General features: G+C 40.6%; 12 protein-coding genes across 67 annotated transcripts; 5 read left to right on the top strand and 7 right to left on the bottom strand.

Moving 5' to 3' along the window:
* The first annotated feature begins 70,028 nt into the window (after positions 1-70,028).
* dpys (dihydropyrimidinase) lies at positions 70,029-77,686 on the top strand. Its single transcript, XM_058646668.1, has 9 exons — positions 70,029-70,359; positions 71,190-71,348; positions 71,476-71,655; positions 72,454-72,643; positions 72,971-73,127; positions 73,395-73,536; positions 74,241-74,383; positions 76,840-77,047; positions 77,312-77,686. The coding sequence occupies exons 1-9, from the start codon at positions 70,111-70,113 to the stop codon at positions 77,369-77,371; spliced, it is 1,488 nt and encodes a 495-aa protein (XP_058502651.1). The 5' UTR covers positions 70,029-70,110; the 3' UTR covers positions 77,372-77,686.
* A 2,157-nt stretch (positions 77,687-79,843) lies between these two features.
* LOC131471711 (dendritic cell-specific transmembrane protein) lies at positions 79,844-82,168 on the bottom strand. The gene is made up of 3 exons (XM_058648418.1): positions 81,075-82,168; positions 80,654-80,986; positions 79,844-80,572 (listed from the first exon to the last, which is right to left on the bottom strand). Exons 1-3 carry the CDS (start codon positions 82,119-82,121, stop codon positions 80,480-80,482), a joined length of 1,473 nt encoding a protein of 490 aa, XP_058504401.1. The 5' UTR covers positions 82,122-82,168; the 3' UTR covers positions 79,844-80,479.
* Positions 82,169-83,247: 1,079 nt separating this feature from the next.
* rims2a (regulating synaptic membrane exocytosis 2a) lies at positions 83,248-203,783 on the bottom strand. Of its 50 annotated transcripts, none has more exons than XM_058648826.1 (34): positions 203,517-203,783; positions 202,736-202,954; positions 184,607-184,639; positions 183,704-183,796; positions 180,405-180,615; positions 179,742-179,753; positions 169,050-169,342; positions 142,669-143,618; positions 136,673-136,884; positions 135,311-135,430; positions 132,950-133,049; positions 132,701-132,824; positions 132,026-132,072; positions 131,678-131,790; positions 130,644-130,691; positions 128,720-128,850; positions 128,180-128,372; positions 127,872-128,022; positions 127,590-127,610; positions 126,414-126,482; positions 124,322-124,460; positions 122,182-122,247; positions 121,318-121,434; positions 118,597-118,782; positions 117,010-117,116; positions 116,686-116,718; positions 108,892-108,992; positions 106,269-106,435; positions 99,765-100,009; positions 86,736-86,877; positions 86,512-86,624; positions 86,262-86,363; positions 86,022-86,161; positions 83,248-85,898 (listed from the first exon to the last, which is right to left on the bottom strand). In XM_058648826.1, exons 2-34 carry the CDS (start codon positions 202,936-202,938, stop codon positions 85,695-85,697), a joined length of 4,986 nt encoding a protein of 1,661 aa, XP_058504809.1. In that variant the 5' UTR covers positions 202,939-202,954; positions 203,517-203,783; the 3' UTR covers positions 83,248-85,694. The 50 variants fall into 50 exon arrangements, with proteins under 50 accessions (XP_058504809.1, XP_058504813.1, XP_058504826.1 ...); XM_058648830.1 differs by having other exon boundaries at positions 99,765-99,982; XM_058648843.1 differs by lacking the exon at positions 136,673-136,884 and adding an exon at positions 137,112-137,179 and having other exon boundaries at positions 203,517-203,782.
* A 734-nt stretch (positions 203,784-204,517) lies between these two features.
* dcaf13 (ddb1 and cul4 associated factor 13) lies at positions 204,518-214,749 on the bottom strand. The gene is made up of 11 exons (XM_058648731.1): positions 214,550-214,749; positions 213,622-213,821; positions 213,414-213,521; positions 213,206-213,295; positions 212,966-213,121; positions 212,785-212,862; positions 212,627-212,709; positions 212,288-212,452; positions 210,566-210,701; positions 206,369-206,532; positions 204,518-205,858 (listed from the first exon to the last, which is right to left on the bottom strand). The coding sequence occupies exons 1-11, from the start codon at positions 214,617-214,619 to the stop codon at positions 205,771-205,773; spliced, it is 1,338 nt and encodes a 445-aa protein (XP_058504714.1). The 5' UTR covers positions 214,620-214,749; the 3' UTR covers positions 204,518-205,770.
* Positions 214,750-215,196: 447 nt separating this feature from the next.
* Positions 215,197-218,742, top strand: LOC131471928 (mitochondrial folate transporter/carrier-like). Its single transcript, XM_058648740.1, has 7 exons — positions 215,197-215,657; positions 216,004-216,154; positions 216,285-216,370; positions 216,961-217,115; positions 217,517-217,630; positions 217,792-217,937; positions 218,041-218,742. Exons 1-7 carry the CDS (start codon positions 215,459-215,461, stop codon positions 218,156-218,158), a joined length of 969 nt encoding a protein of 322 aa, XP_058504723.1. The 5' UTR covers positions 215,197-215,458; the 3' UTR covers positions 218,159-218,742.
* Positions 218,720-223,827, bottom strand: LOC131471929 (collagen triple helix repeat-containing protein 1-like). Of its 2 annotated transcripts, XM_058648741.1 has the most exons (5): positions 223,594-223,827; positions 222,708-222,788; positions 220,828-221,046; positions 220,492-220,708; positions 218,720-219,232 (listed from the first exon to the last, which is right to left on the bottom strand). In XM_058648741.1, exons 1-5 carry the CDS (start codon positions 223,705-223,707, stop codon positions 219,090-219,092), a joined length of 774 nt encoding a protein of 257 aa, XP_058504724.1. In that variant the 5' UTR covers positions 223,708-223,827; the 3' UTR covers positions 218,720-219,089. The 2 variants fall into 2 exon arrangements, with proteins under 2 accessions (XP_058504724.1, XP_058504726.1); XM_058648743.1 differs by lacking the exon at positions 222,708-222,788.
* Positions 223,828-223,983: 156 nt separating this feature from the next.
* fzd6 (frizzled class receptor 6) lies at positions 223,984-233,973 on the bottom strand. Its single transcript, XM_058648227.1, has 8 exons — positions 233,835-233,973; positions 231,882-232,331; positions 228,731-228,927; positions 228,065-228,647; positions 227,565-227,984; positions 226,841-226,989; positions 226,357-226,743; positions 223,984-225,709 (listed from the first exon to the last, which is right to left on the bottom strand). Exons 2-8 carry the CDS (start codon positions 232,065-232,067, stop codon positions 225,544-225,546), a joined length of 2,088 nt encoding a protein of 695 aa, XP_058504210.1. The 5' UTR covers positions 232,068-232,331; positions 233,835-233,973; the 3' UTR covers positions 223,984-225,543.
* Positions 233,974-234,875: 902 nt separating this feature from the next.
* Positions 234,876-259,717, top strand: klhl32 (kelch-like family member 32). Of its 4 annotated transcripts, none has more exons than XM_058646715.1 (11): positions 234,876-235,045; positions 236,346-236,456; positions 238,922-239,096; positions 243,472-243,579; positions 247,712-247,810; positions 250,660-250,875; positions 253,257-253,983; positions 254,152-254,210; positions 255,951-256,143; positions 257,683-257,777; positions 258,499-259,717. In XM_058646715.1, exons 2-11 carry the CDS (start codon positions 236,350-236,352, stop codon positions 258,658-258,660), a joined length of 1,941 nt encoding a protein of 646 aa, XP_058502698.1. In that variant the 5' UTR covers positions 234,876-235,045; positions 236,346-236,349; the 3' UTR covers positions 258,661-259,717. The 4 variants fall into 4 exon arrangements, with proteins under 4 accessions (XP_058502698.1, XP_058502697.1, XP_058502699.1 ...); XM_058646714.1 differs by having other exon boundaries at positions 238,919-239,096; XM_058646716.1 differs by lacking the exon at positions 236,346-236,456 and having other exon boundaries at positions 238,919-239,096.
* Positions 259,718-260,492: 775 nt separating this feature from the next.
* Positions 260,493-280,317, bottom strand: mms22l (MMS22-like, DNA repair protein). Of its 2 annotated transcripts, none has more exons than XM_058647173.1 (27): positions 280,203-280,317; positions 278,978-279,224; positions 276,581-276,772; positions 276,327-276,452; positions 276,079-276,131; positions 275,470-275,557; positions 275,190-275,367; positions 274,773-274,866; positions 274,504-274,634; positions 274,180-274,293; positions 273,907-274,083; positions 272,767-272,829; positions 272,540-272,659; positions 271,610-271,845; positions 269,414-269,630; positions 269,012-269,301; positions 265,507-265,688; positions 265,049-265,199; positions 264,149-264,288; positions 263,798-263,940; positions 263,288-263,444; positions 262,991-263,136; positions 262,599-262,810; positions 262,236-262,402; positions 261,215-261,311; positions 260,921-261,088; positions 260,493-260,743 (listed from the first exon to the last, which is right to left on the bottom strand). In XM_058647173.1, the coding sequence occupies exons 3-27, from the start codon at positions 276,751-276,753 to the stop codon at positions 260,668-260,670; spliced, it is 3,699 nt and encodes a 1,232-aa protein (XP_058503156.1). In that variant the 5' UTR covers positions 276,754-276,772; positions 278,978-279,224; positions 280,203-280,317; the 3' UTR covers positions 260,493-260,667. The 2 variants fall into 2 exon arrangements, with proteins under 2 accessions (XP_058503156.1, XP_058503157.1); XM_058647174.1 differs by having other exon boundaries at positions 276,581-276,767.
* On the top strand, positions 280,120-426,976 carry LOC131471314 (endoprotease bli-like). Its single transcript, XM_058647813.1, has 19 exons — positions 280,120-280,272; positions 284,421-284,611; positions 297,322-297,414; positions 307,208-307,289; positions 309,844-309,935; positions 312,180-312,285; positions 366,225-366,262; positions 367,047-367,126; positions 368,026-368,114; positions 370,125-370,297; positions 371,477-371,692; positions 372,321-372,424; positions 384,179-384,292; positions 404,477-404,587; positions 404,699-404,792; positions 407,379-407,564; positions 417,276-417,399; positions 422,537-422,700; positions 426,689-426,976. The coding sequence occupies exons 2-19, from the start codon at positions 284,441-284,443 to the stop codon at positions 426,974-426,976; spliced, it is 2,325 nt and encodes a 774-aa protein (XP_058503796.1). The 5' UTR covers positions 280,120-280,272; positions 284,421-284,440.
* Positions 426,977-433,822: 6,846 nt separating this feature from the next.
* On the top strand, positions 433,823-440,018 carry pou3f2b (POU class 3 homeobox 2b). Of its 2 annotated transcripts, XM_058647175.1 has the most exons (2): positions 433,967-434,936; positions 439,823-440,018. In XM_058647175.1, the coding sequence occupies exons 1-2, from the start codon at positions 434,028-434,030 to the stop codon at positions 439,859-439,861; spliced, it is 948 nt and encodes a 315-aa protein (XP_058503158.1). In that variant the 5' UTR covers positions 433,967-434,027; the 3' UTR covers positions 439,862-440,018. The 2 variants fall into 2 exon arrangements, with proteins under 2 accessions (XP_058503159.1, XP_058503158.1); XM_058647176.1 differs by lacking the exon at positions 439,823-440,018 and having other exon boundaries at positions 433,823-435,590.
* A 7,373-nt stretch (positions 440,019-447,391) lies between these two features.
* On the bottom strand, positions 447,392-462,994 carry fbxl4 (F-box and leucine-rich repeat protein 4). The gene is made up of 9 exons (XM_058648158.1): positions 462,867-462,994; positions 460,420-461,055; positions 458,546-458,876; positions 456,681-456,925; positions 456,364-456,577; positions 454,910-454,981; positions 452,806-452,930; positions 452,436-452,623; positions 447,392-451,546 (listed from the first exon to the last, which is right to left on the bottom strand). Exons 2-9 carry the CDS (start codon positions 460,914-460,916, stop codon positions 451,383-451,385), a joined length of 1,836 nt encoding a protein of 611 aa, XP_058504141.1. The 5' UTR covers positions 460,917-461,055; positions 462,867-462,994; the 3' UTR covers positions 447,392-451,382.
* Between the last annotated feature and the right edge of the window lie 33,993 nt (positions 462,995-496,987).

Genomic DNA, 496,987 nt, shown 5'->3' with positions numbered 1-496,987 from the left:
CATTACTAATGCTACATATTTATATCCCTCATCTGCAGTTCAAACACATATGTGCAGAAGCATCTCAAAGGTTTTTATTTAGAATAGACAACATTGTGAGGGCAAATGTAATATTGCTTTTGAATAATCTGTTATTATATTGTTATTTACACATTGTTATCAGCCAACAATCTTGACTTTAATCTATCTGAGTGCTTGTAACGTCTCCTCAGCTGATTTAAAGGAAATGCTGTCTGGAGGATGACATGCATTTCCTTTAAACTTCCTTGTGTTTTTTATGTACGTGAGGCTTTGGAAAATGTGACAAATTTCAGGGCGAACATTATCTGCAGCTTTAGAGCATCCCATAAAACAAAAACAGCATTTACCGGAGAGGAGAAAGGTGTCTGCCGCAACCTGAAAAAAGACTATATTTGCCATCAGAGTACATGACACATTGTGCAGCTCCCAGAGCACCTCTTGCTTAGGATTTTAGGGACAGTCTGACTCTTGAAAGTGCCATTAATTATTAATGACACCCGGCACTGCTGAAATGGCCAATTTCCCTGTTGTCTCTATGACTAGAAGGGTGCTTGAGGGCAAAGACCTGCAATTAGCAGTTATGTGTGGGTGGCCATTCTAGACAGCATCAACTCTTGTTAGTAGCATGACTGCAGAGGAAAGGAGTCTGAACCCCAAGACTAATTATCCTTTCCCTTTCCCTTAAATATGAAGACATTAAAGTTGATTAGTCTTTCTAATTAGGATATGCTTTTTGATACCACTTATGTTTTTTGCTTCTGGCTTTTATGTATGATAATCTCCTTTTTTTCTGCATATTTGGCTTCAAAGTTGTTCCATTGTAGTCACACACACTGGGAGCACATTTGGGGGAAGTCTTGATTTACATGCATGTACAGTATTTAATAAATACTGTATCTTGGTGTGCAGCAGTACATTTAGCCAAACTTGGGGCTACTCGAGCACATGGAAATCGATGACGCTGCCGTGAAACAAAAGGCAACAGTGAGGGCGACTTGTACTTGTGCTCGTGCTCAAGTTGGGAGAAAAATGAAACCAGTAGAGCCACTTAACCCAAGATGTTGCTTTCAAATAACAGCTAAATCTGATATGTCAACCCCTCTTCCCCTTTGCGGTGGCACATGAGGACATGACTGGGCAGAAAAAGGAGAGTCCCCATCTGTAAGATTAGGTTTGGCAACTCTACTCCTCTCCTCTGGATGTCAGATCAGCAGAGTAAATTATATTGAGATCCTCTCAGAGATGACAGATGAAATCTGTCTCTTTGGGCTTGATGCAGAGCTGCAGGTGATACATGTTATGTGATAAGGCGGTGATGTCACAGCTGCAGGTGTATCCCCCCCACCACCACCACCACTACCCCCACTCCTCCTCCACATGTCCCCCTCGACTTGTGTGGAAAATGGCAGCACTGTGAGCGGCTCACAGGGAACTTTTATCTCTCCCCATCTGTGTGGTCTCAGGCGCGATGATCTTGGACTGTAGCCATCTCAACCTTCATGCCATTTAAGAAAAAAAGGAAAAAGGAGGGGGGGGAGGGAGCAGCAGGATGGAGAGAAAAGAGGAGGAGGGAGGGGGGTGAGGAAAGCTGTCTGATCCCACTTTTAAGTTTTAGTGCAAGCAAGCAGCTGTTTGACATGTTTGGCTTTTGTGAGGTGTGTATACGCAGAGTGTCAAATGCATTCTGCCGTTGCTCGATACCTGTCTTTTTAATTATCGCTGATGCTTTTCATGCCTTGAACTTGAATTTCTTTTTTATTTTTATAGTTTAATAGTGTTTCAGTATGATCATATTTGCATGATACACTGTGATGAAAAAGAAATTAATAATTAATTGTGACTAAGCACAAGCCATGAATAAAAAAAACAAACAAACACATACAGCCTCATGCAACCGGAATGTAATTGAATGCAAAATGGCTAGTGCATTTTTTTTCATGTAAGCTGTTCATCCATTTCTCTTTTTATAATTTTTACATAAATACCTCTGTTTGTCCACAACGTTTAGCTGTTTTAACGGTTGTATATGCACAAAACTCATCTTATATATGGATATACCTTTATACATTATGCAGTAAAGTTGAGCTTTTATGGTCATTTGAGCTGTGTACTAAACCTCCTTGGCTGGAAACCGTTGCTTTAGAAGGTCAAAGGTCACTTCGCACAGCAACAAAGTTATAAACCCTTATTAAATAATATATTCAGGTACGAAGCACAAAAGGAGCAATTAGAATGTGATGTGGTAAACAATATATAAATAAATGAATAAGGAAATAAAGTTGCTTAATGGCTTCAGCGAGCGCCGGAACAGGAGAGAGGGTATTTTCTTGCCAAGCCTTTCTGAACAAACAGGTACGCCTGTAGTTTTTGATAGGGACATCTTCACACTGCAGACACCGAGTGGAGCTCAGAGGACTTATCATTCTGGAAAGAGGAAAAGTAAATATATGTTGCTTGTCAATAATTAGGAATGCCTTGCCTTTTGTTTCTATGCAGCAAGTATGTATGTTGTTGTCAATGTGCCATTTTGGACTCAGCTGCACTTCAGAGATATAGAGGCTGGCCATGTTGTCTTTCCTGTACGGCGATATTACAGCTTGGCACACTTCTTTCATGTTAATGGATAAACACTGGCTAACAGTATATCAACTCCCCAGGTTGCATGTGTTTAGACGTAGAATGGCTTTTAATATGGGCTATAACATCAAAGATTGTTTTAAGGTTAGTCCATACAGAAATGCCGGAATTCAATTAATTCTGCCGATTGTATAAGCAAATGAAACAGGAGGGCAGTGCTAAGACACAGCATTCAGCTAAATAGCTTTGAACTACAGATAGTTTCCATTAATTAAACTGGATTGGAAGTTGTTTAATCAATTTCAGAGCCCCAAACAGTGACAATCAACCGCCTGCAGTCGCTGTGTGTGCATGTGCACACGTGTGTGTGTGTGTGTGTGTGTGTGAAAGTGTGGTCAAAAAAAAAAAAAAAGAGATGAAAGCATTTTGTGTGTTTGCAATGCTACCAATGGTGCTGGCGAACAAGGTCTCACTAATTAACCTCCACGTTGATAATGTGCTTAATTACTTTATATTGTGATTTAGTTTCTTCCTAGAGGTTATTCTCTCTTTCAGATTGCAGAAATAATCTTACATGCCTCAAAGGTGTTGAGCAGAGAATGCGATGCCCCAGTGAAACAGCGGTGCACGCAGGCATCTGTGGATAGACTTTGTGATTACCACCGCATTGACATCAATGGGAACTGTTTGACACCTGGCCCTGAGAGAGGGCAGCATCAGGCTGCAGGAACTTTGATTAAATGAAAGAAAGAAAAAAAAAACATAGTCAAGGAGAGAAAAAACTTGATGTAATTTTGTCTGATCACCATACTGGCCCTGTGTCCTATCAGAGAGAGGACCTCTCATCACCTTTAAATTTCAATGGGCTCATGAAAAGACCAGACACTGGTTTGATTAAAAATGAAAGAAAGACAGGGGGGGAAAAACTATGGTAACATAAAATGCATTGGAATGAGACTCAGATCCTCTGCCTTTTGATTTCTGGTGGAGTCAACTGTGTGACTGTTTGCTTTTGGTACAATTTAAAGTCCTTTGAATTTGAATTGATGTGGACTTGCAGAGAAGGGGGCATGGGCGCTGAGGAGGTGAGAGTTTGGAACACACTGAGGCTTTATTGAAACATTGAAAGTGTCTGTCAGTGACAGGATTTTAACCATAAAAAAACACCCCCCATAAAATGACATTTCAATATGTGTAACACTTTCATTAGTTTATGTTATAACGGTTCTAGTCGCTCATCTCAGTGTTGTTTATTTATGGAACATTACATTACAAATTGCATCAGTGCTGAAGCCGATGAAATTTTGCTAAATGCACCTTCACTTGGTAATGACATAGGATTATTTATAGATAAGAGCACACACCTGCATCTCCTCTCTCTTGCTGTTTTGTTTTGTTTTGTTTTGTTTTGTTTTGGACGCTGAGGATAACACCTGCCTCTCCCCAGTTAATGGTCTTTCTAATTCACGGCTTAAACCCATTTAAAAGCAAACCTTTTCACAATTTGCCTAATTTCTGATGTCATTTCCTCCCTATAATTACTCTTCGCTACCTCATGTTTATCAGTCAGCATACCTGAAATGAAAATATAAGACCTTGACACCACTTTTACAGAATCAAAATACTATTTAATTTGATGTCGTTGGCCGTCAAACAACATTGTTCGAGGGACATAATTAGGACAAATGTATCTTCTTTCTTTTTTTTTATTTTGGGGATATTGCCAAGACATGTGGGACCTTTATGATAAGAAGGGGGGAAGAAAACGTTTGAACACTGCTGCCCAGTATCTCATAGTTATTGTGAATGGCTTTCAGGGAAATTAATGGTGTGGGGGGAGACTGCTGTGTGGCTGTGGTAAAACAGGATGCAGATGTGGTTACAGGGCATCCAGGTAAGGAAACAGTCATTTCCTTAACAGTACACACACACACACACTGAGGCATGGTATAAATGTGAGGGGCAAAATAGAAATTTAGATCATTGTCATCGTGTTTTCCTATTACTCCCACTGTGCTCTCTTTTGTCATCTTTGCCCCTTGACCCACTTCACTTTTCCCTGCACATGTGCTGCTTCATTTTTGTCAAATGTGATGTCCGACTGGATGGAAAATCATAAAATGTTGCTGGATTAGTCTTACAATTAATTATTAACCAGCAAGGAATATAGAACATATTGACATTAATGTGAATACAGACGATACTCGGTGACACTCACAGCATTTTTTGAGTCCAACACTTTATTAGACTGCTCTGATCTATATGCACATGAAGAAAAATATGTGTCAGACAACTGCTCCCAGCAGTGTGAAAAATTACTCTTGGAGGACAAACAGATTTTTGTGAGGTTTTTTTTTTTTTTTTTTCCGCTCCTGTGTACAGCCAGATTTTCTGTACACAACCTGCTATATGTTATGTTGTCAAGACTGATTTTTTTTTTTTTCTGTGGCAAAAGAAAATTAATTGCAAAGAGGACAGAGAATTTGTTTTCATATTGGCTTGGTGGAACTGAATGCCAGGATGGAGGAGGACAGCTGTGGGGGAAGGCTGGCCGACCCGCTGCCTTCTGCCTCTCCCATGCCTAGCTGCACAGAGTCTGTGACAAAACAAGCCTCCAGGAATACTGGGCAAACACTGAGAGCCTCTCACTGGGATGCGCACTATTTCCTGAGCACACCACAGCCAAGGAGCCTCACACCCTTCCAATACTGTCTCCACTTCTTCCTATAAATTGAATTGTTTGCATCTGTATCGCGCTGCTATCAAAGACGTGGCATTGTCACGATCAGCAAAACGCCTATTCAGTCAGCGCCTTTGCATACGTGAGGACGGCATCATTTGCCACGGTGCTGAAAATAGCAAACAAACATTCTCTTTTAACATGCTCTAACAACGCGGAACAAGAAATAAGGTCAAGCATGTTGTAAGTGATTCCACCTCTTCTCAATCTGCATGTGCTCTCAGTGTTCGAGGCTGTCGAGGCTCAGCCAGGAGAGATGAGTGAGATAGTGGAGGCTGAGGTAGGAACCATTTTCACACTGCCACAATTACAGGAACCGTCATTACATTGCTCACTCTTACTCAAATACAGATAGAAGCCCCCCAAAATTATGCGCAAGCTAGGAGGAGAAAGTGGCTCACTTCTGTTTGCTAAATTAATCGCTTCCTAAATGGCTCCAGGCCAGGCAAAGTTAACATTTGCAGTTTCAAAGGTTTTCAGCGCTTGCAATGAGCCATGAAATTACTGCATGCCGTCGAAAATGGCAGCTGATGAAAAGCCCAAGGAGCAGGTCCCACAGGCAGCGAGAGCTTGGAAGTGAAATCTTAAACACAAAGTTTCATTTCTGATTCGGATCATGGTGAAATTCAGAACCAAACCTCGATGTGGATGTGCAGGCCCATGTCCAAATGCGGGACGGGCTGTGACAAGACAGATGATGAGCAGCTGTTTGCAGCCTGCCAGGTTCCAGGACTCGGAGGAGAGGAAGTGAGCACAGAGGTTGGGTTAAAGGAGTTTAATGATGATGTTGAGGTGCTCAGCTGCATCCAAAATCGAGTGACCCAAATTAGGTTTGATTAAATCACAGGGGTGACGCTGCACTTCTGCAGACATCGTTAACATCAAAATGATTATGGCAGAGCAATTTGGCTGCACCGAATGTGATCAATCCATATCCACACGGGAACGCCGACATTTGCATATTCACAATTTCAAGCTGTAAGCATGTCCACATACGTTTCTGTCATAAAGGAATTAATTAACATCGGGGTCCATTGTTGCCATGCCTTAACTTGGGCGCACGAGATAACACCAATGTTTTTATATCTATCTGGGAATTAATTCATTAGAAATCAACCTTTCAACTGAAAAACTCCCACTGTGGGGTGTTTCAATCATACCTGCAGTTAACAAAAATACAGAAAATAAAAGAGAAGACAAATAACAACATTAAACCTCACTCAATATCAGTCTTTAAAATGTGGATTGTAGAAATGTTTACCTATTTTTCAATTTAGGAGCCAATTATTATTATTTCTATTTAAAGTCAATACTCTCAAGCTTAAACAAAAATGAAATATTATTATTATTATTATTATTATTGCTGTTCATGTGTTGAAAATTCAACATGCTATGTCAACTACAAACATTTGACAGGTCAAATTTGGAGTGAGAGAGAGAGAGAGAGAAGTGCTGAATGTTTATAAATGTAAGCTTAATTAATTAAACCAGTGCAATTTGTTTAAATAGTGAATTGTTATCTCTCACTGTAGCCTCATTAATATGTGCCCCATGGGCATTTCTGTGCCATCATTTCACCGGCAACCTACTGGCTGCAGGTCCTGTGGCTATTCAATGGCACTGCAGATTGATAGTTTGCAAAATGATTAATGGATGAATAATCATTTACTCAGTGTGGTGCAGATGATTACGTTTGCGACAATGATGAACTAATGCGGTGTTTAAAGGACATATTTGTTTTCTTTTCATTTTAGTTTTTTGGGGAAAAAAGTACAAGTACAGTTTTTTAAAAACTGGAGTTCAAACAAATTGGAAAAAAAAAATTGTTTTTTTTCTCTGTTAAGATGAATGGGCAGCGGTGGATCAGTGGTAGAGCGAGTCGTCTTTCCATTTCTGTGTGAGCACAGAAATGTGAATGCGTGAGTGAATGGATGAAAACTGTAGTGTAAAGCAGTTCAAACAGTGTTAAATAAATACAGACCTTTTACTATTTTTATCAGTTTCACACCAGCATGACTTTGATAATCCACACGTTTCCACGTGAAAACTATGACACTGCTCCGTATCCCATTTATGGCGTTGAATTTTGTTGTTTGTACTTGTAGCTCATAAAAAGGAGAACTATGCCCATACACCACAAACAGTTTAGCACTGCAGGACTGATAGTGAAGGGAGAACCTCACAGCATGTGGAAACATGTTAACATGAAGCAAACAATGCCATGTTAACTGGCCAAAGGGCATCCAAGTCCCTGCGCCACTTGAATAGTGTTGTTTAAAGCTTCTCCCTGAACCCAGTTGCTCTGAAGCTGCCATTTTCTCTCCTTTCACTCCTAATTACCATAGCCTCTCCATAAAGTCCTCTGTTGCTCCATCTGTCCCCTCAGCCACAGACACAAATGCTCTAATCACCTTGCATAGCAGGGCTCGCATGGGAAAAGACAACACAGCCACCATACTGTCTCAGATATAGAGCCGCTACTGGATGCCAACACTTCACAGGGGGTAAGCTATAAACACTGGCCGCAGCCTTGTATGGGATATGTTCAGTGATGTGCGCTGAAATGGAGCCATTTCATGTTACAGATCTCCCACACAGGCTGACAATGCTAAAGCCAAACGGAGCTTTGTATGAAGTATATGTGACATATGCCGAGTGCACGGCAGTCCATCAGTAGCTCACATCAGAATGAAGCTCAAGGGAGGAGGCTCTGTTTTTGGAAGGATACAGCAGGTTTACATTAAGCGACATTAAGCTACACGCGGTGTGTTCTCGTGAAGTATCGCGGTGGGGCGGCTTGGAAGCGAACGTGGAATGTAATGTTCGGGAAAATATCAGATGAATCGATCTATGGAGGAAGAGAGGAGCAGCTTGTAATTGGAAAAGAAAACTTTATTTTATAAAACCGTACATGTGTTCTAAAGCCATGCCTCCAAAGATCCATGCATTATTAAATCTTATTCTGTATGCCCTGCGGCTGATATCTCACCCTTCTTGTATTTGATTCTGTTATACTCTCCCAAGTTGACACCTCCTGACTTCTCATTTTTGCTGGATGACTTTCATGCGTTCCTTTGTGGGGCACTGCAAGTTTCCTCCCAAACTTTTCCTGAAGCAGAAATGAGAAACTTTTTTTTCCGGTTCTGCCAGAAAAGCCTTCTCATCTTGGCGGAGGAGCCGCCGAGGGAACTCTCAAATGATGACAGCCATCGTGAAAGGGCAGATAAGCCCGTGTGGCTTTGCCTCTGATTGTATGTTCATCTCATTCTGATCCGGCCGTGATTCTAAGTCCCTGTCTCGCAGTCCTCACTCTCCCAACAGTTGATCTTCTGCATGTCATTGAAATCGTCTTATAGCTGATCCAGGAGACAGGGGGAAAGTGGCTGTTTGTCACCCGACTTCAGTCTTGGCGAGAATGATGAGTTCTCCTGTGATTTATTTTTTTCTTTACAGTGTGACAGACTGACCAGTTATTTCATGGTTTCTTCTACAGTGCAGTGGAAAATTCGAACGCATTACAAATGATACTCCTTTTGAGAAGAAATGAATGGTGTGTTGAGAAGAATCCACCGTGAAATACTTTTAATTAACAAAAGACCACCAGACTATACCTTTATGAGCTCATTCTCTTGTATGAATTTTTATTATTTATATATATATATATATATATATATATATATATATATATATAAAACAGAATACATGTCATTTTAACAGCAGGAGCTTTGTGAGTTTCCTCACAGTCTTTGTTCAGCGTGTTACACATGCTGGAGAAGACAACAACCATTCCACTATCCCCTGTAGACCTTTGCTCTTGCGGCACTGTTACTTTGTAAAATTGTACTCGTCAACAACAACAAAGAAGAAGCTTTAATCACATATTTGACAGCAGTGATAACCGTGATGATTTGCCGCCACATCATGAGCTACACATTCCAACATATAACACATTTAAAATGGTTGAATTTACATAAGGGAACAGTCCTGTTAAGAGGGTTATAGTCCATTCTATCCTACACACAGTATCAAAAAAAAGAAAATGTATTAATTCTCAGTTACACCAAGATAAAATGCTTCTTGTGACGACTATTTTTCAACATCACCTCAACAGCCCATGTAAATTTATCAGTTTGTGTAAAAAATACCTCTAAATATGGTCCTTCTGCTCCTAAATAATGATCTCCACTGTATTCTGTTGTATTATGTTTGATTTAACATTATTTTCAAGCTACGTTTTATCTCCTCCTATTGTTTTTTTCTTGGGGTTGACAAAATAACATATGAATACCTTTATTCTTATAGTTAAAAGCCCCACTGCTATAGCATTAAAATCAAACTTTTAATGCCCCCCCCCCCCCCCCCCACACACACACACACACATTTCAGATTTGTGAAATGTATAAATGGGACTGCTCAACCCAGCAGCAGCAGCAGTAGACGATGCTATACATGTCACAGAAAAATGGATCAGTAATTGCACAGAAATGCTGCTTAGTGCCGAAAGTAAGCTCTGAAATGTACTGAGCTTAGATTGATGAGATCTGTTTTGGCGGACAGAGAATCCACAGGTTAAGTTTATCTTTAGGGGGAACTGGACCAAACAAGAGTCCACTTGAGACTCCTGAGTTGGTGTGGAGAGATACACTGTAGAGAAAGCTGAAAGGTTTGTTCCACTTCAAAAGCCACTGCTCCACCACCATGGTTATCAAAGCTTAATATTTGATTTTACTTGACCGTTTTCCATTAAAAACATGATAGCCGCTGTAAGAATGACAGACCCAGGCGGAGGGAGCACCCCCCACCCACCCCACAGGGAGGTACATACCCTGCTTACTAGAGTGTGCAGGCCCAACACTTCCTTTCACTTAACTTGACATTTCCAGCTGCACTGTCTGCAGCGGGTCCTGTGTGGTGTCACATCCACAGCCCCTGAAGTATGCACTGCTGAACGCTGCGGGTCTTAAATGAGATCCCAAAGGGAAAGTAGAGCAGAGGATGTGTGTGTGTGTGTGTGTGTGTGTGTGCAAGTATTATCTTAGCCACTAATGAACAATTGTATAATTTCTATCAAAAGCAGTCATAAGGCCTGCTCAGTCTTACCGTATCTCCTCTAAATACTGTCATGATAAAGGGACTGTTAAAAGAGGAGGGCTGGCGGAGGAGGAAGGCAGGAGGGGAGGAGGGGCTTGGAGCTGTCAAGAGGGGCCACTTTGGTCAGGAGGAGCGCAAGAAAGGAAAGTCTCTCCGCCTTTATCTGCCATTTCCTGCTCCCTTCCTGGCTACATTAATAATCTGTAAGAGCAGACAATCACGCGCGGCCGTGCGAGATAAAACATGGATGACAAAATATCAACTTCCTGCTACAAAACTTAAAGCTGTTATTAGAATATCAGGCTCAGACGGTAATTAATTTAAACTTTAATTACTTCCACTGTTCCCGTAGATTAGATCACAGGTTTGAGATGGGTTATTAAAACAACTAGGGAAATCTGCAGTTAAAAAAAAAAAGAAAAGGAAGAAAGAAAAAATGTTAATTTTGCCAACCTCGTCTCTTAACCTGCTTGTTGAGTGATGCAATTACATCTTTGTGGTGCAGACAAGGGGTGATATGATGTAGATGAAAAAGACACCCTATCACTCCGCGTGGAAGCTGTAAGCTTTCCACATCCAACATTAATTGATTTCTAGCGTTGACGTATCATCTTATGATGACCTTGTGTTTTCTATCTTTATCAGCGACACACAATAAAAGTGGTACAATCAGCGAAATCTTAAGTGGGTGCAGAGCAGTGACCTCGAGATAGTAACAGTGTTTTCAGCGACGGGGAATGTAATTTTTGAACTGCTCAACCTCCATCTGAGGCACAAACAGTTTCTTTTTTCTTTCACTCGACTCAGACAATATACATTTGTGCCTTCATAAGGATCATGTTTTTATCCGAATGAAGAAAGGGAAAGTAACGGTGACAGGCGAAAAATACGTGAATGGTTTCATGTAGAATCTGAGATCAAAACATTAGACCAGCGGTGTCTAACTCAAAACACAAATTGATCTTAAGTGAGCCGCACCAGTAAAATATTAGCTTAATAACCTATAAACAACAATAACTCCAAATGTTTCCCTTTGTTTTACATTTTAATAAAGTACATTTTTATCAAACAATTTATGAACAACCTCAAATGTCTTTAGAAAATAGGTTTAATTTCAACAATATCATGGCTATAGTTAATCATTTACACATCTGGAACTGGAAATTCACACGTTTGACATCCCTGGTTTAAAATAATGTCCTAAACATGGAGTGATAAGGGGTAGCCTACTTTTGACAAGGATTATTGCAGTTTATTATATTATTGCAAGAATGTGCTTATTTTTTATTTGTAAATGTAAATGAATGGAGGTCTCAAACTCGTGGTGCATGAGCCACATGTGGCCGGCCAATCGATTTCCTGCCGCCCACCACTTTGATATCAAGTTACGATCAGTTATTGCTATGTTTTGTTTTTTTTTTATTTTGCATTTAGCATTCCATAGCTAAACAAACACTTTTATTTTGAAATTCTGTGAACTATCATGTCACCTTTATCATTATTGCGATATTATTATGGAATATTGTCATGCGATATATCATTCACCCCTACTGAGCAGTTGGTTTTTCATAAAAACGTTTTATTTATTTATTTATTTATTTATTCTCTCCTGACCAGACCAGACGCTCAGTGACCCCGAGGTCATTTGAGTTTGAAGCCCCTGCATTAGACTCTTATTTGCTTTTAAATGCCCCTCTAATGGAGCATTCATGGTGTTATAAAGGGGCCATTTAGAGGCCTGTGTACAGCAGATGATATCACAGCCTGATAAACCCTTGATTTCTTTACAGTAAAAATGGAGCTGCATTCAAGCCGTGTGCCTTAAATACCAACCGGGCTTTGTTCTAATATGACGACTCCATATCAGCTGATCCAATACACACTGTTCTTCTTCAATCAAAACAACATCCAACACCCTTTCATGCTGTCCAACCTACTGTATAGTGTATGTAAATAAATGGTAATATCATATAGAACACACAGTGCATTTACCGCGGGATTATAGGAAGAAATTAAACACACATGTCATGTTTTCGGCTATCTTTCCGTATATAGTCCAATTAATTTACTTCAACTATAAATAAATATCTCGAGCACACAAGCCAGAACTGGTTTGGTGCATCAAGCCTTCATTACGCAGTAGTGTTAAAGGGGGGAATGCAACAGCTAATCTTAAAATCCCTGCCACACAATAAACAGAGTGACAGAAAGAAAGGATGTATGCGATAAGTCGCCAGTGATGAAACTGGTTGCCAAAAGCTGAGGACAGTATGTAATGAAGAGAGAGCAGAGGGGAATGTTTAAAATAAGTTCAAGAACAAAGATAAAGCCCAAGGATGATGCTATCGGCGGGATTGAAGAAAGCATTTCAGCAACAGAATGGTCACAATCACTTAATCAGCCAGACTCCACCCAGCTCTGTGCCTGTCTTCCATCATATGCTATTTCCCCTGCCCCAGACAGTCAATTTTCAATGTGTGTGTGTGCGACATCCCAGCAAGAGGGTTACAGAGAGCGTTGATGGCTCTGTCATGGTGGAGGGTGGCTTTGTATTTCCAGAGCATTGCACAAGATGACCGGTCTGAAAACATGAAACAAAGTCGAGCTTGTCTCAGAGAGAGGGATTTATTAATGTTAAAAAGGTCATTTAGTTTAGTTTAGTGAGGGAGTGTATAGACTTGCACTTGTTACATGTAGCAACAGTCCTTTTCTGTGGGTTTCAACCCAACAACACCAAAGCTGTGTCACAGAAAACAAGGGGCTGCCTGACATCAGGGTACATTTTCAAAAATATAGCAAACAGTAAGATTGTTATTGATTTTTTTTTTTTTTACTACTCTGCTGTCGCCATTCACTGTAAAAACAATGCATAAATCACAATCATCGTCACTTGTCTCCCTCTCTAAACAGACAGTGCACTTAAAGGCTCTTAATATGTGACACACCGACTGAGCATATGATCCTCATACGCCGCGACATAAAAATACCCAAATGATCCCTTTAATCTGTTGTTGTCTATGATCTAGCCACGATGAAAAGAAACCACACATAATCATACACTTATTCTTCCAGCTCTGTTGTTGTTAAGTACTGTATTACGGTGCACAATTACCATATAGTGTGTACTTATACTTCAACTTAAAGGAAAATGCATCACTTTTTGTTCTGTCATATTTCTGTGGCGGAAGCATTTATTATCTTTGACTATATTCAATTCAATTTTATTTGTATAGTGTCAAATCCCAACATACATTATCTCAGGGCACTGAATATGAATTTATAGATAATATACAGCAAGTGGGGGCCCCGGCTTATGATAGCTAAACTGTCAGTCTAAGATATAGACATATAACCTATATTTCTAATAAAACTAAATCTGTTTATTAATGTAATTTCTGTCTTTCTTTGTTTTGCCATTGAAGTGAAATATAGATTTATATTTCAAACTAATAGTTTTGCACTTATTACAATACCTGCTGTTTCCATAGTTCAGCTCATAATTTTCCTTTAATCATATTATAGGGAATCTTTTGGAACAACCCCAAGGGGTTAATTAAGAAACTTTCAGGGGTCATTACACTTTTAAGTCCAAGTAAATGTGAAATACAATACATTCAACTGCTAAAGTATTTCTCCTGTGCAGCAGTGATGCAATATAGGTGTTTTCTAAATTCTTAATTCGTAATTCTTAATTCTTATTTCTTAATTTTTCATTATTTCATTATTCTTAATTTTTCAAATTTCTTCAGTAAAACATTTGAAATGTTACCCTTGGTGAAAAGAAACTATACACATTAAGCCAGAGGTCATGTGACCCCAGTAACTGCTACATAGATGCTGTATTCTGTCCTGCAAAACGTCCTATTTACTGTGATCCACTGCTGTAATGTATCACTGTCTGTCCAATAAGCTTATTTCTAAAAGCTGCTGAAGCTCTACTCAAATCCTAGAGATCCTGGTCCCCGCTGGGGCCAGACTGCTGGCCAAACTCCGCTCCTCAGACAAAGACTGGCCTGACACTCTTCATGATTTGGACGGACACGCGGCTGCTGCTCTCCGCAAACAACATAATACGGTATCTGCGCTCATTTGCGAGGCCTTTAGCTGTTCATGAGATTGCGATTAGCAGCACTTTGGTTATATGGCAGCTCACCAGTTGTAAAAGTCGATGCGGACGGTGCAGCCCCCCCCCCCCCCTCCCTCTGAGAGCAGCTGGGAACTTGGCCTTTAATTTGCCGACCCCACATGTGCAGGCGCGGTCCAACTCGAGTTACAGGACCGTGCTCGACAATCAATTTGAGGCATAATCGCACTGCAGACTGCAGAAAATGATGAAAAGCCATGTAAATACAGTGCCAGCGTGGATGTTATAGGATGACATCTCTCTAGCTGTTCTAAAAAGGTAAACCTTGAACTTGATCCCGGAAGCTATCGCTGACGAATGTTTGCTGATTTGTCAGAGCACGGAGCATATTAGCAGGTGCACGCGCACGGTCTGCCCGCTGTTGGAATGCCATGGGTTTTTCTTGTGCTCCGTTTAATTAAATCCAACTTTCATGTGAATCGACTTGTCTGCAGGAGGCAGGGGAAATGCTGAATGAGGGGCTTGAAGGCCTTTGTGTTTAGATGTGTTTAGATTATAACATCAAGGCAGGAGAACTTTAAACAAATTACCTACTTGATGATCCAGTACAAATAATACTTCACATATACTATAGGGTAAAAAGGTGTGCTTCAGTCTGAAGTGCATATCTGTGCATATTTGTAGTCTGACGCACAAAGAAAAAGCTAAAGATGAACAAATATTTAGTATAAATAAGTTACAATTCAATATTTAATACATACATTTTATTGACTGCTGAGGATGGTTAAATGGCTCTCGGGGAAATATGATAGACACACAGAGTCTGAGAGGATATTCATATCAAAGTGGGAATGGGTCATTATGCTTGTGTCATAAAATTTTATGTGGTGCTACATGGAACACTTTAGGTTCATTATGACATTGTGCGCAGATGACTCCACATTGGGTGTCTGAAGAATAAGACGAAAACGTGATTTATTCTGATTTGCCATTTAGTTGTTGTTTTTTTTACAGTTCAGTGTTGTAATAAAGATAAAATATATTAAGTGTGCGTGCAACTTGATGTGTTTGAATTGAACTCAAAAAATACATTCCTCATTCACATACTTACCTATAATATTATGTGTCCATACTCTACACACATGTACCTAGACGTGTACACACATTTGTCTCATCTATCAGTCTTTTAGTAATGAGTTAAAGGAGTAATGATAAACGTTCCAGTGAGGATACTTACTTACAATTGTCTATTAACAATTAAATTACTGTAACTTATTGCTCTAAATTAGTTCATTTAATGTAAAAATCAGGGCGTGTTACTACATGGTGTAATCACATTATATGTGTATTTGTATTCCAATAATTACAACAACTCCATTTTTTGGCCTGTTTTTGGACATTGAGACAAAGACTCAGAAAAATGATTTTATAATATGTTTTAACATGCAAAATCTGGTGTTCGTGTACAACTACAATGTTTTTCTTCATTCTAAATTGTTAATGCACCATTTTAACATGCAGTAACTGCAAATGGAAAAATGGGCAAAAGCACTTAGCTACAGGACATTTTCTGGCCCTTTTATGGTTAAAATAAGGAGAAAAAAAAGTCCAGACAGACATTTTGAGGCTTAGGTGTTAAAGGGTTAAAGAGGAAACAAACAAGTTTCATGTGCCAAGCGGTTCCAGGTGATTCCAGGTTCTTTTCCTCAAAGTTGGTGTGGTGTCATTATAAACAGCCCTATAGCAAAAGCATTCCAGTCATGTGTAAAACATAAATTCCCAAAAAGCAGCCCCAGGACTAAACGCAAATGTCCTGTAAACTGAGATGGCATTTTTCCATAAAACTGTGTTCTGGTTGCCAAGCAGAAAACACAATGAAAGCAAGGCTCACGTAGACCAACGTTATTGTGGATGGTGTCATTCTTTCTATTGTCCTTACGCTTCACTTTCAACATCATAATGACAAGTTTGAGCCAAAAAGTTGTCTGGTACAGCTTGAACCGAAGAAAGGGCCTCTGTTTGCCAATTTAAAAGAGACAGAAATGTTTGGAAAGAAGTGTAGGAAAAACGACTTGATGGCTGCGCTGAGACGAGCGACGGCAGAGACGTTTCTGAGTTCACCAGCTGGAATAACAGTTGATGGCTCTCCATGATGTGGACACGTAAATACAGTAGATCATTGTTTGGCCTGTGGATCTCAGGCCCTAATGGAAGAACTGGAGGCCACCACCAACACAGGCAGACGTCAGGCTGAGTGCCTGAGGCCGGCCCCTCGCTGGTGTGTACTGACGTCCACAGCGTGTCACAGAAAAAGCTGCACACTGAGCGAGCATGTTGTTTTTTTTTTTTTGTCTGTTTTTGTGAACGTAACAACTGCACAACAGCCATTTTGACACTTTAGCAGGAAAAGCATGGGCTTGACTGTTCAAGTTCATCTTCAATTCATTGTGTTTACCTGTGATTTTGTCGGAATAGCCTCCGTTGTGTCATTTCTCCCACAAATGTCGTGTGAGGAACATAGCTTTTGCTTAATTGAAAATAAAACCTCTTGTAAATGGTCTTTGCCGCAGCGATATTGTAGGAACACTTTATATTCTATTAAGGGCCCGCGTTGTTCTGCAGCACGGAGAGAAAGAAGCCGTTGATTATATGAATGCTGTGTGATAGATCTTCAGCGCAGGGCTTAGTGGAATGTCCCCCCTCCTCTGTTTAAACAAAGCCTGAGATAAGATTTAAGGAGAATCCTTAAGGTGATCCAGCTGCCCTCCTCCAAGCTGCAGCAGGCACCGAGCCATAATGAAGACAGAGGAAAAAGACTCAGGGACCCACCTCCAGAAGGCAGGGCTGTAGATGAATACATTCCCTCTCACATTTCCTTAAAGCTTATCCCCACTCCAGGAAAAAGAGACAGCCAACACGAGATGAGAGGGAGAGAGACGACTGTGTTCTAGTTTGTCACTTTTTTCACCATAATTTTCCTGGCTTGAGTCTGCCGTTAATCACGAGTCCCTGTCATTTTATTGGTATTTTTTTTTTTTTTTTCTCGTGTAAATCTGTTTCAGATTTACACGAGAATTATACCTGGAAAGCGAATCATTTATGCGTCACATACCTTCCCTTACAGCGTATTTTTAATTCAATTATTCAGCGTCTCCCCTTCTCTTCTCCGTCACTGTGGGCAGGCAAATGCATTTTTCTTTTTTTTTTAATTGCTTACAAACTGAGATGGAGAAAAAAAAAACAACATGTCAACTGCCCCAATGCGAAGAACTAGCAGAGAATTTTTTTTTGTCACAAATGCGTGATTACATTACATCAAACAGATGCTTAACATTTTGGTCGCATGGAGCTGTAATTAATGCATGCATTTGCAAGAACAACACATTAAATAATAAAAATGTACGTATATTTAAATCACCATTCAGGCTAACAACGCTCATTGCTGCCCAGGATAATCCAGAGAGAGAGAGAGAGAGAGAGAGAGAGAGGGAGGAAATAATTAGCAGAGAGAAGCGATTGCGCTAATGAGAGGAGAATTTGACTAGGATACTTTACTTGACCCCCAGTGTTCCTTGGCTGTCCAAGCAAAAAAGGCTGATTTATAATTATACTCTGCAATGCACCATGAAATTGTTATTGTGGAATACCTTTTTGAAAATGTTATCAAACAATTACTTTAATTTTTCCCCCTGGAAACTGTTGCACGTGTCTACTAAAATGAGATGGTGGAGCAGAGTTTCCTGCCTGTCATCCACTGCTGTTCATGCAGATGAGCTCTCTCTCTCTCTCCCTCTCTCCCTCTCTCCCTCCTTCCCCAGAGTCTCTGTTCCAAGGGATGCAGTGGCAAATAAAATAATACTCAGATAAAACTGAAATATTTTATGACAGAATGATAATCATTGCAAGCATACGTGCCACTGATACGGGGCTGTTGCGGACGGGGGAGGAGAGGAAATAATCCTTTTTGTGGGCTTTAAAAAAAGAAAGAAGAAAAAAAAAAGAATCTCAGTTGAATCACATCAGAGAGGGGGAAAAAACTCAAAGACAGTTCCAAGATGATCCAACTCTAGGAGAAAATGACCTCCTCATTTTGGTGATAAAGTTCTAGCCAAAATATGATATCAGCCTGCAACGTGACTCATTAGAAATGTGTGTATGGCGTGGAGGCAGCTCTCCCTATCTGCCAGTGCCTGGCTTGCCGACTGATAAGAGGCAAATGCAAATGTCCTGATAACAACTGAATGCAAATATTTATGATATGATATTCCCTGGGAATTATGTGTGGATAAAACAAAGTGTATTATTTCCCTGTAATTCTTTCAGGTTTGCCAAAATGCAACCCCCCCCTCCCTCCCTCCCTCCCAAAACCCCCCCACCACCCCTCTCAAAATTTGCATTTCTTCAAAATTGATTGGGTCTGTGTATTATGTTAAGCTATTTGTTTGCTGAGGATGGTAATTAGTTACTGTAATTACAGCGATGACAGTTGCTAAATTGTTTTTAAAGCATTACAGTGTGTCTGTGCCAGAAGATTGCAGTACTTATTTTAGGATTTAAGCATTTGCTGGAAACACTCCCACTCTAAGGCCAAAGTGGGAATTTTTTTGAACTACAAAGCAGCCATTTTCTGAGCAAAGACGTTTTTTTTTTTTTTTTCAAAATGTCTGTTAATTTGCGCTAATTGCCGGTTTGACTGTGTTGTGCAGTTCCTTCTCCAATCGCGGACTTGTTACTGATAGGATGTCTTGGGGGATCAAAATAGGCTTGAAATAGTTTAAATACATGTTTGTTAGCTTTGTACGCTCATTTAAGACAGACTTTTTATGTTTCTCTGTCACCCAAGAAACAAATTGTTGTTGAAGGCGCATTTGTAATTATGGTTCCCAGTGTAGCCTATACACGCTTTCAAGTTTAGTAAACATTAATTAGTGTGTGGACACAGACAGTTGGGTGTTTTAGAGGGCATTTCATGAGCAGCATAAACAACGTCTGAATCACATGGATCAGAACGGCTGGGGCTGCCTGTAATACTAATGCAGAAATATTCTAAAACATATTGTAGGCCACAGGCCAATTATAAGACAATTTGTTTTCGGGCGGGGGTAAATAGAAACACCAAATCAAAACAATTATTTTATTATCACTGAATACTGCCATGTTCTCAATAAAATAAATGTGAAATTTTAGCCAAAGAAATAGAGAAATTACATTCATTGCATTTCTTTCCAGTCCAAGGTCACATCTTTAAAAAGTTCCAAAGCGGAAAAATATTCAGTTTAATTTCACCGAAAAAAAACTCCAACAGACCAACAAATAGTCACATTGGAGGAAATTTAAAACAGCGTCATCATTCCCTTTTTACCTTTTACTCGTTCACATTAAGTGAAGTCGAATTTGGAAAAACAAATTAGATTTTTCATCGTGTTTGACCACTGATAATATTTTAATTGACACTCATGCAGCAAACACAGACACTGAGTTAATGACTGTGTGTATTCAGTGTCACCAAACATGAAAAGCTGCTCGACTTTTCGCATTTTTTATTTTTTTTTTCAAAATGAAACTGGTCCCACTCCTGCACGACCCCATGGGCAATAAGACTGGTTTCCTTCTCAAGCACTATGCTCTAAGTGCATAATTGGATTTACTATTAACATAATCGGACAGCGTGCATGTTGACTTGGATATTCCCCTATGAGCTGTATTGCGCTTCTAAACCTGATAGAAGGAGATGGTGAATGTTCATTCAGGTCCCCTGTGCTGCTCTTTGTCGTTAACTTCAACCCGACCATTGGAGGAGGTTGTTTTCCTCATGACGCAGGCCTTAAAAAAAAGAAAAAAGAAAAAGACACTTTCCATGAAAAGACAACTTTCTACAATAGGTCATAGACATGGTGTTGCTCATAATCACCTCTACAAGAACATTACCGTGACGTAATACTTTTGTATCTTGGAGGGATGGAGGGATCGTGAGCCACATCAGTGACAAAAAGCAGTACACGCTGCAGTTAACAGCAAATATTGCACTACCATGGATAATATTAGTAAATCCCTACATTACATACAAGCGTGAATCAGAAATTACCACGAGAATTACAACTTTGACACTTATAGGGTTTGCAGGTTTATACAAGACCACCGTTTTCTCTAGCGATTAAAACATGAAGGCTGTCTTTATTTAAAAGAAAATAATAATTTGTCGGCTCACGTCATTGCAAAGGAAGGGAAAATGTTAACACTACCCCAAAGATACAGATTTAAACACATTATACACTTGAAAAAAAAGCAATAGACTGACAAAGCATATAGAAATAGAAGTGAACACATCAGATTAATAGTTTGCTACTGGCACTGAAACATGGGGCCTTGGATTGTGGAGCGAATTGCCTTGTGTTTCTGTAAATACTCAACACCTCAACAAACACAGCCTGAATCCATGTCTGACACACACACACACACGACACTGTAAGGCCTTCTATTAATTTGGACAGCCTAAACAAAGTGTTATCCCTAACCATAACAGTTAATGCCTAACCCTAACAGTAACGCAACCACAATTTAAAACTTAGCCCCACGAATGAGGTACTGCCTCATTAGGACCAGGTTCTGGTCTCCATGAGGAATACTGGTCCTGACTAGGTCAGTGTTTATGCCTAAAAAGGCAACAAATACAAGTACATACACACACACACACACACACATAGACACTGCGTCCATATTAGATGCACCCTCTTGTTACTTCTTAATTAACACCTACTGCAGCCTTAATAATAGAATCACTTTCCCCCCCTTTCTAAAATCCCTTTGAAATTATACAGGATTAAGGAAAGTTGGTTGCTAAATTGGTGTGTGCATCTGTAATTTAATTGCATCTACGGCCATTAATTAATAAGGTGCCTCCTTTAATAGTTAATGTATAATTGCTATTAATTAAGAGCCCGTCTTGATAAAGTGTCACCAAAATCAAACAAAAACAATTAGCTTTTTGAGGTAAGTGTCTTTAAAAAGCCTCATTAGTACCGGAGGTAATATACAGTATTCAGCATGATAAAGAAGCCTGTGTAGATTTTAATTTGGATGGGAGCGAGGGGGAAAAACACAGTTGACATCCATAAGGGAATTACCATGTGGTAATTATGGGATAAGCTCATTGTAACATGATAAATAAGGCTGGGAATCTGTCCCCTCTAGTTAGGTTCTCTCCTCTTTTTTATTAGGGTAATCTTGTGTTATATCAAACAAATTTAGTTATGTTTAGTGTTTCATTGCAGTGCCAAAGACTGCTGTTGCTCCTATTAGTTAATTTGTTTTCAGTGTCTGGCGATACGTCTCCTTTAAATCTCTCTTTCTCTCACTTCTTTTTGAAGAGTTACACTCCTTGATGAACACGGTTGTGTGAAGTCCCTGTTTATTGGACTGTCTCGATGACAGTATTACATGGGGTAAATAAAACCAGCGATAATATACACAAACGGTACTTGCGCGGCCAATATTTTACACACTTGGTGTGACTAGCGGCGCTTGTGTTTGAACTAATGTCACCCGAGGCATATTCAAGGAAAAAAAGCACCAAAACAATACGTTAGCTTTGTTCCTCTTATCTGGCATAAATCAGTGGGTTGTGGTTTTAGCAGAGATTTATAAGGAGTGTGGCCCTTGGTGCAGAATGAATTAGGTGCCAGGTTGAGAAGCATAAACACACATCTGGAGCATGGAACTTTAAACAAACCCGACTATTATTTGCAGTGCCGTATTACCATGAATACAAATGACAGCGTGACCTCAATTTTCTGCACCATGTGAGCAAGTGGAGGAAACCAGTGGTTTAAGTGCTATTGCATCCCAAAGTGCTTGTTTGGTCTCAGTTTCACTCCTATCACAGAGTCAACAATCACGCTGTTTAGTACTGAATTGGTAGAAATAATATTCAGGGTCCCTATCCACAGGCAGCTCTTATAACAGCCTATTTTCCCCCCTGCAATATGGTGTGCTGATAGAAATACATCCCCAACATACACACAGCAATTTGAGCCTTTTTCAGCCTTTATTTAATGAGCCATCAGCGGCAGAAAGGAACCTGCAGTGCAACAAACAATTAGCCTAAGAAGTCATTTTCACCTTGGTTCACTGTAGAGAGAAGCTCCAATCCACTTGCTAAACAATTACAGCATATTAGCTACTTGTCAGTCAGACCTTTTGGAGACGATACATCTCCATTTATTTTCCCTCTCTACATTTTCTCCCCCGCGCGCTCCCTCGCCTCCCCTGCTCTCCTCTCCCCAGACAAGCAGGGATGTGCAGGGAGCCCACAGGGAGCTGTGGGATATTTCATTCTGCCAGTGAGGCACCCAGTGGGAATAGGGGTTGAAACTGTGGAAGTATGTATCTCATTAGTTCAGTTATGTAATTTGGAGCACTGATAATCCTCCAGGACTGCCACGTTGCACACCTCAGAAACAAGAGTCGGCGTCGTCAACATGCAGCCAAGTACAGACTAAGCTGCTAATTGCTGGGTGTGGTAATGTGACTGGTAATGTATGCTATTGTCCTCTTTAGAGTAAGCACCTTGTACCGACGCTGAATGAAAAGGAAAAGCTAATCAGTTTGATAAGTGACAGCAAAAGCAATAGTTAAGTGCGCTACCTAATTTGATTAGATGGTCAGTGACTCTTTTGGCCTTTTTTTTTGAATGAGTATCTTCATTTTTTGCAATATGTTATTTTATTAAAAGCAAATCAAATGACTATATATAATGAGAATGGTACAGAAGCACATAACTGCCACAGGGGATATCTGAGCAGTTTCTTGTTATAACAAGATTGTTTTCTCACTATATATAAGTGAGTGTATCCCCAGCATGGAGGCACTGAGAGGTATCCTAACTTTATTGATGATGGAATATTTATTGATGAAAAAAAATAAAAAAAATGTCCTGCTTCTTCTACCACTTTATCCTCTACATGAGGGTCGCAGGGGGCTCTGGTGCCAATCCCAGCTGACATAGGGTGAAAGGCGGAGTCACACCTTGGACAGGTCGCCAGTCCATCACAGGGCCATGAAAACTATATATGTACGTTAAAAGTGTGCATGCAATCATTCAGGATTCTGCATATTCCTTATTGTTTTGGCTTTGACGCACAGTTTTATCAACCTCATCTCCATCGACTGAAGACGACGAGAAAGCTCTGACTCATCATGGTGCACTACCTGCCAAATTTACAACACACAAATACAATTACTAGCTTGAGAACATGGTAAAAAAAATGTGACCTACACTATGGAGACAGGGAACGGTGGAGACCAACACAGAGCAAAAAATAAATACATTTTAAACTGCTGCAGAGACTGAAGTGAATGCTGTTGCTCCTCGTCTGCTGCATGTGTAAATATGTAGAAATATTCACTCATTACAGAAACATGAAGTATAATGTGTCAGTGTTGTCTTCATAAGTTGTTTTGCTGTAAGCGGAATCTGGAAACTAATAAGGACAAAATATGCTCACAATGTGTTTGCGAGTGTGACCTTGATGAAGTCGATACTATTTTTGTTGTTGTTGTTGTTTTTTTTTTTTTTCCTGCATTGACAGCCATTAACTCACTGTATTGTCTTGACAAGACAAGCGACACATCTCCAAACATAATTTTAGCACACAAAAGCCATCTGGACGACACAAGGGATATATTTTTATTGTTTGGTGGAAACCATATGCTAAGCCCACGCTTTATTTTGCTTTCCACTCCTTGTGCATGAGTAGGTTAAAACTGTGCTCCGCTCACGTCTCTTAGTTCTGTTTCACTCACACTCATACTCTTTTGGTGCATGGGTTTTTTTGGTGACCTCATCAAAAACACGGCACCGCCCACCTTCAACATCAGCGGAGCTCTAATCAGTCAGAATTAAAAACACCTGTGTGGGTGTGCAGACCCTTCTGATAAATAGTTTAGTCGGTCAACTTTGACCCCGTCCTACTTGATCCTGGTCTGCTCTGGACCAGAGCTGCTGGTTCTGATTCTCACCTGCTAATCAGTGAGTGATGCACAGCCGGGGCAGCAGGCAAATGCAATTAACTAGAGGGTGGGATGGATGTGGAATTTGAGAACGTCTGCGCACACCGAGGTCCCAAAATGTAACCCGTGCCTTAACCCTCACCTCAACATCATTGAGAGTCAATGTAACGTATATGATTGAAAAACTGAAACAAATTGTGGTAAACTGACCCAACCCCAGTCAAATTGGTGCATGTGTTGTTCTTTGTGTTTAAAGCCCCTTTTCCACTCACTCGCCTCGCCTCTACATGGCTTGGTTGGTTTTCCAACTTCCTCAATGTGGGCGGGGTCATCACAGCGGCTGCACGGTACCAGGTACTGTTGCTAATGGAAAAGCAAAATAACCGTGCTGTGCTGAGGCGAGTAGAGTCGCGCTAGTGGAAACATGCCAAAAGACATGTATTGTTGTCTGCTACAATGTCTTTTTGAGCTGTTACACAATCAGAAATGTCAAATTCTCCACATACAGGTGTTATTGCAATTTGGTTTATTGTCCTAATTTTAACCACACCTGCTATAGCTTCTTAATGTTCTTGATTTATGCTATTTTAACTAAATGATGTGCATACATATAATTGTTGTTCAAACAAATTGTGCTGCAGAGACGTCTTACCCTTAGGTATGAAACACAGATAAAGTGTATATATACTCAAAGTAAACAGGATTTGTGCTGTTTTAGATTCAATTCTTCAGATGGTGATCATGAGATAAATCAGTATGAACACTCCTCTCTCCTAAAATTCATTCACCTTGAGATTTTGGAATTTACTGGAAGCTCCAAGATGTGACTTATTTGTTGATATTTTTTAGACATTAATTAGATTATAATCTTACTGTTTTCATCTTAATCTTATTTACCTAAGACAACTGTTGGTGATATATGATCCTTTTGTCATTGCCTCATCTTTTTATCAGCCCGATACAGTAATTGTCCGCTAATGGCGTTTCACACTGTAAGTCAGTTAAAAATGTACTTGATTGACCTTTAAACTGAGGCTAGAACAAATCTCTGTGGTCAGCTTGGATGTTAAAGTAGCTCGGAGGCAAAAGCTTCAACACTTGACCCTCTTCTTGGTATTGTCACGCGGCCTCCACCTCAACCCAATCTGCAGCAGAGGGAAGAGGAAGGGCAGTAGGTGTCAGTATCATGGAGTGTGACATGCCATGTCCAATAACAACGAACAACATAACATCATTTAACCTTTACAACACATGTATTGATCCACCTGGTTATCATGCTGTGATCACAGCTCAGAGCTCGGCTCAGCTCAGCTTCAGGGGCTGTTTGAATCCACCCGGCGATATTACGAGGAGACAAAGAGATCCAGGCCTTCTGTTTTTTTTAGCCCCGTCCTTGGATCATCCTTCTCCCCAGACCACTTTGTCTGTGGAGCGGCGGGAAGATGTGTCACTGGCTGTTTCCTCACACTGACTAAATATACAATGGGAGGCATGAGATACAATCTTTGCACAGTGGAGTAGAATGATTAAGAAAAAGAACGCCCACCCAATCCTCTTGATGACTTTCCATGCTCACGAGTCTCCATGCTCATTCAGAACATGTAAAGATGTGTTTTTTATTTCATGGAAGACAGGATTCACAATAACTTAATCTAATGTTTGGGGTTTTTTGTCTTTATTAACATATTGTATTCCCATAATAGATGCAGCTTCAAAGCATCTTAATGAACATGCTCATTGATATTCCCGTTATTTACCCTTTAAAATAATCAAAGATGTGTTCTTGCATTTAAAGCAGAGCGAGAAAGATTGGATAAGCACAGCATCATACGATAAGCTACTGTTGAAAGAAACTGACTCCCTCCCTCAGGAGACATGCACCCAGATGGATCCACATATACACCCAGATGGCCTGAGTTGTCAGTCTGTTACATCCAAAGCTGTTGCTCAACAGTTCACCTTATTGCAAATATTTTTTTGATGATAAAATCTGAGGTCTGCAACATAAATGAATACTTGGTGGTGTTGTTGTTGTTGTTGTTGATCTTCATCAATGAGATGTGTTTAGCCCCTCCCCAACAAGTAAATGTCCAATTATAGTTTATTAATCAAAATTAGGGGCAAAAGACTCAACAAACCTTTGTTTTCTAGTTGGACATATAGGGATAAAGTAAAGAAATAGCCATATAGAGCAGAGATGTCAAATTCAATTACAGAGGGGGTGTCCAAGTCGAGGGCCAGATGAGGTCAAATAACAAAAAGTTCAGAACAAATGATTTTCCACTGTCCATTTCCATCTGTCCTGCCTGATTTCCTCTGCTCTGTTTCAGGAGAGCAGCACACAGAGAACTGTAGTCACATGTATCTTAGCCAATATTTTGCTGGACTCATTCATTTTTACTGGATGTACAAAGCTTAAAGAGAGGGATCCAAATACAAACGAGGGGCTGAGTCCCCTTATAACCCCCCTCTGGTTCCGGCTCTGTCTTTTCAAAGTCCACATTTAATTTGTTTATTTATTTTACTGGCAGAGGTAACTTGAGAAGCGTGCGTGGTACTAATCAGTGAGCCAGTGGGAAAAAAGGCAGGAAAGACATAACATATTATCTCACGAGCCGAATACAATTGCATGGCGGGCCGGATCTGGCCCAAGGGCCTTGAGTTTGACACCTGTGATATGTTAATAGTTGATTAATATAATCTAATAGTTTTCTGAGAGCAAAAGTGTAAGGAATTGAAGCATTTTGTTTTCTCTCTTCAAATACAAGTTGAAACTGATTTAGTCGTAATTGAACAATCCAGATGCTTTTAACTATTTGTGCTATAAGTTAGCTTTCCTTGAAAAAAAACATTCTTAACGCTCTTCATGGAATAAAGACTCTAGAAGATACATTTTTATACATAAAAATAAGACATTTTAAAATGTATTAAAATGTTGGGTGAATATTATTATTATTACAACAACATGTTACACATGAGGGGTCCTATACCACAACCCCGTTTTACTGTACAGTGGTTGTTGTGGTCAGAGTGATACTGGTTACAGCTGTGACTCTTGTTGTAATGACGACTTTATTAAGAGGAACAGATACTATAGGAAAGCGTTCATGGGCAATAAAAGTGTGTCTCAGCAGCATCCTGTTGACCATAGTTGAACCTCTATCCAATTAACAAGCGTGAAAGACCAATGAGCACAAAAAGAACACAACGACAGAGCCAGAGTTATCAAATTTGCCATGAACACTGATAATAGATATGTATGCTAAGGAAAATGGTCCTTTAATAGAGTTTTTAACTGTAGATCTAGAATAGAAAATTGGACATACATTCTAATTGAATACCTGGATGAAAATGCACCCGGCACACCGTTATAAATCATCTGGAATCAGTTTTCCCGAACTCCTCTCTCCCTCTCACCCACTTTACAAACACAGAGCAAGGCTTTTTCAGCCTCTGATAAGTGTTAATAAATTACCTGAATTTGAAAATTAATGGCTAGCCGCCTGCTTCGGGGAGATATCATTGTGTTTCATGAATATTTTGATTTTGTGATTAGATCAAAATGCAGTGAATTCCTAAACAGCCCCGTGCCCAAGCTCCACTGATCATAAACTCTTCCCTTCTAAAAAAAAAAAAAAAAAAAGAAAAAAGAAAGAAAAATCCATTCCATGCAAATGTGCTGATATGGAATAATTAGAATGAGTTTTGCCAGTATTTCTCTGCTCTAATATTTGCATGACTTCAGATCTCACCTGATTGATCTGCTCCAAGCCGGAGGAAAATGTATGTTTTTGTGCAGCTCCCCCTAAAATTTACCTTGCCAGGCAAGATAATGGCTTATATTGTGATGTTAAAGAGGCTTGTATTTACAAAAAGAAACAAAGGCGAGGCAGTTGCCAGTCCTGGAGGACATTGATTAGGCCCTTCCTGTCATTTCCTATTCATGCTCTGTATCAGTGGCATTCCAGCTCATCTCCTTTTGTGTATGATAGGGATCAAATAGATTTCTTTCACATTGTCACAACATTCACAGGTGTGGGAATGTGCGGGAGCAAAAGCGTGAATAGGCAAGCTAAGTTTGACTTGATAACATATTCTCCCGCTGTCTCCATTCCTACACACGCATCTTCTCAGTCTGTCTTCCTGGCTCTCACTCTCGAATCTGCTCTGCTCTGAAATATGAAAACAAATGCCCACAAATGTATTTATACCAAGGCTCACATTAAATAATTTAACTCATGCCTCCGCAATAAGAGACCAAAGGGGGCGGGGGGGGGGTTATATTATGCTCTTGCCACAACTGAATATAATGTGCAGCATGTGTGTTTTGTTTGGATATTTTCTTTCTTTTTTTACTCTGGTGTTGGCACTTTTACTCAGTTGGCACACAGGAATGTGTATGGTGCAAAAAAAAACAGATAGTCTGTGTGAAGTTGTGCAACTTTCAGATCTTAGTTAGCCCAAGTGTTCGCAAACACAGAGGGATGCTGGTGGCTGTGTGTGTGTGTGTGTGTGTGTGTGTGTGTTTGTGTGCATGTGTGTGTATGTGCATGCACCGGCAGCTGCACAGGGCCCCAGGGACAGGCCTGTGTAGATTGGGTCTCCTCAACCCACAGCTCATTAGTGGAGAGTGAAAGGAATCTACACAGATGGCTGTCAACGTTCAAAAAAGTCGGCTGCGTGAGACATGTCAATTGAGGTTTAAGTTCCTTCTGCTAATTTCCGTGACACTGCAGTATTGAAGAAATATTTGTTTATTCTACCCCAAAAAAAAAAGGAGTACAAAAACACAGGAGCCTGGCGACATCTGAAAGTGTGTTTTCTAATGAGCGCTCAGACTACTGAACAGGAGCCTGCACTTGTCATTCATCACCACAAATTACTCGCTCTAACTTGACATGTTTTCAGTGCTACAGATGACGGGCCTGTCTGTTCTGCAAACACTGAGAACGTTGACGTTTAAACTGGAAATGTGGCATCGAACAGTCCGGCGCGCCGCCGCGGAAAATCAATTAGATTGTTTACCTGTCAAAGTTGGAATGGAGGCCGCGCCACTGTTACAGTCGCTCATCATTTTCACTCGCGGCACTGTCGCCTGCTCTCCTCCTGTTATTCAATTAATGCAATTGAATACGCAGTCGTAATGCAGCGCCTCCGTACAGCAGGGGTGTATTTGATCGAGCTCGCTCTCATGACGACGGCAACCATTTTATGAGACGGTAAGCGTATGCAAACCTGCCCTTGAACCCTGTTGACAGTGAAAAGGGTTTGAACTAGTGAGATAAAAGCGCTAGAAAATGAGTGAATATTGTTTTTTTTTTATATGGCCATGTGTCAGCAATAAGATGTTAAAAAGGAGCCCTAAATACTTTCAAATATTCAAACTGACCCTGATACTGTACATGTGACATACACTTGACCGACAAATGCTGCTGTGCATGTTGTACGTTGGCATTACAAGCATTGTAAAAATACTGGAAGTGATAGTGACACAGCATACAGTAGCTATAGCGTTAGCAGTATAATAAAATCCGACATGTTTTGTTGTTGTTGTTGTTGTTTTTGTTTGATGTGACAAGCAAAACCAACTTGTAAAACTATCTGTTTCCACATTAGGAGAAGAAGAAAAGTTGGTGACGAACAAGTTGACACACTCGGCCGCTGCAGAGTGGATTAAAAAAAGTTGCTCCGGACCAGAGATGTTACTTTTCAGTGATTGTACATAACATCAATCTGAACGCCACTTGAGCTGACCTACTTATGGGGCTCAGGAACTTTTTATCCTGCAGCCAAGTCTAAAAATAACCCTGTGGCCACTTTTAGATTCATCTCAATGGTAACCCTGACAGTTTCACAGAGTGCCAGTGACAGAGTCCTGTTAAGCAGCAGCTCAAACGCTGTTCTCTGCATCACTGGACTGTCCTCTTAGTATTTTTTTCCTCCTTTTTCTCCCCATCACCAAATTTAAAGCACAATTAAATTGTAGTTTAAAGTGGTCAACATGTATTTTTCAATGATCAACTGAATACTGTCAGATGATCATTGAAAAATACAATATATTGAAGTAAGCTTTAGTAAACTGTATCAATATGAACCTGAAGAGATGCAACTTCTTTGTAAATTCTTTGCATTTCCTTGTGTAGCTACAATTGCTTATTGAGCTTTGTGTGAGAGATCAATGTGGAGGAGCGCCCCTTTAATCATTATCCTCATACAGTGACTGGCAGTAAAACGATTGCGTGTACAAATTGGTTTCATGTTCGGGCAAAAACAACAAAAAAGAAAATCACACAGTTTTTTTGTGTTCCTTTTTCTTTCCCTCCTTTTCTCTTTTTTGTGTGTGTCATTGTGCAGACGTTCTGTCTCGCTGTACGCATCGCTCCTTTAAGATGATTTGGAATTAGTGGCTTTTCATACAGCACATATTATGTAGCTTGGTGGGACTCCATTAGCCTGAATCAAAGCGGACAGCAGCCCATGTGGAGCCACAATAACGTGGCAGCCTGTGTTTCTGCAAATAAATAACAAATCCGCCGCTTACTGTAACAGCCAATGCAAAGAAACTAATTAAAAGATGAAAGGGGGATGTCTTCCTAGCAGTTTGCTGATGATTTTCTTTTTCTCCCCCTTTTACATAGAATGGTTAGGTTGGAGTCTTGAATACTTGGTCAAAGTGTGTGATGCTAATAAGGATGTACAGCAGTGAAGAGTGGGGGTACAAGGGAACCTAGTGTAATCTGCTACTGTTGGAAAGTGCAATTAGGAGCAAAATGTTGTCCCTGAACTGACACTGGCCTGTGGGAAGACAAAACTGCCTTTTTCTTTTACTTTTCTTTTCCTTTATTTATTTTTTTTACATTGAATCTGTGGTCCCCTTCCCTCCCCTCGCCTCCCCTCCCCTCCCCTCCCCCCCTCTCCTCCAGTATTCCTGCTCTCCTCTCGTAGCATCTTGGGAGCATTGAGCTCAGACAGCAGGATTAGTCAAGGATCCATCTTGAGACGCAGATAATGTTTTTTGTGCGCAGACTCCCTAACTCTCCACCGGCTTCTGCTCCGCTGATTAGAACTCAGAAACTCCGGCAGAAATGGCTATTTGTTCTTAAGCTGTTTTCCCCTCCCTTTGTTGAGCTGTTTTTGTCAGCCATCCCTCTAATTCAGCGCAAGAACAAGTCACAAGTAGGTCAAGACAATGCTGCAGCCAGCAGTGTCCCAGACTGACAGCAACATGGAAGAGCCACAGGGCTGTTTAAATATGCCCTCTGGTCTCTCACTCTCTGTCTTAAATGGCTGAAAGTGGGTGGCGCTGCTACAATTCTTCGACTTCCTCAATGCCAACAAATTTCAGAGATGTTTTTCCTTCTTTCTTTCTTTTTTTTTTTTGGGTGAACAGTAGAGCCTTAACCTAATAAGATCAATTTTCTTTTCAGCATAGCAAAACTTCAGTGCAAAGTTCCCTTATGGCGTTTGAGTAACACGCACTTTAACAGTTGTGCATTCATAGTTTCATGTGTGAGGGCGTATGTGTGCTCACGCCATCTCAGCTGCCTGTCATTGTGAGTGACAAGCAGCTGTGTGTGTGTGCATTTGGTAGTGGTGGTGGTGGGGGGGGGGGGCAGCAGCTGCCTTCACACCTGCACACACACTTACATTGGGGACTATACCGTTGCCTCCTTCTTTGTTAGCATTCAGCGACACTTTTACAAATAATTTATTTGTTTGCTCCCGTGCTGCCATTTCCTTCTGGCAATTTGTTGTTGAAATAATTTACATCCAAAACAGCCCAGATAGAAATATACACTGAACGCGATGCTAACAGAGTATCGCATGACAAGTGACTCATCGCCGCGCCTCATTACGGGGCGCACCAAAGTAAAAGCGGTAAAGATAAAGCAGACTACATACATTTAAAGAGGCAGGTATTTGACCGACACTGACATTCCTGTTTTGTTTCCACTTAAACTTTCACAATTATTTAAATCAAGCAAGCTGACATTTAAATATTAATAGTTTCCACTTGTACTCTTGAAACAATTACATGTTTTGTGTGATTGTCAAGAGGGGTGAAAAAAAGGAGCGTCAGTTCCTGCTGTTACACACACACACACACACACACATACACACATACAGACAAATCACATCCACAGTTCTTAAGAAGGGCCCAGGCAAATTTAATTTAGAGACATTCTCTCCTTCCCTCCACATCCTGGGCTTTTAAGACACTGAAGTGACTGTTCTTCGCCCATGTAAGAGAACCCCATTATCAAAGCATTAAGATATGATTAAACTGACATTTTCTTAAGAAAACGAAAAGAGTTGGGAATAAAGGGAAAGAGAGAACTACATACTCCAGATCTTATCAGGCGGGAGGTGGGAGGAGGAGGAGGAGGGGGAGAGGGAGGGGGGAGTGTACAGACTGATCTTTGAAGGGGCTTATTACAGAGCGAGCTAAGAAGACAAGCACTGTGGTGTACTGATCAGAGGTATGCAAGCCAAATGCACCTGCTAGATTTCACTATCATTCACAGAGTGTCAGTCAGTGCTGAGGCCCCCCGACTGGTGCTGGTGCAACCTGAACGCTTCTGAGGGAACACTGCAAAAAGTGTCCGGCTCAGTCCAACAGGCCCAGTGCAACAGCTGATAGTCATCTCTTACAAATGATTGAAACTGAACAATGAAGTTTCACTTGAACTGTTGCCACCCCACCCCCCGGTAAAGTTAAAGGTTAGAATTTGTCCAAACATGAGAGCAAAATCTGACAGTTAATATGAGGATTGTTTATTATTTTCATGTCCAATTATGTCACAGTCATAATTGACAAGAGTGAACATCCTATAACAGCTAAATATATCAGTTAAATGTCAAATGGATTTTTTTTTTTCCCCACTGGTGAGTTGTTGTTGTTGTTGTTTTTTGATTGATTACAAATAAAATAAATATTCACTATGAATGAGATCATTAGAGCTGAGATGTGTTTGACGGCTGTTGCCGCGTGGCAGTTTACTTTAACTACCAGCTATGTCCAGATGTTTGAGTGGTAACCATATGTTATATCTTGTTTTCAGCAGGAAAACAATGTAAATAAGTGCTGCAGCATAACTCCGCTAATTGGCAGAAACCTGACAGCAACCAACAAATCCATAAAATTACACAAAACCACCGCACGATATGTTTGTTCCCGTACAACCTTGCTCTCCATCAATTTGTTTTCAAGCAGATGAGGGAACTAAAGGCACTAACACACAAATGACCACAACTACAGTATATTAAATGGGCATATAAGACCAGATTTAAACTTTTTTTTAATTTTAATTTGCCATAGGCTGAACAAAAAATGTGGAACTGACTCTGTCGAACCTTGTAGGATGGTCTCACAAACACAAACTCGTCCACCATCATCATAACGATTTGTCGTTGCACACACACTTTACGTTCACTTAAAAATGACAAGCTTGAGAGTTGAGAACCATATTATTACAACATGTCCACTACTAGATAAAACAATATGAACAAAAACAAACCCTGCTAATCGCACAGAACAGACAGCCTCCAATGTTCATCTCACACAACACCCTGATGTTGGTCTTCAGTGCTGTCATCTCTCAGGCAGATGTGTTTATGATCGACAAAGCCGGTAACTGCCTCGAGCCCTTGATTGAGACGAGGTCTCTGAGAAAAGCTGATTACATTAGTCCAGAGCAATGAGAATCTTGTGAAAATTCCATTTAATTTTATGATTGGCTCTACACTATAGTCAAAATGCCACTAACTTCATTTGATTCAATTCCACATGCAGGACCTTTTTCCTGAGGCCCTCAAAGTCTCTTTAAATAATCCTGCTTTGAGGTTGAGCTGGGACAAATAAATAAGTCATTTATCACAGTTAATATCTTCTATATTTAGCATTATGTTTAAATAGTTCATTTATGCATAATAATTTCCACTTTAATTAGATTTTATTATGTCTTTATTCTTGTGTCTTCTGTTTAAACACATTTGACCTGTGTGGGCCTTTCATAAGTTAGTGTAACCAGTGTGACAATCAACATCTTTAATTTTGGATCAAATCATTAAAAGCCAGACAGCCAATTAGTTCAGTTTACATGTGCAATCTGGCTAGATTAAAAAGCTCTTTGAATAAGAGCAGGGATGTTACAGTGTTTTACTTTTCTAAAGGCTGGTTTACACGTCGAACCTTGTAGAGAATTTAAAATAAAAAAAATAATTAAAAACTGTAAATAATAATAACGGTTTTACAAAGACACTGACACTAAAGCTCGCTCTCTCTCTTTAGGTGAGAAGAAATCATTCTAAAAATCAAGACTACCCTAAAGGACTTTGGAGGACATTTTTTACAGCGCTGAGCAGGGAGTGGAAGCGGCACCCCCTCCCTTTTTGTCTTTCATCGTCACAGACAAAATAAAGCCCATGGTAGATACGAGCCGCTCAGGGTTGGTGTGTATGAATGTCAGGATTTTCTTCTGAGGCTCACAACTGTAGCCGAGGTATGCTCAGCATGTGATGTGAAATCTGTGTAATTTTTTGAAAGGCATCACATAATCAGGAGGAGTCAAAAGCTTTCTGGCAGTAATTGCCTTTTGGCCACAGACAGAACGTACAACACTTTGCAATCTTCCCCTGCAGAGATTCCTAACAAATAAAACCCAAGAATGAACTCCGCAGCGCTGCTGAAATATGTGTTTGTCTCCCTTGTGTTCAAGTATTGAATTTGTCACTATGGACTTATGCACGTTAGACTGTATGGGTTAAACTGTGATTTAAGTGCAGAAATAAAGCCATCCACAAGGATAATATGGGTGTATATGATGGATGAGGAACGTGTGTTTTTTCTTTTTCACCATTTAAGATATTTTACTGTACATCTATCCACTTAAAAAGGAGGCAACTGCCACGTTGTTTAAGGAAAACAAGCAATATACTGTCCAGAGATCTGAACCGAGATATAACAGAGACACTTTGATTTATAGTCTGATCAGCTCTTCTTCTGTGTGAGCTGCATGATACTGTCTAACTCACTCTCCTTTAATTATCTTCTTCTTTTGCAGAGCCCACGATCACAATTTTTTTTTCTTCATTTGTGTAGTTTTCTCACTGTATCAACTTTTCTCCTCGCACCACCTCCTGCGCCCAGTGGATGCTTCCATTGCTGCTCTGGTATTAGCAGTATCATCATTTTAACACTACTAACAGACGGAGGACCAGAGGGAGAGATAGCATCAATAAAGCTAATCAAAAGGAATCGGTGAGCAACATATAATTAAACAGACTCTCCCTTCCTCTTCCCGGACTCTGTTCCTCTCTCTTGTTTCGCGGTTTGCAGATCTGCACACGTGGGTTAAGTGGCACAATGTGAAGCGTTGTTGCTGATTTCCACAGCTTCACTCAACACACTCCTGCTGAGTTAATAAATCTGACCTCTGCTTAATTAAAATAACATACCATCCTCCACTGAGGAAAAAAAAAAGCAGTTTGAGAATTATTCTAACTAATGGCTAATTATGATTTGGTTAAAAACAAAAAGAAACCTGTCAGAGAAGCTGTATCTATTTTTACAGCAAAGTATAAGGAAGGTGCAGCTGTATGTGGACTCTCCACATACAAAGTAACAAATCCTCTTGAGGGAGAAACGTTACAGCTGCTCTGCTAAACTAGTCGACATCTCGTAAAATGAATGTGCAAATGCTAATATACAGTATACATCGTGCATTGATTAACATAACTGAGGTGCAGAAGCAAATCCCCTACAATGAATAACCCACCAAGAAAATAATCACATTTACAAGGGCTTATTTTGGATCTGAGGGTAATGCACCCTTTTCTGAGGAAAAGCGTTGCCCGATTAATTGCTAATTTTGTAGCCTTGCTCCTTTGACCAAGGAAGGTGAACGGGGCCAAAAAAACAGTCACAACATAATGATTGTGCTGTAATAACTGCATCATCTGTCTAGTCTTGAATCTTGGCCCCTGCAGCCGCGAGGGCTGTAATTCTCCAGCAAGGAGTGTAAAGAGGATATCATTATCGTGTGTTTTCCAAGTAAGCTGCAGATTTGGTTAAATGTAGTAGCTTTTTTTTTTTTTTTGTTTCCTCTGCTTTTCAGTTTTGCATTAAAGCTGGGTCAAGTCGACCCCTCCCATGGCAATTCTTTTCAAAGGGAGCTGCCAAAGCGCCTCCTCTGCCACAAATGTAGCCAATATCGATGCCATGCTCAGAAACTGATTGAAAAGAGACTTACATGTTTCAAAGCATGCTGGGAGCTGGGGGCCAGGCAAAAGCCCAAAGTATTAAAGCTGAGATACTCACCAGAATATGCTATAAAAAAACATATGCCCAAAGGTCCAGCACTGCATTAATCGATGCATGTAGAGTGTGATTCTGAAGATTTTCCAGCGTGGAAATAATTTTTGTAAATATTCATGTTATAGCCTATTTATGTATTTTGTATCGCTCTATTTGGATGTACAGAAATATGCACAATAGATTCCTAATGCTTGCATTTTGCGCCGAATAACCTGGGCCAGATGCAATTAAATTTACAAAGGAATATAATTTAGTTGAATGACAAAGTTTAAAACACACTAATAATCTAATTTAATAGTCCGTGTCATTGCTTTCAGTTGCTAAAACCACAGAGGTAATTAGGTCAGAGCAGTGAAAACAGTTGTTATGCAATCGCTTCATCTTTATATCGAGACAAACTGGTTTTGAAGGACACAGCAGCTGGTAAAAGAGTAAAGAGACATGATACTGCTGACAAAGTTAATTGATGAAAGTGTGATTTATGAATCCCATTTTGTTCTGGCATTTTCAAAAAAATCTCTTCAGAAAGTATCAACAGCAGGTTTTTTGAAAAGACGTTTTTAATTAGTCCAAGCAAATGAGTAAATGCCTCGATCTTTTCAGCTGATATACGTAGTTTATCAGAAGATGATGATGAAGAAGAAGACGACCCCCCCCCCATTCATCCAAATCCCCAAAGAGTCCCATTGTTATCTCAATATACTGTTCGTCTCTAAATCTGAGAGCATAATAGAAATTGTGTGGTGTGGCGCTGCACACTTTGCTTGCATATTTATTCAGCTGTCATATCTATCTGAGCAGATCATCAGAGGCGATAGACTAAAGAGATGAGGGAATAATGACTCTCACTGAGTGACTGCTGAATGACACAGGCATGTTCATGGAAAACACCAGGAGCCGTGTAAACAAAAAAAAAGGCTCTCTTCAAAGCCCGGCAATTCCAAATGAGCCATGGTTTAATGACTGTGATGACAATGGTGATGAAGATGATGTGAATAAAATTTGAATGATAGAACGTTTTTTTAAGACGAAGCGAACAACAAACAGAGCTGCAAACTTTTTTCTCTATTCCTGAAATCCATATTTGAATTACAAGGAAAACCTGTTTTTTTTAAGAAGAAGAAGAAGAGGAAGAAGAAGAAGAAGAAGAATCTCCCCCCAAAAAACGTGTGTATCCAATAATTAAACAACAGTTGTGACTCTGACCTGCCTGGATTGTTAAGAATTGATCCTTACATCGATGCAACGAGAACACAATGCTCTACAGCGAGAAAACCTTTGAGGAAAATGTTCCTGAAAAGAACACAGTTCTTGACATTTAGTGAAAGAAGCCTCTAAGGTCACGCTGTTGATAGCTCTTGTGAAAAATCCAAATTAAACATTATCAGGGGAGTGAAGTGACACATAGTTACCTTTGATGTACACTGGATAGATGTGAATATCACTCTCTCTTCTTTCCTTTTTTTTTTTAAACAGAATCTAGTCTTTACGTTGCACTCGGAAACCCTGACCTTTGGTTTCACAGTTTAAATAAACGTTGGTGTGCAAGTGAGGGTATCACCCTGAGACATGTGTCATCTATCCCTCAACGCGTACGCACACTTACTCAATGAGGACAGTTAATTGAACAATATCCAGGAAGTGACAGGAGGACATTGAGGACAATCTTTGCTCAATGGTGCCATCTAGTGCTTCGATGGGGTGAAACCGAGACAAGCTCAGCTCTCCCTTGCTGCTGCTGCTGCTGAGGAAGTTTTGATAACAATTGTCTGATGTATTTGCATTAATGTGATTGCTTTGTCTGCAGACTCATCTGACTGCAATTATAAAGAGTAGCATTAAAACACTAATTAATTAACTCAATTGTGGGTAGATTGATTAATACTAAACAAACATGAGAGATCGCAGCAGGCAAATGAGTTCTGGAGTGCTGATGCATCTGGGAGTGCTGCTGCTGCAGAAGACATTCTGATTATCTGCAGACACATGTAGTTGCAAATCTTTTAATTAACACAAATAGATAGTGGGAGTGAGTTGGCTGTGCGACTATCCTGCTTGTTACTTGTAATCATAATTTGGTCAGTTTTTAAAAGAAAGTGGGTGTGGATTTTGGAAAGTGGGTTTCAGACAGTGATCGAGAGGCAGCTGAATTATTCCAAAGTTGTGTGTGTGCGTGTGTGTGTGTATGTGTGCGTGTGTGTGTGTGTGTGTGTCACAAAATGGGTCTTAACATCCAAAGTCATCACACACAAAAAAGGGATAATCAAATTATGATGAAAATAAAACAGATGGTCACATAAATCATCCATTCACATGCTGGACTCGTGCCTCTGACGCAGAACAATGAATCACTTCCTATCAAAGCCACAATCAAAACATGGGGGTAGTTATAAATTAAAAAAAAAAAAAAAAAGGTTTTCTTTTGATTGTATTATTGTATGCACAGGGAAGAATCTGATCTCAACTATTTATAAGATGAAAAATAGGTACATTTGAAATTTGATTGTCAACAAAAGCAGAGGAAAATGTTTGTTTGTTTTCTAAATTCATTAGAATTTTTTCGCCTAAGTTTGAGAAAAATTTCCCTCCATCATACATTTCTCCTAGATGAAATATTTTGATTTTGTTGTTCTCACCGTGCACCTCCTGTATCTAAGAAACCCTCAACTCCTGAACCAGATTTAAAAAGGGAGCAGTCATTCAAAGCTCCTTTTCTCGGTGTGCTGTCAGCATCTGCACATGCAGAAAAGCCTAATCAGAGAGATACCAGTAAAGTACATGTAATACTTTAGAGATTTAATGCAGTTTTTAATTGGATAGAGGCCCATTATTTTTCAATACAGAGTGGGCACTGAGGCACATAAAGCTCTTGAATATTTTTGCAAATCATGTTCGACAGCATAATGATTAACCATGGCACTAAATTTGCCTCACAAAATGAAAAGCAAACTTCATGCAAGGCGTAATTTAATTGTTTCCCTTCACATTTTCTGCCTCCCATTGTTGGAAGCTTAACATTTTCAGAGTCTGCTTAACAGCTGCTTTCTGATGCTTGAGCTGCAACAGTGTGATTGACAAATGTTTTGAAGTCGCTGCAGACTTCCTGGTGTCTTTACAGGCAAGTGTCGGGGAATGCTACATCACGTCTTTCCCATTTGAGGCCATATTTCATGGATATACTACACACACACATGTTTGGTTTGAATGGAGGGTTACATATTTCTATGAAATACGTAATGCAATTGGTCCCAGTCAGTAGCGGTGGCATATATTTAATAATACGTAACTCATAACGCCTCCAATTAACTGCAGAAAATCATCAAATCAACATCAGATATTTTTAATTGTGTTACAAAATGACCATAAACCTGTACATAGATGATTTTTGACAAATATTTAGATTAAACAAAAGCATATATTACTACATGAACATAATCCATCATATCACATATCTCTTTATATGTGATTGTTTGTACAATATTTCCTTTCAGCAGTCAGAACTCCAGGTCGTATTTCCATTTGTTCACTGCTCAAGGAGAACAGTGCCATCTGGGCACAATTGCTGGTAATGCAATACTGAGCCATATTTCTGAGCATGAATATTCAAATTGAGAATACAGCCAGTCACATGCACTGTTAAAACATGCATTTTCTTTTTAGAATCTTTAGTAAACTAAACATGACACAACCAAATACAATAAAAAGACAATTGACAATAATGTGTGGAAATAGACGATAAAATAATCATTTACATTTACTTCTGGTTGATTATTGCCTTTGTGCAAGACCTGTGCATGGGCAACTCTATAGCTTGGTAAGCTTTAAAGCAAATTAAATATAGAGGTGAGTGTAAAATACAGCATGAGGAGTGGATCATGCTGAATGGTAGGAGTGTTCACGTTAAACAATGTTCAGAACCTGTTTCATTTGTTTGTTTTATTTGCAGTTAGTGTTTAACCGTGTGTTCAATAGCAGTGGTGAGGAGAGCACAACACACGCCACTGGGCTCCTTTACAGCTTTCCTTGACTATTTCCATCGGTGTCAAGGAAAAGTGGTAAAGAAAGGAGTGGTTTTTTGTTTGCTTATTTACCTTCCTATTGCAGCCTATGGGGTTTCTCTTCACCTGAGGTCTCATGTATGTCAGTCTTTCAACTGGAGGAGTTGGCGCCGCAAGTCTATATGTCCTTGAGCAAGACACTTACCCCTACTGACAAAACTGCAGTATAAAGCAGCTCATCAAGACCAGAAAAGCTCTATATAAATCCAGACCATTACCAACTCTTCTTCTGTTTTTATTGGGTAGTAACGAGTAACAAAGATAGTTAGAGGAAATGTAGTGGCGTAAAAATAAACGTTGCAAGAAATACAAATAACAAAATAAAGTACAGATACATGAATTTTGTATTTAATTACAGTAATGAAGTATTTGTACTTTGTTACATCACAACACTGGCCTTAGCTTAGCTTGGTTGTGTAGAAATGGGTCAAGAGTGTGAAATCATGTTAATGCATTTATTTGTAGGGTAAATAACATTAGATAAGTTAGACAGAGGGAAAAATAGAGGCAAAGATTATTATTATTTATTTTGACAAGAATGGGACAAGCAATTCTGACAAAAACTTGAAAAAAATATATATAATTAGATAAATCGACGAAATGGAGATAATTCAATTTGACTTAAGAAAACATATTTCAACAATTACAAATAATATGACAAAATGGCAGAATCATCAACTCTGTAGTGGTGTATGTACTGTCAGTATGATGTGTGAACATTTCAATCCAAAGACACTAAACGATGCTCTTCCTGCACTGAACCTCATCTTTGCGTTGCATTATCTTCTGATGCCAGAGTTTTCCCGCATCAACACTGAGAACTGAACCCAGATCACTTCAGTTCAGTTGAAAAGAAAACTGTTGGTTTGTAGAAGAAACAGTCTCCCTTCAAATCCAGTGGAACGGCAACTTTCCTAATTCAGCAACACGGAGAGTTTTGAGGAGATGCCATTGCTGCCTCGTTGGGTTTTTTTCCCCACTAACTCTGATTACTCCTCACATCTTATGTAAATCCTCTTAAGTCACATGTTATTGTTTAGTGCAACTGTGAAGGTTAGGTGTTCCTAAGCCCTGTGCGTACTCTTATCTCACCAGTGCATGCATCTTTGTCTCTCTAATGTGTCTTGTTTTCATAATACACTAATGGATGAGAAAAGTTGTATGGACTGATGCAGTGCAGACACCCAATCCACCACAGAAAAATGCTAATCTCTGTCAATGGCTAACAACTCTTCTATGAAAGAGAGGCAGCTGTGTGCTCAGGGGATATCACATCATTATCTTTTGTTATATATATATATATTATATTTAAAAATATGAACACTTCCCAACACACTATTGACCATTTGTAGTTAATGTGTCAAAATGTTCTGGACTGCTTCGAACAGACATTTTGACTTAGTAAAGTAATGTCGCTATATGACACAGAACAGCTCCACAGATGACCGCCCATTGTTTTTCATATGTCTATTATAGAGAATGACCAACAAAAGCTCCACTGAAGTCCAGCAGCACAAGCGAAGAACATGCACCAGAGTCTGCAGCCAACAATAAATCATTTCCTCTGACTGTTTCTTTGCTATGGAGCTTACACAACAGACTGGAACTTCAAATTAAAATTCTTAGAACTTTATTTTTTTCCGTTAAGAAAACTTCACACGTGGTGGAGCAGCAGGGTATATCCACACCCAACAACCCACACACACACACACACACAATTCACCAGAGGGTCTGAGACACAAAGACCAACAGGGGACCTGAAATAATGTCCCCTGTTGGTGAATGTGTAACAAAGCCAAGGTCCACTGTTGGTCCATTGGTCCATAGGTTGACGAGTGCACACATAGTTCACAAGTTAGAGCTAATAAGTGATTAAATAATACCTTCTTAGGGGAGGGGCAATAATAAATATAAATAAATAAATAATAATAAATTGGGCTCAACCATTCAATAGTCGGATAGATGTGGGCACACATTCTGACAGGACTCTGTTAGTCCTGACTGTGAGGGATCTGTATCTGTGGGCTGAGGTTAAAGGGCAATGCTGGCTAGACACTAGACATTGAGATAAAACATTATTTGAACTGCGTAGAAGTTATTTAAGTGTGTCAGATCTTATACCAGGTCCTTTCCAGGTTTGAGCAGGTCCAGTCCAGTACAACTCCAGAAGGCCGACTGAGTGTTGTGTTTCCATTAGAAATTTTGTTGGCATAATATCCAGGGGGGGATGTTGTGGGTCTTATTGATTGAATTATTGTATTCAAGTCTTCCAGTGATATTGAACTGAAACAGTTCAACACATTCAAAGATGGATGAAAAGAGAAAGAAAAGAAGTATTTTCATTATATGATCAATTTTATCTTTGAAGAATTTCTTTTTCGTTTGACGTACACTGTGATTCATGTTATTAAATAAGAATGTGGAGCTGTGCTATTTTGGAAAAACCCTGAGCTGAGATGACGTTGAAGAAAATGTTCATGCAGGATACAACCTTGACTGTGAACAAATGAATAATGCAAATGTCAAATAAAATTCAAATTATTTACAAAAAAATATAAAATACAGTCTTGATCCTTGGATGAAGGTTTTGTGAATAAGTTTCATCGTAAAAAGAGGGTTGTTTAATGAGCAGGTGCAACATCATTTCTTAAGTGTGAATTACAATAGAAATGGCTGAAATGAAAAACGACAACATAAAAGTAACAGTGCTTGGTCTAGTGCTGTGTGAGTAACATCCAAAGCCCATGGGTGAAGAAATAAAAGCAGACTTTACAATCACGGCGAGCATAGTGCAACACTCCATAGGTTGGCTGTAAAGCTCTTGCAGAGGTCCATAAGTTATGGGGGTACGGTGCCAAAAAGTCTAGGAGTCATTATTTATCATGAGTGCTTGTGGGTGAGGCAGTTTATATGAAGCAGGCTTTGGGGAGAAGCTGTTCTGAAGTCTGCTCATATAAACAGCTTCTAGTTTGCAGTAGATTGCTGTGAAACTGACAAAAGAAACGGATAATCCTTTATTCAAGTGGGCTGTGAATTTGCCCCAGAACGCACTAACACACTAATATAAACTAGACTAAAAATAATGATCTGTGTACTTTGATTGATGTCAGGATACTGCAGGACACAGCTGCAGTGACCCAGATCATGCCTGGATGAAAAAAGAAAATCATTTTATAGTAAGAAATTTATTATGAGCTATATAATTTAGAGCAAAGGCTGAAAGACTTCTGAAAATGCATTATTTATTCCCTCACGTTTGTTGAAAAGATACTCGGCTGCTCTTTTATACTTAAAAGTAGCAATAGAAAAGAAAATTGCTGATGATATTATTCTGCCTCTGTTTGGTCCTTGAAAATGGACTCTGTCAAGCAATACTATCAGAACTGACTGAGAGACTATTTGTGTTCAGAGAGATTTGTGTGGAGCTTAAAGGCTTATTCAGCATTGTGTGAATTCATTTACAAACATACTACATTTTGGACGACATGACTTTTTAGTCACATTTTGGACGACATACTAACCTATGACTTTTTAGTCACATTTTGGACGACATACTAACCTATGACTTTTTTGTCTCATTTTGGACGACATACTAAAGTATGACTTTTCTGTCTCATTTTGGACGACATACTAACCTATGACTTTTTTGGCACATTTTGGACGACATACTAAAGTATGACTTTTTTGTCACATTTTGGACGACATACTAACCTATGACTTTTTTGGCACATTTTGGACGACATACTAAAGTATGACTTTTTTGTCACATTTTGGACGACATACTAACCTATGACTTTTTTGTCTCATTTTGGACGACATACTAAAGTATGACGTTTTTGTCAAATTTTGGACGACATACTAACCTATGACTTTTTTGGCACATTTTGGACGACATACTAACCTATGACTTTTTTGTCTCATTTTGGACGACATACTAACTTATGACTTTTTTGTCACATTTTGGACGACATACTAACCTATGACTTTTTTGTCTCATTTTGGACGACATACTTACTTATGACTTTTTTGTCACATTTTGGACGACATACTAACCTATGACTTTTTTGTCTCATTATGGACGACATACTAACCTATGACTTTTTTGTCTCATTTTGGACGACATACTAACCTATGACTTTTTTGTCTCATTTTGGACGACATACTAACTTATGACTTTTTTGTGACATTTTGGACGACATACTAACCTATGACCTTTTTTGTCTCATTTTGGACGACATACTAACATATGACTTTTTTGTCTCATTTTGGACGACATACTAACCTATGACTTTTTTGTCTCATTTTGGACGACATACTAACTTATGACTTTTTTGTCACATTTTGGACGACATACTAACCTATGACTTTTTTGTCTCATTTTGGACGACATACTAACCTATGACTTTTTTGTCTCATTTTGGACGACATACTAACCTATGACTTTTTTGTCTCATTTTGGACGACATACTAAATTATGACTTTTTTGTCACATTTTGGACGACATACTAACCTATGACTTTTTTGTCTCATTTTGGACGACATACTTACTTATGACTTTTTTGTCACATTTTGGACGACATACTAACCTATGACTTTTTTGTCTCATTTTGGACGACATACTAACCTATGACTTTTTTGTCACATTTTGGACGACATACTAACCTATGACTTTTTTGTCTCATTTTGGACGACATACTAACTTATGACTTTTTTGTCACATTTTGGACGACATACTAACCTATGACTTTTTTGTCTCATTTTGGACGACATACTAACATATGACTTTTTTGTCTCATTTTGGACGACATACTAACCTATGACTTTTTTGTCACATTTTGGACGAAATACTAACCTATGACTTTTTAGTCACATTTTGGACGACATACTAACCTATGACTTTTGTGTCACATTTTGGACGACATACTAACCTATGACTTTTTTGTCTCATTTTGGACGACATACTAACCTATGACTTTTTTGTCACATTTTGGACGACATACTAACCTATGACTTTTTTGTCTCATTTTGGACGACATACTAACCTATGACTTTTTTGTCACATTTTGGACGAAATACTAACCTATGACTTTTTAGTCACATTTTGGACGACATACTAACCTATGACTGTTTTGTCAAATTTTGGACGACATACTAACCTATGACTTTTTTGTCTCATGTTGGACGACATACTAACCTATGACTTTTTTGTCTCATTTTGGACGACATACTAACTTATGACTTTTTTGTCACATTTTGGACGACATACTAACCTATGACTTTTTTGTCTCATTTTGGACGACATACTAACCTATGACTTTTTTGTCTCATTTTGGACGACATACTAACCTATGACTTTTTTGTCTCATTTTGGACGACATACTAACTTATGACTTTTTTGTCACATTTTGGACGACATACTAACCTATGACTTTTTTGTCTCATTTTGGACGACATACTAACCTATGACTTTTTTGTCTCATTTTGGACGACATACTAACTTATGACTTTTTTGTCACATTTTGGACGACATACTAACCTATGACTTTTTTGTCACATTTTGGACGACATACTACCCTATGACTTTTTTGTCTCATTTTGGACGATATACTAAAGTATGACTTTTTTGTCACATTTTGGAAGACATACTAACCTATGACTTTTTTGTCACATTTTCGACAAAATACTAACCTGTGACTTTTTTGTCAAATTTTGGACGACATACTAACCTATGACTTTTTTGGCACATTTTGGACGACATACTAAAGTATGACTTTTTTGTCACATTTTGGACGACATACTAACCTATGACTTTTTTGGCACATTTTGGACGACATACTAAAGTATGACTTTTTTGTCACATTTTGGACGACATACTAACCTATGACTTTTTTGTCTCATTTTGGACGACATACTAAAGTATGACGTTTTTGTCAAATTTTGGACGACATACTAACCTATGACTTTTTTGGCACATTTTGGACGACATACTAACCTATGACTTTTTTGTCTCATTTTGGACGACATACTAACTTATGACTTTTTTGTCACATTTTGGACGACATACTAACCTATGACTTTTTTGTCTCATTTTGGACGACATACTTACTTATGACTTTTTTGTCACATTTTGGACGACATACTAACCTATGACTTTTTTGTCTCATTTTGGACGACATACTAACCTATGACTTTTTTGTCTCATTTTGGACGACATACTAACCTATGACTTTTTTGTCTCATTTTGGACGACATACTAACTTATGACTTTTTTGTGACATTTTGGACGACATACTAACCTATGACCTTTTTTGTCTCATTTTGGACGACATACTAACATATGACTTTTTTGTCTCATTTTGGACGACATACTAACCTATGACTTTTTTGTCTCATTTTGGACGACATACTAACTTATGACTTTTTTGTCACATTTTGGACGACATACTAACCTATGACTTTTTTGTCTCATTTTGGACGACATACTAACCTATGACTTTTTTGTCTCATTTTGGACGACATACTAACCTATGACTTTTTTGTCTCATTTTGGACGACATACTAAATTATGACTTTTTTGTCACATTTTGGACGACATACTAACCTATGACTTTTTTGTCTCATTTTGGACGACATACTTACTTATGACTTTTTTGTCACATTTTGGACGACATACTAACCTATGACTTTTTTGTCTCATTTTGGACGACATACTAACCTATGACTTTTTTGTCACATTTTGGACGACATACTAACCTATGACTTTTTTGTCTCATTTTGGACGACATACTAACTTATGACTTTTTTGTCACATTTTGGACGACATACTAACCTATGACTTTTTTGTCTCATTTTGGACGACATACTAACATATGACTTTTTTGTCTCATTTTGGACGACATACTAACCTATGACTTTTTTGTCACATTTTGGACGAAATACTAACCTATGACTTTTTAGTCACATTTTGGACGACATACTAACCTATGACTTTTGTGTCACATTTTGGACGACATACTAACCTATGACTTTTTTGTCTCATTTTGGACGACATACTAACCTATGACTTTTTTGTCACATTTTGGACGACATACTAACCTATGACTTTTTTGTCTCATTTTGGACGACATACTAACCTATGACTTTTTTGTCACATTTTGGACGAAATACTAACCTATGACTTTTTAGTCACATTTTGGACGACATACTAACCTATGACTGTTTTGTCAAATTTTGGACGACATACTAACCTATGACTTTTTTGTCTCATGTTGGACGACATACTAACCTATGACTTTTTTGTCTCATTTTGGACGACATACTAACTTATGACTTTTTTGTCACATTTTGGACGACATACTAACCTATGACTTTTTTGTCTCATTTTGGACGACATACTAACCTATGACTTTTTTGTCTCATTTTGGACGACATACTAACCTATGACTTTTTTGTCTCATTTTGGACGACATACTAACTTATGACTTTTTTGTCACATTTTGGACGACATACTAACCTATGACTTTTTTGTCTCATTTTGGACGACATACTAACCTATGACTTTTTTGTCTCATTTTGGACGACATACTAACTTATGACTTTTTTGTCACATTTTGGACGACATACTAACCTATGACTTTTTTGTCACATTTTGGACGACATACTACCCTATGACTTTTTTGTCTCATTTTGGACGATATACTAAAGTATGACTTTTTTGTCACATTTTGGAAGACATACTAACCTATGACTTTTTTGTCACATTTTCGACAAAATACTAACCTGTGACTTTTTTGTCAAATTTTGGACGACATACTAACCTATGACTTTTTTGGCACATTTTGGACGACATACTAAAGTATGACTTTTTTGTCACATTTTGGACGACATACTAACCTATGACTTTTTTGGCACATTTTGGACGACATACTAAAGTATGACTTTTTTGTCACATTTTGGACGACATACTAACCTATGACTTTTTTGTCTCATTTTGGACGACATACTAAAGTATGACGTTTTTGTCAAATTTTGGACGACATACTAACCTATGACTTTTTTGGCACATTTTGGACGACATACTAACCTATGACTTTTTTGTCTCATTTTGGACGACATACTAACTTATGACTTTTTTGTCACATTTTGGACGACATACTAACCTATGACTTTTTTGTCTCATTTTGGACGACATACTTACTTATGACTTTTTTGTCACATTTTGGACGACATACTAACCTATGACTTTTTTGTCTCATTTTGGACGACATACTAACCTATGACTTTTTTGTCTCATTTTGGACGACATACTAACCTATGACTTTTTTGTCTCATTTTGGACGACATACTAACTTATGACTTTTTTGTGACATTTTGGACGACATACTAACCTATGACCTTTTTTGTCTCATTTTGGACGACATACTAACATATGACTTTTTTGTCTCATTTTGGACGACATACTAACCTATGACTTTTTTGTCTCATTTTGGACGACATACTAACTTATGACTTTTTTGTCACATTTTGGACGACATACTAACCTATGACTTTTTTGTCTCATTTTGGACGACATACTAACCTATGACTTTTTTGTCTCATTTTGGACGACATACTAACCTATGACTTTTTTGTCTCATTTTGGACGACATACTAAATTATGACTTTTTTGTCACATTTTGGACGACATACTAACCTATGACTTTTTTGTCTCATTTTGGACGACATACTTACTTATGACTTTTTTGTCACATTTTGGACGACATACTAACCTATGACTTTTTTGTCTCATTTTGGACGACATACTAACCTATGACTTTTTTGTCACATTTTGGACGACATACTAACCTATGACTTTTTTGTCTCATTTTGGACGACATACTAACTTATGACTTTTTTGTCACATTTTGGACGACATACTAACCTATGACTTTTTTGTCTCATTTTGGACGACATACTAACATATGACTTTTTTGTCTCATTTTGGACGACATACTAACCTATGACTTTTTTGTCACATTTTGGACGAAATACTAACCTATGACTTTTTAGTCACATTTTGGACGACATACTAACCTATGACTTTTGTGTCACATTTTGGACGACATACTAACCTATGACTTTTTTGTCTCATTTTGGACGACATACTAACCTATGACTTTTTTGTCACATTTTGGACGACATACTAACCTATGACTTTTTTGTCTCATTTTGGACGACATACTAACCTATGACTTTTTTGTCACATTTTGGACGAAATACTAACCTATGACTTTTTAGTCACATTTTGGACGACATACTAACCTATGACTGTTTTGTCAAATTTTGGACGACATACTAACCTATGACTTTTTTGTCTCATGTTGGACGACATACTAACCTATGACTTTTTTGTCTCATTTTGGACGACATACTAACTTATGACTTTTTTGTCACATTTTGGACGACATACTAACCTATGACTTTTTTGTCTCATTTTGGACGACATACTAACCTATGACTTTTTTGTCTCATTTTGGACGACATACTAACCTATGACTTTTTTGTCTCATTTTGGACGACATACTAACTTATGACTTTTTTGTCACATTTTGGACGACATACTAACCTATGACTTTTTTGTCTCATTTTGGACGACATACTAACCTATGACTTTTTTGTCTCATTTTGGACGACATACTAACTTATGACTTTTTTGTCACATTTTGGACGACATACTAACCTATGACTTTTTTGTCACATTTTGGACGACATACTACCCTATGACTTTTTTGTCTCATTTTGGACGATATACTAAAGTATGACTTTTTTGTCACATTTTGGAAGACATACTAACCTATGACTTTTTTGTCACATTTTCGACAAAATACTAACCTGTGACTTTTTTGTCAAATTTTGGACGACATACTAACCTATGACTTTTTTGTCACATTTTCGACAAAATACTAACCTGTGACTTTTTTGTCAAATTTTGGACGACATACTAACCTATGACTTTTTTGTCACATTTTGGAAGACATACTAAAGTATGACTTTTTTGTCACATTTTGGAAGACATACTAACCTATGACTTTTTTGGCACATTTTGGACGACATACTAAAGTATGACTTTTTTGGCTCATTTTGGACGACATACTAACCTATGACTTTTTTGGCACATTTTGGACGACATACTAACCTATGACTGTTTTGTCAAATTTTGGACGACATACTAACCTATGACTTTTTTGTCTCATTTTGGACGACATACTAACCTATGACTGTTTTGTCAAATTTTGGACGACATACTAAACTATGACTTTTTTGTCAAATTTTAGACGACATGGTAACCTATGACTTTTTAGTCACATTTTGGACGACATACTAACTTATGACTTTTTGTCACATTTTGGACGACATACTAACCTATGACTTTTTTGTCACATTTTGGACGACATACTACCCTATGACTTTTTTATCTCATTTTGGACGACATACTAAAGTATGACTTATTTGTCACATTTTGGAAGACATACTAACCTATGACTTTTTTGTCACATTTCGACAAAATACTAACCTGTGACTTTTTTGTCACATTTTGGAAGACATACTAAAGTATGACTTTTTTGTCACATTTTGGAAGACATACTAACCTATGACTGTTTTGTCAAATTTTGGACGACATACTACCCTATGACTTTTTTGTCTCATTTTGGACGACATACTAAAGTATGACTTATTTGTCACATTTTGGAAGACATACTAACCTATGACTTTTTTGTCACATTTCGACAAAATACTAACCTGTGACTTTTTTGTCACATTTTGGAAGACATACTAAAGTATGACTTTTTTGTCACATTTTGGAAGACATACTAACCTATGACTGTTTTGTCAAATTTTGGACGACTTACTAAACTATGACTTTTTTGTCTCATTTTGGACGACATACTAACCTAAAATATAGCAGGCAGTTCTGCACAGTTTGGCAGAGTGGTCTAAGATGTGTGCTTTTGAACCAGCTTACCTCAGGGAGAACTGGTTCAAATCCCATTCCCATTTACTACTTCAATGGTTGATTCTGAAAGACATGCTAAAGTATGACTTTTTTGTCTCATTTTGGACGACATACTAACCTATGACTTTTTTGTCTCATTTTGGACGACATACTAACCTATGACTTTTTTGTCTCATTTTGGACGACATACTAACCTATGACTTTTTAGTCACATTTTGGACGACATACTAACCTATGACTGTTTTGTCAAATTTTTGACGACATACTAACCTATGACTTTTTTGTCACATTTTGGACGACATACTAACCTATGACTTTTTTGTCTAATTTTGGACGACATACTAACCTATGACTTTTTTGTCTCATTTTGGACGACATACTAACTTATGACTTTTTTGTCACATTTTGGACGACATACTAACCTATGACTTTTTTGTCACATTTTGGACGACATACTACCCTATGACTTTTTTGTCTCATTTTGGACGACATACTAAAGTATGACTTTTATGTCACATTTTGGAAGACATACTAACCTATGACTTTTTTGTCACATTTTCGACAAAATACTAACCTGTGACTTTTTTGTCAAATTTTGGACGACATACTAACCTATGACTTTTTTGTCACATTTTGGAAGACATACTAAAGTATGACTTTTTTGGCACATTTTGGACGACATACTAAAGTATGACTTTTTTGGCTCATTTTGGACGACATACTAACCTATGACTTTTTAGTCACATTTTGGACGACATACTAACCTATGACTTTTTTGTCTCATTTTGGACGACATACTAAAGTATGACTTTTCTGTCTCATTTTGGACGACATACTAACCTATGACTTTTTTGGCACATTTTGGACGACATACTAACCTATGACTGTTTTGTCAAATTTTGGATGACATACTAACCTATGACTTTTTTGTCTCATTTTGGACGACATACTAACCTATGACTTTTTTGTCAAATTTTGGACGACATAGTAACCTATGACTTTTTAGTCACATTTTGGACGACATACTAACCTATGACTTTTTTGTCTCATTTTGGACGACATACTAACCTATGACTTTTCTGTCTCATTTTGGACGACATACTAACCTATGACTTTTTTGGCACATTTTGGACGACATACTAACCTATGACTTTTTTTGGCTCATTTTGGACGACATACTAAAGTATGCCTTTTTTGTCACATTTTGGACGACATACTAAACTATGACTTTTTTGTCTCATTTTGGACGACATACTAACCTAAAATATAGCAGGCAGTTCTGCACAGTTTGGCAGAGTGGTCTAAGATGTGTGCTTTTGAACCAGCTTACCTCAGGGAGAACTGGTTCAAATCCCATTCCCATTTACTACTTTAATGGTTGATTCTGTAAGACATGCTAAAGTATGACTTTTTTGTCTCATTTTGGACGACATACTAACCTATGACTTTTTTGTCACATTTTGGACGACATACTAACCTATGACTTTTTAGTCACATTTTGGAAGACATACTAACCTGTGACTTTTTTGTCAAATTTTGGACGACATACTAACCTATGACTTTTTTGTCACATTTTGGACGACATACTAAAGTATGACTTTTTTTTTACATTTTGGAAGACATACTAACCTATGACTTTTTTGGCACATTTTGGACGACATACTAACCTATGACTTTTTTGTCTCATTTTGGACGACAAACTAACCTATGACTTTTTTGTCACATTTTGGACGACATACTAACCTATGACTTTTTTGTCACATTTTGGACGACATACTAACCTATGACTTTTTTGTCACATTTTCGACAAAATACTAACCTGTGACTTTTTTGTCAAATTTTGGACGACATACTAACCGATGACTTTTTTGTCACATTTTGGAAGACATACTAACCTCTGACTTTTTTGTCAAATTTTGGACGACATACTAACCTATGACTTTTTTGGCACATTTTGGACGACATACTAACCTATGACTTTTTTGTCTCATTTTGGACGACAAACTAACCTATGACTTTTTTGTCACATTTTGGACGACATACTAACCTATGACTTTTTTGTCACATTTTGGACGACATACTAACCTATGACTTTTTTGTCACATTTTCGACAAAATACTAACCTGTGACTTTTTTGTCAAATTTTGGACGACATACTAACCGATGACTTTTTTGGCACATTTTGGACGACATACTAACCTATGACTGTTTTGTCAAATTTTGGATGACATACTAACCTATGACTTTTTTGTCACATTTTGGACGACATACTAACCTATGACTTTTTTGTCACATTTTCGACAAAATACTAACCTGTGACTTTTTTGTCAAATTTTGGACGACATACTAACCGATGACTTTTTTGTCACATTTTGGAAGACATACTAACCTCTGACTTTTTTGTCAAATTTTGGACGACATACTAACCTATGACTTTTTTGTCACATTTTGGACGACATACTAACCTATGACTTTTTTGTCTCATTTTGGACAACATACTAACCTATGACTTTTTTGTCTCATTTTGGAAGACATACTAAAGTATGACGTTTTTGTCAAATTTTGGACGACATACTAACCTATGACTTTTTTGTCACATTTTGGACGACATACTAACCTATGACTTTTTTGTCACATTTTCGACAAAATACTAACCTGTGACTTTTTTGTCAAATTTTGGACGACATACTAACCGATGACTTTTTTGGCACATTTTGGACGACATACTAACCTATGACTGTTTTGTCAAATTTTGGATGACAAACTAACCTATGACTTTTTTGTCTCATTTTGGACGACATACTAACCTATGACTTTTTTGTCAAATTTTGGACGACATAGTAACCTATGACTTTTTAGTCACATTTTGGACGACATACTAACCTATGACTTTTTTGTCTCATTTTGGACGACATACTAAAGTATGACTTTTCTGTCTCATTTTGGACGACATACTAACCTATGACTTTTTTGGCACATTTTGGACGACATACTAACCTATGACTTTTTTTGGCTCATTTAGGACGACATACTAAAGTATGCCTTTTTTGTCACATTTTGGACGACATACTAACCAATTACTTTTTAGTCACATTTTGGAAGACATACTAACCTATGACTATTTTGTCAAATTTTGGACGACATACTAAACTATGACTTTTCTGGTTCATTTTGGAGGACATACTAACCTATGACTTTTTTGGCACATTTTGGACGACATACTAACCTATGACTTTTTTTGGCTCATTTTGGACGACATACTAAAGTATGACTTTTTTGTCACATTTTGGACGACATACTAACCAATGACTTTTTTGTCACATTTTGGAAGACATACTAACCTATGACTGTTTTGTCAAATTTTGGACGACATACTAAACTATGACTTTTCTGTTTCATTTTGGACGACATACTAACCTATGACTTTTTTGGCACATTTTGGACGACATACTAACCTATGACTTTTTTTGGCTCATTTTGGACGACATACTAAAGTATGACTTTTTTGTCACATTTTGGACGACATACTAACCTATGACTTTTTTGTCTCATTTTGGACAACATACTAACCTATGACTTTTTTGTCTCATTTTGGACGACATACTAACCTATGACGTTTTTGTCAAATTTTGGACGACATAGTAACCTATGACTTTTTAGTCACATTTTGGACGACATACTAACCTATGACTTTTTTGTCTCATTTTGGACGACATACTAACCTATGACTTTTTTGTCTCATTTTGGACGACATACTAACTTATGACTTTTTTGTCACATTTTGGACGACATACTAACCTATGACTTTTTTGTCTCATTTTGGACGACATACTAAAGTATGACTTTTATGTCACATTTTGGAAGACATACTAACCTATGACTTTTTTGTCACATTTTCGACAAAATACTAACCTGTGACTTTTTTGTCAAATTTTGGACGACATACTAACCTATGACTTTTTTGTCACATTTTGGAAGACATACTAAAGTATGACTTTTTTGTCACATTTTGGAAGACATACTAACCTATGACTTTTTTGGCACATTTTGGACGACATACTAAAGTATGACTTTTTTGGCTCATTTTGGACGACATACTAACCTATGACTTTTTAGTCACATTTTGGACGACATACTAACCTATGACTTTTTTGGCACATTTTGGACGACATACTAACCTATGACTGTTTTGTCAAATTTTGGATGACAAACTAACCTATGACTTTTTTGTCTCATTTTGGACGACATACTAACCTATGACTTTTTTGTCAAATTTTGGACGACATAGTAACCTATGACTTTTTAGTCACATTTTGGACGACATACTAACCTATGACTTTTTTGTCTCATTTTGGACGACATACTAAAGTATGACTTTTCTGTCTCATTTTGGACGACATACTAACCTATGACTTTTTTGGCACATTTTGGACGACATACTAACCTATGACTTTTTTTGGCTCATTTTGGACGACATACTAAAGTATGCCTTTTTTGTCACATTTTGGACGACATACTAACCAATTACTTTTTAGTCACATTTTGGAAGACATACTAACCTATGACTATTTTGTCAAATTTTGGACGACATACTAAACTATGACTTTTCTGGTTCATTTTGGAGGACATACTAACCTATGACTTTTTTGGCACATTTTGGACGACATACTAACCTATGACTTTTTTTGGCTCATTTTGGACGACATACTAAAGTATGACTTTTTTGTCAGATTTTGGACGACATACTAACCAATGACTTTTTTGTCACATTTTGGAAGACATACTAACCTATGACTGTTTTGTCAAATTTTGGACGACATACTAAACTATGACTTTTCTGTTTCATTTTGGACGACATACTAACCTATGACTTTTTTGGCACATTTTGGACGACATACTAACCTATGACTTTTTTTGGCTCATTTTGGACAACATACTAACCTATGACTTTTTTGTCTCATTTTGGACGACATACTAAAGTATGACGTTTTTGTCAAATTTTGGACGACATAGTAACCTATGACTTTTTAGTCACATTTTGAACGACATACTAACCTATGACTTTTTTGTCTCATTTTGGACGACATACTAAAGTATGACTTTTCTGTCTCATTTTGGGCGACATACTAACCTATGACTTTTTTGTCACATTTTGGACGACATACTAAAGTATGACTTTTTTGTCACATTTTGGACGACATACTAACCTATGACTGTTTTGTCAAATTTTGGACGACATACTAACCTATGACTTTTTTGTCTCAATTTAGACGACATACTAACCTATGACTTTTTTGTCTCAATTTAGACGACATACTAAAGTATGACTTTTTTGTCACATTTTGGACGACATACTAACCAATGACTTTTTAGTCACATTTTGGAAGACATACTAACCTATGACTGTTTTGTCAAATTTCGGACGACATACGAAACTATGACTTATTGTCTCATTTTGGACGACATACTAACCTAAAATATAGCAGGCAGTTCTGCTCAGTTTGGCAGAGTGGTCTAAGATGTGTGCTTTTGAACCAGCTTACCTCAGGGAGAACTGGTTCAAATCCCACTCCCATTTACTACTTTAATGGTTGATTCTGAAAGACATGCTAAAGAATGACTTTTTTGTCTCATTTTGGACGACATACTAACCTATGACTGTTTTGTCAAATTTTGGACGACATACTAACCTATGACTTTTTTGTCACATTTTGGAAGACATACTAACCTATGACTTTTTTGTCTCATTTTGGACGACATACTAAAGTATGACTTTTCTGTCTCATTTTGGACGACATACTAACCTATGACTTTTTTGGTGAAATTTTGGACGACATACTAACCTATGACTTTTTTGTCTCATTTTGGACAACATACTAAAGTATGACTTTTTTGTCACATTTTGGACGACATACTAACCAATGACTTTTTAGTCACATTTTGGACGACATACTAACCTATGACTTTTTTGTCACATTTTGGAAGACATACTAACCTATGACTTTTTTGTCTCATTTTGGACGACATACTAAAGTATGACTTTTCTGTCTCATTTTGGACGACATACTAACCTATGACTTTTTTGGCACATTTTGGACGACATACTAACCTAGGACTTTTTTGGTGAAATTTTGGACGACATACTAACCTATGACTTTTTTGTCTCATTTTGGACAACATACTAAAGTATGACTTTTTTGTCACATTTTGGACGACATACTAACCAATGACTTTTTAGTCACATTTTGGAAGACATACTAACCTATGACTGTTTTGTCAAATTTCGGACGACATACGAAACTATGACTTTTTTGTCTCATTTTGGACGACATACTAACCTAAAATATAGCAAGCAGTTCTGCTCAGTTAGGCAGAGTGGTCTAAGATGTGTGCTTTTGAACCAGCTTACCTCAGGGGGAACTGGTTCAAATCCCACTCCCATTTACTACTTTAATGGTTGATTCTGAAAGACATGCTAAAGAATGACTTTTTTGTCTCATTTTGGACGACATACTAACCTATGACTGTTTTGTCAAATTTTGGACGACATACTAACCTTTGACTTTTTTGTCACATTTTGGAAGACATACTAACCTATGACTTTTTTGTCTCATTTTGGACGACATACTAAAGTATGACTTTTCTGTCTCATTTTGGACGACATACTAACCTATGACTTTTTTGGCACATTTTGGACGACATACTAACCTATGACTTTTTTGGTGAAATTTTGGACGACATACTAACCTATGACTTTTTTTGTTTCATTTTGGACGACATACTAAAGTATGACTTTTTTGTCACATTTTGGACGACATACTAACCAATGACTTTTTAGTCACATTTTGGAAGACATACTAACCTATGACTGTTTTGTCAAATTTTGGACGACATACTAAACTATGACTTTTTTGTATCATTTCCGACAAAATACTAACCTGTGACTTTTTTGTCACATTTTGGACGACATACTAACCTATGACTTTTTTGTCACATTTTGGACGACATACTAACCTCTGACTTTTTTGTCAAATTTTGGACGACATACTAACATATGACTTTTTTGTCACATTTTGGACGACATACTAAAGTATGACTTTTTTGGCTCATTTTGGACAACATACTAACCTATGACTTTTTTGTCTCATTTTGGACGACATACTAAAGTATGACTTTTTTGTCAAATTTTGGACGACATAGTAACCTATGACTTTTTAGTCACATTTTGGACGACATACTAACCTATGACTTTTTTGTCTCATTTTGGACGACATACTAAAGTATGACTTTTCTGTCTCATTTTGGACGACATACTAACCTATGACTTTTTTGTCTCATTTTGGAGGACATACTAAAGTATGACTTTTTTGTCACATTTTGGACGACATACTAACCAATGACTTTTTAGTCACATTTTGGACGACATACTAACCAATGACTTTTTTGTCACATTTTGGACGACATACTAACCTGTGACTTTTTTGTCAAATTTTGGACGACATACTAACCTATGACTTTTTTGTCACATTTTGGACGACATACTAACCTATGACTTTTTTGTCTCATTTTGGACGACATACTAAAGTATGACTTTTCTGTCTCATTTTGGACGACATACTAACCTATGACTTTTTTGGCACATTTTGGACGACATACTAACCTATGACTGTTTTGTCAACTTTTGGACGACATACTAACCTATGACTTTTTGTCTCATTTTGGAGGACATACTAAAGTATGACTTTTTTGTCACATTTTGGACGACATACTAACCAATGACTTTTTAGTCACATTTTGGACGACATACTAACCAATGACTTTTTTGTCACATTTTGGACGACATACTAACCAATGACTTTTTAGTCACATTTTGGAAGACATACTAACCTATGACTGTTTTGTCAAATTTCGGACGACATACGAAACTATGACTTTTTTGTCTCATTTTGGACGACATACTAACCTAAAATATAGCAGGCAGTTCTGCTCAGTTTGGCAGAGTGGTCTAAGATGTGTGCTTTTGAACCAGCTTACCTCAGGGGGAACTGGTTCAAATCCCACTCCCATTTATTACTTTAATGGTTGATTCTGAAAGACATGCTAAAGAATGACTTTTTTGTCTCATTTTGGACGACATACTAACCTATGACTGTTTTGTCAAATTTTGGACGACATACTAACCTATGACTTTTTTGTCACATTTTGGAAGACATACTAACCTATGACTTTTTTGTCTCATTTTGGACGACATACTAAAGTATGACTTTTTAGTCACATTTTGGAAGACATACTAACCTATGACTGTTTTGTCAAATTTCGGACGACATACGAAACTATGACTTTTTTGTCTCATTTTGGACGACATACTAACCTAAAATATAGCAGGCAGTTCTGCTCAGTTTGGCAGAGTGGTCTAAGATGTGTGCTTTTGAACCAGCTTACCTCAGGGAGAACTGGTTCAAATCCCACTCCCATTTACTACTTTAATGGTTGATTCTGAAAGACATGCTAAAGAATGACTTTTTTGTCTCATTTTGGACGACATACTAACCTATGACTGTTTTGTCAAATTTTGGACTACATACTAACCTATGACTTTTTTTTATCACATTTTGGAAGACATACTAACCTATGACTTTTTTGTCTCATTTTGGACGACATACTAAAGTATGACTTTTCTGTCTCATTTTGGACGACATACTAACCTATGACTTTTTTGGCACATTTTGGACGACATACTAACCTATGACTTTTTTGGTGAAATTTTGGACGACATACTAACCTATGACTTTTTTGTCTCATTTTGGACAACATACTAAAGTATGACTTTTTTGTCACATTTTGGACGACATACTAACCAATGACTTTTTAGTCACATTTTGGAAGACATACTAACCTATGACTGTTTTGTCAAATTTCGGACGACATACGAAACTATGACTTTTTTGTCTCATTTTGGACGACATACTAACCTAAAATATAGCAAGCAGTTCTGCTCAGTTAGGCAGAGTGGTCTAAGATGTGTGCTTTTGAACCAGCTTACCTCAGGGGGAACTGGTTCAAATCCCACTCCCATTTACTACTTTAATGGTTGATTCTGAAAGACATGCTAAAGAATGACTTTTTTGTCTCATTTTGGACGACATACTAACCTATGACTGTTTTGTCAAATTTTGGACGACATACTAACCTTTGACTTTTTTGTCACATTTTGGAAGACATACTAACCTATGACTTTTTTGTCTCATTTTGGACGACATACTAAAGTATGACTTTTCTGTCTCATTTTGGACGACATACTAACCTATGACTTTTTTGGCACATTTTGGACGACATACTAACCTATGACTTTTTTGGTGAAATTTTGGACGACATACTAACCTATGACTTTTTTTGTTTCATTTTGGACGACATACTAAAGTATGACTTTTTTGTCACATTTTGGACGACATACTAACCAATGACTTTTTAGTCACATTTTGGAAGACATACTAACCTATGACTGTTTTGTCAAATTTTGGACGACATACTAAACTATGACTTTTTTGTATCATTTCCGACAAAATACTAACCTGTGACTTTTTTGTCACATTTTGGACGACATACTAACCTATGACTTTTTTGTCACATTTTGGACGACATACTAACCTCTGACTTTTTTGTCAAATTTTGGACGACATACTAACATATGACTTTTTTGTCACATTTTGGACGACATACTAAAGTATGACTTTTTTGGCTCATTTTGGACAACATACTAACCTATGACTTTTTTGTCTCATTTTGGACGACATACTAAAGTATGACTTTTTTGTCAAATTTTGGACGACATAGTAACCTATGACTTTTTAGTCACATTTTGGACGACATACTAACCTATGACTTTTTTGTCTCATTTTGGACGACATACTAAAGTATGACTTTTCTGTCTCATTTTGGACGACATACTAACCTATGACTTTTTTGTCTCATTTTGGAGGACATACTAAAGTATGACTTTTTTGTCACATTTTGGACGACATACTAACCAATGACTTTTTAGTCACATTTTGGACGACATACTAACCAATGACTTTTTTGTCACATTTTGGACGACATACTAACCTGTGACTTTTTTGTCAAATTTTGGACGACATACTAACCTATGACTTTTTTGTCACATTTTGGACGACATACTAACCTATGACTTTTTTGTCTCATTTTGGACGACATACTAAAGTATGACTTTTCTGTCTCATTTTGGACGACATACTAACCTATGACTTTTTTGGCACATTTTGGACGACATACTAACCTATGACTGTTTTGTCAACTTTTGGACGACATACTAACCTATGACTTTTTGTCTCATTTTGGAGGACATACTAAAGTATGACTTTTTTGTCACATTTTGGACGACATACTAACCAATGACTTTTTAGTCACATTTTGGACGACATACTAACCAATGACTTTTTTGTCACATTTTGGACGACATACTAACCTGTGACTTTTTTGTCAAATTTTGGACGACATACTAACCTATGACTTTTTTGTCACATTTTGGACGACATACTGACCTATGACTTTTTAGTCACATTTTGGACGACATACTAACCTATGACTTTTTTGTCTCATTTTGGACGACATACTAACCTATGACTTTTTTGTCTCATTTTGGACGACATACTAACCTATGACTTTTTTGTCACATTTTGGACGACATACTAACCTCTGACTTTTTGGTCACATTTTGGACGACAAACTAACCTATGACTTTTTAGTCACATTTTGGAAGACATACTAACCTATGATTTTTTTGTCAAATTTTGGACAACATACTCACCTATGACTTTTTGTCTCATTTTGGACGACATACTAACCTATGACTTTTTTGTCACATTTTGGACGACATACTAACCTATGACTTTTTTGTCTCATTTTGGACGACATACTAACCTATGACTTTTTTGTCACATTTTGGACGACATACTAACCTATGACTTTTTTGTCTCATTTTGGACGACATACTAACCTCTGACTTTTTGGTCACATTTTGGACGACAAACTAACATATGACTTTTTTGTCACATTTTGGAAGACATACTAACCTATGACTTTTTTGTCACATTTTGGACGACATACTAAAGTATGACTTTTTTGTCTCATTTTGGACGACATACTAACCGATGACCTTTTTTGTCACATTTTGGACGACATACTAACCTATGACTTTTTTGTCTCATTTTGGACGACATACTAAAGTATGACTTTTCTGTCTCATTTTGGACGACATACTAACCTATGACTTTTTTGGCACATTTTGGACGACATACTAACCTATGACTGTTTTGTCAACTTTTGGACGACATACTAACCTATGACTTTTTGTCTCATTTTGGAGGACATACTAAAGTATGACTTTTTTGTCACATTTTGGACGACATACTAACCAATGACTTTTTAGTCACATTTTGGACGACATACTAACCAATGACTTTTTTGTCACATTTTGGACGACATACTAACCTGTGACTTTTTTGTCAAATTTTGGACGACATACTAACCTATGACTTTTTTGTCTCATTTTGGACGACATACTAACCTCTGACTTTTTGGTCACATTTTGGACGACAAACTAACATATGACTTTTTTGTCACATTTTGGAAGACATACTAACCTATGACTTTTTTGTCACATTTTGGACGACATACTAAAGTATGACTTTTTTGTCTCATTTTGGACGACATACTAACCGATGACCTTTTTTGTCACATTTTGGACGACATACTAACCTATGACTTTTTTGTCTCATTTTGGACGACATACTAAAGTATGACTTTTCTGTCTCATTTTGGACGACATACTAACCTATGACTTTTTTGGCACATTTTGGACGACATACTAACCTATGACTTTTTTGTCTCATTTTGGACGACATACTAACCTATGACTTTTTTGTCTCATTTTGGACGACATACTAACCTATGACTTTTTTGTCACATTTTGGACGACATACTAACCTCTGACTTTTTGGTCACATTTTGGACGACAAACTAACCTATGACTTTTTAGTCACATTTTGGAAGACATACTAACCTATGATTTTTTTGTCAAATTTTGGACAACATACTCACCTATGACTTTTTGTCTCATTTTGGACGACATACTAACCTATGACTTTTTTGTCACATTTTGGACGACATACTAACCTATGACTTTTTTGTCACATTTTGGACGACATACTAAAGTATGACTTTTCTGTCTCATTTTGGACGACATACTAACCTATGACTTTTTTGGCACATTTTGGAAGACATACTAACCTATGACTTTTTTGTCACATTTTGGACGACATACTAAAGTATGACTTTTTTGTCTCATTTTGGACGACATACTAACCGATGACCTTTTTTGTCACATTTTGGACGACATACTAACCTATGACTTTTTTGTCTCATTTTGGACGACATACTAAAGTATGACTTTTCTGTCTCATTTTGGACGACATACTAACCTATGACTTTTTTGGCACATTTTGGACGACATACTAACCTATGACTTTTTTGTCTCATTTTGGACGACATACTAACCTATGACTTTTTTGTCTCATTTTGGACGACATACTAACCTATGACTTTTTTGTCACATTTTGGACGACATACTAACCTCTGACTTTTTGGTCACATTTTGGACGACAAACTAACCTATGACTTTTTAGTCACATTTTGGAAGACATACTAACCTATGATTTTTTTGTCAAATTTTGGACAACATACTCACCTATGACTTTTTGTCTCATTTTGGACGACATACTAACCTATGACTTTTTTGTCACATTTTGGACGACATACTAACCTATGACTTTTTTGTCTCATTTTGGACGACATACTAACCTATGACTTTTTTGTCACATTTTGGACGACATACTAACCTATGACTTTTTTGTCTCATTTTGGACGACATACTAACCTCTGACTTTTTGGTCACATTTTGGACGACAAACTAACATATGACTTTTTTGTCACATTTTGGAAGACATACTAACCTATGACTTTTTTGTCACATTTTGGACGACATACTAAAGTATGACTTTTTTGTCTCATTTTGGACGACATACTAACCGATGACCTTTTTTGTCACATTTTGGACGACATACTAACCTATGACTTTTTTGTCTCATTTTGGACGACATACTAAAGTATGACTTTTCTGTCTCATTTTGGACGACATACTAACCTATGACTTTTTTGGCACATTTTGGACGACATACTAACCTATGACTGTTTTGTCAACTTTTGGACGACATACTAACCTATGACTTTTTGTCTCATTTTGGAGGACATACTAAAGTATGACTTTTTTGTCACATTTTGGACGACATACTAACCAATGACTTTTTAGTCACATTTTGGACGACATACTAACCAATGACTTTTTTGTCACATTTTGGACGACATACTAACCTGTGACTTTTTTGTCAAATTTTGGACGACATACTAACCTATGACTTTTTTGTCTCATTTTGGACGACATACTAACCTCTGACTTTTTGGTCACATTTTGGACGACAAACTAACATATGACTTTTTTGTCACATTTTGGAAGACATACTAACCTATGACTTTTTTGTCACATTTTGGACGACATACTAAAGTATGACTTTTTTGTCTCATTTTGGACGACATACTAACCGATGACCTTTTTTGTCACATTTTGGACGACATACTAACCTATGACTTTTTTGTCTCATTTTGGACGACATACTAAAGTATGACTTTTCTGTCTCATTTTGGACGACATACTAACCTATGACTTTTTTGGCACATTTTGGACGACATACTAACCTATGACTGTTTTGTCAACTTTTGGACGACATACTAACCTATGACTTTTTGTCTCATTTTGGAGGACATACTAAAGTATGACTTTTTTGTCACATTTTGGACGACATACTAACCAATGACTTTTTAGTCACATTTTGGACGACATACTAACCAATGACTTTTTTGTCACATTTTGGACGACATACTAACCTGTGACTTTTTTGTCAAATTTTGGACGACATACTAACCTATGACTTTTTTGTCACATTTTGGACGACATACTGACCTATGACTTTTTAGTCACATTTTGGACGACATACTAACCTATGACTTTTTTGTCTCATTTTGGACGACATACTGACCTATGACTTTTTTGTCTCATTTTGGACGACATACTAACCTATGACTTTTTTGTCACATTTTGGACGACATACTAACCTCTGACTTTTTGGTCACATTTTGGACGACAAACTAACCTATGACTTTTTAGTCACATTTTGGAAGACATACTAACCTATGATTTTTTTGTCAAATTTTGGACAACATACTCACCTATGACTTTTTTGTCTCATTTTGGACGACATACTAAAGTATGACTTTTCTGTCTCATTTTGGACGACATACTAACCTATGACTTTTTTGTCTCATTTTGGAGGACATACTAAAGTATGACTTTTTTGTCACATTTTGGACGACATACTAACCAATGACTTTTTAGTCACATTTTGGACGACATACTAACCAATGACTTTTTTGTCACATTTTGGACGACATACTAACCTGTGACTTTTTTGTCAAATTTTGGACGACATACTAACCTATGACTTTTTTGTCACATTTTGGACGACATACTAACCTATGACTTTTTTGTCTCATTTTGGACGACATACTAAAGTATGACTTTTCTGTCTCATTTTGGACGACATACTAACCTATGACTTTTTTGGCACATTTTGGACGACATACTAACCTATGACTGTTTTGTCAACTTTTGGACGACATACTAACCTATGACTTTTTGTCTCATTTTGGAGGACATACTAAAGTATGACTTTTTTGTCACATTTTGGACGACATACTAACCAATGACTTTTTAGTCACATTTTGGACGACATACTAACCAATGACTTTTTTGTCACATTTTGGACGACATACTAACCTGTGACTTTTTTGTCAAATTTTGGACGACATACTAACCTATGACTTTTTTGTCACATTTTGGACGACATACTGACCTATGACTTTTTAGTCACATTTTGGACGACATACTAACCTATGACTTTTTTGTCTCATTTTGGACGACATACTAACCTATGACTTTTTTGTCTCATTTTGGACGACATACTAACCTATGACTTTTTTGTCTCATTTTGGACGACATACTAACCTATGACTTTTTTGTCTCATTTTGGACGACATACTAACCTATGACTTTTTTGTCACATTTTGGACGACATACTAACCTCTGACTTTTTGGTCACATTTTGGACGACAAACTAACCTATGACTTTTTAGTCACATTTTGGAAGACATACTAACCTATGATTTTTTTGTCTCATTTTGGACGACATACTAAAGTATGACTTTTCTGTCTCATTTTGGACGACATACTAACCTATGACTTTTTTGGCACATTTTGGACGACATACTAACCTATGACTGTTTTGTCAACTTTTGGACGACATACTAACCTATGACTTTTTGTCTCATTTTGGAGGACATACTAAAGTATGACTTTTTTGTCACATTTTGGACGACATACTAACCAATGACTTTTTAGTCACATTTTGGACGACATACTAACCAATGACTTTTTTGTCACATTTTGGACGACATACTAACCTGTGACTTTTTTGTCAAATTTTGGACGACATACTAACCTATGACTTTTTTGTCTCATTTTGGACGACATACTAACCTCTGACTTTTTGGTCACATTTTGGACGACAAACTAACATATGACTTTTTTGTCACATTTTGGAAGACATACTAACCTATGACTTTTTTGTCACATTTTGGACGACATACTAAAGTATGACTTTTTTGTCTCATTTTGGACGACATACTAACCGATGACCTTTTTTGTCACATTTTGGACGACATACTAACCTATGACTTTTTTGTCTCATTTTGGACGACATACTAAAGTATGACTTTTCTGTCTCATTTTGGACGACATACTAACCTATGACTTTTTTGGCACATTTTGGACGACATACTAACCTATGACTGTTTTGTCAACTTTTGGACGACATACTAACCTATGACTTTTTGTCTCATTTTGGAGGACATACTAAAGTATGACTTTTTTGTCACATTTTGGACGACATACTAACCAATGACTTTTTAGTCACATTTTGGACGACATACTAACCAATGACTTTTTTGTCACATTTTGGACGACATACTAACCTGTGACTTTTTTGTCAAATTTTGGACGACATACTAACCTATGACTTTTTTGTCACATTTTGGACGACATACTGACCTATGACTTTTTAGTCACATTTTGGACGACATACTAACCTATGACTTTTTTGTCTCATTTTGGACGACATACTGACCTATGACTTTTTTGTCTCATTTTGGACGACATACTAACCTATGACTTTTTTGTCACATTTTGGACGACATACTAACCTCTGACTTTTTTGTCTCATTTTGGACGACATACTGACCTATGACTTTTTTGTCTCATTTTGGACGACATACTAACCTATGACTTTTTTGTCACATTTTGGACGACATACTAACCTCTGACTTTTTGGTCACATTTTGGACGACAAACTAACCTATGACTTTTTAGTCACATTTTGGAAGACATACTAACCTATGATTTTTTTGTCAAATTTTGGACAACATACTCACCTATGACTTTTTTGTCTCATTTTGGACGACATACTAAAGTATGACTTTTCTGTCTCATTTTGGACGACATACTAACCTATGACTTTTTTGTCTCATTTTGGAGGACATACTAAAGTATGACTTTTTTGTCACATTTTGGACGACATACTAACCAATGACTTTTTAGTCACATTTTGGACGACATACTAACCAATGACTTTTTTGTCACATTTTGGACGACATACTAAAGTATGACTTTTTTGTCTCATTTTGGACGACATACTAACCTATGACTTTTTTGTCACATTTTGGACGACATACTAACCTATGACTTTTTTGTCTCATTTTGGACGACATACTAAAGTATGACTTTTTTGTCACATTTTGGACGACATACTAACCTATGACTATTTGTCTCATTTTGGAAGACATACTAACCTATGACTTTTTTGTGACATTTTCGACTACTTACTAACCTATGACTTTATAGTCACATTTTGGACGACATACTAACCTATGACTTTTTTGTCACATTTTGGACGACATACTAACCTATGACTTTTTTGTCACATTTTGGACGACATACTAACCTATGACTTTATAGTCACATTTTGGAAGACATACTAACCTATGACTTTTTTGTCACATTTTGGACGACATACTAAAGTATGACTTTTTTGTCTCATTTTGGACAACATATTAACCTATGACTTTTTTGTCACATTTTGGACGACTTACTAACCTATGACTTTTTTGTCACATTTTGGACAACATACGTATGACTTTTTTGTCACATTTTGGACAACATACGTATGACTTTTTTGTCACATTTTGGACGACATACTAACCTATGACTTTTTTGTCACATTTTGGAAGACATACTAACCTATGACTTTTTTGTCACATTTTGGACGACATACTAACCTACGACTTTATAGTCACATTTTGGACGACATACTTACCTATTACTTTTTTGTCACATTTTCGACGTCATACTAAAACCTCATGACATTTTTGGTGAAATTTTGGACGACATACTAAAGTATGACTTTTTTGTCACGTTTTCGACGACAAACTAACCTATGACTTTTTGTCACAGTATTTAACATAATGATAAGTTTCCAATACTATATTTTTCAGTTCCAGATCCCTGTGACTACATATTTTTTGCCTTTGTAGATCCAGTTGTAACGCATATGTGTAATTGGTAAACTTAGGCATGAAATTAAATTGAAAATTGAAATTGCACTTGTTTCTCAGGTTGTTCATAATATATTTTAAAAAAATATATATACTTACATTCATGTAAAACAAAGGGAACATTTGGAGTCCTTGTTTATTGTGTTTATGTGGCCCCGGAACAGACTTTGCATATAAGCTTTAATATATTAACGTTTTATCGTGAAAATCGGATGTCCCCAACTGTACGCTCGCTTTGGGCTGCTTCTAACTTATGGGAGCAATCAAATGTGGAGTTGGCTCACAGCGGTTGGTTCCTGTCACGTGTGAGCTGCAGCTGCTGCTCTCTGACTCTTTACACAACTCTCAAGCAGTTGTTGGTCAGCAGTAATGGAGTCCAGCAGGATCCTGATAAAAGGAGGCAAAGTAGTGAACGAAGACTGCTCCGCGATCAGCGACGTCTACATTGAAAATGGGAAAATAATCGCAGTTGGACCGAACCTTCAAATCCCAACGGGAGCGCGAGTCATCGATGCCACGGATAAGCTGGTGATGCCAGGCGGCATCGACACGCACACTCACATGGAGCTGGCGTTCATGGGCACCAAGGCTGTGGACGACTTCTACATAGGGACAAAGGTGGAATAAGTTGTGTTTATATGCGTTGTAAGATAGAGATTTAGCCCTCTTTACAGAACAATATCGAAGGGTGGAGCAGCTTCATATTAAAGAACCACACTTGTTTTTGTTAATTCAAGCCGAATAGAGTTGACTCGAGTACTTTTGGCATAGCAACAATGTATAAAACATAAAAACAATTAAAGTAAAATAAGAAAATGGTCTCGGTAAAAGTGAAGGCCAAGGAATAGCCATGAATAGCCTGTACTATTATCACTTTATGTTGACTGAAAACACAAAACTTAGTCATGTAGGTCACTTTGTCCAGTCTTTCTAAATCACCTTGTAACTGGTGTCTACTTTTGTTTTGTTTACTTCAAGTGTCAAAAACTGCTGTCTGAAAGTGTCAGTCAAAACACTGCAATGGTAAAAGGAAGGTATATGATAATTGTGTCGCAGTAAAACCAGACCTCAACTCCAAAAGTCAACACATTATTACTGTTACTCTGAATACAAGCATTTACAGAGTACTTGTTTTGCAGTTCTACTCCATTATATTGAGAGTTACTATTGTTTTCCCCACTTCCTCTGGACATTCCAGACCGTTATCTGGCAGTTAACCCTTATCCTGTGTGCTGATAATGTTGCCACAGGTTAGTGTATGGCGATCGGTGTGTAGCAAACATTAAGAGAATTTAAAACACGTGCATGTATACTGTATATATACTCTTTATCTGTTTATTTTCTATGCAGCTTTATTAAAAATAAAAAAATAAAAAATCCCACACAGTTACAGAGTTGGTCTTGTTGGTAACTTCTGTGTCTGTGTGGTTATGTTTGTGTTCCCCCAGGCTGCTCTCGCAGGAGGGACCACAATGATCCTGGACTTTGTCATCCCCCAGAACGGCAAATCTCTTCTTGAGGCCTACGACCGTTGGCGTCAGACTGCTGACCCCAAAGTTTGCTGCGACTATTCGCTGCATGTCGCTGTCACGTGGTGGAGTGAGGAGGTGGTTGAGATTAATTAAAATAAAAATAAGTCAATAAATGCAATACATTTGGGATTGATCAAGGCTTGGTCAAATCAATTCAGAGGAATTCCAACATGTTTTTCTCCAAATCTTTTTCCTTCCGCAGGTCAAGAAAGAGATGGAGACTCTGGCCAAAGAAAAAGGAGTGAACTCCTTCAAGATGTTCATGGCCTATAAAGACGTGTTCATGCTGCAGGACTCGGAGCTTTATGCTTCGTTCGCCCAGTGTAAGGAGATCGGAGCTATAGCTCAGGTTCACGCTGAGAACGGAGATCTGATCGCGGAGGTGAGTGAAGTGTTAACAAACGAAGCACAAATATAACAGCACATTGTCCAACCTTAGCTCAAACAGAGTCACTGTAATCAACGCAATTAAACGAGGTGAAGTTTTTGTTTAAGGAGGTCAAGTACATAATATCAGTTTGTAAACGCAGTCCAGAATGCATTTTGGGTAATGTGTAACCTCTGGATTTCTGTCCAAGTGCTACATAAAGACCAGACACTGTGACTGTGAAAATAAAACAAACTTCAAGGTTATTCAGTGATAGTTGTAGCTGTCATGGCAGTTGTGACACATTAACTCTGTGTATATTGTACCACTGGTTCAAAGGTCACTTTTGCAGCAGTTAGAGCAAATAACGTGAAAAGTAAAAATTGGTATTTCGCCCAACACAGATATTGTATCACATCCACTGGTTCCACCGTGTGTCCTCCCCTCACATTTCTTAAAAGCAGAACCATGAAAAACTCATGAAAGAAAGACTATCCTCTGCCTTAATGTGTCTTTTTTTAAATGTGACATAGCATTAAATCACCACTAGGGTGTAGCAAATGCTAGGAAAGCAACGTCTGGCTGTTGAGGTTGATTATTGCTACCATTTGAATAGGTGCTGAATGTAGATCTTTAAAATGTGTTGGTTTCCACAGCTCTTTCAGTTTAAAGCATTGAGTGAGTCAAACATTGAGTGTTTCTGTGTGGTTTTTGTTCACTCTGCTTGGACAGACACGGTCATGTGTTATCTCTGCGTCCCATTTAACCTTTTATGTCCTTCCTTGTTGTCCCTTCATTGCTGGGAACTGACAGGGCGCTAAGAAGATGCTGGCCCTGGGCATCACTGGACCCGAGGGTCACGAGCTGTGTCGACCAGAGGAGGTGGAGGCCGAGGCCACTCAGAGAGCCATCACCATTGCAAATTCTGTCAACTGCCCACTCTATGTGGTCCATGTCATGAGCAAATCTGCAGCCAAGGTTGTGGCTAATGCGCGCAGAGAAGGTGAGTGTGAGTTTGCTACCACCTGCTGTCGAAATCAGGTACGGCACAGTGCAGAGAGGGTGGATTTATTTATGTGGCAGTAACAGCGTGTATGATTTTGACTGCTTTTCAGTGCATTTTCTTTTTAAATTACTACAGCTTTGATTATTTAGGATTTTCACCTCACTTTAAATCCTTGATGTGGTCAAACACTACACTACTACAAACTACAAGTGAATCCAGCAGAGGGCAGTAATGCAACATATCTTTGCCAACTGCTATTCTACATGAAGACCAACCAAGAGCCAGTTGTTTTTTGTTTTGTTAAAATTTTCCCTCTCTCTACAGGCCGTGTGGTGTTTGGGGAGCCCATTGCAGCAGGCCTGGGCACAGATGGTACCAACTACTGGCACAAGGAGTGGGCACACGCTGCAGGCTTTGTTATGGGTCCTCCACTAAGACCTGACCCCAGCACTCCTGGGTACCTTATGGACCTGCTGGCCAAGTAAGTGTAGCAGGGGCAAGGTTTCGCCAAACCAGTAATGATGTGCTTGTGAAAAATCAAACGTGGTTACTCACACCCACCATTTGTTATGAACGTGCACTGTCACCTGGAAATGCTGAAGCAAATATGTTATGATTTATTGCGTGGAAAAAGCGTTGCATACAATCTTGGTCTCGAGAATACCTCTGTTATTTTTATAGCAGCCTTTCAACAAAAATTGTGTCATTCAGTCACATTACACACTATACTTCTCTGTCATCATTCTAGTGATGATCTTAGTCTGACGGGGACAGACAACTGCACCTTCTCTGTGTGCCAGAAAGCTCTGGGAAAAGACGACTTCACCAAGATCCCTAACGGAGTGAATGGTGTGGAGGACCGGATGTCTGTCATCTGGGAGAAGGGAGTGGTACGTCCTAATTACAATCTATAAAAAGTCTGCTGATTACGGAGATGTAATCCTCAAGTGTAGTAGGTGCTGTGAAGGGCTATTTTAGAGCTTTGTCCACACGGTTTCACAGTTTTGAAATGATGTGATTAAAACTGGCGATGAGCCCAAATATCAATAGAAAGAAAATGATTTTCAGCTTCCATGTAACTTATTTTCAATGTAATGCAGAGTCAACGATAACTCATGAGAAGAGAGGGAATAATGACAACCACCAAGGATATCATGCTTTCTTTGCTGTCTGTCTGTTTGTTAGAAGAATCGCTCAAAACTACTGAATTGATTTTCTTAAAACTTGGTTGTCGTTCTGACATAGCAGGTGGACGGAGGATTTCTTTTTTGTTCCACTTCCTTTTAATATTATCTCATTCTGCTGTTTCTTTTCCTTACAAACACAAAAGAGAATAATCTTTTGGAGCCTTAGAGTGCAGACGTTGCATTTTCTTGCCATTGTTGTGAGGATGCTGTTTCAGCCCCGGCCGCCTCAAGGCAACTGGGCAGATTTGCCACATGCTACAGAGCTGGCAAAGCACATATACAGTATTAGATGGCATTTTGGCTGAAACGAGTTGCTTGCTCCACAGTTAAGCACTGACCTTTTCAACTGCTAATTTGTGTATATTGTTGGCTTTGTGTGTGTGTGTGTGTGTGTTTCTTCCCTTCAGCACAGTGGCAAAATGGACGAGAATCGATTTGTCACCGTCACCAGCACCAACGCAGCGAAAATCTTCAACTTCTACCCGCAGAAAGGCCGTATTGCCAAGGACTCGGATGCTGATGTGGTTATATGGGACCCCAAGATGACAAGGTGAGAAACCTTGAGTCCAGCCACTCAGCAGCCTGGAGACAGAAAACTCTAGAACACAGAGAAAGTACATGTTAACATGTATATGAAGCTCATTCAGAATGCTCCCTACCTGCTCTTATCAGCATCTTCAACTGCAGATGGTGCTGCCGAGTACCTGGGCTCATGTGATAGCATGTCTTCAGGCTGTGAAGCATTCATTTCAATAAGATAAGGGTGGGTTTTTTTAAGCATCGCAGTGAATCATGCCGCCTATAAAAAAAAAGGCGACTAAAAAGAGAAGTAAAGCTTCTTTCACCTCGTGCCACCTCGACGCACACATCTAAGCTGATTACGTCTACGCTGCACCATTTATAGCAGCAGATTAAAGCCGAACACAGTGTATACACTCATCAGTTAAAAAAAGATTGTTTGTGTGATTGATTTTATATTTTTTTTGTTAATTTGTTTGGGAGAAGGATTTTATCACACTTACATAAGCTGAACGTATCGTTAGAACCATGCTGATGGGTCATAGTGAGCATCTTAAAGATGACGAATATTTCGCGTGGGCGCTAAACCGATTTTCATAGTACAGAACACACGGTATTAAGGCTATTTTCAGTAACGGGCCCGGAATATTATAACCAATCGTGTGATTGTTTCTTTGCATTCTGTCATCATTCTACCAAAGTGCCATATAGGGAGAGGGAGGAAGTATGCTGCACTGTGCACATGCACTGACGCCGGTAAAGAGGACAGTTTATATTCCAGTCGCTCGCACTCTGTGTAGCACACTCAGACTTATATAACCCAGAATGGCTCTGCACTGCTCCGTTTGCTGGAGAATCTGGGCCTGAGCTCCTCAGGGATGTCACTAACCGCTGATGTGAATTTAAGGAGAAACACATTACACCATGGTGTCATTTGCTAGTGTTGAGGAGTTTATAATATATGATCCTCCGGCTTGGTTTCCCTGCACACGACGTCTTTGTTTAAACTCTTTTGCGTGCGTTCCGTCTCCAACGTTTTGCAGAAGTTACAATGCCTTTCGAGCATGAGAGAGCATCTCGTGTTTGATCACTGCAGCTGTCAATTCATCTGTGAAACGGCACAATTAACTGCCCTCAGCGCAAGTGTCACTTGGTAACATCCGGGACCAGACGGTACAGACGGTTGCATAACCAGAAAGGCCTCGGACGCTCAGCCACTTGTCGTGTATCTCATCACTGGGCTACTTGAATAACGAGTTATGCGAAGGATATAAACATTAAATGAGATGTTTTATAAATGTTTAGGTTTATGAATGTACTGGAGGCTGGTGTGTGAACAGAGAATGAATGAAAATTGAGCAGAAACTATGACCACATAGGAGAAAGTATATATAATAATATACATTTAAAAAAAGAGCCAAGAGAGCCAAATTTAGCAAATCCACTGCATGCTACCTGCAGTGCCACACAAACTAAGTAGCATTATACAGCATTAAGCAGATTAAAAGCCATTTTTTTTTCTCTGTTCACTCACTCACTCATCACTCATCCTCTACATGAGGGTCACAGAGGCCGCTGGTGCCAATCCCAGCACAGTACACCATGGACAGGTTGCCAGACAGGGCCACATGGAGACAAACAACCATTCACTCTCATCATTCACACCTATGGTCAATTTACCTAATCCCCAAATGTGCATATTTTTGGACTGCAGAAGGAAACCAAAGAACCTGGAGAACCCCACACACACACACACACACGGGGAGAACATGCAAACTCCATCTCAGAAATAGTTATATTTCAGAAATATAATATTAGACTGTGTTAGATGTATGGTTGCAAAACACAAAAAATATTACTGCAGGTTTAAATAAAATCAAAACAATGAAACAATAAGCCTTGTATGCTGAGACCATATCACATAATTCGAGCAGGGCTGTTAAGATATGAGTTTTCCATAAATCTTAAATGAAACATTCCAGGCATATACTGTGTATATACCCTCTGCATGAGTGCTTCCAGATAAATAATTCAATTTATTTGAAACATTTCTGTCAATAAATCTATACTGGCCATACTCAAATTTCCTTTCGGAGAGAGTGTTTTCTGTACGAAACAAGCCCAGTCTGTTTTTTGTTTTTGATGTGTGGAGAGTGGCAGTGCTCATTCAGCAGCCTGGGGACAGGTGCCACAATACTTAAGTAAGAAACACTGAAAATGTTGAGGTGGAAGAATCCTGGTTTTATGTGCTGGGTAAGCTTTTTTTTTTTGAGCACATGAGCAAATTGTAAATAATACATTATGTTACGTTTGGCTGCATAAGTCCACTGCGCTAACTTGATGCTGTATAGTGAATGACTACATCAGCTTTACACTGCATTAAGTCTTCACAATAGATTTGCTTAACTTGACTTAATAATTTCTCACTCATGTAGCACATGTTCCGGGATGTAATTGTGGTCAATATGTGTGTCTTTTTTTTTTTAGGACCATATCAGCCAAGACTCACCACCAGGCTGTGGACTACAACATCTTCGAAGGTATGGAGTGTCACGGTGTCGCCGTCGTCACCATCGCCGGAGGGAAAGTGGTCTATGAGGAAGGGCAGCTGAAGGTGTCACCAGGGCACGGAAAATTCATCCACAGAAAACCCTTCTCCGAGTTTGTTTACAAAAGAATAACACAAAGGGAGCAGGTTAGTCACATCCCTACTATTTCAACACTTTAATGTCAGATGGTCTCCTTCACTATAAAAAAATCACAATAATGCAATACGATGTCATATTGCCAATTCCCAAAGTGATCCATTCATAATAAATGAAACGCGGACTTAAATGCTTAACTGTGCAGCACCTGTCAGACGACTGAAAAGTCACATTTTGTTTTGTTCGAAGCCCAGAGAGAAGCTGCACACAAAAGGTCACTTAACCATTCTCTCTGCTTTGTATTTGTTCTGCAGGTGGCACAACCTTCAGCTGTGATCAGAGAACCCTATGAAGGCAAAGTCATTTCTCTGTGAACAACTGAACTAGGACATGAAAGACACTTTGAGCTCCAGCTGTGTGTCTCCAGTACAATCCAGAACCAATCAAAACCAAAACAACTCAGGGCTGTCTCGGCGTGAAATACTTCTCCGAGAGCATTCTTCATTTGACCGTTTTTAAATAATTGAATCCTATCTACAGTTTTATTTTTGCACATTATCCAGTCATATAAATCTGTGTGTGTGTTGTAGGGGCCTGGGCTTTTTCACACATGTCTGTTTCAAGACTTAGGTCAATGCCCTGTTGCCAAAGTATAATGCCTTAAAGAAAATAAACCTTGTGCAAAATCCCATGGTTTAAAACTGTGATTATTGTAAAATATCTTCTATCACTTTTACATGTGAACTATGAATCTATGAATAAAATGATGTAATGTGAATAAAACCTCTAAACCGTAATATACATACAACAAGTGTTTGTTGCCAGTAGAAACAGGGCTGATGTTTCTCAACGAAAAGCATCCCTCCTTTAACCCTTAGTGCCTTAACCCTTTTTTTTTTGATAATTTTGGCTGTGTTCATGCAAATGGCTGAATTGTGTATTGCTAATTTGATCTTATTTCCAGCTCAGCTCCTACAGCAAGGCTAATATACACTATGTACAAACAAGTGTTACACTCATACCGTTAAGTGCCAAAAATGTGCCATTGAACTCAAACTTCAATTTTTGATCTCACTTCCATTAAATTATAATGCATGCATTTTATAATAGCTGGGTGTCAATTGGGGCTTTTGCCTTGGAATTTATCTTTTTTTTACTACTCTCCACTAGAAAAAAACATGCTATTTCCACTAGATGGCACTGTCACAATCCCCCCTCCCACTCATTGGCATAATCTCAGGCTGTAATAATTGAACACAAAAATTATATTTTCTGTTAAAAAAATGTAAATTAAAGGGTTAAAATATTAAAAAAATTAATTAGTATTTGATATCAATAATTAGGACAAAAACTACTAAATGACAGTACAATATAATGTATAATATTTTTAGTTGCTTGCATTTTTTATAGCACTTTTTTTGCATGGAATATGAGTGTGAGTATTTATTATTAAAATAATAATGCAAAATTATCAAAAAATCATCAATGACACATGCCAGGCTGTAATAATTTAAAACAAAGGTGAAATGTTGGTGAACAAAAATTCCGTTCAATGAGAGTAGAATATAATAATGTAGAATCATTTTTATAGCTTGCTTTTAAAAAGCAAATTTATTTGTGATTAGCGGTACGAGTGTGAGTAACATTGCTACAAATGCACTGACGTGCGTATGAAAGTACGCCCCTAGATTTGCATATTCAGCAGCATCACACTTGATCACATGCACTCCGTCCATGTCCATCTATGGACTGTATTCATTCCTTCCCTGTTTCTTTTTGTTTTGTTTTGTTTTTTTTTTTAAAAAAAGGTCTGCGATTGTCACCGCGCATCATGTGGTAGCTTCCTATTGCGCTGACTTGCTTGCCATGGTTTTATGTCACAGGGTCAGTTGAGACAAAATGTGAGCTTATCAGGTTGCTGCATGGGTCAGTGGTAGCATGTGAGTCACAGAAGTCACACTCATCCCAGACCCAGAGCGGCACCACTTCCTCTTGTGTTGGTGTAGAGCTGTCCAAGCACATCTGACGAACTGTGCACGACTGGATTTAATGAATAGATATATAGATATGCAGACTCTAACAATCGCAGGATTGTCCCAGTCAGGCAGTTGGCAGGTTCTATTTCTCAACCATATATGATTTCTCTGAACCGTTTTACTCAGATGCTTTTTCAAAGAGGATCATACAATTTGCTTCATCACACAAGATTTGAATCCACATTTTCAATGACACAACACTAGCTCTTTGTTTGACATTGACTCATAGATCTGAAGACTTGGGTTCAGTTCCTAAAAAGCATGCGGTTGTTTAGAACCTGTTTATTCTTATTAACCACGTTTCTCAGAAATTGAATCAGTGACATCAGAATTTCTCATCAGTGGTCTTATCAACTCCTACAGTTCCTAAGGTTTTCTTGGAGCTTTTGACTGTTTACATTGAATCTTGTACTAAAAAAAAAAACATGATCACAACATTTGAACTCACAATCTCAGACATATAACTTTTATTCTCCCTGCACAAGCTATTTTTACTGAGCTATACTAAACAATACTTTCTTAGTACTTTTAATTTCTGTTTATTGGGCTGAACCACAGAGATACAATTCATCTTCTGAAAGACTGAGCTATTTGAGCGACCTGCTCTGACATGTGTGCAACGTTGGATTGTTTACACTGAATATTGGACTTTCAAAATCAACTTCATTACACCTTCATTTTAAGATCCACAACTCAGTGTCCACAAAATACAGAGGAAATTTTTACATGTTTATTAATATAATAATAATAATAATAATAATAATAATAATTTAAACACACTTGACTACATTTTAAGCTTTTTAACCTCACTTTTTAAATATATTTTAGCTCTAAACACTGTGGTGACAAACAAAACTATACCTATTATACCTATACCTTTATTTTACCAAGCCGTTCAAAATGTCATATACACCACATAGTATAGGGTATACTATGTCACAAAAGGAAAATATTACAGTGGGGCGGCCTGCGCCTGTATATTAGGTTATTATAAGCTGTTTGTCTATCTGTCTGTGTGTTATAAACATACACAGAGTCCATGACTGAAAATAAAAATTTTGAGGAAGTTTATGTCGATGTTATATGAAAAGTCAAATGACATGTTGCTCTGAATGCTCATTAAAGCTGTCGTCAGTAATTTGGTTGGCTGTTAACGATGTGAAAGTGTTCCCATGACAAACTGTTCTCCATGGTGAGGAACATTATTAACATCAACCTGTTATTTAACCTAACGAGCTGCTTTACATGGAATTGAAGTGGGTATTTTGTTCTATATCTCCATGGCTCCATCAAAATCGGAATTAATAAGACGAGGAAACAACAATGAAAAGCTTGACCTACTGGTGTTGGTTCACAAAGAGCCACGAAGGGCTAAGAATGAAGTCTGTACCATATTTCATGGCAGTCCACTGAGGCATTTTTACAAAGTCTCCAAAGTCATTAGCATCATGGCAGGACAACTTTTGCCATTTGGTGCCTGTTGGTCTGACTGACTGATACTTCTTTTGGTCGAAAGAGCAGCGGGAACCAGAAATGTAGCTGGCAAGGAAAGAAAAGGAAAAACATGTGAAACTCTCAGCCTTTTTATCAAATTCTGTTCTAATATATGGCATCACAAACCTTTGCAATTAGTGATCTGAGGCTGCAGTTGTTTTCCTCATTCCTCCTTTTCAATCTCTTCCGTAGGATTTTGGCGTGCAAATACTCCACTCTCTCCTCTGCAGCAGTAGAGAAGAACCGCTCGCAGACCATCAGTCTGAGCTGAACCACTTTGGCAGCCACCAGGGCCATAATGAGCAGGATGAGCAGGATGACAGCCAGTGGAAATATGGATTCATAGAGCAGCAGCTTGGGTTTAGGAAGGCACTTCTTCTCGAACAAGGTCACGGAGTAGGAAAAGTCTTTTTGGTGGTTTTCCTCGTTAAATGTGATTCCAATTAAAGTGGCAACACCCTGAAAAAGGTTAGCAAAACAATTATCAGTGACTGTCTGACAGAAATAAATTTAATAAAGTCATCAAGATTTTCGCAGACACACTTACTTTGATGCTCATTAACAGGGGGACATGGAACGGTTCCAGCTCTGACAACTTTGTTGTCACAATATCCACAAAACAATACAACAAGGCATCCACGGTTATAAAAATGACCCAAGCCACAAAATGAATTACAACTGAAACACCAAACTTCAGTACAGCTTTCCTTTCTCTGGCAGTGGGACAGATGGAGGTGAGCGCAATGAACATCTCCCTCTCGTCTTGAGTGAGGGGAAGGATGTGGGGCTTTCCTTCGGCCTTCTGCTTCTCGTCAAAGAGAATAAATCTGCTGCTGATGAACCTGTTTTCGTATTTCATGTCACTGCAGTATTTCTTTATGTGCAAGGCTATGAACAGCATGAGCAGAAGGAAGCTGATCGCGGGGAACATCCTGTCGGTCACAGAGGAGACCGTATTCACGAGGGACTGCACATATTTCACCGTCTCATTCAGCCTCTGCTCCGCTTCACCAAGTTTCTCCCGGAATTTTTCTGATTCCAGTCTCGGCGAAACCTTGAGCTGGGGGTCAAGGTTCACTACTCCCAGGTCTGTAATCCCTTTGAGCATGTTTCCTATCCACTTTAACATCTTCACATAGTTGCTGAATGGAGCGGCGATGGCTGCTTTCTTTGCCTTGAGGTTGCATATCATACTTCTGAGAAGGCCTGTGAGGTTCTCCAAGGTGTTGCGGATATTTTTCACCACAACCAGACTGGTACCCGCAGTGAGCAGCAAGGTCCGACTCTTCTTCATGAAAATAGAGATCATGAAGAGAGTCCCTAAGCATCTTACTCTCTTCGATAAGAAGAGAGCAATGGTAAGTATTGTCCCAAAGCAGCCAGCGATCCCTCCGGCCACTGCCATATCATAGTCCAGAGTGTAGAGAAGGTACAGGAGGAGCAGCGTGCTGACCAGCAGGCTTGAGAAGCTACAAGTAAGGAGGAGGATGATAACTCTTTGCGAGCCATCCCTTTTACCAGTTGTAAAAACATCCACAGCCAGAGAACCTACATCTTCTAGACTCTGTTTTACTGTAACCCATGAGGTTAGCATCCTGGATATCAAAGGGAACACTGGACCCTGGAAAGCAAAATAGAAAATGTAAAACACCAACAAAACAACCCCCTGTGTTTATCAAAGCATCCAGTCTTGTGTGTGAGATTTGCAGAGTCTTTAAATACAACCAAAAACAGGAACTTCCCTCAAACCACAGTCATTTGTCATCTTCTAGTCATCCTCTTTTCTTTTTTTTTTTAGCCCAAAGTAGAAGCTAAGACAAAAATACACAAATACACAAATACATACAGTATACAAGTGAAATATTCCCACATACTCAAAGGAAACAGCAGTTGAATATGTGGGAGTATTTTCGTTATGTGTTTTTTTTGTGTGATTTTTCTTCTCTCACAGTTCATTTGAAAATGTGTGTGGTTTTCATGTTGATGTCAAATGGAAAATGTAACTGGATAAAGTCTCTGGTGGTTCCTCATAGCAGCAGCTTCCCCCATTTCCAGTGTGAAGTTTCGTGTGCACCTGGCCTGCACAAAAACTAAAGCGGAGCAGCCATGTTGTGTTTGATTTCAAGTGGCAACAGACAACTTTTTTTGTCTGTAGCGGTTTCTATTCGGTGAAGAAATGATGCAGCAGGAGCGAGATGCTGGTAAGGAAACAGGTGCTTTTACTCAGAGCTGTTGCTGTACCCGTGTATTTGGCCCTGGGTGGATGCTGTTCTCTGCAGGGCTTTGAATAAGGAGCGATTCAGTCTCTTAATCAATGTCAAGTGTCATTTTATCTATTGCCTCCACATCGTGAAATCAGTTTAAGCCTATCCACCTTTAATATAGAGTTCAATCTAAAGAAAAATGTTAATATTTTTACTCTATACTGTAACACTGCAATAAGTCTGTCAGTGTATTAGTTTTGGGTCTAGACATCTCTTGGATGGATCACCACTATAACTGTACCTCAACTGTGTTATATTTGATCTATTTTGATTTACTAACATGACAGAACTAGTGATCATTTTACTCTACCGTCTCTTTTTGGACACACAGCCCATGGACAGCTGGGTAAACGTTCTGCGGCGTCTCGAGCACCTTAAACTCTTACGTGCGCTCACGTCACATCACATCACAACAACAGATATCGCGACGTCCATCTGATCACCCAACACGCTGCATCGGTGTAATATCATTTTTTTTATTTTTAATTTGAAAAATAACTTACATAAATCTCTGTACTCAACCATACTTAACCAAGACATAGCCTTGGCATTAACACATTGCACCAAAAAGAGAAAATTAAAAGGCATTCAAAAGGATAAATAACATATGTCTTTGTCATCACTTGAGGCATTCTTCCTGTTCCAAAAGAGCCTATCAATCTTTTTCTGGTAGCTTGTTTATTCAAATTCTGACATCTAAAGGTATGTACAATGGAAATCAAAATCAAAATATATACCGTCGCCTGTTCCAGCAATAAGGTTTCTTCTTTGACATTAAATTGCATCTTCACCACATGGAAAAGGAATAATGCCTCAGTTCAATATCATCCAGACATACTGCAACTATAAGATTCATATACCTCCCAGACATGAGAAGTATTTGTAATTACTAAAAATAGAAAATAAAAAATAAACTGGTCTTGGCTTTTAAATAAAACTAACAAAAATATAGTAAATTAATTTCATTTTCATAAAACAAGAAAAGAAAAAAAATTCTGTGGCAATATCCCTTATTTGAACTTGTGATTAGCTCTTCTTCACATACAGTGCCAGTAAAATTTAACCGCAGCAACACAAATCTCTTCCACGTTTCCTGCCTCTTGATTAGGTATAGACCTCTTGCTGTACCAATAGATTATTTTTGCATGTTCGTCAACAATACTGAAATAAAATACACTTGCAATCACAATTGTTTCGTCAACCTCCATGAAATATAAAATATTTTCCTCGTCACTTTTTTGTTGTTTTTTTTTCTCAAAAACCTGAAAGAAAACATGACCTTGGGGGGGTTGGGGGGGTCGGGGGGTCGGGGGTGGGTGAGTGGAATGTTTTTGTTGAAACTTCAATAATTGGCCTGTGGAAGACCAAGAACTAATTTTGCTGTAGAGTTCAATTTAAAGTGAGGGAGAAAAGTAATGAAGTTGACATGCACTGTACAAGAAACTGCAAAATTTCCAAATATCATCTTTATCAAAACATGCTGAGTTACTGTAAGGTGTGCCCAAGCCATGTTGCAGAAAATCCTTTTCAACATGCTTGTTAAACAAACCAAACCCAAAAATAAAATACATACTGAAACAAGAACTGTAAAATAACCAACAGTCCTAAAATCTGGACAATATCAGGGGACTGAACTGTGGTAGCAATGAATAGTACAATGAGAGGTACCCTGGGACAAGGAAGAAAAAGAGAAACATGTACAATTTGCACATAATGTTTATCTTTATAAGGCCTGAGCCTTTTTTACAATGAAATAAATCATTTACATTTATTTTCATTTTCACTTTTTTGTCACATAAACATTTTCTGTTAAATAACTCCAAAAATTGTTCCTTAAGTTTTTCGTTTATCTGCACGTCTGCAAAACACAGACTCACGAATGGTCTTAAAGAATGATAAACAATGTCTTTTTTTTTTTTTGAATCACGATGTTGCATTCACTCCCCTTGAAAACCATGCACTAGTGAAATTTATCTTTAAAAATAATAGAAATTGTTGAAAATGGCTGATCTATTTTATTCATTTTTCATCTTTTTTTTGCAAGTTGCAGCCTCAAGAAAATAATTTTCTTTTCTTCTTTTTTTTTATTTCAGCTAAATTTGTGTCCATGCAAATGAACTAAAAAGGAAAAAATATTTTTTTCTCATTTAATTTTCATACAATATATCAACAGAGAAAGAATGATGGTAGATTGTACATCTTTTAATGGGGTTTGGGTTGTTACTGTATATTCTGGAGTGTTGATGTTAGCCACTTGAGTATTGCCTCTGATTCACCAGTGCAGTTTGATTCAGTACATAATATGTGGGGCTTTTCTTTTAGGTTTTGGGGGAGTGTGGATACAAGCTGGGACACACCTCACCCAAAGTGATAGTCTGCAAAACTCCATCTACACAGCAAGGTCTGTTGGCGTGGCGTGACCAAGCATCTGGTTAAGAAACACTATCACGCCCTTCAGATACAAGTACAATGACATTTAAAGAAAAAAAAAAAGAAAACAAATGAAAAGAAAGAAAATAAATAAATAAATCAAAGTAAAACATTTATTTTTCATTCGAAAAGGGCTTCTGTAGAACTCATTCAGTGGTTCCCAGCACTGACCCCCATGGCTTCGAATTGGATGAAAACCTGGAACTGACAGATTCCTCGTGCTAAGGAGTGCATTCCAGCTTCCTCCAAACAACAACAACAACACCCGGCAATCCCGGCCGCCAGGCGTCTTGCAACACGCTTCGCCGTGTTGCACGATGTGCGTGATGCTTTAGCTCAAAACACAGGATCACATTTGCACCCCTAGAAACAGGCTCAGAAGACACAACATCAAGCATGCAGTGTAACCAGGGGGGGCGTGACCTGTAATCGCAACACTGGCTGCTACAACAACGCTATCAGTCCACACACTGCTATGATCGAGAGAAACTGTCCAGTGAGGATTGGGAAGCTCTTCTTGTCAGTGGGGCCAGAGTAGGGTCCACCAGTGAGGAAGGAGGAAAGAGCTTGAACCAGCCAATCACCATGTTAGACAGGTCCAGCTCATCTAACAGTATCTGAACTGCTCCCATGAATGATTTATGGTCCATACGTCCATAGTCGCCCCATACAATGACCTGCAGAGAACAAATCAAATAACTTACCGTTACTCAAAACATATACAGTATATATATGTACTGTGAAAAGAAGCTGTAGCTGTGAATTTGACTCTGAGCTTTCACTTAGAATCACCATCTTACCTGTAAAACCTTGCCTCCCGGACTCTCCTCAAACGGCAGTTGCTGCTGGTAAAGAGGATCCAAGGTTTTTCTTGCTACTTTTGTTTTCTTTTTGGCTATGCAGACTCCATTTTCCAAAAGGTAGACCTTGACATATGGTGCTGAGGAGAGGAGAAATACAGTTATACCTTGTACTACTCAAAATGTATGAATATTTATGACAACTGCCAGTAATATTGGTGGCGTCAGAGCTTGAATTACCTGGCAGTGCCTTGGAACCTGGTTTTCCCACAAGGCCACGGGCCCTGATGACCTCTACCTCCAATGCTCCTTTCTTATCCACCATGCCTATCTGGATGTCACCTGAACAAGTAAAATGTTCAAATGTTTAAGAACAGATAAGAGGGAAAAAAAACTCACTTTTTCCTCATGATTTTAACCCATTAATCATAAAGGCATACTAAAATACCAAATAAATGTACTGAAAAAGAAAAAGGATTTACGTTCTTACCCATAGGTGGAGTAGCCAATGTCTGCCGCCCGACCAGCTGGGCAGGGCCCAGCCCATCGAGGAAGTCACTGAACTGGGCGTCTGAGGAGAGTCGCACACCCGGGAAGATGAGACTGAAAGAGAATAACACACACTAGTTACTACAAAGAGTGATCATGTTGATTAGTGGGAAAAGCAAGGCCTTAAAAAAAATAAAATCTAATCAAATATTTCTATTTCCGTACTTTCCCTCGGAGCTATAGCTGTTCATGCTGCCGTCTGTGGACTCTCGGCTGGCTTGCCGAGTCATCCTGCTCCTCATCTCCACCGCCAGCCCCGTCTCTGTACTTCTCTGGATAGTGCTGCGCAACTTCTTGCCTCCTGCTTCTACACAAAGAAGGAGAGGGGAGGGGGGAAAGAAAGGGAAACAGACTGTCAATATCAAGGGACACTTTATTGTGTTGTGACTCATGCAGCAAGCCTGCAATCAATCTGCTGACATATAATACCCAATGCTTCCACTGGCTCTTAGAAAATCATTTCACGGGGAAAACAAAACACCAAAGACGAGACTGAATCACAATTTGTCTCTGCACAATGACACGAGGGCAGTTTATTCTGAGAAGGATCGCAGCAATTTCCCAGTGTCAGTCACAACAAGGTTACCGACAGTGTGTATCAGCACAGAACCCGTCTAATGTGTAATAGTGACTGCCAACGTGAACCCAGCTGACTTCACCCCCACCAGCCTCAACGACAGCAGCTTCATGTGAAGCTGCGCCTATGGCAGACAAACACGTACCCACATTTAAGTGTACTATGAACTGGAAACACAACTACCAAACAAGAAAGACGATGATAAGAGAAATTCAAACACACCAGACTGGATCCAGACTTATCCATTGAGCTCTGTTAAATAGGTAAATTGTAGTATAATTATATTTCCCAGAGGTGGGATAAGCATTACAAAGACAAAGACTGCAACCCCCAGGTTACAAATGAATGACAATAAGCTACCAATCCAGAGACCTTAAATAACATTAATCCTCTAATTTCTCAGCGTCCGTGAGTCAATCACGGCACCTGCTTTGTCTTATCAGGCGAGGTGGTGAGAGGAGGCGAAACTGCGTCCTATCGCTCACAAGGACAAACAGACATGCCGTCTTTGAGCCTTGAAATATTAGCTATTCAGCGGTCCTCCACCTCCACTTCCACTTCCACACACAGTACAATGAAGATGTAGCCACAGAGGTCGTCTCTGACGTCTGCAGCAGAGCGCTCCTCATCGTCCTTCACTGCCAGTCAGATGTTATCAATGAACGCTGAAAATTCCACCGTGTTCTGCATTTATGCTGCTCTTTGAAATCATGGCACATGCAGCCCTGTTACTATCATAGAGATAAATAAGCAATCTTATCAATGATGCTAAACCATAATAGGCCGATCACCAAAGAAAACTTTAATGTAAAGGCTCTGATATACTGAAATACTGTAGACCACACTCATTCCTAACTGATCTTCATGTAATGAGGTATGTGTCAAACGCAAGTGTGTTATCGCCACCAGTTGGACAACGTGGAAAAGTATCTGGCAAGCATGAGGCAGCAGAAGCCTACAAGTGAGACACACAGGCACACATCCAAACCGGTCAGTGTGCAAAAATCTCAGCCCTGCCAGACAACAAAAGACAGTGACAAGAGTCTAGTGGAGCTGCTCGAGTGCCAAGACTGGGAGTGTGAGTACAAGAGAGTTTGAAGTTGTGGCTAAAAAAAAAAGCTGATGCTCAGGGACAAAATATGTAAAAACAATAAGTAAAATCAGTGACATACTACGTCATTTGTCTGCAAATAAATGTTGTTACACTTGAAAGTGAAGGGATAACAGCATCTTACGTTTTCACCGCTGTCAAAGTGACAGTCATAAGATAAGGCTTGTATTCCTATAGGTGAAATAAACACCACAACCCACAAACTCATTAACAATGATTCACTGCAGTCATCTTAAATCTTACTCGTCACTCACAGAGTCACATTTAAAATCCAACGAGGGAACATGAGATATCGGTTAGATGAAAAAACCCAGAATGAGCTTCCATGGAGACAACATTACCACGAGCAACAGTAGCAACAACAGAAACACTATTTCTTTATCACAATAAATAAACACAGATACAACCATCTGCCTAACTTATTAACTGTGCACACACAATTAAAGCATTCAAATATTTTGCCAACGGAACTTCCCTGCAATCCTAAAATCTGCCCCCAATTCAACTCGCTTACTCATCAAAACCTGTGTTTTGTGTTTTTCGGACTGACCCATCTCTCAGTATAACCGGCACTGCTGCCTCCAGCCAGCAGCTGATGCTGTGTCATTTCCCCCAGTAATCATCTTACCTCCGTCCTCTTCATCAAAGGAGTTCATGCAGGGGAAATAGACAGCCAGTGCTTCAAACGACGCTGAGAGACTCATCTTGCTCTGGGAGCGTTGGATGCGCATCCCTGCAGCTGGTGCAGAGGTATCATGCCCCTGCCTGCCCATGGTGACCAACGACGGTTCCTTTCAATGCCAGGAACTGAATCCAACAGATGTCAACTTTGCCTTCTCTGTCTCTATCTTTAAAGGTTAACCTTGATATAATATAGTTCTAATCGGATGGATTTTTAAAAAAGAAAATCCTTGTAGAAGAAATCAGGCATGTGTTATCATACAGTTAGTCCTCAGATGCTCTGTAGACTGCATCTTACGGAGAGCTACCGAAAAATGCTGCTTCACGAGCTGAGTCTAGTGCTGTCTGGGTCTGACGTTCCTGCTGCATCTCATTCTTCAGGGAGGGGGGAGGGGAGAACGCTGCATTGTGCTCCACCAATCACAGAGCCAGACCTCTCAGGCGCACCTCAACTGGCTCTGCGGTTGAGCAAGCTCTACCCAGAGATACTGAGCCCCCACCCCCGCCCAAGCCTATCCTCGCCATTCAGTATTTTAAGCCTCTTCTCTTATGATTTTTTTTTTTTTTTTTACATTGTGCATTTTTTTTGTTTTTATGTCCTTCTCATTGCCTTTGTTCCCCCCCCTTCTCTGCATCCTTTGTCCCACTGTCTCTCACTTGTACCATCTTAGGCACAGGTGATGGAGAAAGCATGCTGCTCCTACATTAATGTTTCTCCGCCACATAGTAGACGCACAAAATCCACGTGCCACACTGGCCAAACGCACTCATTTCGTCTTCCATCACATTCATAGCTGCTAAGAATGAGAGAATGAACGATCATAGCACATTCTCTGTGATGCAGCTGCAAAAAAAACACACACTATCAAACAATGTTTGAATTTGTGTCAAACCTGCCTGGATAATAATAAATAATAAATCACTGTGACCCGGCCTTTCTTCCTGTGTCAGCTGAGATTGGCAACCCCTGCGACCCTCATGTGGAGGATAAAGCGGTGTCTGAGGGTGTTAACACAGAGCATTTTGGCTGCTTTTTTCCATTACTATATGCAATATAGAGTGTCTCATATCCTTATTTACAGCACAAGCTAGGCAATCAGATGAAAAAAATATATATTTTCACCAACTATAGAAACACACCTGTGCAAAAAGTGCTCAAAATGTTTAAAATCGGATTGAATTTGTAAAATTTGGAAATACGTCACAGTTCAAAGTTCACTTAAACTCACTACTAAAAATCTGATATAAAATTAATCATAACTTTGACTCAACAATACATAAGAAGATGAGAAAAAGCCTTATAAACACCCCCCCCCCCCCTCCCCAGGATGTCCAAATAAGGAGTTTTGTATTATTCCCACGGCAATTTACCATGGGTGCACCAGCGGCACAGACCCGCGCCGCGTGAGCACTAAGGGTTAAACAGTCTATAACACAGCAGCAGCACTTTCTCACAGGTGGTCTCCAAAAATACATATCAATCTTCTGCTGCCATGGTGTGTTGTGGGTAATAGATAGAAAAGGTTATAGAGAGGTTATGGCTTCAATGTAAACCTTTGCTGCTCTGGTGTGTGTCACTGCTGCAGCTTGGTGAAAAGAAAAAAAAAAGAAAAAGATAAAGTGAAACTGTGCTAAACCAACTGTGTTGCCTTTTTTTCCCCCCTGAATATGCAGGTGACAGAATAGGCACAGCACAAGACAATTATGGTGTTTCTATGACATTTTAAATATAGCGGTCTCCCTGTGGTGTTAACACAAGGTTCAACTCTTTAAGAGACACTGCAACCTACTTCTGTGACGTAACCACTTCCAAGCATGACATGTATTTGCAGGTTTCATCTGGGGCAGTGCAGCAAAGACACAACACGCTCACGGGCACACTGAAAACCCACACACTTACAATGTGCAACTAGTCCTTCAACGGAATCTAGACGTTTCTGCAAACAAGGACATCAATGCACCTTACACTCCACTTAATCAAACATGTTCTGTCTTGTGTATTAAATAGGTTGTATAGTTGTACACACAAACGTCTTTTCAGCTTCAGCTTCAGCTACGGTAAAAGCTGGAACCTGAATATCATCCACTTGACAACAGTAGAAGGTAACGTGTGATTCTACTGATCCAACAAGTATGACCTGAAATCAGCAAAGCCTCTATTTCACAATACTCCATTAAACAAATGATGATAAATCAAACAAAAACCTGAAACATCATGATGTGATGTGATTGTTTGTCTCTGAGCTGATAAATAAAACTTGTAATAAGGAAATCAATTATGTGTTAAGTCCTTCACTGGGCTCCAAATACAAACGCAATCTGCCCGGCTGTTAAATCACAATGAAATTAGTTGATGTTCTGCAGAAGGATAAACCCATGCAGACATCAATTACCGCAGGAATTAATTAGAATCTCTATTTTTTTCCCCTCCCTCCCAACCACAGCAAATGCGTCAGTCAATACACACGTGGCGACACCACATGACAACACGCGGCACGTGTGGCGTCTTTCAACTTTCACACTTGTGGCACATGCATTCTTTATCATACGCCCACTGCTCGACAACGGGGAGACAACAGTTTAAACCGTTAGACACGCTGTACACCTGATGATAGAAAACAACCCTTTATTACAGACTGATTCGTGCAAATATGTGTCTCTTTATAGACTATTTTACGCTTCTTACGCTGTATGGATGCACTTACTTATGCAACTCTGTATTCAGAATGTGTCATTTCTGTCTTTGTCGTAGAGAATCTCCATTTTCGGTGATGGGGTTACTCTGATTTCACAACAGCATGACTACTACAGGATACCATTTAGCACTATGTGCAACAATATCTGGTCTCACTCCAAACTATGATCAACATATACGACTGTGACGACACGACTGGGAATCAGAGGCACCTCAGTCGGCGGGAATGTGAAGAATCGTGACAATTCTACGACGACGACGACGACGACAACAACAAAAGAGTGTAATGTCCCAGAAGTCGTGCGTAAGAATCTGCCTGGCAGGCGGCAGTGATCGCAGCCGCGGGCCCTTTGAAGTCTTTCTAAATGATGAGACCAGTGGAGACCCAGTGAGTCTGTCCCTACACACCGTAAACACAACTTGATAGATGTCTCTGACCCTGGCTGCTACACACACACACATGGATGTGGTCAAACACTTGCTTATACACACGTTTACATTTCCCGCTGCTTTTACTTTGATGAAAACCAGTCCAGTAGTCTGCAAGAAAGGTTTCCTGTCTTGTGGGTAGTTTAAGTATGATGAGCAGAGTCACCTGAAATAACTGCAATTACAAAACAAGTCACAGTCTGTCTTTCAGTTTGCAAATTAAATGATTCATTTTCCTCATTTTCATTGGCCATAAAACTAGACTAGCTTTATATAGTTGCTATAGCTAATGCGATAACACATTTATCGTTAATCCAACTCATTTGTTTGGGTTCAAAAGTGGCTTTCAGGTGCAATATCTTAGCTTTCTTCTCTGAAATAGTTCCATTATAACAATTGAAGCCATATTTCCCATTGTCCACTGTCTGCAATGAGAATAGATACAATCTGATTCACTCCAAGATCAAATGACTCTGTGTTGGACACTATGTTACTGGCTCCAGCTCTGATCAGCAGGAACATTTACACAACGCCAGAGCGGACACAGTCATTTCACCATCAATTCTGTTGTTTTGACAGTCTTGTCACAGGGTCTGCACCAGTCGGCACCTTTCGCAGCGTGAAAGGTTTTTTTGATCCACACTAATCACACAGCAATCCAGGTTTGACTGCTTAAGGTGTTTATACATTTATATTTATAGATCTTAGGTTCTCCATTTTGCTTCCTTCTGTTGTGTGATGCATGTTTGGTGATTCACGGCACGTTTCCGATGTCAAAAATGACTCAACCAGAAAGACAAATGCTTCTCCTGGAAATGGGAAAGGAATCCGTTGACTTATAAGTGTTTTTATGTTTAAAAACCTTGCGTAAACCACTAATTGTGGTGTAAAAGCCCTTTTCCTATGAATTAAATACACATATACATATTTAATCCATTTCCTGGTGATTGGATAGTGTACAGTATAGTTGACACCACAGTGAGCCACAGAAATGTAGAACAACAGCATTATTGGAAAGCAAAACAAGTTAATGTATAAGTATATACATGTCAAGTATAACACACTTTTTTACCATACTTTTACCATGTTATTACAAACCTCCCTTGACTTAGTTGTAAAACATAGAGCGCTAACAAAAGAGACAAGGGGAATCAAAATGCTGCTTACGAAATATCATCGGTTACATCAGTGCAGCCCCGGCGAAATAAGTGTGACACACACAATCTCCCCACGTGTTTAGAAACTGCGACACATACATGTCGTCATCAGAGCATGATTACATCTCATACTTCTCTCATACTAAGTTTCGAACCATTCTCATCAAGTCCTAAAAAAACCTCCTTCTCATGCTCCATGATGAAACTGACCACGCTTCCTCTTTAAAGGAACAGCGACAGAGAAGTGCCCGTCAGCTCTTAAATGAAAAATAAACTATCTGAAGAGGAAGTCCAGTGTGTTCGGTATTTTTAGCAGCAGTTAAAAAGCTAAAACTGCAGGGTGGAAGTTCATTTTTAGTCGAGTTCAGATGGAAAGACAACAAGTGTATCACAAACCGCAGGCAAGTCAATGGCGATACAGAGGAGCGCGAGCCGCTCTGCAGGCAAAAAAAAAAAACACTGAGCAGCTGGTGGAGGTTTAGAGAATGAATCGACAGTTTTTAAGCTGAGCTCATGCTGCCGGCTACATTAAGATAATTAATTTTTTTGGATAAGCAAACACTGCCTGGGTTTTAAAAGAACCTGATGACCTGCTCAAATGACAGTAGTGTAATCTGTATATTTCAACACAGTGCTTAAATGGCATTGAACAGAGACTGTTGTGTGGTCTCATGTGTTGAAGAGCGAAACAACTAAAAAATAAAAAAAGAACAAAAGCACCATCAGGAGCAACGGTTTGTTCCTCTACTTAAAATGTGCATTTCATTTCTGCAGCTTGCTGCGATACTGTCCATGCAGCTTTATCCAGGATCAGTTAGTTATCAATGGATCTTCATGCTTGGCTGGTGCCACATCTGATTTATGCTCGCTCTTAATAACCACCAAATAGAAAATAACATCTCGAAAACAAGAACATTGGATAATTAGTCGGGTAATACAAAGTACACTGTCTGCTCGGAGAGACGCCGCGCACCGCTCTCAGTGTGAAAACAATTCATTTAGTCCACCACCTCTGACAGTCGCATCGCAGCTGTTGAATCCACATAAAGTCACAAGTGACTAATGCAACAATTACTGAGAATAAAAAATCTCTAACACCACGTGAGAGTAATCAATTGATAAGGACAGTGAAGAGCATGCTACCTTCAGAATGTGTAGGGGGAAAATATAATAGTGTAATAGAGTGTCAGTCAGCTCGAACAGTGAAATTAGACTCACACTCGTATCAGGGTGGACAAAAACGTGCTGTGATCTTTTGAACTGCAACTTTCTTTCCCATATAATTACAGCCCAGATTTGTCTTTCTGGTCTCATGCTCTCCTCATGTTTCTGCTGCAGGTGCACGTGAGACGAACTGTATGGTGACCATGGAAACCGAAACCATGCACCTGCAAAAACAAAGCCCTCTTTTGCATTAACATCCGACAGCACATACTGTAGTCGATTCAATTGAGGCATAATTGTACGCAATTGCGACTGGGGGGGGAGTTAACCATGGGCTTTACAGGTGTACTATGCTGGGGTTTCTAAAGTTCACAAAGTTAACTGTTAACCAGAACAGACTCAGGTCCAAGTCCTCAGTCAGCACTTTTACACCGCCAAGCACCTGCACGCTTCCCATCTGGGCTCCAGTTCTGTTCAGAACCGTGGTGCTCTCAGAGAACCGGTCTGGTTTCTACTCGCCTACAGCTTACATTGACACATAAAACGCTTGTGTTCCAAACTCCTTTATTTTTTTTGGTGTGAACTTGCCAGCGTGTTCATCAGTGCCAAAGTGAAACAGCCAAGTGTGACAGTTAACACCAAACTATAATTTCTGGATACAATACATTTCAGTGGAAAAACCATGGAGCGCAGTCTGGAGGAAAAACTTCTATTCCTATAAGTGCGTGAATGTAGGTTATTGGTCCTGGTGCTAATCATTCTCAGTAAATTACAGTGGATCCATTTATAGTATTTGAAACTTTAAAAAGCAGAACAACGCCGAGTGTGTACCCACACACATTTAGGTCACTGCAGAGATGCTCCACTGAGAGCTCAGGCTGATTAAGTGTCTCAGATCCCTCTGTGGATTCTTAACGGAGTGGGAGGACTTATAGAGAGGACTGATGGACAGAAAAGGATTCAGTGAGTCTTGTGGGAAAAGGTGGGATGAAAATGAAGAACACAGAAATGATATTGTGTCAGTCAGGACTAAATGAGAGACTGAGTAAAGGAGGAAAGCAGGACGGGGCACAGTGGGGCCCAGGTGTCCCACAGCCTCACTTCTATCTGTGCTGTTGTGTTCTTTTCGTGCATCTTTCTGAGAGCAGCAGAGTCTGCTTCGGCCCCAGAGGAGATTAATTAGCAGCCTCAGCAGCGAGTGGAGGGGCTGCTGAGACAGGCGCACAAGTGAACGCCGAAGACAAATTACCTCGGCTGAAAGCGCAAAGTTCAGCTATTTCACCACCTACGAAACGGTCTGCTTGAAGACTTTAGAAGTCCAAAAACACGTCAGCGTGTGACGAAACAGGGAGAGAGCAGCAAGGAGGGAGCAGGCAGCCATATATTTGAGTAATGGATGCTTGGACAGTAAGGTCGCCTAATGAAACGCTCGCTCTCTCTTTCACCAAAGCTTTCGTTCAAATCTTGGTAAAGAGTTCAATTGATGAATTACTGTATGAAAACCAGACCTATTGCTTTAGAGAGGGTCTTCCTTTTCATGTCAGGTCACAAAAAGTGGGACACTGTGGGACACTGAGACAAACCCAACAGTTCTGGAGCCTGTGCTCAGGAGAAACAGAGAGCTAGATGTTACTGACACACCAAATACTCAGAATCCTCCCCACTGATTCAGTCTTTTTCTTATTTCTTCTTATTTTTGCTCTGATCATTTCCTGCATTATCCACACCACTCATGCTCTCCTCTTTAATGTTGTCGAAGACAGAAGGTATTAAGGAGTAGACCTACTTAAACAGATTGAGTACGATATTTCAAACAAACAAAAAATGAAGATCCCTCATACACCGACTATTCATTCCTTCGAGTCGTGAAGCAGAAAACAAACAAATACATTGGACTGAATATTCATAATGGCCAGGGTGAGGGAGAATTAGCATGTTTAATACATACTGTAGAAAAGACCGATTAATTAACATAAAGACAGGCAGCACAGTGTTCTGCACAGTGCTGAGGAGGAGGCTTTACATTCACCACACACAAGACAACTCCTTCTCTGCATAAAACAAAATGATTCTTATTGTCCTAACTGTGACAACAACACACTATGGATGGTCCAATATTGTGGATCATTACTGACTACGATAGAGGGAGCAATGTACTCATACACAATGATGTATTCAGCTGGTGTACAGAGGAGGAGTTAAGAGATAAAAAAAAAGTTAATCGTTTAAATTGGAGCGATGTGACTGAAGGTTGGTCTCATATATTAGCAAACTGTCAATCAGTTTCACTCGCGCTACATCATGTTTGTGTAACGCTCGAGACACGTCTGGAATAAACCTGGTGTAATAGACACACAGCATGAAATAGTACAAACACGGGGTTTTCCAGTAACATGAACCAAGGTTCCAATACAGCTGTTAGTAGAGAAGCTATTCGGTCGTGCTATTTATTTATTTAGTTTTAATTTCAAGACTCTCCCGTATATTCTGGATGTGCTCCAATAAAGTGACTGAGAAATAATTGGGCTAAGACTTTCGCACAGTCTTTGTGAGGACCAAAAAAAACCCATAAACCTCAGACAGCCATAAGATTTTGAGTCAATATTCAGGATATTTTACATGCGCTGGAATCACCGACAGTAGTTTAAAGTCTGTTTCTAGATGCCAAGTTTCCTTTCTGCAGATAAGTATATGGAAATTCATTTTCAATTGGTTTGCAACATTCGACATGCTGCTGCTGCACGGTTTCAGCTGAGTCAGGCTGTGCAGCAGCAGCAGCAGCAGCAGCAGCAGCAGCAGCAGCAGCAGCAGCAGCAGCAGCAGCAGCAGCAGCAGCTCTGTCTGTGCTGTATGAGGAATAATTGGCTCTCTACTGAACGCTTACAACCTAATGTACTACGGACAAGAGGATTGCTGAATGTTGAATGGGACAATGAACACAATAAATCAACCCGACGCTGCTTATGACAACCACTTTAATACAATCAGCTCTAAATGACAACATGCAGAGCTTCAGCATGAATTAACATTATCTTTAACAAAGTCACAATCATCACAATCATTCTAAAATTGCACAACAAGTCAAACTCTAAATCCTCCATCAAAGTTGGGCTGCCAACTGTTGCTTGGCAACCACGTCGCTAGCAATATAATTACTTCACAGAAAAAAGTTTCCCTTAATTCTTTCTTGAACTTTTGGTTGCTTTATTTATTACAGGAGTGTTATTGCGCTTCACCTCCCTCTCAACAGCTAATTAAAACATACCTTTTGGTTTTGTTTTTTTTTCTTTTGGATGATTGAAAGAGATCAGAATGAACTGAATAATGAACACATCTCAGCAGCAACCTCTATTTTTATCTTGTTAATCAAAAAGTGGATGCCTTGCAGAGATTGCAGTCCCTTTACACTCAGTATCTGATCCTGTTATTGACTCGTGTGCAAACTATGCAACACGTTTATTAAGGCAACATGAATCCTTTAGTTATTTAGTCCTTTAGTTGTGTTTCCTGAAAAGTCAAGTGCCTCACGAGGAGACAAAGAACAGTGTACATGTTCTTCACGGTGGCCACCTGGGAACACGTCCATTTCTAGCTGACTAACCAGTGTTCGTCTATACCAGAGTTGTTTTGCTTGGCTGATCGACTCACTCACCCCCAGCACTGGGCAGTGCGCACACACAAAGTGCCAAGCAGCCTCTTAAAGTGGGCCATCCTTTGATTGCACCCTTATAGAAGTCGATGAGCCTCCCTGGAGAGTGCACAGCAAAGTGGGGCAGAAGGCAGTTTGGCAGCGCACAACCAAATACACAGATCACATGACAGATGCATCCTCGTTCCCCCACAAACTCAATCCGAAGCACTCAGAGGCACTGAGTGATCTATTGATATTGTGCTGGATTAAAACGTGCCGTTGTGTGTGCCGTCCGCATGGGGCGAGAGTGAGAGTGTGTGCACCCGTGTGTGTGTGTGTGTGTGTGTGTGTGTGACTTTGTTCCTGTGATTGTGTGAAAAATGTTAAAAATGGATCATTTCTTTGCTCCTAGAACAAGTGAAGGCCAGAACAGTGGTCTTGTTCAATGACTTAGCCCTCGTTAATAAGGTGACAAAAAAACAGGGTTTTAACTTTTTGACTTTAGACTTTTTCCTTTTCATTCCACCCTGCGTTGTGTTTTATTGTTGTATTTATTTTCCTTTTATTGTGAAGCACTTTGAGCTGCAATGCTTGTATGAAAGGTGCTAAACAAATAAAGTTTATTATTATTATTATTATTATTATTATTATTATTATTATCATTATTGTTACTAAAAGTCAGCAACACTAGACATGAAGAGCTGCATCATAAAATAATCCTCTGTCTTCCAATAACCATAACATAAATAAAAACCCTTTCCAGTGCAATAAAAGTAATGGATTGGGTCAGCGGCCTAACAATTAGTAGTAATGAATTACTCCGAGAAAAGATGCAACCACTCACGTGCGAGTCAAATCACGAGCTGGTGGAGTGGAGCGGTGCAGCACCATGTGAGTGCATCGCCCAGCTCCACTCTCCCCCTCACCTTCATCACACATCAATTGCTAAATATTGATCTATGACCCTCTGCTTTGCTGGCAAGTCAGATCTGGACAGAAAGTTATTAGTGACAATTGTGAGGTTGAATAGAGGAAGTGAAAAAGCAATTCACATGAACAGCAGTGACGGCACACCACCTGCTCCACTGTGTGTCTGGCACCAGTCAAAGCAGCTCAACCACCCCCGCAAATGATTTTTTGACAAGAAAGTGAAAGCAGCAGCAATCTTTCCACCATCATTTTTCTTATATATATATCTATTCCTGTATTCATATGAAAACACAAGATGCCCCTTTGTACCTATATCGCTCATGTGCACCCACTCTCACATGCACTCAGAGACACAAATACAAGCAACAACATATGTTTGAAAAAAAGGTGACAAAACGTGATCAGCAAAGCTGTTATAGTTATAGCAACGAAGCACTTTCCGAATGAAACGATAAATTATTATCATCGCGGAAACACAATAAATCATCAGCTTGGTAGAAAGAGGTAGAAAGGAATAGGAAAGGCAAGAAAAAACAAAACAAGGAAGCTGTATGGAGACGGGAGAATTTCCAGGAGAGTTGTTACCTAGAAAAAAAAAAAAAATAGATCAAAGTTGTAAGAAGTCTTCCACCTGTTTTTTCCCCCATGTCCAGAACCCTACTATTAAACATGGGAAAAGAAAGAACTGGAGAGGAGAGAGCAGCAGTGTTAGAAATCAACATTTAACACAGAAAAACGACACAGACAACAACACGACAGGAAGCCACAGGACAGATGAGCCCACAGGAACACACACGTACACTAGAGTGGTTGTCCTACCTGTTTGGCTTAGCTGAGAGGTGCTCCTGCTCTTGCGTGACATGCCAACCATGGCCTGCATTTTGGCACCAATGCTGGAGCGCCTCTTCTTGTCATCAGTGCCTACCGTGCCGACCGCCGTGTCCGACTGGCTGCCGTCCGTCTTCTCCAGGTTACACATGTCGCCGCTGATGCTTGTGCTCTTGGTGATGTTCATCCCGCCCGACGTGCCCATTTGCCTGTTTTTCATTTTGGATGCAAAGTCACTGTCAGCCACCGCCATTGATAGAGGGGGAGGCAGGTGAGGACAGGGCAGAGGAGAGAGGAGGCCAGTGGATGTGGAAGGAGAGATGATGGAGGAGGACAGATTAGGAGTGGACACCAGATGAAAGGAGAGGAGAGGGAAAAGACAAGGTGTGGGGTGAAAGGGAGAAAAGGACAGAGTTCAGGTACAGGAGGTTATGGCAGTAGAGTTTAGGCTTTTAAGTGGCTGGAGTGCAATTTGTTTATGATTATTCATTCAATTTAAGATGTAAAATGACGTGAATGTGTCTCCACTGTCCACTGCTCTCTTTTTGTTGTTGTTTTTTTAATTGGCCCAGTGGATTTTTTTTTCCTGTAAGCAGTGTTTCTCTGTGTTTAATGTCAAAGTTGTTGTTTTTTCCCGTCTACTTCTTCTTCTTCTTCGCTGTGTTTATTGTTCTTGTGCCCAGAAAAAAAAAAAAAAAAACTATGTGTCCTGTAATTATTTTACAGATTCTGAAATGCTTAGTGAAAATGGACATGTAGTCCTTGAAATTTGAACATCTACAATCCCCTAACTTTTTTGAGGATTTGTGTGATAGCGCTGAAAGCTCCAGAACAGCAAGTCAAGTAAATCAAGTTCTGCTTTTAAATGAATTTGAAATTGTTTGTAAAAAAAAAATCATTTCCTAGTTGCCTGAAGCTCAGACATCTTGAAGGCAAAAAAAATTATAATAAAAGAAAAACTAAATTCAACTCTATGTAAAGACAAAAACATAATAAGTATATTAGTATACAGTGTGCGCTGTAAGTATATAATAGGAAATGCAATTTTCTTTTATTTCCACAGTTTCTTTTCTACTGCTAAAGATCTTCTCTGGCGTCATGATCACACATTAAAACATTTACACTACACTGCACACAAATTGGAAAAAGTTGTGTGTTACAGCTCTTCCTGCAGTATCTGATAGGAACCGTTCATAAATGAAATTATCTTAAACAGAAACAGCTTCTGCTTCAGCTAAGTATACTTTATCAAATAAATATTGATTATGGGGATTAGTGGTTTTGATCAGTTTGCATCAGACCTCAAGGGTCTCGACGCCAGACAACACGAGGGCTGATGTGCTACAGGTGACATTTCTAAACTACACTTTTACCCTGTCTTCACAGTGAGTCCATATTTCATGTGCTCAACAAAGGGGGATTATCACCATATTTCAGCTGCTCGACAGAGGGAGATTATCCTGCCTTTTTCATTACATACAGCGAAGAGGTCATCGCTGCCTCCACAAGTAATTACCCAGTGAAGGGGAATCTGCTCAGGCCTGAATAACAATTCATGCTCTGTGAGATGTTTTTTAAAGAGATTCGATAATCTCTAACTAGATGCAAGATATACCCATTTATCCCAGCTGATATAAATCGGAAGGTGGGGTAGAAAAATGCAAACTCCAGACAGAAACGCCCTCGTTCCAAAGGGGTCACCAACCTGGATCTACTCCACTACTCACGACTCCATCGTGTGTCCCATACAGTAAGTGCATATAACAATACATTGAGACCCACAGCTCTTCTACCACCTCATTCCACAAATCTTGGCACTCAGGACAATCTCTGTGTGAACTGAACGTTCCCGCTCGGTAAAAGATGAACCATCTCTTGGGGATTTTCTGGTGTTTAACCTCAGCCACCAAAGAACACGGTGTTACAGATGCAGATTACACACACACAACTTGTATCTTCATCAGGACAAGGTGTTCCTGAGACAACACCATGGAATTGCTTTGTCTCGCAAAAGCGGTTGTTGTTGTTGATAGAGTTAATTACATCCTGGGTGATGTCTTCCGTAAAGGTCCTCTGTGAACAAGGCTCCATCTTTAAATAAAACCACATCTACATCAGATAAATGTAGTTGTATTTAAACCAAAAATCACTGAGAAACGTGGCAGTGCACTGTGGTCACCACGGTGTCTTAGAACCAGCTTTGTCAAGTTTTGTGATCTTTGACATTTGGATTGGAATGATGTGACTGAAAGGTGGTCTTACATTGTCGCAAACTGTCCATGAGTTGATGTAAATGCAGTAGGATGAACACATGTTTTACCAGTAACATTTTTCTGGATGTGTCCCAACAAAGTGAGAAATAATGATACTGTGTGGTCATTATAGCGTTGTTAAAACAACAAATCCAATGGTGGCCGTTTGCACAGTACTGTATATTAGACTCTTCAGGGGCAAATCCCCTTATTATGAAAAGTCACGCACGGTCCGAACACATTCAAGCCCTCATCTTGTTCATCTTCCCCGTGAAAGATCAGTGCCTTTTAATCAAGTGAGGCAGAAAATATGGGTTTCCACGGCAACTGTGCCCCCAGCCATAGCATTAGTATGCCCACATGGCTGTCAAATCAGCGACAAAGTTTTGTTCGTCAGAGACTGGAGCGAGCAGAGAGACTGGAGCGAGCAGAGAGTCTGGGGCTTGCGTTGAAGCGTTATCACCAGCTGCAGAGGTAATGCAGCGACGGCTCTCTTCCTCCATTTACCAGACAAGCTGTTGTTGAGCGGTGAAGGTGGAGAGGAGGTTAAAGTACACATCGCCCCCTTCCTCTTAGTAATGGCCAGACTCTGGCCTTCAAAACACCAGTCTTTACTCTCCCTCACATGAATGAACCGTTACCCTGGCAACAACATTGGACGAAGGAAAGCGCCACGGTGGAGAAGAGATGATGTGGGATCTAAAAGTGCTGATGGAAAGCACCTGACATCCCGAAGAGCCTTTCTGTGCGGTGAAAGGTCCGTCTGACTAAAAACACACATGGCCCACTATTGATGCTTGTACACAAAGCCAGATTGGACATGCCTGTTTAATGTGTAGCAGATGCATATTTACACTGTGGCCTAAATACATAAGAGATGAGTCATAAGTAAATGCAGCTCGCAGCAATTCCTGACGAATCGCGCCGCTCTATTGCTCATACACGGTGCGTAGACGAGTAGTGATGAAAACATGTGGCATCTAGTTGCATCTTATCAATTACATGGTTGTTTGCTCCCCTCCCCCCCAATCGCATGTAGACACATGATTGATTGAGTAATTACAGAAGCAGCCACAAGATTGAGTCAACTGTTAAAGGTTCATTTTACAGGCTGATGTGCGTCAGATTAAAGAAGAGACTATTTATTAGCAGTGCATTTCACACTGCTAAAAACATAACACAGCTCAATTTAAATATATCATTTGATAACACTAGTTTGAAAAGTTGTGAGGAAATAATGGTTTGTGCATATTAAAACAGTGTATTCCGCTTAAGTGATTTAAGTTGAATACAGCAAGCTTTAAAATGTGGTCTTTGGTTTTATTGAGTGTTGTTATTCCAATTAAAGTATAATGCCATTAGAACAAAAAAGACCAATCATTTAAAACTGTACTTTCTTTGTTACTTATTAAAGATTTAGGTGAAATTATTTCCATTTGGCAGAAATGGAATGAATATTAAATATCTGCACTGATGATATTCACCAATAGATGTGGCAAAATCTTACACACTGGACCTTTAATTCATGAACTTACTTGACTAACTGATTTACATAAATCCCAGCGATGGCTCATTGGCTTTTTTGCAAAATGACTGCACTACTACACTACTCTTCCCCCGGTGTGGCCGAAACAACAACAAAAAAGCATCACACATGGCAGAAGCACACAAAAAAACATTCTTATTACTTCTATTATTGATTTATGAGCTTGATTGTATCCATGATTTAATGTTGTAAAAGCGTATCGATTCGTACTGTAGCTGTCTGGAGCATGTCAGCATTTCAATTTCTCTTTTATTTTGATTGGAATATTAAGTCAGAATTGAAAATATTTCCTCAAGTACTCTTTACAATCACAAGGATTAGAGTTTCCAGTGCCGGTGGAGAGTGTGTGGTGTTACAGAGAGAAGGTGAAATGTTCTCAGGGGGTTTTCTAGAAGTAGCAGGAGGAAGGAGGAAGACGAAAGGGGGGGAAGGGGGGCGGGATTTGGGTCGACAAGCTGCAGGTGCACAGGGACAGTGTGGGACTCGGACAGCATGTGAATACACAGACAAAATACTGATGAAGCGCCTCAGCAGGGAGCCGCACACACAAACAGCAAAGCAACACAGCAGACGACACAGCCTGAAAGAAAACTAGCAGCGGCTACAGGACACTGTTGTATCTGAAAATGCGCCATAATCTGAAACCATAATGTCACAGTCCTCTACCTGTATATACTGTAGTGTACCGTGCACCGTTGACCAGCAGGGATAATCACACTTAAGAGGGTTTAATCTTACAGCTTTTATCTTGATGCGTTTTCCAAAGGAGACGCTGAGCCGCACTCGAGCTGGTAAGAAGAACTAACTAAGGTCCTGCTGTGAATGTGATTTGAAAGCGAGGACATCTTATTGGGAGCATGAGCTCAGTCTGTATCCCGCTGAAGGACTCCAAATCAGTCTGTTTATGCATCTGCCTGACAGACTTTATTTATTTATTTATTAATTGTTTTTAATTTCTGCAAGTCGAGCGCTGCTCACAAACGAAGCTGCACTCTCCTGTGGCCACCGTGAAAGTGTGTCATGATAATTATAGCCAGTGAAAATGTTACAACTAAAGTGTTCCACAGTGCATGCATCCACATGCTGTGTACGTGTATGATTTATGACAAAAGATAATTATAATTATTTCATGCTACGAGCTTACATATGAAGAGCTAATGCTAACGTCCCTGCACTAAGGCGTCTCACTCCTCCAGAATGGCACACGAGGCAAAGGTCACCAAAACTGTTTTGGTGCAATGGGATGAAAGAAAGCCGATGAATCGACTGCTTTTTTATGTGTGTTTTTGCTGAGGCAACATCTCAGTCAATCAGGATGATTTACAGAGCTGAAGTTGTGAAAAATGTAAAATATATTGACAGTGAAATCTGTGGATGAGTGATTTTTGTTGAATTGTCTTTCACTATCTTTTCTGTCCAGCACTAATAACACTAATAATACAGAGATTAGCTGTTTATGAGTCACTCACAATGGGTATATATTCATATTCCTTCCCATTATTCTTCCATTGTCCCACTTACAGTCCAACCTAGGCCCCACTTCCACCTCCATATGCAGCAACTGTAGGTTTTAAGTGTTTCACCATCAATCTGTTCACAATAATCTTATAGTCCTATAGTCGCTGGTTCTCGGAGCAGAAAGGGCTGTTTCAGTTGTGTCCATGTTAATCTTTATTTACTTTTAATGTGTCAAAATGTTGTCTGCTTCAGTACTGGTGAGGTTTAATAGGACCAAATGTGTGTAATTATTACGGGGGAAAAGGGTGTAGGATAGTCACAACACTTGTTCAAATAAACGTGCAGAATCAGTCGGTCACTGGGAGCTACAGGTCAGCTAGGTTGTTAGTAGGAGTCTACAATCGGAGGCTGCCACACAAGTTACCTGAGGTCAGTCTCTGAGATACTCCTCTGGTGAAAGTCCTCTTCTTTCTCCAACAAATCCTCCTCATGCTCCTTGTCTGTGTCTACCTCGCCCCCTGCTTCCTTTCTCCCTCCCTGCATCCTACGCTCTTTACTATCCCTCCCTCCTCCTCCTCCCCCTCCTCCCTCTCCCACCTCCACCTCCTCTTGAACCTCTCCTAAGTGCTCGTCCCCTTCCCGAGACAGGCTCCTTGATCGCAACTGAAGACTGAAGACATAGATCGAGGCAAAACGGGGAAGCACATGCAAAGCAGAGAGAAAGCCAAAAAAAAAAGAAGCATGAACAGAGTTAAGAATAGAACAAGAGACAAACACAGAGACAGAGTCCAGCCAAGTTCAAAAGCAGACTGAGTGATGATAATAATAGAAAACAGAAATGCAGACTTTCTGCAAGGCGCCATGCAATTTATTATTTCTTCTTTTTTTGCTTTGGAGTGAGATGACACCCAAAGATATGAAATGTGGTTTCTGTTACAGTGTTTGTTGCCAGATATGGACAAACTTCCCCCAACAGCCTGAATGAGTTGAGTTCAACCATTTGGTTCCAGATGTTTGTAAAGCAGAGCCAAACCTGAACTCACCGCAGAGAGAGAGCGACAGACGGTGCTCTCTCTTCTTTTAATTAACCAAGTGCAAACAATTTCACGGATGGAATTGCCTGAAAGTGGCTACATGTATGCAAAGAAAAGTTCACAGCTGAGGGGAGGATTTGCCCATTCCTGATAACAGCGTGAAGACGTTTTCAGAGTGAATGGATGTGTGTGGATCTGAGCCTACCGGATCTTGCGATTTCCTTGTGGTCTTTCGGACTGGACAGACATGTAGCTCGTGCTGCTGAACCGAGAGGCGCTACTGGTTCTCGACACAGCGGACACGTCGCTTACATCGCTGTCCGACGACTTGGCCGACAGGTTATCCGAGCCCCGCGGATCTCTGCCAGAACGCTGCAGAGCAGGGAAACAAAAAAAAAAGAGCAAATTAGATCCAAAGTTTATTATCATGGTGTGGATGACGTCATGTAAACACACAAAGATGCACAGTGTGGTAAAGAGAAACAAGAGTTTAACATAAAACGAGACGAAAGGGTAAGGACTGCTCTATAACACCACTCACGAGCCTTTAGATTATTACAAGGACAAATAATGATCGGGATAAGTTCTGCTGCTGAGGTGAAGACTCATTAGTGGAGCTCACGGAGAAGACGACAGAAAGTGCGATGATATTTCTGCATGTTGCCAATCACGTGTGCCTCTTTCAAAAGGTCAGATTGTACTCTGCCTCCGCTTGTTTAAGGAGAATAAAAATACCCAGCGGAAAGTTCAGTACTTCACAATGTGGAATACAGTGTGGTAACTTAGTATGATCTGATGATTTAGAGGCGAGCTCTTAAACTATATCTGTTTGTTGAAGATCGATTTCCATCTTCTAATAACTGAAACCTTTTGAAATACTCAATACTTTACTGAATATCGTGCACTGCAACACACTTGAAGCACTCACCTACTTTTTAAGGAAAATCCATTGTTTTTATTCCTTTTTATTTCTGTATATTCATCTGAAATATAATGAGTCACTTTTCAAGGTCCACAAAGATTAAACATTAAGGCAGAACCAATCTTTGAAATCATAAAGTACGTCATGAATTGACAAACACACAAACACACCTCGAGTCATTGGCCCTTATACATTCTGTAGTTTCTGGTTCTTAATGCAATTTTCCCATTTCCATTATGTACATTACATAATCTAATGTGTTTAAATACAATATTAACAACAGTGGAAATTTTTACTTCAGCTTCTGAATTCTACTAAAATGAAAGAAAAATCCAATAATACAATGCATAGCAGAATATTAGTAAATTGGGTCCATAATACTTCTTGTACTATAGACTATTTATAGTACTATGGACACAATATATTCTACAATAATTATATTTATCTTATTTGTCAGCAACTGTTCTGAGACATTTCACTGGAGGATTGTAACTTTAGGCTCATTAATCCTGTTAAAGAGGCACTTTATACTTTTCAGACAGTTTCTCAGGAAGTAAAAATCTGACACGTCAATGGTTTTGTGATGTAAATTTGGTGCAAAGTATTGAACCGTTTACTTTTTTGTCTGTCTGTTCAGAGCTGGACAGACTGTGTAGGATTGTTTGGCCTTGGTAGACATATGTACTGCCAATCTAGTTATAGATGTTTTTACTTTATTAAAATTCAAATGCAGGAATGTTCTCTGTCTCCAGCACTGGACGCCAGATGGCCTGTGACATATAGTTGGCTTTTACACAGTCTTTTATTTATTTTTTTTTCCCCCTTAAACTTGCTCTGCACTGGTACTTCCTTGGAAGGTCATCTGATCAGGGATGACAACCCTTGGCACATATCCAGTCCAAGAAAATTTGTGATACCCGATGTGTATAAAATATCCTCTGTGTGTGTCCTTCTAGTGGAATGTTTACTGTAAAAGAAGCTAAACTGGGTGTTACAGTAACTGTTCAGCATTACGCTGCGGTTTAAGACCAGGCACTCAGAGGTCTTGTTTAATAATAGTGAGAGCATTGTTTTGTCAATGGCATTTCCAAGCAGGATAATGTTCAACAGTCAAGGACAACTGAGCTTAATCTGCTTTTTATAGACTCTTAGCAGACACAGCGGGAGCTTCTAATGCAAGAGTTTTCATAACACGGACTTAAAAGGAGAGCTGGACACAGAGTCTTTGTCTTAGACGTCCTGGCTCAGACCGCAGTGAGACACGCAGACCCAGGCAGAGATTTCTAAACACGCTCAGCACTTCTGCTGAACTGAGTATAGTAAACACTTGACTCTGCACACGCTCACTGTCACATTCCTTCAATTTACAGCAAAAGCCTTAAAGGCTCGGCGCGCACAGATGACGGACAGAAAACACCATTTTCATATGCACAGCAGTGGATGTGTGTGAAAATGTGTTTGTGCATTTCAGAGCATTGAGGAATGACATAAGAGAGGTCCAGAGCGCCTTTTCCAAACACACTTTGTCCTTGGAAGACATTTGTGAACATGAATTATTATAAAAAAAATAAGCAGACGCTCTGTGAATTATCCTGAACATCAAGACAGGACATTGTTCCTGGAAAGTTCTGTTGCCTTAAAACAATCCATATGAAGAGAGGAATACTGTATATTTAACATTCTCTCTCTTTCCAAATAGAATGTGTTTATCACATGTCCTGTTTGTGTGACTGTTTGTGTGCAAATATCAGTGCACGTGCGTGTATCAGTGTCATGTTGTGTTCATGCTTGGCCGAAGTGTGCCATACGGCGCTAACGCATAGTGCACCCATGCAAGCACTATAGCAGAGGCACATGTTGTTTGAGAAGTGGAGCACACATCCAGTACAGACGGACATGTGCTTACCTTGTGGTAGTCCTGCTCCAGTCTGGAGTCAGAGCCAGCTCCCTGCTTGTACTTGTTCATCTTCAGTTTCATTTGCCTGGTCCTCTCCTCCATGTCCAGACCTGAGCACAGAGACAAGGGACGATCAGAACGCTCAGCTCGTTTGGTGACCAAGGCCTGATGGAAGGACAAACTGTTGGTGGTGAGAGACAAGCTTCTGCTGAGCCATAAGCCATGAGCCATGACAAGGACAGGTCGAATGGAGAAAAAAGCTGAATGGTCGGCTGTTTCTCAAAAAAACAAAAAAACAACAAACAGAACACAACAAACACAAACCAAAAAAAAAATGCTGATTTGTAAAGGTAACTGCTCCGTTTGTAACCAGTGATCCCACCCATATTTCTTTTTTTCTTTTCTTTTTTTTAAAAATCCAATTAAAAGCATAATTCAATAATCCTCCTACACAATAAACACAAAGCCAAATGACTACTGTCAACAAAGTTTGCCACATCCGGTAATGCACGTTTGTCGACCTTGTTGCAAATTTGTTTACACGAGCGTTTAGATAAATGTCAATCCTTTGACAACAACTGTAAATAAATGAGCGCAGTAATCGTCCAACACATCCATCTTGGCTAAAACTCAAACACTTATTTTGCCCGTTTTATCTTCTCCTACATTTAGTGTAAGCACTTTGCTTAGTTTAGCATGTTTTTGCACTACGAATACATCACACCATAATCAATACACACGCTCAGCCCTGGTCTGTGAGGGAAATAATGCCACTACGCACATTGTTGTACAGCTAAAAATGAACCACAAATACTGGTACATATTTAATAAAAAAAAAAAAAAAGCAACTAACTATAAGCTGTTTCCTGTTTCAGCTGTCGCTCCATTCTCTCCACTTTTGTGTCAGATGATATCGATGACAAATAAAGTGCAGATGAGTGACATGCCCACATAGAGTGCGCCTATAGCTTCACATACACATACAAAAAAAAAGCCAAAGCTGGGAGTTTGAAATGCACAGGTGATTTTCTCCCATGAGGATTATTTATCTACTTCTCGCGGCCACTGAATTTGAAATTAAACATGTCTATGAGGCTAAAGGTGGATTCTGGTCATTTTATCCTGCGGCCTATGCTTATAATTGTGTGTGTGTGTGTGTGTGTGTGCATTAATGGTAATTAATCAATTAATCACTTAATCAGGCCAAGACTACCACTGTTGTGATTACAATGTTGTCTTAAGGGGAAACTTTGACTGTCCAAGAAATATCCACTGAAAACAAAACTGCTTTGCCACAGCTACTAGACCGTATTATAATTAATACCATTCATTTGCATGCCCACATTTAAAAACACGGTGTTCAGGCTGAAAAAGAACACAATTCTATTTAAAACTGCTTCTTATTGACTTATTTTATAGAACTGCATCAGATTATCAGTGCTGGGATTGGACATAGCTTTTCACTATGAGGGGACAGAAAGTAGTCGGTCAAAATACCATAATATTATTGTAGCCCAATGTAAAAATATGTCTTTTATGTTTTTATATTATCTGAGAAGTTATATTTCCTAAAACTTAACACATTCTGAATGTCCAAATATCTGAGTTAATGAAGTCATTTATTAAAGCACACACATGTTTTGACCATGCTTCGTCTTTTAGTCAGTTCCTGCACTAAAGGATATTTTTGATTGTTGAAATATATTTAAATAGGCGACAAATAATCAGTCCAAAAATGATGCTATGTCATGTTTTTTAAAGTAGAAAATAACACCCTGTCTCATGTCAAAACAATAACACTGACCGAACATTACCATGCTTGTATAAACCGAAAAAGCCCAAACTGTCTGTCCACAGCGGGGAAAAAAAGAAGTGTGAAATGATATTTTTTTTTTTTAAAAGCACAGAAACATCATCCACAGAGTGCACACAGCACCAGAGAATGGTGGCAAGCAAAGCAGGAAAAGAAAAGATGACTGAGATGAAGGGAAGTGGATTGGGAAGGGCAAGGCAGGAAGACACACCGATTTAATAGTAGTAGAAGAAGAGGAAGCCGAGTCAGAAAAGGGGGGAGGGAAAGAAGAAGAAGAAGGGACAGACCTGAGTTCGTCCAACTTGGTGAGTCCGTGTCTTCTGGGATCACATCACAGAATGGACAGACACAGACAGAGGAGAGGACGATGGATGTGAGAGGATGCACGGAGGGTAAGGGGATAGACGGAGGAGGTGAGGACCGAATGTGGCAGGTTTTTGAGGGTCACAGTGAACAGAAGGAGGATGGAGGGGTTGGGAGGGTGGGAGGGAGGGAGGGAGGAAGGGGGACACAACGCGACAACAATACGACACGACAATGACAACACAACAAGCACAGAACAAAGAAATAAAATCATAGTACACCAAGAACACACAAACTCCACCATGGGCACAGTGACAAGTCAAAATAGAGCAAGAGGGAGTGAGGCCAGGTGAGGCTGAGGTAGAGGCTACAAGTTAAGTTAATCAGAAATTAGAAAAAGAGGGAGGTTGGGAAGGTGAGGTTCTGTGCTCTAAAGGAAAAAAGAGCTGAAACAGTAAAAAAGATGTTAATGTACCCAGCTGGACAGAAGCCTGAGACCTCTGGCAACAGGAGTGGAAGAGGGGGGGAAGAGGAAAGGAGGGTAAAAGGAAAAGTGGATGCCACTTGACTCTGCATGGGGCAACTGTGGGGAGACAGCCTGGAAAAATAAAAGAAAAGAAAGAAAAACAACGACACAAACTGAAAGCACAGAGCAGCGAGCACACAAAAGAGAGCGCCGACTAGGAATAGAAGCAAGATGTGTAAAAATTGAGGTACCTGAGAAGTGCACGAACACGCGCGCACACACACACACACACACACAAAAGCATGAGCTAAAGTATCTCTTCACAGTATTTATGTCCTTCTTGCCTTCCTTCCCTCTCCTCATCCAGATGACACCCTGAATATTATGACACTTTCTCTCCAGCAGACGAACAGATCAGCAACCAGGACTCTTCCACATGTGTTTACTTCCACGTCTGGACCCCCACACTCCACGACCCCACTCAGAGTCACGCCGTCTGACTAATCTCCACGCCTGGAGTCTGAATCTTAATCCCAAAAACTGACAGTGACAGTCAGGGTGCGAAAAGAAGCCCACCCTTTTAGAATTAACAGAATTTGCATTTAACTCAATTAGTGCTTCATTAGGGTGAATAATGAAGTGTCCCATGAATAAAAATGACAACATGACACATCTGCCTCACCAGCTTTCATCTCTTTGTGGCAGGTAACAACCCCTCATTAGGGAGTCGAATGATAATCAAGAGAGCAAGTGATGTCCTTCCCCCCCGTTAGTTCGGATGCACCATGGAGGTCATCGGGTGAAGGGAATTGTATAATATAATAAAACAGAGACGGGAGATTGAAACAGCAGAGCGAGTTAGTGTGGTCAGTGGGTTCATACACTGAGTAATAATACATGCCCCTCAATGAAAAATGATTTTAAAGACTTGATATGTACACACAATGGCAAGTGACCAGATTATAGGTTATTACAAAGGCAGTTTTTTTTTTTTTTAATCCAGATGTCAATCAATGGAAGGGACAAAAAATGTGCCAACATGGACCAGGACAATTGTTACTGAGCTTTGAGGGATGTGAAAGCATAGCCCCAATGCCATGATACTATATAATAAAAGTGGTTTGGTTCAGTTGAATTTTCATTTTAAAAGTCTATCTTGCAGCATCACATGAAATAGCAGGAATTTAATATAAGGCAGTCGCTAACAAAGGTAAGGCTCGCAGAGAATCCCTCACAGTTTGATTCTGAGCGTCGTTCACCTTCAGCACAAAGCAGCATATTGGAAGTGTCACTTGTATCACACTGCAACCAAAATAAACATAAAATGACAGAGGTTACATCCAAACTCAACCAGTGAACCTTCTAATAAAAAAATGAGCTCCAAAAGACACAAACAGTAATTGTGTGTGCGTCACAGATACAGTCGGATAAATTACATCTTCTGCAAATAATAGTTCACATTGTGACATATAGGGAAATATAAATAAGGCTTCATTTACAGGGAGGCGAAGATGAGTTTCCATGGAAGCATATTAAGGTAATTCAGACAATGTAGCACATCAAGACACTGGTGCCATTACCGTAGCAACGCAGTTCATGTTTCTCAGTCCCACAACATGTGGACGGCAACACGACAGAATGTCATCAGGATGAACTTCGTTAAGAGTGTGAAAATGTAAAACTCTACTTGTATTTTTGCAATGTTACTCGTTTTAGGAAATCATTCTACGCCAGGAATGACTTTAATGATAAATGATCAACCACCAGCTTCAGGCTGCACTGCAAAAACCACACGAGGAGGAAGAGACAGAAAAGAGAAGGGCGCCATCCAGAGGCTGACCTGGGCAACCAACAACTCAAATAACTGTGCCAGCATTGGGATTTTTATTCTAAATCCTTTCTGCTTCACATTGTCCAGGTCTACCTTTGGTGCAGTTGGTATGACGCCAGCTAAAAAAAAAAGGCTCCACACAAAGTACAGACTTTAATTTTGAAAAGGCCTGAACAACAAACAACCCATTGTCTTTGTTTTATTATTATTATTCTGGAGCAACACCGAGTTCATGTGAGGATGACGGTGATAGTTTAAATATTTGATGACGACAGTATTTTCTATACATCTGTGAGATTAAACTCTGGGATGGTGGACTGTTATAAAGCAACAATGCCGCTTTATAGCTTTGCTAAATCAATCTCCTTTTTTTATCTCCACTTTTGTCATATTAAGCTTTTTTTTAATATATAAAAATGACATATTCAATTACCCAAATTATATATGAGTAAACGGAGAAAAAAGGAACAACAAATGACGGCTACAAAGAGTCAAAGTGACACTCGTGGTTACGCTCTTTCCATTAAGCCATAACGTCAGTGCATAATTACAAGGCGTTTTGACAGATGCTGTCAAATGGCATGTTTAAAAAATGAAATTAACATATTGGTTCTATAACTAAGACTAGACTTTACACCTGCGTGGTTTCATACCCCTTTGTGTTGGTTTGTAGTGATATCCTGGCGAGATATACATATGTTTATTGTATATACACATGAATGGGTTGTTCATTGTTCCTAGAAAGTGTCAGAAATCCACACCCACACCAACTAACCTGCAGCAGTGAGGGAGGGGTGTGGCTGTGACCCTCCATCAGACAGAGAGCCATTCAGCCCTCGCTGCTGGTCCTCCCATGTCACCTCTACAGTAAGACACACATGCACACACATACACACACACACACACACTGGTTTGGATACTACATTATAGTATTAAGGGCATTAAGCTTGTTGTACATTCTAACAAAACACTGTCCGAGATGAATCGTTCCAGAACGTTCTCCAAAAGAAAAAAAATAATTCATCATTTCTACATCATTCACTGTTTTAACCACATCACAGATGCATTAGCTGTGTATAGTGCGCACATCAGTGCAAAACCATGGACAGCTCCTCAACCAAGATCATGAGTTTTGCTCCATCTGCTGGCCGTCAGCGGTAACACCACTTCAACGCTCTGAAAACGTGACGTTGTCCCTGCCGTACCTCAACAGCTAAGGCAAAAGATCCAGGACATACAACATAATCATAATTATTAATAAAGTATGAATGAAAATGAAAATATAATGAAAATATCTGTCGTGTGGGAGAATTGTGCAGGGTGTGCGTTCAACGTGTCCAACTGTAATGATTGACATGAAAATGAGAATAAATCAGCAAAAATCAGAATAATATCAGTTTTAGCTTCATCCATTTTAACTCTGCTATTTGTTTAGTGTGAATAAACCCAGAAAGAATGAGCTTAGGTCAGTGTATGTAATGAACTACAGAGATGAACAGCTACCAGTTAACGTCACCCACAAAAATGTTGACTAAATTAAACGCACACAGCAAAGTCACACCAAAATCACACTGTCCAGATGACTTGCCTTTCCTCCCATTTACAGGTAGACCTTGGGGTTTTTCCTCACAGTCTGTTGCTATAGGGGAGACAGATGGAGGCCCATGAAACTCATAGTACTGTAAGTTACATCTGCACAAAGGAGCAGAGCTATTCCAATAGCTGACACCAAGCCTTCATTTAAATATAAAAGCTACAACACAAACATGTTCTTTTGATTATATACACTAAAAGTACAATGTACGGCTTTCATAAGAGAATTATGGGGGGAAAAAAAAGAAGAATATGTTTTTTTAGAGACTCTACATGAGCTTCCACTGAGTCAGTCTGCGCACCAGCTATGACAATGTTGAGTAACACTGCCACAGTCAAAGGACACATTCAAGCTACACAAACAGATGGGAAAGTAGGAAGTGCAAACTGTGGGGGACTCCAGTTTGTGCCAACAGTCTGGCCACTCATTCAAGCCTGTGGAGGAATGCAATCTACTTTTCTGTGCTCTTTCTCTCATCATCCAAGACAAAGTGAAAGAAAAGAATGAATGTAAATAAACATGGGTATTTCTTGTCTATGAAAGGACTTAAGAGAAGTGAGGAAAACACTTGATTCAGAGCAGGTTTCAAGGTAAATGTGTGTAATAATAAACACACCTGGGCGACCATTTTGGGTCTCAGGTTCCCCAAGCTCCCCTGCTGCTCCCTCTGAGGAGTTGCCACAGGAACAGATGATGTGTAAGAAAATGTGGGAAGTGCAAGTGCAGTAAGACAAACAAAAAAAAGGTGGCAAGGTTTATCAACAGTCCGGCTCAGCAAGGGGCAATAATATGGATCCAGTCCTTTAAAAGCTAGACACACACACACGCATTGCATAAACTGAGTGCCATACGGCTCAGTGGGAGCTGTATCACAAGTTCAGATCAATATCTCCCTCCCACTGCCCACACATTGCCACTGTCCTAAAAGGCACAGTACAGCCACAGAGCTTAAGATATATACCAACACAATAAAAAAGACAACAGAAATCAGAAAGGACTGACTACTTGACGGAGAGAAACAGCTAAATGAGAGACTGTGTCAGGAATATACTGGAAGAAGGGCAGAAGGTCAAAATGAGCGGCAGAGCAGTTCAGACAGAGCTTCAGAGCGATAAAAAAGATGGCACAGATACAGAAAGAGGACGGGACAGAGGGGGAGAGAGAGAGCAAGAGAGAGAGAGAGAGCCCTCATGGACTCTGACAATGATGAAAGAGTTCTGCAAAGTACATTGACAAATTCCCCAGAACTGCCTAAGCTTCTCCCCCCTCTCTGTCTTTGTCACAGTCTCTAATCACTGTAAATCTACAGCATCTGATAAATTCAAAAAAATTATTTTAATGTTCATCACAGTGCCTCTACAGTACATGGCACACGTTGCTAGGACAACACATAACAGTTACAGGAGTGCTGAGGAACATCACTGAGTTAGGTGCACGTGGCATTATCATTGCTCAACGTCTGGAGCATACGCCGTTTAAACCAATACAGTGGGGCTTGGGGAAGTATCTCAGCAGTCCTAAATAAATCCATCATTTTCAAAACAAATTTGAGGCAACATTTGAACACAACACCAGCACGGTCGACAGCAGGATCCAGACACATCTACAGGTAAGTACGACACTGTACATTCAACAGCGCTGCAACAGAAGGAGGGTTCATGGAGCACAGGAAAATCTGAGCCTCCGCTGAACCCAGCCACCTGCAGTTGCAGACAGGGTTTTGGCCTTCAGAGTCAGGTGTGGCTAAACAGACACTCCCAGTCTGAAAGACTAAACCCGCACATTCAAGTACAGACCTTCACAAGGCTCTGTTCCTTCGTCTCCATCTTCTGAGAGAAAAATGGAAAAGGAATCGAGTAGAGAGAGTTATGCACGAAAGGGCGACAGTACACACCAACAATACACAACACTCAAGGAGAGATACTCTGGCACATATATTATAATCTATAGCGTTTGAAGAGAGGGTCCTCAGACCCAAACAGGTGAATCACCAAATAAAAACTACATCAAGATACTGACCGGGAAAAAAATGACCACACTGGTCTATATTCCCTGTGTTTGAGACTCTCTATAAACAGTAACCCTGCAATACATGAATAAAAACCAGCCAGTGGACTTACTTCTGTCCTTCCCTGTGTGTGGAAGCTGTGGTAGTTGCCGTCCCCGTCTGCTGGACATCGGGGTACTGGTGGGACTGGTCTGGACTGATCCACTGCGAGGATGCGCCCTATATGACAAAAAAAAAGCAGTGGACACGGTGTGTGAGCCAGCAGTCAGGACAGGAGCTGATGGTGGATGGGCCAGGCCGGGCCAGGCCAGGCCAGGCCAGGCCGGGCCATGTCGCACCCACATCACAGCGTGAGAAAAGCAAAGACCGTTTCCAAAAAAGACATAAATGTGACTGATTTGACTACAGAGAGAAAGTGAGCAGATTTAACCCATTAACTAAGATCACACTCACTGTGTTACTGTGCAGACTAAACAGGAGGTAGAAAATGATCATGATTAACAGAATTTTAATTAAAATCATGTCTCTTGTGTCTCCAAATATAAAACCAAAGCACACAGCAGAATGATGTTTTGGCACATGGCATGGAGGTGAAGGGACACATCAAGTGTTGGGAACTGAGCTGCAATAAAAAAAAAAGAAAAAAAAAAAAGATGCAGTGAATCGCATGTACAGTCGACTCATCACGCTGTAAGAAGAGAAGAGTTCAATGCAGGACACAGCTGACCAGTGCGACCATGCGTTCATACTGTCCCCAAAAGGCTTCAAAACAAAACCAAAAAAAACAAGAGAGAGAAAGTAAAGGAGAATGCCATTGCAGGGTACGCGGCATCAGTTGATGTTAGTGATGAAAATCAAAATCAAATGTTGGCCCAACACTGCTATACTCACGCAAGCGTATGAGCAGTGTGTTCCAAATGAAAACGGGTCAGCACGCTATCTACGCTTTTAGGATTGCCGTGCCTGGGACATGTGTAAAGAAAACTCAGCACTGGGGGGGCTTTTGGGGACAAAAAATAAAAAATAAAGGGGCTGAGTGGGTGGGTGGTGGGGTAGTTGTGAGGGGGGAGGTGAGGTGAGGTGGGGTGGGTTGGGGTGAAAAGGCAGAGGAGCAGGGTATTGGGAGGAAGGTAGGGGCAGAGGGAGGGAAGGAGGTGGTGGTGGATGGTGGTTTCTCTGGTTCATTCTGTGAGTTAGTCAGGCTTGGGGGTGGGTGGGAGCTCATGGGACGGACTCTGCACTGGCTTGGTTCTACAGAGCAAATGGTTAGCAGAGGTGGAGCAGCTCTGGGGGCAGAAATAATCTTACTGGTTGATTTAAAGACTTTGTACTCACCTCCTGGCAATAGCTGGGCTTCTAGATGAGTAAAGCCTTATCTAACGAGCATAAAATGAACATATATATATATATATGGTATAAGCCCGCCTTCAAGCTAACTTAATTGACCTTTGCAGTTTATATAGCACTCCTTCCAATTGCCAGAATATGTAAAATTTGGTTTTAATGTATTAACGAAGCTTTATTCTAATAGCAATGGCAAAAAAGGGACGGTTCCATGGATCTTCTCAATGATGCTTAAACCTAATGTCTAAATTATTTCTCCCTCCAGAGCGGCTTTGCCTCAGGACAATTATTGCACTACTACAGCTCCAGTTGCTCCTGCGTGTTAAACTGGTGAATGCTCCAATCTGGGTCACACCTCGTCAAGGCAGGTGAGGGGGGGGCGGACCTCCCAGATGGCAGAGACGGCATGGACCTCATGAGCGAAGAGTCGTGGGGGCGTTCAGTGGAGCGCGAGCGGGAAGAGGGGCGCTCTATAGTGGGCCGCTGGTCTGCAGAGCGGGACCTGCTGTGATACTCGTGTCTATCCATGGCTCCGTGGTTCCTACAGAGGTTAGTGAGAGATAGGCAGGCACTCAGTGGGACCAAAGCAGCGCAGCGACAGAACGCTGGTTAGGACGGCCAGTATGGAGGACACAAAGGTTTGGTGCTCCACACAGATGTGCGAGTGTCTGTAAGGGCTGTACCTGTGTTATCGCATGTTTTGACTCAATTCATTACAAACTTTCTAATAATTGCTGACAATTCTGTTGACATATTTAATCTCATGGACCAAACGTGTGTTTATACACACGTTTTGTCCTGTACTGGACAATAAATCAAAAATCTGAAACTCATTTCAAACATACACAATGACACAAAACTGGTAATGCTGTATTTGAAACACAACAATACAGGTCTGTCCCCTGGAGTGAAGGAGTCATATTATTCCACTGTAGTTAGAACTTAATGATGCAAAAACTAAATGTTCTATGGACACTGAGGTTTGTTTGTTTTTTCTTGAAACTGAACAATACAATTCAAATTGAAATTCTTCACAATTAACATTAACACTTTGTGTGTAATTCTTAACGAGGAGATGTCTTATTTGATGTCAAGGGTGGACAGAGGGTGGGGCAGCTCCTCTGTGGTTATGGTCCCTGTAGTGAATTAACAGTGAAGTCGTCAGGGTGTGCACACGTAACAGGGACCATGTGCAGAATAATGTGGCAGGTGTGTGTTCATTTTGTTGTGTCGCGTTTGCGGTCGAGTGAAATGTGAGGGAAAGGTGTACAGTGTATCTTTAAGATTGCACTGGGCTTGTTAAATCCGTTATTTCCTGAATAATGACCGGCCATTATTCTTGGAAGTATCTTTGGCACAGTGAGGATAAATGCAGATCTTTGTCAGACTGAAGAACTGTTGAGGGGGGGGGGGGGGAAGCAGGTTAAGTTTTCAACTGGAAAAATCACTCACTGTACAAGGGTATTGTTTACCTTTGCAATAACAAGAAAAGGGAAAAAAATAGTTGAATACACATACAAAATGGCATAAAACTGCATATATCAAAGCATACAAAAGGCACATTCAGCATTTGAGCATGCATACTGTTTGGGGAAACTGTAAATGTTCACACATTTGCGAAAACAGTTAAATATGTACATTAAACTAATAAACTATATAAGAATAGATAGTCTAATGTCCTCTTGCCGTATGAAAAATTGTCCCCTAATAGTCATCAGTGGGTTCCCATCACGTGATTGCTACAGCTGAGGAACTATGGGTAATGTGATGGTTATATTTATATTATATATAAATGTAAATATATATATTTATATTTACATCTCCATGACGAACGCCTGCTCATTATATTCTTACTGGTTTTCATAGTTTTGATACTGAATGCTTATATAAGTTTAATGCTTACAGGTGCCTGTGGGCTTTGTCCAGCTGGAAGTGCACTCTAAACCAATGCACTTAAAACAACGGAATAATAATAATAATAAAAAAAACAAGGTTATCATTTGGTTTTTTGGAGGAGAAATGAGGAATGAAGACATTTTGCCAAAAGGCTCAAACTCCAGTGTGATGGATTCTTCAGTACTATCTCCTTCCCCTTGTTTCTTCTCTGATCCTGCATAGTTTTACTCCACATTCTCCTTCCTCTGCACCAGATGCATACTGTTCCTCTGCAGATAAAAGTACGAAGCTTGCCACTTTCCTTTCTCTATCAGCTGTCTAGGCTATAGGCTAAGCCTGAAGTCGAGCCAACCTGGGCCTTGGGGAAACTTTGTGGCACTTTAATAAAGTCAGTCAAGCTCTCAGGCGGAGTTGTGAGGACTCATCACTTTTTTTTCCTCCTGGAGAGGAGAGAAATGGTGCAAGCGTCACGTTATTCCTGACTGAAAGCCAGATGGCAGGCGGAAGATTGAGGGCTGAGAAAAGTGGAGTCATTTACAACATTTCTCTGGAGGGGCCATTGTGAGTTATTTCTTTTTATTGGTGCACCAGGATGCTGATGTGCGTCCTCCTGGGGATAGATTGGTGTCAGCAGACCTCTCTGTGGGACCTTGGAATGATGGGCACACCATTCAGGCCAAAGCCAAGCCAAAGAGCAAAGAAAGACTTAACACAGCTACTGTGCAGCCCAGAGCAAGGCATCAGAGATGCCTGCTGTGTGGGTGAGCAAAAAGCTGCTGCCAGTAACATAATAAAAGAAAAAGAAAAAAGGACAACACTAGACAGACCACTGATTGACGCATTACTACTGGTATAATGTGCATGGGTAGGTAAACAAAGACAACAACGGAGAAACGCTTAGGTGCCGTCCAGCACTGTATTAAACAATATGTTTACATACAGCTGACATCAGCAACACAAATAACAGCTCTGAGCCTTAACATATGGAGGCAGTTGTGTATCACCGGCGTACGTCTACACAACGTCAGAGCTGTGATGACTGCGATATCAGACAGGATATCGGTTTGTTTTTTTTGTCATCACGATGTACGATCACGGATAAATTAAAATGGACGAGGGACAATTTGAGGAGACCACAAGATGGTGGATGCACAGATGCAGCCGCAGTGCATGTCAATACCTCTCGTAGTCATAGTCGGAGGAGTAGGCACCCTCAGAATAGGTGCGGGACATCCTAGTGGAACGCAGTAACCTGACTGCTTCCTCTCTGCAGATCGGGTACACACGATGGTTGCGGCTGGTGGGGAAATATCACAACTGGTCAGCGTTCTGTTGTTTTTTTGTTGTTTTTTTTCCACCACATGGGAAGGTAACATACTGTGTATTTAAAAAAAAAGAAATGAACCTGCAAAGGAAATTGGAATTCCCATTACAGTCTGTCTGGAGTGATTACACTAACTTAAGGAATACTATCTGTGCTCTACTATACAGTGACTGTATCCACTTGATTACAGGAGATGCCACCTCTGCTGGACAAAACTTCACAACCACAGAGTACTTAAAACTCAAAAACCAATGACATGTAAAAGCAAATCTAGGAAACTTCCACTTCTCAAGTTTGGAGTGAAAATAGTGTTTACATGGGAATGAGGTGGTGAAAAAAGAGAGATGGATGGATGAAGTGAATGGCCAAATTTTACTGCTTGGGAAATAATCCACATTCTATATAATATACGCAAAGTAACATACTTTAATATTACAACACAACACCCATGGCACTGACAAAGGTCATGTAACACAAAGTGTGTTCACAAACCAATGTGGCGTGGTTAGATTTTGTTAGATTTCACATAATGGTAATCATGACAATCTTCACATGGGGGAAAAAAGTGACAGAATACAGGCTACAGTGTCATTGCCATGTGTTCAACACCCAAATAAAAGACACAAAAGGGTCCGTGGGTTGGAGTTGAAGGGAGGAGGGTTGGGTTGGAGGGTGGAGGTGCAGTTTTGGGGCTACATGCAAGCTCAGGTAAAAGTCTACCTGGGGTCCTTCTGAGGATCATCAATAGGTTGAGTATGTCTGGTTCGAGGTAGGGTGAGAAAATGGCTGCAACCACATGGAGGGAAAAGAGAAGACAGAGATGGATCTGAGATGGTGTGGAGGAAGAAGCCGAGTCGGGCAGATAGATGGCGGAGACTGAGAGAAAGGGTGACGGAGAGATTTCTCAAAGAAGTGAGATGTAAGAACGCTCATAGAAAAGGTCGATGGAACAGTTTCAAAGAGGAGAAACAGACAAAGAAGATTAGAGAGGCTGGACGGTAAGGACACGTCTTCCTCAGCTTTGGAAACAACAGAACATGAAAGTCTAAATAAACTAACCTTCGACTGGATATAGCTCACATACAGTCATTTTAAGAACATTTGAAAATGACACAAAGGGTTTAAACTAAACACCGGCCTCCATACAAACATACAAGAGGCCATGTTTTATTTGATACTGTAGGAGATACGAGATCAATCCAAATTCCCCATGATTCATTGCCTGTGTCATTTTCAACTGTTTTCAATAAATAACTGGACACTGTTAATTAAAGCAGCTGAAATACACTCAAGCGAGCACTGTCCCAGACAATTTAGATAAGTGCATTTTCTGTGTCTGACACTGATTTAGGCCGAGACTCAGAAATATCAAATAAAGTTAATTGGACAGGGGAAGTAGCTGCGCCCCGGCAGTGCCAAAGCTATGATTGGACTCTTGGAGCAACTCTTTCCACCCATCGCAGAAAATAAATGCTGATGGAGGATAACGGACCACTTCCCCTTGACCAACTCTTCCATAAAGATTGCGGGATACATGTAAATACTGTATACTGTACGCAGCATTTAAAGTGTTGCCTGCATAATTTTAAACTTGCTGCTAGCTTAATAAAAGCAGGGGGGGACCTGTCCAAGTCCAGTGTTCATGACTTCAAATGCCTTATAGCTTTTTTTTCTGATGCATTAGTAAAGTGGGTCAATTCATTCTGATCTGAAAACTATTTTTACATATGAAGGTACTGGGAATCTACTGAGGAACCTACGGTGTGAAAATGCATACGTTCTGCTCCAGAATGCCCATCATATACAGTTTAAGCCCCAAAAACTGAGAAATGCTGCTAAATCCCTGTTTTGTTCAAAAGCTCTGCAGCTGTATTTTAGTATAGTCAGGCAAAAACAGAGACCTTTGTAAACAATGACGTCGCTATTCACATTCATTTACTGACCGGTTCTTATCAGCCTGCGCTGATTCGCTTGGCCCGTGACACATGACCACGTCGGCGGAAGAAAACAAACCAGTGTAACGTGGAAAAACTGGAAAGATGTCGATGTACTTGGCCTGGCCAGTCAACGTTTTCATGTGTTTGGTTAAATATGTATTCCAGTGTGATGTTGAGGAATAGCTCAACTTCATTATCAGGCCAGACAAACAATTCTGTTTGCCGACAGACACAAGCAGTGATCTATAGTCTGTCTGTCTCTCTTCTGACTGGCCAACAAGGCTTTATGGTTTATGGTTATAATGCCAACTATTGACTTGGCGTGCTTTTCATGTTTATGAGAACTTTGCATGTGTGGACAGGATTATTTTTCAAAAATGGAGGAGAAAAAAAAAATAAATTATCAGAACTAGGCCTAAGTGTCAGGGGAATAGTTAGATATTTACACACTTGGTGGTCTACTTTAGAGGAAGAGTGCTACTGAGAGGCCAAAAGTTGAAAAGCTTTCACACACCAGATTTCTGTTGTGCGAAAGAAGTGGATTGGATCACCACTCATGTAGTTTACACCCAGGCCCAAAGAGTTGGAACACAGATGGGTTGCTGAGTGGGCACATACATTTTTTTTCCATTCTTCTGCTTAAGATTTATAAAAATAAAAGATGAATAAAAAAGTTGTATGTCATTAATCAAACATGTATTTCTTGGAAAAGTCGGGTTTACTGATTCAGAAGTGCACAAAAAAAAAAAAGATTGGAAACATTGGTTTACTAAACACACTGCCCCCTAATTCATGTAGGCAATCAAATCCATATGAATTTGCACATCAGATCAAACACGTCCTTCAACATAATTCTCCCATTGTTCAAAATAGCTTTAGTGAAAACAGTCTATCTACCCAGAGGTGGACAGAGAATTAGTTACCTGGAGGGCGGGGGAACGCTGGGGGAGCGTGACCGTGCCCTGTTTATATCAGCTGACCGAGAGCAGTGGTTAGATGACATCACCTGCTCAGGTACCGACAATGTGGAGCTCTGGAAGTCTCTGCCATTTGACCGGAAGTCTGCGAAAAGAGGAATGGGTCAGGATAAGGATGAGAATGGAGGGACAAGATCGAAAAGAATCGAAGAGAAGGTTTTTTCTTTTTTTTTCTTTTAAATGGTTCCTCATTTACATACTGATGCCACAAAATGCTTATGGGCAAATTTACCTCCTCAATATGATTTCCCCCTAAAGTGAGAAACTGAAAAGACAAAATCTGCAAGTCTTGGTCGTGACAAATTATGACTGTTAATGATGCGCATCCAGTATAAACACACCCGGCAATAAGTCGAATACGAACTGAGCGTTATGCTGAATGCCATTCTGCACAGATAATAGATTCTCTATTTTCATTATGCTGAGTCTCCACATTCCAAAATCAAGACCTGGGTTTCAATGAAGGTGCAGTTCAGCTGCTGCGGTCGTTCTGTGCATTAAACATGAAAATAGGCTTTCAAAAATCAGAAACAGTATAATGAACTTTCTTTGCAAGACTGATTAGTCCATTTATTATGGAATAGTTCATTAAACGGTAATCAGAGGCCACGGTTCAGGTCAGTGCTTAGTACAGAGGTTGATTGATATTCAATAGTGTAGAGCACATTAAAATGAGATTTCAAAAAAAAATCTTGAGTTGGAAGGTAGCGATTACAGAAATGCTGATCTTCACTTGAGGAAAATGTAATTATAAATAATACAAGATTTTTAAATGGAAGGTAGCTGTGCACAATAGGGCTGCAACTAATATTTATTTTCATAATCAACTAAACTGTTGTTTATTTTCTCAATGAATTTGTTGTTTGGTCCAGAAAAAGTCAGAAAATCTAGAAAAAAATGGAGATTTGATTTTCCCCATACCACAAAATGATAATGTTCTTAATTAAAGTTATTCAGTTGTAATGATTTCTATGCTATATGAAGTTATACAGAAAAAGTTCATCAGATAATTATTGCTCGTCAAATAGCTGTAGATTAATTAAGCAATCATGGATTAATAGTTGCAGTCTTAGTGCAGATTAGCTAGTGTGTTAAGTGGATGAATTTTAAGTCAAGTTTGTCTCTTTTATGAACTGACGCTAAGACAATAACAATGACATCTTTCTCAGTGTATTTGCTTTGTGATGCACATTAGGTTTAACAGAGAAAACATCATGCCATTTCTGAGCCGCCTGCTATTAACTTCAATGCAGAACTATGAATAAATAGGAACAGAAAATGAAATTTTTAGCACATATAAAATGGAAAATTGAAAAATGATAGGGTTTGATGGGAAAAGTGACAGGGATGGAACTGGTGCTTAAAAGTGCAACTGTTATATACATATTACATATAACCTTAACCTAACCATAAAAACATTTTTGAAAAGGATAGCAGCTCGATGCAAAGATCAAATGATAAATGAGATGAGTTCATGTATAGAGGAGGGTGTGGCTGTAGCAGAGTGAGGGAGTTTTCCCTCCACAGTGACTGAGGTAAAAAAAAAAAAAAAAAAGAAAAATTTTAAGGCAGCGAGGGGCTGGTGAGAATGTTACAGTGGCTGGAGGAGGATTTCCCTCAGCTATATCATCAATCCAAGGCTCATGTTTTCCCCTACTCAGTCTCTCAGTAACTGAATCTATTCTCATCTCCTCTCTTTTTTTCTCTGTGGCATGAATGTGATACGCCACACACCACCCAGCACCTAAAAAAGAGGTTGACACAGTTGTTTTGGGTCTTCAAAAGAAAGGAAACAACAAGTTTAAACTTTAAAAAAAAAAAAAAAAAGCTGAATCAAGATGTTATTTTTCTATGGCTTGACGTTTTATGCTGCTCACAGCTCTGCTTCTCCTTTCACCTTTTCTGACTAATGGCGAGTCTCAGAGTGTACAACAAAACAGCAAGTAGCATTTTACCCATTTCATCCTTGCAAATTTGTTTAAAATACCATTTAAAAAAAAAAAAGTCTTATTGCCATGATTGCAGTATATGGATTTACCTGTTATTACCCCAACACCATCTTCACAATCGTAGTCTGAGATCTCACTGTCACTTATCCTCTGGGATCCTGTGAGATAAAGAGACAGACAGACATGTGGGTATGTGGAAGACGGAGGGAAATGATGAACAGGACAAAGTGATGAGAAACAGACAGACGGGAGAGATGGGTAAACACGGAGGAGTCATTTAAGTTCAGCGACTATACTGTCAGTGTATAAGTCGTGTCACGAGGCTCACAAATACAGCAAAACAGACTTCTGGGGTCACAATTCAGGCACTTTACTGATTGGTTAAGTTGCAAATTTAAAATATTGCAAATTAACTATTTCACTGCTCAACTTCAACGAAAGCAGCAGATCAGGAACACGGAGCAGCTGTTAAATCTTGTATCATCTCACAAACACAAACAGCCACAAAAGCCTGGTCACAGGACATTAACATGATAAATTAACATGATAAATAAAAATAAAATAAACCTTTTTGTATGGAGGAAATAAGATGCTAGAAAACTATATATATATATATATATATTCCATATTTTAAGTGTGTATCTAATAATATGCACAAAATGAATCAAAGCATAATTTTGCAGTATAAGCATTAAATATAATAACAATAATAACAGTAGTACATCAGCAGCAGCCTAAACTACAATATCACTTTCATGAACATATTCACGATCAAAACACAGCACAAACACAAGCAAAACCGGAATGGGCTGCAGAAATATGTATAATGGGGAGAATAATTAACAATTTACAATACAAAACAAGGGGAAATCAAGTGGTCAAACATGATATTGAGTTTGACAAGGTTTTTTTTTTTTTAGCACACATTTAGGATGAGTGCAAATGTACAGGCTGGGATTGTGTCATATTTATCGGGAGAATACACAGAGAGGTCAGACCACGGCGTCCAAATCTCTCGTCTCACAGAGCGCGCACGTTTGCTACCCCGAGTGTATTTCAAACAAGTCGTGTACGGTTTACACCGACTCCTCACCATGAAATCCATGTAAGGCAGCAAAAGCATGCACTCTCTGTGGAAAAAAGGGGGGTGGGGGGTGGGGACAGGGAAGCAGGAAACAGGGATGGGTTGTTCAAATAGGACAGGAGAGGACACTCAGAGGCTCCACAGAGCAGCAGCACCACCTGCGTGCACAGGGGTCCTTTACCTGAGTTGTACGAGCCTTTGTCTGAAAAAGCAGAAGCAGCAAGGTTGATGGAACATAGACAGCAAAGACAAAATAGGCAACTACACATGCTGCGCATCCAAAAGAAAGTAACTTTACTTGTTTGCAATTCAGTGTAACATTCTGTCTTACTAATATATAGATGACAGTTTGTAAAGTTATTATTCAAATGTTCCTAATATTGTTGTTTACAGTTGCAAAAATCACTTTAGGACTGTATAAAGGAAAACCAGCTGCCCACACTGCGTTACAAGCGTTACATACTCTGCAGTCGCCGCGTCGGACTCTCTCCGTGGAACCTGCGCTGTGTGTTCGGGGAGGCACGTGGGAGCGGGATGGAGGATACGTCATGTGTTTGTAGCTTGTACCAGTGTGGCTCGTCATCCAGAAGCGCCGTCTCCAACTCTATCAGAATCTGTCAGAGGGGAACAGCCGTGAGCTTTGGGAGGGAAACTCAATCGAGAACAAAAAAAAAATCCCTGTCCATGTTGGACTGTAGCGACCACATTCAGACGGATTAGCTCATATACTTTTACTGAGTGTCTCTGATTGGTAAGATTTGGTTTTCTTACCTCTCCCAGGAATTCGCTCTCCTCCTCCCTCACCCTGGCTTGGTCCCACAGTGTGATCTCCAGCATGCGCTCCCGGAACTCTCGCCGGTGAACCGGCGAATACATAAAGGTCTGGTTCCATTTGGGCTCTAAGGATTTCTTTACTGTTTTTGTTCTTCTCTTGCTTTTGTCACTGGAGGAGCAATAATTCAAACTGTTTTTATTTACAACCATGGTAGAGAAGAGCCACGACTACAACACCATCAAAAACAAGACGGGACACAGTGCGGTGCTCGGCCCTAAGCATGCTGATGAAGTGTGAGGATGACCGTGCTACTTTCCTGAGAAAAGTTGAGCTGTCAAATGGAAAAACTACACTGAACGACCAAATAGTAACATCTACTGTTAAACAAGCAACATCCACAGATTGTGTTTCCTGATGCTAATGGCTTAAAACGATAAGGATTATAATCTGTATGGGCTCTGACGTGTAATGTCTTATTGAACGCAATGAAATTAAATTGAAAAAGTGTGATGGGTGGTAACTGTTCCTACTCTTACCTTCTATCAGGGAGGAAATATATTTTTACGTAAGGATTCCTGGGTCGTCCATCTTCCCTGGGCGGCAGATCTTTGGCGCCCAGGATGGTGACGATTAGTTGATGGCCCACTTTGTCATACCACAGTTTGACCTGCAGGGGCAGAGCAGAGACATCCTGCTGAGAGACGGATCAGGGCCACACGGGATTAACAGAGAATGCACAGAGGGAATAATGCAGGAGAAGACAACTTTGTTACGTTAGAAAATGGTCTGATTGCATGTGCGTCTTTTAATGAGGCCTATCTTAATTCACCCAACAGTTCTTGACTGCACCTTAAGGTCTTCTCCTGCATTGACCCTCCAGAGAAGAGGAAGATGTCTACCTGCTAAGACAATGTCAGGTCACATGCTTGGTCCTAACATTGTTTTGTGTTTATTTGAAACATGGTCTGTTTGTGGTGTTTCCATATTTGTACTTTTCTCATGTATGCGTTACACCATCGAAAACTGTCCGAAATGAAACCGAATGCAGCTGCTCTAAGTGTTACTGTCTATCACAATAATGGTGATGATGTATCTGATAATGTTCTCTCAGATATTCAATCAGGAAATCAATCATGCTAGAGCAAGAGGAATCAATGGCAGGGAGAAAACGGAAGTATGGACTCCAAAGAAGACACTTAGAAGAAACATCCAACATCCAACAGAGGCCTTAAAGAAAGTAGATGAAGTGAGAAGAAGAAACAAAAACTTCTAAGCTCTCGTCCATACTTCTTTAAGAAGATGTTTATGGAAAAAAAAAAGAAAGTTCTGGGCTGTTTAAATCTACCAGCTACACATGCAGCAACACAAGAAAAGGGCATTCAGGTCACGTCAGTACATGTGTACTGTAGGCGGAAGCAGACAGCAGGGGGCTGATTGAAAAACAAATCCTTCTTGAAAACTCTCTGAACTTGTAGCCCATCAGAAATATAAAAAAAAAATAAAAATACTGTTTGTCCGTGGATTGGAAACTGTACGACTACATTACGTATGGACGGACACTTCGTCCAATTGTCCAGTTCATATAGCCAGTCAAGAACATACAAGCATGTGTTTAGACACACATGAATCCAAAACCAAGGCAGTAAGACGGAAGCACACTTATTTAATGACGCATACAGCATCAGATCTATGTAAATTCTTTTTTTCAAAACAACAAACAGATAAGAAAATAAATCTGACATTTACATAGTAAGATCAAGAGACCCCCAAAGTGAAGTCTACAGCTTTGCTTGGTTTGAAGTTAATTTGGAAAGCAACATTTTTTGCTTAATTTTCACCTCTCAAACATAAAGAGATATACAATTTGTTTTCCAAAAATAGGGGGGGGGGGGGTTAAATTTGGTATTTCTTCACTGCAGCATGACACTCCAGACGCATAATCCATAATCTGCTAATTGACATCAACTTTAACTTGCACACGAGGCAGTCCTGGCTGTTGTGTTTAACAATGTTTAAGGACTGGGTTCGCGTCACACTGAAGGAGAATACAACACTAAGTTCCTTTTCGGAGAAAAAAACTTGAAAGAGACACCCTCCTGCATTGCCTTTGTGAAGATCCCCAAAAAGATTAGCAAAGTCACTGGACACGGTCGAGAAATCGGGCAAAATGGAAGAGTGTCTCTTAAAATCTGTTGAGCAGATTAGTTGAGCATGCACCACCTAAAAAAAAAATAATGATGTGAATGGGTTCAAATGAATTATAATAACTGCCATCATAACAGTGACACCTAAAAATCAAATAGAAGAAGATGACATAATGCACTGCACTGGGAGGGAAACTCAAAGCTGCCGTTTCCCTGCGGAATGCATTTCCCAAGTATGGAAACAGAAAAGAGGCCAGTCAACAGTCAATGAGCAAAGACCAAATAGAGATTGTGCCCTGCAGACAGGACCCATTACCTGGACCCTAGGGGCAAAAGGCGTTGTTCTTCTACTAAGGCTTTGGCTCTGGATAAGCAAAATTAAATGTCAAAAAAGAAACAAGAAAAAAAAAAAAAAAGAACAGAAAAGAAAATGCAATAAAACCAAAAACCCCATAAAACAACAACAACAACAAAATCACAATACACTGTACACACAACAACACACATTTGGAGCTTTAGATTAGACGATTTAAGTCAGCGGGTGTGTGTTTTTTTTTTTTTTTTCTCGCCTTTCATTTATATCTCTGCTTCTATGTTTCTTTCTATCTAATCAAAGATAACTTGTCCCTGAGCTTCTCTGCTCTGTTCTGCAATTATATCTCTCTTTCTTCTCTGGACCTTTTCTCCTCTGCATCAGAGCTTGCGTCATGGCGTCGACGAAGTTAACCCCCTGTTGTCATCCCTGTGAACACAAACTGAACACTGCTCCAAAAACACAACAGTGGTGTTTTTTTTACCTGTGGATCTCGAGGTCAGCCCTCTCAAGAAAATACAAACTATAACAACACGGGATGTGTCACGTGTGGTCTGAATGACTATATAAAGTAGTGGCAGTCAAACCCCCACCGTTTCTCATAAATATTGATGTTGTAAGAAAAACATGTCAGAGAGGTGTTACCTAGATGCTAACACTATTTCCCTTGAGGATCCTAAATTTGAGTGTTGATTTATCTCTTGCTTTAATGCGGCCATTTACCCATTTACCCCAAGAGGGAATTTATACTAGATAATGGACATCACACACACACACACACACACACACACACACGCACAGTAACCTGATCTACAGTCCTGTGCTGGGTTGGTAAAAGGCCAGCTGAACAAGCACAGGGACAGAAGTTGTGTCCGGTATCGTCCTGGCAACAGTTTAAGCTTTGACTTCATTTTAATGTTGGGGCACATGTGACATATTTTACTCCTGAAACTCTAGCACTGGCCCAAGCGATCAAACCATACAGTATCTCAGGAGGATTTGACGTGCAGTCTTAATGTCCTGTTGAGTCCACTTACTGAAAGCTGTCCTGACAGGTACTGGGGGGCGTCCCTCAGCATACTGGGACTCATGGGGGATGTGACGGAGATGGACGGACGATCCATCTTCTGAGACTCAAAAGAACTTGAACCTGACGCGGCACAAGTGACACAGATTATTATTATTATTATTAAGTGGCAAAGTTGTGTCTTTACTTTAGCTTTAATAAGATCCACAAGAGAAGAGAAACTTGAGGATGGGAGGAGAGACCCAGAGAGGCAGCGTGACAGAAGCAACTCATGCAGTCATTTTCTTAACCTCATGTTTATTGGCTGACGGTTGGAATAAACAAATACATGTAGTAGACTAATGAGATAAAGACTCACTTGATTCCAGTTGTGCATGTGTGCTGTCTGGTATCCTAGGAATATCTCTGGAAAAAAAACAAAAACAAAAAAAAAGGAATGTGAGATGAAAGGGAAGGAGGGACATAGAGGATTCATTTGAGCAGTAGTAGTATTAAGAGTAGTAATTAGTCTTCATCTAGCTTCTCCCTCACCAGCACAAAGCAGGACAGATACAGATACCCACATATGCAAAGATGTCAGAGACACAGCAAAAGGCGGGGGAGGAAAGAAGGGATGTCTCCACTTATCAGTATCATTAAAAAAAATCAGTTCACATGTTCAATTTGTATTAGTACCATCATTTCTTTTAGCTGAAGGTGTTTAATGGCTGCAAATGAGGAAAAAGATTAGGTCTGATGTGTAAATTTTGATGTAATTCCTTCTTTGAGACGTACGTGTTGTCCATGTCATGACATAAGTGGAAAAAAAAAATTTTCATAGAACATTTATTGCAATAAAAACTCTCCATTCAAACCTGTAGACACCACAGCATGCACCTGGTGTGAGGAGAGTAAAACAGTTGGGCCCCAAGTCCCGGCTTTACTCCAACTGACAAATCCACGACCCAGCCAAGCTGCTAAGTTACTGCCCACGGAGGCAACTTACTATACTCTATACCACCAGGAGCAATGTCTGTTAATTATGAGCTCTCACCCTATAGGCCGTGAGACCACCAGCTCCACCTGCGGCTCCGGCTTGGATTCTAGTATGATATTGTAAACTTCTTTAAATGTGGCTCCTTGTAAAAGCTTCCCATTCCACTCCAGCACCTGGTCACCTGCAGAAAATAAAACACCCCACAAATCACATGCAATGTTACAAACTTTCATGCACGTGATGTCAACGTAGATCATTTAACACTTGCGGAAGACTATTTTTTTTTTAACAGTTTTCCTGTTATACCTGGTCTGAGGTGTCCAACAGTGTCTGCTAGACTTCCTTTTCTCACTTTAGTGATGAAAGCACAAAGTCTACCAGATTCTGTCATCTTGCCTCCCACCACCTGTAGAAGCAGAGATGGGACAGGATTAGAAGTCAAGTCACGTTTATTTCTAGAGCATAATTTCACGGCAACATAAAAGGTATAAAACATTATATTGAAATAAAATGGTAAAATAGTGACACAATAGAATCGTAAAAAGGGTAAAAACTACATAGAAGTGTCTGGGTTTACTATTTTTATCCTGAGGTGAAGGCTAAAGAGAAGAGGTGGGTCTTTAAAAGCAATTTTAAAATGTTCAATGGTGAGGGCAGATTTCATTTCCATGGGTAACCCGTTCCAAAGTTCAGGGGCAGCTACACAAAAGGTCCGATCTCCCCGGGTTTTTAGTCAGGAATTTGGTACAGCTAAAAGCAGAGCTCAGAGCTCGGGATGGAGCATGAAGACAAAGAAGTTAAGAAGGTAAGATGGTGCCAAACCATTAAGAGGTTTGAAAGTCAACAATAACATTTTATAAAACGAATAGGAAGCCAGTGGAGAGAGAGTGCAACACAGGTGTGACGTGGTCTCTCTCTTCCTTTTTCCTTCCTTTTTTCTTTTTTTTGTGAAGTAAATGTGACCACGACATTGGCTGACCATGTTACCTACGAAAGTGCAGCATGTTTGCTGCAGCTTGCAGAAGACACTGAATTAGGTCTTGCCTGCAGGTGAATCCTCAATAAAAAACACTGAGAGGGGAGGTTCACTGGTGAAAGTGCATCACTTTTTTTCTTCTTCTTTTTTTAAATGTCCACAGCTATTGTTTTTTTTTTCCCCAGAGACACACTCTGGTGCTGCTCTGTGACTCCGTGCAGAGCTGTGGGCGAGGGCTGCATTGTACAGTTCTGAGCTGCTGTGCTCCACTCTGCTCAGCTTACATGGGCATCATACAAATAAAAATCCCTCTTAATGGCAGCTGAATGCCAACATACAAAGGAGCTTAGGGAAGTCTGCTAAATGAAATGGCTTTATGTAACAGCCAGGAGCCAGAGAGAGAGAAAGAGAGAGAGAGAGCAGGAGGAGGAGGAGGAGGAGGAGGAGGAGGAGGAGGAGGAGGAGGAGGAGGATTGAAAATGAAGGAAGCGAGAGAGAGAGAGAGGAAGACAGTCAGTGAGGGCAAGGCTGGCAGCCTCACTGATGGATTGACAGGCTGAGCGGTGGAGCTGGTTGGCTGCTGCTGAGCAGACAGAAACGTGCCGAGGCAATGAGCAGACACAAACATGCCAGTTCAGGACGCTCATTCAATCAGTAATGATTTTTTTCCCCTCCTTGCTGCTTACTCTTCTCTTTCCTCACGGCCTACTATAGGTTTCTCTGGAATTCTTTTTTTAATTATTATTATTAAACCAGTGTGTACCCCCCCCACACACACACAGATTCATGCAATAACTAGAAGAGAAGGAAAACCAATAACAGGAAATATTTCAAATGATTTAGCAATGCAGTGACTGCAATAAAATTACAAACTTGTGGGTTTAACTCGAAAGATAAACGCTGTACGTAATAATATGGTATAAGTAAACATGTGGTACTGTCATGGTACTATTTATTATTAATAATAATGCACTTTATTTGTATAGCACCTTTTGCTGAACAATAGGAAGGAAAATAACATTTAAAAAGCAAATGCAACAATAAAACACAACATAGGGTGGAATGAAAAGGAAAAGTCGAAAGTCAAAAAGTCAAAACCCTGTTTTAACTTTGAAATGAATAAAAAGATGCAAATAAAACAATAAAATTGAACACAGGGTGGAATAAAATCGGAAAAGGCTAGACTCGGAGGTACTTTTTTTTACCAGTTTTAAGTCTTCTTTTAAAAATATCTAGTGAGCTGTCTTCCCTGATATCTAAGGGGAATGTGTTCCAAAGTTAAGGGGCGTAACAAAGTGACAAAGGCAGCATCCCCTTTAATACATAAGCACTATCTTATCCGTTAATATCTGCACGGATAAAATAATTTCAATTTTGTCAGTGAAACTGAATCTGGTCTGACTCGATTCCTCTGAGAGGCTCAGAGAAGTTCACTAAATTAGTTGAATGTAAGTGCGTATAGAATATTATAGTGCTCAATAACAAATGATGCTCATGAATATTCATGAGGAATATAATCACAACACTAAAGAACATTGATACAGAGGGACAACTAGAGAGAAAATGAGACATCTAAAAGAAAAATTGTTGAGTAATTACAACCAAGTCAACATAAATGTGAATTCTATCATTCATAATGATTTTTTTAAATTATTCATGTGAAACATTCAGTGTAAGGTAAAAGAACGTACCTTCAGACCAAGCAGAGCTCCTGAGTCTCGAGGCACACTTCCATCTTTCATTCGCTTGTTGAGCAAAATACGTCCTATTAGACGATCTCCATCTTTGGACGGCTGCCACGTCACCGGGTGCTACAAGGTTAGAGCAACAACACACCTTTTGTTTAACAACTCATCCACTTGGGTTTGATCACTTAAGATCAAAGCACACAACTGTTCATAGTGAAAGGAGGGCATGGGGGTAGAATTAATTCACTTAGGGAAAAGGAAGTTCACACAAACTCTGGTGATTTATTGATTCTTTTGAATGAAGGAATGTTATCATCCAAAGAGCAATCAGAGAAAAAAACAAAACACAACTAAAACGTACAACGTCACGTTACTGTTTCATGTTTTTTCCCCCAGAGCTTGTGTGAACCTGCCAGTGTGAAGGTGGAGTGAGCTTCATGCAGTGCCCCATGCAGAGTAAAGCAAGCAGCCAGAGCACTCCTCCTCAAACCAGCTCTTCAAACTGGAGCTGGAAGATCGGTTTCACAGTCTGGTGCTTCACCACACACATCACCATCAAGTGGAGTAGTGAGGGGAAAGCAGACAATGAAGAAGGGGGGAAAAGACCATCTATGGCACAAGAACCAATGAGGTAGACCATGAGGCTTCAGAAAGATGAAAAACAGAAAAGCACAGAATAAAGCCATAAGACACAGATAGGGTGAAATCACAGATGCTGCAGTGGAAGGGAAAAAAGAAAAACAAATGTTTTATTTTGGTGCAAAACAAGTCCAATCTTCCCTGTATTGTGCTTTTCTAATAATTTGAGAGTAGAAGTGAATGGAAAGTTTGGCAGGGAGCGGGTTCTGACTGGACTGGGTGCTGTGGGGTAGGGCAGCAGAGTGTGAGGGACGGGCCTGAGTAAAGGTGTTCCTACAGCACTAAACAGGACCGCTGCAGAGCAAGAACACAACATACGAAGGAGAACGAGCATGCAAACTAGGAAAGACCCACATTCCCGTGTGCCATGACAAACAGAGAGGTTGTGTATCAATGCTTTTCTCTAACAACTACTGTAAGGTTTGTAGTTTCTGTTTGGGGAGCAAAAACAGCAAGTACAGGTAGCAAGCAAAGAGGGTGCCCCCAAAAGACTTTTTAGGCAACACCAAGCAAAGGAGGTGGAGCCAAAAGTAACCGAAAAATAAAAAGGAACGGAATCGCAAGAGAAATCAATTTATACAATGTCAAATCAAAAAAAAGGAAAAGGAAAAAAGAAAAAAGATAACAAACATCTGACCTATTTACACTTAGTGACAAAGCAAACAAAGACTGGATGGGTAGGTCATAAATAATAATAAGAAAATGCAGGCTAGATTGTCTCAGTACCTTCTCACTATGGCTATGCTCCTCGTTTAGGGTAGTGCTACTGCACGTATCAACTCCCGAGTCTTTAACCTGCGGTTCACACCATGCCAAGTCCTCTTCAAATGAGTGTCCCCCAAAGCGCACCATTTTCTTTTGCCTCTCAGATAAGGTGTGTGTCGGCTCAGACATAAATGCCTGCTCAATAGTTTTTCTTTTTCCCCTTTGACTGTCCCCTACAGGTGTGGGATAAAAACAGAAAGAAAAACAGAAAAACAACATGCAAAGGTGTAAATAAAACGAAGGAAACATGAAATGACAAAAGACTCAAGGAGAGGGGGCTGGGGAGAGGAGAGAGACAGGGAGAGAGGGAGAGAGAGAGAGAGAGACTGGGGATAAGGGGCAGAAGGGACGGGGGGGGGGGGGGGGGGGAGGGGTCAAGGCAGGGCTCCACATGTCTCACCAAAGACATTGGGGAGGCCTCGCTGCTATGCCAAGACGCATGGTCCCACCAATGGCCATCCAAATCTCCTGTAAGGTGGTGGGAGGGGTGAGGGCGTACATACACAAGAGAGGACAGCAAGAGGGACCAGTGAGGACACCACAAACCATGACGTACATACATTAACGCACATATGAACATAATACTCTTTCAGGACAAAACTGGACATCCAAGCACGCTCACACATACTGCCTTCAACTCAGATTGCGGTCATGGTGTGCAACTCTATGATCCCTGTGGAGAGAGAAACATGCAGCTCAGACAATAACACATGAAGGATCAATATCAATTGAGCGCCTCAAACGCCGCACGGTAAGGAAAGGACGTGAGTGTGCATTCTCTGGCCACACGACTATCAGTTTTGACAATTCCCTGGAAAAGAGTCCGCGAGGTCCTCTGCAGTGTTCCACTACTGTCATACCGTGTTACACTAGAACATCGTATAAGAAAAATCCTCTTTGTAAATGTGCTGACAGCGAGTCATTTCAAATGTTTTGACAGCTACTTCCTTTGGTTCATTTGCTGAAACACATGGTTGTTTCATTATTAACCCTATTTCCACAGAAAACGCTATGACTCAGAGTTCAAATTCCGCAGACACTAGCAGAAAATAGCATGCCGCTATCTCATCCTACAGTAGCTGCATCCGTACAAGGGAGCCGACGTGTTTAACTGTGGATCAGAAGCCAAGCGGCCTTCACTGACCTCAGTCAAAACTGAACAAGGCTCTGATTACAACTTCTGTAGTGGCATCAGTGGACACAGCCTTAAGAAATGGCACTTAAGCTGTTTCTGTTTTGTTTTTACTTCTTTCATCATTGCAGCTGGAATGTAAAAGACAGAGGGGGGGGGAGTCAAAAACTGCAGCCTTATCTCTTGCAGCAGATGTGATGCTTCAATCACAAGTCACAGCCAAAAAAGAAGAATTTGAAACTCACTGTCATCATTCGATCTGACAGAAAGCACAACTTTGCCATCACACAGGATTTGTTTCCCCCATGTGAATGCAGAGAGCAGAGCGATGGAGAGCACTTTCAATTTGATTAAGAGGCTTAATATTCCAAGCTAATTAAAAGGACTGGAAAAAAAAAAAAAACATTGGATCCAAAGGTGGCGCTAAGATTCCCATTACGGGAGTAATACGGGGGGGCCTGATGAAAAAAAGAGACGTCAGTTGTGAGAGAGTGGGGGGGGGGGCTGCTGTCTGTGCAGAAAATTGTGACTTTTTTGTCTTGAGACTTTAAATGTTGGCAAATCTCTGCATTTTACATCCCATGTAAAGGCGATGGGCATTTAAATGTTATTCTCAGACACTGGCGAGTCATTTTACAATAAAATGAAATGACTTGTTAGTTATGAAGTGTTTAAACACTGCAGAAAAGCCTATGTTGGTGCTGACTGGCATTCAGCAGACACTGGCACTGCACTTGTGCTGATGTTACTGTGTACTTGCATGAATGTACGCAGCTGTAGTGAACCGTGGAGCCGCAGGCTCAGGCAAGGTTGTCTAAAAAAAAAAAAAAAACTAAAAAAAAACACTATGTTTTTGCAGCCCCTGAGCTATATACATCACATTTGCCACACTTCAATAAACCTGCAAAGAGCTGTAGAACCTAATGGATTTATACAGGGCAACCAACCTTCAGGCATTATCTGACCAAGGATTCAATCCCAGGGAAATCAGGCAGGTCTGATGGAAAGGCATAAAAATAGACTCTATACGATTCTGAGTGTAAAGGACGTGGTCATGGAAGACTGGAGCACGCACAGGTCAAGCAGAAGGGGAAACAAAAGAATCTGCATCAACATGGGTCGATGACGGGCAAGACTGGCCTGCACGTATGGAAAAACGCAGGGATCAATACCTTGTTCAAAGTCTGTTTTATTGAGTCACTGGCTGAGACTAAAATGTCTCACCTTTAGCATCAATGCACTTTGGCATCATTTGATTGTCCATCAAAACATGCACTTAATCACTATTTATATCCCTGCTTGCCAAAGGAAAATAACCTCTTAAGACATTTGCACATTTTTAATGTTCTTCAGTTTCATTGTTACTAAAAAAAAAGTCAGGGCCTGCTCCTTCTCTCTGCTCGGAGTCCATCCATCAGTCTGTGCAATCAGGATGTGCTCACTTAAACTACTTACTGTACACAGTTATGCAGTGTGATGAAACATTATGGATGCTCCCAGATGGGATTTGCCCTCTGCGGACCTCTAACTAACAGCTGACAACAGTCATTACCCTCTTTGCCTCCAAGTTGCCTTTCTGTCAGCTGCAAAAAACACCAGAGCACAGTTCAGAGTGCTACACACTCTTCACTGAAGAAGACACTTACCTAATCTGGCTGCGATAGTTCACACAACTTAAGGCCTACATTGAGACAGTGAGAGGTTTTCATTTACCAGTCTTTTTTGGAGCTGTAGGACCGATGATTTTAAGCCTGGACTAAAAGACTATCCTTTCGTAAAATAATGTTTATTGACTAGTTTTTGAACTAGTAGAGAGGGTGCTTGAAGGCCGCCAGTAAATAAATAAATAAATGCATTATAACTAACTCTAACAAGCTGAAATAAGATTCTATCTCAGGGCTACATCAATCACAGCTTCACCTCCACCTGTGCCTGCTCTTCCGCCCCTCATATCTCTCCACCGGCAGCAGCCCCCTCACTGTTCACTCTCAGTGTCTATCAAAGACGGTTTTTGAGTGGGCGCCAGCATGGAGGCGCGTTTAGCCTCTCCCCTTTATTTCCCCGAAGCTTTATTAACAGTGGCACACCACAATTGGGCACTGATCCCCGGCGAGGCACTGTGTGGTTTTTCAGGGAGCAGGAAACTCATCACGGCTATAAATTGTGAACATCAGCAGTCTGTACCCGGCCCTGCCGTTTCGCCCCGGCTCCGAGGCCCCACAAAGTGCTGATTCAGGGCAAAGGCAGAGCACAGGCAGTGGTGGAGTTCACCACCAGCAGGCTCTCCATCACTTTGACAGCTCAATAAAAACCAGTGTAAACTATTAATTGGATCATTAATTATTGATGCTGTTTTTACTACAATTCAAGGGGCAAGAACGGGGGGGGGGGAAGCAAGGGCGAAACAGTGTGTACATTTAAACAGTCATCATGTTAGGAAGGTGAGAAAGTGTCATGCTAAACTTGTTTTTTTTCAAAATAAAAGGTTAACTAACTTCGACTTATTGCTATACAAATAACAACAGCAGTGTAGGCCATAGGTTAAATTCATAACGTTGTTTTGTTTTTTTCAAAGACCAAATGCAAACTAAAAATTCAACAGACTTACTGCGGTGCAAAAACGACACACAAAAGCCATTAATGAGGCTGTAATGCAGGCTGTCACGACACAATGTCCACCTCTCTGCTGTAGTTACTCAGCCAGCCTCTCCTTTTCTGTCTGTTCGGCACAATTATGAGACTGCATGTCAGGGGGATCAATAAAGAGGAAAACACAGGGAGAGGCCATCGTGATAAATCAGTCTCTAGTGCTCGCAGGCACGAGCCAGGCCCATTACAGCGGGCACACCCTCTCTCCTCCAGTCTCCTCCTCCCTTTGCTTTCCCCCCCCCTTGCTATCACATCTTCCTCATAGGCCCCCAGCAGGGTGTCGGAGATTCTGAGAGCATTGACATGCCTCCTGCCTAGTCTACCGCGGCACACCCATCTCCTGATTTGACCCAGTCAAGCTGAGTGCACAAACCCCCAGATGCTGACGGGCCACATAAAAGGTGCTTTCTGATCTCTCTTTCATTCTCCTCCACTTTGGCCTCACATGCAATTAAAATTGATGTTCTGTGCTTAGTTGGCCTAGTTTTTTTTTTGCCTTCTCTCATTCATGTTCTCTGCAGAAGATTATTAAACAGTGCACGTTTGCATGTTACAGTGCATTAAGACTCCATCGTGTCAGCATATTAGAGTGACAGTGACTCTACTGTATACAATGAGTATTTACTTCTCTTTTTTTTTTAAACGGCTCCAAAATCTAGCTCAGCTGAAATACTTATCTATACACTAATACATATAGGTAGTAATAAAATATCTTCATAGCAGTTTGAGATAGTATATTATATTATTAAGAATTTTAACGGTGATATGAACACTCTTTCAGACTATTACACGTCGATCTCCTTTCTGCTGTCTTAGTGTACTTTGAGTGCACAAAACGACAATTGTTTTAAGTCGAATTTTCAGAACTTTCCTATGTGCACCTGATTACAACTGTGTTCATCGTGTCATAAATTAACAAAAATATATGATAATACATTGAAATCATAGAAATAAATTGGCTTAATCAGCCACACATGTTCAATAGTGAGCTATTCTTGTTCAATAGTTGAAATGCTTGCTTAGTTTTCCCCTTCCCTGACCTGTGGAGGAGGCAGACAGACAGATAGACAGACACAGAAACAACAGAAGCTCTGATCCTCAGAACGGCCTGCTTTTCTTCCTATTTTTGTTTCATGGCTACCTGGAAACCTGGAAACTCCCACATTAATAATGTAGCACCGATGCAGCTTTTCTTAGCGAGGAGAACAGTTACATAAGAGAGCAGACCCACTGAATCCCTCCACTCCCCACTAGATTAAACATTTTCCTGTGGCAGGTGCTTTGGTGTAGCAAACTGTGCTACTATACTTCTCTCCTGTCATCTTCTATTCCTCCATTTGTGAGCTGCTGCTGCACCTCCTTCCTTTCAGTTTGGTGTTTTGTTGACGTTCCTCAGGTAAACGTGGCTGCAATTACTTCTCCCTGCTACCCTATGTCAGTCAGTTATGTAACACTGCACATTAGAGCCGACTGATCATGTGAAGCAGCGGCGGCAGGACCCGCAGCACACTGTGCCAACAGGAGCAACAGGAGAGGGCCTTGAGAGCAGCAGCATAACATTCATTTGAAAACACAAACCACACATTCACACTGAAACATATCTGGCTCATGTGTTGAGAAGCCTCCTCCTCAAAGGTGCTGGAGCTGTTAGAGTGAAGTCTCAGATAGCAAACACAAAATATAAGGCTCATTATTTTCAGGTTTCTTTTCAAAATCACCACACACACAATAGAGACCTGAATTATTTGTCATGAGAAAATACATGGTGAAGAAAAAAAAATCTTAATGATTAAAAAAAAAATCTTTTTTGTAAATAATTCAATTACTTTTACTTTGATTTTAACCAAAAATAATGAGCCCTAAATGTAAAAATACACATACAAACGTTCAAACATACAACATTCAAACATACGTAGCACATATACAGACTGTAGACAGGGGGTTCTGTGGGTTATATCTGGGTCAACAGCTGCAGAAATCACATCAAAATTAATATCAACATAAGACAACATGAATAATATAATGATTATTTAATGAACTCTGACTTTCCAAACAATACTTTGTGACTAGAAAGTGTCTTGAAAAGTGCATGAAAAAGCATCTGAGCTGTTTGTTCTCTATACAGTAAATGCTAAAGAAAGCTATGCAAAGACAGAAAAAGGCTGGTGGCTCCTACCTTTCTCACTGACTGACTCACTCTCTATCTCCACATCCTCACAGCTGGTGTACTCCGGCGTGGTGGCCAGCTCCTCCTCTGAGCTGCTCAGTGACACCTGCCGCATCTTCCCTCCCTTTTTGGTTTTGTGGGGTTTGGGGGGTGGCGGGCGCACGGACTCTGACTGGTCCGAGCTGAGAGAGTCATTCCTCAGCATGCTCTCCATCTTCTCCCTCTTGGTTTTGCGGACAGCCGAACTGGGGTCCAAGTGGTGTTGTTGCCTCCGCATAGGATCCCCACCAATGCCCAGGTCGCCTCTCCGCAGGTCCCCCGATCGGTCACCCAGCACTGGGCTGCGGTGCGGAGTTGGGGGACTGCGGTTGGAGGCTCTGTGACCTCCAAGACCAGGACCCATAGGCCCCGGGGAGGAACGGTCAACAGAGTAGGAGCGCTCTCCCACCATAGGCGGCCGGCGCTCGGTGAGATGCTGTCGTGACAGCCGAATGGGACCAGGGTCACCCTGCTCTGTGTAAGCCAGGGAGACATCACTGTGCCGACGCTCGTGCCTCATACGTCCCACCTCAGCGTGCATCCTCATCTGCTCTTCATAGGGCTGTGGCTTCACTGGATATCGCGCCAGGTTGGGGTCACTGCGATAGCGTGCCTGGAATTCCTCCTGGCGCTGCTGCTGGAGGTCATACTCACTGGGCGGTCCATCTAGGTCCTGGTCCAGTGGGTATTCCTGCGAGTGCCAGCGCCCAGGGCCCCGTCGGTCCCGATAGCCCATCCGTGCCGCATCCACATCTGGGTACATGTGTGGGCCCCGCGGAGCCCGCCGAGGGTCCCCATCCCCATAGTCGGACGGTGATCTGGGCATGCCGCCGTCCGTCGGGGCATACTGTGAGTGGTCACCCCCCTCCCTTTGGTCGTATTTTTGGTTTGGATCCCTGGATGCAGATGGGCTTCGTTTCCTGTTGATCACAGAAGGGAAACAAAAGAGCGGAATTTAGTGGCTGCTCAGCTTTGAACTGCGTATTCTTTCATTACACCCTCAACAAACATATAAACACAAAGCTTTTGTTTTGGCTCCCAGGGTCCTTTAACTGAAGGAAATAATGTAAGATTTCTTTTATGCAAACAAAAGGCTTTTTTCTCTCACATTTGGTCCAAAAAGTTGTTAGAATCCGAATAAGTGAGCACTACACCTTTACTACAATAACCCATTTACTGGCAGATTAAAAAGCATGATAATTGCACAGGTGTGCATTGGACAGCTCACATTAAAAGGCCGCTCCGAAATGTGCAACAGGAAATAGGAAATCTTACATCTTTTACTTGGGGACAAAAAAAAGTGTTGCATTTATATTTTAGCTGAGTGTACATATATAAACATGTATCGTGATTTATTCATGACCCTGTATGTGCATGTCCATGTTAACGCTGCTCAGTTACATCTACTTGTGTGCAGGGTGAAATGTGTGCTTCAGTCGGAGAAGAGCTTCACGGTGCTACATCACACGTGTGTGTGTGCTTCTCTGCAGAGGCTGAAGCCTTCACTCTGGAGTCTATATCTTCTCTACACTTCGCCCTGCACTGCCTGGGCTTCAGTCTGCTCCATCTCAGTCACACACACACACACACACACACAGAAAGAGAAAGCGAGAGACAGAAATGAGGCTAAGCAGCAGGATGCAGCACCACACCCTCCTCTCAGTGCAATATCTTCTATCTACGTTATACTCAGTACTATGCAAAAGTCTTAGGCCATCATTAGATTTGTTCGTTTAGCAATGCTAAAATAACCATACTGTATAAATATCTCTATCACTTTACTGGAACACATCTAGAATTTTCACTATTTACTATATTGTGTCATTTTCCAACACTCTCTATCCATCTAATCTTGAAAGTAATACAGATAGGTTATGGAAAAAAATTGCTATGATGTGTACTTTGAAGGATGGTTAACGTTAGTAGCCCCCTTTTTTAAAATGAGCTGTCAATCATCTTCTTAGTGTCCAATTGTCAGAAGGGAAACCAGTCAGGAAGTGGATTAAACGCCTGGGGGAGGCTAACTGTGCGTTAATGCATTTATTCTTTTGTTCAGAATCAATTATTCATAAGCCACTTTTCTCCTACATTTCTTCCACTTTTCTGCCAAACTAATAATGACATTTTGGTGAGCAAAAGGGTCTGTGAAGCATTCCTTTAATTTTGTACATGACAACTTTCCATACGTTTCAAATGGCTTCATAAATCACTGCTGCCAGCCTGGCTCAGTGGCCAAGGTACGGTGACTGGTTGATTCCCTCAAACCATTCCTACTTACTGGACTCACAGTCTGAGTTTAATGAATGTACAGATAAAACCACAAAGCCAGAAATCATCACTTAATCCACATGAAGTCCAGACGAAAGATCTGACCAGTGATTTCTCTCATACCGGAGTACAAATACCTCTAGCACATACTATTGAATATTTGTAACAAAGACCATGAAGCGATATAAAGGCTATGTGATGCAGCCAGTTCATACTGGTGACCTCTCCTTTTGCAGCCTCACAAGCAACAAAAAAAACAAACTCATGAGGACTGTTGCATTATTTGCAACGTGTTCCTGAGTGGCATTTCATTCACAAAACCAAAGTGGGGGTAGAAATGATATGTTGGGAGTAGGGGACAGATCACCTGGGTGTGAATGAATGTGGAGTAAAGGATGTATGTGCATGTGTATGGGTGCATGCATTCACTCCATCACGTGTGAGTTGAAGTGCCCAGAAGTCCTCATGGAGACCAAAACCCGGTCTGAATGAGGCAGAACCTCATTTTTGCGGAACTGATAAAGTTAAAAGCTAAGATTTGTATTGTGGTTAGGGTATGGTTAGGTTAAGGAATTAACTGGTCATGGTTAAGGTTGTGAAAATGAATGGAAAATCAATGCAGAGTCCTACGAAGACTAGCTGTGCAAGCCTGTGTGTGTGTGTGTCTTTACTGGCTGTCTAAGAAATGCATCATGTTGGCTTTCAGTATGTTCTCAGGGCCTCAGGCTAATGTGTCCTCTGGGATGTTGTGTTGAAATCCAACACCTGGAGCGCACACATGCACACACAGAACATGCACAGAGCAACTACAACAAACATTAACAAACTAACCTTTGACGAGCTCTAACTCAACTTGACAAAAGTATTACATTTCCCTGCCTGTGTTTAGACTTGTATGTCTTTCCTGTCCAAACAGAGAAACGTCTGCAGCAGCTCGTGAGCACACTGCACTCCACTGTCATCTGCATCACGATGCTAACACTGTCAGCGCTAAAACCAGCCCTCAGTAAGTACAACAGAGCAGTGGCGCAGCAATAAATTTCGTACTGTGCGTTATTTCTCCCCATTCCTCCAGCTGCTACTGTTGCTGTAAAAGCCTCTCTGCAGAAACCTCCGAGCACCCCACAGCACTGCCATGCCATCCTCTGCTGATCGTTGCTTTCCTTCTTCTGTGACACAAAAAGGTAGTGGATAGTTGCGACACCGAGTGTGGATGAGAGCAAAAAATGAGGGCAGAAGCAGCCAGGTGACTGTGTCTCATACCTCGACACATTCAGTCATTGTGTACCGCTTTATCCTCTACATGAGGGTCCAGGGCCGCTGGAGCCAACCTCATCTGACATACGACAAAAGGTACGTTCCGGACAGGTCGCCAGTCGATCGCAGGGCCCACACATAGTGACGAACAACCATCCACTCTCACATCCACACCTACGGTCACTTTAGAGTGTCAACCCCTGCATGTTATTTGGACTGTGGGAGGAGACAAGAGTACCAAAAGAAAACCCACACACACACACAAGGGGAGAACATGCAAGCTCCATACAGAAAGGTCTGCATGTAAGCTCACCCTAATCCACCGTGTGTCCCCTGCTGCAGTCACTGAGTCACAAATGCCTTCCTTTTTCGTCAAACTTCCTTATATAGCAAGATGTGTGTGATGTAACTATAGATGTGGCACTGAGCCACAGCAGTGATTCAGGCCAACAATGGAGAGACACGAGCGCATGGTAGGGCTGTGGAGTCAAACACACTATTCTGTTCATTCCTGCTGTGGGAATAACAGCAGCCCCTCATCACTGCTGTTGTCCTGTCCTGAGCTAACTATAGTAATGTTCTGCTGTGGCAGTGTATGAACTCTAAGACCTCACTGAGTTGCAGACAAGGACACTGATGACTGATTCAGGAACGGTGACATTGCTCTATTTTTTCTTTGACTGGCAGCGGGGCATTTACAATCATCAATCACTTTATTAGGGTACTTAATAAAGTGGCAGAAGTGGCATCCAGTGTGATCTACTGTAGCTGTAGCCCAATTGGTTCGAAGTGCTGTGCTGTAGGTTCAGAGATGATCTCCTGCACACCTTTGTTGTATGGTTCTTTGAGTTACTGTTGGTAGGATACACAAAGTGACTTTGAACATGGATTATTTTGAGTGTAATTGCAGTAAACGATCCTCTTTTAACATCCAGCAAATAAATGCACATCATATCTAAGTGATGCAGAGGGGTACGCACCCAAACTCACTGTAAACCACAAAATATTGATGACACAGCTTCTGTTTCTGCTGCCAGCACAGCCTAATACACTTCCAGTGCTTTAGAAGTAAGTCCCATATTATAATCATCTTTTTTTTTTTTTTTTAAAGTACACTGTGCCAATCAGGAGAAGCCTAATGTATCAACTCTATAGCTCACAACTAACTTTGTCCCACTCTGCCTCTTCAGGTGAATTCCTGGTCTGAAACATCAGATGCCTTATTACCTGGCTGCAAGTGGACTACATTTCTAACTGTCTCATTCCCACAACAGCTCTCTTTCTCTCTACCTCTGTGTGTGTATGCATTATAGTGGGACTCCCTGTGATTCAAAATGAATGATGCTTGACTGTTTCAAATCTTCTTTGAAGTTAGTTCAAATCTATAATCAAAAATTCAGACGTATTTACTTCCACACTTCCATTTTTTTTTTTATGTATCCAAACTTTTATGGTTTTTGTTAAACTCCTCTTCACGTCCTGATAGCATCAAGTTCATTTCCCCCCCCCTTCCCTTGTATCCCTCTAAGTGAGTGTGTGTGTGAGACACTCCCTACACTCAGCATTGTGATGAAAGGCCTGAGATCAAGCAGGATTCAGGAAGTCCCAGTGGTCACAAATCACCAGCATTTGATGAGGGTTTATGATAAAAAAAAAAAAAAAGAAGGGGCCTCTCACACATCCATTTACTGTACAGTGGGAAAGGGGATAGTCTCTTTTCAGTGTAGAGCAAATCGACTATGCGAGGATGTCTCATTCCCTTTCTCTCTCACGCAAACCATCACTGATCTTTTATGTCATTCTGCTGATGTAATCACGTTATAATAGCTCTGCATTTTTGGAAACGGATCATAGTCAAACGTCATTATTGTGAAAGGTAAAGTTTTGATAGTGACTATGTGGTGAATTTTGTCTGCTGCTCTTCCCTCTTGCTGTGCAATGGCATCCAAATGAGATGACATTAAAAAAAAAAAAAAAATCAAACAAGCAGCCTCTTCAGGATTTCCACACTCAGTGATTTAGACATGTGCACTTTTGTCTGCGCACTCACAGCCACCCAAGAGGTTACGCTGATATTCCATTTAAAACCAAAGACACCACAAGCACAAAGATCAATAACTGAAAGTCAATGAGGAAGCTTTCAGTAAGTGATGAACCCTTCACAGATGTTGCTGGCTTCATGCACTTAGCTGCATGTGCAGACACCTTGATGCATGTACACGCTTACCTGCAGCCTCTCCCCTCAACACCTTTCTCCACCATTTATAAATATAAATATTAGCCGGAGGTTTAACCTCTTTGTAAAAACGACTGAATAACACCATAATGAAACTGCTTTTTTTGTCCTTTCATCACAGGAAACACACAGGACACACATTCAAGATGTTCACATGTCCATGAAACAAATACAATTTGAATACACTGTACTGTCACATATTCTAGAGCCAAATTGCAGTTAGTTGTACATTATGAGATTTAACCAGCCTTACTGAAAGAAGTTTGGTTCAAACCTCTGCCTGGCTGCTCCACGCAAACACATGTCCCTCTGCAAACAAACGCAGTCCAATCCAAAAGAAGCAGCAGCGCTGACTCACAGGCAATAACCCAGTCCTGTTTTTGCGTTTCCAATCCTCTTAAAGTGCAAAAAAAAAGGGGTGCTTGTTTTATTTCTAGAGGTCTAGAGATGATCTGCACACAGTGGCAGCAAATGTAAATTTGCAGCAGTGCTCGTCCGTCCGACCGAGTGGGTGTCACCGACGCTGTCTGAGTTGCCTCCTCAGCTGCTGAAGACACACGTTAAACAAGAAAGCCAAAAGCAATCAAGGTGAAAATGCAACGCTGCCCCCTCGGGGATTGTGCCACCTCCACTTTGTGGATAATGGAGAGAAGTCAAATTAGAACAAATGAGTGGTGCTGTGTTGCAGAGATCTCCTCTTAGAGGGATTCTGGACCACTAATGACAACAATGCATCCTGGACTGGTCTCTATTGAAATAAAATAACCAGAGCAGACGCATGAGCAGAAGGAAAACAAGCTGAATCTGCACCTATTCACGTGTCTCAACAAAAAAGCAATCAGAGGAGATGAGTCGGCAAGAGGGAAAAAAAACAATGCACCATCGGAAACAAGTCTCTCCCTCCCTTTAAAGACTGACTCGGTTGGGACGACCTTCGGAGTAAAAGAAAGGCATCAAAATGTCCTCTTCGGCTTGACAATTCAGCTGCTTCTCCTCGTAGCTGAATGATACTGTAGCTTTAGCATGACCTGGCCTGTTTTTGTCTTTGTGCCGCACCACACCGATGAACGGCACACTTCATGACTCTGCTGCAAAGGCTCCCGAGGGTCTGAAATCAAACCGACTTTCGGATTAAACATCGCCATCATCATCATCATCATCATGATCATGTGATCGCCACAACTGGTTGGATGCCGAGATGAGTGACCCCATCTAACCAGACAGCACTTCAGTCCTCTGCCTAGGACAGGATTACATTCCTTGTTTGATTACTAGGTCACATGTATCACCAATCACAAGCAAGAGGTCTCATCTAATCTCATTCAGCCTAAAGTCTTATGATCCTTAAACTGAACAAATTACATGGTTTCATGTTTTTTGTTTTTCCTATTATTCACAGTGTGGATTTTCAAGCATCTAATCAAATACAGGAGGAAGGAGGATGTGACACATAATGTGAAGTGAGAGGGATAGAAAGAGAGAGAGAGAGAGCTAAATTCTGTGCATTAACAAACGGATCAAATACATTTTTTCCAGGTTCTGCCTCATGTCATCGCTGGTTTTCAATGACCTGATTACTTGTTTACAAATGGGTGGGAGTCAGTGGGTGCTGTCAAAGTCTTTCCTGCCTCTATCTACTCTCTCCTTAATCTCAATACTTTTGCCATCAGCCACCATCGTTCGTCATTCACGTTCCCTCCTCCTTCCTCTCCTCAGCTCAGCCCTCACTTGAGGTGGAACCTCAGTTGGACTACAGATACACTGCTATTTGTGGTCTGTGATGGCAAGGGTGACAGCTGACTAGCGGCAGTGTGGAGACCGTGAGGGTAGGTGGTAGATGGGCTGTTCACACAGCTATTCCCAGGACAAATGCTAAAGAGAGGGCAAATGGGATGTTTTATCATCACACAGTCGGGGGGGATGAGGCCGGGCTGCAGGGCTCCAAGTAGCTTTGAGTGACTTTATTAGACCGTCAATGATGACATGGCAAAATACTGAATGACCCTGGTGACGTTCGATGTGTCACACATTAGATAAAAGAACACCTTGATGCTCATTTCCTATTAAACAAAGAACAATATCCCTCAGAGTGCATTGAGTAACAGTCTCCCAGACTGCCCTTGTGCGGACCAACCATCAAAGACTGGAGAGGTTCACTCTCTGCTACAAGCCTGAGACGTAACCTTCAGATCCGGTGATGAGGCAGCCCTCAGGACAGCAAGGAACACATTGTCCCGGGGCAGGACAAATCAGCAACATCCTCAAAAGATAAACAGTCACTGTTTTAAGGCCTTAAAAACCACCTTTGCCTATCTATGTTTTACCTAAACCAGCTTGAGGAGAGTCTTGTCCCAGATGAATATGTGCATGGCAGCAGGACCAGATAAAACACCTAGGTGGGTGCACAGGGGCTGCAAATGAAAAATGTTCCAACTGACCTCACACTTCTTCACACCAGGCTATTGTGCCTGCAACCACTTTGTCATTAAAGTGACACAATATAAGATTTTAACCTTCAAATAATGTCTCCAAGATTATTTTGATGGCACACCAACTTACAGCAGGGTTAATGGCCCCTCCTGTCAAAGCCTTGGCAGGTCTGCATTTCCGCTGCATTTCCACGTTACTGCGACATGTATCCCCCAACTGTGGGGGAACCCGAGAGCAAATCCTACACTGTGTAAAGTTAATGTGTCTTAATCGCTACCACCCCCATAGCAGGACGACAGGTCATACAGATTATCCCACGTCTGCGAATACTGCACCTGGCATTAACACACCTAAAGTGCAAAGACACACAATTCAGACTGTTTATAGACTTCGTCTCAGCATTTAACACCGTTAGGCCACACATGCGGGTGATATGAAAGCTGAGCTCACTAGGGTTCAACACACTGCAACTAGATACTGGACTCTCTCACCCACCAGCAGGCCTAAGTGAGTCAGGATGGAGGATCGTGATGAGCTGATTCCTCTTCAACCTGTTAACTCTTGACTGTGCCGCCAGATTCGGCTCCGACTGCATAAAGTGTGGATGCTGATGGCATGACAGTGGCGGGTTTCAACACATGTGACAATGACGGTCATTGCAGAGAGGATGTAGAGGAGCTGGCTGTATGGTGCAGCAACAAGAACCTTCAAAAAACAAGGAGATTGGTGCGATATCTGGTTGGGTGCACTATCCACTGCTTCAGAGATCAGCAGCACAAAATTCCCAGAGGTTCACATCAAAAAGGACCTGAAATGGTCTAAGAACACCAGCTCTAACCAGGAACTACTTACTGTATGCTGAAAAGTGGACACCCTCCTTTCAATCATAACAATTTGACACTGGAACTATTGAGGTCACATCTTGTAATACTGTATAACTGTCTGGACAGGGAACTGTACTGAGAAAGGCATCATTCTCCCCACCATAAGTGACATTTACACCAAAAGGTCAATCAGGGAAGTCATCGTGGCTGACCAGGAGGAGGCTCATACGGATTCAGGCAAAGTCTAACAGACTGAGCAGCAACTTTCTTTTTTCTTTGAGCACAAAACGATTGCACTTAAACCAAAAAATTGCTTTTGTTTTCTTGATCCGTGTGCACTTCATGCACCTCCGTGCTCTTTTGGTGGGAAGTGAGAGGACACAGAAGGTGTACAGCCTCACATCTATCAGCTCGGCCGACAGCGTCTGCACAACTGTGAGCACATTCACTAATTGGCTCCATGGAACAGAGGCTCCAACCTCCTGTCTGTAAGCAGACCAACTGGTGCCTTCTGTGCTCATGCTATGTTTATACTCTGCATGGTTAATATATCTTCAGCCCCTGCACTGCCTGTTTGGTCTCCTTTTTAAGAAGAGCCACCACTAGAGCACTATGTAGGCCAAGCCCCAACAGAATATGGCATTTATATTCTACACTGCTGTGCTCCTCACTTCCCTTCAGAAAATGGTGAGAGGAGCAGAGCATATACATTTGTGTGTGTGTGTGTGTGTGTGTGTGTCGTGATGACCACTAGAGCAGGAATCAGCCTGAATCCAACCCCAGATAACACGCTTTTATAGTATGCACCTTTGTATCTCAGCTAGAGGAAGTCAAAGGTGTCAGATAATGAAATTGATAAATCAAGTTTAGCTGGTATTGTCTGTGCTGGCTCAGGGACACTGGAATGTACCAACATCTTTATTAATGTGTTGTTTTTTTTCTTACAGTGGCAAGTGCTAACATTTCTGTTAACCCTTTCACAATCTATCTACCCAATATGTCTTCACAACCAGGTTCACAATGAGTGGCATGTTGCTAATAAACACTGCTGTTCCAGCCTGTGTTTCATGTTATTGTTAGTCAAGTTTTGGGGAAACATTTAACACACTGTTTACACGAGTACCAACTTTCATTCTACTTCATCTACTCAGGGTGTGTGTGTGTGTGTCTACTTGTATTTGTCACCTGTTCTGGCATAAACACTGACCTTATCAGGACCAGTAGTCCTCATGGAGACCAAAACCTGTTTTGAATGAAGCGGAGCCTCATTTCTGAGGAACTGGCCAAGTTTATGGCTAAGATTTAAAGGTTAAGGCTGGACTGGCAAAGGTTTGGAGTGATGCCTTGTAAGTCAATGTAAGTCAATGCAGTGCCCTAAGAAGAATAGCTGCACAAACTGTGGGTATGGGTGTGTGTGTGTGTGAGCACGTGTGTGCTCTTGGAGAAAGGAAATGAGAAGAGAAAGGCGCTACAAACACACACTGAGCTGAATTAAAACAAATGTTGCTCATAATACAAGCACTGGAAATGTCAACCATACAAACAGGCAACACTGGGTATTTCCTCCTCTTCTAGAAGACAGGATTATCCTAATTATGAATACTTGAAGAGCAACTAAACATCTGGCTGAGGAGCGGAGTCTTGCTGCTGTACTTCGCTGCCCTCTCTGCTGTCCTTCCTCGTTGGAAATGTCACGTTTGTTTTACATTCGCCACCTCTGGTCAGTGTGTGTGTGTGTGTGTGTGCGTGTGTGTGTTGCTGCTTGAGTGACCACACCCAACAGTGATGTCACACATCCTGCCTGGAGTACACGGAGACTCTTCCCATCAGCTGCTGCAGTGTAGCATGTGGATTTCTCCGTGCTTTTCACTGTCATTGTTCATTTTCACAAAGCCCTCCATGTTGAGAACACTGAGATTTGTAAAGCTATTCATAACCTGGGAAATTCTATTGTAATCACACAATGGCTGCATTTCGGCACTGAAAAAAGAGTCTCATAAACCATTGTCTTCCCATCATGTTCCCTCTCTGACACAGAGGTAATTGCACTCTCTCTCTGTGTCCTGCTCTCTCTCTCTCTCTCTCTCTCCACATATGCATTTCTTTCCAGTTCTGCAAAGTGTGCATTTTTCATTCCAGTGAGCAAGCTGCATTTGAAATCAAAGGCAGTGACGCTGCGTGGCTGTCTGGCTATGCAGAAAGTGAAGAGGTAATGGAAAAAAAAAAAAAAAAAAAAAGCTGAGGGGTGAGTCAGAGGATGCTTTAATAATCGTCACTGCCCAAAATAACATCACTGGGACTGGACGGACCGCGATGGCCGTCTTGGGAAAGCGATTCTGGACTACCCACATGGTCTATCCACCCCCCCCCCCCCAAAAAACACACACTCTATGCCTTTCTTTCTCTCTCAACTCTCCTGAGTCTATTATTGTCAACAGACAGGACTGCAGCAGCCAACTCCTCTCTGACGTGACTAAGAAAGGGTGAAGGAGTGTGATGCCAACATTGAGAGGGAGGGGCATATGGTCAGACAGGTGAGAAATGTTACTGTCCATTTATTGCTGACGAATGGTGATGGAATTCAAGCTAAGTAGGTCTTCATGTTGGGTTCAAGGTTGGGTGCATATTGTTCCATACATCACCGCGTCACGCTTGTGCTGTAGCGCTCCGCCTTCTGTGAACAAGTGGGGTTGAGAATGTGACCCCGTTGTCTCCTATCACCAGTGCCAATCTGTATATTCCTTCACAAAACCTCTGGTCTCACTTGACATTCTTCAATTTCACATCCCGCTCATGCCCACGACATTTATCGCAGCATAGTAAATGATGCTCTTTTTAACTACTGTCACACTTAAATACACAGTAAAAGTTGGGAGCATGTCTTTAATATGAATTTCCTACTATTTCCACAATTACCACAAAATAATGAATAATTATTGATATTATCAGCTAATGCTGTGTTTGATTTGAATGTGTTTGAATGGATTTGGACACATTATATTCCAGGTGGAGAGTTCAATATCTGGAGCACAAAATCCTAAGAAAACGCCACGTGTAACGTGTAAGTTGTCCCGAGTTAAACCTCTTATATGCACGTTTTTTAGTGCTGATTGGATTGCGACTGTTGCAGGTTTAGTGTTCATACACTGTGGAAACACTTCATTTCAAGTGTGGCAATTATGCAACGTAAAGAGAAGAGAAAAACACACACACGAGGCTGCTGACTTGACAGTAACACTTCCATTTGTTCCAAAGGGAAACAATTGCATGTTGCTGTTGAAAAGCCAGCGTGGTTCATGTTTGCCATCCCAGCAGCTATGTGACACATCATTTATAAATGAATGGATTATTTTGTCGTAAGAGATGTGTGAAACTGGTGGGGGGCACGTAACAAGAACTGAATTTTTCGCTGGATGCCCTCCCTGACGTAAACCCTCCCATTTATCTGGTCTATAGGGACAGGCTGCAAATAAATGAATATATATATAAAAAAGGAAAACAAATAAAACCATGTGTGATCAAGACCCACAAACTGCTCGTCCGCATGAATGTTGCCTGTCACGTACTGTACATAGTAGGTGCCTAAGTAGGAAGCACAGAGACTGCAAAGGAAAGGAGGCATAAGCACTCTCCAGTTACATCCATAAGGAAGCAAAGCCACTGCAGCTAAGTTAACCCAATGCATCTCTGTGGCTGGGGGGTAATCAAATCAGCGTGTACTGGATGCTACTTAGAGTATTGCTCGGTGATCACAAACTCCGATTTGCACAGACTGCAAAGAATCTGAGTTAAAAAAGTCCGACTGCAGGCAGAAAAAAAATGAGTGCTGAAAAATCACAATTTGGAAAGATTTGAATTCTAACAAACTTGTTCCCTTCACGCCATCTTCTCTATTTCAGTTCTCAAGTCTATGTTGAGTTGAACTCTCAGCTCCTAAACGGCTTGCCTGCAGACAGAGAAGATGGTGCCTCCTGACCTCTCATCTGTATCACTTTCCTCATCTAAGACATACACTCAGAAGGATCAGAATCATCATTGCGGAGCTCAGCTAAATACAATGAACACAATAATGGATTGTTCAAGAAAGCCGACATAGACATAAAGGTTTAGGACATGGCGTCAAGATGGAAGTTAAGGGATTTTTCCCCCATATTTAAAAAAAAAAAAAATGCTTACTCTCATAAAGTTTCATCTCCCTCTGCGGCTGATGAAAACGCCACTCGCCGTGTCTCGGTGTGTTCGGCAGAAAGACCTTTACTCCTGCACTCAATGGCATCGACAAGCCAACGTCTCAATCGATTAACCCTCGGTCAGACCTTTGCAGGGTGAGTCCCAGACCAAAGGGCTGCGTGGGTTAATTGTAATTGTATAGGACAGCGTCTGTAACACGTGCCCTCAGCCAGGGAGCTGGACTGGCCAGAGGGGTCCTGGTCTGGGAAAACATTTCATCTACAAGCAGTTCGGCCAAATCAGCCTAGAATTGTTTTCCCATCTGTTTGTCACCCGATACACACTTAGTGTCAGCGTGTTCCCTGAGACAGATTATTGTCGGTCACAGAAAGTAGTGCTGCTGATCTGTATTAAGTCATATTTTTCATACAGTCAGGTAGAGCTGGACAATATGGCGAGAAGATAATTCAGATAATTAAAGGTTACGTTTTGCTCCTGAGTGAAAGTTGCAGGAATTAATTATTTGTGCTTTTAAACTTCTTATTGTATTGTGTCTCAAAGTGTGACGTAAACACACCAATATACAGTATTAAAACTTAATAATAAGGTGGTGGCCCTCGTCCTTACTTTAAGTTTGGTTTACTACTGCACCAACCCTCCCTTAAAAAAATGGTCCTCTGTGCTATTTGTAAAAATGAAAGCTTAAGTGTGGAGAACGCTACACATTTTAAAAAAAAACCAGGAGAGGACGGTGAACGGCATTCTTACAAGATCAAAAGAGACATATGAATAAAATGGAAGGAAGTCTGGCTGGCGAAAGGAGAAAAATCTTCAAAGTCAGCTTCTTTCCTCTTTCTAGCCTCCCCTGGAGATCAGATCAACTACTATCCTAAAACCTAATGAACTAGTAAACACAGGGAATTAAATGAATATTACATGGGGTTTCATTAATGCCAGCCAGCAGACTCGGAAAATAATGAAGGCGAGCGGCAGAAGCGAGAGGAGACAGTTAGTGGAGCTGCTTCTCCTCTGTTTACTCAGCATCTGCCTGCCAGTGTAGGAGGCTTTTGATCACTCCTCGGCTGGGTTCTCCTCTTTGCTGCGTGGCAGGAGAAGCCCGGGGAGGCCGCCGAGCACCGCCCGGGCCGGCTCATTTGCAACACAAATGAACTGAGCTAATTGTACACGTGTGGGGAGACAGTGGAGCCGCGCGCGCATGCACACACACACACACAGACTCACACAGTGCAATGTTTGCAAAATATGGAAATAATTAATCTCATTGAGCTTGTGAAATACCATCAGTGTTGTAAAAGCGGATTTGAGCACTGGCTGGGGATGAGAAGGATGATGATAGCAGTGGGCTGGATAGACGCAGATGTTTAGATTAGGCTTTTTCATTATTGCTTTATCACACACAGTCGCTTCTTCAAGTATAGACTGATAATTGAATAAATTGGAGCATGAAACAGATTTGGATTTGGAGCACAGCAAAAGGATTACGTGTGTGTGAAGCAGTCTTCTCCCCATTCATGATGTGTGCAGATATTATGTTATCAGGTCAATTATGCATTGGATATGTGATGTGGAAATAGTAATAGTGATAAAAGAGAGACTTCCATATACACGGTCAGTACTGTAAACGGCTCACTGACATGGTACTGCCGTTTGAAATGTTTGTTCAGTCGTGTCACATTTACTCCACTGCACTAGATAAAAGGGGATTTCATCCAAGAGAGCCCACCTCTTGACCTTCCAAAGGTCTGACGTTGTAAGCCTCTTCAATCAATAAATCAAATGTAAAACAAGAATGATGATGCTGTGAAGCACCTTTAGGAGTATACAGCCTCACTTTCAATTAACAACTCCACTGAGCATCAAGGCCAAAGGAGGATTTGTGAGAATGAGGCAAGCGCACTATATACACTCCACCTGAGATCATATTATATATATATATATATACATATATATATATATATATATATACTTATTATAAAAGCGGTCATATTTAAACCCTCTTTACAAAATGTCAAATGGTTACTGACATTGACAAATAGCATCACACGTCAAGACATATGGTTGAAAGCAAAACGTGGTCCGCGCACCGCATGCACTTTCTCGTCTCTGTTGGCTATTTAAAAAACAAGATGACATCAGACATCTGTTTGGGAGCGGGGATAAAAATGCTTTGCAAGAGAGAAGGGGAGAGAAAAAGACCTCCCAGCAATTGGGCTTGAACCACATGAACATACAAGCGCAGACACACACACACACACAAGAAACGGACACACTCGCATGCAGAGTTAAAAGCTGAGTCTCAAATTTATGCCACTCAGCAGCCATCTCTGAGTCCATCAGAGAGAGGTCGGGGTGGAAGAAGTTAAAGGCTTGGGGCAGAGACAGAAGTGGCCTCTCATGCCAACGTGAAATGCAGTTTTTGTTGGGAAGAAACTGCGCCTACTGGAACTCAACCTACTTAAGGTTGAAGGTCACACACGGAAATACATGCACACACGTGCCTAGTCGGCCTTTGAGGGAATCAGTCTCGCTCCACGAGCATGAAAAGAGCCCAGATGTCAGCGTTTCTGCTCAAGCTGAGGCTTTGGTTTGTTGCTCTGTGGCTCTCTCTCTCTCTCTCTCTCTCTCTCTGCACCTGTTTTACTGCTGAGAGAGGGCTGCCCGCTACAACCTATACGTAATGCACTGTACATCGGGTGATCCCACATGTAATTCTGGCTGTGGGACTGTACCATGTAACCTGTAACCAAACAGTGCTGGCAAAGGCAATTTCACCTCCTTACTCTATGGGCAGCAACATTAGTAGTAGTGGTTGCAGGCCTGTGGCCAGGGACACAGCCTGATCCTTATCCATAGACACAGCAGAACACACTGCTAGATACTAGCTCTCTCTCTCTCTGTGTCTTCCTCTCTTTCTCTCTCTCATCCCTGTGCTGTGTGTGTGTGTGTGTGTGTCTCACTCTCTGTCTGATGCAGAGATATGATTTGGTGAGAGCAGAGAGGAGTCTACCATATCGATTCAGCTTCTACTGCTGTCTCCCTTGCACTATTCATCCTAGTTTCCTCTGTGCCGCTATCATTCCACCTCTCTCCACCTTATCTCTCTCTCTCCCTCTCTCTCTCTCTCTCTCACTCTCTGTCTTTCCACTTCTTTTCTTTCTCTCTCCAGTGTGCAATCATAATAACCCCTCTCTTTGACGCCCAGGCAATAAACCAGGGTCTCCCTTCTTCCTGCACATACATCTCCCTTGGTGAGGACAAAACCAATAAAGGGCCAGCTTAATTACAGCTGCTGACTGCTGGCAACACCCGGGTACAACACCATGGGCCTGAGGATGGGCTGAGCGTGGGTGAAGTGTGACGGGATGCTGAAGCAATAGGAAAAAAAAACAAAAAAAAAAACTGTTGAGGATACACTGAATCCTGTGTTTGACACCTACCTCTAGACCCTCAAGACGGTCCTTTATAGTTCTAAAGGAGCTGAAAAAGAGGTTATTGTAGCCTTGAGCCTGGCTGGAAAAATGTGGGCAGGGGAGCCCCCCTCAGCTTGCTGAAGAGGGCAGCCCTTCAGCAAGGCTTCTGCACAAAGTACACTTAATAAAGATGGGTAAAAAGAGGGCAGAGGTAAATGTTATGTTAACTACAGTGTGGTCAATGATATATCAAGGTGGACCCCCCCCCCAAATGAACACAAGTGTCAGGGATTGTGAAGAGCCAAGGGAGGAATTGCTGTGAATCAATGTCCTTGTCTCCTCTTTCTAGGTCTGCAGTCTGTCTTATCCTCTCCTCCCTTATTCCTCCAACTCCTTTCCACACATTTCCCTCCTATTTTCCCCCAATTCTGTCACATCAACATGGATCTAGGGCTCCAGTTGCAGGTTGCGCCGAGTTGCAGGCCCTACATCTGCCTCCCCAACAGCCTTGTCACCATGGTGACTAATGCCTGGGTGTTCCTGCATTTGCTCCTGGTGCTTCCTATCCTATATGCTTTCTTTACTTGATGTGTCTCTACACTGAGGTCCTTCCCACTTCATTAACACTAAAGACATTGCAAAAGTTGAAATCTATATAGACCGTGTGCATCCTGTACTTCAGATCTAAGAGAATCGGGTCAAACTAAGTGCAATTTTGATTCAATTTCACGGTCTAATGTAAAGGAACACACTAAACCTTGAAGGTTAAAAACGGGTTAATCTATGCCTCTCTCTGTTTTTCACACACCTCAACCAAAACAAGAGAAGCCTCAGTGGCTCAACTTATTTATACGGAGACAAAGACACATAAAGTGCATCATCAGCTGTAGCCATGAGTGTAGTTAGTACTACCTTCAATGGCGTATTACCAGTTAACTGCCTTTCAACATCACAGTACCTTGGTTCACTGAGTTGCATGTCTGTTATGTAATACTGACTTTGTGAGGGGAATAATTAAATGATACCACTTACTGACAAACATTGCTTGCGTAGATCAATCTAGGTCTGTTCTGGTCAAGGTTAATCACAACAAATAAGCTGCTACAGATAAGCAACTGAAAGCCAACTCTGCGCAGGGCTCCCTAAAGAATTAAATGCAGGTTCCATTGATGCTGTGTTTCCAAATGGTTGGGCGTGCGTATAGGCCACGTGGCTGTACCTGTGTCAGCCATGCAAATAGTGTGACACAATGTAGCCCACCCATGCATTCAAGAGGAAAAACACAGAACAGAAAGTCACCTGGAAGCAATGACCCTTACTATGTCATCCCCTGTCTCTTTCATTGTAGCTTGGCCAGCATCGGGATTAACAGACAGGAAAGCTACATCATCATTTCTATTGATCAAACGTCACACCTTATCACTATGGCAACCCCATTGTTGGAAGGGGACAAGTGAAGCGATGGCAAACGGTGTGGGAGGGGGAGAGAACCAGGGGGCGTTCCACTTCACAGGACCCTTCAGTGTAGAAGTGAGTGGGTTTGTCCTCCATTCTGTCCGAAATGAACTGCACAAATAAGCTGTAAAAGGCAGACGTGCACAGCTGCAAATGTGCCGTCACTGCAGGAGGACAACATATATATACTGTATGAGACCATGGGATGAAGATGACTCACTCAAATCGCACCCAAGAATGCTCTGCCTGTTTGGAATCTGCAGCAATGTGGATTTTTTTAATGCGCTGGGATTGAAACACGCCGCTGTTTTCAATACGTTCAATGCGTCTACATGCAGGACATCGAATGCAGCCATCCGTGCCCCACTTACATATACTGTATTATGTGCTTTACAAGGAATAAGACTACACAACACCACAAACTCCACAACATCCACTCCATTGCTTCATAATACAGCTGTCTGACAACAGACACACTTTGGTCTCGGGAAAAACAGGGAGGCAAGTTCTGCAGCCGGGGTGTGATAGGTGGAGTGTGTGTGTGTGTGTTGAGGAGGGTTGCAGTTTAAATGTAGTGACCACTCAATTCTAAACCATTCAGGCCTTCTAAGAACAGATCCCCACACCCCATTAGGACCTCTGCTGACGCACACATACATAATACATGGAAGATGAATCTAAAAGCATACAGCCCATTAGTAGGCCTGTCCCGGGCCAGAGAGAAACAGGGAGAGACAGATAGAGAGAGAGGGAGAGGAAGATGGAGAGAGAGAGAGAGAGAGAGACACAAACAGCTCCGATCAAATGGCGAGTCAAGCTGGCTAGCCACTGATAGCTGCACACACTGCTAGTTTGCAGCTGCGCTCCTGTTAGCTACGTGATGCTACTTACAGGCGCAGAAACTAGAGGCTGATGCTGACTGCGAGATCCGAAAACGGTACTAAAAACCTAACCCAGTCATTAAGCAGGCCATTCACAAATTGCGTTATGTTTTTTGTTTTTTTTCCACCCCTGAAACCAAGGAGTTTACTTGGAGTGGAAAAAATGGCCAGTGGTGAAAAATAAGGTCAGTTTAATCAGTCAGATGTGATGATTGCTGGATCCCAGTCTCCAGGCGCAGAGCAGTGGCTGAGTGTTCTGACCATGTAATGTGAGGTGGCAGAGAGCCCAGCAATGCTGTAAATTATTTCTGACGGCAGGGTAAGGGACAAGAGGGAAAGACTCGCAGTCCCCAAGAGACGGACAGTGCATGGTGTGGAGATAAAGAGCCCGCATGTAGCTGTAGCGGGAAAGGAAAGCGGTTGTTTGCGAGTTTGAAGCGCCTCTGCAGTCCACATGATGTGTCGAACAGCCGTGCTGTTATAGTTAGGCCTCTCTGTGGGTAAACACAGGATTTAGCAGAACAATCATAATGTGCATCTCAGTGAGAACCAACGTCTCCCTATAGACACCAGCGCTTTTTCCAGCATAGTAGCTAAGGGGGTATTCATGAATTAGTTAAAAAAAATGTATATTCCTCTGCATCAGAATGCCTCGGCTGCATTTCTTTTGGACTGCTACTTATACTTTATGGACTTTCCCTCTCATGACTGAAAGGACAGTCCATTAGTGTTACTTTTGATTAGACCAGAGCTCTTACCTGGGATGACATTTTGAGGCCCAATGCAGCACTTTCCCTACTCTGTTTTTCATTCACTAATAATTGCTCTAGAAATTTCACTTCATTTGAAACATGTATGAAATCTATGACATTGTGGGCTGGGTAGTGCACATGTCTGTTCTTATACATTTTATACTGTACTCTATTTGCCACTAGAGACACACGGATGTGTGTCTGAGTGTGTAGACAGCCTGGCTGTGGGTATACAGGCATTTATGTGTGTGTGTGTGTGTGTGTGTGTGTGTATATTGCAAGTGGGTAATTTCCACGCATTTCCAGCACCTGCCCTCTTTTACACACTCAGCCCAATGCAAGTGGTTCGATATCGGCCAGAATCACTGGAACAGATATCGGAAAGAGTGAAATCCATTATGATACATGAACCCTTTAAATTATGTAAATGCTTCACTAAGCATGGGCGATATGCAGTTAAGTGAAATGCCTGCCACTACCCCTATGTGGCAAGGATGGGAGTGAGGCCTTCTGCACAGTTGCAGCATTATGTTTTTGAGTGGTTGGTTATTATTTGGCAGTAAATGCATGCAAGGACTTCATCCATCCATCTTCTACCACTTTACCCTCTACATGAGGGTCCCAGGGGGCGCTGTGCCAATCTCAGCCAACATAAGACGAAAGGTGAGGTACACAGATCGCCAGTCCATCACAGGGACACACAGAAACAAACAACATCCACTCTCACAATATCACACCTATGGTCAGTTTATCCCCATATTGCATGTTTTTGATGTAATGTCTGTAAAAAGAGGTATCGTATCGTGTAATAATGGGGGGGGGGGGGGGGGGGGGGGGGCGTATTACGACACTGGATCTGATATGTGGAAAAAGAGAAAAAGTTAATCTGATATGATCCATAATAGGCCATGTACTGTAGAGGAATGTCTATCATCACGGTCATGTGAAAAGGACATGAGTAAGAGGTGCAAATGTCAGCTAAAGAATAGTTTTTGAGGTCTGGAATGAACTGAATATTGTTATCTGTTGGAATAGAAGGTTCTAATAGGTATCAGACATAAAATGAGAAATGGTATGAGCCAACATTAATTAGGTCACCAGCTTGAAAACAAACAACTTCAACCAATTCCTTCAGCCTAAAGTGTCTGACTGATCAAACATTGACCACAGTCGAGTATTGGCTGTGGCAAGGAGGATGGAAAATTCTGCTTAAAGGGCCCCATAAAGGCCAGATCCGGCACTGCTTCACACATTAACCCTGTTCTCCTCTCAGCCTCAGCAGCAGCAGCAGTGGCAGAGGCAGGATACAGCACACATGCTGCAGCAGCGGTGCGCGCACGCGCGTATTTGCGCACACATACGCGCCACACGGCTTCACAGCACAGTCACACCTCGGCGTGGTCACACTCCACCTAAACTGTTCATATAACCCCCCCCCCCCCATCACCCCCACCCTCGCCTCGCCGCCACCACCCCCCACTCCCTGCCTCCCTCGCAGACATTCACACGCAGGACGCAGCAAACCGCGGCAGCATCAGCAGCAGCAGCAGCATCAGCATCACTGACACGGCCCCATCATCATCCAGCCAGGAAATATCTGCAGCAGCAGTAATAGTCTGTACTGTAGGTTGTTTTTATGCAGGCTGCTGCCGATCGATAAAAGCAACATCCCCTCCATCCACACACACACACACACACACACACACAGCCTACCAATACTCGTTAGACATACTAAACGGGGAAGCCCTTCCTCATAAATCAAGGCGTTTCTTTTGAGGAATCACTCACCCGATGTTGCTCAACGCCTGCTCGAACAGCTCCGTCTGCAAGATGTTCTGAGGCGCCGAGAAAGCCCCGTTGAAATGTGATAAAACCGAGCTACAGAATTGACGCAATGTCTCAAACTGCATTTTCCCCCTCCGTTTGCTTTTATCCTCTGTAAATGATCACCCTTCCTCCTTTTTCACCAACAATACATCCCGAAGCCTGCATGCGCTCTCCCCGGACGCCCCCCTCCACACATACAGGCTGCACCTCCTTAGTATTTTTGTTGGTGTTTTTTTTTTTTTTTTTTATCATAAACTCCCTGGGCGCATTTAGACGCAGAAAAGGCGCCGATCAAGTTCCATGTTTCTCCTGGCGCTCCTGGGGAAAAGTGTCCTTAGATGAGACGCATTCCGCCGAGCGGGATCCTGTGGTCATATTGCTTCGGACGTGAAGCGAGGAAAGGGAGGTAGTGCCGGTAACGTGGCTTTTCCTCTGCTCGCTGCTGAAAAAATCTCCTCTCGGTGCACCGAAGGAAGCAGAGGAGCGCCGGGACGAGAGGAGAGAAAAGGGAGCATCTTATACAGCAACCAGCAGCAGCAGCAGCAGAAGCAGCATCGCTTACCGGCGAATCAGCTGCTGCCTCACACTCAACTCATATTTCCAGTCGCCTATGAAGAGAACACACTGGCTCTAACACACACACACACACACACACACACACAATGGGGCTGATATGCAATCGTGCGCACTCTGTGCCATATCTCTTCATCTTCTATCATGCACTCTTTGGAGCGCGCGCAGCAGCAGATAGAGCACAATACAATAAAGCGAAGAGAGGCGATGCTGTCGTCAGGCCTTTTTTTTTCTCCTCTCTCCCTCTCTCTCTCTCTTTTATATCCGATATCTGACTTCGGAGCATCAGCTCCTCATCAGTAATAAAGGAAGACAGTCCTAATACATCTGAAAGGATGAGTGTGTCTGTCTGTGAGGAAAGGGCACACATAGAGGGGGGTGGGGGGGTTTCCCCAAGGACCACTTACTTATTTAATTAATGGGGTTTTTCCATTTTATTCAGTCAGTGCTTGTGTGCGTGTCACTGTGATCAGCTGAAAAGCAGCAAGAGAGGAGCAAGGCAGTTCCTTAAAGCTGCTGATACTGAGAGGTGAGTGTTGTTAAACGTGTTTAAGGGGACGTTCACAGTCTGCATGGAGAACACTGAGCGGGTGAGGGTCCTCCTACAGCAGGGCAGGGAAAACTTGGCCTGATGTACTTGCAAGAACGACATGTGTAGTAAATTAAAATTATTGATGCTAGCCCACAAAGTGCTTCATGGGTCTGCTCCCACCCACTTAAATGCTCTCATAAAGGCTTATGTTACCCCTCGACTACTCCGTTCGTCAAAGGATTGTCGTCTGGTGGTGCCAACACCCGGCAAAAGAATCCAGACTCTTTTCGTGTGTCGTTGGACTGACCTACCGAGCGCTACCAGAACAGGGGGCCTCCCTGTCTATCTTCAAGAAGTTCTTGAAAACCCAGCTCTTCCAAGCACTTACCTTACCCCCCTTCCCTGCACGATGTCCTTCTGCACTTGGATCCACCTCTGCACTCTCACCCTCTGTCAGTCCACTGTTCCTATCTAGTGGATTTCTTTGCAAGACTTCTTCTTCTATGTAGCTTATTCCCACGTCTGCTAAATGCTTAAATGTAAATGTAAATGTAGTAGAATTGTGATCATGTTAACACTGTAATGGTCAACTGTTATTTCAGGTCCAACGTGTAAAATGTAGGCGGGATTATTGACAGTAATTGAATACACGGACGCAGGGATTAGGATGCATTCCTACCAAAGAACAAGAGAACAATGCTACAGCAATATTACTTCTTCTGTTGTCAAAATGGTTTCCTGCTTGGTGAAAAGGGCTTTTACTCCACCTACCAGTGGGGCGGTAGTTCAGTTCACGCTGTCAATGCACAGCCAACATGTTCTTCACATGCGGTTCCAAAATCTGGGCCCGCCCTCCCTGCCACACTTGGGAAAGGTTAAACACGGTCTGTTGCACTCTCAAGCCTCACCACTAGATGTCACTAATCCTTACACACTGGACCTTTATGACATTACATTTAGCAATTGCAGGTTAAATCTTCAAAATTTCACCACATCACCTACAATATGTTACTCAGCAAATGAAACAGCCCTTTTAGCAGCAGTCGTTCTGACTACAATATTGTGCGACAAGCATTTTAACATTATCGATGGCTCTCTACTACACAAGGGTCCCAGTGAGCCAGCATGAACAACACCAGCACCCGGAAACCGACGCAGCAGAATGCAGTTCAGCCATCATTCAGTCTATTATTCACACCTGATGCCAACACGTCTTTCTTGAAAACAAACTATTGCTGAGATGTGGGGATGTTACGAGCAGTAGAGTAAAGAGTAAGAGTAAAGCAAAAAAATGTAATTAATGTTGTTACCCAAAGAGGGTTGAGAGAGTTTGTACCCAATGTGCACATTTATAATAATCATCATTTCAGATGTGGCCCTCTTGGACTTCAGATCTAAATAAGTGGTTAAAATAATTTGAGTTAAACTGAGGATTTTAAAACGCAATGATGAAATGAACTGAGTAAATGCTGGACTAGGCCGGATGTCCTGCTGAATGTGTTCTGCTCTACCATTTTTGGCAGGTCTAACATTTCTCTTGACTGGCTGAATGTGTTAAAAATGCAGATTCTGGGGGGGGGGGGGGGGATCCTCCAATGCATTTAATCCAATCCCACTGTAATCGTTGTTTCATCAGCCTCAGCCCAGCACTACAGCTGTCCCAGTGTATCTGCATGACACCTCTGAGACCAAGATAAATAAGAAACCCTCCCGAGTTATTTCTTCTTATAAACAGACTGTCAGCTTTTTCCTCCTCCTCTCTTCAACAGAACACGTCCGGGAGTTAATTTAAACATTCTTTAAGATTAATGAAAGTGAGTTTTGGTGTTTATGCAGTGGGGTGCTATTTATGGACTTGCTGCGATCCATCATCAGCATTATCCCAAATTTTCAGGCAGCCAGTTTCCTGTTGTGTCACTGCAAATGTGGGCAATGCCAAAGCAAGAATCCCTCCCCTACCATATCCATCTCTTATATGGCATGCAATCAATTAATGTACAGCGGGGTGGGGGCCACTGAAAGGAGTGGTCTGATCATGATCATCAAAGAGAAGATGGTTAATAAACTAAGAAATAAATCTCTCTATCCTGTAGAGTTTTTACAGGTTTACACCACTGAAGCGTTTACTACACAATGTTGTTACAGACATGCTCTTTCTTGTGCTACTGTGGGGTTTGTATAATGAATGGAAGGAGGATACAGTTTAACCTTGTTTGGGGAAACAATGTCTATTTTGGAGTTCTAGCTTTTGTGTAAGAGAGGCAAGGTTGAGTTGGTTTGGTCACGTGCTGAGTGAGGGGGATAGTGGCTATAGTGGACAAAGGATGTGGAGGATGGAGCTGCCGGGCATGAGGAAAAAAGAGGAAGACCTCAAAGGAAGTTCACGGGTGTTGTAAAGGAGGACATGAGGACAGTTGGTGTAACAGAAGAGGGCACAAGGAATAGGACAAGGTGGAGGAATATGATCCACTGTGGCGATCCAAAAAAGGGAAAAATGCTTCTGTGAATGTGTTATCGCGGCCATTACGCTGTAAAAAAAAAACTCACGTATGAACACACGCACTCAGTGCTGGTTAATGGACGGCAGCTCCGCCATGATACAACCATCCAAACATCCATTTGGATCAAAATATTAGGCAATTAAATCAAACACAGCTCTCCCATTACTATTGGTGTCTGTAATAAGAAGTGAACACAAAGTTGCTATGACACAGAGAGAGGACACACACTAACCAATGAGTTATGTCAACGCACACACTGTGTGAACAGGCTTCAGACAATGGGGAATGTAATCCAACAAGGGAAGCATAGAAGAGGAACATTGGGTATATATACACAGTAGATACACAGCACCACCTTCTCCTTGAATCCAGATTCAAGCTACCATAAAAGCTCCAACATGTAGATGCATGGAAGGAATAGTCTTACTGCCCGGCTTACTTTCTAACTATAAGCTCTCTTTAGAGGAGGGGAAAAAGAGGTAGGAGCCCCCATGTGGACATTAAAGTAACTGCCTTACTTCACATCAACATCAAGAAATAAGCAACCAGGCACAGCGTGTCTTTGTCGTCTTTGTCATTTAAGAGTTTCCTCCTCAGAGTGGACAAACGGATCACAATGTGCCGAATCCTAATTAGTCCTGTTTTTGCTTCATCTTTAAGGCTCGCTGTCTGCGTGTCCAAACTGGATTACAATCCTCCCTAATGACAAAGCAGTGACTCAAGTTTAACACACACAAAACAGGTTTCCCCCTCACAGGAAAAGATGGTGTGAATCACTGTGAGCACTCTCTAGCAGCCGGCCAGGCCAGCTGAGCTTGGCCCGCAAAGCGACTGTGTTCATACGTGTTGGTGGTGCTGCTGTATTGTACGAGTGAGCGTGGAAAAGAAAGCGAGTGAGTGGGTGGATGACTGTTGTAGAATCGCTGAGTTAGTGCCAGATACAATATCTGTGTCTCCGTCTCCTTTATAGGCCTCATGGGCTCCATGTACAAGCAGTTTTATGTGGGACCTTGACTGTCTTGCGAGGAGACACTGCTTTTATGCCGGGCCTGAATCACTGTTCTGGATTACAGTGTCATAGATCAGTTCTAATTCTAAAAGACTCTTATGGCGTCTGCGTTAAACGGCGTTAAAATTATTAGGAGTCATACATCGTGATGCAACAACCCATATGGAGCCTGAGGTGTGTGTGTAGTGGGTTTTTTTGTACTCACCGGTCTATGGATCCGTCACCTGGTCCCGAGTACCTCAGCCCTGAACCGTTGTCGAGGGACCCCTGTCTAGGCAGGAGCCCACCGCGAGGTCTGCTTCTGTCTGACGCTGGTGTTAAGTCCCCTGAGGCTCCCTGGTAGGGGTACAGCGAAGGGTCCTGCAGTTTGGCCTTCTTCCCCTGTGGCCCGCCCTCAAACACGCCCCGCACCTGACCAGGCCCCGAGCCATAGAACCATGCCCCCGACTTGGTGAGGATTTCTTGTTGTTTTCGGCACAAGTTGCATACCCACATAACCTGCATTTCAGAGAATAGCAAGTGTTAAAGCGTGAAAATTGAAAGTTGTTCTTTTCTTTTTTCTTTTTTTTTTTTAACGTAGCCTAAAATGAGATGCAATGACATGATTAGTGTGTTATGTAGTTCTTTCACATAACTGTGAGGCATATTGCTGGTTGAAAATCTTCATCCGGGATAAAAAAAAAAAAAAGGTTTTAAAAAGGTTTTAAAATTCAAACAATTAAAAAAATCAGCAAAATTGGGCTTTGCCTTTCACCCCACAGTTATAATATTCATAAACAGACAATTCATATTGATGAAGAGGATGATAAAAATGATGTATTTCACACATGCAGCAGCCTTTAATAGTGTTGAAGGTAACGCGATCTTGGTTCAGTTCTATAATTACTGCGCCTGTGAGTCCATATAGCCTTTTTGTTGATTTTCTTTATATTTTAAATTAGACATTCTAAAGTTTCCATCCTGCACATGATATCATTTTTCGTATTTGTCACAACACATACATTACTATTAACCCTAATTTCGTTCTTTTTTTCCATACACTGCAACCGCACCTGAGGACGGTACAGTAAGTAGAGGATATGTAATTGGGGTTAATGCACTATGGTAAGATAACTGGAAAGGAAAAGCAACATTTGAGCTCTACGAGGGCCGGAGAGATTGAGGCTTTTACTGCTCTGTGATGTTGTGCCTTTATCTCCTCCTCACTGCAGCTCCAGCAGCCAGCTCACCACATTGGTCTCATAAATCGAGGGGCAGACAGGAGCCCTGATCACCATAAACACACACACACACACACACACACACACAGTCTTCAGCCTGGATTGTCACACCACCACCAGTCATCTTGTGTGACACTCCAGGTGACCACACCTGCCTCGTGAGCAACCTTAAGTGATATCTAAGTGTTTACGAGAGGACGTAGAACTTGCCAAATGATTGACAGGCCAGACGGCCAGCAGTGCAGCCAAGAGCTACTGCAACCCCCACAAGCCACCCCCACCCCACACCACATTTCCCTGCCTTTACAGCTCCAGTGCTGAGTCAGTGCATTACCATTATTAGTGCAAGCAGAGGCCCTGGATGCTGCCTCACCCACTGTTAGTCAAAGTGTAGCTTGCCTTGTTTTTCACTTTTGAGCCGTGAATCACGCAAAGAATCGACTGATAGCGAGTTAAAGAAGTAACAGACACAGTCAGTTCAGTCTGGCTCAGTCATCGTGTCTGTTCAGGGGCGGTAAATCTGGTAGAGATTTGAGACACTGACCTAGTAACTTACTTATTAGTTTGTTAGAACAGGACACGTGCAAAATCAGGGAAGGAGTTCATGATTACACATTTCTTAAACTACAAGTGCACAGTGTGGTTGGTAGGATTATAACATTAAACATTCTAACGTTCCCCTATTGTGTGCATATGAGTGATAGAAAAGATAGAAAACTAGATCGTTTGGCAAAAAATGTTTGGAAAAAGACAATTCAATTAGTTATTCTGTGGGAAAACTGTAAGGAATGCAAAAACATAGAAACAAGTGCCCTTCAATGATTGGTTTATGTTTGTTTGTGTATTTGTTTACTGTGGTTTGAACAGGTTGTGCATTTTCCTGTAATATGCTCACAGAAGAATGCTGAATTCCAAGCCCCTGGAGGGTATTTTAGGCAATTCTCCTTTATATTCTCATAGAACTTATATTGTCTTTTTGTATGTTTTTTTTTATTATATGTGGAAATACATAATTGAATTATAAATGCTTTTATGTGCTCTTAAAAATATATATACAAACAATAAGAATCACCTGTGCACAGTGATGATGATTGAATACATTTTCAAATGTTTCAAACACAAAGAGCAAAAAAAGGTTCACACACACACACACACACACACATCATGTACTGGTGTGATGTGATATTGACATACAAGGCATTTATGACCAGCCATCAATGTTACAGATGGGCTGTAAGTGAGCTGACACACAATGGAGCAGGGAGGCTACAAATTGTGCTTTATGTGTCCCAGAGGAGTGGAACCAGTGAGGCCATGACTGCCTCTTTATCTGGGGTCACGCGCAGAGCTCTGCAGTGAACCATGAGTCATCAGCCGAGACCCTAGAGCTACCAAGGCCAGTTTTCCTGCTAATAACCACACATCACTTCCTGTACCTGGATTTTACACCTATGTACATGTGTGTGGTGGCTAGAGACAACTTCTAAATGTTGTGAGTTTTTTTTATAGCAATTTCTATAATCCAATCTGATCAATGAAGGGTTAACTAACAAAAGTTCTCTTCTCCCTTCTCCTTCTTCAGTGACGACTGCAGCTGGTGACCTACATTTTGACTCCAGCAAACTGCAATTTACATACAGTCAGTTGTCGTGCAACTCGATGGTCTGCCAATAACAATTAACCACATTTTCTAGGTTCTAATAGCATATTCGTATTAAAAGAAACACGCACACATTAACGTCCAGTAAATGTAAAGCGAGCGGAGCCTCAAATATCAATGTGTGGGTTTGGATTTTCACTTTGGAATTGGATATTTATGCAGTATATTAGGCAAAAGTAAGGAAAATGTCACAGCCAATGCTTTTATACTATCTCCAAAACATGGTCTGTATAATAAATACAGCCTTGTTTTTTAACTGATGATAGAGCACTTTAGTGAGTGACATCTGAAGGGTTTCAAACGTCTATATCCCACAAGGAGTTTATAGATGTTTATCATTTGACAGAAAGGTATGTGGAATATGAATTTCAGGCTAGGACGAGGAAAAAGGCTAAGGATGAGGAATGGATCAACGTAGCAATTAGATTAGACTTTGATTTGATTCATGTGGTTTCAAACTACAGTATGCTCTTCACCAATGTCTCAGATCTTGGAAATAACCTAAATTCAAGGAAAACACTAATACTGCTTTATCACAGTAGTAACAAAAAAAAGTGACAGTAACAGAAACCTATTGGTTTAACTCCTCACAGCTGAGCACAGGAAATGAGTTTGGGGGCTGTGGGCCTGAGGCAGGGACATTTTTTTTCTCCCTTGGTTCGCACACATCATAGTCATTGAACGTGCAGCTAAAAATAGAAAGCTAAAAACCTCCTCTATCACTCGCTGCATAACAGCAGGAAGATACATATGCTATTAAACGTGCTATAGGCTGTTTACCGAGGCGGTGAATGAATAAAACACCCAGCGCCATGGGATCAATAAATAATTTCCTGTCAAATATTTTCTCTTTAGAACTGAGGTTGTTTTCATTGATACCAGAAAAATGTGATCTTACAACAACAACAGAAAAATGGGCTCGCAGTACAAAACACAGCAAATCATGCACTACGTCAAAGGATGTAAATGAACGACAGCTTACATCCATCTATGGCAAAATGATGTGGGCTATGTCGCCTGTCACATAATGATAATGTCATCTACATTTTGAGGAGAACAGTTCTGCGCTGTGCTGCGTAATATACTGAACACATCAGAAAATAATACAGTAGGCACTCTCCAGTAATGTAGATTACGTGTTCCCCCTTTTATTTTTTTTGTCGGCTCCATTCAAAATGTTTCCTGGAGAAGTCATGCACACACACTCGGAGACGAAGCGGCTGGATTTGCAGGGAAGAGAGAGTACTGAGCTCTCTCTTGTGGCCGCTAAACTGCACTACAGCGTTACTTCACAGAGGCTCCAGAGTGAATCAGCACTATCTTTCAAGGCGCAGCGCAGTCGGTGTCCGAATGGAAACTTTAACATTAAATGAAATCAATGACATTTTCTGCACCGATTCATCTCATTTTAATTCATTCATTCATTCATAATGGCATGTGTCACATTACTGCTAAATGACGTCACAGGAGGCCCTTGATACATTTCAAGTGGGCCCTTGTAGAAACTGTCACCACTGCCTCATTAATACTGTGTCAGAGTTAGAAGAAAGGATGTGAGCGTCATGGTGGCATCATCCAACGTAATCATGACCTCTATGCTTTAACATGTCTTTTTTTTACACACACACACACACACACACACACACACACTACTGCCTTGAATCAGTGATTCTAATAAAGACAAAAAAAAGAAGCTGACGTGAAGCAGAGAGAGATGGCACATGCTGCAATATTCATGTGGTGGTAAATGAAATGTCATAGGTATCATATTGCCTCGGTGTTTCTCTCCTTTACCTGAACTGAGGTGAACTGGACCACTCATTAAAGACTCATTGTTCGGGAGAGTGGAGTGTCCCTCTGAACATCCTAGTCTGGACCGAGTCCAGATTACGCACACATGCAGGGATCAAGGGTACTTATTATACAATCCGGAGCAAAGCACTGGCACAGCTGCACAGTGTGCAATGATAATGCACACCAGACATTTAATAATGCACATTTATATCAAGGCTGACTTCCTAGATGAGAGAGTCTCCTCTATAACACCACAAAATAAATCAAGTAATAACAGCAATAAAGGCTGTGTATGAAGTAAGACTTTTGCATTTTTGGTGTGATTCATTATAGGAGGCCAATGGGAGTGAAAGGGGAGGCCTGTATTCACATGCTCAAACACTGGCTGCACGTGGTGAATTACATTTTAATGAGCTTCTAATTTTAGTTTGCGCGCCAGTAATAATAATAATAGACTTAATAAATATTTATGTTCCTTGTTTGAAGTTAAGGGACAGAGAGGAAGAGGGGAGGGGGAGAGACTATCCAAAATATGGTCTATGTCTGTCAGAATCACGATCCCCTCCCCATCAACATCACTGTAGGGTTTTTTTTTGGACAGATATGATACATGTTAGTAAAAATAAATTAATAATCATAATCCTTTTTCTTTTCTTTTTTTTGGAGAAAACAATGACAGCAGCAGTCTATATATAGATTCCTGCCGAAATGGGTGACATTTCTGACAAGAAAAAAATAAATAAAAACGCGATGCATTCACAGTCTCATGCTCGTTCGTCTTACCCATGGTGTCTCTGGTAGAAAACGGAATCCCTGTGCGGAAAAATCGCCGTTAATAAGTCCCCTAAAACCGTGCGCTGACGTCTGTCTGCGGCTCCCGAGAACGAAGGAAGTGCTCCGACCTTCAGCACCGCGGACAGCTCCGTGTCCAGACACAAGGCTGCGTGTCGGACAGCGGCGTCTGAAAACACCGTGAAGGTTACACGGAGCGGCCACTCACAGTCCCATCCAACACCAACAATATAATCCAGAGCCTCTATAAACAGAGCGGTTACACAATCCGAAGACCTACATTTATTATATTATGAAAGAAACCGCGGGGAGGAAGAAAAAAAAAATCCAGACTCAATGTCAGCAAAGGTCTACAAGCAGGAGACGAAACGTGTGAGACTAACAGCAGCGCGTTAAAATCACGTTTGCCAACACGCACCGCTGCCTGCCTTCAGTTCATCTGTAACACACACACACACAGAGTCAGGTCTGTGCTGGAATTGATAGAGAGACTCATTACACATGCGGCGCGTCCCAGCTCTGCTCCCCGCGCACCGTCCAATGGCAAGATGGAGAAACGCGACTGTGCAGGGAAAACGGACACGGGTTCTTTTTTCCTCTCTGTGAGAAGCGCACATTGTCATCTCACTGTCTTCACCAGTGTCCAAATCTATATCCCAAAAACAGCCTTCATATACATATATATAGAGAGAGAGAGATATGTGTATATGTATATATATATATACATATATGTATATATATATATACATATATATATATATATATATATATATATATATATATATATATATATATATATATATATACATACATATATATACATACATATATATATATATATGTATATATATATATATATATATATATATATGTATGTATATATATATATACATACATATATATATATATATATATATATACATATATATATATATATATATATATATATACATATATATATGTATGTATATATACATATATATATATATATATATATACATATATATATATATATATATATATATACATATATATATATATATATATATAAAGCTCCCTCTGTATGGAACAATTACATTTTCACTAAATTTAATCTTTCTGGCTGTTCTGAAATCCCACATCTGTTTATCGGATTAATTGTAGATTATATCACAGCTTCAGTGAATGTTAACTCACCACTGATCACTTTCCCTGACAGTGCAATCATTAATGAATCATCATTCCTTTATCCTGTTTGATAATGAAAGTCTGATTGTGTGATACTTGTTTTTGTTGTTATTTTGTCTGTTCTGTGTGTTTGTTGTTGTATTATTCACTTGTCTCTTTCCCTGTCATTTTTTTCTTATTTTTATGCAACAACAAAACGATGACCCATGATTCTAAGGACAAAATGAAAACAAAACAGACAATCAAACAAGCTCAACTTCGCTTAAAATAGGTTATGACTAAATAAACATATCGTAAACATAAAGCATAAAGGTCTACAGCTTCAAAAAAATCAATAGACAAACAAACTGCACAATGGACAGGAAGAAAGAAATAACAGAAAAACATGTAGCCACACAACCAGATTTAAAAGGTTTGTCAAATTTCACCCCATGTGGTTTCATGCTAATTCAATGTTGATTACAGATCTCTAGACTAAATTCCAAATAAAACTATTTCACACTATGTCTCACCAACTCTGATCTTTAATAACACAGGACATAACAACTACTGCTGCTGTCATTGTAGACATCATGGTATAAAAGGCGTTTTCTCTTCATGGTGCTTCAGGAGCACGAGATCATGTGACCACGAGTCAGTGTGAATGAGAGTGCAGGCTGCATCCACATGGTGTGGGAATAGAGTGTCTCAAAATAACAACTGGAAATGGTTACAGAGTGGGCCAAAAATAGCTCCAAAACGAATGATCAGCCATATGATTAAAATGTATTTGCCATTCTTCTATGAAAAAAATGAATTTGTTACTGACCTTTTGAGTTACCTTTAATGCCTATGCCCACCTTCTTATAGCGTTGTTAAGCAAGTCACCTGTCACGTTTTATCATAGTACCCATTAACACCACTGCTTAATGAAGCAAGCAGTAAACCCATAATAAAACACTGCTGCCATTTGCCTTTACTGGAGCCTCAACGTGTTAATAATAATGATGTTTGGGCAGTTTAAAAAAACCAAAAAAATAAACAATTAACTGGCACTTTAAAATTTCAATAATTGTAATTGCCTTCGACTTGATTTTCTTAAAAACTCTCCATCTTCCTCATCAGTATAAGACAGGCAGCATTTTCTTGTATCATGTATCAGGGGAAATACAGGTGACAGTGCCATTATAGCACGTTTTAAAAAAACTCCTTGAACAGCCAGTTTGAAAATGCACAGTTGTGCATCTTTCGAGGCAAACGTTAAAAAAAAAAAATCTCAACCACAGCTCGAAATAATGTCGACTGTAGACTGAGCCGCACGTTTTCAAGCTACAACTTCCATTTCATTTTGAGGAGCCTGAACTTTCACCAAATCATTTTCTGGGCATTTAACTCTACAGTATGAAGACATATGTAGGTATAAGGTGCAGTGTCATGATGCTAATGATCTCTGTGGGGCTGTTAGGGACTATATTATATTTTACTGCACCAACATGACGTTCACTAGGATCACACTGTCCTGACTCACGTAAACTAAAAATACATAACATGTACTGCTGTATACATCACTCTGCTGTCCCTCCCCCCGTCATTTTTACAACAGAGACGTTGAGGGTTCCCGAGAAGAACATGTAACATCTTCAGGAGTTGCTTAAATCACAAATGACTTCCTCCCCGGAGACGGTCGATTCCTCAGGCCCCTTTTGAAGCCACATCAGAGGAAACGATGTGAAGCAGCGACTCCAAAGACTTCACGTCGGTGACACACAGTTTATCTACATCAAAGGCATTTTATATTTCCCATGCCCCCAAAAGCCACTTACGCTTCCAGTATCTACAGTCGAGCCTAAGCTACCTGGCACTCTTGATGGGGCCACTACATCTTTCAAAGCTTGTGTTTCTTAGCTTTTGAAAATCTCAGTCTCTCTATATCATATTCCAGCGCACCACAGGCCTGATAGCCAGACACAGAGAGATACTCTGTGTAAATATTCAATGGTGTTTCACAGAACAAGATCTCTCTCGCCACTGCTGTCACCATCTGTGAGAGAGGGAAAGAGTAGACGCATGGAAAAAGAACAGATTTCACCACCACCACTTCTTTCACTGACACACGGTTTCAAAATGTGGTGCCTTCGTTGGTGGCAGAGAAACCAAAGAGCAAACTCATTAGCAAAAACATCACAAGACTCATGGCGGGCCAAACTAACAACAAAAGCCCTCTAGAGTCTTCACTGTTGACTTATAATATATATAATTATCAGAAACCACAACGGTCACGGCCCAAAAAACAACCTTCTAATTTCTGTACTTGTACTATTTCTTTGTCAAAGTGTCTAGATAAACATTTCAGTGATGTATTAATGTGAAAGGTACATAATGAATTGAAAAATAACTGTCTAATAACTGACTTCAACTGACCCAAGTCTCCAATGCTCAGTAATCTAATCACTGCACGTGATCTCCTTACAGATGTGTATAAAAAATTTAAGTCCAACAACAAAAACAAACTAAAACTTTGCAGATCTATTTTATTCAAACGACAAAAAGGAATTTCAGATTTTATTTTGTTTCAGCCTGATATAGGACTAGTACCAAAATATTGCAAATAAACCTATCAGTACAGGGTATTTTGTATGCGGTGTGCATCTCATCTCACCTAAAATGTCTCACCTACACCTACACCTGCACCGGTCCCTGCTGACTGCAGTCGACAGTCCCCGTCAGTCCCGATACAGTGATCTGTGTATATGATAATACATAATATGTATGTCTCACCTATTTCCACCCTGGTTCTCTGTTCCCCTGACCGACCTCATCTTCTCAACACTGAACCCTGCCCTCCCTCTGGTGAAGATACATCTACAGTATAATGCAAAAGTCATGACATACTACAGCTCTACAGTGTCCTGACATGACATCGCTCGATCAGAGTCGGAGTGTGTGGCCTACGACATGTGCACAGGTGACCCTGAGTGACAGCAGGAAAGGCTACCACAAGGTAAATAGTGGGCATTACCTCTGAGGCACATCCCACTGCCTCGCTGCCAGTGCCCCATCACCATCCATCGCCAGCCTGCTGCCACTGCTATTACTCAAGACCATCTGTAGAACACGGTAACTGATCTCCTAGCTATTATCTACCAGGGGACAATGGCAGCCTGCCTGTACAACTCAAGTGGGCAACAGAAGAGAGAGGTCTCTCCCAGTGTTTTCGATGGAAAAGTGATAGTGTGCATCTCTGTCCTGTGTGTGTGGGCTCTCTGGACTGTATAGTTACTGCTCCAGTAGCTAAACATGAGCAGATTATAGTTGAGGCCACCATGGAAAATCTATGTTCTTCATGGACAATGATATGACCCCCTATGATGTGTGTGTGCATCTAGCTGTTTTTGTGACTCTAAAGTTGATTAGTTAGTCGCACAGATATAGATCACCCCGGAGGGGATTCAATACAGACATCGACTCAGTCAGTATAGCTTTTCTCTACGTACTCTATACTGTTGTACATGTAGGACTATACTGTATGTGGATGATGGCATTGTATTTGTTTGGATTGGGTGTGTTATTTTATTGATTCTTTCAGCAAAGTCTGATTAGATGAGCGACTTGTTAAACTTACAGTAACTGTCTAAAGTTCATTTCATATATGATTGTAACAAATTCATGGTGAAACAACTCAATCCAACATTAAAGGGGTAAATATTAATAAAAATGTCTTGAACACATACAGTTTGTACACTTGAGTCAAGTTTTTACATTGTCGACGGTGTAAGAGAAACAAACTACCTATAGACACCAGTATGAAGCGTGGTCATCGTTGAACCACTGCGGCTGACAGTTATTACAAAATAATATTATATTATTCTAGATTTGCTTTACTGGCACATTAGTGTACCACTCCTCTCCTGTGTTTTACCACCAATATTGAGATTAAAGGGTGTACAAGGAAATTTAGCAAATCAGCAATTTATCTTTCATCATAATCTAGGTTATTTCTTCAGCTTTGTTAAACGTCTTCTAAAGCCACAGGAAAAAAAAAAAAACATTCATTGAATTTAATAAAAATCCTATTTATTTGTTAACTTATTGACTTTATTCTGTTTTGTTTCGTTTTTCAACAACAAACTCACAGGCGACCAAGGATATTTTTTGTCCTGAGTTTTCCATGTCCCTGTTGGCTGCTGTATGTGTTTATACACGCAGTACATCGTAGCATTCCCTGAACAATGCTAGTGTACAGACTGTGGTCTGTGGAGAAATGCAGAAAAAAAGATTTGCTAACCACTTTGTCCTCCTGTTGCAATTCCATGAGAGCAGGAATGCAGCAGAAAGAGAAGAGGGAGACAGACAGGGAGTTGGGGGTGGGGGGGGGTAGATTGTGGCACACAGATTGAGAATAGCATTAGCGGGTCCTGGTGGCATTTTCACATACTCCGACAGCGAGGGCTTGGATGAAATCAAATCACATAAAAACACTCAAGCTCATGATTCAAATTTAAGCACTATAACACTAAAAGCCCCGGCTTAGTCTGAGGGAAGGATTTGACAGAGGGTAGTTAAGCACTGGAGTGTCACATTATAGCAGCTTCCTTTATGGGGAAAGAAAAGGTGGAAGAGTTCCCTCCAGTGGTGACATTGAACAGCTGTAAGTTACAGTAAGCATGAAAATCAACAGCTGGGAGTCAACACAACACAATTAGAACACAAGCATGCAGAGGGACTGAGCTTGATTATCAGTAAAAAAAAAAAAAAACATTAGCGGCCATTAAAGACACAGTTGGTTCAATTCCCAGATTATGATTTCACTGCAATGTTTAATAACCTTGGATTTCAAAGCGTAGCATCAGGAGGACTTTGCCTGAGGACAGGACATCTGTATGTTTCTGCACGCGCGTGTGTGTGTGTGTGTGTGTGCACACGTGTCCAAGTTTGCAAGCGGCGTTACCTTATTTGACCGCAGAGACACTCGTCCTCCGCACCGAGCACAGAATTTCGTTTGGCAATATGAACAGAGGTGGCCACAGCCATCGGCAAACTTGGTTTTGTGGCATATCCCGCAGATTGGGGCTTCACTCTTCTGATCCTGAGCCTGCTTGGATTCATCTCCCATCTTCTTCACCTGCTCCTTATATGATTCGAATTGCTGGTGCAACTTCCTGTGAGGGAGAGGGGAAGGACAGATATTACTAAAAGATAAGGCAGCCATTAAAAAAAAATAAAATTAATGTTTGGATTTTGATCGAATTTCCCTTGATGATCACATTTATCAAAAAAACAACAACAAAAAAACCACACATTTTAAAGGCCGAGCATTTTACTGAGAGACACAACAATATAAATACATATTTCACTGTTACAGCAAACATTGCAAACAAATGCACATTTACAGCACTTGTGTCATCACCACCCTGGATCACATGTTTAATCCTTCTCTCAAAACTCGCCCCACAATAAGCTCCCGACAGCCGACTAACTGATTTAACCTCACACGTGAGCAGTGAGTGAGATTTTAAAAGGAAAAGCAGATGCTGTGACCTCAGAAGCTTCAAAGATGAGCTCCCTTGATACCGCACCTCTCCTTAAACGGGGATGGGGGTGGGGGGAGGGGGATCAAATTTGCTTTGCAAGTTCGAGAACATCACTTAATTCCACTTTCTCAGGTTCCCGTGCATTTAATGAATCATTTGCACCTGTGTTTCTATATCAGGAGAGTTGTAAACCGAGACAACAAAGCGCTATACTGTTAGATTATATTACTGATACCCACAATTAGCGTTTCTGTGTTGCGTGACTTTTATGAAATCTTTGGTGGTCACACACAGTGAGACCCACCATCCTGTTTTGCCTTTTACCAGTGTTTTACTCTTCGTGTCCTATAGATGGCCTCCTATACTGATGCATTACCGCTGATTAAAGCATAGATCCTTAACCGTTAACCATAAAGAGGCTACAAGAGAAAAAAAAACCCTGCATGGACTCTTCGCATGCATTTTGTATGACACATGTCAATTGAGCGTCTCCTTGGAAACTAAACACTGGGCTGACTTCATAATATGGCGATTAGAATTGGTTTCGCCCCACATATCCCCTGCAACATTCATTAGCACTTGTGAATTATTAAGCAGCGCTATCATTTTACCACATACAGCTCTGCATTTGAGATAAACGTACTTCCTTCGCCCACAACCAGTCCTTCGGAGCCCAAATGTAATGACTGCACACCGCCCTGGAACTGCCTGTGGGTGTGGAGGGTGTGAGTGCCAGTAGTATACCCTTTGTTGTACCCACTTAGAGAATAAAGGGGCTAATTGTGTCACAGCCTTTGCCATGTTTACCCAGCAGAGATTAGTGTGCATTCATGTTGAACACATCCCACCAAATCTCATTTCCTTACAGATTAACAGGCCAATGATGATCGATAGAAGAAGTTAGGCCAAACAATCATGTTCTATTCTGACTTAATCTACGTTTACGCTCAAACATTGACAGATTATGTGCTCATTTCAGGACTAAAACATGGGCTCGGGCTCTGCTGACAGAAGAGGTCACTGAAAGGAGCTGCTAAAGATAACCTGTAAAAGATAATCTTGCCCATTGTATCAGGTCATTTCTTTGGGGTTCGGGTGGATTAATAGTTAAAAAGTGCGTTTTTACAGATTTGACGCTCTGCATCGACTGTGGGGATTGTGACTGTGCAGTAAAAAGAATAGAGCTCACGGGAGAAAGGTGTGCAGGAGATTTAAACAGAGCTAATGAGCTGCCAAGTAAAGCGTGAAGAAGAAAACAAAAAAATAAATAAATGAAGGTAGACGCAAGAGGAGACTCGAGCGGCAGCAGGCAGCTGGTATGCAGTGCCCATTCCGACGGGCTTACTTATTCAGTCAAACACGGTCAAATGTGGGTGACGCTGCTGACGAGTAATCATACGCTGCTCATTGTCCCGTCCTATGCGAGCGTATCAGAGCTCTCTTACCTCTGGGCCACACCAGAGCAACCACAAACAGCCCCGTAACGTGAGCCTCGCTCTTGGACATGTGACAACGAGGTTGAACTACAAGCTCTCTTACGTGATTCTGTTTTCTACCTGTGCCACACACCGAGCTGCCACAAACACGTTGGCACTGAACTGTCGGACATTAGGGAGCATCGACAGGCTTTATACATGTATACAGTAAACACACACACACACACATACTGTACATCAGCAGGGAAGGAAATTACTAAAACTTTTAAAAAAAAACTTAAAACTTTTTCATACTTAGATTTTGTTATGTTGCATGGCAAACTAATATTCAACGACTCTTACATAGAATTTCCTATAATCTGTAACTCTAATCTGTAATCCAAAAACACATGAGGGATTGCAGGGTCAGGAGTTGCCTAGCTGGTCATTTCTTTTGATTTGGGCTTTAATGGGGGCATTAAAAGCCATTATCATGATCATTTTAAGGGCAATTTCAGATGTTTTCAAGGGCATTCTTTGTCCCCTGCTAATTTTCTACCTTGCTGTAGACAGACACAACACGTATCATGCAATAATATTAAGGATTGAGGCTGTGTTTCCCATTATGGGGTAAAGGAATTGTATCATTCATTGGTTTATTGGCTACTTGCACTGTTGTAATTTAACAAAGTACAAATACTTTGTTCCTGTACTTAAGTGCAAAATTCCCCTATCTGTACTTTAACTTTGTTATTTATATTTCTGGCAACTTTCACTTTTACTCCACTACATTTCCTCTCTGTTACTTTTACTTCTAAAACTTACTAAAAGTACATTTTATTTTAGAAAATTACTTTTGATACTTAAGTACAGAAAATGTCATATACTTTTAGACTTTTACACAAGTAATATCATAAAAAGTGACTTCTACCAAAGTCATTCTCTGGTAAGATATTTGTTGAGTTTCTAACCATCTGATGGACAAATACCATATGTCCCTTCTCTTCTTTTCACTTTTGAGACAGAGACACACACACACACACACACACACACACACACACACACACACAAAAACATCTTTCTTCAACTTGCATATGTTGGTACATGTTCCATCTCATAGAGCATGATGTATTTAATAAAAACAGAATCCATCATAGATCATTACTCCCACACTATTAGTCTCTCATATGCATTAACAAACATAGTGAATATACACTGGGATATTCAAACATGCTGCACATCCAGTTGCTGAGTTGCACTGTATGTTTTCTGCCTGCAAATGGGTCTGTGCTATTACTTACGCGTCTGGCTCTGGCTTCTTGTCATTTTGGGACTTTTGCTGGGGCTGAAGAACGTTATTTACCAGCTCAGTGATCCCACTAAAGGGAAACCACCTGTTCAAATAAGCAAAGTGTGACTGAAACATCGCAATGAGTCATCATTGGGAAAACAAATCTGTACTGGCCTGCAAAGGGGGGGTTTAAGAAGCAGGGCAGTTTTTTTCTTTTAAAGAAGTGAAGAATAGCAGGGAGATTCACTACAACCAGTGCAGAGAGAGAACAAGGCCGGGCAGAGCAGCAACGTTTAGAGGAACAGTAACAGCTAGTAGTCAGAAATACGGTGAGAAAGACAGACGAAGGAAGAAAGATGATGAACAGTGGCCAGAAGAAGCGAGGAAGCAGGAAAGCTCTGCAGCCAATGGAAATGAGAGTCATTTATTCCAGCTTGACAGTGCAGTAGGGGTCAGGCTCTCAGACTGGTTAGACCTGCAGGTAGATTTAGTGAAAAAGCAGTTATAGATCTTTAGAGCAGGGAAAAGTGCATCTAGTCCATACTTGTTGGATCGGGAGGCTGCAGATGACACACTGGATGATAGTGGGCAGCCAGGTACAGACCAAGGACAGGGGTAAAGGGTTTGGAGGGCCTGGCTATAACAAAGCCGATTGAAAAGAAAAGCTACGGCCACTGATGTCATGGACGCCAACTGTTCAGTTTCCAGCTCAAAAATCCAATAATCCGGTTTATAGAATCCGGCTCCCAATAGTAAAATGCCACGTTGTAGTCATTATGCTACCTCAGCAGCTTTCCATGACATTAGTGGCGCGTGTTTCATTTTCCTCACAGACAAAGAGGAGAAAGCCACATGAAGCACACTGCACCGAGTGACAAATCCTAGAGCACTCTGGGTAATGCAGTTCACTTACTGTGCCGGCTGAGGCTTTGGTTCTTCTTTGATCCTATAAGATGAAGGAAAACAAAAACAAAAAGGTGCGCACAGCTCAGTGCATTCTGAACACAAGGGATGAGGAAAAACAGACTAAAAGACAATAAAATATTGACAACTGAGAACAACAAAGAGTTGTATGGCATAAATAATACTTAACGTGAATAATGTGTAGGATATCATAGGTGATGGTGCAGATCTGGTGCAGTGATGACAAATGAGGTAAATAACATAAACAAAATGAGCATTCAAGATGACTCTAGGTGACATAAAGCTGGAGGAAACTTAAACTTAAAATGACCGCTTCATCGTGTGAGCGACACCCAGTCACACGGGATCTACCAGCAGGTTGAGAGTAACTATAGCGAGCAGAGCAGAGCAGTCCAGCTGAGTGATATATGAGCACCGCCTTGAGCTGCACATGGATGGAAGCCTACACTTCAACCGAGCTGAGTCAGCAACACATTTGATCAGATTTCATGACGCCTCATATCTTAACCATTAACACGTCGGATAAGGCAGTTAGTTCCAATAAACATAATTACCAAAGATCATATCTTGATGTGAATTAGACATGGAAGAGGTCTGGAAGTTACATTAAGACAGCACATAACCATCAACATGCACTCACTGGCCACTTTTTTTAAGTAAAGCTGTCCAACTCAATGCATTTTAGTGTGTTCCATGTTCAAAATGACCTGTTAAACTTCAAGCTGAGCATCAGATTCAGGAAGAGAGGTCATTTCACTGACGAGTCACTGCTTCAGGATGATAGAAAGGTAACAGGAACTCAAAAATAAACCGTGCTGTTACAAGCAAGCTGTGCCGAAGACCATCTCTGAAAACACAACACACTGTACTTGCCATGTGTACCTAATAAAGTGGCCAGAGACACCTATTGTCCAAAAATAGAACACAATCATTTGACACAGAGTTACCAAGAATAACCAAGCACTGCAGTTTTCGCACTCACACACACACACACACACAACAACCACCACATGACTGTCATCTGTGAACCATACAACACTTCAGCCATTCTCTCCTGGTTTAGAAAGCAGGTGCCAAATTAAGCGAAACAGAACATCACACATCAGAACGTCATGCACCTCATGCACCTCATCACCATTTATGCAAAGAACATTAATAGGTTGATATGAGTGTGCGAAGATGCGACGTGTTGATTGAATTTTGTCTGCCTCCGTATGAGTGACAGTTTTCTTTTCCTTCATTGCTCCCAACAAAGGACGGGTTTGATTTTCACCTGGTCTAATAATTATTTTCAGCCGATTGCTGAAAACGTCAGTTTTATATTACAATGTAACAGAAGAGAAGCTAAACAGAAGTTAAAAGCAGCTAATTAAACTAAAAGTGAACTCACTGCAGAAGTGAAAAAGCCTTTGAAACCACTTTCCAGGCCAGTTTTTTCCCCCCCACTAAAACACATAAGACTTCCTTTAAACACAAAAGCATATAACTCCTACACATTGGCAGACAATAGGTGCCTGATGACGGAGAAATAATCTTTTAAAGATATTATGTTTTCCGTCAAGTAAAGCCCCACACTGCAAACTCCAGAACAAGCAGCCACTGAGGACGGAGCGGTTCAACATGCAGAGCAACAAAGTACAACCAAAAAGTCTGATCTGTGTCAGGTGGGCAAGCGAACACACGAGCAAAGATATAGTCCTGTGTACCCGTCAATTTCGCTGCTCTGTTTTCCGATGAGCCAGTCCATATTTATCCTCTCACTGTGTTCTCCCGATGACCTGCAGCACCGTTCTTTATTGATCCCATCAGCCTCGTCTCTGTGGTTGCATTACAAGCCTCATATTTATCTGATGGAGCCTGCCTGCCGGCCTGAACACTGTGTGCGCGCGTGTGTGTGTGTGTTTGAGCCAATATCCATGTGTGTACTGTACTCATACATGTGCATATGTGAGTGAGGGAGTGTACGCACAGTGTATTGTTTGACACCGGGCAGTAAAATGAGTGAGTGTAAAATGTCACAAGTGACGTATTCGGTGTCCTGGCTGCTGAGGAGGCCTGCAGGGCAGGTACACTCTCTGTTTTCCACCTCTTAAACCTGCTGCTCTCAAAACAAATAACACTCACTGGAACGGTATCAGCGATACAGTGTTCCAGCATCTCTGTTATGTCTGGTTTTATATGATCACTTTATAAGCCCCCACACTGCCGTTTAATGTTGCCGTTTGTACTGGTTCTGTCGTGGATTTGGATTTCCCACACACTCTGTCACACTGGCTTTGCATGGAGAACGAGGCACCCTCTGACGAACACTGAGGCCACACTGCTCTCTAGTGGACAGATGCGATAAATGAACTACCAAGAACTAGATTCCTGAAGTTTTATGGAGAAGTGTGTGCAGATAAGTTTTGTTTCCGTTTAGATTTCAGGCCTGTGAGTACGCAAAGAGTCAGACGAGAAATTTAAATATCAATGTTCAATAAGTCTTTTGATTCTTTTGTATAGGAAATGAAAGGAACGATAAATGAACACAATTGGGAGCTGCACCATGAAATATACAGCTATTATCATGTGATGGGCAGCAATACATAAACAGTTAGAAACTCTAACTGTACATAGTCAGTCTCTGTGTGGGAATCGTAACTAAAGGCCAAGCACAGGTGCACTTTAACACTCCAGCTTAAACATTTAGGCAAAGATTGTAAATTCCAGGCATGACAGTAATAAGCACATATGCAAGAGAACATGCTAAAAGAGTGGGACAACTCAAAGTCTGGGCGTCTGGTTCGTCTGGACGGGCATTAAGATCCTGAATTTAGTTGATACGATACATTTTTGGTCCATATGAGTCTGGACAAATGATACAACTACCAATATTTAAGTTACCACAATTGTAACTTCGCTTTAGAATAGTTGGACATTACTGGTTGAAGTCACATTCTGCAGGTGTCACTGAAATCACTTTGAAGAACTTAAGAGTTTTTCCTTGTCAAGCTGGGATTTCAAACAGAAACCTTCTTACTATGAGGCACCAGTGCTAACAACCACAAATATTGAATAATAATCAACTAAATCATCAGCTGATCCTCTCTTCATCCAGAGAATTAGGTTACTTTGCAGCTCTCCTCATCTCTGTGCAGCTTGTAATCACTCTTAAACTTAGCTCTCTGCTTTTGGTTTGATAGTTTTGGATCAGTCGCTGAGATAAAACAGCTACATCCTCCACTGCCATGATGTCCACATGACAATTTTCAGCATCCGATTATATCTGAACTACAACGTTCATTGACATTTTTTTTTACGGATGGAATATGTCATCCAGAACTTTGCCATGTCAAAAATGAAGGCATCAACAGCAATAATTTACTTGACACTGACACGGGATCCACACACAGCACACTTTGTCAAATGCACTGACACAAATGCCACTAGAAGCTTCATTTTTTTCCTTATTACTCATTCTAGCAAATCTCAACCCAAACCTGTGTTTTTATCAAATGCAACTTCTCAGCTTTGTACTTTCTTCTCTGGATCAGGTCAGAACAGTAGAGATATGGTGAGATTCCCTTCTCTGAACAGCCGTGTTTAGACAGTACTGGTCAATATGACTAAAAAGATCACAATAAAAATGTTGATGTAAATAACTGTGGTAATACGAGTCAGATTTAAACTTAGCTCCCGTGTGGAAGTTGAAAAACACAGTGAATTGTGATGAAACCGTCTTGAAGGGCAGAAAATGGCAAACGCAAGACAAAGACAACAACAAACTGAAACACAGCACATGGTTTTGTAGTAGTTACTGTTCACCTGCGGTGCTCAGCAGTTGTTTTTTTTTAAATGTGTTTTGAGAAGCAGCCTCGTCTTGGCATCAACACTGGAGTAGGATCATTCTGTCATAAAGCATCTCATGGCTATGCACTGACCCTGCAGGCCTTCTGACTCCACTACAGACAGAGTGATAATTGGATCATAAGGGAGTAATCTGGCTCAGTGGGTAAATACCAGCTACATACATCATTAACACCATCCCAGCCAGTCGGTACTGCCAGCAGATGAGCTTAATGTCCGTCTGAAGTCACTCGGAGGCGAGAGATCCAGAGAACAATGCATATTTTTTAATATCTTCTCTGAAATGTTTCTTTTTTATTATTCAAACATAGACATTTATTCTTAATAAAGATATTAAAATATGTACCCTTTCCAAAATGTTTAAATATGTGTTTACGTTATATGGAAACCTTTACTAGTGGTTATAAAAGTCTGTGTGTAATTCGTATTATTACTCTTTTTAAGCTACAAAATAAGGTCATACATTACAACTTTGTGTGCAAGTATAGGACTTTTTAAAGCATGTATTAAAGGCCAGGGAAAATATATTGTTAGGGCATCAGCAACCACTGCTGGAATAACATTCTTTACAAATGAACCTTTTGGAAAAACAGCCAACATGAGGTGAAAACAGGTGTAATTGAGAAGTAAAGAAAGGAGGAGCTTGGTATGTTGGTGATTTGAGAGTAATGTCAAGAAGTAATAGAATACAGTCAACCCAAACTAATACTCTATACAATGTGTAATAATGCAACGTGTGTAAAGAAGTGTCCAAATGTGTGGATACAACACTGAATCAGGAGATGATGGATCAGTAGTAGGAGGAGAAATGTAGTTACTGTAAAATCTAACAACTCCAACACATGATCAAAATCAACACACACGTCAGCAATATCCCTCCAGCTTACATAAAACAGAAATACCCCTATTGTACCACAATGTGTTGAACATAACTCTTGCTAAACGTGTACTAAAAACAGCTGATTTAAAGACAGATGATCACATCTTGTGACACATGCTCATTTCACCCCTTTAGTAAGAGTGCTACCGAACTGAAGAGGATCAGGGGGTAGCGGATAGAGCACTGACAAATTCCTCTAGCCCTTTGCATTGGCACGACACAACAGGCAGGGCAGGAGGGACAGAGAGGGCAAGCTCCTTGGTGTGGAAAGGTCGACCTGCTACCTACAGCTGGGCCTTAGAGAGCACAGATAGGATTGAACGTGTGGGGCACACTCATCAGAATAGGCAATTTAACAGTGCACAAGTCAGACCTCATGACCAAGGACTAATATTTAGATTGTCAAACAGGAGTTGGCAACAGCAGATTTCTCTGAGCAACGGGGGAAGTGGCTAATCTGCTGCCAAATATAACTAAAATCCATCTGTTTCCTTAGATTACCTGCCAGGATTCAATTGAGCTGCTCCATATCTCCCCTCCTGAGAGATTTCCAAGTGGCAAAGAGTCAGCTAATCACCAAGCAGCCCACACATTCACAAGTGTATTCCCATGCAAAGGCTTACAGGAGACAATGTGCAATGCTCATTTTAACACATGGAGTTCATCTGACAGTCGCACGCATATCAACTACATGAGCTACATTTATTCAGGTGTGGCGCCACGCGATAGTTGTGTTCTTGCACGTGAGTGCTGGGCTGACAGCACGTGCACAAACATGTCTCACTTTGTATGTGAACACCTGCTGCGTCTTCTGTCAGCCCACCTCATTCACTCTGACATGGATACATATTATTCTGGCTGCGCTCAGCACTTCCTTGGCAGCTGACATTGTCCTGTGCTGACGTCACAACTCCTCCCATACGAGGCTGAACGGCTCCACTGGGGATACTCTCAAAAGTCAGCCTTAACCCCACCACAGTAGGGTCACTGCCCTGCGCATTAGCCCAGTGTCTTAGCTCCAGTAGCCAGACAGCGGCTGATGAATGCATCTCCATGTCCTCCTCTAACCCTGTTCTACATAGGATGAGCCGTCAAACCACTCCTGGAGCAGCGATTCTGCCCAGTCTCGCTATTTCCGTATTATTTCCAGTCTCATAGTCAGCAAAAGCCTAGTTTCAGCCTTTCGACGGCAAAAGGAAATAGTGGCAAATAAGCAAGAGTGACAATGTTGATCATATTCCACTCGTCTGCCTTTCTCTAAACATTGCTCTCACCTCCTATTAGCTCCATCCTCAGACACATAAAAACCATGATGGTGTTGTTGTTCCCAGCTGAGGAGCTGTAGGTAGGCTGTACTGAAACTGCAGTCAGCTGTCTGTGTCTCACTCTGAGCTATAATAATAGCCTGCACATGGCTAACAATAGAGAGGTAATAGATACCCTGACTATTGTTGGCCCTGCCTGCTCTACTCCTTCCTGTTCCAGTTCATCGCTACAGCACGTCACCATAAGCTTGCTTAACTAAACTGCATACAGTGTACACAGGCAGACAAGCGCAGGGGCAATCTGATATCACCTCGCTGTATACAGGCTACACCCATCACTTTGCAGAAATATTGCTGCAGATGCCATATGAAGTTACACGCCCCGGAATGGTTTCCGTTACCTCGTGAAGTCAGCATATTCTGCAAAGGCTGCAGCAGACATACACACACACACACACAAGGGCTGTGTAGAGCGTTCCTTCAAATGAACAGATGTGGCAACAGTACTGTACGGCTGAAATTATAATAGCTCTTAACATCTGTCTGAGGGCAGAGTGATGAATTTGCTTTTGGCTGCTGCAGAATCCGAAATCAAAAGGATTCCCTTCCATGAGCTGCTTCACTGAGCAGATTTAAAGCCACACAACCATCCAAACAGCCTTCCACTTGAGGTGAAGGCGACCCCCTTACATTTATTGTCTGTGGCAAACACGGCCAGCTCCTCCTCTTCTCCCTCCTTTTTGATGACTTTAAATGCCTGCAGTTCCTTTTCAAACGATTCTACTTATGTTTCACAAAGCATCCTCCTTTCCATGTATCTCTGTAGTGACCCTCCTCCTCCCACCCCTCTCCCAGCCCCCTTCTCGTTCCACTGGTACACATCCAGGCCATCTCAGTATCACCATGGCGATGGTAGCAGTATCTCAGTGGGACGAGTGATATTAAAGGATTAGTGCGAGATCCTCCATCAGACTTTGGTCGAGGATCCCGGGATCACAACAGCGACTCTCTCTCTCTCTGTCTCTTTCCTCATCAGTGTCAGATGATGGGGATGAAACTCACTGTACACCACGCTAGACTACACAAACCGAGCAACCATGAAAGCACATGCACACATACGGACGCTGAATCTCTGAAATCGTGCATTTAAAAGGCCCACAAAGCCACCTTCAGCCCGAGGCAGCGTGAGCAGTGGTCTACTGTATATGCTGTACAGTATGTCCTCGTGTAGGTTACATGTCAGTGCCTGTGTATAGTGTTCAAACAGTGGACTTACATAAGGGCCACGCCTGCATTAGTGACATCATGAAAATGGCTGCTCTTTATCCCCCCCCCCCCACATTTATGTCAGTCGGCTGTGTCTGTAATCTCCCTACTGTACATGTAAAGGACGTAAAGGACTATCAAGCTGCTCAACATCAAACCCTCGATCCCTGCTTCCTCCCTGAGAACAAACCTCCAGCATTGAAAACAAGCCGCTTGACAGCAAATCAAAATATATAATGTGATTACAGTTGGCATTTTGAAAACACTCATAACATCAGCAAATGTATAAGTTTGCCAACAGAATCCCCGCACCCGTTAATGAGTGACACGGTGTGGCCTACAGGGCATGCGTATACACAACGTGTGTGTGTGTGTGTGTTTCATTTCCCTGAGAGTGTACTTCTAAGTCTCTATGGCAGAGGAACACAGGGTGGCTGCAATTGTTCATAGAAAGCACTATGGATGGTTTGGGTTTTTTGTTTTTTTTTTGGCCACACAAAAGGCATATTAGAAGGAGCGGCTTAGCAGCATGCACATGTTTGAGTCACCAGCTTGCACCTGCTCCAACCAGCTGACTCTTGAATGAGCAGAACATAAAACGGACACAAAAACACACACAGGGAAGGAGAGATTAGTGTGCCCTGTGTAAACTACTGCTAGTAAATACGCCAGCTCACGGACTAGTGTGCACAAGCAGGGCATTTTATTGCTTTCATTCATTTAATTATTTTCATTTTGATTGTTTCTATGGGTTAATCGGCACCGACGGCTAGGGACAGACACGATTATATCATTGTTTGTTTGATTATGAAAAAAGTCGATCATTGAATCAGACTATTCGGAGTTACATTAAAAACTGTTTTATCATTTCTCGAACGTATAAGAAACTATACTTTTCACTCAAATGACTACTTGATTTGTGGTGCATCTGTTATCACAAGGTGTCAGCAGCAGCAACAAGTATTCAGTTTGTGGACTGCATGTGTGTTGATGTAGAAGTGATGGAATTCAAATGCTTTCTTTAATACATCTTGAAGCTGCCCCCTTTTAAGCTCAACCTGCTGTAGCTCCTGTAAAGAAGTGATGAAATTTACCAGGGTCTCTGAATGCATCTCGTAAAAATGCAGCAGTAACATATAACATATGAGCACAAAGTCGCCAAATCAAACATTAAGTGGCATTAATCCACTATTCTGTTTCACTGCAGGGTCAGTGAGTTTGACACAGAACTTGATGGACTCAATTAAGGACAAACAAATATGTCTGATGTTTACATAAAGAGCCAAATATTATTTAATGGGAATTTTATGTAAATGTCAGAAAGAAAGGGAGAAGACAATCTTTGGATTTAAACCTCCAGTGCAGAACCTATATTGCCCTCTGTGGACCTCAAGAGTGAAAAAGGTTTATTTTTAGTTGCCACTTGTGGGGGCACTTCTTGGCGTTTTCAGCCACAGTGCTGCTGTATGTAGCCGTTTTTGTTTTACTCTTGCTGTGTGCTTCTTCCACCTCTTCCGCTTAGTCATGACATACAGTAAATTGAGGCATGTGGAGCTCATAGGCTTAATTGTGTGAACTCGTTTGGCAATAGATTGAATGTCACAGAAATGTGTTTACATTTAAAAGCTACAAACTACAGGTTTAATGAGCTTCACTTCTCCATTATTTTGTGTTTGCCTGTCACCATCTTGCTCCCCTTTTCTGTCAGTGTGTTCTGCTGAGTGGGCTTGACCAATGGTTCAGGTCTTCTCTCACTAATCTACCACATGGTACTCACTCTCCTGACTTTTGGCGGCTGTCTCTTTGCCTCCTCTTTCTGCCAGATTCACCTTTCCACTCCTCCACCATCTCAGCTGACATGGACTCCCTCTTAAAATCCATAAAACCCTTTTAGGACTCTGTACTCCTGAATGCTGGACTTCACCCTGGATTCCCCCATATCAGACGTAATGGTTTGTCTACTTTATATACATTCATTCCAGTTCCCTAGATATATACAATGGAATACATCTATTTATCGCTGAAACCAGTTCCAGTCCCGCTATTTTTTTTTTCCCACATAATGAATGCAGTTCATACTGCTGGTTCGAGCTTGTCCTGTAAGCCTCCTCGCCTTGCTGCCTGGCTTTTCCTGGATGTCTAAATGACCTCAGGCTTTGCTGTCTGTTTCAGTGCCTGGCTGCTTAAGGACCACTGCAGGAAGTTGAGTGTTTCCACTATTAATAGTCCAAAAAACAGCATGAGAATTTGCACTCTTTGGGCACAATCTGCTTGAGATGACCCTCTGCCATGTTCCACCTTTAGGAATCAGCAATTCAACAGCCTCCCCGTCTCTCTGCATTCACTCGCCATAAACGCTCTTTGGTTCGAATGAAATGCAAATCTACGCGGAAATACACAGACAGTAATAAGAAATAAATAAATAAATCAGGAATGATTTAACTATTGCCCAGCACATTCAGGAACAAGAATGAGTGTAGTTTACGTTTAATACTGAATAATATCAGGGTCTTGAGGCCACATAATGGGGAGTTGTCCTTTCTCTGACTTTTCAACTATCATAAAACAAACCCTGAGGAATTGTCACAGAGGAGAGGGAAGCGTCAGAGCAGTCTGAAACTATTGCTGAATTTTGGAAATAGCAGTTATTTCCCCGTTTTAATCCCATTCCATTTCTGCTGCAGGAGGCCCCTCAGTCAAAACAATACAATGACTGGTGACATTGGGAAGCAGTGTAGGGTCATGGGAATTGTTGTCTAATTGTCTTGTTTGGTTCCCTTGTATATAATCCCTTGTAAATGTGTGCTTTACGGGAAGAGCGTTAGCGGCTGAACACACAGCAACCAGCGCCGAGTAGTCACAATCCGTGAGTGTCAAATACACACAGCAAAATGGAAAAAACAAAACAAAAGACAACACACAGGCTAGCTAGTCGCGCTGGATATTTCCTTCCTTGTAATCTACATTTTATATTTTCTGTTTCCTCCTCTTTGTAAAGTGCTATTCTGCTCTATTTGTTTGATGCCAGTCGACTTATGTAACAGCAGCCCAGATGTGCTGGTGGTTCGTCTTGATGGGCTCTGTTCTGACTCAGTCCAGGATCACTCGCCGTGCTCTCAAGTCATCACATCGCATACCGCTCTTCAAATAGATTTCACACGCACGATGAGGCTCACATTATACTTTCTACTGACGCCAAGTAGGTAATGTTTTTGATGCCATTGGTGGAGGGGTGGGACATGGCCAGAGGAAGGAACCATTAACTTATAAAGCCGATGTTATTAAGACGGTGGATGAAGGAATTTTAATTCACGTTCATAAACACTGCAAGGACATTTAGGTTGACAGAGGCATATGCAAAGGTATACGCGGTATCATTTTAATGTCAAACCTGATCTAAATATGCTGCAGTGTAACATCGCCTGATATACGTTTCTATATATACACCTAACTCTCCTTGTACCAGTTAAAACAACCTCATCCAAAAACAGTTTCCTACTGTCAGGTTTCACCAAGGGCATTTCAAATTGCACAGCCAGGGACAGGAAAATCCCTTCAAACTTTGCTTGAGGGATGAAAGTACAGAAGAGAATAAAACCTATGCTGACGAATGCAGATGTTATTTAGAACAAAGCTCCGAAAGACAATAGAGCCCCGATGCTGTGCTGTGCCACAAGGGGGAATAGCAAGCTATGGGAGATGGCAGGCTGATTGCTCTGTCAATGGGGACTAAGGCTGTCATATCGGCAACGAGACCGGATAGCATCTCAGACGTCACCGTTTCTCCTCTCATTTTCTCTCTGATGTTCTCTTCTCCCGTCAGCCCCCCCTCACCCCTTCTCATTTCCTCTCCTCTCTCCTATGCTAACCTGTCCTATACTCTCCTCTCACCCTGCCCTCTCTTTCCTGTCCCTTCACAGCTTATCCTCAAGTGTCCTCTCATTTCATTTCTTACACAGCATAAATGCAGTTAGTGGCTCAGATCATAAAACCAAGTCCATATATACTGTACGCTCTTCTGAAATGTTATACCCTGGGACTAAAATCAACAATTACCTGAACCTTTCAACAAGCATCTAACTAACTAACTATTAAAACACTTAAAGAGTCAGCATTCTGTAAAGACTTCTCTCCTGTAAACCTCCTTGGTAAAAGCCTGACAGAACTACCACACATTACTAAGACTGACCTTCTATCGAAAATAAAGTGGGCTTGGAGAAAATTTACAAAGATATTCCACAACACTCACCCTATTCTTCTCATAATGAAATGGACAGAACATGGAACTGGTCCTGATCTTACGTCTTGGCAAAGAGCAACTAGTGTCAGGGTGAGAGTGGGACAATACTTGAATCACTCATTAAATAAAGTACCTGTACAAATATCTACAGGTGACACATTTTGTGTGACTCTCACCCACTAGATAGAATTGTTTCTTAAGTTAAAAATGAATGTGGGCCAACGTGCATGGTTAAGAACATCACGGTGCACAATTGTTGGAATAGATAACGATGTACGGGCTGAGGTCTTGAGACTGCCTTCCGGTATTTCAGTTTGCAACAGATATAAAGAGCTGCAATATAATTTCTCAGTATATGTATAGTGAGTATAAAACCAAACACACTTGCCCCTAATGCAAATCATGTGTTGGTACCAGACTGCATTGTTTGTTGGAATGCCATTAAATTCAAATGTTCTAGAAGGCTGTATGTACAGATGTTGGGTCAGCTGGTGTTAGTAGAGCCAATGATCCCATCTCTCTTTAAAAAAAATGAGGATGTGATTCAGACACTTCTAATGATAGCAAGAAAAGCCAGAAAAGTGAATGGTACAGTGTAAGATCTCTGATCTTGGAGATATTTTGTCTATGGAATAATTTGGGCATTATGTCTATACACCTTTGGGAATTGACTATAATCTGGATTTGAATAGATTATATGATGGACAACTGCCCTCAGATCAAATTTGGGAATAATGGACATAGACCATAGACTGTTTGTTTGCCTTTTTTAAATTAGATAAAATAAATAACATAATTTACAAAAAAACAAAAACTTAACAAACATCAAGCCATGCTGTTGCCCTGGGTGACATGTTGACATGAGCCTTTTAAATAAATCCACAGTCATGTTTCCAGGACTCTAAATACTATGCAAATGTGTTTTAGTCCTCAACTCAAAATAGACCACAGACCTTTTTAAATGCAAACAATAGGTTAAAAAAATGCACATGTTGACAAATCCACAGAGAATTGTTTTAGTTTTATGGCCCACACCATACTTCAGCTGAGTGCCACAAACCTCAAACTCATTTTCAGCCATAGCAACCGTTATTAGCAGTGAAAAATCTCTGGAAACAAATAGGGCGCTGGCTCCCGGCCAGTGACTGACAATATATTTGCAACTGGGTGGTGGAAACAGTGGAGCATTTGGCAGCTAAATATTTCTCAGGAGGGAAAACGGAGCTCAAAGTAGAGAGATTAGTTGCTTTTGGTCTTTTCGTGTGATTTGTTGACAACAACGAAATAAGCCACAACACTAACACTTCGTCATTAAAGGCAATAAATAACACAGCGTCCGGAAGGAAAATCTGTACCCTACATCACGACCATTATTTGACCGACTGGAAATGTGTACAGGATACAAAACACGCTGGATGGCAAGCAGCGGGAGAAGAGGAGCATATGAAAGTACACTCCAACAGTTACAGTAGGATAATGGCTGAAATGCGAAATAAATAAATAAATATAAAAAGTAGAGGAACAACAGAGCATCAAAAGACCTGTAATCAAACGTTGTTTCCACTGCTTATGAGTAATGTATAAGAGGAATATTTTATACATTATTTAAATGATGACGTGTTGTGAAGTAGACTTCATGTGCAGCTCCACTAAATGCCAACCAACCTCGCATAGCCAAAACACACTACTGTTACTTTAATTAGCATGATGACATATTTATCTGGCGTGCGTTCTGCTTAAGTCAAGATACCGTCCTCTCTTCTGTCTCTCCCTTTCTCTCTCCCTCTCCCCTGGGGAAAGTGATGGGGGATGGGAGACTAGAATGCTCATGACTGAATCTGCTCTTTGCATGGGAAGGCAAGTGAGCATGGGTGAGTGAGTGAAGGGAGAAAGAGAACGGCAGAGAGGGAGAGTGTGTGTGTCTTTATACTGTACTGTATGTTGTCCATTGGGAAGATTCTACACATTGCCTTGCCTCGTTTCACAAACATAAGTATCTCTCTCGCTCTATAATTAGAATGTGCTTCATTGACATGAAGGTAACTTAATTCAGTACAGATGGTTTTTTTATAAAGAGAAGAAAACTGTTCTGTTATTTGAGTGTACAAGTGTTGTTTCAGCTTTTCTTTCAAATAATTCACGTCAGTCCTGGAACTTTTCTCTTGTTTGCAAACAAACACAGTGTCTATTGTCAAGGTTTTAGGTTTGTCCGTGTTCGCAGGTTTCCCTCTTCCGTTTGTGGTCACTGAGGCGTTGTTTAATTCATGTTTCTGGTCACACATGGTACCAAAGACTCTATCGCTTCCTACTCTTTGTTCAATGCTAAGTTGCAATGAAGTGTACTTTACAGGAAGCACATGATAGGAATATCAGGAGCTTGGGATGCATTTTAGTGTGTGTGTCTGTGTGTGTCGATAACCTCCAGGGACACTGGGCCTCTCTGTGGCTCTGACTCCAGCTGGTACACTGAGCTCTCTCACACTCGCACACAGATCAGATAAATGACCAGGACGGTGAGGTGGAGTGGGGGGTGAGGGGTTAACAGAAAAAGGAAATGGGATGAGATCAATCAAAGCTAATTCTAGGTCAGTGTTCTTCTTGTTGAACACACACACACACACACACACACACACACACACACACACACACACCAGCCTTCATACCTCTCACCGCAGCTATGTTACATGCTAACATAGATTTAAACCATTTATTATTGTATATCACTGTATTGTATACTATAAAATACTTAATATTGTATACTATATTATAATTATAACTATTTCTATTATTATCATTATTATTATTATTACAACAACATAGACTTATATATTATGCCTGTGCCAAGTTGGTCACTTCAGTAATTCTACTCCCAGTTTTTAATCACCATTATTTGTACTCTAGAGAACTGGGCACCCATTGTATAGGTATTTATCTTTCTATTTTGATGCACCTTCTGTTAATTGTCAATATTTTTTAAATCCTGTAAGTATTGTGTGTTTGTACCTCGTGTCCAGGCTGCTATGACATATCAGTTTCCCTTTGGGGATTAATACATTCATCTATCTATCCATCTATCTCTCTCTTCAATCCCTCCCATCAATGAAAGTGTACTCCTAACTTGGCGTGGTGCCCTTCAGTTTTACCACAACATGAATCCAACTCCTCCAACAATCCATTAGTATACAGTATCTTCACCATACTGCCATGTTACATTTACATCATACAGTATATAATAAACTGAATGTTCTATTGCCAGCAGACACTTTGGAGGCCTGGAATAGCTGAATCTCAGTGGGAGTGCCTCGTACAAGGCAGTCAGTATAATTAGCTCTGACAAAGGAAGGTCCTGAGTGAACAAAACAGTCCCCTGATCCGTGAGTTTAACACTGACAAAAGAGTATTTACTGGGATGTTAAATATGTAGCGAGAGGAAAATAGAAAGAACAGCTGAACCATATGGGGTAGAAAATATGAACTAAAGAAGTCAGTCTCCCACACTCCAACCGCCCCTTGCCACCAAGCAGAACCAGCAAGTGGCCCTGGAGAACTGGAGGAAAAGGAGAAGTGGAGCCCCAGGCTTTCTGTGGGTAACCCCTTCACAGGCAGCTGATGCTTGGCTGCAAGATACACAGTGTCTGGGTGGGAGGCAGCGGGGATCCCATAATAATCATCATTGTTAGACTGCTTAGGGACTTGCTGGTGCACGGAAAGCTTTTGTGTGTAGAAATGTTAAGATTCTGAACTAAATAAATAGCAGCTTTGAGGAGTTTTTTTTAGGAGTGGGAAGTCTGAATGTGCTCCACCTTAAGGACTTCGAGAAATCAACTTCTCTTTCGTGCAACACATGCAGACACACACGTACATGCATACATATATACATACACAGAGAGGCCTGCTAAGACTGAGCAGCCTAGGAGCTGTAAGCTAATTACATGCAAGTCAACAGCACTGGGTTCCCATCCACACTCTCTGTAGCACCTCAAGTGAGATGACAGCAAGTTGGCAAGCCCTGCAGCTGGAGGCTTCTCCCTCGTTCTCCCTCGTTCTCTCTCTCTCTCTCGTCCATCCCTCCCTCCCTCCCTCCTCCCAGGATTCCCTCTGTTAGTTTACACACTGCAATGTTCTAACTGCCACTTTCCCGACCACCAAAGCAGCTGTAGGATTGGGCCATGACAGCGCAGAATGGTAGGCAGTATAGGGTTGGATGTCTCCATGTGGGTGTTCATTTCCAACAATGCCAGGAAATGCTCACAGACACTCAATGAAAAGTTAATCCACTGCGGTTGTTCATACTCGAGAGTCAGTGAATGCTCCGAAATATGTCGTGCTGGTGTGATTCATAGGTGGGGATTTACGGTTATGATGACTCATGATGAGTCACCCTGTACATATAGACAAAGCCCATTAAAACCAAACCAATATGGTTTGAGCCTATAAAATATTTAAAGAAAACTGCAATCAGAATGTCTGAATGAGCAGCAACAAGGTGGCCACCAGCCCTTTAAATCCACCTTCCATCAGGCGTTTTTTCTGTTGATAGAAACCTCGGGTAACCAGGTTGTAATTCTGGAAACACAATTCCCATGCAAATAAAGTTACATCAATAATTAAAAAAGGCCTCTTCATCCTTTCGACACATTGTATGTAAAGGTTTACGTGGCCTACAATCATTTAAGAAACACTATGGTGCTACAGTCAGTCAGACATGTCTCTGGAAAAGAACAGTCTCTTCTGCCCAAGCTCAATCATGACAAGAGCTTTGACATCACTGCCAGTCTAAGAGTGACTAAAACTGACAGCCTCCTCCTTTACCTCAGACAAAGAAAAACAGGAAAAACAATCAGCCATTGATGTGGCGGGCATTAAAAAAGAGGAAGGGGAGTTAGATGGAAAAGGCCTGGATGAATCACACAGCACACACACCACAGCGGCTGAGGTAGCCATGTCTCAGAGTACATGAGTCATGTTTATCATGCAGCAGCACCAGAAAGGGATTGCACAACTCACTCTAACTCTCTCTCTCTCTCTCCATTAGGAATGCTGCCTTAGTGCAAACATTTACCTGATGATGGAAAACAACAGCTCTAATGCTGCTAAAGAGCTCCCAGTGATAGTGGCACACATGCAGTAGCTCACATGCTGGGAGGCTGCAAAACCAAGCAGCACCGACAAGAGCAGCGACAGGGATCAAGAAACTTGATTTCATTTACACATCAATGTAATCTGCTGTTCATGCTAGAGCCGTAGAAAACTATTGAGAGCAACACAATTAATGCAAATACATGCGACTATAGTACTGTGCTGTGGTACTGAAATGGAGCGGAGGAGATCACAAAACAAGTGTTTTTAATTACTCGCCCCTGCCAGGGATTTTGACTCGAGTCATTCATAAATGCAATTAACGTGTATTTAGTAGTAGAGCTGAATGATGTGGTAGAGAACAATCAGACTGTGATTATTTTGACAGCTATTGCAATATGATTATAATTGATTCGACTTATCATTTTTTTTTCAATTACACACAAAATCCAAATGTTGATAATTTGACATCTGAGGAGCATATTTTGGGGCCAGGCAGAATTCCACCATAATGCTGTTCTGTCACACATTTCATCTCAACTTTGTCACATTGCGATTAATCGTTCAGCCCTAAACTGTAGTCTAATGTGAGTTAGCCTCCCTAGAGCTATTACGTCCGGTTGCCAGACCTGCATCCCCCCCATGTTTCAATGACATGTAAGGCCTCCTCCTCACTCCTTCATGGGCCTGCCAACCCACACAAAGTGAAACCAAATATGTTTCTAATTAAGAACAAATCATCTGAGTGTGTTTTCATAACCAAAGCAAGTCGACACGGTGCAATATTCCACCATAATAAAAATAAAAATTAGGGGTATTATGGCTCAGGAAAAGTAAAAGGCTGCCGGTCCACCTTAAAAAATAAAAGCCAAAAGCCTACTGTGTGGACAGCGCCGTGGTGCTGAAACAGCTCCGAGCGACGTCTGTACACAAGAGGAGCAGAAGAGGAGGAGGAAGCTGGTGTATACGGGGCTGGTTAGGATCTGCTGAGAATTTAGTGTTGAAATTACACACACGAACCGGCGCGCGCCATCCATCGCCACAAAGGAGACCTTAAATGATCTTTCCACTGTCATGTTGTGTAATCTCGGTGACGTGAATGGGGAAAGGTTAAGCAATTTGGCGTGCTTTTTGTACGTGAAAATGGCGCCCGCTGCTGCTAACCCAGCCCATTATAGTAGAGTATCGAGCTATAACCACAACAAAGTACACACACACACACACAGGATGTGAGTGTGTGAGTGTGTGTGAGAGAGGGAGCGTGTATGCCGCATTATTAAAAAATGATAGTCAGCCATTAAAATGTAGGGTTTCCTGAAGAGGAGGAGGAGTCAAGGAAAGATGAACCAGGCGAGGGAACAGGTTCGCCTCACCTTGGTCACCGTGGGCTGTTAAAGCTTAACATGTCAAGAGGAAACATGACCCTACAGTGTCACATAGTTATAGTTATTCACGCCATAACAACAGCACCAATACTAATCATAATCATAATAATAATATTAACACTCGGGGCTGCTGCCACCCTTTTCTTTGCTCTCTTACTTTAACATCGACTGCTCGTTCGCTTCCTCTTTCTTCTGTCGGTCCATGACACCGAGGATGATCTTCCTCTCCTCCTCGGTGAGGTGGCTGAGGTCCGGCAGCTCCGGCATGGCGCCGGCCGCTGAGGCAGAAGCAGCAGCAGCGGCGGCGGCAGCGGCAGCAGCAGGGCCAGCGCCGCCCCGGGGCCCGTGTGGAGCAGACATCTTTTACACACAGTGGCTGCAGAGGGAAATTAAAAGTGAAAAGCATAAAAGCACCATCACCACCATGACCTGCATCCTGGCTACATGTACAAGAGACATGCTTTTACATTTCAGTGCGGTCGGAAGTGACATTAGTGGTCGGGTGTTGCTGCAGGCACCGACACTGACATCCCATAATGCGTACCACCATACATGCATTATTATTGTTATTATTAGTTTGCTGCAGTAAGTAGCACAAAACATGATTACAGACTTTAACCAAAACTCATGATCCGGTTATCAATGTGTGCCGCAGCTGAGTGATGGCTGTTTGACTGCAAACAGAAGTGAAATCCGCACCATTCAAACGCACAAAAATCACATATGAAAATTCCCTAAAACAGGAAAGAACACCACACCAGTGACGGTATAAATGATCCCGAACAAGAGGCACAGGCTGTAGGCTACACACCACCATCTATCAGGTAATCCAACCACAAGCCATCCGTCCATCCATCCAGGGAAAACAAGCAGAGGAAGAGAAATGATCAAACTAACAATAAGAATAATAAGAATTATATTCATAAAATTACTCCTGCCTTTTATTTTGCAGTCATGGTAAATCCTGTCTAACCCATCGCTGCCATTCTTCAGAGAGGTTTCACTCGCATACTGGAATAAAAGATGCCCGGTCCGTCCTCGTTTGTTTTCCTTTGGAGCTCCTTAACCCTCCGCTGTCACTCTGCTCAGCTCGCTTTCCTCCAGGTTGATTATTCTTGGAGATTTCTTAAATGCACAAAAAATGGATGCAATGAGAGGGGAGAGTGAGTAAGAGAGAGGGAGAGGAGGCACACACAAAAAAATCCAGATAGGAAGAAGAGGGCGGAGCGATGGAAACACGTAGAAGAAGAAGAAAAAAAAAAAGGCCAGAGGACGCGCTGGATGTTCATTGACAGCAGGAAGACACAGCAGTCAGTAAAACACGGACTGGAATCGAGAGCCGATGTGTGCAGCTGGAGCATCACGCATATTTCATAACAGGATGATGAGGACTGTGCATGGAGCCAAATGTAAAGTGGGGACATAAATACAAGAGATGACTGGTGACAGTTGGTGTAGCTGCAGGTGTAAATAGTGACAAACTGTGCTGACGGAAGAAAAGCTCAAACGGTGTGAACACTGTCAATATTATCTGATGTTATGAAGCTCTATTTTATCAAATACAAATACATTTGAAAATGCAAAAAAAACAAGCTGAAAATTATTCTGACTGCCAAGTCAAAATGCACTTAAGTTACTTCTGAATTAATAAATAATTTTTAATAAATAATTTTTCTATTTTACTAAATCAAAGTTCTTCATTGACTCCCATTTAAGATTTGAAAACTTCTACATTTTGAGAACACCTAATACACTTTACCTATTGTAAACTAAACTTAGAGCAGATAAACACCATTGCTTAAAATTCAGACCTAGATCCTTACCAAATTCTCCATGTCCATAGATTCCATATGCATGATTTCGTTTCATAATAATCTCCAGATTATGTTTTGAAAAACGAATGAAAATATAAAAAATGCTCATGTGGAAAAAAACCAAACCAAAAACTGTAAACTTTATCAAATCCGCTCAAAAGGTTAAACAGGTTTATCCCATAACACACACAAAGACATAAACAGTCCAAAAACATGAACTCCTAAATAAAGGTAGCCACATATCGACATTAACTGCAGAAGCAATCAGTTATACTTCTCAAATCAGAATATCAAAGAATTTCAGAATCCAGATTATCATGTTCAGTGTGGTTTTAAATTATAGTAAAACCAAAGTTCTCTCTCCACCTCTACTCCTGAGGTGACACCAATCCCATCTTGTATTTCTCAGCCCTTGACCCCAGATAAAAGATGCTTTAAAGCCAGCCAGTGCATTCTGCCTCCCTCAGCCTGCAGTGATGATAGGATTAGAAGGACAACATTAAGAGGATAGAGCCGCTACCTGATAAGCGTTGTAAGTAAATTAGCACCAGCAGCAGTGATTTGCTACTGTCAAACACCAGGTTTCAATTCTGAATGAAAGGGGATCATTATTCTTTCCAGGGATTAATTTTCCCACAACAAACATGTTTATTATAAACACACATCAGTCCTGTACATACAGATTTTAAGATGAAATATAATATAAGACTGAGAAGTAAATGTTCGCTTGTAAACATTTGGCTTTGCCTTTGTTCAACAGTTAATGGATGAACAATAATGAAACTACATATTTATAAAAATCAACCCGCGCATTTCCAAAATGTTCCTTGAAGATTCCGTGCGATCGTCCAGCGTGGACAACGTTTGTAACCGAGTGTGTAAGTTGGGTGAGAGTTCGTCAAGAACGGATGTGTTGAAAATTGAAAAGTGTTGCAACAAGGAGGAAGAGGAGGATGAGGAGGCTGTGAGCTTGTTCAGACCAGACCTAAAAAAAAACCTGTGTTTTAAGCATCAGTTTTGGTAACAAACAGTTGAGCATTTCTTGAACTTCATTCAATAAAAAAAAAAATAGTGTGATGGAGATTAAGGTACCATGGGAAAGAATTTTCAGTTTATTATGTCCTACTTTATGGCACACGTGATTAAAACCCATTAAAGAGCATTACTTCTCTATTGTTCTTGATTTATGTATGGTTGTAGTCAGTGTCCTTGAAATTAAACATGAATGTCCACTGTCCCACAATAACAAGTTGTATATAAATTGTAATATGTTTTTTTTTTTAATTCTCAAGATTGGGTTTTGTGAAAAAGGTCCAAATTGGTGTGATCTGAAGCACCACCTCATCTCCCTGGGTCTTCTACTCTTCTCCAGTTGTCTTTATTTCACAACAGTGACCACGTGCTTCTCCCTCTCAGACACGAAAGGAACACTGCCTGGTTTGCTGTGCTTGAGGACGTTCCTCTCCCTAAAAAACAAAGAAGAGGAGATTGAGAATATTCACAAGGGGAGGGAGGGGGAGCATCGGCAAACAGTGACGAGGGAGGAGGAAGAGAATGAATATGAGAGTATTGACCCAACACCTGCGTCACCGACCGCACTAATGTACCCTGAAAATAATGCATTACACATAAATAGTAAATCATTCACAAGTCCAAACACACACATCTGACACATCTCCCAGTGCAGCCAGTAATTACAAAGCAGAGCCACACACTGAGCTATGAATCACCGGACCAGAGGACAAACTGAGACAACAGTCCAAACCAGCTTTAAACATGCATGCGAGAGCGATGCAGACAGATTTGGTCGGTGCTATCGCTGAGATTTTCCATTAGGTCAGTGTGATGTCATAGATGTGAAATACCCTGGTGTCATGGTTACATGGACATGTGGGGGGGGGGGGAATTCATTCATGCTAAACCTGTAGCTAAAGTACCGGTCACTGACAATAAGAGGAGAAACGGTGAACACTTACTTCCTTTGGCGAGACTCTCTCATAACCCGCAGCTCTTTGCTCTGGTGGTGGATGTTCTTGGGTAGATGTCGGTGGCGGGCAATGCGTCGGACCTGAGGGTGGTGCTGGTACTTCTCCTTCAACTTCTCACTGTAGTTAGTGGCTCGCCTTTCTCTAGGGGCCAGCTAAAGGACATCAGAGGGACATGGATAAAAATTAAGAGGAATGTTTGGAAAAGTAAAGAAGAAAAAGAGGAGAGTGGAGTAATAGGCAACGCAATTAAAAAGGAAGCAGAGAAAGACGATGAGATGAGGAGCACAAAGATGGTTTAGGCTAGAAGACACACTGCTCATTACACAGCACTATCCTAGTCAAGCAGCATCCTCAGCATGTTTTTCTTAAAAGCTGTGCTGTGGCCATTTTCAGATATTAACTCAAGATCATGTCCGGAGAATTGGATCCCGACGTCCTCTTTTTGCTGTCCACATATTATGAGTAATGCAGCTGGACCTCGACTGGGTTAGGAGGCAGGAAGCAGAAAACCAACCCATTTACTCGCTGTGGATTATCCAGAGTTATCATCACATGAGATGACTTGGAGGTTAACAGGATTTGGATCGGGAGCCGGCAGGAGATTGGAGTAGAACTAACTTTTGATGGAAGCCCCGTCACCGTAGCAAACATGTTACAATCAAAGAAGATGTTTGATGACGTAAAGTCTGTTTAGCTGAACTCATTTCAACATTCTTGAATTTACTGGGCCTAAATTCCAGCAGTTTGAGTCTCCGATGTTTAAGCTCCACACTTCACACAATGCTCCAACTCACTCACTAAACAAAAATAATGCAAGGACAGAGGTTTATGTGCAGAAAGGGAATGAAAAAGGCTCCACACTCCCCATTACAAATCAGAAATTAATTAACAGGATTTACCATGAAACTGTTATTTAAGGTTTAAAAAGTTGTATATTGTTATTTAAAAAGATATGTACTGCTAAAAAAATATGTTTTAGGGCTACGCCGATCAACGACATCGCCTTAGCCCCAACATATACTTTCATCTTTGTCGTGATGTCCGCTGGGTTTTTTCCAGTTGTCGCTATTGCACCTGGCTAAGTAATAGTCTGGCACACAACATTCATTATTCTGCAAATGTTTGATTTTTTGCAGATTAAACAAACAAGATACAACACATCAGTGAACTTAAGATGTGCCAGCAGGTGGATTTTATTATTTTGGGGCAGAGCCAAGCAAACTGCTTCCACCAGTTTCCAGCAGTGTTTGTGCTAAGCTAATAAATTACCGTCTGTGGCTTCGTATTTCTTCATTTGGATACGAGAAGGCTTACACCGGGGAAAAAGACAAGCAGGTTTCAAACGTTGCTGCTGAGACTGTCATAACTGACATTAAAACCAGAAATCATGAATGTGATGTGAAGGTTTTTTGTAGGCTCACTCATCCTCCACATCTTTTTGACTTTAAAGGGTCAAAAATACATTAATCTGGTTGCTGTGTGTTTGAACACGCACAGTTTGATATGGTTGTACTAAAGGCTAATTCTGTTTGTTTTTTTTGTGCAGTCTTTTCCTAAAGGCATTCTTCTGAAGTTGAGAGCCCACTCCGTTATTAACCCTGAAGAGTCTGTGGCTTCATTGCATGTATTCAAAATATTGTTGTATTTTTATCTGTTGCATGAAAATGAAATATAATTTCTTGCATCTGGAATTCCCAGGGTAAGTTTTTAATTTGAATTACAAATTTGTAAATCTGGAGTTTGTTATTGAACTACAAGTACTAACACAAGTTTGACTAAAATACTACATGGAAGGAGAGAAAAAAAATGCATTTGTGTAGTCACTGACAGTTATGGTGTTTGTGTTCTACATCATAAACTAAAAAGGTACAGTAAGCAGTAACCTCAAAACTGAATCGAATGTCCATAAAAAAGTGAAGACAGCAGCTAAACGACATCCCTCCCTCTCCATCTCCATCTCTCATAAAAAGCAGCAGTTAGTCGGACTTGCCTCTGTGCAGCGTTCCCTCCTCGAGGGCTTTTATTCTAATTAAAGCCATGATTTGTCTTTGATTTAATTTGTGGAAGAAGACCTGTTAGATGCTGATCCTGTTCGACTGTACCAGCTCCCCGACCAAGATACCCACATGGGTAGCCTGCTAAATACAGTGATCATATGATGTCATCAGGCTAGATATAGAAAAAGCAGAGGAAGATGCTTGACTCTTGTTTTTTTTTTTAAAGGTTTAACTTCATTATAAGCAGCACAATGCACCACAGTGACAAAAAAGCTGCTAAAGATTAATGAGTGCAACATAAAGACAGATGAATAGAGAGACCAAGTGAAAAGTGTCAGGCCTTTTTTTTCACGGCTGAAAAAGAACAGGCTAATCTACTCTTCTTTTTTTTTACTAACAACTTTACTGGGCTACAACTAGGGTCAGGCAATGTCCACTTTATAGATGATATCTTGACAATAAACTGCACCATACAGTGAGAGCAGGAGTCACCGTCACTTTTACACTTCTAAGATATGTCAAACCAGACATGGGTGTACAATCAAAAGAGAAAGCTCTGAAATGTCAGTACTCCCTTACTGTACTGAGTTGGTCCAATTATTATATCAATTACACCAGAAACGGTCATAATTCATTTGTTCACCTTCTTGTTCTCTTGCTCTCAGGTTTGTGTAAAAGCTGATTGTGTGCCTGACAAAGTGTCCACAAAGTTTATTTCCCACATAACTAAAGTGACATGGTACTGAGCTCTGAATGCTGTGTTACTGCCAACATTGATCATAGATCAACCATGTTCTTTGACTTAACAAGTGCAATGTCTCATAAAGGACAAACCTAGAAATCGTTTCACATCTACCCCTTTACGTCTGTTTATTTAATTAAACTGTAAACATTTTGACATATCTAGTTATTTTTAATATATGTATTTGATCTATGGACTAGAGGGAAGCCCGAAGACATCACTGTCAATTATGCAAGTGTTTTTAAAGAGATTAAATATGATTTCTACCCTTGAATCAACAGGTAGCGAAAAGTCAGCTGTCTTAAAAAGGAATAAACAGGAGTTCAACACACCTTAGGCCTTAAATACAAAGGATTTAATTTACACCAGATTCAATGGTTACTACTTAAGTCCAGAAAGAGTAAAAATAAATGAAAGGTGGATGCCTCAGCTGATAGAGAAGTCATCCCATAGTTTAGTGTGATGCAAAGCCTTGATTCAGCATCTCAGCATTTCTTGATAATTAAAGTACAACTTGATTGTTAATGCTTCATTATGGTCAGAGTAGCCTGCTTTAAGTGATTGGCCCATTTAAACTGCTGATAGGAGCACCACTTGTCTGATCTCTTTAAGTGCAAAGCTTGCAAATAAATCTTCTCTTACACAGTGACAGTAAAACAAGTGCCAAAAGCAGGGCAATTTTCCACTCTGAAGCTGCATTAAGAGAATAAGTAAGAGTGAATCCGATTAGAAAGAGAAAGATGGCTGCTCGGGATGGCACGCAAGACGCCACTGGTCTCTATTACTGAGCCATGACTGGTATTTGGTTCACTGACACACTTCCCAACGTTTTACTGGTGTGCTACTGCTGAGTTTGTGGAACATTAAATGACACTGACAATATTGTTTGTGCTGACAAAGATTATAAAATCTAATAAAAGACATGGGGTGGCCAATAACAAAGTTATTAAGAGAGAACAGGGACGTGTCTGGAAGAGGATGAAGTCCTCAAATATAATATTTTACTGGTGGTTTCTCTATCAACATTTCATGCTCTATAGTTTTTTTTGGACCTTCACCTGCCACAAGGGCTGCTGTGCCAACTGGTACAGTGTACTTAATGAGAGTGATTCTACCCTCAGTCAGCATCCATCAGGGCACTTGGCACCAGTGGTGCCGTAGCTTCTGGCATTGTCACCCACCCTTATCCTGCTGAGATGGGCACCGGGCCATGGCTATGTCACAGAAATGCAGCTAACTCATAAAGCACGATCAGGTAATGCACTGGAAGGCGTTACTGTATACAGAATGTCAGACAGAAGAGGGAATTACAGCTATTGATCAGCGAGAGACATTATGATGAGGAATTATAAAGAAGCAGCCAGAAAGAAGCAAGTTGAAATCAATATGCATGAAAGTAGTTGTGTGACATAGAGAAGATGAGGCAGGACCATGGGTAGAACTTACCACTCCTAGTTTCTCTGCTGCGTTGGCTTTCCACAGGCGGATGTTCATTTCGTCGGATCCGCTTAGGATGTACTTGTTGTCGGCCGACCACTTTACGCAGATGACGTGCTGCATGCGCTTTGTGTGGTAAACCTCCCTGAATTTCAAAAAAAAGAAAGTAACAAAAAAGATAGAAATACAATGTTTTTCTTTAAAAAGCACAAGCACAGAATCGAGATCTACTGACAACCAACTCCAATACTGATCACTCAGAGCTGTGGCAATTGAAGCAGTGGGCTTCTTAAATATAATACTACAAATATCATCTGTGCTTAGTCACACCAACAAATCCTCTGACAAAAGATGTGTCCTTGTCCTCTAGAAAGACGCATAGAAATGTTTTCTTTTATGTTAACTTATTGTTCGGTTTTCTGAAACTGTCGCAAAACAGTATTCAAAAAAAGAAGCAGCAGTTTTCTGATCTGACAAAACTACGGTAAGGTTTAACATGGTCTGGATAATGAATACATTGTTAAAGCTGAAGGCTCTTGGTCATCATGGTTAGAGTGGTAGACGCATTAATATGGTCATAATTATTGTCACAGACTATTGGTACTAGATAACATGAAATTGTACTGTTATAGTGCACTTCAAACAGGAAATATTTCTCCTTCAATTACAAGGTTACTTTGACTTTCTTTATGTAGTCGTCTTTTTCTACATATATAGCTGGTCTTTTCCTCTTCACTGGTTCACCTGATAACTTTCCCCACTGGCATGACTAATTGGAGCATGATGAGTTATAATTACTGTTGTTAGATGCATCCATGCTTATGACAAAGTCAAAACATTTGCTGTGAAAGACATAGATGGATCATATGGATGAAAAAAATATATATATATATAATATTCCGTAAACAGTCAAGTTCCAAGTGATTCAACAGCTACTTCAGCATGTACCAGTAACTATATGTTTTAAGCTCTGACACATCCATGCTGTGATAATGCCCCAGCTACTGTAACAAACTGTACGTTCGTGTCATGTACTATTTGTTCTGGAGCTGGGTAAGGGCACAAACATTACAGCATGTACCATTTGGCACATAGCAACTAAACAATGGCCTGGTGTTTGGTCTAGGAAGGTCAAAACAAGCTCCTTACACACAAGCTTTGCTAACCAGCAAACAACCATAAGCTATTTTCACAGCAGATATTTAGCATTTGTCAAAACAATATGAATGAATATCTTCTATTATTAAAGCCCAGGGAAGCCCAAATAGAAGGACTGAGGTACAAATATTTCAATATTCACACATGATCTTTGCTGATATATACATTGAGGTGCTCACAGTTTTCTTATGAAAAAGCCCATAATACAAACAACAATATACAGACTGTGTCAAAACAATAGTTATTTAAAATATGGAAAGATCGGTGACAATCCCTAAAAAGTATCATCAGCTAAAACACACTAGTTTGTACTCAGAAACACACTTTTACCAACTTACTTAAAGATTGACAGAGTGATAAGGATTACCTAGCTCAATAAAGTAAATACTAGTGATCTGGTCATCTTGTTCTGATAATGACTTTTAAATAGACCAATAAATACTATCAGCTAAAACGAAAGCATACAGTTGATTCCACTGTGAGAGAAGCTTCATGTCCACAGACCAGTAACAATGTCGGGTAACCCTAACCCACAGTAGACCTGGGTGGTGATATAAATCTAGTGTTACTGACCTACTGTGGCCACCGTCCTTGAGAAAGATGCGTATGGTCTTGTCGAAACTGGCAGATACAAACTCCTTCCCAGTGGGGGAGTAGTCAACATCCAGCACTGCAGACACATGGTCCATGTGCACTGTGGCTGGCCGTTTCAGATACCTCATGTCATATGTGTAGAGGCTGGTGGTGAAAAAAACATTTATCACTGTTATGACAACGCTCATTTTTCAAAAAGAAAAAGTAGCAGTGACTACAAACCATAACATGAATAACTTGTCTACACAAAGTCTAAACATTTTTCAAACAGAAGGATATTCTTAAAATACAAACACTATGATAAAAGTATTGACTCACTTATAGTCCTCATTTGAACAGGTGAAGTGATATGCTTCCATAGGGTTCCAGCATAATGTATTACTTCTCATTGTCATGATAACCTGAAATAAAAACATGCATTAGCTACAATCGAGAGCAAATTAAATTCTTTCATCAATGTAATGATGTCCCCCTACCTTTTTGAGAGGTGCAGATTCTCTCATGTCATACAGGACTATACTTCTGTCAGAGGCACAGCTTGCAAGAAGTTCTGTCTGTGGGAAGATGTGGCAGCTTTAACTAAGCCTCCTATTAGACCCACAAATGGAAGTTTAAACAAAGAGACACTGTTGTGTGAGGGTGGTGGTGGGCTCTTACCTCCACTGGGTTGAAGCGGACACAGCTAAAGCTGTCAACACCCCACGTGAAAGAACGAATTGGAGTACTCCTTTGCTCATCCCAGATGTCCACCTGCTGGCCACACGTTGCAAACACACCGTCCTTCCGGTGATGGTCTAGTCCTGTGAACACAGTCTACAAAAGGACAAGTATTTAAACTATAGCCATAATGCGACCCAGTGCAATGTTAAACAAATGACATATAATTACTGATCATACCTTGCCTAAAATAGTGTTGAGTGGTTCTTCTTCCTCTCCATAACCTGGAGCCTCCATTTTCCATTTCTTGATTGTTTTGTCATCACCAGTCTGTTATGAGAGATTGTCAATGTGTAAAAAATGTGTAAAAAAATGTATTAAAAGGTCAGTTTAAAGACACGTTTAAGTCTGAAACATTTACATGGGTATTTTAAATGGTATCAATCACCGTATAGAAGAAAGTTCCACAATAGCCGACAACCATTCCCCGAACAAAACCTTCATGTGCTTGGAGTGTGCGGACACATTCACGCTTGGTAAGATCCCACATTTTCACCTGCAAGTCAAATTAAACAATCTGTCAGTGTTGTGTATATGATGTCACATTTCACATCACAACAAACTAAATTACAGTCAGGAATTTTGGCCACAGTCACCTCTCCATCACAGGAACCAGACAGGAGAGTAGAGAGGCTTTTGGTATGCTTGGCCATGCAGTTCACACCATCTCTGTGTCCATCCAGAGATGTCAGGAATGGCTTGGCAAACACCCGCTCCAGCTTCGTGGCATTCAGAGCCCGGATGTATTCTCTGTTCACCTCGAAAGGATGCAGTGTTGGGTCATAATTCCTAGGGACTGAGGCCAGAGAAAGCAATAGTTAATGAGCAACAATTCATTTCACTTGTATGGTTACTAGCCACTTAATTGGGTACACATGTGCAACTGTTTGTTAATACAAATATCTAATCAGGCGGCCACATAGCAGCAACTCAGGGCATTTGGTCATGAAAAAATGACTTTGAGTGTGGCAAAGGTTGTTGGTCTGAGACAGGCTGGTCAGAGTATTTTAGAAACTTTGAACTACTGGGATTAAAACAAGAGTTTCTTTAAAAGGTATGCATCAAAACTTAAATATGTTGTAGCAGATGGGTTACAACAAACAGCCTGCCAGTTTATTAAGTGTCCTTTGTACCTAATACAGTGGCCGGTGACGATACGATTTGTAATTGCTCAATGTGTCTATTTGTTAAGAATGTATGTATACTCTAATTTACCTTTACCTTGTTTTGTCTTAACTTTCGTGGCACCTCCACACATGTTATACGACATGTATCACACATTTTTCACTCAGCAACCTCTTAAGTAGTGCTAATAATTGCCCCTGGTTGATTATTTGAAATGTAGCTACAACCCCTTTCATATTAAACGATAGATATGTCACATTCACAAATAAAAAAAGACTCAAACGCTGCAAGTGGCATTATTTACGACATTACACATGTACACAGTAAATAGCTAGCATTCTGCTAGCCAAACTGTGTTTACCCCTTGGCATACGACGTGTGTTGAAGTATTTAACTTACCACGTTGAATGTCTAGCTTTGTTTCCCGGACATAATCGTCCGGGTTCCTCGAGAGGACTTTAACTTTCATTTGGTCGCACGGTGTGAGTAAAAACACACTAGAACACGATCGGGATTACTTTAAATTTAAAAAATGTTGGCAGGCATGTGTGGATACGAAGGAGGAGAGTGTGGCGCCGCGTTGCATTGTGGGATGTCAGTCCTCCCGATTGCGTCACTGAATAAGGAAGTGTCGACATTTTGCACGAGGAGGACCGGAAAAAGAATTGGCAAAGCAATAAAATATGATGTACATTGTTATTTAAATTATTCATACATGAAAACAAGCTATTGTGCAAACAATACAATCAGAAATTAATGTCTGTATTATAGACAGACGACACCACGACTACATGCGCAAGTACAGAGCATGAATCCTACTTTCAAGTGACGTTATGTTATGTTCAAATAAAGTAGAATAGCGTATACATCTGCTATGTCATCATTTACAACATATGAGTATAAAAAACGTGAGGGGAAGAGCTATAGAGTGTCTTTTATTGGTTTGACTACAGCGTTATTCAAGTGTGATACTTTATTCAATGAAGCCAAAATTCTGCCTTTTATTTTGAAGATCTTAACTGGAAGTTGTCATGAATGTAGTAGCTATCGATTACTTGACGCTTACAGCAAGGTCGATCGGTGGTGTCTCTGCGTGTCATGTCTGTCCACTGGCTTCCAGTTCCACCTCATGTTAGAAACGTGGTTCCGCTGTGTTAGCATGCAACGGACATGAAAACCATATAAGAAGGAGCTCGTAGCGAGTGCGCGCCTGTGTTGTCAGTACGTTTAACAGTTGAGCTTTTTTTTTGCGGTACGTTGTAAACACAGCTAGCTGACAGGAGCTAGCTCAGCTCCTCACAGGTATAAATGAGCTCCGCTCCAAATCAAACAGTTGGGGGGGACACGGGGCTGTCCAGCAAACCCGTCCCTGCTGTGTCGTTAGTCGGTCATGTCCAACATCTTTTTAGCCACGTAAAGATAGAAAACCTGTTCGCAGGACTCAGCGGGGGGGTGGTGTCCACACTGGTGCTTCATCCTCTGGACCTGGTCAAAATCAGGTTTGCAGGTACAGTATGTCAATATTACTTTAAATGTGTGGTGTCAGTAGTTGCCATAGTTTCCAGCTAGTGTTCAGAGTTGTACTTCTTGTCATGTGAATTAATACGAGCAGAGATTTTGTCATCAAATCATATATTCTTCATTGTCCCTCAACAGTGGGGAACAAACAGCATTAAACGTCAAATAGAGCTCAGAATAGCAAAGTCTAAAAGCTCTTTTAAATACCTGCAATCTGTCACGCTTGTTTAACAATAGTATGTGTCAAGACTGCAACAACCATATCAAATAATACCGGTCTTTAACTGACTATTATTATGGAACCTAAAATGTCTACAAATGTCTTTGTATTGCAGTAAGTGATGGCTTGGATTTACGACCCAAGTACAGTGGAATGGTGCACTGTATGAAGAGTGTCTGGCAGCAGGAGGGGCTGAGAGGACTGTACCAAGGAGTGACGCCCAATGTTTGGGGTGCTGGAGCATCTTGGGGTCTCTACTTTTTGTTGTACGTACACAATTAGGCACTAGTATCAGCTTGTTGGAACTTATAAGATCCTTTATGAATTGTTTTGCCAGTTTTTAAATAGTCTGGTAATACAGAATATGATGCCTTATCTCATAAACTGTCCTCACAGCTACAATGCAATCAAAGGGTACAAAAACGAGGGGCGTCAAACTGCACTGAGTGCCACGGAACACCTGGTTTCAGCAGCTGAAGCAGGTTTGTACCATTATCTGAATACTGTTGGTTCACACACACACACACACACACACACACACAGAGACAGTCAACAACAGAAGCTAGAGGATACTGCTCTGATCTTGCCTTGGCTGGCAATAGGTTAGTCTAATCTGCAGTCCTACAAGGTCACAAGAGTCAATTTCCTGTCACTAAACGAAGTTAGGGGTTGAACAAAAGACTTTTCAGAATGTTTCACTAAAAACTGATTGAGGCAGAGACACTGAGATTTTCTTTTTTTGATACGTTTTAACTGCATCAAAGCTAAATGATTTTATAATACTGATAACATTTGTATATGTCAGTCTGGTGTTTGTAGCACTGCTCTATACAGCATTTTAGCTATTATTAAGAAAAGTAAAGTAATCCATGATATCAATATTCAAATATGTCCTACATTATCACCGTGTTTGTCACTTAAAGCTGTAATGAACTGATACACCCGAGCCACACAGTTCATAAACTGTTTGAAGTGTTTGGTACTTGTTACCAATCATGTGTATCTAATCAAGTGGCTACTGCGGTATGTACTTCAGTCTCAATGTGACAGTGTTCTTTTTGTCTTCAAATAGGCATGCTTACTCTCACCATAACCAACCCAATTTGGGTTACCAAGACTCGACTGGTGCTTCAGTACAATGCTGACCCAACCAGTAAACAGTACACAGGGATGGTGGATGCTCTGGTCAAGATCTACCGCCATGAGGGAATTCACGGACTCTACAAGGTGAGATAACAGTGACTTATTGGATATCTGTGTAATGTGGAAATACAGAAAAGCAAGTTTTAGCTAAATAATGGCTTGAGAAACAGGCAGGAAGATTGTTATGTGGAGTGCAATTAATTTTTATTATAATGGATCACTATAAGTCTTTCTACACTAGAATGTTTTATTATTAAGTAACTGGTTTACCACTAGAGGGCACTACTCCCTTCTGTTGGCCATAGTAGAGCTGATAATTGCCCTGATTAAAGTCATAACTTTAACTCTTAATAAACACTTTTCAAGTCAAAACAGTTGTTTACCAGAGTACTTGGTGTTAAGCTAATGAAATAGGCAGGAAGGTGGTTGGCTTAGAGTAAAATGGGTTTTTCAGTGCAAAACAGACTGACTTACATATTTTCCAGGGTTATGTTCCTGGCCTGTTTGGCACATCCCATGGAGCGCTGCAATTCATGGCCTATGAGGAGCTCAAGAGAGACTACAACAGATACAAGAAAGCGCCTTCAGATGAAAAGCTGGTGAGTCATTAACCCTGTAAGCCACGAGCTGGCTGGAAACATGGTCAGTGTTTACTCAAATATAAACATAAGGCTTGTAACAGAGCCCACAGTTGATTTTTCCCACTCTGCTCATTTCTTACTCCTTCCCCTGTCCTCCATTTGTCCATCTGTACAAACAGAATGCATTGGAATACATCTCAATGGCAGCATTATCCAAAATATTTGCTGTGGCAACAACATACCCATATCAGGTGGTGCGTGCCCGCCTGCAAGATCAGCATAATAGATACAACGGTGTTATGGATGTCATAAGACGCACATGGAGGTATGGTATTGATATTCTCCTAAAGGACTGAACATCCTTGTATCAGTTTCTTATTTTAGTCCAATTCAACTCTGACATATCTTTTTACATTTTTCTTTTACAGGAATGAAGGTGCCATTGGCTTCTACAAAGGCATCATCCCCAATGTGATTCGTGTCACCCCTGCCTGCTGCATCACATTTGTCGTTTATGAGAATGTGTCTCGATTACTTTTGGGATAAAAAAGAACAAGGCTCAAATAAAGGGCACTGGACAGTGTCAAAGACTCCAGGGTCACATTTCCAATGTTGGTGCCACTTCAAGATACAACGAAAAAAAAATAATAATCATTCTAACTCTGAACTATCACAGTACACGCAAATGAGACAGTGTGAGATGAATTCATGTGCACATAATGAATGGATGGGGGGGAAAAGTAGCTGAATTTGAATTTTATTTTCCATACAAATACAAAAGTGTGTTCTTGTTTGCCTAAATGGACATACTGTTATGTGTTGGATTGCCTCTGTTTTAAAACAAGATAAATGAAATATTTAACAATATAGTTATGTTTACTTATCTCAGGAATGCACCATTGTGGTTTTCCTCTGCTAAATTATTTCTTAATGTGTAAAGCAAAATAAATAATGTGCTGTTTCATTTTTACACACCGACATTTGTATCTTTATACAATTTGTAACTTTTGCTTTTTCGTTATAAAATACAAACTGCTTTGTCTCCATTGTTTTGTATGCACTGTATGTAATATTGGTATATTAATTACATTTCATTGCTTCAAGGAGTTCAGTTATTAAAAAAAAAAGAAGACTGGTTTATTAACAGTAAAAGTGGAATACATTAAACAGGTCATAAGAATCACACAATGTCTGTTCATTGGTGACTGAATTGTAACAGCACCCACAAGCAGAAAAGCTACAGTACACAGTATATTTCTGGTCGACAGAATGGCTGTTATCTTGTTTACAGGCCTGCAATATAGTATAGTACCAATGACAAGCAAATTAAACAAAATAACAAATGAAAAACAAACAAAACATTCAAGTTACCATCAGTGATGCTGTGACCGCTCAACAAAAACCCACACCTGATCATTTAATTTGGAGGAGCAGATAACATGCTGTCACACTACCAGCACTGGTTTGTTGTATGTATTTATTTAGGTAGCTCCTCAATGATAATCCTGGATACCGAGTTCCAGCCTGTAGATGCGTCACCTCTGGGGTAGTCAGCGCAGGTCCCCACCCACACGGCCACATCCACCAAGCCTGCTTTGACGCCCTCACACAGGCCTTCAACTGGAGAGGGGGAAAAAAGAAGGACAGAACAAATTAATTTCAGGAAACATGGAACTCTGCACAGAGAACTGTTACATGTGGTGAACTTTTAAAAACTAATTGGACGAATGTTTTCCAGGAGCCCTAGCAGTTACTTAACCACTTCACTGGACAGTTTGTCAGTAAAAACACTGCTTGGGAAGACATTTTCTTGACACTACCCTGTAATGAGGCTTGTAAAGAAGCTTATTTCAGCCACCAGTTAGCTTGTGTGTGAGTGACCTAATTTCTGAAGTTATGGTTAGGGGTAAGATATGAACTGAGATTAGGTGAAGGTTAGGCATTAACTGGAAATGGTTCAGGGTTATGGATACGTTTGTTTGGGCTGTTCAAACGAGTGAAAGCCAATACAATGGCTTGTGCGTGCATGTGTGTGTGAGTGTGTAGGGGAACAAAGATGACTAAAGCTAAGAGCACCAACCTCTGAAAGAAACCTACTTACATCCACTTTTGGCCACTAAACTATGATAGACAACACAAATTGTTAAATTCTACATGTGTTTGCATGGAATAAACTTTACACAACATTGTGGGGCAAAGTATAATGTGTTTACTAAGCTTTGTTGGACGGCAGATTTTGTTAGCTTTGGACAGAGCCTGTTTTCCTGTATTTCTAGTGTTGCTATGCTAAGCTAAGCTAACCAACTGCTGTCTCTTGCTACATACAGTATTCAAGCTGCCAACATGAGGGTGGAGGCTACGTCCATTTTTATTCCTTGGCTTTCAACTCCACATGAGACTCTGCTCTTGTTTTTAGTGTTTTATTGTTTTTATTCTCTTAATATCTTTATTGTTTTAATTGTTTTAACATTTGTGTTGTTTTATTGTTTTTATTGTTTTATTTATTTTCATGTACAGCACTTTGTCTCAGCTACGGCTGCTTAAAGCGCTTTATAAATAAAGTTGAGTTGAGAGTTGAGTCCAGCTATGTCTGCAATATTATGAAACCCCAAACACAACAATAACTGAGAGCAAGACTGTGCGCAGTGTCAGAAAATGTCCACCATGAATGATATCCTAGCTACACTGAGATACTGATAGATGTCCTGACCTATTGAGTCTACAGGCATGACAATGGTACTGTTCTTTTAATACCTGTTAGTACAGAAGCAAGGAATATACTCTACATTTGAAAGAATGACAATGACACATGACAGTAAACTTTGTAAAAAGGTGTATGATGCCTCAGAAACACATTGGCACAAACAAAAACATCATACCTGAGGATGTCCTGTGGATGTTGATGGTTGAGTTGAGCTCTGGGCTTCCCTGGTCTAAGTAGATGATGGACTCTATGGGCAGGGGTCCTGTGCACTCTGCTCCGTTGAAAGTGAAGTACCATCTCTGGCAGCATGCGTTCTTACACTTAAGTCTGAGGGAGCCACTAAACAGGACTCTCATGGCACTGTCTGAACGCAGCTTGGTGAACGTACAGTCCTGCAACACAGCACAAAGTTATCATTTCACTCATTTGCACTGTGCGTGGGCTTTATATCCATGTGAAGTTGTACAATTTTTGAAACAAACACCTACATTCCCTGTGTCAAAGTACTTACAGCCACTTTACCCAGGTCAATCCCGTAATTTAGAGAGTTCCAGGCACACTGCTTGTAGTTGGGCCTCCAGGGCTCCTCAAAGACCTCACTAATGCACTCTCCTTTCTCTCCTTTGAGCCCGTCACGTCCAGGGATTCCCGGTGTCCCTGGAATGCCGTTGGTCCCCGGGTTACCATCTCTGCCGGTGGTGCCTGCTGGCCCCTGTATGCAACTGCCAAACTGAAAAACACAAGAAAGGAGAGTAGATGTTGAGACTGACAACAACAACAACAACAACAACAACAACAACAACAACAACAACAACAACAACAACAACAGGAAAGTCTACTTTTCAATGTTTCTGGTTTTCTTTTTTTCGTTCTATTGTTTAAAATCCATGTATGTGCTGCATGCACTGCAAACACCTAAAAGCGGCCAACTATGCAACTATCACAGACAAATTGGGGCTGAGGTGAGGGTAAAAACAGATGTGATCTTTACCCAGACAAAGCAAGTGAACCAGATACTAGAAAACCATGGATCGAGTAAATGAAAGCACTACAGTAGAGTTGATGAGGAACTGAAGGCTTGGTGATGATCTAAATTAGTAGGTGTCTGGCCTCAAATCTCAGTGATTCATTGCCCTGCTGAATGTCCTGCTATGTTTAAACAGATGCTGCATCTTACTCAAGCTGACTTAAATACACACAGACACACAGAGAGACAGGGGATCTTGCCAAAGCCTACCACACACAGAGGAAACACAATGACGATCCAAATAGCTTTGTGTTACATGTTCTTCAAAGACACGTTTGACCAACAGATTGCAGTGTGTAAGTCATCTGCTCAAGCTTTTTTTAGTCTGGGTTGAGTTTTCAATTTTGGTGAGGTGATTTGCGAGTATCTTGCACTCATTCATTTAGTCGGGACAGACATAAACGGACAGCGTAGAAGTGGATCCTCGCCCTTGGGTCTGGGTTTTTGAGTTAGTTGCCCTTTGCTCTGCATGCAGCTGTGTTGCAGTTATGCGAGGCACATGGCCAAAAGGCATTAAGAGAAAAACGGCCCAAGAATATAGAACAAAGAGCTTTTTCTCCAGTTTCAGCATCTTGCGCCGGCCCCGGAGTCTCTGGGGTAAAATAGAAATATATTCGCACCATGTCACATGTGAATTTTTTTGGGGTAAAATGAAGAGAGAATTGCAGAATTTTAACATCAGCTGCTGTGGAGCAGATGGCCGAGTGTCTGCTTTAGCCATTAGATTTTCGCTGGATCAACGTGAAGATGTGAGGGCTGACATCATCTCTGCTGGAAACTGGGAAGTCTATGATGAAAGCAGTAGGTTGTGGGTTGGTATGCAAGTGGTGCTACATTTGTGGTTTTAAAGAAAAGACGACTACCCGTCCAAGCATCTTGGATAATAGTTGGAAAAATGTGTCGCACAACTGACGCTCCATTAATCCTTTTGGTTGATATTTGTCAAGGAAACATTTCCGTTATAGTATGAGATAGATTTTTGGAAACCTTTCAAAGCAGACGACTGAATGGAACCTCTGTCCACATTAGCCACACGGCTGACTTATATATTAACTCCCAGTCTGGTGTCTCTGTAGTGGTGCTGCCTGCCTGCATGACTTACACTCCAGCCCTGGTGAATGTTAGTAGCACACAGTCCATTACTGTAACTGAAGCATAAAGGCCATATTTGCCCATAAAACCACACACACACACACACACACACACACACACACACACAGAGGAGTCAGCCACATTTCATGCATTAGTCAGACCTGAGGTGAGGAGGGCTGAGGCTCTCCTCCAGCATGCAGAGCGCCAATACAAGGTCTGGCTTCTTCAGATTCAGAGGATGTTGAAGAATCAGAGTAGGATTACAAGATTACCGTGTTGCTCAAATAAGCAGATCCTCTTTCTTCAGAGTGTCTAGTGCAGTTGGGCTTTTCTGCATCATTTCCACCAGTGCACTAGATAAAGATGGTAACATAAGATGCTATTTGTTACATATTTGATAAGACTTTGGAGCATAACTGTGAGAACTCAGTGGTCCTGGCGGGGGGAGGAAGGGGGTCGCACATAAATCCACCCCCACCAAAGAAAAATAAACACGCGTTTCACTTTCATTTGACTCCCACAAGGAAGAATGTGTCCACTTTGTGTCTTGACCCCCTACACCTACAGCTTAGAGGTTAAAAAGGGTTTGAGATTTAGAATATTACTTCTAATTGACTAATATTAGTAAATGAATATTACTAATTTTGATTTAATATTTAGTGTTTTATCACCCTCAATTGAATAAACAGTGGAAATGTTTGTTTTTCTGTGTTTGGCGCACAGTCAGACAGATAACAAAGCACAAAGAAAGGCAGACAGAGAGCCAGACCCAAACTTCCTGTTAAGTTTTTTTTTTTCTGTCCATCAGCCTTTTAGGGGGAGAGCAGAATAACACACAGACCCAACTGACCACACAAAACCTCTGTGGCAGCATTTCTCATTATTTAATTTTGGTGGTGACCACACTCATTTAAGAGTCAGCCTAAAAGTGCCTGAATCAGCAAGTTACTTTTTTACACTTTAGGGGGATTTCAGTTGTTAAAAATAACCATGGTGCGTTTGAGTGCCTTATCAATAATAACACAGATGTTTGTTTTGGTTTTTTTTAACAAGGGGACTTTTATGAGTACAGCAATTATTTTCCTGTAGAGATACACACAATATCAACACAACATAAGTGATCACAGCTGCTGCTGCTACTGCTGCGTGGTTTCTTACCTTGTCAGCGTCTGGATCCTTTCGGTATGCTCTGCTTCTCACCTTCTCCACGCCATAAAGAGGTAAAGCCAAGCAGACGAGCAGCAGCAAGCGGCCAACGAGCGGAGACATCATCTGGGAGACAAGGGGCGACTGAGTGTGGCGACAGTTTGACTCCAACTGCAGCCAGATTTCACTTCAGAGGAGGCAGGACGACTCGAGGGAAGAGACCAGTCGACTCACACACACACACACACACACACACTTAAGGGGGGGAAAAAAATCCCCTTAGATTGATTTAAGAGCAGAGGCGTGTCTCTGCACAAATTCATATTCTTTTATATATATCTATGTTTTTATACATTTATACATTTGAAAGATCAAGATTCATGCAAGGAAAAACATCTGACATATTTACCAAAATGTGTTTTATTTGTTTTTATTTATCAAAATGAAATACTATAGATATAAAAGTTGACCATTCATAGAGCAGAGGTTTTCAAAGTGGGAGGTGGTTTCCTAGCAATTTCAAAAGGAGGCTCAGTGAGTGTAAGTGAGAGGAAATATACATTTGTTACCAAATGTAGTTGGAGAAATGGCTCAGAGATACATATGGTTGTCAGGAATGCCTTAATGTACAGTGGGGTTTTTAGTGTTTGGTCAATGGTCAACTCATTCACTCAGAGTCTAGGGCATCAAATAACCTCATCATAAGTGTCCAGAAAGAGAAGGAAAACAGATGGAGTGAGAAGGAACCTTCTCAGACTTTGATAACCCCTGGTACTAAACTACATCAAAAGCAAAAGCCCAGTCCACATGCTACAACATAGAAATACATAGTAGAAACAGACTGACAATGATTCCCTTTTAATTAGTGTGACTGGAACTGGTCATATAACGCCAACGTAAAACAAAAAGGTATAAGTATAGAAAGATTCCGCCCCTTGTACAGAGAAAATACTACAGCCTGACATATTTTTTTAATAAACCACAGGTGTATGAGGAATTCTTTAAAAAAAAAGTGATATCTGGTCTATGACCATGTGCTATAAATAACCCCTGAACAATAGCCAAATCCTCTTTTCTTCGTGATCAAACTTTATAATTAGTGGTTTGTGCTTCTGCCATATCACAGTGCAAAACCTGTTTGATTTGTTTCCACCTACAACAATAAAACACATGCACAACATCTGTCAGTTCCACTCAAACCGAAGATACATTCTTTAAAAAAAAGGAAAAAAACTATAAAGCTGAAATACTTTACCCAAATTCACAGGATACATCTTTGAAAACACTTGAAGGGGCCGAGCCTTTGCGGAATCAGTGTTTTACGCAACACAAACAGGAAGTAAACGATTAATGAAAATAGATCTTATAAGAAAACCTTGTTTAAAAAAAAATATGCCTCCTTTCGAATGAGGGACAAACGGTTGCTTTCTGTATAAAAGGATGAGGTTTCAAGACAAATCACCAGTAAGAATAATAAGACATTCAATAGTTCACCACAGACAGACTCAGGTCATTCTGAATGTTTGGTAACATCAGGGTCATCTAAAAAATGTTCAGTGTAACGACTAATCCAGTCAAAGACTTTCTAAAACCATATTTACATAAATATCGCTTAGGTTTACCAGCAGGCTTCTGAGCTACTAATCTACAGAACAGAAGACGTATAGTATGCAAACTAATGAATTAAACCAGTGGTTGTATAGTTGGAATAAAGCTGTGCTGCTGCTACATTCAGGTACAAAGCTAAAAAAGAAAACTCAGTAAAGCTCAAAGACCCAAATTACAAAAGAATCTCTCAGATTCTGGTCCAACAAACCGTGTTTGAAATACTCAAGGCATGAAATATTATGTTGCCAACAAACATTCACTGACTATTATAACAGCGTGACACATGTGACCATCAGCATCAGGTGGTGACTGGTTTCTCTGTGGTATCAGAGATGTTGAATGGGGTCAGATATCTCAGCTGCTGAAGTCCTTTGTGACCTTGCTCTCCTCAGGAACCTGCTGCACCAGCTGGTGGGTGGAGTCTGGGATGATGCTGGTGCTCTGGGACAGGTTTACGGCTGGATGCTGCGGAGCGCTTGAAAGGTGCCTGACCTCTGACAGTTCGCTCCTTGGACTCAATCTAAGCCAGGACACATGTGAGGTTAGTGGTGGATAATGCTTGTACAGATGCAATTCAGAGCACTACCAGGGTGTATTTTTTAAACACTGATTAATCCAATTAAATAAAGGTAATTAACACAATTCCCATTGCCATTGGTTGGTCCGCCCTTTGGTGGGTTTTTTAACTGGCGTCACCAATGGGAATTGTAACCTCACAAATGTGGCATAAACAAATTAGCTGGAGGAAGAAGGAAAAATAACACCACCACAATGGAGCAGAGACAACAATACAGTTGTTACTATCTTGTATCTTTTACTTTGGTCCCTTGTTCAGATGCAACACTGAGCGAATGATTTTAAGGCAATAATAAAATTCAGTTAGATGTCATGAAAATATTAAGCCAAGTTGTAAAAACAAAAAATAATTTTGCTAAAAACATTCACGACTAATGAATGAATACATGTCTTAGCATTCCACAAGTTAATATGCCAGGATTAAAGACAATGAAGAAATGATCACGTTCACCTGGTAGAGTAATTTGACTCTCGATTGACTGCTGATATAACACATTCCCACTGGTCAGAAATCCATTTAAACCTGGGACTTAATGGGTTTTTTGACCAATGGGAATTGGGTACAAGACACTTCAGATCAGTCTCACTTACCTCTCATCTGGGTGTATGTTGTCTGAATGGCTGCTGACCTTACTTGAGGTCCCACCTTTGCTGCGTCTCTCCCCCCTCTCCCTCTCTCTTCTGGAGCTTCGGCTTGAGACGCCTCTGTCCATGTGCTCCCTGGCTGAGGTCTCAGACAGAGAAGCTTGTATATGGGGATCATGGTTTCCCAGTGCTGAGGTTCCTTGGTTGGCTGTGTGGGTGCCAGTGGAGGCATTGGTGGGAGCAGCACCTGTGCTTGTGCCCATGGACTTGGAAATGACCTTGAGCTTGTGGGAGCCGGGCTTGTAGTGCTTCTTCTTGTGCTGTACACGGCTGTTGTGCTTGAGGAAGAACTCACAGGACTCCTGGAGCACACGGCGGCTCTCACTGATGGGACTGTGGGCCACCACACAAACAGTTTTTTTAGTGAAACTACAAATAGGATGTAATTGTTATGGATTTTAAATGTTGAAAAAAAGATAAGGGATCTCACTCTCTCTTGCGAGTCCTATTGAAGAAGTAGGCCCACTCAGAGCATGTCTTTTTGCTGCTGACCCAGAACACTGCAGATATTCCAACCACCAGTGTCATCAAGTATTTCACCAAAAACAGAGAGAGGTCAGGATGATCTGGTACTGTTGTCTGAAACAAAGAGACAAACACAATTGGAAAGAGAATCCTGGATATTTAGAGTGGTTACAGTATCAAAAACATTTTCATAACCTCAGACAAAACCAAGCTTTTTTGAATTCTTTGGTTCAAACACATTTCACATCGTAGGACAGAACACAATAGCCTATGTGTTACACACTGTAATACATTTCATTTTAGAGTGAAGTGGTTTCTCAGAAAGTCATTCAAATACCTAAATGAGGGTTAGGTTTGGCTTGTATTAATCTGTTTGAGCTCTCACATTTGCCTTTTCAAACATCAGCCAAAATATTTATATCCTATTCACATTGTGCATTGTGTTTAACATATTAGTAGAGCTGCTTATAAAAACTGACCAGACTGAAATGTTTTAAAGTAATATGCACATGAAGGAAAAACTGTCCACATAAAAACAATGCATAAATCATTAAAAAAAAAATAGGGAAAAGGGTGGGGAGAGCAGAGGAGTCCTCTGTTTGTTGCACTCTGCAGTCTCACCATTAGAAGTCAACAACTGTCACACCTTAAACATTAAATTGAACATAGAGCGAATAAGGCACAGCTACCTTGTAGGAACAGGGGATGCTGTATTCCTGACAGTGGTCGTTGATCCACGTAGTCTCCCAGGCGCTGCGGTGACTCTGTTCATAGGTGTAGCAGGCTAACAGTGTGACCAGCGGGACCAGATAGAGGCAGCTGAACACACCGATGCGGATCATGAACTTCTTCAGCTTCTCCTGGTTACGCTCATCATGCTGGATGACCTGTCGCACGTGGTTGAGAGAAACTATGCCCGCCAGGATGAGGAAGAGGCCAACGACGACGCCGACACACAGCGGAGCCAGAACAAAGTAGCGCAGCGCGTCCAAATCATAAAGTCCCACGAAACAGACGCCACTGATGTTGTCCCCTTCAACTTTGTTCAGAGCAAGCAGCATGACAGTCAGCGCCCCGGGGATTCCCCAAGCAGCAGAGTGAAACCACACCTGCGGACGGAGAACAAAGAACAATGTATTATGGTGTTTATTTAAAAAAACAGCTGATCATGCATTTTTTAAAACCTTACTGCTTTTTTCTCTATGGCCTCACAACTCCATTTGGGTCCAGCTGCCAGGAACCAGGTGATGGTGAGGATGACCCACCAGACAATACCAGCAATGGAGAAGAAGTAGAGGAGCATGAAAAGCAAAGTGCACCCTTTGCTTTGAGAGCCGAGCACAACCGTATCCACACCGGAAGGTTGTGCCGCCTTGCTACAGGCTGCTTTGTTCCCCAGCAAGAAGCCGATGAAGTATATGAGGGAGACAAGGCTGTAGCAGACGGCGTAGAAGATTATGGGTCGCTCAGGGTAGCGGAAACGTTTGACATCAATGAGGAAAGTAAGGAAAGTGAACAGAGTGCAACACAGGCAGATGATGGAGCACACCCCGATAAAGTTTTTGGCAAACTCGATGTCATGGGGCTTAAAGTACATGTTGGAACAAGGTGGAGCACAGTCCTGAGCACCCAGGAATGATGATCCATGGCCTGCTTTGGTCTTCAACTGCAGAGGGCACCAGAAACCAAGGTCCCTCACAGCTGATGAGGAAGAGATTGCTGGCGTGGTTGCAGGAGGAGCTGAACCTTCAGTGGAGCTACATAGGTCTAATCTAGAAGAAAAAATTAAAATAATTAATTGATAAGAATAATTAGTATTGCTCTTGAGGATCATCCGTACATGATATTGTCTTACTTGTTGCACTGTAGCTCAGGGGGCCACGTGATACCAAAGATGCGAATATTCTCCTCGCAGCCTGACAGAACTGCCTCACATTGCTCCCGGCAAGGACGGATCACCTTATTGTCCTCAGTGCATGCAGGGACAAAGGCTTGACAAAGGAAGTGGTGCACATCGGCAGAACAGCCCAACTTTGTCAGGGGCATGAAAGGCTGGAGATAAGAGAGAAAAGCTGACAATTAATTCTTCAAAACAACAAAAAAGTTCAAAGATCCTTTAAACTGCTACTAAATCAATACAATTCTTATACCATACATGGTAAAAATAAGCCTAATAACCCACAACAGTACAAACGGCTTTCTTCTCGGTATTAATTTTGTTTACTTTAGCTGCAGTGCTCCAAAGCGCCACACAAAGGGCCCCATTCACTGACAGGGAATTATATTTTTCCTTTCAACACACTGGTCAAGACCCTACAAGACGGCGAGGAGGAGAAGGGTGGCAGGAAACGAGAGTACTGACTTTTGGAAACACACAACAGTCCAGGAAGGTCGGAATGTGCAGGGTTGTTGATAGGTGAGGCTGCTAAGGAGCCACAGTATCTATGTCTACAGGGTGTGTAGATTATCAATGGGATACACATCTTAAACTAAGAACAACTTAATCCCAGATTAGAGTCCAGATCATGCCTATAGTTTGCTTTTTTGCATCCTTAAATTTTAGGTGAGTGTTCACTTTGTCAACAAGCAAATGTTTATATTTATTGTTGCTTATAAACCATCTGCATCATCCAGGTAAGACTCATAGTTTGAACCTACTCTGTTCTTCATGTACACGCAGATGGATGTCAGTCTATACTGCCAATATTTGTACACAAAACATACACATAGTGTACGTTCTAGCACAGTCCACTATTCAATGTTTTCTCTCCTTTTCCCTCCTGAGATGCAGTCTGGCAGTAGGCCCATGTCTGAGCCCAGGGCTCGCCCCCTCTGACAGTGTGTGTCCTTGTTTCTCTCTTGTGGAGGTCCTGGACTCCTTGTCAATGAGCTCCCCCTTGCTCAACAATCTGACCTTTATTTGCTTTACAGCAGGGTTACTGTAAAAACTGCCCTCATTTCAGAAACCTTCAGCCAGGATCAACAGTTCAAGTCGAGTTGATTTAGCCCCAACGGCAAAATCCTCTGCAGAGAATTTCATGGCAAAGTACATGAAGCATTACGTGACATTTTTAATTTCCCTGTCCATTACAGTGTAAGAATTCTAACTTTTCAAATTCAAAAGCTGGCAGAGAACAGTTAACCCTCCCTCCGTAAAATCCTGCTGACAGGCTGGTCTGAGTCCGGAACACAGCCCAGGTCTGCTTGATTACAGCATCAGGGCCTTTATGATAAATCAATGTATACCTTCAGAGGCTAGGGAGTGTCATTCTGTCACCTGGGAGACAGGGCCATGAAGGGTAAGAGACTGTGTAGGGGGGGAAATGAGTGAGTGATTAACAGAGAGAATACTTGTTGTGGTATGCACGATAGGCTTTGTGTAGGACTGGGTGTGTCCCTCCCCTTCCTGCAAAAATCAAAGGCTCCTGACAACAAAGTCGATGAAGTTGCCGGTGGCCAAGGTTGCTGTGAAATAAGAAGCCTCTGCCTTTGCCAGATGCAACACAAAAGTCTCCTTCAACAGATCACTGTTCATGCTCAATGCTCCACACCAAGCATGTGTAACCCAAACCCTGGCCTGCAGGAGCGCTGAGACTTACGATGCAAAAGAGACAGAGTTCATTGCTAAGCCTCCGAGTTGACTCGAGTATCAAAAACATGTTTGTAGCTGATGGCAGAGGGAGTAAGATGACACAGAGAACTTGTTAAAAACTGTCAATTCCCATACTGCTAATAACCAACATTAAAGTTTCTTATACATTAAATTGATGATTGACATGAAAACTAAACTTTAAGTCGATTTCATTGTATTTTTGATGTTCCCCCCCCAAAAAAAGATAAAATGTTTTTGAAAAAAAAGTATTGTGGGCATTTCTCATGACAGCCGAGTGTACAGTTTGTATTCCTTTTGATGGGCTGCTTCTATATATCAGAAAGTCATTTGTTAAAGCTCGAATAGATACATTTTTGGGACAAATTTGTCATAAACGACACTAGGGCTACAACATTTATTCGATTAATTGATTATTTATCAATTATTAAATTAATATTCAACTATTATGACAATCGATAAATCAGTTTGAGTGTTTTTTTCAATAATTTAAACAAACGGTCTGATTTTTCAGCTTCTTAAATGTGAATATTTGCTGGTTTCTTTGCTCCATATAACAAAGGAATCATTAAAAACTGACTCATTTTGGTTTGTGGACAAAACAAGACATAATTATTTGGTTAACACCGATCAACATTTTCTGATATTTTATGGACCAAACAAGTACTAATCGAGGAAATAATGGACAGATTAATTTATTATGAAAATAATAGTTGCACCCCAAATGACACCATCTGCATGTGCTTGCTTTCCCTAGGTTTTCCTTTTGCTCAACAAGATGGCAAACCATTTTGCGATACAAAGGAACTACATTATTCCCTATTCAAAACACTGCAGAAAATTGCATACGCCCAAATATCTACACAAGTCCATACAGATTAAGCCTTGTAGCTTTATCTTTTTATCTAGAGCTTTTTATGACGACTAATGAAAGTCATTAATGGAAGTCAGCAGCAGTTAAAATCCCATACTGTTATGCATTTTATGTAATGATATTAAACAGAACAGGGTAACAACATTATACATATATTATGAGTTTATAGTCCAGTGCTTGAGAGAAATACATGTTTCTCTCAATCTAGCATTATGTATTTAATTAAAATACATTTCTGAAGGTTTGAATAGTGTTTGGTGTTCAGCCAAACAGTGTTCACACCCAAGGTTAGAGTTTGTATGGAGTGGCACACTCAGTGCCAGAGTTGAAAGGCAGGAATAAATCAGGAGAGCAATTGTTTTTCTTAATTGGGAATTAAAAAGGGAAAGTCATAACTGAAAGGTTAATAAGCTATCAGGTTTCATGAGAATTTTCTTTTTGGCAGTCTACACTATTCACTGGCTAATGCTCAACAAGGCCAATATAAACACAACACTGTACATCAGCAAGCTGAGAACTCACCTCCATGTAACTGGCTGCAATATCCTGATCATAGTGCTCCATCATGTTGGGAAAGAAGGTCATGTTGTAGGGCATCCCCAAACACCGGTGCACTCGGATTGGCTCGCAGGTAAACAAGCTGTGAGCATGGCCGTTTCCCACCCATATCAGTGCCAGGCACACCCACAGTGGACCTGGCATCAGCATTGTTGCAACTGATTGGGAGGGAGAGAGTGTATATGTGTGTGTGTGTGTTTTAATTAAACTAGAAACTAGAACAGATTTCTTTTTTGGCACAGTGTGAGGATATCTTGGCCCAAATGCTGAATTCTTCTGGCTCACGCAGCTATCTACATTTCACTCCTTCAAGTGACATCTCTGCGGAGCTGGTGGGTGTTGCAGCAGGTAAAATTTTCCCATCAGGCCCCTGTCAGCATGTGCCTCTGGGTGACAGACAGGAATCCCACATCCCTGAAAATGAAAGTAATTATCCTTAATTCAATTTATACTATCAGCTAAACAAGGTCAGTAAGGGTTGTAAGACTGCGACATACAATTAATGGAAATGTATCCTCAGGAAGCCCAGATACGATTTAAAGAATTTGAGATTGGAGACAGACTGTAGCCCCTTCATCAAAACAGTCCCATCATACAGACTCTAATTCCACCACCACTTCAAATAAAATAAAATGAATGACTCCTTTCTTTTTCCTGAGCATGCCTACAGGCTCCCCAACTTTCCTGAGCCCCAGGTTGAGCATCACTGTTTACACACTCACCAGATGAATAGAGTTAGGGGCCCAAAATCCAGTCAATACCTGTGCAGACTGTAAATGTGCAAGCATTTACAGGGGTGGGGAATGCTAAAGATCCAGGCCGATTCAGTCGAATGAGTCTAGACTTGTTGATGCACATTAAATTTCACATTAAAGTGATGCTGTTTTTACATGCACAACTCCTGCATAACTATAAACTATAACTATAAATCTTGGGAGCCTGACAGAGTGTAAGTACTTAGTGGATACAAAAGAAAGAGATCAGTGTGTTGGGGGATTTTACAGGAGCCCATTTTGGACTAGATTATGAGAATATTGCTTAAATTCTATATATTGATATGTGAACAGCACATGTACATGTGTAAATAATTACACTATCTATTTAAGACAACTATTTCAGTTGTGTTTTCCCCCAAACAACTGGTAGTTTTTAATACCATACCCCAGGCTGGTTTTAAATGAAAAGATAATCTGTTGATTAATGTTTTATCTCCTTTCCGCGATGATCGACCTGAAACTTGAAAATTGACTTCTGAAGAGGAGAACTATTTCAGATGCACCTCACAGCCCCAATCACAGGAACATGATATTTCCACAAATGATTCTTATTTGATTTGAAAGTAGCTCATAATCATTTTATTATCATGATTAAGTAATATTTTCAATACTTTCAGTCAATCAATATATGTCTTTTGCAGTGATATCACCTGTAGCAATGATTTATATAATATTTATATATCACTGTTTACACTTTAAGAAAACAGGCTTTACTGTTGTAAGATAATGTCACTGTACTGACATAACAATGCAACCAGCGTAACCACATTTTGGTTAGTGAGCATAAACTTTTCGGTTTGCATACGAGCAATGATTTAAAACTCTTTAACTTTTAGCAGAGTAAATATTACACACATAACAAAAGTAGGTAGGAACACGTTAGCAGACGTTTAACTAGACACTTACCTAGACATTCTCAATATTCAGTACAAGTGCACATATTAAACCAACGTGGTTTTTAAAATATTCGAATATACCGAGAGCAGGAAAACTGTTCTCCCGTGAGTTAGACACCGACTGCTGGGGGAAAGTACAATAAACGTGCCTGCTTCGGTTCGCTGCCGCGGGCCCGAAGCGACCTCGGGAGCAACAATAAAGTTAGAAAACTAAGAGAAGACCAAAAATAAACACAAACACTCACCCTGAAACCACCCAGGAGTTCATGCAACAGCTGACTACATGGATACTGGTTAGGGGCAAGTCTGTGGGGACTTTTCTGGCGTGTTTCCTGCGACAAGATCCGGCAGCGTCTGTGTGTTTTCAGCCCACTGTTGCTGCTGTGATCCCAACATGCCTTCACTGGCTGTGGGAAATCTGACAATATCAGCTCTAAACGGATGTACGAACAGGCTACATTATACGTATTTGTTCAGATCAGTCCACAGCAATGTGAACTACATATATCATTAAATATTATGTTGTATTTATATTGTCTATATGTGTGCTTTTCAGTGGAAATTGTTTTGACGATAGTTAGATAACAGGGATTTACAGACAGCATTTGAAAGCAGCATGAATGCGGATGGCAGATAAACGATGAGACAATCCCAGACCAGAGCAGCAGTACTTGGATTTCCATATCTAAATGGGAAAAGTATGACGTTTTTATTAAAAATATGGGATTTATATATCAATGTAGACAGGACTATTAATGTAGACCTCATTTTGTTTTGTAAAACCAGGTTTACAATAACAGCAACAGGGGGCTGTACGAGTTTTCCATGGAAAACAGGAAGATTAAATATAAAGCAGCACAATATAGTTTTCCCATGAAAAGTGTGTGACTTCTATCACACACACTATCACAAAAACACAGATTTACTCAAATTAATAAATCCATTCAAATCACATGACAAAACAACATAAAAGCCCATAAGAAAAACACTGCCACAGAATATTAAATATTTGACTATTTCTCATAAATATTTGCTCATAAATATTTGCTATTAAAATATGCATACAGCACATGTATAAAAAGTATAACACGGTGTCGTAGATATTTTTGAACAAAAAATAATTTTACTATGAAGGGTCGCAAACCGAGAAATCCATTCAAAAACGGATGTATCCAAATCAACCACCTGGCGGCGCTGTATCCCCTCTGTGTGACTACATGCATGTGACCGCTGTATAGGGGCGGGTCTATAATGTAACAATTAGGTGCTACAGTGTAAACCAATAAAGTGCCTGTGATAGCAGAGCACATCTGTCCGCCGCTGCGCCCTGTCTGTCAGTCTGTCTGTCTTCTACTTGCCGCGGACGCAAACTGGACTAAGCTCGGACATCAGATGACATTTGTAACGGTAGCGCCGCCAAAGAGGACGGTACTGATTCACAACACATTCATACGAGGTGCGTAAGCTTGTGGCACATGAAGATAAGAGGGAGCTGTGAGCTTAGTGGGCTCATTCAAAGCAGAAATCGGCTCTAAACAGAATGTGTGTGCGTGAGTGCGCGCTCTGCGATGGATGCAACAGGATTATGTTGTGCTCGTACGGGGGAGGCTGCTCTGCTCTCCGTCCCAACAGTTTGTGAACCGAGGCGCCGGCCTGTTGCTAGGAAACCTTTTTGACAGCTGGGAGCTTTTTTGGAACGTGACAGTTAATGCACTAATGGTGTCTGCTCCTCTGGCAACCCAAACCCTCTCCATTGTACCCAGGTCAGTCAGTTCGTGCGTAAATCCTAAATGTCGCTTGTGCGTAAAAGACAACACTTACCAATGTGGTTGTTTTCACTCAGGAGATTTATACTCACTCAGTGGAGGGGTGTTTTTCTTGGAGCAACGGCCTGCTGTTGGTTAACTATCTATCTATCTATCTATCTATCTATCTATCTATCTATCTATCTATCTATCTGTCTATCTATCTATATGTCTATCTATCTACCTGGTGTGGTTTGCAAACAGTATAATTCTAATATTTCCTTTGTCAGAACCATATCATCAGGACGTATGGGATGTTATGTGCAGCATGCATATCATGGCTGGACTAGGATATACCTCAGCACATCTCCATTTAAATGAGTAGCACTTGCCTGTAGCCTTGTGTCTGAAGGTCACTGATGGACGGATCAATGACTACATCTTGCTGGGGACTGTACTCAAGAGCAGCCAATAGAACACTCAGCCCAGCCTACACTTAAGGGGATCCACATAAACAAACAGGCTTCCATCTATAAAGTAGAAATATGAGTGGATCTGGAATGACTTATTGTACAGTGGGTGAGTAGTGAGTGGTGTTTCACTTAGAATACCTGGAGCAAGCTTTCTGACCTCTGTTTCCCTCCAGTGCTGCTGGATATTATGTCACTGGAGAGCGTGGGGTATCAGATTCAGGTGTGTTGCACATTATGTCAAGGTTGTAGCTACACCAGTAGGACTTGGAGGTGTAATTCGGACGCTTGTTTGTGAGAAGTGTTGAGCATTGTTGTTCTCCGTCTCCATGGTCTTGCTGCCCATGGCTGTCCGAGATGAATCACGAGAAGAAGAATTGTCAAAGTCAACACCAGTTGTTCTGAGGAAAGGAAGGAAGGAGTCAGTATTAGCTGTGACACATGGCTGCGTCGCTCCACCCTTTGCACAGGAGGCTGTCTCGGGGTGACTGGGTTGAGTGTCTTGACTGAGTAAAGCTGACGCGCTCTTCTGTCTTGTCAGGCTGATGTATGTGAGGAGACTGCTGTCCTCGGGAACAACATACAATAGCACCTCCACCACCGTTTCCCCTCCCTCTGTCTACAGGGGTATGCCTTCTGGACCCAGCCTCAGGTAGGTGGTGGTGTGGTCTGTTTGTGCATACATATTGTGCATTGATTCTTAATTAAAGATGAGGTTGCAGAGAGTAAATCACCTTTAAGTAGCCAATACTGTATTCACAATAAGCATTTGCAGTGTGCAGACTCTACTACTGTAGCTTTCTCTAAAAATAAACCATCTTATTGTTAGTGGAGGTTTAACAAGAGGAGAAACCACTGTGAGAAGTAAATTCTGTATTTTGTGAATGTGCTATTCCATTCCTCAAAAACTGTCAGTACAGCCTGTCTGTGTATTTAGAATGGACCGACTCATGATAAGCTATGGTTCCCTTTGTTCATCACAAATGGAGGAGAAATGTCACCCAGTGCAACTCTGTTGCTTGTTTATGTGTTGCTGTTGTTTGTTGTTATCAACAGAGGAGCTCTAAAATATAGCACAGACGAATCTCAGACTTAAGCTACACAATCAATACATGTATCGCGCCAGTTCATTAATAGGTTTGATGATATATTGGGGATTACTTAACGATAAGATAAACATGGATTGCCAAAACGAATATAAAATAAAGCGATCATGGACAGGATTTAAGAAATCCACCTCCTGTGGTAGATGACAGTGTACGCCACTCAAATATGCTGGACTAATTTCATCTAATTAGTCACAGGATGTACTACTCATCCAATAATAACAATACTGTATTGTATTTGTCAAGCTTGTTGCGCACATTTGGGACCTGAAGTTGAAAAGACATGGGGGGAAAAAAAAGCTAAAGTGTTCATTACATGATGGGAAATGCATCCGTTATTTGTGGAGACCTGCATGTGATGTAAAATCACCATGCCAGCTGAAATGATACTGAAATATGACATGACAGAAGTGGCCATTTAAATGTGCACACGTCGTCCTCGGCTTCAACCGAGAGGTTAAAGATATTTTTATACATTTATTTTCACATATTCATCACCATTATTCCATCTCTCTTCAGAGCCGTCCATTTTGTCCTTATCTCCCATCGGCTCGCCCTCCGGCAGAATCGGGACTATCAAGCAAACAGCCCTGACTCATCATTCATCCTACTGCCGGCTCATATCGCACACATGCACCGCCACACACCCACTATTTCCTCTGTCTTACAACCCTTTACCATGACGGTGACAGAACGAGCCTCGCTGCAGACAGCAGCATTAAGTGTGACGGCTCGGGACTGTAAGTGGACAGAGATGGACTTGATAGATCGACTGGTGCGCTGATGATGGATGAGCATGAGGAAAGACAACGGGTTTCGAAAGAAACGAGGCATATTGCTTCGACTTGGGTCCACAGCACACAGTCAGTCAGTCAGTCCCAGTTTTAAGATGAGTTCTGAGATTTTTGTCCCATCCACCATGAGGAATCTGACTTAAGAACCACGAGACAGCACAAATGGGCAGATACTCATATAAAAAAAAAAAAAAAAACGTCATAAAAAAACATTTCATGTGATTAGTAAAGTTTAGCTGGTCTATATTATATTGTATTCATCCCTGCTACAGTTTCAATAATAGAAATGGTCATCATGGGTGTCACATCCTGTGGACCACCCATGAGGCGTTACACATTTCACCATAGGAGTGATGGTAGTGCTGGCTCTTACTCCTACCATAGTCAAACTTACATTTTTCAATCATACTAAATATAATCTATACATACAAAGAGCCAGTGCACAGAACAACCGACACATAACTACACTGTAGATAAAACTCTGTCCTTATTCCAATCCAGCTCACAGCGACAGTGTTTTGCAGATACAATGTTCTTATATTAGCCTGTTAGCAGACTAAGCTTGTGGCTGAAACGTGGTCAAAAGTCATGGCAAATGATCCGTACAGTTCGACAACAAGATCTCACTCACTCACTCATTGTCTAATGCTTTAACATGAGGGTCGCAGGGGGAGCTGGAGCCAACAGTAGTAGCCGATAGTAAAACCACCTACAGTCCACTTCACTACCGGGTACTTACACGGGAAGAACATGCAAACCTTCTAGCTGTGAGGCAACAGTTCTAGTCACTCCACCATGTGCCCTCTCAACAAGATCTGTAACCCGTCCATCTATCCATTTTCTACTGCTTTATCCTTCACATGAGGGTTGCGGGTATGCTGTGCCGATCTCATATGACATAGGGCGATAGGCGAGGTACACCCTGGTCGGATCGCCGGTCCATCACAGGGCCACATATAGAGAGACAAACAACCACTCACCTAATCCCCATTATATTGCATGTTTTTGGACTGTGGGAGGAAACCAGAGAACACCCACGCACACACAGGGAGAACATGCAGAAAGGCCCTTGTTCCGACCGGGTCTCGAACCTGGGTCTTCTACCTGAAATGCCACTCTTGAGGGGCGATGAGGTGGTAGTGTTATAAGAAGTATATGTATTGTTATATAACTTGTACTTTGTGTTTTCCACGTGTGTTTGTGTGTGTGTGAAGTAGGGAGATGCTGACAGGACAGAGGCTCTGCCAGTCAAAGTCCCATCAGGACTTGGTCCTCTCCGCCCTCAACCAGCAGAGAAAGGACGGTCTGCTGTGTGATGTCACGCTGGTGGCCGGCGAGCAGAAGTTCCACGCCCATAAAGCCGTCCTGGCAGCATGCAGCGATTACTTCAGGGTGAGTCCTCGGCTGTGTTCCATACCTGGGAAAAACGTGACATTTACAGCTGAACAGGAGCCTTACAAGTGAACACACACACATTTTACATGTACAGTTGTTAGACTGATAGAAAAGACTGCACTTCTATAAAAAGCAGGTAACGCTCAGGCAGTGCAGCTCAATGCTGATGAGAGGGAAAGAGAGAGAGAGAGAGAGAGAGGTGACAATAATACACTGTGTTATGTAACAATCTTCTGGACTGGTGGATTGTTAGAATTGGCACAATTAAACCTGTCTTACTGCCAGGGATCCATGTGAAAGAACCTCATTAGCAGGCAATATTCATGCAGGGTTATCTCTCAGTGACGCTGCAAATAAGAAAAACTAAAATTTGCCAAAGAATTCTAAATTTCTAAAATTCTAAAAAGTGCAGGCAGCTTCAAACTAAATAGAAAGTCCTTCAGGAGCTCATCCTTCACAAGCCCGTTTGTTTTTGTGTGATCTCTCAACGAGAGGTTTGTAGCTGAAGGTAAACCCATGCGGTCGGAGATTTTCTGAGACAGGCCGCATGGGGGGGGAAAGTGCACAGATGAGATTCAGGGACACAGAGCAGATTAGGAAGTAGCAATTAATCCCTCTTGAAAATGAGAGGCAGATTAAATATGTCTAAATTGCTGAGGGATTATTCCTCCCGTGTGAATGTTTGTGTGTGTGTTGCCGGTTATTTTTACTTCTCTCCACACCGCGCTGAAGGTGGGCGAGTCACACTCCTCTCCTCCTTTTGTTCATCCTCGTCACTTTTGTTCTTCTTTTGTTCGTCACGCTCCGTTTTTAAATGCCAGTCTCTCGGGTCCCGGCTGAGCCGAGAAACGCCGCGTTCCAGCACTCAGATGATTAAATCAGCTCGTTACTGTATTCGGGGGAAAACTCACTCCACTTCCCCCGTTCCTCTTCGGGGCTTTGACATTATCTTTGGTTGGTGATGTAACTCCGCCGCTCGGTGTCATTTAGTTCATTTGCTCAGGTGAAGAAGGCGTGCGCTGTACCTCTCTCTCCTCCTGTGTCTCCGTCCTGCACAGTTGCAGTGATTATAACACATTATCCAGCCCAGTGGACATGAGAGATTGTAATGAAATACCTGAGCGAGCGTGGGCTGTTTATCTGGGACTTGTCCTGAATGTGTCACCTGTCCCTTCCAATGCCTACACACCACTAAAATGTCTGGACAGCTCAGGGGGATGTTGCCAAAACACTCACACCAGCATCCTAAACGCACGCACACACACAAACACACTCTCAAGCACTATACACTTACACTACACAATTACTTGCACTATACACACAATACACTCCATAGATAAATGTTGTCTTCAAGCCCTGTAGTCAGGATAGAACTCATATGAAAAGCTATTACTGTATGTGCAACCACCGTCACTCTGCTCTGGCTTTTACTGCTTCATGAAGACAACGCTACAGGATTGTACTGCATTTAGTTGGGACCACATCATTTATAACAAATCTCTTCTCTCGGCCTTTCTGTGCTTTCTTTTAATAGCTCGATTTGATCATTTGATCCTCTGTAAATCTGTAAATTGATCCTCCATGGGGTGAGTGAGGCTTTGATTGCCACCGTCGTCTGCAGTGCACAACCCCCCAAAAAAAAAAGTGTATTTCCTTTCAGATTTGCAACGACAAAAACGTGTCGAGCACATTTTTACGGGAACTTCTAGCCTCTCAAGGACATAAAAGGCTGCTAAAAGAACGGTGTGTTTGCATATTGTATATCTACAGATATACTGTACGGTATATACAATAATACGGAAAAGGTGAAGAATACAGTGGTTGTTCATCAAGTTACAGGACTCTCTGTTCTTTTGCCTTTATGTCAAAAATAATGAATCACTGGCTACTGGACATAATGATTAACAGACCTACCTTCAAAAAGTGCTGAAAAGTAAAGTGTGTGTTAAAAGTGACAAGCTTGAATTAGCTTAACCATGGAGGTCAACGAATTAATAATCAACTAATAGAGTCAAGCACACATAGGCGTTACAAAATACTACTACATGCATCACAAACTCATACGATTCATTCGTTAACTCCTTGACATCTGGTTTCTTCGCTCGTCTGACACGTCAAACTGAATTCAAAGACATTTGAGGACGTGTCATTTCGAGGCTTGGGCAGCACAGATTTACATTGGCCACCATTTCCTGACATGTGTCGGGTCACACTCATCATTGATTCATTGAGAGAATTACTGACAGATGAATCAATATTGAAAATAATCCATATACATGCAGCCCTAATTAATTGACGTTTGTAAATGTTACGTAATTAACGACTTTAGCAGGGTCAAATCGTAAAAATGTGGCACCTCGAGTCTGTGGTATTGCCCTTTTCTGGCAGCTTGCTCTTCATGTTGTGAAATACTGTATCTGCCTGTAAGTAGTGTATCGACAGGCAGATAGAGAGATGTGCCAAAACGTGACTCGACCTCACTGAGTACTGTAATATTTCACTGAGTGTGTTAGGGAGTCTTGAGTCCTCTCTGGAATGATTCCCTCTTGCAGACACACATCAGGTCATGCTCAGTGCGACACTGCAGCATCATGTGAAAGGACTGCAGTGAGCTGCTCAGTGTTTCTCTGCGCTGGATCTATATCCCAAGTCAGAGGGGGCCATCCGTCACCACCAGCGCTCCCTCAGCTCCCTCCTCCACCAAGGTCAGGAGCATGGATGCTGGTGGTGAACAGCTCTGCAGACACTGGAGTGTCCTCTCTCTCACCCTCACTTTCTGACATGGGAAATGCACACAGTGGGGGGGGGGGGGGGGGGGGGGGATGTAAAGGCTGTTTTTTTTTTTACGTCTCTAGCGAAATGTCTGTGTTTTAAACTCTGACTACAGCTCACACTACGATCACACCCCCAGATTTGGCCACAGGCCCTCCTGTGTTCAGTGGACCACTTGATTTTTAATTAGCGCAGTGGTAAATCAACAAGGCTGAGCTCTGTGGTGGAGAGATGTGCGGGGCTTGCTTAAAAATCAGCAGTCTGGGGGGGGGGCCTTGTCAGGTGGTGCTCCTACACGCAAACTTGGCAGTCTGGGGGCCTTTGAAGCTCATAATGCAGTTATACACCCAGTCAAAAAGAGGAGATAAGTGATTGGACTTTGGCTGAATGACTATTCTGAGGCCAGTAGACTGTGGGGGAAAGAAGCTGCCACTACACTGTCAACAATAACTTTCAAAAACAACAGATGGCAGCCGTTTGGTTTGTGACAAACACCAAGTGAAGCTGCACAACCTTCCTGTCCCTCAAAACTACAAAGAAGACTTGTATTGGAGATGTTCACTGTGGCTACATCTGATCCGTCGCCCTCCTCCTTTCACTCCCCGCCCCCTCTTCCACACCGCTGTGCCCCGTTGGTCTGCCATGATCAATGGCTCTGTCATTCCCTCATGATGTGACACCAGTCAATAGCTATGATTGGCAAGCAGCAAGCCGAACTCGCGCTCAGCGGGGCCAGACTGCAGTCACAGCACCCGCTGCTCTGATTTCACACGAGTGTGATGCACACGTGTGTCTGTGTACGTGTGAAGCGGAGGGAGAGAGAAAGACAGAGGGGCTGTGTAACAGGAAGTACTGATTGTGCTATTTATTACTGCTGACCTCCAGGGGCTGAAACAGGTAAATTAAAACAGAGTGGCTCTATGTTGTGTCTGGCACAGTTAGATCAACTCTGAGGCTGTTGCCTTTCTGCAGCATGTGCACATTGATAAAGGAGCCTATTCATATAGCTTTTATATAATATAATCAGCCCTGGAATCAACAGTGAACGACTGCAATGGATTATTATTATTATTATTATTATTTTACCATGGATAGAATCAGAAAAGTGTATTTTCTGTCGTAACAGGAAATCTTCTTTAGCGTTAGCTCGACACACAACATAACAACATGACAACTAAAATCATGCAGCACAGACTTTTTTTTTTTTTAGACTACACATTGAGTGAATATGTCTAAAAACAAGTTCAAATTCATTTTTCGAAACGAGGATAAGAGGCATGAATAAATGCAATGTGGAGCACGTACAGTGCAGACACCTATTTTAGCCTCACTCCACTGGCTGCCCGTGCACTTTAGGGTTCATTTTAAAATTCTTTTAGTGGTTTTTAAATTTTTAAATTGGATTTGATTGTTCATAAAAAGTTGATTTAAAGGGTTTATAGCTATGGGAATGAATTCTTCTTGTAGGTGCCTTTCCTGGCGATAAGGAAGTGAATGTCGGACACTTTCCAACAAATGCCAGACAAAATATCTAAATTATTTGTGATGTTCTGTGCAGTAGTTCTCCCTCAGCTGACCACCATCCTTTGACTGTCACCAGGCCATGTTCAGCTTGTGCATGGTGGAGAGTGAAGCAGACGAAGTGACTCTGCAAGGAGTGACCAGCGTTGGACTGAAGCATGCTTTAGACTTCGCCTACACCGGACAGGTGAGCACGAGCATCAGCTAACACAACTGGTTCCTAATATATTTGTATTGGGAATTGGGCCACAATTGGATTGATTTAAAGATATCTATATATCTATGTATATATATATATGTATATATATATATATATATATATATATATATATATATATATATATATATACACATATGTATATATATTACAAGGATAAACCCCCTGAAAAGTATTATTTTGTGTTCAAGCGGACCCTTAGATAACATCATCATCATGTGGTTTTTAAATGATTACTGTGACCTCAACTCTATTTTGTAAGCTGGTTTTGTCTAAAATGATTGTTTGTAACCTGTTTTCTAAATCTGTACTATTTGTGATGATTGTGTGCTGCTGACTCTCCTGGCCAGGTCAGCGTTGGAAAAGAGATTTTGATCTCAATGGGCTTTATCTGGTCAAAGAAAGGTGAAATAAAATCAAATAAATATAAAAAAAAACGAGGGACATACTGGTCTATTTGACTCTAAAAGGAACCGTAATTTACTAAATGGAAATAATGCTGCAATGACGACCTAAAAGTAGTGTTTGAGAGTCATTCAATTGGCTTCACTTCCTGAACCCAGAGAATATTATGTCCTTTATTCATACGGTCTTTGGGCTCAGCAAATTACTGCTACTATTAGAGTTAAAAAAAAACACAACACAATTTCCCCTGTAGATGTACTTGACAACAAGGATGAAGTGGCAAAAAATAGAAAAATAGTCAAGTAAAGTCTGCACTTGTTGCGATACCGTGCCTCACCACCGGCAAGAGCATCACCAAAGTAAATCACAACATGGATTTTAGAGAGAACCACTTCTAATCTCAGCAGCATTAGTCTCCGCTGCAGTGCGCCTCCGGATCCTGTGTTTATTTTGGGATGTACAGATGTTAGATGTTACTTTATAAACTGATTGATCAAACCTCTGCAAAACCGTCATCACACTACTGAACAGGAAACTGAAGAGGAATCAATATTTAATTTAAAAAAGTAAAAAAAAGGGACACTGATTGTAAGCAGCACGATCACAACCTGCGCAGCATGTGTGATTATTTCTAATAATGTTCCTCAGTCTTTTTTTTTTTATTCTCATTCTTGGTCCAATAAGCAGCCTAGCAGATTATGCAGTGTACTGAGAGGCCAGGAACTTTGTAATTGCTCCTAATTTTATTTCCACAGTGGAAATGAGCAAAGAGTGAATCAGTTAGGCAGCGTAAGTAGGTCAACAGCAGGCTTGAAAGCCGCCCTGCTTTGCTTGGCTCAGCTACTGTCTGCCCAGAGGAGATGATAGCAGATGAGATGAGAGCAATATGTTTATCCCCAAACATTGTAGAAACAACAGTTTCTGTAAATCATATCATTTATCAGTTATCAAACCCCATGACGCTCCTGGGACACATCACTTTTTTTTTTTTTTTTTTTAAACACACTTTCTAATCAGTCGGGAATTCTCAATACTAACTGTTGCAGCTTTGCATGTTTAATGTTAGACTTGAGCTGCTAAACAGTCCGTGGCCGCTGTTGTCCAATTCTCCTCATGATGCACCGCGCGTTTTCAAGTGTTCGAGCGCACGCACTCTGTATTTACAACGTCATGCTGATGTAACTTTAGCAGAACGAGGCCTGGTTTGGCACTGGCTGAAAAGGTCATGGAGTTTCTTGTAAATAGAAAAAAGAAGAAATACGTCTCAAAAATGCCACTATAAGCCTCTGTAAGCACCAAAGCAGATTAACAGGTTTATTTACGTCAGTTAGTACGATCACCTGAAGAAAGCTGTATCTGCTGAATTAATAAAGGTGGGGATTTTTTTTTAGTTTTTTCATAAATAACGAGAGCAGGCATTTCAGGCAAACCTTTCACAGCTCCATGTATTTACAGTATGTAGGGCAGGCAAGGTTTGTCCCTGCCTTTTAAAATCTAATTTTAAACTAAATTACATGTGGAATAGGTGAGTGCGCGGCATACGAGGACACACACACACACACACACACGGCGTGTCTAGCCTGATTGGGATATTACGTCCATGATTAATGGGATGTTTAACTCCATGTGGTGCTGTTACAAAAATGGCAGTTTAACCTTTGTACAATTCACATTACCTGGCAATGCTCCCAAGAGCTTAGCCGTATCACTTGGCTGAGTTACAGCGCTCTATATCATACACAGTGGTTCTGCAATATGGAGGAAATATGGGGGGGGCGGAGAGTTGTCAGCAGATAATTCTAGCTTCTGTTCAATCTGCTCAACGGGAGCATTTTGGCAGAATCAATGCTGTAATAATTGTGTAAACATCTTGCTTCTGTTGAGACACTGATAAAGGTGACTGAAGCACATTCATGGGGTGTTTTTGTTACTGTGGCTGAGTGGTAGAGAGCCAGTCGTCTTTCAAATGGAAGGTAGAGCGTTCGATTCCCAGCTCCGCTAGTCTAGACACTTAACCCCACGTTGCTCCTGATGGGTGTGTGGACAGAGTGTGAATGGGTATGAAAAAGATGTGCTGTATGAATGTGTGAGTGAATGGTAAAGTAATGTCATTTTTAAATAACCTGGAATATAGAAAGAATTTTCTAAACATATTGGTATAGTAGTATATGATCATTTTAGTTTGGTCTTCTCTCACATTCATTATTAGCATCTCTTTATCTTTAATGACCTCGTATATTAAATTCTTGTTACATAGGAACACTAGTCTTTCAGGTACTTTGTGCCAGGATTGAACTTGGGAAGACTGCATTCAGTATCAGTGCCGCAATATCTGGTGGCGTGTTCTAAAACTAGATTATCCTGCGCCACTTGCACATTTTCGGTGCTTACATAATAAGTGTCCACCGGCAGCCAGCTACTGTTTGCCAGCAATTACTTTGTGTGTATGGTTTTGTTTTGTTTTTCTGTTTTGCCTTGATGTTGCTGTTCGTGCTCAGCATCATTCAAAATGAGGGTCTCCCTAAACTGATTCCTGATTTTTGAAGAAAGACTGGATGAAATATAGTGAGATGAAAACTAGATTCAAAGCAAACTACAGTTTCAAATGTCGAGGTTTATGAAACACTATTGTTTCATAAACCTCAACATATGTTTTTCAAACATATTAGTGAGGAAATGAGGTGGTTATATACTGTATATATATATATATACACACATATATATATATATATATATATATATACACATATATATATATATACATATATATGTATATATACATATATATATATATATATATACATATATATATATATATATATATATATACATATATATACACATACATATTGGCAGCCAATGGCCAAGTGGAAAGGGAACTTGACTTGTAACCGGAGGGTTGCCAGTTCAAATCCCTACCTGGCCAAAAAGGGCTGGGGTACTCCTGAGCAAGGTACCCAACCCCCAATGCTCCCCGGGCGGCAGGGTGCAGCCCACTCCCCGGGTGGCAGCCCACTGCTCCTAATTCTAGGATGGGTCAAATACAGAGGAATACTTTCCCTAAGGGGATTAATAAAATTAAACTTTATATGATTAGGTTACTATAACTGCTCAACCACAGGTGCTAATCAAAACGACAGTTTATCTCACTCAGTGTACAATTGTGCTTTCAACATAAAATGCATCATCACATGATAGAAAATATAACACTTATCATTAAAGTTTGTAGGATATCACAACTCTCCAATATTAAAAATATTAAGAAAAACCAGGAAACAATCCAATATATTATATATGTTATACATTAAGAAACCCAACAGTTCAAGTATCTGGTGTCAGTGGACAGAAAAACAACTTTCTTTTAACAGGAAGAAATCTGCGAGCAGAACCAGACTTAAATGTCTGCATTGCTATGTATCTGTGACACAACAGCTCCTGCCCAGGGACAAGCTTGTTATTGCCAGGTGCTTGTTCAAGAAAAAGGAAAAAAAAAACAATATGCCACTCGGTTCGATAAACCTTTCAGCAAATGGTCATAAGACAAACCAATGTTTTTTCCTCTTTGAGCCAAAAGATAACAGGATGTGGTAGAGTACTGACCCATGTATGCGCAGTCGTGTGTATAAATAAAGTAAATACTGATAATACAGTTCAAAAAGAAACCGTGTGTGATGTGGTTTGTTCTGGTTTATCCCAGATTCTGCTGGAGCCGGCAGTGATCCAGGATGTTCTGTCTGCAGGCAGCCACCTTCAGCTGCTGGAGCTGCTGAGCCTCTGCTCTCACTACCTCGTCCAGGTATATACACACACACACACACACACACACACATACTTGTTTTTCTATCCTCGTAAGGAAACCTCATAGACATAATGCATTCCCTAGCCCCTTACCCTAACCTTAATCTTCACAACTAAATGCCTAACCCTAAAAACAGTTCGACTTCCATTCATTCGACTTCCAGCTGACAACACACATCTACTAAACTAAACTATGCACCATCCTCTTTCTGCAAACAACATGGATTAGGATTGGGATAAAAATAATAATCCGACTCTATAGCAAGATTCCGAGATTGCTAAAAGACAAGAGTGGTGATAACATTGTGTATCCTGTGTACTTTTGACTCCCTTATGTCAGATGTGTCTGTGTACCTGAGAAAAATCAAGATAAAGACAGGAATCTGGACACATTTTTTGTCAAATTCAGATTTCTCTTTGTACAACCCTGGTCACTAATGCATTCACTGGAAAAGGTGACCAAACTGGGATAACAGCATGTAAAATGAGTATTGAATATGATCCTCCCTGATTTCTGTCAAGGAAAAAAAACAACCTTTCTAGCTGCAGTCACACTATATCAGCAACCCGTGGCCAAGTGGAAAGGGAACTTGGCTTGTAACTGGAAAATCACCGGTTCAAGTCCCCACCAGGTCAAAAGGGCTGGGGTACTCCTGAGCAAGGTACCCAACCCCCATTGCTCCCTGGGCGCTACTCAGTGTGGCAGCCCACACCTAATTCTAGGATGGGTCAAATGCAGAGAAACAATTTCCCTAAGGGAAATAATAAATCTTATATCAGACCCACTGCCCTGCATGTTCTAGATGTTTCCCTGCTCCAAACACACCTGATTCAAATGATCAGCTAATCAGCAACCCCAGCAGAAACCTGATAACGAGCCCTTTATTTGAATCAGGTGTGTTGGAGCGGGCAGGATTGAGAAACCTTGCAGTATATGATGACAAGAAACCACTGTTTTTACAGTCTATAACAAACATGTAAATGTACACCTTTTGAGATATTTCTCTTTGTTTAACTTAGCACAAACTAGCCATAGGTCGGTTAGCTGCATCCCAAAGCAACACAATCTGTAACAAAACAAGTTGTGCTTGAGAAAGCAAGTGTTATACTGTGTGTTTTTTCTGCTTATTTCCTGCCTGGGTAAACTGACAGTTTGGAGGATTGTTCCTCTGATCAAATGTAGGCTAGCGCATTCATCAGAGGCTGCTTGAGCTGCCAGTAGGTGGATTTATATGATCTTTTGGCAGAGTCAGGCTAGTGTTGTCCCAGTTTCATGGTTTTCTTTTTGTGCTGATGTACATCCCCCTCCGAGCTAAATATCACTCCCAACTTTACTGTCAAATATAATCACAACACAGCAAAGCGCCACTGATTATCAGTGTGTCCTCGTGCACAGGGAGATTAAGGGAAGGGGACAAAAAAGGTCCTCTGGTCAGATTCTGTTGCTTTCATTTAGCAGGTTTGATATGAGTCAGCGAAGGTGCCAGAGCTCCTCGTGAACTAGGTCATCCTGTTGCCTTTTCCCTGTATATTATTATTATTAGTCTGCCGGAGACCAAAAACTGTTGTGGATGAAAACAAATCAGACTGAAGCTGTTGTAGAACTACATGCAGCTATTTTACACACAGTTTAATAATGAACTCCTTTACATTTGTTGCCTTTGTGTTGCTACTGTAATGATTCCATGTGTTGTTTTATCTTGTGAATAGTGATAGTGTCCTCAGATCCAGTTACCAGACCAATCTTTTTAATCAAAAAGGTAAACTTTTGCTCTACTGTGCCACCTGGTGGCTGGAAAAGCCTCATGTTTTTTTTTTATTATTTCAGTTTGTGTTGATCAGCAAATATGTTAATCTGAACAGCAACACCCCGATGAATAAGCCATGAGTTTTTGTGTTTGGTCATCTCTTTAACAGATTAACATGCCGCATGTGTGCACTCATCGCACGAGTCACACTCGGCAGTTGACTGATGAAAGTGCTGTTTGGCTCGGGTCAATAATAGTAGGTAGGGCCCAGACCAATAACATCGATTTACCAATACACACTGCACCCTCTGACTGAGTAAGTAGATATATCGGCCGATCACAATCACCCACTTCCATCCACCAATATGATGGATGCTCATGTGCGGAATTAACTTAATTGGATACTGAAGAGCTGCTCAATACCCCACTTGACTGTGTATTTCTATAAGTCCTTGACTTTCAAGTGAAACAGTGTCACTTGCCGTGTGTGTAGTTGATGTTTCTACATCATTCATAATTTCAATATTAACTTTAAAGTTCATTTAAATGTTATATATTCCGATTCAATTAATCGTGGATATTGAGATGTTGCATTATTCTAGGGTGAATGGCACTCGGAGGAGATGCACTCGCTGATGCGTGTGCAGGACAGCCAGAAGATGGCAGTCTTATTCCACTAGTCAGACCTCATTTTTATTGCATTGCTCCTTTTCCTCCTCTCGTCTGTGTCCACATTTGCTCACAGCTTATTTTGACGTCCAACTGTGGGAATCACAATCATCTCACGTGCAGCATATGTGGTATTCTCCTACAGAAACAAGAATCAAAAGGGTTTTGCTTAAGGGTTGGGTTTTGCCGTAAGGAGCATTTAAGCACATTTAAAGTATTTATGATTATGACATCGTTTGTTAGCACTAATGAAATTCAATTTGAAACATAAATATTTTGTGCACACATATCACAATTTAGAGGACAGACAGGAGCTGTTACCGTTTCATGATTTTTTTTTCAATGAGAGGATGAGTTATGCTGTCATTGTATTACTGTATAGGTTATTTCTATTAGCGACCATGATTGACTTTATTTATTCATCCTGCAGGAACTGGGCAGCGTGAACTACCTGGAACTGTACCGCGTGGCTGACCTGTTCCACCTCCCCACCTTGGAGGAGGCCGTGGTGGGCTTCCTGGTGGAGCATCTGTCTGAGCTGAGCCAGAGCCGACAGGAAGAGGCCCTGCAGCTGCCCTACCGCCTCCTCAGGGAGGTGCTGAAGAGCGACCGCCTCACCTCCCTGAGTGAGGAGGAGATATGGAAGGTAGTGGAAGTGTGCGAGCATGTGTGTGTGTGTGTGTACGTACTTGTATTTCTTACCTCTTTCTAACTCTATAAACACTGACATTGTCAGGACAGTAGTCCTCATGGAGACCAAAACCTGGTCCTTATGAGGCAGAACATGTGTGTTGGCAGGTCCCAGGATTTCCTTGCAACCAGAGACATGAGGAGATGCAGATTAAATGTGTAGTGTTCACGCGATGTTTTGATTAATAACAACACTCACGCTCTTGCAGAATTGCATGGGTCAACTTATAACACAAATAAACAACTTAAAGGGATAGTTCATGGTAGTTTTGACACATTATCGACACTAGCTCCAAATTCTAACATGACTGCCTGTGGGGACGGATGGAAAGACAGATTTTAGTCACTGATCTATACCTGCTTAAGTCTATGATATCTGAAAAATCGTTTTTTTTCTTTTCTGGAAACATGAAAACTGATTGTTTGAAGTGACCTCAATGACACAAACTTACCAAATTAGGCAGCAGGAGAACAGCACGTCCTGTGTCCCTGTGAGTTTAAAAAGTCCCTGGAAATTGCTGGAAAGAAAGTGGTTTACAATGTGTCAGGAAAGGATGTGACAAACATATTTCTAAGACACTGAAGACAGAAGCAGGTGTCGATTTGTGTTAGGTGAGCCTTTTTGTTTAATCACCAAAAATCTGCTTTTCCTTCCATGTCTGCTGGCATCCGCGTGTCCAGGCCAGATCATGGAAGCGGCTGCTCCTTCAGCAGGGCACTTGGCCATGTCAGTCTTCATAACGAGTCAATACCTCATACAAAAAGTGAACTATCTCTTTAACACTCCCATCTCCACATCATAGCATGCTTCTGGATGTGTCGCTGCGTGCGAGAGACCGTCAGTCGATGCATTTAAGTGCGAGTGCGCGCGTGATGAAGTGCTTGGACTGTGGAAGTGAAGCGGCAGTGCAGGTTGGAGACTTTGCCGTTTTGACTGTTCATTTGCACCAATCAGCCTCCCATCCTCCCACACCCCTCCACCTCCACCGCCAGATCTCTCTCCCTCTCTCCTTCTCTTCTCTGATTAGGCCCACTGCGGCTCCATCAGGGCCCCAATCCCCCAGCTGTCACTCGGCCGCCCGTCTGATTGAAAACAATCAGGCCTCTGATGGCACAATTACCCTGACCCTTTAGCCAGCCGCCGCTGCCATAATCAGCCTCTGATTAGGCTGCTTTGGGCCTCCTTCACTTCGCCCAGAAGGTTAATTTGGGCATCAGACGGAAGCGAATGGCAAGCGAGGGCTGTCGTTTCGAAAGAGTGGGGGTGTGAGGAGGTGTTGGGTGGGGGTCTGTGCACACCAATACAGGAGAGATATCGCTTGGCCGTCAGTCATTGTCACTCAGAGTTTTCTTTGGGTCTCTCATGCTCTGGAAATCACATTTTCACTGGCTTTGTTTTTTTGGGGGTCTTTTTTCTGCCATCCTTTGCTCTGCCCTTCTGTAGCTTCCTCCCTCCCTTTATGGTTCTCTCTCACTATTTCTTCCCCTCACTCACACATACACACACATTCTCTCTCTCTCTCTCTCCCCTCTCCCTCTTTTCCCCACTTTCTCTTTCAATACAGAGAGGAAGGAGGGAGAAGGAGTTGATTTATTCTGTGCCCCGAGGAAGTTGTGTGATGCAGCGTGACCTTCACAGTCAGCTGCCATTGTGCAGACACACACACACACTGTCACTTCAGAGCTATGAGGAAGAGAGAGAGAGGCAGGGTGAGCGATAAAGAAACAGAGGTAGAGGCAGGAGGGTGGCACTGATATCACAAAAGGACAATCCTGTCTTGCATGTTTGTTGCATATTCACAGTTTAAGTGCTGATTGAAGAGGAAATAAAGGGAAGCTTTTGTGCACACATCATTCACCAAAGGCCGTGTGATGGTTTCCGTTGTAAGACTGTGATTTGTATCCAATGTTTATCCGCGGTCATCCTTGTTGTTGTTTTCCATTGGACTCAAAACTCGCCTTTGTTTAACAGGCACTAACTTTCCTCAAGCCCGCTTTGTTTTCCCGGGTAATGGCATCAGTGATCTTCAGTCATCTTGCCCACATTTACACCTTGTTGCAGCTAAATAACCTCGCTCTGCTCTCAAGTTCAATTAAATTCCTTCACTGGATTCCTTCAGTGTTTGCCTGCATTAAACAGAGGATGCCTGTGGATATTTACAGTTTCCATATTGAATGCTGCTGATTAAAAAATGTGTGTGTGTGTGTGTGTGTGGGCTTGCCTCAGCCTCAACAAGCCAATAGATGTCCATAAAACCGATTTAACAAGTTAACTACTCTATTCTTTTTCATAAAGGTGGGGATGTCATCACACTTCTTTTCTCTTGCTCCCTCTAGTTGGTCGTTTTGTGGTTGGAACACGACTGTCGCTACCAGTACACCGAGGATCTTCTGCAACATGTCCGCTATGGCCTGATGGACGTCCCTACCCTGCACCACCTTGCCAACAGCCACTCGTTGGTCCGGTCCAGTCCTACTGCCGCCGCCCTGGTGGACGAGGCCCTAGACTACCATCACGCCGCCTTTGCCCAGCCTCTGCGCCAGTCGGCACGTACCAGGCCGCGCTTCCAGTCCCTCACCCTTTACATAGCTGGCGGACGGAAGCGGGAGGTGAGCAGAGTCAGGGAGCTGCGGTACTTCAACCCGGCAGCGCAGGACCATGTGCGCGTCGCAGGCGGGTCCAACTGGAGCGAGCTGGCACCCATGCCCACTGGCCGCAGCCACCACTGTGTGGCGGTCATGGGAAACTTCCTATTTGTTGTGGGCGGTGAGGTGGAGCACGCCACCGGGAGGACGTGCGCTGTAAGGACGGCCTGTAGGTACGACCCCAGGGGCAACCGATGGACTGAAATAGCGCCCATGAAGGCCTGCAGAGAGCACTTTGTTCTGGGAGCTCTGGGTCAGTACCTGTATGCAGTGGGGGGCAGGAACGAGCTGAGGCAGGTGCTGCCTTCTGTGGAGCGCTACTGTCCCAAGAGGAACAAATGGATGTTTGTCCAACCCTTTGACCGCTCACTGTCCTGCCACGCCGGCTGTGTGGCTGACAACCTGCTGTGGGTCTCAGGTACACAATATGAGGGAGATGGACAGCCATTCTCCTGCAGGCATAATTTTTTTACCTTCATTCTCCACACACAGATGCATACATTCATGTACACTCACGTTTACTGTTTCCTGCATATTTTTTTTCCTTTCTGATAAAATCCCAGGCTGCTGTTTGTTTGTGTTACAGGTGGGGTGACGAACACAGCTCAGTACCAGAATCGACTAATGGTGTATGATCCAGAACAGGTAACCACGACGCCATTGGCAGTTTACACAGCAAGACAAGTTCACTCATTGGCTAACACTGTAAAAGCATCCATCCGTCTTCTACCGCTTTATCCTCCACATGAGGGTCGTGGGGCGGACAAGGTCAACAAATGTCAAATATTTGTTAAAACAGTTGACAAGTTTTCAGTTTTGTTCAGCCGCTCTCCTACTGAGGTGAAGAAATACAGTCATTTAATATATAGATTATTTTTTTTTTTTAAATCTGTCCTCTTATAAATGCCACTAAAGTCCTTCTCAAAAACAATTTATAAAACATTTTTGTGAGAAAAGTTTTGCGCGTGCTTCCCACACAAAAACACATAAAACAACCATGATACAAATGCAAAGTATTTAGTTAAGAGAGTCCACAGAACTTCACATATATGGGTTTGCTTGTGCAAAGCATGTTCACGTTGCCTACTGCTTTCACTTATCTCCCTGCAAAACAAAGTAGCAGTCCTGGAGGAGTTCTACTGTACTGCTCTCCTCTTTCTCTGCTACAGTTTTTTCCCACAGTAAGAAGATATTTATTTCATCCACACAAAGTTCTCTGAGACCTTTGAATACTGACACATATATAGTATATCGAAGTACAATTGAGTTGACAGTGAACGCTAAGGCTGCGTTTGGTTTCACTCGTGTAACGGTAATGTTGTGATGTCATGCGGCGCCATTTTTGAAAATCTACGCCACACTTGAAAGACATCAGTGTTTTTTAGAGCATTAATGCAGACCTTATGTTTACGGTGATGGATTACACAACAAGGCCAGGGTGTACTAATTGATTTTCACACCATATGGAAATGAAATGAAACCAAAGTCACCCAGGAAAGAAAGAAAGCCAGATAAGAGTTTCTGAAACTCACCGCAGCTTACTTTAGAATATATATAATCATATATATGATATATATAGCATATATATATATATATATATATATATATATATATATATATATATATATACACATATATATACATATATATGTGTATATATATATACATATACATATATACATATATATATGTGTATATATATATATATATATATATATATATATATATATATATATATATATAGCATGGAGGAATGCAGTGTGTATAAGTGTAAGGTGTATATCCATATGGGTCCGTGTTTGCCGGTGTTGGAAGCAGAGAAGGTAGTGAAAGAGAGCGGGCGAGAGTCTCATTTGTATTCACCATGAATCTACATTCACCTGCCAGAGCAACAGCAACCCCCACCCACTCTACCCTCAACAGATGGCCACCCGTCAGCTCCCAGCAGAGACACACACACACACACACACTCTCATTCTCTGCCTCAATCAAGCGCACACGCTCCCACACATGCACACACACACCGACACAAAATAAGCTTCAGCACACTTAGTGAAATGAGCAGGGATGCTCGGTGTAAAATGGAGTGGCTGAAACATATGATTAGAAATAGGGAGGGAAGTCATTAGTACAAACCAGAGCTCTAGTGTCACGTTATTTATCTAGCACTGAGCATACATCAATTACCCATGCATGGATATGCTTAAATATTAATCTTCTTATTCATCCGCCTTCCCTTTTCCACCCCCTCGCTCCCTCCCTCCCTCCCTCTACGTACTATGTCTCATCTGCATCACATCACTTTCTCTTTTTCACTTCTTCCCTTCCATCTGCTTTAACCACCTTATCCACTCTTCACCACCACCTCCTCCTCCTCCTCCTCAGGACCAGTGGTTGGCCCGCAGTCCGATGCTGCAGAGGCGAGTTTACCACGTCATGGCGGCAGTGAGACGACAGCTCTACGTGCTAGGTGGCAATGACCTGGACTACAACAACGACCGCATCCTCGTCCGCCACATCGACTCGTACAACATGGACCAGGACCAGTGGACTCGCTGCTCCTTCAGCCTCCTCACAGGTGGGTGAAGTGAAGGATTCACACATGTGAACATGAACAACATCCAAATCCTTCATGGCTGAGTGTTAGACCATAGACCATATATTAAAAGTGGACACAGTCCAACCCAATAATAAGAATAAATTGAATTGAAGTCTATTATCCAGTTTTTCACCAGTTTCAGGTCCTCTTCAATAGAACGTGATATCAAATTTGTGCATCATGTTCCCATTCGTAGGAAAATGGACAATAAAACACAGTGTACAGTATATGAGTGACCCGTTGCCTGGCTGCTTTTGGCGTGAATTCCCAGTTGGAAAACTTCCGCAATAATGTACTTCCAATTTCTTAACTTGCATTTGAAAGCGGTTGCTCGCTGCCGACACATCCAGAGAATTATTACGTGCAGTTTTCCTCAGCTCTACAGAGATTTACGGTGTCTTTCACCTCGTGTGAAGACGTGAACATGAATCACAGGTGGAGTAAGCTGGAAATGTTTTTGGCATTATAGATCAATGATTCCATAATGACCTTTCAGCATCATGTAAATCACATGATCTAAGAGAGGGCAGAACACTTCTGGGCTCCGTTTACAGCTGCACAGCTAAATATGCAAGTGTCGTGCGAGGCTTTGACCAATCAGGACACATGTTAGTGACGGGGGACTTCGTGTCCAATCACAGTTCAGAGAGAGAACCTCTGAATGCAGATCCCTTACAAAATTCCCCAACTAAAGTTCCCATGGAAAGTTTCTGGAAATCTACACAGTATTTTCCAGTGAGTTTCAGAGATGGAGTGATTGCCTCAAGTCATTAGATAAGAGGAGCTCAGGACAGAGAGCTGTAAGTGTGTATTTTAATTACCTGTGGTTGAAACTCACCAGTGATTCTGCCTACTGCAGCTCTGATCTAACTGCACCACAGTAACACTGTGGACTATAAAGCAGCTAAAGAGCCTGGTGGTAGTTTGCCAAAAACAAAAACAGAGCTGGAAAGCAGAGTTTAAAATTGAAATTCTTATTTTCTTTTTACCATCGTTTTCAGTCGACTTGTCAGCGGGAGCCAACGTGACAGTCGGTTGCAGCTACTTTGGCTGCGTCAGAAAAGAACAGTGTTGACGAAGCAGAATTAGCCAAGTGTCAAACTCAAGTTAAACTTAGTGCAGAGTATTTAATGTGGATTAGAAATAGAAGTAATAGAACTGAAAACCTTCTATCGGGAATAGAGCACAGACACTGGATACAGTGTCATCTCCATGCAGTAGGATGTGCTTATATTGAGTATAGTGCTCTGCTTTCACCTTTTATGAAGACTGCCAGGGTTTAAAGTTCACGTGACCTTATATTCCTTTCCTCCTATTGCGTCTGTGAAAGTTTGAGACAAAGTCACACAGAAGAGAACAGCAGCTTACAATCTTAAATCTCCATACCGTCTTGCCCTCGCCCCCCTGTCTCCCACTATTTATCTCCCTCTCTGTCTCCTGGGGGACATGGAGAGTCATATTGTCAGAATGCCCTCTGCGTGGCACAGTGAAGCATTGTGTCGGCTCTGTCCTCCCCAGGTCAAAACGAGTCCGGCATCGCTGTCCATGATGACAGGATCTATGTGGTTGGAGGGTACTCCATTTGGACCAACGAGCCTCTGGCGTGCATTCAGGTGAGACTTATCGATCAACTCTCTGATACTTCACAATTCACAGATACTATGTGGCACGAATAAGTTATTCTGTGGTAGATTCATATGCTGCTCATACAGCGAGGTGAAACAGCGGTAGGCTAATTATGAAATATCGACTGCGCAGACATACATCATACGTCTTGTGTTGTTTCAGCGCGGAGCCGAGGCTGAGACTCATTTTAACTCACATTTTTAACAAAGTGGATCCGTCCGTAACAGTGAAGGCGTGAGAAAATGTTAAAAAGATTTATTGGAACGAATGTATTCAACTATCAAATATTTTGACATAGTCAAATAAACATATTGTGCTCCTGCAGTACCAAATAAACACTGATGTTCAGAACTGATGACAGTATATTTAGATTTAGACATTCAGGCTTAAAAGTAAGATGAATTTGTATAATTATTTATGAATATTAATAAGTTAGAAACAAACAACAAACATTTAGACCTCTCTGACCTTGACCCTCTGAGATTTCACCCATAAAACGAGTTATTAGCGTGTTGTATTATTAATCTTTGCATGTAATTACCCCTCATGTGGCGTTGCTAGAGGAAAACAGTCAGGATATCAGAGTCAACTTCAGGGCAGACTGGACGACGGTGCCAAAAACTGCTATTGTAACATGAATGCCTGTGCCATATTTCCAAAAAGTTTCAGTGAAGGGAATCTATTAGAACACCTATGTCTTGTTTGCAGGTGCTGGATCTGAGCACGGAGGGGAAGGAGGAGGTTTTCTACGGGCCAACGTTGCCGTTCGCCTCCAACGGTATAGCAACTTGTTTCCTGCCTGCTCCATACTTCACCTGCCCAAACCTACAAACTCTACAAGTCCCTCATCACAGAATAGGTGCCGTTTAACCCACTGATGAACAAAGCGTCAGAAAACGTGAACAAATGATAAAAGACCATGGGAGGAGCCTCTGCTGGACTCTGGACAGGCGAATGTGACTTTCTCAAAAAAAGAAAACGTCCTCGATCTTAGTAATCATCTGGAAACTGCCACCTCTCTGGTATCGAGTGCAGAGGGATTTCTTTGAGACCCAAATGTAATAACATGATTTTCCTGATTCACAAGAGCCATGTTATTTTTGCAGGCTTATGGGGAAAATCAGACACATACAGCTGTCACAATAATACAGCATTACTGTTGTATTTCCCCAAAGACAGGCAGCATTCAGGATGACCAGTGATGATACTGTGTGCAAGTTAAGAAAACATAACTCTGCAGGGATCAGAATTCCCCAAGAAAAAAAAAAAAAAAAAGGGAACACGATGCCAATCCTATTACCAATTAAGTGACTTTTGGTGAATTGCCTTGTTTTTTTTTCAACCCATTATAGGGATGTAGGAGCCTTTTAGCTGAAATATCTATATACAAAAGTCAGTTAAACCACTATAATCACTTTGATGGCTTGAAAAACATGTGCTGCATTGTTTTTTTCAAGATAAAGAGGACCGAGCCTGTTTCATCATCGACTCGCATGCAATTTTACATATCTGGTAAACAAGTATGAAGCGCCTGAGGCTGAGCTAATCAATACATAAATGAGTGTGTAATGTTTTGATTCAAATTAAGTTAAATTAATAGAGTTTCCTGCAACAACAGCAGCCCCGTATAGTACCACTATAGTATGCGAGTATGATATTGACCTGTGGAGCTGAGTGTGAGATTTTCATTATGCTCAGGAACTGTTTATGTTTAAAAGAATGTCTGGTCATTGATTCACAGAGTATCTGCTGTATAATCTCCAAAGTGTGTATGTGAGATGATAATAATACAGCATTATGCAGATTTTCAAACACACCAAATGGAGAGAAAACACGATCCCTGCACTTTCCTCGTCTGTCCAACGTAACAATGTGTCTGAAAAACAGATGGATTTTAAGGTTTCAGAATAAAGATGCTACATATATATATATAAATGGTGCCGAGAGGTATTTAATGAAAATGGCTATTAGCTGTGATGGTGGAAAGAAGGGAGTGTAACAAATTATTTAGCAGCAATAGCACTAATTTAAAGCATCACCTGTGCTGCCAGGCATCTCTATAAATCCCCCAGTCACCTCTGATACCGCGGGAGAGAAGGAATGCAGCACAGCTCGCGCAAAGAGATGCACTGCCGTTTGACGAGGCTGGAGAATGACTAGCAATGACATAAAATGGGACTCGGATTGTGATTGTAGGAGACAGAAGTGAGGCGTCATGTGATTAGGTGCAACCTAAAGTTGGATTGTGAGAGATTGCTGAGAAGAGGCGAGAGAGAGAGAGAGAGAGAGAGAATTGGAACAAATGGCTCCTCTCCTGTACTCACTTTTTTTTCTCCTCCGCTTTTCTGCTGAACTCTTTGGGCTCGCCCACGACTGTCATCAAATCTGTAATTCAGAGTGCCAAGCGACTAGAAACAGATCCAGCACCTTATGGCATAAGTACAAATAGTCTGTTCTCACTTCACTGCATACTCCTCGCTTCCCTGTACTGTCGGACTGAGACGAAAAGGTATATTGACAGGTATGAGCACATTCATGTTTACTGTCACGTTTTTATTTCATTAATAACACATCTGTCAAAAGGCAAAACTGCATGTTCTTTACAATGTGTACATTATATACAAGCTAGGGTCATTAGGGTTTCACAGCCCATGATTGACAAAGAAATCCTTGCAAATCTATCAGTTACACATACCCATACTGTGTAGTTTATCAGTAGTTAGTTGTTTTAATTATCACAGTAATGAGATGCTCTAAATTCTCTGATTTTTGCAAAACACTCACCTCATTGTAATGCACTTTTCTCATTAACAAATCAAGCATTTCTTTGAGCTGGTGCCAGCTGCCCTTCCTTTTTTTGTAAAAACTAAAATTATTTTAGTCCACTTCCAAACTGGTTATTTCAACCTGTCCTCTCTCCCCAAGCAGTGACAGCAACTTCTTATATGCACTCCTGTCAGATAAAGAGACAGGTCAGTCATGTTAGTGGGCACACCATCGGTGAAGCAGACAGCTAGTGTTTCTAAATCAGCACAGGACACTGGTTTATTGTCTAGACAACTTAAAAATAGTCTCAGGCAGTGGATGCAGCATTTGTTGCCTCCAGGATATGATTCATGCTCTTGCTCACCTTAAGGCGGTGTTCTTGCCCAGTCCTCTCTTGTGTTCGGTGTTTCTCAGGCTGAGAGACAGGCTGGGAGCGAGAGCTTGGACCACAGTGGGATCTAAAACAGCCACTATCTCCAGGGCACTGTACACCTGCCGGTCATACACTCCCTCATTCTCCTCCACAAATGACCTAGGAGTATTGGGATGACACACGGCGAAAGCAAAGACAGATAAGAGTCGAACGAAATGTAAGACGGACAGTTTCGCTGCGGATATTTATTGCCACACATCCATTTCAGGCGTTATTGACGGTTACCGTAAGACAGCGATCATCTGGTCACACGGTCCGTCTGTAGACGCAGCAGCGCATCGCTCCACCACAAGCTGTAAAGCATCTGTGCTTATTTTCCTCACTGCACAGACACAAAAGACCCGGCTATCATTAGACTACACATCAGTGATCATTATTAAGACGTGTGAACCCCTTTCAATATAAACACATGGCCATTTCATTCACACCAATGTCAAATTATTATTAACTATCTCCGTGTTTTGTTTGTGGGTGTGTTTTATAAAACAGCCGACAGAGGGAAGGCGGAAGCAGAACAGCTACACTAGCAAAGGGAGAAGGCAGTGGAGTCAAAATATCCTCAGTTCTCCGAGACATCAGTGAGGTTTAAACAAAAGTTGAGGGAGAGATTTAGGTTATGGAATTAACCCCAGTTCTCTGAAGTACTGAGATAACAAAAAAAAAAAAATCTTCAACAGTTGGAATACTAGTTATCTTTTCAGAAAGCTATGCAGACTCTGGCAAAGTCTGGCAGTGGTTTGATGACAGAAAAAAATGTAGGATAAAAAGCCTAAAAAAGGTCAAACAGCATAATTTGAATGGATGTTTATGAAAAAATGAGCTTCGACTTCTCACATGATTTACAATGTGAGGAAACGTTTTTGTCTCAATCGCTAGTTTTCAGGCCTTTTTCCATTAGAACATGATTTGTAAATGTAGTAAATTATGTGTCAAGTTAGAGCAAACTGGATAATAAAGCACAACACAGTGACAGCTGGTATCCTCCCATAGGTGCCTGGTTACAGGTGACATCTGTGAATTTTCAGGTAGCAAAAACTGACAAATCTCAAGACTTCAAAAGAAAACAGGAGTACGTTTTGCAATCAGAAGACTATGTCCATCTTTATATATGGTCTATGGTCCAGATTAGCTAAAACCAGTGACAATAGTTAGGGGTTTGAACATTTAATCTGATTCTTCCATTGGGAAAGAATAACTAAGACCAATCCAATCCGTGATTGACCACGTGTGCGTGAATGTCACTCACCCTGCGGGTCACTGACCAGCATTACACAGCGCAGCAGAGAGGGGAGGGGCAAAGTAAGGAGGGTGGGTTCCGAGTCACTGTTTCGTCTCAGGAGTTCCAACAGGAACATCAGAGTCGATGTCAGGCGAGGAGGAGGGGCATAACCTTTGAACTGCAGGAAGCTCTCACTGTAAAGACATTTTTCAAATTACTTTCAGTTCTAATTTGCATAGTTTTTGAGAAATAAAGCATATCTATGTAAAAACATAGTAAAAGACATGAAAAAAGGATGTTTACATCTGTGATGATGGGATATTGTTTTCTGTTTGCTGGACAGGAGTTCTTAAATTATTAAAAAATACACTCAAGTTCTAGGCAACCTACCAAAGAACCTCCAGGATGGTTCTCCTCAGTGATGCCCCCCGGGTGACTGAACTGGCCTCGCAGGCACTCAGAAGCACTGGGTGGTTGGCGATGATGCCCATGGAAGGTGAGGCAGGAAGGAAATGATCCAGATATCTGCGAGTAACAGAGCGGAGCTGCTGCTTCAGGTAGACACCCTGCGACTGGGACACACTGGAAGCCACTGACAAACCCTGCAGGAAAATAAATGAATAATGTCAGAGTGGAAACATCTGAACAAATTACAGCTGAATGAGAGATGAAAGGGGGTTTGATTTCTCTTTCATGACACCCTAACCCCTTTACACTTGCTGTTTGTCCTGATTGTTCATGACATGCTGGTGTTTCAATGTACAATATATATTGCCTCTGACCTGTAGATAGAGCGGTAGGCTCTCCCTGAGGGCTCTGTCCTGCTGTGTGAGATTGTGTGGAAGCAGCATCCCATCCACGATACGAAACAGAAGCTGCTGAGCTTTTGATGTGGCCAGGAGGGGGCTCCAGTGCTTCACTATGCAGCCTGAACAACACAGAATAGACACTCAAAGACAGGAGTTTCACACCTGTAACAATTTCATAACTCCTGTCTGGGACCTGGGCTGCACTGTAAAATCCAACAAACAAAGAGCTACAGGAGATTTGTTCTTGAGGTGTACAGGCTTTTAACCTACCCACAGCCCAGTAGGCCAGCTGCAGTCCCTCTTGGTTCTTGCTGACCAAAGAAGGTTTTATGTGTTTCATGATGTCTCCGATGTAGTCCAGGGCTTTGGTGACCATGGCTGAACGCTCGGACAAAACCTGCAGTCCACTGTACACGCGGCCTACAGCCTGAGGAAGCAGATAAGAAAGAAAATTCAAGGAAACTTTTGCATGTGTACGCAAGCTGCCATAGCAGAGGCCGCATATATCAATGATATTCTAAGCCTACATCACATGTAATGCACAGCTAATTTTACTTTGATAGGCCGAGTACATTATATTTTGGAAAGTGCTTCATCTCAGGGACAGAAAGGTGAGGCTGTCAGCTGTGGCAGGCCAAGTCTCCCACAGCAACACTATATCCTGTCACAATAGACCCACTGCTTCCTGTGAACATGTGACATACACCGAGACACAAGGATAACTTGTGCTGATATCACTGACATACCAGTGTGGATCTGTCAGCTGTGAACATGTGTTACCTTGATAAACATCTCCAGGGCTGAAGTGGACTCAAGCTTGGTGCCTGTGGGCTGGAGGCCAGCTCTCTGTAGAAGACTGTCCACTTCGGGGAGCCTCAGCACGAGCCGGGTCAGCTCACACAACTGCTCATCCACAGCGCGACCTGGAAACACGTGGACACAAACACTGTGCATTCAAAAACAATGGATTTTATATGTATCTGTAGATTTTAAAATGGATTTACGGGGTTTCTTAGTGTCATTTATAGGTTAAAAACGTTCCTCAAGGGAAAATATTACAGTTTAGTTTGGAGGTATGGGCCACCAAATGTACAAAAAAAAGGTGTGTAGATATTTATTCCTTAATGGTACCTGTTCTGCTTTCAGACCCGTCTGCGTTCTTGTAAAGGTGCTGCTGTAGAACACATCTGAACCAGGCCCTCACCGACAGGCTCTGCGCCGAACCCGAAACACCAACACCATAATCACTGCTTAGTGAAGAGACCAGCTCACTGGAGAAGACAGAAATCACCAAAAAGGTTATGAGACATGTAGCAACTCTTGCGTTTACATGTGTACATTTGAGTGCCAAGTTCCTAATAAACAAAGAAATAAACAATGTGCGCGCAGAACATATGTCAGATAATATGAAACATACACGGTGAGTTCACTTACATTGATTGTCATTGACAGCGAGTGCATAATACCTGAATGCATGAACAGTGGAATCCACTTGTTTCTGAAACATGTACATGCCTCTTGAAAATTACAGTTGACTAACAGTTTTTAATGAAGAGTCTAAAAGAATGGAGGGAGGTGAAAATTCCTATCTAAGGTGTGGAACCACTTAATTAAATTTTCACATGATTTAAACTGGTAACAGCTCAAACTGCAGAGAAAGGCGTCTTGGCAGGCTTGTATGTATCCACAATAAATACAGGCACTGTCCTTGTTCAAGCCATTTATATTCATGTGTAGCACCTTAATCTCCTGTGATGAAGAAAACATCTAAGGTTCAACCTGACAAGTTGCCTGTTCACCTTGAGTGTAATTTTAATTTAATTTTCACTGTGTTTAGAGGCATTATTTTACGATACTCTTTTTTTTAACTGTTTATTCTGTATGTACAGGACAAAAAGTTTCTACATTTTGATAAAGCATGAAAGCGGACTCAGTCGGCACAACCTATCATAACCTGATATTTTTGCAGAGTGATGGACCAAAAAAATTCTTTGCGATCGACAGAGTGTAGATACAAGAGGGTAAGTAAACCTGTTTTGGAGCAGATGGGGAAGGTAGCGAGTCACCAGTGACGGTTGAACCATGTCGTCCCAGGCAAAACATTGCATAATGGACTGGACTGGGTTGGGCTGGAGATCTTGGGGGGCAGAGTTGGGCAAATCAAAGGCGAGCAGAGTGAATCCTGAGGAAGATGAAATCAAGTTTGTGTGAATAATTAGGAAGTCAATACATGAATGATGAAAGTGCAACCTATGAAACTTGTGTCGCGACATATTTGTCAAGAAAAAAACTTTGAAGCTTTAAATTAATAAAACCACTTTAGACTCACACTTACCTACTCTTGGCCTACTCTCTGTTATTCTCTATTTTTATGTAAAATAGGCGAAATTTACTCAAAATGATTAGTCTTGGCCGAAATCTTGACTCACTACCGCCGGCTTTCTTCCGTCTGCTTGGTGTCTCTCTTACTCCCAGTGGGTATAACTGACCTGCAGCAGCATCTGCTAGCTGTGCCGGTGGAGTCTGTGAGAGGCGCAGGCTGCGCAGGAAGGGGAAGAAGTGGGCCCAGAGTGCCGCTGCTACCGCTAGGTGGCGCTCTTTCACCACACTGGTGGAGGCATGAGCCCAGGCCAAGGTGGGTGCTGACTGGACACCGCGTTGATGGACACGTCTGGAAGGACACAGACACACAGAGCAGATAAACAAATCTAACTTGTGCAAAATCCAAACATAATGCTCCCTCTTGTGTACAACACGCACACCCCCCTCTTCTCCACCCTCTTTCTCCTCAAATCCTATTGCTCCCATGTTTCTGTCTTTCACCACTCCTTGATGTGTTTTCCTTCTCTTCTCTCCTGGGGGATTACTGGTGCGGTGGTGTGCTACACTATGGAACGGAGCTGGATGAAAGCAGAGGTGGGGAAGGAGAGGAGGATATTATAGCCATAGAGAGGAGCCTAATGCTGATCCCCTGTACACACACTATACTTTGGCTCTTCTGGCTCATCCCTGGCCCTGGCCCCAGCCGCTACAGCAGCCCCACAGTGGCTGGCATTAGCCCAGATAAGCAGCTGAAGGAGCTGTAATCTCATTTAGACTGGAGATGATCCTCCTGTCCCCCTCATACGCCCAGATGGGGGTGTGGGGATGTGCGGTTTGAGGTGCGCTAGGGAGAGGAGGAAAGGACAGAGGAACTAGCAAACCCCCACCCCCTTCAATCCCATCCTCAACCACCCTAGTCTCCTTCTATGATACACACACACACATATACACACACCTCAACAGTGTCTTCCCTTCCAGCAAGGTTGCATCTAATCCAGAGAGAGCTGAGACAATCGATTAGAGTCTGAATTCATTAGCCTCGTTACTACTGCAGAATGAGCCTTTCACACCCATCAACCCTCATTGTACAAGACATCGTCAGAGACCCCACTTAATCCTCCTCACTGCAGCTTCTTACACCGAGCACACAAACGTACACACTCAACACCAACACAACATTGCGGTTCCTGTTTAACCTTTCCCCAGCTGCAGCTAAAATGCAGACACCTAGGATCCTCATAATGACAGACTGATAACGGGGTGTACCAAATAAACACCCACTTTCTCTTTGTAAAAATAATCTAAGCAGCACTATTAAAAAAAAAATTTACAGGTGTAACGGTTACAAACTTTTTCACAATAGACAAAAGAACATTGTCTTTGAAAATAAAGACACAACATCTGGTAAATTGTCTTAATCTTCATAAAGGAAAACACATCACAAGGAGGCTTGTACTTTATCAAATCAAGGAGATGGGAATTAATTGTTATCAGTGAAAACTGATCCAACAGAGTGTGCCAATGTCAGCTCATCTCATCAAGCAGTGCCACCCACAACCTCCCTCAGCAGAGGATCATGGGAAGGAATCAAACTTAGGAATTATGCCTGAGACTGGCTTCGTGCCTTCAGCACCACCACGACAATGGCTATCAAGAACAAATGTTTGGACCCTCCACTGTCTCAGCCATTGGCAGAATAATTCTCTTAATGTGTGCAGATTCCACATGCTCTTAATAGACATAATGATGCACAGGCCAAATTTACCAGGCTACATAATTACCCATTAATTGTGTCACAGAAAAGGCATTAATCACAAAGACATGCCGAGAATTACCAGGCCAAAGAATTATGTTTAATTTGGTGGGACGGATTGGATAGAGGAAGCATGTTTTTTTTTTTTTTTATCTGGTTAAATGGGTCAGTGTGGTCCAGGCCATAACACAGTGCGTGCGCCTCTGGGAGTTCTCTTCTTCTCTCGCTCTCCTTGGCCATTAATGTGCAAATGTGTGCCCTCCAACCCCAAGATCTGAGATGGGAAGTTTGGGAATTAGCAGAGATAACCAGATACAGTGTTAATAGCGAAATAAGAGCGGAGTACTCTTAGGTTAGTGTTTCACCTTTGGTGTGTGTGGGCAGGATTGTAGGTTTGTATATGCAAGGTGGGGAGGAAATAATGTATACACTGGAGAATAAAGCAATCATACGCCAACATTAAAAACGGAGAGAAGGCCACTGTCCTTATTCTAGCATTTCAAAACATCTTTTTAATGTACTAAGTGGTGGATGCTGCACAACTATTAGTGCTTACTAACAGTCAGCAATACCATATATATATATATATATGTTTTTATGATATATATATATATATATACATATACACATAAGTATATCTAAGCCAGAGTCACTGCAGCACTGGCTTACAAACAATTGGTATAGAAAACTTGCTTTGTCTTTCTCAACATTAGCACAATTTATGTTTAAGTTACTCTTTTTCTTCATATTTTATAATGGATCAAATTACTATGTATAATGAGAAATATGTTACTTGTAGTAATGAACCTAAAAGAACTCTGAACTCCACTGCCTTACAGAGCATTTTAGACCATTTTGCTTAGGTACAATCTCTTAGTGTTCTTCTCAGTAAGTGAAAAAAAAGGATTAAAGTACCTGCACAGCCCCAAATTCCTGATAGAGGGAAGAATCCCATCCAAAAACTTCAGAGTAGGTTATGTACAGCACGTAAAGTGCAGGCAAGCATTACATTGGTGCCAAAACAAATCAAGCTCATAACTCACCCCAGGGTTCTGAAGTACTACTGTTGTTGAATTCTTTTGTGTTCTTCCTTATTTGAATATGTTTTTTCGTGTTTGCATTTCCATTTTCTCTCAATATTGGTGCTCTTTCTCATGCATATGCGGTGTCCTTCGGTTACACTGTACTCGCTAGTGTTACGCTTCATTACAAAGCAAGGGGATACTGTAAAATAAAAGGCTGGGAAGCAAGGTGACACTCCCTGCCATTAGATTTAATTTAGATGGATCTACTGTGCACTACAAGATCACACGTCATTTCTCACTTCATAAACTTACAGTCTCAGCTGACTTCCATCTTCTATCACCTCTGTTCCCACCTCTACCTCGCCACATAAACAGACACTGTGTCAGCCGTGGCGTTCTGACCCTCTGCTGGGGTCGTTCATGTAACAAACACCTGTGTCCTACAGCTGAACCCATCCTGACACCCTACTGACCATAGTCTCTCAACAGGCCCACAACACTACCACCATACCCAGGACCACAGGAGGGTCCATGCAGGGTCTCTTGGGCCTGTAACTCTACTCAAGGATGGGCAGCACCTGGTGAGTGTGACCTGGAGGCCACTAGGCCTACTGAGACTAAGAGGGGCCTCAGCTAAACATAAGGTCTTCATAGACTCTTACTCCTGCTGACAGCACAATCCACCTTTTGTCAGTATGAGAAATGAGAGGACTCTGGACCGTGTTGGAATACACAGAGGAAATTGTCCTCCTCTCCTCTGGTCACGAAAGCTATGCTTGGCCATGGCCAGAAAACATTTGTGTGAAATGATTTAACATCTGCAAATGCACTGAAAATCAGAGGAAAGATATGTGATACCTGGGAGCTGATGCTTATTTACACCAGCTGTCTCACCTGAGCTGCGCGAGGACAGACTGCAGAAATCCCAGGGCAGAATTCAGCTCTGACTGGCCGCAGGCACGGAGCAACCAATCAAACCCTCCGTTTAGTAACTTCTCCTCTGATAGGCTGAGACTGGTGCTCATCTCAAACACCTCTGACACGCCATCCAGATAGGAGCCAAGTGGCCCCCAGAGGGCAAGTTTGCGGGAGACTTCTGTGGTCTTGTCGTAGAACTCTTTGGCAGTGTCATTAAAGGATGAAGCCAGCCAGCTAGCCTGGGCACCAACGTCCAGTCCCCTCTCCTTGAATAAGAATAAAAGATGAAAATTGAACATTCAAATTAAAAAATTTAATTCATAAACTGGCATACACTGTATGTTTTGTGTAAGTTTTTCATGAGTAAAAAAAACATACCTGGAACAACAGCAACAATGACAGCTGCCCTCTCCAGACAAGGGTACGGTGCACAGGAGGGCAGTTAGAGGGAAGGCAGCCCAGCAACTCACAGGCTCTGCTGGCCACATCTTCCAGCTCTATCTGTCGGGCCACCACCAGAAACAGCAGCAGGAAGTTCATGAGGCCTGCCTCTGACAACTCCTGCATCTTCTTTGAGGAGAACCTGGAGTAAATCCTGGAGATAAAGATGAAAAAATTGAGAGAGAAAAAAAATCAACAAACAAACAAGGAATGGTCAGCTTAGAGTCAGTGTGCACCGTTTATAATATAAGTAAATCTGTTTTGTTGTTTTCTTTTTTTAATTGACCAACTCATCAGAGGTGATTTGCTGCTCTGAAACCAAACCTTTGACTTTAAATACTGACAAACACAACTTTCTACCCCCACCATGCACCTCAGCACCTGTCTCCATCAGCCTCTCAGCTCCAGGGGAGAAGCTGGGCTGCCTAGCCAATGTGTGGTGTGCTTGTGTGCGTGCGTGTGTGTGTGTGCAATAGATGGAGGAAGAATAGAGAACCACCCAGCACGCTGTGAGATCCTGCGGGCACTGTGGAGAAATGCCTTTAAAGATCATGTTAAATGTCAGAGACACTCAGACACACAGCAGTAGGCGCTTGGTCCCTCTCTCTACAGCCAAACCAATTTACTGCAACACCAGTGAGAGATCAATAAAACCACACACACATACAGCCACACATTCAGCTCGCAGCCTTCTCGCCTGGCAGGGAAACACATAATACTGGAGCCTCCCCCTTTCCATACCACCTTCCAAACACAGACGCAGACCACACAGGTGAGTAGAGCTGCTGTTGGGGTCAAAACACTAATAGTGAGCATCCTGAGACAAGCTCAGGGTAAGAAGTATGACTGATATAAAGGTGTGGAGAAAAGCCAGACAGGAATTGAGATAAGACTGGGTTAAAACCAAAATCAGATTAGTTACACCCACAGAGGAAAACGGAGGGAGAAGATGGCCAAGCGTGTAGTCATTGTGTGAGGAAAGGGGAGATTTAAATAGATGAATGGGTTATATGTAGCAGAGATATAAGCAGTGTACTGGGAGCCAGAAGTGGGGATTTTCTGTGTTCCCCTAACCTGCATGTCTGTTTGTTTATTCCCGACAGCTTTTTTTTTTTTTCCTTAGGCGAGCAGATGCTTCCATCTCCCTACTTTGGAGATCAACATGCTCCTCGACGATCCCATTAATGCGGTTGTCGCAGGTGTCCCGCAGAGCCGGGCCAGGAGTGGGAATACTGCCGAGACCTTATAGCGATACAGTCAACAAGCCTCGCGCTTCCTGAATGGGAGGAGGAGGCACGAGGCAGTGGTGATAGTTTTGGTGAAGGGTGGAGTGGGGAATCTGGATCAGTCCCAGGCCAGCCTGGCCGTTGCCAGACTGCCTACAGCCCCCACCACCCAAGCTCCCCACTATTCGTGTTGGAAACCAACACAGCTTTGTTAAGGCGAATTAACCGCCACGCTCGTTAGCTAATTAGCCCTCATGTCTGCTGTTCTACTGAGCACATTCCAGACAGAGGGAAGTCATTAGGCGGATTTATCTGTGGCTGCTGCTCTCTGGCACCCAGCCGGTCTAGAATATAGGATGGTCCAATGTTCTTTTTGGATGTACAGTACACATCAACCTGTAATCTTTATTGTCTTATTTTCTTACGTTTCTACTTAAGGGAGCAGGTGCAGTGTGTGTGAGAGTGTGTCTGTGCATCAGAAGGAAGCTCCTTGGCTCTGGTCTGTTCGGAAGAGCAGGTGGTTGACTCCTGAGACACCTGCTCCACTGGGAGGTCTGAGTAAATATCAAAGACACACTGGGAGACTGCAGTGCACCTGGCACAAGCACAAACAAGACTGAAAAGCATGATAGTGTGCAAACACAGATTGTTTGTGTATTCATGCACGTACGCACCTACACACACACATATCACAGCACATTAGAAGATTAAGGGGGGAAAATTATTCTTACAAAGCCTAGCCTCGATTAGTAGTCATTTTCTGTCAAACCCTCCATTGCATGTTGCCCCTCCAAAATCCTGTATGTATATGTTGTCGATTTGACTGGCTGAGAGAGAGAGAGGCTTACTTTTCGAGGTGGAAGCAAATGTAAAGTACAAAGCCTTCCAAAACTCTCTCCATCCTTACCTTCCTTTGATCTGTCTCTGTGGGGCTCCACCAGCCCTATCCTGACCAAGGCACAGGGCCAACACTCGAAGAAAGATGTGGAAGGAGTTGGCTGAGCGGTAGAGCTGGGTGTGTCCTGGGGAATAGAGGGTAGAGGGGGAGCAGCAGCTGCGGGCCTGCTCCGACAGAGCCAGCGGTGTCTTGCACAGGGTGCCCAGGCCAGACATCCCAAGCCAGGGCACAGTGAATGAGGTGTTCTGGTGAGGAGGGAAAGACAATCATGCAACTGTACAGGCCATGATAATAACCTAGAATAAATACTTTTCTAATGCTGCATGAACAGTCCTACCAAACTTGAAAAGGAATTATTAATTGTGTCATAAATAAAAAAGCATCATGATATCAAGTCTATTAGGAATAAGAAAGAGCCTGACTTCCTAACATTAAAGGAGAACCAGACAACCTTTGTGTCCCTTGCAGTTCCTGTTTGGTCACTGTTAGAAGGACACAGTAGTAGTAAGATGCCAATAAGGACATAGGTAGGGTTTCTTAGAGTCAGCGTTGTGTCATAGTAAGCAACCTTGCTGTGAAAGGTGAAAGACACAATAGGAACTGAGTGAACTTTATTTTCTGCAGTATTTTGGATGCAGAATAATGGTCACTTTGTGTCGTAAATCGAGTCGCCTCTGCAACCAACAGAGTGGAAAAGAAAGATACGTTTCAATCAAACTATCTGTCACAGCTTTAAGTAAAGCTAACAGATATACAGCAACAAAACTAAGCAGAGCACTGAAGGCCAAGTAATTGTTATAGTGCTTGTTATATTACGAAATAAAGTTAGAAATGGTCTGATTGCAGCAGTTATGCTTACATTTTAGTGACATATAGGGTTTATGCAACTGCCAACGTATATAATAAAGCATTAAGTAACATCTTGAAGCTTATCCTCACCAGATTCCGGCTGTAGTAGTCCCAAAGAGTCGAGACGGCGCTGGTACTCGGCCCCCACAGTAGACAGAGACTGAGGCAGCAGTGGACATGCATCCTCACCTGCTCCTCTGCTAGACCTCCCTGATGTCACACAAGTAACGAACACATTTACTTCAGTATAATTCAGTATAACTTCTAGACATGAAAAATTAATGAAATTAATCAAAAAGGTTGGAAGTAGGAATGACCTTAGGATTGACAGTGATCCTGACCAACTCTTCTACAAAGGTCCAGTTATCATCCAGATGTTTCTGTGGGGAAAAAAAAGGAGATACGGAGATAAAGGAGAGAAAAAATTTATTTTAAAACAATTATAATACAAAATACAGACCAGCCTACAGACGGCCAGTGTAAAAAAAAATTAGTTGCAAAGTGACTTTTTTTAGCAGCCTCAAAGGCCTAGATATACATAATTAATTACATTAAAACTACATTTCTATTTGCTTGAATTAAAATTAAACCTTTTCAAATTTTGGGTTGATGCAAGCATTAACAAAATATATTTTGGTGATATTACTGTTTTGGATAAATTTAAAGTCACATCAAGTCACAGTATTAATGGTTTTAAAGGCCTGGGTAGGGCTGCTCAATATGGCGAAATATTTTTATCATGATAGAATAAAGTTTCACAATGGCTGATATTGATAATAATGCATTAAAATGTCAGATAATTAAAGAGTAAGTTTTGCTGCACAGTGAAATTCATTGTGGTTTTAAAATTCCTTATGGACAAAAAAACAACAAGCTTATGCGTATGTCTATGCACAGTGCCTGAACCTTTGTTCGACAATCATACCACAATATACAGCATGTTATTCTTTAATTATTGCTCCGTCCTAGGCTCGTGTCATACATAAAGCATCCGCACAGACATCCACTAGGATCTGTTCAATTTCATCATCCACCCATTTCTGCAGTGGTTCATGTGGACCGTGCACAAACAACAGTTTGATTCCATGCAGACTGCGCATGCTCCCTCAAGCACAGCACAGTCCAGTTGGTGGCACACTCTAGTTTGGTCGAAGAGATAATGAAGAGGACAGTAACCTGTAAAGCCACTTGCTTGAGGTTGTATGAGCAAGTCCACTGCTACTAAAATGGAACATTAGACTGACACGGGGCCTCGTTAACGCATGAACTGAGCCACGGGCTGCACATGGGGAAATGCGAAATGTCTCTCCACAGTGGCAGAATGCGGTAAGTATGACTCAGCCCTTGGGGTTAATTCCCAGACTTCCTAGTTAGAGATGCAGTTTTACAAAAGCGGTAACCCTGTGATAAACTTACTGCCAGCCAGGTATTATCTGTTATGATTTTCAGGCTCTTACCTCCTTCTGGGCGGTTCCATTGCGACTGTACTGGCCTAACATTCCTAAATGAGTGACCAGCCACCATGTGAATCCCAGAGGGTCTTTACAGTGAGTGGGGAGGCCAGTGAACTGTTCTGCTGCAGGCTTCCCTGACACCAGCGGCCTCAACAGCAAGTTCATGTAGCTCCAAAAAGACTGGAAGGACAGCAGGAAACATGTGTTAGTGCATTTATCATGGAAAGAGTCATATTCTATTGTGTGTTTTTTTTGGATGTATTGTGGATGTAGTACCTGTGTGTGTAATACTTTATTCCTGTGCTCCAGAAGGTGCATGAGCAGGACCCACAGTTCTTTGGTGCAAGAGCAAAGGTAGTGATGGCTGCTCAGAGCCTCTGTAGGCCTTGCCTAAAAACCAACAGGATAGTGTACACAGTAAGCTCCCAACTGTAAAATAAATAGTTTTGGTGCATAAAGTTGCCATCCAGTTTCTACCAACCAGTGACTCACTGTTGTATAGTCAGCAGCAGACTTTCAACTACTAATAACCAAAAAATAAAATCATGTCATGGATGTATCTCAACAGTCAAGTGTAATGTTTTTTGGCCAGCTGCCTACCTTGCTGTATTTGCCTATGGCCAGACCAGTGAGATCACACAACAGACTGCACAGGTGTTCTTCAAACAGACTGGCATCAGTCAGGTTCTCTCCTGTCAGGTTCACAAATTGGTGGGCATACACCACCTGGCCTAAGGAGAGGAGCAGGTAAAATAGCAAAAAAAACCTCCATTATAACAATACAACAACAAACAAACCACATGACACATTTTTACATCTTCATTTTGAATTTGCTGTCTGGTGCAAGGAGATGGCACACATGCACGAACCTTGCATCTTGTAACCAAGTAGGTGAAGGATCTCCAAGACTGACCAGTGGATGTCGAGATGGAGGTGTAACAAATGCCATGAGGGAGGAAAAATCTGTGGAGGAAAGCAGAGAATTAAGTCAAGAGCAATCATATCAGACGCAGAAAATTTAAAGTTGTATTATACATACACTTATGTATGTATAATACGCCATTTACTGTAAAGATAGGTGGTACTCGATAAGTTCACACATAATTCTTAACTTTTTTTCAGTTTCAATTTAACAAGATCTACTCTTTTTGTTGTGATGTTGCAAATGCTTCATTTTGTTTATGTTATTCATTTGTCTTGCCTTTATTTAAATGCTTTAAATTAAATCATTCATTTAAATGCTCAATGGGAGTATTTGCTCGAGGCTGTTCATTGTTCACTTGTACCTTTCCTTGGTTCTTTATAGTAAAGGCACTCTGAACGTTGGCAGGCAGGTCTTTGAGCCGTCCTATGAGGAGAGTGATGCCAAACAGCTCCTCCAAAAGAGCAGAGGGGAGCTGAGCTTCCAGTTCCTCATAGGGGTGAGATGGACATGTGTCCAGGGAGCTGGAAGGTTCCAGATATCTGAATAGAAACAAAGGCAGATAAATGCAGGATGTTTTAGATGTATTTACATACAAAATGAAATGAGTGGGAGGAAATTTCACATTTGATCCAAAGACTTACCTGTACACAAAGACTTTGACAAACTGCAGAAATGAGACACATTGTTGCCTGAGGTCTTCTGCTTCATAGTGGAGGTTGCCAGCTTGACCTGATATATATAATGGATGTTGTAGGCATTATTCATTCTCATGTAAAACAAACCCACTGCATCAGATATGAGACATGACACAAATGCAAAGAGTGAACCCATTATCCTCTTATGGTAAACGAACAAATGGTGATATCAGAATATTTTATTGTTCTTTTAGCGTTCTAACTCTAGAAAGCATATTATTGGTAGGACTTGTTGTCAGTAAACAAGATAAATAAATAATCTATTACACATTAGTAACAATATTCAAACTTTGCTGAATGTTTTCTAATAACCCTGACCTGAAACTTTGGTCGTAATGAGAGCCACCAGTTAATGCTACTAATGTCTAATGTCAGTTAAAATGAAGAAAGATGCTAAAATTAATTTTCAGCTCAAAATGAGAACTCAACCCATATGCACTAGAGACTTTACCTGTGCAAATACTCAAACAGCAAATAGTGACTTACAGTGAACATAATCCTCAAACTAAAGAGACTGATTATTGGACCAGGAACTGCATACATATAAGGGCTTACCAAAATCATGTGAACTCGACTGCACCAAGGTCTCCAATCTGTAAACCTTTTGTCTGAAATATAACAGAGCAAACAAGACTGAGGACGTGTACATGAAAGATCCACAGTGGACATTTACTAAAACACAAATTTGCTCACTTAGCTCTCTGATTCTCAGAAATAACCTTCAGATTAGGATAGTGGTAGAATGAAAAGCTTTTATTCTAAAAGGTTAACTTTAGTGACATTAGTTTTACATCTTGTCTTACCTAAACAGACCAAAGAGAACCTTGGTTGTTTCCACCAGTGCTGTCTCTGTTACCCAGGGAAAACCAAAAATCTCCACTGTGTCAGTCTCATACTCTGCAGGGGCAGGGTCAAGATGCAATAGCAGCCTAATGACAGGACAAATTCACAGTTAAGACTTAGTATAATAAAATATCTCTACTGATGAGACTTCTACTGCCACTCAATTGACTTTAATTTTGGATATTTCCATAGGTACAAAGATACATATATATACCGCTTAAGTGAGCCTCTAGCAGCATATCCCTCTGTGGATAGTGCTCCAGTAGGGTCATCTTTTGTTTCAGAGCAGCAAAAACAAGGCGGCTGGGCAGGGGTCAGCTCACAGAGATTGTCTGCTGCAAAGGGGGATACTGGCGGGGTGAGGGATTGGCTGAAATCATCCGCCATCTTGTCAGTGCAGACTGATCTTTAACAAGAAAAGAATGATGTGTGATGATTGAGACTATTACACAAAACATATGACGTGTACATTCAAATGTCAGTTTGTTTGACGAACCCAGCTAACACAACACAGTTCATATTTAACATTCTTAAACCATTTCTACCTTCCTGACGTTTATATCTTCAGTTACTATTTTAGAGTAATTTCTGTGACAATGTTGAACTAACAGGTCTTCCAATTATTTTGACTGTCTCATTCATATGAAGGAAAGAAGAGGAAGAGGAGAGAATGCACAGAAACTCCCGTCTCTACAACCTACAAAATTAAAAAAGTTGTAAAAAAAATATTGAAAAAGAAACCAAACATTAAAATCTTCATGAAGAGAGTCTATTACATTGACTGTTGTATTACACTGCCTTAGTTCTCACCAGACATATAATGAACTGCAAAGTATATTTGCACACTTAAGTGGGAACACCTGCACACTTGGTCATTCATGAAATTATCCATAAAGCTCCATGTGTGACTGCAGTTTGTTAAAAACATGCAAACACATGTGTGAACACCTTTTTAATCGAGGACTGGTGAAAGCTGACAGAAAGGCTACAGTGACTCACATATGCACCTTTTAGAGGTGGATGTTCTAAAACAGCAGAAGATGAGGCAAATTCTACTCCTGACTCCTGTCAGTCAAGAACACAAATCTGAAATTGCAGTGGACATAGAATCTACAAAGCTGGACAGTTGAAGAATGTTGAAATGTATCCTGGTCTGATAGATTTCTGCTGAGGCTACAGATGGTAGAATCAGAATTTGGCTTCAACAACAAGAATCTATGGACCAAATGCGGCTTGTGACAGTGGTCCAGACTGGCGGCGGTGGTGGTGGTGGTGTAATGGTCCAGGGAATGTTTCATGGCACAGTTTTGACTAACGCAGCCTATTTGAGTATTGTTGCTGACTATGTTCCTCTCTTTATGTCCACAGTTTACCATCTTCCAGTAGCAACTTCCAGCATTATAATGCACCATCATGTCACTAAGTGAGAGTTCCCTGGTTTTATCAACATACATAAGTTCAGTGAACTTCTGTGTCCTCCACAGTCATCACCAGATTTTTATATATATATGTATATATATATATATATATATATATATATGTATATATATATATATATATATATATATGTATATATATATACACATATGTATATATATATATATACATACATATATACACATATACACATATATACGTATATATATATATATATATATATATATATATATGTTAGAATATCTCTGAGAAGAGGTAAAATTGGAGAGTGGGAATACGTTTCACTAACTTGTAGAATCAATGCCGTGAAGAACTGAGTGTGTTTTGACAGTAAAAGGAACTAAAATGTGGAGAATAGCTAAGTGATTGACAAATATGTTCTTACACTTACATTGTATTTAAATCAATGTATCAATTAAATATTACATACTAGAATCAGTAACCAAGAAACTAAACCTCATTAAATAAACATTAGAAAAAAAGTACACCAGGCAGCAGTTTCTGAGAAGAAATGTGAAATAGTAATATGCACATTAAATAAACTATAACTGGCCAATTCTGATTGTTTTAAAATCGACATGATTAATGTGTTCACCTCAAGAATTGTTTTCTTAATAAAGTGCATAGTTAGTGTAAAATCAAAGGAACTTCACAATTAAAATTACCTGTGTAATAATGTGTCTATACACAGTACTTCCGCACAACAGTAACACAATACACAAAACAATAACGTGCCAGCAAATAGAAATGGTTATTATATTTTAAGTTAAACAGGACACACTATGTCAGGACACATTTAGCAATAATGAACTATTAAATCTGACTAATTGCTGTTCTTGTTTCATGACAACAGTGCAAAAACAAACACCAGGCGCAACAGCATTGGATAATAAAACTAGCAAACCTAAAATGACAGTACCTTATAAGTGAGGTAAGTGAGGCTGTAAACATAGTCACTACAGTTCATGTACAATACAGCATACAATAATTCAGTGAGGTAATTTTCGACTTTTCGTGTTCTCACATCAACACAGCACGGCTGTTATACAAAAGCCTGCTAGTTTTGTTTGCTACCTCTTTAAATAATACCTTCTTTCTGTATCTTTAAGGCATTTAGAGTTGCACACACAGCGACATGTCCGGGAACATAAACGTTGCTGAAACACTGACAAACCTTGTGTTTCGTCCTCCCGTGTCGTGTTATAGTCCGTAGATATAAACAAGTTTCACACAGATGTCATAATTCGAGCTGTTCGATCTCTCCCGCGCGCTCACTGGACGCATGCGCCCTCCACGATTAGTGGTCGGAAGTTGCTTGGTGGGCGTGGTCACGAGGCGTCATCCACACGGAAGTAACAAGAGGAGTCGCTGTAACGAGCTTCCTGAATCGTTGTTTTGTTTCGACAACTCAGAATTGAATCCTGAAAAAGTAATTTTGGTCTTCATGAGGTTACATATACATTTTATAGACATGGACACGTAATATTATAAACACTTTTTTGCTTGTTTTACCCTGCTCTGCAAACAGATTACATTTAGCTGTTAAGATAACAGAAAAAGGAGATAATAATGTTCTTCCCCCTTATCTATATGGTTTCTGTTTCTTACCAAATAAATCTGTTTCTGACCTTCTTCATTTAAAAACTGACTTTTTGACATTTTCTCCCACTGTACAAAACACAAACAACTACAACATATTTAATTTATTAAAGTTTTCCCCCCTTTTCCGTACTATCTACTTTCCCTCTTTAAACTTTAGTTTTAGAAGTTTAGTCTTCTTGTTGTACGTACAAACTGTTGTTGTTTGTTTAAATAAAGTTAAGAATAAAGTTTATTAGGATTAAAAAATATTTGCAGAGTTTCTTGTTGTGTAAAATGTGTTTCTACAGACAAATAGCAGCAAAACACAATAAATAATCAGTTAATAAAATTAAATATTGAGTAAAAAAAAAGTACGTCATTTGAGAGAGCAGATTCAATATACACTGCACCTGTCCTGGGGACATGTATGTGTGTGTGCGCATGTGTGATTTGGGAGGAATTGTAAGTTAAACAGTTGTCACACAGCGGTTTAAACCGATTTTTTTATCCTCGCAAACTCTGATTACCATATGCAGATTCGCGTCTCCCCACAGCCCCTCTCTTCAACACACCATTTCTTGCATCCTAATGCATTTTCACATCTTTACAAAAAGAAAATCCCCCTTTCCGCCACACCAATCCACGGAAGAGCTCGTTTTGTCGACTTACTCACACGTCTTTACACTTGTCCAGTGCTGGAGATGCACTGATACACGCATTTACATGCTCTCATTTGCACGTTTTACAACCAGGAACCAGCGGCGAGACAATAAAAATGGACGCGTCGGAGATGTCTTTCTTTGACATAATGCACCGACCTCGTGTTCTGCTTCCATCAGGAGGCAGTTTGTCTGTCTGCGTGAAGGCTCTGTCGTCTGGATGGGAGATGTGAGTGCTTTTCATTTCTGTTCCTACACTACAAACCCATTCAATCCTTCCTGTGTAGTAACCTTCATGGAGGAGGGAGTGAGGTTTGATCCTGTTTCACTTCGTTCCCCCCTCCCTTCTCTCTCACACATGTAGCTTTGATGCACTTGGGCTACATTTAGCTTGTTTATTTGAACATGAATAATATGTTTAGGCAGCTAAATATGCACAAAAACAGAAATGAAGGCAGTAGAAGGCAGTAATTCTATCTCAATGTTTAAAAGGGTGTAGGACAGGTAGTCTCAAACTGAAATGACCTGGGGGCCAACTGTTCAGTTGAGGTGAGCTTAAAATCACATTACATTATTCCATCATGATATGCAATAACGATATTCCTGATGATATTCACAGTATTTCAAAAGTGTTTCTTAATAATAATGATAATGGGACAACACATAGTTCACGTTAACGGTGAAACAGAATCAAAAGTGACCGGAATAATGTATGACTGTGATTCAAACACCGGAACAAGCTCATGTATATAATTCTATGTGTAATGTAACACTTGTGTTACTTGTAAACAACAAAAGATGTTGTTCACTGTTTATGAAAATAAATGTTCATTGGGCCAGTTCTCGTTTTAACTTCATATTAAGTGGTGGGCAGCGTAATAGTCAGTGGGGGGGGGGGGGGCACATTTGGCCCGCAGGCCACGGGTTTGATGTTGATCTAGTGTGGGATGAAGTTAGGAAGTCCTACGTCCAATACTTTTATTACCCTATACGCCCAGGTTATTGTTTTGCACGAGGAAGGACGACAATTTATCACCAATTCTGATGTATAATCTAATACAGTTTTAAAATAGCAATAATATGAATAATATACATACAGACATACATACATACAGTCGGAACACATGCAAGTTTAATCGCACAGGCTTCCTTGAATAGCAGGGTTTTTTAATTTGCTTTATGCGTTCAGGATTGGGGCCTCCCACCTAGTTACCAGCTACTTCCATTATTATTTACAAAATTGTTTTGGTTTATTGTTTTAAGACTCAATTTGATTTGTGTCTCCATTGTCTTCAACTGCTACAACACCACAAAATGTCTTATGTGGAAAAAGATGAATTTATTGAAAAAAAAACCTAAACAGATTCCACATTCCTATGCATTATTGGTCTCCTGCATTAATTGCTGCAACAAAGCTGACATTAGTGGATCCTCACAGCCATGAGAGGAGATCTAAACTGCACAGAATGTCTGAAAACAGCCATGTACTTGTGTCAACATGCATAGGGGCATTAACAGGCTGTTGTGGGCTGTTATTTTGCTTCTCACTCCAGACTCCACAGAAAGGCTTCACAGCTGTTTAGTGCTTTGCTCAAAGAGATAAATAAGCAATGCTTTCACTGTATCTCAGACCTAATGGTAACCAATTACAGACACATTGTTTAGAGTCGGCACTGTGACACACAAAAAAATTCTTTATTACCAGCAAAAGTAATCTGATGCTAATTCTATTTGCTTTATAGTGGAAAAACTGCCTGTGGAAACAGAGGCAAACAGCTATAGTCACTGTCTGGCACATCTAAATACCCAGAGATTTGAAGGAGACAGCATGAAAATACCTCAATACTGGGATATTTCAATAAACTGCATCAACCATGACACATTCTCAGTGATGCTGTGTTAACATATGGTCTATGGTGGACATATTGATTATGATTTTTTTTTTATTCTACCATGATTTCTTTTACAGTATCTTCTTTTCTGTAATAGCTGACCCCAAGACCAATTTCATGCTCTGCTGAGACTATACATTTCTATTCTGCAGTGTTTTCTGGCAGACGCTGGCTAAAAGCTACACCTGGCCATATATTAGGCCCCTTGTTTTCTTACACAATTCCACGAGCAATAATGAAACTATGTACTGCTGCTAAGACGCTGAATATAGCCATGACCTCAAAGCAGAGAACTTTGGCTGGGATAAAAACGTGGACCTTATCCTATGACTGGAAGTTTGACCTCTGGAAATCCTGCACGATACACCGCCATTAACTCTGATGCTTTAAGGAGTGTAGTCGGAGGCCTGTAATGACTTTGCATAATGAGTTACATTCTCTTTTTTCATTGGGTCTGCTCTCTAAAAGATCTCTGTATTGTACAGGGGAGAGCGCTAGTCCCCCTTTATCTCTGGGAAAAAAAAACCCTTGTGGCTACAGTTTGATCAATTAAACTCTTGAAAGGGCCCCCCCCACCCCCTCCCCTTTTCATTCCTCTGCCTGAGCGGAATATAAAGTTATCAGTCTTCCCAAGCGATATGAGGACAGAAATAAGTAGTTTGTCTATAAAAATGTCCAGGTACTTTATCAGCATCCGAGTAGCCCCTGAGGCCCTGGCGCAGTTCAATGTGGCTCTCCTTTACCACCCTCATTCTCTCTCTCTCCCCCTGACTGCTTTGTCTCAGCCTGAGGTGCGCTCCTCTCTGACTGGGATGTATGCTGCCGGCCCCGCACCTTAGTGGGATTGACTGGGGCTTGAGCCCTAAGTGAGTAAGTGAGGTTATCAATTTCAATCAGTAGCTCGGGAGACAGGAGCTGAATCGTGCCTTTAGACTTTAAACAGTGGTCAGTCGCATTGGTTGTGTTGTTTGCTTCAGGGCAAACTTTTGACAAGAAGTCAAATAAACAACCAATCAGATTTATATATTCTCATCTCTTTGTTAGCCAGTGGGTGTATTTTGGGATTCAAAAATCGCACAACGATTGGAAATAATAAATGTTGCAGTGCTCAGATGTAGGGCTGTAAGTGATCATTTTTGATAATTATGGATTCATTTCTTAGTTGTTTTCACAATGACTTATAAAATGTGGATTTCCACACAATGCTGATTAAGCTCCACACGACTCTCTCTGTGTTTCTCAGTGTCGCGACGTTTAGCGGACACACAGAAGTGGCGACCTGGTGATTCAGTAGTTTGATGGGATAAATGCATCTTGTATCTGCCGGTGTATACACACAAACGCTCCCTCAGTCAGGTCCGATAGTTATGATGGACAGAGCTGGTTTTCTGATGAAGAAGACAGCATACAAATACTGTCAATAAACATCCTGTTCAACGTCTTATATAACCGCTGCGTTAGATTTAATATAAAGTAATGTATAGCGAAAGAACTGACTGAAGCATCACCAATAAATGTTTGTTGCATAACCCAAGGAAAGGAGTGGGAGTTGAAGCAATTAAACTGTTTAGAAGACAGTGGAAAGAGTGAGATGACAACTTCTTGTTCCATCACTGTTCACAGGAAAGTGCAGGCATATAGACAGACTCATAAAGTTCCTGTTTTGCGTAAAGAGGGAAGTTAGTTCACACAATGAGAGCACTGCTGTTTTTATGCTCTCTGAAGCATTTGCATCAAGGCCAGGAGATTAAACGTGTGGGTTGGGAACCGGAGAGACTGCGCCGTCTCGCTCGGGGCCCCTGATGCCAGAGTTCTGGCTTTCATCGCACTGGGTGAAAGATTTCTCCTGGACATTTCACTCTCTGTGGCTACAGGTGGGTGGTTCACATGCTGTAGGTGGCAGCCACTGTGGATTTCATGCAGAAATACAGAGGAGGTGGCAAATGGAGAATGTTGTTTCACAATTGCCAACGTTCACTTAGATGTTGAGTCCCACACTCTATAAACAATTTTATTTTTTTGTATTATTGTTAGATAGAGTTATACTATTTGAAATTGTAGGCGTTGTTTCTGACTTTTTTTGTGTGATAAAAACGATTCACTGAAATTAGGTTCTGATTTCTCAAATGTGACTGTGTGTAGTGTAGACCTGGGAATTAAAGAGAAAAGTTATCAGCAGGCTTAAAGTAATCATTAGTTGCTTTGTCACTGACATATGGCGTGCAGTCTTCTGGTGGGCTGTTGTCAGTATGTCATGTTTGTTTACCCCGTAACAACAGGCATCGTTTTTAAACCGCGGCTCATTTCGACATGTTTTAACAGGAAAAAGCGCAGGTGTCATTGATAACGTCAACATTAGCCCTCGTTAATTTGATTACTTGCCCCTGAGCTTTTCCTAATCTGACCCACATGGTCTCAGACTGACAACTCCCTGAGACAAAAACATTCTATATATGATTTTTTTCTCTTTTTAATTGTTCCTCAGAATCCCTATTTTGAGGCTCGATGTTCGTTGCAGCCGTGCTGGTGCTTGGCTGCCTGCTGCAGAGGAACATTGTGACCACAGAGGGGCATCGTGGGACCAACCGCAACGTCTTCTACGCCGTGCATATGGACAGGGGCATCAGAGCCGCCAGAGCTGTGGCCAAACAGCACAAGCTGGAGTTCATACAACGGGTCAGTGCATGTTTAAAAAAAAAAAACCCTGTCATTATCTCCATCTATGGGCCTGCAAATTACATGCTGTAAATGCAGATAACGTTTGGTTTTTTTCTCTTCGCTAGACCTGTAAAAGTGCTGACTTCTATTTCCTCTTTTCGAGATGTCTGACTTTTATCAAATTACAGCAGCTTTTCTTTCAAAGGCAAGAGTAGTGGGAGACACATTCACAGAGTTTAGAACATAGTGTACATGCAGAAAAAGACACCTTTCATTTATGCCTGTGAGAGACTCCTTCATGAGGACTACAGTCCATCTTAATGTCTCTGGCAATGAAAGAGACTTCACCTGTTTGGCTGAGTTTTAATCCTGTCATGCTGAAATATTTTCACTCGTCATAAGACTAGATTTATGATTTATTCACATCAATACTATAGAAAAATATAATACTAAAAATATGTCCCCTTTCACTCTCTCTCAAAAAGTTCTCAACCACTTTAAAAAAAAAAAAGGCTTGGAGCAGATCTTGGTTTGGTGGAATACAGTAGTTCTGCATGTTTTTAAAAGAGCGAGTTCAAAGGAGGGGGTTGAGGGTATAAAAGATTTTGAAATGAATGTCTTCTGATTCGCTTTTGTCAAAGACTTTCTGCCAAGATCAAGATTCATAAGGTGAGGGCCCTCATGAAGTGACATTAATTCCCGCCGTGCTCTGTTACCTTTTATTTATTCTATCAATCAACACAGATTATTTGGATAAAAAAGAAATACTGTATTACTGTGATTAAATACGCATCACAAGCCCCGTGTCGTGGGACACATCAGATGCTAAAGCACCATGAAGAGACGGTGTGTGTGTCTGACCTTACATAAAGATATAAACATAGACATTTTTGGCTTATATACTTAAAAGCAGAGCCTTACATTTATGAAATCTGAGAAAATATTATTACATCAGACCTACAGTCTCATAAGAGTCCCCATAAAAGGGTTTGGTAGCACTTTAGTCATTTAAAGTGTTGTCCTCTTTGTTCTTTGTTGGCAGATGTTTATCCCTCCATTGATTTTGCTCATGGCAGATGATCAAAACACTCTGTATGTGAAGTAACTGATGAGTGATACTGGAGAGGTGCGCCCGTGCCTGTGTTTTGACATTATTGATAGGAGGGTTGTCCGTTGGCCTGGTGTGAGGCTGTGGGCAGCACTGGCTCTGGGGAACAGGGACACGAGCATATTTCAACCTTGGCCCTGCTGCCTCTGCCGCCTCTGCCGCCTCTGCTGCTGCTTGGGTCATGAATAAAACATCTTTTTGACCTTTATCAGAAGTGTATTGGACAATCCACCCCAGTCTGTCTTTCTCTCTGCCTGTCTCACTCTCTCTTGTTGTCCCTCATGGATGCACATAAACACCTCTCCCTTTTCTTGCATTGTTCTTTTGTATGTGTGTGTGTGTGTATTGCAGTTCAGTTATAATACGGCAATAAAATGGTAATAGGGAGGTAATGTTATGGTAATACTATCTTATTTCTAAGGCAATTTCCTGGTAGTAGATTGGTGATGAGAATCACTGTAGGCTACTATCATTGTAATAACATCCAATGAAAATACTTGGCAAACACAATTAGCAATTACTATGTCACAAGTCGAAGTCGATCCTTCCTTATGGTTTGTTCCACATCCCATCTTCAGTTACATTATGTTAAATAGAGGGGCCTTGAAACAGATAACTAAACTGTGGTAGTTTCTCTGTAGATGGTTATCTACCTCGTTGTTTAGTTTGGTTGTTTATACTCAAGTCTAGCATTTGTGAAATGGTGAATCAATGTTATCGTGTTGAAAAACAGTGATGGGAAGCATCGCGTGTAATTGTATCAGTTCGTTGTCAAGCATAAACGTGCTTGTGTGTCAATAATGTTGTACAATTCCGCGACGCTACACCATGAGAGCCTCAGCAAACCCCCTTTTGCTCAGCGCCCCCAACCCCCCCCCCCCCCCAACCCAGACCCACTCTGCTGACTGGCATCTTTTACCTGTCTGTCGCCAGGGGCTGATGCTAAATGTCACTGACACTCGATCGCCTTTGTTCACTTAAACCTATTTTAATTTTGTCACCTGTGATTTGTGTCTGGCGTGTGGCAAATATCATATATCAAGAAGAAGCTGGTGCTTCAGTGATTTTTTTTCTTCTTCTTCTTCTTCTTTTTTTCAATTTCCTTGAAAACATTGAAGTGGAATGAAAAGTCTGACAAGCCCAACGCCAGCTCAGAGGATTGTGATGTCTGCTGGCATTCCGTGGTAATGCTGCATGAGTGGAATGGGAATCAAATGTCTCTATGCTGGCACTCAACATAATGTTGGTCTCTTTGATTTAGTGTACAGCATCCAGGAAAATGTCATTGCGTCTCTCCATTGTGTAGACTTGACATATCCATTTTGCAACTGTAAAATAGAAAGGAAAAACAAAGCAAAATACCCAAGCTGATGTCTTAATGCCACACAGACTGATTTACTGTGACTGGAGTTGCTTTTTCAAGGCTTTTCGTTGGTGGGAGACACACTGAAGCCTTTTCTGTCTGTCTGCATCATCTTTAAATGTAGATCTGTTTGCGTTTACGTCATTTGTCTTAACCTTGTGGTCAGATTGCCCGTATAACGGTCCTTTTGAAATATAGAGAGTGAATAAGCTCATTTAGAATGAGACGCAGAAACAAAACGGCCTTGCATGGGTCAGTGCTGATGAGGACTCAAATATTAGTTTTATACAATGGTGACTTTCATCCCCAGCCAAGGCTGTGGTGATGCTGGTGTAATGCAGGAGAAAAATAAATGCTCTGACGAGGCAGGTGATGGCAGCCATTACAGGTGCAGGGTTTCATAGACAATAATGAAAGAAAAACAACCTTATCATGATCCAACATAGATGATTCTGTGTTTCACGCAAAACAACAGCACAGTGATGTGACATTACACGCCGACTTAAAAAAAAGTCTCAGCTTTATGTATAAACACAGCCGGCTCGGTTTTGAGTTGCACCACACGATATGGCATTGTTTACAGGTATTATTCTGTGCTTGCTTAACAGTTTTCAAATCCGATTAGAGCCAGATTAAGCCTCTGTGTTGTATTGTTTTTATTTTAGCTGAGATCACTGCTTCAAGAATTATAACTGTGTGTGTGTGTGTGCATGCAGGGTTTTTGTCTTGATCTCTGACACCAGGAAGTCCCTGGTCTCCATCCAATGGTGAAAGGCCTCCCAGATCCCCCTTCTCTCCAGTCAGGTGGAATACTGGCGGCAGATTACCATATCATTACCATATCATTAGCATAACATCAGCGTGGCACAGCTTGGCTCGCTGTCTGCGGACGTGCTATCAGCTCATCAAGAGATTCAATCCCCAATCCACTCCGTGCCGCCAACCTCCCCTCCCCTCTTCTCCCTCTGTACACTCGAGGTGTGTTTTCCATCCAAGGAAAGCAGATGTAATTGAGGTAGAGCACTGGATTTACCGGCTAAATGAAATCACACAAATGCTTCACGATCAGCCGGGGCCGCTGTCGTACACATTCAGGGAGCCCTTTCTCTGAAACCTCATAGTGCAGCACTCCATTCAGAATTTCTAATATCCTCTCAGAAATGGCCTCAGTGAAATGCTAAGCTATGTCAAGCCTTACTCTGGCTGGATTACTTTAGGCTGTTATGACCAGGTGTGTGTGTCTGTGTGTGTGTGCGTGCGCACATGAGCACATGAGCACAAAAGGAAAGAGGCCGACCTGGCACCATCTCCTCTTTTGCCCTTCCCTTTCCCTTTTCTGTACCTTAGGGCACCCAGGGGCACCAACAGGGACACCAATCCTCTAATGGTTGGAAGCGAGGGCCCATTCCATTAGTCAGTGGGCCCAGAGTTCACCGCTGCTCCTCAGCACAGGGAGGGTGGAGGGACTGAAATGGAGGCAGGTGCTGGCTGGGGGGCAACGCAGAGGGCAACTCAGCAACTGCATGGCGGAAAATGCACATTTCCACTCGTCTGCCTATTTCTGATTCTTCATGCACACACACACCTTGTGCATATGACACACACACACACACACACACACTTCCTATCACCTGCTTTTGTCACCAATTTCATTCATTTCAGTAAGCTTTTCTCCATTTCCCTTATCTCTTTCTTTCGCTCTCTCAGCCCAGCACACTCATTCACTCACGCCTATCTCCATCTCTTTCATTTTCGCTCTCTCTTTGCTTACACCCCCACCCCGCCCCGCCCCGCACTCCATCCCCGCTCGTACCTCACTCTCATTTGTAAATGCAGAGAAGACTTGACTTGGGGAATATGTGGGGAAAAAGATGTGGTTTCCCTCCCAGGTGAGGAGCGCTGATGGGAGGTGAGGGTAGAGGAGAAGTAGAAGAAGAAGTGGAGGAGAAAGGACGGGTGAGGAGGAGGAGGGCACAAATTATGATACCACTCCCTCTCTTCCCCTCTCTCTCTTTCTCTCTGGACTGAGATGATGTATGGCTGCAAAGGCCACATGTTGGCCGTGTGATGGATTAAAGCACTTTGTAGGAAAATTACTGAGAGCGTCTCAGCACGCCTGAGTCTAACCCTTAATAAAACTCTCTTCAATATTGAAATGGAGAGAGAGGGGGAACGAGAGAGAGAGAGATAAAGAAGATAAAGGAAGATGGTGGCAAGCAGGCAGGGGTGGTAAAATTATAACCGTACACTAGGGATGAGCCGGTGCAAATATTCAGTATTGGTACTGGGTCAGATTGCTGGATTGGATATGGGGAAAAAGAAGACAAATCAAAAACCTCACATGTCACAAAAATGTAAATAAAATAAAAAAAGTGTGCCGTTTATAGCTGGGTGGTAATGTATCATTATTGGTTTAAAGCTGATATTAGTATCAGTAGATACTCAGGGTTGTGATATTGATGATGAGCTTTTCTGTTGGTTGGCAGCTGATGCAGCTCATTCTTTTACATTTCTTACAAAGTAAGAAGCTGAGAAGGATCTAGTCTAAAGACATTCTGAAAAGTACATGTCAGCCTTAATTTTCAAATCACTGCAGATTATTTGTCTTCGTTCAGGTGGAGATTTGTTTCTGCAGCTTACACACTGTAATTGTGAGTCTTCTGTGATTTGTATTTGGAGGGTGGATGTATTTTTGGGTGCTGGTTCTCAAATGAGTGCGGCTCATGATCGACAGAACTAACTGCAGCGGGCCTATTGTTATTTTGGACTTGATTGCAAAATCAAGGTATGTTTTCTTACCTCCATCCTTATGTATAATTTTTTTCATTCTTTTTTTTTTGTCTTGTTTATTTGTATATATGCATGTATTCAGATGCATTATCCTCAATCTCTTGAATTGTATGATTATGTTTGATCATAGCCTTCTGTCTTGTAACAACATCTTTTGGCTTGTTTGTGGGATAATCATGTGTCTGTGTGTATCGTTTCTTGATTTGTTTGTATAGCATCGATCTTAAAATAAGGGTTTATCTTTAAACTCCTACGATTATTCTAGAAACGTGTTATGTCACCTTCTCCATTGGGCCTCTGCCTGAAGTCATGGTGAATACATTGTTTTTATCATGGGGTTGGGGTAGGGTAAGGGTACAGGTGATCTTTACTGGAATTTTTATTATATACTGTATATTATGGACTGTAGATGTAAGAAACCCACCATCCCACCCGTTCATCTCCTGAATTCTGTGCCAATTCTGAAACCCACAAGGCTTAAATGCTCAACCCATTTAGCCCATACCATACCTCCTCCATCACCCAGCCTTTCCTTCCATTTCCCCTCATTGCTTCTCCTTAGTCAGGCCTGTGGAGGCCACAGCCCCTGCAGGGCTGTTAGTGTACACACCAGCTGCTGTTTTCACCATAGGGTGGGCTGCCTCACGTGGCTCTATCACACGGCTTCAGTGACTCTTGATGTCTTGATGTTTGCTTTTGTTTATCTTTCATGTGTTTTCTCCTCTGCCCTCCTGCCATTTCTCTCTCTCTGTCTCTCTCTCTGTTTGTCTGTTGGAGGCTGTTAGCAGCAGTGAGATCCACAGCCCTGATGGAAGAAGTCCAGCTCCGATGAACTTGCCCTCACAGGCTGTAGTGAGCATCAGGCGCTGTGGTGATGTTTGTGTTTATACACTGCATACATTTGTCCATTAATGAATTTATACTTGCTGCACAGAAAGCTACGCTCACTAAAGCCATTTACAGACATTTTGTGGGTGATATTTGGAGACTTGGGTCTGGACATTCTCCCGGGGCTGGCTGCTCACATATGATTAATGCAGTGGGGCAGACATTTGTTCACAACAGGGGGAGATTCTCTGGAGGATGGTGCCAGGCTTAAGTATGCGGCAAACAGGACACTTGCCCATTCACTTGTTGTTGATCCTCCAGCGTTTCTCCTGTTGCGTTCTCACATGAGCTCGCTCAGACATTAAGTGGAGAATATTGAAAATTTGCATTGACTCATACAGCTCCTCTACAACCTCCAGAGAATCACTCTGGAGGTTGCATGTAAAAAAGCAGCTTTAGCTGCAGTGGCTGGTTGTCATTTTACCTGGTCAGTGGTGTTGTATAGTGCTGTGTTTCCATGCACAAAGAAGCTGTAGCTTCCTGTCCCAAAATTGGTTCAAAGTCTGCTCCAAATGTAACTAAAGTAGTCCAAACATGATGGATACATTGAGGTTTAGCTCTTATTCCTTACCCTTACCTTTTTGACCACTTGAGAGGGAGCATGGTGCTGGACGTGTAGTGTAGCGCACAGTACACAAGCCTTTTCACTGAAATGAGCTGCCTGCTGCTTGAAACTAGTGTGATGATCTGCAGTGAGCCTAAGTTAAAGACTTACCAGTGATAAAAACCACGAGCTGGAAAATGAGAGAGTTGTATGATAGATTTTAAATGATAGCTGGGTGATAATTTTATGTGCCTCTAGCAACTTCTTTCACATCGTCACAGTCACCCACTGATTACACTCGAAATATTGATGATGCAGAAGTAAATTAGTCAGTTTAACAGTAGCTTTTTGCCCTTTTCTTTTGCTGTTACACTGTTTCCTTAGAGACCCTCAGCTTTCTCATGCTTTTTTTTTTTTACTACATCCACTGTGTGTGTGCTGATTTTTTTTTATTGAGCCTTTAAGATGGAATAAGTAATAACACGTCAATTAACAGCTTGTTGTAGGAAGTCGTTGGGTCAATTTCCGCAACAAAACTCATGTTAATGTTAGTACAAACCGTATTTTTTCGTTTGATACAAGTAACAGCTGGTTAGAGCTACAGATCATGCATTGTTCAAATTATTTCACTGAGCAGGTCATAAAAAAACAAAAAACAGTAATCAGTTTGGGCTCTGTCAGCTCGTGATTGACACCATTATTAATTTAAGTGTTTAGCTTAATGATGTGATTGTAAGTAATTAGTTGTCTATTCAAAGAAAATGATCGGCAAGTAACCTAAGCCCAAATCACAAAATACAGAAAATTAAGGTTGTTTCCACTGGTGCCAAAAGGTACACATCGGTGTGTATATTATTCTTTTATTTTTATTTTTTGTAAAAGTGCAAATTCTAACAGCATTCTGGGGAATGTGTTTATTTCTTTCTGTACCAGGACGGTTGTTTTGAGCTGTGGTCAGTGATTCATGGGAGAGATTCAATTCAGCTTCAATTAGCTGGACTGAATAGGCCTCTCAAATAATCCAATTTCCAACTGTATTAATCAAATTCAGAGTCAAATTATTTATTTAAATTGCAACCGTTGATATTAGTCATTGCTCAGGTTTTTTCTTCTTTTATTTCTTTCTTTCTCTTTTTCAAATGTTTGCTTTTGCGTCAGTTCTGTCGTCATTTTCCTCTTCACAAGCACTCTGGGCTCCACTTCCCCCGTCTGAGTCTAAAGGTGTTGTTCTTCAGTCTAAGAGGCCGTTAGGTCAGGGTGCTGTGCCTCTCTGCACAATTTATTTTATCAGTAGCACAGAGTCACTCTTTTGTATCATGCTTTTGAAATGATAGGTGTGAATATGAAGTAGTTTCTCACAACTTTGGCTGGAACATTTAACCAATAGCAGATATAATAGGCTGTGTTGACGTTATGTCAGAAACAGCAGTTTGACTGAGGAGGTCACTCGTGGTCAGTGAGCAGAACCCTTTCAAACTGTTTAAAATAGATACTTCAAATCAATAGGCACTTATCAAAGCCATGTTTCGTAATTTGGATCTGAATGATGGTTTATTGTATTTTGAAGTTGTTTTCAAAGTTGTCAAAATGGAGCATGGAAACTCTGGTGAGCCACACTGAGCTCTATTTAGCAGCCTTGTGTTAATCAGGTGTCCTTTCTCTATTTTCTTAATAATTTATGTCGGGTGTCACCCTTAACTGAATTGTACATGTGGGGAAATAATACAAGTATTGTAGCCAAATGTCTAATTTGATGACATTTTACGACATTTTATGACTGAAGTTTACTGAAAAGTCATGTGTGCTGTGCCACACCACAACAGATCTTATCTCAGGGGCAAATTTACAAAGTTAAGATTTTTAAGCTTTAAAGCACTGTGAGAAAACCCCTGGAAGAAAGCTTTAGCAGAAGTAGGGTGGACAATTATGTAACCTCTGTATTTAAGCACTGACTGGTTATTTTAACAATAATAATATATACTTAAAAATAGTATCAATAACATCAGCACCTATTTAAATAATAGTAGAGTAGTGTGTAGTTAATTATTTGATTATTATTATACAGCATAACTTTGGTTCTGAGCTTAAATGTAGAGAATGGAGTGGAGGTTGGATTTACTTTCTGTACTTTCTCATGAACTTTTGCAGCTTTTGTGTTGTGTTGTGTTGTGTTGTTCATGAACCGAATTATTCAGGAAAATAATAGTGTAGACCAGGATGCTGATTCGTAGGTAAAATCTCCACATGTACTTTAAAATTAAGTCTTTTTTTTTAAGAATAAAAAAAAACAAAAAACTTTCCTTTTCTGGTTATAAAGCAGAACTGCTGCACTCAATCAAAGAAAAATAAAACACTTGAGACTATTTAAGGTCTTTTCAATAAGTAACCAATATTTCAAGACATTACCATTAGTCATGACACCTTAGCTTTCTGTAGGTATCTTCTGCTTATAATATTTATGGATCCTCTTAAGTGGAGATCAACCAGTCAGGACATCCTAATTTATGTCTAGCTTACTTAGGTCATTGTGCAATGACTCAAGCATGTGAGCCTTATAAACTCTATCTGTGGGTGTGTGTGTTTGTGTGTGTGTTTGAACACTCTCATGATTAGTGTTCTCAGTGACTGGCTGGCTGATGGGGTTGATTTGTCCGACAGTGCTGTGTGTCAGGCAGCCTCAGCGACCACACTGGAGAACATGAGTGAAGGAGCGAATAATTGATAGTGACAAGGCGCTCCCAGCCTTAATTGCTGCTGGTGAATTAGATTACCTTTTCAAAGTGCCTTCATTAGCAGAGGGAGAGCCATACCAATGGTCGCCTGATTGGCCTCATATTGTTTTGCTGTGAACTTGCTCTGGCAGGGCATTAGATGGGTGCTTATGTTTGGGATGGTGTGTGTGTTTGTTGTAGCTGGCTTTGAAAATTGCTCACTAATTTGTGCTGCTATAGTTTGACTGTGTGGACATGCGTCTTATGTTACACACACACATCCAGTGTCAATGTGACACACTTGGCGTCGAGTGTTTATCTGATTTTATGGACTATTGACTGCTTTTACAATTTTTACTGGTGTGGCGTGTCTAATGCCCAGTGAGGGGAAAAAAAGTTTAAATCTTTATCTGGAAACATATCCTGGTTGTTGAAACCGTTGTCTGCCAAAGAAATGTCCCACATTTTCCTCCCTAAGAAAACCAACAATGAGATTTGTGTGAGAATGAAATGAAAACCCAACCAATGAGACAGGCAGGGAAAAAACACTTTATTAGCTCAACAGCTGAAAACTCTACATCCTTTTGAGACAATTTCAGTAGAATTGTGCCGTACATGCCCATCTAAAACTGAGAACTGCAGCCTGATGTGTACCTGCAGACCCAAACCCATCCTGAGACCCTAAACTCAGCTATGCAAATAAAAAGTCACAGAGCAGCAGATGAAGTAAATGGTCAGCAGGAACCTTTTTCACTGTTGTGGAGAAAGCGAGAAGGTAAAGGCTTTGTTGTCACAGGATCAGCACCATGGAGAGCGCCTCGGTGCACAGCCTCAGCAGTCTGTTTCTTGAAAGACGTTGAGAGACGATGCTTTTTGAATTGTTTTTCAATGTTGTGGTCACCACAATAATGAATAAATAAATACATTACATACAGAACTGGGCAAAGTGACATTTTAAATAAGCATCTTGTCTCATTCTAGTTTCTGTCAACTCTCAATGTGTGTTCCTATAATAGTAATGTTTTTTTCGTAGTGTCCATCATGCTGTGACTGTTTCACATTAAGTGTTAGTACTTTTTTGAGCACATCAGTTATAGAGGAATAAAGTCACATTCGACCGCAGGCACATAAAGGACCTAATTTTTATCTTTAAAAACCGGTATCCAATTGTGCCGCTGTAATGGCAGATAACCCAAGTTGAGGTATATGGACTAGCAGTTAAAACTGTTCTGTGTAACCTTTAAATACAGACAAATAAATAAGAAGTGTCAGAAGTCACTTCTGCTGCTCAAAAAAAGAAAAGTTTTCAGCAGTGTCATGGCAGAAATGTATCCTTCCCCCACCCGCTTCTGCGTGGCCAGTGTACACACACACACACACACACACACACACACACACACATGTTCGACATTCATGACTTGAGGGGACATTGCATTGACTTACATTCATTTCTTGGAGACTTACTCTAACCTTAACCACAATTACTACTGGCCTAATCCTAATCCTAATCCTAACCCTAACCCTAACCCTAACCCTAACCTCAACCTAACCATGAAACATATCTTCACCTTAAAATGTAGTAATTTACGTTATGGGGACTTGCTTTTTGTCCCCACAAGGAGGACAAGTCCCCATAATGTGACTGTGTAAACAGGTTTTGGTCCCCACAACATTAGTAATACCTGGTACACACACACACACACACACACACAAACACTATTGACAGAGCCTGTTTTCAAATGAGGGACACCGCAAACAAAAACCGTTACATTATTTATGTTCACAAAGTCAAAAACACAGTTAAAATAATAAAATCAACAAAAACACAGCAACAATTCCACATAACTGAGGTACAACAGTCGACACAGTTATGTGTTCTTTCTCAAAGTCCGAATCCTTACCCCTGCTTCATCCCCTGCAGCACCAGTTTCAGCTCCAGCCAGCCTTCCGCATCCCATTTCCATATCTGTTTCCAGTCACTGCTCCATCACCAACCCTCCCAGCAGCCCCCATGCCCAAAAACCCACTGGCATCCCTGTCTCATACTTCATCCTTGCCCCAGCCAGCCTGAAGCCCCCCTGCTGAGTTAAATGGAGTGTGCCGGTGTCAGAGGAGTCGCGTGTGCTCAGTTCAGCTCAGCTCGGCTCGGCTCGGCTCAGCTGGGCTGCTCGCCTTATAAACTTACTGTGTGATTATTGTCAGAGCGAGACTCCTCCACCCAGGAGGTCCACACTGATGGGCACTATGTCACCGGGTACAGCCAGCCATGGATGGTGAGATGAAAGTGCAAAGGAGGAATGAACAGTGAGGATGGAAACAGAGGGAGCACATGGAGAGGGAAGAGGAATGCTGTTGGCATTGGCTGACTGGGACCGAGGGATAGGGGAGAGGAAAAAGGGAAGGGGGGGGGGGGAGTTGATCATCAAAGGAAAGAAAAGCTAAGTCGAGCAAGGAAACCCTGATGAATACCTATCACAGCAGACGAAGACAAGGGAAGACACAGAGAGAATGATATAAAGAGGGAGAAGCAGAGGAATTATGTGCCAGGGAGAAGAAAGAGAAGCAGCAGGGAAATCAGCAAAAGAGAGAAAAAGAGGGAGAGAGAGGGAGTCGTGGGTAAAAAAAAGAAAAAAGAAAGGTAAAGAGAGAAATTAAAGAGAAAATTTTCTAGCGAGTGATGTGTGCCGTGATTGTTTTCTCTTGCTTGCTCCCACTCTGTCTCTCTCTCTGTTTTGCTCTAAACGGTCGGGATGTGGCCTGTATCTCCCGGCAAGAAGGAACTCAATTTGGGACAATTTACTCTGCAGTCTCAGCCCTGATGCACCTCAGGGACAGAGAATAGAGAGAATGAAAGTGAAGGAAGATAGAATCAGCAAGCGCCACACACACGCACACACGCGCACAATGTGTGCCGTGCACACAATTGCTACAGAGTAGATTTCACTTAGTTAGTTCTAACTCTCCCAGGCGGTCAATACCATTGAGTTTATAAGGCTTGGAAATGAAAAGCCCAGGATAAAGTTAGATAAACTGTGTGCAATTTGATTTCAGCCCACCTCTTACAGAAAACCCACACAAGACAGATGGCCAGAGGGGATACGCTGAAATCATGTTGTGCAAAGGGGTCATGTGGGTGATTAAGGATGAATACATTATACACTACCTGTTTTTGTCTCTCTGTAATCATAAAAACACATGATTTGCCAATTTGTTTTTTTTTCATTGCTTTCAATCCTTCAAGCCTTCAAATATGTCACTGTGTGTGTGTGTGTGTATGTGTGGTTGTACAACCTGACCACAACCTCTGTCTCCCAACGTTGACAGGTTGGCAGTCTGGAGGGTGTGTACAACCTGAGAGACAGCAGGGGGCGCTCCGACAGAGCCACCTTTGAGAATGAACTTGCAAAGGCAGCAGGGGTGAGTATCTATATCTCTGTCAATAAACAAGCACTAAAGTTAAACCCAAAAAAAATGCATGCCCCCCCCCCCCTCCAAAAACAGCAGAAGTGTTTTTTTTTTTTTCCCCCTTTTTGTTTGGCATATAACTTCAGTGTCTGTGTAACACAGCGGGAAATGGATTTGTAACTAAAGCAAATCAGAGTGTTCAGCTACTTAGACGTGAGTGTGTGATACATTTAACATGGCCATGTCAAGGTGAATTCACACTCTGGCATCAGTTCTGATTTTACGCAGCATGTATATGCAAATGGGAGTTAATTCGCCTGGCGTTGCTGTTTTAATCAGGGTGTAGTGTTGATTAGTGGAAAGGGGTACCAAAAAAAAAAAGAGAAAGATGAGCAGAGCCGTGTGGTGAGTAATGGCTGAAAAGTTGTTTACCTTGCCTGAGTAGCTCATGTGCCTGTTCCACCCGATATCACTTTGTGCCCCCCCGTACGCCACTGGCATCCCACCCCCCCCCCCCCCCCCCACATCTTCCCTCGCCTCCTTCGACAAGGCTTTTTGCACACAATGCAGCCTCCTCACTGGGCTTGTGTTGCCAGGGAAACCGTCACCCGCGGAGACATCCCATGACAGCAGAGGGTGAGGGAGGATGGAGGAAGGACGGGAGGGACGTTTGGAGATGCGGCGATGGCCCTGTCCTCTCTCCAGGGTTCACTAGACCTCTGGCCTTTTCCCAGAACACTGCCCCTTCAGTGACACACAAAGCAACACTGCGGTTATTCTCTCTTTCTCTCTCACACACACACACACACACACACACACAGGTTTGTGCATTTATCTGGACAGCCCAAACAAAGCAGTTAATGCCTAACCCTAACATTAACCTAACTGCGATTTATATCTTAGCTCTAAATTATGCCAGGTTCTCAGAAATGAGGTTGTGCCTTGTTAGGACCAGGTTTTGGTCTCCATGAGGACTATTGGCCCTGACGAGGTCAGTATTTATGCCAGAAAAGAGCCCAAAGAGGTAACAAACAGGAACCATCGACATACATAAGGAGGAGCAGCGAAAATAAAAAGAGAGAAGATTCCAAACTTTTCCATTCAGATCTGAATCAGTATGTGCGTGATTAATTGAAGTCATTTATGCACAGTCTCCGGTGACTGCATGTATGGTTCATGATTTCATTAAACTGTAACTTTAATTACTTTTCTACCATGGTAACTTTGGGTGAAAATGATTGTGCGCCCCCAAAAATGCTCCACATTTTCTAATGAGTCTTAAATGTAATGGATTGCACAAATAATGTTTCGGGATAATGAACAATTGCACACTTGGACGTTGCGTCTCTTTGCACGACACTTTTGCATTTTAAATAAGTCTCCACCGAGCTCTGCTTGGAAGACGGAAACACCATTTACTTAGGCCCAATAGAAAATCGTCTTTAATTGGGCGATCACTTCCATGTCCTTAAACCAGTCAGACAAATAGGATCCACTTTAATTGCATTTTTTTCCGACCGAAACAGTCAATATTGTAATAGCTTTATGGAAGAAGTATTTATTGTGGGTTGTTTGTTGCCAAGCATAATTACAGTGTGTTAGCTCCGGTTGCTGGCCAGCTGCCAAAGCCGGAGCTATATCCTCCATCCGCCCACCTCTGACCAGACCTCTGTCTATACAAACCTGTGTGCCGCTCCTCACTCTGCATTACACTCTGTACTTTGCGTGTGCGTGGCAGGTGGGTCACATTATAGAGCTCATTAATTGCTGCACCACGCAAGGTTGAGGCAGAGTTGATGTTAAATGTAATGCATATTTACTGTCATGTGAGATAAAAAAAACTGTGTTACTAGTTACAGTAACATGGCGAAGTACAAATCCAGAGGCACTCTGCAAAGAGGCTTCTCTAATCAAAGCTGCGTCATTGTGTGGGAAAACAAGAGTGAAACTTCACTGAGAGTTTTGTGAAGTGTGGGTGAAGTTTTATGCCTTTGACTATCAGTGACCTTGTCTTGCTTGATGCTGACCCCTGGTTTTGTCATGTTAAATTCAGTCAGATTTTTTAAAATCTACTTAGTTCCCAATACTTCTGCAATAACACTGTACGTCTCCCAGAAGCTTAACTACAGTTTAAATTATGGCAACATAGATTAAGTACCGATAATTACTGTGCAGCTGAGCATCTGGCTGCATCACACAGTCATCATCTGCAGGAGTTTGCCTAGTTGTAATTTATTAGGTTTTAATTTGGGGAGGGGGCCGTAAGAGTTTCAACATCTTGAATTCCTTTGGCAACTGAGTGAACATGATCTGCTGGTGACTGTGAGCTCCACGGGGAATGAGTAAGTGGACCTCGAGTGTGACTCATATGATGATTTCCCGTTCATACTGTATGACGTCAGTGGAATGTGGCCATTAAACACCTCATTATTATCTTAACACTACAACTGATAAGCACATGCTTTACTTACATACTGCACAATCCATTTTTTGACGCACAAATGTAATTTTTGTTGTTGTAACCATGCTTGGCTATAAATGAAAATATTATGATTCTGTATGAAGTCAAAGCAACCTTTCAATGTTTTCCAAAACACACTTTCCGTCAAACACGTGTGCACAAAATGATATGGAACCAAATAAAATGATTGTTTAAATACCTGCTCAGCACAGTTGGTGGGAAACTGGCAAACAAAATGAACAAAAAAGGAACTGTAGCAGCCACTGATGCTCACATCAAGTATTGGCTGAGTTATCATAGTCCGTAGGAATGGGGCTCACATGTGGAGAGCTGTGTGATAACAGCTCATTGTTTCCAACACACACACACACACACAGAGAATGAAGGTCTATAGTTGTTTTTCAGAGGAGGGGGAGGTGTTTTTGCCACCATGTAATCCTGACTGATGCTGCCCTCTGTCAGCAAAGCAACAATCAGCTGTTGTATTAATGGCACTGCTAATGACATAATTAGCAAGACAGTGGGGGAAAAAATGGTTCAAGGTAAACAAGCTAAGAGATAATAGACACACACACACAGACACACACACGTGCATTCACACATACATTAACATACATCTGCACATAAACATTCTATATGTATCTAGGAATAAAGGCACACAGGCAACCGAAGCTCCATATGACTGTGTGACAGCGCAGCGGTATAATCCGAGTGTTTTCTCTCAACCTTGTTTACTTCAGACCCCACCTGCCCCCAGTCACCCTCCTCCCAACTCTCCAAACTACCATACGTCATGCTGTTTCGTCCGCACACCTACAGTTATGACTCTCGGTGACCTTTTTACAAAATGTCTCACATTTTTAAACCCCTGCCAGCTTCTGACTGAAACACCCCTAGTACCTGCTGCTGTACTACACACTTACATATATGACGTGCACACCCAGTGAAAGCTTCCCCACACACATTTGCCCTGGTCTTCTGAGGTGCATGTTTGGACATATGAGATAGATAGATAGATAGATAGATAGATAGATAGATAGATAGATAGATAGATAGATAGATAGATAGATAGATAGATAGATAGATAGATAGATAGATAGATAGATAGATACTTTATTCATCTCACAGAGAAATTCACAAGCTGAATAAGTTTACTCACCACTCCTCCATATGAGTGAGTCTTACCCAAGTAATGCAATATCACTGGTATAAACAAAAATATACAGTGCAGAAAAATGTACTATAGGTCGCTAAATTCATGTGTCCATTTTTTTTTGGGGGGGGGGGGGTTGCAGAATAGGGGTCGGTCAAAGTATTGATTTGGTAATATGTCGTTGTCCTTCCTCGAGCAATACGAGAATTGATACGCCAGGGGTAATATCGATATTTTTATGCGCTCTAAAGTAAACAGTCCCTGCCAGTTTTACTCGTCAGGCGTCGCTACTTGATGTCTCCTCACGGTGGCGCTGCTCAAATAAATGAGGGAAACTTGGGCGGAAGTTACCTGGTCAAAGAAGGAGTTTTCAGCGGGATGATAGTGTATAAAGCGACGTTAAGAGATGCTTTATCCACGTTCAATACATAGACTTTGTGCACTTTGTTCTCTATGTTGTGATAGAGAAATCCTGCACAAGAAATGCTGAATTTGCTTTACAGGATCTTTAATAGTGTAATCTGTGCTTGCAAATACACAACTCCTACTGTTCAAAATTAGGGTGCTCTTTTTTGTTTGAGTGACAATTTAAACAGCACTATAAGCAAATACATCCCACGGCTGAGTTCAGTCAGCATGTTGTGTAGTAGTTTAGTTTATTTGTTTAGTTAGACATAATGGGATATAGTTTTGCATAAGCATTTTCAGAAATGACCTTAGTAGAATGTCCAAAAACATTTGTCAAGATATTGTCTGCGTTACATGTTATCTCAACAGCAGGGACATTTCTGGAACATCCAGGGGGGAGGACTGTCATCTCGGTTGAGCATGCAGAAGGCATAGACCTTGGTTTGATGTAAATTTCCTGCATTTTCTTTGCTGTATTTGAATACAGCCGCTGTCAGGACAGATTTGAAAATATCAGACATTTGCATTCTCCACCTGAAAGCAGCTTTACCAAAAAAAAAAACAAGTATTGACCAAATTCCAGTATTTGCTTCACCAAGTGGCGCTGACATTGACATAGTTGATTTGTAAAATAATGTATACTGGGGGAAGTTTCCTCTCTTTACTGCATGTGCACCAAAGTCTAAGTGTAACCAAAGTCTAAACACAACGACTTAGTGACATACACCTCACAAATTGCGTCAAACTGCATCAGACAAAGCACTCAGACAGTGTTCGGTCGCAGCCATTATTCCGACTTCAGATGGTACTGTGAAAAATGATGCTCCATAAGGACATTGAACATAGAACACTCAGCTTAATTGCGCAGACATTACAGCCCTGCTTTCTAAATCTTAACTGTTCTCTGTATTATCTGCCGCTCACTGTGAGTGTATTGATTCGGTTTTCTTTTCAACCTTTTTTAAAAACTATAATTTTCCTGTTACTATGTACCTTTAACTTTTGTGTTAGAATGACAGAAGGTGTGATGTTAAATTCATAAAGCAATAATTTGAAAATGAGAAGGTATTTTAGGGTTTTCTCATGCTATTGGCTTAAATAAAAGGTCTAATAAAGTGATGATGTAGAGGCATAAGCAAACTTGCTTAAGTCTTCTACAGTTAATCGTCTTTACTAACAAAACCAGTGGACAGTTATGTATAAGCATTATTAAGCTTTTTTTTTACATATTAGTTGCATGTTGATGCTACAGATTGTGTCTTTCTGTCTCACCCACACCTAGACACACAGGACCGAGAAAACATTTGACTTTTCCTTCATTGTTAGCCCTCTGCTGAAGTGTTTTTTCTGCTACCCCACCCCTTATTTTTCTTCCTTAGTAGCTTTTTTTTTTTTTTTTTTTAAAGACTCCAGTCACATCTGCAATGCCGTGGCCCTATAAGGAGCTTTCACGCTTTTTGGTTTGCTTTAGATGTTTAATACCCACTCTCTTTTGTGTCAGGGAGCCGGAGAGGCGTTAAGAAGCGCTGATAAACCCCACTTAGATCCCTTCCTGGCCCGTCACCCCGGCCTGCCGGGCCGCTTTAGCAGGGAACTGATCTGTGACGGCCTGCCACTCAAACTGAGCACTTCTGAAGGCTGACACAATGGAGTGAGCAGCACACCAGAGGGGACAGGGGTGGGTGAGTGAGGAGAGGCTGGTGTAGGGAGGGTGAGGCGAAGGAGGCCAAGAGATGCCATAGTAGGGGGCTAGAGTGTATCTGCCTATTATCTCTCTCCTTTCTTTCAGTGTGTGCTGTATCCCCCACTCTCTGATTACTGCTTACCACTGTAGAGCTCACACTTGTTTTCAGTGTTCCTGTGTTGGTTTCACTGTTAACCCTCTGGTTGGCAGTAACACACAATATTTGTCGTCTCTCTCTCTCTCTCTCTCTCCTGTCTGGTCTGGGCTTTCCGTCTGATGGGAGGTTGAATGAAGACACAGAGAGTTGGTGGGTGTGGCTGGAGCAGATTGGGATCAGCGGTGCGTCAAGGTCTGGTCTTTTCGTGGCAGTGAGTCATGTGGCGCGCTCACTGCCGTGTGGCGTAACGGCTCGGGCCAGGCGAGGGCTGTCCAAGTGTCAGAAAGCACAGTGCTGTGATTGACAAGCGGAGGGAGGCGGGAGGGGGGTTTAAGCCTGGGGGGTATAGGGCATGCGGCCACTGCCGCTGCCGCCGCCATCACTTTCCCAAGGGGCCGTGGGTGGGTAGCGAAGCCCAAAATGTCAGCACTGATATCTGTGCAGCTCGGCGCGTATCACACTGCTGCAGCTGCCTGCCATCCACCATATCCACTCATTCATGTAGAGACATGGGGGTATTATGTGCACGCACACACACGCACACACACTTTGACACTCACTCTTTTCTTTCAATATTCACTGCTATTCTATGGAGCCATATCTGTGCACACACATTCATCATGGGATTGCCACATGCACACACTTTTACTCCCTCCATCCTACTCTCTGTCTCCTTCACACATTCAGTTGTGTTCGACTTCAGCTGTTCAATTATGCTCCCTGCAGGATTATTATTACCAAATAAGCTTTTATTCTCTCTATGAAACCTGCAATTTCTGTTAAACATGAACGTTTTTACAGTGTGCCTACTGTGTTTTTGTACTGTGTGTGTGTGTTGTCTGTGTGTGCTGCCTATATGTCACAGCTGGATGATGAATGCTCTGACAGTGGAGGGGTCAGTGTCACAGACAGTGTGGTCAATTGCCCCGCGTCCCTTGAGTCTAACCTTGAGCAACACTCCCTGAAGAGTCTCAATCTGCCATTAAGACCCACGCCTGCCTACACACACACACACACACACACACACACAGACACACACCCGCACACACGTGCAGACATTCCCTGGTGAGTTAGTAGCGGGCAGGGGCTGGTTTGACAGAGAGCGATTAGCTCCCTATCATGTGTATTGATCACTCTGTCCTGACTGCTTCTCGAGAGGAGGGGCTCGAGGGGGTTTTACAATGGAGCACACACACACACACACACACACACTCACAGAGTGACATTGTTATTCCTCCATACATGACTTACCATGTACGACTTTTGTTATTTATAAATTAACAACATACAAAGGCTGATTTTGCAACATTCTCAATTTGGAAAGGAAAATACACAGTGACAGGTTAAACAGGGAAATGCATAAGTCTGTTGACAGTGTGAGAGTTTGGGAAACACCTGTGTTGGGGGTGAAAATAATTACAGAATTAAATATTTTCAGAAGTTGCTCTTTTTGCGTATGCTGAAATTCTGCTCAGTTTGGATATGTGCCTGGAAAACCTACAATGCCTAGTGTGAGGAGTGTGGTTTTTTTTAACTGCAAGGTTGGCACAGTAAAATGTGTTTACTTTGCTCAAATGATAAATGACTGCACATTTGGGAAGTCTGCATAGAACGCCGCTGTGATCCAGGCCTATTATGCAGGTACAGTGAAAATCCTTTTTTTTTTTTTTTTTAAATTGGCAGCAGCGGCACAATAAACTAACTTACCCAAAAGACAAATGAGATTTGCGCTCACCCGTACTGTAATAAACAGCTCTAGACTTTGTGTGCTTACCATGGCTGCATCTCCGGATTCCATTAAATCTGATGTGATGATTAACGGCACCAGGAAAATATCCATATCTTACATTTTACCGAAAGTGATATAAGACAAAGGGTAAAATGTTTCAAAAGTTCCATCGCTGAGGCTTCATTTCCTTAGTCTCGCTGAGCTATACGTTTGTTTTGTGTTTTCATTTTGGCACAATTACTATAATGCAAATGCGGGGATTGAAAGACATACTGTCTATGTAGACACATACATTTTTGAATCTGCAGCTTTAGTGTTTGTTTACTGTGGCGCTGTACACTTTATATGTAAATATGCTACCAATTAAAGCTAGGGTATGCAACACATTTTGGCATTATTGATCAATAGTTCACTAGTAACCTTCCAGCATGATATAAATCAAGTGATCTGAGAGAGGATGAGACGTCGGCACCCCATCTGGGTATTTTTCTAGTTAACTGGGGAAGTGTTGGACACGGTGGGATCACAGAGACAGCGAGAGGACGCTCCTATTGGCTGTTCTACTAAGCAACTGTGTATGCATGTTGTTTTTTTTTTTAAACGTGGCCATTCCAGCATTGGCAGAAACTGCCTAAACTGCAAAGTAACCTAAAAAAAACTCATGAAAGATAACCCATAAAATAAAAAATGTAAAATCAGCAGAGCGTTTGAGAGATGGAGAGAAGATTGCCTCGGGTCATTTGTCATGTTTTAAGCCATAGCAAACATTGCTTGTGTGTTAAAAAAATTTGTATGATGACCTTTTTAACCCTCTTATGACCACCAAGATAATGACACTACCTGCATTTATATTGATTTTATTTTATTTTTTATTTCTCCTTTATGGCTGTAGTATTGTGAGTGAGTGCGTCTGCTCTGTTTTCCAAGATAACTTTCACTTTTAATATCTGGCGGTTATTCAACCGTTTAGGAATAAGCTGACGTTGCAAACGTGTGACACACTGGTGAATCCTGTCTGTGATTAGACAGTCGTTCCGTGGAAATCCTGAGGGCTACTGTAATGACAAGAATATGGACGCAAAGCTCTGTTTCTCTGCTTTCTTCTACCGCTTTATCCTCCATATCAGGGTCACGCGGGGTGCTGTGCCAATTTCTGCTGACATAGGGCAAAAGGCGGGGTCACACCTTGGACAGATCGCCAGTCCGTAGTTTTTGAATTTTCTAGATATCATAAACGGTCTGGGAGTTACAGTAATGAGAAGTACGCATGCCAGATCCCATCGGCGATGATACCCGAAGGGTTAATAAATCTTCTCCAGGGTGTGTTACACCGACACTGTGTTATATTTTTATCTCATTTCATCCCAATTCAAAGCAAATCAATCTAATCAGTCTCGTATACTGTACAACATCAGTGTGGTTTCCTTTACAGAGCTGCATACTAACACATCCACACCCTCAGTAGTTGAGACCTGCTCCTATAGCTCTTGTTAATTGAGTCTAATTGAAGAACATGAAGGGGGAATAAAGCTAGCAGCCTTTTAGGACATAAAAGACTGCAGCTGCCCCTCAATAGTATTTATTTTCAACCTTGTCCACTCAGATTTAAGTGTAAGGGGACAATAGTGACACTGATATGTGTGTGTGTGTGTGTGTGTGTGTCTGTGATCTGCTGTTTGATTTAGTGCACCCACCTTCACAAGGACCAGCCTCTTATCAGATCAAAGCTGCAGGCAGCAGCCTATGAAAGAAACCGTGCGCGCACACGAGCGTGTGTGTAGTGAAGGACAGAGGTGTAGGTGAGGCGGGGGGCTGTTTTTCTTCCTTTTAACCCGGGACAATGGGACTGCCGACGACAGAGCAAGCGAGAGCTCTTTGAACTAATGAAGAGGAAACCTTTTACTCTCCTCAATAAAGATGCCCAACTCTTCCCTGTGTTATGGATTTCCCTCTGTTTCAAAACCAAAACTAGATAGAATGCATTTTTTTATTTGCTCTGTGTTTTGCTTTTTAGCTTCACAATTCCCCTGCAAGTAAAAAAAAGAGAAAAATCTTAAGAAAAGGCTAAAGATTGGCACTGTGCAACATGAGACATGTGTTCTGTAAACTTACAGAAGTGAAGGGAATACGGATTTGATTTGTAGTTTCTCAAAAAAAAACAATAAGTAAAGGCAATAGAAATGTTATTTCAAAGTCATGTGTTGTGTTGTCAGGTTCACTGGGTGCAGAGGCAGCACAGTCATTACAGAGACAAGCGGAGTCGTGTGGCGGGACTGAACCACAGCAGCATCCACAGTAAGTTCTGACTAAAATCTCTTTCACAATACACGCTGAAACGTATTTTTCTGATGAAACACTTTTGGGGGCGCGAGGAAATGTCTTCAAATTTGTTCTAAATGTTCACTTAGACTCAAGGTCAACGTTGTTGTGAGATACAGCAAGAAATCAAACAAATCACGTTATTAGTAATGATAAAAAATAAGTCAACTGTTATCCTAATATTCTCTTCTCTGATGGTAAAAATCTGCTAATCTGACGGAGAAGTGAGAAAAAGTAAGCGAAAAGATTGAAAAGCGTGGAGGTGGTGGATATGCAGTTTATTCATATGAAGTGAGAGCGAGAGAGTGTGAGAGAGAATGCCTTTGCACTTCTTGACCCGCATGAACTTGTGAAGTCTAATGTTTCCTTCTCAGTGTTTCTGAACCGACGCTTGCCAATGTTGAATGTTGCGTGCCAGTTTTAAATATCTTAAAATTCATGCCAAACACTGTTTTTTGGCAGTGTGTGAAAGCCTCATTATAGCACAGTGAAAACTCTATTTAAGCCCAGGGTATGATTAGTAACATAAGCAGTGATGGGTGCTACTGTGTGGTTGAAATGGAACACAACATTCACACAGTTTGGTAACATCTTTCATTATTTACTCATTAACTGGGACTAGTAGTAAATATGACTAGTGCCCCATCCTATGCATTAACACTTAACACTAAATATCGGCTGTTTATCTTTGGATAGATCCATGTTCCCTATTTCCAGTCTTTATGCTAAGCTAAGCAAACCAAACAGTCTCTTGTCTGTAGCTTCATGTTGACTCTATAGACACGGCACTTCTGTATTGATCCTCTCATCTTAAATTAACCAAAATGTCAGATTATTTGTTTTAATTAGTGGCTAATTGGAGTGCCTTTGACATGTGTGTCAATGTGTCCGATACCCCAGTGAATCCAAATGGATACAGGAGACAACATCTAAACAGAAGTCAGAAGTCTGCTTTAATTTTTTATTTTTCAAGATTTCACAGATTTTCAATTGTTTAGAAAAAATATACAATATATGTATTTTTTTTCCCTCTTTCTGTTATTATTATATATTCTATAGAATACAGAAACGTAAGAGTATCTTTTTCTGACTGTACTTTTCTACCACCACGGCTGATTAAGTGATTTTGCATTATGCTGCTGCTCTCGAGGCTTAATTCAGATTGCGCTAATGTTATAAAGTCATGTTTGTCATTTTTGACCCATGAAATTGCATATAAGGAAGTCTGAAAATATCTTTTCTGTGAAGTTTATGACCTCAGTTGCAAGTTTCAGCTACTCAATTCATCATGGTGATCATGTTTTTTTTTTTTTAATTCATGGTCCCATTTAGAGTCAAAAAGATGATAAATCATGGTGTGTACTTGGGTGTGGACACGCTATGATTGACAGTATGGGCTGTCCAATAGGTGCCTGTTTTCAAATATCTGGTTTAAGTTGGCATTGGTCATTTCATGGTGAGTTTTCAAGAAAGTAATTCAGGTGATGTTATAGCATGTTGGATTGCTCTTTACAGACAATTTAATGGAAACTCTAAAGTTCAGCTATTGTTTACTCTTGTCGAGCCACCCGTCCATCCATCTTCTATCACTTTATCCTCCAAATGAGGGTCGCGGGGAGACACTGATGCCAATCCCAGCTGACATAGGGCGAAAGGCGGGGTACACCCTGGACAGATCGCCAGTCCATCACATGGACACATAGAGACAAACAACCATTCACTCTCACAGCGATGCTTAATTTAGAGTGTCCAATTTGTCTCATTCCCAAAACTGCATGTTTTTGGACTGTGGGAGGAAACAGGAGAACCCGCAGAAAACCCACACACACACGGGGAGAACATGCAAACTCCATGCAGAAAGGCCCTTGTTCCGACCGGGTCGTGAACCTGTGGGTCTTTATGCTGCAAAGGAAAGAGTATTTGAATGAGACATCCATGGGCTAATTATGGAATAAATGTTCAACACATGCTAAGACCTGGACCTAATTAAAGTGCAGAGGGCTAATGTATCTGTAATTACTTGATGCACAGAGAGTACTGAACCAAAGAATGTTGCATTTATTGAATAGAGGGGTTCAGGACCAATTCATGTATCATTACGCACCTAATTAATACCAAAGCTTATAATACGTCCACGCTTGTGGGTGTGTTTGTGCAACATTTTCTCGCAGTAAAGAAAGAAGATCGCCATCAACAATCGGTGTGCGAAATGTTTTTGATACATACTGCACACTATATTATAAAACTAACTGATTAATATTCATCATGCGCGAGAAAGAGCCTGATGAGCCGACCCTGATGAGCCGATAGCATATTCCCAGAAAGCTTGCCAAGCTGTGCCACGGCAATGATATGCTAATGATATGCTAATGACATGGTAATCTCCTAGCAGCATTCAATATGACTGGAGGAATAGACAAACTGGGAGGACTCTCGCCATTGGTTGGAGACCAGGGACTTCCTGAAGTCATAGTTCAAGACTAGAAAACACACACTCACACGTGCGTATGATGGATGTGTGTCTTTGCAGGTACCCAGAGGAGGAAGTACGCACCTGACGGGCACTCTAAGGACCAGTCCCTCACCTTCAATGACCCACTCTGGCCCATGCAGTGGGAGCTGGTGGGTGAAAGTGTGTGTTTGTGTTTTGTGTGTGTGTTCACTGGGCTTATCTGAGAGCCTCCTCTCTCTCTCTCTCTCTCTCTCTCTCTCTCTCTCTCTCTCTCTCTCTCTCTCTCTCTCTCTCTCTCTCTCTCTCTCTCTCTCTCTGTGTCATCTCAGCTCCCGTTCTCATGGTGAAGGATGTTTCCCTGACAGGCATAAGTCAGGCAGGCTTTCATGTGTGACTGGAGAGAGACACACAGAGGATAGAGAGAGGAAGGGGGATCGTGGAGAGATAGAGAGTAAGACGGAGGGAGAGAAAGCGAAAGGGGTTGGCCATGTTGAAGTGAGACAGATGTAAGGGATTGATGAGGACTGGAGCAAGTGTGACACAACTGTAGCAACAGGACGAGCTAATGCATTCAGCAGAGTCTTCTCTGTTTGACCAATATGTGTTTGTGACCCACAGAAGGAGACAATGTTATTGTCTGCGTATGAAAATAACATTCCATCCCTTTCATACAAAAGGCTTTTCTGGCTCATTTACAAAGAAATTTGATTCCATTAAATTATGTGTTTATCCAAGTTAATGTTTCAATGACCACTTTTTATTTTTGTAAAGTTCAGTGCCTCTCTGCACAAGTGCACTTAAATCTACCCCAACATTTATTCAGCTGTTATTAAAACTGTCTTGGAATAAAAGACATTTTGTCATTATGTCAAAGCATATAAAGGGCTACATGATTTAGATACAATTAAAACTAAATTAATTTAAAAGTTGTGACATAGTTCGTATTAGTTTGACTCTAGTTTGACTCACACTGTCTGTTTTCCATGACGTCATAGGATATCACATTGTCATATATTCATTTCCTGGAGACTTACTCTAACTTTAACCATAACTTCTACTGGCCTAACCTTAACCTCATCCCACATACAATATGTCTTCATCTTAAAATGTCATCATTTATGTTATGGGGACCAAAAAGGAGGACAAGTCCCCCCATAATGTGACTTTGTGAACAGATTCAGGTCCCCACAACATTAGTTGTACCTGGAACACACACAATAATATGTTCTTGGCAGGAGGGCAGGGCTCAGCCAGTCAGTGCTGCAGATGTTTTTGACTGACATGCGCGGGTGTAATCTGACAGAGCCAGGAGGAGGGAGGCGGGATCAGGGATTCACCACGGCAACTGGCAGCAGACTGACTGACACCTCAGCTCTCGGGGCAAGATGGAGCGGTGAGAGTTAGGATAGGGGGTGGAGGACGGCGGAGACTGAGACGGGTAGATGTCATATAAAATCTCTTTAAAATGTGATTTAAAAAAAAAATGTTTCTCATGATCAGATCAGGTGAATAGATATAATTATCAGTGACTTAACGACGAAGTGAGGCATTTAAAGCTGAGCACATCCCTCTGTCTGAGAATGTGTTTATGTGTGGCTCAGTGCCAGCTGAGATGAAGGCAGATTGTTGTGTTGTTGCTGTGTTTGCACGTGTGTCTTTTGCACAAAGAGAGTGTGAGTGTGTTTTGTTGTTTTTGTACTCACATGTACATGTACATGTGTTTGTGTGTGTGTGTGTGTTCAAGAGGAGTGGTTGTGTTCTAGTGCTGCAGAGAATGATAATAATTCAGTGCATGATTCTCTCTCTCTCTCTCTCATGTTCTTTTGGCTTGCACTTCTCAACCGTGTGTGTGTGTGTGGAGTGAGTCAGATGCCTCACTGTCCTAGTGTGTGGCTGTATTTCTGTACACATGTGTTTTAGAGAGAGAGAAAGCGAGGTAGAGAGAGTGGCAGAGGGGGAGAGAGAGAGAGAGAGAGAGGGGGAGAGGGGGCCTGCCTCCCCAGGGCCTGCCCTCATGCTCTGGTGGACGTTAGCTTGCTAGCTGCCTCCATTCATCTGCTTTATTCTCACACACTACAAAGCAGCACTGCTCCCCAGATGCTATCCTCCCAAACACACAACAAACATGCACACACACAGACACACACACACACACAGACACAGTATCTCCCTACTGAGGCATTTTCTGCCCATTGTGCTCCCTCTTTCTCTCTCTCCATCATGATAACAACAACAACAGAGTGAAAGTCTCTTGAAAGACTCATTTTGAATATGAGATTGGTTATTTGTGTGTGTGTGTGTGTGTGTGTGGGGGGGGGGGGGTCATTGGGTTTTGTGGCAGTTTTTATGTCCAGAAGTAAATCAAGCATTCACTGTCATCATCTCTGTGTGTGTGTGTGTGTGTGTGTTTTCAGTTTGCACAGGGTGAATACAGCTCCAGTGGGGTTGACCTGAATGTGATGCCAGTTTGGAGTAAAAACATCACAGGGAACGGGGTGGTGGTCAGCATCATTGATGATGGTGAGTTTTACCTTCAATGCAACACACACACACACACACACACTTTTACCATGGGTACATACATACATAAACTGTGTTGAGGCAGCAGCTTACTGTCAGACACCATCTGAGCCTGTTACAGGCTCATTAACATCCCTCGAGTCATGATAACCTGTTGAGACTGGATAAGAACATTGCCGCTGACCCTAATCATGTCCTGAACCATGAATACAAACTATTACCGTCTGGACACAATTCAATCATGCCTTTGTACACCAGTCAATCTTGAAACTAAATATGGAACTTTGAGGAGTCTTGAAACGTCATCTTCTGCTCATTTTGTGTGTGTGTTCGTGTCTGTGGTTCCTGGGCATTTGTAACGTTTAATGTCTGCATGTTTGTTTCTGTCCTGTATGATCTGACAAGAAAGTGTTATCGTATCATATTAAGAATGGGTTGTTGTCTCGGGGCTGAAGGAAGCTGCTGTCAGTGGAATCCTCCTCTTCCACCATTGTGGGTGGAGGTGAGTGAGTTCCTCGCACCTGACAGACTCTCGTTACCTGGCCACGACTTGCATTTTACTGTGATATTCAGCAAATCGTTCCACGGAGTTAGCACTAGTCTGTTGTATCATCCCGCTGGCTGAGCTGCCCAGTGATACAAGCGCAGCACGTTTGACATGTGTCAAACAGTGGCAAAAAAGTACAAGAAAAATAACAAACTTAAGTAGTACTCTAGACTTCTGTTTACTTTCAACGCATAACCTCCAACACTGGCTGTTCTGCAATGCTTTGCAGAAGGTAGCGGTGTACATCATTCAAAAGATATTTCATTGGAGGAGACTTGTCAAGTTTGGTGTGATGAAGCTGAACTCTGGCCCTCGGTAGAGAGGGTGAATGATTTATGTTTGCTCCCCACCTCCACCACCACCACCCTCCTCATCTTTGTTTCAGTCATGCGGGAATGAGAATTCATTTCTCTCTGATTGCTGGGATATCTGGCAACAAGGGAAATGAGAGAGCAGCATCTTATGGGCTCATTCATCAAGAACTAATTGAAGCCTCACTAGTCTCAAGTGCTGATAGAGCCAGAGTAGAGCAGGAGAGTGCTGTTTGTGTGCGTGTGTGTGTGTGTGTGTGTGTGTTTGAGTGTTCACAGGATACTTTTTGTCTTTAACATCTCAAACTTTGCAGCTGTGTGGAAGTGGACTCAGAGAAAATATCCTACAGGTGTCAGTGTTCTAAGAAGTGTGTGTGTGCACGTTTCCCTCTTGTATCATGCATGTCAATCTGCCTGCTGTGAGTCAGTTTGTACTTTACTGTCTGTATTTCATGAAAGATTCTGAGCTTCTGAGAAGGCCTTCACTCTGCTCTGTAGCCCTTTGCATAAAACACGTGTGTTTCTCTGTCTGTGTGTGTGTGTGTGTGTGTGTGCGTGTGTGTGTGTGTGTGTGTGTGTGCGTGCGTGTGTGTGTGTGGAGTGGTTGGTAACGGAATGAGCAAGCAACAGAGCAAGAGAGAGAAATTAAATAGAGGAGGGATATACAGGGAAATGTCAAGAGAAAGCATGAGCAAAAATAATTCAGAGAGGGGGGGTGTGAGTGTGTGTATGTGTGTGTTCCTGTATTTGTTAAGTCCTGAGGACATTTTCTGGCATAAACACTGACCTTGTCAGGACCTGAAGTTCTCACAGAGACCAAAACCTCGTCCAAATGAGGCAGAACCTCATTTCTGATGAACTGGCAAAGTTTAGGGCTAAGATCTGAATTGTGGTTGGGTTAAGATAAGGGTTAGGCCTTAATTGGTTATGGCCATGGTTAGGGATAGAGGGATGTGTTAAGGCTGTCCAACTGAATGCAAGTCAGTGCAGAGTCTAAGAAGAATAGCTCTACAAATGTGTGTGTGTGTGTATGAAATGGAGGGTATTAGACTTGCACCACTGAATCTTCTCTCCTCCGAGGCTATTGTACTTTGCTCCACCTCTCTGTATTGATTCCACCGGGCAAGTGCTCCCTCACTCTTTCTCTCTGTCGTTTTCTTTCATTTTCTTAGTCCTTTACCTTTATTTTATTTATACTCCTTTATTTTTACCACGAGGTGACTCTTTTCTTTGGCCACCCTCCTTTTTTCCTTCCTTCCTTCATTCCTCCTCCTCTTTTCCTCCATCACTCCCTCCCTCCCTTCCTTCCCTCCTCGCCCTCGGACAGTCTGCCTCTCACAGCTGAGAGATCATGTACACGTTCACCTTTAGCTACCTTTCAATCGATGCCTATTGATTTTAATATCACAATGAAATAAATTATTTTTCTTTGAGTGAAAGTGGGCCCCCCCTCCTCTCTCTCTCTCTCTCTCCCTCCCCCCTCCTCCATCCTACAGTTTAGTCCTTCTGTTTTTAGAGGTAATGCATCACCTGCGTCACCTGAGGCTCCTGCTCTACAAACATGCTTAGTCTTTTAAAGCTGTAGTGGTTAACTTTTAAATATAAAACATGTCTGCTACGTTCACACACAAGTTTGCACAATTGTCTCTGTGTGAGTCTCTCTTTGTCAGTATAACAGTGTTTTAATTCCATGTCTGGTGAGACTGAGGCGGAAGTACAACAACTACATAGTGTTATTAAAGCGAGACAGCGGCAGCATGCAGTTGGTCTATGGCTGAAAGTGGCAGAAGTCCACAGGGGGTGATAAAAGTCCCGCACTGGAGCTTTAATACATGTTACCTTTTACTTTTTTAATCAGTTCAATTTTTAACTGCAATTAACCAACAAGCAGCTGATCATTAAAACCCTACTTGACATTATGTTTTTTTTTTTTATTGTTGCACAAGTACATATATTTGATTTTATCTTTATTTTATTGCCGTGCTTCCTGAGCTCTACGATCCCCTTGTTTGTTTTTAAAACAAGTATGCGATCTCCTGTCTTCCTTATCGGTCAATTACTTTGTTTGTGTTTGAGAATTTGCTGGCTGCGTCTCAGTGGTTCTAAAATGTGAGCTCAAGTAACTCCTAAATTACAGACGCAAAGACTCTGTTGTCAACCACTTCAGCACTAGTGTCACGAGTCAAATATTTTTTATTTTTTTTTTATCAATTTTGCAATGAATGCCACTGTTTTATCTTGTTGTTTGAGCACTGCACGTGAGAGCACCTGTAGCTCCTTAAAAATAAAAAAACAAAAAATGTGTTTCAGTTTGTTTTCTGCCAAGAAAAAAAAGCAGACAAACAAAAAACAAAACAGTGTGCAATTATCAAAAATAATATAAAACCAATTGTATGTTTAGAATGAATTGGTTTTATTTCATCATTTTTCTTAAATTTCTTTCACCTATGACACGTCAAATTGAACGACTGACCGTGTCCCAAATCAATATTACAAACTTAATCTGCTCAGGAAATGACTGTGTGCAGCAACATCAGGTGTCACCGCAATTAACCCGAAATAACACAACACAACATTCTATTTAATCCCTTGCAGCCTTGAGCAGCTGCTTCATTTGCTTTGCGTACTGCACTGTGAGAGTGACCATATTTAGCGTTTTTCTTCACTACACACAGTATTTCAAACCTGCTTCCACTCAACAAGTATAGTTTGAGATTTGTGACATGGCACCTTGTTATTTGTGCAATCTAACCACATTCACTTCATTTTCAAACAAAAAATAAAGTCAGGAAAGGTTGTTAACTTGGTTCAAATACAATAACTCCGGCAGCCCTCGAGGCTCCAGCATCTTAATCCCACTGACTGTAGCATTGCTACTGCGGACAGTTCAGTGGATAAAGGTGTAAGCACAATATCATGTTTGCTCAATAATACCTTTCTTGTTCCTCTGGGCTGTTCCTGCACACACAGTACGCCTTACATGTGCCTCGGTGTATGTTTTGATCGATGAGGCACTTTAGCATTAATAAAATACATGTCACATGCTGTGCGAATCAACATAAACAGTGGTCAATAGGCTGTCATCCACCAAGTGTGTCCAGTCAGTGGGTGAAGAATATGGATTCATCAGAGAAATTGCATCCACCCCCACCCCCCCCCCCCCCCCTCTCCACCCACCGTGTCCCAGGACACCCCCACAGTGTCCCTGTCACCCGGCTATCAACACTGGCCCCCTGTCCTTGCTGGTCGGCACGGCCCAAAAACACTCGGATATTGATCAGCGTTTATGTTATTGTCATTTCATGTCATTGCTGCACAGAGACGCAGGACACGTATAAGACAGGAGAAGGGAGGTAGAGGCATAAATGGATGGGTTGAAGAAGGGAGAGAGGAGGAGGAGGAGGAGGAGGAGGAGGAGGAAGACAGGATTTACACAAAGAAGACCAATCAGTCTTTAAGATAATCCGGCGAGCTCGGGATCCTATAATGCAGGACAATTTATGCCCTTAAGAGCATGGAAATGGTCCTTTTTAAAAAGCTATCTCTCTGGGCTGTCTATACTGGATGTGGGGATAGTGTGGACGATATGGTATATATAACTATATACAGGTACACATCAATCTGTGTAAATTCCGCTCACTTTGTCGCGGCTGCAGACACTGCGCCACTTCTCCTTTTGTATGTCAGAAATTAGACACGGCGGTCGTTTGAAGACGGGGTGTTTTTATAGTCGCACTGTGAAAAGCAGTCCAACGGGGAGAGTAATGCCAGCCTATAGATGCAGAGCTGTGTTTATGTTGTCATGCTGGATGTATTTATCTGTTGATGTAGGAGGTGTGATAAAAGATTTTATGGCTGATTAGAAAAGCCTATGTCGCCGCTGTAAGACATAGAGCTGTCATTTTCTTCATGCTGTGCACTGGAGTTGGATTGAACGGACCAGAGTTCTGCAGTAAAACTGCAGCCCTGAGTGTAATTATATATTTCGTTTTTGTGATCATTTCTTTATTGGTTTATAAGCATAATTATATACTGTTACACATCAGCATTTGACCAATAAAGAGCAAAAATGACAAAGAAAAAGAGATTGAACCACTTGGACATTAAAAATGTTATATCCTCCAGTAACACAAGACTTAATGAGTAAACAACACTTTAAACAAAACAAAAAAAAGTATTTTCATGCAGAAAATCAAGGTCCATGAAGGCGCTATATATGGTTTCTTGCCCATGTGTGGTTATAAAAAAAAAAATCCATTCAGAAAAACACAAATAAGTGAAAGAAACATTATTTTAGAACGGTTTAGAACAGTATTTCCCAATCCTGCTCCTTGGAGACCCCTGTCCTACATGTACTAGATGTTTCCCTGCTCACACACACCTGATTGATTTCATCAACTTTTCATTGTTCATTTCTGAGATATTACTGTAGCTGCAGTAGAGACTGGTAAAAAAAAAAACTGGTTTCGGATCTCTGCAGAAGTTAGCAAATATATTTATTTGCCCGGGTTAAAAGGCAAAAAAACAGGAAAACAAACCAAACATTAAGATTCAAATAAAGTAATGCCCCAACCTCCCACCACAAGTCGAGAAGCCATTTTTGTGTGTGGACAGACTGTGGAGATTTCTACCTGCCATGCACTTTGCTGCCATGAGGCTGAGAGCTAGTCAGAGACCTTTATGTTGGAAAGAGGATTTTAAGTTGGAACTGTCATTGAGTAACAGGTTTTGTGGTGATTATGGAATTGTTTCTGACAGTATGTTTGATAGAATATCTGCAGCCCTGTTCCAGCACTCCAGCTCACCCTTGGGCATCCCCACATTTTTGTATGTGTGTGTGGGATCACGGCCGGGTTTGGTATAAGGTTTGTCTGCAGTGGTTCCTTGGAGTTCTGTGGAGGATCATACACAGGAACATGTTCTTTTGTCTAAAACAGAGAAGTGCAAGAGAAGCTGTTCACATTAGAGAGCTTAGTGTCATACATGTACTGAATAATTTAGCGTGACCCATAAAGACGTTATACAAATTGCGATTTTGCGACTTTAATAAAAAAAGAAAAAAAAGAACGGTTCCTCACCCCCCTGTGAGGGAAAACAAATCAGGTCATAATTTCTCCCATCACTATACATCTGGAAAACACGCTGCTGTCTGCTGTCGAATGTATAAATGATGACACGTTTTGTGAAGCAACAACACTGATGAAGGCTTCATATTCTCTGCTGCTGAATCTTCTTGTTGTGAGCGTCAACTCGACAAAACCTACGGCCATTGTTTTAAAACGGCATTACAACACAGTGCTTTGAGCAAAGGATCGGAAATGGACGCAATTTTACATTGGTGTTGTTTTCCACTGCTGGATCAATCTCGTCCTGAATCACGGAACAAAGGGCTGAGCTGAATTGAGACTTTTGACATTGAAGTTTTACAAATTTTAAGAGTAGTGCAATGTTTTCAGTGTTTACTTGAGTGAAAGGGTTTCAGTCGTCTCCGTGGAAACCACTGCCGTTAAGCTTATGTTGTATCGTATCGATCGATATACAGAGATTGGGAGCACAAGAAAGGGAGGTAGTCGGTGCATCCAATGAACCAAACAAGAAAGCAACAAGGAGAATATGTTTTGGAACAAAATAATATGATGAGGAGACGCTTCTCTGCCAAGATCTGCTCAATCCTATACAGTATTTCTTACATTAGAACTCATAAATATCTGATATTTGTGTCAGAGGCTTGTCATGACTACCAATCTACCAGTTACACAAGAAAATATGACTAAAACACCCTTATTTTTGTACGGAATGTGTAATTTACCTGATGTGTCATAAGTGGCGAGTATGATTAGGATTCAGTGGGAGGATTAGTTTTTACAAGATTGACTTTACATTGATGTTGCACAATATAGACATTTATTGAGATTAATGTTAATGGCTTGATGACAGGACAGGATCTTTTTCAGTGTTGTATTTTGCTGCCTTTTTGCAGATTGAATGGGGGGGCGGTCGGTGTGTTATTGTAGTGTATTTTATCACGATTGGCTATTATCAGGCTGCGGCTTTGAACACAGAGCAAGAGACAGGGTGGGTAACGTGGTGTAATAAGATAAATCTCATCTTAACTATGTGTGTCTCAGTATGTTTACATCAGTGTCCATAAATACTAGTGTTTGCATGCTTACGGCATGTGCGCATCCATGCATTATGGGAGACTCCTGGCTTAAGTCCAAAGACTGTCAGGAGCCTTTGTGTGTGTGTGTGTGGGTGTGGGTGTGTGGCTGTTAGAAATGACACTGGCCAGCGATGGAAAAGTGTGTCTGACAGGGGGAGCGACAAAGTCAGCGTTTTTCTCTCTCTCTCTCTCCTCCCTCGTTGCCCCCCACTGTTCAATCCATCCAGCTGCTGTCACCACAGGGGAGCAGACAATCTATCAAGGCATCGGGATGCATTCTCCTCACCTGCGCCGCGCCTTTAATGAACAGCCAACATGATCCCGGCTGACAAGCAGGAAATGGATGTAATAAAGATTGTTTCTGCATGCTCTTTGCATCCCTGATAAATCACCTCGCTGTGCAACAGATACGGGAGCCACATGGAAATTTGATTTCACACGGCAAGGGGGAGGAAGAAGAGAGCAGTGGGGGGAAAAGAGAGCTGCCAGTGGCAGGGTCACTCTATTTTATTCCCCTTTTTTTTCCTCTTGCGGAGCATTGGAGCAAGGTGTGTGGGGGCTGAATGGAGGGTCTATTGTTTTTTTTTCTTCTTCTCCTTCAGTGCCTGGGCTCTCACTTATCCTGCCAACGTTCTGTAAATCCAGGAACATGCCTCTGTGCCTGTAAGTCCATAAACAATAACAGCCTAAGTGTGCAGACATTCACATAGGTGTCAGTCATCACACTTTGAAGTAACATCGGCGTTAGTGTTAATACACAGGTGGAGAGAAAACAGAATACACAGGTGGAGATGATGATTTTAAATTTAAAAAAAAGAAGCAAATTAAAGCACCAATTCAACTAGTTAGAATTTGTTTCTGATCATAGTGTCAATCTACCACTCAACATTCTGAGCATTTAACATGCTCTTACTTACAGCATTTCATCTGTCGCCAATGATCGAATTAGATAATCTGATTATATGGTCAAGTGTGTCAGGTGATAAATGACTCCATATCTGGCTCGCGTCACAGAGTAAATGATACTCAAAGAGACAGAGGTTGAAGTCACGTGTTACTGGTTGTAGTATATACTCAGCGTTAATGTCATGTATGAAAAGGGAAGTTCCATTATTTCGATCTAATTAACTTTGATTACCTGCTAGATTATCAGGGGTCTGGATTGATTAAATAAGGAGTGATGTTATGTTTTCAGGCAGAAATGAAAACATTTTCACATTAATTCATACTTTTGTATTGTGTATGCACCTTCATTTGTTAGTCTTTCTTTGCATTTAATTGTTACTGTAATATAACCACAAAAATGATGAGGCATATAAAATGTTATATTGATGGCTCCCGGATCATATCGAAACAAGGCGTGTTGTGGCAGATTTTGTCACTTTGGCAAATATCATATTATTGTTGTGGCAAAGGGTGTTTGTGTAAACTTGTTTGGATATTGGGAAACTAATGCTCTCCTCCTTATAAAAATAGCAGTTCTGTGATGATTTGTAAAGATAAACTGAGCGTTCCCAAAATAAGTGGAAATCTAGATCGTTTGGAAAAAAAAGGAGAAACTCATTTATTTACAAAAAAACCCCAAACATAATCAAGCCAAAGGAAAAAAACAACTAAGGGGGCAGACGTTGGCCAGCTTGCAGGCAGAGCTCTGGGTCCAGGGAACTGAAAAAGATTAGGAAAAGTATCAAAGGAACCCAAGGAACCCAAAACTAGAGGGGAAGAGTCTTGCAGAATCACAGAAATAGGGTCGTTACCACACAGAGTAGACATGGTGCACTGGCGACTGTGGGTCCAAAACCTGAGTCCAAACAGCAAGGAAACGAGTAGATGAGCTGCAGGTGAGTGGCTCAGAAGCTCCACCCGTCAGCCAGCCAGCCTCCTGAAACATAAAGTAGAAAATAAAAGACAGAACATGACAAGTTGTTCTTACACCTTTTGCTGTGTCTTAAAATTCCTAAAACTGACTTTCAAAAAAAAAGAAAAAAAGACCAGTGTTTTCAGCATACCAGGGGTACCAGACCTATAACAAACCTATAAACAGCAAGGACTCCAAATTTTCCAAAAAAAAAAAACATATTATGAACAACCTGAATGTCTTGACAAAAACAATTTCAACAGTATTCAACGGTTTGTGCAACTTTACAACTTACAGATCACAGTGGATCTACAAAAGTCACAAAACATTTTGTCACAGGTATCTGGAACTGGAAACGTTTCACAAATTCAACCCGAGGGCTGGATTGGACCTTCTGGTGGGCCAGTTCTGGCCCTTCGGCCGTATGTTTGACAGCCCTGCCATAATATACAGTATGACCCACGGCTCTCCCTCCCCATTACCTTTTCCTATAACACATTGTGAAAACATGACGTCACATTCAGTCAATTTACGAGCGTGCACGCTCACAACAGTTCAAAACACGACATAACATTGCACAAGCAATCACATGGCCCACTGTCCAGGAAAAGGCTTTCACATTGGAGAGTACGGGGAGGGTGAGGGAACTGAGGGAGGTGAAGAAAAGAGAATAATGATTAGAGCTGGAGAGAAATAATAGTGGGGAAGCGGGAGAAATGCATGGGGAATGGAATATAGGAGAATAAAGGGAGAGTGAGATTGAGATAGGGAGAGAACCGGAGAGGGAAGAGTGAGATACGGAGGGGAGGGGAGGGGGGGGGGATGCAGATATGGAGGTGGGTGGGTAATTTATGATTTAATCTAATGCAGTCTGGACCTGCTGTAAGTCACACAGACCTCAGCTGGGAAAGCGAGGGAGGGAGAGATGGAGAAATCGAGAGAGACATTAACCTTTCCTTGAAGTGAGCGTGGAGCTGTTTTATCTGACCACCATCGACTCCTGTAAACCTTTTCTCCTCTCCACCTCTGCTTCCCGCTCCCCAGACTTTACCAACGGCTTTTCGAAAAAGAAAAAAAAAAAGGCTGCGTCTGCCAAACGTGTTATGTAATCACAACCAGCCTCTGCTTCCACTCACTTTTGCTGAGTCTGAATAAGGATCTCAAAATAAAATTGTCGACCTTGTTAATTTGCGTCACTGATTCATACAAAATCGTGGAGCGACTGAAGCCCAGGTGTTTCTCGCGTTGCTCTAAACACCTGATGCTAGATGTGTCATCCTCACACATCTGCCTCCACTCATGTTAGTGTTTAGATCAGGAGAAGACCAGGGTTGCAAAAAGAAACTCAGAGGGAACTCAAAACTTCATCAACAGAAGACGGCCTGAGGGAAAAGCTGTCAGAAAACCACCCACACTGCTTGACTGACATGTTATCGCTGCAAAGTGCAAAATAAATGCACCAAAAGATGGAGACGGAGTCGATAACAACATGAACAATTCAAAGTTTACCAAATTTAACAGCAGCCGATCATGCATGTGTTTCACACACTCGCCCTGTGCCTCAGTGTGAGGTAACAAACCGTCAGTCTGCAACATAAGCTGCCCCAGGAATCAGCTGTTGCCACCGGCATCGCCACCAGCATTTTATGCTGTTTTGCTCATCTTGAAAAATAAAACAGGACGTTGATTTAAACTTTTCTGAGACCACCGCTGTGTCTCATGGAAATCTAACACTTTGGAACCCGCAAATAAGCGTACGCTCCTGCAAAGTTCAGAAAAAATATGTATATGTATATGTATTATTATCACAAATAATCAGCATTATTTTATTAATAGCCAGCCGTTGCCACCAGCATTGCTGCTGGCATTTTAGATGCTTTCTTATAAAAAGCAAAAAATAAAAAATAAAATAAAAGTCTCAGTTGAAGTGCACACATGCATATCTTGCAACATGAGAAACTCCAATCTTAATGTTTCAACAAGTACAAAAGTATTACACAAATAAAACACTGTAGTATGTTATATAGTCAAATGATGGACTGTAGTAACTAAGAAAAATATGCATATATCTGTAAATGCTGTTTTCCCAGTCACCAAAACAATGAAAACATTACTTATATGTATATTTAATAAGAAATATTAACATTAAATAAAAAAAAATGTACAATTGCACAATAAATGACCATTTACATTGTAATAATAGGACAGCCATATAAAACTTAAATCCTGCTTACTTAAATTTCACCTCATCTCAGTAGTAAACAGTATGTTGCCTCCTTTAAGTTTAATTTAAGAGGAGACAAACACCACTGCAGGAGCATTTAATATTCAAAACCTCTAGATGACAAATCTGCAAGACATGATTTTTAACCACGACACAGCTTTTATGAAGTGATTACTCTTAAAACAACTTTTAAATAAAGTTTTAACTACTTAGGTTTCCCAGACTCAAGTGCGTAATGTAGATGTGACGTTTAGACGAGAGAGAGAGAGCGAGAGTATGAACTAGACAAGACAATATTCTGCTGCATCAATTCCAATCCTTTTATGATAAATAAATAAATAAATAAATAAACCTGTCTTAATTGAGTTAAGTTAAAAAAAATAAAGGTTTGGCATAAGAGTGGAGACTCAAATAGAGGATGTTAAACCCATGTGGTTTCTGTTACAATAGGTTGGACTCTTGACTATAACTTCACATACATGTGAGAGGTGTGAGGACAAAGAAGTTATTTGCAGAGAATAGCAACAGTCAAAAAGTCTTCTTTCCTTCGTGTTTTTTAGCTGAATAATATAAGTGAAATGACCTGAAAGTATCTAAGTGGCAACCACGATAAGAGCTGGTCAAATTCTCCAAATGCAATGGAAGTATGGTTCAATGGTTCTATTCTTATCTCCTTCAACAGAGGCTGCAACATTTAAAGAAATGCATCCACATAAAGCTAGAAAGGGAAGAATAATTTTTGATTTTGTGACAGTTTAAGGAAGACCGTTTGAACGTTTGCATAAATGTACACACTCAATAGTTTTATCAGGAATAGGGCTGTGCAATGAATCAAAACGTGTGTTTCAATTATCATTATGGTCCCAAAAGACAAAACAGGGACTTTTATTCTGAAAATAATGCTTTTAATGTTGAATTAATGGCATTTAATGGTGTCTGACTTCCTGTCCCACTCACCATACGGTGAGGTTTATTCCAAAAATTTGAAATTTCCTGCAAATTAAAAAAAAAAATCCATTTGTTTCAAGTTCAAGTCAGTGAGTAATAGTTTTTTTTTTTTTACCCAAATAGTATAAATATTTTAAATTTGTCATTCATGAATCTAATGTCACCAAACAAAATGGTTTTATTGTCAACATCTAATTTGATGTAACCTTCTCTGTTGGTTCAACGTTTTAAGGAGGTGTTTTTCTGCTTTGGACAGAATGACCATCGAGGTCTTTTATTTAACAATTTGATGACATACAACAGGAACCTTGGGCCAGTTTAGCACCACCCTTATTTCTGATGGCACAGAAACGGGTAAATTTTTTTTTTCCGATCTCGAAATTGCATTTTTACACGATCTCCGTGCAGACACGTTGTCAGAAAAGCCTGCCGTTGTCAGTCGCAGGATTCCCAGTGAGAAACACTTGTCAATCCAGTCGCTTCCTGCTGCGATTCCATGTACTCACCATGGTAACAAAAACAGGGAGCTCGTCTCTGCTCTCCAAAACACAGTGAATCAGTGGAGTTTGCAAATGCTATGGTAATGGGCTGCACCAGCGCCTACTATTGGAGTGCAACTCTTGTGTCTGCATCAATAATCTCTCTCTAGAGAACCATTTGCCTGGATAAATATTGGTTTTGCGTTGGCCCCTGTAATGGCACCCTGTGCAGGCGGCGGGGCCTATAAGTGACGTTGTCTGTCACGCCGTTGGCAGGCTGGCGTGGGAGTCATTGGCACATTGTGGGGTCTCTCCAACGCTCATTTGAATTTGCTCGTCCCCAATCATGCCACTACACTCTGCGACTGCACACTTCCACACTCCACTCACACACTACTCCCACTACCTGTTTGGGCGCCGGCGCGCTCATTTGCATGAAATAAGATGGAAATGGAGCCCTTATTTATGCCAACAGAAATGGAGTGTGTTATTAAGGGCACTATTGTGCAAAAGAGACGGTGGCGGTAAGAATACATTACAGAGGCTATTTCTGGAGTGGCTCGAGTCACACAGAGGGTAATGCTTTACAGGTCCCTGATGACTTCTACAGTCTGGGCGCCAACACTCTGTATGTGTGTGTTTGCCGACAGTTGTACTGTACGTGTCTGTGTGCATTTATCTACAGTGTGTGTGTGTGTGCAGTAAATATGGTTTCCTGGAGATGATCATTTGTATATTGCCTGGTTGATGGATGGGTTTCCTGTGATTGACAGGTCTCCATTCATACGGACTTCATTGTAAGAATGTTTGTGTTGTGTAGACCGTGGCAGGAGGGAGGGAGGGAGGGAGGGAGGTAGAGCTCAATTTCTGTAAGTCGGGCACGTGTTATGCAGAGTTCACTGGGTCATTTTTGTTTCCATAACACAGTAAAATAAGAAGAATACAGTCTTGATGGAAGTTGTTGCCCACTATTCTGTTCCGCCTATTTGTACCCTGAGATACAGGCGATATGAGAGATATGAAAGTTGAAAATGGTCCAACGAAAAAAAGTTGTAGGCCTGCGATGGAAGCATTGTCACATTTTTGGTTTTTACATTTGTTCCAGTTTTTGCTCTTAGTTTCATAACAGTTATTAACGGAGCATTGACAGTTGAACTTTTGCTAAATGATCTTTTTAAATATCTTCAGCTATATGTGGCAAATGTGTTTAAGAATAACATACCAATGAAATAAATGAGTTACAGGAAAAATAAGTATTTTAACTTTTGAACATACTTTGTTTGAAAATATTTTTTTACTCACGGCAACTACAGTGGCGCCTGCTCTTGAGCAAGGCAAGGCTGTTTTATTTACAGGACAATTTTCATACAAACACACACAGGCAGATTAAAGGTGCAGTACGCAAATATGTATATATATATATATATATGTACATATATATATATATTTACATATATACATATATGTATATATATATAAGCATATATAATGCAATTGACAGTTGATACATTGTATATATTTTATACAGTATATAAATTAAATTAACACACTTTAAGAAATGTAAAAAAATAGCTTAGATAAAAAACACTATCAAGTAAAAAAAGGTTTTAGTTATTAGTAGTTTTGAGAAAACACCGTCATTTCCATGTCACATTTAGTAACCCCTGTGGACAGCGAGTCCTTCCTCTAATCTGACCTGACCCCACTGACCTCTGTCAACTCTCCTAAACCTGAACCTGCTTCATTAACCATTGATTGGCCCCTGGGTGACCCATGACCTTTAACCTTATCAGATCTTGTGTTCACATGCTGCGTCTGTGGAGTGAAAGCATGCTGGGTACATAATATGTGCAGCCTGAAATACACAAAGGAGTGTAATTGACCCTTTGCCAAGACTGCATGTGAAACTCAGACTTAACAATCACAGCCCAGCATAGAACAGGCTCCTACAGAGGTCTGACACTTGCATGGTGATGAGCTTGTTTTTTGCTCATCAGGTCATTGTAAGTTGTAAAAATGCTGGCTGTGGATAAAGCTCCGTGGAAAATCTCATACTCGTACTTAAATTCCACAAAAATCAGCAAGCATAGCTTTGTCTGCTGTCAGTTGATTGGCTCAGAAACATGTGGTGCTAACTGCAGTGATGTCATCACTGCACACTGTAGGCTACTGATGTAACCATAGTTATATCTACCAGTAATACTGTTCTACTGTAGTGTATAGAAAATGAAAACAAAGAAAACAAATAATACAAAAAAAATCTTAATCTAATGTCACTATACCAGTGTGTGAAGTGTATGTGAGGAAGAGGAGGATGATGACGGAGCAGATTATTTTATTGGGAATAAATCTGCCCTCTATAAAAAGTCTGTAGCTGACTTTGCTCAGCCCACTGTATTTTAACGTTGGCGATAATGCTGTTACTTTGAGAGCTCAATATTTTCTCAGATGGTACTCGGTATAAAAAGTTTGAGAACCACTGATTTAGATCATTCACAGGAACAGTGTTGCTCCCTCATGTCGGTGTCCTCTGTTTCAGTCACCAGGTGTTGTGGTGATTCTCTTTCACGCTGTGGTCTGTAGGCTTTAACTTTAATCTTTATTTTTTTCATCAGTTTGGCATCCTGAATATTGCTTTCAAATGCACGTTGCAGACCCTTCTGTCTTCTTCTGAGATCACTTTCTCATTTATCCCAATATTTGACAAGATTTCTCAAGGAATTGTTAGTTAGCAACTGTGGGAGCGCCATGTTGGCTCTATAGACTGTATGTATATATAAGACATGGACGTATTCTTCTGGTTTCCTCTCTGAAGTAATGGATCCTTTGCAGTATGCTGTTGATTAGGAAAACGCAGTAAACACCTGCTTGCAGGGGATGCCTCTGAACTTCTGTTTGCAAAATTGTGAATTTTGAATCTGAACTCAGATACTTAGCAATATGGGGCCAGGATTGGCCAAGGTTCAATTCTGTAAATCTGATGATTTAAAAAGCAAATTCAGATTTGTTTCCCCCCCTCGTCTGTATTCTGCAAAGCATTGACTGCTGTGTGAATTTAAAGTCTTTTTTTAGCTGCTCATGCTGACTATTTGGGATGGAGTGTCGTAAAATTGAGACCTGTTTTTGACAGTGCTGCCTTGTGTTTATTCTGTTGCCGTAATAGACTTTATTATTACTGAGTGAGTGGCAGTGTGGGAGCTCGTCTCATCCGTCCTCCTAAAGGGTGGCCAATTTGAAAACTGGATGTTAAAACAAGGCAAGGCAAAAAAAAAATGCCCATTAACTGGAAAATTTCCTTCCCAGGGCTAAATTGGTGTAAATAGTATTGTTCCCCTCTCTGTCAAAGATATATGGAATGCCGTTTCGCTGATGGCTTCAGTAAATGCTCCAGCCAGGCAGGCATATAGATATAACAGATTTGCTCCAACACTGCATCAAACCACTGGGCTGTGTAACTGTCCCTACACAGCATTTGTCATGTGTAGTGTTGGGGGGGTGGGGGGGGTTTGCATGAGGTATGTGTGTGTATTCACAAGCATTTAGGAGAGGCAAACAAAGTGAGTTAGGGAAGGAGAGAGAGAACAACAAAAGAACTGAGAGAAAGGGAGGGAAGATGGAGAGTGGCGAGGGCTGTTGTTTGGGGGGAAAAATACACATCAAATAAGCTAATGTCAAGGCCAGCGTTGGTCCCATAACTTCTCCACTCAACGAGAGGTCCAGCTGGGGTCAAGCTCTATTGATTTCTTTCTAGGCTTTGTGGCAGTATTTCTTTCTACTAATAGCAAGTCGCAGGGCCTTCGCCAGCACTGGATATATCTCTCTGTGATGTAGGAGAGAGCTATTTCTGGACCAGTGTCCCGCTCGTGTCAGCGTAAAGGACAGTAAATGTTATGATAGAAGAAGCGGTTTCATATGCACAGTATAGTTGACAACAGATACAAGTTTTACTGCGTGATGTCGTTTGTCCTCTGTATACTTGTGACATGCATGTGGCGCCGCATGTGTTTCCACTGTATGTTTGTACAGGTATTAAGCTCATCATTTTTGCATGGGCACTGCAGCCGTGTATACAGTATGTATATGTGTGTGTGTGAGAGTGCACACACACTTGTATATCTGTGTGTTGCTGTGTCCACTGGCGTGTAGTGATGGATCGCAGCAGTTCCCTGTTTACCTAGCCTCATGATTTCCTGTGCGTGCGTGTAACAAGTGGAGTTTGGCAGGATTAATGAGCACACAGCTTGCTGAATGGGTGTTTGGCTCCGCAAAGCACTCCATCATAGCCTGATGCCGCTACCATATCACACACACGCACACACACACACACACACACACACACATACACACACTTATACATATACGCATACACACCACATGCACTCTGCAACTCACCACTTACCCTTGCTCTTAATTACACATGCTTAGCCAAGTCCCATTAAGCAAGCCCCCACCCTTCATGCTAAACAATGTTAAAGCATCCACATATTTTTCACTGAGTGCAGTGTTTAGATACAGTGGAGTTGCCATACTGTAGTGTGTAGGAGGGAAATTGTTGTAATATGTTTGCTCCACATGGGAATAGAGGGGGAATAGAGTGATGCTTTTCAGAAAGTTTTGATTCAGCACCAAAAATTGATCATTATTGAGTTTTAATGTTAGGATTTGAGTTTAACTATCCTTAGTCTGTAGTGGGACAAACCTCTTGGCGAAAAGTGTCTTTTTACAGTGTCTGTTCTAAGAGAAGTAAAGATGAAAACCGTATGACATCAATTCTATTATGACTTAAAGTCTAAGTTTGATCAGTTTAGCCCTTTAACACCAAGCGTATCGTTGACGACAGGTTTGAACAAGGGCACTTTGCATTACTGTAGTTTTGTGGGTTTTTGTGCTATGAGAAAAAATGGTGAGAAGATGCACGTCAAAGCCAACATGGGGCGGCGGAAGAATACCTGTACATAGTTTCCATTTTTTGGCCTGTTCTTGCACATCGAGAGACAAAGAATCATTGAGGGACTCAAAAATTGCTATTGTAAATATGTTTTAAATTTCAAATTTAACACAGTGTTTTTTCTAAATAAACCTTTTTGTTTTTCTTCATTTTAAATTGTTAAAACATTATTTTAACATGCAGTAAATTGTAAATAACTGCCAGATATTGGAAGTTATTCTGGAAAAATGCGCAAAAGCATTTACTCACACAACATTTTCTGGTCCTTATTATGGTTAAAATAAGAAAAGTCCAGGCAGATATTTTGAAGGTTAGGTGTTAAAGGCTTAAGGCCGTACACTAATCGGGAGGTTGGTGGTTTGTTTCCTGGTTCCTTCTCTAAAAGGACCATCTGAAACCCAAAATTGCCCCCGATGGCAGTGTGTGATTGCAGTGTTGGGTGAAGCATTGCAATAAAACTGCTGTGTCAATATCTGGGCAGATGTCAACTGTATTGTAAAGCATTTTGAGTGGTCTCTAAGACTATAAATGCAGTGCTTAAGGAAACACATTTCAGTCTGGTTTTCTGGACTTCAGAATCTAAAAACCAAAACATGGGTTTTGATTTTCATTTTTTGATTTTTCAAGTCAATTGCCATTAAAACTAATAGGTGGCCAAATTGCATAACATAACCTCTCAGTCAAACTCCCAGCTCGACAGCTTTGCATGTCATTCCTCTCTGTCGCTTTCCTTCTTTCTAAATAAATGTAAAAAATAATAATAATGATGTGCAGATCCAGAACATTATTGTGATAAAACTGGTACTTAACTGGGATGCTGAATCAAAGATTATGGTGTTCAAAGTCACATTGAAAACAAAGGCTGTGTGGGTGGTTTGATACATGCCACACACACACACACACACACACAATCACATCTGTGTGTGTGTGGACTAATACTAAAAACGTAGGACTAATCAGAAGAGAGTTAATAGCACATCAGTGGACAGTCATATTTTCTTATAATTAGTTATGATCTCCATGAATTGTGAACTTTTTATATATATTCTCTGTGTTGCACCTTTAAAGATCCCTCATAACATCAGTGCATCCCATCAGTCTTCTCAAGGTGATTCACTTTAAGTGTTGGTGGGTCCAAGCGTTTCAAAGCCTGCAGCTGACACATAATAACATGAGAGCAATGACGTAAATGCAAGAGGAAGTACTTGAAAACAAGTTTGTGTGTGTGTGATTGTTTGTGTTTATACATATACACACTTTGCAAAAGGGACTCTGTGTGTGTTTGCGTGTGTGGGGAAGGGGCAGCGAGGGGGGATGGTAGAAAAGGAGGACAGGAGGGTAGAGCAGAAATCAAATCACTTAATTGCAGCATTTTTCATCTCCATCTTTTGTTTTATGGCGGCTTAGGGCCGGCGTGCAACTCTGGCTGTGATTCATGAACGTCATGGAGGCCCATGAGCAGCGCCATCCCTCATCGGCACCCAGCCGCCCGCATACCCAAAGCACCCACACAATTACCATGATGAATATTACTTGTTTTTTGTTGTGTGTTTTTTTTTTTCTTCAATTTTTCTCTTTCACTATAGGCCTTCTTCCAGTTTTAGTTGAAATAGGGTGTCGCTCGGTGCAGCCGCTCAGCTGTCAGAAATAAACAATTTACCATTTCGTGTTCATTCCTCCTCCTTTTGCATCCTCCTCTTATGAGTGCTGTGCCCACTCAGACTGGGAGAGAGCAGATGCAGACAGATAGGCATGCAAGGAGAGAGGGAGGAAGGGAGGAAGGGAGAAAGGGAGGGGGGGGGTGGGCGGGAGATCCAGATAAGGAGGAGATAAATATAGGGAGAGGAACGAGAGATGTGTTCATAGATGCTGTGAGGAGATTTAGGTAGTGGAGGATATAAGAATAGAAAGAGGGAGTGGAGATGTTGTGAAAACGGAAGGGACAGAAAGGTACAGGAAGTAGGTAAGAGATGCTGAGAGATATCACACATCAGAGGGAGAGAGAGAGAGGGAGAGACATAAGATGAGAACGATGTGGATAAGAAGATGGACGGTGTAGGACTGTTAGTGTGAGAGAAGGAAAGCAGCGCCGGAAGGAAAGATAAGAGAAAATTAGAGCGGAGATAGAAGAGCGAATGTAAAGTGAAAGTAATACACAGAAGTTTATTAGGGTCATGTTGAGCATGTGACATATCAATGCTGATGTTTTGGCGCTGATTCTAGTATTTGATAGTTTTAAAAAGAATCTGTATATACAGTATATGTATGTTTAACATTTCTTATAATTTGTATAAGAAAACCCAGAATTCTTTAAGAGTTGAGAAGTCAAAAAACTAACCACAACAATATGACGATAATCTGAAGAACAGCAGAGATAAAACTAAATATGTTTAATTAAAATAGTAAAGTTTGACTCACTTTTAAAATTAAGGAGCACCAGTTGTATTATAAACAATCTAGTATGTTTTTTATTCATTTGAAGTTCATGACATTTCTGTGATTAGCCACATTAAGCTGATATTATATCCACTGCAGGTAAATGTGCAAGTAGTACACAGTCCAAATCTTTTCACTATAAATCATACATTTTATTTTATATTTATTCAAATAAGGTGTTGAACCTTTGGCAACTTTGTTAAAAAAAATGCACGTACAAAGACACATATCTTTGTTGTAGGACACTGACGGTGAAACAGCAGTGATTGGTTCTTTATTTACCCAAGTACTTTTACTGCTACACCACATCCAAAAGTCTGTATTAAAAAAAAAATGTTATATACTACAAAACCTGCTACAAGCAGGATTAATCATTTATAACATGGTCTGTGTTAATAAAATAATACATTTTGTTTATAAATATTGTTTTTGTGTAATTTAGTACCGGACCTTGTAGATAAAGCTCCCGTCCCCTCACTTGATTGACAGCCTTAGTTACAATAACACTCAGCAGTGAGTGCAGCACATGACCTTTAAATGTTGGATAAATTAAGCAGTTTGTGCTAAAAGGGACTAAGAGTGTGTGACGCATCTTTTATTTTATTTTTGCCTTTTCACACACACATTGGCAGTTTCTCTTATCAGCTTCTGTTCCGATACATCACCTGTCTGCGTTTGTCAATTAAACATTGTGAACTGTTTTTGATTTGTGTCACTGGGACTTCACTCAAAAACAAATGATTTACTTTTGTCAAATCTGACGGCTGTGTTCATTTGTGCAGTTGGTACTACTGCATTTTATTTACTTTATAGATACATTTATAATTTCAGTCAACCCAGCAGCCGCTGCTGTCCAGGCGATACTGTTGATGTTCAGATTACCAGGCTGAAGTCAATCATTTACAGTTTTTCCGGTGATGTGACTCTGGTATGTTTGGACACAGAAATGTAATTGTCAGTTAAGACTCGTGTCACTTCAGTATGTGTTCCTGATATGGGGCCAAGCTGCATGAGTGAGAATGCTGTGTGAGTTTTTGGGTGTACACATGCCCTGAGTGTTGACATCATTGGCCTGTGCAGCGGTGGAGGAGAGTGCCATCCTCTGGAGCTAAATCTCACTCACAAATGTGCTGCAATAGCCTTAATTCCTGACCTATCTCCTGCTTCAGTGCCAGGTCGTCTTACGTATATGACATATTATGACAATAGGTATCAATGTGTTCCTTAGACCGTACGTATAAAAAGTGGAATTAGCGTCTCAAAGTGAGAATAAATTGAATATCCACCAGTGGGTGGTTGCAAAAATTAAGTCAGTTTGAATGGAAAATCTATTATCTCAATTCTGACGGGGGAACTGTGGCACATGTGCAGGCCCAAGCTTGAGTCAGACTCTGGTTTAACTCAAGTTATACATGCAGTAGACATGGAGGAGTACCGTCCATCCATCGTCTACCACTTTATCCTCCACATGAGAGTTGCTGGGGGCCCTGGTGTCAATCCCAGGGTTAGGGAAAAGGCGGGGTCACACCCTAGATGGAGACAAACAACCAATTTGCCTAATCTGCATGTTTTTGGACTGTGGGAGAACCTGGAGGAGAAACTCCATGGAGAACGGCTGCAGTAGTACGTCAACTCCCATTTTCAATAAACAAACTCAAGTGTGGTTTTAGTTGGACTAGCACAATAATTATTATTTTTGTTTTGTAATGTCATGTAATTGCACTCATTGACAGCTGGTGTCTGGTGCCTGGTTGCCGGTGACGTTTGTGAACTTATCGGAAGTTGTGAAGCTTTACAACCGGTTACCGTTGTGTAAGGACAGTCACTTTCACATGAAACTCACACATATGACTCTTCTGAGGTCAAATCTGATCTGTAATGAATCAGAATTCATGCTGGAAATGAGGCGGGTATAATTGGAACGTAGCATAATTCACCAAATAACACGTATGAACTGCCATGCACACAAGCCTATGCACACAGAGAGAGAGGTTGCCGCCCCATCGTGTTTTCTTGGGGAGTTTTGGTGCCGCACACACACACACTGCGATAAACACAGACCAACACACAAGGGGAAAAAAAAGGACGACAAAACAAAAGCCAAGTCTCAGACGTCATGTCGTTGCGTCACTGTGTTTGTTTACGTGTTTGTTAGTAACCCTCACAGCGGTGGACAGAAGTGGGTGGAAGAAAGAGCTGCAAGGGACAATGCATGTGTTGTGGGCATTTTTGATTGTTTTGTGTGTGTTTTTGGTGTGTTTGCTCGTTTTATGTATCAATATTTACATTTAATTCATAATAATTCTATTCCACGTCTGTGATGGGTCACTTCCAATACACAATTACAAAAACTTCTTTATTAGAAAGAAGCAAGCTTGCCTTATTTTGGAATAGACAAATAATATTATTTAGAGTATTTAATATGAGGAGTGACGTCACAGTAACTGCACTGACCTCTAAGCTCCATGTAGGCACTTAGACAACATTTTAAAACAATACAAGGCCATGTGAGAGAGCAACATTAAAATGACATCATAACATGACGTAAAAATAAAAGTCAAAGTCAACACTACAGTGCAGTGTAAGAATGAATGCAGATATTTATACACTCCCGTCTCCCCAGGAGGTAGATACATCTTGAGAAACTTCAAAGCTACAACGCAAACGCAATACAAATCATATACGATTTTCTGGAGTGGGAAAACTCAAACAGGCCGCACTGTGGAAAACAAACAGCTACACTGACACGATGGAAGTGAATCTGTTCCCGTCGGCAGCCTCTCGCAGACAATCTCACTCTGTGCAAACACAACAAACACAGACATCTCGATGCGAGCTGTTTGCTAATTTTCTACATGTCCTCATTTTGTGTTTTGTGAGTGTGCCACTATATTTCACGACATGATGAGGTACATTTTAGTTTTATATGTTTTATTTTGCATTGTACCCATCAACAGTCTTTTATTTTTGCCTCACAAGCACAACGTGTTTATTCACTGTATTTCAGGACAGTAAACTGGATAAGTAAAGTCACATATTTGAAGGTAATTGAATCTCACACTTAAATAAACACCCTCAAACTTTAATCGAGGTAGAGTTTGAAGGTGGCTTAGGTGTGGCGGCTTCTCTCATTTGTCAAGCGCAATTTCACACCCACAAGTGAACAGTGAGGTCACACATATTTTTTTTTTTTTTAATCTATAATACCAGGACAAAGATCAAACATAGACATGATCACAGTGATAAAAACAACACTACTACCAATACCAAAAAATCTTTTCATTTAATTTGATCATATGATTACTCGTCCACATGCAAACCATGAATAGGCTTACGGTCTTCAAACAAGCGTAATTACATGGAATTGGTCACAGTTGTGGACAAAAAACATGGAGAAACACGTGTGGTGTTTGTGTTATATGTGAGGATTTAAATATATAAAAAATCTCATTCATCTACAGTATTTTACCATATACAGAATCCTCTGCTTTTCATTTGCACTACAGTATTTATAGATACAAGTACTAGCAGCGAACAGTCAGTTAATGAGGAAGACTTCAGTGCACCAGTGGCCATGGGGCACTCAGCAAACAGTGTGTGTGTGTGTGTGTGTGTGTGTAGACTGTAGCCAGCTTTTAAATATTAATCTCAAGGTCAAAGGGAGGGAGCTTTTTGATATTCATGCAGGGTGCTGTACCCTGCGCCTGGTGCTGGAGCCTCACCCACACTGCTGCTTTTCTCTCACTGGCTCACTGGCTCATTTTGTCTGCTACTTATTCTCCTTTTCTTCCTCTGATGTGTTGGCACAGCGTTAAACTCGACTCTGTGTACTCACAGACACAGAGCACACGCATCATGTAAAGGTGCAACATGTGCTCCTTAGTGCGGCTTCACATTGGAGCGTCGTTATGTCGGTTAAAGATCAGCGGCGTCTACACAAACGGAGCGGTTTTGTGAAATATCCGCTTTTTGCCAGTGTCAGTTAAGAATGAAAAGCTACATTAGCATTGTATAGAACTTTAGCCACAGATTTGCAATTGAACCATCTTTTAAGGGTTCCAGTATGGGTTAAATTGTTTTTGCTGTCAATAAATTGTGTAGTTAATGGTTTGATTGTCAATTGTTAAATTGTTAAATGTTATGTTTGAAGATATAATGTAAGATATGTAACGATAGTGTCATTATCTGGCCATTTTACCATCCAATTTTAAATCACCACAGGCAACAACATGTACAACGTAGACACACAACACACTCGTGATAGGACGAGGGAGGAAACAATTCAGCGCTACTATTTAGTCAATGTCTTGTCTTTTGGGTTTTTTTTGCATTTTATTGTGTGTTTTTGTCACACAAATACTCTGCTGCCCTGAGCTTTCCCCCCAAAAAACAATCATCAAACCCGGTCATCTTTTGATAGTGAGACCCCTAACGGTAGAAAGGAAAAAATGTGTTGCTTACTCCAGCTTTAAGGGACCAAAAAGACAACAACATAGTATTTCCTGAATGGGTTCTCTAAAAAGCCATTGTGTTGCTGAGCAAAGACACATATCTAGTGAGCATCTGACACTGTTTATTTCATTGTTGTTTGTGTTGCCTTGAAGCCACATAGAGCTAAACAAATGTATGATTGAACGATTAGACGGTGTGCTCGTGGTATCCGCCGCTCTGTGTGTGTCTGTAGTTAAGTTAGACTGTACACCGTTACACTGTAGTTAAGTTGAGAGCTCCTGGGACTCCTCATTATTTAAGCCATTTATCAAACTGGCCCTTTTCTCCCTTGTGGTGGAATAAATGAGAACACACACACACACACACACAGACACGCACAGATCAGATAATTTAGACTTCTCCCTCTACAGTAAATAGAATATACGGTGTATTTTGCAGAGAAAGTGAGTCTGAATGCTGTAATACTGCACTGACTCCACATTCCTTCAGTCTGTAGCTGCTGTACAGTCATGTTGTGTCATGTAGAGGTTGATAAGGTTCCGTGTGAACATGGCAGACCGTGGACTTAATGAGCTATACTCACTATTTCTTCGAGAGACTGCTGATACATTCAGTACATCATGCTCGCTTCAGACCGTGTGCTTCTTTATGCATGGTAATTCGCACTCAGTGTGTCATTATGAATACTTCCTAACCTCTGATCATCATATTAATATTTTAAGTACTTTGCTGGATGTGGTCTTTGAGTTATGATTTGAAAATATTTTTGAATGAAATTTGCTGCCAGTTATCCCTTTTTTATTTTCAGCATGAAACAAACTTTCTGCATGAAAAATGATGACTGAAACTGTTCAGATGAAGGACGCACGATATTATCGGCACAAGAACGAAAGATATTGGTTATAAAAACGTATTATCGTATATTGGCAAACTTAATTTAGTATACTTTGGTACATTAAACACCAGATTACAGTCAATCTGTTACTGCTCCGTAGAATATCGTAGATAATTTCACTGAAGGGAGGAAGCTGTAGCTGTAGCTACAACATACAACCTCCACACTATTACCAAGGTTTTCTCTGTTAGGAATTTCATCATGAAGTGTTCTTCATAAGTGACAGGAAAAAGATGGCACATGCTGTCAGGAAATGAAAAAAACTAAAAAAAAATCACTTAGTGGTAGTCGTCTACTCGTAGTCTGAAACCTTGGTCTATTCCAAGAGCAGTGTTAAAGCTTTATCTCTATGATGAATGATTTACCGCCCTACTGGCAGAACAAAAACAAAAAGTCTTTGTTTTAACATGACTGAGAGAAATCAAAAGAAACTAATTCAACAAAAGTCCTATACCCTATCCTACCCATTACCAATGTGCTATATCATAGAGAAGTGGAAGTGTACGGATACATTTTGCCTTTACAAAAAACATTCAACAGATAAACATTCACAAAAGAACATACACATTTTTAAAACCAGACAGCCTCCTTCTAAAAAAAAAAAAAACCCCAAGATCTGACCCCAGAAATGCTGGATTTCTAGTGTTTTCGCTGTGTAACCCTGGATTTCCACTGGACGCGGAACGGCCGCGGAACGGCCGCGGAACGGCAGCCGTTGCAAATCGCTTCCATTCTAATCAATGTGAGCATTCCCACCGGCCGCGCTGCGGCGCGGATCAGCAGCGGCCCAGAAGCGGCTCGCCGCGCCGCAGCGCTATCGATAGGAATCAGTTCTATTTTTTCCGTTGCCGCTGCTGAACCTCGTAAATTTCAACGAAGCAGATCGCACAAGACAGGAAGTCCGACACAGTATCAAAGTAAAACACTTCCGCCCCCCTTTCAAAATAAAACACAATGCGCAGGTCACAACTTCACCTCAACGTTACGTCATAACCGGTGCTCCCAGGTCAACTGTCATTTGATCCGAGGGTCTCGGAGACAATGGACGACGAGAGACTGATTATGGAAGTGGAGAAATGAAAGAAGCTGTGTTGTTGTTGTTTCCTTTATTCACACAGTCTATCGCGGGATCTCGCGTCCGTTCGAGATTATCGCGCGATCTTCCGTGAATACCGCTGGCTCCCAAGGCTCCGCGCCGCTGCCGTAACGCGCCCGGTGGGGATTGACGTTTGGGAGAGGACGAAGCAGAACCGCGCCGCGGCCGTTCCGCGGCCGTTCCGCGTCCAGTGGAAATCCAGGGTAATAGGTGACCATTTCATCCCTATCCACAAGTGTCACAGCTCAGCACTGAGAGGAGTCAAATTTATGACTCAGAGACGCAGATAAAAGTTGAAAACTGTTATTCATGCTCAGCAGAGAAGAAAAAGAAGCAGGGACTCGCACTAGGCAAAATTCCGATGCCAGTGGTCACAAACAGGCAGACAAGCATGACAGGCCAAGAGGCAAAAAAGAGGAGAACGGTAACACCGTAAAAAGAAAATATAAACCTGTATTTTAACATCTAGGAATATACAATGTAGAAAAATATTAAGATAATAAAAAAAGAGAATAGCATATGCAGATGAGGCAGTGAGTAACTCGACTGACAGGATTTTCATAAGCTTTTTAATGCTTTAATACATGAAAGACATGACATTGTCACCGCCGTGTTGTACATCACAGACGTGTCCTTTTCCCTTCTTCCTCCCAGTCCAAATATTTCTGTCTGTCAGTGCGGCCACAACAGCAGATATAGCTGTCTGTCACTGCGCTCTAACAGACTAACTCCTGGTTCTCCCCGTCAGTGTGAGAGTGACACTGTGGCTCTGATCCGAGCTGCAATCAGGTGCGTAACTGACTGCTCTGTTTCCCCATAATTACATTGCGAACTCGACGCAGTCCTCCATTGCTTGAGTGTGTGTGTGTGTGTGCGCGCGCGTGCGTGTGTGTGTGTCTTTTCACCCCAGGCAGAAACATGTCATTTCCTGTGCTCCTGTCCTTCTGGTAGACAGATACAATATTAAGAGCCACAAATCTGAGTGTGAGTTGAGAGGAGACATGGGAGGTGGGCGTGGGGGGAGAAGGTAGAGATGAGTGGGGCGAGATGACAGTAATAATAGCACATAGACAATAGTCAGGGAGCGAGACAGCGATTGAGTGCGGTTGTACAAGTCGCGTTAAAAGACAGGATGTGAAGACAAAAAGGATATCAAGCGTGAATCTAAGTTTGGCGAGAGATGAGTTGAAAACAGTATTGTCACAACGTCTTATCTCAGTCACAGCAGGAATTCTCCTATCTTTGGGTTTTTTTTTACAACATGCTCAATTATCTTTCTCACCAACAGCCTGTTACTGTATATGTTTTTATTCCATCACGATTTCCCTCAGATTTCCCATTAATTTCCTTCACAAGATGTTGTCTTTGCTGTGCACGGATGAATCTGTAGGCATTTCTTGTGTATTTTTATTTTATTTTTTGTTATTTCCTCAACCTCAGGAAATAGAAATTAAACATAGTATGTCATTATCAAGTCAGCAGGAAACGCATGTCCCTTCAGCATATTATTGTCACCAGTTTAATAGTGAATATATAGAGAAACAACATTGTATACCACCAACTTTGTCACTGCACTAATACACTAGACCACCCTCTCTATTCCACAGTTTTTACATTCACCAAGCATTTTATTAGGGAAACCACACTTACATTTGTTGTTAGTGCATCTGTGATTAGTTGGAATTACTGGTTATTCCATTAATGGCACACACAACACGGTCTGATCGGAGTATTTCCGAAACAGCCGATCTACTGGGATTTTTCATGCACAATCATCTCTTGGGTTTACAGAGAATGTACCAAAAAATATCCACTGAGCAGCATTTCTCTGGGTGAAAATACCTTGTTGATGCCAGAGGTCAGAGGCAGAATGGTGCAGACTGGTTTGAAATGATTTAAAGGCAACAGTAACTCAGATAACCACTGGTTACAACAAAGGTAGGCAGGCGACCAACTCTGAATGCACAATTCATTGCACCTTGGAGCAGATGGGCTACAGCAGACACTTTATTCGTCACACATAAAACCCGAAGAAGTGACTGGTGAGTGTATACTAAAAATGTTGTCTTCACTGTCAACAACACTGGGGACTAGGCGTGGTCCATACTCACTACATTTGAAGTTGATGCTGTCTGTGGAGATGACATTCGAGGACACAGCGCTGAGGTGTTGTTACTTACTTTTCTACGTGACACCAGAAGAGTGTTAAAGAGTTAAGAAAACAGTAAATTGTGGTTTAAAACAGTTTTATGTGCATAAAACAACAATAATGATTCATCAGAAATATTTCACACATCTGGAGTAAAGCATTTAAAGAGATGTGTAATACCTTCCAAGACTGTTTGGGCAATACATAAACTTATAAATGATATATTCATATATATATATATATATATATATATACATATATATATATATATATACATATATATAAAACCTCTGTTACATTACAGTAATGAACAGTACAGAAGAAAGTTACAGTATATTGTATAGTTACTGAATATTATTGCCCAGCCCTAGCTTCACCTAAAATTGATGATGATTATTTACTGATTATCTACATTTGCTCAAAGCACATTTTACAAATGTCTATAAACAAAATATGTTGTTTATTCAGAGCTGCAGTTGCTGTTAGTGGTAAATGTTTGCAAAGCTTCCCCATCCTTGCTTTTATGCACTCACATGCACTCACATGCACTCACATGCACACACACAGTCACACACACACACACACACAATACCCCCTGTCCACCCCCCTACTGAGACTGGAGCAGCACAGCACAGCCAGATTTCTGTTCCATAGGTCACATCAGATGGCTGGCACACTTGAGCCCTGTTGACAGCTTGTTGTTTACAGTATGTGCAGCCAGCGTGGGGCAACCCCCGCCGATCACGGGCCTGGTGGGAGGTGGATACAGCAGAGTGTGTGTTACATGCAGGTTTTTTTGGACGGGTAAGGGGAGGAGGCAGCAGCGGCGGAGGTGTAGTAGTGGTACTAGGGGGTTGATGTTGGCAGGGGGTCGGAGGTAGGTTGCTTAGCAGGGAGCCCCTGGCGTGAGGCCCAGCAGTCTTTGATGCACTCCGGTTCTGAGGGAGGGAGAGAGAGCGAGAAGAGAGAGAGAGTTGGAGAGGGGGGAAAGAGGGGAAAGGAGAAAGAAATACAGAGATGAGTGTTGAAGTAGGAAAAAGGTTACCTGTGGATCAGCCAAGCTTCCATGCAGAAGGGTGAGGGGTGGTGCTGGTGGTGGAGGGTGAGGGTGAGGGGAGGTGGCGACTTTGATGTGAGTCCAGGTTGGAGGAGAGCATTGATCGCAGAGGGAGCGGGGGTTGTGCTGGTGTGGGTACCGAGGAGTGTGGATGAGCAAAAGGATGGCCAGAGCTCAACTACTGCAACACGTCCATTTCTTTCTTAGTGCAGTGTAGATAAGCTCTGGGAAAACATGTTAACACCGCGTGTACTGATAGTGACGCTGGAAGTCGTTGGATGAAGTTTAAGAAATCCATCTTTTGCTGCAGCTTGCTATGAATATGAAAGTCTTTCATCTCGCTCCCTCTCTCCCATGTGTTTGCAGCAGGAGCACTGGGGGAGCTTTACTCCCTCCAAGTGTGAGTGTGTGTGTAATATCTGTGCAGTGTGTGTTTGTCAGAATGTGTGTTTGTGAGACGCATTGTTCAGAGTGAACTCTTTGTGTGCATTCTGAACCAACAAAGGCGAGTTCCTGCTGGGATGCTGTGTATCCGTAGATCTGTGTGTGTGTGTGTGTGCGTGCGCGTGCGGATCACTGCATCTCGCGCAATCATCGGGACAGCACACACCCGCTGGGTGTACCGTTCCCCACAATACACCTCAGCTCCCACAATGCATCGGTATTTCAAAGCTCTACATCCCAGGAGACTTTGCTCTAACAGTGAGGTCTCTCCTATCAGGAAGTGACATGTCCCCCCGCTGAGACATAGCTCCCATAATGCACTGAGGTGGCTCCCATAGCGACACACAATGTGTTTGCTCCTGCTGTAGGCTGCTGGCATGCATCTGCCAGCCTGCTGCTAACAGCATTCATCTTTCTCTCTTTTACTCAGGTCTGTTGTTCCATTTGTTTCCCCTCCGCCTCGACTTAAGCAGAGCCGTTTCACTTTTGAACCCACGGTTTAGGGTCAGCAGATTGTTTCTGGGGGCTAACAGCGAGAACAAGAATACATCCAGTAAGTCCTAAATGCATTATGGTGTCAAAAGAAATAACCCAAAGCAGGTTTAACAGGCCTTTCAGTTTTCTTACACTCTGCAAACAGCTTGTCACACAGTAGATCTTGAGTTGATGATGTCTTCAGCAAAGGGAAAGTCCACTTGAGGACGGCGACTATAGTTTAACACCAACTGTATTTGTGAATAAGAATCAGACGTGTAATTTAATTTGCTGCTGTGCAATATTTTAATAAGCTGTCTTGAATTCAAGAGCTGCGATGGCTAAATTGGTGCGATAGGCTGTAAAGAATTAAGCATAAGAATAAATGAACACGTTTGAATCTTTCTCACCATACACTAAATTCTAATTCCAGTCATCAAGCCCACTCTTGGAAAACAAGTGATCATTAAATATAATTTCAGCAGTCAGAGCTGGTGGAGCACAAAATAGATGTTTCTTTCATTCTTTCCATGTTTTAAAGCTGCAGTTGAGTTTCACCCACACTACTCTCATCTGTGTCCTGAGCTTCTCTCAGCAGATAAAGCAAGGGCAGATCTCTTCATCTCTGAAACACCACGCTGATATCGAATATGGGTTTTATTTCATTTTTTGTCCAACTTTTCAAGGAGTGTTAAAAGTTGAAGAGTTAATAGTGGGAAAGTGTGTAGATGTTAATGTGGCAGTTATCTAAATTTGTTTTAAGTGCAGTGAAGACGTTTTTCCCTTCAGTAAAATAGCTGAACCAATAATAACTGATCGGTTATAAATTACCAAATGACACAAATAGTGCTTGCAAGCAGTTTTCTTGTGTCGGCCCATATTCAGACTTTAAGATTTAAGTAAGATACATTTATTTAATTGTTATTAGCAGATTACTGCTATAGAAAGATAAGGGCCACAACATTTGAAGGACATAACTTTTAGTAAAAAGGTTATAGTGTGTGTGGATCATCGTTTACAATAACCGGGACTAGACGGGTATCAATGGAAAAAAAAAAAAGGTAAAACTGGCAAAACAAGCAAAAATGCTGATATTTTAGGTGAGCAGTATGATCTCACCTTGTAGAACATCAAGATATTTATTAAAGACATGCTTGAGCATAGCATACACATGTTATTTTAATAAAACACATTGGATATGGGACCAACTTTCAGTCATTTAATTGCAGTCCAAATTTCAGAAGATCACATAATTTGACACAAAAACAACAAAGCTGGTGGTGTCCTAAGATTGTTGGACATTACTGTTTTATGATTTATTGGATGCATATTATATTCAATACACACCTTGTTTGTTTTTCTTTATGTGCATAAAGTTTTCTTTCAGGACTTCTCTTAACTGCAGGAATACTTCCCCAATAACCAAGCACCAAGAAAAGACCCTACTGCACGTGTATTCATCTTTAGTGAAGTGTATAACACTGGCCTGTAGCGAATCGTTATCATTTTACAAATTACTAAAAAGCACAAGTTCAATCTCATTCAATCAGGATCGTGTCACTGCTGCCAACCTATGAACAATCAACACTGAGCGTGATAAATCTCACATGTTCACAGTGGTTTTCAGCTCCCAGTGCTCCGAATGTGCAGTGTAGTCTTGCCAACAGAGCACTTCCAGGTCAGACACACTGGCTTTACAGACCTTTTACTCATATTTCTCAAGCCTTAATTGATTTCTTATTGAGAAACCGCCAAGCAAATCAGAAAATTGCATTCAGTTGCTGAGGTATTAGCCGCTGCTGAGTGTTTTTAGATGTTTTCGCTGATCGCTCCTTGGCAGAGCTTTCTGCCCTGGAGTGGCTGGTATATAATGGACTGCCATGAAATCATAATTGCGTGTTTATGAACAAACCAGCTGGTTGAAGCAGAGGGTAATTATTTTCTCTGCATTCTCCTTTCTGCTCACTGCACACTTGCGTCTGATAACGGCCTTGGTGGAGAATAAACGGTGAGAAGAGGAGAAGAATAGAACCAAAAGAGAAAAGGAAGGCAGGGTATATCCAAACCTGTTTTTATCTGCTGTCTCTCTGTGGCACAAAAAAGAATGAGTGTTACTCACATTTCTGAATCAAATTGTCAAGCTGCTCCTGGAACTTTTATGGCTTCAGTCGACGCAAACAAGCTAAATTGCTTCACGTGTCGTTATTATTTTCTGACCACGCAGAAACAATGTCACAGTTCATTTCTCTGAGTCCTTAAGTATACATTTGAGTTTAAAGACTTTTTTTTGAAAGCAACTGATTCTCATTGGATGATTTTCTGTATTAAAACGGTGTTGGTTAGATATATAGTAATGTTAGTATTCCATTAACACTTCCCACTGCAACCTCCACTTCCACTTGGAGATTTAATTAAACCAACTCCTCTTTTTCTTCTTTTACTGCCTAGAAAAACAAATTTGACTGACCCAAGAATTACCACAGCTGTTGGGTGTTGTAGTTTTCCAAAGGCACCTACTGTTCATGATAATGTGACAGATGCCACAGGATGTTAGAAAATGAAGAGCTTAACTTCTGATGTTAACTGGTTACATGTTGCTCTGGCTATGTGATTTCATTGTCCACTGAAAGTGTCCCAAGAAATCTGTTCTTTCTGAAGTCCCGTCTTTACAGCCATCTTATATAGTTATGTTAACACATAACATAATACAATGATTGTACTGTTATTATTACCTCACTCCATATCCCTTAAAAGTGCATTTTAAGGGAAGGAAAATCAATGTAGTCTGTCCCCTGCTTCACAGACCTGGCAGAAAGAAAAGACAAAAAACAAACTACTTTTAATCCAATCAAGGGTTTGTTTAATATTACATTCATGTTATAAATGTGGATGAAATGTTTTCTTGAGGGTGCTTACGTTCAAAGAGTTAACTGTTTTTCAGTAAAAAGATGGATTAGTTGTGAAAATTGAACAGAGTAGAAGGACTTTTTGCAGACCACTGGACCACTTTTACACACTTTGACAAGAAAAGCATTTTTTTCCTAAGCTGCTGCACTTTGTTTCAGGCACAGAGTGGCCTTCATCTTGCTTCTCCAACTTCTAAGTTTTGTGTTTGTGAGACGGCGATAAGAGGAAGTTTAATCTATTGGTCCATTGACAGTCAACCGTTCCAGGAACTAATCTAGGTAATATAAGGCAGAACAAGCCTTACGTGAATCCGTTATCCTGAGGGCCAGTGAGAGCTGACCCACTCAGGCAGGAACACAGCACAGTTATCCTGTCTCATTACTGAAGCCACTGCTCTCACATTTAGCCTCGTTAGCCGCTCTGGATGAACATCCAGCAGCCCGCTGAGGATTCAGGGGTTAATTGTGGCTCGTGTCAGAACTTAGACCTAGCCAGGTTAATAATGGGCTGCAGTTATTGGCTCGCCGGCTGTGTGCATGTGTGTGTGTGTGTGTGTGGTAGTTTGTGCTTGTGTATGCACATTTGTGTGCCGCCTGTTTTCGTGTATTGGCTTTGGTGTTGACCCAGGGCCAGCGCTGCCTCTCTCCATGCTGTCTGTATTGACAAATGTCAGACTCCAGGGACGAGTCTGTGGACTAGAGGCCTCCGTGTACAGGAGAGACACACTCCTCCACTGGACAGGACACACACACACACACTCCTCCACTGGACAGGACACACACAAACACACACACACACAGACGGGTTTGCACATCTTTTCTTTGTGGGACGCTGCAGTAAATACTGAAAAGGAGCTAAAGAGGTAACACATCTTTGTGTTTTCAGTTACACACTTGTTTGCAGCCATGTCTGTCTTGGCATAAAACAAATTGCTTCCTATGTGCAATGTGGGAATGTCGCTGAGTGACACAAGATCTAAACATCATATGCTATATTGCTATATTGAGACATTTGCTTACATTAAAAAGTTACGCCCCACAGTTTTAAACCTGAAACCACTAAAGCTCACATATGCAACCCTCTCCCTACACCAACACACTTGATCCCCTCATGTCATGCCCCATTGCCCCCTCCCTTCCCTCTCCCGAGCTCTGTTTGTCACCGTCAGCCCTTCATCATCAGCCCTTTGGGGCTATCTACGTACCTATTCATCTTTCTGTCATCCATCTATCGACTGTGATAAATTGACCTCGGGCCCCTCTGACCTCTGGATACGAATGACAGCCCTGCCCCTTGCAACACCCCCCCGCCCCCACTTTTTACATGACCTGCTCCATACAGCCCCTTCTCATGCATCGATGTTTGGTATGCTTGACATGACTCCTGATGTGGGACATGTGTCGGGTATCTGCAAGGCAACGACATGTGAAAGCAATTGGTTTGGTTGTTTTATCGGGGGGGGGGGGGGGGGTGTTTCCTGTCAGGAGAATTGGGTGACTCATCCAACCACCACCCCTCGACCTCTGAGTTCCACCATTACCACTGCTGCATGCATGAAATCCCTTGTCACTTGTCAGCAGCTTCTGTCAAATAATCTTTAGTTTGCTTCCAACATACAAATGCTGTAGATACATAACAGCTTAAAGTTAATTTATGGAGCAGTATGGTTACTCATGTTTTCCACATTGTAAATCCGTAGCCTTCGATTACATCTCAGTAATGAATTGTACGAAGAGGATTTAGTGTGTTCTGCATATAATATGTATGTAAACAGGGATGGGTTTGTTTCCATGTGTCGATACGCTGAAGTGTTACTATTTTGGAGCAGTATGTGTTCTAGGGGTGGGAATCACAGGTTACCTCACGATACGATACGCGATACATGGTCCGACGATACCAATAACATCACGAGACCAAGATTCTGTGGTATTGCAAGACAATCATATAGCTATACCTCGCGATATGATAAGTTAAAAGTGCAGGATTTCGCTATATATTCACAACATGGAGAACAAAGTGTATAAAGTCTATGTGTTGAACGTGGATGCTGCTGCGAGGAGACATGAAGTAGTGACGCCAGGCGAGTGAAAACTGGCTGGTACTGGTTTACTTTAGAGCGCCTTGATTTGTTAAATTAAAAGTTTCCTAGGTTTGTCACCCTGAGGAAGACGGAGAATCTCAAACTTTTGACTTTGAGAAAAACATGGAGGACTGAAAAGTACTGTACAGTGCAAAAGTCTCAGGGCACCAACAGCTTTGTTGTGTTTATGTCTGTCTAACTCTGTGATCATTGGCATTTAGATTGAAATGATGTGACTGAAGGTTGGTCTTCTATAGATCAGCAAACTGTCATTGAGTTTAACTCATACAATTTGTATGTAATGCTCAAGCAAGTCTTGAATAAACCTGGTGTAAAAGACCTTTTTCACAGCTGATATTTGTTCACGTGAACATTAATCGGGATTCCATTCCAGGAAGAAAGCCGAGGTCGTGCTATTGTTCAAGCGTAAGGATAAGTCACACTAAATACTTGACACTTTAAACCTGTGAAAGCAGTTTTTTTTTCTGAAATATTTGTAATTTTAAAACTGCTTTCATGTGTTCCAATAAAGATTATTGAGAAATAATTATACTCTATGGTCATTCTAGCTGAATTGCATATATTTAACAATGCTTTAATTACATAATGGTATAACAATGACAATTAGTCAAATGTATCACATTATTTTAGTAGAGGTTTGACTGTTACCGTGTCATGCTGAGCTTTAGGTGGCATATTTGCTGTCAGGTTAATACAGAGTAGTGTAGAAATTGTACATCATACCATGAGTACCAATCCTTTGTTGAACTCTTTTCCTATTTTTTTCAGCACTGTTTGTCTGTGGAAATATTCTGCTTTTGACAGCTTGGTTTTATTGAAGCCTTTGATGCAGAGAAAAACTGAGTCAGTACAGTGCTGTACAGTCGATGTCGCTCTGGTCCTTGAGCTGTGTTATGAACAATAGGCCGGGGAGTTGTGCTGGAGTGCAGAGAGAAGTGTTGCCTGTATTTATGACTCCGCCGTCGCCTGAATACTGCTTAAAACACTCAGCAGGCTTTTTACTTTAATGAGGGCTGGACAGGGCTACAGCGCCCTGCTGCACTGCACTATGCTCTATGTTCAGCGAGTAGTGTGTGTGTGTGTGTGTAAGAGATTTTTGAATGCATGTGTATTGGAATGAGTAATCACGACAGTCTATGTATTTGTGTCAGTGTTTATGGCTCTTTTAGAATGTTTGAAATGTCTGACGTAGCTGACGGCAGTAAGACGGCGAAGTAAGCCGTCTGTGTCTGGTTGGGCCTGTGTGTGGGTGTGTAACCATTGTGCGTTTCTGTGCTTTTATACAGTATGTTTTCTCTGAACTGTCTGTTTTAATACATACACACACACACACACATATACACCCAGCTCTGTTGACAGGGTAAACTGTATAAAAAAGCTTTTAAGGCAATTAATGGATTGAGCTTGAGTCTTTCTTCCCATTTGAACTGTTCATTAGCAGCTCCTCTAGTCTCTGATATTACCATCACTCCAAGCTGGCATCAACACCACTCACTTCTCGTGTGTGTGTGTGTGTGCGTGCGTGCGTGTGTGTGTGCTAGTCTATTTCCTCATGTGTGTTTTGCACATCTCCTCGTTGAGGCACAATCTCAATAGAACACAGTTGTCAGAAAATAGATCGTTGCCACCCTGCCATTCTGATGATGATTTAAATTTGTTTCAGTAAAAGCGTAAGAGGACAATTTATTGAGACACACCGAAGAGTCATTATTCTGATTGGCGTCATTGCATCTCTTGCCTTATTTATTTATTTATTTATTTATTTATTTATTTTTCCTTGAAAACGATTGCAATGATATACTTTATTTCCAGTCCCTCTATTTGTATAGTTTAACCCTTTACAGCTGAACCCAGATTAGTTTACATGAGCATCATCAGTTGTGTGTATGATGCCTCACACTTTAAAAATGTAAATGAGTCCATAACATATCAGTCAGTCCCTATACTTTCTGAGACAAAGTTATTTTTATTTTTATTTTTTTAAGCAAACCTTTATGAAACACAAGTAAACCATAGTAACTGTATTATTCAGACGTGATTGAAAGGTAGTGTTTGTATGTCAGTATGTTCTAAAGGTTTGTTCCAGACCTCTCAGTGTTGGGGTGAACTTTTAAGACCCAGAGAGCTCCTTTAAGGCAAATGCATCATTGGTGGTGATACACTGTCCGGAAATATTCATGACAGCACTGTGAACAGGGGACTCACTCAACTTTAAGGGTCTTTTTGAGGGTTAAGACTCGGTTTTAAAATGGGTTTATTTTAGGTTTAATTTAAGGGTTAGGGTTAGGCTTGTAGTTATGATGGTCAGTTTGGGTAAGGGGCTCGAGAATACATTATCTCTAGTAGTGTGCTCAGTAAGAATGCTGTGCAACAATGTGTGTGTTTGTGTGAGCGAGAGAGTTAATTATGTGGAACAGCAGCGCGTCACTAGCTTTGAAGAGGGGTAAACCAAAAACCGTACATTATTGATAATTGACATGCATTGGCGCCAAGTCACAAACACACAGGCACACACCCACATAGACACATAAATACTATACATACTGTATTTGGCATTGAACATTCCTGTATCTCCAGAGTATTGAACAATAGTGGCTGACATACTTCCAGTACCTGCCATACATTAAGCTCCCAACTTCTCACTCTGCTCCAAATGGGACTGTCACTGGCCCTGTACACTACATTATTTAGTAGCTGGACTGTTTGATCTCGCAAGCAATAAATGATCTGGGTCCATCATTAATGCCGAATTTGGCTGGAAACAGAGCATGTATTACTCACACACACAAACATGCAATACACACACACACTGTGACTGTGTGTTTCTTATGATCGTCTATGTAAAAACCCCTTAAATTAATCATAAGGTGTTTATTTCCTCTCCATCTGTGCTGGATAAGTTAAGTTAACAAAACAGATTTTCTACTCTAGTGAGTCTTCACAAATTCTAATCAGTGCTTCAGCTGTGTTGGCCATCATGTGTCACTTTATCTGTTTCTCCCTGTAGATTTTTATTCTCCTGGAAATCCCACAAATTTTCACCATTTTCTGTTCAAGTAGAGCTCGTCAATATATGGGTCACTTCAGCTTTCTCAGCACAATTGCTCAAACTTCTTGTCAGGCTCATTTTCAGCAGCTGTGGTTTTTGTTTTGGGGGAAAAAAAAGATAATCAACTGTCTTTATAATACCTGTACATCACCAGGCACTTGGTAGTGAAGCATCTTCCTCAAAGCAGATGAAATCTCATTAGTGTATACCGTGGTCATCAATTCAAATTCTGAGAGTCCATATGTTTGGCATGTGGTCAAATATGGTTAATTTAGATTCTCTGTCTGACCTAAACCTCAATCTTCATATTGTTGGACTACGGCAGGAAACAGAGAAGTACCCAGGGAAAAAGGCAGTCTGAGATAGGGAAAACTTTTAGTTTGGAAGCAAAAGTGCAAATCAGTACAAGAGTTTGTACTTCTAAAGTCAAAGTTTAATGTTTTGATGCAGTTACACTTGTTTTTGACCAGCATTGTGTCAACCTCGGGGTAGTGTAATGGCTAATGGGGATCCTAATACACTAAACTTAACTTGCTGTAACTTAAGTAAACTAAACTAGATTAAAATAAACTAAAATAAACCCAAGGCCATGTCATGTACATCAATGCCTGCTCCTCAGACTAGATTGCAAATCGTTTTTTTGTGATCAGATTGCAATCGGATTTTGTCTGACCACATGTAAGTACAGGTGTAAATACACCTGAGGACTGATTGTAATCTGATTTGCCAAACCACTTCGGGAGGTGGTCAGAGAGGCATTGTGACCACATTGAACCAGAAGGTAAATGCAACGAGTCTCTGATGCATTTCGGCTCCACCCACAACAACTACATGAGTAGAAATACGCTGGTGGCTCCGAACACAGCAACAAAACTGCACAGTCTCCTCTGCTTTCATCGGTTTCCTCTTGTCGAAGCCAGATTTTTCCCCCGCTTTGAAAAGCAAAGCCAAGTCCATGCAATATTGCGACTTCACATGCAGCTAACGATGTTGTTGTTGACATGGAAGCACATAGGATGTGACGTCGTAGTCACGACGTAGTCACGACGTCACATCCTAAGAGGGGGGAGGTGACCGTGATCAGATATCAATCGGATCTTGATATGGACGCAGGCGATGCTTATTGATGCCACGCATAATGGCATATGGTGAAGAGCTATCCGATCGCTACCCGATCAGAGAAATCACATTCTCATGCCATGTGTAAAGGGGGCTTTGTGTCTCCACTGAGTAAATGCACAAATCATCTGTGTTTTGTTGTCACATGTTTTCACAATGTGTCGTTCTTCAGTTCAAGATACACTCCTCCACGGTCTTAAAAAGACAAGTTAACACATGAATGCTCTCGAAGGGCCTCGAAAAAAACCTCACATGCACTAAATGGTTACTCTCTGTCATATTTTTCTCAACTGTCACAGCGTCCTGCTCCAGTTCAATAGTTGCTCACCCAGTTAGTGCAGACTGGGGACACATTGTTTTTTATGGAGGCATATTATGCTTTTATTGGGGTCAGGGATCAAGCACATATACTCTGGACTCTGGCTGCAGATCAATAGTGTATAGAAGAGCACAAAATATTGAATAATGAATATGCGTAAATCTCATGTCACACTACAATATATATGTATGTATATACATGCATGTACAGTATATCATATTGACATGGCACAGATACACACACATCGCCAGCTCCACTGACTATTAGCTGTTATGCATTTATGGACCATTTCCCAGCTTGTGTACAAACAATTAGAGACTTGAGGCTCATATTGGTGCCGCTGACCTTTTTCTTTCAGTAGCCAGAGACTTCACATCAACATTTCATTTCTTCTTTAAGACACTTTAAACCCCAAAATCCCCAGATAGCCACCAGAACTTCTAATAAAGTTCCATTCTTTTGTACACTAAAGCTTTTTACCCTGACAAATCAGCTTTAGCCTCTAATAAGATCTCCCCTCTGTTATGTAACGCCAATGATGGAACGTTATTGCAAAACACAAACGGAGAATGACTTAGAGGTGCTCTGCGTGTCCTATGTTTTAACATCATTACAGCATTAATTGTGATATTCTCATGCAATTATTGCAAATAAATGAGGCCACGTGCCCGATGATTGGTGGCCTGCTTCTCAGGTCATTTTTCAGGGGAAACGCGTAGTGTTTGCTCATGTTAACAATTATTTGTCCACGGGAAAGAAAGGCTTTTAAGTGCAATTCACCCCTGTTTTTTTCTGTGCATCAGTAGCTTTAAACAGGATGTGGTGAAGGAGAAGATGACCGCAGCTTTGATATAGACCGTAAAAATAAAGTTTTTTTATTATTATTATTTGTTGAAATGCTCAGCCATTAATAAATAATACTGTCTACATAAAACCACTCATTTTCATTTAGTCTGAACGGATTGTTTAGCTGATATATCTGTCACTAACTAACCTGTCATCCAGTGTGGTTACTTATGAAAGGTTTAGTCTTTCCTACACCAGATTTTATATGTTTCAAACAATGTCCCATAAAATGCAAATGGAAATCTCGATGTAAAGGAAGATTTCAACAAATAAAAATGAAGTATTCCCCATTCCCATTGCTCCTCATCAACTGGATTCTCTCAGACCAAAGTCAAAAATGCAAAATGTAACCACCAAACATCATCACAGGGAGCTCTGGAGTTGCTGTCGTTATGTTTCCGCCGTGACCATGACATCACAATTCACGCACGAGTGACTCAGGGGTGAACAAACGAGGTTTATCAGCTTCACCACGCTTCTGAAATCTCTCGTATATCTGTTGATTCAATCTTTAACAGAAGTGTATGAAATGAAGCAGCTGGGGACTGAATCTCACTTGAGTCACGTCCTTATTCTCCGCCACTGCAGAGGAAGTGGGCGCAACGAGATTATGTAATTACAAGAGTTCCATTCAAACCTGAGATGGAAAACAGAGTCTAGGTGATGAAAATGTGGCATTTATTTTTGATTCAAATAACAATATGAGGGAAGGTTACAGTCACCGTATCACTGCAGATCGGGTGTTATCGTCTGTGGCAACATTTAGTCTCTTCAGTGGAGTGGAAGTGGAGTGGCATATCAATCAAATGGCTCATGTATGTCATGATTTAGACTTTGATTTACATCTGAGAACTCTTTAATGTCCTCCCAGAGGCAGTTTGGGATACAGTGCAGGATATTAGGAACATTAAAACACATCAAATAGACAGAAGCAACAATAATGCAAATCATAGTCAGCCCTCTAGATTTATTTTTATGTTGGTTTCGATTGTCACATTTTAGTGATGCATTAACTTTGCCAACCTGGCCCAATGTAAAAAAACACACTCTTTCTTGTACTGTTTTTTTTTTTTTATTAGAATGTGCACACAAACTCACAGATGTAATCACACTCCATTAAGGCCTTATCTAATATCTCCAGTGGCGATTGTTTATTATTATTAAAACACAAGTCATATCATGTCACGAGGGATGAAAAGCAAAGCAAGGCGAAGCGAAGCGCTTGATGTTAAATGTTAAAGTCCTCGCATGGACTGACACACATAGCAGCGGGAAACAGAGAAAACTCTATCCTTTAATCCTTTACCATCAGCTGTAGCCTTTGCCCCAGAGCAAGGACGAAATCCTTCTCCTCTTCCCTATCTTTCCTTCCACTTGCTATCAACATCATGACATTGTGTGTGTGTGTGTGTGTGTGTGTGTGTGCGCATGTGTGTGTTTTATACTGTTCTTTTTGACTTACTGAAAAAGGGGACTGACTTCTGAGGGCCCTGTGGTGCATCTGAAGTCCTCTGAGCTCCTGACCTCCTCACATCCAGAGCTGCTTGGTGGTTGAGATATCTTTGGATTCTCTCTCTCTCTCTCTCTCTCTCTCTCTCTCTCTCTCTCTCTCTGTGTCTGTCTCTCTCTCTCTGTCTGTCTCTCTCTCCCTCTCTCTTTACCCCTTTGTTTCAGAACAAGACTGAAGCCGAGCATTGTGGAGGATATTTAATGCCCCTCACTCTCAGTCTTTGTCTTTTGCTCTTTTTATCGCCTGCCTATCTCTCACTTTCTCTCTCTCGCTGTCACCCATCTCAGTAAATCAGGGTGACATGACCAGTCCTGGGTTGCTATGGTGACAGTCCCAGTGGTACGTGTTCAATGCGTCTGTGTATGTGTGTATATCTTTGTTCTCATGAGCGTGAGTTGCCAAGTGGCAGAGTATATTTATGTGTGTTATTAAGCCGTGTGTAGGCCTATGTGGACGTCTATATGTTACCTCTTTAGGCCTTAAACACTGACCTTGGGCTTAGGTTTAGTCCGTCCACATGAATGGAAGTGTCTGAGTGACAGTGTCTGACTCCTCATGGAGACCAAAACCTGATCCAAATGGGGCAGAACCTAAGATTTGAATTGTGATTAGGTTAAGGTTACGGTTCGGTTATGGTGAAGGTTATTGGCAATGCTGTTGTTTTAGGCTGTCCACATGCATGGAAGTCAGTGCAGTGTCCTAAGAAGAATAGCTGTGCAAACCCGTGTGTTTGTGCATGCGTGCACGTGTGTGTGCGAGTAAGTTTGCGTGTGTTTGCGCCTCCCGCAGATGTTCTCTGGACCGAGCACCTCCTGCCAGCTGCTCCACCCCCAGAACACACACACACACACATACTTCTCCTAATTAAGAGCCCTTTGCCATAGTGGGAGACTCAACGGGGGCATAGTGACACACACACACACACACACACACACACACAGACACACACAGACGTGGTCAAGACTGGTTTTGTGTGTGTGCGTTTGGCCATGTATGATGAGAAGAAGCCCTGTGGTTGTGATCACGGTGGTGCTGGTTGGTAAACAAGCAGCTAATCAGGCCTATGTGTCTAATTCACACCCTCCGCCAGGCAGGGTTACTGACACCAACAAACTCTCTCTGTTCAGTGGGTGTTGAGAGGGCGAGGAAGGAGGAGGAGGAGGAGGAGGGACAACAGGAAGAACGAGAGAAGCAGTCAGGATTCACTTGGAGATGGAGAGGAGATTGAGAGAGGAGATGAAGTGGAAATGTTTGAGAAAACCTTGATGAGGAGGGACAGACTAGGAAATATGAGTGAAGACGCAACAACGCCTGCACTTTTATTATGTTTTGTGTGCTTCTGTGCATGACTTGTGTGTTCAGTTTATACTCGGATTGTACTGCATGAGACTGTACTGACACTTCTGTATTGTTGGCTGTCCGTGTCAATGCCAAAGGCTCCAGGAAAACACTGCAGGGCCTTTCATTTAAAAGACCAATGCGACTCAGACTGTGGAAGAAAATGCAATATTGTCAGGCATTACAGTGGATTTCTTGGTAATCGCACTTGTCCATAATTACTTTATGTTTTTAGTCTAGTTATAGTATGTGTTTTCTTTATGTGCTAGTACCCAAATAGTCTAAAAAAGGAAAAAAGCTGATGCTTAATGACTGAGGGTGGGTGGGAATTGTAGAGACAATTGTCTTTCAGTCTCTGTCATTCTATCCCTCATCCTGTTGTTAATGCAGTCACCTAATTTCACTTCAAGTCATTTCTCCACATAAACAATTGGAAAAACTAACACTAAAGTTTGAACAGAAATGAGTGACTGGAAATGTTTTTGTCTATAAATGATTTATTGACTATTCACTGTAAACATATCGTGAAGCTGCTGCTGCTGCTGCTGCTGCTGACATTTGTGCCCTCAAATGAAAAATCAAAGATATCATTACTGGGACTAGAGAAGAACAGCACAACACATGTATGACTCTGAGAGGCTGGAGTCAATTTTCAAAGTTAACCATCCAGTTTGTTCAGCTTTTGAAAATGCCATCTAGTATCTATTTTTAAAGCGAGTGAGGGCTTACCGCAGACAGATAGATTTAAAGTGTTCCTAAATTGATATTCTGTTTCTTCTCCCTCTTATATGTTCTTCTACATCACACCGTCAGTCCCTCTTCTTTAATGTTTGTCTTTGCCTCACCTAGATTTACCATCACATGCACATCCTGCTGTTCTTCAAGTTTCCTGTTATCTCTTTTGTTTTTCTTCCTGGTCTCTTTTTAACATCACCTCTAATTTCTCTCTCTCTCTCTCTCTCTCTCTCTCCCTCTCCTCCTCTGCTCTGTCATCTCCTCTCCTCCTCTTCCTTACAAAGCCGAACACAGCCGAACACCACGGATAGTTAATAATTCTCTAATTTCCGCTCTTCACGGCGTGTAGAAGGTGTCGCAGATAACCTGATTTATCAGAAGGCTATTAGAATGTGAATCAGGGGTATTAAAGCAATGGACATTAACGTGCACATTGTTTAAACAACGCCACGGAACTAATGGGTTTCAAAATGAATTTGTCAACACCGTTCCCCGTGAATATAATTAGTCAAATGAGAACAAAGCAGCGGAGGAGTCCAGAGGAGGAGTTGAGAAGTAGTTTAGCAGGCAGATGTATGCAGACACTGCAGCAGGGAGCCATGAGGAATTTAATAGATGGAGAAATGTACACCGCGATGATGTGTGTCGAATGTTGCTGATGGAGATGAATGGGATTACCAGTGGATATGTCAAATCCTGGGAGAAAAATCACCTCCTGTTTCCCTGAGGGTTCCTCGTTCTTTGAAAAATAAACAACTTATTAGACATGCTGAATAATGCCAACTGTACATCACTGGAGTCGTGCCATTAACTTCTGTGTTGGTGCCAAAGCTTCGACTTTTCGAGCTTCAAAATGAATAATAGGTTTCAGCACATTTATCTGTGGCACTTTTATACAAAAAAAAAAGAGAAATAAATTAGTTTTCATTTGTTCGTTTATTATTGTTTTGTCAGAGTTTATGAAAAAACAACAATAACAACAGTGTCACTGTAGCCAAAGCTTCATGTACCTTATTAGTTCCATAATATTTCACAATATAAAAAAAATCAATGACCAACGTTGTCGTGTTAAGTGAGACATTGCTCTGTTAATATTAATAGGTAAGATTTAATTTATTTCCGCATAACAGAAGTGTTTAGCTGCAGTATTTGTTTAAAAAAAAACAACAACAACAAACAATTGAATTGAATAAATGTTTTTATTTATTTATTTAATGTCTATTGTGAATTTGCCTCAAGAGCTCTAAACCCACTCCAAGTGGTTGGCATTGAACACCTCTTACACGTTAAATACTTAAAAACGTGTATTGTCACACTGCATAACCTTCATGTTTCCTTTTTAAATATGTACTGACAAGAGGACTAACTTGAGCTGGAATCTTTGTACCAATGCCTACGATGAGTGGTGCCAGATCAGCGTCGGGGCTCGCGCTGCTTCACTTCCATGATCTCGTGTTCATGTAGGCGTGTGAAGCTGCTCAAGATTTTCAGCAGTTTTAAATACCAAGATATTTCAAATCATACAAACCCACTGACTGACAAGAAAACGTTTCTCAAGATCATTCTTTGGATAATAAACATTGAGAAGTAACACCAGCGATGGAGCAGCCGAAAAGCTCACACTAAAAAAAGATTTTCCCTAAATTTGCGATTTTCCGTTGAAGAAAGCTTTTCAGTTCTTTATGGACTTTTCCGACCATGCACACATAAACTTCCTTTGCCACCTCCAGCTTCGGCCGAGGGCCTGTCACAGGAGGGGAGCTGGTGGTGGGGCAGACAGGGCAGCAGGGTGTAGTGAGGAGGGGTGAATGCGTGTTGCATGAATACTAATGTCCCACTTTAGAAAACAACCCTTTCTCCATCCTCTTATCCCCTTGTGTCGCTCTGTCTCACCGTCGTTTCCCTTCAGTCTCTTGTCCACCTTTATTGTCCTTATTTCTCTTCCTACTCCAAACGCTACAAACACACGGCTGCAGCACCGAAAGGAAGTCGCGCACGGACGAGCGAAAATAAATGAATAAATACCAGAAATAGGACGGTGGCATGACCTGTGATTGGGTGACGCATCATGCATTTACAGTGCCTTGTGAAAGTATCCGGCCCCCTTGAACTTTTCAACCTTTTGCCACATTTGAGGCTTCAAACATAAAGATATAAAATTGAAATTTTTTGTCAAGAATCAACAACAAGTGGGACACAATCGTAAAGTGGAACGAAATTCATTGGATAATTTATACTTTTTTAACAAATAAAAAACTGAAAAGTGGGGCGTGCAATATTATTCGGCCCCTTTACTTTCAGTGCAGCAAACTCACTCCAGAAGTTCAGTGAGGATCTCTGAATGATCCAATGTTGTCCTAAATGACTGATGATGATAAATAGAATCCACCTGTGTGTAATCAGGTCTCTGTATAAATGCACCTGCTCTGTGATAGTCTCAGGATTCTGTTTAAAGCGCAGAGAGCATCATGAAGACCAAGGAACACACCAGGCAGGTCCGAGATACTGTTGTGGAGAAGTTTAAAGCTGGATTTGGATACAAAAAGATTTCCCAAGCTTTAAACATTGCAAGGAGCACTGTGCAAGCAATCATATTGAAATGGAAGGAGTGTCAGACCACTGCAAATCTACCAAGACCCGGCCGTCCCTCCAAACTTTCATCTCGAACAAGGAGAAGACTGATCAGAGATTCAGCCAAGAGGCCCATGATCACTCTGGATGAACTGCAGAGATCTACAGCTGAGGTGGGAGAGTCTGTCCATAGGACAACAATCACTCGTACACTGCACAAATCTGGCCTTTATGGAAGAGTGGCAAGAAGAAAGCCATTTCTCAAAGAAATCCATAAAAAGTCTCGTTTAATGTTTGCCACAAGCCACCTGGGAGACACACCAAACATGTGAAAGAAGGTGCTCTGGTCAGATGAAACCAAAATTGAACTTTTTGGCCACAATGCAAAACGATATGTTTGGCGTAAAAGCAACACAGCTCATCACCCTGAACACACCATCCCCACTGTCAAACATGGTGGCGGCAGCATCATGGTTTGGGCCTGCTTTTCTTCAGCAGGGACAGGGAAGATGGTTAAAATTGATGGGAAGATGGATGGAGCCAAATACAGGACCATTCTGGAAGAAAACCTGTTGGAGTCTGCAAAAGACCTGAGACTGGGACGGAGATTTATCTTCCAACAGGACAATGATCCTAAACATAAAGCCAAATCTACAATGGAATGGTTCACAAATAAACGTATCCAGGTGTTAGAATGGCCCAGTCAAAGTCCAGACCTGAATCCAATCGAGAATCTGTGGAAAGAGCTGAGACTGCTGTTCACAAACGCTCTCCATCCAACCTCACTGAGCTCGAGCTGTTTTGCAAGGAAGAATGGGCAAGAATTCCAGTCTCTCGATGTGCAAAACTGATAGAGACATATCCCAAGCGACTTGCAGCTGTAATTGCAGCAAAAGGTGGCGCTACAAAGTATTAACGCAAGGGGGCCGAATAATATTGCACGCCCCACTTTTCAGTTTTTTATTTATTAAAAAAGTTTAAATTATCCAATAAATTTGGTTCCACTTCACGATTGTGTCCCACTTGTTGTTGATTCTTGACAAAAAATTTCAATTTTATATCTTTATGTTTGAAGCCTCAAATGTGGCAAAAGGTTGAAAAGTTCAAGGGGGCCGGATACTTTCACAAGGCACTGTAAGTCGGTGTGGGAATCGTACTTAGAGAAAAATACTACGGTAGTTTTTCTTGCCCTTAAAAGTCTTTCTCTTTTTTTTTGCCTTCCTCCTTCCGTCTTGTCTAATCTTCATCTTCATCCTGTCCTCTCTTCCTTCCCGTGCCAGGCTTTCCATCAGCCACGCTCCCTTCCCTCTCCATCCCTCTATCTAACTTTCCACCCTCCATCACTCATCTGTCATTTCCCATGATCTTTCCCTTCTAGGTTCCTGCACCAACACACACACACACACACACACACACACACATCCTTGACAAAGCCAGCTAATTACGGGCAAGTGTCCACTTCAGCCCTCCTTAAATACTGAGCTGATTAATGAGACGTAGGTGGAGGACCAGGAAGTCTCACCCTCGGTGGGTGGTGAGACACCGCTGTCTCTCTTCATTTCTCTGTCACACACACACACACACACATACAGACACCTTCCTTTTTCTTTTTGACACTTGCAAACACAAATTATCAGCCATGTGCAGCTTCATTACAGAAATATTGATATGAGTGTTATTATGGCTTATATCATATTCTTTGTGCTCCCATGAGCTTCGCTCCTGCTACATCTTCCAGACCCTGTTGACTTTTGCTGGGGTTTTTTTTTGGTACAGTAACTCCTGCAGAGGAGATCTAAGCAGCGAAAGCCAGCTGTGGGGGCTCCAGGTGTAGCGCGGGCCTCCTCTGAAGTAATGTCGGTTCATTTTCTCAGAGGCAGCTCAGGCACGGCTCGCCGTCAGCTCAAAATGGCCTCCGACACATCTCTGTGTCTGATTTGTGTGTGCGCTTGACCCTGAGGACTGGCGTGAGCGCCGCGGGAGCAAGGAGATAGAGTGCAGCTGCTGTCGCTGAATGCTGACACACATGCAGAGCAGCGAACAAGCGTACACTCTCATACGAACACACACACGCGCACACACATACAATCACAATCTAGACTGGGTCAGCCAGGTTCAAGCCATTTGTATTCATGGAGGGTTTTGCATTGGCTCCACCACCTACAGTGTTCCATCTAACTGTGGGACGTGGCTTTTTTACTTTCACACTCAGAAGACCTTGGACTGTGTTGGAGTGTGTTTATGGCTGTATTTATGGCAGTATGGTGCTACCCGAGTGAATGCACCTGCCTGAATGTATTTTTGTAAGTACTCAAGGGTGCAGTATTTTGATGCCCCAATTGACCCCGATGACACAGCAGCTTTGTGCATTCATGTGCGCATGCTGTGCACATGTCAGTATTGAGCCCTGCGCTCGCTCGCTCTCTCTCTACGCTTCAGGGAAACATGCACAAGATCTGAGTCAGAGTCGGACTCCTAAAGGTGCAGTGTAACATTTAGCAATTTATTGGTGAAATTGCATGTTGCAGCTGAATATCCTCTCACTTCACCCTCCCCTTCGAAGTGTGTTAGAGAACCGATATAGCCTAAACTAAAAAGATGTTTGTGGATTTAAGTATCATGGCAATAGACAATTATTTCACCTAAATTCAATAGACTGGACATTTAAACACATGGTTTTGTTCTGGCTGTCAGGACCTCAGTGTATATTTTTTATAAAGGGCATTTTAATGCCAGCGTAAACCAATAATAGGACCAACAGCTTCATTTAAATAATGTTTTTTTTTTTTTAATTATGAAATGGATTTTACCTAAACACATTGAATTCTAATATTTTTTAATTTTTTTAAGTTATCTCGGTCTGAACCAATTAAGGTCTGATGAATTTTCCTCAGGTCAACACAATCACAAAAAGTGGTACACACACGCAAGTGATATCAGTAACAGAGTTGCAGCGCAGAGCCTGTAATTCGAGCCGCGCCTCTGCATCACTCGTCTGTCCTCCTCCCTGCACTATTCGCTTATTTCTTTTTTTGAAATCAATATTTATATCATAAGATTAATCAATATTGGATTTAAAGGCTGATGCTACACGTGCAGTGTCGGGGGCTCCCACACTTACATTAAAGAAACAAGAGCACGTGTGAATGCTCACTGAGATGTCTTTATTATAATTGAGTTGATACAAAGATGGACTCTTAATAACGCAGGCTCCATTACCTCCCGCAGACAAGCAATTCTTTTCAAATAACATTGAGCCGCTACACTGATGGAAGCTTAAAGAGTCTGAGATTTGGACATGAGAGGAAAAGTCGTGCTGTAGCAGAAGATGTAGGCGGTTCTCCCGATTTCACCGCTGATGAAGTTCAAGCTTTAAGAATAAACCATATGTAAAACATATTTGAAAAATGAAATGACACATTCATTTCCATATGATGACACTGTGTGGGATACACGGAAATCACAAAACCTTGCATGGTCTTGTGTTCAGTGTGTGAATCCTACTTGGCTCAGGCAAGGAGGAAAGTTGGCCACTGATCTTTTCCTCTTGTTCCCGTGAGATATTAAAAATCAATAAAAAACAACAACAACAAAACACTACTTTGTGATTGTTGATGCAATAAATCTCAGTATCAAGTGGTGCTACAGCGTTTTTTTTTTTTTACCTTTTTCTTCTATACCACAATAGAAGATACTATTTTGCAGCTATTTATTTAAAGTATACTTCAAAACAAAGTGGAAGAGTAGAGGTGCTGTTGAAGGCTTTTATGATCCAGGCTTTTTAAATAGTTTGGCAGCAGGGAAGATATTTTCTCTTAAGTTTTTGAAAGAGCCTTGGCCATCTAACCAATGGACTTGGAAAACAAGGACCCAGGTGAAGGGCTTGATAAAGGGCTGAAGGAACAAAGGAAGGGATGAAAAGTCATGTTTTGCTTCCAAATTAACTGCTGGTACCCACTTGATTTCTAGGACTTGCACATTGGAGCCTTTACTCTGAACTGTAGCTCAGCCCGTGAGATTTATCTAAAGTATTTTTTCTCACCATTTTGTCTAGAGCAGAGGTCTCAAACTCGTGGCCCGTGGGCCACATGTAGCCCTCCAGTCCATTTGATGTGGTTTTATTTTTTTTTATTTTGTAAGCAATAGATACATTTTGCATTATTCCATGTCAACACAGGCACTTCTGTGAAATGGCATTGCAACATGGAGTTTTGTGATGTAATTTTAAGCTCATGTTGCCCCACCCTTCTAGTGAATAGTTTTCCCCAAAAGTTTTTCACTTGACTGGCTCCCTATGGGGCAGACTAGATGCTCTGTGGCCCCAAGGTCATTTGTAGCTCACAATGGCAACAATTGCAGCAGGACGGGCTGAAAGCTTGCAGTAGGCAGGATATTCAGAAAAAATGTTTACATACACAGTTTATGAAGATTTTGGCTTTTTTCTTTCTGTCCTGGGCTTCTTCCACAAGAGCACCATGGACAGACACACTCACTCCATACGTTACAGAGGACTTGTCTTGAGTCAGTTTCTGAAAGTCTGCTGATATTGATGCACATTTTGTTGAGTTTGTTGTCCAACTTTCTTTCTTTAGACTCCTTTTTTATTTCCGGTGTCTTTGCAGTGTAGGAATTTGTTGCAGTCATTCTCTCAGTAGCATGACTTTCCAGATTAAGTTGTAAGGCTGTGAACTGACAGCCCAGAGGAGCAGAGGTGCAGAAGGGTCATTCTCTCTTGCAAATCATTTAACTTACATTATACTGGAGGGTTATTATGGACATATGAAGAAAAACTGCTTCTGTACATGTGAGAGGCAACGATGAGGATGAAAGTGATTGAAAGTACAGATTAATTATCTGTGAATCTTCTGTGAAATACACAACAAGCAAAAGTAAGAGTAAACGAGAAAGCGTCTGTGGGTGACGGACACGTGTGTGTCCAAAGTGGCGTCCGAGGAGATAGTAAAGCATCAGTGGTTACGTAGAGGATGAAGCAGGTTGACCTAGCATGGCATGGCATGGCACAGCGTGGCAAAGCAGTCTCCAATTAGGCTGCACTCACTCAGGGCTCCATCCTGCCTCGGCTAAACACAATCAGGCCTTAAAAGTGAAACCGACTTCAGGTTACCATGACAACGTGGAGGCACTGCCTGCATAGAACAAAAGCTTGCGGGTCCCGGTGTGTGTGTGTGTGTGTGTGTGTGTTTGTGTGATTGAAAGAGAGGGATAGAGTGATGTGTGGTAGAGCGGGCCCTGCCCTCCTGGGGCCCTCATTTATTTGTCTCTCGCTGAGACAACAGGAGTCCTGGTGTAGCAGGCAGAGATGGAGGAGGAGGAGGAGGTGGCAGTGGTGGTTGGGTTGAGGGCAGTGGGAGGAGAGTGAGGGGGCAAATGAAAGAGTGGATAAAAAAAAAAGATGCAAGGGGGTGAGAGAAGTGGAAATGGAAAAAGTGGCAGAATAAGTGAAATTAAAATTTGGGGACTTGACATGATTCTTGAGTCCGTTCACTTTCCCATCAGTCATGTGTTAATAACTCAAACTCAGAGGCTTTATCTTGACAAAACTTTGACTTGAAAACCTCACTCCTTTACTTTTTTGGCAAACCAATTACACCTATTAGTATGGCACTCACAAGTCAAAAACGTAATGACCTGTCTCCCACACTCAAAGTTCAAATGACATGAAACAGCAGTGCCACCTTTGCCATGGTAAGAAAAGGAAACAGTGAGAAGTACTTAGGCATGTCTGAATGCTTTTATGGCATCAAACCATTAGAAATAAGAAAATGATCCGCACATGATCTTTTAGCACCGTTTTTGGCACATAAACTTGTGCGGGGGGCATTCATTGATTTTTTTCCTCTGCTCTTTTCTTCTGGATACAACCACAATCAGACTTACCATTCTGGATGACACACTCCCACACATTTCTGAGCATGATTTATCTGCCATCACATGGGTTGTGGACTTCAGTGCTTGTTAACCTAAGAGAAAACTGTTCTGTTGAAGCAGCTCTCGTCGACTAATGACTCCCCATAACAGTTTATCCTCTACAGCAGTGACTGTAGACAATGGTACATGGACAGGAAAAAATCTTCAGATGATATCGTTCATCAGCTCCGTGGCAATCACTCATCACTGAGCCTGTGAGCTTAATGCCGAGGTCAGACCACACATTTTTAGAACTATTACAGCCTCATCTGAGAGACGGACGAGATGCAGATGCAGAAAGTCTGGTTCTAACCCTCCGGTTGTTTTCGGTGTACTGAAACATTAGAATCAGTTCATTATAAAAGATTAGTCCCTGCATGACCAGACCCCAGACTCCGTCTGACACAGTCACTGAACTGAAATATGTCTGAACAGGTTGGGATTCGGCATTGCTGTCGCTAAACACACACGACTCCTCTGTTAAATATTGAGATTCTAGAAATGTCCTTGCTAAATGTCGGAGATTAACGCATGTTTCAGGATTTGTAAGTCTTTGTAACTGATCTACAGTGTGGCATTCTTCGGTTTGATTCTCGTGTCGGACGTCGCGCTCATGACTCTTCAACAAACTAGTGACGAGCAAAGCAGTTTTTTTTTCCCATGCTATGACATGCGGGGGGTACCTATGAAGAAGGTACTATAGTAATGGAAAAAAAAAACTGAGTCGAGCCGAGACGAGCCAGGCTAGAACTGTATAATGGAAAGGCGCCATTAGATTCCATTGTTTGTTTAAAGTGTACTTTCCCCTACGGTCCAGTCTTTCAGTCCAGTCGGCCGTCTCAGCCACGATGACTCGTCAGCTCGGGTACCGCCGTGGATTCTGTCCTTCCTGTGTGTCAGGTCACTGTGATCACCTAATAGGACAGAGTGACCATAGTAACAGTAAAGATTGTTTAGTCTGACCTTGGCTTGAATTATTGAAATAACCCTGCTTTGATTAAATTGTAATTAATTTTTGTATTTTTTGTCTTTCAGGATTAGATTACACAAACAAAGACCTGAAGAGAAACTTTGTAAGTAATGTTAGACCTCATATTTTTTGAACAACAACACCAAACTGTGTTAAAGCTCTACAATAGCATCACACCTGTCATCTCAGGGATGCATATAATTTCATTTATTTTTATTTTTTTGTCCTTTCACAAAATGATATTATATACATAGTCATCAGTGATATTTGGTACAAACTATAGTGGATATTCACAAGAGGAAAAACATGGCATTGACCCTCACTTAAACTGGTCCAATTCTCCTTTACTGTAAAACCTTACACAATAGGTTTCATACAATAGCCAGGCTGTTTTATTCTGCAGGGCTGCTGTGACAGTGACACTGGCTCGTCATAAAGCATATGTGGGGTAGCAGTGTTGTTTGCTTCTGCCTTGTCATTTATAATCCTATAGGCTGTTTAAAGTCAACTTGTACTTTGTCAGAGCAGATTGTCTGGCATGGATAAGCCTGGCTGGGAAGAAAGGGGGGAAGAGAGAGAGAGAGAGAGATGTAAAATTACTCATGTTTAGTTTGCTGCCAAGACAGCCTCACCCTGCTTTACCCATATACACTCACAAACAAGTAATTAAACATGTTCCCTTTTATGATGCACACACATTAGTTACATGCACACAGAGACGGGGCATCTCTTCAGTGACAGTGATTGCCATCTCTCACAAGAAATATGCTGACAGACTACTGTAAATTAAGTGGCACTATCAAGAGGCTTTTTTTATTTTTATTTTTTTATGTGCCCGTTGTGCCTGACACAGCAATTTATTTGTTTTCTGTCTGACTTACCGACAGGAGGCCCTCGCCAGTTTAGATCTCTGTGCATCTTACGGGTTTGCAGACGATCCCATGCCCATCAAGGATGAGGAGAACAGGTAATTACTGTTGTCCTTTTGTGTCTCTGATAGCAGACGAATCAATTTCACCCAGAATTTCTTTTTGCCTATCATTATCAAAAACACTGTGTAAGGATTACTTAGAGAGAAAGAAGCATTTCATCCTTATTTTAAAATGTCAGTAAACCATGAATGCAATCCTCACATGTCTCACATGTCATATGCATAACATACAGTAGGTAAACTGAGCAGCCACTGTTATTCTTAAATAAGTTAAAATGTACGATTGTGCAGTTTTATATCATAATAAAGAGAAAATGGATTTTCATTATTATCCTGGTCTTTTCAAAAATGACAAAAGTGATATACTGTGCCTCTGCATTTATTAAATTCTAGGTCTCTACTGTATTAAACATGCATTGGTTTTAAATATTTCACAAGGGAACCAAAATGCTGGAGTGCCTGTACTTTGAAACGCATACAGAAAGTGTATTTGTGACATATTCAACAGACGTAAATATAGAAACTTTGGTCAAAGATAATCACTGTTTATTTCGTTGTAATCATACATAAAACAAAAATGCGCAAGAAGTCTAAATTGACCATCGATGAAAATAAATACTTTAATGAACTTTTTTTCCCGTGAAAGCTGCAACAACAGAAAACCTTTTAGTCGATTTAAAAGTTAAATGGGTTTTTATGACGCTTTTATAAGGTATCTTTATGTTTTCAGTGTGTGCGTGTGCGTTGTTTTTCACTCGACTTTTGTGTTTCTCTTGTACCTTGTGTTTGTCTGCATCAGTCTAAAATTGGGAATGCACTGTGTGAAATTGTCTGTCCCGGCTTAATTCGGGGGGCATGCTTAGGTCAGCACAAAATAAAGAAATCTCACATGTGTCTCAGTATGTGGCTTACATCTTATTCCCGCTCTATTTCAGTCATGGCACACGGTGTGCAGGGGAAGTTGCCATGGAGGCCAACAACTCCTACTGCGGTGTGGGCATTGCCTTCAATGCCAGGATTGGAGGTGAGGAGAACAACGTCGCCTTATAGAGACAGTAGGAGGCAGTGTATTGTGGGTGTAGTGCATCAGCCAGAACTATGATACGATATGGAATGGATTTATGATAACAGTGCAGTAAATGATCATGTTTTAGCAGAGAATAATAGAATCTGTTCTCCTATGATGGCTGCTGTTGAGCTCTGATGACTCTATCGCTAATATTCTTAGTAGTAAATTTTAGTTTTAGCCATTTTTTTGGTTGTAACTTTGGTGAAGGATTAATTAATGCTCAAGAGAAATCAAATATTTTTTATAGGTAACACTATAAAAATCATTATACAGTATGGTCATGATAGCATTGCTGAAAGAACTCAACTACGACTTAAGGCATGGAATATATATATATATATATCCCTCAGATGAACTCTGACACTTGACCTCTGCTCGGTGATCTTTCACCCTTCACCTCCCCTCATTTGTCAAAGCCTGATGAGAGCCTCTTGTAGAAAAAGAAAAGAAATGAAAAAGAGAGGGAAAGAAACGGTTTGTGAAGCAAGACCATGAATCTCTTTCCACAGTTAGTCTTAATTTCACCTTGCTGAGTCTATTTTATCTGGACTCATAAACAGAGTCTGGCACAGACTAGATGAAAGGGCAAGACCCGAATGAAAGATGCATGTTGAACTGCTGGGTGCTGTAGAGACCTGTGCTCGCTGTCTTGACAGTGAGAGATGCCTGAGCTGAGTTCTTATCCATGCGCCTGCTTTTCTGTGCGCTTATGTTTTGAAGTAGCCTTGTTAGATTTGATCTTTGAATGCATATATAAGCAAAATGGGATGAATCAGTAGAGGGAAGGCAAATAAAGCCTAGCGAATCAGCGCGATGCACTGCAAGCAGCTTATTTAATACAGTTAAAACAAGAGCAGGGTGTTGGAACTATGCATGCACATCTGTCATTAGCTGCCCTCTGTTTCTGCTGGGATTATTTGAACAAAGCCTCAGCCGGTCTTTTTCACCCACACAGATGCCTTTCATCAGTTTTTTTCCATCAGGATCAGACAATCTGTAGCATCACTGCAGTGTCACTGCTCAGTTGTGCTGATTCCAGACATGCACTGAAATCCCAAAATCGTTTTGGCGATTGTCCAGAGTGTGCCGAAGCTGCTCTGGACGTTCTCTGGAGATTCTTCTGCCAGCTCCTTAGTCTAATCTCTGGATAATGACTGAGTGCGCTAATGTGAAAACGCAGCAGGAGAAACCCTGAATACTTTGAATGGACGAGTGTCCCGCCTCCGACATGCTGAGGCCGTGAATCCTCACTTCGATCCTTCAAAGATTATATGGGGAATACCTGATCCCAATTTTTTGCAAAATTATCCAGAGGTTATGTTTGAAAAGGGATTTGGTATTATTTTGTTTTTGTACACATCCTCCTCAAAATACAACAGGCGTATTGCTCTACAATATGTCTACATATGATTTTTATTTATTGAGTACTGGAGTACATAGGCAGATTTAAGGTACTCTACACAAATATCTCAAAACAACACAGCAACTGAAATAATAAGAAATCATTGCAATGGAAAAACATTGCAATCTGTAGCAAATTAAAATGAGTGTAGAAGAAAATTTAGTGCAGTAAAAAAAAGTATTAAACTCCTAAAAACATACAAGAAATCATTAAATAAATAAACTAGAAGAAGAAAAAAGGAAAAACATAGGGGAAGAATAGAAATAGAGTGATTTAATACTATATTAAAAAAAGATTGTTAGAACAGTATAGGTGAAAACATTTTTCATCGAGATTAAAAAACCTACAATGAATGAATGTTTCTAAGTTCCATCATTAGATGTTCAAGGATTAAAAATGTAGTTATTGTAAAAACATTTCTTGATGAGTTGTGAGTAAATGAAAAATGACCAACTGTTGTCTGTGGTCATCCCCACGCTGCAACACATTTCCTCACAATCTTATATTTGGAACGCAAACCTCCCTCTGAACCCTGACCTCTGTGACCTTTTCCGTCCGTCCAGGTATCCATCTGTTGAACGGCTCTGTCACGGATGCCATGGAGGCCACCGCTCTGACCTTCAACATCCACTTCATCGACATCTATGTCTGCAGTTGGGGCCCGCGGGACGATGGGGCCGAGGTGGATGGGCCGCACAGCCTGACAGAGCAAGCCCTCCGGCTAGGAACTCACAAGGCACGGCTTTCATCTCTAAGTTCACACTCGTGTGTCTGTCAGAGACACAGCAGACACATGCTGTCGGCACAGCTCACACTGGAACAACATTGGATTATCTTTCCACATTTAGATGCTAATTCCCTTTTTTAAACCGTATCATGTAAATGTCCATGCCTAGTTATCCAGGAGTCAGGAACTAAGCTCTCTTTCTTTACTGTTTCCTGTTTCTAATGAATATGAAGAACATTATGTTTACAAATGATGATGATGACAATGACAGGGTAAACAAACAAAAGCACCGCATGCTGAATGTGGATTGATGAGGAGACCGAGTCTGTGCTCTGCCAGGTCAAAGAATTGAATATAAAGTCAAACTTTAGCCTGACATTATTCTAACAAACTGAAAGGACACATTTCATTTAGCAAATTGATTTCCTGCTAGTTTCTGTATTCTGGGACAAGGGCAGTAGTCTTATTAAACAGTGTAGAGTGAGAGAGTAGAGGGAGGGTAGAGAAGTACATATTTCCAGTTATGAATGAGAGTGAATTTGGATGAGAGAGAATTTAGTGTCGCTGTCTGTAGAAGTGATAAGATTATATCATGGGTCACCAAACTATAATGCGAGTAATTATCATTAAATGTTGAGTCCATGTGCAGAGTAGTTGTACTGTCGGACAGGCAGGAAAAGGTTTATTACACTGTGATAAAGTTTTCAAACCTATTTCTGTTATAGTAAAGAAAATACATAAACTTAAAAAACAAAATGTATTGTAAAATATCAATAGCCTGGTGTCTCCAGTTAAAGTGGAGCCATGGTTTCTGAGTTCTTATAAATAATGTTTTAAGCTCAGCGCTCTCTGAAAACAGCTTCATTTTCTTGTCCTCTTACTTTAGGAGTTTGGGTCTAATTTGCTAACTGTGCACTAACAAGTGTCTTTGGCTTTTCATGTTAAAGTTCATGCTTTTGAGCCGAGAACATGGTGATAAGATACTCTTGCATCTGTAAGTACAGATTTCAGGACACACAATAATAGTAATAATAGTTCCACATTATGTCAATACTATTTCATTGTTATTATATATTACATGGATCAACAACAGTAGGTGTGTGTGTGTGTGTGTAATGCTCTGCTCTGGATCCAATTTGTACTTTTTTTTTTCATCTTTTTTTTTCCGTTATTATGTTTGTGTTTCAGGGTCGAGGTGGGAAGGGCAGCCTCTTTGTGTGGGCGGCAGGTAACGGTGGAATGCAACAGGATCATTGCGGTGCAGACGGTTACGTTAACTCCATCCACACCATCGCCATCGGCGCTGTCACTCACACAGGGAAGCCCGCCTACTACGGCGAGCCCTGCCCCGGGGTTGCGGCTGTCACTCTAACTGGGGCGAATGTGGGAGGCTCACTGCCTTTGGTTAGTGTGTACTGGCTAATGAATCACAACAGAGTTGATCATTAATGAGCACAAATCTACTCTGTACATTGTGTGTGTGTGTGTGTGTGTGTGTGTGTGTGTGTGCCAACAACCCTGCTCTTTGACTGTTGTGAGCTGTTAGAAGCCTGTTAAAGAGCAGTTACCTGTGTGTTATTTCTATATTACACACACACTCACGTACACACTCACAGAGCCAAACGAGTGTTAATTGGAGGTAAAGCATGGCTGTAGTGGCTGAGATAGTTAGAGGAAGAAGTCGAGGTGTTGATGGGGGATGTAACAGTGAAAAGCCAGGAAGAAACTGCGGCTCCTGGGCAACAGAAAGGCCAATTTTATCAGTGTGATCTTACCACAGTCTGCAGAGATGTCTGCCCTTTTCCACCGCCACACAACAGGAAGTTTTCAAACATAACACAACATGTTTTTTTTTTTCAATTATCTTAAGTTGTGTTGACATGTTCTAATGATAGTAAGAAAAGCTGCTAAAAGAGTAACTGCTACACTGTTAGGACTCGTCTGAGTTCTTCTGAAGCCCATTTCTAACCTGTTTCCACATACAACATCTACACATTTGTAACATTCTGCGTTTGCTTTGTTGGGTCTCCAGGTGACTGTGACCAACACTGGCGATGGATGTGTCAAACACTTCCCAGGAACATCCAGTGCTGCTCCAATTGCTGCAGGAATTCTGGCTCTGGTCTTGGAAGTAAAGTGAGTGTCCACCTGAACTACTGCACCACACGCCACTGTCACGACAGTGAAACAACAAATACCTTACTAATTCAGGGCCTAGAACACTTGTATGATTTGATTTTAGGGTTTTTGATTATGGGTGGACCCATTTTGTGCCAATGTTTTCTAACCCTTTTTTTTTAAACTCCTGTGCTTGCTTTTTACCAAACTTTGTTGCTATTTTCTCTAACATGTGCTGTTGCATAGTGGTTAGTTCTCTTGCATTTCCTGGAAGAAGACTTGGGTTCTCGATCCAGTCAAAACAAGGGCCTTTCTGCATTCAGTTTGCATGTTCTCCCTGTGTGTGCGTGGGTTTTCTTCTGCTTCTTGGGTTTCCTCCTACAGTCCAAAAAAACATGGAATATGTTGATTTGGTAAATTGGACAATTGACTGTCTAAATTGACTGTGAGAATGAGAGTGGATGGTTGTCTGTCTCTATATTTGGCCCTGGCAATCTGTCCAGGGTGTACCCCGCCTTTCGCCCTACATGTCTGTCAGCTGAGATTGGCACAGTGCCCCCCCGCGACCCTCGTGTGGAGGATAAAGCGGTAGAAGATGGATATGCTGTTGCTAGAGTCACAGTTTTGGGAATGACCTTCTTCCAGTTTTGTGCTAGAAGGTCATGTATGAAGTATTAAACCTGATTTTCTTGTTGGTTCTTTAGCTTTTTCTGGAAACACCACCAGAAAGTCAATGTTGTCACTTCATCAGTGTCTTCAGAAAGACTATTTTATTCATCAGTTGACTTTTTTAAGGGCAAAAATGTTCTTTTTTTGGTTTTAAACCGTACAATAATAAAAAATAAAACCCTTTGTGTACCTTAGTTTTAAAGCTAATTATCTAATATTATCATACCTTGCCTATGAACAGTATACATAGTAAACATTACTGTGTCAGAATTATCATTTAGCGCATATAAGCTTATTACAATCTTACTCAAGTCAGTTTGGTTGAGCTGAGTGTTAATAATCCCGGTTATAAACAGCGACCTGCTCCGTTCACACACACTGGCACACATTTCACTGTGACTGTGTGCTATCAAGACATCAGGTCCATTTAATGTTCAACTCATTTAGACACTGGTGTTCACATGTACAGCTCCTCTGTGTAAAGTACAGTGTATGTGTTGCAGTGTATGCGTGAAATCACCATTAGTCTCGCTTCATTAGCCTTTCGTTTTTCTAATAAACCTTCAGTGTACAGTACAGCGCCCTCCTCCTGTTCCATGCTGTAACACAGAGACGTTTCTGTCGCAAGTCAAACTCGCTGATTTATTATTATCTTTGCAGTTAATCGCATGATAATGATTTTTTTCTTCTTATATTAACGAATTGTCTAATGAAAGCACCAGTCATCCATCATTTTCCCTGAACCCGAAGAGAGTCAGTGTTTTACATTTTTTACTTTTATCAATGACTTTAAAAACACTGTTATGAAAACGACTTAAGATTTTCTAATCAAATACACAGGGGAGTTGACTAAATAATTATTTCAGTGGGTGTGAGAATTTAAATCCTGCACCCTTATGAGCTTTTTCTCACCTTGCCGCCCCCCCCCCCCCCTCCATTTTCCCTTCTGTTTTTTAAGCCCCTCTTTTGATGTAAATCATTTTTCCTCCTACCTTTTCTTTCTCCCCATTTCTGTCTAAATCTGCAGATATATCACCTTCGCTCTTTTTTCTTCCGCTCCCTCCTTTGTCTCGCCTGCCATTTCCCAAGCCCTCTTTTTCTTCATCCCTCTTAACTCGCCAGCTGTCGGTGTGGCCTCGGGCCTGGTGTTTTGTGGTGGTATCAGTGGCGTCTACGCCTCCTTCATGTTATGGATGGTACTAGAGGCTGGCTTTACTGCTCCAGCTGTCATCCCACAGCGTCTCCGTCTCAGTTGCTCGGCTGTAAAATGGAGCGCAGCTCCCCTGGGCAAGGCGACTCCCAGGACATTACTGTTAAAGGCTTTGTCGTGACCCACTGCTACTGACTAAACTATATATCACCTCTCTTGCTCAAATCGGCAGCATTCTGCTCACGTCTTTATGGAGCTGTGCGCTCTCTCTCTCTCTCTCTCTCTGTATATCTTCCTGGGTCTCGCTCTCCCTCTTTGTCTGTTTCTCACACTTGTTCATTCTGTGTCTCACTCTTTCCCCCCACATTTCACACAAACTCACACAGTCATATATTCTGCCACAGTGCAATCCTGGAGTTTTTTTTTTTTTTTTTCTCTGATCCCCATTTATCAGAAACAATCTGCCTCATCTAGAAAATCCACAACCACCAGAGCCGTCGTATCTACAGACAGGAGGATGGGCACGTTTGCTAGAACATCAAAATTGACATGTGGAAGCGATGGTTTTCAACCTGTGGGACAGGCTACCTCAGAGATTAGCAGGATTTATTTGAGAGATCATCAAAATGAAGAAAAGGGATAAGACCAAAGCAATTGTTGAAATTATTTCTCACTTTTTTTTTTCCACGGGGGGTGCTGTGCCAATCTCAGCTGACATAGGGCGATAGGCGGGGTACATCCTGGACAGTTTGCCAGTCCATCACAGGGCCACATATAGAGAGATACACAACCATTCACTCTCACACACACTTACAATCAATTTAGAGTGTCCAATTTACCTAATCCCCATATTGCATGGTTTTGGGCTGTGGGAGGAAACCGGAGAAGCCAGAGAAAACCCACACACACAGACATGCAAACTCTAAGCAGAAAGACCCTTGTTCCGATCGGGGTCTCGAACCCGGGTCTTCTTGCTGCAAAGGCAAGAGTTCAATATTTATATACTATATATAATAATTAATAATACATTTTATTTATAAAGCACTTTCCATTGCAAAATGAGCTCAAAGTGTACACAGTTTGTAACAATAAAAACAATTTAACAAGTAGCGATAAAAGCACGATGGAGTTAAATAATAAAATGTCTCTTAAAAATGAACTTTTTTTATAGATATAGAAATCTTCATGCACAGTCTTTGGTGCCCTATGAGGGTCAGGGAGAGGTGGAGTGGAGAAGAAGGTCCGGTCCCACATATCTCAAACCCATTCTGATAGTCCATATCCCCTGATTTTTAATTAATTCTAAAGGCCAGGTCAGGTTTTTCACTCGAAGTGTAACGACTTCTCATATAATATGTTACACATTGTACCATTGCCGCTGTTGAACATTAGCCCACTATTGGCCTGTTCAACGCCAGACTCTAAGGGGCAATCGTAATAACATGTTTGTTCCCATTTTGGACGTTATTCTAATGTAACGTGCGCTGAAAAAAATTGTGGAGGAAAACTGCAGATTGTCAGCTGCAGGTGAACAGAAATGCAAACTGCACTTTTCCTTCTCATACATGTGCATTCATGGGAGAGTAGTAGGAGAAAATCGGAGTAATGCGTAAAAAAAAATAAAAAAAATGGAAGGAGATGTATTATGAGCGACTCATTATGAAATTGCCTGTATGTTTGCAAACTGCGGGGAGATATGCACATCTGCTTTGCAGTGAAAATTCTCTCTCTCTTAAATGCATGTGTAGTGCAGGGACCTTGGTTGATTGCATATGGGAAACTTCTAGATGGCTGTAATCTTTTACTTTTCTGGTAGGTGGCTCCATTATGAATAAAGGGAGGCCCACTCAATTGCACTTTAATACCACCTGCTGCAAATTACAGTTATGGGGTGGTGATATGCGGTAATTAGGCGATTACTGCACTGAATGCGGTTTCTGTGACCTGACAAAGTTGCTGTTACACAACGCTCGCGAACATATGTACATCTGCCCCCTGGCCTTGAGTCTCATATTCGTACAATTTAGTGGTGGAATGAATCATAGGGAACATGGAGAGTAGCGGAGAGGATATACAACAACATTCTGTGGCAGGAACTGAATCAGAGGTATTATGGTACGCATCTTAACCACTAGGCTTCCAGGATGCCCATTTTCTGTCATTTATAGTATAATGTGAAGGTCTTTTGCTGGCAGCAGGTAAAATTACAACATACAGTGCTGATACAAAATAGCAGAGGGTCTAAATGGGCTCACCATGTGTTGATGTCTAGGTTATCAGAATGGTTTCCAGCGTGTTGCTGCCCTAACAGTGTCAGAGTGTCACTGCCCGTCTGTCTCTCTCTAAGGCTGTGTTGGCCTGTGTGTGTGTGTGTGTGTGTGTGTGTTTCCATCTGCCTCTATCCATCCCCCATGACGGCTGTCCAACAAACCATCCGGGCAAATCAATTCCTCACTCATCCACTTTGTCAGTCTTTCTGTCACAGAATGTTTGTTCACTTTATCACAATGTCAGCCTCTCTGTCACTTTATCTCCGTTCCGCTCGTCCATCCACAAGCAGGTCTGTCTGATTTCCTGGAACGGAGCCTAACATTTGATTTCATTTGGCCTTATTTTACTTGGATTTTCTGCTAATGCTGAATTTGTTTCGATGGTCTGTCTGCAGAAATGGATCGGATGAATGATCATGTATAATAATCTTGCTCCTTTAACCTGTTGGTCAGCTCAGACATTTAATGGTTTAGTGATGAGACATCAAAATAACTTCCTTGTAAAGCTCCACGCTGACTCTGTTGAGAATAATGGGCCACTTGCATTATTCAAAGTAAAATGATCATTTTAGTCCATTGTAGGCACATTTAAATAATATTAAAATGTGGAAAATATGCTGCAGTATAAGATTATGTATCGTAAATTAGTATGTATTATTCTAACACATCGCTGTTCTGTTTTACAATTTTTTCACACTTTTTCCACATTTTCAAGTCTCTTAATTCTCCGCTGACCTTTTTGAAACCCTAGAGTCGTTCCCATCTGTGTGTATTTGCATGTGCTTGTGTTTGCCCCATTTAAGATGCTAAGTCATATTCTGTGCCAGGACAAAAAGTCAATATTTCACATCACATACTATCTCCACTTTTGCAGTACATACAGTATATTCACTAAGCAATGCACACACAACTGTAGACATGCACAGGTGCAAATACATTATGCACTTGTGCACACTCACATACATGTGCACAACTTACATGTGTACGGTCCATGCACATAAATGCATGTGACTCCCAGATAGAGCCATGGACGTGTGCACTCACAGTAATACACACGGACAAATACAGACATCTATGATACAAACTGTCCACGGTCGCGCAGTCACACATTCACAGCCGCGTGTGTTTGTGTGTACTCATTAGGTGCAGAAATCGGGGCCACGCTGGTGGAGTGTATTTAAAGGCAATTGCAGGCATGCCGTTATTGGACTTGGCCTAATTGATAAACCCATTAGTTACACTTGTTCAGATAACATGGAAGGAATCGCAGTCTGCTCACAGTCGCTCCAAATGGGTTCACTTAGGCTTAGAGTGCAGCACATTAAGACAAGATTACAGAGGGATGTGCAGCATATAACCAATCCACGCCTCGCTACTATGAGATTAATAGAGAAAAACTAAGGACAGAGATGAGGGAACATTGGACTCTGGAGGTGCACAGGCTGCAGACACTCTTTATGTGTGTAATTGCAGAGCAGTGGGTGCTGCTGTTTGTCTGTGTCTCTGTTTTTCTGCATGTTTGCTCATCTACACATGTTGCATATGACGCAGTAGGTCTTCTCTTGTGTATACAATATGTGTTTTGGCATGTATGGTTTTGTGTGAGTGGATTGGTGTTGCGCTCTCTATATAAAACCACAAATGCTGTGTGTGTGTGTGGGGGGGGGGGGTTGTAACTAAACTGTGTTATGGCTGTGCAGAAGATCTTAATGGGAGGTGTCCAAGTAGAAGATGTGCTGCCTGGGATGAGACCGTGAGCTTTAAACTGCTGCTTGTCTTGTACCAGCAAATTACACTCCGCTGACTAACAAGCTCCAATGTTGGTGATTGTTTTTCATCAGTTACTGTTCCAAAAAAAAATGAAAAGAATATGAAATGCGCTGAGAATCACTAAAGACTGCAGACTATTTCTGACGTGGGGGTGGTGATATTTATTGTTTTCCGCTGCCCTTCATGTGTTAAATTGGAACCGTTCAAGCCAATAAATTATACATGTTTAATAATTATTTTCTTTTAAGTTTTTTTGTTTTTGTACACAGCTCTAGGGCTAATATTGGTCTGTTGGTTTGTCTGTCAGGTTATACTGAAACCAGTATTTTTGTCATTTGTTATATTTTGCAGTAGTTTTTTAGCATTCTGCTCCACATTTAAATATTACCATTATCACCTATTGTATCGATTGCCTTGATTACATTGTTGTGCTGAGTGAATGAATGCTGATGACTCGCTGGTGATCCCCCCCCCCCCCCAACCTTTCGTCCAGTGCCACCATGAGGTTGTCATTTCAGGTTTAGAGTGAATTCTAATGACTATTGTATGGATTGTCCTTGCGATGAACACGGCCCCATAGGGGTTGTATACAGTATCTTAAATAATAGTGAGCATAATGGCAGTAAACCTATTCCCATCCCCCCATTCTACTCAAATGTGACATGCGTCTGAACGTTGATGGATTTATGAAGTAACACACAGGACATATTATCCTGACATGTATGGATCCTTAAAATAAGTGCACCACGCACTTCAGACATTAAAATCAGAAAGTGCTGTGCACTAGAAAGGACTCGTTCTGCTTCCTTGCACCAGATGTTTTTTTTTTTTTAAACATTTTTCTTTATTATTTCCCTCTTTAATGAGATCAGTGTAAACCCTGAAATTTGAGATAAGTTGTTTTAGACTTTAAACCATGAAAATTCCCCGTAGGGCATGGAAATGTGCCACAGGAGCATGATTATATTAATTTTGTGTCACTGAACACAGTAAGTACCCGTAAAATGGAATTTAGTTTAGCATCTAACCGGCGCAAACAGCTGTGCATACAGTAGATATACTGTATATATATACATATATATATATATATATATATATATATATATATATATAGATAGAGAAAGATAAATTGGGCTGTAAATGAGTGAAAAGATGTAAACACAATATTAATACAGTAAATAAAATATGTACTGGTACAAATAATGCTGTGGCTGGTGCTCTGATCCCTACAGAATTAAATTTTTAATGGTAGTTTTACAAAAGAGTCTTGAGTGTGACGCTTCTTATGGCCGTGAGCTGACTGTTTTCCTCTGGGTCCTGATCTCTCTCTCTTTCATCACCCTTCCATCTTGCTGTCCCCTCGATTGCCCGTCTCTCACTCCCCTGGGCTGGACACTTTGTCCTTGCGCTACCTGACTCCTCTTCTTCCTCCTCCTCCTCCTTCTTCTCCTCCTCTTCCTCTCTGCCTGGGCCCAGTGTGAGTGATAAATTATTCGTGGACCATGCTCTGAGGGCCCAGGGCTGCTCATTCCTGCACACAGAGGAGTAGCATTGATCCAGCCTGTGGTTCAACTTAATTGGAAACCCAGTTACACTCGCTTCAGACATACTCCCACACACACAAACACAGCGCCTACACAAACACACACACACACACACACACACTTGCAGACATGCGATCCATACGTGTGTAGGTGCATGGATATTACAAATGCCAACATGATTACACAACACACACACATGCAGAGACACACACACACACACAGTCCCATATTCATTCATGCATTAAGGTGTTACAGAATTAACATCTGCCTCAGTATGAGATGATGCATGTTTTATGATTTGGCATTGCACACATGCAATGCTGTTTACACAACATTAAAACTCAGAAGAGTATCTGACACACACACACACACACACACACACACACACACACACACACACACACACACACACACACGGTGGTTTCCTTTTTAAGACACTGCAAAGTGTTACGCCAAATCTTAACCTTCTTCATAAATGAAGTTCTGTGCCATTAGGACCAGGTTTTGGTCGTCATGAAGACTACCGGTTTGTGCTCCTAGAGGAAGAGGAAACAAATACATGTACGCACACACTCTGACACACTTTATAGTCACTAAGTCTGCATTCTAAGTAGCACTAAAGTGGAGTAACAGTCCACAGTGGAGCAATATGGAGGCCCAGGGTTATCGATTGGACTTAGACACTGACTATCATACAGCTAATAGATTACATCAGACACATTGGAGCAGCCCAGTCAATGAGGCCTGATCCTATTAACTGGGGATTTGTAAACAGTTGTGTGCTCACTGTGAAGGCTGCTGTGCTGCTTTGTGAGCCCTGACGAGGGGATGAAGGCTGCGATGGTTTGGCTGAGGCTCATATATTGTTGCACTCTGCCCCTGCAGCCTGGATGTGTTTGTGCGCACACTCTGGACAAGAGGCTTTAATTCTGCCCTTGTAAAAGTGTTGTCACTACTCTCGTCGGTTCCCATTTTCCCCGCTTATCCTTCAGTGGGAAACACTGACAGCTCTCCTCCACTGGCCTTTGTCACACTTTTAAGTTTCTAGTGTTATTATCATCATGCATGAGGTGAATATTGGTGCGTGTTTTTGTAATTTTTAGTCTTATTTGAATACTGTTTTTTTTAGGTTTATCTTATTGTTATTTAACAGGAGCTAATGAATCCTACTTTTTTCCCCAGAAACATTTCAGCTAAAGGCTGTTTCAGTCCAGGATTCCACTTTGGTGTCATTGCTGTGATAAAGATAAATAAATAAAAATAAATAAAGCACAGGTGTAAGTAACAGCATTGGGAATAACATTACCGTAATTCTGCCCTGTTCACTTAAGCTCAATGTCAAAGGCAGAGAAGTGATAGAGTTCATTTCAGTTCAGAGCTTTTTTTGTCCGTCAAGGGGGAAATTTGCTTTGCAGCAGTGGTTAAAAAGACACAACACAAGACAGAACACAAAATATTGCACGCAACCTGACAAAATTAGTTCCCTGAAATATCAGCAACAGTAAATAAATAAATAAATAAGCTAAATGATACAGTGCTGCTTAAAGTGTCACAGATGATTTGGCTGATTGATTAAATTCATTAATTGCACATGGAACGAAATCAACCTTTTGTTTTGTATTTGGAGGTTACCATACCAAGAGACAAGACAGGCGGTTAAAAAAGACTCAATGAATGAATGAATGACTTGTAAAATAAAACCACTGGCGTTTTGTCGGCATTAAAAGCTCTTAGTCTGTACCACAGGAAAAGTCTATGCTCTCAGTTGCTGTGGCTGCCGTGAAGTGGAGCAGGAGTCAGTGAAACTTAAGTTGATGCTATCAATATGTGTCTTAAATAAATCACACTAACTTATTACCTTGCTATTGTCTAAGCTAGTTAGTGAGCTATTAAATGGAAAGCTATTTTGTGTGCGAGTAGATTATGTCAACTTTAGTAGATTATGTCAACTTTTATCCCCAACCTTTTTGCATTGAGGTGGAATTCAGCTTTGCCACTTTCTGGTGAAACTGGTGCACAAGCTGAAATCCTTTAAAAAAATCACCTTTAAGTAAACTTATTCTGTATGATTTTATCATATATTATCTGTCATATATATACTAAAACATGTACATCTTCTATAGTTTGAAAACGCTTTCCATTTTCTGATAGTGATAATAGTAAATTGTAAATATTGTATGTGTATATGTGTAACACATTGGTTGTAATGCTTTTTCCCCCCAAACATAATGAGGAACAAAGATATTGCTCATACGTTTTAATTTGATCCCATAAAAAAATTGCTTTTCCAACAGCAAGAACAGCAAATACATACTCGAGCATTGACAGTGCAGAGAAAACATTGTGGTACTTCTGTGTGAATAACCTCACGAGTTACAGTAAGCGATATTTCTCTTCAGGCAGGTTGTGCTTTTTGTTATTGTTTTGTTCCTTTTTAGATCCATTTTGTGGCCGAAACATATCCTCATCCTTTGTGGGGGCAAAGAATCAGTAAACTAGGTCTTCAGCCAACAGTGTGTTTCTAAGAGCAAAATGACTTTTGTAAAATATATACTATAGATCTGTGTCACGGACGAGGAGAGAGAAAAGCCCACAGTTCAATAATTAATTCTCAAGTCGAGGGTTTTGGAAAGCCACTGATTGGGCCGATTTTTTTTTTTTTATTCTGTTATGATACAAAGGAGGCTGTTTGAAGTAATTTGTCCCAGAGAGAGCGGCTTGGAATACCATACATGCTTTGATTTAGCAAAGCAAATTTAATTTTGTTTGCTTTATGCAAACCAGCCGGGGCCGCGGGGCTTTCACTGATTCCACCAGAGGGGTGATGGTGGTGGTGGTGCTGCTGCTGCTGCTGATGATAGAAGTGGGGGGAGTGCACACAACAGAGTCACGCTGCTGCTGCTGCTGCTAATGTAGGATACAAAGCGCACACTCATACCCACAGACGCAAACGCAGTGAGCAGCAACAGTTCAAGAGTACAAAGCCTACCCCCCCCCCCCCCCCCCCCCCCCCACACACACACACACACACACACACACTCCAATCCCTTTGAAATCAAAGCTTAAAATAATTGTTTGTGTGTTGTGTTTTGCTTCATTCTATCTGTCTATTATTAGTTTTACTGCTATTATTCCTATCATGTTGTTTTTGCTGCCTGCTCTCACTGCTTGCTGGGGATTTGTTTTATGCTGCTAATGAAAGCACCTTTCCTCACTTTTTGTTCTGCTTCTTTCTTTCTTTCTTTCTTTCTTTCTTTCTTTCTTTTTTTTCTTTACCAACCTGTGAATGGACTACATCTGTTTATATCTGTGTCTCATATTTCCTCACACCCAACAGCAATGAAGAGGCCACTTCTTTGTTGTTTTTGTTCACATCTTTGTGCACATATTTGCAGTTAAATAAAGTATATGACGATGTATATCTTAATGTGGCTGAATAGACACCGGATAAATTGGAGTGTTGTCATTAGTGAGCGGGGGGTATTACACAGTTTATCTGTGTAGTATACATAGTTGTATATATATATATATATATATGTGTAGAGTATTTAATTACCTTTGTTTCCCTCTCCTGTAGTGTAGAAAAGACAGTTTGTGTAGAGATGTTGAGGCACACAGTGGAGACGGTCTTTCACAGACAGAAAAAGCTGCTCAGAATGGGTGGCCGAGCGGTTTCCTTCGACTCTATTGAAGTCATTTTCTTAGGGAACAATAATGAGTGGATAAAGCAGAAAAACCCAATTTCCTTTATGCTTTTTATATCCAGTAAAAGCCCTCGTTGACGACCCTTTGGTCTTTTGTTACAGAAAACTGAGCTAATATCCTCCAGCTCTCTGTGCAGTTTAAAGGTCTTAATTGGATTCCATTAGTATATTGCTTGACATGACACTTGAGTCCGCTCTATTAGAATTCCCCTGCCTGGGATTTAAAAGAAGACTTTTTCTACATTCAACTCTCTAGGCTCTTTTGTTAAATTCTCAAATATTCTTTGTTGGATTCACATTTTTTTTTTTTTTGTGACACCTTATTAAATCCTTAAGCTTGACTTGAACAGCTTTTATGTCTAGAGAACCTGCTGTAAAAGGTAAGGCAGTGACTCATCTCAACAGTTTATGTATCAATAAACCTCAGCATTAATACAGTATAAGCTTCACATGTGTGGCTGATAGAATATGCTGTAAGCCCCATAAAACACTGCTCCATCCTTTTTTCCACACAAGTCGGGAGCTTGTGTCGAGATCCCCGCAGGATTCTTTTTCAGAGTGCTACACAGAGTTGAAGTGTTTCCACTGTGGTTTCATTTGGTGTAGAACAGGGGTCGAAGGAAGGATGTGTTTGATGATATTCTGTTTTATGTCTCTTGCCCCAGCCCCGAGCTGACGTGGAGGGATGTTCAGCATTTGATCGCCAAGACAGCAAAGATTCCCAACCCCAAAGAACCAGGGTGGAACATAAATGCAGCAGGATACCATGTTCATCATAGGTATTGTGACTGTGACACTTACACACCTTTTAGTTAACAAAAAGATCATGTTGGTTCGTCCGTCAAAGTTTTGTTGTTTGTTAATATTATTATTTTGTCTCTCTTTGGTCTCTGTGGACAGAAATATCAAACAATATCAGACATAACAGAGGGAGCATTTGTGTGTGTGTACCTGCAGCACAGGGCGGGCGGGGGGGGGGGGGAGAAGTGTTTATCCCATCAAACTGCTCAACAACAAATGAGCAATAGGAAACTTTTCAGTGTTTGCAGTCGTCTGGTTTTACTAGAGCCTTGTTGCTGTTGCCTGTGTCTGTCTTGACATAAAACATATCACTTCCTCTGTGCAGTGCAGGAAAGTCGCTGGGTGAAATGAGATCTAAACATGGCTTAATCAGTAAAGCCAAAAATGACTCATTTTCAGTAAATACAGTCAAAGTGAGGAGATTGATGTCACCATTGATACTTTGAGGCCCTCTGGAGTTTAATTGGTAAATGGTCTAGAGCTGCAAGTAACGATCATTTTCATTATCGATTAATCTGTCGATTACTTTCTCGATTAATCATTTGGTCCATAAAATATCAGAAAACTTTAAGAACCTGGAAATGATGATGTTCTCAAATGTCTTGTTTTGTCCACAAACCAAAATGATTCACTTTTAAGATTTCTTTGTTATCCAGAGCAAAGCAATTAAGAAAATACTCACATTTAAGGAACTTAAACAATCGGAAGTCTTGTTTTAATCATGAAAAAAGCTTCAAACCGAATAGTTGTGGATTAATCACTCTAAAATGGTCTCTATTTATATAGCACGTTTCCAGTCTTGATGACCACTCAAAGCTGCTTTACCATTCACCCTTACTTTCATGCAACTATATGTAGCTCGTTTTCTATCACTCATCTTTCATACCCATTCACACGTTGCTGGCACAGCCGTTTTTTCTTGGGAATCAAACCCACAACCTTTGAGTTGAAAGACAACTCACTCTACCACTGAGCTACGGTCGTTTACTGTTACCATCCAAGAGTGAGGTACATAACCCAGTGTAAAGCCATGAAGCCAGACTCTCCCTTTTGACAGACTTTGTGCAAAGCTAAGATAACCAGATGGTTTTACACAATATAAAAGTGCACTCATTTATTACATTTTCATTTCATTGAGTAGTATATTTATATGGCAAATTGGATCGCACCCTATACTGTAGTATCGCTTTTAAAAGTTGCCTGTGTCATGTGTTGTTTTTATGCTGTAGTATTCTGATGTTGGAAAGGTTAACGGCACATTTGACTGGAGTAGAAACAGTGAAGAAGTTACTCCGGTAACTCCTTACTATAATAGTGTGGATAGTTTTATTACATTTTCCTTTATCCTTTTCCACGCGGACATAATGGGGATACGGTGGCTGTGGTTATGGACGGTATAATCACGGTAATTATCCCTATATGAGACGATTTAAAGGCAAATGAAATAGAAGCATGTTTGAACCGCGCTAATGTTTATGTTTTGTAATACAAAGCTGTTAAATGTCTTGTTCCCACAGTAAAATAAGCTCAAATGAACTGTGAGTAACGTATATGAATAAAGCTGCAGGAATCAGGTGCGACATATAACAAGTTTACACAGGTAAACAGTCTGTGATGATCTGCCACTGTCTACCTATTCACTGCTCTCATTTCCACCTTCACACATACACAGCTCTACTAGGCGCGCACACACACACACACACACACACACACTCTTCTCATATAAAGTGCTTCAACCAGAAAAAGCAGCAGTCTGTTTTATGACAGTTGAGACAGGTGATCTTGTCCAGGGAGGAGTGTCATTGTAATCCTCTAATGTTATTATCACACCCACAGTGTGTCTGAGTGTCTGTACCTGCTCTGATTTATACACAGTGAGGCTGGAGGAAATGGTGCTTCTCCTCACTCTCACTGTATGAAGCATGAATCTGAGAGAGAGAGAGGGAGAGGGGGACTCGCACTCCTCCAGACATCGTATAAACGCTTTTACAATGCTTTTACAATGTCAGCCGAACGATGACATATTGGTAATCAGTCACAGCGTTTGTGGTGTTTTACCACTGCTCTCTGTCTCACTCACCTCGAAAAATTCCCTCCCTTCATCCTGGCTCTGACTCCGTGTCCTCACTCCTCTCTTTGAAGTTTCTCCTCCCGTCCTTCCTCTCCCCCTTCTTTTCCACTTTCTCACTATTACTTCCCTCTCGCTGCTTTTGCCATTTCTCTTCCTCCGTCCCCTCTTTCGCAGCATGCCGCATCATAAAATAGATTGTAATTACTGTGTTGCTGTGAGAAGAATGGATTAATTAAAATATAATGATGCCGATCACACCAGCGGGTGTCTGTTGAAATCTGTCCATTTAGGCGCTGTGGCAGAGGACTTGTAATGCCCTGATCATACTGCAGTGGCCACGCTAATTATGAAGAATGGTTTATTGCAAGGGCGAGGACGGATGGACGAGACAAAGCAATAAGCGCAGGGTCACTTACGATCAACGAGGTTGTTACAAAACATTAAAGATTAGATATGATATCTGTAATGAGGGGATCCATGTTTCAGCAAATTGAAGATAATAATGCTTAGTTGATCCGTGAAGAAGACAAAAACAGTGTGGGTGTGTTTGTTTGTGTATGTGGTACCTCACAAAATCAGACAGGCCGATCCAAGAATGAGTAGCCTGTTATTTAGTAGTTTGAGGTTTTATTTGCCGGTGGTCAATGGTTAAATGTTTTCTGGTTTAAAAAAAGAGCATTTTTCTAAAACTCTATTTCCACTATGGTGAGTTAATAGTATTTTGTATTGGTCCATTACTTAGGAAAGTCCACCGGCACATGGTAAGACATAAGTTTAAGGTTTCTGGCAGTGTATTTGGAACAAAATAATTAAAAAACTGAGCGGTGGTAAACTGAGAAGCAGAGTCCCTATAACTTAATTGGTAAACAAAAAAAAAGGTATTATTATTGACAAATACTGTATTTTTAAATTGAAATTTGAGACTAATGGATCAAATGTAACTTCTACTCAATAGCATATCATAATATAGTGAAGTGAAAGTGACTGTACAGAGGTAAGCACTAAGCAAAATGTAATATAAGTGCCCACTCTCTATCCACTTCAGCACAATGGCCTTCGGTCTTGCTCGTGTGGGGTTGTTTAATCTTATAAGTACAAGTGCCTTTATTGAAGTGAAAAGTATAGCTTAAAGTGGAACTATTCAAGTAAACCTTAAATTGCAATGAAGTACTGTATTTGAGTACATTTTTATGCTACAACACTGTCATTAAAACTATGGACTTTTTTTTTATTCAAAACGACACAGATAATACAAGACAGTAACACAATAACACACAAGATTGCTTTTTTTTTTCAGTTGCACAGGCTGAATCTGCAGATTAATAAACCAAAATGAATGTAAGAATACAAGAAAATACACAACTCTCACACACAAGTCTACTTCCATTTTATCAAGTCAGAGACGCCAATAACGGAAGTGTCTGTGACAGTCGATTAAGTGCACACAATTAAATTCTTATTTTGTTGTAGTCTATACAGTGACATGGTTGTGTACTGTGTATGTTCTGTTAATGATGTGACACAGTCTCGGCTCCACAGTGAAGTTAAAATGTAATGTGCAGATTGACAGGTGGTTGAAGTATAACAGCAGTGACTGGAGGTCTCGGGTGAAAACTGAGGAAGAGTGAAGCTTCTTTCTAGATCTGCTGTGAGTTGTATCCATGCGCATGTATATATTGATGTATGCGTGCGCACGTGGGAGTGCGTCTTTGGAGATTTAAGAGCTTGTTTGGTGGGTGGACAGGGTCGCCCACATCCCAGAGTTCCCATCTGTTTGACCTCTCTATATAGACTGGGAGCTTTAGAAAACTCTGATGTTGTGGTGCAACCCCTCTCCCCCCCACCGCCACCCCTCTGCTCCCAGCACCATGACAACAATAAACATGTCAGCCACCACACGCCAGAGCAATCTGCAATCAGATTTACTGTGCATGAAATATGGTGGTGCTTTTATTGGCGCAAAGACTTGTCACTCATAATTTATAGGCTGTTGCAAGCACCGGCTGTGATGTCAGCGAGCTCCCAGCACCCTCAGGGAATCAGAAGGAAGAGAGAGTGAAATCAATAGGGGTGAGGAGTAGTGGTTGGGTGGGGGATAAAGATATGAGGATGGGAAATTTGTGAGTGAGAGAGAGAGAGAGGAGAGAGAGGAGAGAGAGGAGTAAGGCAGGAAAAGCACTGGAGATGGGTGAAAAAAGTTGGGGAAAAAAATAACACACATCCATCCTGTTCCTCAATGGTGGTATGTTTATCAGGTTGAGGGAGTGAAAGTGTCAGTTTTTTTTCACAGCGCTTGTACAAATGGATCCCCCTCTTTTCTCCCCTTCCTCTCCTCTCCTGCGGCACTGCTCTGCATCCTTTGAACGCCGTCTCCTATTGATCACATGGTCGACAGAGAGAGAGAGAGAGAGAGAGAGAGAGAGAGAGAGATAGAAAAAAATTAATCTGCGATTCACATCTCCAATTGAAGCCTCTCTGACCCAGAAATTGAAAGTGGAGAGTGTGGTGTTGGCGCCTTAGCAGCCGAGGGATGACGTACGGTAGCGGGAGCGGAGTGTCCAAACAGGCTTAATTTCATTTAATCTCCTCTGATAGCATAGGTGAAACTACAGTAATTATCCTGTGGGAGATTTAGATGGAAAATAACAGTTGTGGAATAGATCAAAGAGACGGTGCCCTCGCCACAAAGACAAAGTGAATATCAAGGAGAATGCGTGAGTGGTGGAAAAAAACTGGGATGGCGTTAAAAAATGAGATAAGATTCAATCCCTCTTTTGAAAAATGATCCACCGTTCACAGAGAACTATTAGAATGTTTACATTTGCAGCATTTTGTTCCATATCAAAATAATTAATTGCCTCCATTTTCAAATTAAAAGTACATTACAACACAATTAAGGATGCAAATGAGGCTGTGCCTGTCGCGAGGAGCCAGGAGAAGTGAAAGAGTGACTTTGTTGATGTATGAGGGTTTGCGTGTTTTTTTGTGTATTAGGTGTGTTGCACTGGATCATTGTGCACAAGTGCGTTGTGTGTGTATGTGTGTTTGAATACAACAAAAAATGTGTCCTGCTGCTGTTATTGAAGAGATAGACTAAGTGTTGCAGTGCCGAAATTACATCAGCGCGGGGAAATAAATCAGAGCTCTGCAGTAATAAACAACACAGTAATTAGGTCATTTTCCCTCTGTAACTGATCGACCAGAGGAGCTGATACTATGTTATTCCTATTGTGTTAAAGGCTTCTGTCTGTGGTAAGAAAAGAAAAAAATAAAGAATCGCCCAACATAAACACAACACGTGCTCTTATACATATATTTCTCTTCCGGGGGCTCTGACCTCCAACAAGCCTGCTCCATGAAAGATGTCTACATCGCTCTAGAAACCAGGCATAGTAAAACATAATTTTGTCATAACCTTCCCTCTTTGGAGGGAAAACAGATATAAAAGTATATAGCCTGTGGTTTACGGCGAGTCCCCCTCACCCAGCCTGGCAGCAGGACGCGGGGCTGATGAATGCCGGGCGTCGGCCGACTTTTAATTGCTCGTAAATTTTTGATCCAGGAAAGCCGCCGCGTTCTCCTTGTCCCCGAGCGACATGGGTGACTCAAGAGGGAATGTAGAGGATCTCAGTGAGGAGCAGAGAGGATACAGAAAGATACAGAGCCACGTCATCCGGTGCCCCCATAGCGCATGTACAAGACTTGTGTGAGCAATATGGTCTTATCACGACGGTCCTGTCACCGCGATTCACCTCTGATGTGATGGATGTCCCTCTCTGAGGACACATCAGCACATCAGCAGCAGACAATAAGACGTTTCATGATGCGATCTAATTGAATCTAAATAACAATAGCAAATATAACATCATCGTTTTTCATTTACTCGGCCAAAGATGCTTATATTCCTGTTCACAATTGAAACGCAGGGATTTTTCCCAGCCACTGAGTCGAGGTGCAACACCGTTTACGTCGAGCATCACAAATACGATCTCTCAGTTGTGGTGGACGTAGTATTCAATGTGAAATTCTCTGAAATTAATTATCTTTTCCCTGTAACATGCAACAATATGACCACACCAACACAACAGCCGTGTGAATCTGAAGCTTCTTTACATGTAAACCCTTTATTTTTTTACCTGTATGAACCTGTATGTAGGTTGATAACAGAATAAAATAGGTTTTATGTTGTTTTAAAAGCAAAAAAAATGATTATTTTTAATGTTTAAGGGTCTTCCAAACATTTTCGGGTCATAGCTTTCCAAATGTGATTAATATTTTTGAAAAAAAATTAGAGATGTTTAGGTTTTAAATTCCTTGCTCGAAATCTAATACAATCCAACCAATTGTTTAATCAAAAGAATTATCAGCACATTCATTAATAAAAGCCTAGTTAAACCTTAACTTATATATAGAGTATGAGAGCCAACTATTGGTCTAAATCTTTACACTACTAAACCATAAATTGGACAACTGATACTCATTCTTAGGCCTTGTTCAGACTGCCAAAAACAAATCAGATTTATCCCCTATTATGATTTTTATCTAGATTGGTTTTACTGTCATTAACCACAAAAAAAACAAAACATGAAATAATTTTTTTCTCAAATCAGATGTAGAATGTAATTTAAATCAGATTTCTACTGATCTGGCTCAGGTCTGAAAGCTCTGGCCGCTCAAATCAGATTTCCCATTGTCTTTTTGCATCACTTTTAATGAAACACACAACATCAATGTCGAAACTGGGGACATCCCTCAGTGATTACAACAAAGAATATAACAATATACTGTATGCTAGTTTCTTCTCCCCGAGCTCTGCACAGCGTCATGACGAGGCCATTGTTTGGAGAGTGAGATAATGCACCTTGATTTGTCCCACATCTGTGTTTGAAAGACGCGCACCGAAAATGGATAAAGCAACCCATGCAGATAGGTTGCTTTTTGCTTATGTCTGGACACGGAAATATGATTAGATCACTTGAAATGAATAGTATAGACGAAAAAAATCTGATTTGCTGGCAGTCTGACCCTGGAAGCAGCATCAAACTACTGAATTCTTATTGTTATTATAATTTGAAGAGCACAACGTAAGGATAGTGAATGAGCTATAGACAAGTAATTTTACCTTTTTGCCTAATGTCCACATGAAGCACTTCCTGTGACTGGGACTGAGAGAGAAGCTCTTTCTTAAAGGAAACACTAACAGGATGATAAAGTGAGGTCCAATCGCCTCACATTTGCATACGCAGCTCTCTTTTTCCCTCCTTTTCTGCGGAACAGTCCTTATTGACAGAGCTTGTAGTGCGCTGACAGTAATGGAGATAAGATTGAAAAATGGGGTTTAAAAACTGTCTCTGTAGACTCGTGACTGTTGCCAAGTCTAACAGATGCTCATCTGATCAATTTCTTACCCCGTTTGTCTCCCTTCTGAGATGAAAGTAAGAGGAGATAAATATAGGTTTATCCCACCATTCGCTTGTACATTGCAGTAAGGTCTGACATCCTGCCGAAGATTTTGATTATTTCCTCCTGTGTCTGTCTGTGTCTAGCCTCAGATATCTATCACTTCTTATTTTATTTTATTATTTCTTTTCTTTCCCTTTTCTTTCTTCCCCTGCTGTCTGTGTTGATCTCATTTGGTGGTTCTTCAGCCCTCCTCCTCCTCCTCCTCCTCCTCCTCCTCATCATCAGGTCATACTCCGGGCCAACGGTCAGAGTTTATAAGGAGCTGGTCAGGGTCCTGTGCACCGCTGTGTCGATGTTTTAGTAGAGGCATTTGGAGACACATTATTAGTACAAGCGATGGTTCGATATTACATTTTACATCTGATATGATACCAGTATCACCTATAACCCTAACCCACAACCTTGTACATCTTCTGATACAGTCTGATTATAATCTTTTACCACTTTTAATGGCTGTTAATAAGACATGTGTGAGTTAATAAGATATTTTACCACCTAGCAGTAACTATCCTTTTCATAAACATAATGTAATGGAGGCAGATATCCTATCCAGGGATTTTGGCTATGCATATATTATGTAATAAAAACCTTTTTTATATATCATAAAACTATTTATTTAACTATAAATACTGTATATTCATTTTATTCAATGAATTATAGCATACAAACCTACTAAAAATAAGTTCTACTATCGTTAGGGACCATCTCAGAAGTAAGCGCAAAATGGCCAAGGAGGCATTTTTGTCACTTGTGTTTTTATTCATAAACAGTTTGAACTATATAGATTTCAAGTTATGGCACACACAACTTTTGATAAATTGATTGATTTTCATTGATGAACAAACCAGCAAAAGCTGCACAATGTTAAGGTAGAAACATAATTTAATAATGCTCAATGATTTATTTGTTATAGATCCAGGTCAAGATAGAATGGCATCGTGGTCTGGACAGGACAGGTCCACCTATGAATGACCTTGTACTTAACACCACATTTATTTGAAGTTTTGTTTAAATGTAAGCACCAACAGACAAAGCAAAGTCCAAATGACCACAGCAGCAGACCAAACACCAAAAACCCTCATCATTCTCCTTCCTTGATGTGACTGTTTCTTGTGTTTCACTGTCTAACTCACGAACAGTCTGTCTGCACACTGACCGGCACACAGACGCAGAGCTCACTTCCAGTGGGCACAAAGGGAGTGAGATGGGTGAGCTTGATCAACCCCAGTAGTGTCAACCCAATTACTCATTCTCTTAAAGGGCTATTAAAACATAATTGCCTGGCGATTTACATCCAAGTTAACGTGGCCCCGAGATAATTTATTATTTTCCATAAGCCCTTTCTTTTGTGTACCGACTGAATGAGTGTTGAGGGTGAGAAAGAGGCAGACTGTAATTTCCTGAGTCATGAAGAAAGGCATGTTGGCAGCCCAGTGTAATTGTTTAAACCCCACTGTCAAACACCTTCCAGTCACCCCCTTTTAATCCTCGTTATCGCTCTCATTAGTCCAGGGTCAGGGTTCAGCCAGCCCGCCCCCCACCCCCCCTAAAAAAAACACAAAACACAAACCCAGTCCTGGATGAGGGAACTGTTTGGGTGGAGCTGAGGTGGGGAGATTTGTGAATCAGCATTGCTATTGCTATTTTATTTCAGTAATACTGTTGCCTTTTTTTTATTTTTTTTTTATTTTATAACTTTGAAAAATAAAACCATTGACAAATGAGTTCATCCAATGCTGATTTGAGACTATGAACTCCGCACAACTCATCCTTTGTAACACTCTTTCTCTCAGTATTGCAGTGCTTTGTGTTCACGTCTGGAGCTTCACGTTTGCATACATATACATTTAGGTAACGGAAGTCTTTAGTGTCAGTGTTTGTCAGACCGAACCTGGGATTTTTAAATAAAGGTATATAAATATAAACCATTTATACTGCACTGCCTGGACTAAGTTTCACGTTAAATGCTGACAAATATAGATCATATCCAGACGTCTTTGAGCTAAACCCAACAGGAAGTTGGCCATTTTGAATCTAGTGGGTATTTTGTTCATATGCACATGGTGTACTTTCACAAACTGCTCCAAGAGATTCAATTCAATCAGCTTCAAACTTGATCTGAGCCATATAAACATGTCTGAGATTTTGAGTTTGTGTCACAGGGCGTGACCTTGACAATGCTTCATTATAAAGACTGTAACTTTCTGCCAAACTGTTGTCCCGTGACCGTGTGGTGAATCTTAATCCTTCCGTTGTTGTTGTTCCACGGTTCAGCCAATTAGACATATAAGGAATTTACATATGTCATAGCTGACGAGTTAGACAAAACTGTATGTTGTGACTTTGTCACATAGGTTGGAACACTTTTGGACAAATGTGTTACGCTGCGTTTACTGTTAGTGTAAATCACATCACTCGTGAGAATAGATTATAAACAAACCATTATGTAAACTATGAGTAAATGAATGAATTTTCAGTTGGACTTCCATCCAGCATGCAGATTAAAATGCCTATAAAATGCCTAAACGCAACATTCCAGCCCAATTCATGAACCCTTTTTTTTGTTTCAGCCCAATGCCCCTCTCTGTTTGAAGATAATAAAGATCATTTAAAATCATTAGATGATTTTCTTAAATAAGGCTTTGTTACTTAATACATGAGCAGTGCACTCTACTCCACTCAACAGAACAGAATGTTTGAAGCGATACCCCAACCCAGATACATTCAGTAATCAACTGACTTTTTATATAACACATCACCAGGACACATTTAACTCTTTAAAACATATATATATAGCAGTGGCTCCAAGACAAACCAGGCCCCTTTAACCCAAACCCCTGTCCACACACATAGACTAAAAGAATAAACATTTTTTAACATTTTTGCAAAAATAAACAGCAGTTGTAGTTTTTGTTCCTATTCTCAGTGTACAAGGATAAAAATTGTCCTGTGCTTCCGTAAAATCAAAACCAAGGTAACTCTTGAGGTAGTGCCTATGTGCCCATGTGATCTCTGGCACTCAGACCCTAGGTTGGGAACCTCACAAAATCTGCATTTTGTGTGAGGATGGGAAATTCTTACTCAAATATCCATTAAAGCTATTGAGGCAATATAGTTTAAAGGACCCGCAGGTGCAGCATGGTTGGTGTTACCTCATCACTGACCACAAACGCTTGTGTCGGGTCGTTTGCGGCACTGTCCACTTACTTCCTTACCACAAACCCAGCAGAGGACAGGTGATTTGACAAAGTGATGAGAGAGATGAAGGAGGAGCACCCATTCACAGGACAACAGGGAGCCTGCTGGTGCAAATGTGAGCTGACAGGACTGTCAACACACTTTACACACACTATATAGAGCCGACTCCATGTGAAACCATGCATTAGTCTGTGTGTGGGTTTGTGTTTGGGTATTTAGATCATGTGTTAATTTAAGCTGTGAGAGAATCTTTTAGTCTTGTTTTTAATTTTCGTAGACACAACTTCAACACGGTGCTGCAACGTACAATTATGTCTCACGACCGCATGCATTGTTTTCAGTGTGTTTGTGTGTGTAACGAAATGCTAATTTCCGACAACAGTCCATGGGAGACTTTCTTTAGTGTCAAGGAGGCTAAATTAAATCTTATCACATCTCACGTCTACGCGTTTGCATGTGGCTTGTGGTGAGTGTGGCATGTGTTTCATTAGTGGTGGAGCTGCTTGTGTCTGTCTGCAGTTTTAGTACAGTATAACAGTCAGGTGCAGGGAGAAGGTGGGAAGCTCCCAATCACTCAGCGTTGGCTCTGCCTCCCTCTCCATATGGTCACAGAATTCCTGCGCTGCTTCTCCATTCCTGTGCCGGCGTGGAAAGCAGTTGTGTGGAATGTGTAAGAATGAAGTAACCCATCATTCAGCACAAACGTGCAATTAGAGAGCTGCAGCCGTCACTTGCATTATTGACATCGTGTGATGCACGTCTGTATAAGTCAACATAATGGATGCGTGACATTTTTGGTTCTCTCATTTAAAAACAAGAAAATGGCAGAGGCGTAAACAGGAAGTATAGATAGTTTTTTTTAAAAGCAATACACTGGCGTGGAATACCCTACACATGCTGCACTTACCACATTTGTATTTTGTAATGATAGGTTAAGTTCAGACCTTGTGCTAGAGAGGCGTAAACAGGCCTCTCTAGCCTGTACTTTTTTTTCTTTACACACCTGTCTTAAGTAGTGGATGTGCAAAGTTGTTCTTGTTATATTGTAATAATGCCATTTGATATCAAATCATTTTTTGACTCCATATGATGACTCATTCTTTTTCCACATTATAAGACCTTTTTAAAAATGTCTACACCATGACAACATCAATAGAACCTTAAGGTTGTCTCGCTAGCCCTATTGTTCATGGAGGTATTTAGGGTTTTTGACCTCAAACTTGACTGATCAGCTTACACACACACATACATACACACACACACACACAGTTGAAAACAATACCCTGATTGCGCAGCCATGTCAGTGAAAGGTAATTATTGGTTAATATAACATCTCTTGTTCAAACTGGCTCTGAAGTGATCTCTTCGACTTAACCGCAGAATCTTCAGATATTATGATGTGATGAAGGGAAATTCATACCAACGAGTAGACATTCTTCTGTGAGTAAGAATTGTGCCACAAAGACTGGGAAGAGGTTACACGTCATTTTATACTTTGAAATATTTACAGACTGCTGAACATTTGCCTTGGTTTTTGTCATGGAATCATTTAAAAGTCACTGTCAGTTTTACAGTATTTTTAATTATCTAAAGCTATCCTTAAATGAACACACACATCAGAATACACCTGCTGCACATTAAGAGACAAACCAGAACGATAAAAATGTTGGCTTTTAAAAAGAACCAAGGTCGGTCATACAGATACATTTTTACTGAGCATGTTGTGTTTTCTTTTCAGCCCGTTAGTAAGAGAAATACTGTATGTATATATATATATATATATATGTGTATATATATATATATATATGTTTGTATATATATGTATATGTATATATATGTATGTATATGAGGCATAAAATAAAAATATACTACCCTGATGGAGACTGAGGCACCAAAATAAGCCTAAATATGAAATAAATAGAACTTGAATTAAACACCAAAGGGATCAAATGCCTGATTTCGTATGCAGTATTATGGACTTTATATCGAAATACCAATCGTGCAACACTGTTTACTCAAAGAAGAAGTGTTGTACTTGTCCCTGTAGTGTTCCCCTACTCTGTTTCTATCTGTTCTGATAGCTCATATCAGTATGTTCATAGAGCTCAGCTAGAGAGGGCTACAGTGTAAATATCCCAGAACAATTATTAATCCAACTAAATGTTCTTAGCCGTTGTCAAGCCACTAAGTACAAAATGGTGAATTGCAGACACGAAGAGAGATAATTGCCACTCATACTGGAAATTTGGCAAGCGCCTTCCCCACGAGACCCGGATGAAATGGTGCTTCAACCCCCGAAACTGTCATTCTTAATGAAATGGTAATTACAAACCCAGTGGAACAGCTGAGGGGGCTGCCGGGGCCCACGGAGCCCAACTACCAGAATAAACCTGCTACAACAACCTGCAGAGGCAAGGAAGGGAGGGAGAGAGGGAGGGTGAGATAAGAGGTGGAGAAGGAGTTGAGAAAGACGATATAAAGAGTGTGGTTCAGGGAGGCACTAACACCAGGAATCGGAGATTTATTTCAAATGTGAAATGTAATACACACTCCAGGCTGGAGTGTGCTGTTCACTGGGACCCTCATCAATAATGCTGGCTGTGTGCGAGGCAGGAGGGGAGGTTGGTTAAAAGCGCCCACACATCCTGGGTAATTGATTGCTTTGTAAGTGAACGTGTCTTTAACCTTTGGGAGGTCAAACCCAGTCGGACACCATCAGTCCTGCCTGGGGTTGAACCGCTTCCAGCCGTTTGTCTTCCGCTGCTCCCTTGTCTCAGGGCCGATTTGTCAAGCATGCGATGTTTTGGGTGTTTAGATTACAGGCAAGATGGGAAAACAAAGGCAAAATGCCACCCCAAACAAAAGGCATGAGCCTGGATCTCCCACTGATCTGCAGGCCTGGCAGGAGGCCAGCTACCTGGGGTGCTAAAACTGAAAGAGGGGATGGAGGGGAGGGGCCACTTTGCTGAAACAGAGCCACAATGAAGCCCCCGAAAGCCACAGCCACTGTGGAGCTTGAACCAGAGCCAGAATGGAGACTGAACGGGAGCCAACGTGAGAATTGAACAACAGCCAGAACAGTGACATGAGATAGAGCCAGAATAGCGCCTTGAGACGCAGCCAAAATGGCAGCCAGAAACTCAGGGGGATAGGAGAGAGCTTGGGGCAGCTAACTGTTTTCTTCATGGCAATACACCTCATCACTGGAGGTTTTTAAGTGTCCCTTTGCCACCCTCCCAGGTACTTAGGCCTGTCTGTCTGTCAGGCTGTTACAGAGGGACTAAAGATGATTTATCTCATAGATTATCAGGGCCAGGAGCTCCGCCGTCACTCATGTGATGCCCTGGAGAGACAGGTCAGAAACACCTTGCAGCATGCACACTCTGACACATTTATTTCTTATGGGGGAGGAGCCATTTACAGCTGACCTGCACCTTTTGACACTTATCGACAGTCAAACTACCATCTTATTAAAGTGCACATGCAGATCATGTCAGTGTTTCTCATCAGTGGATCTGATATTTATAACCGTGAAGTAAAAGCAGCTTGTTCTTGCATGTTTGTGGCACTGTGATTTTGTAGTGTGTGTGTGTGTGTGTGTGTGTGTGTCAAAGCACAAAGTGCTGTGTGTGCCTGCCAATTCCATCTGCTGTTCTGTTACCATAGACGTGATGTACCTGCCACTTTCTTTCTCAGCTGAGGTGTCTGTGCGTCTTTGTGAGTGTATTTGTGTGCGTGTGCGTGTGTGCGTGTGTATGTGTGTGTGTTGTATTCTCCCATACTGTTGTTAGATCTGACAACCACTAACATGGGCTTGTGGTGAAAAAGGTAGGGGAATACTCTCAAATTCCACATCCCACCCAGGGTTTGACAAACTGTCTCGAACTGTGGAAAAGCTACTCTCTTATCCTAACTCACACTCTTCACCTCGCTCTCTCTCTCACTCTCTTGCCACCCAAGCTTCAGGACTGATACCAGAACAATGATTTATTAGATACTTCACTCAAAAGGCCTATAGTATAAAATTGCATCAAATTATAATATGGAAACAATGAAACATTGTGCAAAGAGACCTTGTTCAATCTTGTGTTAATTCTAGCCAAAAAGAGAGAAAATATTGGTGGCAGTACTGTTTTTTTTTTTTATCCTGAAAGACAATGAAGATGTATTGTCATCATTAAGACTAAAACATTCATTGGATCGCAGATTGGTGCAAGTGCATTTGCCATTTTGGTTCAAAATGCAGTTCAGCTCTGGGAACTTCTTGTGTGGAGTTTGCATGTTCTCTCTGTGTGTGTGTGTTTTTGTTCTCCAGTTGCTCCACCTTTCTCTCATAGTCCAATGACATGCAGATTGTTGCCTAGTTGTGAATGTGAGTGTTGTGTGTGTGTGTGTGTGTCCTGTGATAGCCTGGTGACCTGTTCAGGATGTGCATTGCCTCTTATGATTCATTTTCACAATGGGATAAGCTCCAGGTCGTTCTGCGGTGCTGGAGAGTGAGAAAGTGGTTCTTATAATCCACACGATATATGGATAGAATGAAAACATGTTACATGTTTTAAGACAGGGGTTTTAGTCTGTCCTTTTGTGTCTGAAAATGTCCCAAAGAGGTAGCAAATACAAGTACACACACATACATCTTTCCCTTTGCTTTATAAAACTGGCCTTACATCTCTGCCCCAGCCAGATAGACTAATTAATTACCCAGTTCTTTACTTTTTCTACTGCTGAGACAATTACTCTGTGGCAGAGCCTGTGGTGTGTATACATGTGTTTTAGAGGGGAGGAGAAAGAGTGTATGTGTGTGTGTGTGTGTGTGTGTGTGTGTGTGTTGGGGTTAGAACTGAGGAAGACAAAGTCCTCATGTTGGTGCCAGACGTTAGGTCTTCATGGCCCAGTGGTTTTTCAATCAAGACATGATTTGTTTATCTCCAAATATGCTTCCATAGCTGAACTTTTTCCAAAGTCACCTCATTCTTCACTCTCTGCTTCTCCTTTAACTTTAGTTTTCTGTGAAATGTGGCTCAACTGACAATATCCCTTTCCTGTTGTACTGATGTACTACAATATTTCTGTTGTGTGTGTGTGCATGTTGTCTGTGTGTTGGCTGAACGCGAGCCGAGTGGGTGTTTGTGTGACACACACACCGACTCGCCCTGAGGGACAGGGGAAGCAGAGCGCTGCACCTCCTGCAGGGGGTGCCATGTCTCCCAGCAGGGGGGTGCAGCAGGCAAACAGAGGGGTGCCTGTACAGCTCCACACCCAGACCCTGACACACACCCACATGTGCGTTGTTCTGCTTCACCATACCATACTGTGCAACAAGATTGGCGGGGTAGGGACAGAGTGCTCTTCCAAACCTCCACTAATGCATAATTCATGTACAAGCAGCAATTTTGATATTTTGCTGGGGGGGTTAGAAAAGCAGGTGCAATTTCAAAATAAAGTTGCACAGCAGCGTTCATAGTCATCCTCCTGCAGTCTCCATATTGAGGGTCAAACGCACTGCCATCAGGAGCTGACAGTGAGCGGTCGTGAGTCTGCTTTTTTCATTGTCTATGTGCTTCATATGCAACAATAATGCCACATGACATGAAATCCATGTATCCATGAAATCCAGGGATATACAATCGTCGTCCTTAATTTTATCTGTGGAAAACTCAACTTTTGAACTAGATGTGGCTTCCATGATGGAATCGGTTGCCAGATGTCATAACATTTACTCAACACGTGGAAACAGACTTTGTTTTTGATTGTCGCATCTCTGTTTGCTGTGTCACATTTAGTGACATGGCATCAAAAAGGTGTCCCTTTGAAGATGCAAACAAAGGCTCCTGGTTCAGTATTTGCTTTCTCCAGAGTGAAAGGAATAAAAACACTTTAGACCGTTTGCCAAGCTTGTAGTGCTGCCTCACTCGTCCTCATGCTTTCTCTCCCTCCCTCCCTCCCTCTCTCTCTCTTTCCCTACAAGGGCAGAAACATCTGAAAGGACTATACCTTGGTTTGTGTCCAACAAAGGCTCTCTACTGAATTTCATCCTCTTTTGAATTTGTGTTTGAATAACACAAGAGCAACAAATCAAAATAAGTTGGACACAGAGAGTGAGGTCATGGGATGTAGATCATTGTGGCTTCCAGTGAAGTCTCCTTGAGGACGGAAAGGGTGGCTGCTACTTTGACTGATGGCTGTAGAGACTGAGAGAGCCGTTTGGTGCCCATTCTCCTGAGACTAAGTCTATGCCTGTGCCAAACCCCTCATCTCCCCCCCTGCAATATATTTCATTAAACTTTTACCTCTTTGTGAGGTAATACGCTTGACATTTGAAGGCTTTGCTGTTGAAGGCTTCTGAGTGCTTCTAGTCAGAGCAGGATATTCACCTAATACACTTCTACAAATTATATTTCAAACTCTTCCCTCCATGAAAACATTCAAAACAGAGAAATGGATGAATCTGTATCACATCCAACAAAGCTGAGCAGCATGGTGCAGCATTTCATGGTTAGAGCCATGCAGGTCCCAGTGGCACCGATATAATTAAGACCTCATCTTAATTACCTAATAAGCTTAATTAGTAACATTTCTGAGCAGCAGATTTGGCTGCAAGAGCGATGGAAATCAGACCAATGTTAAGTGTGTTTGTTATTTCATTTAAATCGGATTGTTAATGAAATTACTGCATCATGATATAACAGAAACAAACCACACTGGGATTGACCATAGGGTTAATGCTTCCTTCCATTCTCCTGATAAACAATCAATTAAGTAGTACAGAAGGAGGACAAACACAACAAAATGAAATATGTTTGTCGGCTTTTCATGTTGTCAAGCATTTATTGTATCCGCTCTTTGTTCATTTTGAATTAATCCATGGGTGGATGTGACGGCGAGAAGCATTAAACTGACCAAGGGTCTGTTATGTTGTTGTCTGAGGTAACTAACTAAGGCAAGCCCACCAATCATGCAGAGGAGCTGCTGCATTCTTGGCCACTTAATTAGAAGTTGTTGATACCACAGAAGGTGTCACCAACCTTTTCAGGCACTGAACAGATGGTGTCCCCTCTTTTTGAGGTCCTGCCAGTGCCCAATCTGTGGCTCCTGGGAAAATGACCTAACTCACAGGCAGCTGCTTAGTGCGGCTTGAGTGATTCTTTACAGCCACTTCTATTTGGGGGGGACTTAGCAGGACATACCACTGCAAACAAGGGGTGAGGCCACCGCACTTTAGGTCCCAAGATCTCTCCAAAATGTGTTTTGGTTGCAGCTTTGCAGTTGTTTAATGGCAAAGATGAAGCAAAGACCTCGACCCTGGAGATCTTGAAGCGTCAGTGCTAGGAGAGTTTGCGTGCACCTTCCACTGCTGCTGGCAGATGGTGTGAATATCAACAGAGAAAGGACCTGGGAAGACCTGCAGAACAAAAAGTGAAAAGGGTTCCTCGACAGTTACAAAGAGGCCCCATGGATAGGTGGGGGGGTTGAGTTGGGGTGGCCTTTATCATTATGGATAAAGAGAAGGAGGGAGTAAGAGTTTGCGAGGGCATTCGCTGTCGAGGAGTAAGAGTGGATGGAAAAATTGTGAGGGCCGCAGTTTTGATGTGTGGAGGCGAGGGGTTGGGGATTTAGCATGCTTCGTGCTGCGTGGACAGAAGATGTGCTGTCACTCTGCAGTCAGCTTGGCTCAGCCTCCCTCCAACCACGCAGGAGGTGGAGAGAGAACAAGTTGAAAATTGGATGACTGTGTTTTCTGACTAATTGCTCGATATGCATTACACTATGTGGGTTTCGTCTTCAAGACGTTTTAATCTTAAACATTTTTCTGCAGCAATTTCAAGACGCTGCCACATTCTTTTGAAAGAACGCACAAATCCTGTAATTAAACTACTCAGAAATGTAATAAACCAGTGCAGCAGCGACGTGACTTCCAGTTTTGTTCTGTACACATTTCTATTTGACTCTTGCTGAATGGAGCAATGTGCTACTCCGTTGATTAGATGGCTCAGGAGTCTCCTTGAAAAGTGCTTCAGCAGGGGACATGGAATCAGTCATTTTCATCATGTTGAGACTTGACTACACTTGTTTCCTGCAGCTTTCTCTATCAGATATATGTCTGTCTGAGTGTATGGCCATGGAGCTCAGACTAGCCCGATCAATCTGTGCGAGCTATGGCATTTAATAGGTGCACAGCTCTCACTGAGGGGTGCAAGGTTCCTCTGCTTCAGATCGTCACTGCTTTTACAAACGCCTTGAACGACCTTGAACTTCAGCGGCGCACCTAAACCCCACACACCCGGCTGCCTAATGCTATTATGCTGGGCCCTACATGCTAAAAGTCATTGGTGGTGATAGTGGCTGATTAGATTGTGCCCATTGATCGTGCTGTTAGGACGAGGACGGTGTGGGCTGCAGCTCCTGCCTCTCCTCACGCACACTGACAGTCTGAGACAGAGGAGATGGAGCCCCATGCAGGGCAGCAGATTGAGTTATTGATCATCCGTCTCTGTCCTCCTATCTATGTCTCTCTCTGCTGCAAGAGAGAGACCCCGTCACTAGGATAATGAATTTCACTTATTGCAAATTAACGGCATAAGGTTTGTATGGTAATAATGGCAGAAATGTGCTATTTGTCACCCCCTATGGATTCCTAAAAGGAGGAGGGATGAAGGGTATTACAGCCCCGTTACTCTGTCTAAGACTGTGATTGGAATCGGAGGTTGCTGAAGGAGAGAAAGTGTGTGAAAATGAAAGACTTGAGGAGAGAATTAAGGGGAGACTCGTGAGGACTATGATTTCAGCATCACTGAAGCAGCGGAGGAGAGTTCTGATGCAAGAAATTTAAGATTGATGGAGGAGAGTGTGAAAAGGAGAATGTGAAGAGGAAACAAAGTGATAATAGCAGGCAGCTCAGTTGAAGAGCGAGGGCAAAGAGGAAGCATGAGAGCACATGATTCCAAGAGTTTGTGAAGAGATTGTGTAGCAGGAGGAATAAAGTGGAGAGAATGAAATCGGCAGTGGTCAGACAGTCACCAGGCTGCTCTGCCGGTGCTTGAGGGGCAGCCATTGTGTTCCCAGCTCCTGGATTGGTGTGGTGAAGAATAAACGATGAGGCTTGATTTCAGTCCACGAGATGGCACCTTGTACAGGATCAATCCCGCAATTACAGGCAGCACAAACAGCAGCCCTCAGCCTCGGTTTGGACAGTGCATGGAGTGATTGTGTCAGAGGACAACGTCATTTTCATCAATGACTTGTTGCCTCCTTGTGCTGGAGTCATTAGCCCTTTAGTCTGCTCCTGCTGCACATTCAGCCGCCCTACATAAAAACCCTCCGGCTCACATGCACGCGAGGATATAAGTGCAGCCGCTTACTTTATATCATACACATGAACATAGAGCGTAATGCTGTGTAATAGAATGCATGTCTCTTGCTTTTCCAGGTATGGCTTTGGATTGTTGGATGCTGCACTGATGGTGCAGCAGGCTGGACACTTCAGCACTGTTGCTTCACAGAGGACATGCACTCAAGAAGTCAAACTTAATCCCCCCAGGTAAGAAAAAGTCAGCTGCTTCTGTTATTGTATATGTTTGATTTAGTGACTTTTGCTCTTTATTTGTAGTTTGTGTTTGTCTGAAAGATGTGATCCATTTTCATTGGTTAGGATCCTTTCTTCAAGAGGTGGAGTCAGTCTCAACATCCAATCAGACGCTTGCCGAGGGGGGATTAATGAGATCAATACCCTAGAGCACGTTCAGGTTGGGCTAAAGTTTTTTGATTTTTTGACAAAATCACTTGGTTTATTGACTTTAAAATGAAAATGTGTTGGTTTTTTTTTGCACTATTTGTTGATATCAATTCTGGATTATTAATGTGTAAGAAAGAGTTTAAAGGCTTAAGAGAATTAGGCTGTCAGGATGCATGTTGCGACCAAGGGAATCTTCACTTCATTTAGGAGAACCAGGTATCGTGGTATGGAGGATCAGCCAAAATAAAATACTTTTCGGATTGTTATACATGCAACATTCTAAATATAATGATTAATATAAAATGATGTCCATGTGAATACTATATATTGGTCCTGTAATATTTAAAAAAATATGGTTATTTACTCTTTTGCTGAGTGTTAGATGAGAAGAGTCTAAAGTGGTTTTGCATGGCTGAACATAAAGAGTTGAAACTGAGGGGAAGCACTGAGCATAGCTTCACTGGAAAGCCCAAAAAGTTCTTTGTTGAGAGATCGTTTTCCAGAGGCTAACAGGTTGTTTTAGTGCTATTCTCATCTACTTGAAAAACAGATGTAAAAACATAAAAGGTAGGAAAGGCAGTTTTCACTTAACACAAATATTCTCTGATCTAATCAGTTCAATTGTGAGTCTCATGTAACAGCCTGTGTTTCTCGTCTATGTTCCTTTTTGCCCTGGACAACACAGAAACCCTGAAGTGAATTGAAACTTAATTTCTGCCAGCAAACTGTGGAGGCTTGGAGATTTAATACAGAAATGTTTTCACATTTCTGTGTCACAAGTTTTGTCTGAGAATAGAAGAAAAGCGAGGATCCCACTGTGATGTGCTCTGTCATTTGCAGAGAAAGGGCACACATTTTGTTTTCTTGAGTACGGACGCAAGCATCCAAATGTGTTTATGTTTGCCTGTGTCAGCAGGTGTGCGTGGCGTGCCGTATGTGTTAATTTACGTGCACATTTGAGTGTGAGTTATCTACGTTTGTAAGTGTGTGTACTTGTGAAATAGCAGGAGGGGAGAGAGAGGGAGGGAGAGAGCGAGGGAGAGAGAGAGAGAAAGGGATAGAGAGTCAGCATGTAAATTGAAAAGGCTTCATCTTTGCGTCTCTGCTCCCTGGCAGAAAGCGTGGGTCAGACCATCGCTGCGAGGTGTGATTGATGGATGTGTTGCCGTGGTAACACGCCGTAAACAGGAGCAGGCTGTCAGTCTTTTTGCAGCTTGGCAGCTCTCTCTGCGATGTGCCATTGTCACACCAGATGTGCTGCTTGTGATGAACAGGGACAGGGAGAGTGTTTACTGGGGGGAATGGGGTGGGTTTGGGGGTGGGGCGGCGGAGATTGAGGGGTACATATGCTTATTTGAATCATTTAGATAATATTCCCCTCAGCCTTTTTTTGGTGCGAGTGTTCCTTCTTCCACTCACTGTGTGTCTTTGTCTTCATATTCTGGTGGCTGTGGACAGATCATTGCCACATCCATCTTCTGGCAAACACAACACTGCAGCCACTCTGGTTTTATTTGGATTTAAACACAAGTTTGCGCCGCACTGCAACATTTCCAGAGTGAACTATATTATATGTTTATCCGCGGCGTCTCAGATACGAACATTGAGTCCAGCAATCTCATAGATTTAAAGGAATAGTCTGACATTTTCAAAAATGTCAAAGTCTTTTGCCGAGAGTTAGATGAGAGGCGTAATTCCACTCTTCTGTCGTTATGGTAAATGTAAACCTGCCGCCAGCTGGTTAGCTTAGCTTAGCACGGAGACTGCAAATAGCGTAATCCTTCTTCTCGATGACTTGTTTGTTATTGCAATATAGTTTGAGTTGCCGCTTATCCATCATATCTTACAAAGATGTTTCTGAGAATTTCATATTCTAACAGACAAGATCCATTTTTTAGAAAACACTCACTGCTGTCAATGCTTGAGGTAAAACATGTTTAGATCCATTTGTTGTGAGCAAAATATCATTAGAGATTTATGGATTTATTTGATCTTATTGTTACATATAAACATGTTTTAAAACTGAGTCAGTTTTTCTTTTCTCATGTGTATTTGCATAATTAGATAGTGTCTGTGCCTGTACTGTTAGTTTGTTTTGTTTGTTTTGTTTTGATAATTGACAGTGATTTTTCTTTTCTCATTTTTATTAATCAGATGACTCTGAAAAAGCCTTAAGACTTCCTTCCTCTTTATCTTATATTGTATCAGTGTAAAGTGTTTCCTGACCAGAGTTAAGATAAATACATGGCTGTAAAAAAAAATAGACAAATAAGGTAAATATTTCTTTAAGATTTTTCATTCACTTATTCAAACCTTTCTTGACTTTTACACAGAATAAAGTCCAATATGTTTTGCTGTTGTCTCTGCATTATATAAAGTTGGTCATTAATTTCATCCACAATAAACAGCCACAGTTTTACCAACAAGCTGCAAGATGGCCTGGGTTATATTTGGAAGATAACATGTTTTCATTGTTCTGTTTCTGTACACCCACTTCCTCCCTGTTATTTTCTTCTGTGACATCCCTCCGTTGATCTCCTTCTTCACACCTTCTTCTCTTTTTTCCCCCCGTCTCCTGCCACCTGTCTCTCACCAGGTGAGCGTAAGCATCAGCGCTGTGTGTCGAGGTGACCTCTCCATAAGCCTGAAGTCTCCCGGCAGCACAGTATCACTGCTGTTGGACACACGACCCAATGATGCCTCTACCGACGGCCTGAAACACTGGACCCTGATGACTGTGCACTGCTGGGGGGAGCAGCCGCGAGGCCTGTGGACCCTGCAGGTGAAACACATAAACTGTTGCCATCTGCTTTTGGTACTTTTGACATTTGTAGCCACATTAGCAACACGTAGCTGCCCCCCAGCTGCATTTATCCTTGGTGCAAAGCACACTAACATAGCAAACCAATACATTGTTTAAGCCAGCCATTCACAAACCTTTAAATTTGAAAAACTGCAGATTTGCAGCCCAACAAAGCCTTCAGTCACAACACTAATCAATACAAAGAATGAAGTGTTCCGTCAACTGATCCCCCACTAATTACAGGCTGCACTGTGAATGCAAGATCCTGATTGTTTTATGTTTTGTTTTCAAGCTTAATTACAAAACCGAGAATTTGGTCTGCTTTGTCCAGCAAATACGTCCCTAGAAAAACGTTAAGAGCAGCTCTTCCACTTTATTTTAAAGTACAGTAGAAGAACAGAAAGAGCAGAAAGACAGCGAGAGAGGACTGGAGCTAAAGCAGTGCTGTGTTTGTATACAACATTTCAAACTGCACCTGTGAAAATGTCGCTTTTCTGCATGTGAGTTGAACAGGAGGTTTGATGCAGAAGCATTTACTGTACATTATGGACAAACACTGATGAACAGCGCCATGTCAGCTGGAGGACAGTCTTCTTCCCTCATTTTTACAAACCCTTCTGGAAACCCTACTTTACATGGCTTCTTATTTATATATATATATATATATGTATATATATATATAGATATAGAAATAATTTGCTCTGCTTCACATTGTCCTCTTCCTGTAGCTGTAGTGTATAGAAGTTCAAAAATAGCCCAGCACTGCTCAGCTCAGCTTGGTTCAGTTCATTTTGCCATAGCAATATGAATCATCCTCTACTTTCATCTCTGAGCTTCAGCCAAGCATGGCAATCTTAATTTTCCTCCCCACACTCTTCCCTTCCTGTTTTTTTTCTCTCTCTCTCTCTCTCTCTCTCTCTCATAAATGTGCTGATGTTTGATAGGGAGGAAGGAGCTAAAATGGAAGGGAAATTAAGACTGGAAGGTTAAGTAACCTTGGCCGGGTTTGACAGACACAATACTGCCGACGTCTGATTAGAATCCATACTCGCAGACAGTAGTGTGCTTAGGTCATTTACTGTATATGTGTGGGTGGTAGCTGTCGAGGTGGAGGGGCGGGGTCTCGCTGTGTGTGTGTGTGTGTGTGCAAATAGGCGTCAGTCCTTGTAAACAGTTGGAGGTTTATAGAGAAAAAGCTGTGAAGATGAAAGACACCCGCCCCCTGTCCTCTATCACCTCGCACTTCCTGCAAACACACACACACACACGCACACTCACATGCACACTGTATCTCTCACTCTCTCTCCCTCTCTGTGTGTGTGTGTCTCTCCCACGTCCTCGTGCAGATTTACTGTCCCCTCTGTGACCAATTACCAGGACCCAGTATGTCACATGAGACGGGGAGGAAAGACCGTGAAGCTGAGCCGCATAACAGCGGTGCGGCTCATTATCTGAGGGCCGAGACGAGTCGCAGCGGCGCTCGCAACACGAATTAGAGCTTGCCACTGATGTGCTCGCACGCCTTTGCACACCGCTAATCAGCATATACATACAAACACTGATTAGCTTACAGTAACACTGGTTGTCGACTTTACCATAAATTAGAGAGACGTGCAAACACAAACAGATGTAGTGTAACAGAGTTATTCAAAGTTGAAATAATGTTTTAAAAAGTGTGTTCAGTGTTCAGCTTAATGTCTTGGCTCCCCCAAAAATCTGAGGTTCGACAAGCAGCCATTCCAATTAAATCTTGACGAGGCGTGTGGACAGAAACAGAGGACAAGACAAGCGACACAGAGGACAAACAGAGGGCTAATAGAAAATACAGTGGTAGGGTAAAGAAAGTAAAGAGTAAACTATAAAACTGAGGCCCAGGGAGGGGACTTTAACTGGACTATCTGCAGGATCAGTGTTTAAAACCTCAAGGGCAGCGGAGGAGGAGGAGGAGGAGGAGGAGGAGGGAGGTCTGTGGAGAGTCTATATTGATTTGTCATGATGACAATTGTCAAAAAAGCACTGTGGTGCTGGCGAAATAAAAGCAGGACTGAAGTGAAAAGGGAGCGAGTGTTATGGCTCGAGGCTCGGCTGACCTTCCAGCGTTGTGAAGGAGACGAGACTGCAGGGCTAGAATGACTCTTTAACTCTCTCTCTTTCTCTCTCCCCCCCTCTCATATCTCCTCTCCCCTGTGCTCACTCTACCACCATCTGTGGTGCCTCAGCTCGGCTCGGTGCTGTTACTGTTGATCAGAGACAATATTGCAGGCAGTATTGCACAGTGTAAACATCCAGCAAACAGCAGTTTGTGTTGTATCAACCAGACTTGATTTGGGACCAATAATGTGTAAGCATCAATATCAGGGATAATAACGGCACCAACCAGCGTTGAGAGTGAGCAGCGCAGATATTACTTTGACCATGTGTCAATTAATTTAATCTCTAGTGCTCTCTATCCGCACATATACACACACAGACTAAATGCACACTATAGACTAGGTGTAGCGTGCATCATTTTGTTATGTTTACACCTGATGTTCATACTTCTATATGTAGTTATCAGGCCCCTAAAACAGAGAGTTTGGAAAATTCTTTGCTTGTCTAAATATTTACAGCTTCAGGACCAGCAGTGAATGCATTTCTAACACTTGCTTTCAGTAACAGATCCACTGTGCCGTCATCATACAAGCAAAGAAACTGAATTGTTCCTTGTTTGCAGTGTTTTGTGCAAATAAGTAGACTATAGCTAAAGAGCTAAAACACTCAAATGATCGATTTCTTTCAACATGAAAATGTGTTAATATGGAAGTAGCCTCATGCTCACACTCTCACACATCCTCTGTAATCCATTTCTGTCCTTGTCATTATAGCGTTTGACAGGAAATGGAAGGTTATGACAGTTTAGATATTTTCTTCCATAATACTATGAAAAGAGATGTGTTTTATTTTTCCTTTGCTGTAAACACTGCATACAAAAGACCATTCACCACTATTGCACTGGGAAAGAGGAAAGAATTAATTAATCGTTTAAGTGTGTTTCCTTAAGTAATGAGGCAAATAGTCTTTTAATTAATAAGTTAGACATGTGAGTGCATGGGGGCTTTATTTGTGTGTCCTGTACACACGTACAAATGAACAAAGAGGCATTAAATATAAAGAAACATCACTCACCTCGAGTCTAAAACCCACCTGGCTCCATGCAGCCATGTCCACAGGGAGTGTGCGCGTGTGTGTGTGTGTGTTTGTTTGTGTGTAGCAGGGTGACAGCGGTCTTTGAGCAGAGACATGTCTGATTCCCAGAGGACACAGAGACTCAAGATGACTGTGACTCGTGGAGCTGTGGAAATATAACAGCACTATTTAGCCTGCAGCGCTGTGGTTGCACACACACACACACACACACACACACACACACACACACACACACAGAGAGCTACCCTTGCTGCCCATGACTGACACATCACATATTTACCATCATCATCCCTGGTGCTTTGTCGGGAGCCACTGTTCTTTTCCTCCCCTACAGATTTCACACACACACACACACACACACACACACACACACACACACACACAGTCACTTACTGATAACACAACCAGCAGATAATTCAATCGCTGTAGAGTTTCTGCTGTGCGTGAAAAACATTACTCCAGTTCTCAATGGAGACATGAAAGCTAGACCTGAAATGTTCACGTATGTGTCCACGTAAGAGCACTTGTATTAAAATGGTTCATCTCATCAAACAAAAATTAACAAAATTAAATGAAATGAAGTGAATACATGTCTCTCTTCCATGGAAGCTGCATTGTATTTTATATTATTTTGTTATTGATGATATGAAACCATTTTTGACATCATAACATAAAGAAAACACCATGAAATGTCCCACAGTGTGACGCTGAATGTAACTAGTTTGTATCAACATAAAAAAGCAGCTGTGTTTAACATGTAGTATCTGTTATATCACGTCAAACTGAATCCATACAAACAAAAAAACAGCAATTCAGACAATTCAATAAAGAATGAACAGCAGTTGCACTTGTTTATGTAGTCATACTTTTGCAGGCTTTATAAATATAATTGTGTTAAAAAAAAAAAAATCTGATCATTTATTCCATTAATTGCTTATTCCATTCTTAGACTTGTATTATAGTGCAGGTACCGTGGGTGTTGATGCAGGTGGTTACAGTACACTAACTAATGACTCAGTAACCGCAGAACTAATGTTATTACTTTACTTTAAACGTGTGGGAGTGGAATATTAACAACGAGGAGTAATAAAAACAGAACACAGGTCTCTCTGCCTCGTTTTAATTGGTGATGTTAGTTTTGATTCGCGAATTAAGTTTTTATGACTTTGAACGGTGATACCTAATATAATGATATGTCCGGTAAATAAGGAGATAAATAACACTAGACTTTACTTTAACTGAAACTAACATCCTCAGGTTTTGGGCATGCAGGCACACCGTCAGAGCATCCGTGGCTGCAACAGTGAAAACAAATTCACTTGCACATTCGCACAAAATGTGTACTCTTTCCCCACAAACACACACACTCACACACTCTGGCCCAAGGTGGATTTCTAGAGGTGCATATATTTGCATATATCTGCATGTTTAATGAGTTATGGGAGATCAAGCGATCCGAGCGGCCCTTTGTGGGTTTTTCTTTTTTCTGTGTGTGTGTGTGTGTGTGTGTGTGTGGAGGTGGGTTGGGGTGGGTCTCCGTGTAAATCTCACCCGCTGTGTGTTGGCACCCGTCACAGATGGTCGGGGGTGAGGGCACCCTGTGGGCACAGGATACCTATTTCTGTTTGTCTGCGTTAATGTGAGACTGGGAGGCAGCGAGAGTGTGAGTGTGTGTGTGTGCACTGTGGGTATGTGTGTGTGTTATTTACTACATACACTTTTCATTAACATCGTTATGTATGTGTTAAGTGATTATGTACTGTATGTGCGTTTTTGTGATTATTGCAGAATGTTGTGTGTGGCTGTATAACATTTTCATCTGTGTGTGCATAAAAGTCGCTTGTATTTTTGTACCTCTTTCTGCCATAAACATTGACCAAGGAGACCGAAACCTGGTCCTAATGAGGCAGGACCGCATATCTGAAGGACGGGTTAAGTTTTGGGCTAAGATTTGAATTGTGGTTAGGTTAAATTTGAGGGTTAGGCATTAACTGGTTATGGTAAAGGCTTGGATAAGGCGTCCAAATGAATGGAAGTCAATGCAGAGTCTCTAAAAGGATAGTGTGTGTGTGTGTGTGTGTGTGTGCGTGCGCGTGCGTGCGTTTGTTCAGTTGTTTATAGTCAATCTTGCTGCACCGTGTGTGCGTGCCCGCATGTGCGTGTCTCCCAGCATGCAGTGCAGCTGTGATGGCCCTGTTTTGGATGATTGATGTGTTGGAGGGAGCAGCGAGGAGCTCAGGTTGGGCCACAGCCTCAGTCTGACACACTGCTGCTTCCCTGCTGCTTTACATATGTAGACGCAGCAAGACTCCTCCTCCCCTCCCATCTGACACTGCCTCCCTCTCTCCCAACACAGCCAACACTCTCTCGTTCGTTTGGGGTTTTATTTTGAATCCTCTCTTCGTTCCACGAGCCCAAAGCAAGCACTAATAAAACTAATTTATTAAGACTAGAAATAAATTGGTTGAGCTTCTGTCTTACCTACAAATCAGACATTCTGATAATCACACCAGGAAAAACGCAGGGTTCTACTCTTGTGCTCACTACTGACATTGCTTGCTGCTTGCTGAGAGTCTTAAATAAAACACAGGCACTGTTAATGTTACCCTTGTGACACCATACCTGAACAGATGCCGCAGCAAAGTCTAGCCTACTTAAAAATAAATAAATAAATAAATAAAAAGTGTTTTTCTCAGTCAGTCCTGGAACCAATATCATTTGAAGCACAAATCCTAATTATTTCCTCTAATACACTCATTAGCACATTATTGAATGTGGCATTTCACCTTCTTTCCGTAATTCATAATTTAAATAGTACATGGGTGTTTTAATATTTTTAAAATCAAACGAGCAGTGGTCATTTAGCTTGACTCGTTTTTATTCCAGAATACGTTAAACACTGGATCTTGCGCGATGTAAGTCACTCGTGTCTTATGAATGAGATAAATGGAGACTGGTGTAGTTGTTAACATTTGTTTTTAGATTAGAAAGCTACTTCAGTGCCTTCTGTTCCCACATTGTTATCTTTCTTTTCATTTCACTGTACCTATCATACTGTGTGTGTCTCTTCCCTGACCCTCCTCTGTATTACCATCTCTCTCTGAACTCCTGTCTTTTCTCGGGCTCACCATCTATCGCTGGTTCTCACTTTCCTTTCCCTGACACTCAGTTGTTTCTATATCCTTCCATCTCTCCCATATCACTAATCCTCCCACTTCTCTCTTTTTGTTCCTCTGTAGTTTCTCCGGCTTTGAAATCCTCTCCCTCTCCCCTCTGTTCCTCTGCTTCTGCTAATCCTTTCACTTTCTTTTGTCTCTCTTTTGTCTAAAAAGTCAGTTTAAATTTTTTTTTTTCCTTTCTGAGGCCCTGTTTTTTTCTTCCTGTGCCTGAAGTACTCACAATTCAATTCCAATGAAGTCACACATTATTTGGTTATTTGGTTTATGTCTTTTTAAGCTTTGGTCATGTATAGGAAACTCGATTGATTTGTTAAAATTATAATGTAAAGTAATGGCAAAACCAATGGCCCCTTGTGTGTGGAGAGTCTCACTTTATGTTTAAATTAACTTAAGTAGAAACAAACCAGTGTCTCTAAAAATGCTTGACTCATGAAGTTTGCCGGTGACAGTGGGGTCGCAGCTCTGAGGAGAGCCATGTCGACTCTGTAGAAGGGCATGCTGGGAGGCTGGAGAGCATGAGAGGCATATCGATCCACCTGTAGCATCCAGCTGTTTGTTTACCAACAACAAATCAATGGCTAGTGGCCACCTCTGCTCTGCTCTGCTCTGCTCTGCTCTGCTCTGCTCGCTGCACTCACACAGATATACTCTCTACAAACATACACAGTTTTCTGACCTCTTCACTTTTTTTTACTCACTTTATTGTTTTTGCAGCTTTAATATCAAATGGAGACATTTTCTCTGATTACCTATCGATCTTGGATTTGCCTTTTTAGACATTCTGGTAGCAAAATCAAACACTGAAATCTCTTCTTTTACAAAAAAAAAAAATATTCCGTCCCTTTCCTCTGTTGCTCCAGATGCATTTGTACTTCAGATATACCAACAGTTGGAGTCTGCTCTGCATATGACAAACAGAATTACCAATCCCACTGATCAAAAAACAGTTTAATCCAGGGTTTAAATTTTTTGTTTTGTTTTTATCTTTGAGAATATGTTTAATCGGATTTCACTCCTGGACATCCATGGCAACGTAAGACCTGGGTGAACACGCTAATTTCTTCTTTATCTGTTCTATTTTTCCCTGCTATGTGCCATTTCCAGCTCCTTGTTTTTTGGGACAGTGCTCAACATTGTTTACTTCATCAATCGGATCTCCTAAATGATCGATTTAAAAAGAGACTGGGATAAAAGAATCAAAATAGTAATGTTTTTTTTTTTATGTGGCTTCACTCAGGTTTAAAAACTCTGGCTATAAACTGCTAGTTTTAGTGTGAAATAGGCTTAAGTCAACGTTTTAGAGTGCCAGAGTGATCCCATCGCTGTGTGGTGAGGAATTGATCAGAGAAATTGTTTAAAATCATTACCTCTGCCAAAGAGGGTATTTTTGTGTTGTTTAAAAAACCTCCATGACCCAAAGAAGAACCCTTTATTTTTTGTTTCAAATCTGATTAAAGGAGTAGGTTTAGGGAAAGTTTTTTTAAATTTTTTTGTTGAGTGATATTACATTTTAAGTGTTGGCGGGAATATGTACTCTGTCTGTATGTATATACTGTAGCTCTTTACACACTGCTTTACACTACAGATTTGCCATTCACTCATTCACACCCGTATTCATACATCTATGTGCAGTGCATTTTACTGTCTATAGAGTTGGCCGGAAAACTGGGACATTGGTCAAAGCCAATAGTCATTCTGAAAGAGCTTCACATGTCCTCTGCAGAGATTGGAGAACGTGTCACAAGGACAACCATCAATCAAGCTTTTATGGTGGAGTGGCCTTGGAAGTCACTCGAATTAAAGGCATATTGCAACTTGCCCAATGTTTGCATGTTAAAGGCTGATAGCATGAGAGAAAAGTGTCCCTGGTTAAAATCCCCCCCAAAAAATGTAAATCTGGCAAACAGAGGTACCGATCATCACCTGACAAATTCAGCCAGTGGGGGGGGGGGGGGGGGGGGGGGTAGATTTGCTTCTGCTGCTTAGTGGACAGGGAGACTGGTCATAATTGAGAGAAGGATGAATACAAACGCAGAGAAGTCCCTGTAGAGAATCCTGTCTCAGGGAGCATAATATGACCTTAGACTGGGACAACAGGTGACCTTTCAGCAAGACAATGACTCCGATCATACAGCCACAACAATGCTGGAGTGACATCAGGATTCATTTCTGACATGTTAGGCCCAGCCAAAGCCCAGATTTAAACCCCAAACGAGACCTGATGGCAGTTGTTTCACATCCAATGTCACAATAGTTTAACGTGTCTGCCAGTATGGCTGTTGTATTTACTATAACACAGGAGTATGTGAAGTCACTGGAGTTCATGAGTCATGTTTGTCCCCTCTGGTGTGGTGCACAGTAGAGGAGGACTCATCAGTTAGGCCTATTAATTAGGCCAATACTTGTCATTTTTAATAATTGACTAATATTTACAAAATAGGCGTTTTTGGTCTCTGAAACTTGATGAATGTTGCTGTTACTGAAACTTTATTTTTTCACCCAGACGTGTATTTATATTTGGATAACCTCTTCAATAACTGTCAAACTGTTATTGTTGTTATCATTCAATCATCAACAGGACAAAACAAATTTGGCCATTGGCTGCCCTGATATCTAAAAATCCACATCGCCAAACCCCACATTAGTCGACCTGTTAGTGTACAGTCATCAGATTCTTGGCTCAAACCTGACTCACAGCCGTGTCACAGGACACAAGTCCATGTCTCTGAAAGAAACGAATGCCAAGTTCAAACGGGCATGAAACCAGTCCAAGAGGCATCGGGGGGAAAATAATAGATAAAGACTGGGCATGATAATTGCTCCCCTAATGTGTCATCATAAAAGACAACTCATGATGCATCCCACAATATCCAGAATAAAGGTTATGTTGTTGCTACGAGTTAAACCTTTTTAAACAGTAAAATGTAAAAGTTTTTTTGTGTTGGTGCCACCTTAGGTTTCGTTTGTATTGTAATAAAATAAATAAATCTGAAGTAGAGTACAAAAAAAAGTTTTGTTTTACATCACACAGCTGTAAAATGTTTCATTATTCTCGTCTTTTTCCTTTGCCTTTATTTTCACCACCCTTTCCTCAGAGCTCTTCACAGGTCACCTCTTGTAACTTCCCAAGGAGACAAAGTTGTTGTTTGTCTTATTAATAGAGCTTAGAAAAGCCAGGTAGTTTAACAGGTTTGACTGTTTCAGTGAACAACACTGTTCTCAGTCATCAGTGATTTCTCTTTATTTGCTGATTTCTAATGTTAAATTTTGGAAGTTTTCCATATGAATCACTCCGTGATGCCCTTGGTAATGTGTTTATTTCTAGGTGACTGACCACAAAGGCACAGCGAGGAGCTGTGCGAGGCCGACTGAAGAGGAGGCAGCCGGAGCCTTGCTCAGTGTTACACTCACCCTCTATGGCACCTACCACCCACACAGGACCATGCATGGTAAGTGTCATCCACTTGCAAAACTTTAAACTCACAAACTGATTTGGCACCGAGGAAGTTTTTTTTTTAGGTTTAAGACACATGCACTTTCTGTACTTATAAACATCATCCTCTGAAAGCCAAGTTAGTGGAGTTCAAAAATGAAAGTAGAAGCAAATATGTCGATAAAGAGTATGATCAACCAGTGGAAAATGGCCTTCCTCTCCCACGAAGCACCTGCCCCCACCTGCCATCGCTGCCTCTTTGGCTGAGGCAGTGGAGTCAGAGGAAGTCAATCAGGCCACTGACCACAGGGACCGTGATGTATAATTACAGTGTGACTCCTGGCTGCCCCTTCTCAATCCCACCCCCTCCCCCCACAGAGTGCGTCAGCTCCCCCAGTGCCCACAATCGCCATACACACACACACACCTCGTTAACCACACCGGCATGAAGCCACAGCACCTTCCTCCCTGTCGGGGGCTTTAGGGTTGTTAGAATCACCGAGGCATGCTGGGAGAGAGACACTGAACCAGACTTCCCTGTTGCTCTCTGTCAACAGGAGTTCCCACTGGTCATCGAGTTCCTGGAATTTAATGGACTTTTGAAAGATAACCAAGACAAGTTAGGGGGCCTAACAAATATGATGTTAAAGTTAGGACATGGTAAAACATCAAAGTTTATCACATCTTACATGCATTTAAATGAATCTAGCTTCATCTTGTAAAGCTGAAAAGACGTGGAGAATTGTGGCATTACACCTAAGGGCCACACTGGGAACACACTCCCATTTCGTGTGTGTGTATGTGTGTATGTGTGCTCGCATGCTCTCTCTCGTCTCTCTCTGTCAAGATGCTGATCTCTCTGTTGAGAAATCAATGACTCCCCCGCTCCACCTCTCCCTCCCTCTCTCCATCCATCCATGTATCTCTCTGTATGCTCCTGGATCTAACCCAAGTTCAAACTGTTAGTCAATCTGTTGTCTGCACACACACACACAAACATGCTGCTCCTGAGTCTTGTCCCCAAATCCTCCTGTTGACGTTCAGCACTCCGTGCTCTGAACTTCACCCACAGTCGTGACATGCTGATTATTTGCAGGCATATTTTTGGAAACCCTCCGAAAGTTTTGGAAATTACATTTATTACATCTTATACTGAGAGAAATGAAAAAATGATGAGGATCAATGTATGTGTCTTAATTCAGGGGGCCAGAACTGCCCAAACTAAAACATGAATAAGAAATAAAGCACAAGGAGATTTTTGTACTGCTAATCACAAAATAAATGTTAATTTGTAAGACTATGCTGACTTTTATTCAAGAATAGCTAGTTCTGTATCTCATCTTTCAGTCAGCTTTACAAACTAAGAAGAAAATTAATTAGGAGAGAGCTTGTAGAGCCTGTGGATGTCAGAATTTGTGTCTGGTTTAGTCAGGAAAACGCACAGTCTCTGTCCAAAGATTTAGTTTCACTGAAGGGACCTCCGCTTTTTACTGGAGAGATCTTAAAGATTTCTGTCCTCCTCCAAGTCTACCTTGTAATTATTATAGACCACACACATCCCAATGGGAGGAGAAATTACCAAGCAAATAACATAAACCGATTTTCTGTGACCCCGTGTCCTCGGCACTTCTGTAAATCACTGGAGTAAAGAAGAAATACAATTGCCACTTTATAAGGTACATTTAGCTGCAAACTAATGCAGTCTAATACAATAGCCTGCAATAAATCCTACCTCCATGCGCCGCAAACTCCAGCCTCCAAAATGACCATAAAGTTAAATCAACACAACAACAAGTGAATATAACAACCTTCATAAAATTCAGATTTATTGCAGGCCTGTTGTAGTAGACTGCATTTGTTCTTGGCCAGTGTTAAACAAACTGGCAACTCAGTGTGTCTGCTTAATTAACTGAAAGTAAATTAAACGGATTTCTGAGCTCGAATCACAAATATTTATGCCGTCCAGACAAGAGAACAGCAAGGACAAGGCAACCAAACATGGGGTTGGTTGTCGGAAAATACGTGAAATTTGTAGGGATGTATGATGTTGGACTTTTTGCCGATATATTGGAAGTGCTTGGGCCGATACACCCGAGATGAACGTGATAAAATAATTTAACGCAGTTAACGCAAGTTTGTTTACTTCTGGTGTGCGCCGACCTCCGCTGACATTAAAGCCGTAAATTATCCTCATGAAACAGTCACTTGCCTGCTGTCAGTCAGAGAGGAGACTGCGATAGTAGCTAAAGATGGAGAGAGGTGAGGAATTGTTGGGCGGAAGGTTTCATTTTAAGAACTTCTGTAGTGAGTTTAATCTAATATTTTTGCCTAATCGTGTAGCAGCAGAAATGTTCTTCATTGAGCAAAATAAATAAACGTTAAAAAAAATAAAAGTTTTAGAAGGCACCAGCATAGAAGTCAAGGAGGTAGCAGCCTTTTAAGGCTACTGTTGTAGTCATTATTCATATATCGGCAGACCCGGATGTGTTTGCCGAGATCTGATAATACATTTTTAAGTCAATATCTGCCAATACCGATATCACACATCCCTACAAATGTGTCTCATTCCAAGTAACGTGAAACATCATACATGCTCAGGCACCACACTGCAACCGAGTGATGATTTTAATATCTTATGATCTCATTACTTGTCAAGAAAGTGTGAAAGTCCCACAAAAAAAATGTCCTAAACTTCCAGCTTTTTGCACTTGTGTGTTAGAATGACTTGAAAGTAATCGGCTAATTTAATTGCTTGGTGAGAAAAGAGTAAAACAGCAATCCACTTAATTTGTTCTCTTAAAGTTTGCCTCACGCCAGTCACCTTGAAGACGCCTCATGCTGAGTCTCACGCTCACGATGTGAAGCTCCAGCAGCTCCAACCTGAGTGTCTTTTGTGACGAAGCAGCCCCGTCTGTGCACACATTTGTCTGCCTCTGTGTGCGCACGCTGCCCATGTGTGTGTTTGTTTGGTGGCTGTTACGGCAAGTGACAGTAAATTGCTGTGATTATGTGGCTGTAATTGAACAGGGATGGAGTGTTTAATTGGGTTGTTGTGTCCTGATGTTTCTCTGTAGTAGCGGGAGCTGCAGCACTGACAGGTGCCTCGTCTCGCCTCGCTGAGAGTTTTTTTATATACCATCACATAGGCTTTGTTGTGAGTGTTTCTCCCCCTTTTTTTCCATCTTTCTGTGTGCTTTGGCTTGGTGGTGTTTGTTTGGCTGAGGTGTGTGTGTGTAGTTTTCCACTGTTTCAGCAGGTAGAGGGAAGTGAGGGGTCTGTATGATGCTTCTCTGACAGGTTATACACATAATGTTTACAACGATGTATAATTTATGTCTCTCTCTCAGAATCGGGGATCAAAAAAAAGGCTTTAATGATCCCCGCAGGGAAAGTATTTTGTCACCGCTGTACAACGCACAGAAATCAAGAAATACATGTGTAAAAAAAACAAAATAATACTAATAATAATGATATTGAAAGGCTGGAAAGAGTAGACAGCACAAGCAGTTGCTGTGTAAACAACTGCCAAGATGGTGTGTGAGAACTACCTGTGTTTGTGTGTCTGCAGATGTGCTGTGTGTGTGTGTATGTCAGTGTTATGTGAACGTGAGGAGCTAACTGTGCATGTAATTTTGTGTGTGTTTTATTTATGTTAGTCTGTGTACAAGTCTCTCCCTCTCTCTGTTTGTGTGTGTGTGTGTGTGTGTGTGTGTGTGAGAGAGAGAGAGGGAGAGAGTGGGGGACTTTATCTGATCTGCCTCCTGGGCTCTATGGCCCAAATCAAATGGTAGGAAACATCAATTTCACCATCCCCTCTCCTCCTCATGCTCCCCTCTTGTATAATTTCTCCTCTCTTCTTCCTCTCCTCCCCTCCAGCTCCTTCCTCTCCTCCTTCTCTCCTCCCTTCCTCTGTGTATTGCTCTCTGTGGAGGTGTGATTACGTTCCTCCTCTGAGCACCAGTGATCTGAGTTTCAGTGTGCGTGTGTGTGCGTGTGTGTGTGTGTGTGTATCTGTGTGTGTTTGGTGACTGGTCGGTGATCTGAGTAGCCTGGCGCTGGGTATTGTGTGGCGCAATTCACGGGCGATGTCTCCAGTTGAATGCCTCCATTCACAATTACAGCCTCTCCATTAGCCGCAGCCCTCGCTGCCTTGTTGTTGTCTTTTCTTCCTCTCTGTAAAAAAAAGCAATTAAAGAGGGACAAAAACAAGCTAGAGCATAAGCAGTGTACCTGGAAAAAGCAAAAGAAAAAAGAAAAACTGCGAGAGAGGCGGTGTGGAAGTGTGAGACTTTGATTCTTCAGCTGGGGTTCACGCACACACTACACACTGTCTTCTCAAAAAAAAAAGGAAGCCTCTTGGTATTATTTGAACATTCGTGCTTGACTGTAATCTTTAAGAGACTCACAAATGTAAGACAGGTAGAATGTAGAAGTGATGCTGTTCTTACAGGACAAAGTTAAGGATGAAATAATAATGGCTAAGATCTATAATTAATCATTTTTCACACACATAACCTTAACATAGAGTGGGAACAGTAGCAGGTTCAGTTTCAAAGTATTTTTAGTACTGCTTTCATTTTGATTTTGCTAAACACAACCATGAATACGGTTGAACAGTTTTGTAAACTGATTGTAAACATAGCTGTCATTTTCTCCCCCAAAGAAGTGACATGCAATGCATCACGACTCTTTAACTCGGTGTTAAACTGCACTCGAATCATGGTTGAAAGGCCAATAAAGAAAAGTACCTCTAAAATGTTCACCTCTTTATTTTGGTTTTCACACATTTTCACACATTTGTACACTGCTTGAATGTTGCTAATGTCAACTATTTGCATAGTAACAAAGTAACAAGTCATGTGGCCGACTCCAACCTCTAAGAAGGGAGTTCACTTCTAAATGGCAGCTGAGAATAAATAAACACTGTATAATGTGGAAAAGGATATTCTACTTTTTTTCTTTGTATTTCCATATCTCACTCCAGCCTACTTTATGCACTCAAAGTCCTGATGCAAATTTTATCCTCTGTAGCATTTAAAAAAAAAAGAAAAAAAATCACTAGACATTTAGATTAAAACACAGAGGCAAACGGTGCTAAAAACATTCAATCAGATGTTCTGTGTTTCTTTCCCCCTTTTTTTTTCTTACATCAGAGAGATCACTGCAGAGCGTTGTGTCGATGGGGTCGCGTCACCTTGTTCCTCGAGTGTACCGGAGGGACCACCACTACCCTCCTCTGGGTCTGGTGCAGTGGGTCTACCAACTGGAGAGAGACAGGAAGGTGCGGGCTGCTGATATCACTGTTTCCAGACCCCAGGTACAGCCCTGTACACAAGAGCCTGAACGCACGTTTCACACATCACACACTCTGTGATTTACTATTCCAATAAATCACTGGCACGACCTAATTTCCTATGGATTTCAATTTCCCTCTGGACATATCTGCATTGATCAACTTCAGGTGTAAGGATGTGCCATGCGTCGCTCACTGTGACACTGAAGAATGGCTCGCAGATCTATGCCATACGTGTGTGTGTGTGTGTGTGTGTATCTCTGTGTGTGCGTGCAACGGGACATGAAGGAAGGATTTGTGCAGATGCAGCGTTTCTGTTGAACAGTGTCATCACCATCATGGCTTTAGGATACAAATCCTCGAGTCTGAGTAATAACATCTGAAAATGTCAGAAACATGTAGTCAGAAAGACGCAGATAGGAATCAGACAGTTGAGCCAAGACCTGAGATATTGTTATTCTGATCATATCTGCTCATACGCCGAGTGATCATGATCTATCTGCAGAGAAAAAGATTAGGGTATGATTCCCTTTTAAAATTAAAGAGCATTCTGTGGTCCATGTAATCATCCTCCGCCTCAGACTCTGAATTCCCCGTTTTAGAATCAGAATTATTCCCTCACAGACCTCTGAGGCCTTGTGACTGTGTCCTTTATGCCGCGTTATCAGGCCAATTGTAGCTCTGACAAAAGCATGCCGCATGCTGGACGACAGGTAAAGCTCCGTTTGTGTGCATGTTGCTGCCTGACATGCCCTTGCAGAGGTACATGGACCCCGGGCCTGTAGATGAGTTTTGTAGATGAGTTTTGAGCCGGTGTTAGGAGGCAGAAACGAGGCCTGACAGCGTCTTTACCCGGAGTTCCTCCCTTAGAGGCAGAGCTGAATGGATCGTAGAAGCTAGGAGGAGAAATAAATTGGAGAAAAGGATAAATCGATGCTTGGCGGAGAGGCAAACAGACCTTCCAAGCCCCGGCCTAGACACACATACACATACACACACACGTACCATAGCGTTGCTTTTTTCCTTGGGCTGTATTGGATTGGTATGCAGAGCTGGGGAGAGAGACGCTCAGAAAAGACTTGGCCTACAAATGATGTCCTTTGTTTGATCCATTAGGTTGGGGGGTTGGTTGGTTGGTGGGTGGATGGGGAGGGCCGTCCCACGGAGATAGTGGAAGGGCTGGGAAGCAAACATCTCTGTCTGTCTCTCTCTCTCTTCTCCCCAACAGCTTCTCATCTATAAGGGAGGAGAAAGAGATCAGCTACAGGAAAAGCTTGTTATCGTCTGTTTCTGTTGATGAGTTAGAGGGAGGGAAAGGATATATTGTAGGTGTGTGCGTTGTAAACTGTCTGAAGCGTTCAGTCTGAGGGACGTTTACAGTGCAGTCGATTTTATTCCCTTCACTGATAATAACACTGTGCTCCCCAATTTAATCTCTGAGAATGAGGAATAAAATCACACTATTAACAACATGAGCATTCAGACAGGTTTATTTATTGTCACAAAAAAAAAGACGCCAGAACTACAAAGCCGGAAAATAAGACATAGAGCCATCCTTTATATTATGTCATGGTGGACAAAATTATTTTTCAACACTATTTACTGTGCCAGTGGTTTAACATGAAGATAGATGGCCATAGTGTTGTAACAGTAAGGAATTAATGATCTATTCATTATACATTATGTGATGTTAATGGGCATAAAGCTACCTAAAGATTTTCATGCTAAATTCTATTATTTATCAGGTCAGAATGTGGGACAGTGTTATATGCCTGTACAATGATGTTGACAAGGACATCATACATAAATACAAACTACGCCAAAAAGTAAGAAACTGATATAATAGTAATTTTAACCCTTAGTGCTCACGCAGCACAGATCTGTGCCACTGGCACACCGTTGGTACATTGCAGTGGGAATAATACACAAGTCCTTAAATGGACATCCTGTTGTGTGTGTGTGTTTACAAGTCACATCTTCAGGCTTTACTAAATGTGTTTTTCTGTGTTCTTATGTGTTGTTGAGTCAAAGTTATGATTCATTTTATATCATTTTTTTAGTAGTGATATAAAGTAGCAATAATTGTGCAGAAGTCACAGAATAAACCATTTTTTCTTTTATTTTTGTTCATAAAAACGAGCAAAGTGAACTTTGAACTGTTACTGTTAGGATAATACATATACGCTCTGTATATACTGTACATGTGAACATAGTAATGGCTCTGTGTTCTAACGGTTAAGATTCAAGATTCTAATAAGTGAACATACAGAGCAAAATGAAATGGCAACAAACTAATGTCAGTGCAGCAAACACTAAACAGTGGACAGATAAAAATATTTAAGTCGATAAAACATTGTGTAAATCTGTCTTTAAAACATTAAAGCTATAGCAGCATATTCATTCAAAGTGTGTTTATGAGTGATAAAAGTGCTGGGTTAAGTCGTGTCATATTTTAGTTTAGGTTTAGGCTGAAAGGTCACAGCTCACTGGATGGATTGCGGTGACATTTTGTACAGACCATAATGATGTTTTCTCCAGCGCCACCAACTGGTCGTGTTGTTTCACGTTTCCTATCTAGATCTGAGGTGATTCCTATCAATTCATAGTAACCTGTTTTACTGGGGCGACGGTAGATCAGTGGTAGAGCGAGTTGTCTTTCAACTTGAAGGCTGTGGGTTGGATTCCTGCTGTGTCAGCAGCATGTGAGTGGAGGACATACACAGCACATAGATCAGCTGTATGAAAGTGTGAGTGAATGGGTGTGAGTGTGATTATAGGTAATGGTGATTTAACCTCTGTTTGTTGAGTTTTTGAGCCAGATGAAGACTTGTTATCAAGTTTATCAGCAAACCTCTATTCACTCTTACTACGTATTTATGTTTTTTTTTTTGCTCCATCACAAGAAATTCACAAGAAATTCTCGGCTCTTCCCCAACACCAGCATATGTCGCCGTATATTTTGGCTTGGGAGTTCTCTTTCCACTCCAGTGTCTTTTTATAGTTTTGTCGTTCGTAGCGTACGCCCTGCTGTGCTTCTATTTTCATGAATGCTGTGAGAAATAATTGAAAGCGTTGTGTACGCTGCCGTCTGTTGCAGCGCTCCCACTTCCCCGTCCCTTGTAAATACTGTATCACTGAAGCCCCCGCTGTAAGCTGCCGGCTCAGGATTCCTCGCAGATCTGGAAAACTTAAGCGCGTTCAAGTCATAACTGGGATCTGAATGTCGTTCCTGTGGACAGAGCCAGTTTTTGACTGATTTTAAATTCAGCTGATTGTCTGAGATTAAAAAACAGCTCATGTCCTGTCTCCTCAGAATCAGTGGATTCTTTTTTTCCCCCTCCACTCATGACATCCATAAGGAGGAGGAAATGGTGTCAAAAGAGTCACAACCCCTGCTGCTAGTGGTGTGAAATGCAACAGACGGAGGATCTTGATGAGTCTTAACACAAAGTAATCATGTACCACAACAACTACAAACAAATTCATGACTTTTTAGAAGCAATAAAGGACTAATTTGCAGATTTGTCTAATAAATGTCAGTATATAAGTCATCCTTTGTTCTGGAGGAGCTGCCTGAGGGGAAATCAGATTTGAGATGGAGACTTTACATTTGAATAAAAAGCCTGTACTACGAATGACATGACTTTAGATTCTGGGAAACTTGAGTATTTTCTCTTATTTTATTAGACTAAATGATTAACCTAGACTGAAGATAAGGGGCAATAAGATAAGACCTAAATTCAATAAGTCGCTGATTAATTTTTGTCATCCTTGGCTTTATCCTCAAAAACAGGAAGATTTATTTGGTTCTATACTATTTTACTATCACTGAACATGTGACAAAGATGCTCATGTCAGCTAACCACACAACATCCATAACTACAAGTATTCATTATTCCCAGCTTCTAGCCCAAGTGACCAAGGTGATTTCTTAGATTAGTTGGAAATTAGTATGGAAATTTGGAAATTGACATATGCCTGGTTTCTTTTTTGTATTCATTTCACATCAAAGATGGAGTTTCCCCACATGTCACGACCTCATCACCCATTTCACGCACAACAGCTGAATGGCATGACTGAAGAGAAGTCCTCCCTGAAACCTGCTCTCGTCAACGAGCTCCATGAGACAAAGACCCTCCCGGATGATGTGAAGGGGGAGATCGGGCCGTTACCTTTACACATTCTCCAGGATGTTGCCATGGAGGTGCAGCTGTCAGACTCTTCAGATCCAGGAGATGATGGAGGAACTGTGAGTAGAAAGGCAGCAGACGAAGGGACGGGGCTGAAGGTAGAGGAGTGAAGAAACAAATGGGAACCATGGTTAAATAAAGACCATTATTTTTCACAGTGCAGCATGCCAGTTGGTCATGAATCAACCTTGTGTGCTGTATTTTGACTGTGTGGCCTCACCTCAGTGTGAGCAGTGATCATTTATTCTAGATTCCTAACTTCTGCCAGCCACAGAAACACACCTAAACATATAAATCCTGCCCCAAAAAACAAATAGTCCCTGGAGCAGTGCTCAGCTCTCATCTGTACTCTTCATTTGCTTCCTGAAGTTGCAGAGGTTAGTGAAAGATATGTTTGTCTTTTTCCACCTCAGTGAAGGGTGAATTTGGCTCAGTGCAATAAGAAATGGATTACCCATTTATTAAAGAGGCTGTGTCACTCCTCATTGACTTGGACAAATAACAAATTCATTTCTAGCAGCCTAATTTCTCTCTGTTCTTCACTGGATTTCTGATAACGCTGAAATACTGATTGCAGCCATATGGGCTCCCTCAACTTTTTTTTTTAATCAAATTATTAAAAATGTGCCACTGCAGAGATTCCACAAAGGAATCCTATAAGCTTCCTTTACCATCACAACATATACAAACCGAGTACAGTGTTTCACGGACATTCATTGAATAAAAACAACAGAAAACAAAGAAAGCACTGAAAACGTTTCACTTTGACGCCATTTTGGAATCAGCTGGAAACTTTTTTTTCACCAGTGCATCTCAGTATGAAGCCAAGACTAATGTTGCCTTTTTCCTCAGTCAACTGCAGGTCTGTAGGTAGTGGCGTTTTGTAAAGTAGCAGTAGTGTATTGACAGGGAAGTATTGATGTTTCAATTAGAGCAGCGTTACATAGTGCCGCAGCATGGTAACATGGTGCGTCTCCTGCCATCTGCTCTGCCTCTACGTCTGATGAACGAGGCACGTGGGGCTAATCGAGCCGCACATGAGCGATGGGACTGCGAGATCTGTCTCTCTCTCTCCCGCTCTCCCTCTCGCTCACACACATACACACACTTATCCTATACTCACGTACTTATGCAGAAAAATGGGGGGGAAGGACAAGGGAGAATTCCTCAGCCTCACTGTTTAAACAGGCAACAGAAAGCTTGTGATTCTTCCCCTTCTCCCTTCACATGTGCTACAGGAGCAGCCAGCAGACTGTTTCTTACAAGGAAAAAAACGGCAAAAGCAGCAGATTCACGAGTTTAATAATCTTCCAAAACTCATCTGATAGAAAATAGGAAAAAAATAAATAAAACAGAGAAGGCAATGGCTTCTGCCAGGTTTTCTCGTGCTGGGACAGTCTGAAATAACAGTGTGCATTATGCCTGGCATTACTGGCTGCCAAACCGCATGAATCAAAGACCTCATTGTGTGGATTACCTCGTTAATCTGTTGATGCCATTAAGTAGTATTGCAGGTTAAAATGTGCCAGGTTTCCCCCCCCCCCCTCAGTTCTTCTCTTATTGGGGAGGTGTAGCGTTAGGTTGGTAATCTGCTTTAAACACTTTCTGGGGGAAGGAGTCATGCTGAAACCCGGCCAAGAGGACGCTGCTATCATGAAGGGCTTTCTCTTAATGTGGCACACGGTGGGGACTGACACGCTGAGGCAAACGGGGAAGAGAAAGTCAACGACACACCCGACGCCACTTGTTGAAATATATGACCACATGAGTAATAATAGAGGGAAAAGGAAAGTGATATTGCTGAAGCAGTCCCACAATGGCATCTCGGTGCTCTGATTTTTGGTTACCAACTGTAAAAACTCCCAAGTTGTGTCTCTTTGGAGGAGTTAACGCAAGGCTGTGCCATGTTGCTGCTTTAGCTCATACACTTTAGAGGTGAACTCAGAGACAGAGTGAGAGAGAGACAGAAAGACAGAGGGAAAGGGACAGAAAGAGAGGTAATCCTCCCTTTTTTCTGCTCCCTGGGGTGGTCTCTTCATCCAGGGCCTCAAAGAGGGACAGAATACACCTCCCTGTCACAATGGAGGGAAACCACAGGGGCTGTAGCTATCTGTGTGTGTGTGTGCGTGTACGTGTGTGTATGCGCGATGGGAGGGGGGGGTGCAGCTTTAAGCAGGCCTTTGAGTGGCCTAATTGCATTGGAATACAGCAGTGTGAGAGAGCTGGCTCAGATCACGGCGGGCTGCTGGAGGGGTGAGTGCCCGCACCTCGACATCCACACTCAGCAAAAGAGCCTCAGCACAATGCACACAATTAATGCTCTCCCTCTCGTTAACTCTCTCCCCACTTTTTGTCCTCTCCTACTTTTCTCCCATTCTCCTCCTCGTCGCCTCACATCTTACCCGCACCCTCTCCTCCAGTATGTCGTCACTCACCCACTGTATACAGCCTGTCAATCTCCCGCTCTCTCTTTGATGCACACAACAATTACAGTAAAGATGAAAAGCTCCCCTTATGCAAGACACCGAGCGAGGATTTTTGATACCTGTGCAGCTAATCTCAAACGAAGCACGTGATTAAAAAGTATTGAATGCTTTTATCTAAAGAGTCTATATTCATAAAGCAGCAGGAAATGTGTGTGTGTGTGGGGGGGGGGGGGGTTACATATAAATTGAAGGACACTGGTTCAATGTAAATCTGAGCCAAACAACTCAAAGTTGATGCAGGTGGTATAGCTGCAGAGCAAATATCCATTCAGTCATGATTGTTCCCTGAGGATGAGCGTGTAATAAACCAGTAATGGTCCAACAGAGAGGTTTTGTGTCGTCATGGCATTAAATACTTCAGTTGTTATTGCACTTACTTCGATTTTTACGTCATGTGCTGTAGAGGTATTCGGTAAAAGCCTGTACATTAGAGCTAAAACATTTAATCTAATATTAAATGTCAAACATGTCTGATTCCAGCTTCGTTTGCTGGTTTTATGATTGTGAACGGAAGGTGTTTGGTCTTTGGATTGTTGTGTAGAGGTAAGAAACAAAGATTAAAAATGTCATCTTGAGTTGCTGAATCCTGTCTTTGTACACATTAGGTGTTGGACTCGAGGGCGTGGACTTTTGAAAGAGGACAACAGAAAGCGGAATACATTAAAGCATTTGTACGGTTGGCTGGAGTTTTGCAAAGCTTTCTGTAGCGTCCATGTCAGTCTCTGCAGATTCATGATTCTGCACATGCTTGTTTCAAACAGCCAAGTGAAATGGGGGGTGTAAAAAAAAAAAAGGAAAATCTGCATTTCCATAGTAATGGAACAGATTAACAGATGATGGAAATAGTCTTGGTCAATTCCTGTAAGTGTGATTATATATGGACTGCAGTTCTCTCTATAATGGTTGAGACCACATGTTAGTGTCTCTTCAGCAGACAGTGGACAGTTAATTAAATGGTCAGACACACAGACAAATCCCAGTGTGGATCCAACTGTACCTGCATTTAAATGGGATTCACTGGACTATGTGTGTGTGTGTGTGTGGACCAATCAATGACTTTAAAAACATATCATATTTAACCATCCGCTCCTTTGATTTTCTTCATTACACGAGCCGTGTCTTAATAAAACCTAATTATTTCCGCTCGCGAGGCGCTTTCTGGTGAGAAATTGGCAGAGGGATGTGAGCTGATGTATAGGGAGACAGTCGCCTAATTAGAGCGTTAGAAATTGAATCTTTACAGCACACGGGTCATATAATTATCCTACTGTTAATTTAACGCTTACATTCTCTGCTGTTCATTTTTATTCCCTTAAATGTAGTTTGGCAGCAGCCCTCTGTGCTCAGCTCTGTGTTTTTACAGTAGGAGGAGGAGAGGAGGAGGAGGAGAGGCAACGTGCATGGCCCCCCAAATCTGGCCCCTCTGAGTGACTGAATAACTGAGGACCCTGCTGTCCAAATAACAAGGCTCGCATCATTTATGCATTGTTAAGCCACGTAATTGAAACGAGCCATAGTTTGCATATTACACCATTAAAATAATGTGCTTTGCGTTTCTTCCAACACGACTATTTAAGCCTGTGTGGCGATGTGGTAATTCCTTGAATTACCACCTAATTACCACAATGTTCTTTTGATTTGGCCGATTTCAATGTTACGCCACAATAATGTTCAGTATTACCAGGATGAATTACTAAGCCGTGCCTGGAACTTTTCCGCCTATGACTTAAATCTTGGCACTTTCATGTGCTGCCAGTGCAGCTGTATTCACATCCATAAAGGATTATTAGTTTCTGAAACGAGATCCATTAAAGGCCCAATCAGCGATAGTTAATTGAAGAGCTGGAGTTATACATGGAATATGAGCATTTTTGCGTGATTCTTTGGGCCTGGTTTTTATCACTGTTTATATTATTATCATTAATGTAAACAGACCAACAACACTATAAAACATTGTTGATTTATAATTACTGCTCCTCGCAGTAAAGCACATGTCTGATCATTACAAATCGATCCCATATTTATTTAATGTTTTTGTGGCTGTGTGCTTAACTATGTTTGGGATACGCGGCGTGCCCTTAAAGGGCGACTATAACCAACTGTGAATTTAACGTATAAATTGATGGCTGTCAAAGATAATTACATTTGGTTTGCTAAAGCAGCGAGAACATCAGAGGAGCTGTAACTTAAAGCAGGATGTGAAATCGAAATCCAACGCAGCCATGTAAAGCAGAGAATGGAGAACGCTTTGTTAATTAGCACTCGCCCTTTGTTACATGCCAACATATTGTTCTCAGAACTCAGTCTATACACATGACATGTGTCCTGGGTGAACTTTGTGAATACATTAACATTGTTAATAATGACTTGTGAGCATGCACAGTCACTCTGCAGCTCTGTTTGTTTTTATTCTACAGTTTTAGTGGAAATATTTCTTCTTCTTTTTTAAATTGTACTCCTTGGTCCAACGTATTAAAGAAACTGTTGGATTTCAGTTTCAGTCATTTGCATATTTAGAAGTTATACATTGTGGCTATTGGGGAAGTGTCAGTATTGATTTATACGTTTAATTTGTGGCCAGTATACTGTTTATTACTTTATTTCTAATTGATATAGTGCTTTTACACTCTGCATTGGAATTATTAATGCCTCCTAATATTCACAATTAAGGTTTTGCTTTGGAGGTGAGAGAGTTGGCATTTGAAGGGATGTTTATCATTTTTGTCCTCACACATTTGTTGTTTTTATCTCAGTGGAGTGTGAGGAGCAGCAGCTTTGAGGACAGATGTAATCTCTCTCATCTTTTTCCCAGTTTCTCTGGCCCTTTTTCTCGCTCTCACTGGCCCTGTCCTCTTTACTCCTCCCTCCTTTCTCCCTGCAAAGGCTTTGTCCCTGCAGCAGAGAGCCTCTCTAAATAGAGGCCTTTAGATAGTCCAGGACTGGGGTGTGGGGGGGGTTCGGGTCAGGAGGGTGGGCTGTGACGTGCTTGCCGTTGTTTCATTTACCTCTCTCCCTATGGCAACCAGCAGTGGACGGCCAGGAATGTCCCCTCTCTGGACAAAGTCCTGGTCCATGAAGCTGACACCAGGGGACAGCAATGGAAACCTGCTCTACTTACTCTGGACTTGAGGCCTAAATCTACACTTAGTCCTTCTCTTTGCTTGTGTCTGTCCTCACTTTAGTGGAAGGATGAGCAGCCACAGAGGGTTTTTTTCCACCTTTAATCTCTAAAATATTTGACAACATACAATCACAAAATAATTTTTTTGAGATGTTAAAATATATGGCATGGATCTAAGTAGTGCTGCTTCACCACACTGCTCCCCCATGTCCTTAAAACTATTTACATTTACAAGACTAAATTGTATATTTTTTATGATGTAAAAAAAAGGAAATCATTTTTAAACAAAAGCTCATATTCAGTCCAGCGAGAGTCCCTTTTTTCCCCACTGAAAAGCAACTCATACTGAGACAAGCTTGTAAACGTGGCTTTACAACCATAAACAGAAGTTGATTTGTTTATTTTATGGACTGTCAAAAGTTTCTAGTTCAGCACATGTAAAAATATTTACAAGCCTACACTTTTACAGTCTTACTATTTTAAGTATTTGCAGATAATTGATGTATAAAAATACAAATAATAGACTTTAGTGTCACTGCAAAGAATGTCTCCATAAAAGTGAAACCTCAAACTATACTGATGACAGAGCAGGTGCACATTCAGCACAGAGCTGTATGTCAACACATGACAGTACTGTCAATGTCACTGTATTTCATCTAATTGTATTTATTTTTTATTATGGGATAAATATAATCATATCATTTTAATTGTTTCCCTCCTATGCATGTTTCATTTTCAAAACCAATCAGATTTGAGGTTATTTTCTTAATTTTGCCTCCTTTTCTGGCTGCATTCGTGCCAGTGTGTCATTTCTTTTTAAATTGGAGTAGAGAATAATCTAAGAACCAAATGCTCTGTGAGTAATGTCTGTCACACCCACACATACACGCAACACAGCATATTAATATTCATATACAAACTCACAGACCATCAGCAGAAATGTTGCCACACTGCAGAACTAAACTTCGGTGTAAAATCAAGCTCTCTGTTGCAGTAAAAAAAAATAAATATACATTTTCTAATTAAAATTATACAATTTAATAATCATAAATATGCGCATGTATGTTGAATAAAGTCATGCAGCAAGTAACAAACAAATTGTACTCAAGTAAATAACTAGACATCCTGCAGAGTTTAGTATTAAAGCTGCTGTCAGAGGAGACCCCGCTCTGTTGGAGTTAAATTCTCCAGCTACAGCCTGAAGATTATCAAAGTAAAACTACAGTCTCTTACAGTTGCACCGCTGACGCCGCTGCTCCGTCTCTCCATGCTGCACTCCGGCTCTCCGCTTCCACGGGAGCCTCAACTCGCACCTCTCCCGACAAAGAGAGTAGTGTTTGTTGAGACTTTCCCCGCAGCCAATCGCCGCGCCGTTGCTCTTGGCAACCACGTCCATCATCTTTTGAGGTCCAATCAGCGGCGGGGGGCGGGGCGGGGTCCAGGTGCGCCTCGGCGTACACTTGGCAGAGCGCCTGGGAGCCGCCTGTGGGCAGGAGAGGGTCTGTCAAATGTGAGGTTTCTTTAGTAAGAGCGACCAGTCCGGCTCTGAGAGTCATGGCGACCGCAGCGTCTAACCACTACAGCATCCTTACCTCCAGCGCATCCATCGTGCACTCGGAGCCCGGCAGCATGCAGCAAGCGGCAGCGTACCGGGACGCGCAGAGCCTGTTGCAGAGCGACTACCCGCTGCAGAGCAACAGCCACACGCTCAGCCACGCGCACCAGTGGATCACGGCGCTGTCCCACGGAGAGGGAGCGCCGTGGTCCTCCAGCCCGCTCGGCACGGAGCAGGACATCAAACCCGCGGTGCAGAGCGCTCGGGACGAGATGCACAACTCCAGCAGCAACTTGCAGCACCAGTCGCGGGCGCCGCACCTGGTGCATCAGACGCACGGGAACCACCACGACAACCGGGCGTGGAGAACCACTACCGCGGCGCACATACCGAGCATGGCGACGACGAACGGCCAAAGCCTTATTTACTCCCAGCCGAGCTTCAGCGTCAACGGGCTGATCCCGAGCAGCGGGCAGGGGATGCACCACCACAACCTAAGAGACACTCATGACGAGCACCACAGCCCGCACCTCAGCGACCACGGCCACCCTCAGTCTCAGCATCAGCACCAGCACCGATCGCAGAGCCACCACGACCACTCGGACGAGGATACACCGACCTCGGACGACCTGGAGCAGTTCGCCAAGCAGTTCAAACAGCGGAGGATCAAGCTGGGCTTCACGCAGGCGGACGTGGGACTCGCCCTGGGGACCCTGTACGGAAATGTGTTTTCCCAAACCACCATATGTAGGTTTGAGGCCCTGCAGCTCAGCTTCAAAAACATGTGCAAGCTGAAGCCTCTGTTGAACAAGTGGCTGGAGGAGGCGGACTCTACCTCGGGCAGCCCGACCAGTCTGGACAAAATCGCTGCGCAGGGGAGGAAAAGGAAAAAACGGACTTCAATCGAGGTAAGCGTAAAGGGAGCTTTGGAGAGCCATTTTTTGAAGTGCCCTAAGCCGGCAGCGTCGGAAATAATCGCCTTGGCGGACTCTCTGCACCTGGAGAAAGAAGTGGTGAGGGTTTGGTTTTGTAACAGGAGACAGAAGGAGAAGCGTATGACGCCTCCTGGAGGAACACTGCCGGGGAGCGAGGATGTGTACGGGGACACGCCGCCGCACCACGGGGTCCAGACCCCAGTCCAATGAACTCTGCTGGACCGGACCGCTCCTCCAGGACTTGTTTATCCTTTTTAATTTATCCCCCCAAGGTTATATATAAATCACTGGACTATGAAACAATATAGAGGGTGTTTTATGTATACTAGATCGCCGTGAGTACTTTCACAATATCTGCAGTGAATTTGTGAGACATCATGGGAGACGGAGGGAGTGAGTGAATGAGTGAGTGAGTGAGGGGAGGACAGGACATTTCTCCTCCTCTCCCACAGCTGCAGGAACACAAGCCTGTGTTGTTTTCTCCGAGGATACACACTGTATGTCCAGCACTGTGACTACACTCGACACAGTTTCGAGGTGTAGCCCCTATTGTGTATTGAAATCATACTTGACGAAAACAAAAAAGAGGGAGGGGGGAGTGGTGATGGTTTCTCGGAATGATCTCCATTTGCCACTTTTTTAAAAATGAAAATGGGGGGGGGGGGGGGAATCAAACCCAACACATCTTTTTTTCCTGTGCGTAAAAGCAAAGACAGAGGCGGTTTTTTGTTTGTTTTGTAGCTCCAAATTGTGCGTCCAGCAGTCGTTTGGTGGGTTGGTTTGGTGGATGGACGGTTGGCTCAGCGGGGTCAAAAGGAGCTGCGTTTAATGGAATAAACTGGAGACCAGTAAAGGCTGCAGCTCCAATCCAGTGGAGTCCAGCTGAGGCTGAGCATCGTCCGAGTTCCATCTGTCAGCCAGGCTGCACAGAGGCGCGCTGCTGGAGGCTGCAGGGCCATTCAGCTCCTCATTTACTCTGGGAGGATTTAGTCATGAACACACTACTATTATTATTATTTTTATTATTATTATCATTATTATTATTATCATCATTGTTATTATTATAATTATTATTACACTGGCTGAAGTCCTCACTAACTGGCCTGACTGCAGTGTTGAGGTAGATTTAAAATGTGTGACCTCTGTCCTATTAGTCAAACAACAGAAGAAGCATGAAAGTAAATGTTTTTGCTTTTGGTTAGAAAAAACAGCGTTAATTAATAACAACAACAACAATAACAACAATAATAATCCTAAAAATAGTGATGATAATAATAATAATGATAATATTTACCCCCTCAGAGAGTATAAAGCTCCGTGAAGATTGATTGGATTATAAATGGCACTTTTCCACAACAGTATGGGCTATAGATATATATTTGTGTATATATCTATACAGACATTTATGTCTCTCACAACATTTGGATCCACTTTTGTAAATATTGTATAACTTTCAGAAGTCATCAAGCGTCACCCCCCCTTTTTTTCTTTCTCCACTGGGGCACTTTTTTTGGATTCGGTGTTTTCAGAATAAGCAGTCTTAGAGTTTTATTTTTTATTTTGTTTTTTAAAATGTCCAGGTTTTATTCATAGCCTACCTACTGCCTTGTATCTGTATGGTATTTAATGTTTCTCATTGTGTTGCCGAAATTATGTACGTTTCGTATTTTCTTTTCTTTTATGTTTTGAGTCGTAAATCAGTCAAATTATTTTTGACTTTTTTTAATTCTTTATTTTATTTTATTTTTTGGCATTTTTGATGTCCGTTGTTAACTCACATTAGATTGTGTTTCCAGTCCAATGTTCACGCTTTAACGGCTGGATGCAGATGACTCGGTAACACAAGAGTCAGACCTAAAAGGACAAAACACAGCGAAATTACCATCAGGATTATTGGCTTTAAAAAGAAAAGAATATTATAACAACATCAGTAATAATAATAATAATAATAATAATAATAAAAGATTAAAAAGACATTTACATTTACTCAAAATGATTTTGGTGACATAAAAAATGCAGCTTATGATCAAAATTATTATTATTATAATTCATTGTTATTTTTTTTGTTGCCATGCATTTCATTCCAGCCATTTTGTCTTTGTACGTCTGAGTTTGCTTTATTATAATGAGGGAGGGGGGGTGGAATTTATTTCTAGTATTTTCTCATTTTTTTTATTTTTTTATTTTATTTTGTTAATGAGATTGTAATTTATTCTACGATGTTTTATAGACACAGAGAGTGAGATATATATATGAGATGACAGTGACAGTGTTTTTGTAGAGAAGAAGGGAGACATAAAAAAAAATAATGCTTTATTCTTTATTTTCAGCGGGATTATTGCCACACACACACACACACACACACACAGCCTGGATGGTCACAGTTTAAAATGCATATTTTCCATCTCGGTAGCTTTTGTTTTTGCTCAATTCAAAGACAAAGATCCGTGGATTTATGTTGAAACTATCCTCTCTTATCATGTGGAAATATCTTCTTTTTTCTTTTTTTTCCCGTCCTCCTCCCTCCCGCAGAAACGATCATGGCACTGAAATGTGTTTTCTTCGGTAGCTTTAAATGAATCGACCCAAGTCACAAATCACTGGAAATTCAAGTTGTGGGACGTAGATGTGTAGCAAACCCGACCCGCTGTCTTTTCTTCTCTGTTTTGTTTTTTAATTGCTTGGTAAATCTCTTTGTTTTATTTTGAAGGTATAAGAGATGTGTTGTTGTTGGGTTGGGGGGGGTTGATGATATAGGCTCTGTCATATTCACTGGATGAATTTGGGGGGTGGATTTTAAAGCAGAGGAGGGAAAAATGCCTGTAGGTGTTTCATTGACTTGATACATGAACAACGGACTTGCACATTTTTAAATAATGGGGTTGATATTAAACAGCTTTTTTCCAACGTTGAGGTTAAATGTATTATTATTATCATTACTATTATTTTGTTTTTACACTATTTTAAATTCTGCTTCTGCTGCTTCTGCTCCTGAATTCACTGTCTGCTCGTGGTCGGCAGCTGTGGTGTTAAAAAAGAAAAAAAAAATCTGCCTCTTGCTTTGAGCTCATTCGTCTGCGTGGAATTAATGGTGGAGAGAAAATCAGCCTTGATGAATGGAAGATCATGAGCCGATGATGTGTTGTTTCTGCCTCAGGCTGCTTTTAAATTGACAGGCTATGGCTTGCAAAAAAAGGAAAAAATCTTTCCTGGGTTAAATTAGGGATTCTTAAAGTAGGGAGTGAGGACTATAGCAGGACATGGGGAGGCTGAATGAGGCCCAACATGCTAATAATTTTTCACTGTTATATTTTAATTTTATTGTGACCTAGAGGTTTTACACAGGCTTAATCATTATTGAAAATAAAACAGTACAGTAGCACACCTTTTATATTTATATACCTATTTTTATTTACTTATTTATGTCAATAATCATGACACATGCACATGTTTAATAGGCTCACTCAACACTTTCTATAACAGTTATTGTCTAAAACGTTCCTGCATTAAGAAATTGGTAAAAAATAAAATAAAAAGATGTACCTTGTCAGAGGACAACAGTGTCACCAACACAACCATATAGAAGTAATATAAAATATACGATAATAGCATTTTAAATACACACAGGTGATGGGTTTGTGTTGCTAGTCTCTATTCTTGCACTAGAAGTAAACATGTACACTCTTTTTTACTTACAGAAAAAATGGAATAAAGGTGAATTAAGAGTTTGAACTCATCTATAGGTCATGAAACTAAAAATAACTGCTACCTGTTTTTTTAACAAAAGGTATAATTGTGTTCAATTTAGTCCCTCATACTGGATTAATAGATTTTTTTGTAAAAAAAAAGAAATTCTCCCAAGGGTATATATTCCGCTATTATATTTCTATAGGGACTCGCTGTATAAAGTGACAGTGATATTGACAGTGATGGGGGGCTGACACTATGGGGAAAGGTGGCATTCTTCCTTTCCCCATAGTGTTTAATTTCTCCATAATATTCCCACAGGAGGGTGTGGTGTGATGTTTATGAGCATCTTTCCACAAGCTCTAGTCTAGTTGATCATATTTTTTATATTTTTTTTTTTCCAAAGCTGATAGCTATAATTCACAGTTGCTATTTTCTCTCTGCTCCATCCTAAAAGTACAAAAAAACAACAGTGTAAAACTGTGTTTCCCTCTGGGGCTGTCATATATTAATTGCACATCGTCTCCATTTCACTCATCAAGCCACAGCCAGTCCCTGTTCTGATGTTAGCAGCAGGACTGAGAGTGAAAGGATGATAGTGGTGAAGAAGGAGAAGTAGGTTAGAGTGAGATTTAGGCACCAATTGGATAATCAATAGCTGATTGCTCATTGATGACCAATTAAACAAAAGGGTGATTCAGAAGTCACTTACATAAAGAGTGAACAGGAGTCAACTGTGCAAAGAAAAGAGAAGTAGGGGGGAGTAATGCAACACTTTTGCCGTAAAAAAAAACAAAAAAGAAGAGAATGAACAGAACTGACTTTTTGGCTATTGCAGTAAATTGTTTTCTCTCAGGACTTTGTGAGTTATAAAATTAAAACGTGTTTAGTCACAAATGTTTTTTAAACTATTTTTGGACTTTGAAAAAAAAGAACAAGGCCTTGCTATTGTTTCTTATTATGAAATGAATCTTGGTAGCAGATTTTTGCGATTTCTGTTCTGGTCCCTGCTTCATAGTTGTTCCACTGTCCGGAAAAACAAATGGCCACTGTGTTTAATTTACCTGTACACAAACTGATAAGCACAGCCGATGTTACTCCGCTCTCATGCAGTGGCTTCTCCAGGTTAAAAACAGGATCATTTCCACATACCTGTTTTGTTTCTGATGCAGGTGGAAACCAAACGTCGACGTCCTCTGCATCATCTTTGACCTTTGACCTGCCGTTTGGACGCCTGGCACAGAGTGACCCCCCTCTAACAGAAAGGCTTCTCTTTACTCTCAGAAGAAGACCTCTGTGGAGTCCAGTAATAACAAAAATAATAATGATAATAATGATAATAAAATAAAGTAAAAAGTGTGACCTTCACCTTCTCTCTGGCAGATGCTGTTAATATATGCTGTGTTAATTACACTTCCTCTTATTTAGGTGGCTTGAAAGTCCCCATCAGTTTCCTATGGAAGAAAAAAAAGAAACTCTCCTCTGTTGTTGTTCTGACTGAGCTGAGGAGAAACACAGAGGGGGATAGTTGGTGCTCTAGCGCCATCTAGTGACACCAGGTAGACCTAAGGGTGAGTGTTTCAGCTGTCCACTTATTTTAGAGTCTCAAGGGTTGGGTCAACATGAAGCAATATACTGTATACCTTTTAGTTTACTTTACAACTGGAGGAAATATGTTAAAGTACAGTTGACAGCAGAAACAACAGTTAAACAGACTGTAGAGGCTTTCACAACAAGGTGAGCTGTTAAGTAACCTACTGGGATAGGAAAAGAAAAATACAACCTACAGCCAGAAGACAACAACGGTCTTTCTGCACCTGTGGAAATTATAAAGCCATTTCACAGGGCAACTAATGACAACTTCATATTTTTGCCATTTTCTTGACACAACTAGTGCAGAAACAGTTCAAATAATAATAGACAATCTAAATAATAATCAAATAATCCACTATGCATGAAGTACAAACTACACTTTCAACGATCTGAATAATATCTTTCTTTTAATATGGAAAAAATATTTTATATTGTTTTTTAAAAAAAATTATATAATATTTTGAACATGATTTGAACATTTAACATTTTGGAATAAAATGAATAAATACAGTGAATAATGAGCTACAAGTTAAAGACACTTTGCAAATGTGTTGGGTCTGAATACTTTAGATGCTTAGGTCAATTTTGTCAGTTTTTATTTATTTTTTCAAAAGGGTGAAAACATATAAACATGAGCCTCTTGTGTAAATCTTCCACATTTAGCATTTTTCTTATGGGCATTTCTTATGGAACTAACTCACATTTACTAGGTTTTACAACAGATAGTTGGTGCAAAATGTGTTTTGTAAATGATGAGAATTGAATCAAAAGTTCTAAATGAAGCACAAACAAACAAAAACCTGTATGTTGCTTTCTTTGGTTGTGATTATTGTGCGACTGACAAGTGTAGGTCAGATAAAACAGAGCAGTTTGTCCCCTGTTCAAAGGACATGATACAGTCTAATTTGAGACCTACATAGAAAGTGAATTTTTCACTGTGGAAAAAACAGCAGCTCCTCAGACTCATGATGGGCATCATATTTAATCTATACTGACAATATATTCAACACGGGATCAATAAAAACACATGTGGAACAAGAGTGCAGGTAAGATGATCACTGTTGTCTGTGCACGCAGACTTTTATCTCAGCAGCCTCACAGATATGTTCTTGTTGTTTTCGGGTGCTCACATAAAAACACCGCATGCTAAATGTGAAAGGACATATGAGCCTCCAAAGCCTGTTTGGGCAGGTTGGCAGCCTTGTACACGGTGTCATCTCCAACTACATGAAATGTCTTTTTCTCAGGTTATCAGGACGAGACCCACAGTATCATTTTCCCCTGTCTTCACCCCAGATCTCATTGTTAAGTAAACCCATTCTAATTGTTTTTCCTGCTACTGATTGACATTATGCATATATATATATATATATATATATATATATATATATATATATATATATATATATATATGTGTATATATATATGTATATATGTGTATATATATATGTATATATGTGTATATAGTTTTTTTTCCAGTGTAAGATTTGGTCTCTGGCAGTAAACTTTAATGAAATTCTGGCACTAGAGCGTATGCTGTACTTCCTGGTGTCAAGACACGGTTAAACAAGCATTACTGACTCAACCCTCATTGTGTTTGGTCCAATCTGGCCCACAGGATGAATTTGTGAAAATACTATATTTTCACTTCCAGATACATGTGACTAAAGGTTCTGTGCCTCTGTGGATCCACTGTGATCTGTAAGTCGTAATGCAATGTGCAAATGGTAAATATTGTTGAAATTGCACATATTTTTCACAAGAAATTTCAGGTTGTTCAGGTAAAAATGACATGTAATGACATGTAATGTTCATAATATTGTGCTTCCAAACCTCAGTTTCCCCTGAGTCGAGAAATATCTTCATTGTTTTTTTTGTTACGTGCCCACTAGGCTTGAAACTGCAACGCTAATTCTGCACTTTTTAGACGCACTTGTAGGGGGACGGGACCTCATTCCCAGAATGTAAACAGTGTCCGCCATCTTTGCTAACAGTTACACTAACAGGACCAACTGTCACTGGTGGACACGTAACAAAGAAAAGAATGAAGATATTTCTCAACTCAGGGGAAACTGAGGTTGGGAAGCACAATTTTTCAAAAATACAACCCCTATTCTTGTAATACAAAGCTAAATGAAAATCGGTGAAGTATTCCTTTAATGAAAAGACAAAAAAAATAGGGGTCCTTGTTTAAAGGTTATTATGCCATTATTTTACTGATCAAATTGCACTGTATGTGGCCCCTGAACTAAAATCCCTGATCTCCAGTAATCCTATTGTCATCACATACATGCTTCAGAAGGACGTCCTACAAAAAAAATGAATGTTTCTTCCTCTGTCATGTTTGTTTCAAACTTTCCACGTCAAGCCTCGTGTCCATCTCTGAACTGTGTGGACACGAATCAGCCTTCTGCATCAATCACTTCATCAGTCTGTCTCTCTGTCTCACACTATCCACCACCCCCCCCCCCAAAAGTGTTTAGATAACAGTGATACAAGCTCACAGCCTCAACATAATTCCACAGTTTGACATTGTTGTTCTTCAGCCTCACTCAGATGCATCGCGGCTAATTACACTTTGCACACTTAAGTACACAAAGGCGCGTGTGCGTTCATTTGTAAACGAGTTATTGTTTAATTATAACTTCACATGAACTTTGCAGATCAGTGGGGCGAAACGTGTCTCCCCTTCAGCGCATAATTATTCAAGCTATAATTGCTCGGCCTGTTTGTGAAACACATCTCTCACATCTCTCAGCAAGGACCGTCTTGTACACAGCGTCTGTGCCGGCTCCTCTTTTGCGAAGGCCCCAGGGCCACTGAGTGACTCCGAGAGGCTGCTGAGAGAGAGAAAACTGTTTCAGCTGAACAATGAACAAGAAACATTCATTTATAAAATTAAGGTCCTTTTCTTTGCTTTTTGGGTGGTGGATTATTCTGGAATAAACACAGTAATTTGAGTCTGTAATGTCACACGTACAACACCGTGGATAAAATTCAACATAATCTTCAAAACTTTATTAACACAGACATTTGTGGCATGTGGTCCACAGCTTATATAAGAAAAAAAGGATTAAAATAGAAAATATCTGTCATCCCAGGACGCTCAAAGTCTCACTCTTTTCTGATCAAAACAAAGTTTTAATTTGTCGACACTCACTATCTATCTGCAGGTGATGCTATTTTCAATCATTCAGATTGACACGCTCATCTCTTAAGTGCCTTTAAATAATCACTCAACCTTATGTTTTCATTGTAAAATATAAAATAAATACACCACCTTCACCTCTCCATGCTCCTATAACTAAGTCAAAATAAACCACCTCATCAGTCCCATGAGAAGATTTTGATTCATTTTACGGCAAGATGACAAAAAAAAGTTATAATAATTCAAGCTGCAAGCAAGCAAGCATTGTGCGGGCCCTCACAGCTTAAAATGAATGGTTTTTATCAAGCTTAAAATGCATTGAGCATGAAATGTACTCTGTATTTTAGATACTGAGTTGTGGATCTTAAAATGTAGGTGTAATAAATTATTATTTTAGAAGTCCAATATTAAGGCCAACCAGTCTAAATCTCTATGAAACGTTGCAAATATGTCTCAGCAGGTAGCTCAGTGGGTTAAAGTGATTCCTGAGATAGTGGGTTTCATTTTTGAAACTCTGACTAAGATGAGAAACTTAAGTGCACCAAGAAATTCAGAGTAAGAGCATCAAGACAAAAACCTCAGTCCATCAAAAGATGGTCTTACAATGACGTCAATTTCACACAATTTTAAAACTTCAGCCCAAAAAACAGAACTGAAAAGCACCTGGAAAGTTTTGTTATGCACTTAAGAAAAAAAAGTTTGTGCTGCAAGAAAAATACTTGTATGTCTGAAATTGTGAGTGATATATTCTAGTTCAAGATTCAGTGTAGTCAAAAGCTCTAAGAAAACACAAAGAATTGTATGAGCAGGTAGCTCAGTGGATAAGAACACTGCTGTGATTTTCTTATGTCTGATAGGTTCAATTCTTAAAAAAACCAAAACATTTTAAAGTTCAACATTTAAAGTGAAAGGAGACGTAAAGTCCCAAATGTACAAGGAATGTATAGCATGGTGGCTTTGTTCACAACCATAAGGTTGTTTGGACCATGGTGGCAGCTCTTGTACTGAAAATAGAATCATAAAAGTTGCTTCATCACACAAGATTTGAACCCACACTTTCAGTTATACCAAAACAAAAGATGAACTTCAAGTTGAGTAGCTCTTTATGTTGGACATTGATTAAGACTTGGGTTCAAACAGCACATCAATGTTTTTTGTTTTTTTTGGTTCACTAACCAAAATTAGAAACTTAAGAATGGCAAATTCAAAATGGCTGACTTGAGACCATGGTCCCAATGTTCAACTTGGGCTGTGACATGTTTCCACCAAGTTTCGTGAAATTTGGTGCAACTTAGTTTCTGCTTTGTCTTACCAGGTTTTACCTTTGGGGGCACCACTGAGCCATTTTTGCACCAGTTTTCCGTTTCGCCTGATTTATGTGCCAATTTTCATCTGTTTTCACCAAAAATGTGATCCTTTCAGAAGTAAATTCTATTTTAGAAGTGAATTTCAATAGGCAATCATTATTAATAACTCATAATAATCATTACTAGATATAAATATGTGCAAAGTTGAAAAACTGAAACATAGATAATGGTTAAAGCCAGGTTCAAAATAATTTGCGTTTGTTCCTTTTGTTTTAATTACTGCATATGACACAAATTATTAAAACAGCCATTTTAAAATCTAATATATATATATTTTTTCTTTCTTAGGAATAAAATGTTTTTTCAGGCTATGAATGAAACCGATAAAGTGGAGATTTCACTATTCGTGTATCAATAAAAACAAAAATCTACTGAAACAAATCAATGGAATTGAGCAAAATCACCACCGCATTGTGGACTTTTGAATGTTTTCTTTGAACACGTCTGATAGTAGACCATGTTCTTGCCATCAGGAGTCTAAATGTCAAAGAGGAAAACAAGAAACAATGTGTTTTATAAAGACATCTGGTCTTAATTCAGAGAAACACAAGTGCTTCGTCTGCCGCCAGCATCAAATCAAAGTCATGAAATTGTCTCACACAATGTGTCACTTGTTGACAGTAATCACAGCAACACTGTGTACAAAATGAAAACAGTTATCCCCTTGGATTTGGACATGGCGAAAGAAACATCCCATCCCTGCCGCCTAAAAAAAGCTACATATGGATTATAGTATTTAGATGGATTTAACAAACTCGGTGCTGACATTCTCCATGTCCTTGAAAACAGAGGGAAAATAACAAGCTGTAGACACAGCAGCGCGGGCACTGACAAGGACGTCTTCATTATTTGAGTCGAAGAAACTAGAGAAGGAAAACCAAGCCACATAATGATGGGTATCAAAGCGAGGCCTCCCCAAGGCAGGTGTGAGGCCTGTCGAGTCCCAGCCAGAGGACGACTCACAGGAGGAGGCAGACGCAGACCACAGCGCTCACTGCAGAGGAGACTATTACTGCACAGGAGAGGTGCTGCCACATTTGTCAAGGTATGTCCATGAGTCACTCTGGTGGTCTGAAGATAAGACAGATAAAGAAAGAAAACATGTGGCGACTCTGTGCCAGAACCCTCACCCTTCCCTGGTTTAGAATTTCTGTCACCAGGACACAACCAGGATGACTCTACGTCCTTCTTTTTGGTACATCTAATTCTGGTGAAATACCGCAATCGTGTTTCAGAGAACCAGGGTTAACTCCTTAATCTAAAGTGTGCTGCTGTCTGGGCTTCTGCCTTTCCTCCATCAGTCGTGACAATCACTGTTTACATGTTAAAAGTCTGATTTTAGTCGGACTAAGACATTTTTTTTTTTTTTTATGTCATGTAAACACGTCAGTCCGACTAAAATCGAGCTAGTCTTAGTCAGACTAACATACCTGGATAATGCGATTCATCTGATTACTCCAGCATGTATTCGCTTAGTCAGTTGTCCAAATGCCTGTCTTAGTTGGACTTAGTTCAGTTCAGACCTTTATTGAGCCTCAATGGGGAAATTTGGTTTGCAGCAGTGGTTAAAAAAAGTCACAAGAGAGAACACATAATATTGCAAAATTCTGCCTCAAGAAGTGTTTAAAAAAGGTCCACCGAAATATCAGCAGCAATAAACAAATAATTAAAATGTCACAGAAGATTTGGCTGATTGATTAAAGCTGTGCATGTCGTACAGACTGTGTGCAGTGTGGGAATGTCGCCACAGACATGAAAACAGAGTCATGTGCAGCTGATAGGCTTAATAAGTATTGCATTATCTGATTTGCCAATGGTTTTTAAATGTAACGGACATTTGTTTATATTTGAAAGCACACACTACGGATTTAATGTTGGATTTATAATTCAGGAACAATACCGTCCATATTCCCGCTGCAGATTCACAAGCATGCGCCCGTGAGCTCCTGAAAGACAAATAAAAAGCACAACTAATTGCTGTGGATCCCCGCTGAATATATCAGCCTCATACAGAAGCGTGACAACAAGAAATCAAGTCACAGCGCAGAGCGGAAAGCCTCCATGAATCACGGTTGCATCCGTACCCAGGCACTCGGCAGCAGTGTTGGTGTTGGTGGCTGAGGAATAATCATTGGGGAGGCAGACCAAATTAATACTTCAGCTGAGGCTGCCTCGTTCTCCGTCATTAGGGCACATTACAGGGCCACAATATACATCATTAAATTAGGCATAAACAATTCATTAAAAGGCCGTTAAGAAGACAAACTAATGTCACTTCTCCCGGTAGTATTAACAAACTGTAAAAAAGCACAGGGTTAAGGACATAAAGGATCATTCCACCACATTTATTCAGTCACTCATCCTGACTAAAGGCTTGCACTTGATGTTGTGGATTCAGTAGATGAGCCTACTTTCCTCACCGGTCACAGTGAACACATGTTTACTGAAGACTGAAGACATCCTGTGACACTAGCTTTAAAAAAAAAAACCCAGAACAGGTAAAACACCTAATGGCCCTAAGGCTATAGCAATGTGTAAATCATTAGGCACACAAATATGATGCTAGACTTTAATGTGTAATGTGTAGCAGAACTAGCAAAACAATTGATAGAGAATTAAAGCAGCCACAAAGCTACAGTCATCAGCCTTCAGTTTATTTAAAATCTGGTGAGAATGAAGCACCAGTGTCAACGCGACAGAGGCACAACCTTTTCACACAACAGTGGCTGTCATAGTCCAGCAAGGGGAGGCATCACTGCATGTCCAACCAGTGGCACAAAAGGCCTGACCGCACATCCAGACAGGGAAAAAATCAAACATTCATGACAAAAGCAGGGTCATCCCAGTAACACAAGGTGGCAAACAAATACAACACTAAAGTAATTATCTTAAAATATACTGGAAATGACTGCCTAATCTTGTGTGGGCCAGGAAAACATAATGTTGTCATTTTAAGTCGTCCAGCTTTACTAAAAATAATGTTTAGCCTTCCACTCACAGTAGTAGCCTAATATCATGGATGCACAAACTAAAGTTAAAGTTTTAGCACAACTGTTCCGTTAAAAACCAATGATTTAAATAATAATTTCAACATTGCATACAAGTCGAGCATTTTAGGGGGTTTTGAAGAATCATATCTGTTCAATTTCAGAGGGTCATGTAAGTCATTCTCTCAAGACTCCAACAACAAAACTAACTAAACTAAACTAATTAAAATTTTCTTCTCATTTTTTTTCTTATATTCATCAACAATATTCCAAATAGTGTTTCAGACAGTGAGCTGTAATCACAAAATCTTAACCTGGAAATAAAACTCAAGAATCAACTATTTCTCTAACAATCCTGCCTGCCACTGCAGTAAACTTGTTTGGATAAATTCTAAATTCTTTAACATTAATTCAACTTTTTTTCTTCACTGTGGCACGAGCAAGCCCCAGGAGAGTAATCAACTGAGGCTGAATCTGTAGCATTATTTGGACTAAATTAGGCTACAAACCAAACAAGAGCTGCTGAATGCAAATATATGAAATTCATTTTTCTCCATGAAAATCCATTCCTCTCACTTGACTCTGGGTAATTCAAACAAAATAACAGTTTGTAAAACAATAAAGAATTTAAATAGCATTTTTTTGTAACACATCGGTCAATATAAATACATGATATTTTGCATATTAATTAACATGGCTGATATACAACATTTATGGCATATAAACTGGTTACACACAGTCGTGGGACCAGGTTTTCGGTGTATTACTTTGGTTGAAGAGAATAACAGCAGATGACTTCACTACAATCTATACCACATGGACATCACGCCACATTCAAACTGGAGTATAAGGCACAAATATAAACTAGAAGTATGTGCTTAAAAGAAAACTTCAAGTTTCTTCTCAAAAACAAAACAAAAGAAAAAAAAAAAAGCTGTTCAAGCACTCGTGCCACATTGCAACTGCGGCTTTATAACATTACAGAAATTAAACAGTTCGGAACATACATTTATTTTCAGAAACAAAATTACTGAGCTTCAATTTCTCCAGTCACTTCAGTGCTAAATGATAATTTGTGTTTGTTGGTCAAGAGCAACAAACATGGCAGGAAAACTCAAAGCTGACTGTGTGGTGTGACTGTCTTTAGATAAGCTGTGCTGTGCTGGTTCCTGGAATAAAATATATGTCTTAAAAAAATGTAATCCAGATGATTATAACCCCTGAGATCCAGGACAAATACTGAGAACACAGAGTATATTTACACTGTGTCATTTTATCATACTGTGCTCAGCTTCACTCGCAGTTCTCCTCTCCCTCCAGCACAAAAGTAAGTGTCTGTCGTCAAACAACAGTTACAGTCTGCAGAAAGTGAAAAAGCATTTTTGGAACCAGTAACATTCATCATTAAGCTTTGTGGACAAAACCCTTGTCTCTACACCTTAAAACCCCAAACCTCTTAAAATTAAATAAGCATACACAACGATCAACCACACTGATTACTAATACTACTGAAAAGGCTGGTGCAACAACCTGACCTGAATTTTTCAGATGAAGTATCTGTATCACACAATCAAGAACTTAATCATGAATTACACCATTTTCAACCAAGGGTCGACTTGAACGGAAATAAACCCGGGGTGAATTACAGCTGGTGAAAAAAACAAACAAAAGTTTCCAGTTCAGTTACAATAATATGTTTAAACCTGACTCGTCTGTTGGGGTCTAAATGATTAATAGGGCTACAAATGTTGGGAATCCTTCAAATATTGAGATAGAACCTTGTAACCAGTAACCATGAAATGGATTTTATGTACTCCGAGTGCTTATTGCATTTGTCTCTGTCAAAGCACAACCATTTAAAGTGCTGATTTTTCCAACTGACAGGCTCATAGTATGATCCTTTATTTTTTGATTCAGTCCTGTTAACTTAAATGGAATGACCTTCGGCCACCACATTTAAAAATGTTATCCTCTAATCTGCTTCTTTGGTGTTTTATGGCAGTTGTCAACCATAGTGTTACATTACTGCCTGCTTTGCAGATCCTAACTACGCCTTAGTCACTTGAGTCTGAGTGGACACGTGTGCCAAATTTGAAAGGATTCCCTCGGGGCATTCTTAAAAGGGACAGTTCAGTTTCTTTAAATGTTGAAAAGGTTCAATGAGGCACTGATGCTTCCAATGTTTGCCCCCTGCACCTTAAAGGATTAACAACTCCTCTGCCCCATGATGTAAAATGGTCACAGGTGTCCTGAGAAACAGTCAAATAGGAGAGTAAATTGGTGTTCTACTGTTTTCGTCAGGACACTCTATTGGATTCGAAAGGACCACTAGTTTATAAATGCTTGTTTCTGGCTAAATAAAAATGATCAGACTCTTAAGCGCAAAGGTTACAGTGGGGAGAAATCTGTTGATAATGTTATCATACACTATGTACAATAACAATCTAAGCCGGTCAGTGGCAAAGACGAGCACCTTTGGTGGCCGTACTTTAATACAGACTGCCGAAAAATGTAAAAGTATGAAAACCATTGCATCATTTTAAATATGTGGCATCAGACCTGTCTCTTTGGCAGATGAGACAACGGATTACTTAGCTAACTTGGACAGGGGATTCTTTTAATGATTCACTTAATGTTTCAGTCATTTTTACAAAAGCAAAGCAAGGCGTTTAACACTTGCTGCTTCTTCAAAGAGCGGATTAGCCGCTTTTCTCTGGTTTTAAGTCTGTTCAACTATTACTTCTCACTGCTTCTGTTTCAAACGTCTCAGTCTATTCGCTGTTGATTCGATGCCTGAGGTGTTTCTCTTTTCACCTCAGCTTTTACATACTAATGATGTCTAAATATACCGAAATGTTGTTCTTGTTTGGTTTTTCACAGGTTCTAACATGTTTCTAGAAAAAAACAAAACATGTTGTTAGTGTATCTCAGGTTCAGGGACAATTGATGCTGTGCTGTTGTTGTTGTTTTTTTTTCATTTCTTTGTGTGAGTCAGCAGTCACAAATATAATGAGTGAATACTTGCATTAATGTTCGGGGTTGGCACACTCCAAAACAGTACAGTGTGTGAAATAAGGCTCTGTTCATTCTTAGGTTTCACCTTAAATTCTCTCAACACAACAGCAAAGTATGAATTTGGTAATAATAACAAAAGTGTGTCATGCCGTCGGAATGACCCTCGTGTTTGCGGCACATTCTGACAGGCCCTGATTTACCAGCTCTTTTCCTAGTTTAACAACACACGTATGGTTCACTGTTGAATTGTGTTTCTTGCATCCAGTAAGAAGGCCATTTTTACAGTTGTGTTTCTTGGCAATGTATTAGTGATGGTTTGTATTCTGTCTGAGAAGTTTCAGCATCTTTACTGCAGTGACCCTCATTTCAAGTGTTGGAAAAACACCCAAAACAAAACAAAATCTGCCAACCTCTTAATTTTTTTAACTACTGTGATCTGTGTTTGTTACATCCAGCCTGTTCATCCGAGCTTTTAGTCCAATTGCTTTGTTTACTGATCACCAAAATGTCTTTGTGCAGGTAGGTTTTTTCAAACCCCTCTCGGATCACACCTGACTCTGATTCACTGTGGGGCAGTGTTTGCTGGTGAGCACCTCCTTACTTCCTCTGGACAGCGCCGGGGTCACTGAGTGAAACTCTTCTTGATTGCAACATTGGGGAAGAGGCTGCCAAGCTCTTGGACCGCCCGCATGTCTATTTGGGAGCAGAAGGAGACGTCCAGGAGGAGAAGTGAAGGGCACGACTGGAGGAGCTTCTTCAGCGACACAGCATTCACCAACCGCGTGCCTGTCGGTAAATTCAAACCAAAGCATGTTTCATGTTTATCACGTGCCTCATGTGATTGACATGTGACATATTGCAGCATATTGTGTTACATACAAACATTTCAAATCAGCTGATTTCGATAATTATCATGATAAATGTCAGAACTCTTGTTAAACAGAGATAACATTACACTGACATATACTGACCCTCATTTGTTATATTGATATTGAAGAAAATTACAAGATATATTATTATTATTATTGAGTTATTGTGCCGCCCTTCATCATGATTCTACTGTGCTGTCACACTCATCAACCTATGCAAATAAAACTATAGTGTTACAGCACAGGAGTTACTGCAGTGGCAACTTCGCTTGCTGTGCAATATTTTATTTATATGCATATTAAGAGTTTTACAGTTAGCTGAGGAGTGTCTTAGAAATGGTGTGTTTATCAGGGACATATGCTTCCATATTTCATCACTAAATATTCTGTGAGATAGGTTTAAATTGGTTCATACCAACATGTACCTCTCACATTGTATTGTTTATTCACACAGGGCTATAACTGTGAGAAACAAGTGTCCATGATTCTTTGATGTGGTTCCAAATTCATTGATGTGACAGTGGCCAGGTGTAAACAACAAGGTGATGCCATTATACTTGTGATCATGTTTATGTATCCGTGTGTCTTTGATTGTGACTTCAGAAATTGCTGCTTGTTCAAAGTTAAAAATGAAATCTGACCTACATAAGAGATGCTATGATAAATGTGAAGTTACAGGGAAAAAAAACACACTAACAGCTATATTTAAACAAAGCAGCCAAGAGCATAAATAACAAATAATTAATGAAGAACAAACATCAGTCGACAAATTTCCATACATACTATTGTATGAGGACAGAACTCACCCAGAATGTCCAAATGCTGCAGTGATGGGCAGTTGGCGGCCAACTCCTCTATGTCAGAGTCGCAGACAGTGCGGTTAGCAGTGAGGAAGAGTTTGCGCAGGCGTGGCAGGCTGCGAGCAAGGTGCTGGAAACACCCGGTGCTGCTCTGGAGTGTCGGGCACCAGCCCAGGTCCAACTCCTCCAACATTCTGAACAGCCACAGAACAAACAAGTGTGGAACAATCAGTGGAATCAAAGATGATCTCCTTTGGCTCTACGGTCTGCAACATTTGACTGTTGTTCCTGTTAGTAATCTCTACACTACACTAGGAGTGTACACTGCACCTCACTGCTAAGAAGGAGGTAAACTAAATCAAAGAAAACATCCAACCTGCAGCCGGAGACGAGCTCAGTGATTCCTCGGTCTGTCAGGTTTCTGCAGCGCCACAAGTCCAGTGAGCAGAGTGAGCGACAGCGAGCAGCCAGCATACTAGCCACGACATCATAGTCGTCAATCTGAAGGAGAGACAGTGAGCTTTCAAAATCGATTTGCATCCACTCCACTGTGAGCACTGTGTGTCTCAAGGTATGTACTGAAATGTACATTTTGTAAACCTACAAAAAATTTTATTTGACTTTATTTATTGCTTTATTATTTTATTTTATTACAAATTTTGTTATCATCACAACATTTCAACTGCTAGAAATAAATGAATACATTTCATGTAGATAGCACGTTTGAAATCACCAAAGTGCAAACCAAGACTGTATTATACAAATATAATATATGGAAAGATAAGGCAGCCAGTTAACTTCTGGTGATTTGTCGTTGAGGGGAAACATAATGTTAGCGATAAAAACATCCCATAACTTAGTACTGTAGTAGTAAGTCTTGGGGGATTCTACATGGCCTAAAATTAAAAATGAAATTTCAGCATTGTGAGGGGAAAACAGTAGATTACTGCCACATCCTTCTATGCCCAGCCTCTGCTAAATTCTATAATTTGTCAATAAATACTCTTGGTAACTGCAGACACTAACTGTAAAACATCTCTGCATCTTTGGCTGACAGCTTATCAGAAATAGGCTGGTTGGCTTATTGAAAATCAGGAGGTGACCTCAGATATAGTCAATTAAAATATTTCTGATGAAATCAAGGTCGCACACTAGACTGCACTGAAATGAAAGCCTTTGAGAAGAGAGCAATGATTTAAACATGCAGCTCTGATATGAAACGGGGCGTCATGGCTATATCATAATCAGGAGTCAGGAGATATGATTTATGAATGCTGTGTGTTTAATCGTGTGAATTCTAGTGTGTTTGTGCCTGGAAGACACCGCGACAGAAGACTAAGAATAAGACAGCAGTGAGACGGAATGAAGTCATGAGTGTGTCAGTGTTTTCCTAACCTTCTGTCTTTGTGTTTTCTGAACAAACTTTTGAAATGTAGCAATAACAAACAGCTGATTATATGCACTGCATGGCATGAAGAACATAACCCCACTTCCTCAAGAGAGAACAGAGAATGTCTCATCATCATCATCATCATTGTCAACATCAAAAAAAAGAAAATGATATGGTCTTTCAAGAACTGATTTGTGTTTGCTGGACTGTTATTGTTCTTTGGTGTCAGGTAATGTTGGCCATATTTCATTCTTTCATCCAAAGATGAAAGCAAATGTAATTTTACAGACAAACAGGCAGTGCAGGCAGCTCACCTACAAAAATAACAGCATGCACAACATGTGTAAGTAGGCAGTGGATGGATATTATACCAACTATGGTTGAAGGAGTTTCTGTCATTATGTATTTACTTTCAATTACTGATGATGGGACTTTGTGTCTTAGGAAAAAAATGTTACTTCCTCTCACCCCTTCTCATTTACTACATCCTAATCTGCATTCATTTGAAGGGAAACTCAGTTAATTACATGGTGTGCGGCTAAGTTGCTGAGTCATTCTCCCAATGAAAGAGTGGATGAGTGAGCCAGTAAACAATAATGTTTCAGATTAATGTTCTTCTCTTTTTAAGAATAACGATGATTTGGGGATTGGTAGATCATTTTTGTATCACCACGATACATTAATAATTTGCAACAGGACTAATCTATTAATTTAGTAATCTATTAAATGCTGTATTTTAATTTAATGTCTTTAAAACAACAACATTAATAACATAATTAAATATTATTATATGCCTCATTACAGGGACTACATGCTCAAAGCCAAAAAAGGTTGAGCAGATATCCCCCTGAAAAACAAACACATTTTGTATAAGTAAAGTTTTTTACAAAAATGTAATGTTCATATTTTACAGTGCAAAAACCAAATGTAAGCAGCTCTTTACCCTGTTTCCAGGGGCCACTGGCTGTGGCCTTGACAGGTATCAGTGTTATTCATCTTTTTATCTAACGCTCCATCACAGAGAACATACAGTATATATATTTAATAAATGTTAAACTATGCCTTTAACTAAAGGACCAAATGGACTCACCCTACAACAGCTCCCCAAGTTGAGGTGTCTCAGCTGTATGCAGAAAGTCAGGATACTCAGAATTGCTGTTTGCTGGAGAAACAAGGAGAAAGGAAGTCAAAATGAGTTATGCTTTTGAAAAGTATCATCCATTTTTGTTAAGAGTTGACAGTTAAAATGTCCCACTGTGGGAATAATAAAGGATTGTCTTATCTTAGTAATCACAAAAAAACAAAGCAATGAAGATCAAAATCATTAAATGTTCCTCCTAAGTGATTTCTTGTCTTCTGCCTAGCACATTCAGCCAACACTTACATGTTGTGGATAAAAGGGAATTGAGTATGCAATGACAGAGACCCCTCTGCAGCTAGATGGAGATATGGGAATTCAACACTACAACTGCCAACGTATGAACCTCAGTGGCAGGAGAAAGTGTCAGACATGAAAGGAAAAACCTCTTGTGTGTCTGTTGCTGGCATCTTTAGAAACACCTCTCTGCAGCGAGCTGGCCATTTAATTAGAACAGTCATGGGGTAGTGACAACTGAGATGTCAGGGCTTAAAACAGACACACAGCTCACTCTGTCTGTCTGTGTGGGTATAAACAACTTGCAACATGTTGCCTGGCTCCACCGCAGAAACTCTACTCTGCCTCTTGCCCACAACGCTGCTCTGAAAGATGACATACCCTGGAAAAACGCTGAGGTAGAACACCAAAACACGCGACAGCGGTTTTACGCGACCGACAAGCTTGGACCTGAATACATGTAGTATGTGTCTTTCAGACCTCCTGAGCTCAGAGTTGACTTAAACCACAAAAACAGAATTAGCTGGATCCTCCCCAAAACATGTACCATCATATAAGCAGCATGTGGTGATTATCATTCCACCATCGCAACACAATCGACTTACGCAAGCCTCTCTAGAAAAAGGACACACAAGGCAATTTTTTAATAAATTAATAAAGAAGACCAGCGACAAATTGTGCTTCATTGTTTGGCACAGAAATAGATAAATGAACATAGCACGTGGTATTTGGTAGAGAGTAGGAGCGAGTGACTGGGGTTTCTTGACCAGTTTACATCTGAGTTGCATCTCGAGAAGGAGATTCACCTCAGCTACCTCCCTCTGTGTGGATTTGATAGGCTTAATTAACGCTGTGTTGTTTCAGTTCAGTTCACACAATGTGCTCACAAACACTGTGTGAACTCAGTTGACAATGGTTTAAATACAGCAGACATTTGTGTATATTAAACGTTACACACGACAGCTTTAAAAAACAAGACAAATTCACGTTTAAATACTGTGCAGTGTAGTTCAGTGTTTAATAAAAAACATTGCGTAAAATACAAGGCTGTAGAGTACTACTAATTCACTCAGCAAATGTACTGTGCATCCCCATATCTGCCTGTGCATTCTTTTAACAGAGATGTGAGCTGAATAGCTCTGTTAGAATAGAACAGGACAGGTGCCTACCTCTATCTTAGTCCTGTAGAGTACAAGGCGACGGAGGCTCGTTAGTTTAGAGATGTGAGTGAAAGCTGGCGGGTGCAGGCGGTCGCAGGACGACAGGTTGAGCTCTTGCAGCTCTGGACAGGTCTGCGAGATGACGTCCAGGCAGGCCTCATTCAGGAAATGGCAGCATGACAACTCAAGACTGACCAAGTTGTGACCACAGGCCTTCATGAAGCTGGGGATGGAGATGGAGAGAAGTTAGTGGATTTAAATGTGATAGTAGTTTTACAAGGTCATTTCTAGTTTCTTCAGCACTTGTGGACTGCTGACAGTCTGACCTGCTGAAGCCGGTCAGGGAGAGAGCGCCGCGGTTGCCAGTCCAGGACAGGTTGAGCCTCTGGAGGAGGGTGCAGCGGCTCTGCAGGTGTCCCAAGGAGGCGTCACTCAGCCGGGCCCAGTAAGGCTGCAGACTCAGCTGGGTGTACTGCAGTGGGTCACAGCAGTGCTGGTACAGCAGCTTACAGCTCTGGGCCAGACGGCAGAGGTCTGGCAGGGTCAGGTGGCTCAGTATCAGCTGGATGAGCTGAGGACAGAGGAAGGAGAGGTTAAGAGAGGAGAGGCGAGAGGAAAGGGTAAGACTGGGGAGGGAGGGGGAGAAAGTCAACAAAAAGAAAGAGGCACTAGAGGACTGCAGAAAGCAAAGCATTAACATAGACCATTATAGAGTAGTAGGACCTTGTGGAGAGTAAAGAACAATACAGGGGTAAAGTAGAGAATGTTAATTGTGCCCCCTCTGGCAGGCAGATATAAATGGTAGTTATCTGGAACACAAAGCACTGATAATAAAATGAGTGGCAAGGTGAGCCAGTTTGTTTTGTATTTTATTTGTGCACCTCACAGAGAGAGAGACTAAGAATGCACACATGTGTGTTGCAGTGTATTAACAATACACAATGTTCCAGGAGATATCAGCTGACAGATAATGGCTATATTGTGTTTCTGACACAAACACACAACGGTTGTGAAGACCGCTGTTAATGGCTGCGGTTTGGAGGGAAGATAAGAGAGGGACTATGAAGAGCACTGCCGGTGTTTTGAAGCTCTCCTCAGACGACATGGTGCGTCTGTATGGCATGAAAATGACTCTGTGACCATGAGAGGATATGAGATCAAGTGTCACAATAGGTCCGGGCCACGATGATCATGTGTTTGTGTGGAATAATGTTTAGTGGAGTACACAGCGAACATTGTGTTGAGCAGCCCACTCCAACTGATTATAGAAGTTATTATGAGGTACGATCTTAATCTGCAGTTTGCAGTTTACACTAATGATTCATAAAATCTTATCTGTATGTCACAATTTTATTAAGATTCACTGACTCATGTTTGATCATTCAATAGTAAACATTTTTCCAACAATCCACTGGCAGAGGTTTCAGTGATGGTTTTAATGTCTTCACTGAAAACCTCACATGTCTACATATTCAGACAAATTAACCATTAGATAATGGAAAAGCCAGTTAATAAAATAATAATAAAAAGCCAGTTTTTATGAACAAAAAGAAAAGAAAAGCAGTCTATTTTGTGACTTCTGCAAGTATCACTACTAATGTACTTTGTTTTGTTTTTTAAATATGCAATATATATATTGTAAAGCCTGAAGATGTGAACTATAAACACATAACCCCACAATGTCTATTTAAGGAGTTGTGTAATATTCCCACAGCAATTTATCAAGGATGTGCCCCTGGGGGCCCCAGGCTCAATTCGTTGCAAACAGACCAAAATACATTTAGTATGTGTAAAAAAGTCTTTAATATACCTTTAAACTGTTTCTTTTATTTCAGTAGGCTTGAAATCTTGGATCAGTGGAAAATGAAAGTAACCTTAGTTTGAGCATAGATACAAACATCTCTTACGTGGTCTGTTCTGACATATGACAATTTGTCTACAGGGACCATGTTACTGTTTTCAGAAAGAAGTTATTTGAGATAAACATTACTTCGGTAGTCGAATGGGACATCATACTTGCCAAAAAGAGACACCTTAATATAAAATGATATATTGAGTAAATAAGAATTTGTTCACAGGTATTTGTGTCTGTATCAATATCCCAGTCAGGATTTACAATAACTTGAAAAGCATAGATTCTTCCTCCCAGCACCGAGTGATTCAGTGCACACATAACGCTGACTCTTATTACCTCATATGGTAGCTTGTCAAAGTAGCCATTTTCTGTCCTCTGGATCTTGCCGTCACTGCCTTGCCTGAAAGCCAAATCAGACAGCTCCTCCTCACCGTCACTGACATCATTAATGTCAATGACGTGCAGCTTATAAAGGGCCGGCAAGGGCCGGTATTTCACCCCGTGGAGAATAACAGCATCCAGCTCAGTGTAGTAGTCCAGTAAAGAGCTGTTGACCTCCAGACGTAGCAGGTTGGTGGGGAAGCTGATAAGTTTGATGCTGGGGGAAAACTGGCGTGCCTGCGGTGTCAGCGCCTTTGTGGGCTCCCCTGACCACAGCACCTCCCACCTGGACAAGAGAAATATTAATAAATGTACCGTTAAGCTACAAAACAATTAATTGAGCTGGCTAACTGGGGTGTGTCAAATTTGGCTAATTCTTAGATGGAGTGAAGGGAGAGGGAAAGCAAGTTTGACATGGAGGATATCAAGTGCCAACCACTTCGAAAATTAGCCCATAACACTGTTTATTTATGGACAACGGTCTCTTTGTAGTACAGCACACTGCATTCATAAAATATAGAGTAATGTTTAATAATTCAAAAGTAACATTCCAACACTTAACTGCCACCTTTACTAATCCATCAGGATAACATTCTATGGACTGTGTTTAATTTTGTTCACTTTAGCTGCTGGGTTTCAGTTTCTAAACTTTTTTGTATGCTCTATATACCAAGAGTCACCATTGGTGACCATTATGTAAATAAAAATAAAAAGTAATGTTGAATTACACTATAACTCATTTACAACAACTGCTAGGCAGAGGTGGATTAGCTCCATCCTAGAGGAAACATACAGAATGTTATTTACATGAGAACAGATATAAAGATTTGTATATTCAATGTTTTTATTAACAGTGATGATACAAATTAATTTATTGATTGTTTTAGTACGTTTGAAGGGCTCATAAGCTACACTGTAAGATTCTTCCATGGACTGCTTTAATTTTGTCCATCTTTAGCTTCTGGGTTTCAGAATTTTGTATGCTTTATATACCAAGGGTCACCACTCGTGACCATTATAAAAATAAAAAGTAATGTTTAATTACACTATAGCTCATTTACAACAACTGCTAGGCAGAGGTGGATTAGTTCCATTCTACTCCTTAGAGGAAACATACAGAATGTTATTTACATGAGAACAGATATACAGATATTTATATCCAATGTTTTTATTTACAGTGATGATACAAATTCATTTATTGATTGTTTTAGTACGTTTGAAGGGCTCATAAGCTACACTGTAAGATTCTTCTTGCATGTGTCGGTCTGAAGATTGAAGTGCGTCGCCACTGATAGCAGACTTGTATCTGAAGATGTTAGAATCACCACGGGAAGTGGTGTTTGTTAGTATATGCCTAAAATGTATTTATAAGTAACCACCATAACAACCAGCATTTATGACTATCACTATGTCATGTAGGAGAAAAACATTTAAGACTGAGACCAAGTTTAATTTGGTAGTGACACGATCACACTGGAAACATCTTCCTAGTATTTCACCCATAACACAGCACAAGGTCACAAGCTAACGCTAATTTACATTTTTGCTTTGCTAAAGACAATGCAATAACTTGTAATTTTTGTGTAATCAAGTATGTGTGAGTGCAAAGCACAATTTCAGTAGATGTTAATGAATGTAAAAACTGCACTATTTTCTTTCAAGATGAAATTTCTTCTCAACATTATTATTATTATTTGTAGAAAACGTTCATAACAAAGTAACAGTGTTTATAAAACCAGCTAAGTCATTAAGAAAACCCAAAAGTTAATACTAATTAACAAAACATTTTTAATTTATGATGGTTTTCCACAACAGATAGCTGTTGTTACCTGACATCAGTGGGTGGGTTCTGGGAGAAGGGGTTGTGAGAGCAGGCCAATATCTGGACAATGGCTCCTGGGTAATAAGTCTCAAGCACCTCCACTGCTGTTGGATAGACTGGCTCCTCGAAGCCCAGCTCAATATAATCCCGGCTGTGGAAGTCTTTAGGGGTGCGCCGGAAAGGTGGTGGAGTACTGGCACATTGTTGCCACCATTTCCCATAAGTTCTGAATACAGCTGCCTGGGTGAAGTCACCTGAGCTGGGGTAGACGTTGGGTACTCCAGCCAGGTTCCACATGGTGTAGGACATACTGTTCTCACTACCATAGTGGGAGCTGAAGTCCAGAACCTCTTTTGCATACTGCTCCAATTCCACACTGACTGGAACCACCGCCCGTTGGCCAGACTCCACGGCACGGCGACTAGTCAGAGCCTCGCCTCGAGTCCCACTCCTGGAGCGTCGGCGCAGACAAATATAATAAAACATGCTCAAAATAGTTAACATAGGGAACTCTGGGCCTGATGGGGGAAATGAGAGAAACTGAGGCTTTGAAGGAGGAAGAGCATCCACCAAGTGGAGGAACACTGGTTCAACGGCTGGTGGTGTGCAAAGCACAGGCTAGAGGCATGGCTGAATGCATAACCTGAATGGTAGAGACAGACATGGACAAGCATTAGAGCAGCAAGACAACACATATGAAACATTGCAGTGTACAACTCCTGATCAAAAAAGTTGATGCATGTTAAATAAACTGTATGCCAAATCTAAATGATATTTTTCCATAATAAAACAATACATCCACATGGATAACAAAAGGTACTTTGAGCACTTACAGTACAGAACAGCTTTCAGGCTACACTCAAAAGGTAATCTTTTAGTTTTAAGATGGAAGACAAAAGCTCATTGAGTGAGTTAGTAAAGCATATAAATAAAATATATGTTCCTATAGTATCGTATAGTATCGTATAGTATAACTGAGAATATAACACATTTTGACACCACTATAGTGTGGTATATATAGCAAGATGACATCAACACATGATTAGCAGGTCAAACTAGAAAGACCTTAATCATCATGCAGCTCCTGTTTGCAAACTCTTTCCTTCCAGGCCTCAGTGACTGGTTGCCAGTAGGCCTGGTCTTCCCAGTTAGTTACACACACCTGATGTCATGTGGACACAGAGTGGCTTTTATTGACAGGACTAACCTGCAGGACACCAGTCAAACCTTTGCATGGGCTAACAACACCTAAACACCTACCAAAATGTTTGAGACGGTATGTTTGGGCAATAACCAACAGCAAAATACTGTGTAATGCAATATAATTTTCTTCAATGGCAACATATATATAAAAAAGGTTTAATACATATACACAGACTGTTTAAGCATTGCACAACCTTTGAGATACAACACCTAGTGAATGGTTTGCCTCTGATCATATCTGAGCATATCTCAAACTTCAATTGAATCTTTAAAATGATCGACATTGTCAAATTTGATAACAATTTATCATAATAAGGTTTTTGGTTGTATCGCCCAGCCCTTTACACTAGTACAGTGGTTATTAAACTTTTTTATACCAAGTACCACCTGAGAAAATACTGAGCTCTTGAAGTAACACCATTATTGCCATATACAGTAGTTAAAATAAAATACAGTAGTGTAAATAGGCCGAGAGAAAGTCAACTACAGACTTTTCAAAAGAGGCAGATTTATTACTAATAAGATCATTTGCTCTCTCATCATACTCATCTTCCTCACATTTACTTTAAACACTGGTACAGCAAAATTGGGATAAAGTAAGGGATAAAGTGATAAAGTGACACTAATTATTATTTAATTTATGTTATTTGTTTAAATTTTATAGAGTTTCCAATCACATACCCTGGTATATACAGTGGAACAGTATTTCTTATTTTCCTCCAAGTACCTCTCTTGTACAATTAAGTGGTTACTTCAACTTTCGCCCAGGAGCAAATTCTAAGCTTTAATTATCGAATGTGTCATGACACTTATTGATATACTATTAGAAGACATTGTAATAACTCTTTTGAATTATTACAATTATTGTAAAATGTAAGGTTCTAAGGTAACACGTTTGTAAAGCTTTGTCAACGTTAACGTAGCATTTTCCTGAAACCTTAGCTAGCTGCAAATGAAGTTCCAGCTGTAAACATATCTGTCACGAGTTGTTGCTTTTCGAAAACCACAGCTTGATTATAAATAAAACATTATATATATGCTAATAAAACCTACTGGTTAATGAACATTATGCTGACATGAGCTGCTGTCATCCTCTCTAGTTCGTACTGTTGGTGTTTATGTAGCTGCTGTGTGTTAGCTGGCTAGCTAGCCTAATGACAAGCTAAGCTGTCTTTATACACAGCTTTACAAAACACTGCAGTGTTGCAGGACGAGACACAAGTTACACCTGTGAAAATGCATTAAACTCACGGTATCATCAGATTAGTATATCGATCCATGAAGTGCATTCTCTCTATATTTCTTCTTCTTCTTGTTCTTCCCGTTACCGGGATATTATCAACAACAAAACGTCATACCTGCCGTTTACCCTGTGATGCATTCAGGGACAATCGGACAATATCAAACGTATTGAGCATATATTGATTAATCAAGAAATTAACAACTACGACAAAAAATACCCTTGATTTCACCCACTTATAACCATATTTGCGTTAAAATAAAAGATCAGAATCACACATTTTGACACATAAATATGTGATTTGAAATAGGTTTATCTGGAATCCGAAAGTTACGTAGTAACATTGAAAGCTCCTTTACTTCCGTGACACAAAAGATCAACATCCGGTCAGCGGTGCACAATGCTGTAGAATATAACCATATTATATTTTTTAGCGAAGTATCATATTCACAAAAGCAAATTTATGAAGTGTTTTATTGAAAGAGTTTGAATTATATCTAAAGACAATATCTTCAGTTGAAAACCAAAAGGCTGTAATGGCAGTAGATTGTGCTCCCATTCACTAAGTTATGTTATTGTCTTTGTTATTAATTTCACACTGTACCTATTATCACACTATAATTTTTGTAAATCTTTTAATAAAACAAAATTCTGTCGAGTAGAATATATGTTAGTGGTGGTTATTTACACAGACCACTGGGTTCAGCAGTGCCACTGACATCAAAGGAATGCGGATTTTAAAAAAAAAATCTAATATCAGATGAGCAGTGTTTTTTCATTATATACTGATGGTTTCACTGCAACTATTGTGAAATTTTTCTTATTTCATTTATACTATATATATTATATATAATACTGAAATCAGTCAACTGCAATACAACAATAAAGCACAGCATGTCCTTGCCACTCCATGATTTGCCGTTTTACAGTTATTACAACCCTTTTTGTGGATACCAAATTGAAATGATGTATTTGATTAAATGAACTGTTTTCACAGGTTTCTGATTAGAGAATTCAAATAAAACTGGGGACCGAGATTTAATTGGTTTTAGATTTAATTTCAGGCCTCAAGGCGGTAATAGACCAAATTTGACAGTGTGTAGATATTGAACATCCCTCAAGTTGAGGACATGTTGACATTAAGTTTTCAAAAATGTAGAGAGCCACAATCTTACATTTGCTGGTTTTTCATCTTTGCTTTCTAAATCACCCTAAATTGATCTTGTGTTCACCAGATTTGCTCAGATGAAAGTCTCGTCCAGTCACTGTGTCTCTGCAGTGCACCAAGGGTCTGTTGTCAAACCCTAAATACCTCTTCTCCTCTAAAGACCCACAGGTAACTGATTACGAGTCCTTCTCTTGTTAGCAGACGTCCATTAAAGGGCAAAAGAGGAGATAATTATCTTTGACTATGTGAGCCTCTGATCTCATTCTCCCAGTGTTAATAATGATTGGCCAAAAGTAGAGTGTGGATAGATTACTTTAAAGATGATATTTACTGCATGTCTATTAGTTCAAGGGGCTTTAATAGAATTTACTGTAATAAATACTGAAAATGTTGAATAATCAATTTCAACTTTTTTCTAACATTTTAAAATATATACAAATAAAACAAATGATTTAGGACATTAACTGACCAGCAATCAAAGTGTAATTAAAATTGTGTTAGTCTTATAAAAAATTTCCAGGTGGTTATTTTGTGTGGCATATTGTTGTTCTAGTGGTATTTGTTCAATGAGAAGATGTGAGATGTGGTGTTTTTCCCCCATGATTTTCCAAATTATCAGCATTGTTTTCTTGAAGTTAGCTTTTACCTCTCATAAGTTTTACAATATTGTTCTAGCTCTTCCATATTTAAGCAAGTTGATCACTACTGTTGTGTTACTCGTTATCACTGACTAAGACTTAAGGTTTTGTCAAGCCAGCTCGCTCAAAGAAAGCCTGGCTCTGTTGAACAAGAATCACTTTTACGTTGACTGTGTGGATTCTGCAAAGTTTCTGCAAGTTTAACTCTTATGGTTTAAGAACCCTCGCTGCTGAAACAGTAACACAGCAGTAAATCACAAGAAAGAATAATATTAACAATAATTAGAATGCACAACACACACACAGAGGGAGAGAGAGAGAGAGAGAGAGAGTGTCCCTGCAACTATCATTGACTTCTATTCATTTTCTATTCATCAAACAAAGCATAATCCTAACTTTAACTATAACTAGTTAATGCCTAATCCTCAACATCACCCTAACTGCGATTCAAATCTCAGCCCTAAATTTAACCAGCGCCTCAGAAATTAGTCTGCCTCATTATGACTTGGCTTTGGTCTCTATGTGGTCTTGTGGTCCTGACAAGGTCAGTGTCTTTGAAAGACAAACTCCTAAAGAGGGAACAAATACAAGTATACACAGAGAGAGAGAGAGAGAGAGAGAGAGAGAGAGAGAGAGAGACAGAGAGAGACAGAGAGAGACAGATTTGGAGTTAACAAGATTGGACGATGTGAATAGGTGGCTAGTGGGCATGTTCTGTGATTGACAGGCTGGTCCGCTGTCAGCTCCTCCAGGCAAGCATCAGCGAGCAGCAGTCCTGCTACTGTCAGAGCTCTGTTCTGGTCCACTGTACCACACACACACACACACACGCACACACACACACACACACACACACACACACACACACACACACGCACATGGCCGAATACACACAAATGTAAATGGGGATGGACACACACACATAAGCATATGCGTAAATACATGTGTACACACACAATCTCTCTCTCTTTGACTCCCACACACACATTCATCCACTCACACACATAGTCCCATGCTATGCCCCAGCTGTCAAAAGCCAGTTAAATAACGAGCCTGCTGCCCTTCTTCTTCTTCTTCTTTTTTTTTTTGCATAGAGGTAGAGGGGTCGGTAATTGCTTGTATAGAACAGTATGAGTGCCTTCCTCTCAGCTGGTGCATAGTCAGGCTGTGTCCCATGAAGCTCGGAGAATATCCATACATGCCTGCTCATCTCTGATTAGATGGAGGCAGTGATGGGCAGCTTCACTCTGCAGCTAACCTCCCATTTTAAGGCGCTTCCACTTACAGCGGGACAGTTGTAAGGTGTTGTCCTAGTTTATGCACTGGGGGACTGAGCACACACAGAGGAGTTGTAAAAAGCCTGTGATTTATAAATGGATTTTCACAGTACAGCATAATTTAGCCTTAGACCTTCGTGTGGTCACTGCCATTTCAAACATGACATCCAGGTGGCAGGAAATGTATTATTTACATACATTTAAATATATCCCGACAGTCTGACATGTTTTATGCATTTAGGTTGAAGTGCGAAATAACAGGAGCTGCATAGAACTGACAGCATATACAGCAGAGTTGGCACATGTGCGTCAGGTAAAGATTTACTTTGGTGTAACTGAAAATACAACAGTGAACAAGTAAAGGATTAAAGTAAAGAAACAAAATATTTTTGCTGTTTTGGTGTTAAAAATGATATCAAAGTTGAGCATGCAAATGTATTGCACTGTAAATAAATAGATAACTAGCTTTATTTTGAACATTACTGTATGTATATATATATATATATATATATTATACATCCACATGTCCTGTACATATACATACTGTACATGTCGTGGGAATGTATAATGAGTTTGTTCATTTTGCAGCAAGAGCTTTATCAAACTGTGAATATTTCCAGTGGCATCCCTTTTCCCCCAAAAAATTGCTGCTGCCCTGAATATGTTCTCTTTTGTGGACCATATTCTATTAACCCCAAGAGATGGTTGTGAGTTAAAATCCCAGTGGATTGGCAGTTTCCCGTCTAATCAGTGCAGTTCGTCTGACACCAACAACCGTGCCACATTCAAAGTCACTTAAATTAACTCTCCTCCCCATTATGACGCTTGATTTGAACTTTAGCAGGTGATCTTGTATCTATGAATGTATGTATATATATACTGTATATACATGTATATATATATACTTGCTGCCATGTGATTGGATTAGATATTGTACCAAAAAGAGGTAAATGATTATCTGCCATACTACTTCCAGACGCTGATGATGTCATTTAATAGAACATTTTGGATTTTTTTATTCGACTGGTTTCAAAACATCTCCAGCTTTTTTTTTAGTCTTGGTGAAAGAATCTGCAAATATAATTACTTCTGTAAGAAACCCCAGTCAGAGATAGCGAAGACAAGCTGTTATCTGGTATTGTTTTCCAATCTGTGTCCTCCAACTGAACTTCACCAACTGACAGTTTAATTGGTTTCATGGAATCGGAACGTGAAGAGGAGTCATGACCTTGATCTTCTCACCTGATAAATGTTTTTTTTTCTCGCTTCTTTTATTATTATTTTTTTTACCAGCTATACATGCAAATATGCACACACATTCTGTGTGTGTGTGGAGGTAAACAGATAGAGCTTTCCTCATTTTATTGTGTGTTGAGCGGCTGATTAGAGGCCTAATTAAATACAGTGTTGGTGAGTTCAGAAGCAAACAGAGGAGACGCTGACCCTGTGACTTCTAATGCACCTCGGGGAACGTCACAGCATCTGAACAAAGAGAGTCAACGCACGCCGGCTGATAGAGAACATGCATTCAGAGACTTTGAACAAACAAGCATTATCAGACCTTTATCATCAGAGCCTGTCTTCAATTCACCCTTCACCTTGTATGATAAATATTAATGGGGGGCAGAGAGAAATTAAAATAAAGTAAACATTAGCTCATGGTGATGCCGGCATGACTTCAGACCTGTGGGATAAAAAACACAAGCTTCCCATGGATATGGAAGAATACTGCTATCCCCAAGGACCAGGTGCATATCACAAACTCTGTTGAGCATGAGATTTCCACTAGTAAGTGCTACAAAATTGCAAAAAACAAAAATCTGTAATAATTGGGATGATGCATGTGTACCGTTATAGTAAAAAAGCAAACTGATATGTGTGTTTTCATAAGATAGGAGCAGAAATTTTAAAAACCACAAGAAATTATAATTAAAATAATTAAAGGATCAGTGTGTAGGATTTAGTGATATCTAGCAGTGAGAGTACATAACGCAACAAACTGAATTATCTCACCTCACCCTACTTTTCTAAAACACTGGAGAAGATATAGACAGATGATAGATAATAATACATACTTTATTGATCCCAAAACTGCTTTTAATCGCTAGCTTTTCACATTTTGCAACCTGTTCTGTAGGTAGACTAATTAAAAAATGCATGTATTCTCTCCGACATTGAATCGCGTGTCTGAAACTTGTTTTTTGTCCTGAATGGTTATCAAGAGGCTTATGTTTCATTCAATGTGGCCATTTTTATTTTATTGTATGAACATAAAATCACAATAAAGGCCATTCTGATTCATGGGATTCTCTAGTTGCAAGAAGAATTCACTTTGTAAAAGAAAAAATTAGTTTTATTCTCACTTTCTCAACTTCTTATCTTTACATTTTCCTGTGGAGCGTCTCAATCACTACTTTTGGATCCTCTTCAATACAGCACAATGTTGTTGTATTTATTATGTTTTATTTATTTATGTTTTTATTAGAGTAAAACAGATGATAAAGCAGGACATGTAGTGGGGCATGGACACTGTGCGATTGACTGCTAGTAACCAGACGTGAAGTCAGGACCAACCCTGGCTTTCCAATTGTTCTTGGGGTTATAAAAAGGGAAAAGCTCTAAGCTCAGAATGGTAGTTCTATGGTAAGTGTCTATGTCGACGCAGCTTATTTTTATTCATGTCCAACAAGCTTTTGTGCAATTTGTACAAGGTATGAATTCAGTGTTAATGATTGTATGAAATTCTAGCAGTGGTGCTCAATAATGTGGGGGAAACACAATTGCTGGCGTCACATTGTGATGCCACTTGAGAAAACTCTTTTTTAAATGCAACCCCACCTTTGTCCATAATGTGTAAGATAACTTTAAAGTAAACCCGGTTATTTATCAAATGAATGAATAAGACATATTTAAACATTCTTCAACAGCCTATATTGCAGCTGATTCACATTAGTTACTGAAGTCTAGAAGAACACAAATGTAGTAGATATATAGACATACAGTACATCTCATAAAAGTATTAATTTCACAGGAGATAATAAGTGGAGGCAAGAAGACTCAAGCTGACCATCTAAAAGTCAGTAACTGTGGATACAAAACATATCTGCTTATCTTTTGTTTCGTGTTGTCACTGATAATATCAGTGTACCCAAACCCTTGATTTCCATTTAGCTTGTGCTCCTCCAGATCCAGATGAAGACTATTTCACATGCAAAGCCCCCCCAACCTTACTTCCCCAACCCTCTCATCACCTCACCATCCCATTGGTGCTAACAATACCCTTCTCACTGCACCGCCCCACTCTCAACAGGCTTCTGTGGAATTTATTCAAATATTTTGACATTTCGCCTCCCCTCACTTCCCGAGCAGAAATGATTTGTGACAGCTGGAGATGGTCTCCAGCTTCCTCCAACAACCCTGCCTTCCCTTTTTTTTCCTCCATCCATCCTTCTCTGTACACTGTTAAAAGGGATTTGGGCTTTTAGTCAGTTGTAATGGGCAACAATTGTTGTCCAGTTGAGAGAACTCATTGCCCATTACAACAAAGTAAGAAGAATTACAACAACTCCAAATTGAAAAAAGCATGGAAACTCAATAAAACCTCATAATAATCTGTTCCGTTAACTTCACAAAATACATCTAAGTGAACATTTCAACCAACACGCATGCGCCTGCAATGTGACGTCAAACACACTGTTGAAGTCTGAAAATCTGAGCCGACCACCATCTTTTATTGTCAGAGCTGAGCCATCTAAAATGGTCAGTCAACCTATTCTGTGATGAATATTTCATGTGTAGTTGAACTGTTCGTTTTCGGAAATACGTTAACCTGTGGTGCTAGCTGGCTAGTGCTGCCGGCGTGAAACAGCAAGTATATATCTCTTGAGCCCGACGGTCCCCCCAATTTAGCTGACCCAGAGAGGTTCTGTGTAATTTCTTTATGTATTAGAATTATAGTATGTTGTACAAAAAGTCACAAAAAAGATATAGTTTACTATGTCGCCCAAAATGTCACAAAAAGTCATAGTTTGGTATGTCGTCCAAAAAGTCACAAAAAAGTCATAGTTTAGTATGTCGTCCAAAATGTCACAAAAAAGTCATAGTTTAGTATGTCGTCCAAAATGTGACGAAAAGGTCATACTTCAGTATGTCATCCAAAACGTGACAAAAAAGTCGTACTTGGGTATGTTGTCCTAAACGTGAAAAAAAGCCATACTTAGGTATGTCCTCTAATACATGACAAAAAGTCATACTTCGGTATGTCGTCCAAAAAGTCACAAAAAAGTCATAGTTTAGTATGTCGTCCAAAATGTCACAAAAAGGTCATAGTTTGGTATGTCGTCCAAAATGTGACAAAAAGTCATAGGTTCGTGTGTCATCTAAAATGTGACAAAAAAGTCATACTTCGGTATGTTGTCCAAAATGGGACCAAAAAGTCATAGGTTTGTATGTCGTCCAAAATGTGACAAAAAAAGTCATACTTTAGTATGTCGTCCAAAATGTGACAAAAAAGTCATAGGTTATTGTGTCGTCCAAAATGTGACAAAAAGGTCATCGGATAGTATGTCGTCCAAACTGGGACAAAAACATCATACTTCGGTATGTCGTCCAAAATGTGACAAAAAAGTCATTGGTTAGTATGTTGTCCAAAATGTGACAAACAAGTCATACTTTCTTATGTCGTCAAAAATGTGACAAAAAAGTAATAGGTTAGTATGTCGTCCAAAATGTGACAAAAAAGTCATGGGTTAGTATGTTGTCCAAATTTAGACAAAAAAAGTCATAGTATAGTATGTCGTCCAAATTTTGAAAAAAAATGTCATAGTATAGTATGTTGTCCAAAATGTGACAAATGTCATAGTATAGTATGTCGTCCAAATTTTTACAAAAATGTCATAGAAAAGCATGTCGTCCGAATTTTGATAAAAATGTCATAGTTTAGTATGTCGTCCAAAATGTGAAAAATAGTCATAGTATAGTATGTCGTCCAAATTGTGACAAAAAAGTCATAGTATAGTATGTCGTCCCAATTTTGAGGAAAAAGTGATAGTATAGTATGTCGTCCAAAATGTGACAAAAAAGTCATAGTATAGTATGTCGTCCAAATTTTGCCAAAAAAGTCATAGTATAGTATGTCGTCCCAATTTTGAGGAAAAAGTGATAGTATTTCGTCCAAATTTTGAAAAAAATGTCATAGTATAGTATGTCGTCCAAAATGTGACAAAACAGTCATAGGTTAGTATGTCGTCCAAAATGAGACAAAAAAGTCATAGTATAGTATGTCGTCCAAATTTTGCCAAAAAAGTCATAGTATAGTATGTCATCCAAATTTTGACAGAAACGTCATAGTATAGTATGTCATCCAAATTTTGACGAAAAAGTCATAGTATAGTATGTCGTCCAAATTTTGACAGAAAAGTCATAGTATAGTATGTCGTCCAAATTTTTAAAAAAAATGTCGTCCAAAATGTGACAAAAAAGTCATAGTATAGTATGTCAACCAAATTTTGACAGAAAAGTCATAGTATAGTATGTCGTCCAAATTTTGCCAAAAAGTCATAGTATAGTATGTCATCCAGATTTTGAAAAAAATGTCATAGTATAGTATGTCGTCCAAAATGTGAAAAAAATGTCATAGGTTAGTATGTCGTCCAAATTTTGACGAAAAAGTCATAGTATAGTATGTCGTCCAAATGTTGACAAAAAAGTCATCGTATAGTATGTTGTCCAAATTTTGAAAAAATGTCATAGTATAGTATGTCTTCCAAATTTTGAGAAAAATGTCATAGTTTAGTATGTCGTCCAAAATGTGACAAAAAAGTCATAGTATAGTATGTCGTCCCAATTTTGAGGAAAAAGTGATAGTATAGTATGTCGTCCAAATTTTGAAAAAAATGGCATAGTATAGTATGTCGTCCAAAATGTGACAAAACAGTCATAGGTTAGTATGTCGTCCAGATTTTGAAAAAAATGTTATAGTATAGTATGTCGTCCAAAATGTGACAAAAAAGTCATAGTATAGTATGTCATCTAAATTGAGACAAAAAAGTCATAGTATAGTATGTCGTCCAAATTGTGACAAAAAAGTCATAGTATAGTATGTCCTCCAAATTTTTAAAAAAATGTCATAGTATAGTATGTCGTCCAAATTTTGACTGAAAAGTCATAGTATAGTATGTCGTCCAAATTTTTAAAAAAATGTCGTCCAAAATGTGACAAAAAAGTCATAGTATAGTATGTCAACCAAATTTTGAAAAAAATGTCATAGTATAGTATGTCGTCCAAAATGTGAAAAAAATGTCATTGGTTAGTATGTTGTCCAAATTTTGACGAAAAAGTCTCAGTATAGTATGTCGTCCAAATTTTGACAAAAAAGTCATCGTATAGTATGTTGTCCAAATTTTGAAAAAATGTCATAGTTTAGTATGTCGTCCAAAATGTGACAAAAAAGTCATAGTATAGTATGTCGTCCCAATTTTGAGGAAAAAGTGATAGTATAGTATGTCATCCAAATTTTGAAAAAAATGTCATAGTATAGTATGTCGTCCAAAATGTGACAAAACAGTCATAGGTTAGTATGTCGTCCTAAATGAGACAAAAAAGTCATAGGTTAGTATGTCGACCAAATTTTGAAAAAAATGTCATAGTATACTATGTCGTCCAGATTTAGAAAAAAAATGTCATAGTATAGTATGTCGTCCAAATTTTGAAAAAAATGTCATAGTATACTATGCCGTCCAAATTTAGAAAAATAGTCATACTATAGTATGTCGACACTGTTCTAACAGTTGACCTAGTGGATTAGTGGCTAAGTCAAAAGCCTACCAAGTGAAGGATTGTCAGTTCAAGCCCCATCTAGGGAATGGTCCATTGAAACTTCATTAGTGTCACAAAAAGGTTTAGAATGTCATTCAAATTTTGACAAAAAATGTCATAGTATAGTATGTTGTCCAAATTTTGACAAAAAAGTCATAGTATAGTATGTCGTCCAAAATTTGAAAAACAGTCATAGGTTAGTATGTTGTCCAAAATGAGACAAAAAATCATAGGTTAGTATGTCGTCCAAATTTTGAAAAAAATGTCATAGTATAGTTTGTCGTCCAAATTTTGACAGAAACGTCATAGTATAGTATGTCATCCAAATTTTGACGAAAAAGTCATAGTATAGTATGTTGTCCAAATTTTGACTGAAAAGTCATAGTATAGTATGTCGTCCAAAATTTTTAAAAAATGTCGTCCAAAATGTGACAAAAAAGTCATAGTATAGTATGTCAACCAAATTTTGACGAAAAAGTCATAGTATAGTATGTCGTCCAAATTTTGCAAAAAAGGCATAGTATAGTATGTCGTCCAAAATGTGAAAAAAATGTCATAGTATAGTATGTCGTCCAAATTTTGACGAAAAAGTCATAGTATAGTATGTCGTCCAAATTTTGCCAAAAAAGGCATAGTATAGTAAGTCGTCCAAATTTTGACAGAAAAGTCACAGTATAGTATGTCGTCCAAATTTTGAAAAAATGTCATAGTATAGTATGTCGTCCAAAATGTGACAAAAAAGTCATAGTATAGTATCTCGTCCAAATTTTGACAAAAATGTCATAGTATACTATGCCGTCCAAATTTAGAAAAAAATGTCATAGTATAGTATGTCGACACTGTTCTAACAGTCGACCTAGTGGCTTAGTGGCTAAGTCACAAGCCTACCAAGTGAAGGATTGTCAGTTCAAGCCCCATCTAGGGCATGGTCCGTTCAAACTTCATTAGTGTCACAAAAAGGTTTAGGATGTCATAAAAATTTTGACAAAAAAGTCATAGTATAGTATGTCGTCCAAATTTTGACAGAAACGTCATAGTATAGTATGTCATCCAAATTTTGACGAAAAAGTCATAGTATAGTATGTCATCTAAATTGAGACAAAAAATGTCATAGTATAGTATGTCGTCCAAAATGTGACAAAAAAAGTCATACTATAGTATGTCGTCCAAATTTTGAAAAAAATGTCATTGTATAGTATGTCGTCCAAAATGTTTACAAAAAAGTCATAGTATAGTATGTCGTCCAAAATGTGACAAAACAGTCATAGGTTAGTATGTCGTCCAAAATGAGACAAAAAAGACATAGGTTAGTATGTCGTCCAAATGTTGAAAAAAATGTCATAGTATACTATGTCGTCCAGATTTAGAAAAAAAATGTCATAGTATAGTATGTCGTCCAAATTATGACAGAAACGTCATAGTATAGTATGTCGTCCAAAATGTGACAAAAAGTCATAGTATGGTATGTCGCCCAAATTTTGAAAAAAATCTCATAGTATAGTATGTCGACACTGTTCTAACAGTCAACCTAGTGTCTTAGTGGCTAAGTCACAAGCCTACCAAGTGAAGGATTGTCAGTTCAAGCCCCATCTAGGGCATGGTCCATTCAAACTTCATTAGTGTCACAAAAAGGTTTAGAATGTCATTCAAATTTTGACAAAAAAGTCATAGTATAGTATGTCGTCCAAATTTTGACAGAAAAGTCATAGTATAGTATGTCGTCCAAATTTTGACAAAAAAGTCATAGTATAGTATGTCGTCCAAATTTTGACAGAAAAGTCATAGTATAGTATGTCGTCCAAATTTTGAAAAAAATGTCATAGTATAGTATGTCGTCCAAAATGAGACAAAAAATCATAGGTTAGTATGTCGTCCAAATTTTGAAAAAAATTTCATAGTATTGTATGTCGTCCAAATTTTGACAGAAAAGTCATAGTATAGTATGTCGTCCAAATTTTAAAAAAAAATGTCGTCCAAAATGTGACAAAAAAGTCATAGTATAGTATGTCGTCCAAATTTTGACGAAAAAGTCATAATATAGTATGGCATCCAAATTTTGAAAAAAATGTCATAGTGTAGTATGTCGTCCAAAATGTGAAAAAAATGTCATAGTATAGTATGTCGTCCAAATTTTGACAGAAACGTCATAGTATAGTATGTAATCCAAATTTTGACGAAAAAGTCATAGTATAGTATGTCGTCCAAAATGTGACAAAAAAGTCATAGTATAGTATGTCATCCAAATTTTGAAAAAAATGTCATAGTATAGTATGTCGTCCAAAATGTGAAAAAAAAGTCATAGGTTAGTATGTCGTCCAAAATTTGAAAAAAATGTCATAGTATAGTATGTCATCCAAATTTTGAAAAAAATGTCATAGTATAGTATGTCGTCCAAAATGTAAAAAAAAAGTCATAGGTTAGTATGTCGTCCAAATTTTGACGAAAAAGTCATAGTATAGTATATCTTCCAAAATTTGAAAAAAATGTCATAGTATAGTATGTCGTCCAAATTTTGACATAAACGTCATAGAATAGTATGTAATCCAAATTTTGAAAAAGTCATAGTATAGTATGTCGTCCAAATTTTGACAGAAAAGTCATATTATAGTATGTCATCCACATTTTGCCAAAAAAGTCATAGTATAGTATGTCATCCAAATTTTGAAAAAAATGTCATTGTAAAGTATGTCGTCCAAAATGTGAAAAAAATGTCATAGTATAGTATGTCGTCCAAATTTTGAAAAAAATGTCATAGTATAGTATGTCATCTAAATTGAGACAAAAAATGTCATAGTATAGTATGTCGTCCAAATTTTGACAGAAAAGTCATAGTATAGTATGTCAACCAAATTTTGACAGAAAAGTCATAGTATAGTATGTCGTCCAAATTTTGACAAAAATGTCATAGTATACTATGCCGTCCAAATTTAGAAAAAAATGTCATAGTATAGTATGTCGACACTGTTCTGACAGTCGACCTAGTGGCTTAGTGGCTAAGTCACAAGCCTACCAAGTGAAGGATTGTCAGTTCAAGCCCCATGTAGGGCATGCTCCGTTCAAACTTCAGTAGTGACACAAAAAGGTTTAGGATGTCATTTAAATTATGACAAATAAGTCATAGTATAGTATGTCGTCCAAATTTTGACAGAAAAGTCATAGAGTAGTATGTCGTCCAAATTTTGAAAAAAATGTCATAGTATAGTATGTCGTCCAAATTTTGACAAAAAAGTCATAGTATAGTATGTCATCCAAATTTTGAAAAAAATGTCATAGTATAGTATGTCGTCCAAAATGTGAAAAAAAAGTAATAGGTTAGTATGTCGTCCAAAATTTGAAAAAAATGTCATAGTATAGTATGTCATCCAAATTTTGAAAAAAATGTCATAGTATAGTATGTCGTCCAAAATGTAAAAAAAAAGTCATAGGTTAGTATGTCGTCCAAATTTTGACGAAAAAGTCATAGTATAGTATATCTTCCAAATTTTGCCAAAAAAGTCATAGTATAGTCATCATCAGTCATCAGTCATCATCTACCGCTTTATCCTCATCCAGAGGGTCGCGGGGGGTGCTGTGCCAATCTCAGCTACATCGGGCGATAGGCGGGGTACACCCTGGACAGTTCGCCAGTCCATCGCAGGGCCACACACAGATAGAGACAAACAACCATTCACTCTCACACTCACTCCTATGGTCAATTTGGAGTGTCCAATTTACCTATCCCCACATTGCATGTTTTTGGACTGTGGGAGGAAGCCGGAGTACCCGGAGAGAACCTACGCACACGGGGAGAACATGCAAACTCCATGCAGAAAGGCCCTTGTTCCAACCGGGGCTCGAACCCGGGTCTTCTCGCTGCAAGGCAAGAGTGCTAACCACTACACCACCGTGTGGCCCTCATAGTATAGTATGTCGTCCAAATTTTGAAAAAATGCCATAGTATAGTATGTCGTCCAAAATGCGAAAAAAAAGTCATAGTATAGTATGTCGTCCAACTTTTGACAGAAAAATCATAGTTAGTATGTCGTCCAAATTTTGACGAAAATGTCATAGTATAGTATGTCGTGCAAATTCTGACAAAAAAGTCATAGTATAGTATGTCGTCCAAATTTTGAGAAAAAAGTCATAGTATAGTAAGTCGTCCAAATTTTGACAGAAAAGTCACAGTATAGTATGTCGTCCAAATTTTGAAAAAAAGTCATAGTATAGTATGTTGTCCAAAATGTGAAGAAAAAGTCGTAGTATAGTATGTCGTCCAAATTTTGAAAAAAATGTCTTAGTATAGTATGTCGTCCAAAATGTGAAGAAAAAGTCATTGTATAGTAACTCGTCCAAATTTTTACAGAAAAGTCACAGTATAGTATGTCGTCCAAATTTTGAAAAAAATATCATAGTATAGTATGTCGTCCAAAATGTGAAAAAAAAGTCATAGTATAGTATGTCGTCAATATTTAGATGAAAAAGTCACAGTATAGTATGTTGTCCAAAATGAGACAAAAAAGTCATAGGTTAGTATGTCGTCCAAATTTTGCAAAAAAATGTCATAGTTTAGTATGTCGTCCAAAATGTGACAAAAAAGTCATAGCATAGTATGTCGTCCAAATTTTGACAAAAATGTCATAGTATAGTATGTCGTCCAAATTTTGCCAAAAAAGTCATAGTATAGTATGTCGTCCAAAATGTGACAAAAAAGTCATAGTATAGTATGTCGTCCAAAATGTGAAGAAAAAGTCATAGTATAGTATGTCGTCCAAATTTTGCAAAAAAATGTCATAGTTTAGTATGTCGTCCAAAATGTGACAAAAAAGTCATAGCATAGTATGTCATCCAAATTTTGACAAAAATGTCATAGTATACTATGCCGTCCAAATTTAGAAAAAAATGTCATAGTATAGTATGTCGTCCAAAATGTGACAAAAAAGTCATAGTATAGTATGTCGTCCAAATTTTGACAGAAAAGTCATAGTATAGTATGTCGTCCAAATTTTGAAAAAATGTCATAGTATAGTATGTCGTCCAAATTTTGACAAAAAAGGCATAGTATAGTATGTTGTCCAAATTTTGACAAAAAAATCATAGTATAGTATGTCGTCCAAATTTTGACCAAAAAGTCATAGTATAGTATGTCGTCCAAATTTTGAAAAAAATGTAGTAGTATAGTATGTTGTCCAAAATGTGAAGAAAAAGTCATTGTATAGTATGTCGTCCAAATTTTGACCAAAAAGTCATAGTTTAGTATGTCGTCCAAATTTTGACAGAAAAGTCATAGTATAGTATGTCGTCCAAATTTTGCCAAAAAAGTCATAGTATAGTATGTCATCCAAATTTTGAAAAAAATGTCATAGTATAGTATGTCGTCCAAAATGTGAAAAAAATGTCATAGGTTAGTATGTCGTCCAAATTTTAACGAAAAAGTCATAGTATAGTATGTCGTCCAAATTTTGACAAAAAAGTCATAGTAAAGTATGTCGTCCAAATTTTGAAAAAATGTCATAGTATAGTATGTCGTCCAAATTTTGACAGAAAAATCATAGTATAGTATGTCGTCCAAATTTTGACGAAAATGTCATAGTATAGTATGTCGTCCAAATTTTGACAGAAAAGTCACAGTATAGTATGTCATCCAAATTTTGAAAAAAATGTCATAGTATAGTATGTCGTCCAAAATGTGAAGAAAAAGTCATTGTATAGTAACTCGTCCAAATTTTGACAGAAAAGTCACAGTATAGTATGTCGTCCAAATTTTGAAAAAAATGTCCTAGTATAGTATGTCGTCCAAAATGTGAAAAAAAAGTCATAGTATAGTATGTCGTCAATATTTAGATGAAAAAGTCACAGTATAGTATGTTGTCCAAAATGAGACAAAAAAGTCACAGGTTAGTATGTCGTCCAAATTTTGAAAAAAATGTCATAGTTTAGTATGTCGTCCAAAATATGACAAAAAAGTCATAGCATATGTCGTCCAAATTTTGACAAAAATGTCATAGTATACTATGCCGTCCAAATTTAGAAAAAAATGTCATAGTATAGTATGTCGTCCAAAATGTGACAAAAAAGTCATACTTTAGTATCTCGTCCAAAATGTGACAAAAAAGTCATAGTATAGTATGTCACCCAAATTTAAAAAAAAATGTCATAGTATAGTATGTCGTCCAAAATGTGAAAAAAAGTCATAGTATAGTATGTCGTCCAAATTTTGACGAAAATGTCATAGTATAGAATGTCGTCCAAATTTTGACGAAAATGTCATAGTATAGAATGTTGTGCAAATTCTGACAAAAAAGTCATAGTATAGTATGTCGTCCAAATTTTGAGAAAAAAGTCATAGTATAGTATGTCGTCCAAATTTTGAAAAAAATGTAATGTTGTCCAAAATGTGAAGAAAAAGTCATAGTATTGTATGTCGTCCAAATTTTGAAAAAAATGTCTTAGTATAGTATGTCGTCCAAAATGTGAAGAAAAAGTCATTGTATAGTATGTCGTCCAAATTTTGAAAAAAATGTAATGTTGTCCAAAATGTGAAGAAAAAGTCCTAGTATAGTATGTCGTCCAAATTTTGAAAAAAATGTCTTAGTATAGTATGTCGTCCAAAATGTGAAGAAAAAGTCGTAGTATAGTATGTCGTCCAAATTTTGAAAAAAATGTCTTAGTATAGTATGTCGTCCAAAATGTGAAGAAAAAGTCATTGTATAGTAACTCGTCCAAATTTTTACAGAAAAGTCACAGTATAGTATGTCGTCCAAATTTTGAAAAAAATATCATAGTATAGTATGTCGTCCAAAATGTGAAAAAAAAGTCATAGTATAGTATGTCGTCAATATTTAGATGAAAAAGTCACAGTATAGTATGTTGTCCAAAATGAGACAAAAAAGTCATAGGTTAGTATGTCGTCCAAATTTTGCAAAAAAATGTCATAGTTTAGTATGTCGTCCAAAATGTGACAAAAAAGTCATAGCATAGTATGTGGTCCAAATTTTGACAAAAATGTCATAGTATAGTATGTCGTCCAAATTTTGCCAAAAAAGTCATAGTATAGTATGTCGTCCAAAATGTGACAAAAAAGTCATAGTATAGTATGTCGTCCAAAATGTGAAGAAAAAGTCATAGTATAGTATGTCGTCCAAATTTTGCAAAAAAATGTCATAGTTTAGTATGTCGTCCAAAATGTGACAAAAAAGTCATAGCATAGTATGTCATCCAAATTTTGACAAAAATGTCATAGTATACTATGCCGTCCAAATTTAGAAAAAAATGTCATAGTATAGTATGTCGTCCAAAATGTGACAAAAAAGTCATAGTATAGTATGTCGTCCAAATTTTGACAGAAAAGTCATAGTATAGTATGTCGTCCAAATTTTGAAAAAATGTCATAGTATAGTATGTCGTCCAAAATGTGAAAAAAAGTCATAGTATAGTATGTCGTCCAAATTTTGACAGAAAAGTCACAGTATAGTATGTCGTCCAAATTTTGCCAAAAATGTCATAGTATAGTATGTCGTCCAAAATGTGACAAAAAAGTCATAGTATAGTATGTCGTCCAAATTTTGACAGAAAAGTCATAGTATAGTATGTCGTCCAAATTTTGAAAAAATGTCATAGTATAGTATGTCGTCCAAATTTTGACAAAAAAGGCATAGTATAGTATGTTGTCCAAATTTTGACAAAAAAATCATAGTATAGTATGTCGTCCAAATTTTGACCAAAAAGTCATAGTATAGTATGTCGTCCAAATTTTGAAAAAAATGTAGTAGTATAGTATGTTGTCCAAAATGTGAAGAAAAAGTCATTGTATAGTATGTCGTCCAAATTTTGACCAAAAAGTCATAGTTTAGTATGTCGTCCAAATTTTGACAGAAAAGTCATAGTATAGTATGTCGTCCAAATTTTGCCAAAAAAGTCATAGTATAGTATGTCATCCAAATTTTGAAAAAAATGTCATAGTATAGTATGTCGTCCAAAATGTGAAAAAAATGTCATAGGTTAGTATGTCGTCCAAATTTTAACGAAAAAGTCATAGTATAGTATGTCGTCCAAATTTTGACAAAAAAGTCATAGTAAAGTATGTCGTCCAAATTTTGAAAAAATGTCATAGTATAGTATGTCGTCCAAATTTTGACAGAAAAATCATAGTATAGTATGTCGTCCAAATTTTGACGAAAATGTCATAGTATAGTATGTCGTCCAAATTTTGACAGAAAAGTCACAGTATAGTATGTCATCCAAATTTTGAAAAAAATGTCATAGTATAGTATGTCGTCCAAAATGTGAAGAAAAAGTCATTGTATAGTAACTCGTCCAAATTTTGACAGAAAAGTCACAGTATAGTATGTCGTCCAAATTTTGAAAAAAATGTCCTAGTATAGTATGTCGTCCAAAATGTGAAAAAAAAGTCATAGTATAGTATGTCGTCAATATTTAGATGAAAAAGTCACAGTATAGTATGTTGTCCAAAATGAGACAAAAAAGTCACAGGTTAGTATGTCGTCCAAATTTTGAAAAAAATGTCATAGTTTAGTATGTCGTCCAAAATATGACAAAAAAGTCATAGCATATGTCGTCCAAATTTTGACAAAAATGTCATAGTATACTATGCCGTCCAAATTTAGAAAAAAATGTCATAGTATAGTATGTCGTCCAAAATGTGACAAAAAAGTCATACTTTAGTATCTCGTCCAAAATGTGACAAAAAAGTCATAGTATAGTATGTCACCCAAATTTAAAAAAAAATGTCATAGTATAGTATGTCGTCCAAAATGTGAAAAAAAGTCATAGTATAGTATGTCGTCCAAATTTTGACGAAAATGTCATAGTATAGAATGTCGTCCAAATTTTGACGAAAATGTCATAGTATAGAATGTTGTGCAAATTCTGACAAAAAAGTCATAGTATAGTATGTCGTCCAAATTTTGAGAAAAAAGTCATAGTATAGTATGTCGTCCAAATTTTGAAAAAAATGTAATGTTGTCCAAAATGTGAAGAAAAAGTCATAGTATTGTATGTCGTCCAAATTTTGAAAAAAATGTCTTAGTATAGTATGTCGTCCAAAATGTGAAGAAAAAGTCATTGTATAGTATGTCGTCCAAATTTTGAAAAAAATGTAATGTTGTCCAAAATGTGAAGAAAAAGTCCTAGTATAGTATGTCGTCCAAATTTTGAAAAAAATGTCTTAGTATAGTATGTCGTCCAAAATGTGAAGAAAAAGTCGTAGTATAGTATGTCGTCCAAATTTTGAAAAAAATGTCTTAGTATAGTATGTCGTCCAAAATGTGAAGAAAAAGTCATTGTATAGTAACTCGTCCAAATTTTTACAGAAAAGTCACAGTATAGTATGTCGTCCAAATTTTGAAAAAAATATCATAGTATAGTATGTCGTCCAAAATGTGAAAAAAAAGTCATAGTATAGTATGTCGTCAATATTTAGATGAAAAAGTCACAGTATAGTATGTTGTCCAAAATGAGACAAAAAAGTCATAGGTTAGTATGTCGTCCAAATTTTGCAAAAAAATGTCATAGTTTAGTATGTCGTCCAAAATGTGACAAAAAAGTCATAGCATAGTATGTGGTCCAAATTTTGACAAAAATGTCATAGTATAGTATGTCGTCCAAATTTTGCCAAAAAAGTCATAGTATAGTATGTCGTCCAAAATGTGACAAAAAAGTCATAGTATAGTATGTCGTCCAAAATGTGAAGAAAAAGTCATAGTATAGTATGTCGTCCAAATTTTGCAAAAAAATGTCATAGTTTAGTATGTCGTCCAAAATGTGACAAAAAAGTCATAGCATAGTATGTCATCCAAATTTTGACAAAAATGTCATAGTATACTATGCCGTCCAAATTTAGAAAAAAATGTCATAGTATAGTATGTCGTCCAAAATGTGACAAAAAAGTCATAGTATAGTATGTCGTCCAAATTTTGACAGAAAAGTCATAGTATAGTATGTCGTCCAAATTTTGAAAAAATGTCATAGTATAGTATGTCGTCCAAAATGTGAAAAAAAGTCATAGTATAGTATGTCGTCCAAATTTTGACAGAAAAGTCACAGTATAGTATGTCGTCCAAATTTTGAAAAAAATGTCTTAGTATAGTATGTCGTCCAAATTTTGACAAAAAAGGCATAGTATAGTATGTTGTCCAAATTTTGACAAAAAGTCATAGTATAGTATGTCGTCCAAATTTTGACCAAAAAGTCATAGTTTAGTATGTCGTCCAAATTTTGACAGAAAAGTCATAGTATAGTATGTCGTCCAAATTTTGCCAAAAAAGTCATAGTATAGTATGTCATCCAAATTTTGAAAAAAATGTCATAGTATAGTATGTCGTCCAAAATGTGAAAAAAATGTCATAGGTTAGTATGTCGTCCAAATTTTGACGAAAAAGTCATAGTATAGTATGTCGTCCAAATTTTGACAAAAAAGTCATAGTAAAGTATGTCGTCCAAATTTTGAAAAAATGTCATAGTATAGTATGTCGTCCAAATTTTGACAGAAAAATCATAGTATAGTATGTCGTCCAAATTTTGACGAAAATGTCATAGTATAGTATGTCGTGCAAATTCTGACAAAAAAGTCATAGTATAGTATGTCGTCCAAATTTTGAGAAAAAAGTCATAGTATAGTAAGTCGTCCAAATTTTGACAGAAAAGTCACAGTATAGTATGTCATCCAAATTTTGAAAAAAATGTCATAGTATAGTATGTCGTCCAAAATGTGAAGAAAAAGTCATTGTATAGTAACTCGTCCAAATTTTGACAGAAAAGTCACAGTATAGTATGTCGTCCAAATTTTGAAAAAAATGTCCTAGTATAGTATGTCGTCCAAAATGTGAAAAAAAAGTCATAGTATAGTATGTCGTCAATATTTAGATGAAAAAGTCACAGTATAGTATGTTGTCCAAAATGAGACAAAAAAGTCACAGGTTAGTATGTCGTCCAAATTTTGAAAAAAATGTCATAGTTTAGTATGTCGTCCAAAATATGACAAAAAAGTCATAGCATATGTCGTCCAAATTTTGACAAAAATGTCATAGTATACTATGCCGTCCAAATTTAGAAAAAAATGTCATAGTATAGTATGTCGTCCAAAATGTGACAAAAAAGTCATACTTTAGTATCTCGTCCAAAATGTGACAAAAAAGTCATAGTATAGTATGTCACCCAAATTTAAAAAAAAATGTCATAGTATAGTATGTCGTCCAAAATGTGAAAAAAAGTCATAGTATAGTATGTCGTCCAAATTTTGACGAAAATGTCATAGTATAGAATGTCGTCCAAATTTTGACGAAAATGTCATAGTATAGAATGTTGTGCAAATTCTGACAAAAAAGTCATAGTATAGTATGTCGTCCAAATTTTGAGAAAAAAGTCATAGTATAGTATGTCGTCCAAATTTTGAAAAAAATGTAATGTTGTCCAAAATGTGAAGAAAAAGTCATAGTATTGTATGTCGTCCAAATTTTGAAAAAAATGTCTTAGTATAGTATGTCGTCCAAAATGTGAAGAAAAAGTCATTGTATAGTATGTCGTCCAAATTTTGAAAAAAATGTAATGTTGTCCAAAATGTGAAGAAAAAGTCCTAGTATAGTATGTCGTCCAAATTTTGAAAAAAATGTCTTAGTATAGTATGTCGTCCAAAATGTGAAGAAAAAGTCATTGTATAGTATCTCGTCCAAATTTTGACAAAAAAGTCATAGTATAGTATGTCGTCCAAATTTTGACCAAAAAGTCATCGTATAGTATGTCGTCCAAATTTTGAAAAAAGTGTCATAGTATAGTATGTCGTCCAAATTTTGAAAAAAGTGTCATAGTATAGTATGTCGTCCAAATTTTGAAAAAAGTGTCATAGTTTAGTATGTCATCCAAAATGTGACAAAAAAGTCATAGTATGGTATGTCCTCCAAATTTTGACAGAAAAGTCATAGTATAGTATGTCCTCCAAATTTTTAAAAAAAATGTCGTCCAAAATGTGACAAAAAAGTCATAGGTTAGTATGTCGTCCAAATTTTGACGAAAAGTCATAGTATAGTATGTCAGCCAAATTTTGAAAAAAATGTCATAGTATAGTATGTCGTCCAAAATGTGAAAAAAAAGTCATAGGTTAGTATGTCGTCCAAATTTTGACGAAAAGTCATAGTATAGTATGTCGTCCAAATTTTGCCAAAAAAGTCATAGTATAGTATGTCGTCCAAATTTAGAAAAAAGTGTCATTGTTAAGTATGTCATCCAAAATGTGACAAAAAAATCATAGTATAGTATGTCCTCCAAATTTTGACAGAAAAGTCACAGTATAGTATGTCGTCCAAATTTTTAAAAAAAATGTCGTCCAAAATGTGACAAAAAAGTCATAGTATAGTATGTCAACCAAATTTTGACAGAAAAGTCATAGTATGGTATGTCATCCAAATTTTGAAAAAAATGTCATAGTAAAGTATGTCGTCCAAAATGTGAAAAAAGTCATAGGTTAGTATATCGTCCAAATTTTGACTAAAAAGTCATAGTATAGTGTCGTCCAAATTTTGCAAAAAAGTCATAGTATAGTATGTCGTCCAAATTTAGAAAAAATGTCATAGTATAGTATGTCGTCCAAAATGTGACAAAAAAGTCATAGTATAGTATGTCGTCCAAATTTTGAAAAAAATGTCTTAGTATAGTATGTCGTCCAAAATGTGAAGAAAAAGTCATTGTATAGTAACTCGTCCAAAATGTGAAGAAAAAGTCATAGTATAGTATGTCGTCCAAACTTTGACAAAAAAGTCATTGTATAGTAACTCGTCCAAAATGTGAAGAAAAAGTCATAGTATAGTATGTCGTCCAAACTTTGACAAAAAAGTCATAGTATAGTATGTTGTCCAAAATGTGAAGAAAAAGTCATTGTATAGTAACTCGTCCAAAATGTGAAGAAAAAGTCATAGTATAGTATGTCGTCCAAACTTTGACAAAAAAGTCATAGTATAGAATGTTGTGCAAATTCTGACAAAAAAGTCATAGTATAGTATGTCGTCCAAATTTTGAGAAAAAAGTCATAGTATAGTATGTTGTCCAAATTTTGAAAAAAATGTCTTAGTATATAGTATGTCGTCCAAAATGTGAAGAAAAAGTCATTGTATAGTATGTCGTCCAAATTTTGAAAAAAATGTCTTAGTATAGTATGTTGTCCAAATTTTGACAGAAAAATCATAGTATAGTATGTCGTCCAAATTTGACCAAAAAGTCATAGTATAGTATGTCGTCCAAATTTTGAAAAAAGTGTCATAGTATAGTATGTCGTCCAAATTTTGAAAAAAGTGTCATAGTATAGTATGTCGTCCAAATTTTGAAAAAAAGTGTCATAGTTTAGTATGTCATCCAAAATGTGACAAAAAAGTCATAGTATAGTATGTCCTCCAAAATTTGACAAAAATGTCTTAGTATAGTATGTTGTGCAAATTTTGACAAAAATGTCATAGTATAGTATGTCGTCCAAATTTTGACAAAAAAGTTACATTATAGTATGTTGTCCAAATTTCCAAAAAAATGTCATAGTATAGTATGTCGTCCAAATTTTGACAAAAATGTCATAGTATAGTATTTCGTCCAAATTTTGACAAAAACGTCATAGTATAGTATTTCGTCCAAATTTTGACAAAAAAGGCATAGTATAGTATGTTGTCCAAATTTTGACAGAAAAATCATAGTATAGTATGTCGTCCAAATTTTGACCAAAAAGTCATAGTATAGTATGCCGTCCAAATTTTGACAAAAAAGTTACAGTATAGTATGTCGTCCAAATTTCAAAAAAAATTTCATAGTATAGTATGTCGTCCAAATTTTGAAAAAAATGTTATAGTATATAGTATGTCGTCCAAATTTTGAAAAAAATGTCTTAGTATAGTATGTCGCCCAAAATGTGACAAAAAAGTCATAGTATAGTATGTCCTCCAAATTTTGACAAAAAAATCATAGGTTAGTATGTTTTCCAAAATTTCCACGAAAAAGTCAAATATGTCCTCCAAAATTTCTACAAAGAAGTCATATTTCAGTATGTCTTCCAAAGTCACCCAGGACTTTCATAGTGGCTGTGGGGGGTGGGATTCGAACCGGTTAGTATGTTGTCCAAAATGTGACAAAAAAATGATAGTTGGAGTGTGTGGGCGTGATCCTACAGTGACACAACAGTTTGTTGTTTTCATTTTCATCTGACTTTTTTTCTTAAAAATCAACTAAAAGCACAGAGAGTTCTGCTCAAAGCTGCCATTCACTCCCATGTTAAAAAATCTTTTTTAAAAATCAAGACAAGGGTGATTTTAAAACAAACCAAAAATTGTATCTCTATCATCAACCGTTCTTGAAATGTGACAAATTTAAAACATGTTGTTTTCTGTGTTTCTCAGAGGTTTTGGAGAGGCACAAGTGCATGGAAGGAAAAACAAATCCTTTTTTTTACAGTGTAGGGAGGCGGATTTTTCTCCTTCATCTCCCATCTTTTTTTCCCCCTCCTCCTTTATTCACTGCTGTTCCTCCCGTCAACTGGCACAGACCTTGAAAGGCCCTCTCCTCCCTTTCTTTTTTTTTTTTCATGTGACTCCACAGTGTGATAGACAAACTGGGTGATATTCCTCTATTTGTTGACATTTTGTGTTTGCTGTCTTTTTTATGCCTTTTTGCTCAGTACCCACCTGCTGATTGAGCCTGTGCTGACACCATGTATTGGCAGCACAGAGTTTCCTGTGAGGGTATAATCCTCCTTGGTAGTGTCTTTCATCTGATTCCTACAGTGGCAACAAAATCATTTTAAAATTGTTAAAAGATGTGAATATTAACAGAGAGAGATCATGTGAGCTAATCTCCAGCAGTTGGGTATAGATGTAAAATAAGTAAAATGAGTGAAATATGAATCGCCAACATTTTCAAGGTGCCTTGTTTTCCCACGTGCATTTCAATAGGCGATAAACTGGTCGAGCATTGAAATGAGCAAAGGATACACCAGGAGATGCTGCCTGTGACAGCAGTGTGCAGACTACAGCACAGTGCACTGACAACAAAGACTCCATTTGAATAATGCTGCTCATTAGTTGGAGGACAGGGCCTTTTTCTGTTGGCGCCTGTCCCTGGTCACTTTGCACCGCCACGATAGACAAACACACACACACACACACACACACACACACTCAACACCAAGGTTGTCATCCATCACCACACTGAGAGAAAGGTACGAGACACCCAAGACAAATGCGTCTTTCATTTTTGTATTTCCACCGCGATGATTAGACATTTTCCTCTGTGATGCATCACAGCGTCCGCGCACAGAGAATAAAGGTGGTGCCAGCTTTCACACAGCTGTACACGGTGCTGTCTGAAAAAGAAAAAAAAAAAAAGATCTGACAATCCAGAAGACCTGAGCTGCTGGAAATCCTTTTTATCAACTCCAGCATCAGCACGCTAAACAATAATCAGCACATGGACTCAGTGACCAGACACCACAATATGGCATCCAAACAGGAGGTTTCCTGTGAGGTTCAGATAATACACTAACAATAACTATGTCCTTCTAATGTGACCATCTTTATTTGGAGCAGTTGTAGTAGTTTTGGTATATTGCTCCTATCGCTTTATGACTCAGGGTACATTAACACATTAATACCATCAATATGCCTGTATGTTAATTATGAAGTTACATCCAGGAAGCAGGTAGCTTAGCCTACAGAAAATAAATATCTATAAATATATAATAATAAAAATCAAAATAAAATCTCACCAGCACTTGAACAACACAATGATTATGCTGTTTGTATGTGAATCATAAGGAGAGGAGAGAATCTGAGTCAACACTGGCTGAGAGGGAGTGTACACCCTGAAAACAATTACACATTCCTGCAAATTCCCCATCACCATAAACCAGCCAAGAACCCTTTTTTTGCACCTTTGGATGGAGCCAAGATTAGTGTTTTCCCCCTATCAGCAAACACTTGGCCACCCAGGTAACCGAGTAAACTTGCCCACCATTCTTCTTTGGACCATTATATTCAGTAACTCGGTATCAGGACAATCCATCCGCACAATGTGCATGAGGTAGAAATTGCCTCAGTCAGAAATTGAATCAATCCAAGGATAATCTGTAATCCAACAAAAAAAAATACTAAAAGCTGAATAATTTGTATCATAGAAAGTACCAGGACACTGTGATTGTTTGAATAGATCTGAGGAAAATCCAACTGTAGCTCTACAACAGGAGAGAATCAATCATCCGCCAAGGACAGCCAGAGCTAATAAGTGTGTAACATTATAGAAAGGAAAATTAGTTCATAGCTGTCATCTTCGTGATGAAGAGGCAATCAAAATCAAAGTGAATCATTCTGCAAGGAGGACTATGTTTTGGAATTCAAACGGGCAATGCTTCAATATGACAAATCAACCGGTGTGGTGCATGTTGATTGATTCCATCCATGAAAACCTAATAGATTTAGCCCTCTGTGAATTTGGCTCTCATTAACCTCGCAGCGTTTTCACATGAGAATGTATTGGAGCCATTTTATCCACCACTCAAAGGCAATTCACTGGGTGATAAATCCTGTGGCTTATCTGGCTGCAGGTGACAGCACAGCAGAGCAGTGAGGCTGACTGAGGCACAAACACACACACAAAAAATGCAAGCACGCACACATTTTCTTGAAGAGGTCGCCATGGTGACCCACGAGCGTGAAAAACTTGTGATCCAACCGGAACTGCAGACATGCTCTTCAACCCGAGCAACCAGCCGCAACAGAAAAGCCTTCCTCTCAGCTCCCAGAAAAAGAAGAAGAAGAAGAAGAAGAAGAAGAAGGAGAGGGAGGCGTGAAAAAAGAAAATCTGAATTCAATTACACAGTCAAAACCCACTCCCTGCCCTCCGGGAGTGATATCAGCACCATTTAAAAGTCTGATTACTCACAAAACCAATAACATTTTGACTCCTTGGTAATGGACCAGTAGATTAGAAAATTTAGATTACATTTAACTGCCTGTAGATTCTCATTAAAACGCCACCAACTAGTTAGAAACAATAGGTAATTAAGAGTGTAATGAAGCGCAGTCGCGTTAGCACATGTGGGCTCCACGATGCTCTGGTGGGACCAAGCCTTACTTTGCACTTATCCTGCAGCAAAGCCATACCAGCGCCTCATTTGGGCAATACGACATATTTAATTAGATTAATGAATTTCAGCGGCGTCTCTGCGGGTTTGGTGCTTGTGCTCCTCGCGGTGACAATATAACAACAGATTATATATTAGGGGAGGCCTGTGAGCAGGCCGGTGCAGGATGGTCCCTCGATAGAAGTGCGACGCGTGACAGTTTGGGTGGAACAAACCTGTCTCAGGTTTACTCCCGCTAAATTGTCAAATGCAAATGATCATGAGCCAACGCGCTGCACGGATAAGCACAAACTGTGCTTATCCACAACTCCAGATTTGATTCAGCAAAGTTAGGCCTATTGAATTAAACATGATTGATTGTAACACGGGGAGAAAACAAACAGACACGAGGAAGCCGAGAGTGATGAATGGGTTAGTGCCCGTGTTTGGCTTTGAGCTAGACACTGTGGCTCTGGCCGGCCATCAGTGAATCCTTCAGCGCAATGTCAAGAGTAAAGGAAATGAAGGGGAGCACGGCTCTCAGAGACGGATGTAAACAAGTGTGAAAAGTGAAGGTCTCCTGTGATGGTCATAGTAACATGGTTTTGAAATTTTGCCCCAAAAAATAAATAAACTGAAATGCAGCTGGGACGTTTTTTTTCACAGCAAACATGACGTAAGGCATTAGGACAAAGAGGAAAAACTGACACGGCATGAAACTGAGGCAGCTAACTGGAAATTCAGCAATTGGTCATTATAATATTTACGTGTATGTTCTGTGTAACTGAAAAGCCTATAGGTAGAAATGAATATATATAATAATAATATAAAAAAGACAAATATTTAACTTGACAATTGAATAGAAAAGGTTTTTTTCATAAACAAAAAGCTTTAATGTACTAAAACCATGTTAGGGTGAGTTTTACAGGCTGTGAAAATTAGATCTGAGATAATTTGCTGTAAGAATGAAGAGAAAAGTTTTATAACATGAATATACTGAGTTAAACTGCATTAACCATCCCCTCACCCTGTCACTTCTGCTTTCCAGTGAAAAGATACTATACTGTGATTAAACCATGATTAATAGTTGATGTTTATGATTGAGTGAGACTAAGAAAATATCAGAACTATCCTCTTAATTTACCTTTGCAAAGCTGACTTTTTTTAAAAAATGACCATTTTACGTTCACATTCGATCTCAAAGTATTTTTTAATGTCTGTGATTAGAACATTTAGATGCAGTGACTTTAAACGTCTTTATATTTACCTGAATATTAAACTATGCTTTAGAGTTCAGGCTTCAGTGAAGTTAAACTTTAAGGTCAAGTCACGCTTCAGCTTTGTTACAGGTTCATTTTAAACTGTCACATTCATTTTTAACGTCTTTTAACACAGGGTTTCAAAGTTTGGTGTGACTACAACGTATGCTACACATTTCCACAGACCCTCAGTAATATCATCATGTCTTATCATCAGGTTTATTCTGTAGTATTACACTGCCCCCTATGGGGATGAATGCTAAGTTCAGTGTTTTTTTCTCATCCATAGATCCTCTCTACCTGTTTTCAACAGATCTACTTTTTAAGAGAGAGAGAGGGAGAGAGAGAGAGAGAGAGAGTGACTTTTTGTTGAGAAACTTTCTGCAACATTTTCCTAAGTTGAGCTTTAGGGTAAACTGTAAATGCCTGACTGTAATACAACTGTTGAAACTAGCATTATAACTAGATTGCAGGAGCAGGGACAGATGTTGCACTCTCTATGTGTATATACACAGACTGTATGTGAATCACAATGGGAATATGTCTAGAAAAACACACTGTGTGTACACACACACACACACATAAACACACCACCAACCTGGCAGTGTTTGTGCTTGTAAACACTTAAATAAATGAGCCAGATTCAAACTGGAGGAGGAGGAGGAGGAGGAGGTGGAGGAGGAAGACGCAGAGAGAAGCAGAGCAGATGGCCCAGTGCAGATAGACTCAGAGACTAGGAAGCGAGAAGTATTCTCTGAAGGACGAGGTCTCGCATTGTTGTAGCTGCGAGGGCCGCTCTGTCAAAAATGGCATAGCAGGGGTCCCCGAAGAGCCAAGGTCTTATGGTGGCAGTGTCCCCCCAGTCCTCGTCTCCAGCCCTGCCCTATTGTCATTCCTGTTTTTTAATTTCTCAAACGCAATCAAGTGTGACACAAACTGTTTACCTAGCGTGTCTGCCATAACCAGGAAGAGAAAGGGAGCGGATGAAAAAAACACACACACACACAAGCCAGGATCTCAGCACAAAATAATCCTCCATAATACCAGAGAGTTTAAAGAAGCTTTGCCAACACCCCAGCACCCCCTCTTTTTGCTCTTATGAAAAAAGGAGGAGGGAGATAAAGAGAAAGGGGGGGAACCACATCAGAAGAAAGCTGTTGAATTTGCCCCTCAGTCTCATTTGGGATTGCTAATTATTGTTTTTAGAGCACAACAATTGGGGTATTAGGGCATAAGCGGCGGCAGATAACATCCAGAGGAAGACAAGGGGAGAAACAGGGGAGGGGAAGAGGAGCACAGGGGAGAAAGATAATGGGCCGACAGAAGGTAAACTATGATAGGGTCGGGTCTGTGGTGGCGTCTCTGTCTCCACGCTACAACACACCACGCTTTCAAGAGACTCAAAGACTCACTTCTTCTCCGAGGACGTTTAAAAGTGAAGGGCAACTCGACAATTAGAACTTTAAAATGTTGGACAGTATATGGAGAGAATTGAGCTCTGAACATAAAGGAGGTCACTCATCGTTCATAGAGTCGTCTGAACACTACCTGTCCAACAGCAAAAACTTTACATCTCAGGGAACATGTGTTTGTGAACATTTACCTCAGGATTTAGGGAGAACCAAAAACACTTGAAATAAATGACAGCAATAAATATTTATGGAAACCATTAAAACTGATGTGATTTATGTCATTACAGTCGTCTGGACAGTCAAAAGTCAAATTTAGTTCAGTGATGGCATGTGGACAGGCATTTCACCAACTGGACAACATGCAGGTTGTCTTTTAGATCACTAAACTCTGTGTTTTTCAGCATAGCAGTTAAATTATGTCGTATTTTTTTAAGAAGAAAGAACAGCAGTGGCCCAAGTATTGATCCTAGTGGAACACCACGTCTGACCTTGGTAGCAGGTACATAATTACATTAATGATTTATATCTAATGTTTTTTATATATATAAATAACTGAGAACTATCATTAAATCAAAACAAAGACAAAACTACACTGGTGAGGTATGTACTACAATGCTACATCCTGGCGAGCACACACACACACACACACACACACTTTATTCTGTGAATGAACAGGCCAGCCAAAGTCATCTGGAAGAGTCCACGGTGCCAATGAATAAATAAAGCTGTAATTAGTAATGAAAACAGCGCCACCTGTGGGTGTCTCACCCCTGTGAACTCACGCCATTATGGGGGACTGTGGGAAACACCTGAGCCTGCAGAGACTGTGTGTTAAAAGGTTGGCAAACATGCATGGTGTGTGTGAGTGTGTGTGTGAGTGTGTGTGTGAGTGAGTGAGTGAGTGAGTGAGTGACTGTGCAAGAGAGAGAGAGAGAGTGAGAGTGAGTGGGGAGGGGTTTGATGTGGACCTTCCCTTAAACCATGTGTGTTTCACGACTTCCATTTGTAAAGAGGCTTACTGAGCATATGTGTTGGTGTTATGTGTGTATGTGTGTGTGCTCTTCTGTATGAGTTTATGTGGTGGGTCCAACTGTGTGTCCCGGGGCACACCTGGCGGTGCTGTGCAGATTCTGGGGCTGGAGCAGCTGGCCTGGAGGTTGGTGAGGGTGTTTCATGGTGGGGAGCGTCCTCCACAACCCACAAGCCCACCCGCCCTCGTCCCACCAGACCCAGACAGTGGGAGGCAGATGGACAGGCCACAGCCAATGCCAGAGAGCCAGAGGGGCCATGGGGCCGAGGAGGAGGGCCAGCCAAGACCGACGGAGTTCACACACACACACAGAGAGAGGGAGAGAAAAAAAACAAAACATGCAAAAATACACACTCAAAAAACATAGTGACAGATTAAATCACTGTGAAACATTTGCCTTTTTACAGCAGTCAAAGAATGGCCGGAAGCAAACAGGGATAGAAGTGATTAGTTCAATACAAGATAATAATAATAATAATAATAATAATAACAATAATAATAATAATAATAATAATACTGTTATTTTGAGTTGTTGTTTTTTTATTAAATGTATTGGAGTCAAGTTTTTTTAATCTAGTTAGCGCCTCCTCAAAAAGGGGATGTGGGTTTTTTTTATTTTGCTAAATAAATTTCCTAAAAAAAATTCCAGGCTTTAACTTATGTGTGTATTTAACACATGAATAAAATAAAGTTGCAATCTATTTGTCATACATATACTGTATCTCTTGGAAGTGGTTGGTTCAAATATTAAAAAACATTATAGCGTTGTATATTGTGAATTTGGATGGATGGTTTGTCCTATAATAAAGTTTGGTTGATTCAAATTTAAGCAAACACTCGCTCTATGTATGTCTGATGGTAACCTGTGGTAAATATAAGGTGTGAAAGTTCTCTTCAAATATTAACAAATGAATGGCATCATTAAAGAAAGACAGAGAGAGCAGGTGTGTTAAATTAAAAAAGCATTGGTATTCAGTGCTGCATGACTCTACGTGCATTCATGTATGACACACACACACACACTAATGCTCCACCAAGCGTGTGTAAGAATGTCTCTAAACTTTCTGCAGCTCATTTCCACCATGCAACACAACTACAGCATTTTTAAACACACTCACTGTTATTTGAACTGAGCATGTCTCTGTGTGTGTGTGTGTGAGTGACACTGAGTTAAACGTTAACTTGCTCGATAGGTGTTGTTGGTGTGGGAGGTAGCCATCGGCTCCAGTCGTCCAGAGAGCCACAGATGCTCCACTGTTTGTGTGTTGACTCTCTGTAATTTGTTTGCTCTAATTTGTTTTGCCTTGCCAAGGGAGTTCCGATTTTAATTTTGCTCTGTGTGTGTTTTCCCCTCTTTGTGGATCGCTGATCTGTTAAGCATGGAGAGAGAGAGAGAGAGTGAGGGAGAGACAGTCAGTGTGGAGGGTGGGCTGTTCACAGAGCCAAATTAAAAAAGGAGCAGTGCAGATTGTTTAAAGCTCTGGCAGCCCCCTTCAGGCCCAGAGGCCTCGCTCGCAGCCTGCACCTGCTCCAGCCCCCACGGGAGCCTGGTTCCTGATCCATGGACCTCACTTCTCCTCCCTTTGCCCCCAGCCCAGCCTCCTCATCCTTCTCCCTTTACTTCTTACTCTTGTTTGTCTTATCTCCTCCCCATCAACTTTAACAACAATTAAAAGCTACATAAAAAGACAGGTAGGTCAGATATTTATTTATTTTAACAATGCTTTTAGGAAGCCTAACAAAAACCCTGTATCACTATCTCTTCTGTTTCATCTCTCCTCTCCTTTTTCCTCTCCCCGGTGACTTCTCTCTATCCTTCCACTCCTCAGTCATAGCCTCTTCACCTCTTCTCTCCTCTCCACCACCTGCTCTCTTCCTTATCCCTCCTTTCCCTCTTGCTACTGGTTACTTACTACCTCTTTGCCCTGGCTCAATTTCTCCACCAGCCCCCCTCAACTCTCCCCTCTCTTCCTGTTGAGCCTCCAGCAGCAGCAGGCTGAGTCTTAATCAGTCCCCTCTGCACCTGGATGATTGTTACTGAATAAAAAACAAACAAACAAACAAACAAACACACAACCACACACAAAACATGCAGTCAGAGATGTGACCTCATAACCCAGTAAGAGACAAATCAACAAAACTGCACCACAACATTGTTAACTTTAGACACGTGATAAAGACGACTAACGAGAGCAGGTCTAAAATTTGTCACAGCTATTTCTTTTTATTGAAATCATCCTGCCGCTCCAGTTTCTATGACTGCACACCCACAGGGTTTATCAGTCAGCTCTACACACAGTATTGTACACTTTGTCACACATACAATATTTATATTACCCCAGAGGTAACGCTATATGACAAGAATTCCAGATTTAATATGGCTTGAATAAAGCAGTCCGACTGTTAATGATGCCCAGACTGGGCAAGGCGACTGTTGAACGACGTGGTGGAAGTTGGTTTTATCTGGAATCTCACAAACTGGGTCAAACTCAGGCCTTCTGGCACTACTTAGGCTCTCAATTCTAAAGGGTCAGTTCACACATAATTACAAAACATCTTCTCAGGTTTACCGTGTATCCAGGTTTTTTGCAGTACATTTTCACAACCAGTCTCTGTATCTCTATCCCACGAGAACATCAAACCTTCAGGGAAGTCATGTGCAGAAGTGTTCTGGATTTAATACCACAGAAAGAAAAGTGATGAATTGATGGGAATGCTCTTTTGTCCACAAAGGTTCATTCTAGCGCACAAAATGTTATACTCTAAAACTACTTTTTTTTTTTTTTTGGCTAGTTTATTTTTGGCGAGAAGGTCGTCCCCCTTGTTTTCGAACCATCACTCCAACTTGGATACAACACCAGGGGTCACGTGGCACTTCTGAGGAAGATTGCAGGAAGTGCAGTCAAAACTGTCAAGGTAAATAAACAAATTTACACCAGCCAAAAAAAGAAAAGAACATAGTTTAGAGTAGGTACCTTTGGAAAATGGAGGTCCTTTACACACATGTAACTAAACCAGGTGCAAAGTCCTGCATTAGCGCCACACTCAAGAGAGACATCGGAGCCACAGCAATAGAAGCCAAATGGTATCAGATAAGATACTGATTTACATGTTATTTGTTGTTTGTTCAAGCTTGATTTCTTTGTGAGAGTCATTTTCTAGGAGCTGTTCTCGTGGCATTTACTTGCGAAAACCACCAATAGTGAGTCCTGCGAATTCTGCAGAGTAACATTAAATGAGAGTATTTCAAATGTCAATATTCAGCACCATAATTTAGGTGAACTGATCCTTTACCATAAGTCTGAGATAACCACAAAACCACAGCATCCATACTGTATCACCATTATTACACAAAGCTTAGCATGACAGACACAACTCACACATTTTGGTCGATTCTTCTTTTTTTCTTTTTTTTTTCCATTCAGCGACGCTCACCTGGTTTTGATTTGGTT

The sequence above is a fragment of the Solea solea genome, chromosome 13, assembly GCF_958295425.1.
Source record: "Solea solea chromosome 13, fSolSol10.1, whole genome shotgun sequence".
NCBI classification, from domain to species: domain Eukaryota; kingdom Metazoa; phylum Chordata; class Actinopteri; order Pleuronectiformes; family Soleidae; genus Solea; species Solea solea.
Note: the sequence above shows the minus strand (reverse complement) of the source record. Positions and strands in the feature narration are given on the sequence as shown.

Coding starts and splice junctions, on each gene's coding strand:
- pou3f2b (XM_058647176.1), top strand. CDS start 434,028: ATGGCGACCGCAGCGTCTAACCACTACAGCATCCTTACCTCCAGCGCA.
- dcaf13 (XM_058648731.1), bottom strand. CDS start 214,619: ATGAAAGTTAAAGTCCTCTCGAGGAACCCGGACGATTATGTCCGGGAA. Junction 212,710..212,784: donor AATCTGCACCTCTCAAAAAG/GTAGGGGGACAT, acceptor TTTTTATTTCAG/GTTATCATGACAATGAGAAG. Junction 210,702..212,287: donor AAGGACGGTGGCCACAGTAG/GTCAGTAACACT, acceptor TTTGAAATTCAG/GGAGGTTTACCACACAAAGC.
- klhl32 (XM_058646713.1), top strand. CDS start 235,162: ATGCAACAGGATTATGTTGTGCTCGTACGGGGGAGGCTGCTCTGCTCT. Junction 250,876..253,256: donor GTGAGGAGGAGATATGGAAG/GTAGTGGAAGTG, acceptor TGCTCCCTCTAG/TTGGTCGTTTTGTGGTTGGA. Junction 254,211..255,950: donor TGGTGTATGATCCAGAACAG/GTAACCACGACG, acceptor CCTCCTCCTCAG/GACCAGTGGTTGGCCCGCAG.
- LOC131471929 (XM_058648741.1), bottom strand. CDS start 223,707: ATGATGTCTCCGCTCGTTGGCCGCTTGCTGCTGCTCGTCTGCTTGGCT. Junction 222,789..223,593: donor AGGATCCAGACGCTGACAAG/GTAAGAAACCAC, acceptor ATCTTTATCTAG/TGCACTGGTGGAAATGATGC. Junction 221,047..222,707: donor CTGCTTATTTGAGCAACACG/GTAATCTTGTAA, acceptor TGTGTTTTTCAG/TTTGGCAGTTGCATACAGGG.
- fbxl4 (XM_058648158.1), bottom strand. CDS start 460,916: ATGTTAACTATTTTGAGCATGTTTTATTATATTTGTCTGCGCCGACGC. Junction 452,931..454,909: donor ACTTGGGGAGCTGTTGTAGG/GTGAGTCCATTT, acceptor TCTCTCCTTCAG/ATTGACGACTATGATGTCGT. Junction 451,547..452,435: donor GCAGCATTTGGACATTCTGG/GTGAGTTCTGTC, acceptor ATTTACCGACAG/GCACGCGGTTGGTGAATGCT.
- LOC131471711 (XM_058648418.1), bottom strand. CDS start 82,121: ATGCTAACCTCATGGGTTACAGTAAAACAGAGTCTAGAAGATGTAGGT. Junction 80,987..81,074: donor CCCTGTTAATGAGCATCAAA/GTAAGTGTGTCT, acceptor AACCTTTTTCAG/GGTGTTGCCACTTTAATTGG. Junction 80,573..80,653: donor TCAGATCACTAATTGCAAAG/GTTTGTGATGCC, acceptor TTTCCTTGCCAG/CTACATTTCTGGTTCCCGCT.
- rims2a (XM_058648826.1), bottom strand. CDS start 202,938: ATGTCTGCTCCACACGGGCCCCGGGGCGGCGCTGGCCCTGCTGCTGCC. Junction 183,797..184,606: donor CCAAAGCCTCAGCCGGCACA/GTAAGTGAACTG, acceptor TTATTTGAACAG/GTGGTTTCCCTTTAGTGGGA. Junction 132,825..132,949: donor TGTTGGACACCTCAGACCAG/GTATAACAGGAA, acceptor TATTTTCTGCAG/GTGACCAGGTGCTGGAGTGG.
- mms22l (XM_058647173.1), bottom strand. CDS start 276,753: ATGGCGGATGATTTCAGCCAATCCCTCACCCCGCCAGTATCCCCCTTT. Junction 272,660..272,766: donor GGATCACTGTCAATCCTAAG/GTCATTCCTACT, acceptor GTGTGACATCAG/GGAGGTCTAGCAGAGGAGCA. Junction 262,811..262,990: donor GCCTACCGCTCTATCTACAG/GTCAGAGGCAAT, acceptor ATTTTCCTGCAG/GGTTTGTCAGTGGCTTCCAG.
- LOC131471314 (XM_058647813.1), top strand. CDS start 284,441: ATGTTCGTTGCAGCCGTGCTGGTGCTTGGCTGCCTGCTGCAGAGGAAC. Junction 312,286..366,224: donor GGTCAGCATCATTGATGATG/GTGAGTTTTACC, acceptor TTTGTCTTTCAG/GATTAGATTACACAAACAAA. Junction 404,588..404,698: donor GTCAAACTTAATCCCCCCAG/GTAAGAAAAAGT, acceptor TTCATTGGTTAG/GATCCTTTCTTCAAGAGGTG.
- fzd6 (XM_058648227.1), bottom strand. CDS start 232,067: ATGCTGATGCCAGGTCCACTGTGGGTGTGCCTGGCACTGATATGGGTG. Junction 226,990..227,564: donor GCATCCCCTGTTCCTACAAG/GTAGCTGTGCCT, acceptor TCTTTGTTTCAG/ACAACAGTACCAGATCATCC. Junction 226,744..226,840: donor AATAGGACTCGCAAGAGAGA/GTGAGATCCCTT, acceptor GGTGGCCCACAG/TCCCATCAGTGAGAGCCGCC.
- dpys (XM_058646668.1), top strand. CDS start 70,111: ATGGAGTCCAGCAGGATCCTGATAAAAGGAGGCAAAGTAGTGAACGAA. Junction 71,349..71,475: donor TCACGTGGTGGAGTGAGGAG/GTGGTTGAGATT, acceptor TTCCTTCCGCAG/GTCAAGAAAGAGATGGAGAC. Junction 77,048..77,311: donor GAATAACACAAAGGGAGCAG/GTTAGTCACATC, acceptor TTTGTTCTGCAG/GTGGCACAACCTTCAGCTGT.
- LOC131471928 (XM_058648740.1), top strand. CDS start 215,459: ATGAGCTCCGCTCCAAATCAAACAGTTGGGGGGGACACGGGGCTGTCC. Junction 215,658..216,003: donor GGTCAAAATCAGGTTTGCAG/GTACAGTATGTC, acceptor TTTGTATTGCAG/TAAGTGATGGCTTGGATTTA. Junction 217,938..218,040: donor GTCATAAGACGCACATGGAG/GTATGGTATTGA, acceptor TTTCTTTTACAG/GAATGAAGGTGCCATTGGCT.